We start from the raw sequence: 412,978 nt of genomic DNA on the forward strand, positions 1-412,978 counted from the left end.
GCCTCCAGGAGTCCTGCAAGACTGCTGGTGTAATTAATCTACCATTTACTGGTACAAAATTATTTAGTTTAAACAAAGTATTTTAAATGGCTCTTTCTGTGTAATTCCCTGCCCCGTTCTGAAGTTATGGTCCCGATGCTCACAAGATCCCTTCATGGCTCCAGCACTGGGCTGGCATTAATAAGCCAAACAGCTCAGGTCTTCGTTTGCTTGGAGGACGCCGTGGTTATGCCAATCCAAAGCACTGAGCAGTGTTGCCAGAAGAGCTTCTATGAAGACTTTTTTTCCCTTTTGTTTTTAACCGTTCTTCACTAAAGTACTTAGAAAATATGACAGCTTTCATTCCTAGTGCATTTCAGCACCGATGCCAGAGAGGAAAGGCATGAACAGGTGTCTGTCAGCCACTGAAAATGGAATGAGAGCACAGTGACCCCTAGAATGAGAGGTAGATAGGAGGTTTTTTTCTACCTGCTTTCCTTAGGGCCTTCTAGGCAGCAGGTGAGATGAAAACATCCAGCTGCCTCCTCTTGGAGGCAGTCAGGAAAAAAAGGAGGATCAAACACAATCATGACAGTTTTCATATTATTTCTCTAAGGGGAAGAGGAAACTTTCTTCACTCACTGTCAGAATATCTATAAATACAGGCACTTGTTTATCAGGAATGTAGAATGAATAGAAAGAAGTAATTCAATAACGTAGACAAGCACACATATAGAAGAATAGTTCAACTACCTGCTTTGTTCAGCATTGTGAGATCTCACAGCTCTGCAATTTAATTTTGTTCTTATGATTCTTTGTAATGCACTTTGTGCTACTCTATTACACTGTAATCGTTTTGTGTTTAAATGTGTTTTTTTCCAAGACTGAATTAAATAATTTTCCATTTCCAAATATAAACCCTTACACTGCTCCCTCAGAATGCACAACAGATTTTCCACAATGCTGTGTTAAAGTGACAGCAATGTTGTTCATGAGACTACACCTCCTGTAAATTTCCAAATCCTTCTGTTATTGTGTTGACAAGTCCTTGCAGTCCTCGTAGTGTAAACTGATTTAGCTCTGAGCGTAATCTGTCATTTTCACTTTTGGATTATAGTCACAGGCTTACAGTATGTAGTTAGTAATAAATGTTTGCCGACTGTTAGTTATAGTAATTAAAAATAAATGTAATACCTTCATTAGTTCGGGTTTAAATGTTTTTCCTAACCAGTTATTTCTGTTTCTTCATCTTTACCTGACCTCTAAGCTTATATCTACCGTATGTATCTAATCAACATACTGTACAACTAAGGCAACTCATTAGTATTCCTGGATTTAGTCTAATAGCAGCAGTAGTGCTTTTATTGCTCTCAGTTGATGGAGTTGCACAACATGTCCACCCTTGGCTTGTACTGTTCTTTGTTTAACATTAAATCAGCCTGGAGCTTTGATTTTGTATGCTTGACTTTAAAATCAAACTGCCTAGGAAGAATAGGGGAAAAAAGACCGCTGGAAACAATGACATTTATTCACATTATCAGCTAGCAGAATGGAAAGGCTCTTGGAGCAAGTCTTGTGCCTGCCTGCAGAAAGGAGGAGAAGTGCTGCCCTCTAGAGGTTGTGAGCCTCTGTCATGCAAAGCCATCATAACGTACTGTACATGTGCTTTGATGGTGCCCAACTGCAGGGAGACAGCAGAAGGGTCAGCAACACTGTAGAGTTGAGCTCTTCAGTCTGACAGCCGTGTGCTGCTGTTTCCTTATTAAACAGTTGCCAGTGGTTTAAATAATACCATGTTATTTCTGCCTGATTCCGTGCACACACTTGGCTTGGGCACAAACAGGATCCTTACATTGTGCGGCTGGGTGGTGTCGAGCGACCGTGACAGGGGAGCTCAGAATTGCATCGCCTGTTGCCATGAACGTCCGCGACACACTGTGCAGGAGCTCCCAGAAACAGAACTGTTTACCCCCAAGTCTGGTGTTCCGTAAAATATACAAGCTTGCAGAATGAGATTCAAGGACCTGCTGGACTAAGGTTCTCATTTTTACATGTTATAATGCAGCTTTTACACTGCTAGCATTACTATTATATACGTAGCTCAATTTTTCCTTAGTATAGACTTCAGCTATTAAATACAAGAAATGTGTGAGGCACCTCCTTTTATAACCTTCTGTATGACAGAAAGGACTGGCAAACCCAATGTGCAGACATCTAAAGTGAACCTGATTGTTTCGAGCCAGCAGTCCATCAAGAGACCAGGAGCTACCAATTACTGGCTTCATTATTTATAAACGTCCCTGCTGTCTTATATGATCATGTGCCAAACATTTCAGTGCAACAGTCGCTGTCAATAGCAGTTTTACAGTGATTTATTCGTGAGGCATCCACTCCTGTGCATCACAATGTTTTGCTGGACTACATTTTTAAGTATACATGTTCATTTTCACATTTGGGAAAGTAACAACTGCTGGAAAAAAAACCCACAGAGCTGTTCTTTAAGCAATTTCATGCTACTAGAGACTGTAGCTATGTTAATGATTCAACCCCCTGCTATTCAGTAGTTTGCTTCTGAAATTGTACCAGCTCAGAAGTGGTTCATTTACTGAACAGAATTCATACAGAGGAGCTATAGAAAACTGAGGTAGATAAAAGCTTGTGTTGCTGAAATAGTGATTGGAAGCAATTTCAACTAGTTTTTCTGAGAATATTATAATATTTGAAAAATGAAGCACATTGTTTGAGCAAGAGCTACAGATCAATTAACATTGTGCCCAGTTACTAGAGTGTTTCTTAAATTTCCACCAGTGCTGATCACAATTTGTTTTCACATATAGAAGGCCTTGGATGTTATTTACTAGGTAACCAATGCATCTGGAATATGTTTATAGGAAAACATAAAATACAAACAATTATAGATATAATACTGTATATACTGTAGATAAAAAAATAATTTAAACTGATGGCTGTTCTTTTAAAATTGTAATATGTACTAGTAAGATCTCATATAGAATATTACGTATAATTTTGATCACCATGTTATAAAAAATATATTTCTAGTCTGGAATCTGTCCGGAAAAGAGCAACCAGATACATTCTAGGGTTTAAGGGATTGACCTTCACTGACAGGCTAAAGAAATACATGTAAACCCTTTTAGTCTTGAACAGAGAACCTGATTCAAATATTCATATCCTTAAAGTCACTGACAAAGTCAACCTAGAGGACTTCTTCAACATCAATAGTGAACCATGAACCAGAGGACATCAGTGGAAAAGGCGTTTAATGTATTTAAAACAGAGAAAGAGAGGTGATTTGTTATGCAAATGATTATGGGACTATGAAATTAGATACCCAGGCATGTCGCTGAAGTTTATTTTTTGTTTTTGAAGCTAATCTAGTTGCTTTAAGTAGCTGTATAAACATAATGTGGCACAGGAAGCCCTCCTATTATGTTTTTGGAAATAAAGATTATTTTAAAAAATCATGAATATGGCAAGTCCCTGTAGGTTAATAAAAACCAAGAGTAAGAAAACCACTCCACACAGGCCCAGCAGAAGATATTCCTGGTCACCCTGAGCTTCAGTACAAGTCTGAATTTGATTATTTGGTTCATATGGTGCTCTCCACTCAGTGTTGAAATGTCACATAAGATGTGTTTTTGTAGAGAAGGGTTCTATTCTGAATGTCAATCACATTTTCTTTTTTGAAGCACTGATCTCAGGTAAAATCCCTTTGCTCTGTCAAGTGTATTATAACACTACACAGTGTAACGCTACAGTGTTTTTGCATTCTATATATTAGCAAATTTGAAAGAGATGAAAATGCAGTAGTGAAAGCAGGACTTGAGAAATAATAAGAAGCTGGATTATATCGGGAAATTGTATTTTCACAGCAAAATGCAATTAATTGTAAGGTGCAGTTAGGCAGACAAAATCCTTCACAAACACACGCCTTACACATTTTTATAGCAAATTGCATTTTCTGTTTGAATTGAGCCTTTCCTGTATCAAAATGATGAAATTCCCAGTAGGATTTTAAAGATCAAGTCTGGAGGCTAATATATACTGAGACAGCGCTTGATTGACCATTGCCAGCTCATGTTTGCACAGGACAGAGATAATTTCTTTTGACTTCCTGTTGAAGTAATCATGACGCATTATTCATTGAGCAAACCCCTAATAGCTCCATGGAATTCTTTATAAGAGCAGATCAGATCTGTGCTAAGCTTCCTAATGCAGCACTCTCCGGTAGTCTTCACTGTGAATCAAAGGGCAGCAAGCTTACTGAGAATTATTTTGAGGAAGGACATATGTATAGAAACCAATAGAACTAAAGAAGCTTTGATGAAACCAACATACATCTTAAATTACGCAACTGCAACCTCTGTTTTGATGTTTAGGATTGCCATTTATAATAATAATAATAATAATAATAATAATAATAATATTGCTTACACTTATATTGTGCTTTTCTGGACACTCCACTCAAAGCGCTTTACAGGTAATGGGGATCCCCTCCACCACCACCAATGTGCAGCCCCACCTGGATGATGCAACGGCAGCCACAGTGCGCCAGAACACTCACCACACATCAGCTATCAGTGGGGAAGAGAGCAGAGTAATGAAGCCAATTCATAGAGGGGGATTATTAGGAGACCATGATTTGTAAGGGTTTTACAAATTTGTAATTTGTTATGATAATCAAAGTATACAGTAGACGATGCTTGTTTTTTTAATATCTTTAAAATAAGATATTAAACTTCTTGTTGTAATCTTTGTAGAAGAGACAAAAGCAAGAAGCAAAATTTTACTACTTTCTAGATTCACTGTAGCAGCTGACTGCATAGTAATGTAAAGTACATATGCCCCGTGGCAGAAAACATTAATACTGTACTAAAGCTTACCTCTTTGTGTTCTAAAAGCTTGCAACATCTGTGTAAACACATGGTGTCTTCCAGTAATATAGGCAATATTCTTATACCCTTAAGATAGATGTCTAAGGCAGTATACATAGCCTTCAGGGCATTCTTAAGTGGCATTAGTATCTCTGCTAAAACCCAGCTAAGGAAGCAATATCCTGTAGCATTGCTGCTGGTACTATAACTGAACTCACTGTCAAGTGTCTATAATGGAGGCAGGAATCATGGTAGAACTAGGTAATCAAGACACAGTCTATTTGTTTTTTTAACTTGGAAATGTTTTTATTACTGTTATTGTATTGGTATTTTACAGCGCTCATAAGCTATTCAGTCAACTTTCTAGACTTATCGGTTATCGTACTAACAGTACGAGATTTTAGGGGTGCAGGATTTAAAATGACATTTATAAACTGGCATTCAGATAACTGACATCATTAGTGAAAGGGGGAGAATTCATATACATATACGTTTAGGCACCTGCTGTCCGCATACACATGTGCAGTCCACACTTGTCATCGTTAAAATCTTGTCAGTATTTGCACCTCAGAAACGGTCTCCTTTTCATCTGATCACTGCTGTGCTACTGAACTCAATCACGGCAACTTAAGGACTGAGATGAACTTTCCACTCAGCAGGCTCCTACCATAGCCTCAGCAGGAGCTACTACTGGATTAGAACCCCATGAACACATCACAGATTGTCCATTACATCAGATTATATTATCTTCGAATAAATATCTAACATAATGTACTGTATATATTGCTAGTTTATTTTAGAAAATTGTACTATCACATTTTTCAAAATGCAGTCAATATGTGGGATTCATGGGAATTTCTGCAAGCAATACATTTAAAATTCATATAGATAATTTGCTCTGTTACAAAATAAAACATGAGTACATCAGCCTATTTAATTTACAAAGTGTTTCTTATAGAGGCATTAGCAGAATAAAGGCAAACACTTCTCAGAGGTTCCTTGGTCAGATGTCTGCTGTGTGCATAATAGATTTTCCAATTGACTGTGTGCATTTTCTTAATTTGAGTGCCATTTTGCCTGTCAAAAATCTCTTCCTGACTCAACAAATTGTGAAAAATCATAACCTCATTATAATTTGTGTGTTATGAAGTAGATACGTCTTACAATCAAAATCATTTCTTCAGGGTTTAGCGTTGCCTAATGTGAGATCCCAGAGAGATCGCTCATCCCATCCCAGGCCTGTGGGGAGATACACTCTTCAGGGTGCATCGGAGGTACAGTTCATGAGGAACAACGACACCCAAGAATTAGATGTGTTTAAGGATGTTTGTTAAGTAGGGGAGTGAGATTTGGCTTGGTCCGCCTGGATGAGGGCTAGCTCCCTGGCCAGAGGACGAGCAAGCTGGGACCCGCATGCAGAGCGAGGACTGAACCAGACAGATTTGTGTTTGTTTCTGTGTGTCAGCCCTACGACGGCCTAGCATCCCATCCAGGGTGTTCTGTATCTCACCTTGTGGCCATTGCTTGCCAGGACAGGCTCTGGCTCGCCACTGACCCTGATTTGTATGAAGAGGTTAGAAAATAGGTGGATATACAGTATATACTGTATGTACTGTAGTATATAACTTCAAGCAATGACATCTAGAATGAATATGATTTAGAACTGCTGGGACAAAAGTGGATTGGTTGTTGCCATCCTTCCCAAATTTAGAACTTCCAGACAAAAGTGTCTGAAACACAAGAGTTAAAGGAGTGTAGGAAGTCATATTTTACAAAAGAAGAAAACGGGGATTATACTGTATGTCGAGGCAGATTTACTTAACAAATGTCACCAAAGCAATGTGTAGCAAATAAAGATTTTGAAATAAGCTTCTTTTTTTTTTTTCAAAAGTGTCATAGAAAATCTGTATCACACATTGGCAAGTTACTTACAGATAAATAAGTGATGCTATTTGTTTATTATTTGCCAAAGAAAGAGTAGGCACAAACCTGGTGGAAATTTGTACTGTAGATACTGTAAGATCTATAGATAGTTTTTACCCATTCTAAGATCTATAAATAGGCCTTACCCTTTCTGAAATCCATACTCGATGGGATCTATAAATATAGTGTATACACAGATAGTTTTTATCCTCAAATCTATGAAGCCAAACCTATAATTACAGTTTGTGGGATCTATAGATATTATGAGATGTATAGTCTTTACCCATTTAGAGATCTACATTGAAGAAAGTTAATGATAAATTGAGGTTAAAAGGAACATAATTGCTATAACATTTAAGAACAGAATAATAGAGTGTTACAATTAACAAATGTAACAATAAATGTGTTTTCAATTCTAAATCCTGATTTTACATTTCTTTTCCATCCTTTTATACCCAATGTATAGGACCTGGGAGATCATCTATGGAGAATATTTCTGGATTTCTGCTTGTTCTGATTGGTGTTACAGTGTTTAGCCATGATGTGTTGTGCCGCAGTACTGTAGTAAAAGCATCTTTCAGTGGTTTTTGTCTAAGGGTTCATTCCTTGTTAGTTCTTGTTTTGTTTTGGGTTTTTGTTAATTTATTTTGACTTAGATGATTCCTGCACTTTTTCCTTTTTTAAATTCCTGTTTCAAAGATACCAGCAGAAAACACTAGTTAATTCATAGTTTTAAGTATTACAATGCTTTGGAGGTTCAAATGTTGAGAACTCAGAAGCAATTTGTATCTTTCCTATGAGTTTTATCTAGGCATGACCTTTCTGTCTAACCTCATAAAGTAGAAGTGCTAAAGAATGAATTAAAATGCTGTGTTGTTTAAACCCATTCTTCATTTTTTCAGAAGGACAAATTAAAAATAGGAAGTTCTTAACTGTACATAAAGCAGGCTATTTATATTCCCTGTAAGAGTTTCTCTCAGCCTCCTGCCTGGCCAGAAGCACAGCCTCACACCTGGAGCTCATGAAGGCAGGAGGAGGACTTCTGAGAAACCATCGACTTTTTCACTTCCGTTCTCCATCTTTGTCACCTTGTCGGCTGAGCAGTAAATCAAGATTAGTGAAGGCCGTGCCACTTTATTAACAACCACCAATTAACCAGTTCCCCAACGGAGGTGCTTAGTGCTCTTTAATTCCAGCTATTGGAAAGAATGGATTTTGTACCCATTACACAGCACACCAGCAGGGACATCAAGCCCAGTACTGGCTTATGGCTGTCACTCACCAGCTGAGCACAGAGGAATGGGTGCCACTGACAAAGTGTGCAAGTCGTTGGGTCTGCCTGTTAAAGAATTAATCTGCTTCTTCTCAGTGGCAACTATTTAATACTGGGGGTGGGGAAGTGCATGGTCCCGCTCTGCCACGGTACACCGCCACCAATTCATTCCACAATTCTGCCACATGACAAATGCTGCCATCTTCGCTCAAACAGCTCTACGCTCCGGCTTCAGTGGCGCGTTATAGTTACAGCCTTTTGTGGAAAACCGAAAATTGCGGTCTCCCTTTAGAGCCAAATCGGTTCTGAAATTAGAGGCTACATCCGCTAGGTCTCTATAACAATGCACATGTTAATAAAATGAAAAAGATATATTTGTAATGTTATTCATTGTCATCATCAGCTGCTTTATCACTGGGCCATGTGGCTCCTGTGCAAAGGGCAGTGGAGAGGCGAATTTAATAGGATCTGCATGGTCCAGTGATAGAGCAGCTGATGATGACACTATGTTACCAATATTTTATTCCATGCAAATGGCATATAAAGTAGAACTATGTGTGTATGTACAGTAAGTGCACATCATGGAAACAGTAACAATTCTATGCAGAATCACTCAAGTAAACAGCAGCAAAAAAGCGAATATTAACAAACAGTAACAGTCCTAGGTAAGAGCTTAGAGCTTAAGCATTTCTTAAATTTAAAGGAGTGTTTTAATACAGGACTGTATAAGATTCAGCTTAAATTCCTCTTTTCTGGGAAACCATAAAATGGTATTAAAATCGATGCTACTGAGAGAAAAAGATTTATTTCATTTTGCTTTTAGAGGTCTTTTAGATTTGTTTAGCAGTGCAATGCACATATGGCAACGTATGTGGAAATAATTAATGCCTGCAGAATGAGGGGATGTATTTCTTACTGAGCTCTGTACTTAGAGTGATGAATATTGCCCACCAGATTTACTGAATGCATGCATAGCTGTCTGGTGATTTGTAAGATTTTATTTATGTGCCCACCATAAGAAGTTTAGCGGTCATGCCACTGCATAATGCTGTCAGTCCAGGAAAGGTAATGCACCTTTGAAGAAAAAGAGAAAAAAACCTCAAACAACTTACAAGGAACATCAAATAAAAGAGAAAATAACAAAACCTTGAGTGCCTTTGTTGTTGTACTTTAATTCTGTTAATCGCCCAAGGTAAAGATTAGCTGCTCTTGTCAATTTAATTCAGCTTCAAATGAAGCAACAAGGTCACTTTTTTTCTGAGCGAACGGGATTGAGTTGTCATGTACTTCTAATAGGCAGCACAGTGAATCATTAGTCCACCTCAGCTCCCTGACTGATAGGCATTTCACTCCAATCATCTGACCATGCACCAGCAGCCCAGTACTATTGACACCGTGTCAGAGCTGAAAGAAGATGGCTTAATCAGCTGAGACACTTTCAGCATTGATTTGACAAGCTGCCGTAATGACCTTCTTGTTTTTGTAAAGGATCACTGTTTATCCAGGATGGCATTGATGCACTAAGTGCACTGCATTGTCATGGAAACTATTATCACTGCTATTCTGCAGTTCTCATGTGCTCTTGAGTATGATGTTTATGTGACACAGGGTACATATTGAAACGCTGAAGAGTCGAGGCCAGACCAGAACAACAGCAGCTTGCTTGACTTTTCAGCTCAACGGATTCAAAGCGCTGCATCTCTGCTGTCTGAGAAGATAACAAATTTAGTTCTGTGATTTTGATTTCCTTATTGCACAGTATCACAGGTTTACAGATAATACAGTATGTTCAAATGCGCTGGGACAGAAATAAGCATAGACATTTAAATGGAGAAACACGACAAAAGCAAAGTGGTTTGATTCATTCCGTTTCTCACTTTATTAATTCCAATGCACTCAATTTCAAAATCCTTCAGAGAACAAAGGAAAGATTTGCCAATGCGAACTCACTAATTCATCTTATGTGTATACCAGACCTAATAAAAATCCATTGCTTGAGAGGTAGATTGATTCTTGGAATTAAATATTTGAACTGCCACAGCTTCATTCATGGCGGAGGAAATTCATCTGGAAAATTATTTTGGATTTCAACACTTATTGATTTAGCAAATGATCCACAATGAAAGTTCAAAAAACCTTTTATAATATTTTCAGTTCTTTGTTTATTGACATAAAATAATACAATGTATCATTACAAGACAAATTCATATTTTTCCATGTACTTAGAAAAATTCTCTGGTTATGCATCGTGCCTCTTGCATGTCTTGGACTGACTTCAGGAACACTAGTGACAGCTTCCTAGGCAATTTAAGATCACAGCTGCAGAGCAGTATTTAAATAACAAGACCTGGCTTTGTATTAAGCCTTCACCCAGAAAGAACATATATTTTGCTTGTTTTATAGCTTTAGGCATTTGTTTCTATAAGGTAGTCTTACGTGCTTCTTTGTTGAACGCAGAGCACAGAGGTGCTGTCAAGCAGATCAGTGCAATCAGAACACCCTGTGGTTCCTGGTGTATAATGTAGGTGTCAGACAGCAAATATTATTGGCATACTGACAATTTCCAGCAGTGACTTAGTGTGCACAATCGTTAATAAGCTACATGATGGGCTTCTGCATCCTAAGGTGAGAATGTGGAAACTGTTTTCATCAACAATTATCCAGAGGACAGAATGAAGTGTCCCTTGTCAGATGATTTGTAGGACGATGCTGAGATGCCTTGTTTCTGCAGTGGAGGATGGTACCACAACACCTCTGGTGAGCTGCACAGCAAGGTAAATAAAGGTCAAAAAACATTCACGACTGTTGTTTATGGATGGTTGTCATTCTAAGGGTATCCTTGGATATTATACGAGTAGAGAACATGGGAGTATTCCTGAAAAGAGTCCTGCTTTAGAGCTTTAGAGTTTGTCTGCTCGAAAATAACAAAACAACTTTGAAAGCAACTGTGCCCACTATATCTTTGCATTTGTGAGGCTCCTGCGATGCAAGAAAAACATTATCAAGCTCGGAAAAAATGATGTACAACTTGTGGAGTTTTCCTTAAAAATAAAAGTTTAACTTAAACTCTCTTTAGTTTTGCTATGTTAGAGGTAATTATCTCCTGCAAAGTAAGATCCTTTACATTATTGCACAGGATGGCAGTTGGCAGGAGACATGAGGGTGGGGTAACAGACAGTCTATAGATGTATATACAGTATAGTGCACTGTAATTTTACTAAGACATAAAGAACAATTTGATATAAGATGTACTGTATGAGGTGTAACTAGGCCATGGTGCTTATTCAGATATTCTTTACATTTTAAGTCTTTTTTTATTTCTACTTCTCCACATTACAGATACACACCTTTGATTAGATTTTCTCTTTGAGTGTTTGTGCCTTATGCTTATCTGAGTATTTGTTGTCATTTTAGAATATTTTTGCGTGGAAGCTCAAACGTCTTGGAGTCAGCCAATACAGCCATTTTGGCAAAAGTGGATTTAGAATGAGATAATTATAATATTCACTAACAGTAGATTTTGTAACATATAATGATGTCAAGACATAATTCTAAGGTCATAAATAATGCCAGAATCTTGGACAAAGAGCTCTTATTGTATATTTTGTCTGGAAGTATTTAATTGTTTCATGAAATAGAGTATCAGGAGATACTGCAGATATAAATCATCACCTCCTCCAATGTTGTATCTCTCCTCATGGTGTAGTTTTTTCACAAATGTAATTTTCTATTGCAAACAATCATATATTAAATTTGAACTCATTTTCTAAAGTTCCCCTTATAATTTTAATAGATCTGTTTAACACGTGTCTTTGCTCTTCTTTCATTATTTCATTGCCTTATTAAATGTGATGATACAGTTTTTCAATGTCACCAGCACTATAACAGGAGAACCCAATCTTCTTTTTAATGACAGGGTTATAATATTAAAGCGAAGACAGTTCCCATTTTATAGGTTTTTGTGAAGGACAGGTATAAATAATTTTTAAGCACCTAAGCAGCCTGGATTTTTCTTTAGGACAAAGAAGGACATGCTAGGAGTTGTATTCAGCCTTTGGTCAGAAAACATGTTTACATAAGCCTTTTATGATCGATTATTTATGGTATGTTTTTATTGTTGTTTTTATTTTTTTACTGAAGATCTTAATAGCTTTAGAAAAATCTCTCAAAAGTAGCAAGAGTTTTTTATTATTGAGAGCCCGGGAAGGAATAGGTTTTGCATGGTTTCTTTCGGTAAACACACAGCCAAGTTAAATGGCTGATCAATCAGTTTCACTGGAATCGATCTGAATCAGTTCTGCCTGCATGCACACACCAGGAGCCACTTTATTGTAAATCAATCATTTTGAAAACATCTCACAAAGGGGCCAGTCCTCACTAACAAGCCATCAATTTAAACCGTCTATGAACCACCCTTATCAGTCTACAGATCAGTGGTGCAACCAACATCTGTTCAGTTCCTACAAATCCTTATTTTTTAATTCAGCCTGCTGGGGTCTGATCTTGCCTTCGGGGTGTGCCAGGAAGTACCCTCACCTCCTTCATTTCAAACGACCCAAAAGAGCATGTTCTCAGGTTTATCAGAGCTGGGAGGCATACAGGTCTAACTCCACAGAGGTCATAGGGCATTTTCTGGCCACGTGGTCACACAGGGACTTTATGATGCAAATGCTCAGATGTTATCTGTCAGCCTCCCAAATAACTTCTTTCTTGGCATAAGGGAATAGTATGCTAAAAATGTTCTTGCAGACAAATATCACACCTCAAAAGGATGCGGATGACACACAGTGTGTGATGACATAAATCTATGGGAAGTGGTTCTGGATAATGGTGTAAATGACTAAATAAATTAATAAATACATAGTATCAGTAATAATCTCCAGGTAAAATTAAAAAATTACACACATCAAACATGCCTGAAAATCGTGGTTTTCTCTTTACTTTAATTCAAAAGAAGACGTAACGGATGTACATGACATTTTGCATAATTATTTCTTTAGAATTATCATCTGGGGCAGTACAGAGGAGTGACGGTTTCACTCCTGGGTCCTGGATTCAGTGCCAGGTCTATTCTCCACATCTGTGAAAGTTTTCTTCCAGTGCTCTGACTTCTTTCCATCCTGGCCACATTAATATGCGGTTTTTATTTCAGTGCAATGCACTCTTTTGGTTTCTGTTTCACCCTGACTTGTTATAATTATGCAGTTAATTAAACAACTAAACCACGTGTGTAACTTAGAGCTTTGATGGAAAAGAACCAGATGATACTAGGCCCTCCAAGAGCTGTGTATGAGGCCCCTGTTCTAACCAGTCTCTGTGATCTTGTTTGACCTGAGATGGGCTGATGTCCGATCCAGGTTGTAGTCCTCCCTTGCACCCTGTGCTGCTGGAAAGGGAGTCAGGCTGCTGCAGCCTCTCTCTGTATCTGCTCCCTTTTTGAGTTATGAAGAAATATCTAAATTGCCTGCGTTAGTTTCATTATTTCAGTTTGCTGTTGTCACTGATAAATGTTTTCTCATCTTGTATTTCAAATGTGAACTTACGCGCCTATCTTAATGCCGTTAAGAGAGTTTTTATTTCATTAATTTAATATCCTAATGATATTTTAATTTAATAGCTTACACAAACGTGTTTGCCTTTTAAACAGTCTCAAGCTGACAGCTGATGAAACTGATACTTAATATGATGAAACTTAAGCGTGTGGATATGTGAATGAAAAACCAATAAAGAGATACAATTTTGATAGCTCTACAGCTTGGAAGGCAGTTAATTTGCCACTTTCCCATTTATCATTTTAATTTTGCTGTCATTGCTATTCCTGTGATTTGACTGGTTAGTATTACAGTGGCATTTGTGAAACACAAACTCCCATCCATCGTACAGATGACTTGACACCTGTAAAAAAATATCCTGGGGTATTTTTAAGGCATTTAATTTTATTAAGGCTATTTCTTGTAGAGGAGCAGGGTGTTCTCTTTTGTTGTTGTTGTTGTTTTGATTGTGTAGTTTGTCAAGTTAGTAATATTTGAAAAAGAGACAACGCAAAGTCTGGCAGAGACTCAGGGGATTGCATTGATTATTGATTGGTCAGCTGATCCAATAGCGCATAAAAACCATTTTTCAGGACCAACTAAGATGTACAGACGAAAGTTCAGTAACCTCCAACGTCCACTTGGATTCAGTCAGTCTAAAGACATGCTGGTTAGGGTAACTGGCGTGTCTAAATTGTCCATTGTATTCTTGTGCCTTTGTGTCCTGCAGTGGGCTGGCATCCCATCCACACTGTATCCTGCTTGGTGCCCTTTGCCTTCTGGGTTAGTCTCTGGCTTTCCACGACCCTGTATTGGATTAAGCAGTTATTGAAAAGATAATTCATTAAAATATATAACATTTAATTTCAAGCAGTCTTCAAAATGGTCAGACACATTTGCAAAAATGTTTTCATTGTTTTCCTCCCTAGCACACAGACCATGTACAGTACATTGCCACACCCTTGATTTATTTTTAATATTATAAATGGACATTTAGAATAACTTCTTATTTCAGACGAAAGTATGAGACAAATTAAAACACAAAAACCCAAGCAGCACAGCACTGATAATAATTCCAGATGAAAAGTAAAACACAGAAAAGCAATTATGGTAGTAAAACTGCACCTCGAGTATGTACCTACTCAACACGGCTGAAGAAACAAACCATTCCAGGACAAAACCTCTTAATGAAAATCTGCTAAATATTTAACATAAGATAGGGAAGATGTTTAAGTTGTTGTGGAATGGAAGATTCAAAATAAAATATTGTCTCAAATTGCCAGAAAACATTTACTTAACAATGAACAATTAGGCCATTGTGAAGTAAATATACCTTTAAAAGTGTTGTGTGTTAGAATACCCTACGCAGCTTTTATCGTGGAGGGTTAGAAATCCTTTGTCAAAGAATGAAATGGAGCAAATAAAATACTACAAAGAAGACAGAGGGGTCCAATTTACAGTCTGAAAGGTACTAAAACCAGTTTTTAAAAGGACTGTCTTCTTCACTTCGAAGCCTGCTTCTCATCTCATTTCCCTATATGTTTATATTAGTTATTATACTAATATGACACGATTATCATAAGTGATGTAGCCTGTGGAGTTGACTGGTATCAATAATATGGATAATAGTCTATAAACCTAAACATTAGTGTGGACAGAGGATAATGTGTCAGGTTATGCATCTCTCTGGATCTATTGATTGACACAATATTTTTTCTGATTGACAACAAGACAGGTTTTAATGAGGAGTAAGTAATGATATGTCACTAGACTTAAATCTAGACTAATGTGTAAGTGATGATAACGTCTTGCTGATTCAGGATTGGTGGTTAACGTGGGAATGACAGGACATTGACCGTTCTTAGGGTCTACAATAGAAATCCTAGACTAGAGAAAATGGAATAAGTAAAGATATCTGACATCCCCTAATATTTTAACCTTAATGTTTTTTTTCCTTCTTTATATAAGTCATCATTTCAGCTCAGGTTATGATATTTTTGTAAGATCTGACCTAGTATAAACAGGAGGAGACAATTCAGCCCATGCACCTTATTTGCATTTGCCCAAATGCCTGCCACAGGTAATGTGCGAATTAGTTCCTTATAAAACATTAATTCTCACAGTACAGTCAGGAAGATGCAAGTATTTGGAGTGAGAATTGGTTCATAAAAAACTTAACGTAGAGGTACAGTAAGTACTAAATGAATGTGATATAATTAGTAGAGTACCACAGGGATCTCTATTAGGACCTCTACCTTCTTCATTTATATCAATGATCTAGATTACAGCTAGTAGATTAGCCAAATATCCAAATGATCGCAAATTACTGTAGGTGGATTATCAAACAATGTAGGAGCAGCAAATGAATTAATAAAGATGAAGATAAAATTTAAATGTATGCATCATTGGCTGATGATCCTTAATGCAGACAAAAGGAAGGATTTTACATAAAGGTTTAAAACAACTACAAACTGGGAAACATTGAGCTACGAGAGGCCACTTATTAAAAAGAATTAGGTGTTTATTTTGATATATTTACATATCCTACACAATCTGTGGAAGAAATTAAAAAGTTAATCAAAAGGCAAGGGTATATAGTTAAAGGCATAGAATGTAAATCACAGGATGATTTGTTAAAAATTATATAACACAATAGAAAGATCATGTAGAGTAACAAGTACAATTTTGGTCACCACATTATAAGATAGATATTGTTGCTCTGGTATTAGTTCAGAGAAGAGGCTTAAGGGAATGTCCTACAAAAGAATTATAGTTTTTTACAAAATTACACAGCAGAAGTTGATCATGTGGGCACAAAGGAGAGGAAAGCAAAAACTTTTGGAGGGAGAAAATAAACCTCTGGAGTTTTGGCCCATAGGTGACCCCCTCTCAAGGCAATGTGTTTTGGCAATATGTTAATTATAATAAATCATGGACAATCTCTGCTTTTGAAATCAGGCCCAAGTACAATAGTTCCAGCACTTCTGTGCTGACCCGGAAGAGAAGCTCACAGTTACCTGGGATGAGTTCGGCTTTAGTTTTTCAGCACAGAAGGGATGTAGGAATCAGCAGTGCTGCCATGAGCAGAAAGGCTGACAGAAGTGCCCGTGGGGCGAAGAGTGGAACTGAGCTGGATGCTCTGTACAGTCCATTTCTTACAACAGGAGGAGTGAGGATTCCAGCGAAACCCTCTACCCCCACAGTGAGCTGTGAACGAGGAGCCCAGGCCTGGTGCAGATTGACGCCACGCCTTGGGGAACCGTGTGAGTGTTTTGGGAACCGGAGGGAGGGGGGATCCTGGAGGGACAGCACAAAGGAAGATGGGGAATGGGTAGAGACCAGACAATGAAAACAGGCTGGGGCCAAAAGTGTGATGGGCTGTATGCCTGATAAGGGGGCACAAGGGGAGAACAGGAAGCGGGCACAGGCTTAGGACATCAGAGGAGTAGACATCACATAGGGACTTTCCATAAGGAGCAGAGAGGTAGAAGAAAAAGCAACTTCTCACTCCTTCAGGGTCCTTTTGTAGATAAGCCACCATTTAGTTCCCGATATCAGGCATTTTTAAGAAGAAAAAGCAGTGAGGAAAGAAAATGAAATATGTTTTTTTCCTTATCAGCCTGGGGTTCAGTGGCTTGCAGAGTGGATAACAGAGGTTATCTTCTTAGTGCCCTTAAAAGAGGAAGCCACAGTGCTGTAAGGTTTGTTTCTAGCATGACCAAACGGTGAATATCAGGCAACACAAAGGAAAATATTTTTTTTTCAAATGTACAAATTTACAGCTCTCGCTTTACCACTTCCGGCAAGTGCAGCGGGAGGGCGAGGGGAAAGGGGCGGGTTGATGGACGGTTGCGGGAAGGTGACTGCAGGAGCTCGGTGGAGGCGTGGCTTAAACGGGACGTGACGAAATAGAAAGAGTAGCGTGGAACCCGTGCGTGCAGGGTTTTTGCAAGATTTAAAGACGCGGGAGTAGAGAAAGCCGAAAAGAATAATGATGCACTTGGGAAAAGACGCAGGATTGATTTTGATCGTTCGAAAAGTTAGAGTGGACTAGCGCGGCTGCATTAAGGATCGATGGAAGTCATCGTAGTGAAACCGATCGCTGGGGGCATGAAAGTTTTTTTTTTCCTTTAGGATTAATTTCGCTTCTAAATGAGCTGTGTTTTTTTTTTTTTAACTTGTAAGTTGTTTCCTTCCACTACGGGAAATGAAACGAATACCTCGGAGAAGAGCACGGTAAGGTTTCTCCATGGTGAGAGTAAACGCGAGACGGCGCAAGACAATGGCGAGATGTATTTATATGTAGGAGAGCGGATGTGGGCGAGGTTAGGGTCTCCTCCCGACCTGGTTAAAAACACCATGTGACCGTTTTCACCGTGGGATAGAAAGGTTTTGAAAGCGGTAACAATTAATCGTGTGTAATGACGTATACTCGAGCATAATGATGCGGTGTGCTAAGAAACACGCAGTACATTTCAGTGCTTTCTTTTTAGCTTGGGGACGACGCGAAGGAACACGTTTTCCCTTAACACTTTCTTAGTGTTAAGGCAGTTATCATTAAAATTAAGAAATGTTTTATTTTTGTGGTAAGGGGGACATAGATCTACTTTGTTAATGTGACTCTACAAGCGCACCCAATGATTTTGAAAAGCTGGCTCCTACGCTTAAGATTCAGTAAAAACAAACCAAAGGAAATGGTCAGCAATAAATAATGAGCTACATTTTGTTTTCATGTTACTAAGCTTTAAATGGCATTTAAAAGACTCACTGATGGTGAAAGTTCCAAAAACAGAATTTGCACAGCAGAGACGCGTCTGTGTCTATGGACACATCCCACATCACTCGCCAATCACCATTGACAATCTTCCCTCCAATTTGTACAGCACATTTATCAACAATAACAAACATTTACTGTAATGACTTAGTACAACTGTACAGTCATTTTTGATGAATACATGTGGAACTTGGATCGCACCCCCTCCATTACATGTATGTAGTTTACTGGGAAGTTTCAGTTATAATTTAGTCAAAAGTTATTATTAAATGTTGCTGCGGTGACCTGAAAAGACTCTGCTGGTTTGGCTTGATCATGGTCACTCTTTGGCTGGGGTGGTTGGTGATGAGAGCAAAACACTGTCATTTATTGTAAATTAATCACATGCTTTTTCTGGGGTCTTTAAAATAAAATAAAAAAGGCTTTATTCCACATTTGGAGTGTAAAAGCCGATCACTTGAAGTGGCAGTGTTCAAGTACTTCTTGTATAGATCTAACCCTCCAAGCAGTTATGTATAAAAACCATTTGAGCAACAACACTCCAATATAGCATTGAAAAGGCTTTAAAAACATCTACAAACCATCAGCAATTTGGAGCTTATTCCCCAAACACGATTACACAAGGATTATCTTATTGAAGAAACAAATCCGTTCATTCCTCAGGTTTCAGGCACTAGTAAACTGCGGAAAAGTCTAAGTGAGTCTTGTACACAGGGCTAATTTAAATATGACATCATTCCCAATTTCTTTCATCTGCATGGCATTCAGGGAAACACGGGTAAATAAGGACATTAAGGCTCCAAACGAGAAGAGGCTGTTGGGTGCATCTAGCCTCTTTGGTAGTTGTAGTTAATTGATTCAGGATCTTATCCAGCTGTTTCTTAAAAGAAACCAGGGTATTGGCTACAACAACAGGACTGCGTAGTTTGTTCCATACTCCCACACCCACGTTCCCAGAAAAAATGACAGGCTTAACATTTAAACACAAAATAGACATGTAAACGAAGTCAATCTGTCACAGGAGTTATTCCTTTGTGACTTGTCACAGTTTAATGGTAGTTTTATGCCATTTAATGGTATGAGAAACCTAGTTGACAAATGTTTTATCGGTCCTTCCTGTGGCCTTATAGACATTTCTTAGTCATTTGCAGTGCTTAATCTGCTTAAAGACAAAAACAGATAGAATTGATACAATACTTATTCTTAAAAGCTTTGTGTTCTTGTATCACAGTTACTTTACTTTTTTTACTTGGTTAATCCTTGTTTTATGCAAGATGCAGAACTGATCTTTTACCTTGAAGCAGTCTTCTTCCTTCATGTGCTTGCAGTATTCTGAGCATTACATCAGGTCAGTGCATATTCATTTCTGTTTTTTGTCCTTTGTTTTGTTTTTAATTTAAGGAACTAAGATTTTTTGGCCTTCTTATAATCCCCATCTCTGAACTGGCTTCATCACTCTGCTCTCCTCCCCACTGAGAGCTGGTGTGTGCTGAGCGTACTGGCGCACTATGGCTGCCGTCGCATCATCCAGATAGGACTGCACATGGTGGAGGGGAGTCCCCATTACCTGTGAAGTGCTTTGAGTGAAGTGTCCAGAAAAGTGCTGTATAAGTGTAAGAAGTTATTATTTGGTTCACACCTTTATCCAAAGCAATTTACAGTATGTGTGTGCCCATTTATACAGCTAGGTATGATATTGAAGCACCTTGGCTCAAAGGGAAAGTAGTCTTACCTGGGATTTGAACCCTGGGATTCTCTAATGATCATGTTTGCATAGGTTATGATTATAAATATATTCTGAGAGAAATCATAGGACAACAGTTTGTTGTTTACTGTATTAATTTCCTGTGTTTTTAGCAACTCTCAGTATAAACCATTGGAAATTGTTAAATGAAAAGCAGAACTCTTGTTTAGTGCAGTGGTGATTGTTAGTGGCTGGATCTCATCAAAATGGCAGCTACATAAAAGAAGCCAATAACTGCATTTTAAAGAAGCTAATTATGCATTTTAAGAGGTCTTAATGATAATGTTCTCCATGCTACTGTAGCTCTTGATGGTGCAAAGGCTATTATAGTTAAATATATTTAGTGCCAAGAACAGGTTTGTGAAACCCCAGTATAATTATGTGAATTGCAATTCCTTAGCATTATACCCTTGTTGGATCTAAACTGGTCTTTTCTTAAATAACCCAGAGTCATTTAAGAAATGCATCTTTCCCAAATCCATGATTTTTGAGACGCAGTGGTGTATGAAGTAGAACAAATGAAAAATCAAGAATTGGTACATGTGAAATATTAAGTAAAGGGGATAATTAGAATCACATAGTTTCTAGTTTGAGTTTGGTCTTCATCATGCAAGTTAGTGGAAAGTAAGTGATTTCAGAGGACTCATGAGTAGTTGATGCTCATCATTCTGAAGATGGTTACAAAGCAATTTCTAAACATCTCATGGTGGGAATGTCATGGTTGGGGCTGCTTTGTTACCTGAGGACCCAGATGCCTTACCGGCATTGATGGAAACATCAATCTGGTGTTGTATCAGCAATTTCTGGAGGAGAGTGTCAGGCCACCCGTTTGACAGCGGAAGCTGAGCAAAAAGTTGGTCATACAGGTAGACTGATTACAAATTTACAAGCGCATTTGCAACAGAATGGCTGAAGAAGAAGAAGAAGATGACATTTCAGCTTGTGGATTGGCCAAGTCAAAGTCTCTACCTAAACACCATTGAAGTGTTATGACAGGACTGGAAGTGAGCCATTTATGCAAAAAAATTCTCAAATTTCACCAACATTAAGAATGCTGTAGGGGAAAAGGGCTAAAAATTAAATCCTTTCCGATGCAAGAGACAAAAACACAGTTACAGGAAACATCTAGTTAAAGTTGTTGTTTCTCAACGAGGGGCCACCAGTTACTAAATCTAAACATTTGCAGACTTATTTATACAACTATATTTACTGTAGAATCGTTTTGTTAATTAAAATTAATTAAAAGTCATTTCTTTGTCTAATCAGGTAATCTCCTTCTTTTATTAAGACTCTAAAGATCTTTTTTGCATTTTAGGTCTGAAATATACAAGACTGTGGACCTGCCTGGCGGGGGTCACAAACGTTTTCTTAGTGTTCATTCCTAAAGTCTCATCTGTCTGCCCAAAACGGCTTTAAAGCAACATTCTCTCGGTCCCGATATTGGGATTGCCAGTAATCGTGTGTCTTGAAGTAAGCGGTTTGACAGTATGCCTCAGGTATTTAATTATTAAAGTGTGATCAGTACAAAAACTAGCCGATGACTTAAAAAAAAAAACTGCCCTCAAACAATTTAGCATCTGGCCCTAAAAGCATTTCTTGCATTGCTTAGGGCTATTTTAATGTTTAATCTTTCATTTTTCTTTCACTGTTCCACTACCATACTGTATATGATTTTATGGAAAACACAATTTAGTCTTCCTAAGATTCATTCCTATTTATGTCCATATGGCTAACAATACCATTAAATCAAAATTCACCTACTGTACGTATTCTTGGCCTCCCAGTCACCCACCTCTCTTCTTATTTACAGCTTCCATTATTATATTTATTGTAAGGATACATAGATTGGTGGAAAGAGCACTATATACAGTTCAATTTAATCTTAATTTCCATCTGCTGTACTTTTACATAGTTTTCTTCTTTATAAACATTAGCCTTAAACCTTCTTTTTTTTCTTAAACTTCATCTTAAAGCTGGATTTACCAATTTAAAAAAAATGTTAAAAAAGAGGCAGCTCAGTAGTTCTTTTTATTCGACAAATAAGGAAAATATTTAAAACATGCACTGGGCATAATAGATGCATACATCATATTGTGTGGTATCAGAACAGTGTCCCTTAAGTTTATGACTGTAAATTAAAATGCCTATATTACTATTAATGACATATGAACTAATTGGATGAAATTGTGCTACGCTCTGTATGCTAATTTACTTAATTTCATTAGCCCGTAAAGAATTTTCAAGGGAAAGCAAATATACCAAGTAGAGTAAATCATTGTACTATCAAAAGACTTCATCCTACAACACAGCCCCAGAGTTTTCTATTTCTGTTGCCTGGGTGTACTGTAACTGTTCAGAATGTTGTCATTTTCTTTTACCATTATAGAAAATCTGGAGTTTCATATTGTCATTTTTTACTTGACTGCAGTCTTCCTATTAATGTCACAGTGCAATTAGAATTTAAATATTTTGTCAAAGATTTTAAAAAGTGATAAACTGCTATTTTGTCACAGCACGGTGTAACTTTATCACTGTAATACTGGGCAGCCTCAGTTATCCAGGCAGACACAATCTGGCAAAACACAGACTAAGGTAATTCTAATAATTCCAACACTATGTACAGTATGCTCCTAACCCAAATTGGACACTAGCATTCAACATTAGAGATATGCTGAAATAATTTAGTATTTTACAATATTGAGAATGGAAGAGGAGTTAATAAGCTTGACAGCACCAGTACATGGTACAGTGCTTAGGAAGGGTGTGTGAGCCCCAATATATTTATGGGAATTACAGTTTCTTACTATGATACCCTTGTGTATTTGAAACCAGTCTTCTTAAATAACAAACAGGGTTCATATTGATGAATTCATTTTTTTGAGACACAGTGGTGAATGAAGTAGAAAAAAATCCATATGTAAGAATTGGTGTATGTGATAAAATAATAATAAATAAGCAAACCCTTAGTTTGCTTAATACATCTAAATGGGGGTGATTGAGTGCATAGATAATTGGGTAACAAATAAACGAGGACTGAATTTGGGGAGCCCTGTCCCATTATCTTTGAGTTTGGTCTTCAAATTACAGAACCATGTCATGTCACGAGCAAGAGATTTCGGAGGAAAGTCGATGCTAATCAGTCTGGTAACAAAACCATTTCTGAATGTCTGGGGCTCCATCCATACACTGTCAGACACTCTGCAAAATATTCAAGAATACACTGTCTCTACCCAGGACTAGTCATCCTGACAGAATCTCCCAGGACCAGCTTGGAAGATTATCCAGGAAGTCAAAAAGACATGAGCAACTTTCAGTGTTGAGGAATGTCAGCATTCATTCCTGAAACAAACCAAACTCAAATATCACGATAAAAATGACTTCTAAAAGTTGAATTTCTGTAAGAAATAACGGGCCCAAAATTCCTGAAAGCTGATGCAAGAATCTGTTAAACAGTTACAGGGAACGTCTAGTTGAAGTCATTGCTGCTCAAGGAGGTGGTGGCACCAGTCCCTGAATCTAAACTTTCACTGACTTATTCATGCGAGGATATTTACATTGGGATAATTTTGTTAATTAAAATGTATAAATAATATGCCTTACATCTTTGTGTTCTATGTCACATTTGGTAACTGTCATCTAAATTCTTTATTGTTCTAAAATATATGAAAATACGGGCCAACCTAGGGGGTTCACAGACATTTTCTAGGCACAGCACATGAGCACACCGACACGGACGGAACACGCATTTCATGGATGAATCTGACCAAGTTTTCTTATTGTGAAGTATATACTGTATTTGGCGGTAATTAAAAAATTATTAAAGAAGAATAATGAGAAATAAAGTCTTAGAACACAAATACATCAATTTTAATTTGAGAAAATACAAAATGAAACCATGTACAATTTATGTACAAACTTTTTGTACAAGACAATATATTTATCACTGGATATCATATATGACAGAGTCAGGTAGATCATCGCAGCACCATCAGTTTCTCCCATTATCCTTTCGCTTAAACCAAACAAAATAAATGATACGGTTATGTTACAGTTCCTTTTCCTGTAATGAACATGAGTCACGGAATTCTTTGTATTGTGTAAAATCAAGAACTGTTTTACCAAGAGGGCCGAGTGTAATGTGGTTTGCATTGGATTTTGTTTTAGACTAAAATTGCCACAGAGGTGCAATATCAGTTTGCTTAAGACTTTTACTGTATTTACCCCCCAAAGGTTTTATGTGTTCAAAATCTACCAGCCTGTCCATCCATATATCAAAGGACAGTGTTGTTTGCAATGATGTTAATACAGCAAGAAGCCTCACAGTGTGCAAAACGGAAGCAGTGCACAGAACCAAGGCCTGTAGAGTAGATTGTGAAAGATGTGTTTATTTTTTGTTGATAAAATTAGTGGAAGGACATAAGTTCAGAGTGTAGCTCTTCAAACAATGACTTGTGAATATTTTACAGAAAAAAAATGTGCAGGTGAATGTTGATGATAAAATAAAAACATATAATAAAATTGAGAACTTGATTGTAACATTATTCATGAAGAGAATGTCACATGCGAGTGTGGTAATTTGCCATGAAGCATCTAATCGTGTTATTTAATTTTTGCTGTCTAAAAATTGTTAAAGCTTTTAAAGCCTCATATCCGAAGGTCAAGTCCCTTAGCAGAAATGAGAACCAGCCATTTTTCCTCATACAATATCCAATCTGGAAACCGAAAATAAACTTGTATTAAACACTGTTGAACGGTAAACATTTTTTCAGCAGGACCACTAAATCTCTCATGAAGCCACTTTTTGCTATAGTGGGTCTTCTTTGATCTTCCCTTGGCCTCAAACACTGCCTGGCACAGAATTGGCATAGAGGCAGTTCAGGCTTGGATGTTCTCTATGCCAGTTTTATGATGCCATAATGCCTTTGCTCTGTTGAGGGTGCATGTTCTGGAATTCTAGATGAAGCACTCTTCATGGCAGCTGTCACCATCCTGAGGTAAGTCAGGGGCAACTTGTGTGAATGTTGGGAGAAAATGGCCTATTCCATTTCTCCAGAGGGGTTGTACTGTGTGAAGACTCAACACTTTCAAGAAACATTGCTGAGGTAAACACATTTCCCCAGCCAATGTCCCATGGCAAATATGTTAACATAGGAAATTATTGCAAAAAGAAAATAAAACCTCCCTTACCACTTGTGTGAAACGGATGTGTCTGGCTGGTCACATGTCGCCAACATGACGTCTGTGCATGTGCACACTGATGACTTTCAGCCACACTGGGAGACTTGCATCAGAAAATCAAATGAGCCAGATCATATTCGTTTTAAACGGAGCAAACCCTTTGTTAGGGTGTCACTGAAAATTGTGTACGTGACTAACTATAAAAGAAATAAAAAACACGTAATTGTTTTCTTTATTTTTTTCAGACGTTCCAGTTGGAATGTTGCTATTTTTGTTATATTATTACCTTTTTAAAATTGCTAAAATTAGAGAGATTCTAAATCTCAGGATCCTTCTTAAAATTAATAAAAACAAGTGAAACTGTTCTAAACATCACGATATGTGAATATTATGTCACTTTGAAATGAATAATAGACCAAATGGAATGTAAACAGTGAAGTACTTAGCTGTACAAAACTAGTTACCCTTTTAATGTCATTCTCTGTATTGGCCTGTTTTGTCATAACATTAGCCACGAAATGAAAATATTTCTCTTTGATGCTTTCTACCGAATTTCATTACAGGAAAAGGATTACAAGTAAAAATTAAGTCAACTAAAAGTATATTACTTGTAAATGAAAAGCTTTGCTTCCAATGATTGTTTTTTTTCAGACATAAAGTGGGAAACAGTTTTTAAATTGTTGACTCTTTTCAGGCTAGCAAGTATATTATCAACAATCCAATTATACATACATTATATTCACATTTTTATATAACTCTACTTGCTACAAAATGTAACAACAATGTAATCACAATTCAAAAATTCACTCCAGAACAAAGCCTATGTGGTTACAGTATTGAAATAGTCATACCGCATCCAGTAGACAGACATTAAAGCTGAGATAGTTTTGCTTAAAAATTGTGATCCAGAATGGACAGATTTTACACAGCGTATTAACCTGCTATGTATTTTCCTTTATCCAATGATGGAAAGATTGCAATAAATTTCTTAATGATTTTTTAACTGCTTCTGACCCTGGGGTACTCTAATGGTTTCTCTGTGGCAGGATCTGCTTCTTCTTTGTGGAGCAATATATATGTATATGCAAATGGTAATGTTTAAGTGTGTTCTTCCTTTAATGAGACCTAATTTAGGTCAAATATCCATAATGAAATAATTGAATTCTACTCTTGTAACAAAAAAAGAGTAGTTGCAGACATCTTAAATCATTTTTGTTTCATCTGCATGCACACGTCATGATTTTGTCTGGGTTACATCATTTTAAACTTGGTGTCATATTACTGTATACTTAATCAAATATGTAATCTCATTCATATATATATATTTGAATTTTTACTTGCCAATAAAGAATATTTTTGCAGAATATAAAAGCAGCCCATGTTAGCTTAAGCAGCACTCAAAACCAAATCGTACTGTATAGTTCTTTGAATTGCAACTACTTAACAGATTGTAGGATGCATCTACCGAGATATCTATATTTCTTTTTTGCAGTAGATTGTTAAATATTTAGATAGCTTAGGGGGGAAAAAGGATCTTGAGGTCAAATCTGTCTGTCATGGTGAAACTGCATCCATCTGATTATTGGAATTGGTACAGAGAAGCATTAAAAACTCAACAGACGAGAACTGGATCCAGTGGCAATTGCTGCATTCTGAATGCCTCTCCGTCTATTTAGTTTTATGTGTGGTTTTAGTATAACTTCTTTTGGTAGCCTGTAAGTTTAAGAGATCTTATGAAAACATTAAAAAAAAATACAAAATTGAAATCTGTGGTGATATGGATATAAAATAAGGACAGACATGTAAAAACTTTCCAAACAATTCCTAACGTTTGTATTCGGATGAACATCTGAACACTTCAACCGTATACCGCATTCTTGACATCAGGACTCTGCTACCGAGAGGGTGACCTGCATGAATTGTATTAACCTGGGAAAGCATATGTGGCAAAACACCAGATTCTAGCAAAATAATCTGCACCTTGCATTCCCTGGTACTTATCATGACAATTTGTTCTAGTTCTCCAAATATGGTTGTACTGTTCCTGGAATAGCTAGCAGGCAGGTACATTTGCCCATGTAGGCTATGGCATCATAATTGGTCATGAAGAACATCCAAGTGCTAACTGCCTCCATGCCAACACTGTACCAAGCAGTGGTTATGGCCAAGGAAAGACCCATAGATGCCCACTGAAAGCAATACGTGGCACATTTATTTGTATCCCTTGGAAACAGCAGTCTCTTAAAGATTTCTGGCATTCTTTAGTATGGCGTTTTTTCATTCTCATCTCTTTTGACATTTAATTGCATCATATGCTCCATGTTTACTTAATGGCTGCTTCTCATTTTTACAGTTCTCTTCTTAAGATTTAAATTTTAGTTTGAACAGTTCAACCATATTGGGTATTTAGCTAGAAAATTGTTTCCCACAGCCAGTGTTTATTAGATCCTATATTGCCAGTCTAGACCTAGATAGACCTGTTGTCTGTCTGGATTGTCCTGCATGCCTGGGTGAGAGCTAAAACTATAAAGAGGAAAACTCTTTATTTCCAAGGAGACTGAACTGCAGATGAGCTTGAGGCTCTCATGTCAAAGTAGTGAAATGCATTGGTGTCCTGCACACTGGAGGGGTTAGGGTTGTACGAAAATGTTTTCCAAACCCACACACAACTGAGATGGAAATATACAGGGTGTGGTACTACACTTGAATCGCCAATACAAAGGACATTTGTGCATGGACCAGATGTGGAGTCCTACCTTGACAAGAAGCCACATGTTGACTGAAGGAGAATTCAAATCTATACTGCATATAGTGCAGTTCACACCCAGGCATTGAGAGGACAGGTCTGGTATTGATCGCTTCTCTCTAGCTGTGATTCAATCAATAGATTGACATTTCTAATCAAAAATTGTTACCAATTTATGTTTATTTTTGCACATCTGGGAATGCATGTATACAGATTATTATACCAGGGGTTGGCAGTATATGCCAATCAGATTATATGCAGTCCTCTAGTTTACTACCTTACCAATAAAGCACAACTATATAATCCTTACTCTGGGTCTCCCCTACCCTCTAGTGAGGAGATGCTGACTCTTTCACCAGGACTTCACTGTTTCAGGGCACATCTGCTTGTTTGTATTTAGTTAAAAAAATGATTTTATTTAGTGCAAATAGTCAAAAGAAGTAGAAATGGGATTTGCAATATTAAACAAAAAAGCATTTAATTAACATGTAAATTGTGGCATTCTTTGGAAACTCTCATTGTTATTCTTGCTTTAGTGACCCTCATTCTCCAACAAATAGGGAAACATGGAGTCTGGCCACATGAAAGGTGTACTATTGCAAAACATTAGTGGAAGTAAATTTCATTTTTTCTGTGTACTAATGACAAAAATAAATTTAAAAGTGCTAGGGGCTGTACAATGCTTATTTGATTGTCTTTATATATATTTATATTTTATATATATATATTTATAAATAAAACATTGTCCAAAAGCATGGAAGTAACATTAAAGGTTTACAGATAAGAGGGTCCCCTCTAGTTTCTGGTCAACTGTTAACTCCTCAATCCTTGGTCAGATGTACAACAAATAAGGTAGGAACAATGCTGCATCTCATCACTACCATCTTTCCAAGAGAATGTCCCAGCTTTCCACCTCAGCATTCATCTTCAACTTCTCTGATTGGTGGAATCAGGCTGCTTGTAGATTTATATTGATTAACTTGATTGACCATGTGCGTGCTCATGGGCTTGATTTGAATGTTCCTCGGATAGGCATTTTCAGGTTCATCTGTAAACCATTTCTTTTCTGTGAAACAGTAAAGTGATACAACAAAAAGACAGGGAGGGAAAACATGTGCGTCAGTCTTGAATACTTTCATACTGACCTATATTTGAAATGCAACGTTTCTAGTTTTGTGCCTTCCGAAATGGTTCTAGGATCAACAGGTGTGTCGTGTACTTTATGTGCAAACTTCATAATTTGTTGTGTTTTCAGTTTGTGTTGTTACCAAGGAATAGGTTAATAACGTACTTAAAATTTTAAAAGAGAACTATTCCTATTTTCTTAAAGTGATTTGTTTAAAAGAGTACAATTTAGCATGGAAAAAAGTAAGAAATAACATGACACTTAAATATAAGATCCAAACACTTTGTGTACTTAATGTTATAGACCACAGAGAATCCAAGAATAGATACCATTGAGTAAAAATATTGCTTAGGGCCGTTTCCTTGTGGAAGATTTCATATATATGTTTTTTTGCCCCCAAAGCAAGGAATTTACAAGCATTTGGGATTAGTAGCTTATTCAGTTAGAAATATCAGCTATGGCTTATTGTCCGTCTCAAAATTATCATTTTATTTGTTTGTCTTGAGCATGCGAGGCAGACTGGTGCGCACCCTCGGTGTGCCAGACAGGCTGTGTGAGCAGAGTCTATTGTCGCAGTGGGGTAGCTGTGCATTCACAGCGATGCCCCCACTGGACCTAGGTGTCTGCCACGTGCTCCTGCTTCCAGGCAGTGGTATTGGAACCTACATGTTCCCTTTTCCACACGCCTCCGCCTTGGTCTGGAGATGACTGCGTGGAACTAAGTTTTCAATGTGAAATATATATATATACTGTATAATTTTTTCTTTTGCAGAAAAAACATTTTGCACTATTTTGTGTATGATCAGGTTCTTGGATTTTATAAAAAAAACTTTTCGAAGTAGAAATCTGTTTCTTTGGAATGCATTTGAGAAATCTGTTAACTAGCTAAATTAAGAGCTGTATGTATTTTACAACAGTACTCTAAACTCTCAAAATTCCACTTTAACACAAACGCGTGCAATCACACAACACACTTCACACACTGCAATCGTCTTTAGTTTAAAAAAAAGCATGAAAGGAAATGAAAAGCTGAGAATGTACGGACGGCTAAAAATGTTAAATTTAAGGATCACTAATGATTTTTTGTAAAAAAAGGGGGGGAGTAGAGAAAGAAGCCATGAGTTCTAGAGGAAGAATTATACCCAGCAGTCAACCGCATGCAGCGCCAGGGTGGGTTGAGACAGGACTTAACTGACTGGGCAACAGCAGCAGCCACTTTGCTTTCGTTTAGAAAGCAAAAAAATAAATAAAAATAAACTAAGGCATGATTTGTTTTTAAATCCGTCTCCCTTCTCATAACTTTACAATTCTACACAAGGACAAAGTTATGACTGAAACCCATGGCAGTTGCTATATCATGCAGAATCATTAACTTTCATACCTTGGCCCATTCTATTCATCCTTGTTGCACTTTAGAAAAAGAAGTAATCCTAGTAAGTTTTACAGTATTTGAAAACAGGTTACATATCTGAAACACATTCACTGGCATGACCATTTCCCTTGCTGCACTCCTTATCTGAATGTGTCTGCGGTAACAATGCATCTGTTTCTACAATTATTCCTGAGGCTTGTGAAACAGTGGTTGAAATCTCTAGGTGGTGCCTCCATACAGAATTGAGAAGTCAAGTACTTTTAATATGAATAACTTTTTCTAAACCTGTACTGCAGTTTTAAAACAATTTGGGAAATAGATTTACATGCCATACCTGACTTGAACACACATAAGTAGCACTGATTTCTATCATAAATTGAATGCTAAATACCTCTTTTTCTTGTAAAAATTAATATTTATGAAAAAAGATGTTTAATGTAGGCCGAAGTACAATTATGCTCACTGAAAGCAAATGTTTTGAATGTCGTCACCTTATATGCTACAAAGTTATTTAAAATGTGAATATTTTGATCAGATTTCAAGTGGAAAGAAAAAGGTTCATAACTGAGCCATCATTAGGTTCAGAGTGCTAAGATTCAGTTCAGATAACAGCATTGCAATCAATCCAATGGAGAGATGTTCCAGTGATGCTAGTCACAGGCTGGCTGGTATTTTTGAGCACTGTGGCTCCTGTCACTATGCCTTAACTGGAATGAGCAATACTGACTTAAATAACTGAACACCTCTATCTTCAGCCCCCCTTCATCTACAGGAACAGAATGAACTTGATATTTCATTAAATAAAACTGAATTAAGAACTGTTCAGTAAAACAGATCGAAGGAACTGAAAGCAGTTCACTTCTAAGGAATGTCAGGTTGGTCTAAGTCACATGCCTTGGATTTTTAGACATTTGAAGTGTAATTTTCATATTGGTAGTTTGGAAGTTTTAACTGTTGAATTCCAGAAAAATTAGCTGACCCCCAAGCATGTTATATATCATTAAAAAGGTCATAAAAATTAATTCTTTGCAAGTTTTTTCATTGTTTGTTAAGCAAAGGTATTCATGGCCTCTAAATCTCTATTACAAAATCTGATGTCTTTATAAACTACCAATTAGGAATTTTTCAGTGTGTACATGTATTTATATTATATATTTACTGGCAATCGCAGTTATGGAGACACAAGCAAATTTTACTGTAGTGTGACAAAGGATGAACTTAATATAATATAAACTCACAAAGAAAATGGAGTGATTACATCAAATGAAGATGCAAAGCAAATTATCATTAGTTTCTCATTACACAATATCTTGTCGTCAGCTGAGGCTATTTTTGCCATTCTGTCACATAAGATCACTTAACTTTCCTCAGTCTGACCACTCAGTTCTAACTAACATCAGGAGTATATTCATGCTGACTGCAGCCTTCATTTCTCACTCTGCTCTACCCCATGACTGCAGATGAGTAATTGTTTCATTACATGTATACCTTTTTTCTATTGTACTTTCTATTGTACCATTAAAGCAGATGGCCTTCATTTTAAGTTTTTTTTTTTTTTTTTTTTACCATGGGCCCTGCACCACATGCTGATTGTTTCAGTGCTTTTGGCATGCTGTGTCCTGTGGAAATTGAGAAGTTTTATCATTATTTTTTTTCACGTGATCTAAAAGGCTACTCTCAGTTGTTCTTGACCAAACATTACAAGCCCCTGCTGAACAGTGTTTGGGCTTTGGTTTTTGAATTGCAACCATATGGTTTTTGAAAGGGCATTGTAGAGACAAAAGAAGTCACAGCACAGATAGTTTGGAAGTTATTCCTGAAAAGCCCTCTGGAGAGCTGAGCATGGAGCCCCTCCTTCCATCAGCTCTAGATCTCAGACACTTCCAGGTGCTTTTTATACTTCAGCTGTAGATTGAATAGCCTTCCTCATCAGAATGAATATCTTTCACTATTCCAGTTGGAGCAACAATGTCCACCCCCCACTCCCGTCTCAACTGTGCTGCGGAACGTGGCTGCAGTGGCAGAGTCATCCACTGCCCAAAATGGCGCTGTGCATGCTCGGAGCTCGTGAGTGTCCGGGAGAGCTGCTCTCGTCACAAAAACAAACAGTCCTTGTTCAAATAAAGTCCTGTTACTGTGCAAGGTCCACACCAGGTGTACTCCTTGCTTTCACAATGGTACATTGAAATTACGTCTTTTGAGAGCTAACACACAAATGTTGCCTTTCGTTTTCTTTGCTAGATACCATTTGTATCTGTTGATTGTGGTCTCCAGACCATTATACCAAAAATAACCTCCTTTCTTGCTGTATCTTTGACAGAAGGTATCTCTGGTCAAGGTAATTATAACTATAAGGTAACTAAACATTAAACTTGGAAAGGAAATTAACATGTCCTCTGAACTTTTTCAGAGCAAAACCACATGGTCAGTTCCAGGTTTCACAGTATTATCTGAACTAATTTCATGATTTTCTGAAAGCTGACTTTAACCTTCTGAATGAGAGTGACATTACAGTGATTGAACTAAAGCACCAGTAAAACATATTTGCAATTGCATCTTAGCTCAAAATAGTATCTTCACTAAAGTTTAGTTAGTGAAATTCTGTCTTTTGAGATTTACAGGTGTCCCCATAATTGTGACTACCAGTATACTGTATAAGTATATAAGCACAATAATACAACATAGCTTATCCATATTGTACAATAGCTGTTAAAGATGAAATAGTAATGTTTCTGTAGAGAGTTTATTTGAAAATGGGTTTTTGGTCATGTCAGGAAAAATGCGGTGCAGGTCTTAGCAACCATGTCAAATCCATGCTAACACTAGGCTGTAATCATAATTCTGATTATGCTACAAATTTCCATAAAAGTATATTCATATATATATAATTTATATATACATATATGCAATAAGAAATATAAACAGATCAAGCAAACACACCTTTCATGCTCAGCATTTTGCAAGTCGTAAGAATAAAACAATGTGTTTAGTGTGATATGAGTATACTTTTATTGTAATCCTTTTGCACTGTGGTTTAAAACCCATAGCATTGCACATTGTTTCCAGGTAAATGCAACTTTTATATCAAATAAAATTGCAGTTAACCTTGTAAATACTGAAATTATTTGCAGCAGTATATAGGAAATAAAATAGAAATAAAAGAATGGAATAAGGTTTGCTTTTACAAACATGTACACATACAGTACCAATAAGGCCCCTTAAAGGAAACCATTCATACTGTGACAGATCACCCAAACAAGTATGTCAGAATTTTATTCTTGAGAGAGAGCAGTAAACATCAGTTTACTGACTTTTGGGTATTTTCTGAGCTGTGGCAAAATTTCTGACATTTGCCAAATACAAAATATATTTACAAACAGTTAAAGAAATCTTAAAAAGTCAAATAATTTCAGTATGTTCAAAGGTAATACATTCATATAAAATGCGATTTATGGGTGCATGCTTGTAAAAGATGATGATTAAATGTGTTTGTAGCCTGAGGACTACATTTTACGCCATTGTTGTCTGTCACACAGCATGTTGTCTATATTATTATTATTCAAATTAAGATAAATATGCTATTCCACTTTTGCTAGGCCTTAGAATTTAAATGCAAGGAGATCAATTTCGTACCGTATAAGGGATGACAATGTGTTCATTAAAAGCTGAAGTCAAATACCGCACAAAGTTTTGTAAAAAAATCACTCTTGGAAAAGAAATATTTTCCATTTCCTTGCACATAATCAGCATCTCATCCCAAACAGAGGGATGTGGGAGCTGAGCCTGTTCTTGGATAAGGGGGTTTAGGAGATCCTGCAGAGTACTGGTGCTTCACCTTGCAGTATGCATGAAAAATACACTCGACATGATTCAGGCAAGAAGATGTCGATGTGTAGCTCATTCCCTCTAGTGCTTTCTATTCAATATGAGAAGACAGCGTCCTGATTCTGTGTCAAACAGCAGTAAAGACTCTGTACCATAGTCCTGCGTGAAAATGTGAGTTCAAGACCCTGCCTTTTCTTCCCTCTGTTCACTGGTAGTTTACCTGACATGAACCTAAACTCACCTCACATATTCCTGGAATAGCTGAACTGTTTAAGGTGTTTCTGGTCCTCAAATTATACTCAATATATTACTATCCTAAAATATGCTCCAGCCAGCCTCATGAACCTGTATGACAACCATCTGTGCAGGAGTTTTAGCTCTTGTCACACTGAAGCCTCCTTATGAATTGTACAGTATTCAGAGATGCTTGCCTACAGTATTCAATTGAACACCGACATTCCCAAAGAGATTGGAACTCTTCACCACTTGTACACTTATTCTCTGTTTCCTGACATTGCCATCTGTTTTTCAGGTAGAGGATTACATTTCTGGACACATCTAATGATTCAACAAGCTGTCTCAGAGCCATTACTCTTCATCAGAACTCCAGAACGGTCACAAAAGCAAGGAGGCCATTCAACCCATCAAAGGCTTGGGGTCTATCTCTCCATTACCCACACCCAGTACTGCGTGCACAAGGAACAAACTCCCAAGTATTCATTCTCCTTGAAAACCCACCCTCAGAACTGGACTGCTTGGAGCAGCCAGTGAAACCCAAGTGAACACGGGCAGAACATGCACGCTCCACCCAGAAGGCACCCCAAGCTGGAATCGAACCCAGGGACCTGGTACCATGAAACAGTAGTATTTACTAATATACCACTGTTATGCCCAATTCAAGCACAGATCATTTCTAATCCGCTTTCAATCTGCCTTCAAGCACATACCAAATAACACATCCCAAGCTACCAAGCCACATGCACAGCATGGGGACATGTCTGCATGAATGAAGAAGCGGAGTTCCAGTTTGGCCTCTTAGCAAAAGCTGAGTAGCATAATGCCACTAGTGTTACCGTTGCAGTTACACTATACAAGTAATCTCAAAGATTTATGGCAAACTGTTGCTTAAAAGAAGAAAAATCTTCTTTCTGATTTTCTAAGAAAAATCAGGTATACAGTATGTAGATTATTGGGAGTACCAAAATTAGGTTTTCTAAAACACAAAAGTGAAATGAAAGTTACTGTAATTCAACATGAATCTGGAAATCTGTCAGGAATAACATCTTAATGATTTGTCAACAATAGAAGTAAAAAAATAATTAAAGGCATATCTTTCATTTTAGTACTAAATGTTATGCATCATGTTCACACTTTTCTTTGAAAAGTAGTGTAATTGATCAAAAGTGCCTGGCGTTTACAAGTCATTATTGTCATGTAAAAGATACACAAGTATCTTGTGGTCAGGCTCATGGTGATTAACAGAAATATGACAGACACTCTTCAGACAAGTTATGTAAAATAATTAATAACAATTTTAAGACTTATTTACTTGTCTTGGATATGGTCTCTAGAACACTGGCACTACCTGTTAAATGTATTTAGCTTTTATTTTTAGATAAAAAAATAACTCTGTTTTGATATAACTAAATTTCTCTGGTATTATTCTAATAAAATTGAAAACAAAGGCATTCTTACAAGCACTGAAACATTACTGACATGTAACTGGTTCAGACAAATATGTAGTCGGTATGTGCGCTTAAGTACGAACAATTTATACTGACATGATTTTTCATAAACTGTGGTTATTGTGACTGCAAAATGAAACACTATAAGCTAAGTAAATCCAATATATAACTGCAAATGCTTCTTTAACAAACACCATAACTATGCCGAATAACATCTGGTCTAACCAGATGTGAAAAAACCTTCACACCCCATAACTTGATTGCTCCGAACAGATGTGCAGGTAAAAATTTCGCATTACAGATTATACAGAAGGAAAGCTCTTTGTGAGTACAGAGTGCTGAATCCTTACTCTTTTTTTCCCATGCAGTTGCTATCATTTGACCTATCAATATGGTTGCTGTTGTGCTGAAAGGATGATGATGTTGATGACGATGATGATGGCAGTGGAGAGGCTCCATGTGATGTTCCGATCGGAATGATGATAACATGCAAACAGCCATGAAAAAACCCACAAACGAAGTACCAGAACACACACAGCATGAATTTCTTGTAACGAAGCAATCCAAAGGACAACAGGAGTCACAAAAAGTGTCACACACACAGAGGGACACATGTCAAAGTCTTTACTCGTGCACATACTTCTGCCTCTCCCGCGAGTCCCTGGCCTTGCTGCGGTTCTGCCTGTTGGTGGCAGGGATTGAGTGAACGGAGGAGCTCTTCTTGCTGGAAGAGTGCGAGGAATGGGAGGAGTGGGACAAGCTGGTCCGGGACTGGCCCGCGTTGTGGTCGAACTGCATCAGACAGAAGATGAGATCCGTGGGGACCAGCTCGAACTCGTATGGGGGGTTTGTGATAACATATCTGCAAGGAGACCAGAAAACAGGACACGTTAGGATTTACTCAGTTCCCTGGTAAGGTGGCAAAGGGTCTTTTCTATAACACAGCTGTTACTCTCTACATCCTGATCATGGCAGTTTAGAGCTTTGTGAGCCTACATTTTATCAGCTGCATTATTCCCCTATTCGTACTTCACAAATAGGGGAGTAGAGGTTATAAAGCTATTAGCTGACACTGAATGTCAGTGAAAAATGGAGTAAGCTCTTTTCTCTTTGCTTAAGACATTTAATATTTATGATATGGGAAAAATAGAAAAAGCTATGATGTACAAAGTGGGGAACCATGTTCTTTTAACAAAACTGTCCATTAGAATGTGTTTTATATAATTTGTGAGGTTTTCTTGCTTACAGTGGCAAATAAAAACAGGTACCACTACCGTTTTTAAGATTATAGTACTTAGAATATGAACTGGATAATGAAAGCAAAAAGAAAGCAGATTTGAAATTTTAGAATTTCAGTAAAATTCTCAGATTTTAACTAGAAAAGACATCTTACTCAGTGTAAGACATCAGTGAGACCTGGTTCTTTACTAATGAACAGCAAGAAATATAAAAGGATCATAGATTAGAAAACTGGGAAGATTTTTTAAACAGTGTGGAGAATCAAAATATTGAGTATCCGTGCAATTAACCAGTGAACAGCAGTCCTACTGCTTCTAATAATGAGCATGATACAAAATGTTACAATATTTCAATTCCTGAATCCCTCTCCTCGGATACATCATAAACTGCAAAGCAGTTCATTTGCATCTTTTGTGTGATGAAATTAATGTACAGGACATCCATTGTAGATACATCCTTACTGAAACTGGACATAGAGATTTACTTTAGATTTACTAACGATTTTTGTTGTAAATGTTTTTCAGAGCTACCAGTAGTGGCAAGAAAAAAAATACAATTTACCTAATGTAACATTTTGTCAAAAGTGTTTTAAGTTTAGTTTTGATTAAGCACATTATTTAGTACTACAGCAACTTTCACTTAACATGTTCAAAGTGTATATTTTTAAAATTTCAGTCTTAAATATGTAGTTTTCACTTGTGTCCTCTCGTTCATTCTGAATAAGTCAGCAAGGTGGAGTTTATTAATGCCCTTGAGGATTTCGAATACTTGAATGAAGTCCCCTCAAGGTCTTCGGTCTCAAAAGAATAAAGAGGTTCAGTTCCTTCAGCCTGTCAGTGTAGGTCATTTTCTAACTATACCTCTTATCTTGCTTCACTGTTCAGTCTGAAGACGTCTGCTAGGTTGACTCTGAATACACACTGTATTTCAGGTCCCTTTGTAATCTCTGTTCAAGACTAGAAAAAGTTCCTTCAGCCTGCCACTGTAGGACATTCCATTAAACCCCACACTGTACTCTAAAAGGTGGTTTGTGCCATCTGTAATTTAATAATTACTTTTCTTTGTGCATCCTGACTACTCTGTAGTATATGATTTCTTCTAATTTAGTTGTAATAATTTTTTTGTTAACCTCACATGTAGTAGAAGTCCAAGTTATTTGTGTATATTTACTTGGTTGAGTTTTGTCACTCTTCTTATAGATGGGCACATTAGCAATTCTCCACTCCCTGAGTTCTAACCCTGTCTTGAGCGAGTGCTGGAAGAGTTGTGTCCCTGGTTTGTGAAAAACATCTTGTTTGAATATAATTGGTAAGTTACCATCAGGCCCTGGGGTATTTTAATCTTGAGTGCTCCTAGTACCTGAACCACTTCTGCCTCACACTATTTAATACAGAATTTTGTCCTTGTGTAGCCAGAGGCATGTCGTTGACTTAGTGAGCATCAGTAAGAAATACTCCTTTAGAACATCAATCATGTCTAGGTTTGTCTAGGATGATATAGTTTACGTTACCATTACGTTTTAATGCTGTTTTAGGTCTGAAATAAGTGCTTATTGTTTTAGCATCCATTTCAATATTCCTTTTAAGATCTCTTTGCCTAACATCCTTTTTACTTGTGGTTGCAGTCCATTGTACCTCTTTTCTTTAACTGGATCCTGTTATTTCATCTAGTCCTGTCTTTCCTGATTGAGCTGTTGAACCATTTAAAATACCATGTTTTAGCTTTTGAATTACTCACTCTTGGGATTTATATGCCCTGTGCTTCAAGCAGAATCAAACTGTTACCATCCATTCTCATTCACTGAATTGCAAACAACAATCCTCCATCCTGCACCTAGGTTCCGATGGTCCTTATACTGAGGCTACAATTCCATCATGAAATCAAATTATTTATGAGGTCTGCAATGTCTTTGAAAATAAAAGCATTTGATTTAAGAGGAAAAACTAATTTTCATAATATCTGCTGTAGAAGTATGGCAAAACTACTATTCATTAGTCAAGCGTGAGGAGCGTGTCTGAAGGTAGTGAGAATGGAAGAGAGAGAAATACCCAAAGGGATCATTTCATGGAAGTGGAGTATTGATGTTTTGTACAGCATGTAATGTTCCTATAGACTGCTTGAAACAGCTGTTGTGAGAAACCAAAACTGGAAAACATGCTGAGCGAGTTACCAAAAAGTCCCAAAAATCATGTGTCATAGGTGCTGCTTTCTGTGCTGCAAACACTCCACTACAAGGCCTGGGCAACCCTGCTATGAAAATTCGAAAAGGTTCTTGAAAACCACTAAGACTGCAAACTGTGAGCCACACTGTAGTTCTGAGGCATGAAATTCCTTCCTGCAGATATCATATTCTGTCTCCGTTCAATAGTACCTCACAAGTCTCAAATCGCTATTCTGAACACTGTGCACATCGCATGTGCTGAACACCTTCTCAGCTAAGTGAGCGAGATGGGGAGAAAAGCATCTGCAAACATCAATAAACTTGTCTTTGCCATAGAACATGCATTCACTGCTTGCAAAATGCGGTTTTGTCAATCGTTACAGGAAAAGGGAGAAGTGCCTGCATTCTTCCTTCACCAGTAATCCCAGTGGAGCTGCCGTCCTCTTTCATTCCAGCCACCTGGCGGATTTAGTGGAATGTCTTGGGGAGGAATGTGATCGAAGCCGTAGTTCATCTTTAGAAGACGTGATCATTTTAAATAAACCCATCAGCTTATGAAATGCCAGGAATCAGATCAGGTGAGGTGGCAAATGACTTGCTTGATCTTTCCAACTCAAAGCCCTTTGTGAAAACTGCAATAAAACTGTAACCTACATGAGTGGCTCTGAATATCTTTGTCAACCTGCTACCAGTTTTTTTTTTTTTTTAAAGCCTGCTGTGTGTGTTTGATTCCAGTCAGGAAGAACATCTTGAACTTTCAGCGATAAGTGTATTTGAGTCTATTGGCATGCTTGATGGCAATATGTTGGCAAAAGTCAAGTTTCTGAAGTGCCCTGACATTGTGGAATTTTGATTCGGCTCTAAAGATTGCTTTCCAAATAAATTCCCATTAACAGGGCACAGTGCAAGAGATCGCTTTCACCTCACAGATGTTTTGTGAGATGGCAGATGCTCAATCAACAGTGACAGCCTGCTGATGTACAGTACAACCTGCCATTCCAGAATCACAGAATATTGTAACTAAGTAAATATATATTTTACATGGTGACAACAGGTGACGTGAAACCTTTTGCTCCGTTGTTATTAAAACTGAATTTACATTTACATTCCTGGGACTTGTCTGGGAATTCTTTATTGTCTGTGTCTTGACCATAAGTTTTACTAAAAATACCCATAACAAAATCAAAAGAAGGTAAAAAAGGTCATGAATGAGAGGAGATGGCCCTTTGGCCTTCGTTGCTATTAGCAATTGAAAGCATAGGTATTAGCTTTAATAACATGGCTGGGTAACTTGTGCCATACCCTCCAAAACACTTTGTATAATGAACAAAGTTCTCTGTTTTTAATGCTTTCCACATTTCAATTTTTTTTCACCCTGGGCTCATGTTTCACTGTTTGTTCTGAAGAAGATTAGTAGGTTACCTTTTGTCAAAGTCTCTGCATATTTTACAAACTTGAACCAAGTCCCCTTATAGTTCTTTTAGCTTGTCTGAGAAAGACATTCCCTGTCTTTGAATCTGTCTGTTTTTTTTTCTCTCGCCTGATTCCAGGGCAGCCGTGATTTTATAAATAATACCGTGATGGAAAGTCTGACATTATCATAATTGCCACTGTCAAGGAATTCTCCTATTAAATAAGCACTAAAGCTTCTGACCTTCAGAGGAAAACAAGACCTTTTTTCACAGCCTTATCTTTGAACAAAACCTTCATTCTCACGTGCATTGCAAGGAGATACACCAGAATAACAAAATAAAGATAAAATAAAGATGCAGCAAGAATGCTTGTGATTGTCTGCCAACATGTTTTCCTTATAACTTCTGGTTATAAAACTGGAGTCCAAAATAGTTGCAGCCTATTTGTTTTACAGTCAAAATGAAAACACAAATTTGTTTGAAGTCTGACGTCTGGCTTGGACTTTCTGCTATTTAAACAACTTGGAGCCTTTTTAATACAGCTTTTTCAGCACCAAAGCCTTTGAAATGATTACTGTGTTTCTGGTGTTGAAACTGTATAGTAGCTTAAATTTAAACTCTCATAAAAATGTCTCATATGTTGCGTTAATTTGCGGGTGGTTTGACTTACCGTTTTGTACACTGACTCGGTGTACTGAGATGTGCATCTCTTAATCGATAAATTCCAAAGCACAACATATTATATGTTTTCAATGCTTTACAAAACAGGTCACCATAGCAGCCACCATCCTGTGGAACACAAAGCATATTATAATTATATTATAATGATATAAATACTGAATATTTGTAAAATTTCACTAAGAGTAATACTTATTATGACACAATTCATTGCAGACAACATTTTTGCCATGTTTTTAATATGCTTTTCAAAACTCTTCTGCTTTTTTAAGTTTAGATTAGACAATTATCTTTGGGACATTTGGGTCTTTTGGTTTATTTTGAGAGCATTAATCTAGCTGGGCATACCTTAAAAAATAGATGTTTTATATTCGAACATTAGAATATAAGATACTACAAAGTATACTAGGGGTGACCTACCCTGGTCCTGGAGATACATTTAGGTTTTTGGGTTACCCTAAAATTACATATTTCTAAACCCCTGGAACAGTGTTGATCAGGAGATTTATTTAAATGAAAATACCAATTTAGTTCTAAAGTGTGCTGAAGCACACTTTCCTTTGCAGTTAAATTAAATTTCTCTTTAGGCCTTAAAGATAATTAATCTAGAGCTCTGTTAAACAACTTGCATATTCTTAAAAAAAGCAAGTACTATTTTTAACAGTGTAATCATTAAAAAAAGCCAAACAACACTTTTTTTTTAAAAAAAGAAACACTTATTTCTTACAAGTGACTGATCTACTCGTCTCCATTTTTCTTAGTGTAACAGAAATAACCTTAAAAAAAAACAACAACAGCTGCTGTGATCTCCCATGACGCGTCGACTCTTTTTAAATGTTCACTTACCCCCAAGTCGGCAAAGGGACCGTCGTACAGTGCTAGCTGCGCAACCCGACACCTGTCCCTGTTTGCAAGCGTCTGTGGAGTGCTATAGCCACCTCGCAGAGCATTCTCTTCCGCCAGAAGGGCCTCCAGCTCAGGAGTAGCTCCCCCTGTTACTAACGTCCGTATCAACGTGAGGATATTATCATTGAAGTATGTCTGCAGAGATAAAAGAAAAATCTTTAAAGAAGCGCCATTAAAGTCACAACTGAAGACATTCAAATTGCAAGTTATCTAGAGTTCGGTTATTTAAACTCCGGAGCTGTCTCTTCAAATAGGTTTACGTGCAGAGTGAAAAGACAGCAGACTCCAATTATTTCGTTTGCTTCTATCCCATTAGGCATCACAAGTACCCCTTTAAACCACCGATTCAGTGCGTAATTATTATTTTGTCCTTACGACCAGATAAAGATTTTAAGAAAGATTAATGGGAGTCCTGTAATAGGTGTTCCAACATATTTCTCACACATCAGACAGGTTGAGAGACATCTTTTTTGTAAAAAAACAGGCTCAATTTAAGCTGCCTTTTTCGCAGTTATTTTGCTAATAACTTTTACAACAAGGCATAAGCCATATCTACAAAGGTAATAAAAAATCTTTGTATTCCAACTTAAAAGCACAACGTGTTTCAAAAGCTTTAAAGGAATTTATTGTCCAGTAGCTACCCCTGTATGTCTTCAGTTTGGACAGATTTCCTTTTTCATTTGGTTCACTCTAAAATTTCAAGAAAAAACTTATATGTTATCTTATACATAATTTGTAAGAAGGGTTCGAGAAGAGACATTGTCCTTTGACTCTGTCTAGCTAGTTTGGTAAAACAACACCCATCTCCCCTTTGAGGAACTGAACCCTGCATGTCAGGCAGGAATACCCACCACTAATGAGGGGCTTAGGTATTGTAGGAAGCCAAATAAAAACACTGAATTAAATTTTCAATGCCAAATATCTGACACAAATGTATTAACGAGTGATTTCAGAAAGTTTAAAATACTAAAAATGCCAACCTACACAAAGCACTTGAGACATATTCAGTGAGCTGGAATTTCCCTTGTCTAACTACAGCATTTCATATTAGTAGACAGAGGTGCTCTGTTATGTGTTCCGTGGAATAATTAATACAGTGGTGCCACCTAGCCCCTTTCCCTATAATCAATTTCAAAGTCTCTGACTTTACGAAGGGGCCAGGAAGTAATTGAAAGACTAAGCTGAAAATACACCAGTGACAACTTTGTCACTCTCTGGTGAAGTGGCTAGCTATAAAGGGCCTGCAGAAAAGAGCAGGCAGTCTTTGCAATTCTTTGCATTGAAAGTTTAATCAATCTTGCATAACACTCCCAACTGCTTTTCTTCTTTATTTTTAAAAAACAGTTTCATTAAGGTGTTTCGGCTGGCTTGTATCAGAGTTTCGGAATGGGACAACATAACTTTAAAACTACTTCTTTTAAAGGTACACAATCTTTATTGTGTCACTTATTGCTCCTACTGAGTTCTGACAGCTCTCTGGGAGGCTGACAGTGCTGTCGAGTAGGATGATGGATGAGAACTGTCTATTAGCAAGCATTACCTTTGTCCACCATGAAATACTCTTGAATGCTTTGTTCTAACCTCACTCAAACTGAAAGGTAGCCAAATTAAGTCATCATATCCATGAGGGATTTCAGTGGTCTAATTTGTTTTATCTTCTTCCCCTTCCAATATTTTAATAACTAGGAAAATAAAATAAGCAAAAAATGCATTTGCACCTTCAGGCCCAGCTGATTTTTCAAGTGTGTCATTAAATGGAACTTCATTCAGTACTTACCTTGTTAAAACATCTAATGTGCCTCTTGAAAATCCATTTGATGACACATTTTATGAGAAGAGTCTAGGCAACAACTTTCCTTTGATGACACTACAGCATACAGTACTGCCGGATCAATGTGACATTTTCATTTGCTAACTTTTGCCTTACTAGTGGATCTTTACTTTAAAATCAAATGGGAATCTAACCATTAAGTATATCTGGGTAAATTGTTTTAATGTGTAATAGTCTGTGATAACAGATATTAGACACTTTTCTGGATTGTGGCTAGAGCTATGTTGATCAATGTTTAATATGTTAAAAATTACAACACATCTTTTTTAAAAGATATGTTTAATATGACATTTTTTAATTTTTAATAGTCTATTGTGTTAAGGAATAGGTACAGTACATTGACGTTTTCCACAGGAAATAACATATATAGAATAATAAAATATATAGAACTGGTTGTGTTATTTTATGTATCAAATAATGAATTATAGCATTCTGCAATGTAGTAAATATAATTTACAGTATATGTCCAAAAACAATAACATGAAAAGTTACCTTTATTGTGGTAAAGCAGAGTTTCAGTGGATTATTATAACCAGGCCTAGCAGTGTCTGCTTGGCTGTAGACACAGCGTGCACCAGAGAGAGAATAAAGTGCTCGGTAGCATACAAGCACTTTATGAGACACGGAGGTGATTAAGGACTCCCCTACAAGACTCCTACTCCTCCCAGAACAACTGCTCAGAGGTGCCCTGTTTTATAGACAATGCAGAGGTGGGGGTAATTAAAGGGGAGGTGAGGGATACCCTCTGGAGGGAGCTGGTTATGAGAGATTCAGCCACCTGGGAAAAAAACTTTTTTCCCTCCAGAGAAATACCTCTCTGTTAGTAAATTATATAACCATGTCCTGCACACTCTGGCCAAACAGTGCAAATGCTAGGATGTATTTTTTACCACTTGTAAATAAAGGATGGCTTAACCTCTCAGGAGCCAGAGAAGGACTCAATAAAATGGCAAAAACCCACAGTTCAGTAAAGACAAGCTACAGTGCAACTTCAAAATGGAGGGCCTTGAGTTTCTTAATGTAAACTGAGCTCGGTGCATGTTTTATGTATCTAGTAGCAAATAATTGCACTTTATGTGGTATAACAAGGACTTTCGATGTAGGAGCTTGTCAATCCCTCCCTTTCAATATCCTGATTAGGAGAAAATTACTCAAATGGTGGCTTTGTCTTATGCATGTTTTACAATGGGTTTGTAGAACTTTTAACAAAGCACTCGGTGTCACCTGTCATGATTCCTTTGCGAGTAACATTGAAAAAAATTAATTCAGCCAAGACATGAACTAAAAGACAAACCCACCTTGTTTCATAATTATTGAATATCAAACCAAATAGTCCCATGGTAATTTTAAAGGGGAACGGCGTGATCAAACAGGCGAACAAGGGAAGCCCTGTCTACACCACAGGAGTTGCATGTTTATGCAAAGGCATGGACTCACCGCGCTCATTAGGGAGTCTAGCACGCTGACAGCGAACGCGGTTCCACAGGCGAAGGGCTGTGTCAAATACAGCTCTGTGTCGGGATCGTCATCATCGTCTTGGTCCAGGAACTGAACATTGGAGTCATTCACTGAGGAGACAAGAACAAACAGTTAGTGATGCCCGCAGCTGCATGAAGCACTGACAACACACAGCTAACTATTACCAACAAGGCTGCTGGATGCATCAGTGATCGGTAATCATTAACAAAGTGCTTTATTATACACAAGAATTTCACACTTAGTATCGACTTGCAAATGATTATTCACGTAAGAGTCATTGACCAAATTCAATAAGTTGCAGCAAACAGGCAGCTATGAATTCTGCCTGCATGTTGCAAGGTTTGGTAAGATTTTTTTTTATCAGTACTGGAATACAGAAGCTGTTACAAATTGGTATTTAAGAGAAAAACTGCTAAATGGAACAATGTTTTACCTCTTAGGTCAGCAATTTCTTTTCCACCTACTCCATTAATTTTACCTATGATCATACAGTGTATGAAGACAGATAAATAAAACACTTTAATCATGATTGGTTTTCAAAAGTCCATCACTTTCAGTACAGGTCACATCCACAGAATCCATGCACTTACAGGACCATGCACTTCCATAGCATGAAACTGTACGTATCCAAGGCAAGAACATTTGACTGACGTGTCACTATGCGCACAACTCAAATATACATTTCAGTTTGTATCTGAAAAAGACTGTCTTTTGAATGTAAGAGAGCTTTCTTGTTTAAATAGAGTTTGGAGCAAAGTGAAAAACTATTTAAGAAATTTTATGTGATGAGACCATTACGTTAACAGTACTCAGTAGGAAAATGCCATCTGTTTTTGTAGTTTAAACATGTATATTTAAACATTCTGTACATACATTATAAATCCGGTTTTCTGAGAGTTTTTTTTACAGTCAAAACATTAAATGTAAAATTATAATGGACAGGCACTTTACAGTATCACTGCCTGACTGTTTCAATAGCTTTACAATCAGTTCAGTATCATGCTTCAACATAGTATTACACAGAAACAATTACTGGTTCAAGATGCAAAAGATATATTCCTGTACACACTGTAGGTCTGCGGCTTTAAAATTAATAGCATTTTAAACCTTTTTTAGATTGTGCCATGTTCTACTAAGGCATTGTTTCTAGTGAGCTTTCCAGCACCACTGGACATAATTTTCAGATAAAGCACTGAAATCCCATTTTATTTGAAAAGTGCATCACTAAAGCCGCCTTTGTTTCATAGCTTCAAAATCTATGCTTTGGAGATTAGGTCTAGCAAAAAATAAACAGCTTAAAGGAAGGTTTGATCTCGAGTTTTGTTTTTGATATTTTATTTCTTCCCAGACTTCCTGTGAGCTGTGAAAAGAAATGTCAGTCATATTGACAAGAGGCTGATGAAAAGGGCCTGGGCCGAAGAAATGAACTGTGAGGAGATGCTATGGAAACAGCCACAAGGACAGACTAGTGTGATCAAAGGCCTAGTGATGCTCTCTGAAAAAAATCATTAAAAAAGGCCAAAACAAGACAGTCAATTTCAACCAGAACCAAGAATAAATGTGTTCAAAGTGGTGTCATGGGAGCAGCCCCTCTATTGCAGCCAGATAAATCAAGTGAAGCCGATGAGGGAGGAAGAACGACACTGCGGTAAAGGACAAAGGCACTGCTTACCCAGTTCAGTTATCATTTGAATGTTGGTTCCACTGTTTTTTTCCTGACTGAGTGAAACCAACGGCAGTAGTTTGCCAGGTTTAGCTAATGATGCAAAACAGCGTTGGGGGAAACAGTTATTGAAACATATTCAAGAAAGAGGCATGGAAGACTGAGAAAGGACAACGAGCAACGAAACGAAAAGCACTTGACAGCACAGCCCTCCACATGTCTGAAACGCACTGCACAAATGGGTGAACTACGCGCCTGCTGTTGAATCGCCTCACTTTATGCACTAAATAAATCACTAAATACATTTCAAGACATTAAGCTACTTTATCCTTTTTTCTGAATTAAATATCCACTGAAACTTAAACCTTCCTTCCGCCTAGACTTTTTCTGCCTCTTTGAATAATTTTATTAACTCCTTTAAAATGTTCTAAAATAAATGATACTCAGAATCACCCAATGTGTTATACCGTATAAAGGATAAACCATAAAACGGAGTGCATATAGCTCACTTTCCTGAGCAACAGTGTGAGATTATTATGTTTTTTATTCCTGAAATATTTCATTTCAAAGACTGGGTGTGCAAATTCAATGTAAAGCTCTTGTGTATCTTAGTAATAATTTACAAATGCATGTTTGATATTAATGTTTAAAAAGACATTTAAATTACATTAGATTTGATACACTATGGCTAGTTATTCAGTTCTTTCTTTTTTGTGTGTGGACCATTTGCAAAACCGGGTGAAATCCCATTAATAGAGAAAATGTGTCCATTGTGGAACCTGTTTTTATGCATGGCCTTTTAACAGGGTTAGGGGAAATCTTATAGTGGCAAGTCTCTAGCGTGCTTTAATACCCACTGAGAACTGCAACTTTCATGAGTTCTAATACCATGGGAATACAGGCAGATTCACTGTTATTAATAAATGGACCCATTTTGCTACCCTGCGATTTTAGACAAGGCAGCACTCCTGCTATTGTACATCAATGTTGTAAATGTCAGCGATGTGGTACTATAATCACTTCGCTTCCCTTACAAGCCAGTCCAGCTTTTTTCCTACAAAACTTCACAGATGGTTAATCCAGAAAAAAAATCATACGCTTCTGGATATAAAATACATATTTCAAATAAGGTTTCTGGTGTGTAGAAGAAATGAAGGGTTTAAGTCTTCAATGGCAGAAAATGTAGAACAGTTACTGTCTCTCAACAGTAGTTTGCTCATTCGACAGAGTGTATTACCAGCAGCGATATGATCTTACCTAGTTCAGTAATTATGGGGATGTTGGCCCCTGTTGTTACAGAGGCTTGACGGACCAAGCCATGGACTGGACTGTTGTCTGGAGATGACCGATCCATTCCAGGAGGGGTGAACCCTTGAGAAAAAAAACAACCAAAGAACAGAAATGAAATTGGGTGGTGGCACCAACAGAAATCCAAAATGTCAGGAACTTAAACGAACAGAGATCTCAAAGGGTGTGTCTCCATTAATACAAAGGACTGCAGCGTGTATTCTTTTCGGGGCCAGAAAGAATGAAAAAAAAAAACCCAAAGAATCTCAGATTATTCTTGAGACCTTCTAAACAAGGCAGAAAGGGAAAAGGATATTCTACCCAGAAGGGTCAGCTGAGGCGTATTTAGCATTTATAGCCTTCCATCAGCCGGCAGGTATAAATTTTATATGTTGTTCATTTTGTTACCACAAAAGTGGTGAAGTGGAACCTGAAAACCTTTTATCAGAAACAGTGCCATTCTGAACCATGCAATACACTACAAGTGACATGCGAATGAATTCACACGACTTGACATTTCACATTCCTTCAAGCTGACAAGTAAACACCTTAAATCAGTAATGCTATATGCATAATACATTGCCTGTGTTTTGACATCCATCATTTAATGCTGACTTAAGAAAACGCAAGCTTATAGTTTTAAAGTGACAACCATAATGCAAGGAATATATTCAGGTCACAAAAGTTTTTTAAAAAGAATTGCAAATTCAATACACAGACTTTGCCATTTCTGTCAGGGAATTTGAAGCACCACTACAATGTGCTCGAATAACCCTGTAAAACAGAGGGGACACAAAATGTTCAGCATTGCTGGTAAAACTGCAATATGAACTGAATTACTTTACATTGAGTCCCTGGATGTGTCAGTGATAAAGCCCCACTGGAAGTGCTTGTAGCAATTGGTGCCAACCAGCAGCAGTTATATTTTCTTTTTCACGTTAATTTGTTGATGTGCATAAAGTATGACATTTACTTCCTCTAGAGAGTGACAAGTAGATTTCATTATTCCGTGAGCAACCATATTTTTCCTGACACTAACGTAGAAAAACATAAATTTGAACTTATGCTAAAAACACAAATATCAGAACGGATAACTGCAAGTGGAAAAATAGAACACTCTTATCCATGGAGTTTGGATTACATCTCAGAGTTTCTCTTGCAATTCAAGGTGCTTTTTAAACTTTCTGTGAAATTCATAGCCACATGCTTCAGATGATACTCACATGGAATAAAAAACACTGGATGTTTTTGACATAATTTATGCTAAATTAAAGTGGTGCTCATGGGACGTTTAAGCAGATTATATAATTAAGACTTGTGTCTAGAGGCCCAATCTAGATTTTGTTTTAAAAAATCCCAATTCTAACAAATAAATGTTAATTTGAACTAGAACAGGTTCATTGTTTTACTACTCGTTAAATCTATTATCGCTGCAAGCAGAATGCCAATGGAATATGAAAATTCAGAAGCAGAAGATACGTAGACATGTATAGGGTAGTAGCAGACAATACACTATCAAAAAACCTTTTCAAAAATGTTAAAACACAGGTATTAGAAATAGTAATGAGCTAATACCAATTAAGACTAAAATAACAATGCCAAATACTCTTGTAGCTACTACAGGCTGGAGCAATAAATTGTATTTTAATCCAGGTAGAAATACACTGATGAGTTTCAATCTTTATATTTACATGACATGTAATATTTTCTAATGCAATAATAGAGAATGCTTTTATCCAATGTAAAACTCTGCTTCTTTGCGGTTAATAAACTGCCTAATCAGAACTTAAAGGCAACAAAACCCATCTTTGTATTTAAACAACTGAAATGTACTGTATATTACAAGTTCAGTAAAATCCATACCCCAGCTCAGATACTGATAATACAGTACAGTAGGTGTTTAGCACATGAAAGCCCTTAATGATAATGTCCCACACTGCTGTCTTGTCCAATCAAGATAGAGCCCTTAATTGTGCATGCTGATTTAGTGCAGCTCATTTTGCAATTATATAAACATTACTGACATCATCTACATCTGAAACAACATTTTATGAACATGTAATTATCTCATTAAATTTTAAAAAAGGCAGTTAATTTACAAGCTTTCTAAGAGGCTTGCAATAGACAATTAGTCGGAATTAAGCAAAGGTTCCTGCTGTGTCCATATTTTTTTTTACATATTAAGGAATTCCAAGATGTTTCCAATCTTTTTAGTATACCAGAATTACAAAATAACATTTGCAGGGGTAAGCACCAAGACTGAATATTAAACGTACTGAAGCAGACAATTTATTCATTCTAAGAATAAGAACAACAACAATATCCTAGCGCTTTGAGAGATAATAAAAACTTTACATGATGAATTCACTTTAAAATGCTTACAGGGGTTAACCTGGTGCACTTAAAGTGTTATTGGATAACAGTACACTCAGAGGCTAATTGCGAGGACTGTATAGTGTACAGTACATTACAGGTTTTACGCTGCAGACATGCTTGTCTTCCTGTATATTTGCTCTGCTAATTGGCTGTTATTGAAAAATAGACTACTTTCATTCATGGTTGCGATGTAACTGTCCATACCGCCTCAGCAACCAATGGCCAGTGTGATTAGTGTAACACAGGAATTTGCAGAGTGACTACACGTCTTACAGGGTTGTAAAATAGAGTGGTGGTTTTCCCCTCTGCCTTCACTTAGAGGAAACAGGACGACGACAATTCTGTAGTTAAGCCCGTTCTTTGCTGCATGTTCTGTAAGCCTCTTTCACGAACACTTATTTGCATCTCCTTGTTTAAACTTTGGTGCCCCCCATCAAAGGACAGGCAAGCAAGAAAGTTTCAATGTTCTAAATTATGTTTCAATATCTTTTTGAAAGCATAAAAAGTTAAATATTTATAAAGCGATGGAAACAGTGTCCGCCTGTGTCGGAATGATCTAAAACTTGCAATCAAGGATAACGACAGTGCCAACACATTTGTCATATAAAAAGGGGCTTTCATCTTTGGGTCCAGAGTGAGTAATCAACATTTGAATTGTTACCAAAAGAAAACTCCTTAGTACACTGCGGTTTAAAATGTACTGTACCACTATTATCACTGCATTTCTGAAAAATATTTATATACCAATATGCAGAGGAATAAAGACACAATATTGTAAATGATACTATTGTAGAAGTATAATGTAGAATTGTGTTGTATTTTACAATACACTATTGAGATCTTAACTCAAACCAGTTTTTTTATCGTGGAAAAGGAGCGTAAGACCATACAGTACATCACAACTTCTTATGTTTATTTCCTGCATTTGTTTTACAATGCATTCATTTCTACTGGAACTATAAACACCCAATGCAAAACTAAGTTTGAAATAGAAAAGAATCATCATTATGTATTGATAGATTTCCTAGACAAAAGTGTCAGTATGTCAGGTCCCCTGTAACTTGCTTGAATTGTCTCATTTAATTATTTTGCTCTCTACGTTTTAAAAACATCATCTTGCAGTAGTTGTGTAGCAAAAGAGACAGGGTTAAAATTCACAGTACAATTTCAAAACAGAAACACTTCGGTAGGGTTTTGTTTTTACTTCAGGACTGCTTGGGTAAAGTAAATTGTTTTTTTTAGGGTTAATAAATTAAGCTGTGCAAATTAATCACACTTCTGGAGATCTTCATAGTTTTAATCTGAAGTGTGATCTAATGTGTGAGGTATCCATATGTACACTGATTCCTTCTCAGACAGCAAATTTCCTCTCTAGTTCAGAAATAATATTCCACATAATATTAACAAAGAAAAACAAAACTTTTGAGAAAGTTAAACAACTGTAACAGAAACAAGTGCCATATGAAAATCATTTCTTCCAGTTAAAGATGACAAATTGTGATGGGCACAACAGGGTAAATATGCTTGTCTAAATTTATGAAGAAAAACTGATTAACTGGGCCTGAGATCAGAAAAGCTGCCGCAGATATTAATTAGGAACATGACTGCCAATCTTTAAAAATGTACAGATCACCTGTCCTCAAAGTATAACTGCTGGCTTTGAAAAACATTTCCATGAGATTGTTCCCACGCAGGAGAATTGAACCCTACGGATAAAGCACAGCACTAAAATGTCGATAAATGTAATTGTGCAGTACTTGTGTTATAAAAGAGTCAACTTGAAATACCAACGCTTTCGTGTTTTTTTTTTCTAATTTCATATTTTTATGTTAAATTATCCCCCCTCAGCCATTTATAATCTTCTCTAGTTCAGGCCAATTTATTAGTGACCGTGGTTCATAAAAACAAAACAAAACAAAGGATGGCTGTTTCTTTAAACCACTGTAGTAATCAGCAGGTTTAACTGTCAGCCAAGCTGATGTGAGGTCTTTTCAACCACTGAGTGAGGGATATTCTTCTTGCCAGGTCTTGTCCCCTGCAGGCAGTGCAGTGAAGTATTATAGGGCAGTCCTTACCTTGGGAATTAGCCTGCAAGACACCAATGCTGTCATCAAACTGCATAGATTTGATGTTGAGTGACGCCAAGATGCATTCCTTGTCCTGCAGCGAAGCATCATCGATATTGTTCTGATTGGCTGACAGGATAACGCACATGTCGCAGAGGTTGATGTTGACAGCCCTTAAATCAGCCCGGCTTAATGGCGTACCCTTCGGCGCCAAAAAAAAAAAAAGAGAAAAACAAATTAAAGATTGAGAAAGGAGCTTTGGGAAATTACTTAACAAGTATTCTTTTTTTATGCTGTGACATTCAGCTGATCTAACTACGTGCTGGGGAATCGGAGATGTGTATTAATCTAAAGGGTAGTTGGTGCTGATGGCAGCGTTTTTGGGTTCAGTTTTAATACTCAGTCAAGCCATTGCTAACAAGCACAAAAGCAGGGCATTATGCCAGCATTTTACATCTTAGCTATGCAAAGCAATTGGATCATAGCAAGTAGACCTTATTTTTGTTGCAATCCAAGCAGAAATAAAATGACTGCTATTCTGTGTTAGGGTTTCCTTTCTTGATGAAATGTTTCAGTAACAAGGTTTGATTAAAAAATGATTACTGTCGAAACTGATGCTACAAAAACGGTAGAACTTCAATAAAATAACATCAGAAACTTATCCTTAAATTCCATTCCTCAGGTAAAAAGCGTATTTGTTAACTCTTTCTTCTTCCAAAAACCTGTTATTTATTAAAAGTGTGTTTTTGAGGGGACTCCTGTAGTATTGATACATTTCCATTCCAGTTGTAACATTTATTTGTGTACCCTTTGTTGAAGAGACATCACCTGGTTAGTAACTGCAGTGGAAGTTTCATTTTAAGCCTGGTAATACTGGTACAAACCCATGTCATGCAAAATGTAGAAGCTACTGTAGCTCTGCCTTAAACAGAGCCCTGTATAGTGACTTCTATTCCCTTTCCAACTAGCTGAGTGAAAGTTTTGCTAGTGCACTGTGACTGTAATTCACTAGCTTTTGCTTTAAACTTTATCTGTTTTTTGAAGACGATCCTATGTAGTAAAATTAGACCAGCAGATGGGACCACATCCTGAGAAATGTAGATTCTCTGTATGTGACTAACATGGACATAGCCTAAACTAAATTGTATTTTTTTTTCTTATGGATAATAATGTGATGTAATAATAATAATGTGAAAAGTTTTTAACAAAGAGTTAATTTTGAAAAAAAAAACATACAGCAAAGCTTTAACAAATGATCCAGCACGGAACTGACCAGTTTGGCAGTAATGGGGAAAGCTGTTAAAGGCCTGGATCAATTTAAAAATCAGCGCATAATGCATATATTGTAGATATTGTAGCAAATACCACAAAAGCTTAACCTAAAGGTGTTACCCTAAGGTGTCTGACAGCCATCTTGGAAAATGTAAGAATAACATGAACTTGTACTCACAGGCAAGATGGAAACCTTGGGGAAGTTATGCAGTGTTTCCCACTCTCGTCGAAGGTATTCCAAAGAGCCAACAAACACAATGTGCTTCAGCTCATGGTAATGGAAATTACTAGCTCTTAAAGGCATCACTAGGTTCCTCAGTCCCACCAGAGCAGATTTGACATCTCCAAATATACAGACAACTACATGCCCACTGAGAACAGTCATGGCCGCTTCACTTCGAGTCTGGAAGAGGGGAAAATTCAGAACACAAGAAATGAATACAAATGAAAATATCATTTTTTTCCATATGAAGGATTCAAACTATCACTGAATTGAACAGCAACATTGAAGTTAAAATGAATGTGTTATATTTTTATCTATTTATATATGGAACCTTCCAAAAATATTGGGACAGTGAAATCTCAACTAACTTACTATGAACTGTAATAACAATCATTCCTCTTGAAAAATAAACAGGTCCTCCTCTCAGTGGGTGACGTATGAGGCCTAATCACATGGAAAATCCCGATGGAAAGCAAAATACTGTGCAAAGAGATTTTTTCTTCAATATACACACAAAATAAATACCTACTCTAAGCAAACCAACAACAACTACCACCATGATATATACCAAAGTAGTCTAAATTAAACCCATATGAGAATGTGGCTCTCTGCCCTTCACCAAGTATCTAATTAATCAAATACTGCACCACACGTTAACCTACTGTAGGTACAAACATTTAAACCCTAATGACCTCTAGTAGCAGGTCATCTGAAACTAATATTCTCATGACCACTGGCCTGCCACATTGATATCCTACAGTAAGTATTTTATCTTATAAAACTACTCAACTCAAAGGTCAACTAAGGACCTCAATGGTCATCATAAACTAATGATCTAATTGCAATGAGCTGAAATCAGCATATTAACTGGGGTTTAACCTGTGGATAGCACGCACCTCCGTGCTAAACTAGTGTGCTACCTTGAACTTGAAATTAGTCCCCAGCTCCGTACTAAACCTGTTCTCAATTGCAATGGACCCAAAATAACAGCTGATGCACTCTAAAGGTTACTAAACTAGGAGACTAACTTAATCCAACTCAGTTTAACAACTCAGTAGAGTACTAATGGAACACTGGATTTCCGAATAAAGTGAAAATAATACTGTCACTAGGAAATGAATTTATGCATCCATCTCTAGTAAACTTACTGTAATATTTAACTTATATTGCTTTCCAGTCTCACCACATTTATTAATAATGAAGTTTATTAATATGTGTTTATTAATAAAATTGTCATTTATAAAATGTGTTCACCTATTTCTCTTAAGGATCTCCTTATGAATCTATTTCATTTATCAATGGGAATAAAAGGCGCTATAATACATGTTGAAATTCAAACCTGCAGCTGGTATATTTGTTTGTTTTGTGACTCAATGCCAATTGAGTACCACATTAGTAGTTACGTAATGTAATCTCGTGTATTTAACAATAAATGCAGTTCATAAATTAAATACTGACAGGGACATTCAGTCATATACAAACACAAGATATACAAAGTAATAATTATATATTCACGTGGGCTACAGTAAATATTAACAGACTAATTGAAATGTTCTGATTCAGAGCCTCTTGCTAATTAGAACAACAACAATGCTGAGCAATCAGCACAAGTTAAGCACAAGTTCAGCTGGTCTCCAACTTTGTTCCAAGCGTTTTTTCATTGCAATTGACCTCAGAGCTTAGATGAGAGCTTGGTCAGACATTTTTTTGTTTGGTTATTAGGATAATAAAAGAGCTGTGAACATCCTATAAACCCCTGTTGCTTTGACTTCAATGTTCAATGTTCCAGAGTTGCAAGTCAAAATGAAAACCAAAGAACTTTGTGTTAAAGAAAACCAGGCAATTCTGAGAGCTAAAGAAAAGGAGAAGTCAATCAAAACCACAATACAGAAATTGGGTATACCAAAAACAACAATTTGAAAAAAATTGAGGAAAGAAACCACAAGCATAATTACCAATCAGCCAAGAACAAGTCAGACAAGAAAAACATCTGCAGCTGATGACAGAAAAATTACCAGAGCTGTAAAGAAAAACTCTAAAACAACTGTCAGTGAAATCATCTACAACCTCAAGAGTGCATTGGTGAAGGTTTTAAAATCCACAGTTCACAAAAGACAGGGACAACAAAGGATACACTTCAAGATGTAAACCTGTTTTTAGTTCCATGAGCAGAAAAAACAGTTTTAGAATTTGCTTGGAAGTACACAGATGAGCCAGGAAAGTTTTGTGGACAGCTGAGATTAAGATAAACCTTCACCAAAGTGATTTATAGATTAAAAGTGTGCAGAAAGAAAGGAAGATTCTCCAGAAAACACCACCTCTCTGGAGCCTGGCTCATTTGTCTTTATTGATGATGTTAATATGGAGACAAGAGCAGAATGAATTTTGAAGTTTACAGAAACATTTTGACTGCTTGTGTAGAAGGAAATGCTTGCAGATTTAATAGGCAGAGATTTACCATATACAGTACATACTGTATCATGACAGTGACCCAAACGATACCGCTGATATAACAAGTAGTTAATCAGGAGGTGACACAGTAAAAACACACTGACTCTAAAATTTAAACCCAATTGAGAGAGCCTTTTACATGCAAAAAAAAAACCTTAAATAAGAAGGACTCACAAAAGAATTCACCAAAAGTTTGGTGAGCTCAGTGGGTAGCACATTTTATGCAGTTTTCGCCTCAAGAATATGTCACCAAATACTCTTTAATTCTGAAATTTATCCCAATACTTGTGGTCACCTGAAATCACTGGGTTGAACTTTGAACACTATTTATTGCTGTAATATGACCAAGCTATGCAAGCAATTACCCGATATAATATAAAATATTATATTGTACTCATTTATAAGAATCTCATGACCACAAATACCAATTCCTTGACTGTAGAGCAAAAATAACTTTTGACATGTTTGTCCCAATACTTTTGGAGGGCACTGTATATATACATCTTAGAAAGAACACCTTTCAGAGTTACACTGTATGGTGTATTTTAAAACCACGAGTTGCTATGAATTATGAGAATGTGAGTGTTCATGAGCTTCTGACCTTAAATTCAGTTTTGGGCCTACAGTATACAATCAAAGTCAGCAGCCTTGAGCAGATGGTTTGCTCTTATTAGGGCCCATCAGTATAGCATAGCTAACTTTGGTTAGTGACATTAACTTTAGTTAGTCCATGCCCAAGTACAGCCCTCCGTGGCTGCTAACCTTGATTTTGTATCCAGTACATGAGAAGGAATTAACTGTGAAAGAAGGTGCAAGAAGTGGATCAATTCACATGACTCTTACTGAGTTGGAATGCTGTGATACCCACCAGGATAACCTTCTCTATGTCTTTGGATGGGCACCAGTGAAACATCCCCGTGGAGTCGTACTTCTTCACACTGACATCCATGTTCTCGATCTGCTCATTTCCCGGGATGAGTAAAGGATCATGTCTGTGACGAGAGAAGGCAGAAACTAAATGGTTTAACCCAGTATTGTCATTTCATTCACATCTCCAACCAAACTGCACACTGTTTTTAATCTTGTTCTTCAGGAGAGAGTTTAAAGATTTTTCTGAGATGTATTTTTTTTTGTTGCTTTTCAGTATTTGCTTTGTAAGATGAACTAAAAATCTACCCACACAGCAGACATGACAGAAAAGATGGAAAGGTACACAAACAATAGTGATAATAAAGACAGTTCCATTTTACAGTGCAAATCAAGGTGTCTAAGATGGGCACTCTTATGTTAAAGGCAAACCAAAGACCAGACTGTTTGCTGTGTTTTTCGATTTCTACTTCAATTTAACTTTCAATTACTACCATCCATCTATGAATAAACCACATGAGCGAAGGACTGCAAGAATTATACTAATTCCAGGTTTACTACAGCTGGAGTTCCTGGCCTGTTGGTGAAAATGAATTGACAAACTGTTGGCATCATCTCTGTTCTACAGTTCTGTTTCCCGAATAGCCCCTGTCACTGTGCCACGTTGCCACTGCGGGTTGTGTTCCAGAGACCTCCTGCGTCAAGAATGTGAATCGGCAAACTGCAGGCTTCAGTTCTGTTGGGTTTTTTTTTCTTAACTTTCAATACGAGCGCAATAATGAAAGCAAGGGCCAGAAAGCACGGAAAATGTGCGCTGTTTTACCAAAGCACCTCCCGAACACAAGATTCGGATTGTCTTTGGATTTGTTTGTTTGCTCCTGCCACAGTCACCCCTCTGGATGCCAAAATGCACAAAGTGCAGACGTCAGCGCAGGCAGCGAGGCAGAAGGGATGGAAACAGTGGTGACTGACTGGCACTAGAACAGAAAGCCAATTACACGCTTTCACCACTTGCAACTTCTGATGCGATGCTCTTCACTGTAAAAGCTTTAACTTTAAATATTTTAGCAATTTGCCCAATCACATTTTGCTTTCCAAATCCGAAGTCCATTAATGTTTCAACGGTGTGTCACAACCAAACAGGCTAATTTATATCAACAGAATGAACAGCTGATTTTTATTCTGCATAACACAGGGATAACAGTGGTTTTGCTGTCTTTGTGTTCATGTTCAAAGCATGATCTTCTCAGGCTTAGAAAATTGTGAGCTGGGGAAAGCAGCAATACTGGAGCTGCACACCAAGCCGTCACAGAAGCCATCTACTGAAGTTAAATGCTTTTAACAAGCTAATTTGAATACAGCTGGACACAACAGGAAACAATCGTACATTTGGCAGAATCCAGGCAATTTAATTTACTGATAAATGACTGGATTGATTGTGGTTAATGACTGGAGGTATTAACAGTTCAAATATTTGGGTTTAAATGGACCCTTTGCTATAATCCAAAATAAACAAGAACTACACATAAATATGGATCAAGAAGAGACATTTCTTTGAAATCTGTGTGTAATAGACAATGGGAATTTTTAATCTAATTATCATTCAATAATAAGAAAATAAAATCTACATGAACAGGAGAGTATTGTTCATTTCTAAGGAGACTGCTAAAAATATGCAATTAAATTTATACTGTACATATTAGATATATTATGCATTTATCACAAAAACTCTTTGAGGACAATATTTTTGTTTTAAAAATGTTAAAAGTAAATTAGATTATTCCAGTTTGTACTAATTAATAGAATAAAATAATTATTTTAAATATCCAATTATAAATGAGGACATACATGTATGCTGTAATCAATAATTTAGTTTTAGATTATCGTTTTCCTTTTAAAAATGTAATACAGGTGATTTATATGAATGTTTTAGGAATCATACTTTTAAGACGAATTAAAAAAATGAGTAATAGTGTCAAGAAAAACCTGCTGTGCTTCAGGCTCTAAGAACAGGTCAGAAAGCCTGCCTTTAAGGTAATAGCCTGGGGCAAGAGTATAAATACCTTTCCAGTAAAGCTGCTTTAGGGAAACAGCTCTATTCTTCATTACACCTTTCACTGCAAAACCTCTAAGTTAACAAAACCATCACTTGTAATAATGGAAATTGTAATGTGAAACACAAGAAAATCTATCTTTTAATGCTTTTTGTCGTGGTACTATGCTGGTTTTAACTGACAGTAAAATATGTTTAGAATCCCTTTCTCTTGTCCAAATGGGATCAAAACCAAAACATTGTATCTAGTACTCGCAAACAAGCAAAAGGTAACATGTGATGCTCGATAACACTGTCATGGTAGTGTGTAGCCAGTGCCACATATTGTTCACGATGAACCCCTTCCTGCAAAACACCACCCCCAAACACAGCCACCGCAGTGGTCTATCATGAACAGACATGTCGAAACACTTGACCTCTGGGATATAGTCTATCAATGAGTCACTGACACCCAACTTTATTTGTCTGTACCAGACAGCCATGGTTATCACAATGTACAGTCATTCGTCTCTAAGACATGTGCAGTCAGTTTCTCTTGGGATGAGTGCATATTGAGAGGTGTAGCCCTGTGAGCTGTTTCATTCATTGTCGCAGTCTGTAACTATTGTGGTAGATGTTGCACAACTCGGGCGAATGTAAGGGAGTAGATCACAGACAGTTTCAATGTGCCAGTGGGTATCATTCTGAAATTGTGTCCTGAAATGAGACATCTCTTACTATTTGTGCACAGCAGTACATACATATTTATATACAGTATCTTTAGCAACAGTATATACAGTATGTAGAGATTATATATACAGTATATATGACATACAGTATATATACAGTATATTACAAAGAAACGTGTGACTTCAAAATATTTTGGTATGGAATCATAAATCAAAATTAATACTTATTAAAAAAACATCAGTTTTTATCATTATCAAAACTTGTGCCAATACCATAAAATAATGAATGCAGATGCTTTTAATTTTTTTTTAAATCAAGGTAATACTGTACTTTCCTGAATGTTTCCATTTACTTTCTGCATCTGGTTAGTAATAATGCTTTCCTTCTTTACAGACTGCTGCATTAGTTTAAAAAATAACAGCATGATGTGGTAACTTTGTAATCAATAAGAGGAGGTCATCCTATATTCTGAGAAGCAAATATTAGATTACTAACAATGATTTGATAGAATTTACAGTTTTACCTTTTTAATTAAAATAATATATAGAAGTGTTGAAGATGATTTCTAAATTTTAGATTTTAGATTTCTAAACTAGACAAATAGATTTTTCCAAATTATTTATCAATATAAGAATGTGTTTATATCTGATCTTGTGTTTTCTTGCAATTTGTATACAACTCATTTATTTAATCTTACAGGCTGATTTTTAACAATTTGGCTGATGATAAAACTTTAAAATGTCATAAGGAATATTTGTTTTCCCTAAAAAAACAAAAAGTTCAATTATTTTCTTGAATAAAGTTTTTTATCATTAGTTTCCCTGATTCTGGTCTCAGGTGTATGTTTGGCACTGAGCTTATTTATCACATTTATTATAGGAAATATTTCTCAAAAGTATTTTATTTCATATTCATCTGGTTAATTTTGTAAAATTTCCAATACAAAATAACTCTACCCTAAAAACAACAGATTCAATCCAAACAATGTTAGTTCTGTGATACTCTGTTGTAAAACCAATCAATAATCAGTAATCACTTTGCACTTTTCACTTTTTTCCCTCTGAATAAATTGCTATAAAAATATACTGACGTATTATTTTGTAATAGAAGTGTCATTTTTAACATTCCCAGGTTCATTCTATACCTTGTTTCCTTTTATGTTCTTCCCCTTACTGTTTACTTATCCTTCTTTTTGATTACAGAAACATAACATGAAAAAAAATGTCAATTAAAGAGCTTTTTATGGAGATAGAAATCATCTGGTACAGGTGCTAATAACAGAGAAAGCGTTTAGTGCTTTTACACTCCAACTGAATATTTCATTATGTGCCGCCTGTTTCGCTGTTCGCTCTCAGGACCCCTGTCACTTCAATCTTCCCTAGCTGCGATGACGGGTGTAGCAGAGCTCTGCCACGATAGCTGTCTTTCACAGACGGCCACTGATGACTGCCTGTCACAAGCCGCTACTCCTGCGGACCAGAGACTGCCTTCCTGCCGCAATTCGGGGAGATCTGAGCAAATGCATTGTGACTTCCTGCAATTAGGCAGGTCCCGTGACCCTTCCGAAAACCTTACAAACAGTCCATAGGAATGGCATTAAATGTGGGAGACTTTTCTGTAAGGCCGCCGTAGCTCTTTTTACCTCAATGACAAGCCAGCTGGGAAACAGTCTGACTCATGTAGCCATATTGTTCTCATCAGCCTCTCTTAGCCCCCACCCTCTCCAAACAAAAACCCGAGAGCGCAAGAATGGTTTTGTTTAAAAATCTGAGATCTGTATATCAGATATACAGAGGATCTGAAACGGCAAATGCTGAAACAGAGAAGGGACTACTTAAGGGCTTACTCTACTCAACTCCAAATTATATTTCTGCAAAAAAAGGTCTTGGAGTTGAAACAGACACATGGATCGGAGTGATGGAACCAGGTCTTTGTTATGTTTTTTTATCTCACAGTAATTGTTTCCCCCTTTTCAGCAGGAAACCTCTCTATTCATTCCATTTAATGACTGTGTGTTAATTAGAAACTGGAGGCTCATGTATCAACCGTGTTGGTTAAGACTGAAAATCTTAAATCTGCCCTTAAAGCTCGGCAAGCTTTCGGTTTATTTTTCAAGTTATGTTTAGCTATTCCAGTTTAATGCTCAGCAGACACTGCTAGCTTGGGATGAGCCCTCTCCCTCAATCCCTCTTCAGCAGGCAATGAAAGCAGGCTTTGCTTTGAAAATTTTCCCCATCATGCAAACTGACAAAGGCATGCTTTTCAAAAACCCACAGCCAATCTGTTGATCATTACTTATTTACAAAGGCCTTGAGGCACCGAGTCCTGTAAAAACCATACTTGATACAGTATACACTAGCTTTTTTTTCTGCTTGTAGAATAAAGTATCCCTAAGGCTACCTCAAACCATCACTTTCTATTGCGCATAAAATGCACCTTGTAACACTAAAGTATTTAATATATATGGTATAATATATCTACAGGAAAGGCATTTGTGTAGAAGTAGGCTAGTCTATGTTTGGTAATTTGATGTTTTGCTGAGGGCTATGACTTGAAAAAAGCCTGCACCTAGTACAGAGGACCTGTCATCTCAGTACCCAAGAGCCAGTAGAATAAAGAAGTACCCTACAGCGGCAAAACTTTGACACTGCTTTGAAGTATATCAAAACAGTGTAAATAACTCCCAAGAATTATTATTACTCAAAGATCAAAGAAAAGATGCATATTTTACATGGTAAACAGGGACCTTCCACTCCACACAAAAAGGTTTTCTCCTAAAAGTTAAGGAATAAAACTGGATAGCTTTCCAAAACAACCAGTTATTTGGAAATACGCCAATTTTTTTTTCTTTGAAAATAGAAAACTGCAGTTTACTTTGGAGTTTTATCATGGGTGTTTTTAACAACGCTCTCTTGTGTAACGGATTCCAACAGGCGAAGAACCTTTATAAGGCTAATGGTTTAGAATCTGTGGAGGCTGGTGAAACAATACGTCTAAGAAAAGAGATGTGAAGTCCTTAACCACACTTCTTGTTTACCACACAAGATCTACAAAAGGAAAAGGCAGGGCTGTCCAGTTCTGCATTTTTAGGATATACAGCACAAGTAGTCCTAAGCAATTATATAGTACTATTCCTAACTACTGCTGTAAGGAAAGCAAGGGCAACAAAAAGCATTGGGTCTAAATCTCAGCTCTGTTTTACAAACAACAGTGTATTGCTGTTTGCAGTCCAACTCTTTGTCTCTTGTTTTTTTATCCACTTTACAACTATTCAGACCTTTAACAGGATCAGTTTCAGAATTCTACCTTCATTGCGTGCAGTTTGTATTATCTTCTTGCCTTCAGCAGTGGCACTAAAACCAATATGAGAATGCCTTTAACAGCCCAGGACCCGAGTGGGGTTTTAACACTCGTGGTATGGAGCAGAAGGCACGGCGGCAGGCATGTTGTCGCACCTCCCCGGGCGGAGACCAGCGGGGAGAGAACAGCGCTGGCGTTCAAGCCCCTTTTGCAGGCGAGAGGCGGAAGAGTCGCTTGGGTGTTGATGGGCCCCAAGCATCAGTGCAGCCTGTACTGAGCAGGCCAGACAGAGGCGGGATGAACTGTGCCCCAATCTCACTAGCATGAGAGCCTCAAGAGCACTGGCCGAATGGCCTCCTCTCGTCTGCAAACTTTTCTTGTATCCTTATGTTAGCTGATTAGGGCTTTTGGGCAAACAGAACCATTAAACAAAACAATGGAAGTGCTCACCCACACCTACACCTTGGCCGCTGCAGTTAAGTAAGATTTATTTAAAAAAACACAGCAAACTTCTTATCAGACCCTCTTACCTAATACCACATACATTCTACTTTTCTTTCTGAATATATAATGTACAATCTTGCCTTAATAGATGGAGAGAGTGCACATGATTTACATGTATTGATGCATGTTTCCTACTATCACCCAATTACATTGAGAGAAGAATACAGATTCATACTTAAGGCAGCAGAACATATTTGCCGAAGCATTAAAAGGATGTGACTACTGTATGTTTAAACTAATTCCTATTTTACAGCCTACAGAGCAGATTCTATTTATAAAGTACATCATAGCATAACATTTGTAAAACATTCTTTTGAGTTTCAAGGAAATATTAATGTACAATTTTCATGAGACCATAAATGTTATTGAAGAAACTAATTCTGACAATAATTACTAATTCCTCTTCTGAAATGTTTCCTCTGATTGAATAAAAGCATCAAGAGTTTTTGAAGTAGGCTACCGAACATAAAATAATATTATCTTCAAAAAACTGTTTTCTAAATTTAAGAATCAACAGTAGCAAATACTAGTTGTGTGCAATTCTTTTATCTGACGACTCAGTCAACAAATTTAAGCTAATGTGGAGGTACACAGCACGCCACCGTTATTAAGGTGAAACATTCTTTATAGACTTTCAAAAATAAACAGAGAAACAGGAAAGAGAAAGAGTAATAGCAATCAATTCTCAAAAGAAAGCAACTTTAAGTATGAAGTATCCCCCAAAACTCCTCTCACAAAGATTTAACTTTGTGATTTCACTGAATGATTGCTTTAGTGTATTTTTTTAACAATGCATACTGCTCTTCATCTCATGACCACATGTGTTGAATTTTAGCCCTTTCATCAGTCAAAATCAATTAACAGCAATTTAATTCCAAAGGACAAGATAAAAGGAAGGTAATATTTGAGTTCATTTTTGATTGCGATGATACATCTCACATATGGCCTTAAGTACCAAAAACAGTACTCAGAGGGATTCCTACAAAAGACGAATGGCCTTAGGCGAAGTAACCGCATGAGTCCCTCTGATTGGTTAGTGCTGTCATTAGTGCCACTGCTGTTTAAGAAATACATGTGGACGGGACTGGGGTGACAGCTGAGACTTTAAAGCAAGAGTATTTTTCAAACAGCTTTTCATACTCTCTTTCATGACAGAAATTTTTCAGCTCTATCATTAACCGCTGACAAGCTGACAGAATAAATACTTCAGCCTTAAAGGGTTCTTCTCACTCTCCCTTTCTCTCCCTCTTTCTCTCTCCCTGTCTCCCTCTCCCTCTCTCGCTCCCTTGTTTCTGAAAGCCAGAAGAGTTTTTTTAAAGCTGTCGTCTTACCTCATCATTTTGGGTGAACAGTTGGGTGAATTTCGCATGCCTCCATTTCGCTGCTTTTTTTTAGGTGACAGTGTTGATGGATGCTCGTCTTCGACTGCGAACATATGCAAAGGTGTCAGATTATGGACTGCTGAAATTGTAATATGTAATGGAAATGACATATTAAAGAACACAAAGCCAACACTCAATCAGTCATTGCAAAAGTCTGAAAAGACCCTCAAAACAGAAAGCTAACACGTTAGTAAGGGGAGGGGAACTGTGTGGAAGGTTAGGGCACACAATCTTAATCTGCCATCTTAATAGGACAAATGGAATGAATAATCATTCTGAAAATCGATGTGCCACTCCATCAAAATAACTGCACGTGTGCTCGGCTGGACCTACAGCAGTCTGCATCACTAGATCCTGTTTAAATATGTCTGATTGTCACTGTTTATTGAAAAACAAGGGAAGGCAAAATACATCTGACAGGCAAGAGTGCTTCCAGCTTTCTTTTGGACTACGATGAGTCTCCACAGCACACCAATCCCTGCCATGCCACCCAGAACTAGTGGCCTTCTGCTCTGTCACAGCTCTCCTGCCACACTCATGCTCCCTTGACAGCCACCATCTTGAGATGCCCAGCTTCACTCTGAAACACTGTGTGTTACTGAGCACGATCCCAAGCTTTGTTAACTGCCAACAAATTAAACATGCTGAAAAGATCAGGTTCAATTTTTCTCACCACCACTAACCTACATGCACACAGAGGAAGGGATCACAAACTAACGCAATGCTCAAACCCAATACTGGTTCCATCTGAAGTGATACAAAATGGCACATGAAAACTCAAGAGGCACAGAGGTTTTTAAAGAAGCAAACTTGTTTCACTGAAAGTTTTTCATTAGTTTGAGAATCCAACGAACTGGTGTTAATGACATTAACAATCTTTTTCCTTTTGCTTGGTGCAATGCTACTTCCATTTCTTATTAATTATTCCTCACTATGTTGAATTGTAACTCTTCTGTCAAAAACTTTCACTTTTATGTTACCAGAGGATCTATCTATTTGCTTCACGTTCGTAGAAATTAAACTAAAACTACAAAGCGAGACATGGAATAGAATAAAAGAAGACTTTCCAACTTGAAAAAGGAATATCTAAAACAAGCCTATTCTGAAGAAAGGAGACTGGGTAACAATGGTTTGATCATTTAAAGAGCTTGTGTATTTCATGTGCCTTTAGACAAGCACTTCTGAAAATGTTATGTACAGATAAGTGATGGAAATGTCAAAGTCACTGTCACTTCAAACCCTTATTAGTTATCCAGGAAAAATTTAATACCACAACACGTTGTTAGTATGTGTACTGCAAGCAATTACCCCCTACACAGAATATGATAACCTTGTACTATACAGTAGGTATCCATTTGAAATTGTAGCCTATTAAATTGCAGAAAATAATTCTTAAAGTATAATATGATCATTTTGACATTATTATTACAGTTTGAATAGTATATGTTATATATTTAAAACATCCATTGACATACTTAACACAAATTTCACATAATTACGTAGCAGACTATACATATTAATGCTAATTAAAAATTAGAGGATGTGTGTAGCTACTGACACATTGATGTCTTGAAACTATGGCTCTTTGATGTCTGTGTTCCTTTTAATGATTTTGTTAATTGAAGAATTCAATTTAATTCATATTTCTGGAACTACCTAACTCAGTGACTGTGGTGCCCTTAGTTCTCCAAGGCACACTGCTTTGAGTACAATCTTGATTTACAGCGTAAGGAGCTGCCCTTTAGTCATAAGCCAGACAATGCAATATCAAGCAATCTAGGGGGGATTTAATAGGAGGAAATTTGGATAAAACACAATTGCAGTAAATTTACTGTTCCAAAGATATGACATAGCATCTATGATTGCTAATAACACGCAGAAATAGAGAATCATGAATTTTGATGAGGCACACTGATCTAACGCTTTTAAAATGTAAGTTTTGCGTGGGGTAAATTTCACAGATGGAAAAGGCCAAAAAGTAGCATGCAAATTGTTCAAGGAGGAGAAGACCTGACCTCTGGCATTATGAAATTCAAACCCACTTCAATAAACCAAGTCCTGATGGCTGATGACTAAGTGTTGTCATGGAGTCATTTCAGCCTGTACATGAAATAGAAATATGATCTCTGTTCACATTACATATTTTTATCTTTTAGTCTGAATTATAAAAACAAAACAGAATACGATATTTGATTTGAACCCTTGGCATTTTAAGTGTTTTTTTAGTTCCATATTTCATTGTTGTCATATGAAATGTGTTTAATTTATTTATTTGTGGTTCTCATGCTATGTCCACCTTTCTACTTGAATACAAGACAGTCTCAGGAAAAACGACCATCACTGCCACAAAAAAACAAAACCTTCGAAGCCACTGTGAAGACCACCAGTGAATCTGACCTTGGGCACCACAATAGACGTAAACAAAGCATTGATACTGCATAAGATATGTCTATGTGAGTAACACGTATATTCTTTAGAGGAAACAGTCCCTGGACTTTTCTCATCACGGTCATTTTGATAACCTCTCCTGTGGTAACGACTGGGCCCATTTCTACGTGGTTTATCTGGAACATACGTATCGATATTTATCTCTGTCTTCTACCGATCCTCCCTCCTCCTTGATTTGAAACATTTATTGCTGTTGAGATATCCGAGTCGGAGTTTCAGATGTAATTAGATTTTTTTTCTCCTTTTTTCTAGTCTTGTTTAATCTAATAAATGTATTCGGTCTGGGGGCATTCTGTTTTCCATAGCTTGACAGTTACACATATTCAGTCATTAGTAAGGAGCTCCACACATGCAAACCACTCAGACTGCAAATACATGCAAAGTGGTTTGTACTGACGGGTGCACCCGGCTGAGGGGAACATACAGGGGCTGTGATTCGCCATGGAGCTACTGGGATGGTATCGGTACTTCACAGGCAGGCTGCGCGCTCGCTGCAACCTGCTGGGCGCCTCCCAGCCTGGGTCACCTGGGCTCAGCAGGCTGAGCCTGGGCAGGTACAGGCTCCCTTTGCGGTTATTAACTAGAGGAACGGGCTCAGCCACGTCTTCAAAGGGCACTGCACTGAGAAGAGCTTTAGCTGCAGCGCTGCTGTTGAATTTGTAAGACCGGTTTTGGTAAGTCGGTCTAACGTCATCGTTTACTGCCAAATAACGAAAAATAAGTTAAATCAGTTAGGGTTAGGACTGTGACTTTGAGAACATTTTTTTGTTAAAATCTGTTGCTGAAAATGCCTCCTCCAGAAAAAAAATATATTTCTGTGACAATGTTATAGCGGGAGTGATTTTCTTTGTTTTATATTCGCTGTACACTGTATACTGTACATACCACAAAACAAAAGGTGTTAAGGCTTACCAGCAATATATTAAAACTAGCTTTAATAATAACCTCATATGTGCATTAAGAAATAAATATGGCAATTTTATTGTTTTCCTTTAAGTGTTTTAGTCTTTTATGTCATAGATGATACATTCATTTTTTTATCATTAAAAACGATATTTTTTATAAAACAATACGGTCCTTGCTTTTATAAATGCCACTGAAGATCTCACTGTATACTGATACTTTTGATATGATGGGCTCATTGCTGTTCACAATTTATGGTCTAAAAATACTGAGCATAGCTTTACCAATTCTGATTCTACCATTACATACCGAACAAGTAAAATGAAATTATTTATTAAAAACTAGACCTTGGATTCATTAAGAGTGGGCATTCTTCTATGAAAAAGCTAAAAATGAAAGAGCAGAAAGATATACAATTCAAATATCTTTAAAATTAAATTGCCTACATGGCATATGTATATATTGCTATTTAAAAATATGCTTAACCAAACTGCTTTTCACTGTAAAACAAAGGCACCCTTCTAAAATGATCTGTATTTTAAAAATCCTGCAGAATCTAACCACTTTGTAAATAAACATATATTTAATTATTTCTGTCTACATATTTTAAGTTGACAAAAAAAATGATGCAGATTGCTCTCAACCTCTCCATTCTTTAAAAAAATAAATTATTTAAACCGGCCTCCTGTGTGAATACCACACAAAAAAACACACTTTGAAACTGGTCCTTAGCAGCAGGGCTTTAGTCAGATATTGGAGACACCTGGTGGCATTCACCTCCCTAAGTAATTGTCTAGGCTGAAGCATGTTCTGCCTGTGTAATTCAGCTTGAATAACTTCTGGATGAAAGGGAAGAGGGTTAACCAGTAAATAGTATATGACGAAAAAAACATGTACAACCCTTTCCAGAACTCGCTCAGAGCAATATATGGATGATTATTTCTACCGTCAGCTGCCGCATAGATTTACACCCTGCCCTGATAACTCCTGGATTCATCTGCCCCTTGTCAAACATGTACAGCATTACTTTGAGAATACACAGAGTGGCAGTTTCACTGGGGATCTAGAATAATCCAGACGGCGGCTGTCTCTTCCTAAACTGCAAATCAAATGATGAGTTTGTGATGTACTTCTTATCAAGCACAGACGTAAATGGAAAAATTCCATAACATTTTGATTTAGAGATTTATTCTAAGCCTCCCCCCCCCCCCCCCAACACTTGCTGATTTTCTTTTTGCTGGCTGATTTACTGAAATTTCGTTTAAAGATTTTAGGGAACAAATGTGACATTTCATGTCTGGATTGCCAAAGTAAATCATGATGCTTAGTAAATGTCCTAAAAGTTAACACCTTTTTTTTGCACTTTCACTGATTTGATCTACATTACACTTTTGAACAGATCATGAGGTTTTTGTTCAGTAATTGTGGAAAAAAAGATTACATTTGTACAAGGTGCTATTTTCTGAGAGAAATTAAAGCATTCTTGGATAAAATATTACTGTATATTCAGAGGCACAGATTTCAGATATTCATACCTATCTTCAAAATATACATTGACATACACACACGTACAGTACAGACACTGCAAATATGCTTCAAGAACGCAAATATCCCTTACTATCTACAATCAAGTTTTAGGATTTATAAAGTGTAGGATTGTGAGCAGGCTTAAAACCTTTGATGTATGTAATTGTAAATAAAATAAAGTTGAATGTGTACCACCAAACACATTCTAAACTAGCAGACTACAATTTTACAGCACTCAAATTGGAGTTTTACATTGGAGTTTTACAAAATTTACTTGTCCTATTTTCTTGGAGTTCTAGCCCCATCTGCTGTTCACGGTAGGATGGTACAAATACATTTTCATGACTATACAGCACGATGCTTCTACATGTTCTGTATCTTTTCTACTCCTCAGACCTTTCTTCTCACACATATACAGAATCATTTAACTGCTACTTATCTATGTCATGCATAGATGCTAAAGTAACTTTAAGGGTTTTTTCTTTTTTTACCGGTGTTTACTTGACTAAAATAAACAAAAACAAAACAGTCCTTAATAATGGGTGCAATAGCAAAAACTCCAGTCAAACAGTGACTTCACCATGTTTCTTCCTCACTATACAAACAGGTAAAGGGGATACGCTACTCACCAAAGGGAAAGTAAAAGGACAACATGTGCAGACTACAGTACTAAACGCAAAACAAAGAGAGCACAGAACATGTTACTAGGAAGGTGCTAAATGAGAAAGGTAAAAGCAGAGTATGCACAGAAAAGAAGAGAGAAACAAATGAGAGACTTACTTGATCTGATATATCCGTTATAGTTATATTTTGCTGAGAAAAATGCAAAGACAGTGACAGGTTACGGGGAAGAAAAGTGTTGCATTGGAGAAGATGATAAGCAAGATCACTGGAAACTGAATGCTAGGTTGAGACAAAGGAGCTCATTCTTTAAGCCAGGTTTGGAATAGGGCATGACTGAATGTACCGAATGTATGATATAATGAAAACACTGAGGTTCATGAATTGATGCTAAACAGAGACACAGTAAGGGAAAATGAAGAGATTTGAGAAAAAGAGAAAACTTTTTTATCCATGTATCTTTTTTTTTGTTTCATCAGGGAAGAAAATTTTTAGTTGTTTACACAAAAACTTCTGATTCTGTTTAAGTGCTTTCCGTACAACTGATATTTTTTTTATAAAACTAGTCCCATAATGAAAAAAACCCTTGTTTTTTTCTGATTTGTATATTCTCCAGAACGAATCACATATGGTTAATCACCAAAAAACAAAAGTCCATCATTTAAAGAACTTTGAAATAATATCGTAATTTATTTTTTAGCCCTAGAACAAAAAATCAAGAAACCTTTTTAAGACAATTGTTCCAATTAATAACTTTATCTATTGATCAATCCCCAGTTATATCTTTGCACACAAATATATTAAATTGTATTCTAAAAATGATCAAATATATTTTCTCTTTAATTTCAATAACGGATGATTTTCAAATAAAATATTTGACATTTTTTTAGGTCCCATGGCAGGAAGGAGACTCAAATTATTGTTTAAAACAACGCCAAGGGCTACATCCACAACAGGTAATTGCTGAAATAAAGCAAAGGCTTCTTGCATGTGTGTGATATTCAGCAGCAGTCAGCTTTCTCAAACTGAGAGGCCTAAAGTTCATCCAGCCCCGAATGAAAAGAAAATGTTTCTAATGCAGGTGGACTGCAAAAGGGAAGCCAGTGCTGCAGAATTTGCTCTGAGCCTGGTTAGGATCAAGACTCCACTTGTTCATTAGTACTTTATTTCATACAGTAAAGGTCACAGTTTGGGCTCAAGGCAGGACTGTGACAAAAATGTTCAACTAGAAGCCACGCTGGCCCTGGCATCTGTCGTTTGCGATCGGACAGCACAAGAAGAGCTCGGGAGCAAACTGGCGAGCATCTGTCCTGCACTGCGGAGGAGAGAGGAGGGATCTGCTGCCTGGTGGTAAGAAACTGTCAGGGGGAGTTTCATGACAACCAGCAGCGCTCAGGAAATGAAAATGCAAACATAATTTCCATGTCACCCTGCATAAGGCCCTCTGCTAAATTCACTCCACACGATGCAGACAGCATCTTTTCTAGCTTGTTCCCATCATTGCAATCCATGAGCGAGCCACTTCTCCGTGACCCGAGCAGAAAAAAAAAACTGCAGGAAAGTGATGCCTGAAGAGATGAAAAGATGTTCTGACCTCTTTTCCTAAGAAGATGCTTGCTGTTAAATCTATATGACTCAACATTGTGATCTAAGAAATGAGAATACATTCAAACACGCGCGAGAAAGCAACATGAGGAAGCCGGGCTTCTGAGATGTCAGGTTGCATGAAACCTCTGAGAGAAGGACGATGGCCTTTAATTCTTTCAAATATTTTGCCACATGCAGTGCAGCTAAATCCTTGCATATTCAGTTTTCGGTGGTTCAGGATCATATATAAGCAAAATTCATCAGCAGCTTGAACTCTGCGTACTTCTACTTTGATTTTTTCATAGCAAACGAAATACTTGCTGTCTGTTTCAATGCTACAAAACCCAATTAAGTCCCCTATTCCATACTGGTGCAACTGTATGTGCTGTATTCCATCCTGCTTCTGGTAAAATGACATTTCTTTGTACAGATCCTCCTTGGGTACAAAAAAATCGTTGCCTGCCTTTCATGCATCTAATTTCTATTAGCTCTTCTAAGGGACTAATATTTGTCTATGCTTTAGCTTGTATGGAAACCCATTACACTCTCCAGCTGCTGCAGGAACACAACAAGACAGAATTTAAATCGCACTAATCTGAAAGCTACATCTTCCCAATAGGTATACGTGCTTACTGAAATATAATAACTCTACTGTACAGCATGTGTCATAGCATATATATTGGGACATTACTGTATCCCCTGGAAAAGTATTTATTTCAACAACATCTGTGTTTCTCATGTCATGGAAAATCTCTTCTCTGCTTTCATAAGTACAGTATGTGCAAATTCCTCCATGCAGGGACAAGTGTGGATATCTGAATCTTTTCTGTTTTATTATCCATAGCAATTCAGCCTAGTCACATTCGAATAAGCTGCTCCGGTTCATCAAATTAAGTGGATGAAATAAAAAAGACAATAAAAATGTGCAATACTTTGAAACTTTCCCTCATCTGTGAAAATGTATACACATCTAAAATCTATAAATTTTGCGTTGCTTGATTACGATACAAATAAAAATAAAACTGTCTGTTTAGGTTCAGCTAATGTATGAGGCCCTGGATTATTAATAGTTTACTGAGCTATACTTTAAGTTTAAACTTCTACTGTAAATCATTGCTCAAGGAGAAAACACACAATACTAGCTGAACGTAAAGGAGTCCCACCAGACAGGTTATTATCGGTTCACTGTAAAGGACTTACAAGAAGAGTGTTTTACATTAATCTTTACAGCAGTTTGTATTTTCAAATGCAAATCTGCCATGGTCTGCCATGGTAACCAGTAATCCCAGAACATAGCAAATTAAAAAAATAAGTAAAGGTATTCATCTTTTTTTTTGCAGGAGGATGAGGTATTTTTTTAAGTATTACATTTATAGATAAAACTAATATTAACTAATGAGAAGTTTAGAGACTACTAGATACCAAGAGAGTGTGGAATAAAGATTAATTGTGGAAGACTGAAGATATATCTTTATATATCTATATATTTGCTAGTTAAATAAATGGTGTCATACATTTCTAATAGAGATCATTTTTAAAGCTAAAGTATACAACTGTTAGGCACAGAGTATTTCATAATCTGATTTACAACATCCAGAATAAAACACTAAAATATGAACATGCACAGAAAAGACCCTCAAAGGAATTTCTGAAACAGCAATCCTCAAGTGCCACAAGTCCAGTCCTACAGGGGGCTATAAGCACAGCAAGCTCGGTAATGATATAATGACCTTTAATGAGTACCCAGGGAAAAAGAACAGTACCAAAATAAAAGACAAAGGGCACCATCCATCAGCACAGAGATGACACTAATTCAGGCTGATTTTCAAAACGACCAAAGAATTTTCAAGAGGAAATGTGATCTGCTGATTTGACCTTGCTTTGATATGGGGCTTTGCTGTTGCCATTTCTAATTGACAAACACTTAGTATTTCACATCTGCTCATGGTTAATGAAAGGTCCCATCTCACCACTGTCCTCTGAGTAGCTGACTGCTTAAGTCATTTGACCTATCAAACTGCTAAAATCACAGAATGATTTCAATTGAAGTTCTGCCAGATGATTTTCCTTTAGGATTCTAATAGAGTAAGACAGGTCAGCATTGGTACACAAGGTATTAAAATAAAGGCTGTTGACTTTTCTTCTGATTACTGAAGGTTAACAGCAAATCACCTAAAGAACTGTCATGTTTTCTGTCTTTTCTGTAACAGAAAGCAAAGAGAAAAAGACAGAACTGAAGTTGTTCAAAATATGACGGTGATGCTTTACAGTCTTGTACTTAAGCAATACAAGAAAGGAAATTAACTGTAGAGCAATCTTTTTGTGTATTCCCTATGTGCTATTTCTATGGCAGTGTAAGAGAACTGGGCTGACAACAACTAAAGGTACAAATCTGACTTCAAATTACCCCATTGAGGAAAAATATTTAAGAACAAATCATAAAACAATAAAAAAAAAATACAAACAAAAGTTTGTGCATCTCAGAAACAGTCTTAAAGGCCAAACACAAAAGTCTTCTACATTTCTACTGAGAATTTGCAACTCGCTGCTATGTTGGCGTCAGTGGTTTTGTATCCTAGTTTTATTACAGCTGCTGAAGGAACAGAAGTATTTCAGACATTAAATCATGCCCATTTAAAGCCTGGATGCTGAAATGCGAACCTCTTGAAGAGGATTATAAGGCAATGTCTCTGTGCTCCTCTTTCCTTTCACTTGTTACTCTGTTTTCCTTGGCCAAACTGCATCATTCACAAAACAGGAAATAGATTAATCTAAAGCTTTCCAGTAAAATGAATGGCTCTCTAGAAAGGACCAAACTATACCGAGGCACTGCATGATTACCACCCCCATACTACTCTAATGGGGACCATTAACATGTTGTCACATTACAAAAGAATTTGGAAAAACACTGCATGGAGATTATCTCATTTTCAAAGGTGTTTCTTTGTACAATTCTAACTCTGAAGACAATACCAAACAATTTAGGACTTTTTTAGATAAATGAAAAATAAGTGGAACTACGGTATTGTCTTTAAGGCTGGGAAAGCCAAGGAATTTGCTTCTAGTCATGAAGTGAACTGACAAGGCTTACAACTGTCTCCTGAGTGTCTGTATGCTGAAAAGTGTACAAGGCAAGATGAACTTGTACCTTTATACACAATTACAAACATGTTATGAACGGCTTATTTTTAACTGTAACTTCAACTTGACGCCTGTGCTTAATTTTGAATTGTAACATACTCAATCACAACCATGCCATTTGTTACTTTACCAAATTTCCTCCAGTTTTTAAAGAGACACATGTATGGCACTCGGTCTAAAAAATGTGGAGCACTCTACATTTATAAAATAAGACAATGAGTTACAAAACAGAAGTGAATCTTCTACAGTAAGGCCTTGCAATTAAAAAAAAAAACTTCGGGATAGATGGAGGTTAAACATTGTTAAGCCCTTGGATAAGTCAAAGTCCATGAGGAAATCCTGGGAACCTGAATTCGATTTGGAAGCACACAGAAGAAAGACAAAATGTTAGCTGCTAGCTTGAACGGACATTGAAATATCCCCATCCTGTAAATTATCCTAAACTAACACAGTACATAAACCACTTGACAGGTGGTTCCCTTCCACATGACATTTGCCCAGGATTTGTCAGCTGTTTTCACAATAGTTTGTTGTGCTTGTTGTTAAACTAAATATACACCAAACAGAGAACCACTCCAAAACAAAAAGACACTGGGACAACACTTGTTTCACTGGTACAGCATGCTGGATCACAGACCTAAAACCTAGGAAGCCGCACAAAGCAACAACACTATAAAGCAAAAATAAAGTACCCAATAAACAAAAAAAAAAGCAATAGCCACAATTTGCCAAACAAAAGTAAATTATGAATCCACAATGCACAACACAAGCACGCGGATAACGCCACGATCACAAACACGGAACAGCATGTGTTGGTGTTCAAACTTACAGGCACGTAAACTGGTTGAGCAATCATTAACAGAGACAGAAGAAAGTGGGAAGGCTCTCTCAAGGGTGTCCATGTTACTATGTACACTGCCTGACATGCAAGAGCAGTCACGCTCAGAGCGTCCGCAATCAAAACAACATGCCAGTTTCATTCTTTTGTAGATGGACATCTTGGCTATAATCATGTTTTGGATGAGAGGAAAGGAAAAGCAGCAGGTTAATGGCAAGGTTATACTTAACCAGGCACTCGGAAGGTAACTTCAGAGGGGAAAAGTGCAGGCCTTAGAGAGACTGGTCACAGGCTTGACCCCCATCTGGAGATGTGACTGTCCATCTCCACAAAGTGGAGGGACTCGCAGATTAACAAAGCATTTTTTAATGAATGGGAGAATGCATGCTTTTGGGGAACACAGATGTACACTGCTTTCATTTACAGATATTCACAATTAGAAGTAGTTTACAACTCCAGCCCCTCCGATCAGCTGGGTCTGAAAGGAAAGGTAACAACACAAACAATGTTCACAGTTTTCACCTTAAAGCTGCATCTTGATCGTTTTAAGACACCATACAGTACCTTGAAAATCAACAACACTGTCCTTTTTTTCCCCAGACATGACTGTTTTTTTAGGTCTTCCCATTTAACTGAGCCATACAAATGTGTGTGTTTTTAAGGGCCTTGGGAAGGTATCAATCTCCAGGGTCAAGCTCTGTTCTAAGGCCTTTCATGTTAATATCGGTCAAGCAAGGGTAACAATATGACAGTGAGAGGGGGCATTCAGGGTAATGGATGAATGATATCTTCGGCTGCAAACCCCATTTTCTCTGGAACTCTCCTTTGATTTTACATTTCCGTGATTTGCATCTTATCAGGATCTTGTAGCTGTATCCACCATGCAGCATCAGCCCTGTTAATCGCATGACACTATACAGTACATTCCATAATTTACTAATCCAGTTATTTCACGACAGCCCCCAAAAGCACTGCAAAGTCAAAATGTAAAAGTTACACTTCTGAAGCTCTGCGAGTTTGTTCTGTAAGTGACCGTACATTAGAGGAAAAAAAGTGTTTTGTTCCTCAGCGAGATAAAATTTGGAAGGTGAGTTCAGTCATTTTGTGACTGACTTGTCGATCTGTAATTTAATAATTAATCAGCTTGTACATTGCACAGTGATGCTGAATTTTTTTCAAACAACCAGCCGTTGTTGCCCGATTGTGCCGCTCTGTAACTGATGCACAAGATGCAGCAAAGAGCAGAAGGGTTAAACTTTTGCAAATCTGTTTTAAAGCAATACTTGCTTGCTGCACAGCAGGAGAAAAAGATGTGCATAAAAACTCAGGGGCACTGTAGTGAAACAGTGCAGCAAAAAAATGCTGTGATGCTGGGGAGTAACAGTCCCTGGTTTTCATTCTCATGGAGCTGTTTTGCAAACGAACGGTAATTGAGTCTGACACTTTTTAAAGAAATACAATCTTTAGGGAAAAACAGCTTTTTGAATTGCGTTTGTGGAAATGAACCCAAATTAAGTGGCCAATTTAGCTCCCCACTCGAGAGAGAGAGAGAGAGAGAGTTCGGTACAAGACATGACTTTAAAACAAAGCCTTCAGGGACTGTTGTTCTTATAAGACCATGCATAATTCTTTGAATTAGTAATCATTAGCATGCAGAAAAGAGGATTTAACCTTAATAATAAAGAATCAAATAAATTGCTTTACGTGTTGAAACAGTGTAAGCAATCAAATAAGAGCAATAAGACTGTGATATTTAAAATAAAATAATACAGGTACCATGCTTAAACCCATTACTTCTGAACATTCATTTTACATTCATAAAGAGCTCAGGATGTTGAAATGTTAGTCAGAAATACATGTACATGTAGGGAAATGAAACCACAAGACTGGATGAGTTTTTATGATTTAAATGATTTCACACACAACCCAGCACTGAATCCTCAAAGAAGAAAATAATCAAAAGAAAACCAACCTCATTTACCAAGAATGCTATCAACAGTGACAGTGGATGTTTACTAATGAAGACCTGAAGTTCTTTAGTTGTTCTAATTTCTTCATCAAATCTACTTTCAATCATACTGGAACACCAATTAGGTTAATAAATAATAATTCACATATTAATTACACTATCAGATCAATATACCTCTCATATACTGTATACATATTGTTAGATTTCCTCAAAATATTTAAAAAGAGAAGTGTGAAAAACCTGTAAAACAAAATAGGAAGGGAACAGCACTATGAAATAAATGAGCTTGCTTGGTTTCGTTGCACTGTTCAATATAACAGTATTGTCTGCTGATTGCATTCCTGAAACAAGGGTTTGAGGACCTCAGTGTATATGCTCTCAGATATCACAGGAGTTAACAGTAGAACTATGGGGACATCTAGTGGCAAGTTGCTGTACAGCAGCTAGCTCAACAGTGACGAGATAATCTGAGGAGTATACTCATGGCCAGTGAGTAAAAAAGGGCCCAACTACCATCAAGAATTGAAATGGGGACAATGTCATTTCAATTCGCCAAGTACTGATGATCCCTAAATACGAGAAAGAAGCTATGCAAAATACCAGGGCAGGGAGAGCCTTGAAGCAGAAGAGGAGGACCAGATTGTTTTGATTGTGTTTTGGCGACGCTGTTCGTTAAGTCCAAGAATTTGAAGAACTTCCCACAGAACACTTTCCGCTTTCTAAATAATACAGCAGCATGCAAAATTGGTTCTGACAGCAGGGAGATGAAATTAAACGGCCCAAGTTGCAGTTTTTTCTTTTCTTGGCTACTCTAAATCCATGACTAATGTTACCAATATCAATCCATTATGTTTGACATTGTAGATCGTCACCACTTAATTTTGTTTTTTTGTTTGGGGGGAGGGGGAGCTGGAATTAGGAAGAGCTTTTGTAATGTGTTTGTAAGCTTGGGCTTAACTGAAAACATTTTGAAATCTTAGGAATATTTATCTTCCACTGCTTCCCATGCAATTGTCTGCTATTTTTCTAACCAAAGCAGAAGATACCCATTAGTGAAATGGACTTGATTCATATTCTGACTTGTAATCAAGTGTTATTCTCTCTGCACAGAGTACTGCTGTATTCTTTTTGATCTGTGGACAGTATAGAGATGACAGGTGTGGGAGGGATGTGTTTGCTACACTGGTACATGCAACATAGATAGAAACTATCTGCTGAAGAAAGACAGTTGGACTGCAGTCTGGGAACAGGGAACCCGTTTTTACTCACAATATATCACTATCAGTGTGCAGTTAAAATATAGTGTCGTGTTCCAAGGCAGCAAGGAAAAAATAAATCAAAAATATGTCAATGGTCATAAAACTGGCAACACAAATTTTCATAAAAGAAATGGACTTGTCAATTTTTTCCCCATAAGAACATAGCATACTGTATATACATATTTATTTTGCCAACATTAATCATTTAAAAAAAATAAACATAACGGCAACAACAAAAACCGCTGCTACAAAAACATACGCAGCATTATGGATAGAAATCCCAATATAATTATTTTTTTTCCCATGAAACATTTTGAAACCAAAGGTCTACTTACTGTATACAGTACATAGATTTCCACAGTTCTGAATGAATAAGTGAGTCTGACATGAGAAAATGACAGTAGATTTTTGTTTTTCTGTAACTGTTTATTTAGGCTGCTTTAAAGTAATTATCTCTGGCCTTTACAGCCTCTGTATTTTTTAAGCTGAATTATTAATACGGGGCCTAAGTAGTTTGGGCGACTGGCTATGTAGGTCAGGTAATAACAATGTGACACTGCTACATTAATGTTAATGCTAGCTCTGCTGGAACAGTAATCCAGAGATTCCGTAATACTAAAAAATCGTTTCTTAATGTTATTATTCATGACTATCAGTGCTCAAGACTGGTAAACCTTTGGTTTAGTTTTCTTTCAATAGTTTGTGTTTCAAGAAATGGCTGGATGACATTCTTTTATTAGTTCACTAATAAATACCAAATGTACTAGGAGAGCTGAATGGTCCCATCTAAATTGTAACCTTTTGTTCTTATTTTGCATTACCTTCAAATTAAGACTTGTGTCCAGATGAAGGAGCATCTGGAAAATATACTTTCACATATTTTTGTCACAAATTTCTAATAGATGGATTCTTTTAATTTAGATTCAAATTCGTCTGCTGAAAGAACTGCTTTTTCTAACACCTTTAAATATAAACACTGCTCAACAGGGTAATTTAGACAAAACCATAGCAAATCTTCAGTACAAATCCTTTCCGGAACTGAGTTAACATACATGATATTAACAGTAAAATGATGAAATGGCAATAAGGTGTTTCCATGTGTTTCTGCTGGCTCTGAAACACACGCGTCTAATTTCCACATGACTAGGAACATTACCTAGGTTGCTCTCAAAGAGAAGCAGTTGGATTCTGACAGCCTCCTTCTTCAGCCTCACTAATCACGTCATCTGATTTCTACATCTGTTTGGCATCACATCATTAACATGCTGATGTGTGGCTGCTTCACTTTAAAACACTCTCTCTCTCTGAATGTTTCAGCACTGAAGCTTAATTCTTAGTCTCATCTATAATGCTATGACACTGACAGAAATGACAAAGTTCTTTAACTCCAGGTCCTGGCCATGGTGTGTAAGGGCTGTTTGTTTCATGTGTTTTAGAACTTTGTCGTAAAAGCAATTTCATTGTAAACATTGTGATTGTACAGTACCTAAAATTAAGCCAAAAAAACAAAATATTTCAGGCATACAAAACCATCCTGTGAAAGCATTCTTTCATAAAAGTCGTGACTTGTTAATTATATTATTAAATCTGATCATCCTCAGCTTTACAATTTGTGAGCATTGAAATTTAAAGAAATACACAATTCAACAATTCTTGTCCCATTCTGAAACAGGAAAGAGAAATTGAACTTACGCCTTTTGCAGCCACACTTTTTAATCCTTTTGGGATCTGTGATGTCATCATGACAAGCTTTGCAGTAGAAAAATGCCCTAAAGAAACACAGTGGAAACACTGACAGTTTTCTTAAAACACTCATAGCACTTGCCTGCTACAACAGAAAAAAATGACAAAGCACATCATAATTAATAAACATTAATTATTCATCGTGGTGATTAAGAATCAAAGTCTCTTATTACTTCTGATAACTGATATTTCCCATTCATATAGCATTTTCATTCCCCCCACCTGGGTGAACTGTGACCCATTATCAGCCTGCAGCCCCACTACACAGTCAGAAACTGCTTCACCAACTGAACAGATAGAAATGCATGTGAAATTTCTGAATAGACAACATGTTCTAAGATGCAAACCAGTTTCCAGCTTGACCACGCCCTATAACTATCTACTGTAGCAAATGAGAAATTATTTTTCGAATCTCTCTGGCTTGGTGTGGACAGTGCAGTCGCAAATGCTTGAGTTTACTTGGATCCTAAATCATTTCATCCCTTGTGAAGTCTCCTGCATGTGGAAGTTCTCCACACTGAGCTGCCAAATGTATCTGAATCCTGATGTTTTACCTGAATTAACCCCAAAATCGCCATCATAACTCCTTCATAAACACTACACAGCAGGTATAAAAACCATATAGCAGAACAAAAGTTACAGACACACCAGGACCACTGCTACTGAGCTTCATCTGCAAAAATTTTCACCTGACTTAGTATCTGGAGCCGTGTCCTCAGCTTTCAGCTGACACTGTGTCTTACTATGAATGGTGATAAATATTTGTGTGCCTGTAATGTCAATTGCACACCTGGTTGTGAAGGACTACAGTGTATGCACCTCCTCATTTAGTGTTGACCAATGCTTATGAAGGAGTTATGATGGTGTTTTTTATTACTTATTCGTTAACAAGATACTGTCTGAACTCCTAAATGGAGCACAAAGCAAACCAACAATCTTCCAACAGGCCAGCATCTTCACTTTAGCATGATTAACTTATTTATCCAAGTCAACTACTGTATATTTTACCCCACTGAAAAGCCAGCATTTTCCCAGAACAGGCAGACTGACGTAGTACATTAGTCAAGGGTTCAAAAGCAGCGTCTGACCTGGGATTGAAACCCCCAACTTTCCAATTCTGATTCCAGAGCCCTGACCACTAGTCCACACCTCTACGACTTTCCATTCTCCCAGTCAAGCACAAGTTTACCTTTTCACTTCTTTAGCATCACTGGCAATAAAGAATCCTAAGGTACCTTCTTGCATCTTCACATGGTTCCCAGGGTTAATAAGGATGCTGCTCGGTAGAGAGAAAATCACAGTCATTACACCTTTTGGAAATAATTAACCACCGCATGTTCTAATCAAGAGGAATGGTACACACAAATATATGAAACATTTATCTGAAGATAACAAAATACAGAAATGGCTTGATCCTTGATACTTCTGTAGTCAGACGTTTGTACCAAGATACCACTGAATGGTGGGTGTAAACGGACATGAAAGTGTTAGTAGTAGGTTTTGGCAGAGTGATGCTCCATCAGTTGGAACATTGAAAGACAGCTGTTCGTTGAAGGCATTTCAATCTTTTGAAACAAATGCAGGACTGCTGGATTGGTATTTTTAAGAATCTCACAGCAGAGTCACTAAAATTCATACTTAAAACCTTACTCTAAATTTATTTCTGAATTGAATTAATGCATGTACAGTAACACTGTATAATGATAGTATACATACAGTAGTATACTATTTAGAACTCCAAAACACTGTACATCAAATGCATTCAACAGAGTATTACAATAATGATGACTGTTAGTCAGTAAGACATTCAGCTTCCTTTGTTTTGTCCTGAACCCCTGTAAACCCATCTTCACCAAGGCAAGACTAATGGCAAGGTCTGGCTGAGCCATACCTTATATAAAGCAAAATAAAGAGCAAAATTCATTTGACACATACCAGGACCAAGAAACATGCCAAATCAAAATGTGAATGTGTATAGATATGCATATACAAAACGTTTTTTTGGCGTTTCTTAAACCTAAAATTATTTATAAGGCTGAGTGCAATGAGAAACTGCAAACAATCAGCTTTTCTACAATTGCAATGGTAGTTTCTAATAATATGTTATTTACATGCAGAGACGGTTGTCAATCTGTTTTTTATCTTATTTAGTCAATTAATTTTTTAAGTTCAGAAAAATAAAATACGTTAAATTCCACCACTGGTTTAAAAATGTCTCATAATCCCTTGTATTTTTTAAAATATTTATTAAGATTCAGAATTAAAAAAAAAGAATGTTTTGAACTTTTAAAGTGAACCCACCCAAATATGAAAATTAAACTTTAAAATTCCCTGTGAACCCAAGAGTACTGAGAGTACTGTTTAAATGGCATGTAATAATTCAAAATAACAAATTATTCTCCATACAAATCTAATTCTTTGAAGGTTTTTCATTTCATCTGCAATCATTATTTCCTAGGAATGAGATAATATGTTGCATATTGCCTGTGTTCTAAAAAGCGTTGTTTTTCCTTTTAGGTAAAAATAATTTTCTAAACATCTGCGATACAAAACCTAAAAAACCCAAAACCAGAAATCTTTACAGCAAAAGTCAATTGGCAGTATGGAGGCAGCACCTATAGAAACACTGTATCATTCCCCATTAATTAGACTGAAACGCGACTGAACAACAGTTTTCATTAATGGTTGCCTATAAAAAGGAATCATCAATGATATTAACCTACGGTAACTGTGACATTTATCAAACAGTAAAACTAACCATGTCTATGACTATGGTAAATGAGCCCAGATGAAAGTGAAAACTTATAGCTTCATGTATTGATCAATTTATGGATCATGCATATGCAGTCATCCCTTCTACTGTTAAATATTGCACAAATCAAAGATGCACATGAACTAAGGCAAATACAGAGGAGAACTAATTCATGCAGGAATGTTGTGTGATATTATTCTCACTCTTTCTTCTGGGCTCCAGAGATATTTCATTAAACAAAAAAGAGAAACCAATCACAAACCACATGCTATAAAAAAAGAAAATAAGAGAACACCAGTGCAAGATCACAAACTTTGCTCCCCAAATCTGAGATTTGTACTAAGGTACTTAAATAAATACATATTTATGTCTTTTACAAATATTCTGCATGCAGGTAAATGGAATGATGAGATATTTCAGTCAGTTTCTGAAGATAAAATTGAATTTCCAGTTTATAATTGAATAACTAATTTAGAGTAAAATAAACGGTGACAAAACCTCATATTTTGGGAAACAAGAAACACATCATGCCATTTCACACTACACTCTATTAAGCATGCTGTTACCGAGTCGAGAATTAAAAAACGGCACGTCTACAAGAAGAGATGCAAACACTGCAGACCATGTAGATGCTAACTGTTGCAGTAACTTCTCTGCAGTTGGATCATTAAACACCAAACTGACAGGAAGTCACCTCTCTTTACAAACATCTACTCAGGAGCGCACAGGCATTAGGATATAGGTTGGGAGACGAGAGCACACACATGGAATGAAGGCAGTGATGAACAGCAGGAATGAAAGTGAATTACGGCAAGTTTTGCACAAAATTGAAACTTAGTTAGCAATACAATCTGGATCAAAACAGGGGTTAGCCGAAACAAAATTGTTGCTTCCATGCCTTTATATTATCATTCAATGCAAAAAAAAATTAAAATAACATGGTGAAAGAACAACCAAAAATATCTTGATATTAAAACCGAAGAAAAAAAAAACATGCCCTCATAAGAAGTATAGTGCAGTACAATGGAAATGAACTTAAGTTCTATGTTTACAGTGGTATTCATCAAAAGAAACAACTAAGAAAACATATTATTTTTATAGTAAAAAATGAAACCTCGCTGATACACAAAAGCGACTCAGCATTTATGTAGCTTCTTGGCTGAGATATGTGAAATGAAACTATGAGAACATGAAGTACTGCTTCATAAAAAAACATTCGGAAGAAAAACACAGGGAAAAGAATCAGGCTAGACAAGAGAATGAAGACAACAACAGCCGACAAACACTCAAAAAACACCTCAGGTGACGAAATAGCGGACGAACGTGAGACAAATTCTCAAAATTAAAAAAGTAAAAAATGGAGGGGGATATTTGCCTGGATACACCAGCAGTGTCATTACAGTAAAAAACTGCCCTTTTCTCTTTCTGATTTGCCTGCAAAGAAGTTAGTGCATTAGGCACAGAAATAAAAATAAAACTACTAAAGATATTGGCCAGGTTGGGGGGAATATTATCCTTGAGATTTAATCCTGAAGTTGTCAGATCTAAAGTAGTGAAGGAAGGGCTGAGGTTTGTAGGAGAGATAACGAAGAGTGCATACCGCTTTCGGCTTCTGCAAACAACAAGAAAAAAAAATTCAAATCAAACAGTGCGATAAGGAAATTTGAACAGAAAGTAAGAGGCAACATTTCATAGGAAGTGTCACTAAATGAAGGGCAATCTCTCAGAGAGGAGCAGGTTCTTTCCCATTGAAACTGATTTTAAATCTGCATGAAGAACTTCTCTGTTTGTTCACACACTGTTTTGGGGTGACCTACAGGTTAATGTTAACTTCATATACATTTAAGATCCTTTCAACAGGAAAATAATTAGTATTACGCTTCAATTAGCGAACCTCGTTATGAAATGTTTCAACCAAAAAAGTTCAAAATTCCCCGCATTTATTTTTCTGAAGAATACAAACAACATAAAAGACAAAAAAACAACAAAGACAAAAAACAACAGAACAAATAGAAAAATTAAATGAAACCAAAACAAAGGCTTGAAATTTGCCAACACAGGAATACAACACAAAAGGTTTTTGGGATATATACTGTATTTATAGTACATATATATGTACATATATATGTATATACTGTATAAATCTTTTTTTGAAAAGAAACTTTTTTTTTTTGCTTTGCTGTTTAGCACAAAATAATTGTGTTGTGTATGATTTACAGTCTCAAGTTAATATTTAGACTATTGCCCCCAAAAAAACCCACATATTTGTGTTTAAAGAAGTACTTAAAATATTCTTAGAAAAACTTCCCCAACCCCGAAGGAGAAAAATAATGACTAAGTCATTTTCATTGATTTGTATATTGAAAAGTCTTTCAGATATCGTGTTTGGAAATTCCCTTAGGGTCCCTCTTGCGCAGGTCACAGCAGGAGAGAATTATTTTAAGGTTTCTATACACAGCAGCACTTGACAAAGGTAATGATAGTGGAAGGGTGGGATCCGGCAATTTGAGGTGACTGAAACATAGTACTTCATGTTAATAGTTATCATGGTTCAGGATTTAGTCAACAAAATGTCACAGTAACGCTATTAATGAGAGGCCAATATTGCCTCAGAGTGAAGCTCACATCAATAGGGTTACAGTGAATTTAAGTGATGTAATGACCCTTTAGTGAATTTGACAGTATTACCAGTAACAACTCTAGATAACATGCACATCTTCATTAGTAGTGGTGAGTGGGTATGTTCTGTAATAAAGTTGTGTTCTCAGCTACAGTTCTTGCTTAAAATTCCACACTACCTGTGCTCAGAAACATATAGACTTTTCACACCCTACTGTGAATATAGTTTGATATTTTAGATCAATATCACTGCATGTTATTTATATTAGGAATAATACATAGGACTACAGAGCTGGAAATTCTGGAAAATTACAAAATGTTTACAAGCAGCAGCACAAAAATAAACAATTGTACCTGAGAAAACCTGAAAAATGAATGTTACAAGATAAAAAAATGAACTGTAATATTTTAGATAATTCTACCTCTGAAGGGAAAACTGTCCATACTATTCTTGTAACATCCAATGAAGTTTAAAATGAATAAAATATCTTACCTGCTCTCCCTTTTATCAGACTTGTATTCGATGGCTATCAACAACAGCTTCAGCTTCACGTAACACAGTCTGGAAAAAGAAACTTGTAATAAGTAAATACACCCTTTTCTTCTCCTTTCTTTTACTAGGAAAATCCATTAAGAACACAATTTTAATTGACAAAGATAACCATTTATACAGTATGCTGCATGTTTTACTGGGACAGTGTACAGAGGTACAGAGCCATGATCTCAGCTCCACACTGCTGCCTAGAAAATCTGCATTAGGCCTGTTTACCTGAAGCAAAGAATTAAACTTAATCCTTCAGACATATTAAAAAAGTCTATATGTGGTTAAAATACAAATGTACAGTGTATGTTGTGTTTACAAATATCACCCAGAATTAAATCAAGGCATGTGATTTCATTCTTCCCGTAGTGGGTTTTGTAATCTATGTTAAAAAAGGTCTACATACTGTACTTACTCACAAACCGTAGGAAAGGACAAGCCCACAAAGGCACTAGACAGATACTCTGTATACATTTCATTGGCTACTCCTTCAAGGTAGTACTTCTGCCAGGTGTCCTCTTCAATCTAAAAGTGAAAAGCAGACAAAACTGTTCTGAATTCAAGGCAAAGATAAACATTTCTCACATGTATGTCAATTTAAGAATGGAGATCAGTGCACTGCATCAGTGTACAAGCTGCTAAGGGACAAATAGAGGTTAATTCCACCAGCGTTCATGTTGCAGCATTCATGTTGCATATGTGTGTATCATTTGTATCAGGCTTATGGCATCTTTTAAGAGATCTTGCCATATTACAATGCTCGGAGCTTTTGCCATTTTACAATTACAACTGTCTAAAGAGGCTTCTAATTCTGCTATTTGTACAAACAGTATAAAGTCAAGGTTAGAAGACACGCACAGCTCGCTCTTATTAGGGCTCATCAGCATGGCAAAGATTGGCCATCACTAGTCTGTGTTAGCTGTGCCCCACTAATGACAATTTTCTGTACTACTACACAAGAAGAAAAAGCCCCCACTTAAGAAGAATTACCATAACTTGTCATCTGCATGAAAACATTCTGCGTACTTTGAGGTTGTTCGGGGGTATTGCTGGCATCTGAAAGATGAAATTTCCATTTTTGTAGGCTCGAGACCTTCCGAGGTGGCGAAGAAAGGGTAGTAAATTTACATCACCAACTGGCCTCACAGGAAGAGTGATTGAGCTTGCCGTGAAAGAGATCGACCGAGTCGAGTGTCAAAAACGCCATTACCCTATTCATGTTTGGGGTGGTCATTCCCAATAACAACTTTATAAAGCTTACTGTTCTTTGACAGCATTTCTCATTTCATGAAAACCTGTCATGTTTTTTTTTTACTTGTATTTTCTACCACATTTTTGTGATGTTGTTTGATATCTATATTTATGATATTAGAATAAACCCACTACACTTGAGTTTTCTATTTCTCTTTGCTTCAGTAAATAAACGTGTGTTTACAACCTTAGATTACAGAAGGTAAAGGTCCATGCCAGAGCAACAGTGGCTCATTTAGCCAAAGCTTATCTTGGTGTCTGTAGCTTTTTGCAGACTAGAGAGCATGTGCAACACCATGCAACATACAGCACAAGACAAATAAAATAAATAGTATAATTATGACCCCCGCTTATGGCAATGCAATCCAAACTACCTGATTGTGCTTCAGAAAAACCGTATGGATTAGAAAAGTGGTAATTATGATTAACACTACTATCATGAAAAGAAAAATGCTGAGATCTTATTTATGCTTGTTTTTAACTGGTCATTTGACAACATACCATATGTTGTCAAAACCCACTGGCTATATTCTACAGTTATTCAGAACTTCTCTGTTGAGGCCATTATAGGTTTACTTTCTGTATATTGCAATATCAAAATATATTCTCCGACATATAGTATATTTGGGCATTCTAAATAATACGTGTTCTTACTTAATACAAGAATGAAGCAAGAATAACAGACGTGCCTTTCCTTCAGGTGCAGGTCATTCAGCGTTGCGATTTCAGGAGAGGAGCTCAGGAAATTGGTCAGTGATATCGGTGACATAAACACATGCTGTGCCAATAGAAATTGTGTGCTGGAGCTCTAGAGCTCTTGCCAGGACATGTGTCATCGTACATTTTTAAATTTCTGTTTCCCCTACAGCAGGAAAATAAATAGTTTGATAAGCAGAAGCCCCCCGAATCCCCATGATGCTTTTTTTTTCCATTCTGAAAACACTGCTCCTCTCCACTGTGACACCTCTGCTTTAATATAAGGCTTCAGAAGAGCCTTATTACAGGAAGACTTGAACTCCAAAAGAAGGCCGCCTCTTTCTTCTAAATAAAAGCAATTGCATACAAGCAAGCAATTTTTTCAAGCTCCCTGGGACTGCTCTAATATAAGAACCCTGTCATTTACAGCTAAGGATATGGCATTTATTAGTTTCCACTCTCTAAATTACTCCACACAAATGTGTATAGCCTGTCAGTGCAGATCTAAATTTTTCACGCAGGTCTAAATATTCTTTTCACATCATCCCTCTGAACAATTATTTTCTTTAGTTCCTCTGTAGCTATGATTTCACAACTTATCTTCTCATTTAATCTTGTTAGGCTGTGCACACTTATTTCACTTCCCTCCTTCTGAAAGGCCAAACAGTTTATTCTCTGAGCAAATATTCGTACTGTAAATGATGACTTGAATTGCTTTATTCATGTTTTTTCAGGTTTAAATTTATTCCTTACACGTTTGAAAATGATTTCCAATTCATATATTATTGCAAGGCGTTGTTAGCCTTCTGTAAGAACACTGTAACAATTTTTCATGTTAAGTCAACAAAATGCAAGATAAAAGGCTTTCAGGAGAATTTCCCCTGCTGTCCATTATAAATGTTTAAAGTTTAAAATCAAATAATGTACATGGAATACTTAATAATGGTCTGAACTGCTACTCGATCCAATGCCTTGCAATTAATTGCCCAATCTTTATCTGTTCCTGTCAATAATGCTCAAGGGCTGTTATGCAAAATATAACAGATTGGTCATTGCAGGCTTGTCATTATAACCTCCAAATTCCCTTCTGGTCCACTTCCTAATTGTCCATGATGAAGAACTGTGAGACAGGCTATCTTGCTTTTGTCTTGAACAAAAGAACAGGACATTTTTTTAAAGCTCAACTCTCCAGGTTCTCAGGTTCTCTTTCTTGTTAATAAACCATCAGTTTTTAAGTGACAGACACATTCCACACCAAAACTGCAGCATAAAACCCATGAGCCATTCATTTATTGATTAACTTTTTTTTTCTTGCTTTGGAAACACTGCATTCATATCCTGTCCCTAATGAACTATGATCATTCAGAAAATGTCCTGACTCCATCGTTCCCTTAGTGCTCTGAAGGGTCTTAATCTGGTGCCAGAAATATGAAAAGGAAGATCAAGACAATTACAGGATTTTTTCTTCTTTAAGATTTGCTCTTCAATTCAATACCATTTTTAATGGTGCCCTTTTAAATGTCTCATTACAGCATGTATTTTTATTATAGTTGAATGCTATAATACATTTTGGCTTCAGTCATCCCGTTTAATTTGTTGCCAAAAGTTAAATAAAAGATTCCATATGCTTTTATGCTATAAAACCAAAAGGAAAAAATTAGGTTCAAATATAACATTTTGGTTTTTGATGTTTGTTTTTAATTAGAGATTGGACAGACAGTCTGAATAAATCATACCGCTGTAAAGTCACTCAGTGAATTAAGTCTACAGTATGTAACTTCACCAGTGATTCTTTGCCATTGGTTTTGATTGACTTAACATGTTAGGAAAGTACAATTTGCTTGCTATTATGTTAAAAATGTTAAATACTAGTGGAAATTTGGATACAGGTTTTCTTTACATGTATTCTGACATTGTGTCACTTATTATCATGCCTGTTCAAATTAAAGATCTTTTAAAACAATGAATGTTCTAAGATTAAAGAAGTGATCCTTTTATTGACATAAAAACATCCAGTTTAACTGAACTGAAACAGCAATTCAAATAGCAAATGTAACCATTAAAGAGAAAGACACAGCATAAGCCTTTACGTGGATGAGGAAATGCTTTGAAAATCAGTGATGACTGTTACATATCCTTAAGGCAGACCCCTTATTCCAAAAACATTACTTCGAAAGACAGAAGCCTTGAGGAAGCAGCCACAACATTTGTGTGCAATTATGTTTTGTTCCCCTTCAGCAAGCCTACATAGTGGGCACACATTTAACCTTCGTGTTTAAATCTCTGCTCTATTGTCCTTCAGCCATCAAATTCTAACAAACAGGAGTTTGATCACTTCTCTTCAAAATGCTTTCCCGAAAAGCCTTAATATATTGAATCATATTTATATATAAAAGTATGTCATGTCATTGCCTAAAAAGTTCACCTCTTTATTAAGGTAAAGCAAAACCCTATTTTAGGGACAGGTTTCCATTAATTTAAATGTAGTGTATTTTTCTAAAATGTCCCATGAGAAATACACCATGAATGTGTCCAGACTCATTCTTCGTAAGGATGCAACCACGCAACACATTGTGCTAAAAATACAAATGGGTTCTGATGCTGTACAAAACATATACTTCACAAGACTGACACATGGTTTGAATTTCAAATCTATATTAGACCTCTGAAGGACAGTTAATCTTAAAAGTCAAACCACTAATTTCAAACTATGCTTATTTGGCAGTGCCGAAAAACCAAATGAACTACTTTATAATAACAAAAAAAAAATGTTGCTTCACAAATGTGCCAAAATAAGAGCACAACCTTAAATATTATTTTAAAGGTGACTTTTATCTTATACCCAAATGGCGCATTTTTACAAAGAAAAGATTAACATGCAGTATGATGACCTGCATTTGTTTTGTTAAACCAGTGGACAAATCAATACCTCATGGTATGTGGTACACAGTCTTAGAGTGCAACAGTACCTTGATGAATGACCTCATGGAGAAGAGGTTGGCTAGCATTGTTGAGAGACCTTGAGCCAGGCAGCTCTGCGCAATGAAGCCCAGCTTCAGCTCAGCAAGGCAAATTGCATCATCCCCTTCTTTCCAGTTCCAGCTCGGAATGTTTAACAGATGGGCCTGGAAAAGTACAAGGATGTTACAATTGCTTCTTTGTATAGAAACATACTAAGAAATCAAAGCACTGACAATTGAAAGAGGTCAGAAATGCTGGCTTGTTTTGAAGACATCATGTGTATAACGAAAATTCCCTTTTCCTCACCTTATTGTGGTATTGTAACATCTGCGTGATTATTCGTATCTTTGGATGATAGTTCTTGATGGAGATTACCCTACAAAACCAAAGAAAAAACAGTTAAAAGTTATATGAAAAAATGTATTGGAGCAGAAAGCTTTAGCCTAAATTAAAAAAAAATGATTTAAGGGATGGGGGTGGGGAGTTACATTTCTCCAGCTGATTTTTAGTCTAAAGTTATTGCTAATATGTGCCAGACCCACTACCTTATTCATGTGTACCTCCCCCATACTGCATTTTCAAGGCTATTGTTGACAACAGCACATAAACCTGGTAAGATGCGGCTGCTTTAAGGCATGTCATAAATAAAGAGCTCAATGAGCTTTCTGTGGATTCTGTCTTTCAAAACACTTTAATCTGTGGTTAATTCACTGAATCTTCAATGGGATCAGTGAGAAATATTTCAAATGTAGATGGAAACCTTAAACATGATATGCAAGCATTCCCTCAGGTTCTCAAAATACAGGACATTTTGCTGTGTAACTAAGGCATCCATGGTTCCAACCATGTTCATCTCAGTTTACAACTAATTTGGTTTTGTGGCATCTAAATGAATTTTTTTGGAGAAATGCTGAGTCTTGTGAAAATGCCCAGCGCTAAAGAGGCACATATAATGAAGCTATACAGTAATTCATTCATTCAAATGTTCCACTCTTTTTCTATGACAAGTGTGTCAAGCACATTCATTAAACTAGATGGACTTACTTGCAGGACATTAGAGGCTGTCTCAAGGCACGTGTGCACAATTGAAAAGAAACTTTAGGTCTCCAGGTTATACTGTTTGCTGACAGTACTTACAGTAAGTGCAACTTAACATATCGTGAAAAAATGAAGGTTTCTATGCTCCATCCTTAATGTGACAACGAGACACGTTAATAGGAAAAAAATCCAGCACATAATGAAATCATAGGAAAAGCATAAATGACAGCTGGATTTTGAATGCTGATTATGATAATAAAAATAATACAAGTGCTGAGTGCACTGGTAAAATTGAAAGCTATTTTAAAAATACTGATGGATTCACCAAACAAGAGCAGATGACAAGGAATATCTTGTGCTGCCTAAGAAATGACAACTCAGGAATTCTGAGGATACACTGGCTTGTCATTCCACAGAAGACTGTTATTCCTCTTATTATTCGTCTTCTTGGCAGATGTGTACCTGTTATAATTGGAAAAGCCGCTTTCAATTTTTTGTTTAGGAGTTTAAAGAAACATGCCATTGTTTTAAAAATGGCACTCAATGTTCTGTCATCCCCTTGAGCGCAACAGGAAAAAGCTATAAAAAATATAGTCCTATAGCTTCAGACAAAATCTCACCTCTCAGGAGGCAGATCTTAGGGGTGAACATTTTTATAGACAGATCAGTCTCGACATGATAGCAATAAACAATATGCAATATGTTTGGGTCTGTATTAGGCAGCATGGCCTTGTACATTTTCAGGGCCTCATATATATTCTCTTACAGCTGACATTTACACAATGTGCATATACTGTATACTGTAAATGTAGAAATATCAAATACTGCTAGTGTTTCTGGTGATTTTCTTTTTAATTTCACAGTAAGTAGCATTATTTTACTAAATAAAGGAAGCAGTATGAAATACTCCTCTTAAAAGTCTGAGCATCATTTATCCCCAGTACACTCATGGCCCACTGCAGTTCTGAGATCACTTTGTGCCTTGAAATGGTTGAGGGACACAAACACTACATGATTACAAAAAGCAGCAACAACAGCACTAGTCCTCTTTAGAGCACTTGTATTTATTAATTCAGTTTCATTTGTTAATTGGCACTAAGACAACTGCTGTAGACGTCCAGTGGGTCACCGAGCTACAGTAATAATGATGTCATCTTTGTCGCTCTACTTTCGCCTGACAGGAAGCAGGCGTGCCCATGTTCAGCAGTGCAGAAATGGCATCATTGCTGTGTGAAAAAGACCGTAGCTGAATGTGATGGGCTACTCACCAATCAATGGTGTTTACTTGATCAGAGACAGACTTGCTCTATCCAGGGTGTTGCAACACAAGCGTGTCATGTTGTCCCAGGTTCCCTGCTACTTTACTTTAGTGCGTGCACAACTCGAAACTGCAGGGAGTTCAATTTGCCAATATGATCGTGGTAGCAGGGGTGGGTGTACAAGATGTTAGAATAAATAAACAAAACTAAGAGACTGAAAAACTCTTATACTGTACATCTTCATCTTTTAAGATGCATGCTCTCTCTCACCCTCATTACAGTTGTAATATTTTTTATTATTTGCAACTTCCGTTTATAGATATTTGATTTCACGTACACTGTACACACTGTAGAGGTTCCCCCGTCAATTTATTGCAGTGATAAAGATGATCTATATAACCATATGACACAGCCCATTGTGATAAATGGGATCCCAAAATAGGCCTCTGCAGAACTGTTGTAATACCACAGTGTCAGGTGTCTCACCTCATGATGTTAGATGCATCTTCAGCATCGGGATCTGCACAGTATTTATTAGCCAGAATTAGGCAGGCGTCTGCTGACTCTATCTGAGCATGAAAAAAAGAAAAAGAGTGAGCTTTCAGGAAACCGCGTCTACTTTTACAGTAGAAACAATTTATCACCCTGACTGGTGCCTTTACAATCTTATCTGCTGCTTGTCACAACTTACTATAAAGTACAGTAACGGAAATCTAGGTTACTGGGTACACAGTTAAAACAATATTTACAGATGTTTTGCTAATGATGACAAAATCAAAGTATTTCCTTACATTACTCCTAGAAACCTTTGCACAACTGTCAGCTAAACAGATAATGAGGAACTTAAGATTTACAATAATTGTTCAATATAGAAAAAAAGGACTAGAAATGAAAGAATCGAGGGTTACCTTCACTCTGGCTAGGTCATGGGGGTTGAGAACAGATCCTTGATAAAATTCCACCTGAGTAAAGTGTCGTTTAAATAAGGCTTCCAGCTCAAGATTAGGGGAAATACTGTCATGGAAAGTACAGAAAGTGTCAGGGACTTTTTTGTAATCGGCACAAAGCAGCAATGGCAAACGCATGAGAAAAAATACAGTACATATAGTAACTTTAAGGAGACTTCTTCTAAATTATTTTTCATTCTGAGTCATGATACAAAAAATTTGGATTAATTTTCTACTGGTAATTTAGACTGTTCTGTAATATTCAGACTCATAATTCTTGCAACAGTGGTCTTCAAGGCTGAATGAGAGGGAAATGGGATTGGACTGGTAGGACTCCCTAATGTTTGTGCAACTGAAGTAGACTTTAGTGTTCCAAGATGAACACAGTTATCAGAATGACTCCGAAACGTACTTATGGAGAAAAACGATTTCTACATTGACATCATCCCTGTCCTTGTGCAGGAAGTCTTTCAGGAAGTTGGATACACTTTCAAGTGTAATATGACCACAGACCACAATATGCCTGTAGGGAAAAAACACAGCATTTAAGAGAAAAAATTAAAAACTGGATTAACCTAAAAGAAAAAAAAAACAATTCACAAAAATACTAAGTATTATTGTTTGAAAAACTATTCAGTAAATAGCATTTCAATACAACCATGTTATGACTTTGCAAGTTACTGAACGACTTTGAAGAAAAGAGATTTGTAATACTATCACCTGAACATGATGTAGTAAAATACTTTATAGTGGAAACATACTGAGCTCTACTCTTCAGGTAGCAGCTCCTTGACTTAATCACAATTTGAATAGTCAGTCTCAATCATTCAGTGAAACTTTTTTAATGAAAACAAGCAAACCTCCCAACAAGACTGTACAGTACATTTTGCTAAAGGTGGATGTGTGGACATTAACACTGGAACAATTTATATATACATGATCTTAAACATTTTCTTCCTAAGCAGAGAGCATTTTGTTCTTTTTTCAAAACTTAATATTTCCCTGCAGTATGTTCATGTATTCTCACAAAATGCAGTAAGTAGGAGGATAGTTTTCGAAAACAGAAATTAGCAACACAGATTTTTTTTAGTCCTAGAAATTGTGCAGATGAGCTGGCCAAAAACTATGAAATGGATCACGTTCACAATTACAGAAACATGCTGGTAGTTTTCAAGTGGTTGATTTTGCCTGCCTTTTAAAGACATCATGGATGAATAAAACTCACAAGCTCTAAAATGAGCCAAACAAAAATCAAAAAGGTGACATATGAAAACCTCCCTAAAAATGTTGTTGTTTACAGTAGGAGTAAGAAAACTCTGTCTTTCTTCATAAATGTAAACAACTTCATAAAAGAATCATCGAGTCTTCCTCTTCCGTCACTTACAACAGCATAAATGTATGATAACAGTTTTTATTCCGGTAAACATCCACATTGCTCTGGACTGTTTCTCAATTCCATACTGGCAGAAGCAATCCAGATTGTGTTTCTTGAAACTCAGTCTCTTTTAGTGACAATGAGTATGAAATGAATCCTACAAGTGAGGGTCCATTCTAGACCCAATTGGAGTTTAGCCAGGTGATTCCAGGATGACATGGGCAAGAGCTGATGTCTGCCCTCTCTGCATCCACTAAAGCCACCTGTTTCTATCATTAAGGCTTAGGAGACCTAACTGAGCACTGTGTATGTGTGATTCTACTAAGTTAGTGTAGCAGTGTAGATGTAACTCAGGATGTTCAGCTCTTGGTGACTCCATGGTGTTGCATTAAAGGTGAAATGTAAGAGCTCCCTTAGGCCTACAGAAGCTACTTTATGTAGGACGAAGAGAAAATATAGGTGCAAACTCCTATAATTACCAGGAATGAAATTCTTAAAACCTGAATTTTTACATAACCTGAATGTTTTCTGTGATCCAAAGTATGCAAATTCCTAAATGATAAATTAATAACTTTCTAGATATGTAATTCATGCACATTTTAGATGATATTTCTAAAGTTTGGAGCTATTTTAAATGCAGTTTGTATGCTGATGGCCAAAATTATGGGACACCTATAATATAAATTATAGGTAGCTTCAGAAATCCTGGAACTTTCTGTGAATGGCAAATGGAAGTATGTCATTTAAAAAGCATGAGTAACTGTGGACAAACACTTCTATATTACTTGTTGTAACAGTTGTTGCCTTCTGAGTCAGAAGTTTTTAGACAACTGTCAGACCTGAGATAACAACATAAAGGTTACAAATGAAGAAGGCATGCAGCCCTTTTAGCTCATCTGGTAGTCTGTACAAGGTAAGAAGACCATGCGAAAATCTGTGACAAGGAACACTTGATTGCCTGATTGTTTTAAATTGGTAAATTTAAAAGGTAGAACAGAAGTGCACAAGACATGGGGTATCGTGTCTCCTAAGAGAAGAGATATAATATAGCATCAGCACCAGTCACAAAGGAAGTGTATTCTTCAGCTCTGTGCTCTCACTGTCTGAGAGCCACATGTGGGAGAATCTGTAAACGGCTCAAGGGGTTTAACATCACTTCAGCAACGTGCTCAGTGCTATTGAGCCCTGTCACACAGGAAAAATCTATGTGTCTTGTGAAGCTCAGGCCACGAACTGCACAGATAAGCATTTAAATCCACTTACATGTGGAGTAAATGAGAAAATACAGCATGATTAAAGAACAGGCTAACTGGTTCCAAATCAGCCCTCAGCTGATTTCACTTCGGCATCAAGTTCGTTCATTTCATATTAGTGACTCACTGTTTCATTTGATAAAGAATACTGCAAATGAGCAAACGTTGAGGACGGTGAGAAACCCTACCTACAAAAAATACAATGGCTGAAAAGTCAATGCAGGAGGCCTTATTCGGGCAATGCAGGCCTTTCTAATTTCTCACAATATAGAAAAAAACGCAAACAAAACTTTCTTTGGCACACTCTTTATAGATGAAACAAAGCCTAATTACATCCCTGTGAGAATACCAATAATGATGGTGTGGCTATTTACACCAGTTAGAGGCGCTATGGTGGCTCCACGTAGCAGGACTGCTGTGACTGCGGCCCTTTCTTCAGCTGGCTTGCCACAAAGAGCTAAACAATAAAGATTTAGACCAAAGGAAAGTGAACATAAAAGTGTCGGCAGCAGAGGAAAGAGCTTCATCCCAGTGTTTCAGCTCAAAGAGCAAGACTGTCAGAATGTTGTGTAGTGCTGATGATACCACAGGAAGACAAGCCATATCACCCTGCAACTCACAACTGGCAACCCACTGAAGCTAAGCAGGTGTGAGCCTGGTCAGTACCTGGATGGGAGACCTCCTGGGAAAAACTAAGGTTGCTGCTGGAAGAGGTGTTAGTGGGGCCAGCAGGGGGCGCTCACCCCGTGGTCCATGTGGGTCCTAATGCCCCAGTATAGTGATGGGGACACTATACTATAAATAAGCGCCGTCCTTCGGATGAGATGTAAAACCGAGGTCCTGACTCTCTGTGGTCATTAAAAATCCCAGGGTGTTTCTCGAAAAGAATAGGGGTGTAACCCCGGTGTCCTGGCCAAATTTCCCATTGGCCCTTAACAATCACGGCCTCCTAATAATCCCCATCTATGAATTGGCTTCATTACTCTGCTCTCCTCCCCACTGATAGCTGATGTGTGGTGAGCGTACTGGTGCACTATGGCTGCCGTCGCATCATCCAGGTGGGGCTGCACATTGGTTGTGGTGGAGGGGAGTCCCCATTACCTGTAAAGCGCTTTGAGTGGAGTGTCCAGAAAAGCACTATATAAGTGTAAGCAATTATTATTATTATAAGTCATTCTGTGGGTGACATGTTTGATTTTCAGCATGATTGGGTCACAAACCCTAAAAAGACAGCCAATCAGGCAAAGGAATTGGAAGTATACATTGTATATAAGTATATATTGGAAGTATATATTGGAAGTAATTGAAAGGGAGAAATGGAAGTATACAATGAAAAAGATCAAGGAGATGATTAGGACTGACTAATAAATGGCCAAATAGATTAGTTGTTGAATTTGTATGACAAAATGCCTTGAGCACGGGCCACCATGAAAGCTACCATGGGGGCTCAATTCAAATAAACATTTGCAATAAAAGGGCTATAAAACTTTGTCTCTTGGATATCATTAAATTTCCATAATAATAAATTGTTTATGCTGATTCTTCCCTTCTCAGTTGTATTTCAGTTAGATAAGCCCATAATTGTGACCATCGCTATATTTACATTCAGCCTCTGACAACACTAATGAGCTGTTAGCATAATTATAAAGTATGAATAACTTGAATAGATCCATTATGAAAACTGCCAATTTAATGTCACTTGAGAAGTTTCAAGTAATTTCTAAAACTCCGATAGACAAACCTTGTAAAAATTAGTCTCAATGAACTTTTATGACTTGTAAGTTAGCATTTTAACTTCAGAAATCAAAGAATGGAATTCCAAACGCATGAATGTCGAACCACGACTTAGGAAAGCAGCCACACATGAAGGAATGATTCCTAATGGATCCGCAAACCCTGTAAGACAATCTTCATAATAACAATGCTCAACTCTGCTTTCTAGCCAAAGCAGAGAGCCAAAAGACAATTAGTGACTACAGGAACAAACAGCCTTCTGGTTCTATGGATATTTAACGTCTACGTATTGGATTACTGTAGACTGCTGTGGTTGAAAATTGATTAGCTCATTTTGTAGCGGTCATTGATCACACTGCTGTCCAAAGAAAAATTGAATTGGCTTCATATTCTCACACAAGGAAAAAGCACCTAAAGCATTTATTGCATGGTACCCTGTACAATACTTCACCCCCATTTCTTGCAAAATGATATTATTAGTAGTATTTTTATTTTCTTCTCCCAAATGGCTTTCTGTTAATGTGAGGTCATTTGTTTATTTTTATCTTTGTTTCTCTTTGTTTCTGTTTTTCTTTGTTAAAAAACAAATAATTCGAAAGCAGGACAAATAACGAAAGTGGCTTGCAGCAAGACAAGTTAAGTCCAAATGTAAACATTTCCATAGTTTTGTATGAAATGGTATTCTGAAGTGACTTAAAAACTTAATGAACACGGTCAATAATCAACACTTTAAGTTTTTATTAAGATTCTTGTTTCCAAACTTCTTCTATTATCTCCTGGTGAACCTGTGATGTTTTCTAGGTTTGCTTGTCTAAGAGCACTTACCCTTTCATATTGAGAAGGAAATGACTTCTAGGCCTGTTTGCATGATACTATGATTAGTCCTGCTTGGTTAACACACATGTGCACATGCCTATGGTGGCTGTGTATGTTTAACTGTTTTACTGTGCCCAAAACATGTTTATTGTGAATTGACTTATTTAAAGTAAACAATAGACATGTGGCGTATGACATGTAAGAATGTTAAACTTAACATACATACTGTACAACAACACAAAGGACCACAACAAGTAACAAGCAAGTACACAGGAAAGCTGAGGGGTGGCATGCAAGACTGGGACATGCAGGCATAACAGTGTAACAAGTGATCCTTAGAACACAGTGGAAAACCAGCTCCAACATCAGCACCACAGATCCAGCCACAACACTCTGCTACTGCTCTAATCCTTACAGGGATCTTCACAAAGATCTCACATCAGGTCTACATCTTCCATAAAACAGACCTGTGTATTACAATACGACACACAGGATTTACAATTTGGAATTTGGTGAAATATTTATCTCTTAGACAGATTACACAGCATTTATTTATGCTTTACTGTACATACAGTAAGGTTCACTTATGAGAGATACTGTATATGAAAGTTACTGGATTCCGGTATTCTTCATCAGCTTCTTATGATGAAGAGTCTTTGCTTAAGAGTTCAACCGAGCAGAACATGAGGCTACAAATTCCAATATGGGATACAACATAAAAAGGAATGTGCATTAATATCATTGGGCCAGTCCTACCTTGCTGTACTGTACCCATCATCACATTTTCTGTTCTCATATCAAACTAAGATCTCTCTTCAGCATTAACCTTTACTTGAAGATTGCACATTTCTGTTGTCATTTTAGCCCCCAAATCCTAATTTAACCCTCAATAACAGTGCATGATGTTTTAAATTCCAAAAATTCCATATTCCAAAAAACAATATACCAGAAGACTCTGAGCCTTACTTACTAAGGAATTTTATCTGAGAACGTTTTTTGTCGATTCTCTAGGCCTTGTTCTAGAGAACATATTCATTTTTGGTCATATTGACACATCTAATCAGAGCACTTTCCTAATAAAGTACTGTATGTCAGACTGTGGAGACTGAGAATCCATCCCCTGTGCTGCCATCCTAATACATCCATAGTTGGGAAGCTCAGAAAAACAGAAATCCCAGACTGTCAAACTCTAACCTTTCGATTGCAAGTGACTGGTGATTCCGGTTCAAGATTGGAGAAATTAAGCTTATGCCAGTGTTGAGGGCTCGGGACTTACAGTACGTTGCCTGTAACCTGGAAAACCTTTATCTGCTCCAGCACATCTATAACGTAGGCCTAACCATGGCCTTTTCAAAAGCAGAAAAAAATCAGGAATAAACATCCATAAAGACATTTACTTTGATACTGGAAGGGTTTAGCCTTAAGCTTCCAAACGAGGCAGATAACACGTTACATAAGAAATGCATTAGGACTGGGGTGTGATGTATCTTGAGGTGTGTGTCCACCATTTGTAAAGTGAAAAAGATTCAGTGTATTGACATATTCTGGACTGTATTACATCTGGAATGTCTTAGGGTATGAGAAGTCTTTTGTTCTTAGAAAGGCTGATGTAAAATACAGGATAGGCATCATGTGCCTGGGGCATTCTTTTCCTTGTTGCATCAATGCAGCAGGTGTTATCTCTGTTACTACACTGTTTCAAGTTTACAGGCATATCTGTGTAATGATCTACCTCCAGGTGAAGTCAAACATCAGCATGGGTTAACAGTTTATTTGAATACTACTGTACCATTAACAGCGCTGTATTTGGTCTTAGCAATAGTGCATGAGATTTTGTTGACTTTCACATTTAAAGTATAAAATGGTACAGCGGTATATATAAATCAAAAATATTATTATAAAGTCTGCTGCCAGACTCTGTGCATAGTTGAACTACAGGCTGTAAAATTCTAATTACTTCCACATGCCTGTAACACCAGGGAGAAAGAAAAAAAAAACTCAGTCGTTTTGACAACCCATTCTCTCAACACCAAACTGCAAATCCAAATGTGAAATTCTGGCCAAACACAACATTTCATCAATCTTGTATTAGTGACAGGAAAATAGCATCAAACAAAAAAGTGCTAATGGCTTTTCTGCTCTGCTCTTGCCCTTACATGTGCACAATGAAAGCTGTGCGTGACCAAATGCCTGTTTAAAAATATTTAGCAGCAGACTTTACCACCAACTGCTTGAGTTCAATGCAGATAGGGCAGTCCATGTGCTGATGACAGAGCCGAGTTTGAGTCAGGAAGTGGGTGGGATTTCAGATTCGCCACATAGACGTTCAGAAAAAAAAAACCTACAAAACACACTGTGACTACAAAAATGAGACACAGAGAACAAAGACCAGTGGGCAAGTGAGCCGAAAGTAATTGAGGGCCTGCATTCAGAAAGCTGAGGCATCCAGGGATTCAGGGTGTGGGGGCTGACTGAAGATCAGGGCCAGATTAGTGTAAAACAGCGATGGGGAATGAACAAGTGGGAGCAGACGAGACACTGGCTTTTCTCAGGGAAATGCTCATCCAAGAAAAAGCCACTAGACCTCAAGACACACAGAACATGCAGGAAGTCAAGCAGACAAAAACAGAAGTACCCACTGAGCGAACTGACTTTTAAGGCCAAAGTAACAACCACTGAAACAAATGATAAATCACTCAGATGGACAATAAAAAATAATGAAAATGGGGACTCCCATGTCAGATTTTGGTGGGAACTAAAACTCATAACTGGTAGTTACAAAAACTAGGGTTTTCATGACTTATTGTTCAGGATGAAAAGCTTAAGCACATCCACAATGACCAGGATCTAAATCTTACACTCAGCAGCTGATTTACCACATAGGACAAAACTGTGTAGGAAATGTCAAATGAATGGCAACCAAGAAAGCCCAGAGAAATATTTCACAGTCATGAAAGCTCTAGTCTGTGGGAATTTACAGCTGGATGTGCAAAAATAAAGCAGAAGAACAACGATGGCTTGTACTGATTCACGAAGGGCGACACAGAGCAACAGCACGACACATCGTGGCCGAGGTCTCCAGTCACAGTGTGACATTCCATTTCCTTATTTCTTTTTTCACAGGTAACATCTGACGTCACAGTTCAGACAAATATTCCTGTGGGTCAGAACCTACCGCCCCATAAAAAGGGACCTGGGTCACACAACCACACCTGGTCTGGTTTTGACTTACTTTCTGCCTCGAGTTGAGTTATAACTCCCTCCGTATTTCTTCCGATTAAGGATGAGAGCAGCAATTTCTGGCACGTAGCGAGCAAACATGGCCTACATGCATGAAACAGAAAAAGAAAATGGCATGCAGAGAGTGTTCTACTGCGGCAGAGGCAGCAGAGCCCCATGAAGTACTTACTTTCTTCCATTTACCGCACTATAGGAACCACCATATTTCTTGCGGTTTCCTATTAACTCTATGATTTCAGGGACGTAGCTGGCAAACATGGCCTAAGGAGAAGATAGGAGACAGAAGAAAAGACTAAAAAAGATAGGCCAAAGAAGGGGGCACTACTGTCAGAGGATATTGTCGTAAGATCTGGAAATACAAAAGAATTAGATCTACGAAGGGGGAAAAAAAATCTAGTTTTGTAGATGCTAGCTGTATGTTTATAAAGAGAAAAAACTGAGGGAAGCAAAGCTGTCAAAATGATCGGTATTGTTTTAGAGTTGGTTTGCAAATTAAAGAGAATAGGTTCATCATATTCAGTGACAGGGCTCAAATCATTGGGTTTTTTTAAAGAAAAAAAAATGTTAGGACAAATCCCCAGTTTTTATGGATGTGGGATACTGAAAAAAGTATTGGGTATCCAAAAAAAGGCTCCCACAGGTGACTTATACTCATTCTGTGAAAGAAAAAAAATCTATAAAGCAATGAAGAGAAAAAATAATCTATGTGCCATGTTTTGTCCAACAAACACTTAGACTGTGCCAGGTTGATTCAAATAGAGCACCCTGACGAGACTCAGCTGCAAAACACATTAAGACTCATTAGGACTACAGTGAAAATGAGCTGGATGCATTTTGCAAACTTCATAGCCTGTGTCTCCGATGAAGGATGTACAGTGTCTGCTTCTTGTCTGACCCAATGGGAACCTCCTGCAGCTTTCTTATTCTCAAGACAACCATAAAGGAAATGGGCACCAACAACATGTTGTAAATGGTACTGAATGCAGAATTGAATTACGACATAAGTTTAATTTGAGCAGACAATTTACAAAGATTTAGTGACAAATAAATTAATTGAAACTCTGATAAAATGCAGGAAAGCAATGGATAAACACAAGAAAGTAATGATTTTAGTTTTGGGGGGCTTTTTTCAGAATTAATTTGGTAAAAATGAGTTTACATGGCAACAATATTACACACATCCCATTGGTATGTGCCCATCGATCATAAGATGAATTTCATTAAGAATGTTCAAACATATTCTCGATTATGTTCCTTCTGTATATTGTTGTTAAATTTATGAGCAGCAGACTCTGTGAACCTCAGTCTGATGGGTCCTAGGGTTTGTGTCAGGATGGTCTATGGAGCGTCTGCCTGTCACTGTGTTTGTTGGAATTTGGGAAGGGACACAGTAGGGTGGGGTCTCCTGAAACCGCAAACTGCTTTAAAAAAATAGCAACAACATTATCACACTGCATCAAACATATTCTAGCTCTATGAACATAATATCATTATAATCAAAGTACAACAACTGCTGAGGAAAATGAAGCTAGCATACATATAAATAACTGAAGTTAGCATTACTGTAATTTAAGCCATTATTTCAAAAATACAAAAAAACACAAACGTAAAAGTTATTTAATTACAATTATTAACTGTACAGTTTACCTTAAAAGATTATAAGGTTTATAAGGACTTTGATGATTGACAGCAAGTATGAAATCAACATGGAGGGAAAAAATAAACTGATTTTTACCAAACCACCAAGGATGAAGAAGACCATGAAAAGGCGCCCGAGGGTGGTTTTTGCATAAACATCTCCATATCCCACTGTGGACATAGTAACCATGAGCAAGTAGACACATTCCCAATAAGTAAGTGGTTGGGAATTTTGGAAGTTCTCCCAAGGGTCCCCTGAGTTTTCCACCTGGAACGCACAGCAAAATTTATTCTAAGCAGTGAACATTTCCTCTCACCGTTCTCAATTAAATTAAATTCCCAAACTCTTCTTTCACTCTGTCCAGACTGAGTTTTGCTTTAATACTGAATTTATGTGCCATTTAACAACAGTATTATCAAAACAGAGGAAGAAGTCATGTTGCTAGATGACATGAGTGGCAATTAAAATATTTATCGGGTTCATTTTTGCTGCTAAAGAACTGCTTCATACTCCTGCACATTGACATTTTACCATAAATCATGACTATGCTACCATCTAGTGGCAGACTGTTTTTTAACATACTTATCTTCCTTTTCCAACTCATTTAGAAAAATCAATAATAAAACAAAAGCATTATATTTTTGTATTGCAACAGGAGTTTTTGCATATTACATATTTTCCTGTACATACAAACATGTAAAACTAAAAGCATTAATGCTAATTCCTGAACCTGAATGCATATAATATTCATCTCTTTTGCTTTTCTTGTACTTTCCTGTAAGTTAAGAGCATCCTATATACAGTATAGTACTGTATATAGTACAGAGGTGATGGTGGTCTATACTTACCAAATGTATGAACCCAGCTGCTGTTAGCCATGTACTTATGAATATAGACAACAGGTTCACAAGCTTGATGGAATTACTAATGAAAACAAGAATTACAAAGTTATTTTAGTATTCCACACCTTATAAAAATGTAAATTAGATTCTAAATATTCACTTGTTCTAGATTCCGGTTTGTAAGTTCTGGCTTTTTACAGTTTTATAATTACTAGCTCCAAGAAAATAAACTGATCTTGGGCTGAACAACCACCTTTCGTTTATAAATATTCTTATGTTCTTAAATCGTAACAGGATATAAAAATAAAACAATTGTTAAGTCATACATGTGCTAAATAAGTATGATTTTAATGTACATTGTCAGGATACTGAATCCCTGGTTCTATCGAGGTTAAACTGTGAGTATGCTTGGAATGTCAATGAATCGGTCTCTTCCATCTTTTCTCTCTCTTGCCAGTTGTTTTATTACTCACAAGAAAACTGCTTCACCTAGAGCAAAGGACCAGGGTGAAAGTGAAAACAAACACTGCAAAAAAGATATTGCCTTACTGGAGGTCCTGACAAGACTGACCAGATACAACATTCCCTGACAGGATAAAATGAACAGAATAGACAGGAGCATGAGGTGACCTTGTCCAAGTATTGAAAATTCTCCAAGTCAATCCAAAGCACTTCTTCAGAGCCAACAGTGAAACATGAACCAGACGACACAAGTAGAACCTAAGGGAAGTGCACATATAACTGAGAAAAAGTGGCACTTCTTTACACAAAAGGCTGTGGGAGTATGGAACAAGTTGCCCAGCCCTTTTCCCGAAGCTGATATTCTGAAAAAATGGATCAAACAGCTATGAGCTACTAGCTAAACGGTCTCCTCTCATTTGTAACCCCCCTGATGTGTAAATACATCAGTATGATGTTTCACTTCGCAAAATTCAGTTAGCAGAATGAACAATATGTTCTGTTCTCCACACATCACATTTCAAAATGTACATATTTATGACTCTTTCTTTAAGAATATAAAGACATTGGGGGTCATAATATTTTTTCAAATACAAAAATATATATTGACATTATTATAACAAAGAACAGATGATTAAGGCAAATTGAGTGCAGAGAAATACACAGACTCTTTACAAACACTGGAACATCTATTGATAATTAGCCATATCTAAACTTAAAAACGTATTTATTTTATGAAACTCTATGTTGCTTTAAATCTGCAGTTTTTATGGGTGGTTTTACAATATCGTTCAAAAATATTTTACTTACTTTTTCAAATAATGTGCTAATAATAATGCACCTATAAAGAAATGATTTTCCTCTTTTCAAGTCCTCAGGGATAAAAGGAATTATAAAGCTAAATCCCTGCCAAATTCTAACACCACAGCAATGAAAGAAGTAATATCTCTTGAGCCAACCAGTACCTGTGAAGCTGAATGAAAATACTTCAGTTCCTGGACAGAGACTGGATGGTTTGAGGATTTTAGGTTCTACAGTCTAATAGCCCGCAACCTTAGCTGACATTATTTCAAAGAGATTTTTTTCTACAAAAGAACTCACGGATGTTGCCAACATCGTTAAGAGGCAACGTTATAATTTCAGCATCATATTATCAAATGCCGGGCACTTCCAGGTTTGATTAAATAGCTGTTTCATTCAAATGGACAAGACTCAATTTAACTCTCATCAGGGACCAATTATTCCATATGGATAGCTTGGAAATTTTTAGGACAGTTCACTGAAAGCAAATATAGGCTCCACGGCCGAAACGTTGTGTTTTCTTTCTTCTCTTTTCAGCATGGAATAACCCTATTACTTGTATAATTAAAAATGTTTTCATTCTGAACAGGAGAAATTAACCATTTGTTTACTGGTTTTAAATCGATCAATGGAAGTGTTTGTAATCAGCCCGGGGACCTGTCTCTATTGCCGATAAAATGACATGGAATCATTCTTTTGACACTATGAACTGCAGCACTTCTGTGCTCCCATTCTACCATGTGCTGAGAAGTATCCCTATCTTTACCTCCATCAGTCTGAATTGAGTGAGGGGATTATTCTAAAGCATTTTGTTGAGCCCTAAGCTCTTCCTGACATCTGTGCTAAAGCTTTAATTCTAAGCAGCAGGGAAACTGGCATGGCCACATCATATGCAGAGCTTTCAGAAAGAAAAGAATTACAGCAAACTATTCTAAAATGAATTGTATTTCTTGTGAAAACATTTCAACACAAATCAATATTCCTACCTGAGAAAAGCTCTTCTGTAATATTTTGAAATACTAAAATACATTTGGCTAACCAATTCGTGATCAATTAGACAGTATAAAATATATATTTTGGTACAAGAAGTCTCATTTATATAATTTACTATATATCAAAATACATCAACTTGATTTAGCACTTTCTCTTGGTACCAAAATATTCTGCAGCCTACTTGTCAGTATTGGTTTAAAGGACTTAGTCATGAGATTAATTCACGATAAAGGAACTTTATATACGCAGAACAACAAATCTATAATTTATCCCTTCCAATTTTATGTGTCTACAGATACAAATTAAAGGCTTTTATCAGCCGTCATTGTGAACACCACACAGCAATTTGAAGTACTGTAGCACCAAATGCTGAATAATGCCTCATACCAAGTGGGTGCTGTCTGCTAGCCACAGTGTAATGAAATATGATTAGCTTGTTTATTTTTAAGTTTATATTTTAGAACCAAATCATTGATCAAAACAGGGAAATGCCAGTACAGCTACTTGCAACCTACAGTATTAAGATAACTGCATTCCACATGCTTACAAATTTTGAGTGACTTTTCCATATTTCTAAAACTGCACAAAAGAGTTGTTCTTGTTCTTACCCTGTGGACTGAAATAGTTTATCTCCTAACATCCTACATATGGCAGAAACACATGGATTGGATATTTGGAATTACTGCTGGATAACGGTACAATGATTACCAGCCAAAATCATATTACGATACCAGTGACTGGAAATGTGAATGATTCAGTAACACATATACTCAACTGAAATTGTCAATTATAAAAAAGCCCTTTTCAAAAGGTAATCAGATCAGAAAAAGAACTTACCTTGTTTTTAAGATATTCAGAAACTGTAAGATTTCTGAGAACTGTATCAGTCTTAAGGCTCTTAGAAACCTTAAACCTGTATAAAGGAAAAACAAACCCATCAGAAAATAGTCTAGCGATTTAACTGTGTGTACACATTGTCTGGTTATTTAATAACATAACATAGCATAACACAGTAATACTTTTTTTTGCAATGCTGATACCTTTAAAATGATCATCCATCTTTAGCAATTTGATTGCTTTCATGAGCAACTCAAAGAACAATCCTACCAAATGCCTAACTTAAAGCTATCCAAAAAAAGGACTTAGAAAATTGAAGCAATTTAAATAATAACAAAACTGACTGAATATTACAGAATGGGTAGATTTCAGATTTCTTAACAGGCTCCTCAAGGCATCTCTGCAAACACTGTCTATCAGATAAATAATTTGATTACAAGGTTCCAAGAACAAAACTGTGTGAGATGAAAACCTGGATTAAACCAGAAGCAGGTGGACAGACGTGATTGAACTAGTAGCTCCATTGACGTAAACCTAAAAATGGTAACCATTTCGAAACGTTACATCAGGAAACAGTGCCCAGCAGAATTCAAGGACAGCTGTAAAAGATCACATTCCTAGATACAGTCAGGCAGCATAGGTACAGTCAGTGACACTCCTTATGGTTTCATTTTACTTATTATATCCAAATTAACCTATCAAATGGTGCAAATATATGTTATTTCACATGCAAAAAATAACTACAATTTTTATTTTATATAGATACAGTATATATTAATAACAAAATGAGAATGTTGTTCAGAAGGTGAAGCTTATCTGTGTCTTTGTTTCCAACATCAGTAGATCATGCATTTCATAAGGTACAGGCTTCCTTTCATTTCCCTTATTAGGAATAAACCCAAACCAGGTTCTAGTGACTGAGGAGAGGGATATGGATAAATGCGAGACACAACGTATTTTGTGTACACAGGGGTTTTCACTATGTGCTGTACAGTAGCTCTTATCAGCGAACGTCTCACATTATACACGTTCCCACTAATTCCAACATTGCACAAGAATGCAAAGATTACAGAATAACTTTTCCCAGTAAAGACAGGCTCTTGGTCGTTCAAAAAGAAACAGTCTGTCCAGTTTACAGTTGTGTTCCAGTTGTGCACCATTTTGTTCCAACCACGCCAAGGCTCATTCTTTCAAAGAACCAATCTTGATCCAAGAACCACAAGTAACGGATTTGATTAAAAAAGTCACAAAGGATGTATTTCAGCTGCGTGTTATTTCAATAGCATATTATGAAAACCCATAAACCACCAAGCTAAAAACAATGCACCTACAGCTGTCTCAATATGAATAATTTTCCTCGGAATACTCTAAATCTGTTGTCATATAAAATGTTAAGTTTCCTACAGCTGTCCATAGTTTTAAGGCTCCCAATATAACTGTATACAGTAACAATTAGCATACAAATATTGTTTTAAAGAATGACAGGAAGGAACTTGCCGATTGTCTGCATATTTGTGCAACTCTTTGTTCCGTAACTTGATTATTAATTCGGGAAAACATTATATAAAGTCCTAGTTAGCAAAAGTAGCAAAGCTTGAAGAATTCTTGTTTACCACTGAAGAAAGAAGGGGGTCAATTCAAGTTTTATATACAGTATACAGACATTGACTTGTCCACTCCCCCATACGTTAGAGAATTCAATACTCCAACAATATAATGTCAGACATGTACAGTAGGACTTAGCCTCCACACTGGGTTTTAAACACTATGATGTTTTCAGGACAAATCTGTTTTGTATTATTAGACAGAATCTTTACAACGCAGAACCCTTACCCCAGTAGGAGACCACGTTGTAACAAGAAGTCAGAGAATGCCGGAAGTTGTCGGGGTCCTCTTTCTCTGCTCCGTGTCCATGACTAATCTTGACTCGGTACCCATTCTGAAACAATTCTCCGCATGACTTTTTTCGTCTTCTGGTGCTCCGAAATGTCTCGGTGCGCGTGCCCCCATCAGGCCCTCGGTAAACTAAAATCTTGCTCGGAATCATAACTACTTGCAAGTCAGCGCAATACCCCTGCCGCTTTTGCAGACACCAAAGCTTGCCCGATTAAGCTGCACTGTCCTTAGCTTCCACATTGGCACTGCACATCCACTCGCCTTCCTCCTGGAGGGATTTCTTCATACACTTCCCGGTACTGGGCATGTGATACTAACAGCCCCTTTCTGAGAACACATCAATCTCCTGCAATAATAGGCTTGCCTTTTCTTTTGTTAGTAAAAAAAAAAGACTATCTCAACATTTTTTCTTTTAAAACTAGGACACAATCAGCAGGCAGATTCAAGTAGAAAAATCAAGGGCTACTCTTCACATTGCACAGCGCACAAAAGAGAAGACACACAAAAAATGTCAGGACCAGATTTAACACAGATCCTCCGGTTATGATCAGTCATGTACTGAAGCTTAAAAAGCCCTTTTCCATCAGGATATTACACCATAAGCTCCTTTAGGAATCACCCAGGGAAAGACACAGAGACCTGCAGACCTGCAGCTAGGACGCAAAACATTTGAATCTGCGGGCACAGAAATGCTGTGAACTGTTTGTCATCACAGCCATTTCAGCTATAATCTACAAGAGGGATCCTGACGGATCTTCATTTTTCAATTTGCTACCAGCAAATGAAATGTCACGTGCATTTAAGTTATTTTCCCTTGACCAATAAAGCCAAACTATGTTTAGAAAGGAAAAGCTCTTACAATCACCGAACTCTTCTTGGGATTTAGTGGAGCTGAAATTGAAAAGAAAAATACACAATAATCCTGAATTAATCAGGACTGCTGTACTACTAGCTGCTCTGTCAATTTGGAAGTGGAAAACATAGCATGAAAAATTCTGAAGCAGCTTTATTTTTTCTATAGAAATGTATGCGGCCACACTAATCGAGCAGCTCATGAACAGATGATTACTTTCTACACTGAACTGATCAAAACCCTTGGTTGATTAGTATGCAAAGAAATTTGGTTGCGCCTGTGCGGGATGGGTGGATAATGGTATAAGACCTCAGTCCATTCAATACATCTTACATGAAGATTGAGAAACCATGCTTTCCTGGTGTCCTCTCTTTAATCAAAGACAGGGAAAGGTCTACTCATTACTGTATACTGAATTACAGACTCTGCTTTTTAAAATGCTGCTTCAGGCTAGCTACTGTAAATACTAGGGCTTTCTGAATAACATTGTTTTAGTATAAATACTTTTCTTTCACCAGCATGGGTGTCCATTGGAGAATCATAAATTGACTTCTCAGATGTAGCTATAATTTTGGGTGTAGAGAAATCATTAGCTTGCTTTCATTTCAACCTACAGTAGCACAACGCAAGGAGTGTGAAACACTAAAAAATTTCAGCTATAGGCACTATTGTGTATTCCACCTTGTTTTCAGCATGTTACTTTTGCAGCATTCAGGTTGACAGCTCATCACCTCAGCCTAATACAATTAGTGCTGTATTATATACTGTCTTCTTCCTTAAGCAGTCGCTATAGAACTGTCAATCATCCTGTACACACAAAGGCCATTAACAAAATCAAGGACATACGGCATGTCAGTGGCAGTAATCCTGTTGTCCACACAGTATGATCAATTTTACCGCATTCGAAAGTTATAAGCTTGAAGAGAAGAAACACTGCAGTCAAGGTTTTGAAGGGGATGATTAGGAAATCATAAGCCCACGCCATGACAATGCTTTAGTTCTGCTTCAGCTGCAGAACCTCTTCAGATGTGCAATCTAAGATTTAGTCTATTCCGTTTTTTCACATGAAAACGGCACAAAACGTAACAAAATATTAATAAACTTTTAAATAATTGTAATCATCATCATTATCCGATACACGAAGACCTATCAATATGTTTGAGAAAGATGTCATGACACGAACTGTGGTTTGATATTAAGTCTGTGCAATATTCAGCTCATATACTGCTGCTGCCTGAAGAACGCTGTCAAAGTGAACTGCAAACCTACAGACACAATCTGTTCTCACTGCTAACATGAAAGCTAAGGACTCACATCAGCCAACTCAAATGCTACACAGAGAGTGTAATTACCTGTTTCCTGGTTGCAAACATAATTTGACTGTTATTAATGTACAGTATAATGTATCTAAATGACACTTTTCCAAATTGTTCATTATTATTCATCAAGTTTGTGTGTTATCGTCTAATTTTTGTTTCATCGCAGAGGGAAAACTATACAAAATGAAGATTAAGTGTTTACGAATTAAAGCAAATGTTGCTAGTTCTGTACTAGGGATCGTAAAACCCAGTGAAAATGGCTGTAATATTTTTAGTGATTTTCAGTTTTACTTTAGGCAGGCAGACTAAAGCTAAGAGCACAGCTGCACTCTATATTTATCTCTCAAATAAAATCTGCAGCTAGGGTCAGCTGGTCAGACAAAAAATGATAAAGCTGTTTTAAAATGATCTCTGGCACACACCAAAAACATTGTTTGGTGGTAAAGACACAAGCAACATACAGTAAGGCCCTTTTGTGAACAGAATGCAAAGTAGTTAATTGATTTTTATACTTTTTGAATCCAACCCTGCAGTCTCACTGAGTTATGTTACAAATACAATATAATGGTGGCATGTGACAGTCTTTCAGTTTCCAATATTATCTTTTAAAAATAGTCCAAAACAGAGTCTCAGCAACCCAAAGACCATGGAAGACAATGGGCACAAGACAGAACTCACTATACACAGGACGCCAGTCCAGTGCAGGGCACACATACTGTACAGTACCCACACAGAGAACCTACAGAGATGACATGAAACTGACACAGTAAAGTTTTGAACTGAGGAAGGAAGCAAACACTGACACAGTCACAGGAGGAAAATGCACATTCTACACAGAAAGATCCCAGGAGTGGAATCGAAATTCAAGGACCCACCACTAACCACCATGAAAATGTAACACCCAAAAATATCCAGATATTTCTCTTTTAAACATTTCTAAAAAAACAACAGACTACTGTACACACAGTATGATATATATGAAGTGTGAAATAATCTCTACAAAGAAGAGATTACATATGCAGTAGCCTCTGTGTACACAAGCTAAACACACTGAAAAATCTGTTCAGTGAAAAAGTTTTACTTGACCTAAAAGCAAGTAGGGGTCAGGTGTGTTAACCTCTCATAACGACATCATAACAACATTTCTCATGATGCAACGGTGTACAAGTAGTAGCAGATTATTGTGTTCGTTTTTTCATTCTTCTTAGGGTCCCTTTCACTGGAATGACATCAGTGACATCTTGTAGTCAGGGGCTGAAAAGCTGGTCAGATGGCTTGCTCTGACTTCAGTGGACACTACCGACATTATTAGACAGAGACTAAACTAAACTCAAATAGCTGAAAAATGCATTAAGAACATTCTTTCTAAAAAAGCAAAAAGCAATGGGCACTGCAGGGAGCCAAAGACACGGTCTTGGCCCTGCTGGGTACAAAACCTACTTTACTTAATGCTCCTAACTCATCCAAGTTTACTCAGTAGAGGGTGTTGAAGCGGTTTCTACACCAGGACTCCTGTCATTCCTCTTTGGGCACCTCTGTCTGCATGTTGGTGCTGAAGAACGTGTCACTTACATGGTAGCCCATATTCTGAAGCAGACCGATGCCCAAGCAGAGCCTGCCAGAGGCCACAGAAGTGAATGAATTCAGAGACCAGATTACAGAGCTGCTCTGAGAGCTCCAGGCCCCGGCTGTACAGAAGGACACAGGCACAGGGGAAACTAGAAGCACAGCTCAATTTTCTCAATCGCCATGGGATAAGCATTTTAAAAGGATAATGTGTGCTCCCACGCAGCTGTACCCAGCCAGGATTACTTTCAGCTGCAAAATGTTTTCATATATTTTACATTTCATTTGTGCTAACAAGGAATAGGAGCAGAACAATTTGTCAAAACAAACAGTGTGGCATGCAGCTGTTTGTTTGTATTAGAGAATACCATCCTGAATTAAACAGGAAAGAAAAAGACATAGCAGTCAATTTTCTAAACATCTATGATATTCAGTTCATTAGGCTTGTTTTCTCCTTTCGGACTGCTGTCTTGAGTGAGTCAGTTTGAAAATACTGTTCCTCTTTTTCAGGTCTTAAACAACTATTTCTGCATTTCATTTATTACCACATGAATCAGCTGGTACTTACCATTTCTGACCGTATAATGGACGACGGCATTAACTGGCAAAGCGTTAACGTCACGTTGAAACAAAATTTGAATTCCGACAGAAAGTTTTTCTCTTCCAAGCTCAACCGAACACGTAGAATCAACAACTGTCTTTCAGGAAACGGAAAAACAATACTTCTGCAACAGGCCCAAGATAGCGCATAATTTCAACCCATCCAATCTCACAAAAGTGCTCGTTCCTGAAAGGGGATATTACAATCTAGAGCCTATCCCAGAAAAACTGTGCACAAGGCAGGATTTCACCTTGGAAGGCACGTGAGTCCAACACAAGGCACACATCCAGGAGATAATATAAAGACACTAATGAGCCAAGCCAGTGTGTCTTTTTTTAAAGTTGTACAAAACCAGATCACCTGGAGAAAATCCACATAGCCAGTGAAAGAACACAGAAGGCACCCCAGTCCAGAATCCATCCCAGGACCCAAGAGCTGTGAGGCAGCAACAGTAACCCACACTTCTGTGCCACCTGCAGCATAACTTTACAAAGGAAAATCTGAACAAAAACCAGAAAACACTTTTCATCTGGCTGGGACATCATTAATGTTTACAGAGGTCATTTTAAGTATTTAGAATTTATTTCGAACAATAACAAACATCACTTTAATCAGACATTCCCCCTTTTTTCTGTTTGCGACCCCTTTTCACCAACTATTCTCTTTCTAATTAGACATGCTCTAATCGGTCTTTGCTGAGCTGAGCAAAGCATGTTTGAACAGGCTGGGGTGCAATCCTGCACAGCTGAGGAGCTTTGTTGTTTCTCCTATGGAATTCAAATTCTGATTTATGTAACCTGGATGTCTGTGAAAAATATGAAAATGCATTTATCATTCAACTTAAGGACATTTAGTAATAACAAAACTTTTTTTTTTCACATTTACCTGTATACAGTAGATAAATTCCAGTATGCTCAAATAGCACTGTAAAAACATTGACATGAACTGAAGATTTTTCATATGACTGACCACTTAATAGAACTCAGTGGTTTCTCAGTTTGGCAGCAAATCGTTATGCAAATCCTTGCAGGCTTTTTGTTGAGGTGATCTTCACTTGAAGCAATTTAGAAGATTAATTTCTATTTCAAGTGAGCAACTGATATAGCTTCTTACTTTAATGCCTCATTCTGTGAATTTTTAATCAAAGTCTAGTTTTAATCAGAGCTTGTACTAGAAATGAGCTCAAACCACTCCTATGATTTAAATTAAATACAGGAAGAACATTCTCTGCCTCATTTCATTCAGGTCTTGATAAGCCTGCTTGCACACCAAGTCATTAGTGCAAATTAAAGAGATTAATTACTGAGCAGGTAAGTGGCAATGAATGCTATAAAGCCTTCAAGGTATCTTTCCACTCTCCTAAAGAACATAATTGCAGAGGTGAGCATCTTTATAAACCATGTTAGCACTCTGGATCAACTGAAAACACATCTAACGAATTCTGAATTCTAGCTCCAGGTTGTCTTAAGGACTTACAGCATGAGTATAGGGAGTATAGGTCAGCTCTGAAATTGATATCAGCTGATACAGGCCTTGATACTCAGCTGAAGACCAGACTCCACCCTATGGGTGTTACAGCTTCCCTGTGTTCAGCACCACATCTGTGGTGCTCACTGCTCAAAACAGTCTCTTAAAAAGTTATCATTACACTATAGCTTTTAATGTGGAGTTTAGCTGTATATTTTACCAAAAAACACCATCAGCTTCTGATATGTCATTATTTTGCTTCTACTAAGCAAGAACTATTTATAGTCATAATCATATTAACATATTAAAAAAAGATATTATAGGTACTGTCCCCTCCTCATGTTTTGAAGATAATATCGAAGGTAGAAAATATATTTAGCCACATTCTATAAGAAATCAGCCAGAAAATTGATTTCAATAATAGCAGGATTTCATCTTAATCTCTCAGACTAATTCCACCTGTGTCACAAGCCTGCGGGAGGCACAAATCCCAGGGCTCATTGACCAAGCTGGCGGGGAGAAATTCAGTATGGGTGTGTGTGGGGGGGGTGAGGGCAGTGAGCAAGGTTGACTGGGATTAAAAATCCACGCAAGACTGAATTCATCACAGGTAACCGTAACAAAGCCATTTGAATAACCCTTGTCAATAAAAAAAATCCTTCCATTTCATTAAAAAAAACAGTAACAGTAAGAGAATACACCAGATATTCCCCTTTCATATCATGTTAAATTAAATATACAGGAGGAGAAGAAATATAATTCCTGACAAGAAGAAAAATGAATAGCGTAACTTTACACATACAGTATGTTATTTCAATCTTAACATTCTGTATACCACACACTAGTAGCGAGTGGTGTATCATAAAAAACTAGATGATTTCCCTCACTCTCTGCGGTCTTTGTGTCAGTTATGCCTGAGGCACATAACACCAACGCTGACACCTGTGTCCAACTGCCTACAGTGACCTTTTTCATCCTCTCTCTTTTGGACCCAACTAACAAGATTAATTGGTGTGCCATATCTTTGCCCTAAAAAGCAGTGACAACATTTCATTCACACCATCTTCTGTAGTAAGACAACCTTACTGTATCTTTGAGACACATGACGCGAATGGCCAGTTTCATTTCGCATACAACTCAATTCAGCAATATTGTCTATAATTTTTTTAATCCATTTAAAGGTGCACACAGCAATTTAAACCCAGTTTTAAGTCTTTTAATAATGTTACAAAGTACACTGCTGCATTTTTTATGGTTTTATTTAAATTATTTCAAATTATTTAATCTCCAGTCACTTAACATACAGTATATCCACCAGCTGTCAGGCTAAAGTTAATTTTTCTTAAGGCAGAATGCAAATGCAGGAATAAAAGCATTCCTCATTATGAAAAATAATTAGGAAATACCCAAAGACAAATATTTAGACATACTGTATATTGCTAAACATATAGACATGATCAATCATGTGTTTCAGTTCACATTAGACCAGAAGCGAGATCACAGTGTAAATAGAGCAGAACTGAACTGTAGTAAGCTGTGCCTAGATCTAAGGATAACGCTAACAACAGATTCATGTAGGAGTTTACATTTACTTGACTGCATTGTTATTCTAGCTCTGTTACTATGTGACAGCTCTGTAACTAATCATCTTAATTAATCATTAAGACACACTGCTTATTGTCTCCTGTCCCAGTCTGAAAGAGCAGTCACTAAAGGTAGTCTTTTAATAGTCAATAAACTGTTTGCCAGCCAGGAGGATAATTTAGGGTTACATCCTAAACAACTTTCAAAATAATGAACTGTTATACAAAGTGTACATTACTACTACAATCTGCTGCAGGTTTTTAATCATTCTGATGAATATGAATCATATCCTCCTCTGTGATATTTATTATACAACTGTAAACACCGCATGCTGTTCCTGTACAGCTCTCATGTGTGAAGTCTCACCAGAAGCAATGTGAGCTGGTTTTCCGCCTTGAATTACAACTCTGGACAGGCCCACCACTCCCCTAACCTGACACTGCAGTTCCCCCGCTTCGGCTACCCACTCTGAGGCAAACTCCGAGTGACTGAAAATCATTACAATCAGAGAGCGAATAAGTGAAATACACGCTTGTTGTCAGGTGAGTGCAAAAGAAATCCATTTTTCATACAGTCAACAACAGTAACACTCCTGTTCTGGGAATGCTCAAGCAGAGAAGGAGAAACAGTTCTTCTGCATGTGATGCCCAGTACGGTCACAATGAAAATGAAAAAAAAAAACATTTATTATAACAAAATGGTGCTATATAAAACTATAAAAATTGTATTATATATATACATTTATATATATATGAAATTAAAAACGGTTTTGACACAGAAATTATATCAGAAGTTACAGTACAGTCAGAAGAATCTCAGAGTCAAAATAAAGAGTCTTTATTGATAGGCTCCAACCCGCCTGGTTTGAGCAAACATAGCCTAGCCCAATCTCTCATTATTCAACTGCATTAAGAGCCTGCTGTACTGGTGGGCAATGCGGAGAGGAGGAGGGGTGCTAGTATGAGGAGTGTCTCGAAACTGTGGTCCCAAGGCTTCACGCACTGCCCTATCCGTTAGTAGTAGAATTAATATTTATTTATAGTATCTAATTTAGCAACTGTCCATGGCAGATTTAGCAAAGGGCTTGAGTTTCCATACTAATGCTTTCATTGCTGAATAATAACATAATTCAGGGGGCAAATCAAAATCATCAAAATATATTAACCAATTACTTCCCATATCAAAACCCAGTTAAAAAATGTATATGCTTTAATAACAAAAAATAATTCAGATGCAAACGAAAATGGATTAAATAATATTTCTACAAAGCTACATAATAATAACCTCACTCAAAATTTGCTTCTTAAACTATTCTATTAAGAACAAATGTTTAATCCTGTTTATTAATGACTCTTGTTCTGTTGTACAGTAATTAAACAGTAGATGGCGATAAAGGACTTTCAATCGTACAAGACAAATTTCTGTTTTGGTTGTCGGCAAGTTGCTAACGACTTAGCCCGTCGTTCTTATGTTACATCTGTGTGTTTAGAATTTTAGTTCATCCACCAAAGGCCGCGACAAGATTTCACATATCTCTTTGTTGATTTTGCCTATAAATCCATCCGGCCATTTTAGAGGTCACCTCGAACATGACTCGGCGCTTCATTTCTGAAAGCGGAAGTTCCAATAGAAGAGACGTGACTTACCGAGCCAGCTTCTGTTCAAATACACAGACACAAACACTGGCGGGACAGTGAAGAAGTCTACCACCGAGTTCACCTCCAGCCAGAACCACAGCTTATCGTTGGCTGCAATGAACTGAAAACAAAACAAAAAAACAAACAGGAGCAGTAATGTACATTTCATTTCCTGTGTTGTCTATTCGTATATTTTAACCATTTGGAGTAAATGAGCATCATAAGGTGGATATAGAGTAGTGCAAGTTGCCATGTTCAGCGTCTTATACCAAAAAAGAGAGAAGATACATTCGATAATATTTAATTTAATGTTTTAATTTTATTTTTTGCAACTTGTCCTCTGCCCCACCCAACATACACAACACACACAAAACTATTTTCTTTGTTCCTTTATTCCTTAAGAGAGGAGATTCTTATAAAAATATTTTTAAGTTGTATTTAATACAAACACCAGCCTCTACTGCATGGTCTGCAGTCTGTTTTAAACGACCACTCCCTCTACAATCTGCTGTCTAGTACTGTACGTTTGGTTTCTGAAACATTTGGTTCTGCTACATCCACAGAGACTTCATTTTTACATTGTCCTCTGTGAACTTTCACCATCTCTGCTCCGTCTAGATACATGTGACATGTCTGCTTTGCAATCAATGTGCAGGAAAACAAAGTACAGGTTATTGATTTTGACCAATTTCTGACTTCTATAGCTTTAACGTATTGAATTATTTGTGCTAATATTAATTAGAATTTATATTTAAGAACTTATGTACAATGGGATAAAATGACATATTTAGACATCCCTTACAAGATCATGTAAAAATCTGTTTAAAAAGCATGGTAAAAATGATAAACTAAACAAACCTTGAGAATCATGTCCAGAACATATTGTGCTATTATGACCAGTAATGTGTTTATTCTAGTAAAAAATATTTGGTGTCAGGCAAAAATTAAAGCCAAAAAACCCTGAGAGACAAAATATTTGGCAAAACCTAAACACCAGCTGAACCGCATCTAAATAGTCAAGTTTGTCTTGCACTTTATTATCCAGCTAGCTATTTTGCAACTGGCTTTATTTATTTTGGAATGAAAGCAATTTAATAAAAAAATAATATTTTGTTTAAGACATTAGACAGCCCATGGTTTGTTCATCACATAAAATATGTACTTGAAAGGTTATTTCCTTTCTTTTTTACTTACTCGCAGGCCGAAGTAAAGCAAGAAGAATACGTTGAAAGCCATGTCGATCTGTAATGTGAAATCTTTGTAGAAATTCTGACAGGATTCTATGGGGCTAATAAAACAACAGAAAAATTGTTTTAATTTTGTATTTCATACTCGGTACCATGATCTTTCTATGAAAGCTGCTTGTAGAAGTATTTGTATGTAACCATTTAGAAAAGATGCATCCTGTTTTCTTGGAAATAAAATAATCTCATCTGAATAATGTTTATCAAAGATGCATTATTATTATCAAGACAGGTTTCTGTAGAAAAAGAACATGCATGGTTCTTCACTCAAGCAAATCATTTTGGTACAGTTTAATACCCCTGATTAACCCTTAAAGAACTGAATCCCTTATCTATCAGTCAATAAGTTTGATTTTACACAGTTTTAACCAACAACAAAAGGACACAAAAATGCGTAATTTAAAACAACTTTCTGAACAGATTTTTGTTTAAAAAAACATTATTTTGTGACACACTGTATGGAGATATCAGTAAAACAAAAAACAAAATAAATACATATTTGTCACCAACAGAGTAACCTGTAACGATATTAAAGTTCCTGATCACCATACTGAAAAATAAACAATCCGAATCTATTGCAACACATATTTTAATCACATTTTTAAAATCTGATATTGAACTGTTGTTTTCAATATCTGAAGTGTTAAGACAGCTTACATAAAAGGAAAATGCATATTATCAAAAAAGAAAAGCAAAGCAGAAGCAGTACTTTAAGGGTTAATTAATGCATGCAGGGTCTGTGTTCATTATATGTGTTCAAGCAGCCATAGCAAGTGCTAGCATTTAGTGCAATCTCACCCTTAATGCCTGTACCTGGCACTAAGAATCAAAATGGAGAAACTGTAATGACTTGGTAGAAAACCACATTTCAACTGGAAAACAAGACACCCTGTCAATTGATAACCGATGTTGCTTTTAAGCTATGGAGCATCTGATGCCTTAAAGAGTCACTCTCAGAAATGGCTCAACTATCAGGTCATTACACATGCAACTTGCTGACAGCTTGTTAGCTAAGAGATGCATCTTATACAACACATCCACTTTTGTGGATCACCTAAGGTTTTGACACACAAACAAATAAATACAATTTTTATATCATGTCCTTTTGTCAGGCTTGAGCCCAATTTGAACCATTATTGAGAACACTTTTGAAGGAGTAACGTATATAAATCAATAGTTATCTACATGCCCGAAAAAATATATACTGTAGATGTCATTTTATTCTCATAGCTTTAACAATATATTTAGAAGGTGCTTTCTAGAATGCTTCCCAGTATACAGTATATCTAATTGCTGTAGAAAAAATGTATTTCTCCTGGAATGGCAAGTCTAAAGGAAATGTCAATATTCTGTCAGACAAGAAAATCTTACCCAAATAAAATATTCATTTTTCTAATAATTAAAACAATAAAGTATCAGTCTGTTATTGGCATTGGGTTAGTTAGTTTTTTTTCTGACAGAGTTACCAATTTTGGTAAATAATTAATACTTTTTTACTTTTAATAATTTGACATTTCTAAAGAAATGAAGGCTACAATGATGGAGCCTGAAATACCACAAAGCAGCAACAAGTGTGAATCTCTGCTTCAGTGAATTAATTCTCTCCATGTGATACACAGGGTTTCAGCTACTGTAGGTGCACTTTAAACAGGGATATTAAAAGGAATATTAAACATACCTGTTCAATTATCCTCATTTTTAGTTTTTCTTGTAACTTTCAAGCAAATGCATTCTTAACTTTTGTTTTGTTTTAAATACAATTTACGATTGCTAGAGCTTTGTCGAACAGTAGAGACTATGAATGATGGCATTTTATTTTTTAAAAGGCAGTGTCTCAAGCAAAGCATTTAAAGGCTCAATATATTGTAATTTATTGATAGTTTTAAAATCAACTACTATTAAAATCATTAACTATTAAAAGCAACATTTAAGAGGACAGTGAATAGTGGATTGGTTTAATTTACTTTGATTTTTGAAAAGTATAAATTTAGATTTCAGGGGGGCATCCTAAATTTTATAATACACCACATCACCTGAACATATCTTCTTCAAAAATGGTAGCTGCTTCAAACCATGGAGCATCACAGTGATTACAACTAATCCACTATGCAGCTTCCTCACACACACCACAAGTCTTGTAAAAATATCAAGCCAAAAAGTCAGAGTTTTAATAATGAAATGATATACAGTAGGGAAGCTTAATCTTAAATATGAAATGTGTTGTGAAATGTGTTGTTTTATTAAACAAAATGAAGACAAAACGTAAAGATGTACTGTAGGTATACTTGAGCAATTATAAAGTATAATTTTTCTTTAACATCCTGGAGAATGGTTAAATGAATGTTTAAAATGCAAACATGCAGTTTCCCCTTTTTACTACAAATTTTCAAGGCTTAGTTATTTTGCTAGTTAGTTGTTTGTGTCCCTTGATATCAAATAAAAAAAACAGTTCAGGTGGGGAGCTGCATCAGCATGCCTAGGCTGCAAAGGAACAAGTAAATGGTTTATTCCACGTTGAAGAAAGAAAGAAAGAAAACAAGCCAAAATGTTGTGTTTTCTTTCTTCTCTTTTCAGCATGGAATAAACCTATTATTTGTTGCTTAAATAAAAAGCTACTGTTGCTTTAAATATTGTTAAAAAAAACTCAGGAAAGGCAGGGAGCTGTATGTTCTCAATGTGTGCAGAGTAGTCGTACAGATATATCAGCATACTGTACGTTAAAGGAAAAAGTAAACTTTTTCACTGCCAGATGAAATTGTTGTGCTGTTGAAAATAAAGAAAAGCTACCCATTCAGCACAATACCCAAATAAATGACAGGTGGCACTCAATGGCATTTTGCCTGTGCATCTAGACAGAAATATCTGTGGAACAGCTATCAGAATTGTTGCTCTCCCAAGTCACAGCAGTTGTGTACTAAAACCTTTATGTTAGCGTTCCGGTGCAGATCAGTCTATTACAAGGGAAAAACTGGGTTTGTGCACAAGCCATAGCTACTACAAAGGAAAATTGATCCACTTGGTGTTCATGCTGTATTCATACTTTATATTCATACTTTATTTAACATACAGGCTTTATAATGGAACATCATTCAGTAATGTGAATGTTGTCTAAAGGGAACAGACTAAAGGCTAGCAAAAATGAGCTGCTTAAGAATATTGCACGAAGCAGAACGAAGAATAATGAAATCTTCGATACTTTGTTGATTACTTCCACGGTAATTTTAGAAGATCTGTAAAGCTGATGAAAATCCTCACAACCAAAAAGATGGTGGCATAAAGGTCCTTTGTTCTCCAACATACAGTAGGACATTATAAAACACAAAATATAACATTGCAAAATGTAACAGCTCTACACAGCAGCTGTGGACCTTGTTTCCCATATAAAAATGTATGTATATTTTATACTCAAAATGTGTGATTTAGCACAGTTACCTGTGAAGGTACAGTACAGTATATGAAACATCAATATCGATACTAAATATCAGTGATTCTGACCCCAGGGTGCGAAGGAAGCTGGGGTCCTGATTCCATTTGTAGGACATCTAGAAGTGTACGAGGTGACAATGCTCACTATTCCCGTGTCCCCATGAATGTTTTGTATATATTGGGTAGGTGGCGAAAAGGCTGTAAGAATATATATTTAATAAGAATACAGTGTAACTAAAAAACTAAAATGTACTAATAGTCCTTCTTTAAAAGTCCTTCTCAAAGCCACTGACCCCAGTATTTGCATTCACAACCCCCTTTAATTCTGCTTTTTAATTCTGCCAAGCTTGAGATTTCATAATGTAGTACCACTCCAGAAATATTTAAAAAAACATTAACAAACAGGTCTTTAATATAATGTTTTTCCTGTGACGCTACCACAGTGCTGTAGTGCCTGTCTTCTGGCCACTGCAGTGCGAAAGGAAATACTCTGCTCTTTATAGCAGTGACCTGTTCTGCACAGATGGCTGTCTACTACACTTGTGAGGGCAATTAATCTGTAAAAAAATACATCTGTAACAAAGGATAATTTGTAGTAAAATGAGTACTTGTTGCATCCTCATGCAGCAGCACTATGTGGTGGTAAGAAAAGCAGCTCTAAAACACAGCATGCAAAATGCAGAAAAGAAAGAGTGTGGACCATCCTGGCAAACTGTGTAAATACAATAATGAAGAAATGAACACACTAGATTTGATCAAATTTTGTATTCTGAAGCTGTATTCATTGGAGATCCAGAGCCATTCTTCTGTAGAAATGAGCTACTAATATTATTATACTTTAATTTGGCTGATGCTTTTATCCAAAGCAACGTATTTGTGTCATTTTACAGAGCCGGGCATTTTACTGGAACAATCTGGATGAAGCACCTTGCTCAAAAATGTAACAGTAACAGCGATAAACTCCACTGCTCCATCAAAAAACAATATTAAATGTAAATTGAGAAGATAATAATTTAATCCCAATGTTGCTATTATAGTTACTCTCAGTTTTATCCACACTCGTTCCGGCAACATTTACAACTATACTTTAGTGGAAAGCTACAGACACACACCACAGACAATAGCAGCAGTCAATTTAAAAAATAATGTAATGCAATAAATCACACTTGTTTTTACATTTATTCTGATAAATACACAACACAGTATGTGGTATTTTTCTCTAAAAACAAAGTTAAAAAACACACACAAAAAATAAAGAGACAGCATATTTTATAGCGATGACGAGAATCTCAAGTTCCCAGATGGTAGATGTTGATGTAAGTAAGATCTACGTCTCTACTGATGCAAAATCTTTGACAGTTCTTTAGAAGCACTAATTACACGTGGAAGGAGAAGTTTATTTAAAAATATTTATTCCACGAAACGAGAAAGTCCAGAAGTGACTGGAAAATCCAAAGAAGAATGAGCTGCATACACTGTGTTTACATGTACACTTTCCTGAGGCAGATCCACACTGAAAAGGTCCTGTAACAGTCTCACAGCTCTGACATGGTACAGTAACTTCCAAATGGGACCAACCAAAACCACACAGGGGACAAGACAATAGTGCTTTTGCAGAAAACTGAAATCTTAATGTTTACGAAGAAAAAGCATGTGAGACCACATAACTGCCTTAAGGCCAAATAAGACTGCACTACTGTATGTACAGCCAATTAATGACAAAGGACAGCTAACTGTTGTTTTATCTAAACTTTCCATTTAACTTGAACTCTACCTAACCCAGACTCTAGTCAAAACACTTACACTACAAGGGTTAACAGAATGTCTGCATAATCCAATTACCTTAAAAGGCATCCATTCATAAATACCACTTAGCTTATAGAGTAAGGTTAATTTGCACTGTCAGATCTCTGACAGTATCGATGATCTTGACTAAAAAAATAATTTATGCAAACACTATTTAACAGTTGAGTTCCTCCCTACTATAAGGAATACTTGATGCACCAAAAACATATTTTAATACAGCATGTTAGATCTCTGTCTGTGAAACCATGACATAAGTCTCATGGATAACATTTTCATGGCAGAAACAAAAGTGTGCATTTATTTACAGTAAAATCAGCATCCATTTAAACCCTGGAATAAAAACAAGATTCATTGTTAAAGATCAATGGTCACATCTCATCTGATCATTTAAACAAATTTAAACAAAAGTATCATACAGTTATAACAGATGGTCACTTTCACATCCAACAGTGCAACAACATTCGAGACGAGCATCACCCTTGACTCCATCATTAAGCCCACATTTCTTTTTTTGAAAATATTGATTTTGAATGCATCTCGACTGCTGTATGACTAGTAGAGCATATTCATCAAATATCATGCTCATCTGGATATAAATGTGAATAGCATCCATATTTAAAGGCAGCATTCTTACATGAGAAGTAGCCAGGTAGACAGATACACAGAAAGATGAGCAGATAGACAGAGTGAGAGACAGACGGGTATCTACACAGACTGAAAAACACACATAGAGATGTTCTTATGTTAATAATGACATTTTTATTGTAACTACTGCACATTGTTCATTCTTAGTTCCCATTTCCCATTTCTAATGCAGAGTATATGTATTATCCATAAAAACAGAATACTGTACTTTAATTTTAAAAACCATACAGAAAGTACACTAAAAGACAACATTGTCCCTTATTAATTTAGAAAAAAGAAACATCTAAACCATCGCTCTTTAAATAAAAATGAAAGAGAAGAAAAATCCATAGACTGTTATTCAGAACAGAATGAAAGAACAACTGCCTGATCCCTGTTGTCTGTGTCACATCATACTCCAGGATCACACAGGAACGTTGCACACACAATGTCCTGCCAAAAAAAATAGCCTGACCCACAGATCTTATTACATGGGTAACGAGAACACCTCCTTCAAGCTCTGATGAAATACAGCTGCATGTTGCCCAAAAGATGCAATCAAATTCCCTCTGGTACCTGGGGTAATTTATTTTCCAAAGTGTTACACAGAGCATGTCAGTTTTAGGTCACAGTTACCTTGCCTGGGGATCCTGATCCAGTTGGACTGAGTTCCGGTCATGTGATAGGTAGATGTCTGCCTACAAAGCATGGCCAAGTCAAGACTATCTGTAATAAAGATCCTATTTCCTGAAGGGACTAACCTATGCCAAAAAAACTGATAACTCCCGGTGAATCAACTGACCACTCCCACACACCTCACTTAGCCCTTGAGCAAAAGCACAGAAAACCAACTTTGTAAATATGCATTTATTGCAGGACAGTGTTTAAGATATTATTAAAAAGTCAATGGGGCAACAGCAAGCACAGGTTTGCTTCACTCTGCTTTTTAATAATATTGAAAAAAAAATATTCATGTAAAATATCGACAGTAAAGAAGCAGAACATATCATTTGGTCTCCCGCTTAAATCATGAAGACAGTTGATTTAAGCAGAGTGAGAAGGAAATCAAAATCAAAGAAGGAAAAGGATGGAATATGGCAGAAATCACAGACACACATTATCTGTAGTGTAATGGTTGGTGTCAGACAGTGGAATACCACAAATCCATCTGCATTTGCACAGACCGCCAAATGCAGGCATTTCAGTACCAGCCAGTTGCTTATACTCAAAAAGATCAGAAATGCTCAGTCAGAGGTGGAATCTGCATTATATTTGGCAAGGACTGTCAAACATAATTTTAATGCGCTGCTTGAGCACGATCTTCTCCTTAAGGTGCAAGAGGATGTAGAACAGAAGAAATACATCGAAAAGGAAGTTCTCCATCAGACGTATTGCATGCAGCATCATTCAATGTCCAAGACAGGGGATTAGACGTGTTGGGGGCAACAGCAAGGCAAACCCCAGCAATGAGCTAAAGGAGCTATGGGTAAGCACCGTCATGCAGTGTGTACTGTATATGGCTTGGCTGCCATGCGGTAAAACCTACATCAATGAGCCTGCAGTATGTCCCCTGGGTAAGAGATGATATGAAACAGGGCCTGGTTAATACATCAATGATAGATTTGGGCCACAACACTACTACTATAATAAGAATGATTTAGCACCTGCAAGAGCACGAGACAAATAAAAGCACTTTGGGTCTACTATAAATATCCTTTACATTTTTTTTCCTAAGCACACTTGATGCATTTCTCTGAGGCTATAATTCCAGGCCATTCATTTTCCTTTTAATGCAGCAGGCCATTCTGAGATGCACAGGAAATGATGATTGTATTTGCCATTCATCTAAGCAATCCCAAAGTAGACTCTCATGACCAAATTTCCTCAGGAAAAAAATAAAAAAGAAGAAAGCTGGGTTTTCTTTTTAAATCAATGCTTTACAGATTCACTTCCCCTCACATAGGCATATTAAAGAACTCCATCCAAAGGTACAAATTCTTCATTGTCTGTAATACTTAATTCATTGCTTTCTGGTTGGAGTGCATTATCATGAGAGGTTATAGTATGTTACCACAACAAATGAGCCATGTTCTTAAAACTAGAATTGGGGCCTGCCCATTATATACATCTACACATTTTAAGCACATTTTTAAAATTAAGCAGATTGAGATGAAAACCACAGTATTGTGTACAGTAAATGGCATATATCAAAGAAGTTATGACAATATAATAAAATGAAACAGTACAAAATGGAAATTTTATCAGTTCCAGAAGTAAGGGCTGCACACTATTAAAATTAGGAATGTAACACAAGTATGAGATCTAAATCACTCTAGAAAAAAAATGAAAGAATGTTTCCCATTATGAAGAGAAATGTTGATGACCTGTGCAATGCTTGTTTCATTTTCATTTAATTATTCCTCATAATTACCGCCTGCTACAACTCTGGTTAATCTAGGATCCTCACTTTCTTTCATGTGGAGTTAAATACAATATTCCTGCAAACTACTTTAACTTTACATTTTGTTTTTCAAGAGTTCACTTGTTAAAGCTGAGCTTGGTTCCCCTGGCTGCTTTCGAGAAACTGTTCTCTGAACTAAAGGCTAAGGCTCGGGTTGGCTTTCAGTATGTAAAAGTATGGTATTATCCTTTGCATTGCCTTTGCAGTTACGTGACTAAACCAAACAGCCAGGGAAATGAGCACATTCAAGTCACATCCCTCCATGAATAATTAACACAGAACTGACTCTAGTTTTCCAGTGTGACTAATGAGGCACAGGAAAGCTGTTCTGGTGCAGAAACACATAGGACTGTAGTTCTATTCAAAGCAGAGTATTAAGCAGTGACATACAGCAAGGTGCTTGTCAAAGATATCTTATGGAATTATTTACTCTTCAACAGAGATAGATATATGAGTACTACATATATACTTTAGCTAATGCTGTTTCTGTCCAAATCAAATAAGAATTTGAGAAATAGCAATACAGAGGTTCAGTTCCTTGCTCTTGATACAAGCCTTCACCAGAGGAGATCCAGCAGCGGAAACCTTGCGTCACGGGAAGTGAAGGGCTCTGTTTCTATCACCACCTAGCTGGAGCTCCAGCCTGGGACGCCCAGCTGCATCTCTTTTGTGACCCTTCAGGCTCGTTATGCAGTTTCACGCTGTGCCAAGGCCAGCCTTTATAGAGCCGTCACTCCCAGCCTTGGCCACCTTAACAGCTCAGCACTTCCTTCACCTCCTGGGCATAAATTAGTCATGAACCACGACTGTTATTTATTAACCACTGAAACTGAGCTTTCCATACAGATCATGTTACGACCATCGGCAAATGCAGACTCAGCTCGAGAAGTAATGCAGCACTGCTATCAAGGATCTCACTGGTAACAAAAATGCAGGTTGATTGTGGCCCTTAGAAAAGTAGAGAAATAGTAGGTGTTCAAAGCAAGCCTCCTTCAGAGACACACATTAGGCTAGGCCAGTTGTTCTCCAGGTACTAATTCAGCCCTTAACTGGTCAGGCAATGATCATACATTTTGTGAATTTAATTATTTTTGGCCTGCAGTACAATGGGGAGAGAGATAAAAAAGGACAGAGAATATGTACAAAGGCAGTATAAAATATTTCATCAGCAGAGTAGCTTCAGTAGTAGGTCCTAAGGAATTAGATGGAGGGAAGAAATGTGTAGAGGTATTTGGAGTGACTCGCCGCCACCCTGTGGCCAGTCAGAAGCAGGTTCATCTGACTGACATGTACCTACAGGTAAGTATGGGGCCATTAGGAAGTTTACTCTGGCCTTCGGCCCCATTAAATGGAGATTAGCCCTCTCTAGTATCCCAAGATCACAAACCTGTGATTTATTGAAGCCAGGGACCCAGCACTTGTCCTCAAGGCCTGGCACTCTTTACATCTCCAGCTTCTTAAAAATCTAGGAAGTTCTTCTACTCGTTGAGTTCAATTAGGTAACAAAGCTCCCAGGTGAAATGTAAACCAGAAACCTTCTGGGCCTCCAGGACTGGAGTTGAGTCCTTCACTTTACAGCCATATTTCTTAAATTGGCCTTTATATAGACAGACTTTGCCCAAAATACACTGTAAAATCTAAAGAAATGCCCTCTAATGTCCATTTTCACAAATAAAAGAGGTACATCACAAACACCCTGTTCGAGAATGAGGCTTTTCCTGTTGTTTCCTTTGCCATGTAGTTTTGAAATACAAGGTTTTTGTGCCTGAATGAACAGTACTGATCTTATAAATATTAACTGGAGGTGCCTAAAGCTGTGTGTCTTTAGTTTAAATAATCCTTCCTGTTTAGTATCAAAGTACCAGTACAATGGAGCACCAGGGGTATCTTTATTTAGTCTACTGGGTTGGAAAGGAAAACAGAATACAAGGCTGAGAGAACCAATTACAAGTGAAGCAGAAATTAAAGCTCACGATCAGCCTGAATGGTAAGGTTAAGTGCCCCATTTTTAACTTAAACTGCACAGTACATGGTCCTTAAAATCTTATTTTAGCTGGGGAAAAAAGAATTAAAACTGAAGTACTACAATTTTCTTAAAACCAACGAAAGACAGGATTGCAATGTTTGATAAGTGAAATGCAAGGCATCCTTCCCTTGTTTCATATTACAGGCGACAATACACAAAATTCAGTTTAAAATCACAAATCCATATTATAAAGTAGATAAAGTCTATAAGGTATAGTCTAGTTTTTGTCTCAGAATTAAGCTAATACTATAGATAAGAAGACGATGTCTGGCAACCAACTATGTTGCTATAATTGTTAAAAGAATAATAATAAATATTATTTTGGGATATTTTATGTTTGAATCATTAAGCCGGACCCAGCCCTCTCTAACTGGATGTGAGCTGACCCAAGTGTCCTGCATGATATACTGTACTGATAACACCCCCACCCCCCCAAAACAGAAGGATCTTACAAAGAAAATAATTTACTCTGGTTTAATGAGCATGGCATTGATAACTGCCTTTAGCTCTATTCCTGATCTTCCCACACTTAGATAATGAACTCCACAGTTGGGTTGACGCTGTGAGGTGTCTCTGGGCAAGACCTTTACCAAGCATATTCAGAGAGTACCCAAGGGGTCAGGAAGATCACTAGAGGACTCTCTCCTGCTAAGATGCACAGCAGTCCTGCAGGAAGCTGTCAGTCCTCATTAGCGATTGCCAGTATTGAATTGGAAGACTACTAAGTCCGTCTAATACTGACTGAGTTTGTGTCCATGTCACGTCAAAACATCTCCTGACTGTTAGTGTAATAAAACTTAGAAATGTCTGCACGTCTTCCCATTTCTCAAGGCTTTTTTTCTTGCAACATTGTGGTTTTCTGGCATGACATTGGAAAAGAAAGTAAGTAATGCATCAGTTCTGTGATGTGACTGAGCTTCTCCAATTGGATTAGGATAGAATCACCTGAAGAAAAAGATGAAACAAGCCAGACTAATTTTCACGTGAAAAATAATATCTAAATGACATGTAATAAATGCTTTTTGCTTGAAGCTTTTTGATGGTCCTACAGTAAAAGTACAGAGCTTTTACTGTATTAGCAAACAGGATGCGCACTATAAAACATATTCCACGTGTCCATAGAATAAAAAATCTAAAACCTCCTTTATTTTAAAACAAAAACTTTTTCTTGCGGGTGAAGGATTTGATTCTACAAAACACCACTTTTAACAACAATCTGTAGGAACTCATGTAACACGAAGGTTACAAAACACCCTAATTGTGCCGGCTCAGAAGGAAATTAGACCACTGTGCTTTCCGGTCTTTTGTGACTGCTGACACCTTGTAAATGCCAGTCAGAAAGCATTGGACGACCTAATAAATTAACCACCGCTCTGAGATTCTCTGCTGCTTTAACTGAAATTCTGCATCGGCAGTGGCATTTCCTATACAGTATGTTGGCTTTGTGACTTGTCACTTGAACTGGCAACTGCTTCAAAATGAAGAGAGACATGTACACTAATAAACTGAATGGGAAAATCTGCCTCATCTGCACAAGATGTAGTTATCCACAGGCCTCCGTGACTCAGTCAAATGGCAGTTTGTTTCCTCCTGTTTAATGAGTGAGGGTGATTGCACTGAGACAGGAACTGTGTTGTTTCCTGTTCCTCAAAAGGCCTGACTCTTGTATGTTGGAGATTAAACAATTTCATCTGCACAGATAGATTTGCAGATCATTTAAATGTACCGAAAGGCACAGCACCAGTCTTCCTGGAGAAAGATTTGTCGATTTTTATTTGTATTTTTTTATGTTAAAAAAGCCATGAGTCTTCAGTCATTTGAAATGACAGATAAAGGTGCCAGAGTGTGTAATTTTTAGATTATTACTCTTCTTTGAGGGACATTTTTAAGACGCCTGTGTGAAGTGCTCTGGTTCACACTGGGGTCACACTGTTTTTGGGCCCATTGCGGAAGGGGAGGTTTATTTATTTAAGTTCAGGATGCTTGGAGTTACTTTGTTTCTTAATTCCAAAACAGGCACTGGACTGAAAAATTATCAGTGTAAATAATCAGGGTTGCCTCCATCATATTAGAAGGGACAAAATGTTTATTCATGTTTGTAAACCAAGCTGAAAGAACGTACACACAGCTCTAAATCATTATGGGAAAAAGAGCAGCACAGAAATTAAGACTGAAGAGCCTAAAATTCAGGGAAATTACAAGGTGCTAATCTTTTTTAAAGATCATGCTAATTTTTAGTGGTTATGCTGTAATTGGGTATTGCTTCTGAGTTAGTAAATGAAAATAACTGGTTAACTGTATGTTCTTCAAATCAAATGACTCATTAAGTTTTACATTAAATAAATAACAAAATAACAAAGGCACACACAAAATCTCAAACTAAAATCATCTTTCAATTGAAAAAATCCTGAATTAAAAATATACTTAAAGTAGAAAAGGTTGTTTTCTTGAAAATATAAACTCAATCAGTTCTGCATTTTAATTTGGGACAAAGTGAAAATATTCTATATTCAATGTTCTAGAATTTGTTGTACATTGTACAGAATTTTACAACAAAGAACTTGGAATTTTTTTAAGGATCACTCACTTTAATTGGATCACTATTACAGCTCTGCATTTCGTACCAGCAGAGAAGAGTCTAAAAAGGCAAACCAGCCATATTGTTGAAGCTGTTATCCTGGCTTTGTTTAAGACAGATAGGTTTGAACCTCAGATGAATTGGCTACCACAAACCAAACAATTTAGATGCTGCAGTTCAGTGGTTGTTGTAAATTTGTACAGATTGCTTAACTCCGGGAATACTTAAGAAGGTTAACAGAATCACCTCATGATATTTACATTTTCAGATACCTTTTCAAAACCTTAAAAATAGTTTAAAGGATGCCCAGTGTCTGATTAAACATAAATTCTGCCCCAGTCACACACCATAGACTATAATCCACATTATACCATTGCTATGTCTTTGCTTTTAATACATTAAAGGTTTTTGAAGGATTTAAAGGATTATTTCCTTTTATAGATACAGTATATCCATTCATATACAGTATCTATAAAAGTCAATCTGACTTCCCTGGCATTTGAGATTGTCTTCTATGGAGCACAAATGGAGACATGACTCATGCTCTGTGCACGCACGTTGTTTCTTCTCCCTCTGATAATTTATGGATCAGTTCTCTGATGGCTCCTTACTTCAGACCTATGGGCAAGGTCAGTCCACAGACTGCAGCAAAAAGACAGGTCCCTGCTAACAATGCCTATGACGTGTCAACACCTCAAGGACAAGAACCCTTAATTATTAGAAAAAACGCTTCACTGAAAGGCAAAAATAAATCAACTTGCAGTGATTGCACTTTGCTGTATCACTTCTTTGTGAGATTTCTGATCTTCATTTGTGCATTTATAGTCTAGTCTGCAGTATAGTCAAATAATTGTAATAGTTATACACAAAAGGTAATGTACCTTTTATACCTTGTGGACAAGTGACAAAATTAGTTTGGCTTGAATGTTGTTTTGATTTTTAATTTGGGACTTCAAACCCACTTATTTGGGCACCTACTACAATCCCTCTAAATGTAAGCGACATTTGCATACTTCTACATCAGACCGCCTTAATGGTGCCACCACCCAAAGCAACAGTAGGAAAGACATGACCAGGATACGCACAGAAAAAGTCAAGTGTACAGTCAGAGTAGCCACAGGCTGACTCCTCGCCTGGCTGAGGAGACTGACAACCTGTCCGACAACTGTCTGAGGGATGAGTCAAGGAGCTGCTACCGGGGTGAAGATGGCGGGGAGCAAGGGATGCGAAACGAAATTCACAAGTGATTGCTTTAGTTTTCAGACATGGGCAAGATTAGGGTTTGACCTTCTCCTGAACTTGAATTAAAAAACGTCATTGAGATATTTATTCATAAACACAAGATGGGTCAAATATTTTCCACTTCAGTATTTGCCGTGCACACTCTGACTGGAAATAAATTTCTAAAGTTGCCCAATACACATATCTGTTTAATAAGAGCCAAATTAAGAACTGTAAGTACTCTGTGATTTTCAGCTGCATTGCTATAACAAGAAAAGTATTTTTACAACGAGGGGAGCTGCATCAGTGTTGGCTGCAAAGGAGCAAGTAGAGCTTAACCCCACGCTGAAAGGAGAGATAAGAAACACTCAGGAGCCAAAATGTTACTGTATGTTTCTCCTTTCTATTTTTCAGCATGGAATTATCTTTACTTATGCATTTTTAAAAAGTCAACTTGGAAAATGTTTTGACTTTTTTTTAAATGATCTTTAACGTCTGCAAGTGCTGTATCCAAGTTTTAGATCTGAGAGATTAGAACTCTAAGATGCACATAATGCTTCTTGACCATAAAAAGAAATATTTGCTTTGCAAAATTGCAAGAAATTGCTCATACTAGAAATAGGAGACTTACTAGTACACATGACTGCAGCTATGGATTTTTTTTTTCATTTACAGTGTTTTGCAAAGGTATTCACTACCTTCCAATGATGATTTATTGTGTTGAATTTAAAGTTAGTTATTTCTGTTTTTAAAGTGAATATTTTTCTTTGCAGTTTTTGCTGACATTTAACTTTTTTTTTAAAAGAGTCAGAGCCTAATGCTGTAGGCACAGGGTCCCAGGTAGGATCGCATGGTACACACATTCCAGGCTCATGAGCCAGTAAATCATGTTTTTGTGCTGTGGGATGAACCTGGACAACCCAGACAAAACCCACACTAACACAAGGAGAGCATGCTGACCTCCAGCAGGACTCGAACCCAGGATCCTTAGACTGTGGACATTATTAAGACTACCTACCAAATATGAAGAGGTATCATTGACAAATAAGCAGAGTTTAACAACATCTCATTACACATGCGAAGTTAGTGGATAACCTCGTTTCAGACACTGAGGGACAATACTTGTCTGCAGCTGTGCATCTTATTCATGTTCTGAGCGCTTTGCTGCTCTTGTCTCTGATAACGTTATTCGCCATGCATGTCAATTAACCCAGCATTGCGGCCTGATTAAAATCTCTGTAAGGAAGCACATTGTGGAAAAAGACATGGAGTAACATCCCTGTCTAATGCCTTGCTCTAATACATCATTTCTTAGTGGTCTGCTCCAAATAGGTTTTGTTGGAACTGTATGACTAATCTAACAATCTACATTATAGTATATAAACTACTCTGATTTTGTATCCCCTTTCCCAGGATTTTCAGTGCAAAAAATACACTATACCTCCCTTTCTCAAATGCAATCTAATTATTTTCATAAAAGATCATTTGATTCAGAAATGTAACTGCTGTTTATCTGTTAACAGCCAATGGTTCATGTACTTTAGCAATCTTTAAGAGCATTGATCATGAAGAAATTACTTTTCTTTTTTAGAGTAAAGACCCCATTACTTAAATGTACTGTATTGCTCACTGGCATGTGGTGTCATTTTAAAAATACACAGATACAGTTAATTTTGACACCTACTGCCTGTGGTTATCCAAACTATTCCTAGTGGCAATATAAAAATAATTAAACTAATAAACCTATCCACATAGCCCCTCTGTAAAAAAGAAAGTTTGCATTAGTTCATCAAGAAATTGTAAAAGTGTAAACCTATATTTTATAGGTTCTTAATTTAGTCTGAGAAGCTATTCACTAGTAATGAATACAACATTGTTTACGTGATGTAGTTTGCTAATTACTTACAAGAGAAACATCTTCATATAACATTTTTTATAATTTTGGAAAGGAAATCGAGTTTTTATTTTATCATTGCCTATTATTTTATAAATCGTGGCACTTGTAGAAACAATCCAAAACATGGCAGCCATATCTATAGTAATCATGCATAACTGATAATGACGTCTATGAAAAGCATTCCCAAGTCAGCAATCATCTAGAGTACTATTAACAAAAAAACCTACAGGTATCTGATATAAAGCAATACCCACAGGTGCAAATAAAATATAGAAGGAAGGGAATGACATTGCAAGCTCTACTCTACAGTAAGCAAGATCTACCGTAATGCTACTTTCAGATTCTGGCTTCAGTTCTTCTCCTAATTTAAGAGAAAAAAAAGGTTCATGCATATCTTACCTTGATGTACTAAAAATGTACATTTCAACGGGAATGAATGGGAAAAGAACCAGCATTAGAAATAAAAGTATTTTTTAAATGTTATTATTATTGTTATTAATAATAAGGAGAACTGCCTAAAGTGTTCAGGCTAAAGTTTCACAAACATTAGTAGTTTAAACATAAAATTGATTTGAAAAAAAATCCAGCAAGATTGGGTGATATAAATAAAGTACATTCAAAGTTCAGGCTGAATTTTAAAATTTGACTACAGTAAGTGGCCATATTATGGAAATATTTACATTTTTTACTGATGCATTTGTGCACATTGACAATGTTGTGGATGCTTTGCAAGTCTTATATATAGCATATAAGACTTCCTTATTTCTTGTAGCACTTTCCTATTAGAACTCACACATACCATCCAATTAGCTTCACAAGCGATAAATACTCAATAATGCAAATAAATAATAGATCATGGTATCCGAGTAGTGTTTTTTTCTCTCCAAGGATGTCAGACAGCTGTACGTATAGGAGGGGATGCATCTCAGGCACCACTCAGTCCAGCCCCACCTGGGCCACACAGCAGCCGTTCTGCACCGGGAGCCCCACTGCACAGCTGGTCAGCAGGAGGAGGAGTACGGAACTGAGCGGAATTAAGGGGGAACGTCAAGGAGGCCAGACTGTACAAGCCCGTAGTGGAACATAGCCAGGACATCAGGTTTAACAATCCTACTATTATGAACGGTGATACTGGATCTTTAATAACCAAATCGTCAGATTAACACTCAGTCCAAAGGATTGCGCCTACAACAGCACTTCACCAGACTGGGGCATTGGTTTGGGATTCTGGTCCAGGGGGAAGAGCGCCACCTACAGCTCCACCTAAACCATTAACAGCGGCAGCCTGGTTTGCCTTAGAGGTCTCCATTCTAGTACTGACCAGGGCAAGGCTTGCTTAGCTTCTGAGGCCTGCCATGATCCAAGTCAAGATCGCATACTGTCAACACCACTGTGCTGTATCTCCATGCAATAACACATATTCTGGGTTAAAAAATACTCCTCATTTTCTGATTTTTCAGTAAACTTTGCACTCCGTTAAAACTGTGATACAGACATCACTTCTCATGACATATTAGAATGATCTTTTTATATTACTTAGTGACAATAAACTCTAAATGTTAGCATCGTGCATTTCTCCATACATTTAAAATATATTTGCAATCAAGAATCAAGGTGTTTAGTACAGTGCCAATTCTGAATGAAGATAAAAAAAACAAATTACATCAAAAATGCTAACAATCTCCCTCGGGCCTCATACACGTCGAGCACCCAGTCAAATTAATGTCCAATACAGATGTCTGTGGACACACAGCAACTCAGAACAGGCAGCATTTCTTGGATGACACAGTAACTCTGACTGTTCAGGGTAAACTGACCACCTGTCAGCTGGGAGGATAAATCAGATCTGCCTGAGGTTGCCATGGAAACTGCTGTATGTCGCTTGGCTCCATTGAAAAATAATGACGTAGGTCATCCTGATAAGAACAGGCCCCACATACATCAATTTATGTATTTTTACTAAGAGGAAACCCTCTGCATGTAGAAATATGTCACCTCCGTGACTAACCCGAAGATACAGTACAGTGTCTAGAGTTAAGAGTTTCAAATATTAAAACACAACTCATATTTTCAATTCGCAATAGCAACCAAGTGAAAAATACATTGCAGTTTTTCTGAAAATACATGATTCCTGAGAAACTAAAATAAGCGGTCTTCTTTAGGTACAATTTTGATATCTTTACTTGGTCATAGACACCAGCCATCGGTCTCTGGGACAAACCTTGAAGGACTATCAGATAAGCACGCTCTCAATGAAACCCATTCTTTCCCATCAAGGACACAGTCAATTGTGTAGATGATTTAATAAATAAATAAAATATATCAACTAATAAATATTAGATGACACATCAAATATAAAAGATGTACATAAATACATGAAATGATAATCATTATCAGTGTGTTTCTGATTACAATGTAAACAGTCACAAAGTCATAACAAAACTGATTCACCTATAAAATTGAAATCTTGGCTTCCAATGCCAAATAAGCACCATACTGACAATATGTTCTGTGGACAAGTAGTTTTGAACTTAAAAAAGTTCAAAAAGTTAATACTTACTCAGAAGAATCTATGAAGTATATTACAAGTGCTCCGATGCTGAGTGCAAAGACTAACACAACCTGTGAAGACAAAAGGAAAGAGAAGCTCAGTACAGTGAACACCAGGCACAAGCGTACAGTACTTTACACTGGCTACTGTAGTTCCCAGCTTACACAGATCATTCTGATTTCCAGGAATCTTGCAACATGCCGAAATAATACCATTTCTTACAGTTTTAATCAATGCACACCATGAAGATTAAAGGGCTGTCAAATAGTTCTTCTCAAGTGCTTTGTTAGTGTCAGAAGTGAAGCCTGCAAATACTGTGAACACTGGCTTGTAGAATGCAATTCCAATTGCATTTTGACTTTAGCAAATGAATAGACATTATCCTGACCAGACATATTTCTGGTCAGAACAAGAGGGGCAGTGGTAGTCTTTGCAGCATTATGAATGACAATGGATTACAGCATTATAGTGTAGGTATATTATAGTGTAGGTGTATCATGCTTAATGTAAGGCTATAGCCCTCAAAGTTGTAATATGAAATTAGGTTTGGGTAACTCAATACACTTCCAGGGGCTGACATTTTTAAAGATTAAATTATTCATAGTTTTCTGTTATAGAATACAGGACACGATGCTCTAACTAATGGACAAGCAAAGATTAAGACAATGAAAATACACAAAAATGAATCAGGGAATCTTTACATTCCTGTCTGCCATGTGTAGTGGATCACTCTACCAGTTGCACTTCAATACCAGACCATTACTGAAATAACAATAATAGCAGACAAGTAAAACCTCATTTTAATTGGCTAAAAAGGTAAAACCAGTAGTGCCGAGTCATATCATGACATGATCAACAGCATTAGCTCTAAAATGAAAGATCTTGTCTGTCATTCCTAAAGAAGCCAAAGGGAAAAGGTTTGCAGGTGATTAGAAACTTAAAACTAGGATGCATTTATAGAGATAAAGATTCTTTGAGACCTTTTAAGCCCAGACACCCTACTTTGTGTTTTCTTTACCGAGGGTGAAAAGGTAATCAATAATATATCAGCAGTAAGTGAAACAAACACTTCAGATGATTAAAAACTTGTTACAGGTTAATGGCTCTGTGAGGAGCCTGGGGTATTCATCAGATCATGTACTCAGAAATGTCAGCTATCCCGTTTTGTGTGTAAAGAGAAACATACCCACCAACTCTATAATAAGCTCTGACTCTTGATCTTTCATTTTCTACACTCTAATTATTTGAGTGCCCTTTTATGAAGTATTGCATCTGAGGATTCTTTAAGTGGCCAGCATGTTGAAAATTCTGTTCAGTCAAATGTCAAAATTACTAATATTCATCATAGAAAAAAATCTGGGCCATTATAGTTTGAAGTTTGCACTGAATACAAGATCTACAGGAAGGAAGTAAAATGAATTAAGAAAACACTTTATAAACCAGCTAATTGAATAGCTATGAATAAAAGCCCATAGTAGTTCCACCCATGTAATATGTTTGCAATGCTGCCATTAAGCTTTCTCGTGACTTTCCTAAAGGACATTCTACATGTTACAGCTAATGTACATAAAAAACTGCAAAAAATACAATCTACACTGCAAGTATTAATATATCAGTTGAGGTTTGAGGAAAAGGTAGTTTTGCAGGTCATTCATGAGGAGAAAACGCGAATATTCACACAAAAAGAACAGGTTCAGATGAGTAGCATTCAACTCATTTGGTTTTGGACACCATGTTATAGAAAAGATATGGAAAAGATGGGCCAAATGGCCTCATTTTGTTTGGAACCTTTATTATGTTATTAAATGATATGAGCTTATTTACAAATTAGGCATTTCATCTGCATGTCAAAGCATGACTATGTCCATTAGCACCGCTCTCACATTGGGTATCTACTACAAGACGCAGGTAATCCACTGTGAAACAACAGCTGCAAGATAGGAAATAAGGCACAAATGTAGAATTCCTGACAAACTGTGCTCTTGAACTGATCTACATACCTTAAGTTTTAGTTGCAGTGTCTCTGTCCATGGTGCTGACTTCTACAATACAGTACTGTATGTAGAAAAGGGCAAATCTAATCCTAGAGACCTACATGACACAGTGTTTTGTGTTTTTAACTATCTCTGATTCCATGCTGAAGGAATTACAATTTTTTTTAAAGTTCTGGCACTAATGCATATTTTTATAAAACAAAAAATGGGACCCTTTTCATTTTGCAGTGCACTAGCTTAGGTATATTTTCTTATACGCACTATTTGGCAGCTTCGCCTATCATGGTCTGGTAATATAGTTTAGATATTTTCCTAAAATACATGGACAATGCATTGTATATAAGGATATGGCATGAGATGGAAAAAATAAACAGCAATTGTTTAAATCATTTAATTTGTTTTATTGGTTATGCTTTATTCACACTGCAGTGGAATACTGAAAAAAAGTCTGATACAAATTGTACAGACTGCATTTACACCTAGGGCATTGGCTGCAGGAAAATGATTATTTTGATGTTATATGCTGTATGTATGCAGCAATGAAAACTGTGCTTCAGCTTCACAAAATGCAGCAACTTAACCTTAAGATTCAAGTGGACTAAAAGGGCAGACTTAAACTAAACTGGGACACCTTTTTCATTCAGTAGATTGTTGGCATAGGACCATATTAATTTTAAATCCCTGCATGGCAAAGACATTGTGACCATGCTGTGAAGATGATGAGATTTATAGGCAATTGTTCTAGAATTCATCATTTTGCAAATACATGGAATTTTCTCTTCCCATTTTAAAATAATAAAAAGCTTTACACAAGACATCCTCAACAATAATTTGGATGTACTGTATCATTAACAAGAAACTCTTAATTATTGTGCTGACTTGTGAAACAACTGTCAGTCAACAATTGTCAGTCCTACACAAGGTTACATAAAAAAGACCAAAATATTATATATTCATCAGAATACAGAAATGTCCAGTATGTCTAAAATATAAATTTAAAATACTTATTTATTATATCGCAGTACCTTAATGTAGTGACAAAAAATGTATGGACTTAAAGAATAAATAATAAAAAAACAGCTTAACGTACCCTCAGAAAAAAACAATACTGCATGGCATTGGGAGATTTTAATCTGAAAAGTATTTGATCATGTTTCTTTTAAAATCAATCATTAAATGAAATCAATTGTGGAAGTGCATTTAAAGCTAAGAACCGGAGGTGCCTCTTTACCCAGAGGGTTGTGGGAGTATGGAACAATGTAGATTCTTGTGTTCGTGAATCTTTTATCTTGTTCACAATGGAAGAAAATCATTTTTAATGCATGCCAGGGATTGGATAAAAGGCATTTTCAGTGCAGAAACATTGTGTTACTATAATCACTGTGGTATGCTAGACCACAAAGCTTGTTTTAATAGAGGAAGACTGATGTTAAAGACTGATGGCGCATGCACTTTAATTCTGTTTCTACACCAACCACACATTTTACACTCTGTTAATTGAATACTCAACTCAGTGATTTTCAGTTCATGAATAAAGTCAAGCAATAAAGAAAAAAATAGCACTGGATCAAGGGAGCTTCTAAATACTGAGATACATAAATGTTTTACATAACAAGACACAGAAGATCAGCTTGACCTGGGGTGCCTTTTGCTATTTAGATATTACACAATGGATGTTCTGCAAAAGCAGATCTTTGCATGCATAATGGATGAACAAAAGGCTGATTAGTTTCCATGATGTGTGTTTGGTCTGTTATTCTGCATTGTTTAGATCACAAATGAGAAAACACCTTGATCAATTTTTTATTAGTGGTCATTTTTTTGTTTTCTAATTAGGGGCTTCTGGGAAGCACCCTGCTTGGGGATTACAGAGGGTGTACAGGGTGTGACATCAGATCAGTACCCAATTCCCATCCCTTTCTAATAACTGGATTCATAAGAGCCAACTCTGAAAAGTGCACATGATGTGTTTGTGGGCTTTTATTTAATGGTTATTATCAAAAAGCTTAATATTTAATAAAATAAAAAAGTTTAAAAATCTTCAGGCATTAAGCAATTATATTATTCACAAAAATACTTCATCTATGCTGCTGTATTGCAGCTGAGGGCTACAAAAATGGAATATTATTTTTAAATATCCATTGCCACAAGAGGGCATAGTTAGCTTATCCTGTGTTGGAAAAGCAGAATTTCTTTTAGGTATTGAGTCCTCTGGTTAACCTGACACATTGAAATTAATCTGTGACTGTGTAGAATTCTACAATGGCATGGGCACCAAATACCTTGAGTGTTCACCCATTCCTTAACACCAGCAGCAATACCCAATACCTTACAAAAGATACAGTACACCAGTAAAATCAGCACATTACAGCCTGTTGATTTATTTAGCTAATTAAAAAAAAATATGGAATAATATATTATTGCCCAAGTGGTAAAAAAAAGTTATGTACCCTTTTCTTGGATTGGTGCCTCCGTCAGGCTGGTTCCTAACTGCTCGGAAATGAAGCTTTGCCATTCATAATGCTTGTCTTACTGCTGCAAGTACCGAGGAAGTCTGCCCTCTGGATATACCAGATGACCAAAAGCTGCATAAGAGAGCGGCATTGCATAGCCCCCAGTTTTAGATGTCCTCTGGCAACACTGCACTGTGCGTGAACCAGTTTGCACCAGAAGAAAAAGCTTAAAGTCAATTTGCTAAGGATGTGGTATTGCCCACCCAAGATGGTCAAGCCCAGCACTTGACCCCAGAGGCATCATGCAGAGTGCCAACTCAACTGGAGTGCTAATAGAAAGGGTGGGTCATTTGCCTTTATACAGTAGCTACAGTACACTGTTATAAGCATTAATCAATCTGAAAGGTGCAAAAGCAAGCTCTCATATAATTTTGTGTTTTGTTCTACCAACACTATGATATCTGCATGCCCTGATACTTATTTAAAAAGCGTATATATGGGATACTGTATATGATACACACTATGAATAATAATGTCAGGTACTGTGTTCTACGCAACAAAAAACAACCTTTTCGCAAACTTAGATTTATAACCTGTTGCACAGGTGAACATTTTAGCAGAGCAACCTGAGTGAAGTACCCTTCTGAAACAACAGTATCCCAGGTGGAATCCGAACCCAAAACCTTCCACATGCAAGTGTAGAACCCCAGACACTATTCCACGGCACTGTCAAATGAGAGACCTTTATACTGTATGTACTGTCTAAACACAAAGCAGAAAACTCGACGTACCAATACACTAAAATGAAATGATAAGCATGTCAGTTCCCCATTATTCATACAAATACAGTATATGATACAATCAAATAATTATTTTCTAATTACCCAGTCTTAAACATAGTTGTTGACTATGTAGAAACAAATGCTTAATAAAAATCACTGTATCATCTGGGGAATACACAGGAAAAATAACAAATAAACCCTCAATTGTACAAAAAGAGAGGCATTTCCTAAATAAGACATTGTACTCTATATCAGGCTAAACCATGGAGTAGGTAAAAACTTGGATCTAATTACTTTAGAATCAAAGCAGACAAGACTAAAGTATTGAAACGTGTCCCCTCTTATCAGAGTTAGGGTTAAAAACATTACCTGGAGTGGATTAGAGTAGACAAGCAATCACATTCCATGCAGGCTCACGACCTTCAGCTAATACAAACGCCACGCTCACTCAGTGTGATCCTCACATTGCAAACACTTACTGCCAATCAGCTGCTCTTTTGTTTATTATTGAGAGCTAACATGTTGGGCAAAAGATCTGTAAGGCCAATATGCTATTTGTTTAAAACTGAATATATCAGTTTAAAAGAAACAACCCGATTGAACTTGATTCACTTCACTTGTAATTGTAATGCATTAACTACATAAAAAGATTACAGATGATCAAGTCACATCCGATGGCATATACTCCAAGATAATTTGAAACGCCTGCAGTGTTCTTCTCGAGTTTGCACAGCAACATGTCATTCTGAGCTGCCCAAACCCATGTTGAGAGCTCTTTTTTTGGCGTCACAAAGATCCCTTCAAGGAGCTCAAAGACTGAGTCACCAACATGCATATCCACATCCTAGGCATAAATAAGGAAGTCACAACCCAGGTACACATTTTCCTTTCTTCAAAATGCAAGCAAACCTGACAAATCTGAGAATCATGCACTATATTTAGGCGCCACCAAAAATGGTGCATATCTGAAATGCTAGTGCTGAGACATTATGAAGCATGCATTGAGATTTGTTCTTAACTCTCTATGCAGCAATAAAGTCCCTATGCAACCATAAGTGATATTTTACACAGATCTTACAAAGTTGAACTGATTACAGTATTTATGTCTAGACTGGCACTGGAATGCCTTTGAATGCCCAACAGATGTGGTCTGAATATTTTATTCACCGTCTCTGACAAAAACACTACAGCTGCGAGTACAAGGAGTCAGTCAACTCAAAGAAAGCATCTGAATGGGCCAGATCCAGTAATCATCTCATGCCTGGGGTGTGTGGAGCAACATACAACATTTGTGTTCCTGTTCATGTCTCAACAAATACAGCAAACCACGTGAAACAAATTACTGTTTCTTTTTTTATATTGGCAGATTCAGAAATTAAGCAGACAGGTACATAACACAAGTTGAGACCACAAATTACAGACAGGAGATAGTGAAAAGTTATGAAGAGTCCTGGGGAAATAATCTGGTGAAAAGCGATCTCATAAAAGATCCTCAGAATTACTCACCCCAGTGTAAAGGCAGGGGCAACACAATAACATATGTTTTAGTAAGAAGACATCTGAATTTCCATGTAACTCAAAACTATGCCAGTATGAACATTTAGCTTTTCTCAAATACACAAGTCGCTGTTCCCAATGCTTTGTAAACAATGACAAATCAGTCTGCTTCTCATTTTAACCCACCCAGCATGCCTCCTTCTCTCCCAGGCTGCACAGATGCACTCAACACTTTCTTCTGACTTCATAAGAGCTCCATAAAATAAAAATATTACAAGCACAAAACATGGGATCCTCACCTCCTCCTTAAAAATATATAAGACTGACAAGCAATCATCAGTATAATTGATGCTCAACAGATCTTTAACCTTCTAAGGAAACACTTTATCTGGGGAACCTATTTTTGTTGTTCCACAAATCCGCTTAGGCAACATGTAAACAGACCACTAATTACAGTTGATTCCTCTGAAAATAGAGCGGGAGAGATAAGGCCCTCTTCCTCATTGCACGGCTGTTGCATGGTTTCAAGGTTTACAAGCATAAGACCATAAGAAAGGTTACAAAGAAGAGGAGGCCATTCATCCCATCTAGCTATGGTAGTTAGTAGTTAGTCGTTAAGTGGTCCAAGGATCTCTTCCAGCTGTTTTTTTTGATAAGCCAGGGTATCAGCTTCAACCACAGGGTTGCTTGTTCCAGATGTTTCACTGTTCCTTGAAACCGGGAACACCACAGCTGCGTCAACAATAGATGCTACTGATTTTAAGGTTATTGTCGTATTTAAAGTGATTCTGTAGATATGGACAGGATGAGTTATATTAATAGTTTTGCCATCACGAGTATACTCCATACAGTTAATAAAAAAGCCATAAATAAATATTTAAATGTTTTGTCATATCTTGGAAGTGGCATAATTAAATAGTGATAATCACGTATGGTAGCAGTTGAGAAGGGAAAATTGCTGTTCAGGCAGCTTAAATGACTGCATATTATTAGTGTGTATCATTAATGATTGCTCTTTTCATACAATCTTGATTGTTAAGCTGGAAGAATTACAGTACCATTTCACCACTAAAAATATTACTTTCACATATATTTGTTGGCTTAATGGGAATGCTAATATTGATACCCACTATTAAATAGCTCATTTAAATTATCATGTCTTATCTACTGTAAAAACAGCCCAGTAACAGTTTGAGTTTAATAAAGCTCTTGTATATTATTTTATCAACCTGAGATATGCTATTAGGGGGAAAATAAAAAAATATGTGAAATGGTGTTGTGTAACAAATTGATTAAAACAAAACATATACTGTTATTTAACAGAAATTTGGGAGGGGGTGAAACTGTAATCTCACACTTCCATTCCCCTACATATACAGTAAAGACTTTTGGCAGCTCTCTTTTCTACACCCCTCCCTCCACCCCAAATGCACCCTTGTTGCTGCCTCCCTGGTTCATTCCTTGTAAGTGAGGAGGGCTGTGGCAGCGCTGATCTTCGGCCAGTATTGTCATTTCCAAAGCCAGGCAAGTTACTGCCAAAGTATTAAGTACACTGTCCCTTTATATTCATCAGCTCATTTCAAATTAAAATTTGAACAAACGTCTGGAAATGTAATGTCACAGCATTATGAGTGATGGTATCTCACACTAATGGCTTTCTTGAATTGTATTAAATGTGAAGAGATGTATGGAAAAATGTATGATTTTAATCATAATAGAAAATATTCTCAACACAAGCATTATTTACTGCAAAATTAATAAAAATATGCAATTATACTGACAAAGTAAATGTAATATTGTGCAGAAGTCCTTTTCATAAAGTTTTCTGCTTATTTGACACTGAATATATAATAGTTTTGTCAGAGGTTTCCCAAAGTGGATTTCAAGATATGTCACACAACACATACAGTATCAGCAAGAGTGGCATATTTAATTAATTGGATATGCTCCTCTAGAACAATAACGAGGGCTACAGTATGTCCAACCAGTCCTGCATTGAGAAATATCACAAAAATCTTAAATGTAACTGGTAATTAATTTAAATATTTTTGATTAAACTGGTAGATAATCACAAAGAATGGGGTCTTTATGGAAATTCTGTTACCAAAAGGAAGAAAACGGAGATGCCAGTTACAGCAAGTGATTATAAAATAAACACTTGCTTCTCTGTTATCTAAAGAAATGATTTTAGCTAATAATTCTAAGATAATCTCTTGCAATGGAACAGACTCAATCAGGAGGAAGATAGACTCAATCCTAATACCGTATTTTTAGTATATGTTCCTTAAAATTCAGTTTTCTGATGTTCTATAATATTACCTTTCATTCTTAATTCACTTTGAGAGATTTGAAAAACAGCTGTGAGCACAACTCTTTGAAAAACCCTGCCTCCAAAAACCAAAGATCCTTCTTAAACTTGATACTGTTGTCAGATCTCAATTCATCATTTTTTGTTTGTGTTGGGTTTTTTCCTATAAATGATCATTAGATCCTCAATTTTCACAAATGAAACAGATGTTATTTCCACAAACATTTAGAAAATGTAAATGTATCTTTCATATTAAATTACGTTTATTGGCTTAAATGGACCATTTTAACACTTCCCTCATGTGCTGGATAAATATAGAGGACTTTAAGACTTGATATACTGTACTGCAGCTTCCTGGGACTTCTGATTTATATACTGATGGAAATAAGAAATACAACATTTTCTGGAATTAGAATACTAGTTATAGTTTATGTACTTTCACAAAAAGGTGTCAATTTGTTTTAAGCCCTCTGACCAGCAATACAGCTTGTGCAGTGAGGCATTGCAACTTGCCAATCACACGAAAGCTTGTTAGGTGCACTTTTACCCAACAAAGTCCAGGTGGAACAATGCCTGATCAGGTCACCTTTAAAAAGGCCTTAATTCACAGCTTAGTCACTGCAAGAAAAAGGCCACTTAGTCAGTTTTCTGTGCATTCCATAATGCCTCGAATGTCACCAGAAGCAAGGGAGAGGGCCACTGGCATGCTGCAGGCAGTCATGTCATGTGCCAGCGTTGCCAGACACTATGGAGTGAGCCGCTCCACTGTGTCCCGACTGCACAGAAGCTTTCAGCAGACTGGCAGGACAGATGGCCGTCCAAGATCCAGTCGCCCTCGAGTGACCACACCAGAGCAGGACCGACACATCAGACTGGTCCATCTGAGAGATCGTTTCAGATCTGCCACCTGTACTGCTGCTGAAACTGCCGGCAGACACAATGCCCGCATCAGTGACAGGACAGTGAGGCTCCATGCTGCCGGTCTTAGAGCAAGGCAACCTGTCAGAGGCCCTCTGGTCCCACCTTCTAGACGTCACACCCGACTGGCTTGGGCCAGACAGAGGCTGCGATGGACTAGTCAGCAGTGGCGTCAGGTCCTCTTCATGGACGAGTCACTCTTCAGCCTGTTTCACGCAGACTGGAGGGCCAGAGTGGGGAGGAGGAGGTGTTGGGTTTCTTTTTTCCATCAGTGTAGTTTTTACAGAGACAAACATAACAATGTTACATGCTAAATATTAAAGCAATTGTACGTATGTTCAGTTTTTACAGAACAGTGAAGAATGAACTAAGGGACACAAGTGGAAACTATGTGGAGGTCTATTTAAAACCAGGGCACTTCTTGACCAAAGGGTGGTGAGAATTTGGAACAAGCTACCCAGCCATATGTTTGAAGTCAATACTCTGGTTTATCTCAAGAAACAGCCGGATGAGACTCTCAGATCAATTAACTACTAACAAACAAATGGGCTAGATGATGAATGGAGGGCTGATAGACAGGAGATGAACGGCCTCCTCTCCTTTGTAACATTTCTTATGTTCTTACAGTCAATTCACGTGGGCTCTTGATTATATAATTTACATAATGCACACAAATGACTTAGAAAACATGACCTTTGGTTCGATAAGGTCAAGAATATCCAGAAGATCTCCTTCTGTGTATTTGTATTTTCATTTTCAGTGCTTTCTAAACTACTTCCCTGGACATATCACCTGCTTAATAGTCAAAACAACATTGTTAAAATATGTTAGACACTGATAATTTAATAATAATAATTAATAATTGCTTACACTTATATAGTGCTTTTCTAGACACTCCACTCAAAGCGCTTTACAGGTAATGGGGTCTCCCCTACACCACCACCAATGTGCAGCATCCACCTGGATGATGCGACAGCAGCCATAGTGCGCCAGAACACTCACCACACATCAGCTATCAGTGGGGAGGAGAGCAGAGTAATGAAGCCAATTCAGAGATGGGGATTATTAGGAGGCCATGATTGGTAAGGGCCAATTGGAATTTTGGCCAGGACACCGGGGTTACACCCCTACTCTTTTTGAGAAGCGCCCTGGGATTTTTAATGACCACAGAGAGTCAGGACCTCGGTTTTACAGTACGTCTCATCCGAAGGACGGTGCCTGTTTACAGTATAGTGTCCCCATCACTATACTGGGGCATTAGGATCCACACAGACCACACAGTGAGCACCCCCTGCTGGCCCCAGTAACACCTCTTCCAGCAGCAACCTAAGTTTTTCCCTGGAGGTCTCCCATCCAGGTACTGACCAGGCTCACACCTGCTGAGTTTCAGTGGGCTGTCAGTTGTGAGTTGCAGAGTGATATGGCTGCTGGCCGTATTTAAGAGCTGACCCACGAACCCTTTCGGATAAAGGCTCTCCAGCACCAGGTGTGACCTCTCCTGTACTAATGGTTTGATAAATTCAACCTAAAGTTTATTTAGATCTTCTATTCTTACTTTATACAAAACCTCCGGACCTTGGGACAATAAGGCCAAAATTACACTGCTCTCATCAGAAATCCAGCACAGTTTGTGTATCTTTTAACATATCATAACAGCCACTCTTTATCAGGGTTATTATTGAACACATCCAGATATTCCGCCTTTTCTGCATCATTCACCCAAAAAAGTTTAATTTGTCATTTGTCTTAATAGACATTACGGGGGGGGGGGCAAGGCAGACGTTGGGTCCTGACTCCTAATTTGTTGCTTTTCAAAGAACAACGTGTAATGACAGAAGCTTGCAGATAAGGGATGCAGTCTTTAATTATGTGTGTGCCACGAAGCAACAATCTTGAAATCAGCTCTCAACCCTGTTATCAGAGCAGTACAAGTTCTCTATCCTGCAGGGCACAGCTGCTACCTTGTACCAAAAAAACATGTTCTGTAAACAGTGCTTTGTGCTGGGGACACTACTTTGCTTTAAATAGATAGAACATTGTTATTATTAACAAATTCTTCTGACACATTTAACCAAATCAATTTACTGTACACAGCTGGGCACTGAACTGGAGTAATCTGAGCAAAGTACCTCAAGTCAGGGTATAAAAACAGCTTCCTGCCCAGCATCTGAATCCAAAACCACCTCATTCCAAGTTCACAATCTTCACCACTAATCCACTCTGCTGCAGAAGGACCAGAGAATACAATTACCGTATGGCAGATAAATAAGGTTTTAAGAACTATTCATGGTGCATTTAAGAGTTATAGTTTTGCAGGTCATGTATACAGCATAAGGTCCATACATATTAATCTACAAAATTCTGCTCAGTACCACACAATAGCATATCCTGTTCACTGTCTCTGTTCACTCAGATTGATCAGCTGATGACTTCAAATTACTGTGCATACAAACAACAAAGGTGCCTTTACTTTTTCAATTCACATAAAACCACTTAGAGAATGAACTGCTAATAATGGCAATGACATTCATCATCTATAGAGGCTTCTTACAAGGGGGCAGATGATAATCTTTCCTAGCTGATGTCTTATGTTAAACATAAACAACCTCCAGTATATGTCGGAGCTGCAGAAAAACTGTAAATCCCAGCCGCGTGAAATTAGCACAGGTGGTCCTGTACTCCAGTCTTGAAAGGACAGTAGAACCGTTATGACCAACAAGGTAAATGGTAATCTGAGAATGCTTACACAGATGTGTACTGTATCCTCCCAGCTAGATAGGAGTATGGGGTTTCAAATACTGTACTCAGTATAGACTTACAATAGCCGTTTGATAATACATACTATATTCAGAACAGAACAGCTTCTATCCCACTACAATACGCATCCTCAACAGCTAACTGCAGTGCCTAAATACACATCTGCACTATATACTTTTTGCATTGTTTACCATGTTTTTTTCTAGTCTCCCTATGACATATTTATTTTTCTGCAACATATTTATTGTTCCTGTTGTCTACATGGTGTGGTGTTGTCTGTTGTACAGTGTATGTCCCGAGACATCAGCGCAATTAAGAATTCCAATATACGTTTACATAAGGCAATAAATTACTCTACTCTTTTCTGATGTCTTTATTTTGATTAGAATTAATCTGCCCCCAAATCTACAATCTACTTTCCACACTAAACCCCCGAGCCTTGTTTCTGCATTTTCTTTTGCTTGTTATCCTTCGTTCAGTACACTGACCTCTGATTCCTTTCTACTTACCTCATCTCCTGGATCACCACTCGGTTTTGTTTGACTACTGTGCGTTACTCAACTTTGACCCTTGCTCCTCTCCTCGACTCATCTCTCGGTTTCCCTATGGCTTGTTACCTCCCAGTGTCTTCTCGGTTTTGGACAGACTGATACTTGACTACGTCTCTTGGATTCACGCTCGCTGCAGGCAGAGCTTCTCTGGTTCCCTAGCTGGTCACAGCACCTCGTCCGTCTGCATGCGTGGTCATGCTTTGCGATCATAGTTTGTGAGCTCCCCAGTAGGGGATGGTAGGTCATGCCACCAGTCAACTATGAACAGGATTCCTCCTCTGGCCTGCCAGGGGCAGGGGTTTTAGCTACACAGGGCTGAGGCTAATGCAAGTCACTGCAAAACATGCAGTGGCTCACAGGACAGAACAACCAGGAGACTGTGCAGATGGGAGAAGCCTATCTGTACATCTTCATCTTCCTTATCTTCCTCACCGCCCCCCGCCTGCCTGTTGGAACTACGTCAAGAGGTTTACATACTGTACATTACTGTGATTTTTAAACCCTTATCTTGTTGCATAAAACAAAAGACTGAAGGGGGACTCTGTGTTAGCCTGTGTATTAACTATTATCACAGAGGCCTTTAAAGTGCCTTTCAGAACCTCCCACCCCCACATTTTATATTTCCCCAAGATCCCCCAGAGACAATGTATATTATATATTCTTTACCAGATATATCTTCTGTTCTCCATCCATCCACTCATTTTCTAAAAGGCATGATCTAATTCAGGGTCGCAGGGGGCACAGGCACAAAATCCAGCAAGCAACGAGCACAAGGAGGGCACAACACAGACACAAACACACTCACACTACGGTTATTTTTTACAGAAGCCAATTAACCTGCCAGGATGTCTTTGGACTGTGGGAGGAAACCCAGAGGAAATTCACAAGAACCCAGGAATGAAATATAAACTCCACGTCGGCAAAGCCACAGGAATTGAACCCAGAGCCCCAGCTCTGTGCGGCAGCAACACTAACCTGTGTGCAACCGTGCTGCCCTCCCTGCTCTCAATATTTCTCAAATATTACACATTAGAATAACAAGAAAGAACATTTACCCACTAGAAACCAAACTGAAGAAAAAAAGAAATGCAGTAGTACACTACAGTAGGTGGAAGACTACCTGACAAGACAGCAGTAGCTACATAAATTAGAACATTTTTTTCACACAAATCACAATTCCCTGTGGGTACGTGCACACATTAGGCTTCGTATGAGCATGCAAAAGAGATACAGAAGGTCTCTTACATAAGGAATTTCCTTTCGTCCGTTCAGGCTGGAAAATAATTTACCAACCTCTACAGCATAAAAGACCACTGAGTCATTCAGAAGTGTTTTATTTAGTTCAATTTGCAGTATTTTCCAAAGTTTTCAATATTTATGTTTCAGACAAAGAAGTGATTCTTAATAAAGTTGAGACCAAACTGGAACGAATAAAGGGCCACTTATGCTACAGTGGGAAGAGGTGCATTTGCATCTGCTTCTCTGCCAGAACCCAGGAGAACAGAATATGTGTAACTAAAGCACCCTGTATCTACTGTACTTAAGACAGCATTAAATCAGTCAATACACACTGTTCCCCCAGCTCCTTTGGTGTGAGTTAAGGACTTTTTTAATATTTAAAATTAATTGATGCTCTGATTATGTAATTCCATGAAGAAGAGTTTCACAACTGTCCAATACTGACTAATCATTTAGCAGCACTGTCATGGTAAATGCTTCCAGGTCTGGTTCCATTAAGATTAAAAGGTAAGAAGACTTCAACCCTGATCTCCTCTCTTCAGCTTAAACCCCTCATTGAGTGCAGCTTTGTCATTACATTCTAACCTTGATAGAGTTACATCCATATATATAATATTTTTATTCCATAAATCTCTCACAACCCCTAAAGGTTAAAAAGAATCTCATTGATGAGTTTATCCTATATGAGGGTGACTACCTTGATCATAACTCTTTCAGAAAAAAAAAGAATTGAAATTTCACAGAAAACCAAGTGTGTATACTTTTATCTGCACTTTTTTTTTTACACAGCAGTGTTCTCTCCTGTCTTTTAAGGGTTTATGTGACAGTCAGCTTGTCAAAAGACATCTTCCTGAATATTTTCAGTCTTCAGGTAAGAGAAACCAAATTTAAACAATTCAGCTCCCACTAATATGAACAGTGAAACTGTTCTCGTTAGAAATACTAAGGACGATATGCTCTAATGGCAGTGAATGTCAACTGGAACCCATGCATCCTTAATCTGGTATGCTTGCCTTCTAAAACCAAAAGAAAAGCATCTCTCTGTTTCTACAATGGATTTGACCGTTTTAAGAATAAGACAGGTGGCAGAATAAGTTTTAAGAAAAGGAAGTTTGCATTCAAGCTTTTCTGGGTTATGCACTTTCAGTCTGTAATTGATCATTCTTTCAACAATAAGTGGGAGGTGTGACTGGGCCATATGATTGAAATATTTGCTAAAATTTGAAATATTTGAACTAGATAATAAAATCTCATCATGCATCTGGAAAGAGGCAACGCTACAACTCACAGAATGTGCAGTACATTACAGTATGGCTCTATTTTACCCAAGAATAACACTGCTAGAAACAAATGAGAGATTCTGCTTTCCAATCTGAATCAGCCCACTGGACTCACAGCACGCCCCCTCGCACCTTGAGTGCTGTGTGCCACTGCCTACCCAGAATCCCGCACACAGCAGGGCCCATGTGTTGGTACCATGCCTGTCACACAGACACTGAACAGCGAGAACACAATCCAGTTTCCAGGCTCCATTACCAAAATCATTGCTAAAAAAATCACATGGAACAGATTCAGATTGTGAGCTGCTAACTTTACATATTCTTTCTTGTGTTCTGTGGCTTTCTACTTTATTGAAACATAAACAAACATGAGCATATTTTTAAACAGACAGCTGCATTCCAATTAAAACAGAGAGTGGTATTTACTGTCTATTTATACAATATGCAAAGTGACTGCCGAGCATGCTATCAGAATTATAATGAGCCAAAAAAATGACAACCAGGAGCCAAGTGTCTTACTGAGCTGTGCGTTGACCCTGTTTACAGTGTTTCTGTCTTCCAAATACACAAACCTTCAAACCATCAGATTGTTGGCAGGATACATACACCTGAGGAATGTGCTGACAGGCTTTTTATGCCCACCATTGTGATCTAAAAAAAAAAAGAGTTTCAAGATCACAATCAAAGTATTCAAAGTATTTCTAAGGGCGATCAGAACTTAATACTAGGTAAACATATTTATAAACGGTATTCCTACCAAAACATCAAAAACACAGTCAAGCAACAAAAAATCTTAAGAAGTTTTTTTAATGGGTTAAATCATTTTTTCCCCATATGATTACCAAAGTATAAATTCCTCTTCCTTACAATTACATTTGACCCTACACTTTGTAATTGTATGAATGCTACATTCTATACAATTTTATATGGAGGTAAAAACCTCAATGAAAAATTCCAACCATGGTGAAATAAAAAAATAAAAACCTCAATGAAAAATTCCAAACCAATGAACATCTTGTAAGCCTTGAATCCTCTGTGCCGCCTCAGTGAGAGATTCTTCCAAAAAGAGAAAAAGAATACTTTGCCCTGAGACCAGCATTCATTATTCATCCATGAAAATGGGTCAATTTCAGGCTTTCACGTGCCTCAATTGGAGACACGCACACAAAGCAACTGGCTTCAGAGCATAAGAAATGATTTTACAACCTGCTCTACTGTATGGTGCAGACTGCCATATAGTCTGAACATTCTGACTTTATGTTTTAAAACCCACTCATGTTTACATGTATGTCAAAGGTGACAGCAGCAGTCCTGTTAAACTGGAACAGATCAGGCTCTTTAATTCTGGTCTTCTTTATTCCACCAGTCTTTAAACCTGCTCTTGCCTTCGTAGCGCCATGTTCAATCCTTTTTTCAACATACTGACATTTACTAAAATCAGCCAAAAAACGATGATGATGAGGCTTAACCCAAAGGTCTGTTTTACTTTATGTCTGTACTATGTGTATGTCTTTAGTTTTACCTGCTTGTTAAATTAAACTCTGTATGATTACTGTTTTTATTTTGTACTTTATTGCAGAAGGAGCTCATTAAATGTAAGAAGAGAGAGAAACCATAGCTGATTGCAATTAGTATCTTCCTACCAAATGTGTGAAGATTAATTTTCAAATTTAAATGCCGTAAAAGTAAGATAAACAGGAAGAGAAATACTGCAACTCATTTTCATGTTAACAAATGTTATCATATGGTTGGTTAGTCCTATTCTTTTCATGAAGAAAACACACAGCATATATTGAAATACACATAAATGTAAAAAAAAGGTTAATGAAAGTTAATGAAAGATACAATTTTATTTTATTCTATATTATATATCATATTTTCAGAAAGGGATTTGCAGGTGCCTTTCTAATATGATATATCTATATAAGTGAACATTATTTCAACTCCAGCTGCAGTGAACCAATACTCAACTGCAGTGCAAGCAAGAATTAGTCATCTGTGTTTAGACATTTATATATTTATGGTGCACCACACCAATGATCTAAGAAGTTGTTTATATTATGAATCATGCAAAACTAAACAAATATTGTAAAATGCTGAGCAAGAGAACAGACATGCATAAAAGTAGCATCTCCAGATCCTTCTTTAAACAGTCAATGAAAATCGGAAACCCAAGGAACTATCATTTCCAATAAATAAATGATTCATATACCAAAATATGCAAGAGGGTGTAATTTAGCTTCTTAAAATGTTCATCCTGACAAGCAATTCTATTTTTCCGTTGAGCCTTCAGAGTTTTGACTCAAGGCAATGCATTGTTCAACAATACATTACCATTCTTAATGTTCTGCATTTCATTTAATGGGAAAACTGTCATTTTGATGCATGTTATGTACCTTTACTATTTATCTCTTGCGCCAAGCTGCAGAAGTATTAAACATAATGACAGAGTAGGTAGTTTTCATACGCTTTATTGAGATGGCTGGCACATGTTGCATTTGACAATTTCTATTTATAAATATGCAAAATCATAACTGCTAAGGTGTAAACAGAAGAAAAAGGTATGTACACTAGATTTCAAATAATCATCTTTTTGGATCCGATTTCTCATTCACTATGCCCTTATTGCAAGTGTGATGAAAATAAAGTACGAGATAAGCTTTTCAGAAAATAACCATCATGATTTCTCATCATATAGCAGGCCTAAATTGAGTTGTCACAGCTGTCTTTTTGTAATGGTTCATGTTTAATGCAAAAAGAAGCATTCTGGCTGCCTCCTTTTAAGATGGAATATAAAATGGTTTATTTTATTCTTTATCAATGTTTTTATTTGACTTTGCATTCCAGAAAATATTCAGCAAAAAAAGCTTACAGTTACCTCTTAACAGAAAAGATTTATTATTGTTGGTGTTTTTTTCATTTCTGTAATTACTGAGATTCCTCAATCCAAAACAGAGTGGTAAAACTAAGCACAGTTTTGTAAAATGTTGATATACAGTATCAATTATGCACAGACACATGCATGTACTGTACATACATATCCAAACATTCAGCCACGAACACAAATATACATGCGCAAATGAACATATAAAAATACCCTCAGAGATATATGTTCAATATGAGTACCTATGAATTATTCACGGCTCTTCTCCACAGGGCAGTTCACCTACTGGACACTTAATGCCAATTACCTGGTGGGTCGTGAATACATAATAGATCTGTGAAATTGAATGACAGCAGTTCAACTGGACAAGAAAGAAAAGTATTTTTGTAACTGTGCTTTGTTGGCAATTCAACTACATGGTCATTCATTTCAGAAAGAATTGGCATTTTTTAAAATTCTATACAAATAACAGCTTACAGTTATTCAAAGCACACGTGACATTTGGGGTCCTTGCAATAGACAAACTGGCGACAGTATCTTCAAAATTCCCTGGCCATTCGCTCTGATCTGAATCTCAAATCTCTTGCAGGTCAACAAAGCCAGGTCTTCTGTTCCTTGTGAGCATCCTCCAAATATTCCTGTGCCATCTCTCCCTCCTCTCCATCATTTCTTTATTTTGACAACAATGAGGGGTTCTGACTGCTGCCAGATTTCCTCAAGAAGCCTGAGGAAAACTGGGAAACGTCCAGGGACATGATGAAAAGGGAGGTTATTTGTGCCCTGTCCCTCATCCAGCCTGTCAGTACAGAGGAGACATGGGGTCAGAGCCCGCCTCTTCCACCTGCAGAGTGCAGTCCCTGCCCGGGTGCCAGACTGGCACACACTGCACAGCAAAAGACTTTCAGCATCTCACAAATATGCACAAACACAAATGGAAATAACGCATAAATTTATAAATGCCATAAGTAAGTTATTTTTCATCTAACAACGAGATATTGTTAGAGAGGAGAGCCATATGTTCTTTGAAGAAGGCTGTTACATGTCTGTATTGAAAATGTATAGCACATCTCTGTTCTTTTAATTGTGTCAATTCACGAAATTGTGAATTTTAGAACATACAGTGAACATTGCAGGGCAGTTCCCTACTAATGAAACTGCACAATATAATGAAACAAAGTTCCTTTGAATTAATTAAAACAGGGGTCGCTAGATGATGGCACCCCTTATGCGTGCACAATAAATAATTAATGTTTACTTCAGTTCTACAGCATTAAGCAGATCGATATTTCCAATGCACTGCTAAAGGAAAGACACAATAGAAAGCACCTGTGTTCATAAATCACAGTGATACAATCAGACTGGCATGCCATATAAGGTGTGGACCATCTTGACACCTTGTGCTTTTCAGCAGCTTTCAGACAGGGGATAGATGAATGGATGAATGGATAAGACAATCACTAAGTCTACATGAGTGGAGGACAGCACAAAATAACAGATCCAGATTTTTTTTCCTTTCAGAACGAACGAAAAACTGAGTAAATAACACACATTCCAATTGAGCCCGTAAATATTAACCAAAATAGCCCTGACAGACTGGGCAGCAGGCCAAGAATGAAATGCTGTAGAGAACGATGCTGAGATGTCTAGTAGGTTAATTCAGAAACCCCTCCAGCGCTTTTATCTGCTGAGGCCTGAGAGCAAATTGAGAAATAGTCAGATGGAGTTTTAGAGACTAAATGCCCCCCCCCCACCGCACCAGATTTTTAATCCACCCATCATTAGATCATTTAATATGTACACTGATTTGCATTGTGAACAACACAATTAGTCTTGTTTAGTGGAAAATGTTTCAAATGGGGGTTTTGCATGAATTAAAAGCTATTTAAATTACAAATGAACTATTCAGTAGTTGTGTTTTATGAAAACTAGGCGAGTAGTCAGGAGACAGGACAGATTTAAGGTTCAGTCCCGGAAACCAAATATCTTGTTTCTAACGCTCAATGTAAAGAGACAGGCAGACCATTTTGCAGTGCTCAGAAATTCCCAGGTCTGCCACTGTGACTTCAGACATGCCATTTGCATATACTGGGAAGGGGAGCAAAATTAAATATTCCACAAGCTCTTCAGCATGGGATCCAATTACGGTACAAGTAGGGTAAATCCTCCGATGGTAAATTTGCATATCGAATTTGTGTTATTCACTGGTTTAATTAATTTAAAAGCAATGTATTATTCGCTGTAAAAGTCTCAATAAAGTTGCCTCAGGCAGAATCCAGTCTTCTCAGCCTCCATGTGGCCTTGGGATGCCACTTGATCAACAAACTGTCATGCCCTCCACTAATCGGAAACACCCTCATCCTAATTGCACTTCAGTCCCAGGTAATTCTGGAAAACGCCATCACTCCAACTAACTGACCAATTACAACACTTCCTTAATCACCGAACCTAGTACTTAAACCCTCACTTGTCATCTCTCCTGGGCTGGTATTGGTCTCCTTACCCCGTCATAAAGCCGCTTCCTGTACTATTGGATTCCTCGGTTCTTGATCACGTACTTTGACTTTGACCTCGCCTTTGTCTCGCGCTTTGGATAACTGCCTAACCAGCTACTGGACCTCCTGGTTTTGGATACGGACTTCGACCTGGATCTCGCCTTTGTCTCACCCTCTGTGCTTCTGCCTAACTCGAATGGTGTGAAAGCAAGCGCTGCACAGGGTCCTTCCCTTCAGTCGGCCTACTGTGCCTGACACAAGTGAGACTCAGTTTTCTTCAGTCACACCCAAATCTTTCTTATCCCTCAGGAGCTACTTAACAAGATAAGGAAGGGATTTTCAGACTTGACAGAGGAAGACTGAATGAAAAGTGTGGCCATGCAAGTCAAAAGGAACTGGCTGTTTGGCGTAAACTGCGAGGACACATATCCAGCTGTGATCCAACAGCTTGCATCGATGCCTGTGGAGAACGCCAACACTATCAAACCAATGAGACCCTTGTTGAATCCATTCATTATTATAGACACTGTTTGTCCGTAAACATCTTTAACATAATGCACAAGTCATGTTATATTGCCTCTTTATCACAGGTGTATTATATCATAGCATCTTGCACATTTCCCAGAATGTTTTCATTCGTGACAGGTACCGAGAATGAGTCAGTTTTATTCCCCACACTGAGACCAAGGAACCAAACGTACCGCTCCTGCTGCGCTAATTAGATTTACCTGTCTGCAGATTTCAAGGTCATTTATTTCAAACTGAACAATCTAGGCAACAAGAGATTCGTTATTTCAAAGGAAGCCACGGCAAACAAATTTAATATTAATCCAGATTCTGGTAGGTTGTCAAGGAGCTTTGACTGCTGTATCAAGTGCTCTTTGCGAAATTAAAAAATGCCAGTATTATTTTTAAGGCCAGTAGAAAGGAGAATAACCAAAGCTCGGTTTTGCTGTACGACTATAGTGCAAGTTATATACACAGTTAGAGACTTTAGTTCCAGTGATTAAAATAACACACATAATCTGCAGCTTTGTGCTATTGTAGTATCATTTTGCATTTATTGCATACTGTGCTCATGTTCACTTCTACGATTTATCAGATTTGTTTTTAGCCTTATTTTTTAATGTAAAAGATAAATGTATAAGAACTGAAGATAATGGAAAGTTAAAAAATATCTTAATACCAAAGTGACAGCTTTCCAAAGGCCTGTATCTATGTCAATTGATTTTTTATTTCCTGTTTCCGATTTAATTTATTTTCTCTAGAAACGGTCTGGCAGTGACATTATTTCTAATGCATGGAAAATGTAACAATTGGTACCAAAGCCCTTGATGTCCCTAAAGTTGTACTCTCCTGGGCACCCCGAAACACTGCATCATCACCTCTTAGTTATGGAGTTTTAAAGAAGGGATTACCAGTCCAGGCAATACTAAATAACATTTTAGTTTTTTTCTGTGATGTATTCATACAAAATACATTTAAAATCTTTGACCTCTCTAAAATTTGATCTCTTTTAGCTGTTTTAAAATGCAGCTATATGTGGAGCTCATCTAGTCAGATTTGCTTATATTAACATAATATAATATAATCAACAGTAGCCTCATATGTAGGTGCATACAACACAAAATTATACAGAAACGCATATGCAGAAATTATGAAAAAGTGCAAAAATAATGATATAGGAAAGAGACAGATTATCCCCAATTTCATTTAAAATATTTGCTTTATTAAAGCCAGCTGCCCACCTTTTTAAGACCATCTTCAAACTAAAAAAAATGGATCACCCGATCATCATGTCAATAGAGTAAAAGCCACAATGGAAAAGGAAAATACTGCATTCGCATGAAACTGCCCCGGGGCCACTTGGTAACTGTTTGCAACGGCTGCTGCAGCAGAGAACGACTTGAGCTATAGAGGAAGCAGTGTGGCTCTCTACCCTGAGGACAGAGGAGCCAGAGGAGCTGTGCAGAGCCAGAATGGAAATTCAGAGTCCCTGCTGCACAGCATTTTACTGTTTCAGTCCCCTCCTTGCTGCTGCTCCTGCCTGATTAGTATTTTAGCAAACATATCAGCAATCATATAATCATAACACACCCCGACGACAAGCACACAAACACCACCAGCACTTGAAACTGAATGTCTGTGGGAAAATAAGTCTCTGTCACTGCAACATGCTGACTGCCATTCATTTCATTCATTTCCACAACCGCAGAGCAATCTGTTCCATCTCTGTTTTTTGTTCCTTTCTACATGCAAATTAAACACATACATCAAAAAATGACAAAAAAATCAAGAAAATGACAACATCAACAAAATATTTTCCAAGCTTTCAGAAATCTCTCCTCCTGTTCCTTCAACATACAGTACTGGGAATTTGATAAGCCATTTCGAGAGGCATTGAAAATGATACATTTGTTTATATTTGTTTTTTGTTATGCTGTAGATTTCCATTTAATTAAATTAAAAATAAATATTGAAACACACATATGGATACAAACGGTATTTTCTTCAGAAACACCACAGGTCATTAGGAGTTTAAAACCGATTTTTTAACAACCCACAGCTGTAGCAACTGGTATGGTAGCTGCTTATTAAACTCGGCTCAGTGGCATGGTAATTTTGTGCTCCAGTGCACCTCCTCTGACTTGAACATCCTGTTCCCTTCCAAAAGACCTCTTGTTTGTCAAGCAGGTGCAGGAGCTAATCATTGGCTGCTAGGCATCGGCTCATAGATGAGTGATTTATTGAGGAAACGTTACAAATTGCAGTAAAACAGCTAAGGGTCATAGAAACAGCTGGTCATCTTAAACAGCAGCTCAGAGTTTGGGGTCTCGAAAACATTTCAGTTACTTTTATCAGTTTTCTGTTACTAACAAAACAGTCACAGGCCCCATTAACACTAATATTAATAACCGTCAAATTGAGAACAAATCTCTTTACTGCCACACAGACTGCTGGGACACAGTATCTTACAAAAGCTTTGGTCAGGCATTTTTAGATGCTTGACCACCAAGATGCAAGGCATGATCTCAAATCTGAAAGTAGAGCTTTGTGTTATTTTCATTGTAACAATGAATATACATCTGTATATGGTATACACATTCACTTTTACAGGTATACCTATACCTTTTTCTCAATATTCTGCTACTTTGTTAAGAATCAGGATTCTCAGTAAAAAGCATTCTGTTGAATTTGTCAGATCCTCCAACATGAAAATACAAGTGCAACTATAAGAGTTACAAGAGTATGTTTTGTTTTCAGCATTAAGAACTGGGAAAAAAAATAAAATCTCACAAATTTCTGGTGTTTTTTTTTTTGTTTCGACCATTTGAATTATAGGGATAGCTAGGAGATGTGAAAGTGAGCTGAAGCCCTCTGTGTATAGAGAACAAGGCACAGTGACATGGTGGTAAGCACTCAGGTTAGCACCCAGGGCGCAGTTCTGCCTCGCTCTCTTTCATTCTGGGATATTTTCCACTGGGCTGCCGCAACCCTCACGAGGTATAAGTGACTTTCTGACAACAGATGGATGAACGGGGAAAATGAGACAAAAAATGCTGGCATGTCAAGTGAATTTATGAAAACATGCTTAAAAAATAAGTATCAAAATAACCATCTGCGAAACAGACAGGGGCAGATGAGACTATTATTAGTAACAACACCTGAATCTAGTGGCTTCATTCCTGCTATAGTAATCGTGTTTCCGCTGCTCTCCACTGGAATGATTCTTAACATCCCAGATATCAGATTCTAACAGCCTTCAAGTAATGCACTTTCTGCTCCATTACATCTCTGTGAGGTTCAATTCCGTATAGTGCCTTAGTAAGTCAAGCCTCGTGCAAAGAAGGAGTTTCACTCTCACACCCTTGGTTGCATTAATGAAAATGTTGAAAGAGCTGTCAGTTTCCCGCATCTCAATCCAAACTCTGAGCAATTTAGAAGGCTTGGCATTCTCACACTTTGACAACACACTTTTTCATTTTGCCGTTACTGGCATTGGGTTCATTTCTACCAGCATGAGCATTGCCACAGGTTCTGGTTAAAAATGAGAATGAAAATGAGAAGAGGACAATCTGTGTTCTGTCATATATTACTCCTGAGAACAGAGACATGATGCATTCCTGGGCTCAAAGGATTGTCCTCCAAACACAGAGCTAAAAAACTGAATCTTGCTAATCTTGGACAAAGTAGACTTCAAGGGGACCATTTCAAATATTCAAAATGTTCAAAGGCATCAATTAAATCAACCCACTGAACTTCTTCTATAATCAAGAGTAAAATATGAACCACAAAATACAAGTGGGAAAAGGCTACCCGTGTCAACCCAGTCATGTTGCTGGAGCTGATACCTTGGCTTCTTTCAAGAAACAGCCAGAAAAGATCCTTGTATCAATTAGCAACCAGCAATCAAGCATTTTTATTTCTGTATATTCTTAATAAAAAGAACAACAAGAATGACCATCCTGGTAGTTAGAAAGGAATAATTAATTGCGGTCCTCAGCTATGTATTAAATGTTTCGAGTACCATGCATCATAGCTACATCACTGGAAGGAGCATCTTCAAATTGTTTTCCATTTCATTGTTTCACTTTCAAGTATTTTACTTGAAGTCCCTTATAATCAACCAGTCTCTCACTTTGTAACTAGAAATCATCACCCCCTCATACAATTTTTCTGCATAGTGTGTCACTTGTATGCAACATTTTAAAAACTTGTATCTACCTACTCAAAGTGCATTCAGCAGGCAAATTCATAGATTCATCATGCCAGCATAATTCAGAATTAATATTTTCCCAGTCCGCCCACATTCAGTGGGATCATCCCACACCGGGTTGCTATTCTCCATAACTGCATAACAGACTGTTAATGGAGTTTTACCACTCCAAAAGGATGAGTCTCTCCACAGTCTGGCAGCCTAGTGCATTGTGATTGACTGGGAAAACAGAAGCATACATGGTAGCTCTTAACCTTCACCCTGTCTCTGAAGGATGCTGTGTAACTTCACAGCTCGGTTCTTTAAGGGAAAACACCTGAAAATAGCGTGAAACATTGTACAGCTTTTCAGAAAATGAAGCAACAAAAAGGTAACTGCTTAGCCCAATACAGGATCCTGGTGAGCTGCAAACTATGACTTAGCAGACTATGGGCATGAGTGCTCCTGGAGAAAGCCCCTACAGCTTCACACAGAAGGCACTCCAGGCTAGAATCGAACCCAGAGCCATGAGGCTACAACATTAATCAACCTGGCACCATGGGTTAAATCCCAGGTGGGGTCCTGATGTTGTTTCCAAAAGTAAGGTAGTTTACGCATATTCCTGAAGTAAAATAATCTCCCATACAAATAGATATTTAATGTACTGTATATCAGTGCGGTGATAAAGTGTTTTCAAGTGACTGAATGACTATGCTTTTAAAGGCTAAGATGGAGACTTAATTTTTTCAAGAACATGTTCAAAATAATAGAACATCTTAAATTTTAAACTAATATAATATAGAATTTTGACAATGAATAGAACTTGCTGCTTCCACTTTGAAGTTGACTTCAAAACCCTACTGTTATGGTTTAAAAATGACATTCAGGCAGAAAACTGCATTCTGAAAGCTGGTGAACTGATAGCTAAAGACAAAAGAAATGCTGTCTAAATGGTTTAGAAAAAGGAAACCAAAACCATTTTTTGCAGTTCTGGAGGAAAACATAGCAAACAATAAAATACTCTAGAACAGTATTTAAGCAGTCTATCATTTCACTGATATCTCACCAGTATTGTGATTCTGTAACCTGGGAATCACTGAACCAGTTGAAACCTGTCTTTCCCAGAGCTGCTGAAGACGGTCTGTCTTTTCTTACAGTATGTGGCTTCTACAACGTTTAAGCAAGCTTTTTAAAATACTTTTTTAACATTTAAATTTGTAAGTTATAACTATGAGCTACAATTTGAAAGCTCTATATATTGCCTCATGGTTTGAAGGATGTAAAGGGCTGTATCTGTCTGTTTTTTAATTTTTATTGTGTCTGATTAAACAATTATTTGCCGTTACAATCAAAGACCTATAATGATGGTGACTTAAAGGCACCAACAAAACCTTATGGAGCATGATAACCCCTGATTTATGCAAGATAAATAAATCCACAGAAGGATATTTTTACTACAGAGATGGGAGGAAGAACTTACGTTTTTAGTTTTATTTTGTCTTTTATGTGAGCGTCTGGACTCCTGTATATTAGTGAATGTGTGTCTTCATAGCCCCACCAATTATCAATCCAGAAATCCAGTACATGAGTCAGTGCCTCAGAATGAGAACCCGGCAAGATGCCTGGCATTATTGGACTTTTTTAAACAATACACGCTATGTACTGTAACAGGATATCTTGGGATGATCTGCATGCCACCACTTGTTGGGAGGCTTCTTATAGTGTATATAATATGCCTGAGTGTGTGTGCCTGTTAACAGACACTGTAACAATACAGTTTAAAAGCAACTAAAGAATTTACAGAGGGGCTGGCCTTCAAAACAGGATTCTCGGGATTGCTCTTCTCTCTTTTAAAACATACTGTTGCAGGAAATAATCTCCTAAAAATACAACACACCTAACCCATTCTTCTTGCAGGAAAGCTGAACCAGGTGTAAATGCAGCCTGGTGAATACAACATGTCCATTAATAGTCAGGGTTGGATTTCGTGTCATTGGGAAGGTCTTTCATAATGAGTAAGACCGTCAAAGATAAAATATACTCATCAGTCAGGACATGCAGGTATAAGAAGGAAAAATATACAGTGTACCTGTAAATATTACACAGCAACAAATGTATCTGCCACTGTCTGCCAAAAAAGTGACACCTCCCATTTTAAAAAAACGAATTCACATAGGAAAATGATTAATCTTTCAGTGCTGTAAGATTTAACTTTCCAACATGTTGCTGCACAGCTCCAGAATATTCCCGCAGAGCCCCAAGATAATTGGATGACAAATATTTTTTGACCGAGGAAAGGGAAGTTAATCACTTTAACTTTAACAATTATCCGCTCGGGGATGTCAGAATATTAGTACGCCAGTGGCAGGAGCAGGGGTTCCCAGCTCTGGGGTTTGGAATCTAGCAGGTTTTCCATGTCTTCTTAAGTTATCAACAGCTCTTCACCTGGGAGAAGAGTTAAACTGATCCAATTAAGGTTTAATTGGACCAATTTATCCCTTCTGCACAGCCTCAAGCTGTTGAAGAATTATAGAGACGCAAAAAAAAAAGGTTACTAGATACTGGACCCCAAGATTCAAAATCAGGTTAGAGGAAAGAAAAACTAGCACTTTCCATATCATGGGTACCCCTGTACCCACTTGACCTGTAGGCTAAAGTATTGTAACAGATTGGGGTTCCAGGGCTTGTGTCCTCGCCTCTCCCAGCCCCAGCTCATCCCTCCACTGCATGGGCACGTACCTGGGTCTCCGGCATCGCTCAATGGGGGTCTTGCCGGCTGAGCTAAAGAAGACCTTCCCCAGCCTAAGTGGCCAAGATCTTTACCTGATTTCTTTAAAAAGTAAGATAATTTTCCACTCTTCAACACAGCCTGTGAACATCAGTGGAGGCGATATTCACAGTTCGAGAGAGAGGAGATCTGTGCAGGGATGAGTTGCGATGTAAAGTGTCAGGATTCCCAGTTCGCACTCCTTAGATATGTCTTTCTATTTTTTGCAATTTCAGCCCACAGAGGATTTACGCATAACAGATCCTCAGTACTGCAATGCATCAAAGTAGGTGAAGAGAATTAGATGAGGGCAGCCAAGGGTGGTTGGATCCAATCATAAGAACACCCAAATCTGTCACATTCCTACTAGCAGAGAAAATGCTCTCAAAGTGTCAAGATACACACATATATTACAGAAACACACACATTTTAAAATACACATTGTTACCACACCATTTCATTCATGCACAGTAACAGATAGCTATGCACATGAAAATTCTATGGCAGGGAGAAGTGAATATGGTTCCAAGTGTTTTAAGAAACATTTCCCTTAATAACTATCACGTACTGTAGATGTGAATATGTATCTGGTTGTTTTGTATTGTTAAACAATGAATGGTTCTAGTTCCAGAACCATTCATCCATCTATTTTCTAACTGCTTCTTCCAATTCAGGGCCATAGGGGAGATGGACCCTACTGTATCTCAGCAAGCAATGGGCGCAAGGCAGGGTACAGCCTGGATGGGATGTCTGTCCATTGCGGGGCAAAAACAGACACAAACCCGCTCGAACAAGGGCCAGTTTTTCCAGAAGCTAATGAACTTGAATATTGTTGGACTGGGAGAGGAAATGGGGACACCCTGAGAAAACCCACACGAACACGGGGGAAACATACAAACTCCATGCAGATAACACCCTGGGGCGAATTGAAATCCAGGGCCCCAGCATTGTGAGTGGGCAATGCTAACTACAGCACCACCCTGCCACCGGCACCAGAACCAGTCTGGTTTTATTTCTGATCCCAAATCGTGTCATGTTAAACAGGATGGGCTTGACATGCATAGAACATTTCTAATGGATGTTTGTATCAGAGCCACGTACAGTATCATTTCACCTTTCCTTTACAAAGGTCTTAATGACCGTTCTGAGCATCGATTCCCTTCTATCTTCTGTACCCAATTCAACATCTCTGTCTAGTTCTGGATAGAATGGAATAACAAAATTATATCATAACATAAAGGAAAAATACATAAATGCACATATAATGTGATAAATGTATTATATTATATTATTCCATTTGCTTTCTATGGCCAAGTACACAGGTTGATGGCCATTTTCTGGAGTGCTTAAGTGATTTTAAATCAAACTGAATGTTTTAACTGCTATTAAATCAAATCAGCATGACATCAAATATATCTAGGAAACTGGCATTAAGCATACCTTTCAAAGTCTATTAACAGATATCAAGAAGATGAGAAGCTGAATTAATTCAATCTTGAGATGAAAGGTACTGTATTGGGTTTACAGAACATGTCATTACCTAAGCTTTCAGCCTATCAAGACAAGGTGCAGACTACTGCATTCTGCATTTGCTCTGAACAAGGCTTTAAATATTGACAGCGAATATGTTGAAAGGCTTGATTAAAAACAAGAAAAGCTAAACATATTTTAAAATAATTTTAAAAGGAAGAAACCAAAATATGATACTGCACCTGCAGCAGAATACAGTAAAAACCTTTAAAGACACTGGCTTGACTGCACATTCTGAAAACAACACATAAAAATGTGTAATCGCCCTGCAGAATAAGCTTCGCAGGTCTCAGAAAATCAGCAGTGACTGAGCCTGGCCATCACTTGGGCTGGGAGACCTGTACGAAAAACCTGACTGGTGTCCTGTAAATGATGTTGGTAGAGTAGAAGGTGGCACTCTTTCCCCTGGGCCTGAATTTCCGATCCAGCACCCCAGTTCAGAGACAAAGGGCCCTGTGCTATTGGATGGGATGTTAAACCTAGGACTATCCTTTAGCACTGTGTTGAAGAGCAGGAGTGCTCACCACAGTGTCATGGCTAAATTCCACTCTGGGCTTCTAGAGTCGCCCTCAGTGCGGCTTCTGGCGCTGAAGTCTGCCACGGATCACGCAGATGGGGCTGCAGTTCCCGTGACTGATGAAGTGAAGTGAGTTCCCTCCTCTCCCATGTGTGAAGATCTTTGACATCCTCTTAAATGAAAGGTGCTGTACAAACACAGGGAATTAGGAGAAAAAACACGGCTTGAGAACGAGATGTTTCTAAGCCCTCTGCCTCTGAGGTCAGATCCTTTCAAACTGTATTTTTTTAATCAGACTTCTTTTAAATTCTCACAATACTCAAACAAGAATTGTCAGAGTCCAGGGACGTTCACTGGCTTCACCCCATCCACAGCAGCACCTTGACTTTCTCAGGTTTGTGCCCCTGCCGATTACTGGTCACCCTGGATGACCATGAGACAGTGGGGGGCAGCAAAGAGACCCCCGAAGAAGATGGCCTGCCTGTCATCAACCCAGCTATGAAAACCGGAATCCTCCAGTCATGCCACTGCCCCCTGTGAAAGAACACAACCTCTGAAAAGCATGGCAGATGTAAATGTGCCTCAAAAAACAAGCTGTAATACAGGACAGGTCAAATTTAAAGCTGACTTGGAAGGCCTCCAAACACCGAAGAAGACTGATGGGTAGCATCAGGTGCTCAGAGCAGATTGAATAACAGTGAGGGATCTCGCTTCCTATCTGGTTACTTTCTCACACAGGGTTTTTCACAGACATACCAGTTCTGCCCACAGGGCTCTCTGACATTACTCCACTCCAGTTCCGTTCTTTAACAGGTTAATTCACCATCTGCAAGTCCGGCCAGATAATTAAGGCAGTTTCTCATCACAGAGACTGCTGGAACTGAAAGCTTCCCTCCACCTCAATCTCCCTGAAGTATCTATGGACAGATTTGCAATTAGCATAATAAAAAGGCAAAGCATTGTTGGAATCATCTAACACGGTATTCAATGTGAACTTCCCGACTCTGCTTAGCTTCACGAATTGTGCACCAAGGGAGCTCAAAGCAGGATATTATGACTCTTGTCTAGGTATTGTATTTTCAATTAAAAAAGAGACATAGTTGGCTGAATTAAACTGTATTAAATGAAGTGAAACTAAAATTAACTGCACATACATAATGCACCTTTCTTGTACAAAGCCTTATGAAGTGCTGTATTTACCCTTTGCTCCACACAGCTGATGCAGAAATTACTATTTATTCCTTCACCTATCACATCATGCTTTATTCAACGGCATGAAATACAATACACAAAAACAGAAATCTAAATTCAGTCCAACCTACTGTCTCTGTCTGAGTTCTTGTTTTTATCGACATGTTCATTATCAGTCCTACAGTTCAATTTTATAAATTTTGTTTTAACATTCAAGAAAATAAAAGAATCTGGTATTTTCTACTACAAAGCTAAGTGCTTTGAGAAGCCACCTTTAAATCCGCTATATAAAATAAAGTTTATTATTATTATTATTATTATTATTATTATTATTACATGAAGAGTTTAATAAAGTGTACTAACCCAGGATTTAATTCCAACCCAAATTTTATGTATAACCCCTGGCCTTGTCTATAATCTAACACTAACCTTTACTCTAAAACCCTCCCTCACCTCTACTCTATTGAGTTTTAAGTTTAAAGATACTGTAAGAATGTGTTTACAGAGAATCTTCCATGAATATGTACAACACTGTTATTCTAAATTCTGAAACCCAAAATTTAAACACATATACTGTATTAGCAAGGAAAAACAAGTAATGGATTTGTATGACAAGTTATTTCTTTAAATGTTTATGTTACATAAATTTCTATACCTTTGATTTTCTGCATAAAGCAAGTGGTTTGTAGAATTTAAGAAATTCTGAAGATTAAACTCTTAAACCAATAAGGTTAAAAATGAGTGCACCATATAATTCCTTGAGGATATTTTTCAAGCCACAACATTTTCTTGAATTACACATACTAAAAAAACAAACTTAAATTAAATTGTGTTCCTTTAAGAGATGCAATTTTTCTTCTTTTTTCTTAAACATCAAATAATGCCAATATTCATTTCACTCCTGCTGACTTGATTGGCCATGGCATGGTTGTCTACAGTAAATAAATTGGGCCCCAGGGGATGAAAAATGTATGAGATCGAATTTGATCTCCAATGATGAACTCCAGGAATTCTGCTTAGTCTTTCAGTTTTCCAGTGTGACCCTATAGGTTGGCTTGCATAATTCTCCTATTCTGAATATTCAGTGCCTTAAAATTCGGTAACATCAGTCAAAAAGGTTTGCTTTAACACAAGAATCTGCAGAAAAGGCAGATCTCAGGCCCTTTGAACTAAGCACCTGGAGTCTGTAATTAAGGATTCTAGACTAAATAAAAGGCCTGAATGCAATGAGTTAAAAATCGTCAAACTGTTGTATTGGATGAAAGTAGATAAGATTTTTTTTTTAAAAGTTAATGAGAAGGATGGTGTACGACACAATGAAGTCGGTGGGGGGGGCTTACTTTTTCACTTATTATTATCGCCGTAATAAACCGGCCTAGCTTGTGTATTTCAAATTACTTTTACATTCTCTGGCAAGGTGTTCAGTTTGTAGATAGATGGGAAAATAATTGATTTGCTTTCATAATTTCACAATTCCGTCCACGGAAATTTATCCCACTGATACACAGCGTCCTGCCTGAACACGGCACCAGAGGCAGAAATTTGCAATTAGACAAGACAATCAGGAGAAAACCGATCTGACAGGTGAGGAAAAAGGGGCAACAGGAAGGTTAATATTCCAGGTAATCATATCTTCATAATTCCTCATTACAGACTTGATGCTGAAGCAGCTCATGCTAAAAATCTTCTAAAGATGCAGTTTGGCAGAAGTTTGTCGCAAAATGCCTTCTGCTGCTTTGAAGAAGTTTTAGAGATTTATTTTATTTCATTTTATTTCATTTCTTTCAGGTTAGCTTTACAAACCATTCTTGAGTGTGCGCTGTAAAAATCTTAACCTTTTTTTTTCTGGGCATCAGGACCCAGTCCCACAACAATGAGTCCCACAAATATCAAGGGAAGAAAAACTGACATTTCTTTGTGTGGAACAAAAGAACACGTAAATACCCTGACACATCAGGAGAAAGGCTTGAACCTAAAATGAAGATGATTTTCAAAAGCTGCATGATTCCTACTTTGAAATAAATATGCAGGAAGCACATGCAATGATTTTGTAATCCTCAAGCTACAGTCCTAAATTTGATTTGAAGTCTAGCATCAGGCTCCCACTGTCCACTATCACACCAAGGCTGTATGCTTGTAATGACCTCCCTGTCAAAAGTGTTTTTCTCAAGGAATAAACAATTGCATGCACAGCGCTGGGGCGTTCAAAACACATCTTCTGAAGTGCCTAAAAGCAATCAGATTTTTTTTCATGACATTTACTTGAAGATGTGAGACTGATACAGCAAGAGATTACATGGTGGTTTATGATTTATGGACAAGTGTTTAAGAAGTCTACATACAGTATAGAATTTCTTAATTACAAAGCAAGAGTCTTTTTCTTTTGAATCGCAGTCCTATTCAACCTGTTTTCAACAGTTCTGAAACTTTCCTGAACTAGACAAGTTTACTGTAAATATCAGACTACCAAAACTGCAAAGACAGGAGGTCATTACATTGCAGCTATTAAAATGTTTTCAGATGTTTTATAACAAGTACATGACTGGATCCAATGGTGAGGCCAGTGTACATTTTAACATTTAAGGAGTGGTGAGGAATGGGGCTTTCCTTGTATTTTTTTTATTACAAGGAGGACTTCACATGCTCTTTCTTCCATCTCACATCTTTCTCTCTGGGGGACGTCTCTACAGACTTGTGGGGGATGTAGAGTGGCAACCTGTCTCTTGGCTTCATGTCAACAACTCTGAAAGACCCTAGACATTGCACACAAAAAGTTACAAGGTCAAAAGACACTGCAATTGAACTCCTAAAATACGGGATTTGGGAGAGATCATGTTAATTTGGGGTTATGTAAGCTGCCCCCCCCCCCTCGATGCATAATACTGTATATGAGTCTCATACTCTTCGGCATTTTCACAATGCACAGCCTTAGGCCCAGTTCCAACAGGCACAATCTCATCTTACTGTATATGCTCTTTGCATGTACAGTATATTGAAGTTTCCACATACCTGCTTTTCTCGAAAGGAAAAGCAGGATGTTGACTTTTTCAAATACTCATTCACTGCTAAAAAAGTCACACCAGTAATGTAATTCAAGGACACTAATGAGCATTAATGTAATGCCTGTTCTACAGCTACAACATTCAAAGAATACCTGGGCAATAAAATACATCCTTCCCAACAACACTGTAAGTTGATGACAGCAGTTCATTTCTAACATTATATTTTTAGTTTCAATCACACCTTTCAAGTTATGGCTTTTTTACTACAGTTTCTGATCCTGAATTGTGACAATTTTACTGTTTCAAGTCCTTCTTACATTGTGTGTGGCATTAGTACTCACGTTATAGAACGGAGCTGAATTCATACAGACAGATCTTAATTTTTTTCTTTTAGATCAATAATCTATTACCCAACCAAGACAGATTGCCTTTGCAATCTTCATTTTTTGTATTTTCTAACTTATTTATCACATAAAAACCTAAGAATAAGTAAAGATAATCATGCAGAAAATTAATCCATTTCAGATTTATTTCTACTGGCTATAAAACTCTTTCCCTATAAATATGATGTATCAAAGCAGAAATCTATACACAGAGGGGGAAATGTGCCCTCTCTCAACACAAGTGTCAGTAGGAAAATATATAGTTTAATTATTTGCTATAAGTATCCCAATAATGGGCCCTTATATTCTATGTGCTTCTGTTTATGGACCATTTATCATGAGCAAGGTCTGTGCACTTGCTAAAAATGCATTTCTCCAGTTTTTAAATTTAATGTTACTAATAAAAATAGCAAAAAAGAGAATATCTACAGCTACAGAATTTCAGGTGTTCTCCTAGATCAATGACCTCACTCCCCTCCCACCCTTAAAAGGAAAAGCACTGTCCCTAAGAAATGTTAGACATATACAAATGACAAAGTAGTTAATGGTTTACTTTCACCTCTGTAGCTGCTGCACACACAGAATATGACACCAAACACTGTGTTACATGAAGCAGTCACTTGAAGACCATGTGATCGAACATTCCATAATCTATTTGGTACAGCTTATGTCTTCACTACAGCAGTACTATGTATTCATTACCAGACTGCCTGCTCCTTGTTCCTTCACGAACACCAAATACTTTGTGCAGTCTGGTGTGCAAGTGCACTCTAAAGAGACAGTTCAGAACATAAGAAAGGTCACAAAGGCGAGGTCTTTCAGCCTAATGGGTTCCTATGGTTAGTAATGAATAATTAGCAGCATGTTCATCTGAGGATGTCCTCCAGTGTAACTGCTTCAACAATAGCGCAGGGTTGCCTGATCTAAACACCCGCATCCCCCTTAGGGTGTTTCAGATCTTATGGTTAATACTGTACTATATTGCCAGAACAACTACTTGCAAGGAATTTGGCCAGATTTACCCTCTTAAACGTCTTACTGCTGTCTTTTCCTTCTCAACTTTAATTTCAGGTGATTGTTTCATTGCTGGCCGTGGCTTATTGGTGGTGAAATGTATGTACACCCTCCTGGGAAGAAAATGATAGAATGCGGATTTTTTTAAATATCCAAAATGACAATATGTAAAATGTAATTTTATGTATGGTCTTAAGCTGTCAACTCCAAAAGCCATCTAGAATCGGGCTTTACTGTACCCTGGTAAATCCTCCTGCAAGCCAAAGATATGGTGAGAGGTGAAGAAGAGAGGGGAGCAGAGCAGCCCGCTTTTCATTTCAGCCACCCTCAACTCCAAATAAAAGAGACACCAGCAATAAACACCAAGGTGGAACTCACTTTTGTAGCCGCAACGCTCCATCGGAAAGCAAGCAAAAAAGCAGATGATTGGATTTCATGCATCACTTGTAAACTTAAAGCCATATTAAAGCAAGTTAGTCATGTCGATACACTACAGGATTCTCTAACAGTCTTGGTTTTACTATTAGCAGAGTTCAGTTCGGTTTTTTTGTCATATGCACAAGTGACATGAAATGCTTATACTGTAGGTGGATGTATTCAGAATCAGTCTAACCTCATCACACACACGAGACACGGGACTTTATTGAAACATCCCTACTGCATGCACTTGCTGCCTTTGGAATACTTAAGGAAGTAACACTAGTAAATAACTACTGTTAATGCCAAGAAATGTTCCTCTGCTGACCCTGTTATTTATACCCTAAGAGGTACAGCAGCTCTAATGTCAAATCTGTCCAGCATTGGCTGAAACACCCTTTGATAAATGTACACTTTTGAAGTTGATATTAATAACATTTCATATCAGGGTAAGCAGCTGAACAAACCATTTAATTATGGCAACAGTCTGGCCTCTGCAGTACTTTTCAAATGATTAATTAACTGACACGGCTCACATTTTCAATCAGTTTTGTAGCTCCTCCGTTCCCCTATAACAGGAACTGTGAGCTGAAAGTCTCATGTTACCAAAGTAACTCTTGCTACCCAGTTTACTAGTCAATGGGTTGTATGTAGTTGCACTCTCTTGTCAAATATTACTAATATATTACGTGCCGTAAACTTTCTACAAGTCTTGCAAACCACACTGCATTGATCACACGCTGAGTGTTATAGCTTTGTCATGCTTTAATGCTGAGATGTGTTTTCAGAAGACAAACACACAGCATGGAAACCCAGCAATCAACAGCCAAACTCAATTTTCCACAGCCACTCCTTCACCTTTAAAGAAGGTTTGGAGTGGTACACCTAGGAATCATCCAGCAGATGTACTGTTTATACACAGGGAAGATCTGGGAGTTCTATGGAATGTTTTTATTGTAAATCTGCCTCGTTACTAAAACTAATTAGAAACAGACAATTGCTAATTGTTAATTTTACACTCTTGTTCTTTATACTGATATAACAACATTAAAGTTGATAGTTTATTGCTCAGAGATTGATTAACTCATTTTCTGCAATAGAGAATCTGTGATAGTTATAAAATAATAAGTAAGGAACCAAGGAATATCACAGTTTCTGTTCATGCATTCCATGTTTGGTCAAATGTGTAAGTGAAATCATGTACAGTATTTCTAGCACAACACAGATATCTCACAATGGGAAAAAGTTAAGTTACCTTTACCTGAAAAGGCTACCTTATGCAGCACCTACAGGGATGAGCATTATAATTCAAAGCTACGGTATTGTAAGCATTATGTTTGGATTTCGAGATAATAGATTCTATGAACTTGTAAACTAGATTTGTCCCAGTACAGCCAACAACCGTGGCTTAAATGACATAGCTAATTGTAAAGTTTGTGTCAAAGATCATCATAGCTCTTTCCTTTTCTCATCTTCAGAAAAAATATAAAACTTCTGTAAAGGACTATCTGTAAAGAAACATTGGTGCCTGCATAAAATTTAAAGAAACACTAACAGCATTTAATTTGGACAGGGACTTCTGGCCAGTAAGGGTTCTTGTTGTTTATTCCAATTACATGATATTTACCACTTTAAACTATAACAATTCCTCCAGGGTCTATAGTCAGTTCTAAAGAGCTGGAGACCTTTAACACTAAAAATAGACAAAACACACAAAATTACATACAGAAGCTTAATTAACAGGCTGATAGGTACAGTCCCCGAATTATTTGTGCAATATTTCCGCTGGTTGAGTAATCAAATGGAGCCTTATCATCAGTGGAAACAAAATATGTCCCAGGGTAAATCGATAAGAAGCAAAGCTAACAGATGTTCTGTAGCATGCTGACTCCAATGATCACTGACTGAAAGTGTAAATATGGCTCTGGTGACAACAGCATGTTTCCTGAGAACCTAATACGGTATCAGATATGGAGTCACCTACCAACATTAATTAGTGGAAAACGTTTCTCAAAAGAGAAACACTTAGAATCAGAGAATATTCAGTGTTCTTTATTTGTAATACAATTCCTAAAAGAACCACGAATTATAAAGAAGTGAAGATTCTAGCAGTAATCCTACAGAAAATGGATTAAGAGCAAATCCAGTGTTGGGACTCATTTTCCTTTGGTATGCTAATATTTAGGTCAGGACAAAATTGTGTTTATATTCAATTGAGGCGGTTCATGAAATTCTACATCCCCAGCTTTTTTTTTTATTATGATACCTACATACCATTGAATGAAGAGGTACTGTACATATATTTATACACAGTATTTGTATAAAATATATATCATATTTCACTAATTGTCATACCAAATGCAAAACAAGCTTAGAGCAGAGATATAAAAGGTGTTTTTGCTTGGTTATGTCAAATATTCTTTTGTTAGAGGCACAGTTTTATAGGAGTTAGTTCCACTGCCTCACACCCTTTGGTCCTGGGTTCGATTCTGGCCTGGGGCCCCTTCTGGGTAGAGTCTCCCTTCAGGTTCACATAGGTTTTCTCCCACCTACCAAACACACGGTTAATTAATTATATTAATTAATGTCTCTAAGTGCTTGCTGTGTACAGTATGTCCTTCTGCCCAGGGCTTCTGAAAGAGCTCCCGGTTACCAAGACTTTTAACAGGAATAAGCAGCTTTCTAGTGTGAATGGATGTTCTTTTTAAACAAGGTGTCATGACATCCCATCTACAGTACCTGTACAAATACCAGCTAGGAGATCGAAGTCCATACCGAGGAGGCACGATACCTCATACACCATCCCTCTTATGATTCAGTGTGAGATAATAAAAATAATAGATGTGACACTGAACTGACATTTTCAAGGAAATCCTATAGAAAAAATAATAGAAAAATAAAAAATTCAAAAGCACAATATTGAACTGCACTTCTCTCTCTTATTTTCTATTGAAGATTTTGAATTTCTCTGGAGAACCTCATGTGGTACAACTGTTACGCAAGCCAGCTGGGTTTTTTTCTTGGTGGAAATTCAGACTCTCTAATTATTTTTGTTACAGACGCCTACGGTTTTGAATTGCCTATTGTGTGTTTTTCACTTTTCGGCTTACATCTAGCCCTGCAACCATACCTGGGGGAGACTGAGGAAATATAGCCAGACTCCTCCAAGCCACCCACTTTCGAATCACTCACATTTTAACTCCGGGCACTATAGCCCTGTTCCAGAGATTCAGCGCCAAAGAGAAGAAGAGGAAAAACGGTGCATTCCTTTACCTGTTTAAGGTTTTTGTTGGTTCTGTTTGTGGATGCCAAAGGAATCTATTCCACTTCATCTTGCATCGCGTGCTCAAGAAAGAGATGTCCAATTTACCTTCGAGGGCACTGATTGTTTCTTTGGCAGAAAGGGGGTGAGCTACCTGCAGTTATATTAAAATGCCGCCCACCAAAAATTCAGTGAGCTCTCTGAGTCAGGCTCATTTATACAGACAGGCCAAGGGAATTCAACCTTTTTAGTCTTGAACACAGAGACTGCAAGAGAACCTGACACTAGTGTTCAAAATCCTTAAAGACACTGCCAAAGTCAACTTTTTTTTAAGAGGACATCTTCAAATTGAACAGTAAAACACAAATCAAGAGGGCACCGGGGAAAACAATGTGGAAGTGCCTTTAAAATTGAGAACAGGAGGCTTTTCTTTACCCAATGGGTTCTGGGAGTGTGGAACAAGCTACCCAGCCACGTTCTTGAAGCTGATATCCTGGTTTCTTTCAATAAGCAGCTGGCTGAAATACTGGGATCAATTAACTACTAACTACCAAATGAGCTGGAAGGGCAAAATGCCCTCTCATTGGTACCCTTTCTTATATTATTATACTCATAAAATAACTGCAGATAAAAAATAATCGGTACCTAAATGCTGCTTGAGATCATGAGAGTTGTGTCTTAAATCGTTACTGGCCAGCTGGCACTGCAGTTACATGGTGAATTAATTCTTAAAATAGTTCTCTTTATGCAGTCCCCTGGTGTTGAGCGAAGTCACATTTTGATATAAGATGCCTAAGCCATCTCTCTGGATCAATGAACCCAAATTCTGATGCTTTGACTGCGCATCATTAAATGCAAGGCGGTGAGTCATGGCCCCACTCGGCTAGAAGGGATTTGACTACGGAGATGAGCTTCCTGATCTCACGCACACACATGCTGCGGGGAGCTGCGTCCCCCCATGTGACAGTGCTACTGGCTGACCTCCCAGGGAAAGCGAAAACATCATGGGACAGCCATTATCACAGAAAGCGTCAGCCTAAGACCTCGCTGCTCCTCTCGCCCCAGTCCTCCCAGCTCAGGCCAGCAGGGGAAAAGGCTACAGAATTGTCTATTGTTATTGCAACTTTATCTGCACTGTAAATCTGATATGTATGTGCTGTCTAGTTTCCCATTCATGTTAAACAACAAGGAAATGGTCTTTAGTCTTCTAATACAAACAAATTGATATTGGACATAGTGATGCATTATTTATGAGAGAGAAATAATACTGATAATACTAATAATATTCCAATTATGGACTAAGCACAATTTTAAGGAATAGTCACATACAAAACAAAACACAACGTTATGCTCTCAAGTTTCTGAATGGATCAGTCTGCTGTCAGCATTAATGATCTGACCTTTAACGTATTTCTTTAATTAAAAACCTCAGAGAAGGTGAATATTCATGCATAAACAGACTGTATGGTTTCTCAGTGTTGCCAAATGAGTAGCAATATGTTCTAGGATAAAAGCAAACTTTTCCATCTTGTGTGTCTTAACAAACAGCCTGTTTACACTACTAAATATGCACACATTTGACCTTGGACACACGCAGAAGCCTGCCAGCCAGCCTGTTTTCAGAGATGTTGATCGCTATGAGGAGAACAGTTTGTAGACCCTTCATACTGCCTGGAATGCAAAATACTGAAACAGAGTTGAATCTGAAAAAGTTTTTTTTTTCATTTAAATAAATTCCTGATAATATTTACATAATATAGAAATGCTGTCAACATTTTCTCAATATTTACAAAAGGACTGGAAAGTTATGGTTCACTTGTAGAACCACTACCTTTCAATTGGCTTAACAATTAAAAGACATATCTTTTATCACCTGATAATTTAGAAGGCTAAGCCCCAAATGACATCACAATTACACACCACCCATCAACTGTGAAGTACAGACTTCACAGCAAGCAAGCAAAGAGTTTGTACTTTTTAAATGGTAGATGGTAAGACGTTTGCATTTAATACGGACTTAAATCTTTATCACTCTGTATTGCTCAAAAGAATATTATGTTAAAAGTCAACAATGAATGAGTAAGGCCTCATTTAGAATATTGTATAACATTTTGGTCACCAAATTTTGGTCACTGAGAAGTATTGCTATTCTGGAATAAGCCCAGAGATGAACAATTTGGAAAACAAAGAAATGTCCTTTCCCGACAGACCAAAACAATTATTTTAGTTTTGAAAAAAGACCTGTATAAATAATCGACATCCTCAAAGAAACTGTCAAAGTGAACCCAGGAGACAGCTTCAGAATCAAGAGTGAAACATGCACCAGTGGACCCAAGTAGAAAACATGGAGGAGTAAAATTAAAACTGAGAGCAGGAGGCACGTTTTAACACAAAGGGCAATATAAGTCTATATCCTGTTATGAACCCTATGACTGGTGTAATGGGGAACCTTCTTCACTGTTACAAATGTATCGTGCTTTTGACAAATGACTCTCATTTTGGTCATCTGTTTTTCAAATAACCTCAGCAGTTTTGGAATCACTCATTGTGCCTTCTCCAATTTCACCTTTGAGTTGCCCAAGAACACCAGGCTACCAAAATTAGTTGATAAAAAGTTGATACTATTTTTTTAGCCTTTGTCACCCAATACATTCTCTATTTAAAACCAGCTTGGATCAAAGGATTGTGTGGGGATCTAAAATAAGCTACCGTGCCATGTTGTTGAAGCTGATACCCTAGCTTCTGTAAAGAAACGTCGTGAACACATCCTTGTATCAATTAGCTGCTAGTAATTAAGATGTATAAATTGAAAAATTTCTAATGTCCTCCATCTGGCTAATTGTTTGCAGTTGCAAGAATTTTGATCACATCAAGCAGCTCTGATGTAGCTATAGGAAAACCTCTTGTAGGGTTTTTAAACTCCAATGTGCACGTCTTGCTTCACGACCTTTGAGCACCAATAAGAAACACAAAGCTGCTAGTCTGACTCAATGTCATGGGTTCTGCTCTAATTAACTTTTAAGTGATGGTGCATTTAATGGACCGCCTAGGACAACTGTAGGAGTGAGTCACAGTTCAAGGGATATTATAATTAATGACGATCCTTTCATCTGGATAAAATTAATTATGGGCAAACTGCTGTTAGTCCATAAAAGTCATTCATTTAAACAAACTGAACAGATGACCATCTACAGATTGAGGTGGAATCATCACCAATAAAAGATTTCTCTGATTAAATAATATATAACAAATTCACTATATCAGGGCTGTCCAAAGCTAGTACTGGAGGGTGGAACTGTCTGCACATTTTCATTCCGTCTCTCTTAACATGCTAAACCAGCTGGGTATTGACTTAACTGGATCAATTTAATAGCTTCTTCCAGCTCTTTGTGTGCAGCTGCTATAAAAAGACTTTGAAAACTTGCAGGCACTACATCCCTATGGAACCAGATTGTACACTTTGACTCTAACTCATTCCTGAAAACAAAACAGAACTCAAAAACCTCAACCACCATTAGCACCAGCCATGCCCTTTAAGTGCCAAACAAAAGCTTACACCCATGTGAAGCTGTAAATCCCTAAACCCATTACCAATTATAATGTCAATAACCCCTGGTGTGGCTATTTACAAGTAACTATACTATAGAGGCCTCTAGTGGCAGGCTGGCTTTAACTACAACCCCCTCTTAAGATGGCCTGCCACACAACCAGCTGTGTTTATTTACAATAGAGTCCTATAGAGTCCAACAGAGTCCTAGAGAGTGGTTGCGAGTTCTAACACCACTTTTATGAGTGTATATTTGGGTAAAAGAGTTTAAGTACTCTTTTACCTTAAATCTTTGGACAATTCACTGACTTTCTCCATGGTACAGAGTGTTCTTCTTCTGTGTTCAGCCTCCTTTAATTTCCAGAGACATTCAGGTGTGAATAAATTGCAAACTTATATATAATATATGCAATTATTATACCCTGTTGTGCCATCAATATTACTGCAGTTTGGGGGTTAGCAAAAACTTCTCAGGAAAAGAACCCCATTCTAACAGGAGGATACAATGGGCATTCTCGGAGGATTTCTACAGACTATCTTTATCTGATTGGCTCACTTTGTGTCACAATGGCCAAAGATCTGAGTGAGCAAACAAAAGGTACCAATCATTAACCCAGGCTAAACTAATACTTTGTTAAATCAGTAAGCCAGCCATCTTAAAACATCAATATTTAACAGTGACTGGAACATTCTCAGCGAGGTCATTAAGCCAGACTTCATGGGGATGAAATAGAAAACAGAAACTGAAACAACGAAACAGAAAAAACCCAAAAAGGAGAATCACCATTACTGAGAGACAGAGAAGGATAATTGCAAAACTTAAAGACTATAAATGCATAACAGGAGGATCTAAGAGAGATCTTCTAGTTAAGTGATGCATTATGTTGTATAGGGAAATACATTCCTATTTGTTTAACATCCATTTTTTAAAGAGAGAAAGTTAGTCGTGGGCAGGACCATTATTTATGAGGACTCCCTCTTTGGCCTTTTCCAGGTGTTTTATTTAAGGTGGGTACTTAAATAGTAGTAAATATCTGTATATAGCTGGGAAAAGTTGTATACTGTATGTGTGTTGTTATAACTGTTTGTCCTATTAGGCTGCTTCCTTGTTACTACTGTATTACCAAACAGAGCTGGAAAGCCAATAATGCAACAGTATTTTCTGACCATAGAGGGTGTAATTATTATTATTGTTTATAATTTGCCTGCATTTTTGCCTGCATGTTAGTTTCAGGTATTTATAATTGCCATTGATTTGATATCACATATTTTATGATTATAACCATATTATATATAATAATTATAGCAGGTCTTAATTATCACGATCAGCTTGCAGTTGGTTTTACTGAACCAGTTTACAATTTTTCCCTGGTCTCTTGGTTCTGAAACCCAGAGACACATCATGCATCAGGCCCTGCACCTAGATGTCCATGATCTAGACGGTAAATTAAATATTATTGGATATACCATAACAGGTTGGAGGCTTCACACAGTAACAAAAATGAGAAGATAGGAAACTGCTGTATACTGTATGGCCCAATGAGTGGACAATGTGAAGGATTTGGAGCTGAAGGGAAAGATCCACACTGTATCTGAAATGAAAACGTATGTGGAATACATTCTGCCTTTTACTCCCTGTGAAAACCCAATTCCTTCACGGCTGGATTAGTTTTTCTTTTTCCTTACTCTGCACTAACTTTAATCACATGGAGATTCCTATAAGATTGTGATACCACATCAATACACAAACATCCATTTGAAATTCTCACAACCCATATATTGATTGACAATAATTAGTCTGACATGCTTCTCATAAGCACATGGTTTACAAACCAAATCCTTTTAGTTAATTAACTCCTTGAAAGTGCAACTCAAGGCTAAATTAAAGCTGGTAATGCACGTGACTAAGTTCTAAAGTAGAGGTATTGGCTGTCCCACCTAAGCATAAACCCCACATTAAAATGAGCAAATAAGGTCACCTGTTATTTTTATACATTTGATCCTGAAAAGCTGAAAACATTTCACATTTAACAGCCTGCAACTGGCACAGAATAATTAACAATTAACATGTGACAGAGACTGTATGGAATAAGCAGGGTAAATTAAGTTGGAAATGAAGTGTCTTATCATATCTGTTCAAATTCCTGAGGGTGAAAATAATGGGATGCTGTGGTGTTCTGTGAATTTACCCTGTGATAAAAGTAATAGACTCTATTAAGAACATCAAAGTATTAAAGAATAATTATAGGGACATCAGGATTCAGCCTGTGATGAAATAAACTGTCAGGCCTGTGCAAAGACCACCCTATTAAATATAATATTTTTGTCATACTTGTCAATAATATCAGTGACCTTTGTTTGTTAATTGTTGAGCTCGTCCTTAATTAATCTTCACTTTTTACTCGAATTCATGTCAACACCATGACAGAACAATTCATTTACCTACATCAACCACTAATTTGAAAAGTGATGCAGCATCGTTCTGTTAAAAGAAAGGGTTTATTGCAATGCATTAACACCTGACTTAGCCGATACCTACAATATATATCAGAAAGCAACACGTTACTGTTTTAAAACGAAATATGGAAAAATCGTCACATACATGAAAAACAGAGGACAGCCCGTTCTGGAGACTTTACCCTGTGAAAAAAAGAGCCAGTTGCAAATGTTTAATTTCATTTTTTTTTAGAGAAACGAACTAAGGATTTATTTAAATTATTTACTACAATAAGTCTTACAGTATGTAGCACAAAATACAATACTTAATAAATGAAAGAAATAGATAGGACTACAATTCCCAACTGTAAATGCTGTACAATTTGTAAAAAATTAACACCGCACTCATAACCAAGTAATTGGCCCTTCATCATCATCAGTAAGTTTTCATAACAAAACCAGAGATTGTTCTTATTTCTCCAAGCTTCATTTTGAAACAATTTCATGCTAATAGCTTCTCTTTCGTGCATTCATAAAGTGTGCAATCCCTAAACAAAAGTGTGACCTAGATTTTTCAACATTTTTATTTATTAGCATAAGATATTTCAAAGAGGATATACACTGTAAAAGCAAAGGCCAGACATCCAAACCTTCCACAAAAGCATGTCTTACATTTTGGCATATTAAAATGCAGAATTAATTTGTTTTGGTAATTTGCCTGTTTTTAATTAATCAATTGCTTTGCTGACTGCAATTTCTAAATGCTCCCTTTGGAAATTCTTTAATAATTCCTTCTGGAGTAACCCTCATCTCTCACTCAAGCTGTGAACTGAAGAGACTGAACCTCAGATTGAACCTTTAGCACAGAAACCCAGACATCAAGAAAAACCTACCTGGTAGAGCTGATCTAGACTCGTCTTCGCAAATTCCCTTCAGTAATACGCTTTTGCCCAGCCATGGGAATTAAACGCACAATCCCTGAAATTCCCATTGGGAAAGGGAATAGATGTATTGATTTTTTTCTTTAAATCTGATACTAACAGTGTGATGTTGTATTCGGAATGCACCAACACATCAGTAATTTGTACAGCCACAGAGTACAACAGAAGCTTCTATCAGGTATCAGGTAGCCTTTAAATATAAGTGGTAAGTAATTTCTTAAAAATAAAACAAGTATGACGAGTACAGAAGAAACACATTCTCGGGCCAGGAGTGCTGTGATGGGGGGTGCTGATTAAATTGAACTTATCATGAGCGATTTATATGTAACTGCTATAGCATGACGTACCCCAAAATGAGCTAGAAGGGGCTAATGCCCTCCTCATCTCATTTGTCAATGTTATTAATGCACATATGGCATTGTTTATAAAAGCACAATTGCCCTGTCAATATCCCAGCTGGACACTATTGTGCCTTACTAAAGCTAGAGTATGGGAACAAGTCCAGTTAAGAAACAGCTCCTGCTCAAAATCCTCTAAAGGGAAAGTAGATTAAAAAAAAACAGAAATGCTGATAAATAAGACCTCAACACCAGCTACCTGGTGGGACACTGCATTACATTAAGTCAGGCACTTAGACATCCAAATGATTGCTCACTGTATTTCTCAGAAAAAAAAACTCTAAACGTAATGTCTTCTACATAATTAAAGGCAACGCAGTAAAAGTCTCGTTCATGAGATTAGTGTGTGCTTCCAATCCAGCACATGACATCACTTCAGCTGAAGCAAAAAAGAGTTCCTGAAAGGAGGGGAAATTCAGATTGAGAGCTTTGCATAATTTACTAACCAAGGACTGAGCTTCAGAGCAACTGCTTAGCATCTGGAAGCAAGCAAGGAAACAAATACGTAAGGAAGGCATAAGACCATATATGGACCACAAATTGTGTACTACATGTCATCTCATAATTAAATTAAGTGTATTCAAGCATGTACACTTAAAGCTGTCAGAGCTTCTTTAAATATAAGTGCCCTAAAGATGCTTACTCTTCTCAACAGAATGCCAGGCTTGTTTTAAAACTGAAGCTGCTGTTGGCTATGCAGGTCCTGAGGGCAGAAAGGTTTTTGTTCCCAGTTTGAAAAAAGATCACATAAGAGCACATTCATTCTGCAGGAGGTGCCCTAACAAAACATGATAGAATTCTCAACAGAAAACAGGGTGTTTTTATAGGTTTCTTCCTGTGACATGTAAATATCAATGAGGCACTGGAATGTCTTTGCAAGGTTCTGCAATGCAGGCACGTTAAGGTCAAAGCACGAGAAAGATTCCAAGTACTAATACCTTAAAAACACATCAAACATTATTAGACGTCAGCAATAGGTTTCAAGAAAGGTACTTAATTTGCAAAAAACGTTCTAAATAATTTGCTAAATAGGAACTCTACTGGACCTTATTTTGTCCAATGCATATTTTGTTTACACTTTACAATTATGGTGATGTCACCAGCCTGTATCTTGCTGTTCCTGCTCTAATTATGTTTTACATATGCTGTCACATACTGCTCTTGTTCTGTAGAATTCACCATTAAACCTTCTCTAGTTATCAGGTGATACTGATTTCCAATGGAAAAAATACCATCACACACAACTTTCAAAATCCAAGGGAAGTAAGTGTAAGATCTCAAAAACTGAATTTTTAAATTTTGTGACAAAATGGATGGAAAGGAAAGACCTTGGAAAACAGCCGTGAAAATGTACAGTATGGCACTGAAATCAATACAAATAAATACCACATATAATACATCAACCATAAATAAACCCTAACCCTAATCCTTCCAACCATAAATGTCAGATTCAAATCAGAATGTTGCAGAAGTCATCAAATCGAGAACAAGTAGCTTGGAAAAAATGAAATTACAAGGTAGTATGAATGACTGCTCCGTCATGTACAGTACAAACCTAGCACTGGCACACAGCATGTCTCATGTGCCTTTTAAACATGAAAGATGGGCTGAACAGATATTTCCAGTTTTGTGGCTTGTTTGGCCTTTTTTTTAATGATGTACTCATACCTCTCCTTACAGTATGTGTCAAAAAGCCTGAATGAACTGTGAGACTGACTGAAATCCTGCTAGGGTTTATCATTCAACAGCACAGCCCCGTCTTCCCCATCAAAAGAAGGCTCTCTTGTCTTTAACTCACCGATAAAAAGAATTGCCCTAATTAAACTGTAATTATACATAAATTAACTTATCAACGAAAGTGCTAATTGAGTTTTTACTGGCAAAAAGGTGTAAAAAGGTGTTTACTGGCAAAGTTTACTGGCAAAAGGGCAAAGTGAGACTATCTTAATGTGTCTTGGGGAACAAAAAAACGATGCATCAGCACATTGGCAGATGAGTGGCGTGACCTTGAGGAATAAAGCAGGCCGCTGACTTTTACTTTTTTATTATACCCCGCCCCCAAGTACACCCAAGGGCAATTTCACCCTGGAGAGGGTGTTGGTAGGTCCCCTTTCAGGCCACAAAGGCCCATGAGGAATGGGGGACAAGGGCCACCATTTTTCTTGACCATCCGATACTGAAGGTGGAGCTGATGTGGTCCAGCCGGCCGGCCTGTTACCCCCGGAAGGATTAACCCCTGAAGCCGTCTGGAAGGAATTAGAGCAAGCTACGTACATCACTTGCCCCTACCTGGGATTGAACTCGGGACCTTCCAGTCAGGAGCCAGAAGCCCTTGCCGTCTGAGTTCCCACAGCTCCCCTGGAGTGGATGTATTCTTAATAATCTTGAATTATCCTGGAAAGTCTGTACAGGTCAGGTAAGGGTCTTGAATTCAAGGGAACCCCTTGGGCTTCAAGTCTGAACCTTCAGATTTTTTATATGTCTTACTTACACACAATAGGGAAAAAACGAAAACATAACAAAACAAATGCAGTTTGTTTTTCTTCAAGAGTCAATTTTTCAAGATGTAACATACTTAGAACAGAGGTAGATTCCATAATCATTATATTCTACTACCTTGGATAAAGATTTGAGACTGATTGAACAAATATAAAAAAATGCATGAATTTTTATGAAGCCGGGCCTGGAATGGTTTTCTTCATATTCCAAAAAATGAAAAAAAAGAATACAAAGAATTAGAAGTCCATTATTATTACTATTGCAGGCCTAGAGGTATTGCTAGAGATGCTATTAATGGTGTTTAGGCTGATGAAAAACTTGACTGACTGAAAATCATGGCAAATGCTAAGGATGCTAATAAACCTACCCCAAGGCTCTGAATGGTCAGAATTCACTGAATGACAGCTAATTTTACCTATCACATTAGCTTTTCCATAGGCGGGCAGTTTGAAAATGTTATTACGACCAATTGGTTTAAATTGGTCTCATCAGCTATTTTCAAACACATTCATTTCTGTGTCAAATGGGATGCAGATTGAATTTTTATGATTACATGGTAAAGACATTATATATTTTGATGAATATTTGCTTTTGGGGTTGTATTTTGCTGGAGAATTGATCAATTATTGATGGACTCTGGAGCATCTCTGAACTGCAACAGCAGATAAATGGTCTTTTTACATGGGGAACAGAATACGCTATGAAGCTGAGGTTATGTTGTTTCTTATGATATAAAGTATAAGCTGTTGTGGTTTGATTGTGCTGGTAAAAATTGATTAAATTCACACATTGTGCTGTATGTGGATGTCATGTTGTGGTCAGCACTGTTTCTTTAATTTGTTGGTTTTTTTAGACATTTTTTTCACTGCTGTAATGGTTGTAGAGGATATTGGAGATCTTGCATGTGCGATTTGTAAAACAATGACAAATTATGCTGTAATACAACATAGATTATGCAGATTTCCAAGGCTGTGATGCATCTGTCTCCAGACATCCAATAAGATTAAAGAGTCTTTGACCAGTAAATAAAGAGGGGAAGGTTATACCACTCTACCAGCTCCTGTCTGTGGTTCAAACCATAGGTAGTCATATTCCAAAAACTAAAGCTATACCTCTGCCAACACCGAAATTTTTAGACCCTAATTTGTTACCCTGTGTGCCACACGTATCTAGGACGGTACAATAGGTTTTGGGGTTCAGCTCCAGATACATACCAGGAAATACATAGCAACTCAAATTGTTAGAAATGCTTTCCATGCCCAGTAGTAAAGATTTGGTTATGTAGCTGGAGGAGAGGAGGATCTCCAATTTCAGGACCATAAGAAAAGGCTGATTTCAGATTACTTCAGGCTGCAAACGTGTAAAATCACAGACACCATCAAGAAGATGAAGGCATAAGAGGGATAACTAAAAATAGCATGTATTAGGTGGCTGTCCCAGAAAAAGTGAACAACCCCTTTGGATGAAATTTTGAATGAAATTAATCTTGCCTGATACTGTGCCTGCCTGCGCTCTGAAGCAGTCACAGATTAACAGGCATACTCGGAGATTAAGTCTGTCGTTTTCACCTCTAAAATAGGTACCAATGCACCTAGATCTGTCTTTTATCAGACAGAGAGCATCTCCTTGTTAGGTTGAGTGACTGCTTAATCACACTCACTGTAGATTGAGGAGCACAGCGGTTCCATCCATTATAGGCAAAGTAATGTGACTTCATTCCTTTCTTTTGCATTGGCACAAAATTGCTCCAGGTTCTTCGTGAATTTAATTTCAAGCAGAATAAGAAAGAATGTGTATTAAAAGAAAAAGAGACAGATGTTTTTTTTTATTTTCAAGGTTAATTTCATCTCTGAATCAATGTGTTAATATTCTGTTCTCCTCTGGCAGGCCTCCCAAAGTGATTGCCAATGTTTTCCACAATGTGTGCCTACAGTGGAGCACACTCCAGCACAGTCACAGTAAACCACTTGCCTTCTCTTAAACACACAGGCACACCACAAATCTTTCTGTCAAAGCCTTCACTGCTGGATACCACAAGGAAATACACACTCGACACTCACTAAAAGCTATTTGTGAATCTCCTCGGTTGCATCGCACTATTGTGAATGATCAAAGTTTTCACTTTAAGTGATCAAATAATAGGATGCAGTTAAAGGATTCACAACATTGAATCTTGGGATCTTCTTATATCAATCCTCTGCCACTGGTACAGGTAAGTGGTCATTGTACCATTATGATGTTAATTTGAAAGACCAGTTTTTGATCCAACTAGACAGTCTGTTAATTAAGAAAGGTGCTTCCAAGGAAATAAAATATGAGGTTTGCTGGTTATTTATTTTCTACATTCTGTAGCATCAGTGCTGGAATGTTAGCTTTAATAACGATATTGACCTAAGCATGCATTTTAATTAACTAATTGTTTTTCCTCCTCCATTTTAATGCTCAGCTGTTCAGATGTATTGAATAGTTTGCACAATATTAAGCTGTAGTCTCCCTCACAAGGCTCACTAGGTCAGAGGTCAAGTGGAAGGCCAGTCACAGTTGCCAGGGGTGATTCTACAGCACTGAAAATAGAACATCTTTCCATTAGCACCTTCTGTGGGCATGAACTAAGCACAGTGCAAAAATGTTGTTATTTCACAGCATGTCAGATTCATGAAAGGAATATTCTTTCTCATTGTTATTCCTGCTAATATATGGATTTGTCCCTATAAATAAAATACAGCTTTCATGTGTCTGATTTCACATATGAATGGATATATGATTTTTTATCACTTTTAAAATGCAGTGTTTATGGTCACATCAAAAAAGAGTAGAAAATTCAACAGAGATTGAAGTCCATTAAAAAAAAACACTTCATGCGGATTCTTAAAAATAACTACAAGTGCTACACTCTGGAACAGTCCATCTGAAATTTTATTTCCAAACTCATTCAGAAACTGATCTTGCCAGATAGCAATCCTGCCAGGAGATTTCTGTCACCTCGCTTCACTATTGCTTAATATTTCTTTGCTATCTGCAATAGAAACAAAATCATACTACCAGCGTACCAACTTCAAACCAGAAGGTTCTGTGACGTAGATTATACAAATAGCAGGCCACACAGCACAATAAACTATCATTTTATTTCCTTCCAAAATCTTCACAGGGGATCCACTGCCATTTATGGAACGACAGATGGAGTAATATATTAGCCAGGCAGGGGAAGCCCGGTATGGATGTATATTTGCTGAAGCCCTCCTGCCATCTTGCGAAGGCAGTGTAAAAATAGCCTCCTCAACACCCCTGCTATGTACTACTTACACATAACGTGTAGTAATCAGGCTCAGCTTTGATAGAAGCAGTGTTCAGAGGGATCTTATAATTAAGTAGCCTCAGGCAACACTTGATCTTTAACAACCTCCAAAGCCATGAAGCCAAACAAACCAACAATCAGGCCTACCTTGAGGGATCTGTTTCAGTGTTCATTTTTTTTTGTTCGGCTGGACTGTGGCGTTATCACTACGTGTGTGCGGATTTATACATTTGTAGATGAGTCTGCGTGTGTAAACATTGTTTATATTTATTTTAAAGTTTCCTCACACGTGACCTAAAACCTTTTCGGATGCCACAAAAATAGGTTTTAATTTACCCCCAAGGACCTAAACAAGCTGACACAGAATACAACATCTGCTGTGCTTAGGTAAGCTGCCGTTGCTATGGTTACTAGCTAGGCTCACTAAACACTGGTGCACTGTGCCATTATCGTTAAGCTGCAGAAGAACCCTGACAGAGGGCAGAAGTCCCTCAGCCCACACACACAAAATAACTTTAACCATTTCAAAGTAAAGCTCATCACAGCAAGTGCTACCTGTGTGTACTGAGTGACGCCTGTGACACACAATGCAAAAAATTAAAAGGGATAATTAGTCGCACTGCTAAATCAGGATCAGTATACAAGTGTGCATTCGAGGAAGTAGCAGTGTATCTACAAGGAAGATGGACCTTCTGAAGAAAGACTCAAGGAGAAAAAGAAATAATTAGGACAATCTAACTACCAGTGCCTGCTGTGATTGCCTTGTGTCCCTGCTGATGAAAGCCATACAGCACAGAGCTGCCCTAACGTTTGACATACTGAAAGTGACACAAAACCATGCTAATGTTGAAGTCCAGCTGGAACAGTCAGTGTTTTATCATTTTAAATAAATTATGCCAGTTTGGCATGGTCTTGTACACTGTGACACTGCCTACACCAAATGTAAATGACATAGTTATGATTTATAGTTATGATGGAGCAGCAACCATATTGAGATAAATTTGGAAGATATGAACATTACTATAGCATTACACATTTCTAGTACTGTACACTATATATGCACTGTATACAGTACTGTACTGCCACTCAAGCAATTGCACTATGCCACACTGTTATAAAAGTAGCTTTCCTCCTTCCTTCACTGAGGATCGTGGTGAAATAAAGCACAAGAGAATATCTTGAAAGTAACATTAAAATCTAAGGGAAATCTGAAATAACAACTTGAAACTGTTTCAGAAAACTGATCAGCAATGCCACAAAGGAAATCTTAAAAAGCCTGACTTTTTACCCATAATGCCTCTTCTGTACGTTGGAGGAATTATGGGTTTATGGGAAAGGTTCTTTAGCAATGGCATGATTGCAGTACATTATGTTTACAGCCTGTCTGAGGCTGGGAATGATTTATATACTAAATGTTCACATATTCTTTAATTGAGTGATTGCACCTAATTCTTTTGCTCAACAGCAGGCAAGTCGGGTTTGTATTCAGTAGTTCCCGTTCCAAGATGAAAGGAGATAGAAAACATGATCACTGTGAATGAGTGCATATCAAAATACATAGCCAACAACACATACCTGGAGTTATACCATTACTGTCAATATTGTATAGATTGAAAGAAATCTAATCCTGACCTGTAGTCTCCATAAAACTGTTTTTGATAGCATTGTATACACAATACGGGATTAGACAGAGGTATCTTCTATTTGTCCTCTTAGACTAGTCAATGATGAGATGAATGTCAGAGTTCAATTTAAAAAAAAATGTTCCAAGACTGGTGGTAGCTGTAGTAAAATAAACAGTAGTTTGTTCTATATACTGTATACTATAACAAGATATAAAATTAATTTTAATTTAAAGTTACAAATTAAGTTTCACATTAAAGCTACATTACCACATTGTTCTGACCACCAATACACAGTACAAAAAGTCTTATGGCATTGTGATTAAAATTGGCATTTAACCGCAATTAAATCAATCCAACCTAGCTTTCTTATGAACTGACCATAATACAAACTGTCCTCATAAAGATACTGAAATGACAAAAGGTTGAGATATTTACAGTAAAGTACATGGTCATTTACAGTATATACTGTAGTAAATGGAGTGAAAGCAGAGCTGTCATGGTTGTGCTCTCCAGTCCCAACATCTTTCAACTATTGATATTTGAGGGACAAATTCAAAAGAAACAGGGAGATAATGCCACAGATTGAAAAGATGCAGAGAGCAATTCCTAAAATGACTATAATATGCATTCTAAGTCTTGACAATATATTTATGATACTGCATAATTTCTGACTGCTTTTGAACAGAATAACACATTTCTAGGATATTTCCAATGTTTACAGTACAATATTTACAGAATTGTCGGAATATTCTTACAGAAGATAAAAGAAGAGGGGTATAGGACCCCAAAAGTAGATACATTTGTCCACAAAGTTCGCTTTCAGCTGGAACATTGTGAAAAAGGAGGCCACTTGCCACCTTAGCTCAGTGTTCCTCCTCTTTTTTACTGAACAATAGGGAAACTACAGCTGTACTGAAAGCATCTTAAAAGAATTTTCTCTGCTGTGAACACTGCATACATGTTCTTTATATTTTGCTAAGCAAATAAATCACCTAGACAGCAGTTACACAACAGCTCTGAGGGGATGGTGCTAAACTAAAATCAATTACTCCTGTACTTCATTCAACGCTCAGCAGAGCACTTCTTGTCTATAACATAGCAGAAGGCATGCAATGCTGACTCTGATTTAAAAACAAGACCAGATTGCTTTGCAAAGTTTTTTTCTTCTGTGCCAGGGCTCAGAAACACGTGTTTTTTTAACCTGTTCTTTGTTGTATTAATAAACGCTAGCCTGAATGAGTGTCCCACAAATAATACAATTCATGTATGTAATTCACACTTGATTCACAGGTACAACCTTCACATACTGTATTACCGCCACTCGGTTCGGTGAGCTTTCTACTTTACCTGAGTGCATCACAGATAAAATAAAAAATAAAATATACATCATGTCTGACTGAGTCATTTTATATTCTCCATCCATCTACATACAGTATAATTAGAGTCAGCTTTAACAGTGCAGCACAGATACATTTAATTTCTTAGGTTGCACAGGTGTAGAATCCCCAAGTACTTCTCCTTCCCGTGTGAGCAGGCAGAAGAGTGTGAAACCCTTAACAGTAGGGCTCTCGTCCTGCCTCCACCCACCTAGCAGAGAACATTCAGACTGAGGACGCTATGGTTTTCATCATACAACTAGTACTTCACATCCCCCTTCCCTTGTTACTTAACCAATGATGACATACACGAGGAGTGGAGAAAAGTTCGTTCTCAGCATCAGACAGGCAGCATTTCTCTAAAAGGCGCTGTTGAGACCCGCGAGGTACTTACAAGAACTCTGCCTGTCAATGTCTGTGCAGATATCATGACCCCAGCCCAGTCTTTGACAGAGGTCATCCAGCCCACTTCGCTCGCTGGAGTCTCCTCTTTCTCGTCGGGACCCTTGGCAGACCCGTCTGCTTGATTACCTGCATTACTGTTAATCTTCTGTGCTTCCTGTACAAGGAAAAAACACAATGTCATCATCAGTCACTGTCATCTCTGACAGGTTGAGAAGAATCCTAACAAATTATTTCCCTGACAATTATTTCACAAGCCCACACCAATTTCTAACAACATATATAAAAAACATTCCCAGAATACCCTTCTTTTCTGCTTTCATTTTTTCGCTATGTTAATATGCCATTTATTAGGCATATTATGGGACACCATAATAATTACTGAAGCTTTAAAATGTATATGTGTGTGTTATATGTATATATATGTATATATGTACAGTATAGTGTTCATTTGTTTTTTTTGAGTCTCCTTTCTGATTCATTCAGAAAGTATTAGTTTGTTACATTTTGTCTACAACTTAACCTAGACAGTTTTAACAAGATTTTCACACAGCTCCGTCCCTGTTTGAAAAGAAGGGGACAGTAGTGCTAGCATTTCACCATTACCACATTCCGATGTCACTGCCATAAATCACTGTGAGGTCAAGTTCTGACTGTAAGACTGCTCTCTGAGCTAATTAGGTAGATGTGCATGCATGCCAGTCATTATTTATGATATTATTTTTTTTTCTTTCAAACTCCTGACGCCTGAAAGAATGATTTCAGGCGTCCGTAGTATTAGAACACAGAAGTTGCTCAGCCCTGAAGGATGACCTTCTTGAATGGTATAAATCACTTTCGCTTCCTAACAACGAATTAACAGTTAAGTTTATCTCAGCAAAGGGTTTTGTAACTTGTAATTAACCTGGCATGGTGGACACACTGAGGGAAATGGCGATACTTTTCTCAAAAGGGAAAAACAAATCTACACTCTGTAGAAACATCACCAGCTTCCTAAGAACTCTGGAATTTAAGATGATGAGTCACTACAACATATTTAATAATTATGACATTGTGAGGGGAGAAGAGAAGGGCAAGCCTCAGTCTAATCATTTTACAAATCAGGGCTCTCCTTTTCTTTGCAGCTGCTTTCAGTACAATGTATAAAACTGCTCCAGTGCAGTTGTTTTAAACATGCAGACAAAGAAGTTAGCATCTGATGTTTTGCTAAACCACTAAGTACTTGTACAGAATCAAGGCAAAGTAAAGCACAAAAGGTGTGCCTGTTTTCTGAACACTAATATCCAGGACACTGAAACCTAAAGCATGGCTCATTTAGACTTCCTGACGCAACATCTCTGCAGAAGGTGAGCCGTGTGGGCTGTGTACAGGGGAAGGCATGATTCACTCTGCAAGACGTCAACGGGAGATCGGAAGGTTATATCCTTAGAGTCACAATACAGTTCATTTTCAGGTGGGTGGGAAATGTCAGCATTTACAGTATATTTATTTTTTATATTTTTATCCACGAGCCCTGCTGGCCCATTATAGGGTACGGTCCTTCCTGTTGACCTGCTGATCAGAATTTGATACCTTTCCATTCTTTGGATTTTTTTGTGGCTACCAACTTCAGTCAGATGCCAAACAACAAAGACAAAGAAACAGAGGTCCCCATGAAAAGCATATCCTGAACTGCACGGCCTTTCATACACAATTCTATCATGCCGACGCTGAACCATGTGATAGCACAAATGCACAATACCAACCATTCAGGAGCTAGTGGAAAAAAACCCATGTTCTTCAAATTATATACCAGAAATAACATAACACAGCTTTAGCCATGCAATACAGCATTACAAAAACTGTTCTTCCCCAGTGGTAGGCTGTCATAAACTTAAAAATGTATTATCCTATCCTAGCATTTTACTTGGCCTCTGTTACTCTCTACACAAATAGACCGGCAGTCCTTTCAGCTAGTAAAAACGTAGTAGCTGCTGGCCATTAAGATTTGAAAATTCCAAAGTTTCGACTTCAACCCGAAGGCCTATTAACATGGCACACTGTGACACATTATTGAATTATCCCATTAATATTATATTCACATTTGACAGACACTACTAGTATGCCTGGATATCAGAACACAATCACAACAAAGAAGCTGTTTACTCTAACTATGGTATCTGGTATGAGAGGATTTTCTAGTAAAATGGGATTACTGTTGGTAATTGTTCTTCTTGGAAACAGCTGGCATTCTGATAATTGGATTCCTCTTGTAGTAACAAGTTAGTCCTAGAAAGTAGTTGTTTGATATCAGTGCAAGATGTTCAAAAAAAATCTTTGCTTGTTTCCTAGATCTTCTGCAATGTGTTCAATTAGAAAATGCGTTGTGAATGTTTACTTGAAAAAAGGCTGGCACAAAGAGGTTTTTTTTTACCCTCCCCTGGCTGCAAGACAAGGAACTTATGACCCCCTGCAGGGTGAAATGAACCAAGGGGAGGAGGAAGGATGCAAAAGAATGCTACTATGAGCGAGAGAGGGGCTTCCTGTGATTTTTGATAACATTTCAGGAAGTGACATCATGGAGGATTACAAGGAAGAGCAGCAGAAATGAATTCACTCTGCAGTGAATTATGGAGCAACTGTAGTAGCTGAAGTGAAAAAAATGGAGTTTGTAACAAACATGAACGTTTGTTAAAAATTCCATATAAGCACAATGAAGACGTCTGATTTTTTTGCTACCAGGTATACGTCACCTTTAAATGTTCCTTCAGCTTTGCTCTGTTGTTGTTGCACTGCAGTCATGCAGGACTGGATGCGCAGTACTCACAATGTGTGGGTAGAGATTATATTTCATTCTGATTGGATACCCTACTTCAGAGAATTTCTGGCATGTAACTATGCAGCATGTGCTATCCCTTAGCATGAAAATACATCTTTGAAGGGGACTAGGATCTATTCAAGCCACAGCTCACCGAGCATGGGATATGAATGAAAGTGATCCACCCCAGATAAGACGAGTGCACGGAAAAATCACAATGCACTTTAGATATCATATCCAACTAGCAGCTCAGCTATGACTATGTGACTTCAGGTTTGCATTTTTTTTTGTATAGGCTTTCAGTGCACCGATCCTGAGAGACAGGAGGTTTCACCACTTCTACATTTCAGCTAAATTAGTCACAATAAAAACACAGCATTGTTATAATTATAAGGTCACCTGACCACAGCTCAAAGTTATTTCCTTACAATTAAAAAAAAATTAACAAAACAAATAGCTTTCATTACTGGTTCAGAGATACTCAAAGACATGATGATATGAAAGATTCTAAATGAAACCGTTTTTAACCAGCTGACTCAGAACACCCGCCCATGATCCCCGCAGTGCATCAGCTCAGAATAACACTACCCCAGTCAGCGGCTGTTCTAAGACAAGCACCCCTGATCTTGATTTTGCAGGAAATTTCGAGATGGAGAAACCAATGGGACTTTGTTTAAGAGAGGAAAATGTCTGTCCGGCTGCCGAAACAGCGAGGAAAGTAAAGCACTGAAACCACATTAAGCATTATTTCTAAGAAGCCAGCGGGGCGTATGAATAGATCTAAAGAGACAAAGTAAACAAAAGAAGATTCTGCTCCATTTCATAGATAATACACACAGGCTGCACTTCTCCTGCAGAAAATAGGACACGGCCTCTCAAAGCATGCCACGGGATACTCCACGTACTAATTTTATCCATGAATGTCATTCTGGGAACGTAAGTTTCAACATGGGGGGGTTCTGGAGAATCGTCCTGCATGAGGTTCCACACACATGGAAGCCAAACCGAGTGAGTGGCTGTGAAGGTGAAGAGCTGAGGAGTTTTCTCCTGTTAACAGTGCATGAGCACAATACACAGCACCTGGGTTTGTTCAAGTGGATCACTGGGCACGGGGGTGAGTGCTGTCCAGCTAGAGCCGTCCTAGAGCCATTACAGAACTCAGGGGGTGGAAGGATCTCTCTCGATAACCTTTCAGGTAACAAGGGGAATGAGCACTGATGCTACATAGCAAGTCATTCATGAAAAAAGGATTCATTTCTACAGTTTACTACATTCAAGTTCAACTACTTGAACACAGGTAGAAAAATATATTTGAAAAAAATGAAAATAATGGAATGACATCCATGGGTCGTATTAAAACCACTGATAAATGTCAGCATTCGGAATTACCCCTAAACGCTCTATTTTATTTCTTGTTTGTGCTGTGACAACATGTGTTAGCAGTTCTAAGCCCTCTCTTGCGAAAAATCAAACTAAGAAAACGGGAAATTCACTGCTCTTTGTAAATCGAAAGTCTGGTGACATCAAGGGTCACCCCCTGGCAGAAATTCATTTGAACGGCGCGTTTGTTGCTCAAAAGGGGGCAAACTTTCAAAGCCGTTCCTTTTCTCAGCTGCATTTTGCTCCCCTTGGCTGTATTATAGACTGAAACAACACTACTAATCATTCTTAAAATACACGAGCACTGAAAGGAGCTGAAAGTTCTGTGGCAAGCTGTTTCAGTTCACTCAGATCAATGAGGAGATGGAGGCAGACCTCTTGAATAATGTGGCAGACTTTCAATAGGCATTGAAACCCATGTATTAAGTTACACAATATTTATGTCTTGTGTACGCACACTACCAGTACTTGGTTCACAGAGTGCGTATAGTAATAACTTTAACCACAGTATTTCATAAACAGATGTGATTTTTCTTTTAATTTTTTATTTTCTGTCAAGGATTTAATGGATATAAATGTAAGATTGTAATGTCTGTCTCACGGCGGTGTCCCGTACTGGAGTGCCAATGGGAAGACCCCATCATAACAAGTGGCAGAAACAAGCCAATGTGACTCAGCTAAGCAAATGCGACTGGGCTTTTCTGCAGCTGTTACTTTGACTTTCATTGTGCATCATTAGGGAATAATCTGTTCCAATGGGACTTTTATTTTTAACTTGAACCAGGGAAATGAGAATCTAGTCAATGTGATAACACTGTGAATTACACATGACATTTTGTTTCCACAGTAGGTTGGTAACAAAAAACCTCTCATTCTTCTCATGTTTTTCCTATTTTACTACAGCGTAACCACCTTGCACTCAGTAAACAGCTGCCTCAACAATCTGCGTTTGTTGGAACAAACAGAATTCACTAAGAGGAAATATGTTACAGAGTCATCTAAATCAAATCAAGATTTAGACAACCTAATTTCAGTACAGAGCGATAGGAAATGCAGGAATAATACCTGCAATTTCATTTAATTTAGAAAGATTAAAATAAATCTTTAAATTCTAGGATTTAGACAATTGCTTTAAAGCACTTGTTCAACAGTTATCAGTCTGGGGACAGCAAACACTAGGCAGTCTAATGAATTAATTGGTACAGAGGAGTAATAACTGGAACGATTTTGCTTTTCTCTTTTAACTGGAATTATCACCCCTAATTACAACAACAATTAATTTAATAATGCTCACACTTCCCTTGAACTCTGGCTTGGAAATGGTTCATTTCAGCAGCAAGACCAAAGGGCCAGCATTATTTACAGCAGGTTCATAAGTTACATATTAAATGTCATGGAAAAGTTATAATGCAAAATGGAACCACTGAATAAGATGACGTTGCATTACAAACTCCTCAAACACGTCATTACTATTGCGTTTCTCTAATATTCAATGAAGAATAAGTTAAATTCATGAGTCGGGCAATCAGAAATTAAGTCACAATAACAAAGGGACAGCCAGACACGCAGACACACACTGACATACTGACTTGCCAACTAGATAAGGAGGATGTAGTAAGCCAACAGACACACAGACCACAAAGATCTGTGTATTAAAATGTAATGACAACGCCAGTGTAATTCATTTCCTCTAGCTGACCAGTCATTTCCTTTCCTGTGTTCCTTTCAGATTTATAAGAAAAGACCCATGAAGAATGACATGCTGTCAATGTCAGGGAAAGGTTATCGATCTACAAAATCACATTAGCTTCAGAGTCTTTATATGCAGAACTATTTTGAGTGCTGTTAGTCTAAAGAGGATTAGACGATTTGTGCACAGAGAACAGAATAGATGACACCGGCAAAGTCACTAGGCAGACATGCAGGATGTTTCCACCACTCTGCCAGTAGGGCTCTCTTGTTTAGTAACTACCCTTGAGTGTGCGAAAACACAGTTATAAAAGAGCAATCATGTCATATTAAAAACTCTGTCATAAATCACTGGATTATCTACACAGCTTTATCCCAAAACATGTCGAAACCTCGTTTTGTTATAGAAAAATCGCAATATCTGCAATCCAAATGTGGTTACATACATTGCTAAATGTTTCCAAATGTAAGGTATCGGGGAAATGATTGTTTTAGCTTCTTCACAAACAAGGTGAAGTTATGTTTTCTAGCTGTAATAAACACAGGCACGTCCCTGACGATAACTACGGCTGACTTTTGGATCAATAAGGGCCACCGACAGCCAAACAACCAACAGAGCCAAAACATCTGGTTCTATCACTTTCTTTCATGTCTTTGCTTCTTATGAAAGAAATGCCATGAAATTAAAATATCAGCTGCTCACACTACACGCCAACATACTGTATAAGCTATATGAGCACTGAAAATGCTCATTACTAAAATCATACTATTATTAGTCTTTCCAGAAAAAAGGCAGCACTTTGCCCTCTGCCATCACTCCCTTTGCATCAATAAGAGATAAAGGTCTCAAGAGATCACAGGTGGCACCCTGGTTTCTGTTAATTGGCACCCATCACTCTAAAGATGGATCCAGGGAGTTTTATCTTTCTAAAAGGCTATTTATAAAGCCCACTGTTACGTTAAAGGCTAAAAATCTTTTGATTTAAAAATTCTTAGAGAAACTGCTTCCAAATTACATTACTCTCTCCCCAGGACCCAAGGAAACTCTGTTTCTAAGTGTCAAAAAACACATCATTTTGAAGTTCACACAAGAGTTTATAAAAATATAGAACTGCGACAATCCAACAGGATTCCTAACACTAAAAAAAAATTCTTACTATATTATAATTAAATTAAACACCAGGTTCTGCAGATCAAAATCTGTTCCAGCACATTCTGCATAGTTACAGCCCTAAAAAGCTACAATAATGTACGCAATTATTAAAATTGAACAGGCTGATGGAAAATTAGATCAGGATATTGTTAATCTATATTCATTGCTGGAACAGAAACAGGCTCTTTTATTTTTAAATTAAACAAAAGTAAAAGATGAAACAGGTCTTTTAAACTTTGATTTTTTCATTTGTACCTATGTGAAGTTAGGACAGAATCAAAATTCACACGCATTCTGTATTCACATACTTGAGCTTGAAGCAGGAATTTTCTGGCAAACTCTATGTCCACCAGTGAGCAACAGGTTTGTTACTTGCATTTGGCAGGTAGACGGAAGGCTTTGATTAAATCAGAGCCTTAATGTCATCACCGCAGCTCATTCGGAACGTCTGCACCATGAACATTATCGCCATTACACATGCAGGCTTAATCTGGCTCATCTCATCCCCAGGCAACGGCCCAGAGACAGTAACTCTCATGTCCTTTCACCATTCCTTTTGGGTGGCATTGTCACAGAGCCCTGCTCTCGGTGTACCTCGGTGTACCTGAAGGGACAGACTTCATTCTCCTAATAGGATTTCCTTCCAAGGACAGGAGCTCACCCAAGTCTCTAAGGGTAGGATTGATTTTTTTATTTCTTCTCAGCTAGGCCTGTGTCAGCTTTAGTTACTTTATCTACAAATCAGAAAATAATAGCTAGGTTCAGCGTGGTGTGTTGAAACCACAAAGCATCCAGCTGGTGTGCCATTCTATTAATTATCTTTTCTATATATTAGATCATCGTCTACCCAATGCCCTTACAGATACATTGAGCAGTAAGAGCTGTTTCTTCTGCTCATACCAACAAAGAAAATCCCACTACTTTTGAGGACGTCTGACAAAATACATCCCCTTATCTTGGATGTATATAATAGAGAGGAATGTATGATAGGATTTGCATAAGGCTAGGGAAGAGTTCAAAAATGCAGAATGTGAGACTGAGAAAATGAACTGCACAAAGAAAGCAGTTTCTTTCTCTCCTCAAACAGCTTCAGGGGCTGCTCAATTTCTTGTTATACTTGTAATATAAACTGCTTGTACGGCATCGTACTGTAGGTGAAGAGCTTTCTCTTAAATTAACATACAATTAACCTCAGGGTTAAAATGTATAATAATTAATTACACTTATTTAGCACTTTTCTGGACACTTTTCTGGACCAGGACTTTATAGGTAATGGGGACTCCCCTCATCCACCACCAATGTGCAGCCCCACCACACAGCAGCTCTCATGGGGAGAGAACAGTAATGAGTAATGAAGACAGTTCAGAGATTTGGATTATTAGTAAGCCATGCCCTGTAAAGGCCAGGGGGGAATTTGGCCAGATCACAGGGACCCCTACTCTTTTTTTAAAAAATGCCCTGGGATTTTTACTGGCCCCACTAACACCTCTTCCAGCAGCAACCTTAGCTTTCCCAGGAGGTCTCCCATCCAGGTACTGGCAAGGTTCACACTGCTGAGCTTCAGTAGAAAGTGTAAGTGAAACTGCTTCAGCTTCAGTGGGTTGTCTCCAGCTGAGGCACACAGTGTGACTCCATCGCCGTCCTCAGGACACCCCGTCCCAATACGTGTTCACAGACACACCCCCTCGAAAAGAGAATACTTTACAACTTAAAGGAAAAGTAAACAGCTTCTTAGTCCATTTCCCTTGCAGTCAAAGCCAAATCCAAAATATTTTCGCATTGATCACAACAATGATGTTAACAGGCCAATGGCCTCCTCTCGCTTGTAACTGCTCTTATGCTCTTTATGCAACCAGGGAACCCTGAGGCTACTACCAAGGCCATGCAAACCAAACTAACAGAAAGATAACATATAAAAATATATCCAGCAAAAGTGAAACAGTTTTAAATGGTGATCTGACACAAAATACAGCCACTGGCTTGTCAATTCGATGTTATCTCTCATTAAAAATCACTCGAATGGTATGACTGCATAACGTACAGTAAATGATCAAGAAGGCGACCATGGAAGTCTTCAGCTCTGCTCTTTTACCTCTTTTACCTTTGCTGCTGGAAATCTGTGCACCAAAGCCGACAGATATTGATCCTACTTGGACAGCAGGATTATGATGTAATTAATTAGCATGCCCTGCAGCCCGTGAATCATTCGGACTTTTTTTATTCGGTTTTCATCAACTGATGGTGAGAACTTAGTCAATAAACTTCCAACAGTTTAATTTAGAAGTGTGCTCCTTGCACACAGTATAATACACACCTTAATGGACATGTTGATCTAACTGATTCCATGATGTAGCAGGTTTGGGAAAGATTACTTCTGTTATGTTCTGCATCATCTTTGTCTTCTTGAACTAAAGGCCTTGAACAGCAGATCATGACAGCCACAATACAAAGAGTTAAATAAGCTCTTCTGCAACAGGCAGTGAGTGGAATAATACATACACAGTGTTATCGTTTGCCATAAAGCCACACAGATAAGCAGGTTGGGCAACCCCGCAGTGACCGTACAAACAAGGATGGCAGGTGAAATAAAAACTGACTTTCCTCAGAGACAGCTAATTGGCACCCTGCTGATCTTATAGCAATAGAAGTTAACAACCTTGTCTACAAACATATTCTACAAAAATTCTTTCTTATTAATTTTTAAAGATGGAAAAGTTCAAAGATAAATCACTTAAAGAGATTTCAGACTTTCATACCTGATTAATTTTGAAAAACTGACCTTGGACACTTTGCTCTTTGATATTTGCTCTTTAGCACACATAGCTACAATAGGCCAAACAAGGACATTTTTGTTCTCTTTGGTGATGTGGTTTTTAATTGTTTTTTGTTAAAAATGTTTTGAAATCTAACACAATGGATTTGGGAACTAGTAACATAATATTGTATTTAATGGTGGATTTGAACTGTTGGTTAAATTTTAAAACTACCCTAGCCAGAAACCAACTATTGTTTTCTTTTTATTTTGGATAGGATGGAAAAAACTGAAACATCATCAAATACAGCATGTAAGTATAAAATATTATTTCATTTACGTTGTTCATACTGTATTTGCCACAAAGATTATCCATGTTGAACGTCTAGAGGTTGTAAACTAGGTCCTTAAGACTAAAAAAATACCAAATCTTTTCAGTTAACTTATCTTTTCTAAAAAAGAGAAACATAAAGAAAAAAAGAAAGGTATCTTCAAATCATCATTATTTAAAGGACAAATGCTGTGAATACATTATTATACATGCTTAAACCACTTGTCTGAAGCATGGCTTCAGAAGACAGTCAAGAGAAGGAAAACTAAAGTGGGTTCTCTAATATGACTCAGAAAACAAAAGGCACCCAAAAACATTATGCCAAATCTGGCCATCTGCTCTGCAGCTATTCATTCAATAACTAAAAAAAGAGTACACCTGCTTTAGGCTCAGCCATGCGAATGTTCATTAGGTTATTAAATGAATTTCCACACACTTCAGGCAATTTAATAAGGGATCAAATCAGAAACACTCAGGAACAGATGAGGTCAAATGAAGAATGGAAAGATCTTCATACTTTTTAAATTCAGTTTCAAACATTTAATTTCACCTGAGGAATAACAGAAGTATAGGTTAAGGATATAGCATCAACTACATTAACTTTGAGGTTAGTGTATTAGGTTTCAGCTCATCTTTCACCATCTGTTGAGAACTGTCTCAGTGAGGGGCTACAATAATTACAAAGGGCTTTGAACATCAGCATAAAGTAAAAGGAACAGGTAAAGGTAAAGGTTTATTCCATGACACCTGAAGAAGGCTCCACAGCCAAAGCGTTGCTTCTCTTTTCTTTTCCTTTCAGGATGGGATAAACATTTATTTATTATGTTCCTTTGCAGCTTACACATACTGTCACAGCTATCTATTTGAATAACTTACTATAAGTTACTGTACTTAACTCAATATAGAGTACAGTGGAAAAAGCTGTATTCTAGATTAAACTGGACCCACAGAATTCTGCAGGGAAGACAAACACTTTCAATTTATCAACTGTTCAAGAACTGTAAAAGAACTGATAGGGAAAACATTCTTAGTCCAAGAAAAACTAACAGGAAAACAATTAACCGTTCAGTCAGCCAGGGGTGAAGTCTACAAGGATATTGTGTATGTGGACATCTGTCTTAGCATCTTGTTAGTGTCTATTATTTATATTTGGCGGACATTTACTATATTTCAGAGAGTAAATGTCCACCAAACCGGTTCTTTACTAAACTATATCATAATTTAAGTAAACAAAGCCAGTCAGGTTAAAGAACAGGAATGCAAAATGAGTGAACATTCTTTATTATTTGATGAAGAATAATGAAGAGGTAACAATGAGCATCTAGGATGAGAGAAGAAAAATTTCCCTCCAAAGACACTGAAGGGATGACGGCTTTATGTCTCCTCTCCCATCACTGTTGAAGAATCCTGCCAAACTGCCAAATTTGTCACAACCAGTGACCAATGACTATCAGCTTTGATCTTTATGACTGCAGAGGTTTGCACATCCTGGTTCTTTGCAAAACATAAAAGCATCAGGTCTTTAGCTACTGTATATACTTGTTTTGAGTGCTCTACAAGGCCTACAAGGAGAGCATGGGCAATGATTCAGTTTCTAATGGGCTTACTTACCTTGCTTAAACAATATGCTGTCAAAGTAGAGCCTAACATCTTTTCATTAAGATTTCACCATTTGTTACAATCTCAGAATTTGACTGTTTTCACAAGAACCTTCGGGACCCATTAAGAACTTCCAAGGAATCCTCACTTCAGGTTGTCCTGAATTAATTAGAAGTCAGATATAGAAGTTTTGTAACAACAGAATGTTGACTAAAACAGTAAATAACGTTTTTGCAGTGAAAATGGATTTAGTTTCCACAAACATTGTTGTTTATTGGAAATGTACATTACACAAACAGCGCTACCATAAAGACAAGTAAAATTCTGGACTGCCGAAGCAAATACTCAGTTTTTGTCTTGCATGAACCGTACAATGCTGCCAAAAACTCTATAAAGCCTACAATGTGCAATGTTTGAAAGTGTATTTCAAAAGACTGATAGTGTCATAGCTATAATTTTAAACCTGTCATTTTTAAAAATCACAAAATATATTTTATTTATACAGCAGAAAGTGAAACTCTAAAAAGTTGTTTTTTTAGTCTTTGAAAAGGTCACTATGCCTTCAGCTAAATCTTTGACTATATGCAATGACATTAAAATGAAAGTTATGTCAGGGGCGAGCGAAGCTTCCAGCATGGTTTCAGGCATGCTAACATGGTGGCGAGTTTATGATACTAGATGCTACATTACTGTTCACATAGAGAAAATTGTAAAGTAAGAACCAATGGCAACAATGCTGAAAAGATTATGTTTCAAAGGCGTATTTGTACAGTACAGAGTATGTATTTGTATAAATGAGATACAGCCCCTGCCCAGTGTACTGTATTAGTTGAAACTCCAGTGTGTAATATGAAACATTATCTGCATTCCAATTTCTGTATTCAAAAACCATGTCGGATGTTTAATCTGGGGGAACCAATAAATCAGATTGTATGTGTCCATCAGCCATGAAAGCTTAAATGCCTTCTGAGATAAACCAAAACGTCCGGGGATCCTTATTATTGTCACGGCTCCCATCAATAGCTTGTGATAGTGCTTTCAGCTTGTTATTATTAAGCATACTACCGACTATCTAGGGTTTTAGAACAACAATAACCAATTAGCAGCCTGTGAATGTTTTAATTTGCATTCTGGATCTGTAGTTGTTATGCTTTCTTAGGTATAATCAATGTTTTCCAATTCTGTTCTCTCACTGGAACGTAATCCTTTTGAATTTGTATGTTTGTGGAGCAACTAATAAAGTCAATGGCATTCCTCAGACTTAATGGAGAATTTACAAAGGATTTGAGAAGATTACTTGGCAACAGGTGGCGATATACCTGTTAAACGAAAAGAAAGGGATTTAACCTATTTAAACCGTTCCTTACATTTGTATACATTTAGTAGAAGAGAAACTTACACAGACAAATAATTGTTAGTTTCAAAGACCTGTACAATAACAAGATAGATGTAGAGAGATGCAGTCCACCTATAAGAATCCAGCAGGTTGCTGTCAGGGGGAAATGTTTAGCTAAGAGGTGGCAGTGCCTCCTGTTATAGGAAAAACACGCAGCTCATTCTCAGTTTACTTGGAACTCAACTGCTCGCTGTAGTTCAAAATTTAATTAAAATAAACACTTGCAATGCAGAGGAGAATGGCAGTTGTATCCTCACATCTAGGCTGACACAAGGCTCCTCACATTGAATTTCTGTCAGCCAATGTGCCGAGCTGCCCTCCCGGCAGACAGTGAACAGGGGAGTTACCTGCCTCACAGGAAGCAGCAGAGCTATAAGGCACACTCTGGGTCAAGGAAATAGGCTGGATGCTTCAATTAAGTGAACATCACCACAGTGTCTATTATACAGCATGAGTGCAGGTATTCTATGCAGAATCTTAAATGACTCTTAAATTGGCACACGATCCAGTCTTTAAACCGTGTAAGATTTTTACAAATGAAATAAATGGAATAATAACTAATTTACTGGAATCAGTTAGATGGTAATTACTGTACATACTGCATATGTGTATGGATGGCTAATGATCGAAAGATCAGACAACACAAACATTATTAACTTTTAAAATGTAACAAAAGTTTAAAATCAAATATAACACCAGGGAAAACAAGCACCAAAGAATGGAGCATAGGGAAGTCTTTTAAGGTGACGTTGTGAAACAATGACATTCTGGAAACAGCAATGAGATGTTTCACACCTTGCTGTTGACTTTCACAGAAGAGAACCTGCAGAAATTAATCAGCTTGTTAGGTAAAAACTGCTAATCCCAAAACCTGCAATAGACCTTGTTTAATACGCAAAGCAGGCAGGTAAGGTGTACTGTAAGCAAGTCTTATTTCCTGGGAAGATAATTGGCATCATTAATCAACACATAGTAAGTAGTTTTATCTGACGCATTAATCAGCCTGAGATAACAACAATCTTGGGAAACCAATCAAACACAGAAAGAAAAGGGATGAAGTTCTCATGATGCCGTGAGATGTCACAATGACCTGATAGTCAGACCTTTTCATGGTGCGTCAACAAAGACTGTGTAGAATTTACCCTTTCCCCACCTGAGAGAGAAACAAACCTGGGATCTTATGTGTCTGCAACATAGATCAGCTCGGGAGTTCTGAATTTGTACCAACCAAGGCCTACGATATTGCATACGAAAGATTTTCTCTTTAAATGAAATACTTTGGTTGTTGCTTAGCAACAGAGACCTGAGTCATATACTGTATATGTGTGTAACTGTGTGTGTGGGTGTGATTCAGTGAGATTGAAGGTGGAGGGGAGAGATGGGGAGAGAATGAACTATCTGGTATTATGTGTAAAGCCGCTTTCTGAAAAAGGAAAAAAAAACAACTGAACAATGCTTTTCAGCACAAAAATCAATTTGGGAAATGTAGTACCTACAGTCTTGCAGTCATTATATGTTATACTTGTTAGCTTTCCTGTGGCAGAATTTCTATTATTTGAGTATTACTGGTGCACTCAAATAGGTGGTAATAATATACTGTAGCTACTCAGTCAAAAATTGTATTTTGTAGGTTAACAATGCTACTTTTTACAATAGGGCACACATGAACATAACTAATATAGGTATATCATATACCACTGTATAAAAGTTTTAAGATATCTTAGACACAAAATCAGGAGACACAATATACATGTATCATGAACATCAACAGTTTCCTAAATTTTAACAACTTTGACAATTAATATTTCATAATTTAATAATACTTTATGTGTTACTAATACATCTTAGTTTGAGAGAGAAGAATCCATTACACTGTAATCTTTAACTCACACAATCTTCAAAAATATAATCACAACAGTAGAAGGTAATCTGTACATGAGCAGCCCATACGAAGCAGTAGCTAATCCATCACATTTACCCAGCAAATCTGATCAACTCATTATCATCTTTTCCTCATCATTAACATAATTTGCTCCTCTCTACACATCCAGAATGCTGACAGGCTCCTTTTTGTGCAAAATAATACATATTTCTCATGAATAACTGTTAAAACTAAATTAAATTATTGTTCATCACTGAACTGTGTTTCTGAATAAAACATTAGTGAAAAGATCAAAAATCCAAAATGTACTGCAAAATGCGCAAAGCGGTGTAAGTCATGTTATCATTCTCTGTCATGCTGCCCATCCACACTAACTTGATGTTTCTTTTGCCTTATTAACGAATATTATATTGCAATGCCTTTTCCCAGAATAATAACTAGAACCAGACATTTTCTGTGAAATAACACAGTTCAGAACAGGCTGAAGTTATGAAGTTATGAGGAGTGCTTTGACTAACTTAATTTGGCAAGAAAGCCACACAAGAAACCTTGCTTTCCTTTGACAAAGCGTGCACTGGCCTGTTACTAGAATGTAAAGGTCGAGTTTCAACAGCAGCATCTATTTTTATCAGCGAAGGTCAACACTGGTACAGACCCAGAAAAAAAATCTCACTTAAACAGTAAAAAGGAGCTCTGCACCCAAGCCACTGAGGCCCACACCACCTCCCCAAGGAAGGTGTATCTAGAAACAATGCTTATATTTCTCACTCGACTAGATATCCTATTGCATTCGGTATCTTAGAAAGCAATAAAAATATTTTATAGAAACTGAATCAATTGATTCAGTTTCTATAAATCAAGTGATTTCTAACACAAAAGATGATTTCAGGTGGTTTTCAAGGACATAAGGGCCTGTTTTTAACATACACATGTAAAACTTTTGTCTATGCACCCATAAAAAGTTTAAAGTGGTAACTTTCAGACATGTGCATGCAGTCAGATCTGAAGACAGAAATGTACAAGCCTTTACCAGAAAGCAGTTTACTGTTTAATAGAAGATAGAACAGAAATGTCAAGAGGAATAATGCTCAACGTTTAACCTAGAAATAAGTGTCACTGCATATTCTCTCCTGATTTATATAAAAAGAGCTGTAGAAAATCTAGACTTATGGTATATATGTATTTTTCTTACAGACAGGTGCTGAAGTCAGGCAGTTGCTTAAGGACCTAACTCCTCTGGGCATGTGTCAAAATAGCTTTGAATTTTCAGGATTTGGGCATCTGCCTATGCAGTTGATCAACTGCTCACAGCCACCTGGGCAGATGGTGGAGAAGAAAGGCTATTAAAAGGTACAGAACTAATTGGGAGGGAAAAGAAAATTAACATTTATTGCAATTCAAATAAAAAACTCACTCAGTCACATGACAAAGTAAAGCAAGACATAAAATGATTAAAACAAATAATAATAATTGAGAACTGCATTAGATATGCAGATGTTAAACACTGTGATATGTCATTATACAACAAAAAGGGCTGCAAGTGTTTAGTCGAAGGTTTGGTGTGTAACTCAGATTGACATTAAGACTACCTCTTGGTGTAGCTAACAAAAAACTAGTGAAAGGGAAAAGAGTTCAGGACTCAAAAGAGTGTTCCTAGTCTGGGGATCTACTAGAGTCTCCTATTAGTACTTTCATTATTGCCATGTGACCGATCCATAATCAAATACGGTCAAAATATTGTTTATGTTAAAAAATTCCAGCAGTCACTGATGCTGGGTTACCGATAACTATATGAAATGATTTAATAGACCTGTGATTATTACTGTCTTCATTTTGAATAGTTTCATAAAAACATAAGAGACGTTAATTACAATAGGAGGCCATCTGGCCCGTTTTAAATATAGTAACTGATTGATCCAAGAATCTCATCTAGTCATTTCTTGAAGTCAGCCCAGGTATTGGTTTCACCAACATGGTTGGATAGCTTGTTCCATACTCCCAAAACCCTTTGGGCAAAGTCCCTCCTGTTCTCGTTTTTAAAGGCACTTCATGTTGATAGGGAGCCACAACTGTAATAGACCTACATGCAAAGGCCAACCAAACAAGGTTATGTTTTGCTCAATTGCCAAAAGGGATCATTGCCTTTGGTACAGGCAAATCTGTATTTTGAAGAAGCTATTCTGTGCAACTTTAAATGAAATAATTTGCTTGATGTTCAGTCGGTTCAGTCAGAAGTTTTAAGGTCTCCTGAAAACTAAAGTTTAAAAGTCTGATCTTGATAAATTGTCCTTCAGCTCAATTTGTTTCTGTTGACTACCCAGTGTATCAAAAGGGCTTCCAACCTTTGAACTGCTCTTAAACTTTGTATTGTTTGACTACAACAAACACAACACCTTTTGCATTTTTTAGTTTTTCTTTTTTTAAATTAACACCCTTTCGGTACTATATTTCTTGAAAGCCTTACTTTGGCACTGCTCACTGTCCTTCTTCTTCGCCATCTGCCCCTCGGGCTGTGGGCAGTTGACCAACTGCCCGTGCAGATGCCTGAATTACCTCAGATTCGTAGCTGGCTTGGCACGTGCCCAGAGCAGCTGGGCACCAGGCATTTCCGCAACTGCTTGACTGTGGCAACTGTCTTTTATACTGTATATAGATAAAAAGATGTTGTTGAAGTGATTGGTTTTGCACATACGTCAAACAAGCTGGTGTAAGGAAAGAGGATATTCAATTTATTTACTTTTTAATTGCTGTCACTCAAATACGTAGCACAGTTTTGCTGTTAATGATATTCATGATATAATATGCAAGAACTATCACTGCAAGCGAACTGAAGATTTCAAACTGCCTTCCATCACACTTTCACACCCCCAGTCAAAGAAGATGTTAAACATTACAGTAACACCGAGCTTAAAAATAAAGGTCGAAACATATGTGTGTGCTACTTAACGTTCTTGATTATTGATTAAAGGAGGTAGTACACGTGGTTAAAAATACACACAGGTCAGTATTTAAGGATGGATTATAAATAGAATGAACAGCAAAACAGTCCAAACGCATGAGAGACGCACCAGGCAAGAGGAAACTCAGCAGTCGTTAGTGGCAACATCTTTTTTAATTGCTGTCACTCAATTATATAGCACTTAAGCTCCAATTATGAGAATGCAGGATAGATCTGTGCATGACTGATCTACTGCACCTTCCAGCAGACAGCTTCCTCAGGGAGCAAAGAAGCTTAAGGACATGTCTTTAAGCCACTGAACAATCTCCCTGTTAAATATCAGCAACAGGTGTCACCAGCATCTTTCATTAGATGGACAGCAAACATAACACCTAAATTACAGCATGTCTACACTTTTGGCTTTCTGGACCAAACGTACAATATATACTTGTCCTAAATGTACACTATATGGGGAGAGTTGAAATGTGCAAGAATGTTCCAGGGAGAAGACAATGATGTTTCTAAAAAAAGACCATAGCACCAGGAGGACAGTGGTAGTAATGATACACATTAAGAAATAAATGAAGAGAGCCCTTGCAATATAGTATAGGTAATTTATTTTCACTACCCTTGAGTCGGCTGATACAAAGAGATCGCAATTTGTAAAAAAAAAAAATGAGGTGCATTTCAATAAGAATTGTAATGGTGATGGACGCTAAAGCTCCAGCAGTGTTGCAATTCATAGCCTTTCAGGTGAACTCCTATAAAATGGTCCCTCAAACATGATAATCATGCGAAGTGTTTATAAAACTAGCCACGGGGCCAACAATTATCAAAGAGAGTCCGCACAATTAATGGCTCACAGTAAAACTGGTCTTACTCCTGGCACGATTTCATACTGTCTGGGAACATATTTCATCCTTCTGTTTCACTGAATGTCTTCAGCAACGGGGCACTATTGTGGCGTGATGTTTAGTGTTGCTGTTTCACAGCTTCTGAGTTCAATGCTGGACAGGGGCATCTTCTCTGTGGAACTGCATGTTCTCTCCCTGGTCCTCTTAATTGTACCCCATGTGTGTATGCGCCCCGTGATGGACTGGGTACATCCTGCTGCCGTGTGCCTATCGTCCGCAGGTTAGACTCTCCAGAACCTTGGACTGCATGATGCATGTACTAAAAATGGATTCATTATTATTCCTACCAATTGTAATTACAGCCTACTACAATTACCATGTGCTCCAACTCAAGGCATACCGCATGACAGTGGAAAGCGCATGTCTTGGCCTGTCTTTCTGGCCTGTCTTTCTGCACTGCATTGTAGTTCCTAGAGCTGCGACAGCCAGGTGTGTGGAGAGCAGCAAACGCCCTTGGCACGCTACTGATCAGCTGTTTGAAGACAGCTGGCTCCTGGGAACTCCACTGCCCCTAGAGCCATGGCACTGTGCACACACACATTTTTTCATTAATTTACTTTACAATACAAGAAAAGTAATACAAAACACAATGTACTCACCCAAGAAACATATAAATTATGCAGGGGTAACTATCTGTATCCACACAACAAATCAAGGGCACTGCCCTGTGAATTATTAAAAAGCAATTCCTCTTGTAACACTCCTTACATTTCTGGGATTAGCGAAATGTGTGTGTTTCATTCATGTAAGTCGGGGGAGCGGATGTTTTCACAGTTACTGTATTTTCACGGCAGTGGAGTACAAGGGCCTTGAGATGCTCAGGAAAAACAGTGAAGGACCCTCCTTCATCTGCACACACCTCTTTCGCACAAAATTAAACTCCTTTTCTTTTGCTGTATAAGAAATAAGTGTCAAAGTAAATTCCAACAGCTCGTATACTGGTCCACCTTTGTGAATGTGTCCATGGTATTCCCATAGGCTCGTCAGAGCCTTCATTTCTTCGTTCCATTCCTCTGCTTTATTACTCTGGGCCATGGGAATATCATGATGCAGCACAAATGACGTTTTCAAATGAATGTCGACAAAACACACCATAATGTACTCGCTGTCCGGTCTAGTAAAGCATAGCACCTAATCCAAACGTTAAATTAACCAAACATGAACACAACAGAACTTGACTTTAGTACTCTGGAATATACGACATAAAAGTTTTGCAAACAGTTCAATATCTTCAGTAAGTTACTAAAACAAAACGTTTAAAGGGACAACAAATCTTCGCTTTTTCTGCTTAACAGGGTGCTTTTAATAAGGACTCGCTCACAGTGTCTGAGTAATACTCTGCGGAGAACTGAAGATGTTTGTTCGTGGCTACAGGACTTCAGTATTCACGTAATGCTAAGTCCCAGTTAGTTTCCACTGGCCACGTGCTTGTTGACCAGGGGAACATGGAAAAAACCTGTAACAGTGTGAGGCATGTGTCCCAGAGGCCTACGGCATTGCAGCCCACAACCTTGGGAGGATAACTACCCCTCTGTGAAAAAATGCAGCCTGTTCTCTGGTAATGTTATATACTATGGCACTAATTGTATATTGCTATATATTGCTATACTACAATCTCACTAAAAATACATCAAGCTCCTTGTGTCAGGACAGGAAAACCACAGTCTGTCTCAAAGAAGAACATAGCATAAATAGAGCTTATTAACAATCACACTAAAATCTAGTTTGCCAAAAATAATGGGGTGAGGGAAAACTCCAACACAAATCCTTAATAAAATATAATTAAAAAGCAATTTATAACAGGAACAAGGAACACCATTTTAAAATCCCTTTGAGGAAAACACTGCAAAACACACTTCATCCCCCACACTTTTATTTTTACAAAAACTAATTTGCAGGAATGAGGTTAGAGAACACAAAATAACTGAGGAAATGAGACCAAATCAGCCTTCTTTTTATAACACCAAACACAACAATAACAGGGCTAAACACTACTGTATTTGTTTAAGTATTTTCCAGAGGGACATTTACAATTTAAACACCTTCTCAAGGGACAGAGCCATGTGGCAAGAAAATGCAGGGATGTACAGTATATAATCAACAAGGTGGAAGCTGCTCTCAAAGCACACAGTGTGGCTACAGAGAGCCCCGTACGACTGGCTTCCAACAGACCACTACGAAGCGCAGATCAGCAGCACCTAGGGGCGTTTCTACTGCAGCCAATAGGGATGTGGATGTGCCCCCCACACCTGTAGGAAATGTGCTTTAAGTAAAACAAAAACTCCAAAAATAAAATGGAAAGAGAAAAGTAAAACAGCCTCTGAGACACAGAATAAAAAATAAATTAAAACAAACCTGTAATTAAATACAGTATTAAAATAGCACAAAATAACTGAGCAAGATGTACCACACTTTAGGACTATAACAACCCCCAATTCTCTTGGCACTGGCAGTAAGTCTTAAGAACAGAAAACTCAATAAAGATTAAAAATAAGATGGGGCCATTCAGCCCAATTTGCTATTTTAGCTGCTAGCAGCTTATTGATCCATAAATCTCATTATATAGATGTTTCTTCAAGGATCTTAAGGAATTTGCTTCAACAAGTCCTACTGGCAGATTGTTCATTACTCCCACAACCCTTTGTGTAAAGATCTCCACTGGTCTCCTTGGTTCCCGTTTTCAGAATGGGTTTAGAAGCTACAGTATACTCTGGATAAACACTCTCATTGTCTTTCAGAAATATTTGTATCAAATCAAGCCACAGTCCCTGTGTTCAGGACTGAACATATTACATTACTTTATCCTGTCGAACTAAGAAAATCATATTAAGGCCATAACTTATTCTTGTTGTCCTGTTCTCTATTATAGCAACTACAAAGACATCAGTTTGCATACAAGCAGTTGCAAGACAGCACATTTAAATATATTCTGCTCTATTCTAATTCTTAGCATTCAGACATTTTCTGAATGACAATTTTCTAGAATAGTTCCGGACAATACTATCTTTCTGTAAAAAATGCAATATGCTGTTGTAAAAATGTAACAAAACTTTAAGCTAAAAATAAAATCAGATTCTCATGAAACTGTTTCCTACTGAAATAGCATTTTTTCTTACAGCAGAATCCATGTTCTTTTTTATTTCCTTATCATTATGAATGTATTCTTCCAAAAAGGATTCAACCCCATGCTTAAATCAAACATGGATTGTTTGTGTAACATAACACAAATCACAAAAAAATAGTTTATACATTATACAGTACAAACAGCAGTTTTGACAGTTTCTGATTTAAAAGCAGTGATTGTTAAGTCTTTCATAGACATAGGGGTATGTCAGTTTTTGTCTTGATGACAAAGTCAAAAATGAATGAATACTGATTTAAGGTAACTGCCACAATAACTACTCAAATACAATGTATTCTGGAAAACAAACATTCTAACGTTTATCCTAAAAGAAATGGTTTTAACTACAGCACCAGTGCTTTTCTAAAGCAGTTGTCTGTTGCAAGCAGAAAATCCCCTTAATGTCATGATGAAAGAGGCCAAACAATTACTATAATTGGCAGTGTAGGTATTACTGGAAAAGATGTTTTTGTTCTGCCAAGATTGTCTACTTAACGAGAAAATGAACTAAAGTTGACATTGTTGATCTGAGCTGTTAAAAGTTTCCAGATCCACAAAGGAAGTAAAATGTGCTTTAATAACAATATATAAAGTCCTAAAAAGAGGGGCCATTTGTCCAATTTAGTTCATTTATTGCTTCAGTAAACAGCCAGTTCAAGGATCTCATCCAGCCATTTCAGGAAAGACGTCCCACAATTTTCTGCGAAGAATTGCTTCCATGTTCAGCTTTAATGCACTTTCGTATAGTTTCTATTTAGTTCATATTTCACTGCTGATCATGAAGAAGCGCACAGGATAATACTTTTCAGAATTTTAAAAACCTAAATCCCACCTGCTTATAGTCTTCTCTGTTCATGACTAAATACTGTCTGTTCCATTCTTCAAGCCTGTTAGGGTAGGTCATTCCTGTGACTCAAGGAAGGTATCTGGTTGCTTGTTTCTGGACTGATTCCAGAGCAGCAATGTCTTTTTTGCATCTTGAATCTTGAAGGAAGTTCAGAACCTTTCGATGCAAATACTGTCCTGGGACTTTGGATTTCTAAATCCCAATGAGTAAAAATGAACTTTTTGATAGATTTAAAGAAAAATAACTGCCCCTTTCTTGTAATGATTTCATTTGCTTGTGAGTTTACAAACCTCACAGGAAATGTAAATAGAACAGGCTCTTTAATGTAATTAAAGAACAACTACGTGTGTAACAATTTCTGAGCCAGTTCCAAGGTAGATTTTGTAGCTTCTCTCTGCATGGCTAAGATTACAAGCAAAAAAATCCTGCTGTTCCTATACTGTAGTAATCTGAGTACAGTAATTTCTCCTGTGACCTGAACTTTAACCCTGTCCTTTAGAAGTCCAACTTGAGCCTGCTCTGATATTTTCCATTGCTTGAGTGTGTGACACGGCCATATCCTTAAATATGGAACTGATTTGTCAGGGTGTATTGGAATACATAAGGAGGTTTCAATGAAGTCAGTGTGAAGCAGGAAACAGGGTAAGACAAGAACCTGAAGGTCACTGTGCCCCACAGTGTCTCCCCACTTCACCTGGCTGTCATTTCATTTCAGTTTGAATTCATTGGTATTGGTTGAACAAAGCACAGCCCTCACTGATGTACCAAGCCCAGACACCACTTAACATGATTTAATGTTTGGTGCATTGCCAGCATACGCCTTCAAATCCAACTAGCTCGTGCACAGTAAGTGGAGAAGAAAGGCTCAAAAGTCAGAATGCATGACTTGCAGAGCATCTTCAGTCTCATCTTTCAGTTCAGTGATTGCAGAACCCAAGTTCTCCGGCAACAGGAAAGCATATCTAAAAAACGGCAAAGTTCAACAGAATCGTCCCTTTTGCTTATGACAGTGTTTTAGACCTTTTATGTGACAGAGCAACAGATTGTATAGTTACCAATATATATGGCGGACATTCCTAACCAGAGCAACCAATTTGTATTTATACCCACATATACAGTTTTGTATTTTACTGAAACAATCTGGGTAAAGTACCTCACTCAATGGTACAAGAGCAGTGTCAGAATCCACTACTTTCTGATTACAAGTTCAGAACCCTGCTTCACACCATTGAAACAAAAGCATGACATAGCACTCTGAACTTTAGTCATGTCCTTTCTTATTGGAAGAGGCTCCAGCAAAATTTGTAAAAGCTTCTTCCAGAAGCACAGGGCCCAAGACTGCGTTATACTCCGTACAAGAAGCCAGTTCATTACAGCACAGATACACAATTCACAGACAGCAATTAATCAAGCTTTTGGGGAGACGGGGAAACTGGAGCACCCTAATAAAATCCACATGGCCACGGGGAGTACACGTCAAACTCCATACTAAGGGCTTCCCAGACCAGAACGGAACATAGGACCCAAAAACTATGTTGCAGCAGAGCTTTCTGTCAAACCTCTGTCACCTGCATGTGAACCCATCCGCTAATGCCTTAACTAATAATGTTAACACACATTAACACACCCTTCAAATCATAAAATACTCACATTTCTATTTCTCTCATGTTCATCAGTATTTAAAACCAATGCTAACAATATGCTAATGAAACTACTAATAAAGAATGACATTGACTCTGACAATGAATATAAATGTATGACAATAGAAGTAATTACTTTAGCTTTTTACAAATTGATTATGTGATGTGTTTTTGTGTTTTTACTGTATATTCCAGCAGGATTTGGGATATATCAACGTTGACAGATGTACCTCTGAACACATTTTCTGTGGCACCAAATTTTGAAATCTGAGAACATTGCTACTTAGTGTAAGACGTATTAGTTACAATAAAGATGCATTTCAAATCTGGCCTGTTTTCCTTTGTAGGAACATAAAGTAATTTACTTTGACAAGAATACTGAAAAAAACATTAACCTTGCTTGAATCAGCAACAAAAATCAATCCTATAATTTTTCAACCTAATGTACTGTTTTTCAAAAGTCCCATGTGTTATGAGTATTATATCAGAAATAAAATACTACATCAATTTTTCCACAATTCAAAGCCAAATTTTATCTGAAGGCCACTCATGAAGATGCATTTGCACAGCATATATGGTATGAAAGCTCTAATGAGCAACGTAGTTTCTGAAGCGTTTCTAAGTTTGCTTCAGGGCACACACACCTTGCGCAAAGCTGCTGAGATACAGACTAGTTTGAAATTACACACAGAGGTGGTATGCTAGTGGAAATAGACAGGTTAAAGAGCAAGTACAGCAACTCACACATATCTGGCATATTCTATCATAATTAATATATGCCACGGCACAGTAAGAGAGCAAAAATGGTTTAGGACCAATGCCTACCCAGTCAATATCTCATAAACAAGATACACTTGATTTCCACTTGATTTCCATTTTCACATAAATTGTAAGCCCATAAATCACACATGGGTGCATCCTGCGCAAACTGTCACTGTTTATTATAGAAAAGACATAACATTTCAAGTAGGGCAAAAAGCTCTTATATATTTGTGGTTTTTTCAGTGGTAACAAGAATGCCTGACATCGATTTTACAGCAAATCTTTTACTAATTTTGGTAGGACATCCCTCAAAAAGGGATGTATGAATTTCAAAAAGAAGAACAAGACGTTTGTTTTGCATTCATCAAACTATTGGGTTTAAGAGATTTACTCCTGAGCTGTCCAAGGTACTGAATAGCAGGCTCTGCATTGTTGGAAGTCGTTATCTTCGTGTATTTAATGCAAAATGTGAGATGCAAAAGATAGGCGAGATATCTTTGCAATGCAAAGCCAAGAGTTAAACTGGGTTTCAAGTTTAAACAAAAACACATTCTAAACATGCCAGCCCAGCCAGTCTGCTTCACAGCTTTGAAGAGCTTTTCAAACAACACAACATCCAGATTAACACTGCACTCCATTATACAACTGATCCCCTCTCTCCCGTCTTCACTTCTACTATGGGGCTGTGCAAAACACATCTGGAAGACCTGTGTGTCTGCTGGGTTTCATTCCAGCTCAGCTCTTAACAACCTAAATCAGCTGGTTATTGGCTTAAGCGAAACAAATGATCAGCTTCTCCCAGTTCTTCTGCTGCTGTGTTAAGAGAGGCCCACCAGGACAAGGAGTGGACATCCCTACTGACTCTACTGACTTGTAATATAATGATACTATTATTGCAGAATAAGGGAAATACGTGGACGTATACTGTACATCAATTTCAACTTGTCAGGAATATTGGCCTTCGAAGAGATTCAACTAATCACAATTAGTAATCCACAAATGCCTAGTATACTGTATACCTAGAAATTATTTCCTTCATCTTCGGATGCAAAATTCTACTCTTCAGCTCTGTTTGACCACTTTGTCAATTAGATATGCAAAAACAAAAATTCCCTGTTGAATAGTCTGAATTGCATACAAAAATAGATACATCAGGAAAGCAATTGACTTAATAATGCATGGTAAGTAAAAAACATTAATATTGTTTTTAGGTTAAATCTCAGTTGCATATTTGGGATGAGTTTAATCACTGCTTCTTTATTGAAGGCAGTCTGTGATTTGACTGTACATTGTGTAACTTTTGTTAACAGCTAAAAGAAGGTTGAAGGGCTAAACATTTTCCAAATCACATTCAATATCAGCATTTTATCACTCTTATACACAGAGAGCTTTAGAGAATGACATTTTTAAATGAGCCTGAATCTGTAAGCCTATCACTTTCCATGTGTTTCTTTCCAACATAATCAATTCATAAATGATTATCAGATGAATTTAAATTTCTTCTTAGGGCTTAAAGACATAGTCAGAGACATACGATTTAAATCTGAAAAATTCTCAATCATAAAATTAAAATCTGCTTATTGACGTGTTTCGTTGGGAAACATGTTATACACTTCTTGCCATGCTTCATAAATTATTTAGTGATTTCTCAGCCCTTAAACTTAGTGATTATTACATTATTATATTAATATGATAAAATGGTTAATTTTTAGGGGGCATACTTTGAAAAACGAAATCACATCAACATCAATCTTGAAAAAAACTGAATCGTTTAAACCTAGCTGTCACGGTCAAGAAGCTGTTTTTACCACTAACAGCAATAATATATAATCCATATCTTTATTGTACACTTGCTTTTTCATATCCATAATACCATTTATTGGTAATGAGGAAACAGAATGTGGTTATTGGGAATTTATTAAATACTAAGATAAGCTAGTTTAATTGCAAACACAGAATGTAAAGCACAAGGTACTGTACATACATAATTAATACCACTAAAACAGAAACATTGTGGCAACTTATTTAGTGTTCCAATTAAACTGGTGATTCAAAAGATTTTAGTGGAAATAGTTATTTTTAATTGACATCCCATATGTCTCTATAGACTTGTCATCCTTCTAAACTTTGGTCTCCTACTCACCAGCTCCAGAAAGCACCTGCACATTTTAGCACCGAGCAAATTTAAACAAACATACACAAAGTATTAAAATAAACAAATGAGACAGTTGCGCCTTTCAATTACAAAGACAATTTCAGTAACTGAAAAATATCCATCTCAGACACCACTGATTCTGCTACACACAGCACTACGGTGGCCACATTGCCACCGCGGAGACAGCCTGTGTTGAAAAACGAAACATGTGTGTCACTGGAAAAACAAGCGTTAAAAAAAATGGAAATGGCTAAAGACAATAAAGCCCAGAAGACGATGCTGTGAGGAGAGCTCAACCAGGGCAAAATACATCTGCTAATACCCTGAAGGTCAGGGACAAGGTCTTCTTGGATACATGCAGTATCTGCCATTTTCCCACTGCCTCAAGACCTGCCTCTGAAGACAAGGCCATTACGCACATAAGAGCTCAGTGTTGTCTGTCTGTTCCCACTTGACTATTGCCTTTGCTAGGAACTCAAAGGTGGAACTTAATGCCCCATACATCAGGTTATCCTCTGTTGAGGATATGTCAAGGATCTGTGACGTCTACGAATATGACAGGAGAAAACTGTGCTTGTTATACAAGCAGGAATTTACAGGTGAAGAAAATAAGGCAAACGGAGAGGAGTGCCTTGGAAAATGTACGTATGCACACACACAACCTTGAAAAGGCCTTCTCTCTTCATAGGCCACAAACTGATATATTCAGATTTTCTAAATATAAAATAGTGAAATAGCGTGGGTCATACATACACACATTGTATGAGACAAAGCTGCTACTCTTAAAAGACAGAGAGTTTTTAATTAGAAATGCACAGAATTAAAAGATTGCTATCATTGCATAAGAACACAGTACAGCAAGCTGGCTCAAACTTGGTGCTGTAGTGGACTGAATCATCTGACCAAATATCGCTTGTTGTAAGCATGTGTCACTGCCCATGGTTTCATCTGTGACTTCCCTTCACATGAGCACTCTTGACATCTCATTTAAAGACAACAACAGCTGAAACCCTTTTAACTTTGAACGGCACACAGTCTGTCATGATCTCATTCCCAATGTACTGACTGAAAGTATCTATGCTAAGCTTTCCACCCTTAAGATACAAAAGAGTATACAAGAGAGCAGAAAACTAGATATGGCGGTAATGGAAAAAAAATAAAACACAAATCCACTAGGGACAAAAATATGCTCACGCACTGGCAATGTTGCCAGCACATGTAGGCTATCACTAACTGGTAACTGGTAATGCAAAATTAAACTCATTCTGAAAAACAAAATTATTATAACTGTTAATTTAATAGTGCAAGTAACGCACAGTTGCTTAATATCAAATATACAGCACACTATTTCTCTAACCTATGTCTGCCTTACGTCTTCAGATATGTAAGCAACAAAAGTTATTTGATACAGTTTTCATATTGAACAAGTGCTTTGCGGGGAATTTAGAAGACTTAAGGGTTGTAGCTGCAGAATTTACGAGGCAGAATCTCAGAAAAGAGTCTCCCATTAAAATAAAATAAAAACCTTGCTTTATTCTATGTTATCATGAACAAATTGATTTAAGGAGCCATTTCTGTCCAAAGCCGGTCTCGATACGTCTGTAAGGACTCCGGTATTCTTGCAGAGAAAGTTAGATGCACCATATGCGCACGTGGTGTGAAAATTACAGAATCCGACAGAACTTTCTAATGAGTGTCAGCAGCTGCTCCAGGGCTCTGCTCTCACTGCTCTCAGTCCCCAGCACTTTTTCTGGCTGTTGCCAAGCATGCAGGCACAACAGTCTAACAACAACAGACCTCCGGTGGGCCAGTGCTGGCCTGTTCCTGAAACACTCTTCCGCTCGTCGTCCTAGATGCTTAAATATCACAATGCCCTTAATACACCTGATCTTCCGATCATTTACTGGGATTTACCAAAATGCTGTTAGTTAGGCAGTGCTTCCATTTTTAAACCTAAACCATGAGTAGCGCTGTCATGTCACTCATTCCTGGAAGATCAGACAAAGCAAAGGCAAGAGATCAACGTCTTCACATTTTTTGCATTGCTTCATTTGTCTTAAAAAGAAAATGGAAATGCTAGTAAACACTTTGATTATCGGTTTAAATTAAATTGTTATAGGACTTTTCTGAGCGCTCGGTAAAATCACCAGGGAAGGGCAATAAGCACTGAAAACACTTTCAATGCTGCAAATGCATTTATCACAGAGATACAAGCCCTTTATGACAAAGCCATACTCTCCCTCTTCAAACCCAGGATATTTCTTGTTAGCAGTGTACGCATTTTTTCAAATTTATTGCACAACTATTTCCTTTCAGCCGATGTTCTCGGTGAGTAAAACTAGAGGCACGTTTTACCTCGAAAAGCTAGTTTTTCACTTGAAATCTAGAATCAGAGCCAGCACCAACGGAAAAGTTTAGTCTGCATATGTGCTGGAATTTACCACAACCGTCTCTCGCAGTAATCTGCAGTAATCACTTTTTAACAAACATTATGATGTCTAAAGAGGTCATGATTAAAACGAAACATTCTGTGACACACAGACACTTTGCTAATTAACATTTTCTGCCACAAGGCTACCTACAATCACATTTTAAAAGCTATCTAATACTCTGTTATCCATTGGCCTCTCTAGAGTTGGAACTCCCTGTTCCTCAGTCCCTGAGGTACAACAGAAACAGCACCAATGTCAGCTCTCAACACCGAGGGCTGTGGACTCAACAAAGAAGGATTTTGCACTCTTTCGGGATCCATCTCATCAAATTGCTGACCACATCTACTGTAGGCACGATTCATGACTTGAACAGTAATACCAATGCTAGCACATCAAATTCATTATTTTGATTACCAGCATTGTACAGACGTCACACAACTGTGAGACAGCACAAAGAAAATGATAAACACACAGCAGGAAAGGGATCGCTGCCCAGCCTTTAGAAACAGGCATCACAGCCTTTACAGTGAGATTATGAGACTGATATGGTCAAGTAACAAACTAAACTACTGTGAAATATTAATTAAAACAAACGTTTGTGATTATATGTGACTATCATCCTCATTAGACATTGCGCTGCTTGCCTCTGCAACTTTTCAACCTTAAAACGATACATTATAGAACATTTAAGTTACTACAATCTCTGAAAGTTATCTGATTTCTATGCAAATTACGTCTTTGTACAGTACATGCCATTGTAATAGGGCTCAGTGTACCAAGCCAGTTATAGAAGTGATGTCACCCCTCTCTGAAATCTAGACAGTGTAAAACTCACAGTCGTTTTTTGGGCTATTGGACTTATCCACTGTCCACAGAGTGGCACTGTGTGTGCTTGGAGCCTGAGAATGACAGGGATCGAATCCCAGCAGAGGCAGGGAGAGCTGCTTTCATCACAGCAAGAGCCACTGCTGTATGAATCTTTCAAAAATCAATGGCACATGCCCTCAACAAATTGAGTGAATAACTAAACTAATGCAAGCTGTGGCCAGGAAAGATGACCAGTACTATTCAAAAAGTAAAACAGCTATTAAAAGGCCAAAGATGACATCGTCCTTACTGCATTCCAGTAGAGAGGTCAGACCTAGGATCACCACTGCTTATCTCCAACAGGGGTTACTCTTATTATGGTCCATCCCTGACAACGTTGTTAGAGCATGGACTGGCCACCCCTCAATCTGAAAGAATGCATGCTGCTTCAATGAAAAAGAGGTCTTGCAATCAGTCATCCATGTATTAAAACATCCCTGCTTGGAAGGACAAGGAATCAGCACCCCAAGGACACACACAGAGAAGACTCCTTGAGTGGAGAAGGAAGGTTAGGCCAACGACGATTTTTTTTGGACTGAAACCTTTATTTGAAGCCACATATATCTGCGTGCATTTACACAGATGGGGGCTTCACAGGAACAGTCCGGACGTAATACAACTGAAATATGTTGTAATGCAGCTGTGTCTCACCTGGGATTTGAACCCATAACCTTTCAGTTTGAGGTCCTTGACAACTGCTGCCCCACTAGGCGGGGTTTGGAGAAAGTCGGCCCCTGGTCCGTTTCTTCTATTTCAACAACGAGCCACACAAACCCTTCTGCTAGACACAAGCTACTCTAGACACACCTCCTCCCAGACAGACTTTACAGATGGGTAACAGTGGCAGCAAAATGCTGCCACGTATTTATAAACAGCCTACAAAACTGGAGGCTTGTTATTTTTTCCGATATTCTTAGCAAAAGATACCAAATAAAAAGATCATAATCAGATCCCATGTCACATCATTTGTACAAGATGCTGCCGCTGTTGTGTTACTTTTAGCTCTTGTCTCTTCAAAATACTGTATGTTGTCCCTGTCTATTTTTCAAAAGGCGATTTTCTGTAAATCAAAGTGGCCTCGATTCTCGTTTAAAAAAACTAAAGCTAAATGTGCAGGCCTTTTTTCTGTCTTCCCTGCTTAACCTCTTCTGTTACAACCTGTAGGTGTGAGTTTCAGTAGGATTCTGTCTTTTAATATGCAGCTTGCCCATCCAGGTCATTAAAAGGTAATGAGGAATGGAGACTAAATATTTGTACCTTAGCCTCCAAGGGCTTAGGTGAGAGACATATTAACACACCTCTCCCACCACCCTCATAAAACAGAGAAGCTTTTCCTCTTAGCGTTTATTTGCAGGAGAATTTTAAAATTTAGGTCTTAGAAGTGCTGTGTGCCTAAATGCACATCTTACATAAATTCCCTTATGTTGCTTCATATAAACTTTAATAGAAAATCCCTTAAATCTGCACTTCAATAAAAGGCATTGTGTGATAAAATGGAATTCAATTTTAAAAACAAGCATGGGTTTCTGTTCAATACACAGTCTATGAAATAAACACGCAAACTGCCATTCACTCAAATTGCTTTGGTTCCAAGAAAGATTTTTTTTTGCAATATAAATATTATTTCCATGTTATTTGGCGAACTACATTCAAAAACAAAGCAATGCTTTTAGAAAACGAATTCTTTGGAATCTAAAGTGCCACGTTAATAATTTCAGGAATATGGGTTAAAAGTGGACTATTTGCAGAAAATGCCTTATCTTACTTGTGTCATAATGCACTGCTAGCACCACACTGTACAAACAGAGAAGATTATTTGTGCAAGACTGAGCAAGTGTTAGCTTAACATATTATGATGGCTGAGCAAAGTTCTGGTGACATGAAATATCAGTTAACATACATAGTTTACATACTGTAGGTTGTCTTTTTTTTCTTTTCTAATCCATACCTGTCATACTGTGATATAATTCTGACAAAGTGGTTTTGCCCACAGAATTCAATATATCATTCTGAAGGTTAAACTCAAAACATACACTATGAGGAAATTTCGCACAAGGCTACTTTAAAGCATATCCATGTGATTCATTCAGGCGCTGAAACCATCTCAACAAAAAGAAATCGACCATTGATATACAAGTTATATATGGATAATTTCCAAATAAAGGGGGCAGGAAAAATATTAATTAAAAAAACAGACAGCTGCAGGGTCACTCTTTCCCATTAACTTACATATTCACAGGCTAATGCAATGCAGGATTCTTGTCATATTTTAAGACTAAAGCCTGGCGAAAGAGTAAAAGTATGAAAGGCATTTTTAAGATTTTGCAACAAATAAAACATTTAATTGAACTGACAAAGGAGCTATCCCACATTTAGTGTAAAAAACAAATTTCCCAGTTGTGACAGCCCAAAAACACAATGATAGGAAAATAAATCTCTAGGTATGAAAAACATTAAGCTAATTTCAGATTTGTAATATTGTTATATGTTTATTATTGTTTTACTACACAATAAAAGATCGTGAATCAACGTGTGTGGCTATTACTCTTAGAAATCACTGGTTTTTATCAATTTTCCAGTCAAAATAGGAAGGCCTCCTTTATCATCCAGGATTCCAAACCTTTTATTACCAGGAGCAAACACACACACCGCTTGTTTAAAGAGGGAATAAAGCTGCCTGTTTTTTGTAAGAGGGGTATACGAGGAAAAACAACATTTCCTGCGTTTCCAGAGTCGGGCTTCCGAACAACTATATTTAAAATAAAATGACACCAGAACGCAATAGCAATGTTTCCATCATTTGTCCCCAGAGATGGAGGGGGCAGTATTTACGGAAGGTTGAAGAAGTTGAATAATTTGCGTTTGTTACATACTGTAGATTGACGACCCCCACCACCCCCCACTCCCCACTCCCCACCCCACCTCCTCCCAAAAAGGAACATGGGGAATACACCTTCAAAATGACCGCGCGAGTTACCTTGTGTTTGATGTTGCAGTGACAGCACACAGTCCACAGGTACTTGAGAGTCCTCCAGAGGAGGATGATGAAGAGACCCCCGAAGAAAGTCACCATGGAGGAGGCGAGAAAAGCCCACCACATGCGCTGCCCATTGCTATCACAGGGCACGTCTGCGGAGTAAGGGATGATCACTGCATCCATCTTGGACATGTACACCGAGGACGAGTCCGGATTGATATTATTATTGATATTGTTACTCATACTGCTGCTGATGCCTTCAGAAACGTTGCCATCTGCCATAGCTAGCATCCAGAGGCTTTGGCGAGCTCCTCTCGGCACCCCCAACCCCACTCACCAGCCATATTGCTTCAGATATCCTCTTCCCTTCTCAGGATTTCTTTTGCCCCTGTTTTGTTCTAGACCTATCGATTTCCCCTAAAACCTGTGACGCACAGGCGAGCCCCACTTCAAAGCCCGTATATCAAGTCTCTTTCCCTCTGCAAAACGCATTTAAACTCACCCTAATGACGCCTATATGTTTTCGTTTTAAGTCAAGTCGGGCATTTTCCAAACCTTCAGGAGCAATTCCATGTCAGAGAAATCTTCATTTCGCAGCCGTCGCTGCTGCCCAGCTTGTTTTTTTGTGGACTGCTGTGGCTTCTGTATAGTGCTGAAGACAAAGTATATATTTATAAACAGCACTTCAAGCGGCTTGCTTGAGACCTAGCTTTCTTCCATCGAGGCAACAGAGCGCTTGACTGTAAACGATTTCGGTTGCGTAAACACTGCCTTGTCGACAGCCTTCGGGGTTTTCAACGGGGTGAAGATCTCTCGCGTCTGTAGCTGCGCTCCTCGCTGTTGCAGAAACTGGGGCTGGATAGCGTTTCCCCCCTCCGCAAAGACCGCTCTTGTGTTGATACTGGCGTTCCCATTCACCACCTTCCTCTCGGCCCGTACAGCGCCCAGCTGATCCAGGCTGTCAGATCTGCTGGAAAGATAGCCAGGGGGGATTTACAGGTATCAAGGCGGAGCCAAGCTCGAATAATAGAGATGGACAGACGGCCGGGGATGTTTATTCCAGCAAGCCACTGCTGCTATCTGGAGATCGCTGCGTCCTTGCAATGCGAAGGGCGCGTTCTGGTTTTTACTATTAAAATGGCTTTACGTGCTACGCCGTGTTCTCGTATTCCCTCTACATTCGAGACAACGGTTCGGTGTAATTAGATTTATTTTCAATATTAACGTTTTTCAATCCTACCTTACGGCAGATCTCAGTGACTGGAATACAAAATACAGCAGCTGTACCGCTTTCTAAAGGCGCTGCGGTATCTGTCACATAATCTACAGCTCTCAATAAATGTCTGCAGTCCTATCTGTATGCTGAAAGCGGTACAGGGTTATAAGCGCTTTCATTGGGGTGCTGTCCAGGGAGAAAGAAATTATAATAGTTATAATAACACATTTTCCGTCGCCGAAAATTTCCAGTGAAAATGGAGACGGGCTGTGTTTTTACAGAAGTGTTTTTTTTTCAGTAACCTTTTCTTCCACGCTGGCTGAGCACTCAACACTCCACCCACGGAAGGGAAGCCGGTTTTGTGCACTTAAACTTGGAAACCTGTTGAGTGCCCGTAATAGTTTTCGTTTCGAAACTGGTGAAGTTTTTGTACACAAGATAATTGTAATATTCTTAGGCTTATTGTAATTTTGAAAATATATTTTTTGGTGTACTGGTCATTGATAAGGATGATGGTATAGTCAAATCGCCCATAAATATCCATAAAAGATCATTTTTCCCTAGTGTAGGTGACAAATGATAATCTTCTAGACAGTATACGCGTCCGTCCTTTCTATGCAATTGTTAGCCTCCTGAGATACAGCTATCAGTACCAAATGATGGCTAAGAGATAGGACACAGTAACCCACTTTTAAATTAAAATTAGAATAGGGGAACTGCGTTTAGGCGATGCAAGAATCTAGCGCTACAGTACCTGGAAGGTCTGCTGCCATTTTGTACCACCAAGGGCCCGCTGCGTTTGTGTGAACCGTAATAGCTACACCATAGCAGATCTGACAGTCCGGCAAACGCCGGTCTGTCGCAGAGATGTGAAGAAAAATGTCGTATCTATTTGAGCAAGGTCCGGTTTCGCGGTCTGTGCCGGAATTGGTGTTGATACTATAAACGTATTTCTGGATGACGGGAGAAGGCAGGGGGTAATTAATAACCTACGGATGACCTACAGTATCGTTATCTATAGATCAGTCTGTAGAGGTCTATAGAACATATTAAGGTAACATATACACTACCTATAAAATTCAATAGAACCTGTTAAAACAACTTATAGATTATCTATAGATTTATGTAGAAAAGACCCAGCTCTCTATAGAAACCTTTGGGCTACTTGCACAAGAGTAGAAAAGCCATCTTTAAGGATGCAAACTCCTGGCAGTGTGAATTAAAGGTTTTCTCCACTTTTTTATAATTCTTATCAATCTCTCAAGCCAAATAAAGTGGTTTTCAAATTAGGTGAACAGATGGTTTTAATATCTCTACCCTTTGACTTAATGACGGGCTCAGTTTAAATTCTGGTTTAACAGCTACGGGCAGATATATAGCTGTGTGAATAGATAATAATTGCTTACACTTACATAGCACTTTTCTGGACACTCCACTCAAAGTGCTTTATAGGTAATGGGGATTCCCCTTCTCCAACACTAATGTACAGCCCCACCTGGATGATGCGATGGCAGCCATAGTGCACCAGAACGCTCACCACACATCAGCTATCAGTGAGGAAGAGAGCAGAGTAATGAAGCCAATTCATAGATGGGGATTATTAGGAGACCATGATTGGCAAGGGCCAATGGGAAATTAGGACAGGACACCAGGATTTTTAATGACCACAGAGAGTCAGGACCTTGGTTTACGTTTCATCCGAAGGATGGCGCCTTTTTACAGTATAGTGTTCCCGTCGCTGTTTTGGGGCATTAGGACCCACAGAGACCGTAGAGTGAGCACCCCCTACTGACCCTACTAACACCTCTTCCAGCAGCAACCTTAGTGTTTCCCAGATCTCCCATCCAAGTACTGGCCAGGCTCACACCTGCGGAGCTTCAGTGCGTTGCCAGTTGTGAGTTGCAAGGTGATATGGCTTCTGGATGAAATATATAGATATTATGTACATCACCGATGTCCACTACATTAAAATACTATACTATTTAAATACTCATTTAAAATGCTAACAGTTTATTCTTAAAGTTATACAGTTAATTAGGCTTTACTTTGAATGAAATGCGTAGTTAAATCAGCGGTGTTTAAAAAAATTGATTTTTGCCTATACGTTGCTTTAACGAGCAAAGTTTTAAATACAGAGAAGTTACACAAATAAAATTACCGCATGCGGTAGATATTTTATTGCGGCATTTTGAAAGCAACATTTGAGTGCAGCAGCGTTGTCGCTGTCGTCGTTAAAAACGAGGCAAATTAAGGTCTGATCACAAAAAGCTTTTTAAAAGGGAGGCGATGGTGCTTTTTTCTCCTTAATTATTCATGGTGGTGAGCTAATTCGCCGACAGATGCAGCTGCGAAAACTCGACTTGGTGCAGTAGTTGTTTGAGCACATGGAAACTTTTTTTTCGCCACCTGGTGGATGTTATCGGTGTAGCAGCCTGACAGGAAAAACAAGGCCGTCAGGGGCGAGGCAGAACGTCCTACATTTGTGTCGCAGAAAAGAAGAACAAGGGGAAGAATTGACTAGGAAAGACATACTGATAAGTTAATATCTGTCTTTATTCATTCCTATTTTTCCTACGTAAGGTACTTTTTAATTTGAGGAAAATCAGAACCATGTATTTGTAACGATAAACATGGCTTGTATTACACGTTTCATGTTAGTAGTTGCTGTTATTCAATAAAAAAAAAGATTTGAATAATTTTGGTTTTAACACATATTAACGTTCTGGGTGGAATGTAAGGACAAACACCTTGAAACAAAGCCACTATCCAAAACATTACATATTATATTGAGCAGAACAGTGGTAACAGGATTAACAGGAGCACAGCCGTAGAGGTATCCAGCAGTATTGGCTCTGCAGGTGAAGTTCCCAGCCTTTGCTTGAAAGGGTTCCCGATTCGCAACCTCCTGGGGGGCTGTGACGAGGAGGGGCAGGTGGGCTTTCACAGCAGCAGGAAGAATCACAGGAACAGGGCCGACAAGAGGCGGCCATTCATAGGCGACTGTTGTCGGGGAGCTGGTAGCTCGGTGATCTGCTGCTTGGACGAAGCCAGCGCGGCAGCTTTGGCATGATGGACAGGGAGTTTGTCTCAGACCTGCCACTGGAACATTGAGGGTAAGACTGTAAGGGCATACCACTGCTCAGCATTTAGTCCTTGAAAGGAATGCTACGGGGTCTTCACTTCAGCTAGTTGCATGAAATGGGATGCATTACTCTTTCTGGGAGGCTGTCAGCTGGCCTACGGTTCTGGCTACAGACTGGGTCAGAATATCTGGCTTCTAGACACCGAGGGGCAGAATGACACAAGGACATGCCAGTGTCCCATTGGCATGACGTCACTGAAGGGGTGTTTCCCAAGTGTAGATGACTGCATTCCTTTCCAGAGAGCCAGGGTTATGAAGACAAACCAACACTAAATTATTTTATATCCCGGTTGTAAACTGGGTATAGTGACATCAAGCACACTCAGATTAGACTTCCACAATGTTACTGGTAGCAACAGGATCATGCATGATGATTTTCTAGGAAAACAAAACTACAGCAGCTGTCAGTGAAACCTGAGGAACTATTTTACAACCACAGTGTTAAGTGCAGGACATTGCTAAGGATGAAAAGCTTAATTTCTGGACCATAACTCATAGTCATTTGCAGCAAGTCATGGGACTTTAAGCAAGTGTGTAAAGATAAAAAGAATGTAGGCTATAGCAACAATTGCTACAGAAACAGCATTTTGCCAAGCTGCGAAAGGCTTCCAATGCTAACCTTACAGCAGACTCCCATCTGTTCAGAAGTTAAGACGGCCTGTCAGCAGCTGTCCAGAAACGAACACCTCAGCAAAGACATGATCCTCTTTAAGCACATTTAAGAGGAATTGTGGTGCTATACCGAAACAAGTTCGCCAATCTAGTGAGTGGAACACAAGGAGAAAACTCATTTGATGATTCATCTTCACAAACCTTCACACACGAGAACTGTTGGGACCTGATCAGATAATGAACTCTGAAATAGCTGGAAAGCATCTAATTACCAGAAGGTGACAGATGTGTGTGACCACAGTTCAGTGCATGTATGTTTGTAGTTGCGTGTAATGGGGTCTGGTGGCACTGAACATGTTACTGAAGTGATGTCACCCCTTGAAAACTAGACGGCAATTTCTCCCTCAGCAGAAGACGCAGTTATTTGGCATGTCAAAGCCCTTGACAGACCATCCTCTGAACCCTGACAATCAACACTTAATAATATATGCACCTATACAATATAGAAGTGCATACTTTTGATGACTCTGGCCCTGCTACAAACCCTTTTGGATGAGGAAATTTCCAGTTACTCGTTCAAAGCGGGAGGGTTTTTTTCTTTAGTTCCTATAGTATATCCAATTGCAATAAAAGATTTAAAAACATCCATCTGTGAGTATTAGAACAATACTGGCATTGTGTTGGAGAAGAATAGAGGTCATCTGAAAGCCTGACAGCACACAGAGCCCTGAGCACTGGTGAACACGCACCTCCAGAAATATTACTTCCACGGAGAAGGAACTGTATCTTCTGTCAAGACTTTGTTCTATTTCAGCATTTTTGGAAAATCATTAATATTTTGAAGTTGTAACATTTGCTGGAATCAGATATTTCCTGGGAGAAATTTCTCTAAAACTCATGAATTAAATTTGTAGCCGACAGCCTCAAGAAAGAGGGTTCAAGTAAGGTTAATTATCTGAACCTTTGAAGGAAGTGTCCCCATCGGAATGCTTCTAGAGGAATTTGCTTTTCATCAGTGCACATTAAACCTGTGACAGGTTTCTCAAACACTATATTGATGTTCTCATCTAATTAACCTAGATTGTAAATCTTAGATTTGATTAAGTGAATTCTCTTGTCACATTTGCCACACACTTAACCAATAGGCACATTGTATACCCTATCTTATTTCATGTACATAGCATGTGGACAGCATTTAAGACTGAACCATTAATGTATTCATGGAGGCATTGCATTACAGTGAAATGACACAATGTGGATATGCCGAATATCCATATAGAGGAATTCAACCAGAATGGATTTGTGACAGTATCCATTTTAAAATCTTCAGCTCTAGCCTGACATGTATTTGATGGTTTAATTAATGAAAAGGTACTGAACAATTCCTAATCCTCAAAACACCATTTGCATTTAGTCAAACATCACTGTGTAACACCACAGATCTCATCCTTCTTAACTGATCTCATGTGTCACACTCATTTTGGGGCACTGCACAGCACAACAAGGCTAGAAGTCTTATGTCAGCTGTCTCACACATGATACTTCACATTGACTGTATGTAGCAAGAATCATTGGGAAACGTTTTTCACCTGGTGGGAAAGGTGAAACTCGGGAACAAAAATCCCTTCCAGGTCTTTGGCAACACTTTCTGCTGAAAACACCATTCGCATGACATTACAGCAAGAAAGCGGGGGGGTTTCGGTTTCCAAGCCTAGCCCAGTCAAAGCCACACACTTAACCTTATCTTGTACACGCATTAAGGACATAAAAAAGTAACAAAATCAGGAATCAAAACTAAACACTTCCTGTCCGCAGCCCTGAACGAAACTTAATTGTGTCCTCTCCAAAAGGAAACCTGCAAAAAAGCGGAAGTTTCCAAGAGGTCTGGTGTGAGCGGACATGGAGCAGGGAGCAGTGCTCTTCCTCCAGCGCTCTGTACTCTGTGCAAAAGCAGCACCAGCCTGTGCAGCCCTTCTGTCCGCTTCAGACTGCCATCGACATGCAAGTCTCACAGCCACCCCGCGCCCATGAAACCCCAGATTGAAGACGTACCTTCTACTTGGCACATTTGCCTCCTCCAGTCAGTCTTTGTTGGCTTGCGGAGCTGTATTCAGACATCAGGACCCCCCCTGCTGAATCAGCTTCTTCAGTGCATTACCTCCCATACGCGCTTGGATATGGAGCACGTTCCAGCACTACTGTAGGGGCCTAAACAATTAGTGCCCCCATCTCAGTGATTAAAAAACCGCCTTTACATTATTATTTGGCACTAAAAGTCAGTTGTTGCTTAGCCTAAAAAATCTGGAACATCATGAGATGGCTTCATCCCCAGGTATTCGGCATCTGCACCGGTAGCGCGCTTTGCTCCTTTCAGTGCCAAGCTCTTAATAAACGACAACTTTAATTGCTTCAAGAAATTAAAAATGAAAACGTTTGTATTCAGATTACAAATTAATTCAAATTAAAAGAGCTCCTGAGAACCTTAGCTTCAAGAACAATTGTCCCCACTATACTTATTCTGCAAATCCATTGTTGCAAGCTTAATTTATTTGCACCTTCACAAAATTAAACTGTGTACATATGTGGAACAAAAGCAGTCATATAACACAACTCATTTATCCAGAATGCAGTGTTACACAAGACCTTGATGAGGTATCCTAAATCTGTATTTCTTCAAAATCCAAGTGTTCTCCCGTTTTCTCCCCTGTGACTAGGATGCCCGAAGTAGAGAAATGTTTTCGTCTATGGCTCATAGCCTCACAATACCAAGACCCAAACATCAGCATCAGATTTTAAGGTACAGAAAAAATTACTTTTATTCTCATATTAATCAATTTCTTAACATTTGATACAAATCATATACTTTAATAAAGAAAATCCCAATCAGAACAGTACCTGTCTGTTTCAGCCGCTTGACCTTTAGTCTAAATCCGACCGTGCCTATAAAAACGTTCTCTCTCACATGAAAAGTCTTATGCTAACAATCCAGCAAAATACCTCTGACATTAAATTTAATTACAAAATTTCTAATTTGTAACCCAACAGTCAAAGTTCAGGACCAATTTTTCTTTGAAAATCTGTGCAAGAAAACATCCCTTTTTGGAGAACACACACTGTGTTCTTCTTTCTGAAGTTACTCTAAGAATAAAAGACAACTGCGTGCCGGCCAGTGAATGAAATGTTAGGAACAGTCATTGTGATATACTTGAATGTAGACTTGTTTGCACAGGATAACTATAGTACCTAAAATATGATACAAAAATTACAGAAATTCTAAATGCAACTGTGTTAAGGTTACACAGATTTACAAGTGCAAAACAAAAGCAAAACAAAGCTGACATACTGGAGTTTGGCACAACTTACATAAAAGATAAAAAACAAAAGCATTGCATTGAAGACTGAATGAATGACCATTTATCTGTGCCTCGTATTTGAATTAAAAAACCCTTTTAAATAAATCTAAAGACACTAATACAGATTAAACAAAAACAAGCTTAAGAATTACCCTGCAAAATTGCACCAGGATGACATTTTTAAATAGATACATTTAAAAGTGACAAAAAACATGCTATACGTTTCTAAGAGCTCACTACCAAATGCTACACACTACTAGGCCCAATGCCTAGTTTTTAGTTTATTACACATTAAGATCAGATATATTATGGAGTTTAAATATTAGATCTGTAAGGAAAAAACATTTGACAGACAAAGGATTTATAAAACACACAGTGGTCTGTCCTGTACAGGAGTGCACTGAAAAGTTCTAATTTACGCCAGAGGTGAGCCCAGCCACATGGTCACCCTGCTACTAAATGTTCAGTCAATGTCCAAGGCACTTCCACATAGCCAGTACACTGTTCATTCACATGCAACAACTTCACCCCTGTCAAGAGAGGTTGCTTCATCAGAAAAAAAGGGAAAAACATTCAAGTAAACATTAAATAACAATACTCAGAAAACAATTGTAAACGAGTGTTTTTTTTTAAATCGCAGCATCACTAATGTTAAACTTTTCTTACAGAAAAAAAAATAGCAATCAGTGCTGTACCAATCCTATTCCCACAGTGAAGTGTAACTGTTAAGCTTCCGTGTTACAGGTTCTACCAGTTTTAGACACAAGATGCAGACAGAAGTGAATTACTTGCTATTTAAACAGAGTTCAGTGTATTGTACCCCCTTCACTGATTTATCTTTAAAGTTTTCATGCAGCCGCACAGACCAAGAGCACAAGCATTGGCGTCTGGTTGGAATATCTAGAGAGGTCCAGCTGGAATCCACAGGACTTTATTCTGTTCTTGATCAACAATGGTCATGATCTGAGTGCAAATGTAAGCCAAGCTGCCTCCCTGGACAATACCTACAAAATGTAAGATCAACGTTAAAAACTACGATAGGAATAAGGTTAATAAGTAATTAGAGTAATTAGTTGTTGTAGTGCCTTGTACATAATTATAACTGTACAATTTGGGGGAAAAAAACCCACCTGTAAAGAATTTGCTGTACTCCTGCTCTGTTTTCTGTGCAACCTCAAACTGTTCCTTGGAATGTTTTTGAGAAACTTTATCCCGCAGAAATACTGGATCCTTCTGTTCCCTAAAACAGAAGAAAGTATATAGTTTAAAAAACATTTTCCACAGACGGGAACAATTGCTAAATAAGTTCCTGTAAGTGATTGCCTTCTGACAAACAGAAGCAGTAAAACTCTGTTCTGTCATTATTAAGCGCAGGGGAGGGGTGGCTGCAATACTAGGATATACTCCCGTCTGTTTAAAATAAAAACACACCAATTTTCAGCACTCCAAAGCGGGCAACTGTAAAGAATGGATGTGTGGAGGACATGGAGAGCTACAGCTGTGGGCTTTCAGAATCCACCGGAAAAATCACCAAACCCTAGAGAGCACAGAGGCTCCACATGCCAGCGGTTGACTCTGCCTGCACTTTCTCACCACAGAGGTTAAAGTATCATAATATGGGAATGTTACAAAATGGTGAAAGGGAACAGGACAATGTTTTTTAAAAATACAGGGGACGGGCGCTTCACAGCTCATCCTCGCACTTAAAAGGGAGCAGTGATATTCAAGTCGCCAGGACAGCTGGCGCTCCACTGACTCCACTCCACTCCCAACTAATGGCAGTAATCTAGCCCCCCTCATTGAAACCTCAGACATAAGAGATCTTTTCTAGCATCTACCTTCAGTTAATCGCAATTATCCTGCAACAGCCCAAAGAGGACACGGAATTTTAATTACAATTTCATTTTTATGGATATTGTTCTCGAGAGGAGAAAAGATGGAGCAAAGCGTCCTGAATATTCTTCCCATATAGACTGTCTTTTTAAATAGAAGCTATCACTATGAGGTCTGGGAAGAACAAGGCAATGAGGTAGGAGTGGGTGAAGAGCTTAAGAAGTGCCTGGAAAATGATCATTAATTCATCACAATGTTTTAAGAGTATTCACTACAGTCAAGGAACACTCTTTATAGTCAGATATCGCCACAAATGATAGCAACTTTACAAAGAACTTATTCCTATGGATGCTGGTTTTATGCTTAAATTGCATATTTAATATTTTTATATTAATACATAAAGAAGTCGAACCAGAATTAAATCATGTCCTCCCAAAATATTAAGTTTCTTGACAGAGAGAGTAGTGGATTGTGCTGTAAACCGTACATTATGCAGTTAGACTGCTGGAATGAGGAATTTTTCTCCATCTGATAGGTGAAATAACATATCGATCGATATAAACACTTTAGTGGCTGAAATATTCACATTGCCTAGTTAATATTGCCTAGTTATTCACCATGGACTGGACGTCACCTGTATTTTTCCTTCTGTGAGACAAGATCAACACTTGCTGTTACACAAGCAATTACATGCATTACATACATCACTTAAATGAAGCTCTGAAGTCATTCCTACTGCTATACATTACTCCACAACATCTAGACCCTCAAACTCTAAGTCTAAGTCTAAAATAAAAAAAATAAAAACTTATGACAGGTCAAAGAACAACACAGTCTGGCACTGATGGATATGAGTGCATTAGAAATCTTGATGATTACCCCCTTAATAAAAGACTCCTTTCATAGAAATTACTTTAAGGGGAACAACAGTACCAAGGTTATGCTAATCAAGAGAACTCCTATTAATAAGCTACAAAATTCCCACTAACAAATGTTTTTTGTAAAAAGATATGGCTACTTACTTTATCTGCTTTGCGTTTTTGTAGCGAATGAAAATGACGATTGGGTAAATGTGAACGCTGTGAAGCCTTTCAATGGCGTGAGGAGCAATGTCAAGCAAACAGTGACAATCCTATGAAAGAACAAAATGGTAACATTTCCAGCTGTTTTCCCCCATGAGAAATGAATGAAAGAACACAGGAAAACGTCATTTCAACACACCTCATGATCTTACTAACAGCAACACAGAATGCCACCTTCCAAAACAGAACCTTAAAATGGATAGACTGCAGAGTATTTCAAGTCTTTAATTTTCAAAGATTTACTGAAGTTGAACTATAAAAGAACAACAACAACACGTTCCTTTAAATTAATTTGAAAGCTAGATGAATTCTGCTTTCAGAAACTGTCCTTTTATACTTTGCACCAAACATACTTTTAAAGTATTACCAGAACGGTTATCTACCTTATCTGTTATTTCCTTTATAGAGGCAACAGTCGTCACATCAAAATGTCCACTGCGTCTCTTATAGTCGATGAACAGGCAATCTTTCACACCACGTTCTATTGCTTGTTGAGAAGCTTTCATCACTTCTAAAATGATAAGAACAAAAAAAGTTAATGTAAAAAGGAGATCAATAAATATTTATTGAGTGAGATCTTTACCAGCAGCAATTTCACTTGTCAGTAAATAATTTAATTTCACAGTAGACTACTATGTCCATCAGATGAAGAAGTTTGTGAAACATTCCATGCCATTCACAAGTTATATGATTCAGGATTTTAGCTTCTTGCAACATGTCTGGACAATAATGAAGGAGAACTGAAAAAAAGCAGGTCTTATTTTCTCATGAATGTAAGATGAGATCAAAAAGAAAAAAAAAACAGGTATACAAGAGGTGTAGGTATACAGGTATACAATTTTCACTAGAAAGAAGCTTTTAGCATCTTCAGAAATGACTCGTAGAGAAAGAGCTGATACACAACAACCAAAACAGCAACAAGGGAAGGTTTATATTTAACCACTCACCAAGCAGGCATCGGCAAAACTTCCCTGGAGACTCTTTCACCAGCATGTCCTTCACCGCATCTACCAGCGGCCCCAGGATAAGCACTGGTCTGGGAGATGTGCACTCAACCTTCTGCACCCTCTGATAGGCCAGACTTACACAATCTGATAACATACAAAAGCCCTTATACAAATGTATGCGCTTTATGGGTTGCATTAATATGACATCTCGTCAACAAAGGAAACAAGCCAGAAGAGTAATCATAATCTCCAACAGGACGTGAACTAACATTGTCTGCTTAACATGAAAGTACAAGCTACCAAGGGACCAAAGCCCTTTAGCTCATTACCATCCACCACCATGTTATTTTTCACAGAATGCCTATGATTTTCTGCAACACCTCCGTGCATGTCGAGTAATAGTCCTTTACTCCTGGGTCTTGTTTGTGAAAGAAACGCACGCGTGCCTTGTTAACTGAAGTGCAACATTACCAATTCAATTAAGAACACTCACCCTCCAAGAAAGGAATCGAGTCTGTGCTAATGGCATCGAGGGCTAACAGGTCCTTCCCGTCTTTGGAACCGCTGCGCTTGTGTTTGTGCTTGCGGCGAAAGAAGGATCTCCGAGCTGCTGCCGACAGCGTCCTGCTGGAGCCGCTGTCGTCTTTCATTTCCGACATGCTGTGCCGCCGGTAGAACTCCTGGTCCATCCTGCGCAGGGAGAAGTACAGGCCTCGTTCACAACATGGTCAAAGCTCATCAAGAGAATTTCAAGAGAAAAGCTCCACGGGTTGCACAGACACTTCAACGTGTTACTTCATGGCTTTGAAAGAAAAGCATCTGAGGAAGGGAGCAATGAGTGAGATGCCCACACATGAGAGGAAAGAGGCTAAACAAGGAATCGACACAAATTCACGAATTCAAAAGCCACAAATTCTAACAATGGCTTGACTCCTCTTCTACCTTATAAGGCTAAAGGAACAATTAATACAAAATTAATTAATATGACAATTACTTTAATAAATTAGACTCACATGTATTTACTTGGAATTTGCCCTCTTTCAAGCTTTTGAGCATTTTCGTCAAGTTGCCAGGCCATCCAGTAGCCAAAATTGCCCTTTGGTAGAGTGTCGTCCACATAAAGAATGTCATCCTTTTTAAAACTTAAATCTTGTTCCATCTCAGCCACTCGATCGTAAAGTGCCCTGCAAGCAAAACCACCAGGTTTATTCTCTTCACCCTGCCTTCACGCAGAACTGTCCAGCTGCAAAAGCAGAATACTTCTGAGAAGGAAATATATTAATTTCTAACAGATGTGGATTATGGCACCAGAAGAATGACAAGCTGATTTGAGCAAAAGTGACTGCTTCAGCTGGAGTGCAAATAGCACAATATTTCAAATAGCTTATTACAGCTTTTAATGTTTTGGTCCAATCAATGAAACTCTCACTGATTCTCTACTGGGAATGTGACCAAATGAGAAATACGGCTTTTCTGAAATAAATTCAACACTGAATAGTAATAATAATATTATTCTTAATAGTAGTACCCCACCACCTGAATGCGCACCACTGTTTAACTTGAATTGACAGAAAAAAATCATTCCTGCTGCTCTTTTTCTGTAAATGTAGGTGTCTACCTGATGTAGAATCCATCTCCAGCCATCTCTCTGATCCTATTGAACTCATCGATTCGGTACTGCACTTTCAGCGTGACCGAGTCTGCAGGCTTCAACAGTTCAAGGTAGGCCTCTTCCGCAGTTTTATTCTTCATCTGGAATGAATTGTACTGTTGGGGAATTAAAACAAGAACAAACTGCACCATTCTGAAGTGAATGGAAAACAATCGACTCTTTCCATAATAATTTGGAATTTATCTGAATCTAAACAGATCACAGTTATAAACTTTTTCAAACTGTATCAATTGAATTATGTCCTAAAATGATAAGACTCCATGCACTGGACGTTTTCCACTTCCAACATGTATAACCCTTCACAATAGCGATGATAAATAACAACGGTTAAGTATGAGATCCCAGGAATATTATCAGTGACAGCTCCAATCTCCAGGGCGTACTCAGCTTCAGATCTCCATTAAAACCCTTGTAAAATATTACGAGTTATACTCATTTGTTTTGCGATATTTAAAAAGCATTTAATCTGAAACCATGAAGTTAGCATAAAGGCTGTAAATAAAACCACAAAACAAAGAGAGGAGATAATTCAGCCTGCATTCAAAACATAAATATTTACAATTAAAAGGTTTTGTTTCCTAGATACAAATTAAATGCAGATATTAAAAACAAATGCTTATCCACAGCACTTCTGTAGGAGGTTTCATATTGATTTTCTTTCTAGCCAAATGGACTCTTTCACTTTACAAAAACCATGGTTTATGATAGCTGTCCCGGGGATATTAACACAATGCAAAATCGAACAGTACGCTGGCAGGCAGCGAGTCAAGGGAGACACTTAAAATAATAATAGGAGCAAAAAAAAAAAAAAGGTATTTAGATGGGAGAAGGGGAAAGAAAACGTCCGCCAAAAATGGCCATGATCTTGGAAAAACATCCTCCCCCTCTATTACCTCCAGAATCATGTCTCCCAGCATCAGCCCACCAGTACTCTTTGCAGGACTATCATCCTCCAGGCTCTCCACAAAGATGCCATACAAGTTCCCCCCGCAGATCTGGATCCCCAGCTCCACCTGGGATTTCTTGATGGTGACAGTGCGCGGTTCTGGAATTTGCTTCGAAGCGTCAACTGGCATCCTGCAGCAGACAGCCCAAAGAGTCCAGGTCTCGAAATAAATAACTTCAGAGGTGTTCAAAAGATGAAACATACTTCTAGAACTTGCTGTAAATCTGGAAGCCATTTCCGAACCACAAATAAGATCATATGGGAAAAAAAATGTCAGAAGTATTAACCTTGTTAAAAGAATGTGATGGGTTGTCCAATTTTAAAAATCAAAGTCACTTAGTGGGTAAACTTTAACTGTGTAGAATTGTATAGAATACTGTTTTGACACAAAGTAAGCAAGTTGAAAGCGCGGCGGCTGACCTGAAGGAGTTTCGAGGGCTGGTGGTGGGGGTGGTTTGCTTCGATGGAGGGGTCATGGTGCCTTCATCCTGTTCACTCAGTGTGTCAATGGTGGAATGATTGTCGGGGGTTGTGGTGCCACTGCCTTGGGGATTGGACTGATTACCTATTGGCTCCAGCCGAGAACTGTCAAGGAATTGGAGAAAGGACCGGTCAGCATTGAAAATAACCCAGCTTACCTCAGTTACACCACTGCGACGCATCTCAGGCTTTTAAACATACCACACAGTCTCAGAGAGTGATTTTAACCAATGCCAACATCATGCACTAACTGCCGAGCTGTAGAAAATCACTGAAGTAATTTTTCTTCTTATCTTTAACTGTCTCTAGAGTTCAATGGCACCTCAGCCAGTTCATCATAGCTGCTGCTTTACAGAATTCTAGCTATCTTCTCACACTACCTAGCACACCGCCCTTCACGGGGGAGAGAGATATAAAGACCCCCAAAGCCTATGATTTCATAAAGCACTGTACACAGGCAATAAATGAGCGAAAGAGTGCAATAAAACACTTTCCAGCCCTGAAAGCTTTGACAGCAGATAATCAACAATTGTTTTTGAATGTGGTCTTCGAAAAATCCCAACATGCGCGGTGTATTAAAAAGCTGTAGAAGTATACGATATATCAGTAACCTTGATCGTGAATGGTTGCCCAGCTGGTACATGTGAGGGTTGTACTGTGCCAAGATGGTGATGGTATCGCACTGCTGCCCGATGATCAATCGCGCCTGCTGTTCTGTGGCGTTTCTGAGGTTAATCCCATTGTACTGTGGGGCAACAAAAACAAGATTACAGGAAATAGTAATAATAATAATAATAATAAACTTTATTTTATATAGCGCCTTTAAAGGTGGCTTCTCAAAGCGCTTTACAGGATGACAATAACAATAAATAAGAAGACTACAACAATAAATAAGAAAATTTCACAAGACAGGACACAATTATAATTACAACAATACAACAATAACAATAGAGGAGACCGTGGACGATGATATTAAGAAGAGCAGAGGGGTGAAGAATGGAACCAGTTAAGTAAAGGCTTTTCTGAAGAAGAAGGTTTTGAGTCTGGATTTGAAGGAGTTTAGAGAAGGTGACTCTCTAATATCCTTGGGCAAAGAGTTCCAGAGCTTGGGGGCATAGCAGGAGAAGGCCCTGTCGCCCATACAATGTATACAAGTACGGCCGTAAATCCTGCAGCACGGCTCTGAAAACACAAATGGGAAAAAAAAATACCTCCAGCAGTTGATCCCCGTACTCCAGCCCTGCCTGGTGGGCGATGCTTCCTCCCGTCACCTTAGACACGAAAATGCCCCCGTTCTCCCCGCTCACGATGGAGATCCCAAGAGGCTCCGCGCCTTTGTGCACAACCACATTCCGCGGCTCCTCCAGGTAAGGCCTTGGGGGAGCAAGACCACAAAATGGGCTTTTGCTCCAGGGTACAGCCGCCCTTCAGACTCCGTGTACACAGTCCAACATACACACGTCAATGCACATTTCCATGCAAGTATACAGGTCACGACAGAGTGGCGCAGTTATTATAAAAGATTCTTTTTAATGTTTTTAAACAAATCCAAACCTGATCAAATAAAATAAGCAGACAAAACAAATTTGGAAAACAGAGGATTAAGACGGTCCAAATGTTTAGACGAAGTTTTCATATGAGCATCAACCTTCTGTTTCTCTGTCTATACAGATGGGATCTTTAAAGGGGGAACATTCATTTCAGCTACAGCAATTGATGCAACATGCAGTCATTCAAGAGATCCATGCCACCCACCCCAACAGCACCAAAACAAGTAACACCCCCCGCAGATCACTGTAAACAAGGCCTGTTCACAGGAGGCAAATTCAAGAAAAAGACAAAAACCTACAGGCCACTTTAACAAAGGAAATTAAAAGGTGTTAAACGTTTTTGGAATTGAATAAAAAGGGGGACATCTGAAACAAAAGGGCATGTCCCAAATTTCCCTTAAAACACCTTTAAAACTTGTGTTAAGTTCTCTGAAGCAGAATTGAATGGATTTAAACTTTAATCATAAAAAACAAGAACACAAAGCTATTTTTTTCCTAACTGCTGCTGGGCCTAGTAAATATTTCAAGATAGTCTTATGAGTAAGATCTCATCTAATCTGCATCAGTCTGGATCTTCAGGGACACTCATGCAACAAGGAATTCGCATGCACATTTTCATCTGGTTGATCAAATTCATTGTTATCCACTGAGAAACATACATAAGAGTACATAAGCCTACCAGTTACCGCACTGGCTATTTTACTTCACAAACTGCCCCCTTCCTAAACAAGCTGTAGTCTTTTCTGGGACATGCCCTTCATGCGACTTGCAAAGAACAAACCTCAAGCTTCTTAAGGATGAGAACCTTGGCCTAGGAGCCACAGGGATTCTCAGAAAGGATCTGTTACGGAACAGATATCTGAAAGATTCGGAAGAGTGAAGAAAAGGGAATGAAATCGAGAGTCTAAGCACAGGACGAGCAGAACTAGAGAGAAAAAGGGTGCAAGAAAAACAAAAGACAACTTTTCATTGAAATCAAACTGCCCCGTCAGGGCACTGTTCCACAGTGGTGTACAAGGAGAAAACTCTAGAAACTGGAATAAGAACTCAGCTGAGTCGAGCAGCACCTTGTTAGAAGAATACAAGCTCTACATTTTTGGTATTTAAACACATACTTACCCCAAAATAAGCTGCACACTTGCTCAATGAAGGGCAATTATTTAAAACTAATACAGTAGTGTGTAATGTGAAGAAAATAGTGTGGCTTATGATGGTAAATATCTCAGTTTAAAACATCTAGATTGATGTGAGCTTAAACAATGCTGAATATTAAAATAAATTCCCCAGCTTTCTTCACTGACGTTGAGAAAACAGGCAAAACATGGCAACATCTTAAATGAGGTTATCATCAACCCTGCAGGCAAATGCATTCCTACCTGTCCTTCCTGCGCTCCCCCATCGGAACAGGGCTCACGGATATTCTGGGCAGGGTGGCAATGGAGCTCTGAGACTGGCTGCTGGCGAAGGAGGAAGTCTCCAGATTGAGTGGAGACTGAGGAGGAGTGATCAGACTGGGACTGCTGCATTCGGAGTGGGAGAGCGACCCTGCAAAAACCGCATGGGACGCGTTTACTACGGAAACTTTAAATGATTAAGCTCTGCCTATTCGTATACTTCCTCCGGAGGCAGGACACAAGTGGGCCCATTTAAAATAACCTGCACTATTAAAAGGTAGCAGAACACTTGTAGAGAGTACCTTATACTCCCTATTCAATTAAAAAAGGTATTTTTCACTATTTAAATTGCAAACTGTGACTTCCATTGTATTTGAGCTTTTTTTAGTAGCAAAGAAATGCTCTAACTAGATGCTTGGCTTAGTCATTTCCCCAACTGAGTAAAGAAATATGCAAAGTCCATAAGAAAAATTTAAAATACCATGAATGACAAAGATGTACCATTCCCCTCATAATGCACACTGTGGTTCTCATTCTTCTTTCAGACCACGGAACAGGTGCAAAATCACTAAATGAGTCTGCCAATTTCAACTAGCCGCTTCAGACACGTACCTCTGTCAGAACCGAGCATGGAGCGAGGATATCGTGGTGTGGAAGGTATTTTAATCCGCTCAGTCCTGTACTGTAAAGTGCTGGATGAACCTACTTATGTCAAAAGTTGGGATGGGTGGGGGGGGGGGGGAGAAAAAATGTTTTAATTTTTGCTTCTGACAGGCTGTTAAAAATGAAATTCATAAACCACACTACCTTCAGGTTACAGTATAGCCCTCTCACAAGGGACAGCAGAAAACATTCAGTACAACAGACACACAAGCAACAACTTTGACTGAAGAAACAAAACAGCAGCAACAAGAAGTGGTTGTGTTTAAGTCTTAAGTTTTATAAAGTCCCTTTCAGAATAAAAACAAAAGGCAAAATGCGAGTGAATTTCAGCAACTTCAGCAAGACACTAAAATTGCTCCACTGACCTAATCGAGCACTTGACGGCAGGGAGTTAGTTCCATGTGGCGTTCGACTACGAGAGGACTCGGGTACGTCGCTGGTGCGTTTGTGGCTAAGGTCCAAGCTCAGACGACCCTGATGTTGTGGACTAGATTTCACACAAAATACAGATAGAATCCTTTACTCATACATTTCACGATGAGTTTAAACTACCAGACAATGGATTTTACTTTACTTACAGCAGCTGTTTAAGCCCTGTGCTTCTCTGCTATTAACAGAAATAAAAAGATTCACTCGAGAAATGTTGCAAGCTCACATAAGCTGGAAATAGCTTTCATACCACCTTCACTATTTAACTTGGTCTTCATGGGGGAGTGTTCAAAGCACTGAAACTTTTGGCATGCAAGTCTTGAAATAATGACGCGCATAAATGAAGGCCAAAATAAAATGAGAAATACAGTAAGAGATGCAATATAATAGTTATTGTTGAAATTTAGCTGGAGAAGAAAACTGATGTTTAAAAAACTGACTGTTCAACCTTTCAGAAAAAAAAATAATGAGCAGGAATAAAGCCAACCCCCCCCAAAAAAAAACAGTCTGAGGCTGCCAGCCTTAAAGAATGACACATGAGCAACAGGGCTGTCTTGGGGGGGTTTGAGAACCTTGAGTACCTGGGATGTGAATGCTGATGGCAGATTTGGCTGGCGACAGAAGGGCAGTTATTAGTATGAACACGGTGACTCCAGGCTGTGTAAATTGGATTTCTCATGACAGCAGTCACTGCTGGGCAGGGTGCCAAACCTCTGTGTGTGGAGTCTGCATAAAGATGAAACGATAAGACCTTACAAGCCATGTGCTCATAACACGTTCAAATACAAATCCAGAATGAAATCTTACATATAACTTCACATCACCTCCCACCAACCAGAGCGCTACTTCTACCCTCAGCTGCAGATGGTGATACTGAAACAAACACTGTGCACAATGATTCTGCGTCATTAAAAGCACCTGGAATTGCCATCTTCGCATTGAAAAAAAAAGAATCCAATAAATCACAATGCAAGTTCCACGTGGACAACGAATTTGAAGATTTACGGTATGCAGAGATCTAATTCAAGAGGTCTGCTGCATGGGACAAGGACTGCTCCACACTGATGACTCAACAGTGCCTTTAGAAATCAAGGTATTGGCCATGATAATCTAATGTTCTTCACCTCAAGATTTCCTGCTAAGTGGAACATTCACCTTTCCTTCATGCCCATCATCTGTTTAAGCTTAATTTGCTGCGCTATCTCTACATTTCAGTAGACGGGTAAATCTACATACAATCAGGTGGCAAGGTGGCGAGATGTGATGGCAGGCGATATGCAGAGAAACACTGTCATGTTGTCAAGCCCTGAAACGTGTGCCATGATGGCTGAAGCCAGTTTCAGCAATAAATGAAAACAGTCTGGGAGCATCTAAAAGATTACATCATATCGCCAGTGCAGTGATGGCGCATCAGGCAATAAATTCCAGGTATGGACTCCTTTCAAATTCCCTTTCCAACAACAAAAAGGTAAAACCATAGCCCAGAGGCTGATTCACAATATGACAATCCAAGTTGTCACCATGAGATAAGTCATTTCTCTCTTTCCAGAAATACCAGGTTCTAGCTATAGCATTAAATATTTAGCAGCAGGTAACTCTCTAGTGCAGCACAAGTAGGTCAGGCTCATACAGTTGAGACTTACGCCTGTCTTTCTATTAGATGAGAGGGGAAGCCTTTAGAAAACAGGTTTTGATGAGTTCTTCAATGAGACAATACTTGTGATGTTAACTATACATTTAAGTAAAACATTCAGTTTAAGAAACAATTAGAATTAAGCGTTCCTTAAGTGTTCATATTGCTTAATTTTGCAGGAAGACTGAAAAAAAAAACAGGAGCCAGCAGATGTGTCGGTATAGTATAAGTAAACAGAAGTCTTGTCATGAAGGTGCTGCTGTAAACAGACACCCATGGCACTGCAAAGCTTGCACTTAACATGGACAGAAATCTGCATTACACATGAAATAGGACAGGTCCCTTTGCATTTAATGATCTTCTTTAGTAACTCCATGTGGATTTAAACACATGTATATTAGTAATTTTGTGCAAGATAAGAAGTCATACATATATGCTGTATAAATACACATCACAGGGAGACATTTTTATCTTTTGCAGTACTCTGATTGGGAAACAAGTGGGATGTGAATAATAATCAAAAGCAAATCTTGGTAGAACACAGTATTTGAGAGTTTTAACTTTTTTGTGGTGAAAGTTCCAATGTCTTCCATCAGAAATACATGAAAGAATGCTTTGTACCCAGAATTAAGTTTGATTACATTTTTAACATGTAACTCACTTGCTGCCATTGCCCCATTGTAGACAACTGGCACAAATCCCACACTGTGCCTATGTGAGCGTTTTGGGGAGTATCGCACCAGTTCATGGGGATCAGGAGACTGCGGTTCTTCACTGGAATAACTCTGCACCTTTCCAAACACACAAGAGCTCATTTTAGAACTCCCTTAAATGGTTACATGTAACACGAAATGCATAATAGAGGAAAACACAATCACGCATTTCCAAAATCTACAAATACAAACAGTACCAAACCAACACTTCTCCTTGATGAACACGTAGTTAATCATCATAGTTTAAAAACTGTTCCTGGACTGGCATTGCTTTTGGAGGCAACTGATGCTCCCCAGGTGAGCAAACATTTATATTATATATCGTTGCCCCCTCCTTAAAGGATGTGCAGATTGACGCGGTTGTTGCAGGAAATGACAAGATAGTATTATACAAATTCTCAGAATAAGACAGTATAACTATCGCATCCAGCTCATTTGTGGATTACCTGGAGTGTTGGGACAGGAACAGGCAAAGGGGTCATTTTATGCCTTAGTGCAGGGGCTGATTTTGGCCTGGGTCTCTTCACCTCAGGCTCCTCAGCCCTCTGCCGGCCAACATCGTCGTCACAGGACTTCCTGGAAGTCAGGGCCTTGCCTTCCGCTGTGCTCTCCACAAAGTAATGATTGCCATTCCGGTCACGGCCCTCCAGGACAGCTTCTGCTTTCGTCCCCAGGGTAACGGGGGACTGTGCAGGGCTCGCGGCTGGCGACCCGGTGGTGATGGTGGAGTCCGAGGCGGAGCTCGTCTGCTGCTTGTGTTTGAACTTGAAGGAGTCGCTCCGGGTGGGGGGAGTTGGTGGTGTCTGCGTCACCTCCACCTTCGAAGCCTGTGGGGAATGTGCTGGCAGCTGGGCGGGAGACAAGTAGTTCATGGCTGACGGGGCCTCTGGCCTTTTAAAAGTGTCGGTGTCAAATATAGATTTCCTCGATTTTGGCGTCTTAAATATGGAGAGTTGGGCGTTTTCCGAAGCCGAGACATCAACCATCATTTTTGGCCAGGTGCCGCCGCTGTGCTTTAGGCGAAGCCCCTTCTCCAACGTGGTCTCCATCATAATGCAGTCGGCAGCCGCGGGGTCAAAGGTGAATCCACGTTTCTCCATGTTGACCATCCCAAAGCAGCGGTCTGGGAAGATGTCAGCACTGAAGGGCCCCGGGCTGTGCTCCACGGTCCGCTGAGAGCCCGTGTGCAGAGAGCCAGTGGAAAACGGTTTCTGACTGCAAAAAGAGCCGTCCTCCGAGTCGCTCCGGTCCTTCTTCCCTTCCACACCCTCTGGGTTGAAAATGTCCGTTTGGGTTGAGCTGTTATGTTTCAAGTTTCTGCTATTCCGCACATGCAGCTCAGATGAGTGAACCCTGCAATTGGAGGTTTTCTCCGAGTCTCTTAGGTTTTCAAATATGTTCTGTCCAGAGGAACTCTGTGGGAAGAACTAGATAAAAAACTGAAGTGGTCAAGCTTACAAAAAGCATTTCTTAAAAGACAAAACATCTTCCTGACTAATAAAGTAGGATTAAAAGGATGGCAGACATTATGCAGACATGAAATTTACTCTTCCTTTATTCTATGAGCAATCATTACCAAGACGTGTTGGCCGATATACATATATTTTTCTCATGGATCATCACTTCCATCTTATTTTCCAAGTTTGTTGAAACATTTAAATATTTAAAATGTTATCTATATAGTAAATATAGATACTTCACGTTTCCCTGAAGTGGACTAACCATGTTCCCACTGCTTCACTACATGTGTGAAATGAAGTCATGTTCTATTTTTCAATTCAAACTTGATCGTCTCCTGGGGGAAAGTCCAATACAACAAAAACCACCATCACCAACAAAGAGGTCAGGAGAAACAATATTTCAGGAAATGATGTTACATTAATGAATGAAACTGTATAGATGGTGAACAATCTCCCAAGTCTATTACCATTACTCCTTGACGTACAGAGGTGTCTTCCACATGGACGTAATGTAAATTCCAAATATAAACAGCTCACACACAGGCAAGGACTACAACAAAGCTTGACTCACCTGATTCCAGAATCCCAGGTGAAGGTTATCAGCCGACCAAACATGAGGAAGAAGGAAAACGGACATCAGCTCACTGCCGTAAAATTGTATTCAATACAGTGTATTCTGTCTTAATGTGTTCATTCTGTCTTACTGGCCTGTGCAACATTCTCCAATATTATCCATTACTGATTTGTGCTCTCCACCCTTGTCTGATTTGCCTCTGCAATTCATGGTCTAGGCATGGGCTTGCGTGATATCACTGATCGGTGTTTCAATGACCTGAGGAACTTGGGATTCAGATGGGTGGGTACTGAGTTATTTTTGGACTTGAGGAAGATGCGAACTGCATGTTGCTTTTGTCCAGTCGTTTTCCCCTAATAACTCTTAGCAGTTAGTACATAACTGATCCCAGAATCTCATCCAGCTGTGTCTTGAAACAAACCAGGGTTCTTCAACATGCCTGCATAGCTTGTTTCACACTCCAATAACCTTTTTTCAAACCATTCCTCCTTTCACCTCACTTCTTATGCGCATATCCAGTTTGTTTTTATTCATTTTGCACTGTTGTTAAAGCCTCACAATATTTTAATGCCATACCCCCAGACATCTGCCTGTTTCTTCCCTTTTGCAACACGTTCTGAGGATCTTCTAGGGAGATGCCTTGTTTGTATATTTCTACGACATCCAAAATTAATATTCAACCATGAGGGAAAATAAATAAGGCAAATGACAAAGCAAACAAAAGTCAGGCTGTATAATATTTTTCCAGTAACTGGATCAGCTACTGATGCTGTACAGCTCTCCTTTCCACTCTGCTCCCTCCCAGTCTTGCCAAAGGCTTAATTCTCAGACCCTTGCATTTGTCCCTGACCACATTATCTTGGGATCCAATTCTAAGTGATTATGAAACAACAGGTTGAACATCATTCACCTTGATGAGCGAAAGACTCAGAGAATCCCTGCAGTTCCGTAGCAAAGCTTCACACTCAGTCAGTGATTTGTTATCTAGTGCAATTCCATTAATCTGGGGGGAAAAAATAGGTCAGCACTGTTGGCAGAACCAAAGCATGATGGGTTTTCATTTCTTCTGCATTAACCACAAAACGTATCCAAGCTAGAGGGAAGAGCCCACAACTATAAAAAATGTTTTGAAAAATACTAAAACTGACATTAGATTAACCATTTTCTCTTAGTGCAGGAAATGTGATTAAATTATACTTCCATGTACAATGCACACTAGATCTCTTTTTAACTGGACCAAATGCCTAATGTAGTTAGTGAAAGTTGAGGTTTCTTGTCTGAACACCTTGTCCTACCCCGGAAATGGGCTGCAACTAAACCGACTAGGACATACACACAATGTATGAGCATATTGCTGCCTGAAAAGGCTAAACCCTCTTGTTTAACCTCTGCCATGCACAGCTCCAAAGCACAAAGGTGGTTAAGTCGTAAGTGAAATGTTAGACTTCAAAGAGTGTATATTCTGCACAAACTGTAAGGTAAGGTTAGGCGATTGGCTCAGGACTCACAGCAATGAGTCTGTCTCCAATAGTAAGAGATCCTTCTTTAGCAGCTGCACTTCCAGGTACAACAGCAGCCACAAAAACACCAGCTTCCAAGCCAATTCCACAATCTGCAAATACAGACATTTCTGTATAAACACAAGTATAGACTGAGATTAGGAACGTGATCATATTCATATCATACTCATGAATAAAGAACATTTTTTAAAAGCCTTTGCAAAATAGCTTCTAGCAACAGGAAATGCATCTAAATCATTAACAGAATCACATAGTATTTTGCAAAAAAAAAAGTTTATTAAAATGATAATTCAATTTCCTAAGTACAGAATCAAGGAAACAATTTACCTTTGTGTCCAACAAGGTTAATATGTACAGGAGTGACAAGTCTTCCACCCAAAGACTTCCTTCTGCGGACAACCATGTTGATCACTCCTCCTCCAGTAAGCACGGCTTTGATGACCTGCTTCCTGTCCTTGTTAGTAAGGTCTACATCATTAATCTTCAGTAACCAATCATTCACTCTGAGGACAGAAAGCATAACAAAATCAAAGCCTGATTCTTAAAGGCTCAACTCACTCGCCCGCATATCTACTGTATCTTTTAAACTTGAAAATCTGTTAATTTACCTTAACCTTCCATCTGCAATACTTCCTTTATCCACTCTGGTCACAAATATTCCACAATCTCCAGGCAAGTATGGGTCATTAACCCCTTCTGCTACGTCAAACCCAAGAGCTTTTAAATCCATGTCTTCCTGTTGAACAAATATAGTAGTATTACACAACGCGCACCAAAGCCACGTGGTGCTGTTACTGAAGTACAAAATGGCACTCAGACGAGAGTGAAAATCGAAGAAAAGCTAAGGGAAAAAAATTACCCTGTCTTTCTCAAATTCAACCACTTCTGTTTCCCACTCCAAAGAGTCTGTGTCGATTGCTGAATCATGCGAGTTGTGAGCCATCAACTGCCGGAACCGGGCCTCCTTTTCCAACTGGTTCTCCATCTTTTCTCTGAGAAATGCAAATGAAAACGGAATGGAAAAAATGGATTTGCCTAGAAAACCAGACATCTTTGTGTTGTTTGGTGTGGTTACTAAAGGCATCATCACAAAATATCAAGAACAGAGTTGAGAACGCTCAAGATGTGGACTGGAATTTTAAAGGACTAACAAATTCTAAATCCACTAGGCACTTTAATTTTTCACTTAAGTCTATTTGACAGTGTGCTGAACCGAAGACAAATCAACCAGGCATTATAGCATGAGCATATTTAGACGACACATAGTCTTTGTATGAACTGTTTATAAGCAGTAATCTATTTATTCTTTCTTCAAGAACCGATGAACACCATGTAAGGCAAAATAGAGAAAATCTGCAGAAACGTGACGAGACGCTGATGGCACTGATTAAAATGTTCTATACGATTACACCAGTAGATGGAGCTCAAGGCCACCGCTGATGCTTATCCAGCTATATCATCAACAGTGCCAAGGTCAAAATCTGCTTCCGAGACAAAGGGAAAGAGGGAAGGAACGGCACCAGAGGAAAGCAAAAAAACATATAAGCTGCCATCTTCAGGCTCCGTGGTGTGGTGGGGAGGGGGTATGGCCAATAAAAAAGCACTGCAGAAATCAGTGACCCACTTCAGCTCCTTGAGCTCCCGTAAGGCATCATTCCTCTGCTTCCTCATGTCGTCAAGATTGCGCAGAGCCTCTGCCAGATCGCTCACTGCCCTGTCTCGCTCCCTTCGCAGGTTATCGCACAGCGTCCTGGGCAAGGGAAAGGAAACACAACTTGTTGCTAAGGAGATCCGTCCCGCTCTGTCACATCCCCTTTAGGAAGATTCAGTTCACATCATCACTCAGGAAGATTCAGTTCTTAAGCACTGAAGTCACAAACAAAAATCTGTTGAAGAGCAAGATTTTTAAAAGCCATTAGCAATGGTGTCAGGTGGCATATTGATTTTTGGTAAATTGCCACTGGTGTGCTTTTTATAAATGCAGGCCGCCTGATGGCTTATCCTTTATTCCCGAGAACGGACGGGACACTTTGCACCCCCCGTCAGCATTACCGTATGCTCTCTCTTTCCGCTACTATCTTGTCCCTCTCCTGAAAGGCCCAGTCCCTCCGGCACTTGGCCACTTCTGCCTCCTGCACCGCTTCCTTCAGCTCCTGGGTCATGGCCTCGTACTGCTTCCTCAGCATCTCAATCTCTTTGTTAGCTCTCTCCATGTCCAGTGTCGCCGAGTCTTGCTTCTAAGAAGTTGAAACGAAAAGGCAAACACATGGGTGCTTCTGACTGCCTGTGGCGAAATAACGTTTCTTAAAGCTTTTCTATCATAAACATGGCTGTCATTACAGCTGGAAGAGAAACTTCAAACCTTTCAGCCTAGTTGTGTGGCAGCACTAGGACAGAAGAAATTACTGAGAAGTTTTCACTGAGAGCCAGTCTTAAGAGATTAATCAGGTTCAACATTTTAACAAACTATTACATGCCCTAACCTCAAACTATAATAATGAAACATTTGCATAAACCACTCATGTAGCCCCGTATATTCAGAAGTAAAAGATTTCACTGTAAAATCAACAAGCACACATTCTCCTGGAGACCCCCTGTGGAATGATGGAGTCAGTGCTGCTTAAAATGAGGAAGCAAATCTTTTAAAGATTCTTTATAGATCAAGAAGCATTTTACAGCTCAGGAATTCATTCAAAACCTTTACAGTTTGCAACCCAAAACCTGGGGCATGTGATTGACAGTGTCTGTAAGCTGATGCAGATGCAGCAGTGAGGGAAATGTTTGAAAGTTAGACAGCTTGTCCGCTCCAGCTACTGATAGACAGGAACGTCAACAGAGAAAAAGGGGGTACTCATAGATAAACCGATTGGAAAGAGTTTTCTGAGGAGGCTGCTGCCAACTCTACTTTTTTACACCAGCAAAACAGATGAATGAGCCAAGGGGAGTGTCCTTCATATTAACAATGTTCAGCAGAACACAGCTGGGTTATGTATGTTATTGGTAGCGGCCTATTCTGGTATTTTCAATGAAAAACTTAATAAACAGAACGTGGTGTTCAAAGTAAAGTTTTGTCCACCGCTATTATCTGCCTTTTATGTCAACCAACATCAGAACAGGATTTCGTTTCTGAAGATGGCAATACCCCAGCACGTTTCAGGCTGACTCGCCGAGACAGCAGAGGACGGCATTTTAAATTAATCCCACCACAGCGTTTTTGGGTGCCAACAGTGGAGAAAGATCTCAGAAAAAAAATTAACCAATAAGAGGCTGCGCTCAAGATGAACAGCACCATCCCTAAAGGTGAACCAGGTTCAAAAGTGACAAGTAAATAAACATTTTATTTTTAACAAATTCTTTTAAATACATTTCTCAGTGAAAATACCATGACATTTGTTTATAGAGCACAAGATGACAAGATGAATGGAAAACAATCTCTCTTTGCTGCACTAGGGCAGCCTAGTATGTATGAGGCCTATTCAAATGAGGGGTTAGATTAGTTTTGCTCTTATTCGGGGGGGGCTCTTAAGTGGCTCTAGACTGCAAGAGAGCCACCCTGAGTGCAGGAAGAGCCACACTGGATTCTGAACTGGCTTACTGCTGGGATTCCCCAAGTAGCACAGTAAAACTGGCCACGTTGGGAGGAGGATGCTTGTAGCGCGGTGGAGAGGCCAGCTGACTGGACAGCACACAGCTTGGGAGGAGGCCGTGCATGTAAGAGGGGCTGAACGAATTCAACAAAAGCACATTCTCCACCTGTGTGGGATCAGAAAACACCATGGAACTGTTTTCCCCATGAAAAACTAACGAGGATGGACATGATGGATGTGGGGGGGAAAAAGATGTTTAATGAGATGTCAGAGTGATCATTTAAGTCACCATAAACATGCCTTTCAAAAGCATTTTAAGGAATGCCCAACCTGTCTAGCCTGATAATACTCTCGCAGGAGCTGGTCTCTCTGGATAATGGCTTCTGTCCTCTCTTTCCTGGCCACGTCTCTCTCTTCCTTCACAGTTTCAATGTCCTTACAGGCTTGATTCAGCTCCTTCTGGGCCTCTGCCTTGTCCTTAACTTCATGGCAGTATTTCTCCAGTAACTCATTTCTCTCACAGATTGCTCGATCGCGATCTACTAATGCGGAATTTAGTTCCTTAAACACAAACAGAACACAATTTTAGCCATGACTGAAGGCCAGAAAACACCTTACAGCGTTAAGGTCTTTGGCGGCTTGCTAAGAACACATGGGAAAAGCATTGGTATCAAGAATACAATTTACAAATACAGTGCAAGATTAAGAAACTATGGTACCAGTTCAAGTACAATCACTTTGGATGCCCATTACAGAAGGCCATATTTTAAAGAAAATGTAAACATGCCAATGCAAAATGAAATCAAATCTGGGCTTTCTATTGAGTTCACTAAGTGTAAAGGTGTCCATGTGCAATGGCTCTCTTACTTGTCGAAGTGCTTCCATCTCTTCGCTGGCCACTTTCCTCTCCGAGGACGTGTTCTTGAGCTTGGCTTCTGCGACCTCCAGCTCTGTCTGGAGCTTGTCCACCTCCTTGATGACCTGGTCCCTCTCGCTCATGATCAGGCGGTACTCGCTGAACACCGAGTCCCGCTCCTCCTTGTACTTCTCACAGTCCTTCGCCGCCTTCAGCTGCAACGTCTTGAAGCGTGTCGCCTCCGACTGCAGCCGCTCCACTTCTCTTTGCAGCTCTTTATTCTGGGCGGCCGCCTTGCTCAGCTCCTGCTGGATCGCCTCAAACCTGGAGGGGGGGGGGAGAAGAGTTTAGAGCAGGGAGCTGTGCCCTGCGGCCGGGCCAGGGCGTACCTGAGCAAGGCTCTGCTGCCAAACTGGCAGGGAGGTGGGGATACTGCAGACTAATCTGGTCCGCCAAAGCATTCCACCACTCACTCCCAGATACGCATTGACGTCTATGCCGTCCAGCAGCCATATCACCCTGCAACTCACAACTGGCAACCCACTGAAGCTAACCAGGTATGAGCCTGGTCAGTTCCTGGACGGGAGACCTCCTGGGAAAAACTAAGGTTGCTGCTGGAAGAGGTGTTAGTGGGCCCAACAGGGGGCGCTCACCCTGTGGTCCATGTGGGTCCTAATGCCCCAGTATAGTGACGGGGACACTATACTGTAAACAGGCGCCGTCCTTCGGATAAGACGTAAAACCGAGGTCCTGACTCTCTGTGGTCATTAAAAATCCCACGGCACTTCTCGAAAAAGAGTAGGGGTGTAACCCCGGTGTCCTGGCCAAATTTCCAATTGGCCCTTACCAATCATGGCCTCCTAATAATCCCCCTCTATGAATTGGCTAGATTACTCTGCTCTCCTCCCCACTGATAGCTGATGTGTGGTGAGCGTTCTGGCGCACTATGGCTGCCGTCGCATCATCCAGGTGGATGCTGCACATTGGTGGTGGTGGAGGGGAGTCCCCATTACCTGTAAAGCGCTTTGAGTGGAGTGTCCAGAAAAGCGCTATATAAGTGTAAGCAATTAAATTATTATTATTATTATCCTGTATAATATTTTAAAACTGCTAGCAGATGCTATCATATCTATGCATTTTGATTTCCACATCAGTCTTCCTAAATAAAAGGTAAAAAAAATGAAAAGGCATCAGTTGAAGCTATTGTGCACGAGGCCGATCTGTAATCACCCCTCCACATCTTTCACAGCTCTTACTAAGGCGCTTAGTAAGGAGTACATCAGTACCCAGGCACCCTGGCAGGCGAGCCAGCCCTAGCAGAGGACGGGCGGATGTGGAGAAAGAAGGTTTAAGCATGCCAAGAGTGACCAGCTACTCCACCTTCGCAGCGAAGACGAATACTGCTGCTGGTAGTGTATCGCCGCGTCCCTTTGCTTCATCAGCGCGTCGACCTGTTTCTGCAGCCGCTGGTTCTCCTCCTCCACCTGCTCCAGCCGGCTCAGGTCAGTGTTGTGGTTGGCCACCTTCTCGTTGTACCGTTTTCTCAGAGCCTCGTAGTCTTTCTTCACGCCTTCCAGCTTGTCCATCGCGGTGTCGTAGAGCTTATTGAGAATCTCCGATGACCCGTTCTCTCTCATCACCTGGAGGTGGAGAAATCACATTCGTCTGTGTAGCCTGGTTTCTGTTCCTCAGGCATGACGTTGGAACAAAGAGATGCACGTCTGCATCTTCATTTATTTTGTAGTCCTTTTTTTTAACCTTTGTGTAGTTTTAACTATAAAAGAATTTGCTTTATGCAACTTGAGCAGTAGGTGGCAATATTGCACTACAATTCTTTTTCTCAAAGTCAAGATTTTGAAAGGTCAAAAATTGACTTATAAAGTATACATAACCCCAATGTAAATTAAGCAAAGTCTCCAATTAGGAAAATTGTTCTACTGTGTTTCCGCCACTAAAATCCCTGTCAGACCTGTGAGTTAGGCTATTCTAAAATTAAACCCATAAAAGCCTTGAAAGTTGTCAATATGCAGGAATCATAGCTATAAGAGTAAACCTATAAAGGTGTCAGGAGTTTTATTTAAAATAATCATAGCGATGAGCGGATCTCAACATGCAAAAGCACAAGCAACACACAACGGAAACAAAAGAAAATGGGAAAATGAAAACCACTGCCAACTAATTTTGTGAAACCAAGAGTAGGACTAAATTATTCATTAAAGTCCTTAGTGAACAAACAAGTCTTTAACCGAAATTTGAACATTTCTGGAGTCACAGAGCCTGTGGTGGATATGTGCAGTGTGCTGCACACAAGGCGCCCTGTCACCCACTGTGTAGACCCTGGTGATCAGTAGAAGGCAACGCCTTATATCATCAGATTTTAGATTAAAAGCTGTACTATAGTGTAGGTAAATCCTCAAGATAACTAGGCAACTAAGTGACTTATATGTGAAGTACAGAAAATGAAAGTCCAATCTAAACTTCACAGGGAGCATGTGCAATTTACACAGCATGGAAGTTTCATGCTGATGCAGAGTACTTAAGGTTAGCATATGAGCAGAGTACTATAACACTGGGAAAAGCCTGCTGTGTTAAACCACATAAAATACTGTCAATTTTAAACTTGCTATCAAATTAACATTTAGTATCTCCACACATTCTTGAAAGGAAAAATTTACAACGAAACCGTAATCTCCATCTAAATGATATTGTTTGTGCACTCCAAACTTCAAAACTCCAGGCATTTAAACACAGTCTGACACAAAAAGTAGTCGCAGTATAACACAAACCTCTTTCTGTCCCAAGGTTTACAGAGATTCAATCTGTAGCTAATTTAAGTAACTGATCCTTTGTTCTGTGACTATGGATGCTACCCCCTCCACCTCCCATGAACTCTTCTTTTACAAAGTCCCCCCTGGAAATGTGACAACCTAACAGCTACATACAGTTCAAATCAACTCTTTCTTTCGCCCCTGCAAAGCTTTCTTGTTCTCTTCTGAACTTTAAAGGCATTAATCAAACACACAGCTTTGTTCTCTCTGAATAGAGGCTATGAACCCTGAATGAAGGGGTGAAAGAAGGGTGACTGAATCATTCTCTTAACCTTTTAGTGTCATTAAGACTACAGCAAATTAGTCATTATCTCCACAGAATCCACTGGAGGGAACAGAAAAATAGCAGGAGATTTTCTGAAACACAAGGAAAAGGTTAAGGCAAATGGCAAACTTTAAACGTCAGAAAGGTGACATTGCACTTCATCAGTGTTACACAATTAATGTCTCTTTGTGCATACTTAAAGCAAGTGTGCATCTTCCGAAAGAAGAGGACCAGACAAGAACAGCTTTTAGCACTTCTTCAGTAGTGTAATAAATGTGAGCCCCTATTTTCACAGACACTCTCCAAGTAAATGTCTATTTTTACTGCAGGTCTAGCACACTTGAGAACCAAGACAGCTGCTCTTACACACTGAAGTCTTGTATTTAGCAAACTTTTCAAAAATACTGAAAGGTTCCGTGTTGAAAATTTCAGTCAGTATTTAATAATTCTTTTTTTCAGTGCAGGAAATATTGTGATCTCACTATACTGCTAAATGGCCTTGTATATACAGTAACAAATGGTATCTGAGAATGTCCAAAAAGCATCCTTTTTTTAAGATACGTCTTGGTTAATATAAACATAAATATCCACTTTAATAAAGCAGATATCACTCATGTAAGGTCCTAATTTCAAAGTAGTACTTTCTCCCTTCATCGTTTGAGTAATATAAAATCAGAAATAAATTAAGATGGTGCATGTTAGGGATACAGCTATTGTTAAATTAACCCTTATTGCAGTGATTATTTCCCTACTATCCTGAAAAGTATTTCACTTGTAGTACTTCATGGGAAAACAATATAATCTCAATGCACAAACTTTCATTACTTTAAGATTGAGCGCATACTGGACCCGGTTCTGCAGAACTATAAGCGTTGTCAAGAGCCCACTTGTTATGCCTTTAACATAAGACTGTGTTATTTTGTTAGCTCCCTACACACCTACATGTTATTTGTGTTCTTTGGACTCTGGCCTTCTGTCAATACCCAAAACGAGGCTCTGAGCCCTGGGAGACAGTGCTCTCTGGTGCTCTCTGTTATAATTCACCGCCTTGGAGCAACATGTTTCAGCCATACTACATCTTGTAAGTCACTCAGCATGTTCAATTCCTGTCTTACATCTTACTTTTATGCACTGGCTTTATAATCTGTTTAATACAGTAATTTGCATACAAATTATCGCTATTGATTTTTTACTTTGTCCCATTTTCTTGCAAAGTGCCATGAGATTGTGCTCTTTGAAAGGCACCATATAATAACATTATTCCTATTTCTGCACTACTTCCCTTTTTTTTTAGGTATAGGAGGATTTTAACTGCCATGTGGAATGAAGGCCTTTGAGGCTTGTAAACAACATAGGGTCTTAGTTTGGTCAATTAAAAATATTAAGTGAAAACTACCATTTCACAGCGCTTTCTTCACAAGCAATTGACATTAACAGAAAATACAAGCACATGATAATTTCAACAATACCCTACATGTGATATTAAGTGGACTGTACAATAAATGACCAATATGTATTACAGTCCATAATAAGAGAGCAATATATTAATTAAATGCCCTCATAGAGAGCTTTTGTCTTTTTACTGTCTGATAAGTAGGGAAAAAATGAAATGTAGTATCTCTGTGAATGAGAAAACTCTTGTTCCAAGATGCCAACTCGCATCCTTCCCTTATACTTCACTGTATTTGAAGGGGGAACTGCAATCCCAATTTCTTAGAGCAGTTATTAAATCTCGGTAACAAAATAAATTCATTGATGGTATTGAAACATTCTACAAATTCTAAATTAAGCACAAAATCGTGAACTTTGTGAAAGTACTGTAAGTCTCCATGTTATCTCCATGAAGTATTACATGATGTGGCCCTTCCTGCTCACTAGTCACTGTAATGACTAATGTAATGCAAGGTACGAGCAAAGAAGTACAGGTTGTACAGCAGACATTTCAGCTCAGACATGTCCCAACGTTTTCTAAATGCCGAGTTAACAAAACCATACCCGAAATCGAGAGCAATATTTCTATTGAATTAAAAGAGGTACATTCACAAGCCTGCCGGTTTACAACGTAATAGGGCCGGTTCACTTCATCAGGAGCTCTGCAGCCTCATTCTGAATTGCAGAATATGGCACATACAGTACCTGGAAGTTGTCTATTTTGTTGTGTAAATGTGAGGTTTTATAAATGTGAGGAGCAGTGCTCTGTGGCTCAGGATCTGCACCTGTGGCTGGAATGTTGCCGGTTCAAATCCTGCGCCCGGCAGAGGAATCCTACTGCGTTGGCCCCTGAGCAAGGCCCTTGACCCCAGCTGCTCCAGGGGCGCTGTACAATGGCCGACCCTGTGCTCTGGCCCCAAGCTTCTCTCCCTGTCTGTGTGTCTCATGGAGAGCAAGCTGGGATATGCGAAAAGACAAATTCCTAATGCAAGAAATTGTATGTGGCTAATAAAGTGGTCTTATCCTATCTTTACAAGTTAACGTGTACATTTTACTTTTCTTGCGGTTGAAATGCCCCCGTCAATGCTGATTCATTCCAATCCCAAAATATAAAAACAGCGCTGCAATGTCCCCTTTTCCTCAGATGCTCTCTGTCGTGTTGGAGCGCCCACTCCCCCGCCGGGCCAGCCCTGGAGAGATCTACCTGCTGCTGCTGGAGCCGCATTTCTGCCACCTCCTTCTGGTCCTCGTCGTGCCGCCTCTTCAGCTCCTCGCAGGTCTGCTTCAGGTGGTTGTGCTCGCGCACCAGCTGGGAGCTCTCCCTCTTCATGGCCTCCACCTCCTCCTTCAGCTGCGACTGGTCGCTCAGGAGGCGGCTGTGCAGGGTGCTGCAAACAGGGATCCCGGATAAGGGCAGGAAACAAGGAAACGTGTTCCGGAACAGCCGGCTACGGGCATTCCAGCGGTAACCCAGGTTTAGGGAAAAGTCTTTTTTTTTTTAAATCACGAACACAGTCAAGTGGTCTTCATGGCAACATCTTCACATAGCCAAGACCAACCTATTTAGCACAAACTGCACATTTATCTATTCCTAAAACGCACAACATCAAGTCTTGTTTCATATGCATACTGTAACAAATTAAAAACATGACTTATGATTATTTGAACCAATTAACATGTTGCTTTCTTAATGCCTCTCAGTACTTAAAGTTTTAAATTCTCAGTCACTTGACTTAACTACACTGGACAATTGCGAAAAAGACCATTCTGTAATGACCCTTACAGAAAGCTGAGCATATTGTAATGTGTTATCACAGTGAGATACACAAGCAAAAGAATACAAAATCAGAGCAAGCATAAGTAGCAACTTAGTCTGTGTGAAATTAGAACAGGTTGAATTTAGTGGGTAGTTTAACATGAATTACCTCTGTAAGGATGCCTGCTTTGATTTTTTTTCTCCAGTATTTTGAAAGAGCAGAACAACTCCATCCCTCCTTTACAAAGTAAAGTAGAAAAGAGAGATCTCTTTCCACCATAAAAGAACCCTTGAGGAAATTCTTCTTATATTATTAATGAAATTGCTTGATCGGTTTCTTTGATTATCCTTTTACAAAAAAGCAAAAGATGGATGACATCCAGTCACACTGAACAAGATCTTAAGGATTACTATCAGGCTCATCTATTCTATTTTCTACTTAATACCTCAGTATAAACAACAGCTGTAAAACAGTTGCAGAAGTAGTTACTGTTTACACTGAAATAAGAGTCTATAGACAACCCCTAATGGGGAAGCTTAAATATTTTCATGATCTCTCATCTCTCTCCAGCCTCCTTTTGTGTGCTTAACAACCAGCTGCCAGTTTCTCTCAAATGAAAGTACAGTGCGCTATCATTAAATGAATCACACTGATTATTCTGTGTCTGACATACCCTCAACACCAAGGAAAATCTAAATACAAACAAAAACAGTTCAGAACAAAATAGGCAATAGAAAATGCATGTGTGGTGACTATAACTCTGTGAAGACATAAAATAATATTGATCTAGTCTGTTAAGTACAACAGTAGACTGTGCAGCAAATGGAACATCAGCACAGATTAGGACAGTAATCCCAAATCATGGCAAGGAACAAAGCTTTTGAGAGCCCACTAGTTTACTATGGCACAGTCTTCATTCTTCTAGGAAGAAAAAAAACTTACAAGGATATGTAAGGGATCACAATCACAGCTTCAAAACTGTTTACATTTTCTTTTGCGTCTCAAAATATTAAATTTGATTAATTTAATTCTCAAACTAGGGTAATTATTACACTGCACCACAGTACTTAAGGCCCTGCAGTAATGATGTGATAGAACAGTGCTTCTAAGACTCAGCCAAAACCTCCTTCTCTGATCTAAAGCACTGATGCACAACTCTAGTCTCTCAGGGGCAGATCTTCTTATGAAGTTTGATCATTTTAAATCCTTACTGGGGATGCAGCACTGTTTTACAGAAAACCGCAGACCCGAGAGGCATTTGGCTCTTCAGAAGCAGAGTTGACATGCTTTATTCGGTTACAAACTACTGCTGGGTATTATGCACTGGTCTGGCAATTTCATTGTGCACTCTGAAAAGTCTTCTTATTTTTTTTTCAAGTGTAGCTAATAAATTAAAAGCAACAGCCTCCAAGTTGCTGAGCTAGGCAATATGTAGTGTTTCAGTCCCTGTTAGGTGAAGGAACAGCAAAGGATAAAACTATATATATAAAAATATTAAATAGCAGTTGAAATAAAAGGCAATTTGCTACAGAAGAGCTTTTGGCATCAGAGTGACAAAATAGGCTCATGTGATATTATGAACCACACAATTTTATGCAAGCAAATCTGTATTTAGTTTAAGAAAAACCATTATAATGCTAAAACTATTCTTAACTTATAAATTCAAAATAAGGAGATCTCACGCTGAACAGATCATGTTTCCATTAGCATACGTTTAAAAAGGGACATGCCAACAAGCATAAAATCTTTTCTTTATAACTTATTTTCACATTTAACCAATCTTTTTTTCCCCAGCAGGAAACCACTGTCACTTTAGAATATCCATTTTATTGTATTGTGTAAAAATGACCTGGAGCACAACATTTCAAATTTGTCTGGGGTGATTCTAGCAGAAAAGCAGGCATTTTGTTTGCAAAAATAAAGAAGCTGCCATTTGCTGCACACATTTAGACGCAGACCAACACAGAGAAGTCAGACTTCCTGCTGTGAGAGCTCAGCACAATTTACCCAGAAATGTATGTTTAACATCAGAAAGAAGGATAAAATAGTGATTGTACTTACTGGTAGAAATCTGCCTCTTTCACTGCCTCTTCACATCTCTTCAGTGTCTTAGTGTGCTGATTCTGTAGTGACTGCAGGTCTGCCATGACCTTCACACACTGGATCTTCAGATGCTCGTAATCATGGCTTGGTTTGGAATTTGGCCTGACAAGAAAAAGTATCAGAACAGGAACCCTTATATAAAAATGTTCTCAGACTACAGGGAGAAGCATTCATTTGTGTAGTAATGCAGAAGATAACACATCAACAGCAAAAGAAACTTGGCGAAGACCGAATCACTACCCATAACAATTCAGGGAGTTAGAGGTCATTGACTTTATTGTAACATGTCTTCAGGCCAGATGCATACATCATTGGAAATATGAGGCAAAACTCTTTCAATGGGTATTACAAAGGGTCACATTATATGTATGTCTATAATATGGACTGCCAGTCCTTTGCATAAACAAGCAAAGATTCCCAGCATATGCAGTAAATCTTTTTATAAACTGCTCAGCAATAAAATAAAAAACAAAACATATTTGCATCTGTTTGGAAATGAAAAGTGTCCTGGCTTGACTGTTAGACTGATACTAACAATCAGAGCAGGACCAAAAGGAGAAATATCTGTAAAATTAAATTACGCAAGCTTGAAGACGGAGCTAGATGTCCCAGAACACTGGGGCACTGGACACGTCCGCTGCACTCTCACTGCGATTAGACAAGACAACTGGAGAACTGGCCGCTCATTTTCACCGAGGCAGGCCGAGGGACCCTTTAGTCTTAAAGGCGCAGAACGGCCCTCCCGACGAGAGGCCTACCGACAGTCGTCGAAGGTGGTGCCAGGAGACGAGAGGGCCAGGCGCTTGCGCAGCTCGTCGCGCTCCCGGGTCACCTGGCGCAGCTGGAACAGGATGGTGTCCAGCTTTTCGCTCATCTGCCGGTTGTCGATCAGTGCTGGCGGAGGGGACGAGGCCTTACCGGTCGTCCCTGCAGGAGCAAACAGGCGTCACATGCTCAGCCCACGAGGCGCACGAGGTGAAGCGCCGTCTTCCACCCCTTCCGACAGCATCTCTGCTGCGATTCAGACCAGACTTGGGGACAAAACGGGCACCTGAAACCCGTTCATTCACTGCCACTCTGAATTTCCACTGGCGTTGCAACTTATTCTTACATGCCATGGGAGTCCTGACTCTCAACCTTGGATCTTGAAGGTGAATTGTAAAGACCTGGAGGCAGTGAAGAAGGGATGAGCCGGTGCAGTTAAACTGAGCTTACCTCAAAGTTTCCAATTGACTAGCAGAAGAAATGAAAGGAAAGCCCCCTGGTCTCTACATGAGACCTGGAGTTGGGAACTACAGTTCTAAGCCAACTCACAAAAGGAAATCTTGAATTTTCATTGCACAGACCACCTTTTCATCTAAAACCATTTAATGTGTTAAGTGCAGGGCACAGGAACCAGCTGGACCAGGCCGAGTTGAAGAATCATGGCAGCAGCTGAGGCAGAGCTTTTAGGAATACAAGAACAAACACTGCAATCGAGGGGAGGCCCTTCACTTGGCGGGGAGTAGAAAATGACACCAGGATCTTTCACCTGCCTATTTCTTAAAAGAAGCCAGGGTGCCAGTTTCAACAAAAGATGCTTGTTCCATACTCCCACAACACTAAGTTGAGAAGTGCGACCAGGAATTCATTGGGGTTTGTATCTTTTTAGTAATGTGGTATTTAAAATTGTACGTAATATTCTAAATAAGGCATTACTAGTGGTTCGCTCTAGTATCTTTGTCTAATTTAAACATAACATGCTCCAATTTAAATTATATGCTTTTAACTGTATATCCTAACATTGTTTACCTTTTTATTGCTTCACCACTGTCTAAAAGGCTTTAGAAAAAGTCAGAATGAACAATTTTTTTCATGCTCTTGTGTTTCCCATTGCCTATGTTTTTTCTACCAGCATGTAAGACTCTGCACTTGTGCACATTAAATGCTATCTGCCAAGTGTGTGACCAGGCTTTTCTCTAATCTTGGATTTCATCGACAGTGATGCAGATTAAAAAATTAGCTTTACCTTAAGAAACATCTGCCCAACAGCACAAGCCTTCAGCTGAAATCAAACTGAAGAAGAGGCAGAAGCCGCTAGCGGCAGCAAGGAAAACTGCTCCAGACAAATAATTAAGCAGCAAATATTTTTGGCAATGAGAACAGTGAAGTAATAATGTTGGATTCATAGGCCTTTTACATATTTTCCAATTACTTCCATTATCAGATGTAATCCCTCTGACTATTCAATTTACTTGTTGACTTGCCTAAACCTTTTTTATACCATTTGATGCATTTTTTTTGCACCACAGGCTACTGACCATGCATGTATTTTGTTGTCTTTTAACCATCTATAGCCCTATCTCACAGACTCCCACATGTCCATGCCCAGTGTTTCTAGCTCTGCCATGATGCCCCCTTTCCCAAAGGCTGTGATCTTTCCAGTGCCATTGCCTTTGACTGATCTCTCCCTCTCCCTCTCTCCCTCCCTCTCCCTCCCTCTCTCTCTCTCCCTCCCTCTCCCTCTCTCCAGGAAGTATTCACAATGTTCTGTGGCATGCTTCTGTATCATAACATTAGTACAGTTTTCACACGGATACAGATGAATTTCAAAAGGTACTGGTGTTGCTAGTCTTAACATTTTATGGTATTTCCTCCCCAAAATGTATTTATAAGTAGTTTTACAGACATTTTAGAATTCAGGATTTCAGAGCATGGTGTCAAAGATACCTAAAATTAGAATAGCAGCTCTCCTTGCTCCTGCTGGGATTCAACCCTGGTTACTTGTGAGCTCGGTGCATGCTAAACCTCCATGCCTAAACACTGGGTCTCTTGCTGCGGCAGAGTTTTACCCTCTCTGGGGTTTGGAGGGGGCTGACGTCACGTCAAGGCTCAGCACATGGGCCGTTGCCCGGCTTCAAAGGATCACTATAAGGATGATCACTGAACATACAGCACAAGCATGTGTTCTTGCTTCTTAAAAAATAGGTGTTATTCAAATTTTCTGTAATGGGGAACTTTGACATTGAAGTCAAATGTTTTACTTTCTTTGTTTGCATCGCCTTTAATGTAAACTATTTCTTTCCTTGTAGCTGAGCATTTGCTGCACTGAAAGATATAACGCAAAGCAGCTTCCCTTTTCTGAACCCCAGGTTCTGTCAAAGCCATCTCTTTATGTGCGTCCTTAAAGGTCAAGTGCTGTACATTGAGTGCCTGGTTTCTTTTCTACTGTCCTCGCACCTTCAACTTCTTCACCTGCAGAGCACAGGCAGACAAACTCAATCTGTCGGAATCACCCACATTTCTGGCAAACTGGAGTCTTCAATGGCTTTATATAATAATGGCTTTTCATCACACCCCCATCAAACTCCAGAAAGCAATCAGTATGCAGGTCACCTCTCCTGGCATGCCTCCAGGTGAGCACTGCTCTTTTCAAAAATGTACAGTGAGTGCCTCACTGTTTCATTAACTTGTGGCGTATTTACTTTAAAACAGACAGATGGACTGATACTAGTAATCTTTCACAGTTAAAAAAACACATTTACAAACCAAATGCTTGGACTCTGCATCTATGGTTATTTGACATGCAAAAATAATTCATAACATACTATCGTGAAATATATTAAATACGGCCTGTACATCATGCAATTTAGGAACAGGTAAAGGTTTAGTCCATTCTGAAAGGAAAAGAAAAGAGACACAAAGATTCGACTCTGAAGCCTTCTTTTATTTACAATACTATGATGTTGTAACATCTAATTTTGATCTGAAAGCACCGTCATTTTTTAAATTGAGGATGTCAGAATCAAATTTTATTAGCCACAGTTATGTACACTAATTTATTTAATGGTGATGTATATAATGGAGCAAAACACAATAAAATGACTTTTTAAGCATTTCAGCAGTGGAGACTCTCTTTATCCCTTTTAACAAATCTACAAATACAGATTTAAGCAACTGAACTGGATACCCAAATACAGTTTTTTCAAATTCTAAACTTCTTTGTTGTGCTTCTTGCATAATATTTACCATTTGTTTATCTCTGTTGTGCATTTTACATAACATTTTACTATCAGTCTCTAATTTTATCATCTTCCTGCTTACACTGAACCTGCTGACATAAACATCGAGTCTGGAAAATGCTTTGTACTGCCACTTCTCAAACAGCTAACTGCTCTCCGTTAACAACACTGAGAGCACAAGAAGGGTTACAAAGTGGAGGAGGCCATTCTGCCCAACTAGCCCATTTGGCAATGAATAGCTAATTGATTCCAGGATCTCATCCTGCCCTTTCTTGAAATAAAAAACAGGGTATCAGATTCAACAACATGGCAAGCTACTTCCATAACCCTTTGAATAAAGTAGTGGCTCCTGTTCCGTTTTAAATGCTGGTTTCAGCTTGTGTCCTCGGGTTCATGTAAAAATACAAGAATGGAATGTAACAGAAATGAAAAGAATACTTTAACAAAGTCCTCATGTCTACAACACCCCATGTAAGAGAGAACATCAAGGATACTGGTTCAGACACTTCTATATGAGTTTGAAACACAAAATATATTCTTAATAGCGGGAACATGATAAAGCAGGAGAAACTACATTATACCTACATTACAAATACAAAAGCCCAAGTCAATACAAAGCTACAATATTGGCACACTGGCATAAATGTCAGCAGATTGTAGTTAATGGACTCTTACAAGGAGCACGTTTCTGTTGTCAGAACTCACCTATGCTGCTGAGAGAGCTGCTACTCTCCGAGTCTGATGGCATTGTAGACAACACACTGTAGGTGGACCCTGTAAATGGAAGATAAAAGAGCAGAAAAATATTCAACAATACTGTATTGAGCTGTATTTAAAACATAATAACAATACATTTGTACAAAGCAACTGTCTATAGTTCCCATATAATATGAAGAAATAAAACCGGTTGTCATAAACGACATCAGCACTGTCACACATTTATATTAATTTGCTAACTTTTACATGAATCAGTTTAAAGTACTGTAGCAACTGTTTTAATTATATACATTTGACATGCACCATATTTATGCAAATTATGCTACATTGGATTCATTCTGCATATAAAGACAGGGAATGTTTGAGCAATGAATCCCATTTTTATTTAAGTTATCTTGAAGCGCATGAAGCCGCCTCAAACATTTGCCTTTCAGAATTATTCTATTCAGCCCATTGCACAATAGGAAAAAAAACATTTCCATTTCTTTAACTTGAAAGGTTTCTCCCAAAACACAAATTATAGCCTTTGGGGCTGACTGGGAAAAGATTAATTAACATGGAGACATTAAAGATGAGAAGAGGATTAATGGGCCCACACAGAAGTAGCGAGAGGTCTTTAAAAAGGAAGATGCTTCTGTCTTCTCCGACACATGATGGAGTTATTTTTCATTATTTTTTTTACTTATTTTTTCTTGGTAAAACTGCTCCAGAATCATGGTTAAAAAGTAGCAATGTCTGATCAAATTAAAGAGCAGGAAAACAATGTGATTGCTCATACTGAATCATTTTAATACAATGCATTAGATCTTGCTGTTAAATCTTTTAATGCGTTTTTTTTCCCCACAGATAAATTGAAACAGATGTTTTAATATTTTTCTCTGTAATATAAAATGTCAGCAACAATGCAATCCAACGCACAACCTAAAATTCACCAAGGACAATCAGCAAAAAAAAAGTTCAATGTTTATATGTATTCTGTTCAGTTGTCTATTATAATGAAACAAACATATTTTAATGCTGACTACCAAAAGATAACACTTCATCTGACAGTCTACAGTTATGAAAAAAGCAGTAAAGTATGTAGTACTGCAGTCAGATTTAAGGGACATCAAGGAAGATGTGTTGGGATTAACATACCCAGCTTCAGACAGGTACTTCAGTTGACCCTAAATTAAAGACTTGTGAATTGATATCACAGACACATCCAAAAGGAAAGGTTTGATACACATGCTGATATTCTGTGCTGTAAGTCTCAGGGAGCCAACAAGGAATCACAATTTCTCAGGTGAAATTAGCAAACTACAGTGAATAGTTCTAAGAACAGGTATTTTAAAATTGGCGACAGTTGCACAGGAGTTACAATAATACCATAGTGGAGGAATTCTATTTTTCTTTAGGATAAATGTCGTCAGGACCTTTTTTGAAGTATAGAACTATTTCTATAATCAAGATGACACCTCATCATCTGAAGTTCGATTCTGAAAAGAGTATCTTTAATAGCTTACCAATCACAGCAAACCTGCTGTAGGAAACTTGATTTCTGGAGAGCAAAGGCTTCTGAAACCCAGACTATAGTATGAACTACACTGACTCAACTTACAACAATAGTTTGCACTTTTTGAAACCTGTTGCCCACGGGGGGTGTCTGGGTTACCCCAATATGTATTACTATACCCATTATGAACCATCAAAAGGTGAATTGTCTTTGTTAGAGACATTTTTTGTAGCTGACACATCTGTCTGGCCTCCTCCTCACAAAGTTCATGTACCTCTACCGATGTACCGGTAATGGGTACCGATGATGACCATTAGCGGCCTTTTCTAGAGACGTTCATTCTGCCTTTAGGTTGTCGATTTGAAGGCAGAAATGGATGATAGCAGCTCTTCCAGAAGTGAAGTGATCTCCTCTGGAAAAGTGGTGGTTAGTAAGTACAAATGTGAGTGAAGTGCAGTTTCTAATGACTTTGCCACCACTGGGCTGCACCGCCTGGGTTATCTGCTGAGGGCCAGCCTCTGTCTGATGTTTGCGAGGGCGATGGTGCACAGCCTCTACTTGTGCTTCTTTTTTATGAGCGAGAGGCAGGCATGTTGAGAAGCCACACAAAGACAAAACGCTGGAAAACGCGTACCAGATAACTGCCAGAAGTTACGTGGAACTGAGGAGTGAAAAAAAATAAAATGTAACTTATTTGAAATGAAGAAAATAAAAATGTCCTCTATTATTGCATATTTGTCACACTGGATGTTTTCAGATCTTTAGACAAAATCTAATATTAGATAAAGGGAGCCTGAGTGAACAAATAACACTTTTTATTATGATTATTTAATTTATTTAATAAACAAAGTTATCCAACACCCATATCCCCTGTGTGAAAAATTGCCCCCTTATACTTAATAACTGGCTGTGCCACCTTGCTGCAATGCCTGCAACCAAGCGCTCCCTATAATTCAATATGAGCCTTTAACATCGCTGTGGAGGAATTTTAGCACATTCTTCCGTGCAGAACTGCTTTAATTCAGAAACTTGCTCGTTTCAGGTCCCTCCATAGCATCTCCATTGCTGTTTAGGTCTGGACTTTGACTAGGCCACTCCAAAACGTCTTTTCAGGCATTCTGATGTGGATTTGCCTTTTATGTTTTGGATCATAGCCTTGCTGCATGACCCAACTACACTTCAGCTTCAGCACCCGGACGGATGACCGGCCATCCTCCGGAAGAATTTTCTGATATAGAGCAGAATTCATGGTTCCTTCATTTATGGCAAGTCGTCCAGGTCCTGAGGCAGCAAAGCATCCCCACACCATCACACTACCACCACCATGTTTCACTGCTCGAATGCGTTGTTTTTGCTTTACGCCATAATGGGACCCATGTTGTCCAAAAAGTTCCACTTTTGACTCATCTGTCCATAGACCATTCTCCCAAAAGGCTTGGGGATCATCCAGGTGCTTCGTGGCAAATGAGAGTTGAGCATTTATGTTCCTTTTTGGTTAGCAGTGGTTTCTGCCTTGCCACTCTCCCACGAAGCCCGTTTTTGCCCAGTCTCTTCTGATCGTGGAGTCATGAACACTGAGCTTAGCCGAGGCAAGAGAAGCCTGCAGTTCTTTGGATGTTTTTTTAGGATCCTTTGTGACTTCCTGGATGATTTTACGCTGCACCCTTGGAGAAATGTTGGCAGGCCGGCCGCTCCTGGGAAGATTCACTACTGTTCCAAGTGTTCTCCATTTGGAGATTATGGCTCTCACTGTGGTTCAGTGGAGTCCAACAGCCTTAGAAATGGCTTTGCAAGCCTTTCCAGACTGATAAATAAACAAGTTTTTTTCTGATCTTTCTCAGGAAGTTTCTTTGATCGTGGCACAATGTGCTGGTTGAATCTTTGTGCTGGCAACTTGACTCTGATGGTAAGGGTCATAATAATTGAGGTTTATATTGAGCAGGGCTGGCTGTAATCAAGCCTGGCTGTGTTCAATCAGCTGACTTTAAATTATCCCTTTAATTGGGTTCATTTAACTTTACCTTTTCACACAATGCCAGTTGGTGTTGGATAACTTTGTTCATTAAATAAATGAAATAAGTTTTAAAAAATGTGTTTTTTAAATTTATATTTGTTTACTAATATTAGATTTTGGATGAAGACCTGAAAACATGCAGTGTCAAAAAAATGCAATAGAGAAAACCATGTTTTTATGGGACTATATATACGCTTCTTCACATCATGCTCAAGAGCTCAAAAATATCAGAAAAGATATATCTAAGCATTCCTTAATACTTTTTTTTTAAAAGTATTGAAACTGGAAAACCTCTATTAAAAAGAGAGACAGCCACCAAGTAATTGCTGCATTTGAATTTCATATTACAGTATTTACTGCAGTGACAATGTAATAAGCAATGAAAACAGAAACAGACTACTCACAGATAAACTTCAAGTTTATAAAGGCCATTTAAGCCAGATGCTTAAATGTGGCACACCGGAAAATTATGAAACTGTTGTTAAGTTATCACTAGCACACTCTACTTACATTGACAAAAAAACAATTGTTAGATGTCTAACAGATTCAAAAACAATGTAGGTTTAGATGAACATACAGTATCTTAGCATGCAAGATGAAAGACTTTCGTTCCGTACTTTTGGAACACCTATGCAAAACAAGAACGGTGAATATTAAATCCGAAATCAACAACACAGAAAGGCAATCGAGGCTAATTCTCGTTTTCCATGGAGGCCAATTCGATTCATTTTCAAAAATATTTAAAAGACACTCGGCAGGATTCCACATAGGTAATGTTTCAATATACAGGATTGAATATAACAATTCACAGAAAGTGCAGAAATCTTAAACTGAGCTTCGAGTACAGATACACATGAAGAGAAAGTTTACACATAGCAGTTTATTAAAAAAAAACGCTGCACAGAAACGCACTACACTGGAAGAGACTGGAGAGGCTGCAGTAAGGCCTGTACCACATGGGTCATGGCAATCAAAGGTCACAGCAAGGCCATGAGCTCTGCTTTTACTAAGAATAGATTAAGACTGTAAAAAGAGCCCTTGCAGTGTGACTGTTGTTATGCACTAAATAAGGTTTACCTACTGTACGATGACAAGTGATTTGCTGCAGATGAAATTACAGTCTCTGTTTCAAATTCAGCATGAATGCTGATTACTTTTAAGATTTACTGGATGGCAGGGTTATGATTCAGTAGTTTGAGTAAATCAGACAGAAACAGATCCAAATATGTTGGTTGATATGCTACCAGTATTACATGTAAAGTATAATGTCAAAAGGCACTACTGCTGTGCTTGCACTCCTTTGAAGTGTACTAAAAATCTGTAGTGTTGTTAAGGGTTAATCTACAACAGAACACCAAATACATCACATCTAATTTAAAATTACACAGCCCGTTTTACTATGAGCTTAAGAAACTTGGGAAACCTTTAGGTTCTAATTTTATCTCTCCTTCCCAAGTTAAAGGCAATGGGAGAATTCAAAGCTCTTTCAAATGTCATTCACATTCTAAAAATCACACACATCCCAAAACCCTGCTGTTTTTCTGTATTAATTAGTGTCTGCTTTGCTGTGGGCAGCACAGCTGATTCAACTTTTTGTCAGCAACCTCTGTCCCTGATGTAGGACCTAGCGCTCGGGCTAAATGGAGAGCCTGACAAATGATTCTGTTTACACACATCTCTGTACACTAAATCAAACCAACTCTGGCAGTGCTCCCACTTGCTGCGGGGGACTGGGCTGTTTGATTAAAACTGGAACTGGCCCAGCTTACAAAGTCCCCTTCCCATCAGACCACTGAAAGAAAGAGCAGTGCGCCTCAGGAACAGAGGCATCCCATGCATCAGGCATTCTTTGTTCTGTCTGCCTGCAGTTTCCCATGAGTCTGTTTGACCAGACACTGTCACAATGAGCAAGGTTCAGCCACTCACTGCTTCTTGTAAGTCACATGACCAAGCAGTGTATACAGTTCTCCAGAAGTCTGATCATTGTCTAAATAGCACACAGAGTCCAGCTCTTCATTTATCACCAGCTTCGACTATAACAAGTCTGTTTTGGTGATGTTGCTTTTTCTGCAGTCAACCTAGAAAAATGATGAAATAGGAGCGACAAGGCTAACAGCTACTGTAGTTGGCTTTTACACCGAGAGAAAACTGGTATACCCCAGCTGGATGTCTTTTTAAAAACTACTGATTATCTTCTTTCTAAATGACAAGCATGCATGATACGATATTATTTTTGGATAAATGATACTTCTTTTGCAAACTTCATTCAGCCAACATAAAACATTCAGCACGGAGAACAAAATGACACAGGCACAAATTAAATACCTGACAAGAGAACCCACGGAAGGGAAATGTCAGGTTTTAAAAGGTTTTAAAACACACGTGCAACAGATCACTACACAATCCAAAACCTTTCAAGACACTAGTCAATTCTGTGATTTTCACTCTCGCAATAGTTACCCACTAACACAGGAAGCTGTTGCATGAGTAAGCTTATCCTTTTGATGTCAAATAAATCCTCTTACCACATCCTGTAGACTCACCATACCAGAGACCACATCAAACACATCACTATCACTTCAAGAAAACTTGAAAGTATTTCTGATCTCACAAATGCACTACTTAAATAAGAGATTTTTTTTTACTCGTGCTCCCTTTTAAGGATGAAGCTGGGCAGAAGCTGGAGAATTAAAACAGAAGGCACTCTCCTGAGCCCCATGGCAGTCTGGCTCTAACCAACAACTACAAATATTACCAGAAAGGAAATAATTGGTGATACCTGAGGAATTAAGTTTGATAATACTTCTGTCACCAAGCTACTGCTGTTACTGGATTTTAAGGTCTTCATACTGTTAAATGTAAGTTGTACGAGGCCTTACAAATGTATTCAAACCCTGACTTGTGTAATGAGCTCAAAATTACACTTCCCTGCAGTGCATGAACAGTTACACCTGTACATTTTAAGGGCCCTTAGCAAAGTAATAAAACAAAAACACAAGACAGTCGTGTCAGATGCAAACCTTATTCCAAGTGCTGAATTTGTAAGCAAGCACATTTTTATTCCAATCCATTACACAGCAAAAGCAAAAGAGGACTGCACTGCCTAATAACTCCGTCTTCTGTACTTACAGCTAAAGTGACCTATAAAGTGTCATGGGAGCCAATGAATTGGACTTCTGTTCAACCATCCTGAACTATTAGCTCTCCAACTTTAGACAACACGTGCCTCTAGAACCCTGTGCTTCAGCTGCCCAATAAAAAAATTCCAAAGGCAGAAAATGAGTGTTAAAAATGAGTGGTTTCTGCCGCAGAAAGTACCAAAAATATCCAGGCTGATTGTATATGTAGTAAAATTAGTCATTCGTTTGCCTTGTGCCCCCCCGATTGTGCCTAAAGCACAATACAACAAGATATTACTTTCCAACATGAACATTAAAAGTCAAACAGGAAAGAGTGCAATCTTCATTAGATAATCACTCTCAGAATTTTGCATGCGAATTTATACATTCTTGCTTCTGGCAATTTGGGATGCAGGATACGGTTGCCAAAGAGTGCTAACTAGAAACAGACCACTGAACTCATGTGGAACTAAAATTTGCCTATTTATAGTCATGATTCAGGACACTGCAAAATGTACTTTGCTTGGCTTTGTTTGCCTCAAAGTTCAATAATCAATAATCGCTTCAGCAATGTTTACTTTGTTAAATGCAAACAGACAAAAGCGCCGTGGCTTTCTCAGCCACAGAACTGCAAGAGCCGTGGTGCGGACTAGCACCGATACAGTACCACGCACTGCAGTGATCACACAGCCCACAAGGCCTCTCTCACCGGCCAGCTCAACCATTTGATCTGTTTGGCCGCCTTTAATTAGCTCAGGGAGCTTAATTAATTCTCAGGCAGACAGCAACCGAACAGACCTCCATTAGAATGGATTGCAAAAAATGAATTTCAATGTGGGTTTGGACTGGACGTAAAAAAAAAAGATCTGGGATAGAAAGCAGATTTTTGAATCTGTTAATCAAGACATATTTGCTTCAATGCCTTTAAGTTGGGGGAAAATTCACAATTATCTATAACAAAAAAACATCATTCCTCTACATTTTGGACACGTGTCTGCCAACAAAACAGAACCATACTGGGCAAGAGATTTTTAAATATTGTCACAGCCTGGTCTTCACAGTTTCAAATGCTATTCAATTGGCAAGAAAAGGAACTGTAGTGCAAGGTCTCAATCCATACAATTTATAAAAAACATATGACTTGCGGCATTTCTTTCTTACAGAATTTCACTTAACTGTGAACGACTTCCCAGGGTTACAAAACCCCAGCTCCTCAACAGCATTGGAGCAGGTCACTGCGTACACGGTGCCCTACAGTACACCAGTAAAGACCCAATCACATTGCAACTACACCTACAGCAAGAAGAATTACCCCCACACATGTAAACTGGCAAACAAAAGACTCCCAGGATAGGGAGCACACAAGGGGCAGAACATGTAGCCCTGTCAACAGTCAGCAAACAGGACTTTCCTACTGGGTGTGGTTTGTTCAAGTGTCAACACATTTTAAAAGATCACTGGTGACAAAGCACCCTTGTGTAATGCAAAACTGCAGGGGTTCAAACGTTTAACAAAAGACAGCAGCATAGAATTAATAAAGATGCAAAGAAGTGGTTGACTTTTATGGCTTCTTCATGCAATATTAGAAATCTCCCTTTAACTGAAGCAGCATGTTCTTTTCTTCTCTTTCTCCGAGACTATACATCCCTTCTGTAACACCGACTACAGTAGATGGTTCTTTCAATAAATGTACCTGAGTGATATCTAGCTCAAATCATATGCTGAAATTGTTAGCACACCCTAATTAAGTTATTCACTTGCAGGACACTAAGTAAAAACTACTATGATAACATATTACAGTATTTTCACATGTCTACCTTCTTCTAAAGCAGCAATCATTAACTTCTACACATTCCTGATCACAGATTAGTTTCATGATTTGAGGAGCTGAAATATTTTTGTAACATATCTTAAACAAGCTTATTCTTTTTGTACTTCGTGTCTGATAATCTGATTTTGCAAACCTTTCACACAAAAGTATAAAACAAAAGGCTAAAAACAGGCACTGCTGCCCTTTACCACATTGTTAACCAGATGCATCTTTGTTATTCAGTCTTTGAGTTTGAAGCAAAAACAACTGAACCTAACTAAAAGATATATGCTAACTTTCACTTAGGTGTTACTGCAAAAGCCACATTAGCTCAAACCTGTTAGAATGCAGGTCATTAGAAGAGAAAACAGAGCTGTATTCTGTATGTTAAGGTTGAAAAACCATGATAACCTGATCACCTAGAAACCATGTCCTCTTTGAATTCAATCTTGCCAGAGAAGGAGGCATGTTCAGATGAACAAAAACTGCTCACAATTCTGTCAGACTCTAAGTGACTTATTTGGACTTCAGACCAGATGAAGTATGTTCTGATCTGTGGCACCCTGCATGAAATACCTATGGACTAAATCACAATCTTTAACCTGCTTTTCATGTACGACAAGACTCACTGCCTGGAGGGGAGGCAGCCACTGGGCTCTGGACCTCCAGAGATTTATTCTCTCTCCCCCGTGCCCAAAGGTCTGCTACACCTGTAAAGAAAACATCTGCTGCCCATATTTCTGCAGCAATCTGTTGTGTGCAGTGCTGTAACAAAGACCGATCAAACAGAAATGCAAGCACCTCACTGAGGAAAACGATCCGCCTCTCTAACAGCAACAAGTCGAGAAAAAGTAGTAAAATTCAACCTTCAAATGCAAGGTGAAACAGAACACATTCTGACTGCTCTGGTTTGGCCTTAACTTGAAGTCCTTAAAAAATAAAAAAGTAACATATATCCAGCTCCTTTGTCATTTAAAAAATAAAAGTAAATGTTTCAAGTTGACATTTGAATAAGAGATGTGAACTTTAGAAAAGTTCTGCATAATGACATATCAACTCTTTGTTAAAAAGCAGGAAACGGTTAGAATATCCATGTCATAGATGTTTCATGCATTCTACTATAAAACAAGCTTCGTTAAATACACAGGACTGGTTAAATATGAATTTCATCCCCAGTAGCAAGCTTCACAACTCCCAACAGGTACTAATTAATGATCTACAGCAGAGAGTCTGGTGAGACAATTTATTAATACGTCTCTGAAAAGAGTCCCGATGTATGATTAATTAATGTCTACTTGGGGGATGTTCTGGCTGTTTTTTTCCCCTCCATATATCCGTATGGTACCAATGAAGGCAGAAAAAATGGAGTCTAAATTCAACCCCCAGGATACCTCCAAGTGCAAGAATCATAAGTCTAATAGTGTCTTTCAAGCAGGGAGCTGCGTCAGCATGCGTAGGCTGCAAAGGAACAAGTAAAAGGTTTATTCCATGCTGAAAGGAGAAGAGAGAAAGCACAATGTTTCAGCTGTGGAAGAAGGCTCCACAGCCAAAACGTTACATTTCCTTTCTTCTTTTCAGTATGGAATAAACCTTTTACGTCTAATAATGTCGTCACCTTGTTCAAATGTAACCACAAAGTAAGGGATTAGCCAGTGCAGCAAGGGTAGATCTGAACTGTGTCCGGCGTGATACGCAGGCACTGAAGCAGCCCCTGAAATTTTGGTAGTTAATGTTCTTATTAAAAGAAAACTAAATTGTGAAAGAGGACATGAAGAACACTATAAAACCCCCCATCACTTCTTATAGAATGAAAGCTTTATTTCTTCTCTATTACTTGTACTTACAGATCTTTTGAACAATTTGCAAACTCCTTTCATGCTTAATACAAACGCCACCTTCTTACCCGAAACAAGTGTTTTATTTAATATGAAATTGTACCGCGCAAACAAATTGCAAATGATACATTTATGCCTAATAATGAAAGAGATGTATTTTCAGACTTCAAGTGGGAAAACATGCCTGCGTTGTTACCAAAATTAAACACAGAAAATGCATCGGTACAGCACAGACATTAGAAGATAAATGTTCTTTTTAGAACTCAGAAAATAAACTCTTTAGAATTCAGATAAAACAGATGTGCATTTTTAAAATGAAATCTGTCAGTTGCAGTCTGTCTTGCATTGTCAGTCTGTCAGTTTTTGCATGGCTGAATTATTGAATTAACCATTATTGCCACTAAGGGAATTGGTCTTGTACATCAAAAGCTCATAAACATAACATACATGACCATAAAACCATAACAATAGTACAATACAGTACAAAAGTAGCAGTCAGCTACTTGCTTCTAGTAAAATAAGATTAAAAACAAGAAATCAGCTTGTAAAGAGTCTAAAAACAACAATAACAAGACCCCTAGCTGCACACATTTTTTCCTTATTCAACAATTAAAATGTTTTTCAGTATAAAGGAAGGAAATGCTCTCTAAGACTTTATACTGGGGATCTGGTACATCCTCCCAGGGGGTAGGAGAGTATACTCTATTAAGAGTGAATAAGAGAGGTCATGTTAGATTTGATGTGCAAAATGAATGTTGCTTTGTTAGACACGTTATTGAGCTCAAGGACGTGCCGGTAATCTTGCCAACAGTCTCATAAAACTCATAAAAAAGTGTAAACTTTGATGCATTAAAACTCTTCCTTACAAATACAACCTCTGTTACATCTTATTAGCGGCAGAAGTCAATTTAAAATCGATACTAGTGCCTAGGTATGTATATTAGTTTTTCCCCATATCGGTCCCATTAACAGTTACATGGATCATAGGAATAGAACATTTCTTTCTAAAATCAATTATTTTACACAAACCTTCACAAAGTTATTTACAAGTCTTACCCATATGGATTGTTCCAGGCTACGTTCCTGAAATGAAACTCTTTATGATATATAGTGCTACTCCTCCCCCTCTTCTATTGTTCCTGCCTCTCCAGGAAAGTGTGTATCCTCTAGTGCTACATTCATCTCATTCCAACTGCCTCCAAATTAGCAGGCAATTATGATGTTTCCATCACATGCATTTTGCTTCTCATAATTCCAGAAGTAAGGTAAAAGCACTTGCTCCTTTGTTTTTACCTTCCACCCTCTTTTTGACTTTTTCTCAGGCATCTACATTTTGGATTTTCTTTCAGCTTTTCCACATATTCTTTCTAGTTGGAAAAACTCTGAAATCCTCTCTGGATCCTTGCACCAAGATAACTTATACCCTTCCGTTTTTCCAGTTAATTAACTGCAGTGTCCAAGAACGCAGAAGTCTTCTTACACACAACAGGTCCTCATCCATGTGTTCTGTGTCAATGGATTAGCATTTGAAGTTGTTCACCTTTGCCCAGTGATGGTAGGATTCCTGAGGAAACCACCAATTTGGTCCCGTTTTTCAGTTTGTTGTCAAGGTGTTGGATGTAGTTAGGATGGAAAATGTGCCTACGTGGTTCACACTACTAGAGCCATTGCCTGCCTTATTTAGGAGCACATTGACTACAGTACATGCATGATATTGGCCAGCATACCATAGAGAGAGACAGCACGCTGACTCAGGCTCCCCCAATGATCTTGGTTGCCATGCTCTGCAGAATAAAGTCTCCAACAACCACCAGTTCTGTGGGCATTTTTAGCAGTACCGAGACCAGGGACTGAAATCCTGTTCAGCAATGAGAGTGTCCTGGGAGGTGCTGCTGCCACAACCTGGATGTAATGCATTCACAACCTTTTCATCAATGGTTTTGCAGGAGGTGAGTTGAGAGCTGAGAAGGAAAGTGCACAGAAAATGTGTACCGGAGGTACCTATTCATGTTATGCCCAATAACATCTAACACCACCCAGCTAAGGGCAGATTCATTCTGTAATGCTCATGTAGAGTGATGCATTATTAATATGTGTCTGGGGGAAAAGAGGAGTAAAAAACTTATATTTTTAGATCCTCTGCAAACGTACACTTAACAGCCACAGAACATAGAAAAATTCCAGTTGTTGGTTAATCTCTGCTTGCTCATCTACAAGGATTTATCACGAGAGATTTCTCTGAAACAGAATGTGTCTGATACTTTAGCAAATCTGGAGCATGTAGTTGTGTAAGAACAGACACCAGAAACAGATGTAATAGCTCTCTACTCTGATATTCTCCACTGACAGAAATGCTTCGCTGCACAGGATTATAAAGAATTCAGATAAAATGAATTCCATGTAACGAATTTTATAAATGCAACGTTCAGTTGTGTAAGGTAAATATTATATTCTGGAGAAAAATGTTTTCCAACTGCAAAAATATACATTAAAAAAAGGATCAAGCAAAGCTATAAAAAGACTTATGTTGAGCCTTTTCATATGACAAGGACCACACAGATGTACATAAATGTTATTAGAAATAATAGAACAATACCACATTAGAATAAATTATGGGTATACACCGTGTACGGAGTCCTTTGGAAATGCAACAATACCAACCATAAAAAATCGAGGGCACAACAACTCATCAGTACCTGGCGGGCATGCCATAGACATCCTGTTCATTCTTAAGGCTGATATTCCCAAGAGCCTTTTCAACTGGAGAAACCTCAACACTGGACAACTGATAAGAGCAAAGACAAGGGCAACAGCAGAGCTATGTTTAGGAGTAAGGGTCAGACTTGGGAAGAAATCAAGATGGGGAAAAAAGGAACAAAGTAGCATGGAAACATCAGCTTTGCATGCCTGAAAGCACGCTCTCAAGTCTCCATACTTTATGTAGGTGGCTCAAGGTTTTACCCTTTAATTACTATATTATAGTAACATGAATCAGAAGCAATAATTCTTGCCTGACTGACAGCCCTCAGTATGGACAAGCTCCTCTTCATACACAACGTTCTCCCCCAGCATGTTTCTTGCAAGGCAGGTCGAGTTGCAGGGCTGCAGACATGTGCTCCAGCCAACAGAAGAGAGTGCTTCTGTTTCTAACCCAACAGTGTCCACTGCTGCCAAATACCGATCTCTGCTGCTCTGAAGCGGCCACGTTCATTAAATCATTCCAGTTGCAAAACCCATGAGCCCAATTTTTACTCACAACCACCCAGCAACAGCAAGAACCTAAGACAAAATAACTCTTTCTACAGTTTATCTCAAAAACCACGGCAGCTGGCAATACAGCAAGACTGTATTCAGCTTATTCATCACAGCTGTGGGAAAATAAACAATGGAGTAAATGGCAGACATTTATCTATGCAAGCGCAGGTCCATTCTTCTTAGATTTAAACTAGTTCTGGGTTGACTAAAAGGTGCTGCAAAAAACAAGGGATAATTGATGAAGAAATTCAAATCAAGATGCATTGCTAATCTTTTCTAACGATGTACGGCCCTATTCAAATTTCACTATTTTGCTCTTCTCAAAATCAGAACCGTAATTCAAGTGCAAATGTCGCAAAGCACACAGAAACTGTTTACTTGTGCAAAACGTTGTCGCTTTTTTGCTTCAATAGAAACATTCATCAATAAGCACCTGACATCTCTTCAAAGTCAGCTGGAACATTTTTGAAGAATTCAAAAATTTGTAGCCCAAGAAACCGATACACATTCAGCGGTGAGCAAGGCAGACCAAGGAAAATGAAAAACAATTCAGAGAGCTTCTTGTTACACACTGTCAATCTGTACATAACTCATTATTCTCACCAGTGGGTTTATCTGGTTCACATCCACTGGGACACTAGTTGACAGCCTCCACAGTCCATAAACAGAGCAAGCTGCTGACAGCGCAGTTTGGACAGCCAAGCCTAAAACAAAGGCCTTCTGTTTCTGCCCAGGCCTTCTTTTTCGCTGTGCCGTAAAGGAACCAGTTGGCCCAGTAGTAAAGAGCAGATCAGCTCATTGTGACCTTAAGAGCAAATAACAAACTAGTGTAGAGTTACCCTAGTTGAATGGCTTGATGGCAACTGAAAAGAGTTACAGCTCAGGTGAGGTACCAGTACCCGGATCCTCATTAACATGAGAGAAGTGCACAGCCTTTAGAAGGCACTAGACTTGCTTCTTAAAGCAGTCAGCTCAGATTTGTCTGAAGCCTTTGATGTTCAAAATGTGCGGGAACCACAGTTATACAAGCAATTACCTAATATGGAATGCAGTGAAGCCTAAAAGCTCATCCAAATCAGAGAGATTAAAAATCATGAATGATTTTGCATCACATTAGCATCACCATCCAGAAAGTGTTTAATAGATACAGCAGAAGTATTTTCTTCTGAGAATTAAGACATTAAGTGGCTGAAATAAAACTTCAGGATTTATGAACATTAAAAAAAACCTTATTAGCCAGTAGAAAAATCAACAAATGAAGTGTGTACTACATTTTAACACATCGCCAGAAACACTGCAAGGTTATCATCACTTATAGCTACTCTATTGGCAAATTATAATGTATCAAAATGAAATTTAAGGAAGGATATCCTTTGTAACCAAACCCCTTGTTTGGGTTTACTTACACTTCATAGTATCTTCCAACAAACTGTTTTTCTTTAAAGTTAAAGGAAAGATATTTTCATCTTGAAATAGCCAAGTTTTTGATCTCTAAAACAATTAAGAATTTTCTGTTTCCCTTGAACTTTCAGTGCAATCAAACAGCAGACAGAATCAACCATTTTCCCCTCCTTCACTGCTGTGCTGCTAGAGCACAATATCTGGATCCTTGTTCCAGATTTTTCCAGATTATTTCCAGCATCCAGCATGACTGGCCAGATGTTCAGTGCTGTATCTTTAACAGACGAGCAAAACAATTGCATCTAGTACTCACGGAAACCCACGCTCATTTCATAGCTCCAAGCAGCAGAAATCAATTTTGATTTTCCACCTTCCATAGTTCCAAGACAAAAGCAGTAAAGACGACAGAGCTAAGAAATCGCAGATATGTAGACTGTGGGCCTACAGCTGGGCTGATCTTGACTGGAGAACATCCTTCAGGCAAGGCTACTAGACAAGTATATGAATACACAACGAATGTGCCTTAGGAAAACTTGGAAATATGAATGACACCAAAACTAATGCCCAAGTCAAGTGATACAATGTGTGCCAAATAAAGCAAAACACTGATTTCAATCATTAAGGTAAGGATGGATTTTTTACTAAAGCTAACGGTTCTTAAATGGTGGCTTAACTGCTTATAGCGCTGCCTGTGGTGAGTGTGCTACATTAAGTTAGGAAAACAAAATAAAATCCACTGGTACCCTTAATTAGAAACTTTTTTGTCTTTTGTTTGTTCGCTTGGTCTAGTCAATTTTATCGGTGTCATTGACAAACACAAAAAGAATCCAGGAAAGTTTTCCCGATGACTGGGAGACACCTCTCCAACCCACCCTGGTCCTGCTAGCCTGCTGCATGTGCACATGGCGCAGGAAAGGAGAGAGGCATGGGAGCGCTGCTGCAGACCCAGCTGTCTGCCCGATGCCCACTCTCTATCCAGGATGCTCGTGCCATACGCTGCCCAAGGCATGGAGCAGACATTCGCTCTCCGTTCGCCGACAGAGCAATTCTGTCAGCCAAGCTGTTTCACCCAGGAAAGAGAAAAAGTGAGGAATACTTTCCCCACACTCCAAAAAATAAAGAGAAACACTTGATAGAGCGGAAATCTCAACGGTAAAGCAATTGAATATTTGAACTCTTCTGCAACTTTATTACCAGTGAACTACTTAGTCCAGCACTTCGTGCAAGACCTGTTTCTACGCTGCATTTAAAACCAAAGCAGAGTGCTTTAGCGTGGTAGCTCTACCTAAGAGGAAGGCAAAGAAACCACCATACATTCTGAAAGTGCATCTACTATAAGGTACTACAAAACTACCAAATAAAGGGGCTGACTTTTGCCACCTCTAGCCAAGAACTTGAAAGCATCATACTGTATATGGTTTCGAGGTCTACTGTTTTTAACATGCACTGCGTGAAGAAACTGTAGTCGATTCAGGTTTCCTACTATTACTACAGTATTTCCATCTGAAAATAGCAGCTTTCTGAAGAATCAGCTAAGTGTGACATATTCACAAACAATATGCGACACCAGTGACGGAATGGTGTAATTTTAAACCTCTGCCCAATTCCGAGTCATGTTTCCAGTGCTGCAGCTGCGTCAGCTGTCTTAAGGCCGCAGTTACTTTCACAGGAAAGCAATCACAGGTGAAACAGCACTTCAGAACACAAATTACACAGTTATTGAATTTATTTGAAAATATTTTCCTGCAAAAACAGATTTTAGAGGGCTTCCGATTAAGCCCGATACAGCACCATACTACTATCAGAGTTTCAAAACACTGTCTTATTTTCTCTGCCACACCTCAAAACTGTGCACTCAGACAAATAGAACCAGTATTTTTATCTCAGGGTACAGAAAGCAAAGACAAAAGAAAAAAAATGTTCAGACAATTCCTTAAGAAAACTTGTATCGCCAGTTAATTCAAGAACGCAAATTTAAAGGGAAAATCAGTGTTTTTAAATATTAGTTTATGATTTGCCTAAGTAAATATTTAGTAGTATAATGTCTTCATATTAATACCGTCCGAAATGTGCAGTGAATTATTCACCAATAGGATACAACCTCCTTCACAAATAAAAACTAGTGAAGGCTGTTTTTAATCGTAGAAGAAAATCTATAATTCAGCTAATGAAATTTCAATTAAGCCTCATAAGCTTAAGAATTTGGAATTACCTGACATGAAGCAGAATTAAATAAACTGCTTCTGGATTTCACCTCCCCCCCTTAGCTGTGGTCTGTCTTGAAAAGTATCAGTACTCAGCACTCAGAAGCCATCACTTCTGCTCCAGCCAGTACTGTCTTTAAACGAGTGCTGAGACACAATTACACTCCTGAGCACTGAGAAACATTGAACATTTTCAAGCATATTTGATAATTGTGCTTTAAAAAGTAATCATGATGCCAGACAAGCACTGTTCATGAACCATGACGTTCAGACTACAGACATTTTAAAAAATATCAGCAGCAAAGACCCAGAAGAGAAAATGAAGGCACACTTCCCAAACAAAATAAAGGAAAATTAAAATAGAGTACCTGGGTATATTCATAAATCGTCCTCCTTCCTGTTCATCTTTGAATACAATTTTTTTTTCATTGCCAAATTGCATGTTCTCCTGAGGAAACGGCTGTGTTCTGATGTAAGCTTCATGGAAATGTGAAGCGCCTGCAAACCTATTCAACATAATAGCGGAATAAATGCTTCTCATGGCAGATAAGTCACCCAAGACTTCCAAATGAGCTTTATTAATTACACGACACCTAAGCCCATAGACTCTGGGATGTCTCCAATTAGGATTTGACAACAGCACTCAGTATCAGTGTGAAGCTTAAGCAGGTCAGTGATGAGTGCTTCTGCAGCGCCTGTTGCTCCAGTTAATTCCTCCATGTTCACAAAAAGGTAGAAATCCGTCATTCACGCCTGCTCCTGATGTAACCAATTAATTTTCAGATTTGATCTAGGAGTGCTAAGTTTATTTCCAAAGAAAAGACACTCTGGATTTGCCCAGCACAATCACTGATTTACCTTGAATGGAGAAAAACATCAGTCCGTCAATGTGTTTAACTATTTCTGAACAGACTCTCCCTTGCTAACTTCTGCCTCCGGCCTAAAATTGTCTGTCTTCCTCAGTTCTCTTTTGTCATTGTTTTATAAGAAGTAGAAAACACTTCTGTACCTTTTGGAAACCAAACTGTAAAATGTGCTAATGATCAAATAAAAACAATAAAAGATTTGCCAAGAACAAGAACAGGAAACACAAACTGAGAGTCTTTGAAAATCACCTGAAAAGGGACAATACAGGGGGAAGTCTTAAGGACATTTAAGGTAAACCAAGATGTCTCAACATGCCCTGCCTCCTGGCAAGCTCATCAGATCATTTGCATACAGTACGACGCAGAAACTGGGAACACCTGGACTTTGGAAGGAGAGGCAGTGTTCATGCTAGGTAAGGAAAAAAGCACAGAAAAAAAACAATTGCTTTCATTACCAGGGTGAATGATGCAAATGACATTTACCTCTAATGCTTATTAGCCAGTAGAGTGCATCACAGCCTCTTACAGAACATATAGAAAGATCTGCTATACTGAAGATGTCCTAGAAATGTTTGCAAGCTCACCATCATATACAAGTTAGTAGTATTTGAACATTAATAAATGTAAAAAACTGTCAGAATGGATGTTCTGAAAATTGGTAGGATAACAAAAAGATTCATCAAGAAAAATCAGAACAGATGCACCACAATAGCAAACCCTTAGGATTTAATCTCATCAAGGATCTCAGACTACATTAAAGCAGAATGAGGAAACCTTAACTCAACAACCTGCTGAAAAAAGCATTTTTCATAATATATTACATTTAATTTATTATGTATTTAATCTGTTAATTATACCTAGTCAGCCTAGGTAATTTGGGCTAAAACTGCTTAAGCAAATAGCCTATTTTTACAATAATTCTGACCCCTTGTGTATATAGCTATTCTTCTTTGAACAATACGTACCATGTGGTTTCCACTATGCTTGTATTCTCATATCTATTCTGCACTATATTCAACAGGCCAGATACTTTTACCACTATGTTTAAAGGCTCTCAGTATAACTACAGACCTGTATATTTTTGACTCTGTGTCAATATAAGACTACACAGCACGTTTTGCAGTTACTGAGGGGATAATCGTAATGCTTACTGAGAGGCAAAAATGAGAAAGCTAGGAAGTTACAAGAATACCTCCTAATCATGACAGGATTCTCTCCCAGGAGAAAGGAGAAATATATGCCCTGTGGGGCCAGAGAGAATATTGCCAGAATTGAAAAAAAAAAACATAGGTGGCACTCATTGGGGAAAAAACAAGTACTTCCAAACTGTAGTTTAATTTCTCTTATCCTGCCTAACAAAACTGTACTATAGTTTAGGTCTTGTGGCTCCTCAACTGTCTTGAAAAATTAGAATGGTTTTGCGTTACTTACAATTAAATGGTCAAAATGTCCTCTCCACCATTCTGAGTTACATCATACATTAATTTTAATTTATATTTATTGTAGCTTGCAAAACTCAATATGCCTTTACAAGATATTACATTTATTAGCAAAGTCATGAGCAAAGCGTGTCTGGAGACGGTGGGGGCTGACAGGACTGCGTCGCCAAGGAGGACACTGCTGTCATTTTGGCTCATGAACTGCTCTTCTCATCCGGCTTAATCGAACAGGACAGTGCTCGTCACCCATCACATGCTTAACCCTCGCGGCTCTTCAGTGCACTCACACTCCCCTGTGAAGTGTGGGGCTCCATTTAATCTTGGATTTTATTGAACTTGCAACAAAAATAATTAAACCAATGAAAAAATCATTGAAATGACACTAACAGACCTGTCATAAAAATGGGACAGAGACACTTTATGGCTAAAAGTTTATTGACTTTTCTCCTGAATTAATGGAGGACCATGACCGAAAGCTATAGCACTTAGACCACCACTCATTGACTGTTTCCCTTTTAATTTAGCATACTACTTTCAGTCTTTTTACAAAGAGAAAATCATCGATCCTTCAGTGCAGAAGTGAAAGCCCAGCTTTGCTGATTACCCTTTTCTGAAGAAATACAGTGGCCATGCTCTGAGGAAAAGGGGGGTTTAGGGTTTTTTTAAATGCCATTTTCAGATGCTCAGGGCCAGCTACCACTCCAATGCCAAGGTCTCACATTCCTGCAGGTCTAAAAACCTCAAAAGCAAAAATGTTTTGGCATCGAATTTACCTCCATTTGTCTATTTGCAGCTTCTTGCTCAAATCTCATGCATGTATAAACACAGGCAGACAATACTAAATATGTTGTCTACATTAATGGAGGGTGAAGTTCTCCTCCCTCAGCAAATCCATAAGACAACCCCCCCTCTAAGGACTGGGTCCATGACAGAAACCCCTGACAAACAACTCTGCCACCAAACACGGAGTTGGACACCATAATCGGACAGGAGATTCCTCATTTTTTATATAATTGGTATCCTAAGAAATGTGGAACATTCCCATATGGAAAAAAAGGTAAAGACCCAATATCACCTTTGATTAATGTCGCTCTGGGCTCATTGAATTATTCCAGTCTACAGTGTAATGGGATTCAAGAGGTTTAAACTGCTGATAATTCAGTTACTGTGTTACTCATTTTATTACCAATGACATTAACCAGCTTTTCTGTTAATTTCCACCCCACTTAATCATGGCTAAATGACTAGATTGACACATGCTGACTGCACACCTAACATGACACTATTTGCCTGCACAAAATTAAAGGAAAATGTTTTAACCCACCATGAAGCTTATATAACATCTCAAAGTAATGTTGGAAAAAAAGCATTTCCATTTAAAGAGCAAGAGCAGAATTAAGTTTTTATATAAATTCTCAGGTTAACTTCCCTCATTGCATAGCACATTTCCCTTACAAGATCTTAGCAGCCTGGAGAACAGGTTTTCATGGGAGCACGATGAAAGAGCTGCAGATGAATTTGAATTCTGGATTGCACTAGAAGAGAATATGAGTATCTCAGGAAACACCTCTGTTCAGCAGAGCTCTTTACAACATACTATGCACTAGACCGTGCTCTCCTGATGACAGTTCTGCTCAGTCCCAGTTCAGCTACATTAAAAGAGAACACCATCACTCGGGCCTAAAACTTCAAGCATTGACTTCGGAGCAAACGGATGTCTAATTTTTAGTATGTCAATTCCAGACAAATGTCAATATTATTCAGAATTCCACCAGCATCATCAAAAGGCTTTAAACCGCAATCCACTCCTGATATTATTTGCTTGCTCAACAAATAACAGTACCATTCTGCCTGATCACATCTGATAAAGAGTCTTGTGGCGAACAAACTCATATACACCAGGAGGATAAGAAGTGATTGATAGTAGTGCAAAAAATATGGCACAAAACTATTCCATTTTAATGTTTCAAAACAAAAAATCTGTCACATTTTAAACTAAGTATCATACTACAAAATGTTAGCCTTTATGTCAAAAACACACAGCTCTTAAATAAACAAGGCTAAAACGAACATGCCTAACATACAGAAAATGGACATATCTATTTAAAATGTAAACCCTGCAATCTAAAACCAATGATGGAGAGTGCCACAGACCTGCAGTACTATCACAGCGTAATATGAATTACGCTCAGAAGGCACGAAAAACATTGTTAACACTGCACCCTGGAAAGCTGCCACTCATCTGGTCTGTGCAAAGTCTCAGAAGTGTACCTTAATTTTGGGGTATAAGATTTAAAAATACAAAAGACAGGCTCCTGTTTGGCAAACACACACCACAAAAAAAATCAACATTATATTGTTGAGGACAGACTCCAATCCAAGAACCAAAACCTTGAGGTACCGTGGTGGTCTCTGGTTGCCGTAGTGACCAGTATGCTGCGGTCACTCTGTGGTTGCAGTACACAGCCATATCAGCAACTTGGCTAAAGAACATCCTGGTAAATGTTAATCTGTAATTAGAGACATTCAAAGCACAATACCGTGTGTGCAAATAGGTGCAAACCATCAGTATTACAAAAAGGCAATGGATGTCAAAAGATTGATTGTATTAAAATTTTGCTTCTTATGTACCACATTGTAGATTATGTTGCACTAAAAAGTTTAGATTCTGTAATATTACAAAGTTGTTAAAATTACTGCTCTCAAAAACCTTAAGGAAATTTCTACAAAGTATCTGGCATTTATTTCTAATGACAGGTATTTAGAACACCAGAGAACCTGAAGTAAAACAGTGAAGTATTGCCTAAGGTATGAAAATCTGCTTTTACTTAATCTTACACGCACAAGCTTATGATTTATACTGAAAAAAACATTTTAAATTTGCACTGCTATGAGAAATAGTCTTTATTCAGTTTGCACTGACAATGTTTGAAAGGTTAACATTTCTCTGACACTTACAGCTCTTAAATAAGAATAAGATATGTGTGCTGTACTATGAAAAAAGAACATCTTAGTGGAACTTAACTTGAAGCATGAAAAAAACTATCATGTTTACACTTTGAAACCCAAAGGAATTGGCTGGTGAACTGCAGTTTCGTAACTCATAGACCACCCTCAAACAAAACATTGCAATTAAGTCCACGGCATAGATTTTAATTATTGCTATAAGTACAAAACAAACGTACTGCCAGGGTAAAAACTGGCAAGGCTCAGTACAGTATATCTTAACATCATTTATTCTAAAGATCAAATCTGTTTTATAATTTACTCCATAATTACATAACTAAACAAAAAGGATAAGACACTATTGTATTCATTTATACCGAATTCCATAACCTCCAAAAAACACTGTATACTAAGGTCTGATTAAATGTAAAAGACGCTACATCACACCATGCCATAAAAACCATGATGACATGGAAAAGGATGACAAATTTTAAAGCGAAGATTACTTTTCCTCACTTTCACTTGTACTGACTGCACATTCATAAGGAATATGAACGTCTTCTGAACAAGGTGACCGAAGAAATCGTAAGGATCTTTTCAGGGCTACAGGGCTTTGGATGTGAATATTTATATGAACAATCCAATAGGAGGACAGAGGAAAGCTTGTGAAATAGTGTCACTCCAAACCAGCTGACGTTGTTTTCGTTCTGGAAATTTATTAGCTCCCAGGAAAACGTACATGGATTCTTACTTCATGTTAGTAACAGTATTACAAACATTTGGGAATCAAGGACAGAGAAAATACGACGCTATCTTTTCTGTATTATCCTGAAGCTGAACCTCGAAAATGCTGTTTATTATCGTTGTTCACAAATAGAAAATGTCAGTCACAATTTTATCGAAATGAATCGGACAATGAGATTTTTTTTATGCAGCTGTTCCATAAACTGCAGAGAACTTCTGTTAAAGCAAACCCAGTCATATGGTCTAAGCACCGAGAAAACGCAGGTTTGTTTCCAGAGAAAGCGGTGTCCTTGGTCACGTGTGCACGATTCTCCTTCCATAATATACGATTAATTTGAAGGCAGCATTTCTCTTAAATTGAATGTTTACTATTCCTCCACCGCTTTCTAATTTGTATATTGTTTAATATCATACAGCACGTCACCGCAGCGGAAAGATCCCAAAAATCTCTGCACAAAAGTATTTTTAACAACCACGTCTTACATCAAACTTCTATAGCATGCTTGGCACAGAGCTGGTGAGCATTATACGTTTGCCATTACGACTCATTCAGAAAAATGATGGGAGAAAACACATCCCAGCAATCTATAGTTTGGGCAACGAAATCATCCAGCAAAACAATTATAAAAACGAGAAGATAATTCAAACCACACCACCCACCGTGTTTAAAATGTTCACGTATGGCAATTTAATGTTTTGGCCCCCAAAAAATAATTGCAACGAAACATTTTTAGCTGACCCCTTAAGCTAACGACTGCGTGACTAGCAGTTTTGTGCGCATTTATAGCTTTGAGAAACGGATCTTTCGCACGGTGAGGAGGGCAGCCCACTTCTCTCTCTTCTGATAGAAAAAGACGACCCTTACCCGAAGAATGGTCCAGAGGTCCTCCGCCGTTTATGAAGAGTGCGGAACACAGGTGAGGGTGTGTCTTTTCCAGAGCTACACACAGGTCTGGGAAATGGTCCCTTTCCTTATTCATCAGCATCTTCAGCAGAAGGTCCACCTTCTCCGAGCTCGAAGAACAGTTATTGTCCAGTTCGTACTTCTCCAGCTGGCTGAGGGTACCAGCCTTGCCCAGCAACTCCACGAGACTGTCTGCATCTGTAATGGACTCCAATAAGTTCTGGTGGCATTGATCTAACAACTCTTTGTGCTTAGGTTCCATTTCTGTTTGCTTCGTCCGGTAAGGTTTACCTCGGCTAAATTCCTCAAAACCGCCAAAACGATAGCGCAGGAACTTCTTCTTGGTGGTCAGTTTTAGGAAATCGGCACCGCAGCCATGCTAATGAATGGCTGAGTTGAGCAGCTTTTCATCACAAATTGAAAGAGACACAAGTAGCCATATTTGTTGCCTAAGGCTGTTGACTGCACTAAGAAACAGCAGTACATGTTTTTACCCTGCTCCTAAAACTCCTACATTTTTCCCGTTTTCCTAACGTCGTTCATCGTAAACAGCTGCAGCCGCCTTCGCCCTTTTCGGTCGGTCTTTTTGCCTTAATTCGCCGACGGAACCGATACAAAGTCACGCAACTCTCTAAGAGCTCCCCAGCAAAACTGCAAGCTCCGCCATGTCTCGGCAGCCCAGCAGCTGCTGCCCGCTGTCAATCACGTCTCCCTACACTAGCCATGTAAGGTAAAGTAAGGCGGAGCTTCCGACTGACACACCTGGCCATCACGGGGCGTGGAACTCCAGCACTGAGACCACAATCCCAAATTTAAATCCCGGGGGAGCTGTAGGGAGACGCAGAAAACTGGAGACATTTTTTCTTGGCTAAATTACAGTGCTGTTGTACTTGAATACCTAGAGGAAGTTGTATAAAAGGGAAAATGAAGTGGGGGGAAAACTGTGACTGATATTATGTTACTGGGTTTTGATTTTAAATGAATTAGGGTGCTTGATACAGTAGTTGTTATGTTGTTCTTCATACACTGGAGGTACATATCTGCACATGCATATGTACAGTATATAAAAGCCACATAAATCTATGTGTGGGTTACATATACACATGTAAACAAAAGGTTTAAGACACTAATGCATTCATTTGGACTTCAGGGTATGAATAGTGTATCTGAAGTCCACAAATTCCACAAAATCACTGTGACATGTACAAATGTCTGATTACATGTAAAAGACTGTGCATGATGTGCCCTCTCTGACATGACAAGGGATGTTAAAATTTCCTCGCTTTCACTTGTTCCGACAGCACATTTATGATGAATATGAACACATTCACATGTACCAAAGCCATATGTGAAATGTTTCGGCACATCTGGTGTTGCTGTGTTATACCAATAAAGGTTTTTTGGACATTTTGACACTGTGGTACAAATGTACTGGACTAAACTAAAGCAGATTTTAAGGCGTTAACGATGGCTTTCTTTTTTATTATGTTATTAATAACAACCTCAGCGTCCACCCTGTCCCCTTTCTGCCGTGATACACATACGTGATCCGACTTCAGCTTTTAACAGGTGATCGCATATTTGCATTGTGGGCCCACAAAGGGGAAAACACGGCCATATACATGCTCCAAAAGTATTCCAATTTGTTCACAGTAGACTTTCCAGTTCAGTGAATTTCTTTTAAAAAACAACATTGACAGAACAGATAATATTTCCTTGCCTTATTTAGAACTTTTCATCCCACAAAAAATCCCATGTGGACACAGTTTATCCCCCCACTGCAGTGCAGCTTCACCTGGGTGCCAGAGCAGCCATTCTGCAGCAGCAGCCCCACTGCACAGCAGGTCAGGGGGAGTGAGAAGACCTTTAGTGAGGCCAGACTGGACAGAGACCAGAGTGGGATTTAACTAGGAGACCAGGGTAACACCCCTTCGCTTTCAAACAGTGCCTGGCATCTTTAATGACCATGTAGTCAGGTGCTCACTTTAACATCTTCAGGATGGCAAAATGTACAAAGTCACCATATTAGAACACTGGTTTGGAAATTGTTTTGCTAGTGAAGACCAGTCCACCAAGACTATTATAATAACTTGTGGCCACCACTTGTCATGAACGTTTGTGGGTAGGGTGATGCATACCAGGTGCTTTTGCTTTTTTTAAGAGTGTTTATAAAAGTTTTTATGTGCCTTTAAATTCTGCAAATGTTAAACAGCAATTAGTGGTCTGCTGTACCTTCCAGGTAGTTGATGCCAAAATTGCAATCAAGACAGACAATCATGAATTATTTAACTCTAGTTAGTTAGTTGTGTAAACTGTTTGTTATTTGTAAGAAAGCTGTATCATAAAGCTTTTTAGCACAATATTCTTTTTTTTTCTAATTGTAAATGCTGACTGCATCAAACAGAGCAATTCAAAACAGAAATTCCTCAACATAATGCATTTAAATGTTGGCTGATTCTAGTGTAGAAACATTTGCATTACTTTTCATTGCTTAATTGAATTGATGAAGTAAATTCTCTCTCCTTCCCCTGATGTGCTGTGCAGGGCGTCTGTTTGTGCAAAAAGGAGTCACACAGGTGGGGCAACACATCAGGGCTGTGCCAGAAAGATGTTTCAGGTTGTAAATTGTGAGAATATCTGACAAAATGATATTTGGATACTTCAATTTGTACAGCAGAGTTAAACTGAACATATATTACTGTGATACTAATTTATCTTTCATATAATATATTACATTGAAGATTTTCAATCAATTCACTGGCTGGTAAGCTATGATATTCTAAAGCATTTATTTTGGGATATACTTGCTTTAGCTATAGTATCTGTGAATGAAATGAGCTATCAAAATGTTTATTTATACACATTGCTAACCAGTTTGTGACCATAATTAAGAACCACTGAGAATCCCTGGCACCTCTTTATAACTAGAATTGTCCCGAGGCAAATCTTCACAATAAGCTCTCTTCTGCTCTATATAATTCTCTCATCAAAGCACGGAGCCTTCCTTTTCTGGTGGTTAGAGGGTACATCTGTCAAAGTGCTGCCTTTCTTCAGAAACTAAAATGAATTATAAATGTAGACACAGTGGAGATGAGGCATTTATCTCACTGTGCCAACAAAGCTATAATCCTCTCCAGTTTTTTAAACGGGTTTCAGCTTTTCATTTGTTCTCTGAAAATGGGACAGATTCATTTTGGTTTATAAGCCGTACAATTTAGGAACAATCATGAAAGTGCCCAGGAACTGTTACATAAACCATGACAGGGCAGGTATTTTTAGTGCTGCAAATTCTGAAAATACTGTTTGTCCCATACTGCCAATACTAATACTTGTATTCAACATGTGATAATATGTTTTTATTTATGTAAATGTTGCTCAGGCAAACCCAACTGTATAACTAGATATCAATCTGGGCACAGTACATTGTCCTAAAAAGAGTTTTTAAATCCAAAACTATCTTATCATTCCACAATCTAACCAATACACTATGTGTAGTACTGTACAGCATATAAAAACATGATGATTATATCTTTTGGTCTATTTGTAAGTTGTGCATATTATGTAATTTGAAAGTAACGCGTTATAATAGAAACCACAGAAGTACAATAACTACATTAATTGACCTGTTCTAATGATATATCTCATACAAAAACAGTCTTCATCCCTTTTCACTCAACATAGAAAAGATATAAATAGGACAGATAAATAATGCAGAAAAGGAAATGTATTATAGGCTGTAGGCTGGAAACGGAAATATGCAGCAATACTGGAGCTGTAGTGCTATTGTCTATGTACTGTATGTAAAAACATTACCTTAGTGGCACAATTTTGAACACCCTCAAGTAAATACACAAATATTTGCATACACCCTTAAAGATGTATGCAGATGTATGAACCTAAGAAAAAACTATGTTTACTTGTGTTTTTCAATCAAATTAGTGAGACGAATGTATAGAAAGAATAGACTGAAAAAGCCTGATTTACCTTTCAATTATTGGGAACATATTCTTTGTGATGAATGACTTCTTTGGACATCTTAAGTAATTAAGAGTTGCACACTACACTATTTGCAATATTATTTAAATATGTACTCAACACACCCATAATACTGTTAGTCCTTTATAAACACCTCACCCTCTGGATTTGTATGACATTTAAAGAGCCCTGCAGCATCATTGATTAATAATGTGCAAAAAGCAGCAGAAGGGAAGGAACTGACATTTTTGCAACCAGAAACTAATTACAATGTTTGTTAAATTAGGAACTAGCGTAATCTTTTGCACCCAAGAGGCAAGATGAAATAAATTTCCATTGAACATGATAGGGTTAATGTCAGTTACTAATTTAGATACAGATAATGCAGAAGAAGTGCTGTGGAGTGGATTCAAATAGATCTTTCAGTTTATTTCAATATTCTAAGAGTTTTCAAATAATTGGCAAACAGAGTATAGTATCAGTGTGTATGGGAAACATTAATTGGTACTTCAAAGTGTCAAAACTATGCTGTAAAGAAACAAAATGGAAAAAATGCTAAGGTCTGAATAATTTTGCAAGGCACTATATGCACAAAAGGCATGCTAGAAATGTATGTAGTTAACATATTTATTGTCTGTAAGGCAAATTGCTTCTTAATATTGATAACATAAAAGGTTAGTTTTTTTTATCTTGATGATGGTGATTCAACACATCATGGCATTGTTTTCGAATGAGCAATTCCAGTGGACTCTAGTATCCGGGAGAACACTCGCGATTTGGACAGTGATCCCCGAGTTCCATTCTGCGACTTTCCCAGAATATCAGCCTGGATTTCCTTTTCACAAAGCGCGTGTGTTTCCTACAACTAGCAAACAATGATTCCAGGCAAAAAGGCCCAATTTTAAAACAAAACGATATGTTCCCTGCAAATTTGTGAACTTGTAGAATGAATGCGACATTGTTGACAAAAGTACTACTGTAATCTGTTGATTTAAATGAATATCTATAGAAGTATAATTTGCTCTCTCCTCTTACTCCTGTTATTACCAAATTCCAGCTTTCCCACTCCAGCACTCAGTGTTATAAAAAACACCAATATTCTGGCCTGTGTTCAATCTAGAGTGAGAATTACAGAGAATTTCAAATAAACTCAGAATAGTTTCTGTCTTGCCACAGGACATCTTCAGCACAGATCAGATGAGAAAGCTCAAGCAATTACAGGAGTCCTGTCAGATTGTAGTATTTCATAATACCATGATCATATAATCCTTTGTCATTAAATTGTACCCGTGCTTTCAGGAAGGTTACAGGAGCTTATGGCTTTATCTTTTATATACAGATAGTAGCAGAGTTGGGTGGGATGCTCTACATAAGCAAACACTATCAAAGACAAAAGGGTCATCACAAATGTAAAGAAGCACAAGAGTTCAACCCAAGACTGCAATCTCAAATCCAAGACTACAGGACATAAGTAAGCCACCAGAACAGTGTCCCTAAAATAAAAAAAAACATCTTCATCTAAACACAAGAGAGCACAGCTATTGGTAAACAATCCTCCATTCCATATGTCAGACAAAGCCATAGTACTAGCTCAAGGCTAAATCCAGAAGGGCTTAATTAATAACAATTGTATAAGGGATAATTATAATTGTAATTGTATAAGGCATAATTAATTTCAATGATAGTACTGTACATGCCTGCACATGAAAGAGATTAGTATATCCCTGTGGGTGCATTTGTGAAAACAATCAAAAAGCAAACAGAAAGCATAACAAAACAAAAATTTAAATAATTTGCTCAAGCTTTACAAGCATTTAGTAAGATCTCTCTTAGAATATTGTGTTTGGTTTTGGTCACCACACCACATCACAAAACCCTCTTTAGAGGGAGTTAAAAGAAGAACAACAATTCCTAGTCTCAGTGGATTGTCATATACAGACAGGTTAGAGGAACTAAATCTCTTTAGTCTAGAAATGAGTATGAAATGATCCAAATGTATAAAATCCTATGAGATACAGTACAATTGGGGCCAGCTTGATGTATACCTTCACCTTTTGCTACTTTGAGAAGTGAAACATGTATACAAAGTCATAATTGTAAACTGTAAGGGAATTAATTTAGCACGGACAATAGGAAATGCATATTTACACAAAGTCTTCTGGAACAGGAATCACTGATTGAGACCTAAACTCCAAGCTCTTTCATCAAGTGCCAGCACAGACTTTAATATCTGTTTAGTGTCCAAACTACCAAATGAGCAAATCTGGCCTAATATTCTTTCATTAAGTAGTTGATATTCCTCAAAGGCAGATCCTACGCTGACAGGCTAAAATATTTTAATCTTTTTAGTTTTGAATTGAAGTGAATCCACCCAGCACTGGGCTGTGGGAGTGTGGAACAACTTGCCCAGCCATGTTGTTAAAGCTGACCACCAGCTTTTAAGAAGCATTTACCATGCTTCTTGGAAAAAAAAACATGGATGAGATTCTTGGTTCAATTAGCTGCTGGAGAAACTAAATGAGCCTGCTAACCCAAATGCCCCCCTCATCTGTCAGTATCTGTAACTGTTCTTATGGTCACTGAAATTACTACTGCATACTAAATTTACTGTTTAAATCTTTTCAGCATCAGTTTACCATTAGCAATAAAATTTGTCACCATTGATAGCCATTCCAAAACATATTTTTTGCATTAAGGCAGTTTTCATCTCATTTTTTGGTTTTATTTTTTCACTCATGCTTCCCTCAGAACTGTTTTGATTCCTAGGTTAAACATGCAATCTTCTTTAGATTCTTTCCAAAATCTAAACACAGCAGCACGCATATCAGTCTGCTTGCTGCAGTGTTCTCTGGGGTATTAGGAGACCGCAGACCTGGTTGCTCTTTATTAGTACACTCTAAAGCTATTTTTAGTACCCTGGTCTCCCAGCCTGCTGTTGTGTTGCTGCTCCACTGTGTGGCAATTAGACATTTAACTGAAAGCAAAACCGTTGCTTAACTCTGTAATAATGTCAAACCTGACAGGTACAGGTGGAAAAAGTGAACATCTTCAATAACAGAAGTAAAAGGAAAGAGAAAATGTTCCTGCTATAGACTCTCGAAGAAGACAGATTAAAGTTGTTTTTGTTTTTTTTGTCAGTGAAGTCAAATTCTTTCTATGTGTATACACAATGCAGGGAACATGTGGTTTTGTTTTAAAAAATGTTTTAAAAAATCCACTTTTCACATATTGATTTTATTTAGCACACACCACTGTCAGGGTCAGGTTAAAGTATTTATTTTATTTACAAATGTATTAGTTGTATGTTTGGAAACTTTAAATTCTTGGTGTTAGCATGAGTAGCCTAGTAAACTGTGAGAGCTTTTAGCATTAAAATGGGACATTTTCAGCAGAACTGTGCACACATTGACAGTGAGTCTTTAGCCGTGATGCAGCAAAGGACTTCCAGTTTGTACAGACACTTAGTGCACCCATAATTTCCAATGCTCACAGTGGATTATGAATATATTTTACCAACAATTGTAAACATTTCTACCTCATTTTTTGTATTTTCTTCCAATTCATCTGTTCATTGCTCTCAGTTCTCTTTCAGGTGATAAAAATAGTACCTTGAATCTATACCGCACTGTTCATCCCAGAGGATCCCATAGCACTTAACACAAAGGAGGGGACCCAGTTTACCCACCTTTAAAGCACTGCCCTTACTGGATGCCACACAGCAGCCATTCTGTACCAGGAGCTTCACTGCATAGCAGGACCAAGTGGAGAAGTGGAGAAGTATTCCTTCAGAATATATCATGGGATCTTTAATGATCGAGACTTCAGGACCTTGGTATAACGCTGTTTCTGAGGAATAGCGCTTCCTACAGCACAGTGTCTCCAGTCAATATAATAGTTAAATAAATACTGCTAGAGGGAAAAGAGCACCACCTACTGGTCCACAAACACCACTTACAGCCGTAACCCTTGGATTTTCCATTGAGGTATCCCATCGCAGTACTGACCAGTTCTGACCTTGCTTAGCTACTCTGATTTGATGAGGCCAGTCAGGAAGGTGGTTACACTGCTGACCGAAGGCAGTATTTCATATTCTCCACCTGTGGGGAAGCCCGTAAGAGTGTGAGACTATAAAAACATAACGAGTGACTTCTACACGGATATGAGCACTACAGAAAAGACAAAGTAAGTATAGGAGTCCTTTTCCAGGCTTCCACAGCCCAGTGCAGTGCCCAGATCGCCACAGCTACAGTAGTTCTAAACCCAGCAGTACAAGAAGGAGGACTGATGTCCCACGGACATATCTTGTTATGTGGTGAGAGATGATGGGAGAGTCAAATTGGAATAAGGGGAGCCAGACAGTAGAGTCGAAGAAAAAGGTAAATGTTTCTACAAGAAAAAAAAAGACATAAAACTTCGTATTTCAGCAATGTCACCCAATCTGCCTCATTTAGATTTCCCATTACAAGCACACTGTCATATTCATTCAAGGTGTTTTTTCATGTTGCCACAAGTCAGGTGCACAAAAAAAAAGTGTTAAAGAGTTTCCATGGATTAATGTTCAACAATGATTTAGTTCTCATCTGAACACAGAAGAACACAAAATGTTGCATAATGACTTTGAAATAGAGAGAAAATGAAAACCATTTTGAGCTCCCTGTATGGCACTTTAGCAAATCCGGGTGCTTTCAGCAGGATTATCAATTCATGCTGTAATATTTTGGAAAGAGATTTTTGCAGTCTATAAAAAATAGGGCTTTAAACCTCAGATGAACAGACTGCAGTATCAGGATTATAATCTGCAGTTGACAGGTGGGTCAAAGTATTGGTTTAATCTAGACGTTTGACTCACAGTGTATTCTGCAGCAGGGATTATCAGATTATCCTCTGTGACTGACCTGGAGAGTCCCAAGAATTAAAGGGAAACCTGTGTCCCAAACCACCGCTCACAACCAGTGATCTGCCCAGATAGCATCAGTTGGGAAGTTAATTTCTGATCCCCCGTCATATTGCTTTTCAAATCTGTAATTTCAATTTTGTAAATCAGGCTCTCCCATGACCCCGTATTGAATAAAGTGGTTAGGAAATGGATGGTTGGACATCAAGTACTACAGAGTCAGGGTATTGAGCTCACAGCACTGGTGCTGTAGGCAAGCCTGTTATTGGAGACCACCTGGACAATCGGTAGCCTTTTACAAATTCATTGAACTCTCCCAGGGATCCCCTGAATAGAAATGGAAGAGACACACTCAGCTACAGTATATAATACACTACAGAATAATATATTTTCATATCACAGCCTTTGTGTTGAGGCAGCCCATATTGTTGGACAGTATCAAACACTGGGCAAGAGAACGCACGTGGATGACCCACTCGAATTGCTAAAATGTTTGTAAAAGCACATTCAATGTGTCAGCAAGTGGAACAGTAGAAGGCTCTTGTATAACCAACAAAACAGATACAATTAGAACAGTCTGCATAATCTTCTACAATTCAAGCTGTGATGGTATGAATGCTTCAGTAAAAAGGACATTCTTTTTATAAAACTAAATGAATAAGAAGTGGAAAATGAACAAGATTATGCTTTCCTCAGCACCTAGCTTTTCATCCAGAGTGATTTATCTCATTTTACTGGGAAACGTATACTGTAAGTATCCGAAAACTAAAGGTATCCGAATACCTTCCTGGTTACAATAGAAATGGACATACAATACGTTCTGGATTTTCTCTGTTTAGTCTCAGTCAGCTCAAATTAGGTTAATGTATTTTCCAAGAGAATACCACCATTTTTTTTCCATCATATTTAAAAGCAAACAATAACTATAAAGGGTCAGGTGCTTCCCTGTATATTGTACATTTCACTAAGCTAGCATTCTGTTTATACTGTTTTTATAAACATAAAGATTACCACATGATTAAAATTAAAGAGAGCTCATAATTCATCATTAGAAACCAGCAATGGGATTTCTAAAATCTGGTTCCTGTTGAAATAGGAGAATGCATTCCAGAGTAGGCCTACATACAGTATAATATTTGCTTTAAAATTTTGAAATAGAAATATATTTCGACTCTAGGAAGTAAGGAGGGAATGACGAATCCAAATAGTGTGAAAGGGATGGAGATTTAATATCTTCTCACTTCCAGCTGTTGAAATGATACTTAGATGATTTTGAAATGATTGAAACGAAACAGGCAGTTTCGAAGAGCCTTTCAGTAACCTCAATCCTCGCAGTTAAAGGCTTTTACTATTTTTTACTATTAATATTTAATATTATTATATGGGATTAGGTAGCCAAACATGAGGCAAGACTTTAACGCTGAATTTTGTCTGTGCCTTTTGAATGAATATACAGTAATTCATAGTTTAACCAACCCTGTAGTAGATGAAACGGTTAGAAAATGGATGGATGTATCTTAATCCAAACTGCCCTCTGCTGGCAATTAATCAGAAATGCACACTTAAGCAGCCATATCATTCAAAATATGATTAAAATACTGTGATGTACTTAAACAGAGAGTATCCTTTTCTTAATGTATCAAGTAGCTCAATGGCCCCCTCTTGTTTGAAATGGCTCTTGTATTCTTATGCTGTCATAATATTGTTTCCCTGAAATGTCTGCCCCCAAAAAAGAAAATGCCGCATCACTGTCCTAACGCTAAGAAAGGGTACAAAAAGCACCCAGCTAAACCCTACTCCTCCAGCCTTCCCCACCCTTTTCCCTTCTATGCTGGGACCTTCATTAGACCATTGCTGTTATCTTGCCAAATCAGCTGTGAGTGACAGGCAGAGTCCTGAAATGGGCTGATAACTGTGTTTCTTATCAGCGCCATGCTACGTGGACACGAGCAAAAACAAGGAATAGCATTGTCTGCTGTGTCTCTTGGGTCTATGAGGTAGAGTGGCCAGCAGAGCAACAACTCCGTATAACTTCAGCAGCTTGGTAGAGTTTAGGCTGTCTCTGCACTGGGCCCACTTGATACCCTAGGAAGAAATGGTGTGCCATGAAACAGTAGGTGGTACTGAAGGGTACTCATGGCCAGGGATCTGTTCAAAAGCACGGTAGATCCATTATGGGAAAATAGTTGCAGATTTAACCCTACACCTACCTCAGTTTGTGGCAGTGAATAGAAGGGTGTCGAATGGTATGGGCCTTGGAGATTGTGGGCTGTAAGGCAGGGCAGTAGGTCAGAGAGGGGGTGTGGAGAAAGACTGATAAGCAATCGAATGGGACCAGGTGGTGTTTTCCATCCCAGGAGGATCGGTGTGCTGAGGGCCCATTCTGCCACCGGAGCCAGGCCACAAGATCTTTTTGACTGTGGGGATCACAGAGGAAGGTCTCAAAAGGGAGGGTGTAAGGTGTGTTTAGGAGATACAGGAGAACCCAAGAGCAATACCTGTCACGGGTGTCGGAAAGGATGAACCATGGAATGGCAGGAGAGTGAAAATAGACCCTGTGCGTAGCGGCGAGACGGGGGTTAGCCCGGGCTCAGCTGTTCAGGAAATGCCGTATAGAAACCTATGCCCTCAGGGCAAGGACAGGAGTGACCTGGTGCTAGGCGGGTCTCAGGACATCCGAACCTCAATGCTGAGCGAGTAGCAGAGCAGAAGCAGGAAGTAAATAGGCTACACAACAAGACACACGGAACTAGGAACAGGAGAGAAGTAGAGCGCCCTCTAGGTGTACTGGTGTGACAATACCTGGTTCCCCATCTGGACGCCTCACTCGTGTCAGCCAAAGCTGTCAGTTGTCAGTGCACCACATTCTAAGAGATCACTTTATTAGCCATATATAATTTCTTGTATTAGGAATTTGTCTTTGCACATACCCTGACTTGCTCTCCATGAGACAGAGAGAGAAGCTTGGGGTCAGAGCGCAGGGTCAGCCATTTTATATGGTGCCTCTGGAGCAGCTGGGGTTAAGGGCCTTGCTCAAGGGGCCCAACAGAGTAGGATTCCTCTGCCGGCCGCAGGATACAAACTAGCAACCTTTCAGCCACAGGCGCAGATCCTTAGCCACAGAGCCACCGCACCGGCTAAGGCCACCCATACCAGGTGAGCTGGAGTCGAATGACCCGAAGCTCAATCTACTGAAGCAAGAAGGCCTACTCACACCTGGACAGGGCTGGCAACACTGTAAGGATCATGTTTTTCGACTTCTCCAGTGCCTTCAATACCATCCAGCCCTTACTTCTAAGGAGGAAGCTGGAGGAGATGCAAGTCGATGCCTCCATGACCTCGTGGATCACTGACTACCTGACGGGCAGACCACAGTCTGTGAGACTTCAGAACTGTGTGTCTGAACTGGTAGTGAGTAACACAGGGGCACCTCAAGGGACAGTTCTTTCTCCATTCCTCTTCACCCTCTATACTTCGGACTTTAAGTACAACTCAAAGTCATGCCACCTGCAAAAGTTCTCAGATGACTCTGCAATTGTGGGATGTATCAAGGGTGAGCAGGAGGAGGAGTACAGAGGACTGGTCAGCAGCTTTGTGGAGTGGTGTGGGGTGAACCACTTGGAACTGAATGTTACAAAGACAAAGGAACTGGTGGTAGATTTCAGGAGGAAAAAGGTCAAACCTACTCCTGTCTACATCCATGGGAGTGGCGTGGAGATGGTGGACTCGTACAAGTACCTGGGAGTGCACATCGACGATAGACTGGAATGGTCTAAGAACATCGAGGCCATCTATAAGAACGGACAGAGCCGACTTTACTTCTTGAGGAGGCTCAGGTCCTTCAATGTGTGTAGTAAGATGCTGCACATGTTTTATCAATCGGTGGAAGCGAGTGCCATTTTCTACGCAGTGGTGTGCTGGGGCTCTGGGATTAGAGCAGTAGATTCCAAAAGGCTGAACAAGCTCATCAGGAGAGCGAGCTCTGTCATTGGGTCTGACCTGGACCCCTTGGAGGTAGTGGCTGAGAGGAGAATGATGTCCAAACTAAAGGCCATCATGGACAACTTCTCCCATCCCCTCTATGACAGGCTTGCAGGAATGAAGAGCACGTTCAGCAATAGACTGATTCATCCACGGTGCGACAGGGAGCGCTACAGGAGGTCATTCTTGCCGTCTGCCATAAGACTGTACAACGCATCCACCGTGCGTCTTGGCAGAGGCAACAGCGACAGTGACCTGTTTCTGGACTAAACGCATATACACATCTACTGCTACATCTGTTCTCTTTCTTTTTCTTTTTCCCGTTTACAACCACTTTTGTGCAATATATGCCAGGGACCTGTGCAATACATTTATATTTATATTTATATCTATGGTTACATCTATATTTATATTCATACGTGTGATACGATTTTCTGTGTACTGTTCTGTTCTAGTTTCCTCTTGTGTGTCCGGACTGTGAGTAACTCTTGTATTGTATTGTATTGTATGTATTGTACTATTAGTATATAATTCGTTACACTGTGGCTGTGTTGTGTGTGTTAAGCTGCTGTTGCACTGCAATTTCCCTCACGGGATCAATAAAGTATCTATCTATCAAAGTACTGTAGCTCTGGGGTGCATTATGTACTATAGCTCTAAAAACCTTCTGTAAGAGGGACTTTGAGGTTCTGCAATGCTCATGTGAGCACACTGGAACTTTGCTTAGTACAGAAGTAACACACCCAGGGTAACAGCGGGGTCACAACAGAATCACCCAGCAGGGAAGCATTTCTCCTGATAAACCCAAGGTATTAACAGTACAACTTACAGTACAATTGTTGTTTGATTTTTGTTAATGTTATGCTTTGACGCACACTATTAATTTTTTATGATTGTCCGTACAACAGGTTCCAATGACAGGGAGTCTTGTGCTGATTAGTGACAGATGGTGGCGCCACAGATAAATAAAGCACAACATGTGAGGCGAGTGGCAGCCAAGTTACTCTTCATAGTTCCTTCCTATCACCATACACCAAGCTTCAGGATTTACTGCATTGGGTAAGGTCATTTGTGTTTCTATTTACAAAATATAAATAATATAATATTGCACCGAAGAGTTACAATATTATGAAATAATGAATTTTTGTTTTTTGTTAGTATTATTCTCATCACCGTTTTTATTATTTATATTAGGAATGGTATCTAACTAGCAGTTTTAAAAATGTGGAAGTCTAGATTACTTTTTGTGTAATATCTATCTTAATAATCACAGTTGCATATGGATATAGATACAATAAATGTTAGGGGGAGTTAAGGCATGTAACTTTCACTTTCGTTTCAGTACTCGGAATAAATTGGCTCTGAATTGGTTTTGAAAATGCCGCCAACCGAAAAGCTGTTTTCCTGCTTCTCAGGAGTACTTTAGAAACTAAATTTGGATTAAAGTATGAGAAGATAAAAATAGCTTTCTCGATATTCATTTTTAAGGTTAGATTTGAATGAACTTGAAGAATGGTCGCGTTTTCAGAATTAACAAATTGTGTAGGAACTGGGAAAGCAGTTTGACGGGTGATCTTGCGCAGCTCTGAGACGAGAAACGAAACTATTGAAGTTCAACGTCAGATTAATAGCGGCAGGATACGGATTCTCCATAACATACTCTTTACGTATGAGTTTATTAAAATATTTTATTTTCTCTTTAATGTGTTCGCGTAAGCGATGGGCATACCTGGAGACAGGGGGGAAATTGCCCAAAATTCTTAGCCGGGAAGCAGTCTGATGTTGGTTTTAATGGCATGCAGTTAAAAATGTTACATTTATCATAAGTAAAACGGATTTTTTTTATAGCAACAATTTGCATGCGTTAAAAAAAATCCTCCTGGTTTATCAAGAGATTTCCAGATTTCGAAGTTTTCTGAAGATGGAGACTTGGGTGACAAAAATAACATTTTATATGTGATATATGCAGGTTTCTAATGTTTTGCGGGGGCTGGGGAGGGGGGTCTGAGAGCTTTAATTTGAACTCTTCTTTTCTCTATCAGTCACATCTAATTGTTTTCGCTTTTAAATCTGGCGGTTCTTGTCAATATGTTTAATCATTGTATCTGTGTGCTATTAATATATCAATATTCATATGTTAATGTGTACCTTGTATCTGTCCCTTTTATTGAAACTTCAGGTGAAGTGCGATGGACGCTGCATCCCCCAAAGAGCATCATCTTAGCCCAAGGCCAGACTTGAATTGCGAGCATGAAAAGGGGCAAATACGAGATCTGAGTGTCCTTCCCATTAAGAGGAAAAGAACCGAGAGCAGTGACCAAGAGACTGATGTCCTTGCTTTTAAAAGTCCGTTTACAATTCCAAATGTGGAAAAAGATAAGAAAAAACAGGCAGTTCAGTTTGGAGTGAAAAGGAAACTTGATGTTAACGAGAGAAAAATAGGGATGAGGAGCCCAGAGAGTGGAGATACGACAGGTGATGGAGAGAGGGTTGAGAGAGAGGTTCCGAATTGTGACGTTAAAGGAGGAGATCCTGTCAGTCAGGGAAATCCTACTGCAAGTGGAGTTTCCAATAATTGTGGGGGAAACAACAGATCTCAGAATAAGGGCTATATAAGCATATTACAGGACAGCGATGGTGGAGACGGTGTTTCTGAAAACAGAGATTATTACTTTGGAATTAGCACTAATAAAGATAGCTGCAGACAAACCTTACGGGAAGATGAAATGTATCATGCAAAAGGCAAGTGCACACAAACCTTTTTTACAGCAGTCAGCCCGTCGAGCGGTTTAGATGCTGAGGGCACAGGTAGCTTCAGTGAAAACAGTAATGGCAGAATTGATGAAACTGAGGGAAGTTCTCAGGAAGATGACATTGGCCGTGTAAAAGTTCAGCGTAAAAACACTTCTATTATAACGGACAGCCAGTCGAGCAATGAGGGCACAGGTAGCTTCGGTGAAAACAGTAATGGCAGAATTGATGAAACTGAGGGAAGTTCTCAGGAAGATGACATTGGCCGTGTAAAAGTTCAGCGTAAAAAAACTTTTGTTATAACCGACAGCCAGTCGAGCACAGAGGGCACAGGTAGCTTCGGTGAAAACAGTAATGACAGAATTGATGAAACTGAGGGAAGTTCTCAGGAAGATGACATTGGCCGTGTAAAAGTTCAGCGTAAAAACACTTCTATTATAACGGACAGCCAGTCGAGCAATGAGGGCACAGGTAGCTTCGGTGAAAACAGTAATGGCAGAATTGATGAAACTGAGGGAAGGAAGGATTCTTATAACAGCAGCAGTGAAGATGGTTTTGGAAACTTTGGAGCTTTTACGGCTGAAGAACAGGTAAAATGAATATAAAATGGTGTGACTCTGTAATGAGCTGTTATTCAGGAGTTCTGACTACTCCCATCCTTACAGATTGCAGAATTCCTCTTATTATTACATAATAAAGCACATTTTATGCTTCAAGTCATCTTAGTATTTGTTAACACAAAATAAGATCAATGCACATTAATCTTTGATTTTACAGAGGGAAAAAATAAGAAGATTGTTTCAAAGGGAAGGGCTCATAACTGGTAAGAAATGTTCTTTATAAAACAGTTAATTGTTATACATAAGGCAAAGGATATAATCATGTATTCTTACAATATAGCAGCAAGAGAATACAGTAATGGAAGTTTCAGGAATGACAGCAATTATTAAAGTATAAAATATAAAGGTTTATCTGTAATACATAACATTATAATTCAGTTATTTCATATTAATAATAGTATTGTCCTTTATTTTTCTCTTTCAGTATCTGACACTGGCTTTGATGTTCATTTTGACAGAGTAATTAAAGCATTGATCACTAATGCTGTAAATGAAAACTTTCTTGAATCCTTATATGGTATGTATGCAGATTTCAGCAATATGATTAATCAAACAAATCCATTCCAGTTATTGAATCAATTTAGTCAAATGCAAACTATTTGGGGGGGATTATGCACTTAAACTTTTGTGATCAAGAAACAAATGTGAGTAGGAAAACAGGGGTGCTGCTTTCTCACAGTTCCATATTCCTGGGTTTCAATCCAGCCTCAGATGACAATCTGTATAGAGTCTAAATACTCTCTCTGTGTCCGTGTTGAGTTTGTACAGGCGCTCCAGTTTCCTTCTACCTCTCAAAGACATGCTGCCTAGGTTTGAGTGGCTGTTGTACATAGCTCCTTTCTCTGTGGCCCTGCTGTAGACTAGCACCCCCTCCTGGGTGAGAGCAGTCACATGTTGTCAGTCTCAGTTTGCACCCTGTGGGGGATAAGCTGCTTAACCTGGTGGCCATCGCCAGCATTAGTGGCTTGCTGACATTAGATAGATAAATAGAGCTAAGAACTCTTTTGCATCTAGTACAGAACTACATTTGTGTGCAAAAGGTTGGGCACCCCTGCTCAAAGTGCATGTTTCACTGAATCTCTAAGTAAAAAACCTTTGCAGGGTACAAACTTAAACATGACATATTTCTGCACATTTATTTAAAAAAAAAAAATCTATTTATTTGCTGAATTTAATAGATTGAAAATAATAAAACAGTGAATGTGGCATGTGTAAAAGTTTGGGCACCAGTCAGTACTTAGTAACACCTCCTTGGGCAGAAATCACAACTTCCAAACGTTGAGCTAAGAGTCTTTCTGTTTTGGGTTTAGAATTTTTTTCCAACTGCTCCTAGCAGAACACTTCTAGCTCAGAAATACTCTTAGGTCTTCTTGCACACACTGCATGTTTGAGATACTAGCTGAGAGGTAAATATCTCTATAAAAAAGGCTTGCAACAATTTTTACCTTTAAATAATCTGTAGAATCGTTTGTTCTTCAGTATCTCACCAGTAGGTGTCAGTTCAGAGGCTATCTTTGAAAACTTTTTTTCTCCTGATGAAAATAAGTCATAAATTCGGGATTTGTTACAGGAAAGAGCATGAGGAAAAGAACTGAAGAAGACATGAAACAATCATTGGATCAATTTGATCAAAAAACCATTGAGCCACGCCTTCAGGCTCTGACGTCTGCACGAAGCTGGCAAAGGAATTACCTGGTAAAGAGAAAATTGTCAACAACACAATACATCTATGTACATAATGAGCATCATAATACAAAGTTCTAACCTGTTTCTTTTCAGAATCGTCTTGAGAACTACCCCTGTATTGATATTGGCACATGTTCTGCTGTTAAACGAAAGTGCCAGGCTTGTTGTATGGATCGCATGTGCAAGTATTCCATTACTTTATCTGGTCCACCTTATGATAAGAAGATACTGAAGATGGAACAGTTCCTAAAAGATAACAAAAGGGTACTGTTTATATTCTATACATTGTGTTTGTGTTGAGACATTTCCAAAAAGAGGAAGATATTTCCAAATTTCTTTTTTAAAATGGAAAATTTGATAGGGTGTCTTATTATTGGCATCAATGGATAAATATATTTTTGTTGTATCTTAGGTTAAATGATTAGGTGAAATAATTGGAGTGATTCTCCCAAATCTCTTCCTCTACAGTATCTATGAAACCACAGTGTGGCCAGAACTCCAACCTCTGTCCATTTTTCTGTTTGAAAGGTTGTTTTGGTTGGTAGCTTGTGTGCAGAAAAAACAAGATTATATCACCAGCTGCGACACTTCAAATATAATTTATACCAAGAGTGCGTTTCTAAGGTGAAGAAGGAAGATTTTGATAAGAACAAACCTGATGAAGCAGTAAAACAGATTTTTTCGAAACTCCATGACTGTGACTGGATTGAACAGGTAAGATTACACAGTCTTGAAAATATCAGAGAGAGCAGGCTGAGCTGTACGATCACGGGTTCGAGACTGTGTGGTGTTAATAGCTGACAGTGACCAAGATCCCCAAAGCAGCTGCGCTCAGCTGGCTGAGCGATGCGGAGGGTGGGGTTGAATGAGTTGGCCTGGATTCTCTCCTCTTGGCACAGCACCCTCTGGTGTTATCGGTGAGGGACACACCTCTCCTCCAATCGGATCTGCTCCTTTGGTATGGAGCCCATTACATGTTAATAGTTGGGTAGGTCAAAAGTGGTCAGGTACAGCTCTGCTCAATCCTCCCTGCCTGGACTCAGTCAGAGTCACTCAATCTGAGAGCACAGTGGCAAACTTTACCCGTCTATTAGAACAACTAGCAATTCCAATGGTGGGGGGGCATAACAAACATATGGGAGATTCTACATAAATATATAGAATTAGAATGAACTAATAGATGACAGTACTAAATTATGAAACAGTTGGGATATTTGCTTTTCCAAGAAAACATTAGTGATGGTGATAGTTTTGTACAATTACTCGTGCATAATGTAAATAAAAACAAAAAGATCTTAATAAATGACCCAAAACAACCAAGAATAAAGCTAAACATTAAAAACTATACCAAAACGTCCGGTCTAAGTGAATTTTAAAAATGACTATCAACGGCTGCGTGTTTACCGAAGAGAAACTCACTGTCAGAAAACCCATCAGAAAATAATTAACTGCCTTAACTAACAATTACTGTTTCCATGCTATCTAAATTATTGTGAAAAAATGATTAAAGAGCTCATTATACAGTTGCAAGAAAAAGTTTGTGAACCCCTTTGAATTACCTGGATTTCTGCATTACTCATAAAAATGTGGTCTGATCTTCAACTAAGTCACAATAATAGACAAATACAAACTGCTTAAACTAATAACAAACCATTGTACTTCTTGTCAATATTGAACACATTTTAAACATTCACAGTCCAGACTGGAAAAAGTATGTGAACCCTTGTATTTTGTAACTGGTTGAACCTCCTTTAGCAGCAATAACCTCCACCAAACATTTCCTGTAGCTGCTGATGAGACTTGCACAACGGTTAGGAGGAATTTGAGACCGTTCCTGCTTACAAGACGGTTTCAGTTCATTGATATTTCTGGGATTCCTTGTGTGAACAGCTCTCTTCGGGTCATGCCACAGCATCTGCATTGCTGAAATCTGCATTCTGCCAAAGAGTTCAAATTCTGTCTCATCCATCCACAGAACATTGTCCCAGAAGCGTTGTGGAACATCCAGGGGTCTTTTGCCAACCTGAGACAGGCAGCAATGTTTTTTTGGGAGAGTGACGGTTTCCTCTGTGGTGTCCTTCCATCAACACCATTCTTGTTCAGTGTGTTTCTTATAGTGGACACATGAACAGAGACTTTGGCAAGTCCAAGAGATTCCTGTCCTTTGCTGTTGCCCAAGGGTTCTTTTTCACCTCCTTCAGCATTGCAGGCTGCGCTCTTGCCGTGACCTTTGCAGGACGCCCACTCCTAGGGAGAGTAGCAACTGTACTGCATTTCCCCCATTTGTAGAAGATTTGTCTCTGTGGATTGATGAACACCCAGGCCTTTAGAAATACTTTTGTAGCCTTTTCCACCTTTATGCATCTCTACAATTCTTTTTGATCAGGGCGTGGTTCACATGAACAGCTCTTTCTTGAGAAGAGCAGACTATCAGTAAACAACCTTTGTGTGCCTTTTTTATAGGGCAGGGCACCTCCAACCCACACCTTCAATCTCATCTCAGTGATTGGAACACCTGACTCCAATTAGCTTTTGGAGAAGTCATTGGCCTAGAGGTTCACATATAGTACTTTTTCCAGCCTGGACTGTGAATGTTTAAACGATGTGTTCAGTACTGACAAGAAGTAGTACCATTGTTTGTGTGCTATTAGTTTATGCAGATTGTGTTTGTCTATTATTGTGACTTACTTGAAGATCAAACCACATTTTTATGAGTAATTAATGCAGAAATTCAGGTAATTCCAAAGACTTCACAAATATTTTGTTGCAAATGTGTGAAAGGTGAGATTATAATCAAGCACCTTCACTAGAGGTTTTAGGAGGTATACTGGCTTTGAACAGTCGATGTTAAGTACTTGGGGTACTTGGGGAACTGGTCCAGTTTTGTAATAAATAGGCAAAGAGCAGAGAACAAGCTTGCAGTAGCGGCATCTCAAGCACAAGTTGCAGGTCTGTACTACGTTGAGAGGCATTATGTTTTAAAGTAAGCAAATGCATTGCTGGAGAAAAACACTGCTGTGGAAAATGTAAAAAATGTTGCATATGGGGGATTGAACCTTTTATATACTGAACTTTTATCTTGCTTTTCATAATTTTCATAATATGCAAATACATAATTGTTTTTTTATATCACGATGTTAGCATTTCAAAAATGTCCCAATCACTGTGGCTTCATGCATCCACACTAATATACAGTGAAATGCCACTCAACTCTTCATACAGGTGAAATATGCGGTAGTAAATCCACCAGGTGAACATGCATCTCTAGACTGGGGTGTATTAATATATGGTACATCTTTTTCTAATGCATTTTCATTTTAAAATGTGGTTAACGGTTTTCACGCACTAGGTATTATGCTTAAGGTTTTAAAGTTTGCATGCATTTCTCTGAAAATTTGTTTTCAGATTATGACTCCGAAGAATAAGGTTTCAGTTTAAATGGGCTTTTATTTTAAACAAAAAATACATTTTTTCTGTTACAACTTGTATTAGCAAAAAAAAAAAGCCTTCAGTAAAATAAATGTTTCTGTCTTTCAGCAAAAATGCATCATAAACAACCTGATAGAAGAAGCTGATGGTTTTCATCAAAAGGCAAAGGACATGATAGCCGGAATGAAATCGGAATGGGGAGGCTTCTATGGTTAATCTTAGGTTCTGCTGTCTGGGAAATATCATGCATTTAAGAATTGTATTGAAACAGTGATTTTAAAGTGCTTTTGTGTGTGCCATGATTTTAAAAAGCTATTTTACATTCAGCTTTTAAAAATGTTAATTTCTTAATCATTTTCATATAACTTTAAGGTTTTAATTACAACTCCTTGCTTATCTATAGCATATACAGTATATCCCACAGGGTCCACAAATGTACATACACTTCGTCACTCCTGAAGTGCAGCCTCACATGGGTGATGCACAGCATCTAAACTGCACAACACATCAGGTAGAGCAGTGAGGAACTGCTTCACAAGTTAAATTAAGAGGGAACTAGAAGGAGGCCAGTCTCTTCAAGCCCAGAGTGGAATTTAGCCAAGACTCCTGGGTACATACCCCTACACTTTCTGGAATGACCAAGTGTTCTAACATTTAGTATAACATTCTGGATTTCCTTTAAACTCTCCTCTCCCATTACTATGCTGCAGCTTTTAAATTGTACTTTTTCAAATTATTTGTATACTCTTTTCTCTTCTACATTTGCTCATAGTGTATATCTGAAATCTGATGTTTTTGTATTTTTACTATTTACAATAAGTGATTGTCAAAAATCAGAAGGATTTGGATTAAAGATTAAAAAAATTGTATGGCCAAAAAATAAAATTAATGAATGTTGTCTCACAGTTTTGTTTTTAAATATCCTTTATTTCCAGTGCAAAAGTCCTAGATACACAAACACTTATACAATGTTGTTGGAAAAAAATAGGATTTTACCTTCTGGCTGATTTAGTGTTGATGTGTAAGGTCACTATCAAGGCTTATAGATAAAGGTGAGGAGACAGAGCAATTCTTTTAGTTTTAGGTTTAAGGCATTACTGTTATGTGAGGGTATAATTCAAGCAGTCAAAAGTCTGAGAGATACAGATTCAGAAAGAAGCCCCATTGGGCTTCTTGACAATCAGGACCAGTAAACCATGAATCAAAAGACAAATAGGAACTAAGGAGTAGTACTTTTAGAATTGAGATCTGGAGGCATGTCTTTCATGAAGGATGTTTCCCAGCAGTGTTTTCCCAGGGGATACACTGTCTTGCTTTAGAAAATGGCAGGATGAAAAAAAGATCAATTATTTTCTAACAACCAAATTGTCATGTCACTGTATGGCCTTTTTTATTAATACAATGATAATGTTCTGCAGATCATTTTGAAAAGTGAAGACTTTGGTGTAGAACTATACCAAACCTCTATACTAGCAGTAGTAAAGCATCCTTCTGCAAACTCGCCATTCCTGTACCAATTATTTATTAAGTCTCAAGTTCTTAATAAATGTCATTGCCCAGGTCTTAAAAGTAAAAATACGTTTTTTACATTTCAATGATATATTCAAGGTACCCATCTGCACAATCCAATACAAAATCGGAATTTTGAAAACATCTTAGAAAAATACGATCCTCAATTCTCATCATTAAACATGAGAATTCTTTGCATTAACAGAATAACAGGAATGAAAAAAGATTAAGCTGCTTAATATATTTTTACTTTAATATGGAAGCTATTGCATAGTTAAATCAAATGCAATGCACACATATTCATACAAAAGACTTAACTTGATATGCATTCAGTCTGGTACTCAGTTGTATTTTTTTCTTGGCCTAGTTACAAAACTAACTATAAAAAGGACATTTGCAAGCAATATGTATTTGTTACTTATGTACATTTTAAAATATATATATATTTTTCAAACAGATGTTTATAATCCATAATCAAACATTTTCAAACACTGAAACAGTATTTTAATATCCAGTACTGACGAAGCTGATTTCCAAGATTCAACACCCTTAGAGGACGATCGCTCCAAAACAAGAGACTGCTAATCAATCATGTAACTGCAGCAAGGAGATTTATAGAAAATAAAGAAGTGCACAAACATACTGAGTACACATTTGTGAAAGCAGTGAAATAAGGAGAAAACATGCAATATCACTAAATGCAAAAATGAGAAGAGACACATTTAAGTATGGCTTTGAAAGCAAATCCAACAGGTATGGCAGATCTTCAAGAGACTGATGAGACCTTCCACTCCTCTTAATCATTTCCACCACAGAGCTTCAACAGCAATTTCTTATAATCCCCAGAGGTATCACCCTATCAGGTCAAAGAAAATGAGAAGTTTACCAAGTGTGTTACACAATGTTTTTAAAATGCACAACAGAACTCAGATTAAAAGTGAATGTTACAAAAATTTAATGGATTATACAAAAATAAGCAGTGACGCAACTTCTTGACATTGCAGACGAGCAGTAAGAGTCTGACTCACAGATGGCTAATGTGAACCTCTAGTGGGGAAGAAAAAGACAGTTTCACAAAAACCTGTATTGTGGACAACTGAGAACTAGGGGAATGTGAACAGATAAAAGGTCAATGCTCAAATTGCAGATGGTAGGATATATGTGTGTGTTAGTATTGAGAATTGATGAACAGATGAATGTTGAACTGGGATGATGTAATTAGTGGAATAGAATAACCAACTATGATAGGAACTCTCCTCTTCCAAATGTATATCAATGATCTAGCTTTTGGTATCGTTAGTAAACTAAAACACTACAGACACAACCAGGAAACACTGAAAAGAAGCTACTTATGAAGAAGACTTAGTTGTTAACGTTGACATATCATTAACATTTTCTAGACAACATGGGGAAGCAATACAACAGAAAAAATATTAGAATAATTAAAGGCTTGGAATTTAAATCAAGGAGTGCTAAAAAGGTACAGCACACCAGTAAGACTTCATGTAGAATATTTATTACAAATCTGGTTACAATGTTCCAAAAAAGATAATGCTTTAAGAGCATCCAGATACATTCCCAGGCTTAAAGGAATGTCCTGCACTGAAAGAACAGGACCTCTTGAGCTTGAAGAGAGAAGACTGCAAGAGACCTGATCTAAATATTAAAAATTCTCAAAGCTATTGACTTCTTTAGAAAAAAATGGTTAAATTCAAAGGAGAAAAACAGCAGTGGAAGCTACATGAAAGTGTATTTAGGAATTAGTTATTGAAGCCAATAACCTATTTTTTAAGAAATGGCTGGATGAGATCATGAAATCAATTAGCTTCTAAATGTTCGACAATTAATACAACTACAGCTGTAACACTCACAGTAATATCAGTGTACAAGGACTTTCCATAGCTCTTCCGGTATTCCTCTCGGATATCCAGCATATCGACTTCTGAACGGGAAACCATGATTCGGATCAGGGTCCTGTCGTCTGTTCCCAATCCCTACACGCAAGCAACAGGTTAGGAGAGATGAGCCTGCTGTGGGCAGACCAGCACCAAATTCCAAATAATTAGAATAATAATATAAGAAGAATAATTGATTTCATATCCTTCAGGGTCAGCTGTGAAACACTGAAACCTGCCATTCTAGCATGTGTTTCTGGGGAGAAAAAAAACAAACATACCTTCATGGATTTGTAGAGCCTTTCAGCAAAATAGCCTGGTGTGTTTTTGATGCACTTCACTGGTGGAAAAACGAAATTCAGAACATGAGATTATCCAACACCATGAACCAAGCACGGGGTATTGTTTTCAGACTTTAGTTTCTATTGAACATTAAATCTCCTGCAATGAGCTTTGCACACCATTTGTACAGTGTAAGACAAAACAAACAAACGGGGAGTCTTATTTCAACAATTCCACCTCCCTGACAAAGTCCTTCTTCCATCCCATTAACTCTAGATTTGCCATTTCAAAAACAGTGCAACAACAATAGGGCTCCTTAACTTATCATTTAACAATTATAAATGGAAAATGTGTAGGTGCCCCTCCATTATAGAAGAGACTTACAACATGGGGGGTTACCAGTAATGTAAATGCCTCATGATGCCCAATATGAAGTATGGCTAAAATGCATTGTGGCTGTGATTATCAGAAATGGGTGAAGCACTTGTATGATACACAGCAGACATCCTCACTCCTGATCCTGGAGAGCCTTGGTGTCTGGAGGTTTTCAGTCTAGCACTGGCTGCTATTCTATTAACTTCTCTCAACACTGTTTCCTAGTGTTCAATCAAGTGTTGAGGTCTACATGATCAGGAGGGTGGAGGCTCTCCAGCACCAGTGACTTTTCTCACAGGTCACAAACCATCATGAAGCGAGTGTGTGCTGAGTGGAGGAAACGGTCACACAAAAGCAAACTTGAGATCTTATACATTCACAACTGGATAAACACACACATCAATAATTCCAAACTTCATTACCAACACCCTCAACACTGAAAGCGTATGTGTGGGGAATAATAAGAAAACCACATTATAAAATCATACATATATTTCATTTTTCAAAACCATCCATGCAACATTTTTTAATGAAAACCTGGAACACTTGGCTTATGCTCAAATACTGTATAAACTCTAAAACAATTTATATAAGCCATTTGTTTAGGGAATAATCGGGAGTTTGACATACCCCCTAACCTTAACTCCTAAAAATATTAAGTAAATATATTCATTCAGATGTCTGCATTCTGAGATTTAAAAATGCACACAGAATAAAAAAATATAATTAAAAAGTAGTTAGCTGTGTCAGCATCGTAGGCAGCAAAGGAACAAGTAAAAGTTTATTTCATGCTGGAAAGAGAAGAAAAGAAACACAACGTGTCAGCTGTGGAGCCTTCTCTGGGTGTGAAGAAGGCGGTTCCACAGCTGAAACGTTGCGTTTCTTTTCAGCGTGGAATTGAGGTTTACTTGTTCCTAAATAAAAAATATCCAGATAAAGGACCTAAAAAAGTACATTCACAAAGGCCATGGCAAAAAAAACGGCAACAAAATGTAACAGAAAAAGATGAAGTCCTTACCCACAGCAACCATCCCTTTCTCAAGGTCACCAGACATCTCCCGGCAAATGCTTTTCTCAATATCTCGGCCACACATTTGCTGATATTCATGAAAAACTGAAAAACAAGGGAAATTGCTATCTAAAAGTCTCTTGACAGCCATAGAAATCTATGACTAGGCATTTTACTTTTCGGGCAGGTTGGGGAGAGAGAGAATCCTACAAACATTAATTTACAGTATAAGAAATGCTTTAATTTGATCTTTAATTCTTTGCTAGTGCAGATAGATCCTTCCTAAGGATATGTTCCCGTGCATTATTATATAATTATATTATTATAATGATTTTATTCATTTTTATCCATGCAATAGAACGAGCTATTCACTCTTATTAAGAATCATACAGACCAAAATGTTTAAAAGTAATGCATCTCTGTTATCTCTGGTATTCAAAAAATATTTTCACAATTTGCAACTATCTGTACCAGAATGAAAAAAATAATTTCTGTACTGTTTATGGATTACGTGTCAGATACCTTAAGTAGCATTGCTGGTACAACAATTTCGAGCAGGAAAATTGGTTGTACAATACTTCTGATGTACAGGATCAGTTAAACAACCAGCCTTTTAAACAGTTCCTTTCCTTACCTGCTCTCAGGTGTGCTTTGCTTCTTGCACAGAGGATGGCATTAAATTTGGACTCGTCTGTTCCAAGCTTGTTCTCTCCTGCAGCATAGAGGTTCTATAAGGGAAACAGCACAATTCAAGTCAGTCAGGGATTTTCAACAGGCCGTGTCAGAACAGGCTTCACTTTTGCGATTTCAACCTAACCTGCGGACCTCATGACGTATCTGGTAATTAGCCCAGAACACACCTCAAAGGAATCAGAAATCAAGGAAGCTTGGCTGCTATTTAGTCTGGAAAACCTGCCAAGTTCAGACATGCAGAAGTAAAAGATTTCTGTGTCAAAGTGCCCGACAGCTGTTACCCACCATGAAATCGACACACCTGTCCAACTGAACAAGAAGGGTCACATTTCAGAGGGTGAGAGGCCACCTCTCTTCTTCCTTGAGAGAAATGTGGTGCCTGGATCCATCACACACTGTATAGGACTCATCTTTTTTATGCTTGGAAGATGTGCACAAAGCAAGGAGTGGTTTTAATGTGCTGATAGAATAGAGATGCTGCAATGCGTAAACATTACTCTGGTTCTCTACCTTTGTTTCAGATTAAATGATAAACATTATATTAAACGTAATGCATTAGCCAACACACTTTCACCCTGCACACCAGTGAGATTTTAACTGGTTTCCTTCACTTGGTTCTCCATAGTTTCTAATGGTCATCAAATTTATTTTTTTCTTGAACATGAACATCACTGTCATTTTGCAATAGGTTAAAAAAAATCGCTATACATCACTGAACTGAGAATTTAAAGGAGACGAAGCTCCTAGGCATATAGTTTCCTACTATAATGTTTCAGAGCATGTTTAAATCTGGACACTTTTCTTTCAGATTATCTCTGCAGTTTTAAAACTGGGTAATACTCCCTTTCCAATTTTAATATTTTGATAGCTGCTATTTTTTAGAATATTTATGATGCCATGCAAAATTATTCCACTATTATAAATGGTTATTTGATAAATAGAACAGATCTCCATTTTCTTGTTTAATTGGTTAATATTTCAATGAACCTGACTAGTTTAATGCTGGCAAATTAAATTAAATAGTGAAAGTAACAGCCTTCAGAGAGGATTCAAACTGTCAATACCTTGCAGTGTTTTCAGTTTCACAGTTCATGTTAAATTCACACACTTTATGATCCTACCTGAGCATCTTGCTTGGCCAAGGTGATATCCACATTCATGCTTTCATCGCGATTACCCTGGAAACAGATAGGGAAAGGTGAGCGACTACAGCCCTAAACCCAACCCACATCACCAGGCCTCAGGAACACCAGGAATCCATCAACCATTATCATCACAGAATTAAAATTTAGGAGCTTATAAAACAAAAATTAACTGTCTCTTTGAAAGCTAAAAGGTGTCAAGATATGCATGCTACTTCTGGACTTAAGGGAATGTCCTACGTTGAACTGGGAAACAAGAAATGGAGGGTGAACCACAGGACGCAAGAGGAAATTGTGTTTAAAACAGAGAACAGGAGCCATTTCATTATGGGACAAACTAGCAGGCCCTGTTGACGAAGGCTTAGTTCCCTGAAGAAATGGCTAGTCGAAACTGTTATTAACTATCAAATGAGCTAGACAAGCCAAGCGGCCTTCTTCCTGTAAGTGTTGTTGTTTTTCTAGTCTAAAAACGCCCGCCCCACTTGAATGGAGAATTTACTGACTGCAGCCACAATACACAGACCAGAGTAATTGTGCTGTGATGAAAATGCATACAAAGAGTAAGTCAGTTTACAGAGGTTTCTGGATACAGAATTTCATTTGACAAAAAGTTAAAACTCATGTACAACACTGTCAAACACACCTGAGCCAATGAGATGAGAAGCCTGCGGAAATGTCCTGATGTGTCACTGCTAATGGCATCTTCCAAAGTCTTCTTAAACTCTACAATAAAAATATATCTGCAGTGCTCACTGATCATTAAAAACACTAGGGAAAATAGTGCTTGTTAGCATGAAGCATCAGCATCTGGAGAGCAATTTTCATAACCCAAAAGGATGATAAACTGAAAACATAATATTTAAATAAGCAAAACAATATATTCTGAAGAAGGCTCCACGGCCGAAACGTTGTGTTCTCTTTCTTCTTTTTTTCAGCATGAAATAAACCTATTACTTGTTCCTTTGCAGCCTACGCATGCTGACGCAGCTACCCACCTGAATATATTCTTTGCCTTGAAAACATACTCAGAACCTTGCTTGGCTTTCACATTCTGTTGCAAGTTTGAAGTCACGATACATTGAAGTGACAAGGCGCTGTCCTTAAGATGAGACGTAAAACCAAGGTCCTGACTCTATGTGGTCATTAAAAATCCCAGGGTGTTTCTTGAAAAGAGTAGGGGTATTATACCCTGGCATCCTGGCCAAATTTCCCCCTGGCCTTTACCAATCATGACCTCCTAATGATTCCCATTTATGAATTGGCTTAATCACTCTTTTCTCTTCCACACTAATTGCTGGTGTGTGGTGAGTGTGTGGCGCACTATGGCTGCCGTTGCATCATCCAGGGTCTGAACATTGGTGGTGGTGGAGGGGATCCCCATTACCTGTAAAGCGCTTTGAGTGGAGTGTCCAGAAAAGCGCTATATAAAAAAGTGTAAGGAATTATTATTATTAATCTGAATGTTCAAAGAAAAATATGAAAAAAGAATATAAGAAGATAACAATATAAGAATATAAGTTCAGGTGGGTAGCTGCGTCAGCATGCGTAGGCTGCAAAGGAACAAGTAATAGGTTTATTCCATGCTGAAAAAAAGAAGAAAGAGAACACAACGTTTCGGCCGTGGAGCCTTCTTCAGGTGTCACACCTGAAGAAGGCTCCACGGCCGAAACGTTGTGTTCTCTTTCTTCTTTTTTTCAGCATGGAATAAACCTATTACTTGTTCCATATAAGAATATAATATGACTGAAAAGTAGGAAAGTCATGATTGCATACGTAGTGTTGAGGCAAACCTAATTTATGTGCACAAAATTAACTTTATGTGCCATACGATTAGTTTAATGACCCCAATTAGTTTAGTGTGCAATAATAGTTTTTTGCGTGATATCAGAATACACCCATCTCTTCGAGATTCCTTGGTCATAAATTGGATTTCAAGCACAGACTCAACCATGAAGACTAAGGAGCTTTCAAATTAGGTCAGAGATAAAAATCTTTGAAAAGCACAGATCAGGAAAAGAGTTAAAAAAAAGGAGGTCCCTGAATATCCCTGTGAGCATATTGTATATTCAATCATCAAGAAACAGAAGGTGCTTCAGGCGAAGCGGTGGCTCTGTGGCTAAGGATCTGCGCCTGTGGCTGGAAGCTTGCCGGAATCCCACTCCGTTGGGCTCCTGAGCAAGGCCCTTAACCCCAACTGCTCCAGGGGCACCATATAAAATGGCTGACCCTGCACTCTGACCCCAAGCTTCTCTCTCTGTCTGTGTGTCTCATGGAGAGCAAGTTGGGGTATGTGCAAAGACAAAATCCTAATACAAGAAATTACATATGGCTCATAAACTGATCTCTTATAATGTGGTGCACTGACAACTGCAGCTTTGGCTGACACAAGTGAGAAGTCGTACAATGGCAGACCCTGCGCTCTGATGCCAGGCTCTCTCCCTATCTGTGTGTCTGTGTGTCTTATGGAGAGCAAGCTGAGGTATGCAAAAAGATAATTCAAGAATGCAAGAAATTGTAAAGGGTTAATAAAGTGATGTTATTATTATTATTATTATTATTATTATTATTATTATTATTATTATTATGTCTCACAGACACTACCTAGATCAGGCTATCCCTTCAGCTGCATTTCAGTGAACTTTCTGGCATGAATGCAGAGCGCTACATCTGAAACAAATCCAGCAGAGCCAGTCGATATCATCCCTACAGTCAGGTATGGCAGTGCCATCATTGCGCTATGGGTGCTTCCCAGTAAGGACAAAAGCTTGTTAGGATTGAAGGAAAAACATAATGGAGCAAAGGAAAGGCAAATACTAGAGGAAAACCTGTTTCAGTCTGTTTAAACCTTTGGCCCATTCAAGTCCTGACTTGTATCCTACTGGGAATCTGTGGAAAGAATTGAACACTGCTGTCTACAGGCAATCCCCAAGCAAAATGAGAGAGTTTGATCAAATCTACCAAGAAGAACGGGCAACAGCTGTACAAAGCTAGTGTGCAAAGTTGGTAGAGGCTTATCACAAAAAACCTACAGCTGTAAATGCTATTAAAGATGCATCCAACAAGTACTGAGTTCACTGAGTTAATACTTACACAGTTAAAAATATTTCAGTTTCTTCTCTGTTTTTCTTGACACTTAAAAATAAATGTACGCCTCATTTTGTTTGTTCTCATAATGGGACACCACAGCAAGAGTCTGAATATGTTTGCATTTTACATTTTGTATGGAATATTCTTTAAGTTTTTTATCTGTTAGCATCAAAAATAAATACTCCACTAGATAATATTTTTTTTTTACAATTTGTAACAGCACTGTTAAACACTACATTGTTAAGGATACACTATTATAAACAAAAACTTACTATACCAATTTTCATTATCCCCTCTAGGTGTTTCACACACTTAATCCTGTTTTTTTTTTAAACCAGATCTTATCTTCAGTAACATCTGCATCTTGAGATCGCTTTTATCAGTCTTGCCAGCCAGCTACTCACCTTGTTTGTAAACTTTATTGATCTCACGGATTTCTTCATTTGAACGGGATGCCAGAATCTCAATTAAGCATTGCTCGTCTGTACCGGCTCCCTGTTACATCAAAAACAAACTGCACTGTTTCATCACATATCTCATGCATCCACAACATTGGATACAAAGAGATGAATGTTTTCCTTCTCATTTAAAAAAAAAACATTTTCACTGAGGGATACACTGTAAATGACTCAGAAGCCTTTGACAGTGATGAACAGAAATGATAAATAATATATGAAGACAACGAAAAGCCTCTTCTAGCCACAGTAGCCTCAAGTTAAAAAGCTGCGTCACACTTCCACTGCTCAGGTAAAAGCTGGCAAACATGATCCGGGATCTGGGCATTTCCAGATCTCCCCTGTTTTTATTTCGCGTTTGCCCATGACAGACACAAGGCTCCACCAACCTTTATGGCATCTTTGATTTCATAGACATCAAACATCACTGGGGTTTTCAGCATGGCCAGCACAGCTTTCTCAAAGTTTCCAGAAAGTTCTGATTTCAAATCTTTAATTAAATCCTAAGGGGGAAAATGCGCAAAAGAAAAAAAAACAAGATTGAAATAAAAAATAATACATTAAAAGACACCGTGTGATACCTTCGAATGAACACTGACAAACAGAACACAGAAGGTGGTTTTCAGGAGGAGAGTCACTATGTGGTGGTGATGTAATAAATTTTCTTACTCATTCAACTGACTTTTCCTGGGATTATGCTGGCCTGGGAAAATCCACAGCAGGCACCTGCTGTTTTGGTCTTACCTTCCCATAAGCAGTTTTATAGGTAATCACAAGGGGCACTCGCTGCTTGTTGGAGCGACTTCCGAGAAGATCAATAATAGCTTGCTCATCCGTGCCTGGAAAAAAACAACAAGCACACTGACTGATTAAATAGATCGGTTATTTACAGATTAATTTAAACACAGTTAACAGTTCCAGGGAGATAACTAAATAGCTCGATTTTGACTTTGAGTAACAGGAGATTTGTGCCATTATTGTGGTACTCTAATGTAGGCGTATTACACAGAGCAACTCACCAAAGCCCTTCATTGCCTTTCTAAGGACTTCTACATCCTTCAGCGGGTCTGCGCCTGGGAAGTCTTTGATTGTGCCTCGGTAGCCTCTCTAATAAAATAAGTGATGATCAAAGTGTTACAGGAAATCTCACTTCACCCCTGTGAACAGCCTAGTCATTATGTTACTGTAAATGAAAATCAGAAAATTGCAAACAAGTTTATCGACACTCTCAGTTGGAGAGCTCAAGATAAAGCTCTTATGCTACTAGTACTTGAAACCATATGATTCTCTAAAACAAAATCGATTTTCTGCTCCTTAAGACTGCAGTCTTTCATCTCAATTGGAGTTCCTGAAATGCTGGGGTTTCCCCATTTTCTTACATTTATGGGTGGGACCACTGGGGCACCAGGGGTGCTTGATGGGTAAGCAGGCATTGATGGATTGGCTGCAGGAGCTCCTGGAAAGCTTGGCATGGGCTGGCCAGGGGCAGGACCACTGGGATATCCCATTCCCTGGGGCATGTTTCCTCCTGGTTGCGGGTACATGCCGTAGGGCTGCTGGCTGGGGGTAGGCCCCCCGTATCCCCCTGGCTGGGCAGGAAAGCCACTGGGTGCTTGGGAGAACATCGCTGGATTAGGATTCACTCCGCCCATGGATGCCGAAATCTGGTCAGCCTGGTGACAAGGATTACATCCATAAGAAAAGACAGATCCTGCCCACTCCTTCCTAACAGTACAACAAAAATCCAAGCTGATCATCAAAACCAAACATTATTACAATAGAAATGTATTTTTAAAAACCCTCTCGAACCCAAAGCGCACAAGCGACAAGGAGCAACATTAACTCAAACTATAACAGACATGGTGTTAATATAAGAACAAGAAGCACTTCATTCTCCACTGAAATGTAAGAACACAACTGTAGCATCTTCAGAAGTGTGGTCATTCTTTCTTCTGTTTGTTTCTCTGCAGTTTGCACAAAGAGATTCAAGCAAAAACAGCGAGGACACTAGTTTTGTCAGTTGCGATGAAATAATGAAGAGTGGACAGCTAGGTTCACAGGCTGCTTATCACGAACACCTGCAAGTGAACCTAATCAAGAGCACATTGTCACAGTCAAGATAGAAGAAGAGTCTTTCAAAGCTATTGCAAAGTACCAGACTGAAAAATACTTTCTTTAAACATTATTCAGCACTCAGGTGTACACTGTAGACTGTACTGGAGGCATGACAGCAGCTCCAGGACATGCTATTTTAAGATGATAACCTGGATGCGTGACTTCAATAGCTGGTGAAATTTGACTCCATATTCTTGTAAAATAGTTCTGCTTTTTGCTTTCCTGTTTCCCTAAGTATGGTGTCATATTAGGTACTGCTGGTTTTGAGTAGTCACTGTTAAATGCAATGCATGGAAAACAAAACTTGGATCCCAGAAAACAAACACCTCCATGGGAACTGATGCAATTCCCCTTATGTTGGATGTGAAATCTGGAAATCTGTTCCTGCTGCCACCAGGATATCTTGGGAGGGTACCATCGGACACACTGACATAGGTCAAACAGAACCATGCCCAAATTAATAGTTATACCAGTAGTAATCATCCAGGTGGATGCTGCACATTGGTGGTGGTGGGGGGGAGCCCCCATTACCTGTAAAGCGCTTTGAGTGGAGTGGCCAGAAAAGCCCTATATAAGTGTAAGCAATTATTATTAATACAGCTTTTTAAAAAGAGAATCTTTTCTCTCACCACCAGCCATGTCGGATCTCTGTTGAACTCACCATTGCTCCGATAGAGCCAGAGGTGAATCCAGGATTGGATAGATTATCGAGTCCGATGGAAGAAAAGCCAGGTGCACTGCCCCAGCCGGACCCGCCGCCTTCAACAGCAAAAAAAAAAACAGACATCTTGTACAAATCCTGATTATTGGTCATATACTGCTGATCTTATACCCAACTTAAAACTGTTTTCTTTAGAAACCCAATGGACCATTTTTCAAGGCAAAAATAAAATCAGACAAGAACCCTGATGCCGCCAGTGGAAATCAGGAGGCACTGCGCATATCCACAGTCTGTCTCCATACACAAAGATTAGCGAAAATTGAGAAAGACCCATGGAGCAAATCTATACTGACCAGCAAGAGGGCAACATAGGTCATTTGTAACTCTTACATTCTTATAATGAAAATACACTATTTCCACAAAGAACATTTCTACACTACAAATGTTCGCTTTAAATTGAGTACAATTTTAGCAGCCCTAGCAGCAGAAGAATTTAGCTCTTTGACATCTATATACAAAATATAATAGTACATTTTATAAGTATTTTTATGGAGATCTGTAAAATTGTGTAATGCACTGCGGTGTAATTTCAAAGGAAGACAGTAGTATAAAAACAGTGTGGCTGTCTAAAATATACAGTGCTGTAATAATGAACAACACAGTTCTTCTGTCCAGTAAAACAGGTTATAAAATTCATTCAATGGGAACTTTTTCTTTTTGGGGTCCTTTTCAGATCAGCTGCTGCCAATGCAACATGCACAGACGTTAACTGTCCTGTCTCGATCTGCCCGTCTCGAAGTTTGCCAGAGACCTGTGGTTTAAACATGATATAATTTCACACTAGTGTTTTTTGGCCGTTATGAAAACAGGCTCATGATATTTTTTTAAGTAGTGTAACAAATCTGCCAGGCACAGGTTAGCGCTGGCGCATCTGGAGGAAGAGACACTTTAACCACCATGATGGTGGTTGAGCTTGTATAAATTGCAGAATACGAATAAATTCCTGTGGGACTAACCGGCAGGAGGCACAGATGGATAGCCACCAGAAGCCGGGGGGTATCCACCAGGTTGTGGAGGGTAGCCTCCAGGCTGAGGGGGGTAGCCGCCGGCCTGGGGTGGATAGCCGCCGGGCTGAGGGGGGTATCCACCAGGCTGGGGTGGATAGCCGCCGGGTTGAGGGGGGTATCCACCAGGCTGGGGTGGGTATCCGCCGGGCTGAGGAGGGTAGCCGCCAGGCTGGGGGGGGTAGCCGCCACCTTGGGAAGGATATCCTGGATAACTCATCGTTTAGCTCTGGAATGGAAAATTTTATTCCACATGTTAGGAGAGATTCCTCTCGAAACTTTCCAAACGCATAAACCTTTCCTTGTTTTGATCTGGAGAAAAAGACCAGTGATTTCTTATTGAATAATTTCTTCACAGCAGAGCTTGAGCTTTTTTTATCTTGGTGTTCCGGCAGAAGACGAAGAAAAAAGGCTCCCAAGGGTGAGAGGACTACAAGCAATGGCAGAATGTGAGCATCCAAAGTCCTGGACAATGTTAGCTCAGCTTTTACTGGAATTAATTCCAACTAGAAAAACAGAAAATAGAAACAGTAACTAGGCTGGAAAGCGACGAGGCCAACAGCTTGTGGATGTTTACATAAATCCAAACAAAATAGTTTTAGTTACTGTATAAAGCAAATATACTGTTGAGCACAAAAACTGTTTTTTAAATGTAGTGGAAAAGGTAAAATAATAGATGCACAGTGACAGTGGATGCTTAATAGTCTCATGTTGCTTGAAACCAGCTTTCAGGCCGAAGTGAGAGATGGTGAAGAATAGATCAACAAACAGAGGACCTTGACATAAAATACAACTAAATTCTGACCCTGGGCGCAATTCAGCATCGCTGACCAGTGTTTTGGGTAAACATGCTGTCATTGTTATCAACTTGCATGAACAACACGACTACAAATAACACTGCATTATTCACTGTACGCTTTGTACCAAATATGGAAGACCTTTAAAGGTATGAACACAAATAAACAAATTATGAAGGAATCCTAAACCAAGACATGAAAAAGATTTTTTTGTCATAATCATAATTTTTGTCAGGTTTGATAATATGCTCTTCCTTTTTTTTTTAAATCAAGTTCAAGTTTATTGTCATTATACTCATACACAGGTATATAGTCTAACAAAATGCTATTTAGCTAGCTCTCAGACGGTAAGTAGTACAAAAAAACAACCATACAATTGTATAAGAATAAGACAGAGACAACAGCCAATGTGCAAAACAACAACAGGTAACAGGTAGTATACAAAACAACATCAGTTGTGCAAAATCATACATCACCAGAATGAAATAAAGGATAAAAAATTATGGGGAGTGAACTTCTTGACATGTGAGGTAGAGGTAGATTTCAATGTGTGTTATAGTTCTCATAAAGAGAGAAGGCACTGTAAGGGTTCAGATCGTAGGTGAGAGAGGCTGGGTGTTTAATAGTGCGGAGGTAAAAACTGTCTCTGAGTCTGGTCCGGGCCTGAATGCTCCAGTATTGTTTTCCAGATGGTAGAGGGTCAAACAGTCTGTAGCTGGGGTGTGTGGGGTCTTTGATGATACTAAGAGCTTTCCTCAACCACCGTCTGTCATAAAAGTCCTGGATGGATGGGAGAGCAACCCCAGTGATGGACTGGGTAGTTTTCACCACCCACTGTAGGGCTTTGCGGTCAGCAATACTGCAGTTACCATATCACACAGTGATGCACCCTGTCAGTATGCTTACTGTAGTGCATCTAGTAATCTAGTGAGGATCTGGGGAGATATCTTAGCCTTCTTCAACAGTCTTAGGAAGTACAGGCTCTTTTAATTAGTTGTCCTTAGTTTTACATATCTGCAGAACATTTAAATATATAATGCAAACTAGATTTGAGAAATCCACTTCAATACAACATCACACACAGAAAACGATGCCACAGAGGAAATTCAACACTAGCTAATTTGCGCATGGTACTATGCAAATTAGCCTACATTGCCACTATATATTGAATGACACAGAAACCTTAGCTTCTGTAACAGACAGCTTATTTAAATTATTTTTTATTTCAAACTCAGTTCTATAAAATTTGGTTATCTTCAGAAATAAACTGTGCAACTGAAAACACTAATAGGAAGGGCAGAATTCTCGCCAAGGTCAATTTTAGTATTAGCCGGCTAACCAGGCCCAGATAGCCCTGTCAGTCTCATGCCTAAACTTAGCCCTGCTGAGTAGACAAGGCCACTATCTTTCCAATTCACTTAACGGGGCATGGCTTATTTCCCTGCTTGTGTCACAGACACATCCCAGAGAGCCTCAAAAATCACAAGCCTCTCTTTCACTCTGGCATGAAGCACACAAATTCAATAAGATTATAATGTCCATTGTATTTGATCAATGCCAGAGAAGTGGACCCGATTCCCAATGTGGGCAAATTGCCTGTCAAATTCAAACACTATAAAGCGGGAGTTTACCAATAATAAAGGATTTCTAAATCAGTGGGGAAATATTTACATTTGTATTTCTATTTAAATTTTTAAGTAAATAGCCCACATTGTAAAGACAAAATATACATGACGGCAATTTTATTTTTGCAAATTGAGCTACAATGAACAAAGAGTTATTATCTGAAAAGACTGACAATTCACTACAAGCATTAGACTTGACAAGAGTAATGTCTAGACAGCCTAGTTTTCAATGTAAATCCAATCAATTTCATTGGTTACAGTGAACCTGCTAAGACTGGGATCCACACTTTGAACCCCCTGTCACATCAAATGCATTAGCAGCAGTCATACTTGGAATGGATGCTCAGACACACCCTGAACTTAAAAACTTTTCTTCATTGAAAAGTAGATCTAATACAAGACCACCTATTTCGGGAAGGCAGCTGTAAGAGTTAAGCAACCTTGAAATGCATGCACTTCCTTCCTCATCAATGTTACTCTTAAATCTCTAAGAAGCGAACACTGGTTACAAACGGAAGAGGAAGGTGTTTGGTATAATGTACTCTTTCAAGTGTACATTTTAGGAACTCCCGAGGAGTAGTTGATGTTTAACGTCCCTCACAGGAAAAAGTACACTAATTTAAATATTCAAGCGTGCCGTCAGCGACACCTGACCATGAATCAATGAACTCCGTGTGCGTGGGTGGGTGTGTTGTGTGGCCCTGGGGCTTTCTTCACCTTTAAACTCGACGGAAGACTAGATTTCTTAAATTGGGTACATTACAGGTAGCCAACATTTACAAAATAGCTTTTTAAAAGACTTATAACGTAGCATAGTAATACTAAATAACTCCTTCTGGACAGCAATGCAGTTAAAGTTTTTAATGACAATTCCTTTATAAATGAAAGCAGTTTATTTACGGCCGTACTAAAAGTAAACATCCTCTAAACTACAGTAAACCAAAATTGTCGCAAGCACAACTACTGCAACAGCGCAGAGAAATCGATGTCCCAGACAGCTGCCAACAGCCTCAGTGGTCATTTTCTGTTAAAATCCTTACAAAATGGCAGCCCGGAGGAGCGTAAAATTCAGTTCGATCGTGTCGTGCCTATTCTGCAGCCGTAAACTACACCTATATTTAAAAACTAAAGACGTAAATACAAATTGTAAACAAGCTCAAACGGCTTCTTGTGGTTACAAAACCTTACAAAGCAATCCATCTGTTATTTGTTTTTTTTTTCGTTACGGATTACCACTCTATTTTTAACCATGCATTAAAGTTGCATTTAGCAAGTTAAACATTACATGAGAAAATCTTTTTCTTGTTGAATTGTTGTAAAGTAACAGTGGGACACTATCGCTCCGTACTCCTCTAAGAAACCCACAGTTCACCTTAATTAAATTTTAAATCTCTGCATGTTGCAAACCCTAACAGAACACTACTGTCGGGTCATAAAAATAAAGAAATAAAACTTTTATCAACGATAACACTAACCTGCTTGCCCGTGCTTCAGGTCTTTTCGTCCTTAAATGAGAACAGATCAAGGAAGTACTTTCGGTATGTGTTTAGCTCAAGGTGGGTGGGTCTCTCTCTCAGAGTTTCCACTGCGCCGAAGACGCCCACGGCGCTACACAAACACAATCGGGTAAGAGTTGAGCCACGGCACTCACTAGCAAACTGCCATCGTGACGTGTCCAGGTGTGGGTTAGGAATATGGTGGAGCAATAATAATGATACAGTGTGATATGTGAATGTAGAAAATGAGAAGTGCTTATTTGTCAACGATGAACATGTCGAACTCGAACTTTTTTTTTGGAAAACACAACTGTGCCCTCCCTCACCCCATTTGTGGACACACAGAATGTACAGATTTTCAAAAGGGCGGGGGGATGGGTCACAGTACAGCATTAGTCCAATTTAAAATCACGTGTCCGGCCTCCTGGTGCATTGCGATGGAGATTGAAGGTAGAAATCTGTCGCGTCCTTTGACTTTAAGACAATAAGAAACAGGTTTTCAGCTGTGCATTTTGTTTCTTAAATTAGATTTTGTTGCGTTATTGCTAACACTTTCCTTGTAATTGACAAAATAGTTATTTCTAGGTACAATATAAATATGACTTTAAATTCCTAATTTAATGATTATACGTGTATCTTACAATCCACACACACCTTCTCGGTTACTGCTTTTATCTGCAGCGTCGCGGTGAGCCGTGGCCTAATCAGACAGGGTGCAAGGCGGAGCTACACTCTGGGTGGGAGGCCAGCGTACGCACACGTCAAGAGAGGGGTAACATAGAGACGAGGTTTAACCCGGAAAGCGTGTCTTTGGCCTGTAGGAGGAAACTGAAATCTGCGGAGAGTGTGCAAACGTCACACGGAATAAAATGAGGGCTCAGGAACTGTGAAGGGACATTAATGTGATAGTGTTTTGTGTGGATTTTGGGAGGGAGAAAGCCCTTCTCCCCAGTTACTAAAGAAAATACCTTCAAAATACACCAGAAAGCATCCCCTTGTCCACTCTAATTTATACACGCATATCATAATAACCCACTACGATTTACAAGTAAAGTCATACAAGTCTTCAATAATGTGACATAAATTAAGAGATAGGATATCATCTTCATTCATTGTTATATGCATTGTGTTTTTTTTTGGACTGCTGTTTGCAAAAAAAACAAAACTGTGATTTTCAGAAAATAATGTTGTGAGAATTCTACTTTATACAAGGGTCAGAAAAAATCTGAGTATAGTTGGATTAAAAAATATATAGCCCAATCTTCTAATACTTTGAAAAAACAGGTTGACGTCCCGCTAGTCTCTGAATTTGCTCTCGAGCCAATATTTTCCAAAGCCGATCTTTTACGTGCCCCACCTTTTAAAGCAAAACTAGGTTTGCTTTAAATAGAGCTCTCCAATCCTGTTTTGTGAAAGCCATGTCAGAGACGCACCCCGACGACCAGCCCCTAATTGCGTAACGTTATGGAAAATACTGACAAAGAGAGGTGGGCCATATCGGGGCTAATAAAAAGAGCTGTATTTGCACGGTATGTTAATGATAAACGTGCTTCAGATGTCTTCTTTTTCATGTTCAATATGGAGTCTCAATAGTGTTTTAACATTAAAATGTCAGGCAGGTACTTGAAATATAATACGTTTTAAAGCCGCAGACATCTTTCAGAACATGATCTAAAATCACAACCCTGTACGATTAAAACTTTTGCGTGTGGTGAAGGTTCATAACCAATTTTTAAGCGTTGAGTTGGTTGGCATTCATTTTATATTCTGTTAAACTCAAGTATTCTGTATAAGAAAACAACATCGTGTAGAGGTATTTGGTGAGGACTACAGACCGATTAACCGACTGGAGGGTCATGGGTTCAAACTATGGGCGGGGCATTGTATTTACTTGAGCAGGGAACTTCACTCGGATCACTCCATTGCGACATAAATGGGTCTGGGGTCGTTATTATTAGGAATTGCAATTGACATTTGTGGTACAATAATATGTATTTATTTATTATTTTAAATCTTTAAATTATCTATCACAATTGTCCTGATTTGATGATGTGTACTGAATCGAGTCCCAAAAGCTTTCGAGGTGAAGCGTGTCATACTCGAAACGCAGGGACTTGTCATGCGCAGAATTGGCACCTTGTAAAAATGGCCCTCCGTCTGCTGTACAGACACAGACAGGAACCCCACCGCACTGGAGACAGGGTTTATTAGGGTCAGTGTTTCCTTCAAACTCCCAAAGTGGTGGTGAGACAAATTTCCTAACTGAGATCATTCAAGTCACCAATGAGATAAGACCAGTAGTCTATATATAAAATATTGAAAGTTTAGCACAAAAGCTTTTTTATGCATATATTGTACATTTCTTAAAAATATTAATTAACTTAGGAACGTAGAAAATAGCCTTCCTTTAACCAGAGAACGTTTAAGAACAAATTCTCATTTACAGTAAAATCCTCAAAAAGATGATTTTGGAATAATTAAGAAGAATCACACATCTGTTGTTTTATATGAAGGCAATCCCAGCATTTTCTAAACACAATTACAGACAGGTTTCAGTCAGCTTTGTCTGAGTATATGTAAAATAATTACTAATGGAGTCAGGCATCCCATTTACCAATACATTTAGTGCTGTATTACTTTTACCACAGACTTTGAACAGCGTAAATGTATTTTGCTTCCGGTGGTGATGGCACAGGGCAAGTTCTGTGCAGGAAGAATTAAAAGCATCTGATAAGAATTATGAATTTCTAAAAGCAAAACACTGTTTCTGCACTGAGGGCTTTTGACTGTAGTCTGAGATAACTGGTTATGAATGCTCTACATTTCTTTATACTTTTTTCAAAGGATTTCCTCTAAAAACAAATGGTAGAGAAAAAAGAATGAAACTGAAGTTTTAAGTCAGAGACAGATGTAGTTCTCAGTTCCAAGTAATTTTACCTCTTACAACAACAGTAGATATGATTATTTTAGTCTGTCTCAGCGGAGCTCTGCTCCCAGCGTGGAATTACACCTTGTGAGCAGGCTAGGATTAATGAATAATAAATACTAATAAAACGAAGCTACAAACGGGTACACAAATAGCACTGTGGGTCTGGAATTGAATAATATTGAATACAATAATATTAATTATTAAATTAAATAATATTTTTCTTACAATAAAAATAAATAACGAAAGTATTGTATTCATTGATCAATGAAGACCTGACCAGGGTATATGAACTTCAGTCAACCTTGTTTTCAGCAGTCACAGAAAAAGTGTGGTCGGAGGGAATGTTAAAAAATAAATTCCAGCATTACTTCACTCTTCAAAAGGTTTTATTCTTGCCAAAGAGAATTAACTGGAAATTGAACTGGGAAATATCAAAAGAAACATATATTTCCCACACTGCAAATGTTTTTGTTATGGATACAAACTCTTTAAATGTGCATCAGTAATGAAAGCCAGATTGTACGTACGTTGGTTTTGCAACATTTCAATCGTGAATCTTAAGCCTTTTTTTGAGTAAGAAGGCTGAATTCCAACCATTATCAAATATGGTAAGAGTGAGAACAACTCAAAGTGCCCTTAAACACAGGACGCAAGCCGTGGCCACCCCATGGATGGGACTCTAGTCTAGTCTAGTCTAATCTAGACTCTAGATGGGACTCTAGTCTAGTCTAGTCTTATCTAGACTCTAGATGGGACTCTAGTCTAGTCTAGTCTAATCTAGACTCTAGATGGGACTCTTGTCTGTCAGAGGATGGAAGACTTGACCACAATAAAAGATGAAAGAAACACACGCAATTCAGAAACATCAGTTAGCATGTTTTGGAACTGTGGGAGAAAACCAGAGCACCTGGCAAAGTTCATACTTACAGGTAGAACATGCAGAGTCCATATAGTAGGAGCTAAGACCATAGTAGGTGAACCCAGAGCCCATGACTCTGAGGAAGCAGCCTTTACCGCCATGTATCCAAAGACAGTATTGCAAAAAAGTGATAGTTACATGGATTTCTCATCTTTAAATACCAATAAAACAACAATTTTATTCTTCCCCTTGTCATGGTTCTGGAACCAACATATTTAACTTTATCAGGCTTAGTAACAATAAAATATTCAGTTAATGTAATGATATTTTAAATTGTGAATGTTAATTCTGGGTTATTTCATCCTTTATCATTCTACGTTAATCACAAATAATGCATAAGTAACGTTAGTGGATTGTTCTTAGAAGTGACACTGCAAAATGTTGATTTTTTTTGTAGGCACTCTTTTAAAAATCAAGCTCTTCCTCTGCATTGTTTCCACCTGTTTATTTTCCTTAAGCAAGATGTTAGTCATCTTTGTTGTGTGTCGAAACACACAAGGTGGAATTCTTAAAATCAGAGAGGAAGTCTCCAGTTCTTGAAAATCTGTGAGTCTTCTAATTATTTTTAGTCATCAAAAACTATCAGCATGCCACTTTTCCATCAGAAAATTCTGACCAATGATTTAACAAACCAAATATGGGAAACATTAAATTAATCATTCACACGTTTAAATGGGCGGGTATTTTCTTCATATTAAAACTGTACCCATCCGCATGGTAAGTCAACAATATACAATTGTAAGGGAGGTACTGGCCCAAAATATTCTGACTGGATTTGATTTAAAAAAACGCGCTAATAGTTTAGAAACAACCCCAGATTTGCAGAAGGCAGGTATTTAGATGGGGAAAATGCTTTGAGTACCATAATAAAATTCAAAGTGGTTAGTACTGTATTTATTTAGAAGAGAAAAATCCTTCCAAGGAATCGGTCTCTGGACGTGTGCTGGAGCATCATAGGAAAGCAGGTCTGATTGCCTTCTAGGGATCCTGGCCCTCACTGGAGCCAATGTGCACCAGGGGTACGCTTGCTATGGGAGTTCAGACAGCTGTGCTCTGTGCTCTGTGAAGGCCCACTTTAGGCAAGCAATGTGTGTACAGTATGTATGGTTCACTGAGCATGTAGGTTACCAAGACTTGTGAGGAAAAACTTTTTTTAGGGGGGAAAAGGGCTTTTGGTTTAAATGTTCACAGTACACGGACTGAAAGACGAGCTGGAACAATTCAGTGCATTTGAAAGAATGTAGGAACCCTCACGACATGTTTAACTAACATCAACAGTTTTGCATCCCAGACAATAAAGTTGTTGTTACAATCTCTCCAATCCTGCAGTTTTGTGTTTCAGGCTTTTGGTGACAAGAATTAGATAGCTCGAATGATCTCTTGCTGCAATGAGATCTACTGGTGTTCAAGACCTCTGTTGATTTATTCTCATAACATTTTATTTAACCACTTTGGAACAGAACTTGGAATTTGATTAGTGTCAGGTAGTCTATGAATCTGAAACAACATTAAAAATCTGTACAACATTTGCTCTTTAAGGGAGGTACTGGCTCTTTGCTCTTTAAGGGAGGAATTTAATGTAATTGCTCTTTAAATTCCTACTGTGTTCATCCATTCTGGCTGATATTCACAGAAAAGTGTCTGCATACAAGGCTGAAAAATTGAACTCTAAAGATTAGACAGGAGAGTAAGCACATGACTACAATGGGAAGCTTCTCCCAGATTTCCCAATGTTGTTACAGCTGTCTTATTAATATCCATAACAATAACACCTTCTCTGCTTCATTGAATGTCATTGCACATGCAAAAGTAAGGAACACTGTAACCATAAAACTGTATTGAATTATGTTCTCTGACAGGAATTTCATGTTTGTACTACGGAAACGCTAATCGGTCAGTATCCTCCTGTGCTACCGTATACAAAGTAATTGCAGTACTTCATGTTTCCACTAGATGGAACTCTCTTTGTCCGTTTGTTTTTGTAGGTCTGGAGCTGTAGCCTGAATATTACATCAATAATTCCTCGATGAGATTGATTTCCAACGATTAAGAACAAATCTCGGTAAAGTAAAGTTGACGTTGGAGATTGTGATAGCTACATAAGCACAACTAAGAAATATATAATAAAAAACCTTGTCAACCTTCAAAGACAACAGAACAAAGCTATTTGTAAAATACGTTTTTCTTATTAGAAGGCTATGCTAAGAGAAAATAAAGCACTGCCTCCTGCCTAAAAACACATTTTGAAGGGTACCTTCAAAATATTACAATGATAGAAAGAAGTCAGCCTGCACAGATTGATCAAAATGCTCCATATGCACCTTCTTAGACTATGGCATGCTGTACATGTAGAAGACTCACATTTGTTAAACATAAACTTCTCTTTATACTGCTAGTGAAAGCATGTGTTTTGCTCACTCTTGAGGAGTGCACTGCCTGACAATGACAATGATGTCACTCTGATGGTGTCTGGTTTCAGGCCACAGTCCTGCGGGTGACAAGAACAGTGTGATTGGATGGCACTGAGCCTTAACAGACAGGTTAACCTATAAAACTTCAAACCCTGAAACCCTCACACACCATCCTAACTACACAGTCAAGGAAAGCAAGCTGTGCACATTTACACCTCCCCACCTTCCCTTTATAATTTAAGTGCAGAACCTGGACTAAGGAGGCTTTACTTCATTTAGCTGCAAAATCAGCTTTTCTCCCTACATGCATCTAACTTACTACTTTTGATAATGTGGGGGTTAGAAAGCAGAGATCATTTAGTATCTTGTTTTTTAATAAACATCTTTTTAATCAGTTAAGCACACCCCCTTTATATTTATGCAACAGTGTGTTCTTAAAGTGTCTTCCTGGGAAAAGTTAAGATTGCTGCTGGACGAGGTGTTAGTGGGGCCAGCAGGGGGTGCTCACCCTGCGGTCTGTGTGGGTCCTACTGCCCTACTGCCTGTGACGGGGACACTATACTGTAAAAAGGCACCGTCCTTTGGATGAGACGTAAAACTGAGGTCCTGAATCTCTGTGGTCATTAAAAATCCCAGGGTATTTCTCGAAAAAAGTGTAGGGGTGTTACCCCAGCATCCTGGCCAAATTTCCCCTTGGCTTTTCCCAATCATGGCCTCCTAATAATCCCCATCTCTAAACTGGCTTCATCACTCTGCTCTCCTCCCCAATGAGAGCTGGTGTGTGGTGAGCAGACTGGTGCATCATCCAGGTGGGGCTGCACACTGGTGGAGGAGGAGAGTCCCCATTACCTGTAAAGCGCTTTGAGTGGAGTGTCAAGAAAAGCGCTATATAATTGTGAGCAATTATTAATATTATTAATAGCATTTGATTCACATGCAGAAACATGATGAAATGTGATTTTTTTTTAAAGGGGGAGATTGTTAGGGTGCTGCACAAGTCCTTTGTTCAATCACTTTGTCTTTGTGGATGAATACTTAGCTGTGCATGCATACAGTATGTAGTGCAGAGGCTGTGGGTAGCGCAGAGGGCTTGTTTGAACAGGAATGTGCAGAAAGACCACAGCTCCCACAGGCATGCAGCTGACAGCTTTTCTGCAACAGGATTTTGCAACTTCAGTGTTTCAGTCATGAGTGACGATGGGAGACATGGTAAAACCCAGACCTCTGCAGAAATGGACCTTTTCAAACTCACATACGGACTGCATAAAAGAGTGGTTATTTCCTGGAAAATGCATAGTTTTGAGAGGCTAGCAGTAGTGCAGAGCGTCAGACTTAACCGCTGAAATGCACTAGATGAACGAAGGATGTGGTGGAATTACTGAGCTCGACATTCTGCAATGGGAGCAACACCCAGTCCTGCACCAGTGTGTCCTCTCCTTCTTGAATAAAAAGACCAGACATCTAGAATAAAAGCGCTGTTGCCAAGGTAAACCTTGTAATTGGGTTGTCTGCCCTTTTCAATTTTGGATTGCTCCTATTATTCCAAAGGGTTTCACCGATCACCCCATGGCACAATCCAACTGTTCTTTTCTACCTGCGCTTGTTGTAAAGTCTTCCCCTTTGCTACTTATGTTGAGTTTTAACACACAATAAAATCCAAACAAAGTTAATGTTTGCAACGTCAAAATGAAAAATCTACTGTTTGCCAGTGCGATTTAATCTATTGATGCAACCGATCAATCCATTAACGATTCAAAAGGATGAAACTGCCTAACACGTCTTCCTTAAGTTCTGGGCATTGAGAGAACGCATTGCACCCTACCTTAAATTTCTGATGCCAGCTGCAACAAGACCGTTTTAAGTGACACCACTGGGTGAAGTATCACATGCAAACAGTCCACAGAGTCAGCAGTTTGCTTGGAACTCTGTTCAGAGAAGCAGTGAACTCACTCATCCCATTGGGCAGAACCAGGAAACAATATGATCAAGCACAATCTTAATATTATAGCAAGGAAAAGAGCCTTGTGGGACATTAACCACTATGATTCAGCTGTGTGCTCAGGTTTGCCTCCTGCTTCGCAACTCTCAGCCTTCGTTTGTCTTTTTGTGCTACAGTAGTGGTAGCTGTGCTGGTTCTTTGTCCACGGCATGCTATTGGACAATCATAACATCATAATCAGCATGCATAATAAATAAGCAGAAGTGCCTGAAATGGCCAGGTTAAATATCAAATATTAATAGCAAATATAATTCCCACCACTTTATTTCAGTCCTGTTTCTCTTCTCTCTGTCCCATTGTCCTCAATGTTATAAATGAATCCTTGAGCACTGGCATTGTACCAACAGTCCTCAAAACTGGTGCCATTACTCCCGTGCCAAAAAAGCCTAACATGGCTCTCGACAATCTTAACAATTTTCGCCCCATCTCCAACTTACCCTTTCTTGCTAAAATTCTAGAATGTGCTGTCACGTTTCAGTTACATAACCACCTCATGACAAATAACTTTTTAGAACCCCTCCAATCTGGCTTTTGTCAACTTCACAGCACAGAAACTGCCCTGGTCAAAGTCACTAACAATCTTCTAATAGCTTCTGATTCTGGTTCTCTTTCTATGCTCGTGCTCTTCTTGATCTTAGTGCTGCTTTTGACACTGTTGACCATAACATCTTACTTTCTCGTCTGGAGACTGTGTTTGGAGTTTCTGACACTGCTCTCAAATGGTTCAAGTCTTACCTCACTGATCGCTGTCACTTTGTCTCTCTTAATGGGTACAGGTCTGAAATTGGTCTTGTTAAGTCTGGGGTTCATCAGGGCTCAATACTGGGCCCCTTGCTCTTCAGCATTTACATGTTTCCAATTGGTCAGCTTTTAAGATCACATGGCCTCAGCTTTCATTTCTATGCTGATGATACTCAAATATACATCCATACCAAACCTGACACTGATGTGGCTGTCTCTATTCTATCTAATTGCATCTCTGACATAAAAACTTGGATGACTCAAAATGTCCTTCATCTTAACTGTGACAAGACTGAAGTCATGCTTATTGGCACCCCCCATCAACTTCGTAAAGCCAATCCTGTAACCCAATCTGTAGATGGTTCTGTACTTGAGCTTCAGTCTAAATTGAAAAACCTTGGGGTGATATTCAATTCTGGCTTAACATTCGACCCACATGTGCAGCATATTGTCAAAACATCTTTTTTTCACAGTATCTCTAGACTACGCCCTATGCTATCACTAACTGTGGCTGAAAAGCTGATCAACACATTTGTGTTCTCTTTAATTGACTCCTGTAATGCTCTACTCGCTGGGGTATCTAAATCTACTTTGAACAAACTGCAGTATGTCCAAAATTCTGCAGCCAGGATCCTGACCAGGTCTAGTGCAAGTGATCACATTACTCCTATCCTGGAGTCCTTGCACTGGCTTCCTGTCAAATTCTGTGTGGACTTTAAAATCCTCATGCAGACCTATAAGGCTCTGCATGGCTTGGCACCTCAGCACCTGTCTGAGCTACTATCACCCTACTTCCCACCTCGCAACCTTTGCTCTTCTAATTCTGGTCTCCTTACTGTCCCCCAAGCCCGTCTACATTGTATGGGTGACAGGGCCTTCTCCTGTTATGCCCCCAAGCTCTGGAACTCTCTGCCCAAAGATAACAGAGAGTCACCTTCTCTAAACAAATACAGACTCAAATCCTTTTTCTAACTGGTTCCATTCTTCACCCTTCTGCATTTCCTAGTACCACCATCCACGTACTCCTCTCTATATTGTAATTGTGTTTTATCTTGTGTATTCTTTTTATTTATTGTTGTTCTCATTCTGTTAAGCACTTTGGGAAGCCACCTTTAAAGGCACTATATAAAATAAAGTTTATTATTATTATTATTATTATTATTATTATTATTATTATTATTATTATTATTATCAAGGGGTGTTGGACAAAACAAGTGCACTATTTACAACATTTTCAAGAAGTATCAAGCAATCCACTCATTTCACACATCTTCAATGGATTGCAGAGACAGAATTCTGTCACTGGCTGTGACAGTGGATTATCCTTGTATGTGGTACAAGATGTTTATTATGTTTTGTTATGATTTGTGCAGGAAACATTATAGTAAATGGTGGCAGGCTAGAAGGAACATTGCCAAAGCTCTTAAGACACCCAAACACATCTGAAACACATATTTCAACATTTCAAGATCGGACATGTGAAACTGCAGAGCATTGATTTTTTTGGGGGAAAATACAGTACATGATAGTATGAAAAAAGTGCTTTAGTTCAGAGAAGTGTTCTCATGGCTACATTTCCCTGTAGCCTCAATGCAGTGACAAGTTATATTTTAAAACTCCTCAAAAAGCCCTTAATGCATTCTAACAGAACTCGGAATTGGCAAAGACCAGACTCGTTAGTGATCCCCATTAAGGCTCATGGCTGTAATTAGAAGCATAAAGAATCCGTAAGGACCGCATTCTCCCTGGGAAATGAGAGAATGCAAAGCCGGCATTGATGACTGCATTGAGTTAAAAGCCTGGGAATCTCACCTCTGTCGCTGAATAAACAAAGCCGTTTGTTTACACCTCTCCGTGGGGCTGATCAATGGAATTCACGAGACACGGCACCTCATGTCACAGGCGACACCTGGCAGATCTCCACGCTTTCTCGGGTTTCTTAAGACCACAAGCTGCCCCCCCGCTTAATTCTCAATAGAATCCTTAATATTCCTCCATCCTCCACGATTCCTCACAGAGATGCTAAGCGGTATGTTACCTGGGGTCACACGAGCCCCCGAGCGAGTGCGATCAGGTAAATATCTGTAGCTTGATGTTGCAAGGTTTCACAGAACGGTACAAGACAACAGGAGCAGACAGTTCCCTTTTCAGCAACAGTTTATCCCAGGATCGGTCCATTATACAATCCAAAGCATCCGGATCACTTCACAATTTCAATTCCACAATTTTATTGAAACCACAATTTCAATTGAAAAAAAAATAACAAACACATCTGGGCATGTATGTGAATATATGTCTGTGAATCGAATGCATATTTTTTAAATTTGATATTAATTACGGGAAAGGTGGAATTGTCAATAAAGCGAATTCCTGAGACCGCTATGTTAAGCTTTCTAATTTTGTGGTGTAACTTCCTAATACCTGGGGTATCGCTTACTCACCACTCAAAGTTATTAATATTTGTGGTTAGGATGTGCACTTCTTAAAAGAAACTCATTACATCCACATCGATAAGACATATTGAAAAATCTATTGCAGGCATTGTATCTTGAAGTGTAAGTGCTGTTAAAATGAGTTACAATTACGTCTTTCAAACCACATAAAGAAGGGATTCATAAAATAGCTATTGCACATATATGAAATGCCCGAGAGAGGATCGCGCTTCAACCCGAATATGCGCTTTTCCTGCGAACTCTCAAAAACAGCTTCCTTTACTCTGCTGTTGCGGCAGTCATTGCTACAGCCTCGCTCAGCTGTTTCGACAAATATTCACCAGTTGAACCAATCGGTTTCCCGGTCCACATCGGACAGAAGTGATATTAATATTCAACAGGCCATCCAATTATCTTGGCTGGGCATGAAGAGATATGCAAATACATAGAAAGCGGGTATCGCTATTGGCTTACTTGGCTGATGACACAGCCGAGTTTCTCCCAAATATTCATCAAGCCGCTTGCGGCTCCTGCGCAAATAAAGGGAGATAGCGGAGTCCAGGCTGAAGCAAACTTTTTTTTTTAAAGTAACAACTTTTTTCCGCGATGGCTTTTGCGCAACCGTGACTTTCGGGACTAAGATCCCAGCTGAAGGGAAAGATCGCTGGGCAACAACCCGGAGGGAGCAGCGCTGGCCTGGGAAGGCAAAGAGAACAGACGGGGGTGGGAAAAAAGAAATCAGTGAAATTACAAAGCAGATAAAGGAGGTGTGATTTGTTTGAACAAAACGGTGGAGGACCGAGTAAACCCTTCTTTTTTTTCAAAGATGAGCTTGCTGTCTGCCATAGACACCAGTGCCTCTGTGTACCAGCCTGCCCAGCTTCTGAACTGGGTCTACCTGTCTTTGCAAGACACTCACCAGACCAGTGCCTTTGACGCTTTCAGACCAGAACCCAATTCTTCCCACCCGGATCTGAACTACACCAAGCCTGCTGCAGACCTGAGCTCTTCTCTCAATTCCAACTATCTCAACAACTTCTTTCAGCTTCAAAGGAGTGAGGTTAGAGAGTTTGGGTGATTCTTTTTCACTGCTTTTGCCCGTGTACGCATTTATAGTGCCGCCTGGTCCGCTACACCCGGAATATAGGTTAAATGCCACGTTGTGTTTACTCTCATACCTCTGAACAAATAAATCTGTTTGAGGGAGAAAGGACAGGCGCACGGCTCTGTAGCCTTTTCTAAGATAGAAACCCGCCATGATGCGAAACGGAAAGTTATAGCATCCCAGATTTCACAACGGCACTCTGAAATAAGTTCGAATCGTGACCCTGTCGTGTTTGCTGGAGGAGTTTAAGTTTTGACAAGAATAACAAAAGTCAACAAAAGATACTCTTAATTCAAAAGCAGCGGTAGAATTCCCAGAATATTACAAAAGGCCGTCTTATTTGTTGTTTAAAAGAAAACTGGTCTCAGTTTACATTTTGTTTAATGTGGAAGTTATAGTGAGCCTTATGGTGATGATTTTCTTTTTTTAAGAATTCAGCTGACCTCAGTGAATCGTTCGTGAAAATGCTGGATTCGTGGATGAACTCAGCTGACAGCAGCGACATTGCCGAACTTTTCACTTAAGCGTTTCAGACAATGTAACTACTGTGCTAGAAGTGTGCGCTCATTATAGATGTATTTTAATCGAAGCTCCCCCTTTGTACGCTAATGCATGTCCTGTAGGTGTGACAGGAAAATGGTCCGTGCTCGTGGATAAACACCCCACAGCTGTTAGAATAAATGGTCGTAATGACACGGTGAGGAGGTCGCTGTGCTGTGGTCAGCGAGCAGCTCGGGCAGACGCCGGCTGCGCGACAGCTCGGCTGCCCATTCTCCGATAGAAGCCCCCGGTTTAGGCCGAGACGCTTCGGCACGCTGGAGAGGTTTCGTCTGCGGTGGGGCAACCTTCGGTAGCTGCAGACAAAGCGGGTTTAAATATACTATGCAGGGTGTAACGGGGAAGAAAAAAAGGGTGTCGTTTCCACCGTGCACTTGGCACGGACGTGTCTGCAGCTCTGGTCTGCATGCAGATTAGATGCCTACCGCTCAGCTGTATTTGGTCTAGTCTTCCTCAAGTAAGACACGACACAAGTCAGGACGGATAATTTTATATGCATTATGTGTGACTTTCATTAACGTTTTGATACTTTTAATATTCATTTTTAACTGTTTTGCTACACCAAATCCTAGTGTTGTGTTGTGAAAAAGAATGGTTACAGTAATTCAACGACCGCCTTGAAGTTATTTTATACCTTGAGGTTATGTACTACGATTTTTCTGACAACGTAATGAAATGTTGACAATTACTATAATCCAAATGCAGAACTAAATAATTAAAGGAATCTGCAACTGATTTTTTTAAAGGTTTCGACTGTATCGTAATATGCCTTGTGTAGCTGTTGTAAATCAAATCATAGTGAAGTTTAAAATAACGAGAGGGATTGCCAGAAATAATCTCCTGTATAGAGTACTTGGCAGCTTACTTAATTCCTAATATTTTCCATTGCATTTATTTGATTTTGTTCGTTCCCGATAGCTTTCGATTTTTATTACTTGGTTCCTTCCACACATGACAACTCCTGGATTTCACATAACGTGAGCAGCAAAAAAAAAAAAGACTAAATTCATTAAAACACTGGTTTCTGTTTCTATGTGTAAAAAACATGTAAGCTTATATTTCCCAGCATAGGTTTGGGTACACTTCTCACTTCTCACATAAGCCTACAGTCGCTATCACTTCAATGGCGATACAATACATTGAAACGGTAACCCAGGGAGTTCCCTTTCAAAAGCAGGCTGAGTGACACACCTGGCTCAAAGTTACAATGACAACATCCCAGCTGGGATTTGAACCCACATCCTCCGGACTCAGAATCCAGAGCCCTGACCTCTCCTCCTGCCTTGAATGATGTCTCCTTAGGTTTCACCTTTCAGTGGTTAAGTCTTTGTTTGGCTCCGGCACCTTACACTTCCTGAAATCAATCATTTTAATATGTAATAAAGTTCTCCTCACAGCGTGTCAGAATTTACATTTTATTTAAGCATTTATTTTGAAGCAAGCCAGTCAGAAGTAATGTTGATATGGCTTAGTGTCTGTTGTAAACACATTATACTGTATATGCATTTTCCATTTTTTTAATTAAAAGTGCAGCTACGACACTACACAAAAGTTTGCTCTGTAAATACACATTTTGAAAAATGCTTGCTTGATAACTGAACTGCCATAAATGGTTTTAGTGACGTTCTTCTTTAGTTCTTACAATAAGGCACACATAGAATTATCAATATATGTACTGTTCTGTTAGATTGCAGTCCTGTAGGAGTTCATGTAATGATATACAATAATAAAGCACTAGAAGGGTAATATGGACTATTAACTATAAAAAAGTAGACTTTAATGTAATGGAATACGTTTTGGCAGCTAGATATGTGAATAATGAAAGGATACATATGCAGGCTGTAGTTGTAAAAAAGGACATAACTAGTCTTTTACAATGGTCATGCCAAGTACAGTACCTGTGCCAGAATCAGAGGAGTAAAATGCATTTGGTGTGAGATGAAGGCTAAAGAATTGCATGATCTAATTCTCCCCTAAACGTAACACTGTTAGAGAATCTCCATGTGGGATTATAAAAAATACTGCCTGGGCCAACTGTTGATCTCTTTGGATATGACATTCTTATTTTCATTTTTAGTGTGTTGTTGGTCTTTGGCTCAAGAAACTGTCAAAGCTGTTCCGAGAAATTAGTTACCCTGCTAGTTAGAGTTTAGCCTTAAACTGATAGCTGGCATGTCCCTGACATGATTTCCGAAATAAACAAGGTTTTAAGAAATAGCCTGAGAGGCAAGTCCTGTCAGCAGTCAGGCCAAGATTGAAAAAAAGTCCAGCGTGAGAACCAGGTTTCCATAGAGATGTGTTGATGGAAAATGTGAAACTGCAGGTGAAGGACCCAGTTAAAAGTGAAAGCTAAAATCCAGATTGAAAAACCGTAATACATCTTGGGTTCTTCTGATTTGAAAGGTGGTGGACGATGAACAGATGTTCTGTAAGCTCCTGTCCAGTTAAAACATTTTTTCAAGAAATGATCCCAAGACAAATTCACTTGGGCTGCTTACAGGAATGTTATTTATTATTTATTTAAAGTTTTTAGTCTGCTTATGTGGACATCGCCACTATCAGATGTTATGCTTTTCCAAAACTGCGCCATGTTAGCCTGCACAATGTGATGAACATAGAGACAGCAGAAATGTTTAGTTACACTTGTATCAGTTTCCTACAAAACTGCTCTTCCAGCATTAATGTATTTCATTTCCTCTATGTTTCCGTTTTCATGCATTAAGTATAGTTTATATCAAGTAAGTAAAATAATTTTTCAAGGTGTTAGGGTGAATCAGACAATTGTTGCCCTAAATATAATTTTTGAAATGCAAGATAGACCTATGGAGAGCAAGAGAGATTGAAGTTGAAGAAATACTAGTAAAATAAAGTATAATGCTTAGTAGCGCAAAGCGTTCCTTTGTAGAGGGACATGTCTTTATCCAAGCATGTTTCCAATTAAAATACTGTTGCAAAACAAATGGCACATTCTACCAAGTTCAGATTTCCTAGCTAGAAATTGGCAGTACGTTTTTTCTTAGCAATGCAAAATGTTATATACGGGGCTCATGTGAATATGAAATATTAGGCCTACATTTATTTATAGGGGAAAAAACATTTTCAGTAGAAATGTAATGGATACAAGTAGACATTTAGACACAACGAATCAAAGACAATATTTTCTTCTAATATCGTCAACCGTCTTTGTTTTGTATAAGCAGCTATCTGGACACTCCAGTTATAGTTTGGTTTGTTTCGATTCTCTGTTGGCCTTCTGTGCGAGTATCAGCTTTCCTGCTTGCTCTTCCTGGTTGTTTAGTCTTGATCTGCAGAGAAAGAAAAATTATTCCGAGTTTTGTTTCCAGTAAAAGCTTGAAACAAGTATACACATCCCTGGGTAAACTCAAAGCAGACAGAAACATCTGACCTCCCAGTTTTATTGACCACAGCCTATCCTGAGGTGGAGAGTTTAACCCTTCGTTTGCACCTTCTTCGTATCCTGAGCTCTGATGTATGTGTCTATGGACCAGGAAAGAGAGGGCAGTGGCAGTTTAAAAAAATGCTAAGCCGAACAGTGGCTTGGGACAGTAGGAAAGAGAGCTCCTATTGGGATACACAGAAGTAATTTGTGCAGTGAATAGCCCTCCTTGTGTCCTCTTATAGTGCCTATGTGTTAGAACAGCGTTCTGGTGTCAGTGAGCATCTGTTTGGGAAAGCAAGGCCACGGAACCCCCTGCTGATTTTTATACTCTGAATGGAAGAGTTCACTAAGGTCCATCTGATTCTTTCAGTAGAGTATATGATGTCTATTTACTGAAATATGGTGCCCAGTTATACCCTCCTCTATCTAAGGAATTGTCAGCTTTAGTTGTTTTTTCTTTTTTTGCTAGTCCATTGTTTACCTAGGATAAAACACACATAAAAGCTTCCATTTGAAATGTGCATATATTTCATATTCAATCTCTAATGTCCTATGCTTGCATAATCTTTGAGTTAATTTTTAACACTGACATTGTAAAGATGTTAATATGTAGTCAGTATTAGTTGGTATTTTTTTTGTTTTCTCATTGGCTGCATTAAGATTAAGGCTTACTAGCCTCTGAGTGTTGCACTGATTCACAATTTGCAGGAAAATATAATTAAGTACTTTTTATCAACTGGCAGCATTTCATTGTATGGTTTTGGAATAAATAGACTAACATGTAAGTTCAGGATATCTGTGCTTGTATTGAATTCCTCTAAAACTGTTTTATGGTTATGAATTTGTGCATTGCATAAAGAATATTACAGTACGTGGTAGACGTTCTGAATTGCTCAGTTCTTCCAGGTTTGATCAGTGCACAACAGATTACTATTTAGATTACAGCAGATTAGTTTTTCATCTCTCTTTCGTAACATGCTGTGTTTCTAGGAAATCTAAAGGAAGTATGCATTGGAAGGATATTCTGAATGGTCCCAAGAGTATAGGAAATGAGAAGGATTTTCCTGCTCTCTGGAGAAAGTGCATCACAGATGAAAATTGATGAGGAAGGAGCTGAAATTCAGGAGGAAAAGAAGAATTTTACATTTTTGTTTTAAGTTTTTAACTTATCATAGATTCGGTTGGGGGTTATCCTATCCTGTTTGAGGAGGGCTGGTGTCTCTCTGGGTCTCTTAAAAGTGGTGCATGATTGAGATTACATGCCGAGTTGGACAGAGAAACTATAGCGCCTTATTCCAGTCTGGTCCTGGAAGAGTGGGCCTCCAAAAGTTGTAGTTTTTTTTTTAATGCTGCTTAAGTTGTCCTAGCAATGAGTTTTAAGTATGGCAGCATCAGGTTGAATGACATCTGGCTATATCTGTACAGAAGTTAAGCTTTTCAGAGTTATTGCAATGTTTGATTTTCCTTAATTGAAGTGGCGTCATGCCATATAGGCTACCCTGGACATGTGACAGATAATCCTACACACTGTGACCACAGAGAGAGGAGGATCCCAAGATGGACTCCGTGTGTTCGAACAGGCAGGAACTGTCTTGAGCGAGTGGCAAACCGGAACATGTTTCGGGAAACAGAACGTGTGTGAGGCGCTCTCTTCTAATCCACGCTAATGACTGTGCACAGTGCTCCAGAGGACATAATAGCCCAAACACAGCAACACCGAACAACACACGAGGGCGACGTGCATGGAAGAGATGTTGCAATTAATGTGTTATTTGGAAATGCAATCCAGCTGAAGTCTAGAAAATATAAGCAAGTGTCTGTTTTGCAGACTCGGGCTGTATGATGCTCCTTCCATGTTTACATTCAATGGTTTTTACTCATGTTGGCTTTTCCCTTCTGGCCCCTCAGTACTTTTCCGCCTCTCATTCTGCTTTTTACACACAAAGACCACAGGCCACCATGGCCCTCATGCCAAAAACAGACACCAGCTCAACACAAGCCCCTTATTTTGGTGTAGGAGTTCACTAAGGGCAAGACGCTCCATATTTCGTCTCTAACAGAGGCAAGATGTTCAGGGTAGTAATGGCACTTGTACGCCACACCTCAAGGGAGATACGATTAAGAGAAAACACTCTCCCGTCAGCTTCTAGAATGCTTTCTCCTAGATTTCAGCAAAAATTGTGACATATCTAATCCTACTGCGAAGGAAAAGTAATGTTAGCTTTCTTAAGGGAGTGCAGGATTCCACCTCAGTAACTCTGCTTGCGTTATTATGTTTACTGTGAGACATGTCCAGGAAACCTCATGTTTTGATGTCTACCTCATCAAGGATCTGATTTCTGGTGAGAACCAATGGAAACACTCCCATATACCCAGGAGATAAGCCTTTGTTTACACAACTAGCACCTTGAGATACTGCTTGGCCTGGATTACTGGCACAATAAAACAGTGGGTCTGTTTAATAGATATATAATATTAATGGACCTAAACTGCAGGTTTATTATTCTGTGATTTTTAATATCCTTTTCTTATTTTAAATTGTAGGCTTTAAATAACAGTCTCTACAAAAGTGCCTCTCCATATGGCTCCCTCAACAACATTGTGGATGGACTGAGCTCGCTGACAGACCATTTCTCCGACCTGTCTCTCTCCTCTGAGCCGCGCAAGCCCAGCAAAAGGCCTCCTCCTAACTACCTGTGCCACCTGTGTTTCAACAAGGGACACTACATCAAGGACTGCCCGCAGGTAAGAAACACAGCTCCCACAGAGAGGGCTCATTTCTTAGACAAGCATTTGGCTTTATAATAGGCATTGCATCTTTGTCAAACAGCACCCTCAACAGTATTCCATCCAATTACAGGGTATATGTCTGTCAATACAGAGGATATACTGTAGGCACAGTTTTTGGAACATTGACTTATGGGCAGTTCGATAATGAAGAATGATGTACTAATTGTAATTGAAGACCCAATATACTATTGCACCCTTTAAAGTCAAAATGTGGCCTTTTTTGGGCTGACGTACATGCACTTTTGCTTTCTAATGGAAAGCAAAGCCTGTTGTTGCGGTCGTCTTGCTGTTGTTTGTCCACGTCAGGGTGATTGTGAAAGCAGTGGAGCTTCCCGGAATGACAAATCACCAAACTGCCTTCATAAATGGACAATGTCTTGTCCACTGCGTACGAAATGAATTTACAGGATCTGGCATAAAGAAAACATGCCCTGGGCTGCCATGTGTGGCTCATGGATCAGGACGAAAATTTTAACAAATCCCAAAAGCAGTACTGAAAACATTTTGAAGCTTCTTTTCCAATCACAAGGAATGAAGCTATTTACTTTTCAAGCGTGTCATGCAAAATGAATAATGTGCAACAGGTGGCAACAGTTATATGACAGATGTGAATACCAAATTATGTCAGGATCAGGGATAGAAAGCCTTGCACCACTGTAGTGTTGTGGAACATATTTGCTTCTCGGAATGGAATTTGCTTCAGCATTCAGTAGAGCTCTTCATGCTAGTGATATTGTACAGTAGTAAGACCGTTATTTTATGACATTTGCAAGAGTAGTCAGTTACCACTGGGTTATTAATTTTAAGTTGAGAAAAACAGAAAATAAAGGTAACAGGTCTGAGGGCAGTGAAGGAGACAGCATTTAAAGCAGTGGGCCCACTTAAAAAAAAACCTGGCAAACATCTTATTTAATTTGGTGGATGTCTTTGTTTGCCTAATCAGTTAAAGGAAAACCAAACACTGTGGAATTTTGGTTTTCTATTAATGTTACGGGCTAGTGAAAAAAATATTTTGTAATAGTAATGCCAAATGGAAACATGCTGAGGTCACGGAGAACTAAAAACTACTACAGGGAGATGAGAAAAGTTCTCAACGCAAGGAGCCCGTTCAGTAGGTAATCTCCAATTGGTCTGGGGATCTCATCTTGCTGTGTCTTGAATGAAGCCAGGGTATGTCTCTGTAGCTTGTTCCCGGCTCCCACAGCTCTTTGAATACAGAAGTTCTCCTGTTCTCAATTTTTAAATGCACTTCCATGTAGTTTCAATTTATTTCTTTGTTTTGTTCTGAAGAAGTCCCGTGGACTGACTTGGTCACTGCCTTTCAGGATGTTTCTTGTCCCATGTCCCCTCATTGGCTTCTGTTCAATTCCTTCATTTTCAGTGTAGGACTCTCCCTTAAGCTCTGGAATGCATGTTGCTGATTGAAGACAACCATGATTGGCTTTGTGATTTATCAGCTGGTGCAGCGACACTGTTTGTCTGTTATCGGTGTCTCGTACGTGCTGCTCGGATTGCCATGTGTGACTAAGTCCTATCCAGTTCCATGACTGTGCCACGTTGCAAATGTGGAAGGGGGTGGGCACAGTGCTTGATGTAGCACGGTTTGTTTGCTAAATGCAAATGATCTTTGTATAAGCCAATGTCAACAGGGAAACTAACACAGAGTTAAAACATTGTTTTGTGAGAACACTGATTTGTGGACATTGTGTGGGCTGCCGGCGACATTGGATTTGTTTTTACTAAAAAAAAAGGCATTGGGTGAATATGCCCTGCCCCAGGGAGGGGCAATAAAGTCCAGATGTGGGATTAATACTGTAAACCTCTCTCTGGAAAAGATGTGGGGTTGTTCTAGTATAGTACATCAGAGGGTGACATACTTCTGAAACTCATGGCTATGTTTGGTTTGTCATTGATCACTGGTGTTATTGGGTTTCCAGCCATTAACGTTTCACAAAACATAAGGTTGTCCTTTCAAGTAACACGAAGTAGAAAAAGTTTTGCCACTAGAAACAAATTGAATAACCTTAGTAAACTGGGAAAGCACTCTTAAGTCTTAATTTTAAATTCTTGAGGTCTAAATTCTTGATGGTTTATAAGAGCAAGTGATTTCGGTTTATGGACTTGATGTTGTTTGCAGGAGCTTGATGGGGAAAAATGGAAAAGATGCATTAACAAATGACAAACCTATTGAAAGTTTACTTTCCTAATCCTTTGGATGAATGTTTGTGCACAAAGACACGCTGACCTGTGGAAAATGTTTGTGTAACAAGCTACTATTTCTAAACTTGTAGGTTCCGGTAAACCCCTGGATATCAAGCTATAATGACATTTTGTTTTTTTGTATATTGGCATGTAATCATTAATTTGTACAGTGACAATGGGAACTTAACAGAACTAAATTACAAATGAGAAAAAAGGCTCTTTTGGCCTATGTGGCCAGTTTGGTGGCTGGGTGATAGTTGATCCAAAGATCTTATCCAGCCATTTCTCGAAAGGAGCAGAGGGTATCGGCCTCAACAGCATGGCTGGCTAGCTTTTTCCAGACTCCACCACCCTTTGTTTGTAGATGCTATCATCTGCAAACATGATTAGATTACTAACTATACCAGTGTAAATCAGTCTTGATAAAGTATTACAAAACAGGCTACAGTACCTTCTGCAATAAAGGACTGTGGTTCTGATTGTGGTTAGAAGTTGTATTTTGTTGAATCATTCATAAACATTTTATTAATAGCATATTTTTTGGCATTTGCAGCCCTAATGTGTTGCCATTACACTTTTGTGGAAGTTTATCAAGTCATCCGAAAATGTAAATGTACTGTATTGTATGTTTTGTCCGAATTCTTTCATATTCGTTTACATCGATAGATCTTTGAACAAGACCTACATTTTCTTGACTATATCCTAGAAACATACAGATCTGGCATACAGATTTTCAACTTGTTTAACATAACCTTACATATCATAGAAGTCTTAATTCCTGGGTCCAGTCCTGTCCCTTTCCTCCGTGACTATTGGAAGAGTTTTATTAATGAGCTGTGGCCTGCATCTTGTTTCCTTATGTGCAGTTAGTAAGATATTGTCAGCCCCTGGTGATTTGTTGACCTTAAGCCCTTCTTGTACCCAAAACACTCCGGCCTCTTTTATGATAAAACTGTTTAATTCAGAATATTGTCCATCTGCCTGAGGCATGTCGATTTCTTCCTTCATGCCTCAGGACTGACTCTGAACACCTGAGTGGCCTACTCATTTTGTACATCAGCCGTTTCCCTTTCATCTAGAGGTTTCCCTTTATTGTCCGTAATACACTGTTTTACCCTTCATTACAGTTTATTTATTTCTCTTGGCCTTTTCCACTACCCTTTTACTCACGCTTGTAAATGTGTACTCTTTTAACTGGATGCTGTTCTGTTTAAAGGTCTTTCTTTTTATATTTTTTCCTGATTGGCTTACTAAACCATTTTGCTTTAACGTCGCCTGAACAAGCAGGCAAATAGTAGATGGATTGCATGGCCGAACCATTTGTATTATTGCTTTCTAGGCCGTTTGTTCCACGGATGAATCTGCCTTGCGCTTGCTGGAAGTCAAATCTGCTGATGCCGTTTCCAGATCTGTCTGGTCCCATTCTGTTTCTCCTGCAATCGTTTCATTTCTTCTTCTAGTCAGTTCCCTAGTGGTTTGACCTCCGTTTTCCTGTCTCTATCTTGATAGTTTGGAAAGGCTGGATTAGGACGGGCATCCCGTCTTGTAGGTGCTCTGACATGAGGAAGAAAGCATGTCATTTGTCGCAAGAACAACAGCTGCCTTTGCTGGAAGCCTTGTCCGGACGTTGTCTATCACCTCCTCTCTAGCGAGTGTTGACTCTGGGCCCTAGAAGTGTACCTCAGCAGTGTCCATGAATGTCTTTCACACCCCACCTCCCTTATTCCTCATTTTAATTCCCAGCTTTTTTTTTTAACCAAAACAGATTGATGGTAGTGACACTGGCCACACTGTTTACCCTAAATCTGTTTAGATTGTCTCCCTTTAGGAGGTTTATTTGGAATAACGTACCCTCCGTCACGCAGAAGTCAGGGCTTTGGAGATTTAGTTTTTTCCTATCTAGTTGACAAAGTAAATAACTTCCAGTAAGTAAGTCCGCTCTATAATTTGGGGGCAGGGCTGTCCCCCATTGTGAAACTTGGAAGGTTCAATGTCCTCTCAACATTTCACTTTCTCTAAAGTTCTCTAAAAGTAATAAATCCTGAGGCAGGCTGGTCCCGCTCAGAAGTCCGGGTCCTGTCTAGGAACAGAGACGGCCTTGCCAGGGTAAATATGGAGCTCTAGCTTCACAAAGGACTGCGGGATTTGTGATCTGCTGCCAGCATTAAGGATCACATTCGCACGCATTCTCCAGGTGCATTTTGCCTCTTTCTTTTTTGGGGAGAAAGTGAAATGATCCCCAAACGGTCGTGGGGCAGTTTCTGAAGGATTCAACTACTGGAACCCATATCCAGAGAGATCCCGGGTGAATTGGCTGCAAAGTGAAGATGGTTAGAACAGAAGCTAATACCAAGTTAAAAAAACAGTTAAAGACCATTTTTTGCACAGTGTGCAGCTAATTAAGGCCTGCTTTTCAAAAAAACAGGAGGTGTAAGGGTTTAGAAGATTGTGGGGGGGGGGGGGGGGATCCCCTTGACTTTCAGCTCCTGAGGGCTGAAATTCAGCTTCACTCATGAGAAAGCAGCAATGAATGGCTGTTGGTGTCAGACGAGTCCCAGGGAGTCTTTGTTAGACAACAAAATCCGTGCACAGTTTGGCATGGTTAGGTACAATTTGTCAGTATCTGTTAAGGGAAGACCACACTGAGTTACAAAGGGTTTTTATTCATAGGAATGCCTTGGAAAAAGCTCCACCCTTTGCTGAGCTAGAAAACTTTTGATCTGTGTTTTTAAGCCTGGGTTTGTGAGTACCTTATGTGAGTGGGTGAATGATTCCTGGCAAGTACTGTATATACTATCCTCTAAAAGGATGAATCGGGATAAATATACTGTATTGTAATGATTCTTGCTTTTGCTAATAAGATCTAGTAGAATGATTGTTTTTCGAATTTACAGATGTTATGCATGTAGTTGTTCTAAAAATTCAGAAACAAAATGGTCAATTATTATTATTATAAAATGAATATTTCTGTATTATTTCTTATTGCCCAACTGACGTTTTCAACTTTAAACATTCCCTGAATGGATTTTGTGGAAAAAGCTCTTGTTTCTTGGCTTCTTTGACATTGCCACAGTACTCTGCACTAATGGATATCTCCTGACCTTTGACCTGGCTCAGCTGGAAGTTTCTTGGTGTCCCTATGGGAGGGACCATGCTGCACCAACACTTTCCCTGAGGGTCCCGAAGCTCTTTTTTACTGACGAGCGTAACACCCCCCCTCCGTGATAGCTACAGCATGAATAATAACACTGAAAGCATAGTAGAGGTGTTTTTGTTTTACCTTTATTTTTATTGCTTTCATTAGCAATACTCTTCCATTTTATCTTAAAAACAATGGTAAAAGCCACGGTGTAGACAAATGCTGTTTTTTTTATGACCAAAGTTGTAGCAAGTCTGATGTTTTTGTGCAGTCATCCTAACAGGCTCTGTCTGGGGCCAAATGTTGCTGACTAGCAGTACCTCACCACTGGCCATCTGTTTTGTGCCCTTAATGTTTCTCAGCTGCAGTGTCAACACCTAAACTGGCGAAAGGTGGTAAATTAATCTGAAACTGCCATTTTGTTATTGCAGACCCCACCAGGGTCATGGCAAATGGGAACCATGAGTTACTCCCAAGAACAAGACAGGGCATCTTGGCTCCTCCAGGAGACCCAGCATATCCACATTGGAATACAGTAGTTCATCAGTGCCCCAGCCACAAGGGGCAATTGTGCAACTGTGATTGCATTCCTGTGTCTCTGATTCCTTTTGAATGATGGAATAATAACCCCACATGACAGAATGCATAGCAATAGAAACTCAAATCCAGCTTTACATCCAAGCTGCACTGAATGTGGCGCTTAAACACGGTTTTGCCCCAGCTATACCCCTTGATCAGTTTTTCCCATTGTGAGGAAATATAGTTACAAGCCAGCAGCTACATACTGTCATATACAATCACATGTCTTATCAGCTCCATTTCTGCAGCATGACTTGCTCACACAGAAGGCTGTGCTAGTGACAAACTAAAAGAGAATGGCTGGGCATTTTGTCTGCTCTGATTCAACATGACTTTGCCATTCATCTCTGAAATACTGTCCTTTGCACAGCACTTGGTCTTTGCTTTTGCAACATGCTGGCCAGCAAGTAACTTTTGTCATTTATTACTGCAGTTTGCAGTATTGATTGTCTCCTTTGACCAGTTCAATGGGTAACACATCTGTGGAACGAACATGTCTGTCGCCAGTTGAGAAGAGCTTTGACCTAAACAGTAGTTACTTCATACGTCCACAGACGGTTATAGTACATGAATCATGGAGAGCTGAGGTGGATTAATGCTGGAGCTGATCTAGATATTACAGAACTGATACTCTGCAGTCACTTTAAACTGCTGATGTTTAGAACACTGTGAAATAGCACAACGCAATTTAGAGTTGTTATCATAGAGGCGAACAGGACCCCAGCACAATGTTCCAGCGGCCCTCTTCTAAACCTTCCTGACAGGGTTGTGACAAAGCAGCAGGGCTTAATAGAGAATGAAGCAGGGCAGGCACATTGACGAAACTTCCTTAAAAAGGAAATCAAAATTAAGACTCTAAAGAGGGTTTCCTGCCAGCTGTTTTGTGTTTTGTGCAGGAATATCAGCCTTCCTTTGAGTTTGCTGATACAACAATCATTGCACTTCCCTTAGCTGCAAGATAGCTTCAGCTCAGCTTCTGCTTTCTCTGGCAAGACTGCGCGTGTGGATGCAGCAGGTAAATCCTGCATAGCGTGCAGCCATCATGGACTCTTGGTCTTGATTTGATAACAAGCCCAAACTGTGGACCAGCAATTGCGTTTGAAAAGGTTATAAGAAATGTGAACATTCGACTGATTAAGAGGTATGCTTTTGAGATGGCCATCAAGATCCCCTGGTTAATCAGAGGAACAAAACAAAACGCCTTCTATGCTCTTTAGGGGTTTGCGGCTCAGAAACCTTTTTCTTTCATATTTTGCTGAGACGCGTCTTGCTGGGTTTTTTCATCTATTGTTGGGTGGTGATGTCAGATTTGATCAGAATGCAGAATGCGTTTCAGAATGTCAAATTCACAGCACTGAATGGGAGGGAATTTTAGTGACAAAGACTGCTACAGTTTTCAAGAAAAAGCCTAATAGGTTGTCCGAAAGCTGCAGAAATGGATGAACAAAGTCCTTTTTGTTTTGCGAAATAGACATATATTGCTGAGGGTATTTAGCTTTGACTTTGTCAAGAAGAATATAAACCATTTCTCCCTGGGGCAGCATTAGTCTTTAGTGTCCCTAGAGCTTTGCAATACTTGTGCTTTATTAACTTATGGCAATTATATTCCCATTAACTTTAGCAGAACGTTCCATGGAGATTACAGTCCTCTCTTTTTACTAAAGAGATGTGGTCAGGAGCAATAGCCAGAGCAAAAGTTTCATCCATCATCAATCTGGAAGCCTCTTGCTCCCGCTGAGTGTCACTGTGACCTACAGCCCATTCTGAAATTGCAGGACACATGGTGGGAGCGCACCCTGGATGGGACTCCAGTATAGAGTAAAAATTAATTAAAGAAAATAAGCAGTTGCAGAAGATCCCACGTCATCCGATACCATTGCATAATCAGCACACAAAAGAGTGTTTGTCTTCTGCCTAGTTGTCTTTTTTTTGTGCTTGCTTCACTGAGAATTCTGTAGCTCATAGCTTCTTTCCAAAGATAGGTACTAAGTAAATTGAATTACCCATTGGTTATTATTCAGGGTTTCTTGATGGGGAAACATTTGAGCAGTACTTTTCAATAGGCTTTAAAAAAAAAACCCGTGATCTTATTCCTTCAAAAAATGAATTAACAAATATTAGTGTATTCAGTTTACCAAGGAAAATTGTGGTGGTCTCAGGTGACGTTCCAGTGTTGAACTCCGTATGGAAACAGTGAAGAGTGCTGCCAATAAGCTGATTTTTTTTAAATCAATAGTGGCTTCATATTAAAAGGCAGACCAAATTAATTAGCAGCCGCAAAAGAACAAAGGTTACAAATCCCAGGAAGCCATTTGGCCCATCCACCCCATTTAGTGGATAATTGATCCAAGAGTCTAATCCAGTTACTTCTTGAAAGAATACACGGTTCAACAATATGCCTGGGTAGCCTTTCTTCTTAATCCCAACGTCATCTGGGTAAAGCAGGACCGTTTGTGTTTCACCGTTCAGTGCCACCCCTTGTCAGCACCGCTCCTGAACTGTGCTTCAGTTTTCATGTTTTTGATGAAATGCATTAAAAAGGTAATTCATCTGAGACAAGGTGAAAGGTACCCCTGAGACGGTAATGCGAAATATGCTACATTCCCAGTTCAGCAGTTTAGGCTGTGTAAGCCTTTATCATTTTGAATTGGGCCCTCAACTCTGAAACTACAATTCTTAAGCATCCAACAGTGTTGACAGTAAATCATAGAGTTGGGACCCTGTGGTGGGATTTCTGGGGAATGGGTAACACTAAATAAGGGTCCTATTGTTTGCCTTCAGAAACCCTGCGCTAGAGGTCAGGAAGTCAACTCTTATTGTTTTCCCGGTAGGGTGCTGGCTACAACTGTGTTAGACTTAAGTCCTGAAGTGTCATTTGTCATTTTTTCACAATGCGGTATTTTTTACCTTTTTAAGACTCTTAAAGCAGAATTCTCTAATAAACATTTTGTGAGTGCTTAGATTTAATACCTTTGTGCTTTGGAGTTTGGAAATACTAGATTCGACTCTACCTCTCATAATTTTGTGAGCCAGATGTCCCCGTTTAGACTGACAGTCCTTTATTTAAGGAATGTATAATATTGCATGTGGGTCTTTAAAACAGGGGTGAAGAACACTGATTTTAGGAACTGTTAGTAACCCATATTAAGCCCAGGGTTCAAAGATTACAGCTGGATTTGTTTTACCAATGTGTCTGCAGCACATAAAAACAATGGAAAAAATAATTACCTACATACAATAAAAAACAAATGTGAAAGATCAATGTGCTACCACATTTGCACAGTGTATAAAACTGCTCCGCAGGCATTTTAGTATTTTAGTACTGTTTTAATAAACAAACGATATGATGATTTTGGGAAGAGTAATTATGCACAATCATTTTCAATACCAAAATGTAAAGTTGCACATTGAAATTATTTGAAAAGCGTTTGTGATGATGAGCTCTGCAGCAGTGGGTTTGATTTGCAGTGGCTTTTAGAGATGAGTGAATTCTTAAGGGCATCACAATGTCAAGCTGTTTGGATTGAAACTGGGGGATTTCAGATGTCATAGACAAAGATATGGTTGTCTGAGAAATGTGTAGGCTAGCTTGTTTGACTTTGCTTTGTGAATCCTTTTGGAGACATCTGCAGTGAAATACTGAAAGCTCAGAAGGCAGAAATCGTCTAATAGTACTTAAACAGTGTGTTGGGCGTTTTAAACTCTCTTGTAAAACTAAGAAGTTGCATTTGTATCAGTGTTACAGTCGAGAGTTCAGTAACATTGCATTTACGTCTAGTTTCTGATGTGTATTCCTTCAAATTTCACTCCCAAGAAAGGATGTTTCTCCTTCTAGCTGTTTTGTTCTAATCAAATAAAGAATATGATTTTGTGTGTCTTCCAAAATGTAGAATTTCTTCTTTTTCCATTCTTGCAAAACAAAAAACCTTGACAAAGCACAACTACAGTACATTATATACGGTATTTGGAAAGTACAAGTTTATTCTTAGTTTTGTACCCCTTTACAAATGCTGCAGCAGTAGTAACTGATTATGTTAAAGACTGTGGTCTGACTGTTTTTGTTACTGATAACTGTGTTATCTGGAGGATGTATTTCAATTTGTTTTGGCAAGAGCTCCCTTGAGTTACTGTTCTGAGAGAAAGAATGGAGAGGTTCTGTTAGGGTTCTCAGAATTCTCCGCTGAAGTCCTGCGTTTTACCTCTAAAGTAAGTAACGTGGAATGTATGTGTTAAACATGTATCCCACATTTTGGTTTTGACCCAAAGATCATTTCATGTTTAAATTTCACTCCTTTTGAAGAGGGTGTGTTATTTCTAGGAGATGCCTTAAGCAGCACTGGAAAGTAAACAGTGATTTTTTTTAAATATAGGAGCATATTGTTAAAGAATTCTCCTTTGTGCTTTTATGATTTATTTTTGGCACCAATCATTGAAATGTACATCTTTAAAGGTGCCCTTAATTTGTCATTGAAACTAGAATCTGAAATTCTTCCAAACCACTACTTAAATACTAATGTAGCAAGAATAAATGTTTATTTAACTTTTAAATAATAAAAATCACTGTTAACAAATATTTGATCTGGAAATGTAAGCATATATGGTGTATACATATATAATATAGTAGTTTAACAGAAAATGCACTTAATTGAAATGAATAATTCACCCATTCATCCATTTTCTATCCACTTTATCCAGTACAGGGTTATGGGGGAGCTGGAGTCTATCGCAGCAAGCAATGGGAGCAAGGCAGGATACACCCTGGACAGGACCCCAGTCCATCACGGGGCACACACACTGACACAGACACGCACACTCGCCGGTTTTCCCGATAGCCCATTAACTTCTAGTATGTTTTTGGACAATGGGAGGAGACTGGAGCACCTGGAGTAAACCCACATGAACACTGGAGGAACATTCCTTGCTATTTGCAAGGAGTTTGTAACCCAGGGCTCCAGTGCTGTGAGGCAGCAATGTCACTGTGCTGCCCAAAATTATGATTTCCAGAGCACAATTTGTAATTACTCGGAGGAAGAAGTGTAACATAGAGTGGATTTGAATTCCATTGCATCAACGTTTTAGATATTGGTGTGTTTTAGCAGGTTGACGCAAGACTTATTCCTTAAAAGCAGAAATCCTGAAGCCGTGAAACAAGGCGAGGTGATCTGTTATCCATTAGAATGAACAGTGGTTGACGTGTGCCTTTCATGTAAATAGCAGTGTCCCGTTGCTGATATTAACTTATTAACATTATATATGAATGGCTGATTTTTTTTCCCTATTGTTAATAAAGTAAGTAGAGATGAAAGTTGCATCTTACCCAGAACTGTACAGTAGACCTTCATGCTCTTTAAACACAGCATGTATCATTTCAGACTGTAAACAAGACTTGCTGTTTTATCCTCTAGGGTTGGGTACTTTCCTTTTCTGGTGATTAGTGGGTTATTTGCCTTAGGACAGTATGTGGGCTACAAATGACATGTGGGTTTGAGTGAATAGATGCCAGTTCTAAAAAGTGTTGTCCATCACCTCTGAAAAGAGGCATGCACATGGAGCAAGTCAAGTTTTACATTGCAGCTCAATCGGTTGAAGGGCAACACTTTCACGAGGATTGATGGTTTTGAACATAGTCTTATCTTAGGTGGAAAACGAACTGGCTTAGATTGTGAGGTCTTCGGTGGTCTTAAGTTATTAAGCCCGCAAACCGAAGGCTGGCTTGAATAGCTCCTCACCGACACTGCCAGGGCAAAGCTTCAGGGGTGTCCTGAGCTCGATGCGAGACGTGGAGGTGTGGGAATGTTTTTGTAGTCTGACCCGCTATCTTCCTTCCAGGCGGACGGGAGCCTCAGCTGACATTCGCCAGGTCAGGTTACGGAGCCCTGGTGACGAAAGACAAGCGGCTCCCTGCCGGAAGAGAGGGGCGGAGGGGAGGAGTGTGGGAGAGGACAGCCCAGTCAGGCAGGAGGAGAAGAGTCTTGCATTCAAAATAGACTAGGCTTATACGTGACGTCCAAGGCCTACTGCATGGCCTGCACATCCTCTCCCTTTCAAATAGAGTGAGCTTGAACTCGCAGATACAGTAAAGACCACTTTTAGCTTGTAAGCAGTACTTAAACTGATAGCAATTGTTTTCATTTAGAACTTAGTCTGTGACTTGCTGCTCTTAGAAAACAAAGCATCGTCTTAAGTGAAATGTTACCTCTTTTACTTTCTTTTAGCAGTAAAGCATTCAGGATGTGTTATTCTGGCAGTCTGTGCGGTAAAGAACACTGAGTAATAATGTCTGGTTTTCCCTGTCGCGCAACCCTTGCTAGCTGTGGGATTAAAGATACTGGATAAATTCTCTCCTGCAGCATCGGAGTCCTGCTTCTGAAATAAGCAGTGTCTTCAACCCCCCCCCCCCCCTATTCATATGAGACAACCCACCTGCTCCTGCTACTCACTGCCTGAAACCTAATCCCCGTGCACAGCTGTACAACTCTTCAGAGACGCGCTAGCCAGCACTGCTGCCTGATGGGATTGCGGTCTTGGTTAGAGCAAACGCAGAGGTCACTCCGTCACCAGGGTAAACAATCCCGGGGCCCGGGGCATGGCTCAGTGTCGGGATTACAAAATCTCAGAGCCCAGGAACACCGGAAACTCGCATATAGGAATCTGAAACCCTGCAGCAGATGTTTAGTGTTCACAGACCGAAACGCTTTTCCATTTATACAGAAAAAGACAAGACCGCCTCAGAATGAGTTTTGATTGGTCACATTATTTGTTGTTTATTTTTGACAGTTGCAAAATCGGATAATATTTCCTGTTCTTTCATAAAATATGCACTTGGCAGGCTTGTGGCAAGCTTGTAGCAAAATTAGGGTTTCCTGCTTGTCCTTAGAAAAAGACCTGGGAGTCAAATCAATCCGAGTGCCTTCAACTTTGAGGATTATTTGTATATAATGTATTTTGTGAGGTCTTTAAATACTAATGTAGTTGACAAAGGGATACTATTTTTTTCATCCTGATGTTTGATATTTTTCTGTAATTGCTCATTTTCTGAAAATTAAATGGGTTTAAGAAGAACCAATTTTTGGTCATTCATACCCAAGATCTCAAATGTATTTATTAAGAAAGTTTGGTTAAACAAGTTCTCTTGTGCTTGTGGCATATAACTTTAATATTAAAAAGATCTATAAAACTTAAATGCCCCTTATTTTATTCTGTTAGGTTGGCTGAGCGGTCTGTCTATTAGGCGAATGGTCTTCAGCGTTATAAGCATTACTGGAAATCATGTCATGGAGGGATTTTTTTTTTTTTAATCTGGAGCTCAATTTCCTGACTGACAACAATGAGAAAAATGTTTGCCCGAGTCCCGAGCGCAGACCTCGGGCCTCTTGCAGAATGTTTAGGGACTGGCCTCTTCCTGCACCGCGTCCCACAGAGGAAGCCTTAGCCTTGGCTGGGCCGACTTGTCTGCGCATGAGACCTCTGACCGTCTGTCGCGCTGCTGAAGTCGCATCTCCCCGCAGGACTCGAGCAGTGCAGAGCCTTTCAAATACAACCGCAAGACCGCCTGTGAAACTGCTCATCACCCCCATTTAAATGGTGTAGTTCTAGACTGTCGGAGATCTTGTCTTTAAGACTTCCAATAAAAAAATAACACACTTTCACCAATCGGCAGCGTGGCTAACAGCTAAACCTGCTGAAATTTAAATTGAGGTGGTCGTTGTTCAAACTTGTGTCCCGATCATTACGGCAGATCCTCACCTGGTAAGGCCCCACAGGTAACAGGTGTTGGGATGGAGCTGCCTGTTTGCTGTGTGTGTGCGCATCACTGATTAAAGCTGCAGCTTGCAGAATAGCCCATCCTCTCCTCTCCTCTCCTGCCTGACACCCCGTTGGTTACAGGCAGATAAATATTATTGCTTCCACATTTAAATAGCCGCAGAGAGACCAGATGAAGAGGAAACTGGCACAAGATGAAGGCTGAGAAAGAAATTTGGTATTGGATAAGAGGTTATCTTAACGAACAATCAAAGTATTTCGAAAACAAAGGAACTATACTGCTGGGGCTGGTAGAGTAGCATCTATAGAAGCAAAAGGATTTTCTGGCATCCAGGTCCTGGAGTGACAAGGACACCTGTTAACACTTTAAAACCTGTGAATGAACAACCCTGTTTATAGACCTGAAGTTGCTCTTAAATATTAATTAATGGATTCCATATGTCAGTAAAACTAAACTGAATTAGATTTAAAGTTCTCCGTTTTTCTGTAGGCAGTGTTGGTAGAATCCTAAATTCATTCCAAATAGGAAAAGAGAAATATGTGCTGCATTTGAATAAATGCAGACACACATTACATGCTTTTATCTGTTTTACAGTCCTATGCTTTAAATATGATTTTGCACCAAGGAAACAGCGTACCCACCTGGGGCTGAGAAACGGCAAATGGGGGCTTTGTGTTACTGTCACATCTGCTCTGTATTGCACGACCTCGGACTCAAGTTCTAACCAGAATAAGCTGCCTTGCTGAATTGAATTTTAATGCTTCTCTTTGTCCACTTCTACAGATCTCACTTGAAAGTCATACTGGAGTTACTTCAAAACAAACTGAATAGTAGTAGGAGAGGTCTTTAAAGGGTTACTGAAAATTCAACATTACATTTACCCTGAATCGCATTTGTTTTGTATTCTGTCAACTGCTGTGTATATATAATCAATGTACTGAAACCACCAACAGGAGAGTTTCCGTACTCTCTGCGTTGATTGAAAAGGCTTGCTGCATGGTCTGTGCTTAAAAATCGTCTTGCTTGACAGATTGGAACATTCTTCCTTTCTGATACCTCAGTTGTAGTTAATGCAATGAAACCTTTAAGGAAGAAGTTAAAATATTCATTTTATTGAATGCTGATCATTTTTAATACAAGATGAATCCCGGAGAAGGGTAACTTACAGAGTTCCACAATTCAGCAGTTGTAATGTCTTAAAGTATTTTGGGAAATGAGGGGAAAAATACATTTGAGTTCAAAAATACATTTGTATGCAAGCACTCCTTAGCTGTTGAATCTGAATGTACTGTTGTGTGTTGTCCCTTGTCTGCAGGAGGGTTTGAGCCTGTTCAAAGCCTTCATGCTGTGTCTGAGCTGAGAGAATAGCTCCCTATCCAGAAAAGGTCTGGGTTCATGTGTTTAGAGTTTAGAATAGCCAGAGTTAGCCTGTCTGTCTCTGGGAGGTGGGGGGAGATGAACAGCCTGCAGGCTCAGAACACAAGGTGCCCCAATCCAGAACTGAACCCAGGCTCCACAGGCTGTGAGGCAGCAGAACTAACTGGCACACGCCATGCTACCCAGTCACAATATTTAGAAAAGGACGTCATTTTTTCCATCAAACCAAAACCTTTTGTTGTATTGGGTCTTTGAAATCAAGTTAAGCTTCCTTTTGATTATAGAAATAAAAAAAGCATGTGGTGAAAGCATTTTGGATGAGAAACAGTCTGTGTAACTCATTCATTTAGCTGTCAACACAGACAGTTTGGATATTCATTGTTGTCAGAGGCGGGAAATGAGAGGAGGCCATCTTGCTCATCTGATACTAGTTCAGTAGTTTAAGTGAAGCTACGATTTTCTAGTTTTTTCCTGAATGAGTCCATAGTCCTCATTCTTGTTACTTTTCAACACTTTCTAAGGCTGTAATGTACTATTTCTGGTATGGTGACCAAAACTGAACATAATATTTTAAGTAAAGTCTTGCTAATGCATTTTAAAGCTTAAATATAGCTACCCTGAATTTAAATTCCGTTTTTATTGCAACATACCCAAGCTTTGCTGACTTTTTGTATGGCTTCACCACATTCTCTTGATGATGACATGGAAAAAGCTTGTTAAACTCTCCCTTTCATGTGTAGCTTCCTGCAGCTCTGAATCACTCATGTGACCTGCTGTATACAGTGTGTTCCTGCTTCCTGTGTGGATCGCTGTGTACTAATTCCAGGGTTCCCAGTCCCAGTTGTGGAGGCCCACACCTGCTGATCTTTGTTCTGGCCGGGTTCGGTTACCCTTAGCTGACCATTCATTCAGACTGTTCAAATTAATTGCATTTCCAGCGCTTTAACTGGTGCCTGAAGTTGACCTTTTAACTGTTGCATTTCATAAGTAATACAGTTCCAAATTAGAGTGTTCTAGTCACACACCTTGTTCATTTAAGTCTTGATTGAACTTAGTAATTTAGCTTGACTGGAATGCAAACCAGCAAGTGTGTGGGCCTACAGTACCAACACAGAGAGCTCCTGCTCCAACCAGTGGAAAATTACATTTGCCAACTGTCTGACAAATTTTATTAAATTTGTCAATTTTATCTGCCCCCGGTTTTATCAAAGTATTTTTGTTGTTTTCTTGCTAAAGTTTCTATTGGCCATTCCCCCATTATCTATAAAACAAACTGGTTTGCCAGCTATATCTGAAACTGAATTGATAAAGACCAGGATACGCAATGGGCCTAACATGGATTCATAAGTACACTATTATTTACACTTTCCTAGTTAGAGATTTTGCAGACATTGTCTTGGATTCTTAAACCTTTAAGATGGGAACTAACCTACATGAGGGAACATACAGTATCAAACGTTTTCTGGAAATCTAAGTTCAAGACCTTCCCTTTCTGAATCCATCTTCGCTGTCTCTTAAAATCCTCTTTTTCTGCTTGCAGCCTTCTAGTGTATCCCTATTGCTTCTGTAACTTTATCAAAAAAACAAAGAAAAAATTATCTGTAGTTTCCTGGCTCCTCTATATTTGAAGTGAAACTATTCTTCTATTGATTGTGCTTTAGAGAGTTTTAACTTACCTCAAAAGGTACTGTATTACGTTAATTTCTCATTGGTTCTATTAATTTGTATCGGGCAGTAACCAGTATAGGAATAGAATTTTATTTCCAGAATAAAATGTCTTTTGAAAGTAGACTACATTTAGTGGTTTAATTGGTATTAAATATGACACGTTTTCCAAAGAATTGCCACACATAACTGGAAGGGGGGGATAAGAATATAAAGGCCGAATGACCTCCTCCTGCTCTGCAAGATATCTGCTCCATTTGGTAGCTCTTGCCTTTGGAGGTCCTCTTTTCTGAATGAACCTGGTCTTTGCAGCACAGCGCCGCCATCAGGGTCGGAGGTGTGTCAGCGTTCCCTCAGGGGGCCTGCAAGGGGGCAGCAGAGAAAGGTGGCGGTCCTGTCAGGAGGGTCAATGCAGCAGACGGGTGGAGCTCATCGCCCCAAGGATTGAGCGGTGTCTTAAACAGTTAGTGGGGTGATGGTGGGGGGCTTTTTTCCAGTCTGACCCTCAGTGGGAGAAGCGGACTGGAAGTAGATGGGTGGGCAGAGGCTTTTGAGAGCCAGAGATGGATCAGCATGCACCTACTGTATGTTTAAACACCCTGCCTGAAATGTGCTAATTGAGATAGTTTAGAAGGCATGTAGCATGTCTGACTTACCAGCTGGTGTAGAGGTATCGCATCCCAGTATATAATGGGACATTCTCCGAATCCTCAAGCTTGGGAGGGGAAGCAGAATTTATCTGCTTTGAATAACTGATAAACAATTACAAGCTTTTGTTTGTAGTTCATATAGTAAGTAATCTGTAGCTTAGGTCAGTACATTGTAACATTATAATTATTTACTTGTGTTTTCTAAGGCCAGGTCCTCCTACATGTGTATTTGTTTGCTTGATAAAAATGCAGTTATGATTTTAAAATCCGGTTTGGTGTTTTTCTGGCCAATAGAGGTATATGGGAACAAATCAGGACTTTATAAAAGGTTTTGAAAAGCCATTTCATGGCTGGTTGGTTCCTCAGACTTAAGCTATTTATAAACAAAGGCTTTTCTTGTAGTACTGAGGGAGATGTGTTGTACAATAAGATATGTGGACATAAATATAGAATGTAAAGTAACTTCTAACAATGTAACTTGTGGTGCTAGATCTGGCTCTCTTCAGTAATGTGAGACTGTCATCTTGAATTTTCAGTCTGTAAAAAGAAAGCCCAACTTGGAGGTTTTGGATGAGCTGACTGGAATCTGTTTTCCATTGGAGGGAAAGCACATACCTGATTTATAGAAACTGAGGGTATGACAGCAGTGTCCTATATTTAACAAGCCATAACTGTTTTTGCTAATGGTCTTGGGCATTTGAATGCCGTTTGTATGCATCATTAGCTCAGGGTTTTTCCTTACTTCACAGTCTCCTTAATCGTATGTTATGGAGGGTAAACTACATTATATAACATATATATATATAACATTATACATATATATATACATAACTACATTATGTTAGGCAATGTATGATGTCCCTGAAATTTTCCAAGTATATTTATGTAGTAATGGTATTTATTCCAAAACTGGTATTTGGGGGTTTATACATTAACGGTTTATATGAATATTCCAACAATTGAGTGACTGAGCGTGTTTGGAAATGTTTAGTGAATACACCCTTTGGTTGGCGATTGTGATTGAAGTGAAAAGGGGGACTGGCAAGCTGCAGTCCTGCATCAGTTCAGAAACAAGGAGCCTTCCTGTTCAGTCCTGGCTAGATTCGAGTCCCTGCGGGACACTTTCAGGGAAAGGTGAACTGTTCCTCTCACAGCACTGCAGGAGGAAGCAGCTCTTCACCTTCCTGTCATGAGCCTGGCCATGGTGGTGGTGGGAGGGGGTGACTGCAGCAATGTCACTCTGTCGCCTGTCACTGTATCAATACTGTGGTAAACGCACATCGTTAGTTCAGGATATCTTCTCAACAGCCAGGCCCAGATTCTTTCAGCAGCCTTCTTTTCTTGAAAATTGACTTTAATGGTGTCAGTGTCACGCGGAGGATGTTGGCCAATAGCCATTTGTGTTTTTGTGTCTTCTGAAGCTTAATCCTCATTCATTTCCCCCCCTCCTCCCTCCGTTTCCCCTCCACAGCCACCTTGTCAGTGCTGCCAGCGAGGTTGGCATGATCAAAAACAGGATGCAGAGCTGAAAACCGGACAGAATTATTGCCCATCTCTCCATGTCGGAAGGCCATCATGTGTTGTAAGAATCTGTCCCACAGATAAGCTGGGCAGTTTGGCAAACCTCTGTTCTGTTCAATATAGCTAAGTCTAGTTTCCACTCTCCGAAGTGAGTCACTTCAGACATTTCAGATAACACGGAATGATGTCTTCAATGAACCCCAGGAATGATTCATTTTTCATGAGGCAATTATTTTTGTCTTTTCCTGTCTGGACTTCATCATTTTGCAGATGTTTGCAGTGAGCGAGACTTTCAAGTGTGATAGTCAGGAGCCTTGTATGCCAGTCCAGGGCCCTGGCTTGTAGCGTCTTTGTAGCGTGTATTCTGTTTCCAGTGCACTGTTAAAATGATCAAAACTCCTGTGGTCATTAAAAGAATTTAGGTCACGGAGAAGTAATACTTCTGAAAATAATCTTGCGGCCTCTATTATTTCATGTTGAATGTTTCTCCTAGTTTAGGAGAAAAGGTACTTGTGCATTGACTACTATTTGTTGCATCATTAACATCATAATTAACATCAATCCGAAGGGCTTTTCGTACACAGTTGACTCCTGTTCCTGGTTGATTTGTAGTTGTGTGACCGTCTATTATTGACCAAGGCCGTAAAATGTGACTCATCGCTGATCTTTACAATTTCAAGAAATGTTTGACTTGTGACTTTGCTAATTTATCTACCAACAATTCCCTTTTCAAAAAACCAAACAGGCATAATTAGAAACCACGCTGTTAACTGGTGTTTCATTTCCTCTTTGAGATAAATAGTTTTGACATAGTTTAGAGATCTTTAGCAATGGCAGATTTTAAACAATACAAATGAAAATGCCAAGGCTCCCATGAGCATCGAGTTATTTACTCCTTGTATAGAAATGCATGTGTATGTAAATGTGAAGACATTTGAGAACTACAGTCCAGACCGGTTTTACTGCTGTGCCTCAGCTGTGCAGTACGGTCGTGTCCTATGTACATCTAGAAATGAAAAGGGAGTGAAAAGCAGCCTGTTCACTCTAAGCAGAGTGGGTGCAGCACGGTGTTTTAGGTCACGTAACAGCGTCATTTAACCATGGATCATGCTGGCAAATAGAAGTGCAGTTTGTGATTGATTCATTTCTTTTTTTTTTTTTGAAGGCACTGTCTCGGTGAATCAAACATCTAGATTCATGGGCACGCAGATGATTTATTTGTTCGATTCACAAAGTCTTCTAACGCCGCAAAATGCATCGCGTCAACACAGTGAAGGATTTAAAACACAAAACTCAGGGCTTAGAGAACGAAAGGAGGTACCCCTTGGAAACTTGGGTTGAATGTGAATTGTAAATATTAAGCAGTTGGGAACTGCTGCACTTAAAATGCATAGCATTTATTACTCGTATTAAAGGGGTGTGTGGATTTCAGGGCTGTGCATGAAGAATGTATTTTGCAGTTTATTGATTCAACTTTCCAAAAATTCCATCAGAATTACATCAGACTGGATATGAATTCCTCTTGTAGTAGGCGTAATTCTGTTTTAAAGTTTTCATAATGCGTGCATTATGAGGTTTTTTGTTGTGAATAAAAATATACCTAGGAGTCGGTAAACAACTAAATGTGATGCTGTCGTTTTTAGTTTGCCCTGATCATTCCACTGTTAACGATTTAGTTGATAACCTTATTTTTGAACGTATCAAATCAAGAATTTAACGGTTGTCACTGTTTTATTATTTTCAATTAGTTCTCCATTGGTAACTTTCTTTGCCCTTGCCTTTGGGGAGATATTTATAAAAAAAAGATTTGCATGTATTGCAAGGTTAAAAAAGCAGAACTTAAGTAATATTGCCAAAGATAATGGTACTCAACAAACAGACTCTCAGCTTGACTGTCTATATACAATATTTCCTCTAGGATTTTCTCGAATATACAGCATGTGGTTAGGGAAACAGATTCTTTACACATAGAAGGTGGAAAACTACCAGAATTATCAGTCTTGCATGTTATCTTCTTTTCCATTTAGCTTTGTAAGTGATTAAACCATCTTTCATTATTTCTCTGAATATGGTATTTAGTATGTTGTCATTTGGCCTAAATCTTATAGAGGGGAATTATAAAAAAAATCAAAAGTAATAAAAAGGGTACATTCAACCATTACAGCATAAACTGAATTTAAATTGTTAGTTTCTAGCAACATTGCAGTCAGGAAGAATAAGTGTTGGACACCGTTGCGAATTAAATAAAAGTAGGACAGAAATAAATCTAAACTTTTCCATAATTTCTTTCAGAAAAACTTAGGCATGCCAGAAAAGCAACACGTTTAACATGCCCTCAAGTTGCTCAGAGCACTGAGACTCCAGTTTACTTGGTGCATGAAAGAATTGGAGGGAACAAGGGTGTGGATGCCAGTCATTGCAAAGCCTCTACATCTAGAAAAGGATAGTGTCGTGAACCCGAGGAAAAAGGCCTGTCGTTGCTAAACATCATGACTGCCTGATCATGCCTGAGACTATCGAGAAAAGATAATGGTATTGTCTGTTGTTTCAATTCTGGTTTAAACTCTGTGCTTCAGAAATAGCCCATTGCACATATACAGAGGATGGAAGAGAGCATTGTCTCAGTGGGTTAGTTAATGGGTATGAATTAATTCGCTCTTGTTCAATCACAACACTATGGGAGACAGCCTTCTTAAGACTTATGTTGCCTTGTTGCACATGTACATACTGTACATTATAAAACTGTGTATATTATATGGTGTATTGCAACCAGTTATTGTCATAATTTTTTTTTGTGTAAAAATAACAAGGTGCTTCAGTCTGTACTGCATGAAGATATTGCCAGCCTGTCTGCAATCACGTAGGAAAATAAGAAACGTTACAAAGGCCATTCAACTCATCTTATCTTGCAGTTGGTCTACAGTGCAGGAGCAGGATTTCTTAGTCATAATATGTAAGCCAGGTTATATTTTCCGTTTTATGAAAAGACCAGATTATCTCAGTGTGCCTAAGTTTATATTATACTATACGCTACAGAAGACACTACAGCGTGTGAAGAAAATGACTTTGTTGGAGGGTGTTCAAGGTGAACATTTTTTATTGAGTGATATCCAGTTTGAGCTCCAGCTATTCGGAGTGTGTTAGCTTGTTCCACGTGTGGACTCCTAAAGAAAAGAAGAGCCTGTACATTTTTTTTTTCAAGTTTAGAATGAAGCATTTAAACTGAAGACGTCCTGAGAGATAGTATGTGGCACTCTACATCTTTATTGGGAATAAATGTGTGTACTGTCTGTGTGGTACAGAATGTATGGGGGGTTGGCCTCTGTACAGTGAGCTGGGGTGTCAGATCAGCTGTGGTATCTTCATCGCGCCCCTCTGAAGCAACCTCTGGACAGCAGCCACCCATCCGCCACACAATGGCTTATTATTGAAGTAGCTAAAAGATGACTGGAGGGAGCAGGGGCTGAACTGGATGATGGGGAATTCACATTCCTTCTTGCTGTTGTGTGGTTTGTAGTGTTGAGGAGAAATTTGAACTGCGTATTCTGGGTAGTGGGAGAAACAGAGGTCCAATTCAGATTGGTCGTGCTAAATTTATATGCGTATATAGAGGGTCAGTTGTTGAAAAACACGATGAAGAGAGGCAAAATGCATGCTAAATTGTCAGAAACCAAGACAGTGCGGTTAGCAGAAATGAATCAGTGGGGATTTGAAGCGCTTACATTCACCGTGGTGGACATTCACACAAACTCACGCAACGTGTTTTCATTGAAGAGGTCAGCAGCATGGTACGTGCTGGACTGGGCCAGCATCCCGGCCCAAGCCTGTTTGCTCAAGGTTTCAACTTCAATAGTTTGATCAGCCAAAGAAAGCAGATCTGTCTGTGCAAAAGATAATATCTTGTTTTCTGCTGAGAATAAAGCCCATATCCTCCACCTCCTCAGACCACCACCGATGTCATGAGTCCTGGCCTTTCTCCATACTGGCAGACGCTCTGTGAGTGTGCTGCTGTGGTATTCAGGCCTGTCTTACGAAGCTGCTCTAGGTCTCAAGTCACAAAAGCTTTGGATGAAGGGAATGCAGGGATCACCTGTAAGTGTGCTCAGTAATACAGTAGCTATGGGGTAAGCTGTTGCTATAGTAGGTTCTTCATAGGCGCTGTAGCTTTGGAAATTCTAGCTGCAGTGGCTCTTCATTCTTAGAGTGATCTTGGTCTTTTAGAAGCAAGAAAACACAGGAGGTGAATGTGCATTATTGCCTTGATTGTGAAGCTTGGATATTTCTGGTTGGTATGTACTGTACAGAATAGGAATGCTTATCCTAGCACTTATGGCACAGAAACAGCAGCTGCTTGCAGACAAAATAAGTGCAGTTAGGCTTATCATTGTCTAACTTTAGCGCTCTAGAGTTCCATGTCGTTTTACATGTCCACTAGAACCTTAATATTCCATTGGGACAAATTTTGCATTAAAAGAAAGGTTTTTTTTTTTCTAACATCTGTGCAGTGCCCCAGGCGATTTGTTCTAAGAAACTCGAAGCTGACAGACCCCAAAATATCTTCTGGTTGAGCCAGGGTCCCTCTCTCTTTTCAGCCTTGTTCTCCTTCATTTCTAGCAGTGCAGTGTTTGTGCAGAATTCTGGCAGACAGTCAGGTAGAAGACTTGGTTAATGTTGGAAAGAGTAACCTGTAGAAACTGACCCCTTTAAAGCTGCAGATGTTTAACTTCAGAATATTATGGTGCAAACAAAGCTCTTAGTCCCACAGCATAATCTTTATTTATAAGCAAAAAGTTCATTATGTGAACAGATTTTGTAAATTATATTACACTCCCGGTCTGAACCCTGATGCATTCTTGTATGAATGTGTCTCATGAATATTAATCTAAATAACCATTGTTTTGGCCCCAGCTCATAATCTTCAATTATGTAACACTCAATGATTCCCCTTAAAATTCGGTAATGATTTGTAATCTGATACTACAGTCTGACCTAATTTATTTTCCATTAAAATTAATCAGAATGTTTTACTAATGTAAATGAGCTGAGGAAGGCAGAGTTCAGCGTTTGCTAGTCTCAGCTTGGCCAGAACACTGTCACTTGGCCAAGAGGACTCTATAGCACCACCTGAAACAGAAAAGCAATACATTTTTTTTTGTCTTCAATCAATCATTTATGAAATAAGTTTGCAAATAGCCAGTAACTTCTGTGATCTTAAAAAAGGAACCTCCGGTTTCAGTAAGGTCTAACTAAAAGGAAATTAGGCCCGTCACTTTCTGTGATGGAAATATTCTCCAGTTTATTCATCCTCTTACTAAATTCAAGTACTGTATTTGTCACATTCAGAGCTACAGTATTATACTAAGAAACTTTCTCTTTGCTTGAATGTAGTTGGCAAAAGTGGTTAAGGCTCATTCTACATAACATTCTATATACCTAGCAGAATGCAAGTAAGCAGGAGTATGTTTGATTAATTCTTCATGCTAAGGGGTTAGAGTTATGACAGTATTTCCCTCACAGATTGTGAGGAAAAGTGCAAACTCAGGTCAGCCACATAAGAGTCAAGCTGGGGACTTGATTACTACAGAAGTATAGTGGCTGCTTCCTATATGGAAAGTGTTTTTAAAGATGTCAGTGTACTTTGAATTTGAAAGACAGACTGCCTCCTTAAGATGAACAAATATTTCTCATTGTCTTCAGTAGCATGTAACATACGATGAACTTTTGTCATTTTGGCTCATACTCTATTTGAGATTGAATAAGCAGTCTTATCCTCCTACATTTCATCCTGTGCACTTCAGTGATCTGCCTGCAAATTGGATCACTCAAAAGGATGTAAATAAAGACATAGAAACTTAAGCAGAGTCAGCCAAGAATTTCTGTTTGAAAAATTAAAACACATACTAAGGGACTAATGTTTATGTTTTATTGGAAGACCAAATGTGGTTTCTTTTGATCAGCAGTGTAAAACTCCAGAAATCTGTCAGTTTTATTAATCTTAAAAAAAGACAATCTATTAAGGTTTTGGGTGTTTCATTTAAAGTTGTTTAAGCCTTTTACATTTGCAGATTGAACAGTGTTTTATTCGGGATTTAAGTAAAAAATCTGTTACCATGATATGATTCACATTGCCAAACTTGAAATGAACCAGAGAGGAGCACCTATTGTAAATCATAAAATGGTCCATTTGCATGTGTAGCAGTTTACAGTTTATCACTAGTATTTGTCTGATGTTTTTAATCGACGTCTGCGCTCATTTAAATAACGGGGTATTTTACATGAATGATTCAGGTGAAGTACATTGCTCAAGGCTACAACAACAGCGTCTCACCTGGGATTTGAACCCACAGCCTTCCAGTTACGAGTCAAGGAACCCTGACCACTGCTCCCCCAGCCAGTTGTGATACAGAATGTTCTTCTGGTAGGAGTGCATAATTGTGGCTGTAATGCTTATGGCTGAATTCTTTCTTGGCTTTCCTCCAGTAACTGTTTTGATGTGCAAATGAAATATTGGGGGTGCAGCATTAGGTTTAGCAATGAAAAGGTTAAGATTTTTTTTTCCTTCTGTAGCAGCTGGGTTCCACTGCAAAGCAGGGCAGCTGGGCCAAACTAAACAGAAAGTAGAAAAGAGCCCAGGTTTGTTAGTCTGGAGTAATTGACCACATGGTATTCAATGGTTTTTGTGTTCTCATGTTCTTTGGATTGATGTCCCACAGGAGATGAGAAAGGAGTTCCAGCTTCGAGGACTCCATTGTTTACACTGATGGTTTCCAGATGCTGGCAAAGGGAACAGCCAACCTCCAGAGGCCTTTGCCAGGAACCAGGAAATAGTCCAGGACAATCAGGAATACTTGGAAAACTTGTCTTTTGCTTTGTAATAACCCAGAAAAAAACAAACTGGGGCCAAGTCTTCGTTGTTTCGAAACTGATTAAAATAGTCCACTTGACTTTGGAAGAGCCAGGTTTTACTTTTAAAAGGGTGAAAAAAAAATGTCGCTAGCATCTTTCTTTAGATAGATACTTTATTGACCTTGTGAGGGAAATTGCAGAAAACATTTGCCAATGCGTTGGCCAGGAATCGAACCCCGGTCAACTGTTTGGAAAGCAGCTGTGCTCACCACTATACCACCAACGCACACAAAAGCTATATTGGGGAAGTGGAAAGGGGGCACCCGGATTTGAACGGGGGACCTCTTGATTTGCAGTCAAATGCCCTTCCACTGAGCTTTGACTGAAACCATAAAATGGTGCAGAAAATAAATGCATTATCTAATGCTGGACTGCAAGATGGGCTTTTGTTTCAGGACTTCAGAATTCAAATAGTGTTCCGTCATTCAGAATTCTGCTTTGATGGGGATGAACGCTGCTCAGATTTTAAAGCATAGCTTGCTTTCGAAGGTTGTAATAAGGCAGTCTTGTTAGCAGTGAATGTTATCAGGGCCTTTTGTCAGGCGGACTGCGCTGCGACTCGAATGGCCAAATGATAAAAAAGTTATAAAAGACATGAACTTCATAATCGGCAACAGTATGAAATGTATCATGTTTAAAATCTTTTAATCGAGATTTGCAAGATGTAATTCCCATGTGATTTAACAGTCGTTCACACTCCTTGTTTTAAGAACTGTAGCAAGTCTACAACGTCCATTTTTCTTGTTCTTTAAGCTTGAATGTTTTTCTTTTCTGTAACTGGTAAAGCTTTTCAGCCTGTCTCGCCACCCTTATTCAGAGGATTTTGTTTGGAAACACAGAGGCATTGTGACGGGCCAGATTTTGCATTTAAACCGCACACCTGTTTCCCCTGTCAGTTTCTTCTGCCTTCTTTTATGCGCAGGCACATAAAGAGACAGCTGCACTAGGGAAAGACTCCGAGGACCCCAGAACACTGTCTTCATTTAGCCTGCCTGGTTGGAATTCATATGTAATAGAACAGAAGAGTTATTTTCAGCACCTGACTGAAATTCTCACACAGGACCAGCCTTCAGCAAACTTGCTGCGGAAATAACCAATTAAAAAGTGTTCTTTCTAAAGATACAGGCACACAGCTGATGGGTGGCCATGTTATTCTTGTGATTCGGTCTAGAGGAAAGCCAGCTCTTCCTCAGCCATTTCTCTTAAGTAAAAGGAACCATTGCTCTGGCAAGTCACTTTTATATTGACTATGTAGCCTAACATTTTCAAATCGCTATCAGGCTCCCATAAAAAGAACAGAATTAATTTTTAAAAAGAGGAAAGAATAAATAAAATCTTGAAGCTGAGATGCATTATTTTGTTGAGGATAATTTACTTTGACTTGACAGTCTTATGTCATGTCATACATTGTAGACTAAACACATTTGTAGCTATGTGCAAATCTCTGCCAATGTTTTGTAGCAATTCTTAATTTCTTTTAAAAAAAACACTATGATCAAACATTTAAAAGTAGCACCAATGACAAATGTGAAGTACAGGCTTATTAAAAGAAAACTTGTCACAGGGAGCATGCTGTTTGTATGTTCTGGAGCAAAGCAAAGTGTCCTAGGGTCTTGCCTTTTCTGTTCTCACTTCAGAAACATGTCACAGGCCAGAAGGAATGCGGGCTGCCCTGTAAAAAGCAGAATCAAACCTTCTGCCACATATTTTCTCATTCCATGGCTGAAGCACACCATTTACCTACAATTCAACACCAGAGAGGAAAGATGAGCTTGTACAGTAAAGCCCAGTGCCACAATGGAAAAGCAGAACTTCTAGGAATTTTTCACACCACAGACAGGGCACGCCACTCCTATCAGTTAACTCCAGCTTGAGGTTGTCTGGTGTCTTCACAGCAACTCAGACCTGGATTTTGTTATGGCGATCTGCACTCTATCACCGCTGGGTTATGTAATGTTCAGAATAATGAGCAAAACCTTTTCTCTGCTCAAATGAGCTACAGGTGGAGCAGTGTTGTTTTTCCTTCTTGACTACAGTGCTTGCAACCTAAATTTGCAACATAAAAAGCACAGTACATTGTCCAGTCTTCCTATATCATTGGTGCATGTGAACAAGTAAACCCTCTGTTCAAAGTCTGCGTTGTTCAGGTATCTTCTCGATGGCGTGTTTGGTTTTTTTTGTGTTGCATCAGCTACCTTTGCATTGACTTTGCCTGAACTGCAACCAGAAGTGTTAAGTTTGTCCTGCCCTCTTACCTCCTGTGTGCGAGTGTGTTTGTTTTGCTGGGACCGCAGTGCGAGAGCTCCTTCCTCTGACAGGAAGAAGACTCTCAGCCGGCCTGGTGCTTGCAGCTGGGATTCTGTGACCGTAGAGAAGAGGGGAGATGACTGGCAACGGTTTGGGCCTCCTTGCCCATGTTGCTGTAATTTGGACAACACCCCCCCCCCCCCCCCCGGGGAATGTTGTCAATGTGGGGGAAGAAGTCTTGAGTTTTGACTTTGAGTACATCTCCTATACAGACATCATGCTTTGCTTTTGCAAGGAAAAAAGGCTTTGTGACTGTTCCAATGGATGACTGATGCTGATGGTAACTTAGGGACACTCAAAGGCCGTTTAGACGAAAAGGGACAGTGTTTATCATATATTTCTACAAGTGTTGCAATTGCCAAACCAGATCCCAAAGTTCTGGGCCTGGAATACTGAAGTGTAAAACAGCCGGATGCCTGACATTTTCGCCATTGCTGCTGATTTTCCACTTCCATATTGTGGATTTTCGTTCCGGTCTCATCGTCAGGCAAACCTCAGTGTGGTAATAACCAAGGGCCTGGAATTTCGACTGCGCCGTCAACCCTGGAACTTCCCGATCCCTTTTCTCCCGAAGCTTTATCCGAACATCCGCGCTTACAGCGGGCTTGTTTGGATTTTGACTCGCTCTGCATTATTCACACGCAGGTTTGCGTGGTTATTTTTTCACCCTCACCCCCCGCCACCCTTAAAAAAAAGACTTAATTCAAAGCAGCCTGAGTGTTTTATGATGGATTCAGTATTTTCTTGCGTTCTATCAGAACGGAGTTCATCTGGTTTTGATTTCCTTTCCCCCAGTCTTTTATGGCCTTGATTGGAGGGCCCTCTCCAGCTGGGAGTGATGACTGTGTAGCCGAGGTATTCGTCCTGCAGAAAAGAGGCTCAGCCCGCTGCTAGCTTCGCTCAGCCTGGGCCTCCCTCCCTCTCCCTGGGGATCACAGCTGGAGGGAGGGGGCTCGTTTTGCATCCAGTGATCACTTATTTTTTTTCATTTCAAGAAGAAGATTTATGTCTCCGAGATTTATCATGCAGTTCTTTTAACTAGTAAACGACTAAACGGTGCTGAATGACTTTCACATTTTAATGGTTTTACCTTGTGTACCAGTTATATCTAGGTGCATTTTGGCCCAAAAAACGCATTGCAAATCTTCTTGGACTTGGATTTTAAAATTGGATCTTCTGAAACACAATTGAGAGAATGTGCAGCAATTTAGGGTACTGTATGTTTCTATTGGAATTAAACCATTCAGTTGGAAATGAGGACTTTTTGACTAACTACTGGGCTAACTGACTATTACCGCTGATTTCCATGAAAGTGACTTTTATCTCCCTGATCAGAAAGTTCTTTCGTCTGGGAGATACACATGTAGAGTCGTTCCATCTGACAGCTCCTTTTGTTCTGAAGCATGTTTACAACAAAGCAGCTTGAGGTTATCTTACTGCTGGATTCTCCTGGACCAGTGACAGTCTCCCGTGACTCCTAATTGTCTTTCATGATTCTGGTTAAGTTAAAAAATAGTCTGCTGTAAAGGAGAATTTCGTTGTCCATTGGAAATGCTGCATTTCAGATGTGTGTTGACAGTAAAACAGATCAGTGTTCATGAACTTGAGAGCATCACACTTCAGACTCCAACACTCAGCTCTTTTGCACAAGCAGCATTGGAGGGCAGAGCACTGGAATTCTGATGTAATGTTTTTCAGCTCCACTTCCAACTGACAAAACAACAGACTTGTTTGTGTGACATTTCCAAGGTTTGGTGTTCAGCTTACTTTGGGAATGTGAGTCTGCTCTGGCTAACAGAGGATTTTGAGAAGTGATGATGAAGTTCTTCCACTAGAAGAACAGAGGGTGATGGCTCGCTCTGTCTGTCTCAGTCAAGGGTAGCTGTACGTAAAGAGGATGTGCTGAACAAAAACTTACCTTTGGTACATTTGAAATGTGACTAATGAGCTTGTTCCAGAGAGCTGATTAGAAATGGGTCTTAGGACCATGAACATGAGTAGAAGTGTTTTAGAAACCTGCTTCTGGCTTCTAAAGATAATACCAGTTTGTGGGTGCCTTGTGGGGTTCTTAATTGCACTGATGGTTTCATAATGTCACAAAATGCAAACTCTTCAAGGTGCCCAATGTGTTTCCAAGTAAATATCTAAACACTTGGCTAATTTTGAAGTCCCCGATTGGGTTTTGCCTTTTTGACAAATCCATTTCCCACTTAAACCAAGTGGTGCCGGTGGCCTGTGGCTGCAGAATCTTCCGACATGCTTTCACATCTCCCTGTGCAGCCTGGGGCCTCCTCCTGACACATCTAATGTGGTACAGTGTGACTTGCAGCAAGGCTGATTACAGACCCATTCAGTCAGATATCAATTTCGTGCTGCATTAAAAAAGAAGGCACTTATGGTTGCAAATAGAATGTCATGTGCATCTTCAGACAGCAGTCCTAGGAGTAAAGGAGTATGATACAGTGCCTTCCAGCAGCAACCTTAGTTTTTCCCAGGAGGTCTCCCATCCAGGTACTGGCCAAGCTCACACCTGCTTAGCTTCAGGGGGTTGCCAGTTGTGATTTGCAGGGTGATATGGCTGTTGGCGTAAATATACAGTAGTTAATACAAAATACACATTTTATTGTTACAGCATGGAACCATGATGTATTTATCTGAGACTTTTTGCCACTCATCAACACAAAGTACTGTATAATGTTAAAGTGGGAAAAAATAATTCAGACATTTTAGTAAATTAATTAAAAATAATTTGATGAGTGGCAAAAAGTCTCAGTCCAAGGGGGGTGAATACTTTTGCAAGGCACAGTACATCACTCTGTTGTTCCTGTAACAGAGATGCTCCCAGCGATGTTGCGTATTGTGATCAATATACTAGCCTGTGATCAAACACCGGGGAGAGGAATTCCTCATCACTCCACTGGTGCTCAGTCCCATTACAAGCTGGGATGTTAAATATCTTCTATTTTACACTCGGTTACAGATAACAATCTTGTATAATTAAAAAAACAACAACTTGGGCACGAGATTTTATTGAGCTAGTGATCATGTAACAAAGGAAAACTTTGTTACAATGATTACTAGCTCAATAAAATGTTTGAACCAATGTGTTTTATGAGGTACTGCAGTTTTGGATATTCTCATGTTATTCAGATAGTTCTAGCCATAAACGTGTAGTTATGGCTGAAAAAGATCATTGGGCTTTAATTTTTCCATCAGCTGATAATTATTACTTTGCAGGATTACACAGAGTTTGAATGTTTTTTTTCCTAAGTCTGACTTTGTAAGAGCTGCTGAAGAGTACTGTATATAGCTTCTTTCATAAACTATCAAATTAATTACTACATTTTTTTTTACTATGTATTGGCTGTTCTGTTTTCATGACTCTCTGCCTTAGTGTGGTTTGACTGGCCACAACCACTGGGACAAGGGGGCAAACCAGAGTGAAGATTTTATAAAGTATGCCTTAAAGATTTGTCATCAGAAGTCCAGCAGATGTTTTTAGAGAATATCTCTCCAATCTTATTTACCCTCATGAATAGAGATTTCAACAGTGACATAGAAAAGGCCTCCCTAGGCCTCAAAGGTTTGTCATTTTTTCCCATCTAAAACTTACGTTGACTGTTCTCTCAAAAGCAAACAAACAAGAACCTCTTACGTCTGGTCATAACTCGTGATGCTGATCTGCAGCTCTTTGTGAACTTAGACAACTGCATCCACCCTCCCCGTCAAGCTTGCTTTGAGAACCCATTTGCAGCTCCCCAGTATCTGGACATTGCTTTGGGCCCACTTCCTTCTTGCTGCTGAATAGAAGAGCACAGGCCTGCTTCAGAGAGAACACTGTGACACAGAAGACTTAATTTGACATGGCTCCTATGGCTAAAAATACGAAATTCTGCTCTTTTACTTCCTTAAACCTGACGGTGTGCTCAGTCAAAGCAAACCGTCCAGCATCTTAATCCTCAGGTTTTTCTCACGGAGTAATTTACGATATAGGACAGGAGGGGAACGTGCAGCTCGATGGAAACCACATGAGCCTGTGATTCTATAAGAACAGAGGCTTTACTCCCACAGTCTTAAATAAGTGCTGAGGATGTGTGTATGAAATACTCCCAACAAATGTATTTAATCATTAACATTAATCATAAAATGATTTGAATGGCTTTATTGGCTCTCATCAGTCACAGCAGAAGAACCTCGAATGGTATCCCCGGGTTTGTTCACATTAACGTTGCCATTTTAGTGACGGGCCAGATTTGGGAAAATCTGTTAGAATGCTGTACTTCTCTGTATTTTGTAGTTCCAGCTTTGGGTGTATAAAACAGTGATGCATCAGTAAGTGTCTCTCCACTCATCTGAAACTCAGTTTAAACCTCTGAGTTTGTTTTCTTGTACAGAGCATGATAGCAGTTGTTTTCCAAACTTGAGGCCGGTGCCATCAAATGCGACATGAGACTGTTTTGTCTTGTTTGCTTTGGCTGAACATCAGACTTAGTCATGGAACAGTACTTTTTAGAAGAATTTTGTACTTTTGTTTGTTCATGTCCTTAGAAAATGTCTACTGCCTTTTTTCACTTTTTGAAGTCCACCGGTCCAGTATTAAATCTACAAAAGCTGCCTTCCATTTGAAGCATCATAGATTATACCCAACAATGGAACATGCAGGAAAAAAATTACAGTTCCTTCTTGAGACTCTTCTGTTGTCTAGTGCTGTATTAACAGTAAGAAACAATTCAATATGTAAGATAATAAAAGTAATAAACACATCTTGTGAAAGATGAAAGGACACGCAGCTAATTTATTTAGGTCCCAGTAATATACAGATTGAATTACATATGAACTTTCTATTCCTAGACCTCTTCTGGCATGAAGCTTTTATTTAGAAAGCTCTGTGGACTCATCGATATGATGTCTTTTATGACAGGCCAGGCTTAAAACCATTAAAATTGCTAATGTAAAACTACAGCCCAGAGAAGCATAAAAGTTTGAAGTAACTAGATACTTTATTATTCTGTGAGGCATCTCCCAGTCAGTGGTCATCAACAAGACGTAGCCAATTATGAAAGGAGACTTGAGCCCTGTAATAAATTCCCCACAATCCATGACTCTTTCCTCTGCCCAGGTCACTGAAGTCATAGAGACAGGGCTGAAGTCTCCAGTTGTTTAATACATGGGTGTTTGGCCAGTTAACCAAAACGCTTGTTGGCTTTTATATTCGGATGTAGTATCTGCTAATACATTAGGTAAGGTACTTATTTTCATCTTTGTTACAACAGCTAAAGAGCCCATGGACACCATTTTTAGGAAACGTTGTGGGGGTGTGCATTACTTATTTAGATCAATATTTGTGAGCTTGTTTTTTTATTGTTGTAATGATTGCACAGAAATGTTCTTTCAGAATTTGAACTAGTGATGGCATCCTTTAAGATTGAGCAATGCTTGGTCAGATTAATGCAGTTCATTTTGAGAAGGATATTGCATTGGAATCACACACAACTCATTAAAACTCTCTGTGATAGGAATTTCCTTTGGCAAAGCCATACAGCAGTCACACTACATGTCTGCAACATGACTTCAGCAGCAGGGTCTGTAAGGTTTCATTCCAAAGGCCAGAAGAAGGTTTGAGACTATTTGTGCACAATAAATCTAAACTGCCTTGATGCCGTGTGAAAGAACTGGTGAAGTACCTCACTGAAGTGTTGATGTTCTGTGGTCTTTTTCAGGCCCGACCCAAAGGCGAAGGACTGACTCCGTACCAGGGGAAGAAGCGATGCTTTGGAGAGTACAAATGCCCCAAGTGCAAGAGGAAGTGGATGAGTGGAAATTCCTGGGCCAACATGGGCCAAGAATGCATCAAGTGCCATATTAATGTTTACCCACACAAACAGGTACCAGCTGAGCACACCTCTTGGAGCATCAAAGAGAATCTACTGTAAAACACGGATTGTTTATGCTGTTAGTTTAATGCTAATACATTATTCCTTTCTTGTAAAATTCCCCAATTACGAATTCCTATTATTGGGGCTGTCAGATGCTGAAAGTTGAACCTGAAATCAATGATCATAGTCACCTGAAGGAGTGTGCTGTGGTTGAAATTCCTTCAGGAAGAATTTGTGATTGAAAGTGAAATTGAATCTGCTGTTGCTGTATTTCATAAGAAGCACAGCACCGCTAGTATAGCCACTGCATGCCACATCGCATGTTCCTTTGACGAGGAATGTGTTTATGGGGCTGGTTACAGCTGAACACTGGCACGTGCAGTATACTTGTGTACCAGTGAAAACAGCAGTGATCAGCGACTGTCGTACCTGATGAATATTGGTCAGGTAAATTTTGCCCAGAGCACAGCTTTTGTTCAGATGAACCGCATTGTCTGCAGAAGAACACTATTCAGCTATTGTTACCTTGTCAGTCCACTCCACTGTGGAAATTAGGGAAGCTACCTCCCGCAGAATAAGGCAGTGATGAAACATAAAGTATTGAGTGTTTAGAGTGGGGTGCTGGGCTGATTGGGAGGGGTCACATCATGGTGTGTGTGGTGTTGAGGATCCATTTCCTTAATGCCAATATGCAATTTTGCTGACTGCCTGAGTAATATTTTTTGGGTAAAATTGCTTACAGCGTTAGAGGTACTTCAAAAGGCATAAAGGTCAGTTTTTATTTAAACCTTTGAAAATCCAAATGGCATCATATAGTTGTGAGGCGCCTGGAAAAAAGAGAACATTTTGGAGAAGTAGTAATGTTCAATGATTCTTGGAAAAAGCAGTAACTCCTTTTTTTTCTAGTTGTAATTAAATCCAGAGAAAGATTGGTCCCATTTGTGGTGTTTTCTTACTTTTTATGTGTCGTTTGTGCACTGAACTACTCAGTGTTGCTTAGCTTACAACAATGGTTTAAATTACTCTGAAATTACACACTTCAAACTCAGAGAAATGGGCCAAAATAAACAGTGCTTTCCTTTACAATAATCTGGCTGCGTTTCAAAATTGATTTTTAGAATTTTAAAGAACAACACTGTAGCAAGAGGGTGGTGGTCATTAAAAAAAACAAAATGTTAGTTTGACATCACTAATCACTTCAAGTTATTGATGTTACTGAATAGAGGCCCAGTTCTCTCCCAGATAGCCATGTTTACAAAAAATGTATTTGTTGTTCATCTGTTTGCAATTATGTTCAGCAGAAAGCTGGTCCTGGATTTTTATTCTGTTGAAACAGTCTAAGCAAACTAATTTGGAAATCTTGCAGTGCAAAGGTATCGCTAATTAGAGTGAATTCAAATTATTTTCAAGGTTTCAGAACATGTGGCATAGCAGATTTGGTTTTCAAAATGATTTCAATCTGGATGGGGTCTCTTGCTATTCTTAATGAGCAAACTGGTTTCAACTCCGGAGACATTTGTGGAGAGACAATTTCATACTGTTGGGGGTTTCTAACATTTCTGCCGGATAAGTAAAACCTTTTTAAAAGGAAACTTGAACAGCCATATCCATAGTCCTGTTATCAAGGTTTCGCAGGCTCAGAGGACCACGTTTCACCTTTACTCAGCTGGGTTGAAAGTTAAATGGGTTTTGCATTTCCAGCATAGACTCTAACAAACTTGAGCCCATGAGACTAAAATCAATGACTGCCAATGGTAGTGAAGAAAGTGATCTAGATCTTGGTTCTAGAACCTCTGCCTCACAGGCCCTTCCTCAAAGGACAGTGCCAAATGGACTGAAAGCCCACAGACTGAAAACAATGTATAGGTTCTGAAAATTCCTTATACCGAATTCCTAATAGTTCTTGGCTTTCACAGCCTCAAGAACAGAAAATAAGATCTGGCACCCCTGTTCATGCCAAATACCAGTCAGCCACATCACATATATCATTGGGCATTCTGATTTGAGCTGTGAAATGAATCTGACATTGAGGTCACATTAACTGATGAGCTTTACAATTCCAAGCCACCAGTGATGTTTTATAGGCCTTTATCTAGCAAGAACAAGCATCCGCTGAAATCTGCTTTGTTTAGCATTTTTTCTAAAACACAGCATTTGCATCATAGACCACTTTCAAACTAAAACATCAATTGAATTAAACCATCGTTCCATAACTTCATGGCATTATTTGTTCCTAGTTTATTGCACACAGTAAAAATCTGAGGGTATGAAAGAGGTAAAATACTAAGTAAAAATATCTGCGTAAATGAGCTCAGGAGGCAGATCCTGCCAGCTACAGTCATGTGAATGTTTAGATGAACAGAGCACTCTTTCACTCTGGCCCTTATGCCCATTTAAAAGCTGAAGTCTTTCCCATTCCATGCTTTTCATATGTCCTTACGTAGGAGGTATACAGTCTTGTCAGTCCTGGCCTTTTGCCTGGCAGGGTGTATGTTGATTGAGAACAGGTGGTAAAATGCAAATATTCATTTGCAGAGTCACCCACGTGACCTATTTCATCTACTCAGTAATTGAAAGAATGCTAAAACCCCACACCTAGTGTCTGAGACCTTCTTTTTGATATTTTAAAGGCCTTTTTGCACTTCACTTTAATCCTGTAAGACAATTAGGCTGTGGACGTAGTGGTGTCTGTTTCATAAGATGTATTTTTTTCTGTGTATCTATCACCTCTCCATACACAAAGATACAGTGACACATCATTTTCTGTTTCCCATAAGAAAGTAAAAAGACAATGAAGGAAATTACCCGGCATCCTGACATTCCAGACTGAGGGCAAATGGGTTTCATTTTCAAGTTTTTCTTTCTAATCAACATTACAGAGGTAATAAACCTATAAACCGAGGTGCGGTTTATATGAACGTCCATTTCACATGGGTTTTAAAAAAACTTCAGGTGGATAGTCTCTTGCTTTTCTTAATGGAGACAAAACTGATTTAAACAATTTGAGGAGCGAAAGCTGTGTGGAGGTTATGCCTTTGTAACTTAACCAGCTAGGTGAAATACTTTTAAAGGATGACTTTACAAGCCAAATCAGTGGTCCAGTTGTTAGGGTTTCATTTTCTCTGCAATACATGTGCAGAAACACCTGAGTGAGGACGTCCTTTACTTTAGGAGATCGTGATGCCAGGGCTGCAGACAGATACCGTACTTCAAGCAGTTGTTGCTGCAGACTTTTCTTCTTAAACTGTAATTGCTTGTCAAACGGTGAAGTGCCAGAGGAGGAAGAAACACTTCAAGATCTGTGCGCCTGGTTCTCCAGATCTTTAAATTAGGCAAAGGAATTGCCATGACGGTGACTTAATATTTTCATTTTTCAGGTTTTGCACTACATACCTGTTGTTTCTAAAAGCGGCAATTTCAGCAGGTAGCAGTTTCTATTTAGTGGGTACTGCGGATTTGAAAAGAAAATCCAAAATATTTCCTCCTACTGAATGCCATTCCAAGATTCTCCTGAAATCTGAAAGCGTGTAATGCCTTAAGCAGTCAAAGTAAGAAGATATTTCCTACTTTCCCTTACAAACGAGAGGAGTCCATTCAAGCTGTACGATTGGCTAGTGTACCATTAAATGATATAGTGGGCCTCGGTAAAGCTCCCAAGACAGTCGAGGTCTGTTAGCTGATAGCTTGCTTGGGGGAAAAAAGTATTTAACTGTAAGACTGTAAGATGAGAGGCTGGAGCTTAATGTGGGGAACAGGCCCTGTCGCTATAAACAAATGTATTTCTCTCTTATTCCCTGTGGAAAGTATTGGAGTCACAATTCCTGGTGTCAGGAGGTGTACTAGAGCTTTTGCTGGAATCCTAGAAAGAAAGTATATCCTTCATAATACCAGGCAGATAAACATTTCTGCAATAAAAATACTTACCACTGGTTAAAATAAAACCTTCAACATTTTTGAGCAATTGTTTGTTTTCCAAATTATATTATTCTCCGTAGACTCGACCCTGCCGCCTTGAGCAAACTTGGTCCAGGCAAGCGCTGCCTTGTCTGTTACAGCTGTCCCTCAGTAACCTGGTTTGTGAAGAACATCTTAAGACATTCTGGAAATAAAAACATTTCTCAGGCCTGGTAGTTGCTGGATAAAAAATGAGCTCCACCAGTGCAGAGCAGGAAACAAATGGTTGCAGAGGTATTGTTTATGATATTCATCCAAACAGTTGCTGGCACTGAAAGGTATTCCCAGTATTCTTTGCATCAATTCCAAGAAAATAATTCCCAGTGCAGTTTTTTTCCCCACTTTTCAAGCTGGTTTATATCAAGAGACATGACAGTGTATGCTTTCACTTTAATCACAGCACGTAAAAGTAAAAATCTCCCAGTGCACACTCTTTTTATTAGCAAATAGCAGAGTATGAAAGAGCAAGGAAAATCTAAATTTCAGAAAATGTTACCTGTTGCTGCCCTCACTGAAGGTCTTTGGGGTTGGTTAGCGATTGAAGTAGTTTATTTACAAGAAATATGAACTAAAAGATACGATCTGTGTCTAGGAATTATGTCAAATGCAGCTGGAAATGTAATATTGGAGATCTGTGTGGCATTAGAATGAGCTTTTAGCAAGTGATCGATTTTTAGCAAATGCTGCTCTGCAGAGGCATTTTGGAGGTTGAAAATAAATCCTAGTAATATTTTCAAAGTGTCTTTTGCAATAACAGTTTTTGCAGTTAAAAAATACAGTTTTCTGTGCATTTTGTAAAAATATGTAGAAAAGCAAACATATCAAATATATCAAGTATTACAAGTGTGTATCTAAAATATTGGCACATTTGTAAATGTTAACCAACAAACTATTTCATTAGAAAATCTTAACCACTGCTTACAAGGGTGAGAGAGGTTTGGTAGCTTGTCAGAAAAATGTGGTTTATTACACTTAATAAAATAGGAAATATCTGTGGATCTGCAAGTTCAGAATGCCAATACCTAAGCAACTATAGTGAACGAATAGTACCTTGCACCCTCAGTGAATGTAAAATCAGTGCGTGCTGTTGTAGTACTGATGTCAATTAACCTCTGTAGAGGGCTGCCTGTATCCAGCTGCAGGCCATGACAGGGGCTCTAGAGCAGTGGTGCCCTGTTCTGTGGAGTCTGTAGTGTCCAACTGCTCTGTAGAGGAGTGTGTGGACCAACCTTGCTCTGTAGAGGAGTGTGTGGACCCAGCTGGAGCCATGACAGGGGTTCTAGGGTACTGACTTCCTGCTCTTTGTTCATGTATCCAGCGTCCCCTGGAGAAACCCGATGGCTTGGACGTCTCGGACCAGAGCAAGGAGCACCCCCAGCACCTGTGTGAAAAGTGCAAAGTCCTGGGCTACTACTGCCGCCGTGTCCAGTAAACTGTGGACAGGATGGTCTCCCGCCGCACGCTGTCTGATCCTGTCCTCTGCTAGCTCACTGACAAAGTGCTCTTTATGAAGTGAAACGTGCCAAATTAAGTATGTATATATTTTCACTGCTAATAGGCCTTAAAAATATCAATTCAAGTAACACATTTACCTGTGTATCTGTATAAATGAAAGTGTTTATAGCATTATCAATGACCTAGACAGTATTGCTACCCATGCCAGACACAATGGATTACCTCATAGTGGTGTCTGTTGCTAATTTGTTTACAGAATGGTTTGTTCCATGTGTTTTTTTTTTCCCTGCCAAGTGAAATATTTTGATGTGCTGGTTAGTATTATTACTTTTTTATTAATTTAATTAGGCTTTACTGTTCATTGGGTCAACAGCACATCAAAATCCAATCAACTGTGAATTAAGTGAGGGATTATGGAGGATGTGTCCCAGATTTTTATGCTGCCTAGGTATTTATTACTGGAGAGTTGCATGTTTTTGTTGTAGATTATATCTAATGTTTTGTTCACTGTGCAATTGTATTGTTTTTAGCTGGGATATACACACAGATCCTGGTAGCAGCCGTGCTTCCCTGTCTGTAGAAACTACTGTAGATTGTTTTATAGCGTGGCTTTAAATCTCAATGTGTTATCTGGGTTTTACAAAAAGATGTAACTTGTTACCTTCAACTGCCGCTTAATAGGCTTAGCAAATGAACTTTCAGCTGCCTGCGAGGTGCTTTCACTGGGGCGTTTCTTCCAGGCGTGGTAGCTTCACATCTCACAGCCACCTGAGACTTCATCCACTTGACTATAGCATCATGTGGAATGTGAGGAGCACCTGAGTTAGCCACTTGTTTTCAGTGATCTTTTCGATATATATACGATTCAGCTTGTACTTGACACTCTAAGATGCAATGGGTTGTTCTCTTCGAACTTTGAACATCTTAAAAACGTGCAGTTTTAGGATGAAGTGGCTATCCTGATGAGCCATGTCCCCGTGTTAACGCTCACTGTGCAGTAATCACCAGAACCACCATGTTTCCAAGAATTAATACATCTGATATAATTATATTAAATTAATAAATACATTCAAATTTGATGAATCTCGAATTGAATCTAGCTCAAATCGGTTGGATTCTGTATGACCAGTAGGACCATCAGAGTTTCTCATGGTGTTTAACCTACGCTTTGATTGGTGAGCTGCAGCTTCTTAAAACTGTATCCAGCTTCATTAAGAGCAGTGATGAACTATTTCAAAGTATGTCTCAGTAAATCCGAAGACCGGATTCAGAACTGAGAATTAAGCTTTCCTTTCATAAAGCAAGTTCTGCTTTTCCCAAAAGGTGGCATCTAACCTGTAATTCAAGTGGCCGATATTAAACCGAGGAAGGGGAGACTGTGCACAGTGCTTTAATACAGCACTTTCACTGCGGAGTTCACTCTCAGGTTTCCTGTGCTGCTGGAGTAGTAGCACCAGGCATGTCAATTCTTACACCCAGTCCTTAATGGTTTGTTGCTAAATGTTCAGCTGCAGATGTTACAAGAATTTTACAATTTTGTTTTCATGATGTCAGCTTTTTAAAAGTTTTTAAAGGAGGGGGAGCAGTGATGATGAGAAGAAATATAAACTGTAAAAAGCTGTTAAATACATTTGGCAGTCCTGAGGCTTTGGTAACTAACGGTTTTTAAAAGAAAAAAAACATGTACTGATTGGCTGAGAATACAAGTTCCAAGATGTCATTTCCTTGAAAATGGCCTATTGTTACAGAGCTTTCACGCTCGGTTTCACTCAGCCATCAATTAAGGATAATTTGACATGAATAACATTAGATTTAGGACAGCTGTTAGAGTTAGTGGGGAATGTAATCTCATTTCCAATGTTTCATTTAGAAAAGAGAATTCCTGTCGAAATGGTGGGGGAACTCTAAATCTTGTGAACTCTTCTCGTATCTGTCGAGAAGTGTGCCATTGAAATGAGGTGTTTTACACTGAATTGAAAAAGACTGGAACGTTTGTGCTAAAATGATGTGAGAAAGTTTCATTAGGAAAGAATTTTAGGGTGCTGATGATGGGGATGAACTGGAGCTGGGGTCAAATTTCTAAATAAGTATTACTATATTATAGACTTGCGAACAGTACGAAGGAAAGTCACACACCTCAACATTGACCTCTCTGCTCGCAACACCTTTGTAAGGGTTTCCAGGGGTTTAGCTGAGATTAATATTCTGTGAATGTGCCTGTTGATTTAAAGTGATCCCTTTCATAGAGCATGCTTTGAACCAAGATGTCTGTTACTTTCAGAAAGAGTCTGGGATAGCTCACAGTGGAGCACAGCAGAGTTGTCATTTTGTAGCTGTTTCACCATTCACATTTACAGAAGAATATAACATGACATGACAAAGCGGTTTAGTAGAAGACTTTTTAAGGCCATTGTCTTTTCATTTCAGGAAATTACAGCACCAGACACAAGCCCCTTAGGTAGTGTTTGAGGGTTTTGAAATGTAGGAATTAACAAGGTGGTCCTAACTCATTGAAGATGAGGTTGAAGCTGCTTAAGCTTGAAGTTTATTTTTAAAGTAAATTATGTTAGGTGTGGAATGGGTTCACAGAACCCAAATTTAGACTAATTACAGGAAAAATAATATCAGTGAATGTTATTCTGTTACATAAGAATGTAAGGTTACAAATGAGGGGAAGCTATTTGGTACATCTAGCTCAAAACTGATGCAGGGATTCAGTCCTACTGTTGTAGAAGAAAATTGTTCTTTTTAATCCCAAAGTATTTTGGTAGGGCATTGTACTCTAACTGTACTTTGTATTCTGTTTTAGAATGTGTACCTTTGGAGACTAAACTTGAAATGCTTAAAACTTAGTGTAATTTCTTGAGCAAATTGCTTAAAAGATGTTATGTCTTTTTAATATAGCACATTGAAGACACTTTCATTTCTGGAACATGTTAAGCAGAAATCCTTTGTTAAATGCAAATGAAAATGAAGGACTACTCAGCCTGGAATTCTTATGCAACCGATCTTCAGTGCTACTAATCAGGACTTGCTATAGAAAGTGGGAAGTAATACAGTATAACCCCTTGGAGCTGTGAAGCTTATATATGTGAAATTATGTGTGAGGATGGGACTAGATTTGCCACTCAGGCGCTTTAGTGGTAAACTGGAAAGTGTTTTCCTCTGTTCTGTCAGTTGGTTTGAAAGCATGAACAAAAATTTCCGACTGGCAAAAACAATCATACCTGTTGCCACGGAGACGACTATGAAATGTTATTTGAAAGAGAGACTCTGAAAATGGTGGGCAACGCCAGGTTAATGTGCCTGTTCATTTTGGTTTTGGAAACCGGTTTGTTTGAGAACCAAGCCAACAGGTCAAAGGTCGGCTCAGGCTTGTAGTCAGTGCTCCAGAAACCTGCTCTCTGTGTTTAGAAGCTTTGCTTTACCCTGTGGTATATATAGTGTATTTGATATTAGAACAATAAATACAGAGTTAAAAGCTTTAATTTGATTGCCTTTACCCTACTGTATGATTCAAGGGTGTTCAGTTGGCATGTTTCTGCTCAGCTCTGTCACAGACTTCGAGGATCATTGTTTCCAGGTAGATTTCATAAAGTTCATGGCAGTTTGTTGTCTGTGTGCCTTCAGTAATTCTCTGGACACCAGGGCAGTGTGAAATAATACTGTGCATGCGTAGTGTTAAGCTTTATTTGCATGTCGCCAGTGTGAACACTTGGCGATTCAGAGCTGATGAGATAATGGATTCAAGATGGCAGGAGAGGCTAAAACCTATGACAGCATTGAACATAAATGCTATTGCTACCAAGGGATAGGGCAGGACTGGTAAAATACTGAGATGTGAGAGGCTCATTTTCTATAAAGTTTATTTGGCTGCTATGGAGAGTTTTTGCAGCTGGGGAAAAAAACGATTATCTACTCTTTCGAACAATTTCTTGGACACCTCGAAAACTCCAGATACGGAATGAGCATGCATGCTGAGTATCATATGATTAAATCGCTCTTAATGAAGAGGAACATGTCAACAGTTCAGGAACCAATAACAATAACTGACAGCAAGTTAAAATTCTAGAGTATATTACATACTTCAATATGAAATTAGTTGATTTTAGCGTAGGTATACAGTTTTACATCTGACTCCCAGCTTCTTTCTCAGTGCACTTGGGATCAGCAGAAAACTATTTCAATGCAAAGTGCTGAATCATATTTAATCCCAAAAATAAAGCCTTTACTTTTTGTATTTAATTGCAGGACTTATTCTTGCCAGTTATTCATTGTTGTTTTGATTGGTCTTTGGCATTTTATTATCAATTCTAGGTTTCTGTCCACACGTATATACAGTGGCTGTACCTTTGGCAGGTTTAATACCCTCAACTGAAAGGTTTTAGGGGCCTGAGATTTTGGAATTCAAAATACATAAAACTTAAAGGCATAGCAGAAATCTTCAAAGGTGGTTCCTGCTCTTATGTTTTACATTTGAGGAAGAGTAAAGCTAGTATCATTCCACTGTATTCACTGGCTTTGGCTGAAAGTTGGCTACACCAAACACTCACATAAAACAACAGGACTCAGGATCGCTCTGACTGATCTGAAATGCGAAAATGTATGACCGTCTGAAGCAACTGTTAAATGTGATGGTTTCAAGTCGCAAGCGTAAACCATTTTGTTTGGGAGAGAAGTGCCTACATAAATCTACTGTGATCTGTACAAGTTTCAAAGAGGGTCAGTACTACAGAGCTGACTAGATAGATGTATTGGAATGCACACCCATTCATGAAATAGTTAAATGCTTGTAGACGTATTCGTCTTGAGATACATATACTTGACTTTTACAGTTCCTTTTGAGAATGGAGATTTTTTTATATGTACAATGTGTGTATTTTGGAAACCTTTCTAGATGTTAAAATTTTAGAACAATTGCAAATGATAAAAAGCTCTTTCCCTAACCGAGATCTTTGCAATGACTTTTTTCTGTATATATTCGAAGGCCATCTTTTTTAAAAGACTGTTCATTGTTTTGAATTGTTATTTGCAATGTCCGAGCTTTTTTTGTTTAAAAAGGGCCGTTTATTGGAAGACAAAGCTGGGAGTTTTTCTTAAATGTTTTACAATCTGAGGGTATATCCTGCAGAAAATATTTATGGAAGGATTTTTTTATTACAATGCTTTTTTTTCTGTATAAAGTATGCAAGAAAACTACACTAGAAGGAAATATTGATGTCTACATAGATTATTATATCAAGGTTGGTACATAATTCTTAAATACCCTTGCTCTCTTAAAAGCCATTTTTTTTGTGGATGAAAGTATTATCAGTATTAATTAACCAATCATATTATTCAAGTGCTTAAACTAATATTAAAATACTTATTGGAGCTGATATATGTGTATTTTGGAAATTACCTTATCATTTTAAAGAGCAGTATTAAAATGTTATAAAAGTTTATTAGTTAAGAGAAGTACTGATGTTTATGTAATGAAAATATGTTACAGAGACCGCTGAAGAAAAGGCAATAATTATGTGTGCTTTCAGTTATGAAACAATATTTTATGTTACAGACACTCACCACTGTATTCAAGCACAAGAAACTGTGAGTTCTAGTATACAAAGTCTACTAAAGCAGTATTGTTAAAGAACTAATATTGAATTTTTGTGCATAGTGTAGAATTGCTTTTCTGTAGAGCAAACATGTGAGACATACAATTCTGTTAAAATTTGCATGTGCATGATGTTTTAAAATTGTTTGGGGAAATATTTTTCTTGTCTACATATTTAATGCATTTAGAGTGTATAAGATGGTCTGCAAAATTTTGTATGTTACCTTAGGGTACACCAAACTACTTATAGTATGCTTCATTGAACTACATTGTATACTAGTTTACACCAGCTCATATTCTATCATACTGACTTTCAGTGTGTACCGAAAGTAAGGTACAGTATATTAATGTACACTGCTTCATGGTATATTAGCTATCAGTGTTTACTTGGTTTTTCTAACTTAAGTTTTTAAACAAACTAATGCTAAATTGGAAATGGACAAAACACAGAGGGAGGCTGGAAAAAAGTTTAACTGGGAACGAGGAAAGAATGTAAACTCTGTTCACTGTCCATTAAATGGCATTCCGAAATGTGCCTTATTGTCGATTAGGAAAAACATTTGCTTTAGTACTTTTAAGAGTTTTATTGCTTCATTAAAATAATGAAACAGTTTGTTCTTGTCTTTGGTCTCGTGTTTTTTTTTAATGGAAAAAAAGTTATCTTGTCATCAAGAAAACGTAAATATTGCATAACGTTTCGTCCATTCTTGAAACCTAGGTACAAAACCGCAAAGCACTGTCTTCATTCCAGACATACTACTGTGAACATCTGAAATCTGCTTCTACAGACCACATAAAGTCAGCACATGAGGAATAATGACAGGACACTCTAGGTTTCAGACAGTTGTGTGGTGATGAGCCAGGGCAAACCATATATCCGGCTAAAGTGAGAAGGTATACTCATCTCAGACACCTCCTTCTTTTTTTTCCCCTCAAAACACAAATATAAATTTAAGAACATAAAGGTTGCAGACAAAAGGAGGCCCCATCTCATCCATTTGGTAGTTAGTAACTCATTGAGCAGAAAATCTTGCAGAGTTCCCTACTCCCACAACCCTTTCATTTAAATAGATGAAATGTTTAGAGTATCAGGTACGCCAATTTTCCTATTTTTATTAACTTTTCTTCTTATGCTTTCTTTTTAGGTTGACGCTAAAAGGTGTCTGCAGGCTCTCGTTCCTCTTTCAGTCTTTACTTGACAGAGATGATTATTAGCTCTCCCAGATCAATTAACAAGGTTCAAAGAGCTTAAGTTGTTGAATTAAGAGACCCAGAAAAGCCTAGCTCGGGCCCTCCAGGACTAAAGGTGCATGTATGTAACATTTCTGGGTCTTTTGGTGTAGTTGTGACCACCTATGCATGGGACCCTGAAGTGCAAAAATAATACCAGTACGAGTAGAACAACAGAGACAATCAACATGACTGATTATTAACAGAAATGACAGGAATCAGCATTTTGTTTTTCTATCCTTCTCAAGATTTGAGGGGGCTTTCGTGAAAAGGAGGTTTTTTTCAGTGCATTTTCTGAGTACCTCGAAGCTGAGAATATCTGGGCAAAGGTAGAATACAGAAGTCCAAATTGTAGCCGAGCTAGCTTATAGTCTTGTAAGCTTTATGAGAAATGGGAAATAAAAAATTCCATCAAGTATATTTTAACTTCAGAAGATGAACTAGCACAAGAAAAAAAATGTTTCAACAGTAACTAGGAAATCTGAGACCTGAGCCCAACCAGATATGGCTGGAATATACATTCACACTACATATGGATTTATTTAAGCTGCCTCAGACTATAAGGCACTGAACTATCTAAAAGTTCAGACATTTTGCACTCTGAACCTATATCAGCACAGAAATCACGTGACCAGATTTTTGTCACCGTGTGTCCTGAATGAATTCTTCTACATGAAAGTGTTTGATTAAAAGGTCATCACACAAATTGGATTGTGCATCTCTAGGTACTTATCTGGCATTATTGAAAAAAGCTGCCTATTTGTGTTTTGTAAAATCTTATTCATGTTCACAAGAGATCTCTTAAAAGATCTCTCCTCCCCCAAGCCACAAAAAAAAACATGTAAAATCCTGTTTTCTGACCATTTGTTTGCTATCACATTGTCACTGGAACCTATTCTGGAATGATTTACAAATGTCTGCCTCATACGGTACATCATGGACTTGTGAAATCGTTAGAAACAGCAAGCTGACTGTAAACAGAGTTTCATAGGGTAAAGGATAGATAACTGGGCCTGAGTTGGACCTACTTCTACCTGTTCTCCTTAGCTGCAGTTGACAGATAAGAGATACAGTTAGAACTGCTCTTTAACAAACTGGATCTTAGCTCGAACCAAATGCTAGAAGCTCTCTGCCCTCTCTCGATCTCCACATTGCTTTCTGTTCTGTTTTTAAAGCACAGTAAACACCTCAGTGTTGTCCCCAAACATGCTGCCACTGTCCCCAGTTAGATCATCTTGGTAAAGATGGCTTCACATTCGGCTTTTTTTCTTCTTGTGGCATTTCATTGAATTGCCACGTGTACAGGCTTTCCAATAGGTGAAAATGAACATGATCAGACACTGTTTGGAACGTAGTTGAGCCAGAATCTAGGCTGTAGCAGCAGTGATTAGGTGGTCTTTTTATACACTACAAATCAGCTTGTGTTTGTTGCACTGAACAGTAGGAAAGCAAAGTAGTTCTGCTACTAGCTTTACTGTCTCTTTCCTGGTTGAATGAAAAAAAACTTTTTGACAGAAAAATAAGAAAATTGCCGAAGGGTTCTGCTCACCCTTCGAATCCATGTCATCCACGACATAACCATGACTGATGTACTAAGAGCTGTGTTTCAAAAGAGCGAGCCAAAAACGATGAGAGCAACTCAGCTGTTCATTTTTCCAAAATGCTTTGATTAAAACTGCACATCTTGGAAAACAGTCCATATCCATGAAAAACTTTTCTTAGAAAATGTTTATTGGCCTAGAGCTTTTAAGAGTTTTTCAGCCAAATGTGGGTCACATATAACAAACTGAAATTGCTAAAATTCTGCAGCACAATAAAATGAAATTAAGCCTACTGCAGGCATATAAACTTTTGAAAACAACAAAAATAATGTAAAATTTACTATCACTTGCTTGAGACTTGACTTAAAAAAATCAAAATACCACTCTCACACCTATACACTCAGGCACCACTTACAGTACCTGTATAAAAGAGAATGATTATCTCACACATTCTGTTTGCAGGTAAAAGTGACCTACTTATTCCCTTCTCACTTGAGATTTTGTGTGTACTGTAGTTTGGGGAACATGTTCAAGGCGCAAAAAACACAGAACATTGTGTCTAGCTACACTGTTAATGCTTTTGTTGTAAACAACTCCTGAAGAGCCTGTTTGTCCTGTATTCATAGCCACAGGGTTACAGAGTTGTCACAGTTATCTGCACACGGTTTCATGAATAAAAGGAAACCAGAAGCATGATGTCATATCCTGTACCCAAGTAAAGGAAGCCATGCTGGAACTACGAGCTAAAAAAAGCCTTTGGATCACAACCAGGAAACAAAAGGCGGGCTGGTGTCAGAGGACCTGGTTAAGTCCATTCAGTAAGCTATCGCTCTGTGGAAAAGAGAAAGTGCGGGGGAAAAAAAATTAAATCAAATGCCTTCAAGGTACAATTTACAAAGCTATCAACTAGATTATTAAACAGTTATATCCAAGTTCAAACCTTAGTGGGACATTAGGCATACTAAAAATGGGATTTTTCTGTGGTTCTAGATTCTAGGCCATGCTAGATGTTCTGGACTAATAGGTATCGACAGTAACTAGACAGACCTGGAGCATCCAAGATGAGAACACAAGATCACCTAACCCATCGTGCCAGCCATTTTGTTTGCACTTTATTTGAATACTATATCATTGCAAACCAACTTCTTGAAGGATCCCTGAGATTTTGCTTTCACAATACAGCCTGGTAGGTTGTTTCACAGACACAATTTGGTATTTCACATGGTTTATGTTAACTGTTCATGTTCACATGCACATATGGGGTAGTTGGTATCATCATTAGGGCACTCTCATGTCCGGTAACAAAAACAATATTTTAGTTCTAAAACCAAGAAAGAACTTTGAGGGGCACTGAATCGGCAGAACTCTTTTCTTATTTTCACCTATTGCAGCATAACACTATAGGATTAGAATACTTTCCTTCACCTGAAAACTATTAAGAGTAACTAAATGTGCATAACGTGTACCGATAGGAGAAATAAAAAACAAGAAATGTAATTGTAGTATGTAAAAATTAAAACAAATCTTAATTTAAATATATTTTTAACACATTATAGATGTCAGGACATTTCTGAGTGCAGATTATTTCCATTAGGTCTCAAAATAGAGGGTCGTGCCAAGCTCTTGTGAAAGACCTCAAAAGCTTTCTCCTCTTAAATTTCAGATATTGTATTTCACCATGAACTTTGAAACACTTTAAGAGGACTCTGGTCCAGTTTGTTTTTAATTCAGAGTTCATCATACTTGCTGAAATCTGTAGCACGGACTAAACCATTCGGATAGTACTGGTACTGAAGGAGTGCACTTTTTATAGCGAAGCTGATTTTTTAAAGATGAAATCCCTTACATTCAGAATTTGTTTCAAAAGTAGAACAAATGTCTCTCCCGATCCCCTCCGGGCCCCTGAAATACAGTACTCTGGACAAGATGCAACCTGACGCCAGTTGTAAAGGAGTATTTTTTAATTCACAGTCAGCGTCGCAGTCTTACAGCCGGGGGAGGCAGCTACGCAAGCTCCCCGCAGGCGGTGATGACGATCTTCTTCGAGGGGCTCCCGCTTCGAGAGCCGAGCTTCTCCATCTTCGACACCACGTCCATCCCTTCCGCGACATGGCCGAACACCACGTGCTTTCCATTTAACCTAGGAAAGACCCGAGGAGGAGGAGGAGTGAGGGCACCTTTCGGAATCCTGCCTGCGCGCGGGATAAACGACAGGCTTTTCCTACGTACCAGTCCGTTTTCGCGGTGCAAATGAAGAACTGAGATCCGTTTGTGTTTGGTCCTGCGTTGGCCATTGACAACACACCTACAGAAGAAAAATCGGCGCTACGCTGAAAAACACAACCTCAACAAAGGTCGGCATAATGAATGTGGCTTCTTGGGAGCTGCTTTCAGAGTTAAGATTTTTGTTCCCCCAAAAGGAATGCAACAGTATAAATAAATATAAAAATAAGTATAAAAAGACAAGACAATATGAAAGAAAGAAGTCATGATTGCTTAAGTACTCAAATCCTTTGGCATACCTAAATTATTCATGTGCAAATAATCACCTACAGTAAATGAGCCACACAGTTTAGTAGTCTCTGCAGTAACAGCATTCAAACATTAAGATCAAAAAGCCTTCAAAACAGCTCAGGGACAAAGCTGCAGAATGGCACAGATCAGAAGGGCATACAAACAATTTGAATTTAATATATCTTTGAGCATGGTGAAGTCAATTATTAAGAAGTAGAAGGCACTCAGCCAGTGCAATAGTATCTGCAAACTGTTCAATGAGACCTCAAATCTAGATAATGTCTGGATGGACTACATTTAAAACAATAATTCTGCCTGGATCCATGCAGAACAAATTCAGTACACTGTCAAAACATATTTAAATCTTCTTGAAGATCCCTTCCCCCTTCTCTTAACGACAGACTACTTTTCTTCTAAAGTTTCTCCATTCATTGGGAGTTTCATTTCATACCTCTCTACACCTATTCTGACTTCACACCTCCTGATTGGTCTCTCTGTCCCCTGCTCCCGCCTCTCACTCCTCCTCTCTCCCAGCTTTTGTTCTCCCGCTACATTACCATTACTGCCTTGTCTCTCTCACACCTGAAGAAGGCTCCACAGCCAAAACGTTGCATTTTATTTTTTCCTCTTTTCAGCATGGAATAAACCTATTACTTGTTGAAGCAGATACCCACCTGAACTATATTTTAATCTTTTCTAAGTGGTTTTTCAATGCAGTTGCCACAAAGAAACTGTGCAGCTGAGCATGCTGTAGAACTCTAAAATCGCAGGATTTTGATACAATTTATGCAGGTACTGAGAAAATTGTGTTGCATATCTTTACTAAAGTCTTTAATTGTGTTCCATAGAATGTGAAGTAGATTTTTGCATTGGCCCCAAAGAAAAAAAAAGTCAATTCTGGAGTAAATTTTAGGAGTAGCCAAGAAAAAAATTACATTCTTTGGCGGAGGGGTTAAATATATGCCATATATCTACCACACCCGGAACAGACATGCAATTTCTCAGTGCTGTACATGTCAGAGATGGGACCCTCATCTCCTTATATTTCACTTTGCTAAGCAGATGATTCATGACAACCTTCATAGCTGCACCCAGAATCACATCAAACATCAGATTTAGTCATTAGATTGAAAATATCTGGTTTGGCCATCACAGGATCATGAACCAAGGCACAAAATGTTGCTGATTGTTATAGAAGACATGCTAGAATTCTTTAAAACTTTGATCCTGACCACTTGGTCAGCGATGATTCACCGCTTAATGAGTCAAGATTCACAGTGACCAGAGACACTGCTAACTTCCACCCTGGGCTTTTATAGTCTGGACTTCCAGAAGTTGCCCTAAATCCAACCTCTGTAGCAATTCCTCACTCCTCCTCCTCCTCCATTGCAGTGCAATGGGGACGATGCAGTCAGCTTGGATAATTTAGATTTAGATTGTGAGGCATTTGGATTGAATAAAATAAGGAACAACATTTTTAGGAATATGTATTCTAAGAGTGGACCTTACATATAAATAACCTGGACAAGAATGAAAGCAGAAGTGACAAGGAACAGCCGTGAACATGCCACGTGAAGCAGTGGTGTTTTATGAAGTGGGGAATTTCATTGCTATGTTAAGAAGACAATGTCTCCATCTAGTGGTACGAAGTGACATTGCACTCGTTAACAAAACATGCCAGGACTGTGTCTGACATCCAGCTAAGATGTAACCCGCAATACCCCTGACAAACATCCAGTCACACATAATCCACATTCACATTATTTTTCCATTAAACTAAAGTCCAACAATCTAGGCGTGCCTTCTGAAATCTGACACTTATTATCAAACTGGACTTGGAATTCAGAAGGATTTGAAACTAATTTCAGATCACTGCCTAATCTCCTGATGTGCTGTCTACCATGCGTCAGTACAATCCACGGGACTGAAGTAATCGGCACAATACCAGGTCCTGTGTGTTGCAATATGAAGTTCTCATCTGGGAATCTGGGCCCATAGATAGACTTCCCTCCAGTGCCATTGTGGTTGGTAAAATCACCACCCTACACCCGAAAAGAAACAACAGAGCACATTATAAACAGGACCTTTCAACTGCATTGAAAACAAATGTAACACAACAGAGCACATTATAAACAGGACCTTCCAACTGCATTGAAAACAAATGTAACAGAGTTGGAGGCTAAAGCATAAGACTTCGCTCATAGTTCCTGACTTCAATCTTTGTGGCAGCAGGATTACAGAAGAAACTAGAGATGCCAGCCCCGAACAGGTCTGCCCTCATCCGACGTCTACACTTCAGGAACTGTGCCCAGCAGAAAAGGCAAAAGAACAAAACATCTGTACCTGGCACATAAACTGAGGAATCACCCGATGAAATGTGGATCCCTTGTACCCAAATCCTTTCTCCCCTGTGCACAGGGCTCGGAAGTTCTCTATGACAAATGAAGGAGACAAAACTGACTATGCGGAAAATCCATGACAACACCTTAAAAAGTTTCATCCTCTAGGAGAAATCCCACCTGCTGTTTTAGGGACCACATCAGCATTGAGCTGCAAAAGAAGATCCAGATACATTTCATTAGGAACAGTTTTAACAACTAAAGGCCTGTGCGTGTTCTCCGTTTAGTTTTGTCAGACCGTTGTTAAAATACAGTTTTCAGTTCCATAAGCATCCACACTTTTCATTCACATCTGAGCTAGAATGTGATATTTTTTTAAAATCAGAAATGTTTATATAATGGCATGTGTCTGGGGATTGTATTAGAAGCCACATTACCTACTGTATATAGCCCAATATATAGGCATACAGGATGTTTGTAGAATAAAATCTATACAACTTTAAAAAAGTATAAAATATACTTCACATCGTGTTCTGTGAAATAGATGTAAATTGCCAGAGGCATTACACCACCCTGTTGCTAAATTACACACACAGTGCACGCAGCTAATGATAATGACAACATAAAAAGTATCTAACATACTGGATAAAGGAATACATGCTTGTATTTAATTTGACATAGTAGCATACATATTAAAGTCAAACATGTGGAGAATGACCACACTCCAGTTCCTGAAGTCAGTGGCTCCCAGCCCTAGTCCTGGAGGAACAGTGTCTTCTGGTTTATGCTCCAGCTGAATTCTTAACCAAGATGTTCATTGTTTCCTGTTTGGGGTGTTCACAAAATTGCTTTCAGGTTTTATAAGGTTAAATGGAATTTAAGGGTGAAGTCTGTAACTGGTTTCAACCCCGCGCCAGTGTCAGAGTTTCAGGACTACGCTCATTCAGGTATGTATTCAGACACTTCTGATACAGTGTCATTTCTGTATCTGTTCAACATCGATGTTTTAGATCGTTTTAAACGGAAGTAACGGCCAGAAAGCTGAGCACATACCGAGGGAAGTTTTGTATGCTGAACTTATTAGAATCACTACCCTTGAAGTGAGGAATGTTTTTACACTGAGGACTCATAGAAGAAACCAATTATAATTTATTAAATAAATATCTAAATAAGTAAAAGGTGATTTAAGTCATCAATTAGCACTGGGGCTGTAAAGCTCAGTTAGAATGAAAACCAACAAATACAGTGTTCCTGCAGGACCAGGGCTCGGAACTGCTGATCTAAAGAGCATAGAATCAGACATCACGACTGATAGGAGACAGATGATTATCATCTCATAACAGGACGCGCTAGGTGCACAGGTGAGAACGGCGGAAAGGACATTTTATTCTCATTCATTTCAAGAACACAAACGTATAGCTCCAGATCAGTTACGGTTCTCCTTTCCGCAAAGCGAAGATTCCTCTCTTGTTCGCAGACAAACGTCCAGACAATTCGCCGCTGCTCAAGTTGAAATATTATATGCGAGGGTATGCAACGGGAATAAAAAAAGCCGACATTTTTAAGGTAGCTTTCATAAATTGACATTTAAAATTTAGTCTGCCCTTTTCACTTTTAATCACTAAATCACGAGACACGCCGATACCAAATTCTGCCACAGGTGCAGCAGAGGACTTCTTACCTCGAAGGTGACTCTTCCGAGGGGCTCGTTGTCTGCGGCAATATCAAAGTACACCACCGGGTTCTTTTTTGGTTGAGCGGTGTACATCCTAGTTGCTGCGAACGCTAAAGCACCTAATTTAATACTGGAATTATAGTGAACTATCAGGCGACTCATTAAAACCGACATCGTAGCAGCAACTGCAACGTTCCGGGTGTCTGAGTACAAAGTGCCGCTACAGGAAGTCTCAAGTTCAGGTCTCCGCTGTCAAAGTTATTCTTCCGTTCCCCTTCTCGCGGGGAGTTGTGGGATATGGAGAGCTCCTGTGTACTTTTTATCCGTACCCAGTGCAATAATAGCTGTTCACGTCAGGTTTAGTACAAAAAAGCACTTCAGGCGATTAAATAACACATTTAATAGCAAGACTCACACCAGCATACCCACACTCCTCTGCTTTCTCACGAGCGTTTCACTTCTGAAGTGCATTGAGCTGGCTGGCCTTGTCCTAGTTGTTCTTGAACTTGTGGAACAGAGTAGGATTTGTGAGAGTATCTGACCAGGGTGAGATACCATAAGCAGATTGTGATTAATTACAGGCTTAGGGACCACAGCCTGGCCATTGAAACTGGGCAAAACAGGCGGCCTATCTGTTCAGAGAAGAGAGATTCATTTAATAATTAATAAATAATAATTTCTTACATTTATACAGCACTTTTCTGGACACTCCAAGTGCTTCACAGGTAATGGGGATCCCATCCAACATCACCAATGTTCAGCCCCTGGATGATGCTACGGCAGCCACAGTGTGCCAGTACACTCACCACACACCAGCAATTAGTGGGGAGGAGAACAGAGTAATGAAGCCAGTTCATAGATGGGGATTATTAGGAGGCCAAAATTGGTAAGGGCCAATGGGGAAATTTGGCCAGGATGCCAGGGTTACATCACTACTCTTTTCAAGAAACACCATGGAATTTTTTTAATGACCACAGACAGTCAGGACCTCTGTTTTACATCTCACCCAAAGGACAGTGCCTTTTTGCAGTATAGTGCCCCCATCATTATACTGAGGCATTAGGACCCACACAGACTGCAGAGTGAGCCCCCCCTGCTGGCTCCACTAACATCTCTTCCAGCAGCAACCTTAATGTTTCCCAGGAGGTCTCTATTACAGGTACTGACCAGGCTCACACCCGCTGAGCTTCAGTGGGCCGCTAGTTGTGAGTTGCAGGGTGATATGGCTGCTAGCTTTACTGTAGCCTGGGTATAGCAACAGGTTGTGTACCCGCTCACAGCAAGAAAAGTAGAGACAGAGCTGCACTTTCTTCTACCCTGCGCCAAATATTGAGGCACCCGGGAAGGTGTGTGTCCTTAATCGGAAATCTATATTCCAGATGGCGCTGTTGGATGGAGGCGAGACAGTGTGTAACCGCCTATCACAGCCTAGGGGTCAGAGGGCGTCACCGGTCAACTTTCTCAGCAGGAGCCAGGAACATTCCTTATGTGGCTTCATAATCTGTTTTCTATTGCATTTATTATAAAAAATTACTGCAGTTATATTTTGTTATAAAAATAGAGAGCGGATATCATTTTTATTTTCCCAATAAGAACAAGAAACTTGAGTTGACACACCAGGAAGGAGGAAGCAGCAGAGAGGGGAGTCCGTTGTGTTCATTGTGACCGGAAACATTTCTTCATATCGTCCCCAACAGCTGATGATTTAAATGAATTAATGGACTGAAGAATTAAGATGGTTTATACTTTTTCTATATTTAATTGTGCTCAGTATTTGTACTTTCATTGATTCTACAGTGTCCGAAATACAATCTTTTTAGAAAGGCCTTTTTATCAGTGTTATACTCTTTCTAAATGTTTTTTTTTTACCTTTGTGACTTTATTATGGAATGTGCCATTCATGACAGTAAAGTGTTTTCAGATAACTTCTCAATTATCTTTTTTTTCCCCCTTAATTTCAATAATGATTTAACAATAATGATAAAACGGAAACAAATGTCGATCAGTTTTAGCATACAAGAGCACAGAAAATCCTTAATGGCTAGTCCTAATGCTTATTATTGTTCTGATGGTATTTTTGTCCTAACTACTACTTCTTATAATACTTTCACAGCCTTCAACCATATCAGGTGTCTCACAGACAGGTTTTCAAGAGTCATGACAGTAGCAGAAACAATCTTGATGGAGCAGGACTGTGAAAAGGTAGATGGCCCACAGCTCAGATACATAACCTGCTCTTTTTGCTTACAGCAGAACTGACAATTT

General features: G+C 38.5%; 5 protein-coding genes and 2 long non-coding RNA genes across 45 annotated transcripts; 3 read left to right on the plus strand and 4 right to left on the minus strand.

Annotated features, from left to right (window-relative positions):
• Window positions 1-9,925: 9,925 nt before the first annotated feature.
• On the minus strand, window positions 9,926-232,868 carry kcnma1a (potassium large conductance calcium-activated channel, subfamily M, alpha member 1a). 28 transcript variants are annotated; one of them, XM_088634581.1, is made up of 33 exons: window positions 232,772-232,868; window positions 230,802-231,768; window positions 197,162-197,326; window positions 140,726-140,787; window positions 122,077-122,170; window positions 120,892-121,003; window positions 109,960-110,035; window positions 106,876-106,951; window positions 106,124-106,294; window positions 104,558-104,649; window positions 96,383-96,493; window positions 95,932-96,037; window positions 95,510-95,592; window positions 93,033-93,102; window positions 92,735-92,890; window positions 88,234-88,343; window positions 87,771-87,839; window positions 86,259-86,270; window positions 83,096-83,182; window positions 81,856-81,932; window positions 68,743-69,018; window positions 65,820-65,913; window positions 57,964-58,087; window positions 54,600-54,824; window positions 53,159-53,351; window positions 48,678-48,791; window positions 47,430-47,513; window positions 45,716-45,846; window positions 42,388-42,582; window positions 41,534-41,652; window positions 36,692-36,913; window positions 30,551-30,579; window positions 23,965-29,109 (listed from the first exon to the last, which is right to left on the minus strand). In XM_088634581.1, the coding sequence occupies exons 2-33, from the start codon at window positions 231,090-231,092 to the stop codon at window positions 28,958-28,960; spliced, it is 3,978 nt and encodes a 1,325-aa protein (XP_088490707.1). In that variant the 5' UTR covers window positions 231,093-231,768; window positions 232,772-232,868; the 3' UTR covers window positions 23,965-28,957. The 28 variants fall into 28 exon arrangements, with proteins under 28 accessions (XP_088490712.1, XP_088490707.1, XP_088490705.1 ...); XM_088634579.1 differs by lacking the exon at window positions 232,772-232,868 and adding an exon at window positions 232,042-232,304; XM_088634580.1 differs by lacking the exon at window positions 232,772-232,868 and adding an exon at window positions 232,042-232,304 and having other exon boundaries at window positions 230,802-231,771.
• Window positions 36,898-40,106, plus strand: LOC148661205 (uncharacterized). Its single transcript, XR_015939475.1, has 4 exons — window positions 36,898-36,963; window positions 38,015-38,128; window positions 38,490-38,598; window positions 39,259-40,106. It is a non-coding gene; the product is annotated as an uncharacterized LOC148661205 (long non-coding RNA).
• Window positions 232,869-238,569: 5,701 nt separating the features above from the next.
• dlg5a (discs, large homolog 5a (Drosophila)) lies at window positions 238,570-298,295 on the minus strand. Of its 10 annotated transcripts, none has more exons than XM_088634573.1 (34): window positions 297,559-298,295; window positions 273,554-273,622; window positions 269,606-269,774; window positions 268,806-268,949; window positions 266,192-266,375; window positions 261,844-262,103; window positions 260,475-260,787; window positions 259,938-260,168; window positions 258,073-258,257; window positions 257,645-257,770; window positions 256,880-257,012; window positions 256,629-256,756; window positions 256,348-256,523; window positions 256,009-256,112; window positions 255,411-255,503; window positions 252,913-253,893; window positions 252,415-252,538; window positions 250,702-250,846; window positions 250,057-250,178; window positions 249,641-249,730; window positions 249,011-249,179; window positions 248,416-248,493; window positions 247,296-247,458; window positions 246,696-246,829; window positions 246,025-246,189; window positions 245,552-245,735; window positions 244,605-244,753; window positions 244,000-244,170; window positions 243,480-243,676; window positions 242,987-243,130; window positions 242,423-242,550; window positions 241,980-242,089; window positions 240,255-240,364; window positions 238,570-240,128 (listed from the first exon to the last, which is right to left on the minus strand). In XM_088634573.1, the coding sequence occupies exons 1-34, from the start codon at window positions 297,857-297,859 to the stop codon at window positions 240,025-240,027; spliced, it is 6,084 nt and encodes a 2,027-aa protein (XP_088490699.1). In that variant the 5' UTR covers window positions 297,860-298,295; the 3' UTR covers window positions 238,570-240,024. The 10 variants fall into 10 exon arrangements, with proteins under 10 accessions (XP_088490699.1, XP_088490698.1, XP_088490697.1 ...); XM_088634572.1 differs by having other exon boundaries at window positions 252,415-252,544; XM_088634571.1 differs by having other exon boundaries at window positions 249,641-249,733; window positions 252,415-252,544.
• Window positions 298,296-311,258: 12,963 nt separating this feature from the next.
• Window positions 311,259-319,838, plus strand: LOC148661207 (uncharacterized). 3 transcript variants are annotated; one of them, XR_015939473.1, is made up of 8 exons: window positions 311,259-311,506; window positions 312,627-313,788; window positions 313,976-314,021; window positions 314,243-314,335; window positions 315,389-315,513; window positions 315,598-315,768; window positions 316,033-316,218; window positions 319,042-319,838. It is a non-coding gene; the product is annotated as an uncharacterized LOC148661207 (long non-coding RNA). The 3 variants fall into 3 exon arrangements; XR_015939472.1 differs by lacking the exon at window positions 311,259-311,506 and adding an exon at window positions 311,799-312,114; XR_015939474.1 differs by lacking the exon at window positions 311,259-311,506 and adding an exon at window positions 311,799-311,935.
• Window position 319,839: 1 nt separating this feature from the next.
• anxa11a (annexin A11a) lies at window positions 319,840-337,276 on the minus strand. Its single transcript, XM_088634578.1, has 15 exons — window positions 337,118-337,276; window positions 333,173-333,449; window positions 332,157-332,254; window positions 330,760-331,053; window positions 330,400-330,487; window positions 330,125-330,219; window positions 329,770-329,883; window positions 329,330-329,420; window positions 326,482-326,561; window positions 325,818-325,874; window positions 324,638-324,731; window positions 324,013-324,108; window positions 322,619-322,677; window positions 322,314-322,436; window positions 319,840-321,298 (listed from the first exon to the last, which is right to left on the minus strand). The coding sequence occupies exons 2-15, from the start codon at window positions 333,438-333,440 to the stop codon at window positions 321,239-321,241; spliced, it is 1,617 nt and encodes a 538-aa protein (XP_088490704.1). The 5' UTR covers window positions 333,441-333,449; window positions 337,118-337,276; the 3' UTR covers window positions 319,840-321,238.
• An 11,803-nt stretch (window positions 337,277-349,079) lies between these two features.
• On the plus strand, window positions 349,080-402,027 carry zcchc24 (zinc finger, CCHC domain containing 24). The gene is made up of 4 exons (XM_088634609.1): window positions 349,080-349,629; window positions 356,177-356,377; window positions 390,254-390,418; window positions 395,682-402,027. Exons 1-4 carry the CDS (start codon window positions 349,396-349,398, stop codon window positions 395,793-395,795), a joined length of 714 nt encoding a protein of 237 aa, XP_088490735.1. The 5' UTR covers window positions 349,080-349,395; the 3' UTR covers window positions 395,796-402,027.
• A 4,101-nt stretch (window positions 402,028-406,128) lies between these two features.
• On the minus strand, window positions 406,129-410,989 carry ppifa (peptidylprolyl isomerase Fa). The gene is made up of 6 exons (XM_088634611.1): window positions 410,720-410,989; window positions 409,219-409,249; window positions 409,043-409,131; window positions 408,645-408,741; window positions 406,415-406,490; window positions 406,129-406,325 (listed from the first exon to the last, which is right to left on the minus strand). The coding sequence occupies exons 1-6, from the start codon at window positions 410,885-410,887 to the stop codon at window positions 406,190-406,192; spliced, it is 597 nt and encodes a 198-aa protein (XP_088490737.1). The 5' UTR covers window positions 410,888-410,989; the 3' UTR covers window positions 406,129-406,189.
• Between the last annotated feature and the right edge of the window lie 1,989 nt (window positions 410,990-412,978).

Source organism: Lepisosteus platostomus, chromosome 6, assembly GCF_059453375.1.
Source record: "Lepisosteus platostomus isolate fLepPlt1 chromosome 6, fLepPlt1.hap1, whole genome shotgun sequence".
NCBI lineage: Eukaryota > Metazoa > Chordata > Actinopteri > Semionotiformes > Lepisosteidae > Lepisosteus > Lepisosteus platostomus.

Excerpts from the sequence above, each read along its gene's own strand:
- kcnma1a (XM_088634581.1), bottom strand. The coding sequence starts at position 231,092 with ATGCTAGCTATGGCAGATGGCAACGTTTCTGAAGGCATCAGCAGCAGT. Across the intron at positions 104,650-106,123 it reads TCTTCATCCTTGGTGGTTTG|GCCATGTTTGCCAGCTACGT; the intron begins GTAAAAATCAGT and ends TCTTCTCCTTAG. Across the intron at positions 36,914-41,533 it reads CCGAGTCAGTGTACAAAACG|ATATGTTATCACAAACCCCC; the intron begins GTAAGTCAAACC and ends GTCTCCTTGCAG.
- dlg5a (XM_088634566.1), bottom strand. The coding sequence starts at position 297,859 with ATGGAACCTAAGCACAAAGAGTTGTTAGATCAATGCCACCAGAACTTA. Across the intron at positions 257,771-258,072 it reads GCGGAAAGAGAGAGCATACG|GACGCTGTGCGATAACCTGC; the intron begins GTAATGCTGACG and ends TCCCTTGCCCAG. Across the intron at positions 256,757-256,879 it reads TTGAATTTGAGAAAGACAGG|GAAGACATGGATTTAAAAGC; the intron begins GTAATTTTTTTC and ends TTTGTTCAACAG.
- anxa11a (XM_088634578.1), bottom strand. The coding sequence starts at position 333,440 with ATGAGTTATCCAGGATATCCTTCCCAAGGTGGCGGCTACCCCCCCCAG. Across the intron at positions 329,421-329,769 it reads AAATCAAAGATGCCATAAAG|GGAGCCGGTACAGACGAGCA; the intron begins GTTGGTGGAGCC and ends TTGATGTAACAG. Across the intron at positions 321,299-322,313 it reads CCTTGTACACTGATATTACT|GGTGATACCTCTGGGGATTA; the intron begins GTGAGTGTTACA and ends TTGACCTGATAG.
- zcchc24 (XM_088634609.1), top strand. The coding sequence starts at position 349,396 with ATGAGCTTGCTGTCTGCCATAGACACCAGTGCCTCTGTGTACCAGCCT. Across the intron at positions 349,630-356,176 it reads TTCAGCTTCAAAGGAGTGAG|GCTTTAAATAACAGTCTCTA; the intron begins GTTAGAGAGTTT and ends TTTAAATTGTAG. Across the intron at positions 356,378-390,253 it reads ACATCAAGGACTGCCCGCAG|GCCCGACCCAAAGGCGAAGG; the intron begins GTAAGAAACACA and ends GGTCTTTTTCAG.
- ppifa (XM_088634611.1), bottom strand. The coding sequence starts at position 410,887 with ATGTCGGTTTTAATGAGTCGCCTGATAGTTCACTATAATTCCAGTATT. Across the intron at positions 409,132-409,218 it reads TGTGGTCCCTAAAACAGCAG|AGAACTTCCGAGCCCTGTGC; the intron begins GTGGGATTTCTC and ends CATTTGTCATAG. Across the intron at positions 406,491-408,644 it reads ATTGCAACACACAGGACCTG|GTGTGTTGTCAATGGCCAAC; the intron begins GTATTGTGCCGA and ends TTTCTTCTGTAG.